Genomic DNA, 576,716 nt, shown 5'->3' with positions numbered 1-576,716 from the left:
ACAATAACATTTATTCACAGTCCTTAAATTCCGGTTTCCTATGAAATGCTGCCTGGCATGTAAGAAATATGGACACTTCATTAATTTATCTAAGTAGCCACTTTGCTTTCTATACACTGTATTTTAGACAAATTAATATTGTTCATTTTTGGTTTGGCAACTCGTACTCGGACATTATGACTTGTGGTGAATGACACCATTCCTCCAAAACCATAAAACTGAAAATTTACCAGGTATCATGCATTCCTTTTGCATTCATTTCCCCATTGACTAATTAGTCAGGAAAATGTATCCTTGCTTTTTCTTGTCTCTTCAAACACAGTGAATGGATTTACTTTTCAACTGAAACTCTGGGGTTTACTTAAAATTTATAGAGGATAATCCACAATATGCCATGTAATCAGACATCTGCCCCACAAGGGAGGAAAGTGGTGCAATCATTGGTGAGTTATTTAGACCTTCCTCCCAAATGGGATAGTTGTCTGTCAAATTAAATCCACTGAATGGGTCTTAATGGATTTTTTTTTCAAATCAATAAAGATTTCTATGGACCTTATAAACTATTTTTTACAAATGAATCATGTTGTTACATTAATATTAACAAGTTACTAAGTGTATGGAATGAAATAAAAACTGTAATCTCAAATGCACAGATGAGCAACCAACAATGAAGTACTATTAATTTGTTTAACCAAAACAAATTATTGAATAGTGATATTTTACACATGGGACTTTCTAATGAGTCTCCTGATGTTAACACAACATGGCTAAATTGCTATTTACAGTGATGTAGTATCTCTGACATTGAAAACCTATTTTCCCCAAATTAAATAATTTTTGTCCTATCACTTTGTTGTACATATAACTTTTCCTCTGAAACTATTTCAAGTTGATATTATATCAAAACATAAATTTAATAATTTTACCTGTATACAGTGGACAGAATGTCCAAGCCACACATTAAGTTATATCATCTTCATCTGGAATATTGACATTAATAAAACAATGGGACTTTTCCAGTTCTATAGGACAAATGTATTTTGTCAGGGTTTTCTCATGCATCTGTTAAAGTAAGTCATGAATTATTGAAGTATTTGTTAGACATAATGTTAGTTCAAAATATACAAGAATACTGTACAATGTGAGTGACAGATGAAGAGAGAGAGTAATGAAAAAGGAGAGCTGAGACTTGTAAAAGTAATCTGCCCCTCTTGAAGGGAAATTCAGAACTGAGAATAAAAATAATCAACAATGTGAAATTAGAAAGGTATATTAGGCCAAACCAAAAAGAAGCATGGGAGAGGATTACGTGAAAAGGAAAAGTTCAAGCTAAATTTAACCTACTGTATGGCTTTAAATTCATGTATGAGATTGCACATATGTCCAAGAGCACTGCATCTGAATCAAACTGCAGAAGGATTAATGCCATAATTTAAGATTGGGCAGCAGATTTTACCTGAATGCGGAGGCTGCCATACACATAAAAAATTTGCATTTATATAGCACCTTTAACACTGTACAAACATTCTAAAATGCTTCATGGGTGCACTACCAGACAAAATTTGACATCGGGCCACAGGAAAAGGTATTAGGGTTGGTGAAAAGTATAGTCAAGGATCTAAGTTTTATGGACTAACTTAAAAGTAAAGGGAGGCAAAGAGGTTTAGGGATAGCATTCCAGAATATGGGCTGATGAAGTTGAAGGCACAACCACTGGAATGCCCAAGAAGCCAGAAGTGAAGAAGCTCATAGATCTTGGAGGGTTGTAGGGATGGAGGATATTACTGAGGGAGGAGTGAGGTAAATGAGGAATTTGAACACAAGGATGAAAATGTTAGAGTTGTGATGTTGCTGGACCAGATGTCAATGTAGGTCAGGAAGTATAGAGGTTTGGTGCAAGTTATAGTACAGGCAGTAAAGTTTTTGATGAACTCAAGTTTTCAGAAGGTGGGAAGACGGCCAGGAGAATATTGGAATAGGTATTAAGTTTTACCAGAGGACCCATACCAATGATTTGCATTTCTCTCATTGCTGAAATTTCTCATCATCGTTACAGGGAATGGAGTCATTTACAGAAGTGGCTAACAGATCTGTGCCAATATCAATTTCATACATTGAACTCTCTATTAACTGCCAAACATAACATTAAACACATTTAGTAACCTATTATTAAAGTGCTACATTTAAGCCTTACTCCATGAAATTTCTTTTCCGAGAGACTTAACTTTTAACTAAATTTCAAAACTTGGCATCTTGTCATATTTCTTACAATTCAAAAACACAAGGATATATTCACTTGAGTGACCAAACCTCAATCCACAAAATTAAAAAATGGTGAAAATCAGGCCGGAGGTGTAGGGCAGGATTCTCCGGCCGTTTACACCAGCAGGATTCTCTGGTCCTGCTGCAGTGAATGGAGACTTGGCTGAGCGCCAAATTGTCCATCCTCGCTGGCACTGTGGTGGAGCATGAACAGATGGAGAATTCCGGCTGTAATGTGCTAATATCATGCAATCTTTCACGTTCATTTCATTAATTATTCAGAACTCCAAATAAGAACTTTAAAAATATGAAATAGGAACAGAAATAGGGCAATCAGCCATCAAGCCTGATCTGCCATTCAAAAGATCATACGAACAACATATGAAAATATGAATTGGGAGCAGGAGTATGCCACTCGGCCCCTCGAACCTGCTCCGTCATTCAATAATATCATGTATGATCCATGCCTCCCATCACGCCACTCTGTATGGTTAAGATCACTGTGCTAAGGAATAACAGCCGAGGCCCTAATGCAGAACGAACGAAACCAACCTGCCACTATTAAAAACCACTTCCTCTTCACAGATCCCATAGTCCGCCCACCCAGCTTCAACCTGCCACGCCAACATTGGGCACTGCTCAACTGTTTCTGAACTGACCAAGGCTTTTGTGTAGCAAATCGGCACAAATGGGGCTCTGGAATTGGGCTTTAGTGCACTCCAAATCAATGCCTCACACCATTGAAAACTGCCCCTGAGAAAATTCAGCAGAGGACTCAGATTGGACCCTCCCGTCAGTCAGTGCTGGCACCTCCTCCTTCTCCCCGAACATCAGACCCCTTCCCCCACCCACACAACTGTCACTAGCATCTCCAACACCCATGTTTGTTTCCATCACCACCACAAAGAAATGAATCACCCCTACTACACCTCCCCTCCCCTGCATCCATGAGGCTCCCACTGGGGTCCATCCCTGGAACTGCCCCCTGGCACAGGTTGGCATTGCCAGTTTGACATTATCAGGTTGACATGGGCAGGGCACTGCCTGGCCATGTCCCTCCACCCCCCCCTCTCACTTTTACGTTTCTGGGGGGGATCCTCAAGACAGGTTCATGACTGATGTCACATCAGAATGGTTTGAAAATGAGGCGGGGACTCAATATCTGGTGGGGGGGTCTATAATTATATGTAAATTGTATTTAAATCTGGTTGATGCCTGTTGTGGGCATGAACCTGATTTTGTTACCAGTGAGGGACTGTGAAAATTTGAAATCATGACCTCACCAGTGAGATTCGCGATTTCCATGTTTTGCCAGGTTTTGAGCCCCTGCCGCCATTTCCATGGATGGCGAACGCAAGCTCAAGATCGCCACCACTGACTTTTGACTTTGATGTTATTGTATTGCAGTAATACCTTGGACCAGACTTGTAGCATATAGGTATAAGTTTTATTCTTAGCTCTCCAATTTGTACTCACCTTTCCACAGTTCAATCTATCAACTATCGCTATACACCATTGTCCACCCCTCTCCTGCCCCCAAATTCACTTAAGTAAGCACTTGGTTTGCTACTTAATGCGCTATCAATAAGGCGAAAGACTACCGGTGTGCCAATATAAGTGTAGGCTTTTATTCACAACAGAATCAGGAGCAGATCCCAACAAGTAACCAACCTGGACTGAACAAGGGGGAGGAGACAGCCACCTTTATACTAGGTGCCGAGGGGAGGAACCAAACTGGAAGGGGGTGTGTCCAGGTATGACAAGCACACACAACGGTGGTGCATATTGGACAAAGGCACAACTGAGGTCCACCACATTCATCCCTTCCTTTAAAAAACGACACGGGGGTGAAGCGGAAACAATATTACAAGTCTAGACGAACCGGTGGCTTGATCCGCCGTCGCGATCGTCGTAGTGCAGGTCGCAGAGTCGTCCGAGCAGGGAGTGATGTCGGCCCAGGCTCTGTACAGTGAGCGTCGAGAGAAGGCGCCAGATGGTGTGAAGCGGACCGATCCGTCGTCCCGTCCAGTCGTTGGGTACTGCGTGGCGACGGCTCCGGCGACTCAAGCGAGCTGTACACAGGGGCGAGAGGAGTGAGCTGTGGCCCTGGTGGCGTATGGGGAACAGTGGGAACCGGAGCTAGGGGGTGGGGGGCTGCAACAGACTCTGGGTGCACTACATTGGGGACAGGGACTGAGGGAGGAAGAGGCGCAGCAAACTCTGAGTGGACAACACCAAGGACCGTGGGGCGGAAGGACGTGGTGACCTCAGGGGCACCCGCGGGTGCCAAGTCACGGACAGAAACCATGTCCTCCCGCCCATCAGGGTACGCTACGTAAGCGTATTGAGGATTAGCATGGAGCAATTGGACCTCCTCGACCAAGGGATCTGCCTTATGGGTCCGGACATGCTTCCGAAGCAGGGCGGGCCCCGGGGACATCAGCCAATCCGGGAGCGAAGTACCCAAGGAGGACTTCCTGGGAAATGAAAACATCCACTCGTGAGGGGTCGTATTGGTCGCTGTGCACAAGAGTGACCTAATGGAATGTAATGCGTCCGGAAGGACGTCTTGCCAACGGCTGACTGGAAGGTCCCTAGACCGTAACGCTAATAGAACGGCCTTCCAGATGGTTGCGTTCTCCCGCTCTACTTGACCATTGCCCCTGGGGTTATAGCTAGTGGTGCAGCTGGAGACAACGCCTTTGGCGAGCAGGTACTGCCTCAGCTCGTCACTCATGAAAGAGGACCCACGATCGCTATGAACATAGGCTGGGAAGCCAAACAGGGTGAAGAGCTTATTCAGGGTCCGAATCACTGTAGCCGTGGTCATGTCCGAGCAGGGGAAGGCAAAAGGGAAACGTGAGTATTCATCAATGATATTCAGGAAATAAACATTGCGGTTAGAGGAGGGGAGGGGGCCTTTAAAATCAATGCTAAGGCGCTCAAACGTGCGAGTGGCCTTTACAAGATGCGCCCTACCTGGCCGGTAGAACTGCGGTTTGCACTCAACGCAGACCCTGCATTGCCTGGTAATCGTCCGGACTTCCTCGAGGGAGAAGGGCAGGTTATGGGACTTGACAAAATGGAAAAATCTGGTGACACCCAGATGACAGAGGTCGTTATGGAGGGACTGTAGCTGGTCCAGTTGGGCGCTGGCACATGATCCACGGGACAGGGCATCTGGGGGCTCATTGAGCTTCCCGGGTCGGTACATGATGTCATATCTGTAGGTGGAGAGCTCAATCCTCCACCTCAAGATCTTGTCATTCTTAATCTTGCCCTTTTGCCTGGTGTTAAACAGGAAGGCAACTGACCGCTGGTCCGTAATTAAGGTGAATCGTTGGCCCGCAAGATAATGGCGCCAGTGCCGGACGGCTTCCACGATGGCCTGGGCCTCCTTCTCGACCGAGGAGTGTCGAATCTCAGGGCCTTGTAAGGTCCGGGAAAAGAAGGCCACCGGACGGCCCCTCTGGTTAAGGGTGGCGGCTAGGGCAAAGTCAGACGCATCACTTTCCACTTGGAATGGGATGGATTCGTCCACAGCATGCATCGCGGCCTTCGCGATGTCCACTTTGATGTTGTCGAAGGCCCGACGGGCCTCCTCCGCCAGGGGAAAAGAGGTCGATTTTAGGAGCGGACGGGCTTTATCCGCATAACGGGGAACCCACTGGGCATAATAGGAGAAGAAGCCCAGGCATCTCCTCAGTGCTTTGAGGGTAGTAGGAAGGGGAAGCTGCATAAGGGGACGCACACGGGCTGAGTCGGGGCCAAGGACACCATTTTCTATCACGAACCCAAGGATGGCGAGGCGGCGTGTCCGGAAAACACACTTCGCCTCATTATATGTGAGGTTCAGGAGAGTGGCCGTACGAATTTTTGTAGGTTGGCATCATGTTCCTGCAGTTCATGGTCGCAGATGGTGACGTTATCCAGATACGGGAAAGTGGCCCGTAGCCCGTGCTGGTCTACCATTTGATCCATGGCCCGCTGGAAGACTGAGATCCCATTGGTGACACCAAAGGGGACTCGGAGGAACTGGTAGAGGCGGCCATCCGCCTCAAAGGCAGTATATGGGCGATCCTCCGAGCGGATAGGGAGCTGGTGGTAAGCCGATTTCAAATCGATCGTCGAGAAAACCCTATAGTGCGCGATGCGGTTGACTATGTCCGCGATACGGGGAAGAAGATACGCATCTAGTTGGGTATACCTGTTTATGGTCTGGCTGTAGTCAATCACCATGCGGTGTTTCTCCCCCAATTTAACTACGACCACTTGCGCCCTCCAGGGGCTGGTGCTGCCTGGATAATCCCTTCCTGGAGCAACCGTTGTACCTCGGACCGAATGAAGGCCCGGTCATCCACACTATAGCGCCTACTCTTGGTGGCTATAGGCCTACAATCCGGGGTGAGGTTATCAAATAAGGGGGGGGGTGATCTTGAGGGTCGAGAGACTGCAGGTGGTGCGCGAGGGGCACTGCAGTGACGGCGCCTTGCAGACGGAGAGCGGGGGGTAAGGGCCATCATACTGCAGGGTGACGCTCCTATGATGGCTGAGGAAATCTAACCCCAGCAGTACAGCTGCGCAGAGTCGCGGCAGCATGAGGAGCCGAAAACGCTCGTAGACTGCCCTGTACCGTCAGCGTCACCAAGCAGCACCCGAGGACCTCCACTGAGTGGGAATTCGAGGCCATGGAGATGGTCTGGCTCCAGGGTCGCACGGGAAGGGCATATTGACGCACTGTGCGAGGGTGTATAAAACTTTCTGTGCTCCCACAGTCGAACAGGCAGTTTTCTGCATGACCATTTACCTTGATCTCCATTATTGACTTGGAGAGTTGATGAGGCTGCGACTGGTCCAGGCAAATCGATGCCACCGTCGAATCAAAGAAGAATCCGTCTTCGTCGCCGTCTGATGACGTCATGGATAAAGCTTCCTGCTCAGCGCGTCTTGATGCCAGTCTCAAAGATGGCGATTCCCGCGCTTCCGGTGACCGCATCAAAGATGGCGATCCCCGCGCTTCCGGTGACCGCATCAAAGATGGCGATTCCCGCACTTCCGGTGACTGCATTAAAGATGGCGATTCGCGTGCAGCCGCCACCTGCATTAAAGATTGCTGCACCCGCGGAACACACGTGGTGCCACGAGGCTTCGGAAGTGGCTTTGCCCGGCAGACTTTAGCGAAGTGGCCTAGCTTACCGCATCCGGAGCAAATCGCGTCCTTCGCCGGGCAGCGACGCCGAGGGTGCTTGGGTAGGCCGCAAAAGTAACATTTGGGCCCCACCGGATCAGCCGTCGCGGTGGAGCCGTCGGTAGAACGGGATGCAAAGTAAGACCCGAGATTGTGAGAGGCCGCTTCTAACGTTTCAGCCATCGTGGCTGTTCTTCGGAGATCTAGGTCATCTTGTTCCAGCAGGCGCTGCCGGATGTATGTAGACTCAATGACCGCAACGTAGGCGTCGCGGATCAGGTCCTCCGTGTTCTGAGCTGCTGTAACAGCCTTACAGTCACAAGCTCGAGCTAAGACCCGCAGGGCGCGCAGAAATTGGGCGCACGATTCTCCTGGCTGCTGCTTGTGGGTAGTTAGGAGATGTCTGGCGTAAACCACGTCAGGGCTCTTTCGGAACTGCCCTTTTAGGAGTTCGATAGCGTCCGCGTATGTAGCAGCGTCCCGGAAGATTCCATAGACAGCTTCGCTTACCCGGGCGCGGAGCACGTGGAGTTTAGTGTCGTCGGTGTCGATGGCCGTAGCGGTGTCGACGAATGCTTCGAAGCAGTCCAGCCAATGATCGAATTTATCAGAGGCTCCAACCTCTTGAGGGTCTAATGCTAACTTGTCGGGTTTTAGAAACTGCTCCATGCTGGTCAACTGTTGTGAATAAAATTGATGCGCTATCAATAAGGCGAAAGACTACCGGTGTGCCAATACAAGTGTAGGCTTTTATTCACAACAGAATCAGGAGCAGATCCCAACAAGTAACCGACCTGGACTGAACAAGGGGGAGGAGACAGCCACCTTTATACTAGGTGCCGAGGGGAGGAACCAAACTGGAAGGGGGTGTGTCCAGGTATGACAAGCACACACAACGGTGGTCCATATAGGACAAAGGCACAACTGAGGTCCACCACACTACTGCTAAGCTAATTCGCATATCAAAAACACCTTCAAACAAATGCACCCATCTCAATTCCATGCTTAACTTTATTTTATCCAAATCTTATTTTCTTTTATCTTTATTTTACTCAATTCTTATATACAAAGAACAGTACAGCACAGCAGTAGGCCCTCCGGCCCACCAAGCCTGCGCCGATCACATTGCCCTATCTAGACCAACCGCCTGTATCCCTCTATTGCCCGCCAGTTCATGTGTCTATCCAGATAAGTCTTAAATGTAGTGACTGTGTCTGCCGCAACCACCTCACTTGGCAGTGCATTCCAGGCCGCCATCACCCTCTGTGTAAAAACATTTCCTCTGCACATCCCTACTGAACCTTTCCCCCCTTAGCTTAAACTTGTGTCTCCTTGTAATTGTCATTTCTGCCCTGGGAAAAAGCTTCCAACTGTTCACTTTATCTATGCCTCTCATAATTTTTTAAATTTCTATCAGGTCGTCCCTCAGCTTCCGTCTTTCCGGCAAGAACAATCCCAGTTTATTCAATCTCTCCTCATAGCTAATACCCTCTATACCAGACAACATCCTGGTAAACCTTTTCTGTACTCCCTCCAAAGCCTCCATGTTGTTCTGGTAGTGTGGTGACCAGAATTGGACACAATATTCCAAATGAGGTCTAACCAACATTTGATATAATTGTAACATAATTTATCAACTTTTATGCTCGATGCCCCGACCGATGAAGACAAGCATGCCATATGCTTTCTTCACCATCTTTTCCACTTGTGCTGCCACTTTTAAGGATCTGTGGACCTGTACTCCCAGATCTCTCTGTGTGTCTACACTCCTGATGGTTCTGCCATTTGTTTTATAGCTCCCACCTGACTTGGATCTACCAAAATGCATTTGTCCAGATTAAATCCCATCAGCCACTGCTCTACCCAATTTTCCAGTCTATCTATATCTGCTGTATTCTCTGACAATCTTCATCACTATCCACAACTCCAGCAATCTTAGTATCATCCGCAAACTTGCTAATCAGACCAGCTACGTTTTCTTCCAAGTCATTTATATAAATTACAAATATCTGCCTTTTCTTGATACGGAGAACTCAGGTTAGCTTTACTTTGAATAGTGATGAGTATTCTTAAATTGGTATTAGCTGTGACATATTTTTAATTGGATTCTGTATTGGAATTAAGACTCTGGGTGGGACTTTCCGGTTGTGCTCGCTCCAAAACCGGAAAATCCCGCCCGAGGTCAATGGACCTTTCCATGGTTCGCCCCATATGATTCCCATAATGGGCAGAACGGGAAAATTCGTTCCTATGTTTTTAATCTTGTGGTCATTAACATTGCAATGTACTTCAACACTTTAAAGTGTATTGTGTGTTAAATAGTTCTGTAATAAACTTGTACACAAGTTGCAGAACCTACCTTTCTTGTAATTTCTGAAAGTGGTAAGAAACAATTTTTGAAGATTGACCACCCCAGGACCCTTTTAATACCCAGGTAGCTATAACTTGGCCAACAAATTATTTAACAGGCTATCTGAGAAAAGTAATATCTCTTAATAGTTGCTTTCCTTGGAGGAGAGTAGTTCACTTTCTCAGACCCAAAATAAGTGTGTGTGTGAAGTTACTGCCTTGAACTCAGCTGAGGGTGATTATTGAAAGATTGCCCCCAATCTATGGGCCTGATTTTACCATTTTGAGTCGAAGTGCCAAATCTGGGCGTCAAATAGATCCGAGCCCCAACGGAGGAACGAATCCCTCCTCTCTGGACTGGCCGCATACTTCAAACACCACGACTGTCATTATTCACCTCAGCGGAACCCCCTGCCCCCTCCCTCCCCACCGATCAGCCGCAGAGTGGCAGCGTAACCGCCCCCCCCCCCCCCCCCCCCCCAGAGGATGATACGTCACACCCCCTCTCCTCCCACCTCCCCCCCCCCCCCCCCGGGGATGATCAGTCACACCCCCTCCCCTCCCTCCCCCCCCCCCCCCCCAGAGGATGACACGTCACACCCCCTCTCCTCCTCCCACCCCCTTCCCTCCCCAGAGGAGGAGCTGGGTCAGAGAGCCGTTGTAGTCTCTGACCCCGCTCTTCGGAGGCGGCAGCGGCAACTTTGGATTTTTGTTCGGCAGGTCGCTTACAGCGCGGATCCGCATCGGACCAGAAGACGGTAAAGTGGGATTTGGCAATAGAGTTTGGCGCGCAGTTTATTAAGTTGATTTAAATGCATGCAAATGCATTTAAATCATCAGGCCACCCGATTCGGGCGCGGGCCAGACCGGCCCAAAAACGGGCATGAAGTTTTAGTAACATCGGGCCCTATATTTGTAGTCTATATTCAGGGTTAGAGTTCTAATCCACTTCAGGAAAACCAATTACTGATAAGTTCATTATCAGTTCAACAACAATTTCAAGATTGTGGCATTCTTCTGGAGAAAATGATCACTTTTTCTGCAAGAAAAGTGAAATATTTAATAGGAATACAGTTTAAATTTTAAAGCAGAACTGAATAGGAGGCACCATTCTGTATTCTACAGTTTTGCTTTTTGAATGTTAAGTGGCATGTTGAATGTTAAGGGAACCAAATTGCAAAGGATTTCTGATTTTGTTGGTTTCTAACAACAGATGAGAAGCAGTAGCTATACCAAGTAGCCAAGCTGAAGCATTCTCAAGCCTTAATATATGCTCCCAGTAATCAACTCATGAAATCATAAGAAAGCATGGAACAAGAAAAACCCTTCAGCACAAGCCTGTTCCTTTCACAGACCATGTGCAACTTGCCCTGGTACAGATTGAACCCAATTTATTTAATTCCCTGAGGGAAACCTCTGCAAAGTTTCTCCTTTTCCCTCAATGCTAACAAAGTTATATATCTATATCTACCTAACCTTGCAACCTCCATTACTCAATTTTGACGACCAGTGGAGAGATAATAAATTAAGTGCAGTAATTCCAGAATTATACTGCCATGAAAAGACATATTTCAGTAAGAAACTGTCATTAGTAGGTAAACAAGATATTCACCAGACTTCCAAGAAACTTGTTATGTGCTGACATTGTTATGATATATTTTGTTACATTCAGCTTATTGATTGCCACATAACGTTTCACTGGGTTCTGAAACTTGTACAGCTAAAAATGTCAGCTTAGTGGCTTCACTGTTAAAACTTACCTGATGAGATTAAGTAATATTGCCTTGGATGCACATTTCATTATTAGGGGTGGCACGGTGGCACAGTGGTTAGCACTGCTGTCTCACAGCACCAGGGACCTGGGTTTAATTCCGGCCTCAGGTCAATGTCTGTGTGCAGTTTGCACATTCTCCCTATGCCTGCGTGGGTTTCCTCCAGTTGCTCCGGTTTTCTCCTACAGTCCAAAGATCTGCAGGCTAGGTTGATTGGCCATGCTAAATTGACCCTAGCATCAGGGGGATTAGCAGAGTAAATACGTGGGGTTACAGGAATAGGGCCTGAGCGGCATTGTGATTGGTGCAGACTTGATGGGCCGAATGGCATCCTTCTGCACCATAGGAATCCTATTAGTCAATGATTATGCTATTTGATTCACATAGGATTTTGTATTTGAGGGAAAGTGATTTTAAAAAATGATACGAATGCAATAGAAACATGAAAATTCTGCATTATTTTGTAGTCTATACATTTGTTCATGTTGTGAGATATACTTTTTCTTGTAATCTTCAATTAGTGTTGTACATTCCTTTGTATTTAATCTTGCGGTGGGATCTTGTATCATGTCTGTCTTGCAAATGTGGTGGCGACTGACTACATGATATATAACCCCATGGTCCCCCCATGCTGACACTATAGTTAAGAAAGCCCACCAATGATTCTACTTTCTCAGAAGAATAAGGACATTTGGCATGTCAGCGATGACTCTCACCAACTTTTACAGATGCACCATTAAAAGCATTCTTTCTGGTTGTATCACAGCTTGGGGTATGGATCCTGCTCTGCCCAAGACCGCAAGAATCTACAAAAGGTTGTGAATGTCGCCCGATCCATCACTCAAACTAGCCTCCCACTCATTGACTCTGGCTACACTTCCCACTGCCTCAGAAAAGCAGCCAGCATAATTAAGAACCCCACACACCCCAGACATACTCTCTTCCATCTTCTTCCATTGGGAAAAAGATACAAAAGTCTGAGGTCACGTACCAACCGACTCAAGAACAACTTCTTCTCTGCTGCCATCAGACTTTTGAATGGACCTACCTCGCATTAAGTTGATTTTCTCTACATCCTAGCTATGATTGTAACACTACATTCTGCACTCCTTTCCTTCTCCAGGAACGGTATGCTTTGTCTGTATGGCATGCAAGAAACAACACTTTTCACTGTATACTAATGCATGTGACAATAATAAATACATTCAAATCAAATCAAATATACGTCTTTACCATCTTTTCCCCCAAGTTGGGCATTTTTAAAATTTCCTTTTTGTGCATTTGTCTGCCAATCCCTCACTGGTTGTCCCATTACAATGTACCCTGATTGTAGCACTCAGAATCATTGCTACAGACATGTTGGGAATTAATTTAAACCACACTGATTTCTCCTCTCACCACCTGTCCATAAACAAAAAGGTGTTTGATTTACTTCCCCTTTGAGTGGTGGCGTATTTTTCAGTCCCTCGGTTTTGGAGTGATCCAATTTCTATTAATAACCCATAGTAAATTCATGATGGAATGAACTCAAAAGGTTAGTTTGTTTGCACACACTCAAAATGTGGGAAGGGGGTCTTAATGCAGAGTCATAGCGGTTTACAGCGTGGAAACAGGCCCTTTGGCCCAACTTGCCGTCCTTTTTTTCTAAACCCCTAAGCTCGTCCCAATTGCCCGCATTTGGCCCATATCCCTCTATGCCCATCTTACCCATGTAACTGTCTAAATGCTTTTGAAAAGACAAAATTGTACCTGCCTCTACTACTACCTCTGACAGCTTGTTCCAGACACTCACCACCCTCTATGTGAAAGAAATTGCCCCTCTGAACCCTTTTGTATCTCTCCCCTCTCACCTTAAACCTATGCCCTCTAGTTTTAGACTCCCCTACCTTTGGGAAAAGATATTGACTATCTAGTTGATCTATGCCCCTCATTATTTTATAGACCTCGATAAGATCACCACTCAGCCTCCTACGCTCCAGAGAAAAAAGTCCCAGTCTATCCAGCCTCTCCGTATAACTTAAACCATCAAATCCCGGTAGCATCCTAGTAAATCTCTTCTGCACTCTTTCTAGTTTAATAATATCCTTTCTATAATAGGGTGACCAGAACTGTATTCCAAGTGTGGCATTACCAATGTCTTGTACAACTTCAACAAGACGTCCCAACTCCTGTATTCAATGTTCTGACAATGAAACCAAGCATGCTGAATGCCTTCTTCACCACTCTATCCACCTGTGACTCCACTTTCAAGGAGCTATGAATCTGTACCCCTAGATCTCTTTGTTCTGTAACTCTCCCCAAAGCCCTACCATTAACTGAGTAAGTCCTGCCCTGGTTCAATCTACCAAAATGCATCACCTCTCATTTATCTAAATTAAACTCCATCTGCCATTCATCAGCTCACTGACCCAATTGATCAAGATCCTGTTGCAATCTGAGCTAACCTTCTTCACAGTCCACTATGCCACCAATCTTGGTGTCATCTGCAAACATACTAACCATGCCTCGTATATTTTCATCCAAATCATTAATGTAAATGACAAATAACAGTGGGCCCAGCACCAATCCCTGAGGCACACCACTGGTCACAGGTCTCCAATTTGAAAAACAAACCTCTACAACCGTCCTCGGGCTTCTGCCATCAAGCCAATTTTGTATCCATTTAGCTACCTCACCCTGGATCCCGTGAGATTTAACCTTATGCAACAACCTACCATGCGGTACCTTGTCAAAGGCCTTGCTAAAGTCCATGTAGACAACATCAACTGTACTGCCCTCACCTACCTTCTTGGTTATCCCTTCAAAAAACTCAATCAAATTTATGAGACTTGATTTTCCACTCACAAAGCCATGTTGACTGTTCCTAATCAGTCATAGAAATCATAGAAACCCTACAGTGCAGAAGGAGGCCATTCGGCCCATCGAGTCTGCACCGACCACAATCCCACCCAGGCCCTATCCCCACATATTTTACCCACTAATCCCTCTAACCTACGCATCCCAGGACTCTAAGGGGCAATTTTTTTAACCTGGCCAATCAACCTAACCCGCACATCTTTGGACTTGCTTTAGAGAACTTGCGTCTCTAAATGCCTGTAGGTCCTGTCTCTCAAAATACCTTCCAACAACTTACCGATCACAGATGTGAGGCTCACTAGCCTGTAGTTCCCAGGCTTTTCCTTGCAGCCCTTTTTAATCAAAGGCACAACATTTGCCATCCTCCAATCTTCAGGCACCTCACCTGTGACTATCGATGATTCAAATATCTCTGCTAGGGAACCCGCAATTTCCTCCCTAGCCTCCCACAATGTCCTGGGATATACTTCATCAGGTCCCGGGGATTTATCTACCTTGATGCGCTTTAAGACTTCCAGCACCTCCTTCTCTGTAATATGTACACTCCTTAAGACATCACTATTTATTTCCCCAAGTTCCCTAACGTCCATGCTTTTCTCAACAGTAAATGCTGATGAGAAATATTCATTTAGGATCTCACCCATCTCTTGTGGACCCGCACATAGATGACCTTGTTGATCCTTAAGAGGCCCTACTCTTTCCCTTGTTACTCTTTTGGCCTTTATGTATTTGTAGAAGCTCTTTGGATTCTCCTTTGCCTTATCTGCCAAAACAATCTTGTGTCCCCTTTTTGCCCTCCTGATTTCTCTCTTAACTCTATTCCTACACCCTGTATACTCTTCAAGAGATTCACTTGATCCCAGCTGCCTATGCATGTCATGTGCCTCCTTCTTCTTCTTGACCAGGGCCTCATATACCGAGTCATCCAGGGTTCCCTACTTCTACCAGCCTTGCCCTTCACTCTTAGAGGAATGTGCTTACCCTGAACCCTGGTTAACACACTTTTGAAAGCCTCCCACATACCAGATGTCCCTTTGCCTTCCCACAGACCATCCCAATTAACTTTTGAAAGTTCCTGCCTGATACCATCAAAATTGGCCTTGCCCCAATTTAGAATTTTGATTTTTGGGTCAGACCTATCATTCTCCATAGCTATCTTAAAACTAATAGAATTATGGTCACTGGTCCCAAACTGATCCCTCACTAACACTTCTGTCACCCGCCCTTCCTTATTTCCCAAGAGGAGGTCAAGTTTTGCCCTCTCTCTAGTCGGGCCATCCACATACTGAATGAGAAATTCCTGCTGAATACACTCAACAAATTTCCCTCCATCCAACCCTCTACTACTATGGCTGTCCCAGTCAATGTTGGGAAAGTTAAAATCCCCTACTATACCACCCTATTTTTCTTGGAGATAGCTGTAATCTCCTTACATATTTCCTCCTCAATTTCCTGCTGATTATTTGGGGGCCTAGAATACAACCCTATCAAAGTGATTTCCCCCTTCTTATTTCTCAGTTCTACCCATATAGACTCAGTGGCCGAACCCTCGGATATATCCCCTTTCAGTACTGCCGTGATGTTTTCCCCAATCAAAAGTGCATCTCCCCCTCCCCTCTTACCTCCTGTTCTATTTTTCCTATAGCATCTGTACCCTGGAACATTGAGCTTTCAGTTCTGTCCCTCCCTTAGCCATGTTTCAGTAATTGCTATAATATCCCAGTCCCACATACCCATCCATGCCCTGCGTTCATCTGCCTGGCCCATCAGGCCTCTTGCATTGAAATAAATGCAGTTTAATCTGGACTTCTCTTGCTCTCTGCTCTGCTTTTGCCTGATCTGTCTGGTACTAGGATTACTGACACTGCCTTTACTACTTAATGTGCTGTCTTTAACTTCTGTGCTGTCCTCAATCTTCTCTTCTGTCTCCCTACTGCTTTGGATCCCTCACTCCCTGCCAAACTAGTTTAAACCCTCCCGAGGGGCTCTAGCAAATCTCCCCGCCAGGATATTAGTCCCCTCCAGTTCAGGTGTAACCCGTCCCTCTTGAACAGGTCACCCCTTCCCCAGAAAAGATCCCAATGATCCAAAAATCTAAATCCCTGCCCCCTGCACCAGCTCTCAAGCCACGCATACATCTGCCTAATCTTCTTATTCCTACTCTCACTAGCACATGGCACCGGTAGTAGTGGGGCGGCACAGTAGCACAGTGGTTAGCACTGCTGCTTCACAGCACCAGGGACCCAGGTTCGAATCCTGGCTTGGGTCATTGTCTGTGTGGAGTTTGCACATTGCTTGGGTTTCCTCCGGGTGCTCCGGCTTCCTCCCACATTCAGAAAAGCATGCTGCTTAAGTGCATTGACCCGAACAGGTGTCGGACTGTGGCAACTAGGGGAATTTCACAGTAACTTCATTGCAGTGTTAATGTAAGCCTTGCTTGTGACTAATAAATAAAATTTACTTTACTTTTTAGTCCAGAAATTACTACCTTCGAGGTCCTTCTGCCTACTCCCTATATTCACACTTCAGGACCTCATTCATCCCTTTTCCTACGTATATTGTTGGTACCAATATGTACAACGACCTCTGGCCGCTCACCCTCCCCCTTAAGAATGTCTTGCAACTGCTCAGAGACATCTTTGACCCTGGCACCAGGGAGGCAACACATCATTCTGGAGTCTCGATCGCGGCCACAGAAACGCCTGTCTGTGCCTCTAACTCCCTATTACTACTGCTCGCTTGCTCTTTGCCCGACCCTGCTCTATAGCAGAACCACATATAGTCCCTTGCATTCATACATTAAAAGAGGGATCGAGAAAAGAAAGATTTGCAGTGCATAGACCACAAAGAAAAGAAATAGTGTTTTATGTGGGTTCCACAGTATAGAATCAAAGTTTAGTGAGGTATTCATTCGCAGAGGTCAGCAGGGTGAAAACTGATGCTTTTTAACATATTCATTCATGGGATGTCAGTGTCGCTGGCTAGCCCAGCATTTATTGCCCATCCTTAATTGCTCTTGAGAGGATGGTGGTGATCTATCTTCTTGAACCGCTGCAGTCCATGTGATGTAGGCACACCCACAGTGCTGTTAGGGAGGGAATTCCAGGATATTGACCCAGTGACAGCAAAGGAGCAGCGATATATTTCCAATTCAGGATGGTGAGTGGCTTGAAGGTTGTAATAACTGGAAGTGGCTCGCTGTGGCTTCAACAACAAAAAGGGTTTATTAAACCATAATAACTATTTACACTCTGCGGGTATGATAGAAACATTGCACAGTCTGCTCTCTTCACCTTCCTGGCTCCAATTGAATTCCTCCCAATCACGTGGGAGCCCTTTCTCCCGGTTGCCCTGACTTCCTGCGCTTCTGCTTCATAGGATCAGGCCTGATCACGTGGCCCTCAAAGAATTGCCCCTTAAAAGGGGCCACATTGCCACACTCCTTCCCCCTTAACTCTTGAGTCTACCTATGAACAAAAACAAAAGAGAAACACCATTAAACATAGGTGTACAGACACAATATCACATTAGGGACACCAAAAGAAAATTCATTTATAAAGTCAGTCGGTCTGGAGATTTCTGGACTCTTGCCACAACACTGTACAGGGTCCTTTAGCAGCCAATGATCGGCAGAAGCAAAAGGCAAGCTCATAGCTCAGGATCAATGTCTTCCCTGGTGCCTTCTTCCTCCTCAGCTACCAAATCCGGAGGCTGCCCTGGCTCCACAATGACTGCAGGTATCCCTAGTTCCATAGCTGGTACACATGAATCTGCAGCAAGACGCACCTGTTGGTCCCCTGGATCAGGCTCAGCTCTCTTCCTCAAATGATCCACATGTTTTCTCACATTATGAACTTGTACTTTCAACATGAATGAAACTGGTCTCATTCTCTCTACAATTCTTCCTGGCACCTAGGCCGGTCCACCGCCCAAGTTTCTAGCTATTACTAGGTCGTCAACCTCAAATGCTCTGTTTCCTTTCTGCAAATCATGGTGTTCTTTCTGTTAGGCTAGCCTAGCCTTCACCGTCCCCAGCACATTTGGAAACAACAAATCCAAGCATCGTAGGCATTGTTCCATGAAGAATTCAGCTGGTGTAACCCCGGTGGCCATCGGTATATTGTTATACGATAACAAAAGACCTGCCAAACATAAAGTCAGTGGCTTCTGAGCTTACTTCTTCATAGTAGCTTTAAATGTTTGTGCAGCTCGCTCTGCCAAGCCATTCAAGGCTGGGTGGGAACAGGCTGACCGAACGCGGCGTATACCATTTGACCTGAAATATTGGCAGAAATCCTCAGCTGTAAATGCTGTGTCATTGTCAGTCACTAAGAACTCAGAGATGCCATGGATGGCAAAGATTTGCCACAACCTGCCAATGGTGGCTGTGGCCATGGCAGACTTCTAGCTGGACATCAAGCCACTTTCAATGTGCATCAATATACATATATTGGTTAAACTTCTTCACAGCATAGATAACCGCAAGGCTCTCTTTAGTAATTTGAAAATATTTCCTCTCAGCATAAGAAACATGTGTCCTATGAATGACAGTAAGAAGTTTAACAACACCAGGTTAAAGTCCAACAGGTTTATTTGGTAGCAAAAGCCACACAAGCTTTCGAGGCTCTGAGCCCCTTCTTCAGGTGAGTGGGAATTCCCACTCACCTGAAGAAGGGGCTCAGAGCCTCGAAAGCTTGTGTGGCTTTTGCTACCAAATAAACCTGTTGGACTTTAACCTGGTGTTGTTAAACTTCTTACTGTGTTTACCCCAGTCCAACGCCGGCATCTCCACATCATGACTCCTATGAATGAGACAGCGAAGTCTATGTGCAAAGACAACGATGGCCGGCCCAGCCACTCCCATTGATGCGTTTGTGCTGGTGGCAGTAATGACTGCTGGGCCTGACAACTCGGGCACTGGCTGACCATTCTTTCAATCTCCTTGTCTATGCCAGGCCACCAGACAGAGCTTCAGTTCACGGTCTTTATCCTGCTCTGCCCAGGGTGTGCATTAAGCAGCTCCTATAGCGAATGCCATCGCCCCTGGTGTAACACTATAACATGAGCCCCCACAATCACTCGCTATCTTCACGTGTTATCTCTGTCCTATGCTGTAGATAGGGTCTCGTCTGTTCTGACTTGTCATAGTGCCAACCTTCTATCATCATCCTCTTAACTTTGGAGAGCAATTGATCTCTACCGGTCCAGGACTTTATATATGCAGCTGAGATGTGTCTTGAAGATGCAATGCCAACACAATTCCTTGTGGTGACGTTATCGTTTGCAGAAGAGAGAGGTGGCTGAGCACATCCACATTCAAAATTTTTGTCCCTGGTCTATGCTGGAAGCCATGATGTGGAGATGCCGGTGTTGGACTGGGGTAAGCACAGTAAGAAGTCTCACAACACCAGGTTAAAGTCCAACAGGTTTATTGGTAGCAAATACCATAAGCTTTCGGAACACAGCTCCTTCGTCAGATGGAGTGGATATCTGTTCTCCAACAGTGCACAGACACAGAAATCAAGTTACAGAATACTAATTAGAATGCAAATCTCTACAGCCAGCCAGGGTCCTGAAGGTACAGATAATGTGGGTGGAGGGAGCATTCAACACAGGTTAAAGAGATGTGTATTGTCTCCAGACAGAACAGCTAGTGAGATTCTACAAGCCCAGGAGGCAAGCTGTGGGGGTTACTGATAATGTGACATAAATCCAACATCCCGGTTTAGGCCGTCCTCATGTGTGCGGAACTTAGCTATCAGTTTCTGCTCAGCGACTCTGCGCTGTCGTGTGTCGTGAAGGCCACCTTGGCTTACCTGAAGATCCAAGGCTGAATGCCCGTGACTGCTGAAGTGCTCCCCCACAGGAAGAGAACAGTTTTGCCTGGTGATTGTCGAGCGGTGTTCATTCATCCGTTGTCGTAGCGTCTGCATGGTTTCCCCAATGTACCATGCCTCGGGACATCCTTTCCTGCAGCATATCAGGTAGACAACGTTGGCCGAGTTGCAAGAATAGGTACCTCAATATGCCAACATCTTCATGCACAGGTTCGAACAAGACTTCTTCACCGCACAGGACCTTCAACCGATGCTATACACTAGATACATAGATGACATTTTCTTCCTTTGGAGTCATGGTGAGCAATCACTGAAACAACTATATGATGACATCAACAAGTTCCATCCCACCATCAGACTCACCATGGATACTCTCCGGAATCGGTTGCATTCTTGGACACACGCATCTCCATTAAGGACGGTCACCTCAGCACCTCACTGTACCGCAAGCCCACGGATAACCTCATGATGCTCCACTTCTCCAGCTTCCACCCTAAACACGTAAAAGAAGCCATCCCCTACGGACAAGCCCTCCGAATACACAGGATCTGCTCGGATGAGGAGGATCGCAACAGACACCTCCAGACGCCGAAAGATGCCCTCATAAGAACAGGATATGGCGCTCGACTCATCGATCAACAGTTCCGACGCGCCACAGCGAAAAACCGCACCGACCTCCTCAGAAGACAAACACGGGACACAGTGGACAGAGTACCCTTCGTCGTCCAGTACTTCCCCGGAGCGGAGAAGCTACGGCATCTCCTCCGGAGCCTTCAACATGTCATTGACTAAGACGAACATCTCGCCAAGGCCATCCCCACACCCCCCACTTCTTGCCTTCAAACAACCACGCAACCTCAAACCGACCATTGTTCGCAGCAAACTACCCAGCCTTCAGGAGAACAGTGACCACGACACCACACAACCCTGCCACAGCAACCTCTGCAAGACGTGCCGGATCATCGACACGGATGCCATCATCTCACATGAGAACACCATCTACCAGGTACACGGTACCTATTCTTGCAACTCGGCCAACGTTGTCTACCTGATACGCTGCAGGAAAGGATGTCCCGAGGCATGGTACATTGGGGAAACCATGCAGACGCTGCGACAACGGATGAATGAACACCGCTCGACAATCACCAGGCAAAACTGTTCTCGTCCTGTGAGGGAGCACTTCAGCAGTCACGGGCATTCAGCCTTGGATCTTCAGGTAAGCCAAGGCGGCCTTCACGACACACGACAGCGCAGAGTCGCTGAGCAGAAACTGATAGCCAAGTTCCGCACACATGAGGACGGCCTAAACCAGGATGTTGGATTTATGTCACATTATCAGTAACCCCCACAGCTTGCCTCCTGGGCTTGTAGAATCTCACTAGCTGTTCTGTCTGGAGACAATACACATCTCTTTAACCTGTGTTGAATGCTCCCTCCACCCACATTATCTGTACCTTCAAGACCTGGCTGGCTGTAGAGATTTGCATTCTAATTAGTATTCTGTAACTTGATTTCTGTGTCTGTGCACTGTTGGAGAACAGATATCCACTCCATCTGACGAAGGAGCTGTGCTCCGAAAGCTTATGGTATTTGCTACCAAATAAACCTGTTGGACTTTAACCTGGTGTTGTGAGACTTCTTACTGTGCTATGCTGGAAGCTACAGCCGTATGCAGGCAACAAATAAGGCTTACCTCTGTACCCTCTCAGAGGCAATCGGCGGGACAGACTTATCCTCTTGGAATAACCCTAAGTGGCTTGAGACCTGATAGAATGGTGAAGTGCCTCCCATATACATATATTGGTTAAACTTCGACACAGCATAGATAACCGCAAGGCTCTCTTTAGCAATTTGAAAATATTTCCTCTCAGCATCGGATAAGGTTCTTGATGCAGTTGACCTCTCTATTCCGTCTAACATCTTGTGGGAAAGGACTGCTCCCACTCCACGTGGCGATGCATTACAGGTAACTACCAACGGTTTGGTTGGATCAAAATGTATGAGTAGTTGTGTTGACTATAAGGCTACTTACTTTAGCAAATGGCACTTTTTGCAGTTCTCCCCATTCCCATCGCTGATGCGTCTTCAGAAGCTGGTGTAATGGGGCCAGACACATGTGGACATATAAAGCAAAAATCTGCCATTATAATTAACCATCCCTCGGAAGGACTTCACCTCTGTCACATTCTTAGGTTGTGGTACTTCTTTAATAGCTTTCACCTTGTCCTCGAGCGGATGCAACCCTTTGGCATCTGCCTTGAGACCGAGGAAAGGAGGATAGCTTGCTGTAAGTACTGAGGAAATTAAGAATGGATCAGGGACAGGGTCTAAATAAAATTAGCGTAAGTAAAATATCAATAATGAGGGAATTAATGGAATTAAAGAGTGACAAATCTCCAGAACCTGACAGTTTCCATCCACGGGTGTTAAAGGAAGTAAGAGAACACATTGTAGATGCCCTAACTAGACTCTTTCAAAGGTCTCTAGATTCAGGAGTCATTCCTCTGGACTGGAAAATTGCACATGTCACTCCGCTTTTTAAAAAGGGTGAAAGAGGAAAACCAGAAAATTACAGACCAATTAGCCTAACACCTGTGGTGGGGACATTGTTGGAATCTATAATCAAGGATAGGGTAACAGAGCACCTCAAAGATATTTAGTTTATCAGGGAGAGCCAGCATGGATTCATGACTGGTAGGTCATGCCTAACAAATCTCACTGACTTTTAAAGTAAAGTAAAATAAAGTTTATTTATTAGTCACAAGTAAGGCTTACATTATCACTGCAATGAAGTTACTGTGAAATTCCCCTAGTCGCCATACACCGTCACTTGTTCGGGTCAATGCATCTAACCAGCACATCTTTCAGACTGTGGGAGGAAACCGGAGCACCCGGAGGAAACCCACGCAGACAGGGGGAGAACGTGCAAACTCCACACAGATAGTGACCCAAGCTGGGAATCGAACCTGGGTCCCCAGCACTGTGAGGCAGCAGTGCTAACCACTTTGAGGTGACTTAAGTGGTAGACAGGGGAATATCCATGGATGTTCTTTATATGGACTTCCAGATAAAGTCCCACTTAAGAAACTGTTAACTAAGGTAGAAGCTTGTGGAATTGAGGGCAAATTGCTGATATGGCTGGGAAATTGGTTGAGTGGCATGCATCAGAAAGTAGGGAAATTGGGTGGGTACTCAAATTGACAGGATGTGATTAGTGGTGTCCCACCAGGATCTTTGTTAGGACCTCAGTTATTCACACTATTTATTAATGACTTGGATAATAGCATAGAAAATCACATTCAAATTTTCTGGTGAATACAAAGTTAGGCAACGTAGACAGTGTTGATGAAAGCATAAAATTACGAAGTGATATTGATAGACTAAGTGAATGGACAAAACTATATGGCAGGTGGATTTCAATGTAAGCAAGTGTGAAGTTATCCATTTTGGACGGACAAAGGATAGATCAAGGTACTTTCTGGATGGTATAAAGTTAAACATAGCGGATGTCCAAAGAGACTTGGGGTTCAGGTGCATAGATTTTTAAAATGTTACAGACAGTTACAGAAAATAATCAAGAAGGTTAATGGAATGCTGGCCTTTATATCTAGAGAATTGGTGTATAAGGACACAGAAGTTATGCTGCAGCTATAAAAAAACTTTGGTTAAACCCCACTTGGAGTACTATAAGCAGATCTAGGCACCACACCTTAGGAAGGATATATTGGCTTTGAGGGATTACAACATAGGTTTACAAGAATGATACCTGGACTTCAGCAGTTACGTTATGAGGAGAGACTACACAAATTAGGCCTGTTTTCTCTAGAATTTAGAAGGTTAAGTAAGGAATGATCTGATCAAAGTCTTCAAGATATTAACAGAAAAAGACAGGGTAGATATTTCCACTGAGATTCTAGAACCAGGGAGCATAGTCTAAAAATTAGGGCCAGACCATTCAGGAGAGATGTTACGAAGCATTTCTACACATGAAGAGTGGTAGAAGTTTGGAACTGCCTTCCACAAATAGCAGCTGATCCTAGATTAGTTGCTAATTTTAAATCTGAGTTAGATAAATTTTTGTTAAGCAGAGGTATTAAGGTTTTTGTTAAGTAGAGGTATTAAGGTTTTATGGGCCAAAGGCAGATATATGGAGTTAGACCACAAGTCAGCCATGAACAAATTGAATGGCGGAACAGGTTCAAGGAGCTGAATAGCCTACTCCTGTTCCTATGTTCCTATGCACGCAACCTCATCCACTTGAAAAGTGCATTTCTCACATTTTAAGCGGATGCCTGTTTCTTTAACCTTTTTAGGACCACTTTCAAGTTTGCCCTGTACTCCTTGCGGAAGCTTGTGTAACTAGCACATTATCCAAGTATTCCACCACTTTGGGCTTCCTTGTAACAGGCATTCCATGGTGCACTGAAAGATGGCACAGGCTGACGAGACACCAAATGGCAATTAAGGGCCTAGTTCTCCCATTGCGACCCCCAAATTTTTTGGTGGGTCGGGTCGGGAGATGCATGTGTCGGAAATTTTGCGGTTCCCCGTGTGATTTTACGACCTGCGCGCATCTCTCAACCGGAAGAAAATGGCGCCGCCGGGACCGCGCAGAAGTCTGGCGGGAAGTGAGGTAAGTTATTTGAATATGTTTTACACATATTTTAAATGTATTTTAAATGTGATTATCGGGCCTGGCACGGAACTAGCAGGAGACCCCGCTGGAGAAAAGGGGGGGCAATCAGGGCCCCCCAGGGGGTTGGGCGGCAGGGGGGGTCGTGCTCCCTGGGCATGGGCACCCTGGCGGTGCCAGCCTGTGCCCCCTGGCACTGCCCAAGTGGCAAAGTGCCCATACCCAGGGGGCACCTTGGCACTGCCCACCGGGCATCGGACAGTGCCAAGGGGGTGAGGCCTATTGTGGGCGGGGCCTGGGATGATTGGTGGGATTGAGGGGTCCCGCTGCCATTCTGCATTGGGATTGGTCTGGAATGCCTGTTACAAGGAAGCCCAAAGTGGTGGAATACTGGAGGGAGGCTGGGGGTGGTGGTCTGCTGGGGGGAGCCTGCCTCCCAGGAGGGGGGATCTGACCCCGGCGGGGGTCAGCAGGGGAGGGGGGTCTGCCGGGGTGAGGGGGTGGGGGGATCGCCACTGCTGGGTGCTGGGGGCTGGACATCGGGGCGCTCTGGGACGGGGAGTTGGGGCTGGCCTGGGAATTGTCGTGGGGCCACGATCGGGCCATTGGGGGGGGGGGGAGCTGAAGGGGCAGCACTGCAGGGGTCCCGGGCTGGCCAATGATTGAGCTGGCAAGCAGAAGGGGAGACTGGCAGATCGGGACCACTGCGCATACGCAGAATTCCGGAGCTGTCAGCTTCAGGCGCGAACAGGCCTCGCCCAGGGTTTTTAATGAAAGTCACGATTGTGACCTCTGCATTGCACAGAGTGGGGAGATTCAGGTCTGAAGCTGCACTAAGAAAACAGTCATGATCTAGAACAGTTTTCCCACCAATTCAGCACTTTTGGAAGAATCGCCACCTAAGTGTGCTGATATAACTCTTTGTGGGTGTTAAACGTTACCAACTTTTGGGAGTCTTCATCCAGCTCAAGCTGTTGGTACGCATGACTCATATCTAACTTGATGTACTCAAGGCCTCCTGCTAATTTTGCATAGAGGTCCTCTATGCTCAGAATGGGGTATCGGCCTAACTGGGCTCTTTGGTTCATAGTTAACTTGTAGTATCCAGAAATTCTCACAGTGTGATCTGGCTTCAAAATGGGGACTGTGAGTGCAGCCCATTCAGAAACTACACTGGTTTTGTGACATCTTTTTGGTGGAGTGTGTAAGGCGGGCTCAAAAGAATTTAGGTGTATCCTCAGGGTTCAAGTAAACCTTGGCTTTAGTGCCTTTTATTCAACCCAGTTCCCTTTGAAAAACCTCTGAGTATCTGCACAGGAGATCTAGAAAACCTCCATCCCGGACATTCAATATCTTCAGCCAATCCAACTTTATCCTTTTCAACCCGTCTTGATCCACGAGATAAGGTCTGGTACAAAGTCTTAATCACCAGAACTGGTAACTGTGCTGCTTGGTTCCTATAGAATATCGGTACTGCAGCTGTCCCTACTGTCTTCAGCATCTCTCCATTATAGGTCGATAAAATGGCCTTGGAACCACTCAACCTCAAGAGTTGCAGACCTTTCTAGAGGTATCTGAATACTTGTTCACTTCTGACTGTGGCCAAGGCTCCAGTGTTGACCTCCAGCTTCAGGAGTCTGCCATTGACCATCAGGTCAATTTCAATAGGTGGTATCCTATTGAGTTGGAGCTGGTTTAATGAATACGTTTTGGATCCCTTATTGGGTTCCTCAGCCGGTTGGTTTAATGGTATTGCCTTAACTGTCATTTTCTTTTCATGCAATCCATCTTGCCTGCTTTGCACTGCATCAAGCCTGCAAATAATTATTTTTCTTGCAGCAAAACATGTGAACTTTTTGCACCAGGATATCTCCTTGGAATGCTTGCCCCATACCGAAAACATTCTTCCTTTCTTGTTGCTGCATGACCCCTCCCAAGCTCTGCTGCATCCTCGCTTAGACTGTTTCTCACAGCAGCTGTTTACCTTGTTGGGCACACCTTGTAATTCACTCACACCTTGCTCAGTGCATACAGTCGCCTGGGCCATCTTGATTTTAGTTTCAGCCAGCAGCTTTTCTTTGTATTGTGAGGCTGTTTATCCCGTAGACCAATTGGTCTCTCAACATCTCCCCCAAAGCTGGGTCGAATTCACAGTGCCCTGCTAAATGGTGCAGTCTTGCCACGAACCTGGAGACTGCCTCCCCAGTTCCTTCATGGCAGAATGAAACTTTAAAATGGTCTTTGACCAGACCTACGATTTGATCGAAAGACTTCAGGGGCGATCTTACAAAAAAATTCTAAGTCCAGGACAAGCGTGAAAATGGGAGTGTTTTTGATCCATTTTTTGGGCAAGTCCAAATCTGCGATCTTATGCACGTAGAGTGAAAAAAAAGCAAAAACTGTTTCTCACCTGTAGAGGGAGGGGCAGGACATAAATCACCCGAATGCTAGCTGAGAGTGAAGAGACCTGTCACTCAGCCTCTACTGCTCTCAGTCAGCCTCAGTGGGCTCAAACTGACCATCCACCCCCCAGGCCTGCCCCCCCCCCCCCCCCCACCACCACCACCACCACCAGCTATCATGGGGGCCAGCGGCCTATTACGATTCCCCACCCGCCTGGACCAATGGACCCCACACCATCCTGAGCCAGACCAATGCCCCCCTCCCTCCCTTCATCGATCACAATATAGGGTAGCAGTGCTCCCGCCTCCCCAATCACTGGCCGCGACACGCTCAATGGCTAGCCCCCACCCCCGATGGCCAGCCCGATCCCTCCCTCCCGTGGTCAGCTCCAATTGCCCCTTTTCTCCCGCACTGATCGCTGTGCAGAGAGCGCAGCAGTTCACCCCCATCACCAATTGGCCGCCCCAAGTAGGCTCTGGCCCCGCCCCCAGTAGGCTCTGGCCCCGCCCCCCTTGGCACTGCCCGGTGCCTGGGGGGGCACTGCCAGAGTACTGGGTTGGCAGTGCCATGCTGGCACTGCCCAAAGGGCAACCCCCTTGCCCCTGACTTCCAGGGTGGCCTCAATGGCCTTCGGTTCTACCAGCGAGGCCATCACATCTGGTCCCCGTTGCTGGTGAAAGTGAAGCTAAAAGACAGTGCCAAGCTCAGTCCTGGCAGGAGTGGAGCATGGCAGAGCTTCATAAACAGAGAGAGAGAGAGGAAGGAAACTGATTTGGTGAGTAGTCGGTAAGGTTGAGTAATTGTTACGAGATTATTGCTTGTAGTTGGCAAGATCACAATTGGGAGCTGTCCTGTGAGGAAGCAGTGGAGCAAATCCGAACATTCCAGACAAAAACAGTGAGGTGAGTCGACGGCAGAGCTCAGTGATGTCACTATTGAGAAAGTGATGTGCAGCAACAGAGGCAGCTGATTGGTGAGTAATAATCAGGTGAGTATTTCTTCCCTTCTTTAACTCTTTCAGGGACATCAGTTTGAAGTAGCTGGTGTTTAAAGTAGAGGAATATCCCTTGCGTAATAGTACTCTAAATAAAACGGAGAAACTAAGAGCTAGGTTCAAGGGTATGGCAGGAGAAATCAGCACTGTGGAATGCTCCTCCTGCAACATGTGGGAAATCAGGGACACTTCCATTTCCAAACTGGAGCTGCGGATGGACCCACTATGGAGCATCTGTGATGCTGAGGACATGGTGGACAGCACGCTTAATGAGTTGGTCATATTGTAAGCAATTGCTGCACAAACAGAAAAGTATTTGGTGACCTCCAGAAAGAATAGTAGGCATAGAGGTGCAAGAGTCCTTTGTGGTCATCCCCCTCTCAACAGCCAAGTATGTGGCACCACGGTTATCTCTGCTGCACAGCCAGGAAGGAAATAGACTTGAAGAGCTTTAGTGATAGAAGACTCCATTGTAAAGGAGGCAATAGGCATTTCTGTGTCCGCAAATGAGACTCTTGAATAGTATGTTGCTTTCCTAGTGCCAAGGTTGGGGATGTTTCAGAGAGGCTCAGGGCATTTTGAAGGGGGAGGGGAACAGCCAGTGCTCATGGTATACGTCAGTACCAACAACATGGGTAGAAAAAGGGATGAGGTCTTACAACAGGAATTTAGGGAATTAGGTAGTAGATTAAAGAGCAGGACTTCTAATGTTGCAATCTCTAGATTACTTCTGGTGCCATGGACTACTGAGTATAGGAATAGGAAGATAGGACAGATGAATGTGTGGCTAAAGGGATAGTGTAGGATAATGTAGAGCTCCTGCACTTCAAAAATTCCCACTGCACCACTGTGTTGTCGTGGGGTTTGAACTCACCATTTTATGATCCAGAGCTGGGAGGTCTACCACCGATTGATAGGTTATATTTTTGATATCTCTCTTACTATAATGTTCCTGAATAGGATGACTATTTCACAGATGGTCCAGTAAATATGTTCCATAGGATTTTACAATTTGTGCCAATAAAATTAAAAATATACGGTAAGACCAGATGTAAAATATATTACAAAAATGTGCACAGCTTAATGAATAACATAATTCAAAACACTCTATCTGCTCTTTATTAGATTCTTTCTCACCAAAGAAAAATGCATATTAGTATCAGATTGAAAACATTTCAAAGTTTAATATCTGAAGCTAAAACACTAACAACAAATCATTCACTTTTAGCATTTTTTTGGCATCATTATAGGATCTAGAAATACTTTTCTACTACTATTTGAAATACAGCGAGTATTTCCCAAACTGAAGCAAGATGCCTCTCTGAAAAAAAGGACTCAGCGATTGAGTTAATGTAGCCAGCTGACAAAGTTGTATAGTTCAGCCAATGCAAACATTTTACAAAGTCACCTCAAAACACCTTCCCCTGCACAGCTTTAATTTTCCTTCATGTACCTACTCCAGCTGAAATTATTTCCATCCCCTTCAGCCAATACTGGTCTTCAGCCATGCAACTCAGTCAACCTATCCATCGTGATCATCTCTCACCCCAACACATTCTGGCTGGCTATCCCTCATTACTTTAGTGTTAGTCATGCGGTTCCCTAAGCCGATAACCAGCATCCACCTTTTGCAGCATCCAAATGACTCAGTCTCTCCTTGTGCTTCCAATGGAAGAAAGAAGCTAAATATAGAAGGCCAAGAGTAAGCTATTTAAATTTCTTTTATACCTCTAGCTTTTTATGAATTCAGATTTTAATTGATAATTTAAACAATGCATTTTGCTCAGCCTGAATGGGGATAAATTGGCCATTCCCAGAAAATAAATGTAGGGATCACGATGCACAATTAACCATGTCTTTTGAGTGGAATGCAGGCAGCATCCAACTTCATGCTACCTGCTCATAATGATTTCTGTGTGTAGCCAGCACTCTCTGCATCAGCGGCGGGGTCCAATAACATTACTAACTTACACTACCCAAAGCTAGCCTGCATCTCTTAAAGGGGAGGTGCACGTTGCTGGAGCAGGTGCAGGCAATCATTCTACAAGTGAATCTGACCTGAAATAGAGTGAAAAATGACTGACCAGCAATTAGAGAAGGCACCTAGGTTTTTGGATGCTGCGCAGAAGGTCTTGATGGAGGTTGAAAGTTGGTGGGGAAGGAGGCTCTCCGGATGTATGAGAAGGCAGTGGGAGCAGATAGTTTTGGAGATCTGTGCCAGGTGCCTAATCCCAAATTTAGGGCACTCTTCTTACAATGTTTAATCTCCAGAATTGTCATTGGCAAACAAAGAACTGCAATGTCTTTTATCTACAAATTCTTCACTTGCTTCCAGAAGATTCTCTGTCATCCAGCCAATTATATAACCAGAAATCGATCACATGGCTCGCACATGCAATGAAATTACTTGTAAATGATGCCATTACACTTACTTCAGATTGCGTGTCCCACACATAATGGCAATAAAATTCGAGGCCACTATGTTGACTCGAATATAAACAATTTCCCTTATTTAGTCAACACAGGAAACTTCAGACTACAATTTTGAGACCCGATCCGAGTCAAAGCAACTTAATGATCGGCATCTGGTTTTAAATATAAGTTGACCAAAATCCCAGCATGCTTAATTCTTAGCCAGAATAGCCATTTTAAAACCACTATTTCCATTATTGTTGTTAAATCATTGTTGTAGTCGTTCTTCCTCCATCTATACAAGGATCTGGAAGTTTAATGATCTCACTGAATATTAACTTTAATTATTTAACTGAAAATAGATACCACTGGGTTTAGGGAAAATCTTGGCCAAGAAATATTCCCGATGTAGAATCTATCTTCTCTCTCAAGATTCCTTGAGGGCACTCTTCTTATGATGGTTAATCTCCAGAATTGTCTAGGGAAGTTAGTGAATGCATCTTCAAACACCATATCCTACCAACTGCACCACCAGCCTCAGCTACTGTTCAAATCACCACACCCTGCCACCCACTTTACATACTTACACACAATTTCGATCTATCAGGAGCCATACCTAACATTCATGTGGTTCACCTCACCCTCACACATATAGCAGTGTTGCAAACCTCATCTCAGTTTGTGCTCAGTTTGCCAGATATTCAGCCACATTACCGAAACAAATTGGATGACACTCAACGCCATACCTTTGTTGTGCAGGAGAAGCTACCACATGAACAGAGACAGCAAGAGCAAACCAGAGGGGCAGAGGCATGTCCTAATCTCCATGTAGAAGATGCTGTTGACCATTATGAAAAGGGCCATGTCCACCAGCAGGGCTGAAGCTATTGGAAATGAGAGTATCCACATTCTTCAGCTTCGTTCCCTTGTGACTGAGAAGCTGCTGATAATATAAGCATGCATTTCTTAGTTTCTCCTCTTCTATCACATAGCCCTACCTTTATTACTTATCCTTTTAGCTCCCCAAGAACTACAACTGCCCAGGCAGTAGAGGCAGAGCAAGATGACAGTAAAGGAACACTGTCACTTGGTTTCTTGGTTGCAGTCAACAGCTCAGATACTAACATTGCCTGTAATTTAGAGGATAGGATAGAGGCAGGATCTGCATTAGGTGAGACATTGGTAACAAGTGTATTGCAGCCAAGGGAGGGGAAAAAGATAGTGCAGGTGCCAGCTCACCAGAAGGCAAGGTCACATTTTTCTTCTGCTGCAGCAGACATGAACGTTGAATTCAGTAATCCAGAATATAGAATAAGGCTGATACCAAATGCTTGGTGCACTGGAAAACCTGCCAGAAATCTAGCTTCATTCTCAAAGAAGCTTGGAGGAATTCAGAAACAACTTGACACATAGCCTTGAAGGCCATGGAATCCTGTCATGGAATGGATGACCAGATTGATCAACACACCTGCAGAAAGAACCATGATGCAGGATCTCATAGCTGATGTGTTTTGCTTCCGTTACAGCACAAGAACCACCCAAAATTTCCTCAGTACAAACTCACATAGTTGTCTTACAATCTTAACTTGCTGCCATGGAAGATTTAGTTGCTGCTACCATGGTACTGGATGCCAATGTGCAAAGGGGCTTCTAAGACATCACAGCACTATAGCAATCTGTTTTCAACAGGTCTATTCCTTAAGGCTCTTTGTGGATATATTATTCAGCTAATGGTCTTTCTTTCACTTCTTCTCCTTTTAGGAGTTTGTCCTGCTCTGTATGACCTCTGTTTATTTTCACATTTATATTCAATGTCACAAGGTTGGGCTGGAGGCCGTGCACTTCCACAGTGACATTTCTTGATGCAGAAATCAAGAGATCTTACACTGACCTCATTTTGGCTGAAATCAGGACTCAATTAGCATCTCACAGGCCTGTTTGGTGTGTCGTTCCATCACCCTGGCATCTGCAGTTTGATTGCACTGAGATTTTCCAAGTGTTCAGCTTTAACATCCTTAATTATAGATTCCAGAAATTTTGCTAGGACAGATGTTAAGCTAATTCTCCTGTAGTTTTGTTGTTTCTGTTTTCTTCTTTAATACAAGAGTAACATTCACTATTTTCAAAACCAATGAGATCTTTCCAGAATCTAGGGAATTTTTGAAAATTAAAACCAATGCATTTACTATCTCAGCAGTCACTTCTTTTAAGACTCTAAGATGAAGTCCATAAGGGTTGGGGACTTGTCAGTTTTGTGGTTCTAATAAATTTCTTAGTATCCTTTCCCTGGTGATTGCAATTGTTTTAAGTTCCTCCCTCCTTTTCACCCCCTGATTCACAATTATTTCTGGGATGTTATTTGTATCCTCTACAGTGAAGATAGACACAAAATATCTGTTATATTCATCTGCCGTGTCCTTATGTTCCATTATTAATTCCCCATTCACACTTTACTTTTTTCCTTTTCAAATATCTGTGGAAACTTACTATCTGTTTTGATTTTTCTAGCTCATTCTTTAATTTCTCTCTCCTTATTAATCTTTAAGTCATTCTTTGCTGTTCTTTATATTTTGTCCATTCTTCTCACCTGTAATTCATCTTTGCAGAATTATTTGCTTTTTCTTTCAATTCGATATGATCCTTAACTTCCTTAGTTAGACACAGATGATGTGTCCTTCCCCTGGAATCTTTCTTTCTCATTGAGATTCTCTCTTTTCTAAATATTCTGAAATACTTCCTTACGTCTGCCACTGCATCTCTACTGATGTATCATTTAACCTAATTTCCCAGTTTGCTTTAGCCCTCATACCTTCATAATTGCCCTCATTTAAGTTTAAAACACTAGTCACAGATCCACTCCTCCCGCAATCTGAATGTGAAATTCAATCATATTATGATCACTGCTATCTTGCGGCACCTTCACTTTGTCATTAATTGATCCTGTCATGTTGCACATTTCTAGATCTAGTACAGCCTGCTCTCTGGTTGGTGATAATATGCATTGTTCCAAGAAACTATCTGAACTCATCATCCAGGCTACCTCTGCCAATCTAATTTGTCCAATCTATATATTAATTAAAATCATCCATGATCATCACTGTACTTTTCTCACAAATCCCCATTATTTCCTCCTGCAAACCCCATTTTATAGTGTGGTTACTATTAAGTGGCCGATAAACCACTCCCACAAGTGACTTTTTACCTTTACTATATCTCATGCCTACCCAAACAAATTCTACATCTAAATCTCCAGAATTAAGGTCATCTCTCTCTTGTCATTCTTAATAAACAAAACTACCCTTCCACTTTTAGAGATGCTATAGAGATGCATTTGATAAAGGAACATCTGTAATTATGCGTAACTGACATCTGCATGTAAATTGGGCTACTCAAATTAGTAACAACACCATAGAGGAGGGATTCCAGGGAATGTGTACAGAATGGTTTTCTGGACCAAACATTGAGGAACCAACAAGAGACCAGGCCAGCTTGTGCAATGAGAAAGGAAAAAATTGGCAATCTAGTTGTGCAAGGCCCCTTGGGATAAGTGAGTATAAAATGATAGAATTCTTCATCAAGGTGGAGAGTGACGTAGTTGATTCTGAGACTAGGGTCCTGATTCCAAATAAAGGAAACCACGATGGCATGAGTTGGCCAAAATGGATTGGGGAACATTACTTAAAGGGGTAATGGTGGATAGACAATGGCAAACATTCAAGAACGCATGGATGAACTGCAACAATTATTTATTCTGCTGCAAAAGTAAAATGAGAAAGGTGGCCACACCATTGCTTATAAGGGAAATTAGGGATAATATTAGATCCAAGGAAGAGGCATACAAATTACCAGAAAAAACAGCAGACCTGAGGATTGGGAACAGTTTAGAATTTAGCAAAGGAGGACAAATGGATTGATTAAGGAGAAAATAGAGTACGAGAGTAATATTGTGGGGAACATAAAAATGGACTAAAAGCTTCTATAGGTATGTGAAGAGAAAAAGATTGGTGAGGACAAATATAGGTCCCTTAGAATCAGAAACAGGAATTTATAATGGGGAACAAAGAAATGGCTGACCAACTAAATACACACTTTGGTTCTGTCTTCACAAAGGAGGATGCAAATAACATACAGAAATGTTGGGGAACACAGGGTTTAGTGAGAGGGAGGAACTGAAGGAAATCAGTATTAGTAGGTAAATGGTGTTGGGGAAATTGATGTGATTGAAGGCTGATAAATCCCCAGAGCTTGGTAATCTAAATCCCAGAGTACTTAAGGAAGTAGCCCTGGAAACAGGGGGTGCATTGGTGGTCACCTTCCAAGGTTCTATAGACTCGGAATAGATCCTACAGATTGAAGAGTAGCTAATGTAACTCCACTATTTAAAATGGGAGGTAGATAGAAAATAGGGAGTTATAGACCAGAGAGCCTGACGTTGGTAGTGGGGACAATGCAAGGGCCCATTGTAAAATGTTTAATAGCAGAGCACTTGGAAAACATTGGCAAGATCGGACAATGTTAGCATGGATTTACGAAAGGAAAATTATGCTTGACAAATCTACTGGAATTCTAGTAAAGTTGATGAGGGAAAGCCGATGGATATGGGTATTTTGACTTTCAGAAGGCCTTCAACAAAGTCCGAGAGGGAGTTAAATGTAATATCTCCAAATTTACAATTGACACAAAACTGGTTGCGAGAGTGGACTGTCAGACGAATGCAGAGATGCTTCATTGTGATTTGAACAAGCTGAGTGAGTGGGTAAATGCATGGCAGATGCAGTATAATGTGGAAAAATGTGAGGTTATCTATTTTGGTAGCAAAAATAGGAAGGCAGATTACTGTCTGAATGGCTATACATTGAGAGAGGGGAATATGCAATGAGACTCCAAAGCCCCCCCACATGCCTTGTATACCTGTCACTGAAAGTAAGCATGCAGGTGCAGCAGACAGTGAAGAAGAGCAAAGAACAGGCCCTTCGGCCCTCCAAGCCTGTGCCGATCATGATGCCCAAACTAAATTACAAAAAAAAGCTTTCTGCCCTTACTCAGTCCATATTCCTCTATTCCCTCCCTATTCATGTACCCATCCAGATGCCTCTTAATTGTTGCTAATGTGCCTGCTTCCATCACTTCTGGCAGCACGTTCCAGGCACCCACTACTCTCTGCATGAAAAACCTCCCCCACACATCTCCCTTAAACTTTCCCCCTCTCACCTTGAACCTGTGTCCCCTTGTAATTGACACTTATATCCTCGGAAAAAACCTATGACTATCCATCCTGTCTGTGCCTCTCATCATTTTGTAGACCTCCATCAGGTCTCCCCTTAGCCTCTGTCTTTCCAGTGAAAACAATCCTAGTTTATTCAACCTCTCATAGTCAACACCTTCAAGACTAGGCAACATCCTGGTGAACCTTCTTTGCTCTCCAGAGCTTTCACATCCTTCTGGTAGTGTGGCGACCAGAACTGCACGCAGTACTCCAAATACGGCCTAGCCAAGGTTTTATATAGCTGCAACATGATTTGCCAACTCTTATACTTAATGCCCCGGCCAATGAAGACAAGCATGTCATATGCCTTCTTAATTATCTTGGCCACGTGTGTTGCCACTTTTAGGGAACTTAGTCAAAGAGGATGTGAAGATATCTGTTAAGGCCCAGCTATTTCTTCCCTTACCTCCCACAGTAACTTGGAATAGATCCCATCCGGCTCCGGAGACTTGTCTATCTTAATGCAATTAGGATACCCAACACTTCCCTTCGATATATTGGCAATCTCTAGAGCATTCACACACCTATCCCTGACCCCAACATCCATCATGTCTTTCTCCTTGGTGAATACCGATACAAAGTGCTCATTAAGGATCACACCCACTTGCTGTGGCTCTACGCATAACCTCCCTTCATTATCCTTTAGTGGGCCGACTCTTTCTCTTGCTACCCTCTTGCTCCTAATATATGCATAAAAAGCCTTAGGATTCTCCTTGACCCTGTTTACTAAAGACATTTCATGGCCTCTTTTAGTCCTCCTAATTCCGCGTTTAAGTTCCTTCTTACTTTCTCTATACTCCTCAAGGGGTTTGTCAGTGTTTAGATGCTTGTTGTATGCTTCCTCTTTCCTATTGATTAAGCTTACAATTTCCCTTGTAATCCATGATTATCGAATCTTGCCATTTCTGTCCTTCATTTTTGCAGGGCATTCCTGTCCTGCTCTTCAATCAACTGGCCTTTAAAAGCCTCCCCACATGCTAGACCTGAATTTGCCCTCAAATAGCCACTTCCAATCCAAATTCCTCAGTTCCTGTCTAATTTGGATGTATTTGGCCCTCGCCCAATTGTCCTTATCCGAAATCTTATGGAATTATGGTCGCTAAGCTCAAAATGCTCCCACACTGAAACATCGATCACCTGGCCCGGCTCATTCCCCAATACCAAGTCTAGTATGGCCCCATCCCTGGTTGGATCATCGACATACTGTATCAAAAAGCCCCCCTGGACACATCTAACAAATATCTCTCCCTCCGAGCCCCTGGCTCTAAGGAAGTCCCAGTCAATATGGGGGAAGTTAAAGTCACCCACCACAACTACCCTGCTTTTTTCCCACCTTTCCAGTATTCGACTACACATCTGCTCCTCTGTCTTCTGCAGGTTGTTGCGAGGGCTATAGTACACTCCCAATATTGTGATTTCACCCTTCCTATTCCTGAGCTCCACCCATATTGCCTCACTACATGATCCCTCCATGTGTCCTCCCTCAACACAGCTGTGATGTGCTCCCTAATCAGCAGTGCAACTCCCCCACCCCTTTTGTTTCCCCTTATGTCCCATCTAAAACAATTATAACCTGGAATGTTAAGCTGCCAGTCCTGTCACTCCTTCAACAATGTCTCCGTAATGGCAATAACATCATAATTCCAAGCCGTAATCCAGGCTCTCAGTTCATCTGTCTTATCTGTTATTCTTCTTGCATTGAAGCAAATACACTCCAGACCTCCAGTCTCGCCGAGCCCCATGACTTCCCTCTGCCTGCTCTTACTCTGTGCTATGTTTATCTCAGTCTCACTTTATTTCCCAGTCCCTAAACTCACTAGCCTGCTGTTCCGGATCCCACCCCCTGTCCTACTTTCCCCAGTAGACATCCCAGTGATCCACACATCTATAACTCTCTCCAGCTCTTATCTCTCTGTTCTAAGCACGTGACACGGGGAGTAATCCTGAGGTTACTACCCTGGAGGTCCTGCTTTTTAGCTCTCTACCTAATTCCCTGAATTGTCTTTGCAGGACCTCTTCCCTCTTTCTGCCTATGTCATTTGTGCCGATGTGGACAATGACATCTGTCTGTTTACCCACCCATTTCAGGATGCCCTGTACCCGCTCAGAGAAATCCAGGACATTGGCACCAGGGAGGCAACACACCATCCTAGAATCTCATTTGCGGTCACAGTAAACCCCTGTCTGTCTATCTAGTTTCCTACTACTATCACTCACTTTGACTTTGCCCGAGCCTGTTCTACAGCAGAACCAGTTGTGGTGCCACAGGCCTGGCTGCTGCTGGTATTTTCCCCTGAGAGGCTATCCCCCCCAACAGTATCCAAAACAATATACCTGTTTGAGAAGGGAATAGCCACAGGACACTCCTGCATTACCTGCCTGCCACTCCTGGCCGTCACCCATCTACTTGTCTGGACCTGTGGTGTGACCACCTCCTTGAAGCTAGTGTCTACCACACTCTCTGCCCCCTGTATGCTCTACAGTGTGTCCAGCTGCTGCTCCAACTGAACTACGTGATTCGTATAGAGCTCCCTGACACCAGTAACCACTCCTTGACATCAGTTCTTTCATGACCCACTATTCAGTCGAGGTGACTGAGCCGACTTCTCCATGAAAGCTCCTCTGCCGCCTATGTTGGATTCAGGTGAAGACCGTCCCAGCACGATTCAGGTGAAGACCGTCCCAATTGTACAGCTCCCACTTTCCCCAGTATTGGTGCTAGTGTCCCCTGATTCAAAACCCATTTCTCCCACACCAATCTTTGAACATTTAACTCTAATCTGATTTACCCAACACTGCTACTCCCAAAATCTTTACTGCTGTTAGTAAACCTTACAATAACTAATAACACTTTACAATTACGAATAAACTTGAAGATAAATGCGCAAAATGTTCACTCACCAATCACTTACTTATATGTCATCTTGTGATGACATACTTTAATTTCTCTCAGGAGCTACAGACTGGGCTAGATTGGACAGTTGTTAGAAAATATTAATTAATTTTCTGTCTCATTTATTTCCCAAACAGATTAATTTTCCACCCATGAAATTAAATAAAACTCACTAAATAGACCATTTGAACACAACTTTAGCCTGGTACACAGCCATTCTATTCATTGCCCAGCTTCGTTAAATATTCCAAATAGTATACAGTAAAAGTTGGTTCCTCAATTACTAACAGCGAAAACAAATATTCTCAAATGCTGACCAGGATCATAAAGTTATGCTAACAGAATTGTACTGTATTTTTCATCTAATCTGTAAATAGTCATTCTTGTATCCTTATAAACCCAAATTGTTCTATGATCAAAGTGATATCTCACAAATGAAATAAATAGCTTTGAGTCTGAATAATACATGATCTCCTTCTCTTTCATTTTATTTGGACCGATATCAAGCACATTCATTTCCCACTTGGGACAGTTGATGGTTTCCTTAGACTGCTTAACCATTGTATTACAAGGGTCACTGATAGAACTAATAGTGTAAAATTACATTCAGAAAATTGATTAAATTATGTAAATTCATGCATGTTTGAAATTAGTTGCATTTCCCTTGACTGTTCATCAAAAAGTATTCTGGCATGCACACATGTTTCATTTGTAAAAGATACAAGTAATAGGCCAAAAGAAAACAATTTGGCAAAATAAGCCTGGTTTAAAGGTTTAGACAATATAGTCTTCTTTAAGATTTGATGTTTCACTGACCTTGAAGAACTGTACAAAATATTGTGTCAAAATCCAGAATAATATAATGTATTTGAAAATCTCCACTTGTCTATCATTATTGATAATGCAAAGGTACTTACATCCTACTCAAAGCAATCAGTATTTGCTTATGATTCCGTTTAATCTATCTTTAACCCTTATATTCTATCAACATCAGCCATGTCTGACAGAATACTCGCACTCTTGCCTCTGAATTTGAAGGTTGTAAGTTAAAGTCCCACTATAGGACTTAAGCACAAAAAGCAAGGCTAACATTCCAGTCCAGAACTAAAGAGTTGCCACTTTTCAGATGACTTATTAAACTAAGGTCCTGTTTGCCCACTCAGGTGGCTGGCACTTTATCAAAAGAAAGAGTAGGGAAGTTCTTCCCTTTGTCCTCATCAATATTTGTCCCACACTCAACATCACACAAAAGTTACCCAATTGGGAGGGAGGGGGGGTCCGCTGCTATTCTGCGTGTGATCGGTGGGGGGAAGGAGGGGGTCCACTGCCACTCTATGTGTGATCGGTGGGGGGGAAGGAGGGAGGGGCCCGGGATCGGTCTTGGTGGCGGGGCGCGGGAGGATAAGGGGGTCAGTTATGTTGTGGGGGTGGGGCAATGTCTGTGGGGGCCGGGGGAGACATTATCCAGCCCGGGAGTGATGTGGCAAGAGAGCATTTTTCTATTTTTTTTTACTGCGCAAACACAGTTGGAGGCGCTGATCGGAGCTGCAGGATTTTGGGCAAGTTAAGCCCCGCCCACAGGCTTCTGCAGCGCGTTTCAGAATGGCTAATGTTTTTTCAGGCAGAGTGTGTATGGGCGCACCTGAGAACGGGTCTAAAAGTCGGATCTGAAACACTCCCAGTTTCAAGTCCGCCCAGCACTTAGAATCAAAATGATAAAATAGGGCCCATTGTCTTTTGTGGGAACTTGATGTGTGCAAATTAGCTGCTGAGTTTCCCACATTACAACTACAATTCGTAAGTATTTTGTTGGTTGTAAAGTGCTTTGAGATGTCCTGTGCTCCTGAAAGGTGCTTTATCAATGCCAGTCTTTCTTTTTCTCATCTCATTTAAGGGCAGGTGACGGATGTTGTTGCTCAGTTTTACCTATGGCAGAACACTCAAAATTGTTTACTCACATGTTAGTTAGAATTTTTTTTGCCTTTATCCAGATCCAGACTCTAAAACTATGGAGGAAGTCCTCCAATAACAGAGGACACATTTTAGAATATCCTAACAAAACAAAGGTCATTTAGCATTTTTAATTGATGTGTGGCGACAGTTAATTTATATTAAAGCTTATAATGACCAAATTGATTTAATCAGCTTGATCTTACCATCTCGTTGCACCCAGCGATCAACGTGGCGAGCTGGGAAAATAGTGTACGATGCTAAAACTCCAATTTGTGGCCGGCTCAAAATAGTTTACTATCTTCCCAGCCTCTTTTTAATGGCATGAAGTGCTTATTAGCATGAATTTGACAGGATTTTAATATTATTAGCGAGTTCGGCATGCATAGATCCCCCCCTCCTGGATGCTTCCCACCTCTCCAGCGTGACATCACATGAATCACTATTGCTGTATAAAAGTGTGGCTCAGACACAGCAGTAGCGAAAGGAAGCGAAGAGGTTAGTATCACTGAGCACCAACCTCCGGGGTGCAGGGGGTGGTGTCAGGCACTGCCATGGTGAGCAGTGGGGTGGGGGGGCTTACATGGGTGTGGGGGATTGGGGGGGCTCGTGCTGGTCACAGGGTCTTCAGGTCTGGTGTCACCGCCGGCTTGCTCACATTCTGGATTTTCTGCCATCGCCGGGATGCCACTTGCACAGAGGGCTATCGACCTGTGGGTCCCGTATGATCAAGAAGTGCCCTTCATCAATCGAAGGGGTTCCACTCACTTAATGTTCAGATTGTGTGACCACCTTTTGAACATCATGCAAGTGTGTGCATATCACCCAGAGAACAGGGACGACTGCTACATCCTGCGGAGCTTGGACATCTTCGGGGTCTTTGAGGACCACCCCAGGCTGACAGGATGGCTCATGGGAGAACAAGGGCTATCTGTTATGGTCATGACTGATGATGCCTGTGCGGAGGCCCGAGACCAATACGGAGACCCGCTACAGCGAAGCTTGCATTGTCAACCAATCCATCTCAAGTGGTGCATCAGGCTCCTAAAGATGCAATTCCACTGCCTGCACTGTTCCGGTGGGGCCCTCTAGTACAGCCCCCTGAGCGTCTCCCACATCATTGTGGTCTGCTGTGTGCTCCACAACCTGGTGCAGTAGTGGGGAGACATCCTGGCGGAAGATGACTGGGCTGATGCCCCTGGGGAGGCCTTCACCCATGTCCTTTTGGTGACCCTAAAACTTCTTAACCTTACATGCCCTACCGCTACATCTGGGCGCCTTCCCAGGATGCACATCAGAGATGGAGGCAGTCAGCTGTGTGATGCTTTTGGCGGGTATCCCCTGGGGGGATTGGCGCCTGGAGGGCCCTGACGACTTTCAGGTCACAGATTTAACCTGTTCAGTCTGTTTAGCCTGTGAGATGCACCAGTATCAGGAAGGGGGAATTCAGAAGTGCTGGGGACAGCTGGAGTCTCCTGGGAAGAAGGCCTCAAATGGGCTCCAGTGCTTCCTCCTCCCTCTGGGTGCTGGTTGATCCCTGGGACACTCCATGGGACAGAGAACAGCTGTAATGATCTTCAGAGGCCATGGCATCACCTAGCCCTGCCAGTCTTGGAGGCCCAGCTGCATCTACACCATGGTGTGTGAACCCTCAGCAATGGCCCTCTAGGGCTGGACCAAATTCTGGATCCCCTCAGCCATACATCTCCAGACTGGGCCATGTCCTCAAGGCCTGCTGCAACTAGGCTGAGCTCGTGAGGCCCGCAATCATGGCCTTGCTCTTGAAGCCCACGGCCATGGCCTGCTGTGTCTACAGCATGCTCCTGAGGCCCTCAGCGAATTAGTCATGCCTTAGACTCTGCCACTCATGGTTACTACTTCCTGCCTCAGGTTCTCCACTGCAGTCGCCACCCTTGCAGTGTTGGCCTGAGTGCCACACAATGCTGGCACCACCACCTGCACCTGAAGGCTGTGGGACTCCTCCAAACAGCTTTGCAATTGCGGGAATGTTGCTGACAGCCCCTCCTGCAGTCCCTGACTCTGCCTCTGCATCTCTAGCAGCTTCGACAGAACTGATCCTAGCAGTTCAGCACCTGGCTGGGGGCCATCTGTCTCCTTGGTTCAGAGAGACCTCTGCTTGCCTTGGATGTTCCCACTTGCACCTGATGCGCATTTACAGCTTTGTGGTGCTCACCAGAAAGTGCTCCAAAAGCCTCACCACTGAGAAGATGGCCCTCCTCTCCTCCACGGCCTCCAGCAGCCATCCCAACTCTCCCTCCATAAACTGTGGAGCTGCTCTACAAGATGCCATCTTCCTAGCATGACTGACTGCAAGTGCATTGTTAGTGTTTAAATGCAGCCACCCTGCTTACCCACACACAGCTGCAGCCACTTTGAGTAGGTCACGTACTTGTAGCCTCCATGCTGGTGTGATTTTCGTGGAGGTTCTTTCATTGCACTAAGTGTCAAAAGATAGTGATGCGAAACATGCCAAAGAGTTCGGCACAGATCTCTCCTGTTTCTCGCTGTTACGACTCTTAGAAATTTTGGGGGAAATTTCTGCTCCATATCTTTGAGAAAGGTGAATTTTTGTATCATGTCAAAGTTCTGTAGCCTGCTAATATACCTTAACACCGACTCTAGATTAATTCACCACTCTTGTTTTGAATCATATCTTACTGCAGATTGCCCTATGTTATCAGTTTTATTATGTTAATCTAGTCATTCACTGGGCAAGTACTGCAGCTAAAATTTCCAAATATTTGGTTGAAAAACATGTGCCAGAGTCATGCTACCTGGCAATGTTATTGCACAATCGCCACCCATTGTACAGTTGTTATTTTGGCAGTAATTCACAACTTAAAATTGAATTAAACATAGCCTTCAATAAATAAAACATTAATTTAACCCAGATATTACTAAAATGAGCCATGTTTCACATTTTGTTTTGCGATAACATTACACCAAAGGAATATGATTACAAGTCTAAAGATTTTCCAATTTACTGTTCTACAAGTCAACATATCAGCAGTGAGAACTCATAAAATTACCCTTACATTTGAAATAGAGTTTTGTACCTTTTACTGTTTAGCAATGAATCTGTGCGGGAAAGCAAACTGTTGTGAATTATTTAAAGAGTTAGCTTCATTGTTCATTTACAGAATGTGCCTATCAATTTTGTAATTAAACTAACTATAATAATTATCTTGAAACTTTATGTGCAGTAATAGTATTCTATACAATACTTTAATTATCTGACAAATAAATGAGAAGTAAGGATAAAGGCATGTCACTTGAGCCTGAAGACTAAAAACTGCAAGATACAAGACCATGGAGGTGATTTTCCAACTTCACTATGCCTGGCGCAGATCATGCTGATCTCGGAAAATAGCATGTGAGCCTAAAAATCGGCTTCGCGCCCACACCAAACAATTTCAAATGTCCCGGTCCCTTTCTACTGGCGCAAACCAGATCTCACCCAGAAAGGGCATGAGGCTGATTAGTATATTTAAAGTAGAATTTAAATATGCTTAGCCTATTTGATTCCAGATTCTCCCCACCTCCCAGGATCCTCTGACCCTTGGACATGGCACGAGCCCAGCGAGAATCACAAAGCACAGGACAGTACAGCACAGGAAACAGGCCCTTCGGCCCTCCAAGCCTGTGCCGCTCCTTGGTCCAACTAGACCAATCGTTTGTATCCCTCCATTCCCAGGCTGCTCATGTGACTATCCAGGTAAGTCTTAAACGATGTCAGCGTGCCTGCCTCCACCACCCTACTTGGCAGCGCATTCCAGGCCCCCGCCACCCTCTGTGTAAAAAACATCCCTCTAATATCTGAGTTATACTTCGCCCCTCTCACCTTGAGCCCGTGACCCCTCGTGAACGTCACTTCTGATCTGGGAAAAAGCTTCCCACCGTTCACCCTATCTATCTCCTTCATAATCTTGTACGCCTCTATTAGATCTCCCCTCATTCTCCGTCTTTCACCACTGGTCTCCGCTAGTGGAAGTCAGGCATCATAGCTATGCTGGGGGGCTCGGAGGCTATTGAAACCCCTGTGTGGTCAGGGACATGGCTGAGCTGTGGCCATCTGGCAGTGTCCACCTGGTACACTGGCAGAGCCCTCCTGGCACAATGGCAGTGCTCATCTGGCACACTGGCAGTTCCAGTTGGGCACTGCCAGTTTGCCATGGGCAGTGCCATAGGAGGGGGGCCTGAGTGGGGAGTGGAACCTGAGTAGGGGGTGGAGCCTGAGTGGAGGGTGGGGCCTGAGTGGGGGCAATACAGGGGGAGTATGCGGGGGGGGGGGGGGGGGGGGGGAGGCCATGAAGGGGTGGATCATAGAGAAGGCATAAAGGGATGGGGTATGGAGGGGGCATGAAGGGGGACCCTTTGGGAGGGCTTCAATGTCACCAATCCATATTTGTGAGGGCCTGGGCGTCTCCTGATATCCGTGGTGAAAGGCAACTCACCCTCTCCCAAAAAATCACGAAGTGTGGGATGATTGCGGTCCGGTCCGCGCTGGTCACTTTGGGAAAATTCTGCCCAATGTCTCAATTTACAAGGAGGCAATGGTTTAGTGGCTTGATGCGGAGATGCCAGCATTGGACTGGGGTGAACACAGTAAGAGTTTTAACAACACCAGGTTAAAGTCCAACAGGTTTATTTGATAGCAAATACCATTAGCTTTCGGAGCGCTGCTCCTTCGTCAGATGGAGTGGAAATGTGCTCTCAAACAGGGCACCGAGACACAAAAATCAAGTTACAGAATACTGATTAGAATGCGAATCCCTACAGCCAGCCAGATCTTAAAGATACAGACAATGTGGGTGGAGGGAGCATTAAGCACAGGTTAAAGAGATGTGTATTGTCTCCAGACAGGACAGCCTGCAAGTCCAGGAGGCAAGCTGTGGGGGTTACTGATAATGTAATATAAATCCAACATCCTGGTTTAGGCCGTCCTCATGTATGCAGAACTTGGCTATCAATTTCTGCTCAGCGACTCTGCGCTGTCATGTGTCATGAAGGCCGCCTTGGAGAACGCTTACCTGAAGATCAGAGGCTGAATGCCCGTGACTGCTGAAGTGCTCCCCCACAGGAAGAGAACAGTCTTGCCTGGTGATTGTCGAGCGGTGTTCATTCATCCGTTGTCGTAGCATCTGCATGGTTTCCCCAATGTACCATGCCTCAGGACATCCTTTCCTGCGACGTATCAGGTAGACAACGTTGGCCGAGTTGCAAGAGTAGGTACCATCTACCAGGTACACGGTAGATGGGGAGCACTTCAGCAGTCACGGGCATTCAGCCTCTGATCTTCAGGTGAGCGTTCTCCAAGGCGGCCTTCACGACACACGACAGCGCAGAGTCGCTGAGCAGAAACTGATAGCCAAGTTCCGCACATATGAGGATGGCCTAAACCAGGATGTTGGATTTATGTCACATTATCAGTAACCCCCACAGCTTGCCTCCTGGACTTGCAGGCTGTCCTGTCTGGAGACAATACACATCTCTTTAACCTGTGCTTAATGCTCCCTCCACCCACATTGTCTGTATCTTTAAGATCTGGCTGGCTGTAGGGATTCGCATTCTAATCAGTATTCTGTAACTTGATTTTTGTGTCTCTGCCCTGTTTGAGAGCACATTTCCACTCCATCTGATGAAGGAGCAGCGCTCCGAAAGCTAATGGTATTTGCTACCAAATAAACCTGTAGTGGCTTTGGCACAGGACACGTAATCCAGAGACCCAGGAAATCCTCTGGGGACCCAGGTTCGAATCCTACCATGGCAGATGGTGAAATTTAATTTCAATAAAAAAGTCTGGATTTAAAAGTCTTACGATGAAACTATTGTTGATTGTCATAAAAACCCATTTGATTCACTAATGTCCTTTAGGGAAGGAAATCTGTCATCCCTCCCTGGTCTGGCCTACATGTGACTCATATCCACAGCAATGGATTGTAGCAATTGCAGATGATACCAAGTTGGGTGGGTGGGTGAACTGTGATGAGGATGCAGAGATCCTTCAGAATGATCTGGACAGGTTGGATGAATAAGCTAATCAATGGCAGGTGCAGTATAATTTGGATAAGTGTGAGGTTATTCACTTTGGAAGCAAAAACAAGAAGGCAGATTACTACCTGAATGGTTGTAAATTGGGAGATGGAAGTGTGCAGTGGGACCTGGGTGTCCTTGTGTACCAGTCACTGAAGGGAAGCATGAAAGTGCAGCAGGTGGTAAAGAAGGCAAATGGCATGTTGGCCTTCATTGCGAGCAGTTTCAAGTACAGGAGCAGGGATGCGTTGTTGCAACTATTCAGGGCCTTGGTGAGGCCACACCTAGAGTATTGTGTGTAGTTTTGGTCTCCTTTTCTGAGGATGGATGTTCTTGCTCTCGAGGGAGTGCAGCCAAGTTTAACCAGGCTGATTCCGGGGATGGCGGAACTGACATGTGAGTAGAGATTGACTAGGTTAGGATTGTTTTCGCTGGAGTTCAGACAAATGAGAGGGGAATCTCATAGAGACATGTAAAATTCTAATAGGACTAGACAGGGGTCACAGTCTGAGGATTCGGGGTAGACCATTTAGGACGGAGGTGAGGAGACATTTCTTCACCCAAAGAGTGTGAGCCTGTGGAATTCATTACCACAGGAAGTAGTTGATGCCAAAACATTGAATGTATTCAAGAGGTGGCTGGATATAGCACTTGGGGTGAATGGGATTAAAGGTTATGGAGAAAAAGCAGGATTAGGCTACTGAGTTGGATGATCAGCCATGATCGTAATGAATGGCGGAACAGGCTCGAAGGGCCAAATGGCCTCCTCCTGCTCCTATCTTCTGTGTTTCTATGTTTTAATGTGGTTGATTCTTATGTGCCCTATGAAATTGCCGAGCAAGCTCAGTTCAAGGGCAATTAGGGATGGGCAACAAATGCTGACCCAGCCAGTAATGCCCACATCCCGTTGAAGAATTAAAAAAAAAAGACATCTCTCTTTCAGTGCTGCAGTGAAGTGTGCTCAGGCCTCTGAAATGGAACTTGAACCCACAATTTACTGATTCAAAGCAAAAGTGCTACCAACTGAGCCACAGCTGATACTTAAAATTATTCTGTCACCTCACATCTTTGCGTATGGATGAAATTATATACTTTATATTTGCATAAGTCACAGCTAGCATTAGATCATTTCCAAAAATAATACAAAGTCACCACATACCTCTCTGAATATAAAATGTATTAAAACTTTTGCATTCCACAATGATACTGTCAGTGGACATATTTCTATTGCTCCACAACAGTACTCACTACAATTTATTGTCCTAGCAGGAATTTTGCCTGCAAAATATAATAACATCAGAGAAGCTGATTGCCAATAAAACATTGGACATTCAGCCAACCTGATTCATTTCATAATTTCTCTTTTTTGAAATCTACAGTGTTGATTATATCTTTGACAAAACTATTTATAAAGATGAATTAGGTTTGTGTCATTTTTTTAAAGTGTGATGTGGGAATTCCTTCAGATCTTTTCAGTTCATTCTCACAGACAGACTAAAATCCACAAAAAGCTGAAATTCAGTATATCATTTCTTTCACTCTGTTTGATATTGTTTTCCATTGAAGTCAACAGAAAGTAACCTTGGGCGTGTTTTTTGGGCACTTTGTGCAATAAATGAAACAGTCTGTTTCGGCGAGTATAGACCCTGCCAGCAGGGGAGGGGTCTATGCTAGCTGAAAGCTGGCTGCTCACAGTAGAGGGCGCAATTGCGCATATGCAGATCTCTCTCTGTTCTGTGCACTTCCCCCCTGGATATCACTCCCTCCAGTCATTGGCCGATTGGCCTCCCACCTCCCTGGATATCGCCTCCCCCCCCCGCCCCCCACCTCCGGTTGATTACAGCCCCCCTCTCTGGCTGGTGGCCTTGACTCGATCGATTGCTACGTGAACTCTCCATCCCTGACAATGCCCAGTTGTAGAGTGTGCAGCAACCACTCCCCCCTGCCAGCCAATCCCTGTTGCAGTGTGTGCAGCTCCCACCCCAGCTGATCCCTAACACAGAGTGCGCAGCTCCCCCACCACCCCTTTGGCCTTGCCCCCAACTTGGCCCGCCCTCTCCTCGTAGGCCCCGTCCCCTCAGACCCCATCCTATGGCACTGCCCAGTGCCTGGTGGGCTGTGCCAGGCTGCCAGGTGGACAGTACCAGGTTGGCACCCAGGCACCCTGGAAGCCATTGAGGCCCCCTAAGGGAGGCCTCAATGGCCTCCAGTCCTACCAGCAAGGTATCACGCCAAGTCCCCGTTGATTGTGACCATACGTGATTCTCACCTGCGAGGCCACTAAGGCAAGTGAGCCTGGGACAATAGCCTCTCGGGCTCATTAATTCTACTTAGATTCTATTAACAATATAATTAAATATTGAAATCAGCCTAGCGCCCTTTTCAGACGCAAAGCTGATCACGATGGATATCTGGGCCTGGTCTGATCGCGAGAGGTGAAAAATCAGGCGTGAACCCGATTTTTCAGCTCTCACATGCTCTTATTGGCTCGCCCCCGCCGATCGACCGGTGGGACAAGAAGGTAAGATCACTGTTTGCAGTGCTTGCAACTTCTGAAAGCCATTCTTCAGTGTCAGAACTGAGATCTTCTAGAATAAAGTTTGTAATTGCTCCAATCCTCAATACCATCTTTTAACAAGAAAATTGGAAAACACAGAATGATAAAGGACTATTCAAGTGTGCACAGTAGGTTCCATATCATAGTGAATCCATATTGACATTGTAGATCAAGATCACCTTTGGCCCCAAATTTCAGATTCCCAGCATCGGTAATTTTCCTTCTCTCCTACAATACTAACTTTCAACATTGTAGACACCTCTTTTGAATGATTTGTTTCTCTAATGTTCAACAACATCTATGTAAAATCTATGTAAAACTTAAAAACATTTGGAATCCAGGTCAATTTAAAATTTCATGTATGTGGTATTTTTTATTTTATCGCATTTGTTGCATATAGTTTTCTCAGTAATGAGCTAGATTTCAATGACACTAAAAATATTTTTATCCAAGTGCTCTAAACTTATACAGGAATATCAGATAGATTTGTAGTGAGAGCAACACCGATCACTTTTTCTCTCTTCTGTATGCAGGTTTCACAATAATATTGCTTAATTTAACAGCAATATTTATTTGATCCTCTTAGTAAAATGTTTGTGTTTCCTTGTTTAATGTCACCTTCTCTTCCTGTATGCCAGTTTTTCAATTTCATCTCCTTGACAAATTTGGACACTTCAGCATTTTGGTTTCTGGAATGATAGCTCGTGCGGAAATCATTGCATCCCATTTATGAAACGTGTGGAGTTGTAAACAGACAAATTATTTTTCTTGCATTTTAATCAAATTCCAATGCATGCATTCAGTATAATATACTAACATGATGACATATAAATGATGTATTCAATAATGTAGAAGAAAAATCAATACTACTAAACAATTTTCTACAAAATTCAGTAGGGTATAGACAGACTGATTACAATTTCTCTCTTAAACATATAGCTTAACGCATATTAATAGAGGTGTGTCGCAGAGTAGTGTACGTAATAACATCATTAACATTTTGAGGAGATCTATGACGACACTGCAATGCCAGATCCTTTTTCACCTCTTTCCAATTTCCAATTCCTCCGCTTCTGAAGGTGCTGACTCCATTCTGCAGTATTGTTCCACAATTACACTCCACTATCTTACTCAAGAGGCCATTTTTTTCTGTGTGAGCCACGGCTGTGAGCTTTGGCAGGCTGATCACCACAAGGGACATTATAACCCAGGCCAGACTTGCCATTGCCGAACATTCACATGTGCAGTCCCAGCAAATGTCTCTTACTACCAAGTATAAGGTGAGAACTGTGACCACTTGCTTACCTTAGCTGCTGAGGTCAATTGTAGCACCTCCATCCCTCTTCAGTGTAATCCATCAGGGGTCAAAATTAGGACCTTCCTGACTTGTATGTTAAACTGGATAAACTTTTGGATCAATGGTAGATTTTTCAGACATATTTTTTAAATTACTGTTTTTTTTTCCCATCACTGTCTCATTTTTATAATTGCTCCTTTGAATGCTTCTTTACTCACCTTCAATAAATATTTGGTGCTTGAACTCTTTATTTTTTCCTGCTGTACATACTTCTCTGCTCTATTGTTATTCAAGGTGTTAGGTGCAATGGTGACCGAAACATTGATGACCAGTGTTGCAATCCCTGTAGAGACCAATAACTTTTAAAACAGAATTGAATCCTTGGTGACCCACTGAAAGTATCACAGGACATGATTTTATGTTTTACTGTAATAAACAAACTAAAACCAACATCAACTGAACATTAATTAGTGGACAGCTAATACACAATTGCAGAAAAGATATCCCTCCATTAACTTCTTAACATGACTGAAAACCCTATACTGTGTTTATACAGTAAACCACACTCTCTGTAAAGTCTTTACAGGAACCAGTCCAAAGTTACCGCCAACTTCCAGCATGTTTTACTTCTCCCCGTTTCACTAAGTCAGAGTGCAGGATTTAGCGGGCCTGTTGGCCGCAGGCACAAAGCCATCATGGCCGCAAAGTATTGCATGAGGCTAAAAACAGGATTCAGGCCGGGTGAGATTTTCCATCGTGATCTTCCTGGGCCCTCCCCCATGACACAGTCAAGTCCATGATCCAGGATGGGGGTCGCATCCTGTGTGTGTTGCCCTGAAGCCTGCTACTTGCTTTCTGTGTTGTTTTAGACCAATGTGTCAGTCTGCAGCCTGTGTTCTTCAGAAGGTTTTGGTTGCATTGTGTCAGTTTGTTGCCGATTTAAGTTCAATGAGCGCTGAATTGGTCAGCTGTTAACATGGGGGTCTGGGGTGCCTGAGGTAGGGGAAAGGTTATGAGAATGATGGAGGTGGGTCTAAGGGGCTGGGTGGATGAGACCCCAAAAGAGAAGGCAATACTGTGCTCAGCCTGGGGCGGCAGGGGGAGGGGGGCTTGGTGGGTGGGTGCAATCGTTAAAAATTAATGATGTCTAAAGTGTAAAGGCCTCACATCAATGAGATCTTGGGATGATGCAGCTTGAGTAAGAATGGTGCCTATTAGTCTTGCCTATCCCAGACAGCAATTGTGCCCTCTAACATTCCTGAGACTCCTGCTCATCAAACTAATTAGTCCTCATGAGTTAATCCTTAACAATGCCAGCTGCCCATATTCTCAAAGTCAAGGAGAGGAGTGATAACTCATGGTTCAAGGATCAACACTTGCATGGAATCAAGAGGGACTGTGCCTGCATAAGTGCGGCACCCCAGTGCTCGTCATTGACGATCCATTAACTCTCAAAATGTACAGAACGATCCTGTTGACCCTGTCCATGAAGGATGAGTGACCATTGAAACCTCCTATCAGAACCTCCAATGATGTAGAGATTAAGGGAGGGGACAGCCACACGGGAGGCCAGAGGCGACTCTGAAGGGGTGAGGGCATTGACCGGGACCAATCAATGACAGAAGGGCACCTGAGGTGTGAGTGAACAGTGGCAGCCGGATAAGGTGCAGTAGGACTGGCAGCTTTCAGCACCAGGAGGACAATGGATGAGGGGAGGTTCAAAGGTTAGGCACCTGAAACACCAACATGACTCTCTCTCTCTCTCTCACTCTCTCTCTTTCTCTCTCTGTCATTCCCTGCAGTGTACTGATGGAGATTGGTATGGAGCCAGTGGAGTTGGCTATTTTGCGAAGTATAGTGCTGGAGGAGCACAGACTCCAGCTCCAGGGAGCACCCAGCGTGAGGAGACCAGGGGCCACAGGGCAGGCTTAAGGGTCAGAGGCAACACCAATCAACCAGGGGGTTCACAGGTGAAGGAGACTGAAAGTTTACAGGACCCATGTGTCCTTCATGGAGCTGTCGGATAACATGTGCCACAAAAGACTCTACCTCACCAGGGAGACAGTGCAGTACCTGTGCCACATTATGTCCAACTTGGTGCCACATGGAGGTGGAAGTCACCCTCTTCTTGTGGCCATGAGGGTCACAGGAACTTTCAAACTCTACGTAACGAGTTAGTTTGGACTCCATGGATAACCTGTGTGTCATTTTGCAATCAGCTGTGCATAAATGGATCCGTGAGATCACGGATGCTCTCTATGCAAGTCATTGGATTTTATTCATTTTGACCTGGACCAGGTCCGGCAGCAGGATGAGAGCACTGCGGGATTCGTCACCATAGCCGGTCTGTCACTGATGCAGGGACGATCAATTGCACTCGTATCACTATGTGCCCCACGCATCAGTTTCCTGTTGGATTTATTAGTGGCTATCTTATATTTTTGGCCCCTCATTTTGGTCTCCTCCACAAGTGGAAATATTTTCTATACATCTATCTCTATCAGGTCACTCCTCAGCCTTAGAAGTTCCAGAGAATCAATAAATACAAATACATTCCTGATTGGTCTGCTGCAGTGTTTGAAATTATACAAGTTAATTGCAAATGAATCCACCAGAGGGAACTGAGTTCTGGAGGATCAAGAAGTCAGAGCATGACTCCTAAATATCAGAATATTGGAAGAAGTGACCAAAATCTTGCTGAAGTGTTGGACTTAAAGCAAGTTTTTAAAGGAGAGAAAGATGTATAAGTGGAGTGCTTTTGGAGGGAATTGCAGATCAGGACCCAGGTAGTTGATCACTTTTTTACCAATGACGGAGCGAAAGGACAGGGGAGTGTACAACAGTCTGGAGTCAGCAAAACAAAGAGCTCTTTGTGGCTATAGGTTATAGAAGTTGTTGCAATAGGCAGGGCAAGACCATGGAGGAATTTAAAGATGTGGTGAGGATTTCAAACTCGATGTGAACAAGGTAAAGGCAAAGTAAGATTCTTTTATCTTTCTGAGTGTAAAGGGATAGAGATGGCACTTAGGGCAGTGGTTTGCTCGTCCTGCCAGATGTGGGAGATCAGGGAGTAGTCTAGTGTCGACGATGTCTGCAGGAAGTGTGACCAGCTGCAGCTCCTCACAGACTACGTGGTTCAGTTGGAGCGGCAGGTGAACACACTGATGAGCATACAGGGGGCAGAGAGTAAGATAGACACTACTTACAGGGAGGTGATCACACTGCAAGTTTAGTCAGGTAGATGGGTCACCACCAGGGGATGCAGGCAGGTAGTGCATGAGTCCCTTCTGGCTATTCCCCTGTCTAACAGGTATACCATTTTGGATACTGTTGAGGGGATAGTCTCTCAGGGGAACATAACAGCCAGGCCTGAGGCATCATAGATGGCTGTGCTATAAAGCAAGGTCGAGCAAAGTCCAAGCGAGCGATCGTGGTCAGAGACTCGCTAGTTAGGGGCACAGACAGGTGTTCTGTGGCCGTGTTCGAGACTACAGCATGATGTGTTGACTCCCTGGTGCCAGGGTCAAGGACATCTCTGAGCGGTTGCATGAAATTCTTAAGGGGGAGGGTGAGCAGCTAGAGATCGTTGTGCACATTGGTACCAATTACAAAGGTAGAAAGAGGGATGAGGTCCTGCAAAGTGAGTGAAGTTAGGGAAGAGGCTGAAAAGCAGGACCTTGACAGTAGCAATCTTGGGATTACTATCAGTGCCATGTGGCTAAGGCTACTGGAGAGACTTTAAACTAGAAAGGTTGGGGGGAGGGAATCGAAATGAGGGGACTGAGAGCGAGGAGGTTAGCTCGCAAATAGATAAGGAATGTAAACAGGGTAAGAGGGAGGTTAGACGACTGATGGAGAAGGGAAGTGCTCAGGCTGAAGGTCTGAGATGTGTCTATTTTAATGCCAGGAGTGTAGTGAATAAAGTGGATGAGCTTAGAGCGTGGATTGCTGCTTCGAATTGTGATGTGGTGGCCATTACGGAGACTTGGATGTCTCAGGGACAGGACTGGGTGCTTCAGGTGCCGGGTTTTAGATGTTTCAGGAAGGACAGGGAGGGAGGCAAGAGAGGGGGGGGAGTGGCACTGTTGATCAGGGATAGTGTCACGGCTGTAGAGAAGGTGGACGCCGTGGAGGGATTGACTACGGAGTCTCTGTGGGTGGAGGTTAGGAACAGGAAGGGGTCGGTAACGTTGCTGGGTGTTTTCTATAGGCCGCCCAATAGTAACAGAGATGTTGAGGAGCAGATGGGGAAACAGATCCTGGAGAGATGTAGGAATAACAGAGTTGTCGTGATGGGAGATTTTAATTTCCCAAACATAGATTGGAATATCCCTAGGGCTAGAGGTTTGGATGGAGAGGCGTTTGTTAGGTGTGTCCAGGAGAGTTTCCTGACACAGTATGTGGATAAGCCTACTAGAGGAGAGGCTGTACTTGATCTGGTGCTGGCTAATGAACCTGGACAGGTGGAGGATCTCTCGGTGGGTGAGCATCTTGGGGATAGCGATCATAATTCTATCTCCTTCACGATAGCATTGGAAAGAGATAGGATCAGGCAGGCTAGGAAAGTGTTTCTCTGGAGTAAAGGGAAATACAGTGTCATCAGGGAGGAAATTAGACGGGTAAATTGGAAGGAGGCATTCTTGGGGAAAAGTACCGAAGGAAAGTGGAGGATTTTCAAGGAATGTTTGTCTGGAGCTCTGCATGACAACGTTCCGATGAGACAGGGGGGGTGTTGGTAGGGTACGGGAACCGTGGTGCACGAAGGTTGTGATGAACCTGGTGAATAAGAAAAGAGAGGCGTACAGAAGGTTCAGAGAGCTAGGAGGTGTTAAGGATTTAGAGGAGTATACGGGATGTAGGAAGGAGTTTAAGAAGGAAATTAGGAGAGCGAGAAGGGGTCATGAGAAGGCCTTGGCGGGTAAGATTAAGGAGAATCCCAAGGCTTTCTACAAATATGTCAAGAGTAAAAGGATGAGATGTGAAGGCATAGGACCCTTAAAAGGTGAAGGGGGAAAAGTTTGTGCGGAACCGTTAGAAATGGCGGAGCTGCTTAATGAATACTTTACCTTGGTATTCACGGTGGAAAGGGATCCGGGTGGTTGTACTGCTGGTTTGCGGTGGACAGAAAGGATCGAGCATGTGGACATAAAGAAAGAGGATGTGTTGGAACTATTGAATGGCATCAAGGTTGGTAAGTCGCCGGGACCGGATGGGATGTACCCCAGGTTACTGTGGGAGGCGAGGGAGGAGATTGCGGAGCCTTTGGCGATGATCTTTGCATCGTCGATGGAGACAGGAGAGGTTCCGGAGGATTGGAGGATTGCAGATGTGGTCCCTATATTCAAGAAAGGGAACAGGGACAGCCCGGGAAATTACCGACCGGTGAGTCTAACCTCAGTGGTTGGTAAGTTGATGGAGAGGATCCTGAGAGACAGGATTTATGATCATCTAGAGAAGTTTAGTATGATCAAAAGTAGTCAGCACGGCTTTGTCAAGGGCAGGTCGTGCCTTACGAGCCTGGTTGAGTTCTTTGAAAATGTGACCAAACACATTGACGAAGGAAGAGCGGTGGATGTGGTCTATATGGACTTCAGCAAGGCGTTCGATAAGGTCCCCCATGCAAGACTTCTTGAGAAAGTGAGAGGGCATGGGATCCAAGGGGCTGTTGCCTTGTGGATCCAGAACTGGCTTGCCTGCAGAAGGCAGAGAGTGGCTGTGGAGGGGTCTTTCTCTGCATGGAGGTCAGTGACCAGTGGAGTGCCCCAGGGATCTGTTCTGGGACCCTTGCTGTTTGTCATTTTCATAAATGACCTGGATGAGGAAGTGGAGGGATGGGTTGGTAAGTTTGCTGACGACACCAAGGTAGGTGGTGTTGTGGATAGTTTGGAGGGATGTCAGAAGTTGCAGCGAGACATAGATAGAATGCAAGACTGGGCGGAGAAGTGGCAGATGGACTTCAACCCGGATAAGTGTGTGGTGATCCATTTTGGCAGATCCAATGGGATGAAGCAGCAGTATAATATGAAGGGTACCATTCTTAGCAGTGTAGAGGATCAGAAGGACCTTGGGGTCCGGGTCCATAGGACTCTTAAATCGGCCTCGCAGGTGGAGGATGCGGTCAAGAAGGCGTACGGCGTACTGGCCTTCATTAATCGAGGGATTGAGTTTAGGAGTCGGGAGATAATGCTGCAGCTTTATAGGACCCTGGTTAGACCCCACTTGGAGTACTGCGCGCAGTTCTGGTCACCTCATTACAGGAAAGATGTTGAAGCCATTGAAAGGGTGCAGAGGAGATTTACAAGGATGTTGCCTGGATTGGGGGGCATGCCTTATGAGGATAGGTTGAGGGAGCTTGGTCTCTTCTCCCTGGAGAGACGAAGGATGAGAGGTGACCTGATAGAGGTTTACAAGATGTTGAGAGGTCTGGATAGGGTAGACTCTCAGAGGCTATTTCCAAGGGCTGAAATGGTTGCTACGAGAGGACACAGGTTTAAGGTGCTGGGGGGTAGGTACAGAGGAGATGTCAGGGGTAAGTTTTTCACTCAGAGGGTGGTGGGTGAGTGGAATCGGCTGACGTCGGTGGTGGTGGAGGCAAACTCGTTGGAGTCTTTTAAGAGACTTCTGGATGAGTACATGGGATTTAATGGGATTGAGGGCTATAGATAGGCCTAGAGGTGGGGATGTGATCGGCGCAACTTGTGGGCCGAAGGGCCTGTTTGTGCTGTGGCTTTCTATGTTCTATGTTCTATGTGCAAGGAATAGTAAGATAGGACAGATGAATGTATAGCTAAGAAGCTGGTGCAGGCGGCAGGGTTTCAGGTTCTTGGATCACTGGGACCTCTTCTGGGGCAGGGGTGACCTGTATAAGAGGGCGGGTTGCACCTAAACTGGAGTGAAATGAATATCCTTGCGGGGAGGCTTGCAAGTGCTACTTGGGGAGGAGGGTTTAAACTAGAGTGGCAGGGTTTAAACTAGAGCAGCAGGTCAGCAAGTGGAGGGATTGAGGGGAAGGTAGATATTAGGACCAGTAGGTCTGAAGGAAGGACAGGTTAATAATAATGATGGGACTGATGGGCTGAAATGTGTTTATTTCAATGCAACAATTACTATGGGTAAGGCAGCTGAGCTTAGAACCTGGATCAATATATGGGACAATGATCAGAGAGAGAGAATCAGAGAATCCCTACAGTGCAGAAGGAGGCCATTCAGCCCATCAAGCCTGTACCGACCACAATCCCACCCAGGCCCTATCCCATAACCCTATGCATGTACCCTATCTAGTCCCCCTGACACCAAAGGGCAATTTAGCATAGCCAATCCACCTAACCCGCACATCTTTGGACTGTGGAGGAAACCGGAGCACCCGGAGGAAACCCACGCATACATGAGGAGAATGTGCAAGTTCCACACAGACAGTGACCCAAGCCGAGAATTGAACCTGGGTCCCTGGCGCTGTGAGGCAACAGTGCTAACCACTGTGCCACCGTGAACTGTGATGTTGTGGTCATTACAGAGATTTGGTTGAGAGAGGGACAGGGATGGCTGTTCAACGTTCCAAGGTTTCGATGTTTAGACAAGATAGACGGGAGGTAAAAGAGGTGGAGGAGTTGCACTACTAGTGAGGGAGAATGTCACATCTGCATTCAGAGAGGACAATATGGAATGGAGCTCAAAAATAAGAAGGGTGCCATCACTGATGGGACTATACTATACAACCCCAACAACCACCAGGACATTGAGGAACAAATATGTAGGCAAATTATGGAAAGATGCAACAACAGCGTGACTTTAACTTCCCCAATATTGACTGGGTCATCCATTGAGCAAGAGTCTTAGATGGGACAGAATTTGTTAGGTGTCTACAAAAGGTTTCTTGAAACAGTATGTGGATAGTTCAACTAGAGGAGGGGCCATATTGGACCTTGTATTGGCAAATGAGCCTGGCCAGGTGACTGACCTTTCAGTGGGAGAGCATGTTGGAAACAGTGATCACCACTCAAAGAACAAAGAGAAGTACAGCACAGAACAGGCCCTTCGGCTGTCCAAGCCTGTGCTGATCATGATGCCCTAACTAAAAAAAACCTTCTTCATAGAATCATAGAAACCCTACAGTGCAGAAGGAGGCCATTCGGCCCATCGAGTCTGCACCGACCACAATCCCACCCAGGCCCTACTCCCACATATTTACCCGCCAATCCTTCCAACCTACGCATCTCAGGACTCTAAGGGGCAATTTTTAACCTGGCCAATCAACCTAACCCACACATCTTTGGACTGTGGGAGGAAACCGGAGCACCCGGAGGAAACCCACGCAGACACGAGGAGAATGTGCAAACTCCACACAGACAGTGACCCAAGCCGGGAATCGAACCCAGGACCCTGGAGCTGTGAAGCAGCAGTGCTAACCACTGTGCTACCGTGCCGCCTACTGCCCTTACTCGGTCTGTATCCCTCTATTCCCTGCCTATTCATGTACCGTAAGAAGTCTCACAACACCAGGTTAAAGTCCAACAGGTTTATTTGGTAGCAAATACCATAAGCTTTCGGAGCAATGCTCCTTCGTCAGATGGAGTGGTCTCTGTGAGGATGTACCCAGTCAATATTGGGGAAGTTAAAGTCACGCTGTTGTTGCATCTTTCCATAATTTGCCTACATATTTGTTCCTCAATGTCCTGGTGGTTGTTGGGGTTGTATAGTATAGTCCCATCAGTGATGGCACCCTTCTTATTTTTGAGCTCCATTCCATGGGTACCCATGTACCCATCCAGATGTCTCTTAAATGTTGCTAGTTGCCTGCTACCACCACCTCCTCTGGCTGCATGTTCCAAGCACCCACCACTCTCTGTGGAAAAACTTCTCCCGCACATCTCCCTCAAACTTTCCCCCTCTCACCTTGAACCTGTAATTGACATTTCCACCCTGGGAAAAAACCTATGACTATCCACCCTGTCTATATCTCTCATAATTTTGTAGACCTCTATCAGGTCTCCCCTCAGCCTCCATCTTTCCAATGAAAACAATCCTAGTTTATTGAACCTCTCCTTGTAGCCAACACCCTCGAAACCAGGCTACATCCTGGTGAACCTTCTTTGCACTCTCTCCAAAGCTTCCGCATCCTTCTGATAGTGTGGTGACCAGAACTGCACGCAATACTCCAAATGTGGCCTAACCAAGGTTTTATATAGCTGCAACATAATTTGTCAACTCTTGTACTCAATGCCCCGGCTGATGAAGGCAATCGTGCCATATGCTTTCTTAACCACATTGACCATCTGTGTTGCCACTTTTAGGGAACTGTAGACCTGTACGCCCAGATCCCTCTGTACATTAATGTTCGTAAGGGTTCTGCCATCTACAGTATAATTCACACCTAAATTTGATCCTCCAAAATGCATCACCTCACATTTGTCAAGATTAAACTCCATTTGCCATTTCTGTACCCAAGTCTCCAATCTATAGCTTGTATCCTCTGACAATCCCCGGCACCATCAGCAACTCCACCAATCTTCATGTCATCAGCAAGCTTACTAATCAGACCATCCACTTTTCCTCCAGATCATTTATATATACTGCAAATAACAGAGGTCCCAGCACTGATCCCTGTGGAACACCACTAGCTACAGATCTCCATTCTGCAAAACACCTTTCCACCGCTACTCTCTGTCTTCTATAACCAAGCCATTCCTTACGTTTTAAGATAGCTATGAATAAGGATAAGGCAGGACCTTGTGGGAAGGTACTAAACTGGGGAGGGCAAATTACAACAGAATTAGGCAGGAGCTAGGGAGAGTTAATTGGGAGCAGCTGATATCGGACAAGTCCACATTTGAATATGGGAGTTGTTTAACGACCTACTGATCAGAGTTCAGCACCAGCATGTTCCAGTAAGGAGGAGATGGTACAAAGATGTTATGGTAAGGGACCTTGGATAGCAAGGGAGGTTGTGAATTTAGTCGAAAGGGAAAAAGAAGCCTATGTAAGGTTTCGGAAGCTAAAATCGGACAGGGCTCATGAGGAATATAAGGAAAGCAGGAAAGAACTCAAGCAGGGAATTAGGAGAGCAAGAAGGGGCCATGAAATTACCTTGGCTAGTAGGGTTAAAGAAAACATCAAAGCATTTTATACATACATTAAAAACAAGAGGATAACTAGGGAGAGGATAGGGACACAAGGATAGAGGAGGGAACTTGTGCTTGGAAGCAGAGGATGTGGGCTAAATGAGATCCTAAATGAGTACTTTGCATTGGTGTTCATCAAGGAGAAGGACATGGAGGATAGTGAGGTTAGTGTGGAGCATGCTAATATGCTAGGGCATTTGGAGATCAAGAAAGAAGTGGTGTTGGGTCTCTTGAAGAGCATTATGGTTGATTAGTCCACAGATCCGATGGGATCTACCCCAGGTTATTGAGGGAGGCAAGAGAGGAGATTGCTGGGGCCCTGACAAAGATCTTTGTATCCTCGCTAGCTACTGGAGAGGTCCCGAAGGACTGGCGAGTAGCTAATGTTGTCCCCCTGTTCAAGATAGGAAAAAAAGCATAATCCAGGAAATGATAGACCGGTGAGTCTCACATCGGTGGTTGGGAAGCTAATGGAGAGGATGCTTAGGGATAGGATTTACATGCATTTGGAAAAACATGACCTAATTAGGGAAAATCAACATGGCTTTGTGTGGGCAGGTCATGTCTTACTAATTTGATTGATTTTTTTCAAGGAGGTGACAAGGGTGATCGATGAGGGTAGAGCAGTGGATATTGTGTGCATGGATTTTAGTAAGGCTTTCGACAAGTTCCCTCATGGTAGGCTCATCCAAAAGATTAAGATGCATGGGATCCATGGTGACTTGATGGCTTGGATTCAGAATTGGCTTTCCCATAGAAGTCAGAGAGTAGTGGTGGAAGGGTGTTTTTCTGGCTGGAGGTCCGTGACTAGTGGTGTTCTGCAGGGATCCGTACTGGAACCTCTGCTGTTTGTTATATATATAAATAACTTGGATGAAAACGTAGATGATGAGTTAGTAAGTTTGCAGATGATACAAAGATAGGTGGAGCTGTGGATAACATAGAAAGTTGTTAAAGGATATAGTGGGATATAGATCAGCTGCAGATATGGATGGAGAAATGGCAGATGGAGTTTAATCCAGGCAAGTGTGAGGTGCTGCATTTTGGGAAATCAAATGTTAAGGGTAAGTATATAGTTAATGGTAGAACCTTGAACAGCATTGATGTAGAGAGGGATCTTGGGGTTCAAGTCCATAGTTCCCTGAAAGTGGCCACATAAGTAGAAAGGGCGATAAAGAAGGCATTTGGCATGCTTACCTTTATTGGTCAGGGCATTGAGTACAAGAATCAGGGTGTCATGTTGCAGCTTTATAAAAGCCACACTTAGAGTATTGCATTCAATTCTGGTTGCCACTTTACAAGAAGGACTTGGAGGCTTTGGAGAGGGTGCAGAAGAAGTTTACCAGGATGCTGCCTGGATTAGAGGGTATGAGCTATAAGGAGAGGTTGAACAAACTAGAGTTATTTTCTCTGGAATGGCGAAGGCTGAGAGGAGACCTGATAGAAGTCTATAAAATTATGAGGGGCAAAGAAAGGGTTGACAGTCAGATTCTTTTTTCCAGATTTGAAATGTCTAATACTAGGGGGCGTGCACTTAAGGTGAGATGGGAAAGTGCAAAGGAGATGTGAGGGCAAGTTTATTGCACAGAGTGGTGGATGTCTGGAATGCACTGCCAGGGGTGGTGGTGTAGGCAAATATGAATATGCAAGAAATAGAGGGATATGGACCAAGAGCAGGCAGAAAGGATTAATTTAATTTGGCGTCATGTTCGGCACAACATCATGGGCCGAAGGGCCTGTTCCTGTGCTGTGCTGTTTTATGTTCTATGAATGAGAGCTACTATAGACCAACAAGGATAGAGAATGGCAGATTGCATGGCAGGTCAGGACTGGCAAGGGCAGGTCAGGGCTGAGTGGGGGTAGATGTGGAGTGGGATTAGGAGCATAGAGGAGTGAAATAGGGATTCAAGGGAGTGCAGACAGAGGCATGGGGAAGTGAAATGAGAAGGACCTAGCATCCTGGGCGTGGCAGAGGTATGATAACTGACAAAAAATAAGTAGAGAGTGGTGGGGGAGAGGTTTGAAGCAGGTGATGGTCACAATCTGTCGAACTCAAAAAGAATGAGTTTAAGGTGAGGCAATGGAATTTGAGAAGAAATTGGGCCGAGATGAAGAGCCTCTTTGTTTGAACAGGAGACTCCTTTATATCCTGCATGGTCCTGCTGCATTGTCAGGTGATGACAAGTGACACCAATGAAAATCATCTCCCACCATGTGATCATACATGTCTCCCATTCCTGCTGCCAGCAATTTAAATTTTAATTAGAATAGTGTGGAAGCCAGCTCCAAACTTGAGAGCAGAAGTGTTGCCTACTTCTGATTCTGCCATGAAGGGTAATGTAGCACAGATAAAATGCTGTCCTCTGCTTTGTTTTTGGAATATGGGTGGAGTTGGCAAGATTACATTTATTGCCCATTCCATGGGGGATTGATGGCCATTGAAGGTTGGGGAGGTGGTTCACACTGTACAGGTAAAAATGGTACAAGGTAAAATATATATAAAGCACTGTAAAGTATCATTAAGAAAAAGGTACTTAAAACTGCCAATAGCAATAGACTTCAATGGTCCAGTATTCCAAATCGTCTCAGAATATCAAGGGTAGCACGGCTAACTAGCAGCAGTAAGATTTAAGATTTGAGTATCCCAAATTGAAGAAAAATGATAGAAGCGACAGCTGAAATATTTGAGAACTTCCAGAGTCTGCACAAGCTCAGGTAAATCTCCTGCTATAAACTACATTTAGTCAAAAACAAAGAGTCACATAGTGTTCATCCAGAGGTCAAAGAACACACTGAAATAACTTGTTTGTAAGGGATGAGGTGTTTGAAAGTTTCATATCAAGGAAGGTTACTTAGTGCAGTGCGTAAGAAGGAGCCGTTTTCTTGTTCAGTTTTTTTTAACCAGCTAATATAAACAGTGAGATAGAAGAAAAATCAGCTATGACTGCAGAAAAAGATGCTGAAAAGGAATGTTTCTTATTATAACAAAATTGTGATTGACATCAGAAAATCCGAGGAAGCTGGAAACGAGGCTGAGCTACGGAGCATGTGAAATCAATGAGCGCAGAATGGAGTTGCCAGAATCCACAAGAAGAGAAGAGTAATTCTGTCATATTTCAAATCATGAAGTCTGTGTGAGATGTGGTTGATGAGTTTAAATTTAGTTTTATTACAGACTTTGGATTGGGTTAGAAGCCACAATTTTTATGCGCAGCTACAAACTGGATCATAAGGAAGAGCAATACCAGAGATAATATAGCTTCGCTTTGAGTTATGACGCTAGTCGGCTTCAACATGCATGTATGTTTTGCCTGAATAACTTGATTTCATCTGCAATTCTAGGTTCAGGTAGTGGCCTAAGTCAGACATCTCCTTGGCTCCTGAAATTGTGGCCAAAAATCCAAGCATTGCTACTAGCTTGAAAGGCCGACAACAACAATAATGGCTGCCAGCTGTTATGCTTTCTGACTTTTGTCCAAATACTGTAGTCAGGCGGCCTCTATCCTGAAGACAGTTGGGAAGCAATTTGATTTGCACCTGTAACCAGTGAAAAATTGGCAGATGGGCTGTATTGTCTGTTCAAATCTGGGATCAGGATCCAAACTATTTGGCTGAGGTCTTATTTAAATGCAGCTACTAAGCTACGTGTGCTCTGAGTCGGTGCCCTGCTACAACTCATCAATTGTGGGAAGAAGGGAAAACAGTCAGCTACTCTACTGAGCTGGCTGGCAGCTGGGGTTCTGGAAGAAGAGATACAATCCTAGTAGGGGCTTTAAGGATGTAACTATGACAAGGACTTGGAAGGAGATGTAGACTAAAGGGTTACCATCAGAAGCATACACAAAGCTGATGTAATGATGATGTCAGATCACATGACTGAGAGGTAAGAGAGATCTGGAAGGAGGAGAACCTTGTGCAGAGGTCCAAATATAAATACTTACTGTAAATAAAGAAGAATGGTTTTGAGAAACCCCAAACCCCCATCTGGACCACAGCATACAATAAAACATGGTGGCTGTGAGTAAAAGACCAGGTGGTCCTTAAAAAGAAGATATAGGACGAACAAAACAGAGATCATCAAAGAAGGTACAAAAGAAAAAACATGTCAGGCTCACCAAGATGACGGAACATCGCAGGAGCTGCTGATACAAGCTGAGACACAAACCAGAGACCGCACAGCAGTAGCTACAATCCATAAACAGCAAACAACAACACAAAGGCAAAGACTATTCTACGACTCAGCAGAAGCATGAAATCCACACTACCACTCCCTGACAGCACTGTGCATGTACCTACACCACAGGGATTGTAGCGATTCAAGAAGGCAGCTCCCAGCCACCTTCTTAAGGGTAATTTGGGATGGGTAATAAATGCTGACCTAACCAGTGATTCAGAATTAAGGCTCACAACAGGCCCAGAACTGGGACAACTAGAGAAAATGGTTTACAAGGTATGGATCTGCTTCAAGATTACATATAAATGATCAAAAAGACCAGATCAGTACATTTCTTTATGCAAAGAACAAAGAACAATACAGCACAGGAACAGGCCCTTCGGCCCTCCAAGCCCGCGCCGCTCCCCGGTCCAGGATTGAATCCTGAATCCAGGATCCCCGCCCAATTTTCCAGCCTATCTACATCCTAATATCCTATCCACCGAGCTGTCCCTCACAGCTACGATGCTTTGTTCATCACAACCTATTAACTCACCCCCACCCCCCCATTCCAGACCATGTGATCTCCAGGGAGAGGCGAAAACCCAGAGTGAAATGCAGTAGAACATCAGTAGGCATGACTACCATACAGTTCTTGTAGAGACAAAATTCCACATTGAGGATACCCTTCATTGTGAGGTGTGGCACTACCAACGTGCTAAATGGGATATTCAAACAGATCTAGCAACTTGACTGGGCATCCATGAGGTGCTGTGGGCCATCAGCAGCAGCAGAACAACGTAAGCAGCAAGTGATATACAGAGCCAAGCGATTTCACAACCAGTGGATCAAATATAAGCCCTGCAGTCCTGCCACATCCAACCATGAATAGTGATGGACGATTAAATAAGTCACTGGAGGAGGAGAATCCACAAATATCCCCATCCTCAATGATGGAGGAGCCCAGTACATCAGTGCAAAAGGTAAGGCTGAAGCATTTGATACAATACTCAGCCATAAGTACCGACTGGATGATTCATCTCGGCCTCCTCTGGAGGTCCCCAGAATCACAAATGCCAGTCTTAAGCCAGTTTGCGTCATTCTACATGTTGTCAACAAACAGCTGAAGGCACTGGATGCTGCAAATACTATGGGTCCTGATAATGCTCTGGCAATAGTATTGAAGTCTTGTGCTTCAGAACTTGCCGAAACCGCTGCCCATGCTGTAACCTTACAGCTACAATACTGGCATCTGGTAGCAATACAGAAACCAGGCCTGGTATATACTATAAACAAAAAGCAGGACAAATTCAACCTGGCCAATTACCACTACATCAGTCAACTCTTGATCATCAACAGTACAATCAAGTGGCACTTGCTTAGCAATAACCTGCTCACTGATGCTTAGTTTAGGTTCTGCCAGGGTCACTCAGCCCCTGACCTCATTACAACCTTCGTTCAAACAAGGACAAAAAAGCTGAATGTCAGAGGTGAAGTGAGAGCCCTTGATAGCAACATCGCATTTGACCGAGTGTGACATCAAGGAGCCCTAGCAAAACTGCAGTCAATGGGAATCAGGTTGGAGTCTATCTGGCAAAGGAAGATGGTTGTGGTTATTGGAGGTCAGTCTGCTCAGCCACCACCGCCCCCCCCCCCCCCCCGATTCTGCTACTGCTGCACCCCGCTGCTGACCATGACCCCCTCCACCCTGAACGATCACACCCCCTGCCCAGAACGACTGACCCTCGTCCAGAATGATTACGACTTCCTGCCCTGCCGGTCATCTCCCTTCTGCCCCCACCGATCGCTGTTGCAGAGTGTGCAGCAGTCCCCTCCTCCCTCCACCGACCGATCACTGTTTCAGAATGCACAGTGGTTCCCCCACCACCGCCGAATGGCCTGCCCCTATCCCCATCAGTTGGCCCCACCCCCTCAGGCACCACCCTTCAGCCGATGGGGTGAAATGGGAAGATTGCCCCCTTTGCCTCCAGACAAAGATTGCTGACCACGTTTAAAACACCGTTCAGTCATTATTGTTTCAGGAGATTACCCTTTGAAATTGTGTCTGCTCCAGAAATTTTCCAGAAAATAATGTCTCAGTCGAAAAGGTGTGGTGAGAGTAGTATGCTATATGGATGACATACTCACACCTGATTCCATGACAGAAGGTATGATCATAGGGTCAGAGCAGTCCTGAGAATCTTGCCGAACATTGACTGAAAAATGTGAGTTGTCAAGCCTATGATCACGCTTTTAGGTTATGTAATACAAGCCACTGGAATCACAGTTGATCTACAAAAAATGAAATTTTAAAAATTATTTCCATGGGATGTGGGCATCACTGGCTGGACCATCAATTATTGCCAGTCCCTAATTGCCATTGAATTGAGTGGCTTTCTCGGCCATCTCAGAATTGATCAGACGAATGTTGATCTAGAGATTATGTAAGAATGGCAGATCTCCTTTGCTATAGGATATTAGTGAATCTGATGGGTTTTAAATAATTTCACCATTTGAGTTTTGAACCCTGGTCCCCAGAGAATTACCCTGTGTCTCTGGATTACTAATCCAGTGACAATACCACTACACTATGTCACTCCATAATCAGAGAGGCTCCACAACCTAGGAACCTGAGGTTCAAAGATTCCTTAGGATGGTCAACCACGTAGGTAAATTCCTACCAAATTTAGTAGAGGTCAGTGAGCCCTTCAGATAACTTTTGAAACAGAATCAATAGTAGTGCTGGAATATGGACCAAAGAAATGCTTTTGAAAGGATTAAACAACCTTTAATCTCTTCTGAAATCTTGGCACATTACAACCCAGAATTACCAACCATAGTAGCAGTGGTTGCATTGTCAACAGTTCTGGGAGCATTTTTATTTCAAATGCAGAGAGATGGCAAGTGAAGACCAGTCTACCATGGCTCTCGGTCACCAACAGAAGCAAAACAATGATACATCATGATAGAAGAAGAAGCAGAGGCAGCACCGTGGACATGGGATTGCATTTCAAAATTGTATCAAACCATAAGCCACTAATCACCCGACTGAACATAAATGAACTTGCAAAAACATCATCTAGAATCCAAAGGTTCATATGAAGAATGATGCGATAATACTCCATCACAGAGTATATGCAAGGGAAGTATCAAACAATGACAGACACATTGGGTGGAATTTTACGAGATTTTTTCTGTGTCCAGCTGGAGTGAAAATGGGAGAGTTCCTGGTCTGTTTTTTGGGTGAGTTTTCATGCCCAATCATATGTACTCAGTCTTTAAAAATATGGGCTAGACTGTTTCTGGCCGCGAGAGGCAGTGGGCGGGGCCTAACTTGCCAGACAGCCTGAAACTCAAAGAAGAAGAAAGAAAATTACAGCACAGGAACAGGCCCTTCAGCCCTCCAAGTCTGCACCGATCATGTTGCCCAACTGAACTAAAACCCCCTACTCTTCTGGCGACCATATCCCTCTATTCCCATCCTATTCATGCATTTGGTAAGACACCCCTTAAAAGTCACTATCGTATCTGCTTTCAGTACCTCCTCCGGCAGTGAATTCCAGGCACCCACCACTCTGTGTAAAACACTTGCCTCGTACATCTCCTTTAAACTTTGCCCCTCTCACCTTAAACCTATGCTTCCTAGTAATTGACTCTTCCACCCTCGGAAAAAGCTTCTGACTATCCATTCTGTCCATGCCTCTCATAATCTTGTAGACTTCTATCAGGTCGCCCCTTAACCTCCGTCGTTCCAGTGAGAACAAACCATGTTTCTCCAACCTCATAGCTAATGCCCTCCATACCAGGCAACACCCTGGTAAATCTTTTCTGTGCCCGCTCCAAAGCTTCCACATCTTTCTGGTAGTGTGGCGACCGGAATTGAACACTATATTCCAAGGGTGGCCTAACTAAGGCTCTATAAAGCTGCAACATGACTTGCCAATTTTTAAACTCAGCGCCCCGGCCGATGAAGGCAAGCATGCCATATGCCTTCTTGACTACCTTCTGCACCTGCATTGCCACTTTCAGTGTGACCTATGTACCTGTACACCCAGATCCCTCTGCCTATCAATATTCTTAAGGGTTCTGCCATTTACTGTATATTTCCCATCTGTGTTAGACCTTCCAAAATGCATTACCTCACATTTATCCAAATTAAACTCCATCTGGCATCTCTCCGCCCAAGTCTCCAAGGGATCTATATTCTGCAGTATCCTCTGACGGTCCTCATCGCTATCTGCAATTCCACCAACCTTTGTGTCATCCGCAAACTTACCAATCAAATCAGTTACATTTTCCTCCAAATCATTTATATATATTACAAACAGCAAAGGTGCCAGCACTGATCCCTGAGGAATGCCACTTGTCACAGCCCTCCTTTTGTAAATGCACCCTTCCACTCCTACCCTTTGTCTTCTATGACTGAGCCAGTTCTGTATCCATCTTGCCAGCTCACCTCTGATCCCATGCAACTTCACCTTCTGTACCAGTCTGCCATGAGGGACTTTGTCAAAGGCCTTACTGAAGTCCATATAGACAATATCCACTGCCCTACCCTCATCAATCATCTTCATCACTTTCTCGATTGGAGCCACAAACTGCGCATGCGCAGGAGAAGCGGAAGAAAAAAGCTCTGCTGACAGAACCCCCCCCGCCCCCCCCCCCCCCACCAATCTCCTGGGCCAGATACAGCCTCTCCTCCCCAACTTGGACATCAGAGACGCCCCCAACATTACTGAGTGGTTAGCACTGCTGCTTCACAGTGCCAGAGACCGGGTTCAATTCTGGCTTCGGGTGACTGTGTGGAGTTTGCATGTTCTCCCCATGTCCACATGGGTTCCCTCCAGATGCTCCAGTTTCCTCCCACAATCCAAAGATGTGCGGGTTAGGTTGATTGGCCATGGTGAATTGTCCCTTAGTGTCAGGGGGATTAGGAGAGTAAATATATGGGGTTACGGGAATGTGACCTGGGTGGGATTGTTGTCGATGCAGGCTCGATGGGCCAAATGGCTTCCTTTTGCACTGTAGATTCTACGATTCTATGAGCTTCCCCCTAAATAACCCCCAGATACCCCCCCCCCAACCCTGCATGCTTTCAGCCCCTGATCCCCAAGCACCCTCCCACACCCCCGTGCCAAGGGTATCACAGCGCGTGCCCTCTGAGGGCCAACCCCCGAAACCCTGCAGGACTTGTGCCATCAGATTTTACATGGTTCCTTCTGTCTCCACAGGAGAAGAATACCCATAATCGCCAGGAGAGGGTGAAGACAGGGGGTGGGGTATTTGAGATCCTGGTCTTTATCCCCTTTAAGGAGTAGACACTGGAGCTTGTGGAAGAGGAGAGGATGCAGACCATTAGCGACAGCATGATCGGGCTGGAACATAGAAGTGAGCACCTGCCAATCATAGAATATAGAACATTACAGCGCAGTACAGGCTCTTCGGCCCTTGATGTTGCGCCAACCAGTGAAACCAATCTAAAGCCCCCCTAATCTACACTATTCCAATATCATCCATATGTTTATCCAATAACCATTTGAATGCTCTTAATGTTGACGAGTCCACTACTGCTGCAGGCAGGGCATTCCACGCGCTTACTACTCTCTGAGTAAAGAACCTATCTCTAACATCTGTCCTATATCTGTCGCCCCTGAATTTAAAGCTATGTCCCCTCGTGTTAGCCATCACCATCCGAGGAAAAAGGCTCTCACTATCCACCCTTTCTAATCCTCTGATCATCTTGTTTGCCTCTATTATGTCACCTCTTAACTTTCTTCTCTCTAACGAAAACAACCTCAAGTCCCTCAGCCTTTCCTCATACGATCTTCCCACCATACCAGGAAACATCCTGGTAAATCTCCTCTGCACCCTTTCCAACGCTTCCACATCTTTCCTATAATGCGGCGACCAGAACTGTACGCAATACTCCAAGTGCGGCCGCACCAGAGTTTTGTACAGTTGCAGCATGACCTCATGGCTCCGAAACTCAATCCTCTACCAATAAAAGCTAACACACCATATGCCTTCTTAACAACCCTATCAACCTGGGTGCCAACTTTCAGGGATCTATGCACATGGACACCCAGATCCCTCTGTTCATCCACACTACCAAGTATCTTTCCGTTAGCCCAGTACTCTGTATTCCAGTTACTCCTTCCAAAGTGAATCACCTCACACTTTTCCGCATTAAACTCCATTTGCCACCTCTCAGCCCAGCTCTGCAGCTTATCTATGTCCCTCTGTAACCTGCCACTTCCCTCCGCACTGTCTATAACTCCACTGACTTGAGTGTCATCCGCAAATTTACTAATCCATCCTTCTACGCCCTCATCCAGGTCATTAATAAAAATGACAAACAGCAGTGGCCCCAAAACAGATCCTTGCGGTACACCTTGCGGTAACTGAACTCCATGATGCATATTTCCCATCAACTACCACCCTCTGTTTTCTTCCAGCTAGCCAATTCCTGATCCAAACCACTAAATCACCCTCAATCCCATGTGTCCGTATTTTCTGCAATAGCTTACCATGGGGAACCTTATCAAACGCTTTGCTAAAATCCATATACACCACATCAACCGCTTTACCCTCTTCCACCTCTTTGGTCACCTTCTCAAAGAACTCAATAAGGTTTGTGAGGCACGACCTACCCTTCACAAAACCGTGCTGACTATCCCTAATCAAATTATTCCTATTTAGATGATTATAAATCCTATCTCTTATAATCCTTTCCAAAACTTTGCCCACAACACAAGTAAGGCTCACCGGTCTATAATTACCAGGGTTGTCCCTACTCCCCTTCTTGAACAAGGGGACAACATTTGCTATCCTCCAGTCTTCTGGCACTGTTCCTGTAGTAAGAAGTTTAACAACACCAGGTTAAAGTCCAACAGGTTTATTTGGTAGCAAAAGCCACACAAGCTTTGCTACCAAATAAACCTGTTGGACTTTAACCTGGTGTTGTTAAACTTCTTACTGTGTTTACCCCAGTCCAACGTCGGCATCTCCACATCATGACTGTTCCTGTAGACAATGACGACACAAAGATCAAAGCCAAAGGCTCTGTAATCTCCTCTCTAGCCTCCCAGAGATTCCTAGGATAAATCCCATCCGGCCCAGGGGACCTATCTATGTTTACCCTTTCCAGAATTGCTAACACCTCCTCCTTATGAACCTCAATCCCGTCCAGTCCAACAGCCTGCATCTCAGTACTCCCCTCGACAACACTGTCCCTCTCCTGTGTGAATACCGACGAAAAATATTCATTTAGTGCCTCTCCTATCTCTTCAGACTCCATGCACAACTTCCCACTACTGTCCTTAACTGGCCCTAATCTTACCCTAGTCATTCTTTTACTCCTGACATACCGATAGAAAGCTTTAGGGTTTTCCTTGATCCTACCTGCCAAAGACTTCTCATGTCCCCTCCTGGCTCTTCTTAACTCTTTCTTTAGGTCCTTCCTGGCTAACTTGTAACTCTCAAGTGCCCTAACTGAGCCGTCTCATCTTAACATAAGTCTCCTTCTTCCTCTTCACAAGAGATTCAACCTCTTTAGTAAACCACGGTTCCCTCACATGACTGCTTCCTCCCTGCCTGACAGGTACATATTTATCGAGGATGCGTAGTAGCTGTTCCTTGAACAAGCTCCACATTACAATTGTGCCCATCCCCTGCAGTTTCCTTCCCCAACCTCTGCCACCTAAATCTCGCCTAATCGCATCATAATTTCCTTTCCCCCAGCTATAACTCTTGCCCTTCGGTATATACCTATCCCTTTCCATTGCTAAGGTAAACGTAATCGAATTGTGGTCACTATCACCAAAGTGCTCACCTATCTCCAAATCTAACACCTGGCCTAGTTCATTACTCAGTACCAAATCCAATGTGGCCTCACCTCTTGTTGGTCTATCTACATGCTGTGTCAGGAAGCCTTCCTGCACACATTGGACAAAAACTGACCCATCTAAAGTACTCGAACTATAGCTTTTCCAGTCAATATTTGTAAAGTTAAAGTCCCCCATAACAACTACCCTGTTACTTTCGCTCCTATCCAGAATCATCTTTGCAATCCTTTCCTCTACATCTCTGGAACTTTTCGGAGGTCTATAAAAAACTCCCAACAAGGTGACCTCTCCTTTCCTGTTTCTAACCTCAGCCCAAACTACCTCAGTAGACGAGTCCTCAACAAATGTCCTTTCTGCCACCGTAATACTGTCCTTGACTAACAATGCCACACCTCCTCCTCTTTTACCACCTTCCCTGCACTTACTGAAACATTGAAACCCTGGAACCTGCAACAACCATTCCTGTCCCTGCTCTATCCATGTCTCCAAGATGGCCACAACATCAAGATCCCAGGTACCAACCCATGCTGCAAGCTCACCCACCTTATTCCGGATGCTCCTGGCGTTGAAGTATACACACTTCAAACCACCTTCCTGCCTGCCAGTACACTCCTGCAACCCTGAAACCTCATCCATGACCTCACTACTCTCAACCTCCTGTACACCGGAGCTACAATTCAGGTACCCATCCCCCTGCTGAATTAGTTTAAACCCTCCCGAAGAGCATTAGCAAATTTCCCCCCCCAAGATATTGGTACCCCTCTGGTTCAGGTGAGACCATCCTGTTTGTAGAGGTCCTCTGCTTGTTGGAGAAATCTCAAGTAAGCTGCATGCAGCCCAGATTCCTCTACCTCCCTTGCACTTAATCTTGTATCCTGTGTTGCAGGAAGGGACCCCAATGTGATTGGGCCACCTGGCATCGCGGCCCTCACTGCTGCTCCCACCCATCCTGCCCCTGACAGTTTGGAAGACTCCTTAGAGGAAGCAGATGAAGGGACCTCCAAGGCCGGCACCAGCTTTGCGTCAGCTTTCACCTCACAATTCACCATCCCAGAGACTCTCACATTGGTGGGTCAAGTTAATGGCGAGGCATCTGGATCACTCTCTGGTGTGCATAACACATCTGCTGATGCACATTGGGTGGAGGAGGGAACATCCGAGGCCTCTGGCAAATGGGGGCTTGCCGGAGGCAAGGACTCAGCTGGCCTCAGGTTACATGCTGGGCCTTTGCAATCACTTCTCTTTCATTGGCTGGAGATGCAACAACAGAGCCAGGGAATGCAGGAGGGGCTGACAGCCCACACTGGGCCGACTGAGCAGTTGTTGGGAGGAGTCCCAAAGCTTTCAGGTGGACCAGCTATTGCCTGTCTTGCATGGTTCTCAGGCCAATACTGCAAGGGTGGCGTCCGTGGTGGACAGCCTGGGGCAGGTGATACTCACCATGAGTGGCAGGTTCCAAACGATGGCTGAGTCACAGCAGGCCACAGCTGAAGGCCTCAACAGACTTCTCGTGATTCTGCGACTGATGGCTGAGAGGCTCGAGAACTTGCAGGAGACCCAGTGGGACAGCGGCGAGACACAGCAGGCTATGGCAACAGCCCTTGGGAACACGGCTCAGTCACAGGGTCATGGCTGAGGGGCTGCAGAGTGTGGCCCAGGTTCAGAGGGCACTTGACATTGTCATTGACAGATGGTCCCCGACGCAGAGAGCTCGACCACCAGGTGGTCCTCCAGGACTGGCAGGGCCAGGTGACGCCGGAGCTTCTGGAGTTCAATGCAGAAGCATCGCTGTCCCATGGAGTGACACAGGGGCCCACAGGAACCCCGAGAGAGAGGAAGAAGGGCTTGAGCCCATGTCAGGGCCTCCACCCAGGAGACTGCGGCTGTGGCTACACCTTCTGACCCCCCCCCCTCCCCCCCCCAACCACTTCCTGACACTGGGGCATCTCTGGGGCAGCGGGATGAAGAGGGTGTCATGGATACATCCTTGACACCTGGAAGCGGCCAGGGCCCTCAAGGTCCAGGCCCTCCAGAGGATGCCCACCAAGGGCATCACAGGCCACGGTAGGCAGCTGGCCCCCTCCACCTCTGATGTACATCCTGGGGAGACACCGACACGTAGTGGTAGGCCATGTATGGTTAAGAAATTGGAGCGGCACTGAGATGGCAAAGGTGAAGGGCAATACAAGGTAGATAGAATATTTAGGCACTTTGAAGTCTCACACTCACATGTTTTTAGATTATCACTTATTTTGAAAGCATTATTATTGGCAACAATAAATGTTGTTTCACTCCACACCTGTGACTAACTTGCCTCTAACTAGCCTCTAATAGGAATGTACTTACCCCGATGGTCGCCAGAGGGACCCTGCACGTTGATGTCAGTGGGGGATACCCCTCAACGCACTGCTGCTGAGAAAATCAAGGTGCTCAAATAATTCACTGGCTACAGTGGGTGGCATGCATTGGCAGCGACTTAGCATCTGCATTGGCATCCCCAGAACCCATGAGAGATTCCCTCCCTCCGCCCAACCGCACCCGCCCTGGGTCCTTCATGGGGGTTTAATGCTCCTTTACACACCACCCAGACATGGGCCCAAGTGCCAGCATGCATGCAGAGCTCAGGTAGGAGTCAGACTAGTTTTCACCAGGGCATCATCATAATGATGCACAGAGGGTCGTCATCACCCTCCTGCCTGCCACAGAAACTCGTTAACGCACTCTGGAGATTGTAGGACTCCAAGGGGGGTGAGGCGGCGGGGTGGGGGGAGGGGGTGGTGGCGGGGGAATGGAACCCATGTGCGGCAACACAGGCCCCTAGTGACCAAAATGCATGGTGATCAGGGCCTACCTCGCTGCCCTCGCATGCCTGATCCTTGCTGCCGCCAGCCCTCCAGCGGCTGGATGGTGTTGCTCATCGTCGTCATCCTCCTCTTCCTTCTCCTCTTCCTCCTCCTCCTGCTGGTCAGCCTCCATGTCCTTCACCTCCTCCAAAAGGTCTCCTCGCTGCTGCACTATGTTGGGCAGGGTATAGCACCCTACCACAATGCGGGACGATATCAGGGCCCCGCCAGGGCAACTCAGGCACCTGAACTGCATTTTGAGGAGCCTGTGCACCACTCCACTATTGAACGGGTGGCAACATAGGCCTCATTATACCGGGTCTCCGCATCAGTCTTAGGCCTCCTCACAGGTCTCATCAGCCAAGTCCTAAGTGGGTACCCCATGTCCGCCACAAGCCATCCCTGCACCCTGGGCTCCTCCTCAAAGATTTTCGGGACATGTGAAGTCAATATAAAGCTGTCATGCACGCTGCTGGGCTGTCTGGCACAGACGTGCATGATGTTCAGCTGCTGGTCACAAATCAATTGCACATTTATTGAGTGGAAGCCCTTTCTATTCATGAATGTTCCTGGATTCTTCACCGGGACCTCGAGAGTGACGTGGGTGCAATTATAGCCTCCTGCACATTTGGCATCACCGCGATAGTCACGAATCTTGCAGCCCGGGCTTCCTGCTGGGCCCGGTCCAGGTCAAATTTAATATACTGGCCAGCCCGGGCAAACAGGGCATCCGTGACCTCCTTCTCACACTTGTGGATGGATGGTTGGGAAATGCCACAAAGGTCTCGTGGCGTAAAAGTTCAAGGCGGGTATCACTTTTACAGCCACCAGGAGTGGGTGCCCCCCCCCCCCCCCCCCCGTGCCACGAGGTGCCAGTTCCTGCAACAAATGGCACAGGTGTCGCACTGCTTCCAAAGCCGTCAGCGGCATGCGATGTCCGACCAGTTTCTCAAAGGACACTCGCGTGCAGAACCAAACCACCCCCCACCCCACTCTCGGGGTGAGTGACGGCCACGTCCTCCCTCCAGCGGCCATCTCCCTCTACTCCTGCGAGTGGTAAGGTCTCGGCCCCCTCTGTCCACAATTCATTCTCCTGCTCAGCTCCAACAGCAACCAAAAGAACAGCAAGATCAATGGGTTGTATTGCAAAAGCCATCACGTCAATCTGAAGAGGACGGGCAGTATTTGAAGAAGGGGAGCGACAGATGGAGAGGGGTCACTGGAGGAGGTGGCTCCACAAATATCTCCATCCTAAATAATGGAGGAGCCCAGCACATCAGTGCAAAAGATAAGGCTGAAGTATTCGCAACAATCTTCAGCCAGAAGTGCCAAGTGGATGATCCATCTCGGCCTCCTCCAATGGTCCTCAGCATTTCAGATGCCAGCCTCCAGCCAATTCGATTCACTCCCCATGATATCAAGAAACAGTTGGAGGCACTGGATACTGCAAAGGCAATGGGCCCTGATAACATTCCGGCAATAGTACTGAAGACTTGTATTCCAGAATTTGCCGCTCCCCTAGCCAAGCCATTCCTGTACCGTTACAACACTGGCATCTATCCAACAATGTGGAAAATTCCCCAGGTATGTCCTGTACACAAAAAGCAGGACAAATCCAACCCGGCCAATTACCGGCGAATCAGTCTACTCTCGATCATCAGTAAAGTGATGGAAGGGGTCATCAACAGTGCTATTAAGAAGCACCTGCTCAGCAATAACCTGCTCAGTGACGCCCAGTTTGGGTTTCGCCAGGGTCCCTCAGCTCCCAACCTCATTATGGCCTTAGTTCAAACATGGACAAAAGAGCTGAATTCCAGAGGTGAGAGTGATCACCCTTGACATCAAGGCCTCATTCGACTGAGTGTGGCATCAAGGAGCCCGAGCGAAACTGGAATCAATGGGTATCAGGAGCAAACTCTCCATTGGTTGGAGTCATACCTGGTACATAGGAAGATGGTTGTGGCTGTGGAGGGTCAGTCATCTCAGCTCCAGGACATCTCTGCAGGAAGCCCTCAGGGTAGTGTCCTAGGCCCAACAATCTTGAGCTACTTCATCAATGACCTTCCCTCCGCCATAAGGTCAGAAGTGGGGATGTTCGCTGATGATTGCATAATGTTCAGCACCATTTGCGACTCCTCAGGTACTGAAGCAGTCCATGTTCAAATGCAACAAGATCTGGACAATGTCCAGGCTTGGGCTTACAACTGGCAAATAACATTCGCGCCACACAAATGCCAGGCAATGACCATCACCAATAAGAGACACTCTAACCACCGCCCCTTGACATTCAATGGTGTTACCATCACTGAATATCCCACTGTCAACATCCTTGGGGTTACCATTGACCAGAAACTCAACTGGACTCACCACATAAACACAGTGGCTACATAAGCAGGTCAGAGGCTAGGAATACTGCGGCAAGTAACTGGCCTCCTGACTCCCCAAAACTTATCCACCATCTACAAGACACAAGTCATGAGTATGATGGAATACTCCCCACTTGCTTGGATGGTGCAGCTCCAACAACACTCAAGAAGCTTGACACCATCCAGGACAAAGCAGCCCACTTGATTGGCACCACATCTACAAACATTCAATTCCTCCACCACCGACACTCAGTAGCAGCAGTGTGTACTACCTACAAAATGCATTGCAGCAATTCACCAAAGATCCTTATACAGCACCTTCCAAACCCATGACCACTTCCATCTAGAAGAACAAGGGCAGCAGGTAAATGGGAACACTACCACCTGCAAGTTCCCCTCCAAGCCACTCACCATCCTGACTTGGAAATATATCGCTGTTGCTTTGCAGTCGCTGAATCAAAATCCTAGAATTCCCTCCCTAACGGCATTGTGGGTCAACCCACAGAACATGGACTGCAGCGATTCAAGAAGGCAGCTCACCAGTACCTTCTCAAGGGCAACTAGGAATGGGCAATAAATGCTGGCCAGCCAGCGACAGCCATGTCCCATGAATTAATTAACAAAAATAACTCTCTTGCCTCCAGCCCAGCAACACACACTCCCCATACTCTCCCCCCCCCGCCACCCCAGAGACCCCCAGCAACACACACTCCCCATACTCTCCCCCCCCCACCTCAGAGACCCCCAGCAACACACACTCCCCATACTCTCCCCCCCCCCCACCTCAGAGACCCCCAGCAACACACACTCCCCATACTCCCTCCCCCCACCCCAGAGACCCCCAGCAACATACACACACCCCATACTCTCCCCACAGAACCCCAGCAACACACACTCACCATACCCCCCCCCCCCAATATGGCAACACAGTCCCCCCATTCCCTCCCCCCAACTCACAAACACACACCCATACCCCACCAGCAACAGTGCTTGCTGCTGCCTGCATTAGGACCCAGAGTCAGTGCTAAGAGCTGAGGTCAGCGCTCTGAGCCTGGTCCGTGCTGAGAGTCTGAAGTTGAACCCCCCACTCACCCCACACACTCGCAGGCCTGACCCGAAACGCAACATGGCTGCCAAGAAACATTCCGCCAATTGTCACAGATACCATCCGAAGGAGCCTAACCAGAGGATTCACAGTTCATCGAGGAGGTTAAAGTATATACATAAAAAGTAACGTTTATTTATTAGTCACAAGTGGGCTTACATTAACACTGCAATGAAGTTACTGTGAAAATCCCCTAGTCGCCACACTCCAGCACCAGTTTGGGGGCAACCGAGGGAGAATTTAGCATGGCCAATGCATCTAACTAGCATGTCTTTCGGACTGTGGGAGGAAACCGGAGCACCCGGAGGAAACCATGCAACACGGGAAGAACGTGCAGACTTCACACAGACAATGATCCGAGGGTGGAATTGAACCCGGGTCCCTGGCGATGTGAGGCAGCAATGATAGCAGTGCTAACAACTGTGCCATGGTGCCTCCCCATTGTTAATCATTCAGCACTTATCAGCTACCGCAAAAAAGTTGCAAGAAATAAAACAAGCCTTGCAACGAGATGAAGAACGTCTCCAAGTTTTAGAATGTTTGGAAAAATAGCCAGCGCCTCTATCGCCACTAATCGTACACTACAGAAATACTTTGAACTGTGCTCCACCTCTTTGTCTTTGACAATAATTCATCTTCAACAAAAGAATAATCATATCAAGAGCACTGTGATATTGTTCAAAAACTTTACCAAGGTCATCAAGGAATAGCAAAATGTCATGCATGAGCATGACAGCGAGTAATGCCTGGCCACCATGCCTGGTGGCCAGGCATTACTCGCTGTTTAGAAAAATTGATTTCTAGCTGTCTTACTTGAGCCATTAGCAGCCAAGAACAAAAAGAACCGCTACTACCATTTAGAGTGGCATGGTGGTACAGTTGTTTGTACTGTTGCCTCATAGCACCAGGGACCTGGGTTTGATTCCCGGCTTGGGTCTCTGTCTGTGCGGAGTCTGCACGTTCTCCCTGTGTCTGCATGAGTTTCCTCTGGGTGCCCTAGTTTCCTCCCACAGTCCAAACGAAGTGCTGGTTAGGTGCATTGGCCATGCTAAATTCTTCCTTAGTGTATCCGAATAGGCGCCAGAGTGTGGTGACCCGAGGATTTTCACAATAACTGCACCACAGTGTTAATGTAAGCTTACTTATGACACTAATAATTAAACTTTTACTTTCCCATTAAGGCACCTGGGAATGGATTTTTTTGAATTTAAGGAGAAAACTTTCCTTATTGTTATTGATGCCTATTCACAGTGGATTGACATAAACAACAGATTGCATAACATCACAACAGAAGCAGTCATCCAATTGCTCAGAGAATTTATGCAATGCAGGGCATTCAGGAAAGTGTCTGACAATGGGCCATAATTTGCTAATGAGCTCTTCCACAATTTCATGAAGGAATATGATTTTATTCACGCAACCAGTTCACTTTTACTATTCTCAAGCAAATGGAAAAGCTGAGTGAGGGGTATGAACCATTAAAGATTTATTGAAGAAAAATAAAAACCTTAATCTAGCTCTTCTGAGTTATCGAACCTCATCACTAGGAAATGGTTTCTTACTATCAGAGTTACTAATTGAGAACATAGCTTCTATCTCTAGCACAAAAACTCAAACTCAATACCATCATGAACGACCACAAGAGGGTATAACAGCATGAAGAAGAACAGAGAGGTAATCAGGCTCGGAACTTTAATCACTGTATACAGCATGCACATTACCGGTGCTGAAGCCCAGGGAGAGAGTATGGATCCAAGACCAACAGAAAAAACTTCCATAACAAGGATTGTACAAAATTGAGACTGACCAAGAAATCATAAGGAGAAACCACAGCACCTTAATATCCTTGGAAAGAAAGCACATAGAAACTTGGGCTTACTTCTCATATCATGATTAAAAAAAGAAGAAATCCATGCTACTAGTTCTTCAACCACCCAAGAGAATAACACACTGACAGAAGATGTGGAGATGCCGGTGTTGGACTGGGGTAGGCACAGTAAGAAGCCGCACAACACCAGGTTAAAGTCCAGGTGGGCTTTAACCTGGTGTTGTGAGACTTCTTACTGACAGAACAGAGAGTACTAAATAACCTCAAACTCAAAAGGAAGTCAAAACAAGATCAGGGAGATTGGTCAAAGCACCTCAGAGACTAACCCTGTGAAGTTTAAACTTTTGGGGAGATGCAGAAGAATGTAAATATGCTAGGGATGAAGACTTGGGGGTGGGGGGGGGGCGCGGGGTGTGGGAAGATGTCGAGTAAAGGGTTAATATCATGACATCAGTAGAATGATGATGTCAGAAAACAGACTGACAAGAGAAATCTGGAAGGAGGAGAAGGTCCAGTTGTGTAAATATTTGCTGTAAATAAAGAGTGATGGTTTTAAGAAACTACAGATTCACGCAGAGTATTTAGAGAGAATAAATAATCCTCAAAAGCCTTGCCTAGACCCTTAAAACACAAAACAGGAGTAGAGTGGCAATCTGACAGGGAATGTCACTCTTTGGAAGATTCGGGCCTAACACCAAAAACCTACGACCTGGTCTGCAGCTGGGATGCTCCAATGCCGTTACAGTGAATGGAGTTTTGACTGAGCTCCAAAATCTCCATTTTCACTGGCAGCAGGGCGGCCACAGCCGAGATCAGAGAGTCCCACCCTAAGTCTTTCTACATGCTCAATCATGATTGATCTTATTCATTCCTCTGATTTTTCCAACTAATGTTGACATGATAAAAAGCATTCAGTGATAAGGTAGGCCATTGCCGTGGTTATGTTGTAACAAACATTCAAATTTGTGTGCTTTTATTTCTAGAATATTCTGTTAGAGAATATCAAACTAATACAACAGAAGATGTAATGATTGCTACAATGTTATTCCTATCAAGGACCATATAGTGTTCAGTTAGCAGTCTGCAAGTACCATACATAAGGAAGTTCCTGCAAATATTCAGTAGAGATGATATAGCACCTAACCACTCTTGGCAATGTGGCATTTTACAGCTGAACTAAATGAATGACATCACTTGCACAAAGGTCCAACAGCGGATCATTCCTCTTCCATCATATTTTGTAATGCATTTTGGTTCAAACATGTTGTCCTAATGTCTCTAATAAACATTCTGTCCATTGTTCTGTGGTCTTCATCAACCAAACTTATCCAAATTTATTTCTATTTTTAACTATTATAAATCCAGTATGAGCTACTTAATGCAATTTTATTGAAAAGAAGCATAGAATCCTGTCCTCCTATTTCTTTAGCAGTTGATCCTTCAGTAAAAGCATCCCTTTTAGTATTGTTAATCCTTCCTGCCTTTTTAAAATCCTGATGGTGCAGTTGCTACTTCTACTGGGTCAGTTGGGATTTCTAGTTCACCACTGTTAAATATATACCACCTTGTTAAACCAACAAAAGAATTTGAGAACCAGACTGCCTAAAGAAGTTTTAAGTGTCCGGACTGACATTAACCATATGGTGAAAATCCGACAAATAAATTATCCACCTTCCAAAAATCTATTCCTCTGTCTCCTTATGAGACCCTAAGAAATCATAAGCATTTCCTTGAAGTGACATAATGATCAAGTGTCTGGCAGTTTAATAGTAATGTCTGCACTATTCATTTGTTTATAAAGATAAAGGATACCAGCAAATTTACTAAACAAGGTGCATGATATTCAAAATAATTTAAAGAACAAAGAAAATTACAGCACAGGAACAGGCCCTTCGGCCCTCTGAGCCTGCACCGGCCAGGCTGCCCAATTGAACTAAAACCCCCTACCCTTCCAGGGACCATATCTCTCTATTCCCATCCTATTCATGTATTTGTCCAGAAGCCTCTTAAAACTCACTATCGTATCCGCTTCCACTACCTCCCCCAGCAGCAAGTTCCAAGCACCCACCACCCTCTGTGTAAAAAACTTGCCTCGTACATCTCCTTTAAACCTTGCCCCTCACACCTCAAACCTATGCCCCCTAGTAATTGACTCTTCCACCATGAGAAAAAGCTTCTGACTATCCGCTCAGTCTATGCCCTTCATAATCTTGTAGACATCTATCAGGTCGCCCCTCAACCTCCGTCGTTCCAGTGAGAACAAACCAAGTTTTTCCAACCTCTCCTCATAGCTAATGCCCTCCATACCAGGCAACATCCTAGTAAATCTTTTCTGTACCCTCTCCAAAGCCTCCACATCTTTCTGGTAGTGTGGCAACCAGAATTGAACAATATATTCCAAGTGCGGCCTAACTAAGGTTCTATAAAGCTGCAACATGACTTGCCAATTTTTAAACTCAGTGCCCTGGCCGATGAAGCCAAGCATGCCGTATGCCTTCTTGACTACCTTCTCCACCTGCATCGCCACTTTGTATCTGTACACCCAGATCCCTCTACCTATCCATATTCTTAAGGGTTCTGCCATTTACTGTATATTTCCTATCTGTATTAGACCTTCCAAAATGCATTACCTCACATTTGTCCAGATTAAACTGCATTTGCCATCTCTCCACCCAGGCCTCCAACCGATCTATATCCTGCGGTATCCTCCGATGGTCCTCATCACTATCCGCAAATCCACCAACCTTTGTGTTGTCACCTTGGTCACCTGTATTGCTACTTTTAAGGATCTATGGACCTGCACACCCAGATCCCTCTGCATGTTAATGTTCCTCAGCGTTCTGCCATTTACAGTATAATTCACACCTAAATTTTATCCTCCAAAACACATCACCTCATATTTGTCCGGATTAAACTCCATCTGCCATTTCTGCGCCCAAGTCTCCAATCTATATCCCGTTGTATCCTCTGACAATTCCCGGCACTATCAGCAACTCCACCAATTTTCATGCCATCCACAAACTTACCAATCAGAGCACCCACATTTTCCTCCGGATCATTTATATATACCACAAACAACAGAGGTCTCAGCACTGATCCCTGCGGAACAGCAGTAGCTACAGATCTCCATTCTGAAAAACACCCTTCCACTGCTACACTCTGTCTTCTATAACCAAGCTAATTCTGTATCCATCTTGCCAGCCCACCCCGAATACTGCAAATACTTCTGATGGATGGAAATATCAAATTACACAGAATCTACAACATGGAAGTTCCACATTCTCTCTATTCCATATGTAAAAATATTATTCCTTTATTTAATTTGTTGGTGGCTGTCTTTTGCTTTTGTCCCTTTTCTTACTCACAGACAAAAACAATGTCTACAGATCCAATCTACAAATCCATTCACAATATTAAATATTGGGTCTCTTAATTTTCTATTTTCCAGAGACAAGAGCCCCAGTCTGCTCCAACTTTCCTGATAGTTGCATATACATTAAAATTAACTCTTTGCTTTTCTATTTCACTCCTCCAGAAATGAAACCAAGTATTTTGTTTGCATTTTTTTGGATTTGTCAACCTATGCTGCAACTTTTCGCAAGTTAAGCGTTGTATTCCGAAATTTGAGCCCTGGATCAGTTAGTTAGTCCTTGTGCCTTCTCTCTGAAATTAAACATCAAATACAACATTAGTGAAAGGGTGCAGAAAGGGAAGCTGTAATTAAGAGATCCCTGGGAGGTGTGAGGCTCTACAGCTTTGGGTGCCTTTCTTCCATTGTGCCTGATCCGGCCTTACACCTGAGATGCAAGTACACACATAGGGCTGAACAACATTCTATTACAGAGATGTGGGCCAGGAGACATCAGCAGGGGGCCTGTGGAAGGACTCGTGACCGGCGTCCGGCTGATTGCAAGTCTTCCAGGCTACGTTTTAGACGTAATCAGCCCTGTGCCGAAAAGCAGTGCGAGATTGATTACCATATTGAAATTGCCATTTCAATATGATTGGCGAGCCTGGGATGGCAAGTCTCCTGGCCCGCTAGCATCTCCCCTCTCCCCCCTACTAGAAGAGATTCTCGCCAGTGGGGTTTACAACTGGTCCCCATTAACAGATAGAGTGAACGGGCAGTGTCAAGGGGGAGGGGCCTACTGGGGGACCAACTGGTGGTCATGGGGGGGACAAGCTGCGAACTCTGCAATGGGACTGGTGGGAAGAGGGAGGGAGCAGGCAATGAGGGCCGCATATGGGGGTGGAGGGGAGATCAGGGCTGGCCATAGGAGGGGGTCAGGGGAGATTGGGACTGGTCATGGGGGGCTGGCGATTGGGGCCCGGGGATTGGGTAGGCCAGCGATCTGGGGCGGAGGTGGTCGGGTGGCCGGTGATCGAGTGGGGGTGGGGAGGTCGATGGTCGGGGGCGGGTTTGGGAAACAATCTTTAGGTCAGCAATCAAGAAGCTGGGGATGGGGGGGGTGGGGCGCAGTGCACATACGCCGATCTTCCAACTGACAGATCGGTATGTGCAGCGGCCCACTCAGCTCTATGCTGCCAGCCTCTCGAACGGGATGAGGCCCTGACCCCACTTTCTGGCGTGAATCTCCCTGAGGCTCTGTGGAGCACAGAGTGCCGGAGATTTGTGAAACCAAGTACGCCCAAAAAACAGGCGGGAGTATCTTCCATCTGGCAAATTTGTCATGTCAGTTCAGCTTAGCGGTCTTCTCTCATTGCAATATTCTACTTTAATATTCATCTTGATTCTGCCTACAAGAACAACTTGCATTTATGCATAACCTTTATCAAGCAAAGTTTCATACCAAGATGCAGAAAGGGCAGAAGTAGATTTTAAAGAATGTTTCAAAGAAGAAAACTCAGACAGAGAGGTAGAAACATTTAGGGAGGCAATTTCAGGTCTTAGGATTTTGGCAACTGCAGACAAGTCCAACAATACTGATTCAAATCAAGGAAGTGCAAGAGGCCAGAATTGGAAGTGTGTGAATATCTGAAATGGTTGTAGGGCTGAAGGAGATTACAGAGATATGGAGGGGTGAGCTCATGGAGGGATTTGAAAACAGGGATGAGGGGCGGGATTTTACAGCCTTTCTGTTCCCAAAGCTGTAAAATCCAACCCAAGGTCAATGGACCTTTCCATTGTCCGCCCTCGCGCACTCCAATTCCTGTGGCCATTGGGGCCATTAAATTCCGGCTGAGAATTTTAAAATTAAGGCACTGTTTTCATTTCCTTAGTTGCCTCTTTATTTGAAACCATGAATCAAAATGGAATTAGGAAAGGAGTCTGAAACCACTTGGGAGACTGGAGAAATAATAAAACCTTCAAAATATATGTTTTCCAATAGAAAAAAAACATGGTGACCCAACCTTCAGCTACTACGTTGCCCAATATATGTGGCCAGCCTTATTTTCGAATCAGCATTTTAAACTAAGAAGTCTCTTATTTCTTCACTTTTTCAAAAATAGATAAATCAGAACAGTCTTACTCATTGTTCCACTGGAGCAAGCAGAGAGGGAGTGATTTGAGGCAGGAGTGCTGGTGAGAGATTGATTGATTGATTTATTTATTTATTTAGTCAGTTAGTGTGGTTTTTTTTTTTGGCCTTTACTTTTGTAGTAGTATTTTTCTTAAGTTTAAACTGAAAACCGGAAGTGGGCTGCTAAGGAGACTGGGAAGGGTTTTTTTTAACTTTAAAAGTGAGTTACCTGGGAGGATCACCCTCATTGTTCCACTGGAGCAAGCAAAGAGGGAGTGTGTGGGAAGCAGAGTGTGAGCTATAAGGGCTTTGGCTCACAGGGCTTAGGCAAAAAGGGCGAGCAGGGGTGAGTTTAATTCATTTTTGCTGTTTCTACCTGGTACTGGCAAGGTATCTAGAGGGGATGGGTGTGCAGGCAGTGCAATGTTCCTCTTGCACTATGTTTGAGGTGAGGGACGACGTCAGTGTCCCTGCTGATTACATCTGTGGGAAGTGCACCCATCTGCAGCTCCTCCAAAACCGTGTTAGGGAACTGGAGCTGGAGTTGGATGAACATAGGATCATTAGGGAGGCAGAGGTGGCCATAGACAGAAGCTTTAGGGATACAGTTACTCCGAGGAATGAAAATAGATGGGTGACAGTGAGAGGGACTGGGAGGAAGCAGTCAGTGCAGGGATCCCCTGTGGTCGTTCCCCTTAGCAACAAGTATTCCGCTTTGGATACGGTTGAGGGGGACGACATACCAGTGGTGAGCCGCAGTGAGAGGATCTCCAACACTGTGTCTGTCTCTGTGGCTCGGGAGGGTAAGGGGGAGAGCGGGAGGGCAATAGTTATTGGGGACTCGTTAGTTAGAGGGATAGATAGGAGGTTCTGTGGCAGCAAAAGAGACTCGAGGATGGTATGTTGCCTATCGGATGCCAGGGTCCATGACGTCTCGGACCGTGTCTTCCGGATTCTGAAGGGGGAGGGGAAACAGTCACAAGTCGTGGTACACATTGGTACCAACGACATAGGTAAGAGAAGGGACGGGGATTTAAAACAGGAATTTCGGGAGCTGGGCTGGAAGCTGAGAGCCAAGACAAAACATGTCATCTCTGGTACGTTACCGGTACCACGTGATAGCGAGTTGAGGAACAGGGAGAGAGTGCAGTTAAACATGTGGTTGCAGGGATGGTGTAGGAGGGAGGGTTTCAGATACGTGGATAATTGGAACACATTCTGGGGAAGGTGGGACCTGTACACACAGGACGGGGTGCACCTGAACCAGAGGGGCACCAATATCCTGGGAGGGAAATTTGATACGGCTCTTCAGGGGGGTTTCAACTAATTTGTCAGGGGAGTGGGAAAAGGAGTGGTAGTCCAGAAGTCAGTGTTGAGGGTGGTGAGGTATTGGGGAAGGTATCAGGGTCAAGGGTGGGTACCGGTAGACAGGAAGGTGGGTTGAAGTGTGTCTACTTCAATGCAAGGAGCATCCGGAACAAGGTAGATGAACTTGGGGCGTGGATTGGTACTTGGGACTACGATATTGTGGCCATTACGGAGACGTGGGTAGAACAAAGACAGGAATGGTTGTTGGACGTTCCGGGGTATAGATGTTTCAGTAAGTCTAGGGAAGCTGGTAAAAGAGGTGGAGGAGTAGCATTGTTAATCAAGGATAGTTTAACGGCTGCGGAAAGGCACTTCGAGGGGGATCTGCACACTGAGGTAATATGGGCTGAAGTTAGAAATAGGAAAGGAGCGGTCACGTTGTTAGGAGTTTACTATAGGCCCCCAAATAGTAATAGAGATGTGGAGGAAGAAATTGCTAAGCAGATTATGGATATGTGTGGGGGTCACAGGGTAGTTGTCATGGGGGACTTTAACTTCCCAAATATTGTTTGGAACGTTTGTAGGTCAAATAGTTCGGATGGGTCAATTTTTGTGCAGTGTGCAGGAGGGTTTCCTGACACAATATGTGGATAGGCCGACAAGAGGTGAGGCCACATTGGATTTGGTACTGGGAAATGAACCGGGCCGAGTGTTAGATTTGGTTGTGGGAGAGCACTTTGGAGATAGTGACCACAATTCGGTGTCTTTTGTTATTGCAATGGAGAGGGATAGGGCCGTACGGCAGGGCAAGGTTTACAATTGTGGGAGAGGTAATTATGATGCGATTAGGCAAGAATTAGGGGGCATAAGATGGGAACAGAAACTGTCAGGGAAAGGAACTAATGAAAAGTGGAACTTTTTCAAGGAACAAATACTGGGTGTCCTTGATAGGTATGGCCAAGTGAGGGAACCATGGTTCACGAAAGAGATGGAATGTCTTGTGAAAAGGAAGAGGGAAGCTTATGTAGGGATGAGGAAACAACGTTCAGATGGCTCGAGTGAGGGTTACAAGTTAGCAAGGAATGAGCTGAAAAAGGGGCTTAGGAGAGCTAGGAGGGGACATGAGAAGTCCTTGGCGGGTCGGATCAAGGAAAACCCCAAGGCTTTTTACTCTTATGTGAGGAATAAAAGAATGACCAGGGTGAGGTTAGGGCCGGTCAAGGACAGTAGTGGGAACTTGTGTATGGAGTCAGTAGAGATAGGCGAGGTCATAGAATCATAGAAAGATCATAGAAACCCTACAGTGCAGAAGGAGGCCATTCGGCCCATCGAGTCTGCACCGACCACAATCCCACCCAGGCCCTACGCCCATATCCCTACATATTTACCCGCTAATCCCTCTAACCTACACATCTCAGGACACTAAGGGGCAATTTTAGCATGGCCAATCAACCTAACCCGCACATCTTTGGACTGTGGGAGGAAACCGGAGCACCCGGAGGAAACCCACGCAGACACGAGGAGAATGTGCAAACTCCACACAGACAGTGACCCAAGCCGGGAATCGAACCCAGGTCCCTGGAGCTGTGAAGCAGCAGTGCTAACCACTGTGCTACCGTGCCGCCCAATACTTTTCTTCAGTGTTCACCAAGGAGAGGGGCCATGTTTTTGAGGAAGAGAAGGTGTTACAGGCTAATAGGCTGGAGGAAATAGATGTTCGGAGGGAGGATGTCCTGGCAGTTTTGAATAAACTGAAGGTCGATAAGTCCCCTGGGCCTGATGAAATGTATCCTAGGATTCTTTGGGAGGCAAGGGATGAGATTGCAGAGCCTTTGGCTTTGATCTTTGGGTCCTCACTGTCCACGGGGATGGTGCCAGAGGACTGGAGAGTGGCGAATGTTGTTCCTCTGTTTAAGAAAGGGAATAGAGATGATCCTGGTAATTATAGACCGGTTAGTCTTACTTCGGTGGTTGGTAAATTGATGGAAAAGGTCCTTAGGGATGGGATTTACGACCATTTAGAAAGATGCGGATTAATCCGGGATAGTCAGCACGGATTCGTGAAGGGCAAGTCGTACCTCACAAATTTGATAGAATTTTTTGAGGAGGTAACTAAGTGTGTTGATGAAGGTAGGGCAGTTGATGTCATATACATGGATTTTAGTAAGACGTTTGATAAGGTCCCCCATGGTCGGCTTATGATGAAAGTGAGGAGGTGTGGGATAGAGGGAAAGTTGGCCGATTGGATAGGTAACTGGCTGTCTGATCGAAGACAGAGGGTGGTGGTGGATGGAAAATTTTCGGACTGGAGGCAGGTTGCTAGTGGAGTGCCACAGGGATCAGTGCTTGGTCCTCTGCTCTTTGTGATTTTTATTAATGACTTAGAGGAGGGGGCTGAAGGGTGGATCAGTAAATTTGCTGATGACACCAAGATTGGTGGAGTAGTGGATGAGGTGGAGGGCTGTTGTAGGCTGCAAAGAGACATAGATAGGATGCAAAGCTGGGCTGAAAAATGGCAAATGGAGTTCAGCCCTGATAAATATGAGGTGATTCATTTTGGTAGGTCTAATTTAAATGTGGATTTCAGGGTCAAAGGTAGGATTCTGAAGACTGTGGAGGAACAGAGAGATCTTGGGGTCCATATCCACAGATCTCTAAAGGTTGCCACTCAAGTGGATAGAGCTGTGAAGAAGGCCTATAGTGTGTTAGCGTTTATTAACAGGGGGTTGGAGTTTAAGAGCCGTGGGGTTATGCTGCAACTGTACAGGACCTTGGTGAGACCACATTTGGAATGTTGTGTGCAGTTCTGGTCACCTCACTATAAGAAGGATGTGGAAGCGCTGGAGAGAGTGCAGAGGAGATTTACCAGGATGCTGCCTGGTTTGGAGGGTAGGTCTTATGAGGAAAGGTTGAGGGAGCTAGGGCTGTTCTCTCTGGAGCGGAGGAGGCTGAGGGGAGACTTAATAGAGGTTTATAAAATGATGAAGGGGAAAGGTAGAGTGAATGTTCAAAGACTATTTCCTCGGGTGGATGGAGCTATTACAAGGGGGCATAACTATAGGGTTCATGGTGGGAGATATAGGAAGGATATCAGAGGTAGGTTCTTTACGCAGAGAGTGATTGGGGTGTGGAATGGACTGCCTGCAGTGATAGTGGAGTCAGACACTTTAGGAACATTTAAGCGGTTATTGGATAGGCACATGGAGCACACCAGGATGATAGGGAGTGGGATAGCTTGATCTTGGTTTCAGATAAAGCTCGGCACAACATCGTGGGCCGAAGGGCCTGTTCTGTGCTGTACTGTTCTATGTTCTATGTTCTCAATTTTCTGAGACATTTAGTGTCAGCCATGTACAAACAGACGAATCAGGAGCAGGAATAGGCCACTCAGCCCCTCGAGCCTGCTCTACCGTTCAATAAGATCTTTGCTGATTTCAATGTAACTTCAATCCCACATCCCTGTCTACTAAATAATTTCAGATCCTTAAAGGTAGCAGCACAGGTGGAGAGGGTGGTCAAGACAGCATATGGCATGCTTGCCTTTATTGGACAGGGCATAGAATATAAAAGTTGGCATATGATGTTGCAGCTGTATAGAACGTTGGTTAGGCCACATTTGGAATACTGCGTCCAGTTCTGGTCGCCGCACTACCAGAAGGACGTGGAGGCTTTGGAGAGAGTACAGAAAAGGTTTACCAGGATGTTGCCTGGTATGGAGGGTCTTAGCTGTGAGGAGAGATTGGATAAACTGGGGTTGTTCTCCCTGGAAAGACGGAGGATGAGGGGCGACCTAATAGAGGTGTATAAAATTATGAAGGGCATAGATAGGGTGAACAGTGGGAAGCTTTTTCCCAGGTCGGAGGTGACGAACACAAGGGGTCACGGGTTCAAGGTGAGGGGGGCAAGGTTCAACACAGATGTCAGGGGGACGTATTTTACACAGAGGGTGGTGGGGGCCTGGAATGCACTGCCAAGCAAGGTGATTGAGGCGGACACGCTGGGATCGTTTAAGACTTATCTAGATAGCCACATGAACCGACTGGGAATAGAGGGATACAAACGAATGGTCTAGTTGGGCACATGAGCGGTGCAGGCTTGGAGGACCGAGGGGCCTGTTCCTGTGCTGTATTTGTTCTTTGTACTCCCGATAACCTTTCACCCCCTTGTTAATCAAGAATTTTGTGTAGATTCAGGTGTTCGTCATTGCAGCTTTTAAAATAATCATGTCTTATCTGCTAAGTTAACTTGGTGGATGCACTGACTAATAAATAATCAGTGCTTGTGGCTTCCATCATACTTTACAGTCATCATCTCTGGAGAATTAGCAAGCACTTAGTTGATACTCTGCCATTTCTTTTTCCCATGTGCAAAATGAGACTTGCAATTATACAGGCTACTATGTGTCAGTCTAATATGTGTGTAACAAGTGCTTTCTCTTTAGATGGGGCATAGCAATCATAACTGGAACACAATGAAAGTAATTTTAATAGAGAATTTAAAAAGTGATGATTTTTTTCCATTTCAACATCACCTAATCTCCAATTGTATTCAGTTACATTCATCAAATGGGAATTATCCCAATGAACAGCACACTGGGATTTATTTAACATGTCAAAATCTATCCTGTGCACAATGGCATTACAATTTTATTATATCTATGCCAAATATTCAGCCAGCAAATTACTCGTAACAGAAACATTTAATTTTTATAATATACTTTGACTTCTGGCTAAATAATTCTGAGGAATATGCTGGATTTAACTGCAAATGCAGCCTTTTATTTGAAAATGAAAAACTGCCAAAGTCACACCACTAGGGTTTTAAATTAAAACAGGATGTGAGACATTTCTTTGTCAGCACTGAAGAATGTTCCTTGAAGATGAAATATTTGAAATGTCAGTGTGGCAATTTCCTGAAATAGTTCAATTTTCACTGTTGTATCATTTGTCTTGGACAGACAATTTATTATGTTTCACAAGACGTGACTACTGGCGCAATAAGCTACGTTAAAAATGTTCATTCGGCTTTCATATATATCAAAAATTGCGATTGTGAGGAAGAATTCCAGAGTCGCTGATCACCGGTGATTTTCTTGTGGGAGGCAAGGCAGTAAAATGTTGTTCTTACTTGCCCTGGATGTTATTTTCAACACTAGTCTACACCTTCAGCCTTTTTTTTTACAGTATATAATTTATCTTGGACTCTTCTGTCTTCTCAAGTGCCTTGCAACACAGTACCACCAGCAGCTGCAATCAAAAGTGTGTTTCCGTAATGGTTAATAAAAACAACCCTTGAATTTTTAATTCAGGTGGTACAGTGATGTAACAAATTGCTGATTGCTGTGCTGTTCAATGGAAATGGTAGGAGGCAAGCTCTGAATGTAAAATATCAATTTGTACAATATGGATATTCAACTTCATTGCTTTCAGGAAAATATGTGAAGTGGAGACCAAACACTCGTCTATATGGCAGAGGGAACAGAGGAGAGGGATAGAGGAAGAGAAACTTAATAAAGACTGTTCTCATGCAACTCCTGTAGACAAAGTTAGAGACAATGGCCCGAAGAATAATCAAGCGAACTCGAAACACTAACTCTATTTCTCTCTCCAGAGATGCTGCCAGACCTGCTGAGATTTTCCAACATTTTCTGTTTTTGTTTCAGATTTCCAGCATCTAAACTATTTTGCTTTTAATATAGACAATGGTGTTTACTAACTCACCACAATCTTGGTCACTATTCAGCCAGACTTTAAAGAGGGGTAAGAAGAGAAAATCATTTTTATTCAAAAAAAACCTCACTGGGTGCATAATATTGTTTAAAACGATCGGCTCCTAGAGTAATCTGAAGTAAGGTGTTTGTAAGTTGAATAGAACCATGAACACCAACATCAACCTATTGGGCTGAATGTCTCGTTTCTGTACTGTAATTCTGACAATTCTATATAACCTTGATGAGGAATTTTAACATTGAGGAGTGCATAGGTTTAGAGGCATCTTAAAGCAGACAAAAAAACTGGCAGTGCACCAGTTTTTAGGTTTAACCTATACATGTTCAGCTGTGTGTGCGTCACCCCCTCTGGAGAGGCGCCTTGGCAATTTAAATATTTGGATCACTGAGTTGCAGTGATATTTTCATCATCATTTAAATTTAACAGCAGAGTCGTGGATTTCCCCTGAAACTTGCCAATGAACAACAATTCATGGGGCTCATTAAAAGTCAGGAAAATACAACTATAAATCCACAATGCTCACAGCTGCTTTCTTACCCCCACAGGAAAGTCGTGGTTAAGAGTACCTGTGGTGAAAGACCAATTTCCACCCTTTGAAGGTATTGAGATAATTAGGATGCCAGGGCTGCCTGAGATTGGAACTCGGACAAGGAGCAAGATAACCAGCGGCAACAACAGCCTGCAGTGAGAAGACCTGTAGATTTCGAGCAGAGGGGGGAGTGGCAGAGGGGGTAAAGCTCATAAGAAGCAGTACCCTTGTAACAAGAGTAGAAATAGAAGGTCAGCTTCTCTGAACCCGCAGAGGAATGGTGCTTCCAGGGGTTCAGGCTTTTGCATCAGGAGTGGCAGACATCTGCAGCCTCTTATTATAAGATCTGCTAAATCTGTTAGCCACACATTACCTGCGGTTGTGAAAATGACAAATATCATCAACATTTTTTGGCTCTCGATTCTTCCAGCGGATTGTCTGCCAGGGCTGACAATTAACCTCGCCTGTGAAAATACTGGCCAGAATAAGCGGGTGCTTGGGTCTGTGACTCTGGCTGGTCTCCCACAGGTGTAGGATGTTATTGACTGCACACACGTGGCAATCTGCACACCACCAGATCAACCAGGAATGTTTGTAAACCACAAGGGTTTCCATTCCATCAATGTGCAGCTGGCCTGAAAACACAAAAAAAGATTTATGCAGTTGTGCACCAGATTCCTGGAAAGCTGCCATGATGCTTTCATCTTGAGGCAGTCCAAGCTCCCTGACCTCTTTGGACCTGCAAGCAAACTTATGAGGTGACTGCTGGGAGACAAAGTCATTTCACTATAAAATGGACACTTCGCAATTTCTCATATACCCCTTTTCTTATATTCATTCATGGGATGTGGGCGTTGCTGGCTGGGCCAGCATTTATTGCCTATCCCTGAGAGTATTTTAGAGTCAACCACATTGCTTTGGAACTGGAGTCACATGTAGACCAGACCAGGTAAGGTTGAAAGATATCCATACCTAAAAGGTCATTAGTAAACCAAGTGGGGTTTTACGACAATCAACAATAGTTTCATGGTCATCATTAGACTTTTCAATTCAGATTTGTTTTAATTGAACTCAAATTTCACCATCTGCCATGGTGGGATTCAAACCCGGGTCCCCAGAGCATTACCCAGTTCTCTGGATCACTAGTCCATTGACAATGCCACTTCGCCACTGCCTCCCCACATGCGTTCCCTTGTGTAATTACAAAGCTTTATTTACTATTCATGACTAAGTGTTGTGTGACATATGGATCACCAATGTTTAATTCTGTCACATAGAAGGTCCCAATCTCACCATCTCCAATGGCCAGTCATATTGAAATGTTATTGATCTCCACTACTTCCTCCTCTACAGTTGTCGACTGGGAACCCAATGAATAACACCTCAGGTTCTCTCTCACCCTAGAGTTCCGCATTCTCTTCCTGCAATGTCTCATTTCTATGAGTGACTGTAATGGTATGTGATTGGCTGATGTACGCAACAATATGCAGGCCAATGTGCAACTGATAGTCTCAGTAATGGTGACCATGAAACTATCATTGATTGTCACGAAAACCCATCCAGTTCTCTAATGTCCTTTAGGGAAGGAAATCTGTCTTTCTTATCTGGTCTGACATACAAGTGACTCCAAACCCACAAAAATGTGGTTAATTCTTAATTGCTCTCTGAAATAGCTCAGCAAGCCACTCGGTTCTAGGGGCAATTGGGGATGAGCAACAAATGCTGCCCTTGCTAGTGATGCCCATATCCCATGAAAAAAGAATAAAGAAACTGCTCTAACCTTTCCCGACCTGGTTAGGACATTAAAGCTCTTCTTACACTGAATCCAGGAGCTTGGCTCCTGTTACTGCCCTTCTCTACTGTGCCTTATTTATTACAGCAGCAGCTTTCACCTTCATGTTGGTTCCTCACTGTACCCCAGGAGTACAACCCGAGCAAGCGATGCATCGTTAAATCGAGGCACAACCTTGTTTTTCCTGAATCAATGCTGAGGCTTCACCCCTTCGTTCAAACTCAGTTCTGTTTTTGGATTACATCTTTATGTATTGCAGTTGAGATTGTGTCATGTAGGTAAGCATTCTGCTTATTGCCACGCGATCAATGCCACACATGGAAGTAGTTTAATAATTAGGTGGCTATATTAAATTTCCACAGTTAGATGCACTGAAAATTTTTCCAGATTTCTTATCATTTTGTACCTCTTCTCTGGATGCAGCTCCAAGTTATTACTGAAGTTACTAATTTTAGTGGATAGCTTCAACATCATCATTGACTAACATAGCTTAGAAACTAGGGGGATTTTAGCTTTCAGCCTGCCAGTAACCCAATATCTATGCCAGTGGGTGCCTCATTAATGGATATATGATGAGCTTCAAGGTTTGATCAGCATCCCTCCACAGTTCATGGGTTCTGGTCTGGTGTCACAAAGGACAATCCATTATTTGGTCAGCAGCAAGACTGGGGAGTGGCTTTCGGTGGGCAACCACCCCTTCCCAATGACATATCCTTCAATCAGGCACCAGGAGAATACACTCCACCATGGGCAGCCCACAAACAAACACACCAGGGTTTACTTTGCAAGGTTCCCTGCATGACAACTGCCCTATTCACCACTGGTTGAATACCAGTGGCAGCAGCATGAGGCCTTTTAGTGGACAATAGTTGTCTACTTAAGGACCTTAATTGGCACTGGGCGAGGAAGGCTCCCATGAGTCTTTTCACCCTGGACTCAATTTGAGCAGAGGTGGGAAAGTGGTGGGGCCCCGCCTCCAAGCTTAACTCAGGTGAAGGCATTGAATTCTACCAAGCATTTCTTGACAGTGTAGCACTCCCCCAGTGTTGCACTGAAATGTTAACCTATACGATGTGCTCACAGCTCTGAAGTAAGGCTCCGATGCAGGCCTCTCTATATCAAAAGTTGAATTGGAATGGATATCTTTCACAATCAAATATACAGCTCTCAATTGCACTTGGATTCAAAACATTGAAATTTCCAGTAAGTTTTCCTGAATTGATGTTCATACCTAAAATGGATTGCGCTTGCACTGACTGCAATGGTTGTTAAGTTCAGTTATCTCCAACACCCAATATACCAGCATTCACAGACAATTAGCTCAATTGCCTGTCATCAATATTATCCTTTTCTAACACTTCACATCTAATACTAAATCAGTAAACTACAAGAGGGATGTCTGTCCCATTTAACTCAGTAGTGGCAGTATGCGTACCAGTCAGCAAGAGAATAGAAGTATACAGCACAAGAAGCTCTTCACCCCCTCATGCCTGTGCCAGCTCTTTGAAAGTTATCTGATTCATCCCATTCCCCTTTTCTTTCCCCATAGTCCTGTAAAACCTTTCCCTTTCAAATATATATTCAATTCTCTTTGAAAGTTCATATTAAATCTTCCCAATGCAATTAGGGGCAGCATGGTAGCAGTGTCCCACAGCTGTCCCACAGTACCAGGTTTGATTCCAGCCTTGGGTGACTAGAGTTTGCGTGTTCTCCATGTGTCTGTGTGGGTTTCTGCTGGGTGCTCCAGTTTCCTCCCACAGTCCAAAGATGTGCAGGTAAGGTGGATTAGTGAGGTAAATATGTTGGGTTACAGGAATAATAGAACCATAGAAAATTACAGCTCAGAAACAGGCCTTTTGGCCCTTCTTGTCTGTGCCGAACCAATTTTTGCCTAGTCCCACTGACCTGCACTTGGACCATATCCCTCCACACCCCTCTCATCCATGAACCCGTCCAAATTTTTCTTAAATGTTAAAAGTTAAAAGCATTCACCACTTTATCCGGCAGCTCATTCCACACTCCCACCACCCTCTGTGTGAAGAAGCCCCCCTAATATTCCCTTTAAACTTTTATCCTTTCACCCTTAACCCATGCCCTCTGGGTTTCTTCTCCCCTAGCCTCAGTGGAAAAAGCCTGCTTGCATTCACTCTATCTATACCCATCAAAATCTTATACACCTCTATCAAATCTCCCCTCAATCTTCTACGCTCCAGGGAATAAAGTCCCAACCTATTCAATCTCTCTCTGTAACTTGGCTTCTCAAGTCCCGGCAACATCCTAGTGAACCTTCTCTGCACTCTTTCAACCTTATTTACATCCTTCCTGTAACTAGATGACCAAAACTGTACACAATACTCTAAATTCGGCCTCACCAATGCCTTATATAACCTTACCATAACACTCCAACTTTTATACTCGATACTCCGATTTATAAAGGCCAATGTACCAAAGGCACTCTTTACGACCCTATCCACCTGTGATGTCACTTTTAGGGAATTTTGTACCTGTATTCCCAGATCCCTCTGTTCAACTGCACTCTTCAGAGTCCTACCATTTACCCTGTACGTTCTTCTTTGGTTTGTCCTTCCAAAGTGCAATATCTCACACTTGTCTGCATTAAATTCCATTTGCCATTTTTCAGCCCATTTTTCTGGTTGGTCCAAATCCCTCTGCAAGCTTTGAAAACCTTCCTCACTGTCCATTACACCTCCAATCTTTGTATCATCAGCAAACTTGCTGATCCAATTTACCACATTATCATTCAGATCATTGATATAGATGACAAACAACAATGGACCCAACACCGATCCCTGCGGCACACCACTAGTAAGAAGTTTAACAACACCAGGTTAAAGTCCAACAGGTTTATTTGGTAGCAAAAGCCACACAAGCTTTCGGAGCCTTAAGCCCCTTCTTCAGGTGAGTGGGAATTCTGTTCACAAACAGGGCATATAAAGACACAAACTCAAAATGAATAATGGTTGGAATACGAATACTTACAGCTAATCAAGTCTTTAAGATACAAACAATGTGAGTGGAGAGAGCATCAAGGCAGGCTAAAGAGATGTGTATTGTCTCCAGACAGGACAGCTAGTGAGACTCTGCATGTCCAGGCAAGCTGTGGGGATTACAAATAGTGTGACATGAAATCTGAGATTTCCACTCCATCTGACGAAGGAGTAGCGCTCCGAAAGCTAGTGGCGTTTGCTACCAAATAAACCTGTTGGACTTTAACCTGGTGTTGTTAGACTCCTTACTGTGTTCTTCCATTGAGCCAGTGTCTAATCCAATTTACTACCTCCCCATGTATACCCAGTGACTGAACCTTCCTAACTAACCTCCCATGAGGGACCTTGTCAAAGGTCTTGCTGAAATCCAGGTAGACAACATCCACCGCCTTCCCTTCATCCACTTTCCTGGTAACCTCCTCGAAAAACTCTAATAGATTGGTCAAACATGACCTACCACGCACAAAGCCATGTTGACTCTCCCTAATAAGTCCCTGTCTATCCAAATATTTGTAGATCCTATCCCTTATCACACCTTCCAATAACTTGCCCACCACCGACATCAAACTTGCTGGCTGATAATTTCCCGGATTTCTTTTGGAACCTTTTTTAACCAACGGAACAACATGAGCCACCCTCCAATAATCCGGCACCTCCCCCGTGAATACTGACATTTTAAATATGTCTGCCAGGGCCCCTGCAAGTTCAACACTAGCTTCCCTCAACGTCCGTGGGAATACCCTGTCCGGTCCTGGGGATTTATCCACTCTGATTTGCCTCAAGATTTGCTTCCCCTTTAATCTGTAAAGGTTCCATGACCTCCCTACCTATTTGCCCTATTTCCGTAGACTCCATGCCCATTTCCTCAGTAAATACGGATGCAAAAAAACCATTTAGTATCTCCCCCATCTCTTTTGGTTCCATACACAGTCTACCACTCTGGTCTTCAAGAGGACCAATTTTATCCCTCAACGGAGTGGGAATGGAGGAATACAAAAGAATGGTCTAGTTTGGGCCAGGGAGCGGCACGGGCTTGGAGGGCCAAAGGGCCTGTTCCTGTGCTGTATTTTTCTTTGTTCTTTGTTCTTTATCCTTTTGCTCCTAACATACCTATAGAAGCTCTTTGGATTTTCCTTCACTCTGTCTGCCAAAGCAACCTCATGTCAAATCAACCTAATGTTGGGTGGGATGCTCTGTCAGAGAATTGGGGCAAACATGAGGGGCCAAATGGCCCCCTTCTGCACCATAGGAATTCTATGATGATTCTATGAACAAAATAATATAGATTTATATACATAGAGATAAGCTCATCCCAGAAAGCCATAACCAATACAAAGTAGTCACCAGCTAGTCAGCTGTCAAAATCCCAAATAAATATCAAACAAATTAGCTCACGGTTACCTTACATCCAAGTTTTGTTGATACAAATATTAACTAGTTTTATCAGGTCAATAAAAATATATGTATGATTCTGTACTTAATGTCCGGTAGCACTACAGGTTCCTATTAGGACAGAATATAAAATTAGTTTATGAATTAATGTAAGGATAATCCTACAAGTGAAATCCTACAAATAAAATGAAATCATTACTTATTCTAAAATTGTAATTGGATCAATGCTAGAATACAAAGTTATATTATGCATTAAATTGTCCATGTAGTGTATGTAGTGAGTGTTCTAAAATAAAACAACTCATATATAATCTCAAAAATTTACATGTCAATATACACGGCATGGATATTTCACTTCATTATCAAAGCCCAGTAAATGATCTCATAATATACATTCCCGCTGTTATTTATACACACCTTGGTTACGGTAAATTATTTCACTGTGTGATTTATATATGGATGTTCATTGCCTATAAAATTATATAGACATTTTCCAATTAGAAGTAACCTAATTTGAGCTATTTCCACAGTGCTGAAAATCTGAGCAAATGGACTCCCAATCTTCAAGTGATTGATGCCAAATGTTAGTCTAAAAATGTTTGTAAGATATATCATCCAGTAAGCAAAAGTACAGAAAAGCAGGAATCACATTGAGCATGTTTCGATGTACTGTGACAAATCTTCTTTTCAAATCTGAATGTTCACAGCATTTGATTGCAGCAGTTCCATCACCAGTGTGCTGAGGCTTGGGGGAGTATTTATTCCCATGAAAATACATCAGTCAAAATGGTAATATATACAACAAAGATGTTAAGTTTATAACAACTCACTAGACAATTAAATTAGGTATGACAAACCAGAAACCTAATCAGTAATTAATTAAATACATATTACCATAATAAACTTCTCCCTTGTATTGTTAGCTGTGATAATTATAGTAAACATAATCAATTTTTCTTGAGTGATTGTATGAATGGTACATCACTGAGTAAATGGTTGCAGGCCGCAGCTCCTCTTTAAAAAGATTTCATGTGTGAACATTAGTTAACACATACTCAGCCAAAACTGTAGACCACAGATCTGGAGAAGCCAGATGTCAGACAAGCTAAATATGCACAATTTAATGATGTCTTTTGTTAATATAATTACATTCTGTAGAACTCTTGTCGAGCCCCTGAACCATGTACAGATGAAGATCCAACTCAAATCCAGAATTGTTTTTAATGCAGTGCTTGGATAGTTTGGAGCAATTGTCACTGAAGTAGACACTATCAATTAAGCAGGTTTCTAGAGAGAGAGATGCTACTGAGTAGATCTGTACTGACTCTAGGGAGAGACAGGATGGAGTGTGACAGTGTAGCTAAGATAGAAAATTTAGGTAAATGCGCATCATGACAAGGCAAAACTTTTCAGCAGCCTATATTTAAACAGCTCCATGCATATATTAGAAATATATATGATTGATACAGTCATAACATCAAACTATTGATGTGCATTCAGGCACTGTTTATAAATAATACAATGACATGGTTCAGGAATGTACGGATTTTCCACTATCTATACGGTCCTGTCTGTGTTGGCTCAATTTTGAGGAAAAAGAATCAAAACCAGGACATGAACTACCATTTGCTGTAAGGACAGCTTTATCTTTAGTGTTTGTTTATACATGTCCTGATTCTACTCAAAATGGAAAATATTAACAGGTGTATTGAACATAATACTGATGTTTCTTTTCTGGTTGGTCATAAATATGGAAAATACTTTTGAAGTGGTTCAATGTCATTTTCACTTTACATTGAATCTCAAATCTTGCATGGGATCTCACTCCCTTCCTTTGTCAGTGACAGTACCTTCAACCATCTTTCCCCTACAGTATGAAATTATTCCTCGTATGCTACATTTCTCTCCAGGTTCAAAATCCCACTTGCAAATGACCTCCTCAAGAGATTTCCTGCCATTTTCTCTCATTTTCCTTCTCTCTTGTCTGGTCCTATTTATGAAGTGTTTACATCAAAGACACTGTATGAATATAAGTTGCTTCTAGTCCAAAATGATTGCTTCAAAAACATTCTCAACTTTATTAAACCTCAGAAAAAAGACAGTAAGCAAATGCTTATCTAAGGATCAAGACATGGTCCACTTATTGTTAGACTATTTCCAAAATCTAATTGAAATTTAAAAGAAACTCTTAGCCCACCATTATTAATTCAGGAAGTAAATAATATTGTTAAATAAAAGCACTTTAATAAAGCCCCAGGTCCCAATGGTTCAGCTGGTACTTCTTTTGCAAAATTTATTGGGATCCCTTAAAGCATTTTCAATTTACAATATTTCTGGAAAGAATCAAGTAATATGCAGTAAGTACATTTATGAAAGGGTCATCAGAATAAAATGCTATGCACTGTCCAGAACAAGATAGAGACAGAATGATATTTAAAATTGGCATTCAATTAATTTCTTGAATAAGAGAAACACCTCAGGTCCAGTTAAATTAAAACCAGCTTTATATCAAAGAAAGCAACAATTATGATTTATGAAAAACAGGCACATCAGAAAAAGTATCTGAATGTTTGATGGTGCTCTAGGTTATAATTACTTGGCTAATTAGGAAGGTTCCATTCCGACAAAGTCTTTAATTCATTGGAACACAAACCCTTATTCAAACTTGCATCCAAAGGTGGCTTCAGGGAATTTGTTTTAAGTGTTACAAAAACATTATGTACATACTCAAATAATTGTAGGATTTATTTTCTGCCAATAAGTAGAGTGGGATGGTTTTTTTTAATAAACATGTTGCGAAGGGTCAAGCAAGGTTTGCCCACTTTCCCTTTACTTTCACTTGAAGAAATTTTTAAAAGCTGTTTTAGCGAGTAACAGTTGTACAACTGGCTAGGATTGCATCCAGATTACGGGTTTACTGATGATGGAAAATGGTTAAGGTCCAAACTGGCTCTATAGTCAAGAGCAGTAAGTTTGCAGGAAATCCCACACTGCTGCATTTCAATGTCAGATTTGGTTCTGACACTGGATTTGTAATTGCAGTGCTAGTGCTTTGTGCTGATGGTAGTTGCAGGTAAATATACCCCAAGTATCATATCACACAAAAAGCAATTGTTTCTGATCTAGCGCTCTCAATATCATTTTGAACATTTTCAGACCTCAAATGATCTACCCATTTTTTTTTTTAAAAGGCAGATTTCAATGATGTGTCAATTTAAACCAAAGCTTAAATACTTAGGATTACAAATATTAAAATATTAATTCATGAAATGAGAATAACAAACCTACTTAAAAGATACGTGCAATATTGATGAGAGTCATGTGGGAGATTGTCTCAAACCAGCAGATGCTGATACTTGTATTACATCTCCCCAACACAAACCTCAACTCCAGAAACAACAAGTAAAAATTGAATACAGGTATCACATGAACTCTGCTAATCTGTGCTGGCAGGCCTATCTGCCAACAAAATTGAATGATAAAACCAAATGGATACAAGAAAAAGATTGAGTGAGGAAAAGCAGGGTGTTTCTAGATCACCTGAAGATTTAGAGTTCTAATGGAAAATTGAAGAGAAAAGTTCAAATCAGAGCAGTTTGGAGAAGAGGGAATTGGGGAACTGAGCCAGAAACTGCTGCAGACAGATCAATGAATGGCCATGATTTGTAAAGGCTGTCAGTAAATAAATTGTGAGATTTCATCAAACAGATTGTGATAAGAAATTTGCCCAGAAGTGGCTGTGTCACATCTGAGTCACAAAATTGTAGCTTCAACCTCTACGCCAGAGGTTTGAAGCTGACACCTGATTGCAGTGCAGTGAAGTGTTGCACTAATGGAAGTGGCATCCATCAAATGAGACATTAAACAAACCTTTTGTGTGTGTGTGTGTGTGGGGTGGGGGGGGGGGGGGGGGGGCAGGAGGAGGAGAGAGAGAGAATGGGTTGAAATGAGCAGGGGTTGACAGCCAGTTGCATAAACAGATCCTACAAAAGCTTGTAACACTATCAGGTGAAGTAATCTTATCTCTAGCGTCATTTTGCAATCCAAAAAGCCAAAAGAAAGAATACACAAGTCTCCCTTGACTGAAACCAATTACATAGTAATAGATGAAGGGCTCTGGTGAACCATAAAATTTACCGTTAATTATGAAACTACCCAATGGTCACTCAATTATTGACAGCACATTACAGCTTCAAACATGCTGCCACCTTGATGGTCCGACTCCAGCACTATCAGAGTACAAGTTCTTCCATTCTTAGAAACCACAATAATGGACAAAGACCCATAGTGCATGAATCTAATAAAATAAAAATGAGTAATACCAGGAAGTTGTGATTAGGCAGTATCAAAAGACTTGGTTTTTCATAATTTGAGCATTACCAGCGAGAGAAGTAAAGAGTTATACAATTTTGAGGAAGTGAGAAGAAAAGAACTAAGTAAGGTACTGATGAATTAACATTTTCTACTCTCCTTTATTTCAACACAGTGCAAAGATGCGTGTGCAATTTTAATAAGGAGAAGGGGAGCATTATTCATTGAAGAGGATAAGTCCCAGGGATCATTTCCACTACATACCTGCCAGGTGTCTATCAGGTGGGGAGGTTTAAAATCATTCTTGTTGTTTCTGATCAAGTGAGAGTTGAATCCTTATGATAGTATAAATATGGCAAAACACCCCAAAACAAAACAAGAAGCAGAAATTTCCAAGGCACGGTGGCACAGTGGTTAGCATTGCTGCCTCACAGCACCAGCGACCTGGGTTCAATTCCTGGCTTGGGTCAGTGTGTGTGGAGTTTGCCCATTCTCCCCATGTCTGTGTGGGTTTCCTCCGGGTGCTCCGGCTTCCTCCCACAGTCAAAGATGTGCGGGTTAGGTGGCCATGCTAAATTGCCCCTTAGTGTCACGGAGACTAGCTGGGGTAAATGCATGAGGTTATGGGGACAGGGCCTGGGTGGGATTGTGGTCGGTCCTTCTGCACTTTATGATTCTATAAGAATTATAGTATAAGTCATTGGAGGTAGATTTGGGGAGAGTGGGTGGGAAAGTTCCAAAAACCCACATCAGCTCAGGATCCCAATATAATCCTTCTCTCTTCTGGCTTTTAACAACAAGCAGGGAACTCCCTTGGATCTGTTGGGTAAGTAATTAAGCATCTGTTGGAAGTTATTAAGAAGCAAATTTTGTGGTACTTTAACATTGAATCCAAGTTCCCAGCGATGGAAGCTGTTTCCCAACAACTTAGCAACTCACCAAATATCACCAAAGTGAATACACTGCAGGAAGAATCTCTTCAGTAAAACTGACAGACAAGCTGAGATGGCTTTGATCAGTTAGACTGAAGAGCTCCAGTCATGACCATTGGAAGACTGTTGATTTAAAGTATTTATTTTATCAGGGAGTGCTGTTGCTGCTCTACTGCTGATTGTCAACTTCTTGGAAGGCATTTCACCTGCAGCTGCACTTCCCTATTGCCAGCCTTCACCATAGTATGAGGGCAGCTTAACCTTCCACCTCTGATAACGTTCAAGAATAAAGGCTGCACAACCACCTCCAGCAGCGCCATCAGCTAGCTACTCCTCAGCTGCCTGCCCCTCCAAAGGGCAGAGACGATGAACACAGATGTCCAACTGCTTCCGTTGTCGCCATAAAAGGGGCTTGAATTATTCATGCAGGTGTAAGATCAAAGAGTGCTTCAAAAGTGCTGGGTAAAGAAGGGAAGATCTTAAAGTTTCATATACTTTTCAGAATAAAGGACGGGTTTGAAATTGAAGTTGATTAGTTTAAAACTCTGGGCAGAATTCTCCAGTTTTCAGTAAGTGCCCATGCCAACAGGAAAACAGGACTGTTTTGGTGCTGGCAGCGTCAGTCAGGTGAGATTCACCCACCTGAAATATGCAAATGAGCTCATCCCAGGAACCCACCAGTCAGCCCCACTTTTCAGAGCTCACCATTTTGAAAGGGTGCCCCAATCCCTGTGGTCGGAGGCAGGCTCCCATCCCCCTAAAATTGAAATAGTGTCCCGTCGCTGCCCAGGGGAGTACCACCAACCACTCAGAAAAGAGGGATATCCTTCCTCCCACCATTAAAATAACAGGTCACCCCCACCACACCACATAGGGAAGAGGGTGACCTCACTCCAACCCCTCAGCCCAGACCCCAATGCAGACCCCCCTCTCAGGGCCCTCTTCCCCATCAGACCCCCATAGTCCTCTTCCCCCTTGGAACTCCCACTCTGCCCACCTCCCCCCGACCTCCACTCAGACCTCCTTCCCTGCCTAGACCCGCACTCAAGCCCTCCACCACCTCATACTCTCACGCAGGCCCACCTTTAGGCCACATACCTAGGCAGTGCCAATGGTGCACTGCCCCTTGGCACTGACAGCCTGGACAGACATCTTGAGCCCAGAGGGAAGTCAAGGAAATACATCCAGTGGCCATTTGCCCCGCTACCACTGCCAGGCTGCAGAGGAAGAGTCCTTCAAGAGTCCTGTGGGGCGGGGGAGGGGGGCAAGGCGTTGACTTCGCCACTCTCCCCTAGGATAGGGGACTCATGGCTGGAATGCCCCTACTGGCTCTGGCAGATCTGAAGTTCACCCCTGGCATGATGATTTCAGGTAGCCCTGTGATCAACATCTTCATTCTTGTAAAAAATTTGAAGTGGCCCAGTCACTTTAATCTCCATATCCCCTGGTTACTAGTCAGGACTTTAAATCACTTCAGCAGTCCATTTTTCAGCAGAGATTTCCCTGTCAAAAGCTGCAGATGTGAGCAGACGCCTTTGAAGTTCTCTGACAAGAGGAAATGTTAATTTCACTGTGGAGGGCAGGGTTCCATTCTCCACAGCTGTGCACTTAGCCCCAATGTATTCATACACCTTTGATTTGAAGTCTTTTTTGTGGTCTGCAAAAGAGGAAGTTAGACCACTTATTCCCTTTAAAGAAAATACAACTGTCGATCAGGCTAAGAATCTGTCAACATTGCGGTTAGGATCAATGGGGTACTTGAGACCCATTCAAGTGTGAAGGGAAATGTAAATAAATGCAACTGACTGGAGGCAGAGTAGAAATCCATTAAGCTGTCAAAGGAAGTCTATTTTGAAGCACTGCACTTGGAAGTTGATGGTGATCAAAGGTTTTCAATACAATAGAGAGGAGTTCAAAGATTTTAGCTTGCTAGGAAGGCATAGAGACTTCAAATCAAAGCTGTACGAATACAGTGGACTGAGTGCATAGCTGTGGAGAATAGAAGCCCCTCTCAGTAAAATTGACATTGCTCTCTGTTAGAGAACTTGTGCTCACACCTGCAGCTTCTGACACGGAGGAAGGTGCTGCAGAATGGAGCGCTGCAATGATTTAAAATCCTACCAGGTGACCAGGGGGCATGGAAATTAAAGTGACCTGGCCACTTCAAAATTTTCACAGGTGTTGGGCAAGAATGAAGATATTGATCACAGGGCTGCCTGAAATCACCATGCCAGGAATGATCTTCAGGTCTGCCAGTGCTAGAAGAGGCAGTCCAGCCATGAGACCCTCATTCCAGGGGAAAGTGGCAAGACTGACCCCTTTCCCCCTGCCCAACTCCCAGGACTCCTGAGGGATGCTTCCTCTGCAACCTGGCAGTGGTAGAGGGGCAAATGGCCACTAGACACCTCCTTGTGACTCCTTGGAGCCCAAGGCACCAGGCCAGGGTGTCAGTGCCAGGGGGCAGTGCACCATTGGCGCTGCCAAGACATGTGGCCCATCAGGTCACCTGCATGTCTGCGTGGAGATTGGGGGAGGGGGGGAGAGCAGGGCAGGTGACCCGTTTGTCACTTGAGTGCTGGTTCGGGGGGGGGGGGGGGGGGGGGGGTGGATGGGGAGGTAGAGGATGCCCCTTTTTGCTGAGGGGTTGTTGGTGCTTCCCTGGACTCTTGGGGTCCAGTACACCAAATCCATGTTAGTGATTGCCAGCAGCAAAGTCCTCCCATTGTAGGTCCTGCTGGAGAGACGGGTGAATGGTGCAGTACTGGTGAATGGGTTTGCATATTCATCAGGTTGCCTTCCACTATGGGCAGGAACTCGATTGGGGCCTGTGGGACGGTTCAAGTGAATCCAGATTGGCTTGAAGCCTGTTGGGAATTTTGATTTTTGGCTGACTCTGCATTCAGCGGGGCATCGGGATTCCCACAGGCCGTCTGATGGAGGTTGGAGAATCTTGCCTGTAATCTGGAACATAGGGATGTACTCTTTTGTTTTGGATGTGTGTGATTTATAAATGTGATATATAAACAGGTAGTTTATATCTGGGTCGAGAACAACTTGAAAACAGGCAGAGAAGAAGATGCCAGCGGTTGAAACTGCAACCTAGGGGCAGTTTTGTGAAGCAGAGAGAGAATTTGCCAGAAGCTGTAAGCAAGAATGCAGTGAGACTCATGTTTGAGCTGGTGTGACACAATAGTAAGGTGTTTAAGGTGAATTGGAGGGTCACCTAGCCAGGTGGTAATAGAAAGACCCCAAGAAATCTCACAACTCAGAGAATAATGGGAACACTGAGGAGAATCAAAGGGAATTCCTAAAGTTGGGGTGCACCTTGGTTAAATCCTAAGAGAAGTGAAAGAACTCTCAAGATTCTGTAAAGTATAGGAGAAATCATAGGTGGAAAAAGTATAGAACTGGGACTAAAAATAAAAATGCTGTGAATACTCAGCAGGTCAGGCAGCATCTGTGAAGAGAAACAGAGTTAATGTTTCAAGTTGAGTTTTCCTGTTCAGATTTTCAGTCTTAAAATAAAGTATTCACAAAATAAATAGTTAAATTTGTACTTACTTTGTTTAACTTGCGTACAGTAAGAGCTTTTATTTGAAACATGAAACCTTGTGGCACAATTCTTTCAGTTAATAACTGGGAGTTTGCATTTTCAAAAAAATGGACTCCCTCTTGATCATAACACAGCCTTTAAACATATATTGCCTCTCTTTACACCTTATGCCAAAATGCATCACCTCACACTTCTCTGTATTAAATTCCAACTACACCTTGTCAGCATATTATGCTGACCTATCTAAGACCTGTTGCAGTCAATTGGTATTAAACTCCCTGTTGCTGCATCTCTAAGTTTGATGTCAACAGCACATTTTACTCTGTATTCCAATATCCAAGTCAGCCATATATATCAAAATAGTCCTGCCGCTAACCCTCGGAGAACACCAGTGTCCATTATGCTCCAGTCTGAAACCAACTATTTACCACAACTATTTTCTGTCCTTAAACCAATTCTTTTTATCCAAACTGGCATCTGCCATCCTATTCTAAGTCTCAATTTTGTTAACCATCCTTTTATGTAGCACTTTGTCAAACACTCTCTTACAATCTCTCTACAGGCATTTAGAGATGCAAGGACTGATTAGAGACAGTCAGCATGGCTTTGTGAATGGAAAATCATGTTTCACAAATTTGATTGAATTTTTTGAAGGGGTAACCAAGAAGGTAGATGAGGGCAGTACAGTTAATGTTGTCTACATGGACTTTAGCAAGGCCTTTGACAAGGTTCCGCGTGGTAGGTTGTTGCATAAGGTTAAATCTCATGGGATCCAGGGTGAGGTATCTAAATGGATACAAAATTGGCTTCTGTTGGAGGCCTGTGACCAGCGGTGTGCCTCAGGGATCAGTGCTGGGTCCACTGTTATTTGTCATTTATATTAATGATTTGGATGAGAATATAGGAGGCACGGTTAGTAAGTTTGCAGATGACACCGAGATTGGTGACATAGTGGACGGTGAAGAAAGTTATCTCCAATTGCAATGGGATCTTGATCAATTGGGCCAGTGGGCTGATGAATGGCAGATGGAGTTTAATTTAGACAAATGCGAGGTGGTGCATTTTGGTAGATTGAACCAGGGCAGGACTTACTCAGTTAATGGTAGGGCATTGGGGAGAGTTACAGAACAAAGAAATCTAGGGGTACATGTTCATAGCTCCTTGAAAGTGGGGTCACAGGTGGACAGAGTGGTAAAGAAGGCATTCGGCATGCTTGGTTTCATCGGTCAGAACATTGAATACAGGAGTTGGAACGTCTTGTTGAAGTTGTACGAGACATTGGTAAGGCCACACTTGGAATACTGTGCGCAATTCTGGTCACCCTATTATAGAAAGGATATTATTAAACTAGAAAGAGTGCAGAAAAGATTTACTAGGATGCTACTGGGACTTGATGGATTGAGTTATGAGAGGTTGGATAAACTGGGACTTTTTTCTCTGGAGCATAGGAGGCTGAGGGGTGATCTTATGGAGGTCGATAAAATAATGAGGGGCACAGTTCAACTAGATAGTCAATATCGTTTCCCAAAGGTAGGGGAGTCTAAAACTAGAGAGCATAGGTTGAAGGTGAGAGGGGAGAGATACAAAAGTGTCCAGAGGAGCAATTTTTTCACAGAGGGTGGTGAGTGTCTGGAACAAGCTGTAGAGGCGGGTACAATTTTGTCTTTTAAAAACCATTTAGATAGTTACATGGGTACAATGGGTATGGATGGATAAGGGCCAAATGCGGGCAATTGGAATTAGCTTAGGGGTTTAAAAAAAAAAGGGCGGCATGGACAAGTTGGGCCGAAGGGCCTGTTTCCATGCTGTAAACCTCTATGACTCTAATTCATATAGACGTCAGCCACTGCATCCAATTAAATTAGTCAAACAAAATTAACTTGTAAATCCATGCTGGCTCTCTTTAATTAACTCAAATCTCTCCAAGTGCCTGTCAATATCAAGGCAGCAGTATTTCTACTTTAACTTAATGAATTCTAGTAATTGATATGATAAATTCAGCTTTATTTAAGAGTATCAATTACTGTTTTCTCCCCTTTCTGTTCCCTTGATAAACCTAGGCTCTTTTAACAACTTTTGCTGTTCACTTCCATCCTTCATGTCAGCGATGACTCAGTGCGTAGGACCTTATAATCTGAGTCAGAAAGTTATGGCTTCAAATCTATTCTAGGAACTTGAGCACAATAATCTACTTAAATAAAGCACTAAAGAAGTTCTGCTCTATCAGAAGTGTTTTCATTGGGATGACATATTAAACCAAGGCCTTATCTTAGGGGGAGATGCTCGGGCAGTGGTAATGTCACTGGAGTACTAGAGACCCAGGCTCATGTTCTGGGGACATGGTGAAATTTAAATTCAATTAATAAATCTGGAATTGAAAACTTAGTAACGGTGACCATGAAAGTATCGTTAATTGTTGTAAAAACCCATCTTGTTCATTAATGTTCTTTAGAGAAGTAAATCTCTATCCTTGCCTGGTCTGGCCTGACTTTAGATCCACAGCAATGTAACTGATTCTTAATTGCCCTCTATGTTATGATCACAGCTGATGTTATTACTGAACAAGGTCCCAAGATGGAACTGGTTTGATAGATCCCAACTTTTGTTTTGTTTAACAACAGGGTGGCTACTGAATAAAGTCACAGGAGTTAGCTGGTGTACTTTTAACAAAAGAATAAAACATTAAACAATAAAAGATGAACTGTAATACAGTATGCCTTCACCCAACTATACATTTGCAAATTCGCAATGATAACACAAGTTACAAAATCGATCTTATACCCATGTTTACAGTAAGTATACAGTCCATGAAAACCAATAGGCAAACTATGGTCAGATACACCACACTCTGAAACCAAATGACAAACGCCATCTAAATGTGGATCTCTCATCAACTCTTCCCAGATACTTGTCACATTGTGAACCAACTGATCTCACTAGAACTGTCTTTCACAGCTTGGAATCTCCTCCCAAACAATGCTTTCTATAGGAGGTCTTCATCAAGGAAGCACCTCCCGGGTTTCAGCTTCTCCCTCCTATATTCCTCTGCCCTGGAGCATCATGTGCATTCAAACCTCACCTTCCATGCAATCTCTCATACGCACAGCTGTGCTTTACAGGTCTGTAGTAAGGAGTCACCAACCTTTGGGTCTCCTTGGATCTCTGTCTTCTCACAAGACTGCATTAACAAAGGTCTGCAAGTTGCAGCCCTGTCTTTTAACTTGAAGCCTCTGCTCCTTACTCTTTACTTAACAATTTATTTTCCTCTGACTAGAAGGTTTTCTTGGAACTTTCTTCTGCCCCTCTCCTGATTCTGGAATATTTCTGTTCTTTAGTTTGGGGCCTGCTCTCTGCAGCCTCCCTTCATGATCTGCTGGAGAGAGACTTATGGTCCCCTGCACCTCAGAGCATAATCACAAACCAGCTTCAAACTGCTTTCTGCTCCCCTGTGGCCACTCTCTAACTGGGCAACAACTTTTTTATACCCTGGATGGAATTTTTTGATTTTATTTTCTACATGTTGTCTCCAGGGAAAAAGTAGAGGGTAGCCTGCCAGTTGCCTTACTGGGTTTTCCTGCTGTAATTTTAAACATAAAAATGGAAAGGGCAGGTGCCACAATATCATGCTGGTTGGCTCAACAGATCACGGTGCTCTTTAAAGAAAGAAAAACACAAATACCCCACAGAACCCCCACCTTGATACACTGGAACCTCCCCCCCCCCCCCCCCCCCCCACCCCCAGGGATTGCCCCCATCTGAATCTCCCCAACAGAAGGCACCCATCCCCACCCCCCCGCCCCAGGGGTTTCCCCCATCTGAACCTCCCCAACAGAAGGCTCCCCCCCTCACCCCTGCAGAGAGGCCTCTGATAGTGGAGGCAGTGCCCAGGAACCACCAGGGTACTGTCCATGCATGATCCTCTCCCTTTCTAGCCTGTACTTACCTGTGCGCCATCTGTGGGCTCTGTTGCCCATTCCTCATTTTCCAAAAACGTTTTGTAAACCCTGCCGGCTTGAAGTTACGTGGGGAGGGAGGACATAGCGGGGAGACATACTAATATATGGTAATATATGCCAGTGGAGTTCCTGATCCTTCGTGGCAGGAACACCATTACGTCACTGGCAAAGGGTCGCGGACAACTGAAAATGAAATCCCACTGGCATGAAAGCTGTTTTGGGACTCCTGCTGGATCTCCGCTCCCTCCAACAATCCCGCCTGCCAAATACAGGGGGGGGGGCAGCGAAAGCCCACTGATCTCCAAGTTTGCTCTAGAGTTGTAAAACCTCAGTACAATGCAGGTGCCTTTTAAAATAAAACTGGAACAAATTTCACAATTACAGAAATACAATTAAACTTTAAAACTATGGGCCTGATTTTACAAATCAAGTTGCGCTCGTTTTCGGGCGCAAAAACTTGGTAAAGTCAGGCGTGAGGCAACTAGCGCGATCTGCGCCCATCTCCGCACCATCTTGGCTCCCCCTTCACCAAGGCCTGAAAATGGCCACGATTGGGACCACGCCTGAAATGGGCGCAACAGCCATTTAAATGCTTTTGCATGCATTTAAATTGACTTAATGGGCTTGCACGCCCAACCTTACCGGCACTTCCCCCTTTACCACTGCGTCCGTCCATCCAGATTCGGCGGGAAACAGATATGCTGTACAAAAGTTCGATTCGGGTGCTCCAGTTAGTGTGGAGGTGAGTGCCGAGTGTCCGATGGCTCTCTGCTTGGGATCGGTGTGTGTGGGGGGGGGGGGGGGGGGTCTGCTGCCACTCTGCCTGTGATCAGTGAGGGGGAAGGGGGGGGGGGGGGCTGGGATCGGTCTGGGTGGTGAAGGGGGTGGGGGGATAAGGGGGTCAGTAATGTTGTACTGGTGGGGCAATGTCTGTGGGGCCCGGGAGCGATGTGACAGGGGAGCAGCATTCCATCCTTTTTTTCAGTTGGAGGCGCCGACTGGAGCTGCGAGGTTTTGGGCGCGTTAAGCCCTGCCCACAGGCTTCTGCAGCACGATTCGGAATTGCTGATATTTTGGCAGCAGAGAGCATTTGGGGGTACCTGAGAACAGGTCGAAAAGTCAGATCTGAAACACTCCCAGTTTCAAGTCTGCCTAGCACTTAGAATGAAAATGGTAAAATAGGGCCCTATACCTTATTTCTAATACCCACAAAAACAAATATAAATTAATTAAACTTTATCTATTTCCCACAATCTGAAATGGCCAAAGCAAACCACTCAGTTTAAAGGGCAATTAGGATTGGGCCACAAATTCTGGCCTTGCTGTTGACACTCAAATCCCATGAAAGGACAAACAAAAAAAATGTAAACAAACCCATGGCACTATTTTGAAGAGTAGGCAGTTCTCTTTGGCCGATACTTGTTCTACAACCAACATCACTGAAGCCAGTCACTAAATTGACTGTCATGTTTTATATTTAAAAACAATGACCATGTTTCAAAAATATTTCATTTATTGTCAAGCATGTTGAGATGTCCTGACATCACAAAAGGCATTATTTAAATGTACATCCTTCTTTAGCACTGATGACATAGATGTTGGCTCACATAAAATATGTCCCAATCTCTCCATGATCTTGCCTCTCCCTATCTCTGTAATCTCCTGCAGTCTCACAAGTCTCCCTAGGTATCTAATTCTGGTCTCTTGTGCATCCCGATTTGAATCGCTCATTGATGGATGTACCTTCAGTTGTCTAGGTCTTCAGCTCAGAATATTCTCTCCATACCTCACCTTTCGCAGACACTACTTAAAACCTACTTTAGGGGCGGCATGGTGGCACAGAGGTTAGCACTGCTGCCTCACAGAGCCAGGGATCCGGGTTCAATTCTGGCCTTGGGTCGCTGTCTGTGTGGAGTTTGCACATTTTCCTCGTGTCTGCGTGGGTTTCCTTCGGCGGCTTCGGTTTCCTCCCACAGTCCAAAGATATGCAGGTTAGGGTAATTGGCTGTGCTAAATTATCCCTCAGTGTCAGGGGATTAGCAGATTAAATACATGGGGTTACAAGGATAGGGCCTGGATAGGGATTGGTGCCAGTGCAGGGTCGATGGGCCAAATGGCCTCCTTCTGCACTGTATGGATTCTATGATTCTATGATATTTCTTCAATCGAGTTATCACCTGCTGATCTAATAACTAGTGGCTTGGTGTTATACTTTATTTTGTAACGTTCTTGCGATGTGCATTGCGATGTTTTATTATGTTAAGGGTGCTATATAAGTCTAAGTTGTTGTTGGATGGCCTTCACCTTCCACCCTCAGAATAGGACCCCTCAACCACTTTGCATAGCCTCCAGCATAACGTCAAGGATGGCACGGGTAAACCTTGGGGAAGCCCTGTCACGGATGTCTTAAAGTGACTGAAAGCATAAAAGACAGATGGATTTAAATTTTCTGATAAAGATACAAGTCAAGATTTTAATTTTGTAGATATTGCAATACATCAAATTCACTTAAAATTGCACATTACAACTGAGTAACATTTTCATAGAGCTGCTTGGCATATCATAAAGATAACCATTCACTTCACTAAAATCACCACAAAGAAATTAAGTTTGGTAATTTAATAATCTGGGATACCTTGGAAAATTTAATTAAAATTAGAAGATGCAATGAAGTATAACTATTTTATCCATGAGATTCTTGACATATAATAAAACTCTAATTTATAAACCATGTGCAACTCACCTAGCAAAATATAATTACAATGCACCTACTTACTGGTGGCATTATCAGCACAAATTAGTGAGGTAAATTTACATGGAATGTTGAGCGTGATTTAATACCAAGTTTCTTACAGGCATTAATAACCAACACCTTTTAAAATACGCTTATGAACCACATTATCAACATGGCAAAACACCATTTTTCCAAATAATTCTCTTATATAATATTTCACTAGATTTCCTTTTATTGTACAAGACACACATGAATTCCTCTGGTTCTGATGACATGCTAAGACAGAACCACCAATGCATCCTGTTTAGATACATCACATTTTCTTCATCAGCAACCTATACCATATAGTTTTCACTTGAAACAAATACCACCTACAATTTACTAAAATACACTCATATTTCAGTGTTTTAAAAAATAAAATCCCTGTCACCTCATAAGGTCACAATCAGTAGTAAAACCAGAAAGTGTCTACATTTATTCCCCAAGTAGTGAAAATATTTTAGCACTGCTCATTTCAGGTAGATGAAAGCTTGCAATTAGCAAAAGTAACATGGTTTGCTATTGGACATTAAAAGTGCAAAAAAAAAGTGGCAATGTTTTACTTCAAAGCACCATCCGTTCTGGGAATGACCAAGATTACCAGGCTTCCAAACAACGTCCAGTTGCAGTATTATTATTTTTCCCTTTTGTGGTTTTATGAATGTAGCCAATTGACCGGAATCCAAAAAGGATTTTTCTCCAGATTATCCAAGGTAGTTTTCAGCTCTTTGTAGGCAACTGAAAGGTCATCATTCACCAGAATTTTGTCAAAGAGATGTGAACACTGGGCTTCAATTAGCTCTCCAGATTTGACCATTTCTTGAAGATCTTCTTCCTGCAAAGAAATGGCAGAAATTGAATACTTAACTAAAGATTATTCACTGAAATGCGAAGATCCATCAAAATCTGATCTTGAGTGAAATAAAAATGTTTTCCTTCCCTTTTCCATCCTCGGTCCATTCCTTCATGTGTTAATTTTTGCTGAATAAGTAGAATCATAGAAACTTAGAGCACAAAAAGAGGACATTTGGCCCATCATGCCTGTGCTGGCTCTTTGAAAGAGCCCTGCTTTCTAATAGCTCTATTCTCCTGATTCTCCTGTTCCACAGATCTTGGAAAATTATTTTCCTCTGTCTTCTGAACTTGGAGCTTACACACAACCCAAAATCTTCTGGCCAATGTCTACAACAACTTTCTTTCTGTCTGCTCCCAGGCTAATTATCTTTCACAGTGCAGCCACTGTAGACTTCTTCCTCTCGCTCCAAGCTAGGTTAATCTTCCAGCCTCTTTTTCACTCATAAACCCTGTCTGTAAATTGAGTGTGAGCTCCCACCCACATTCTGTAACAATGTAGTTAGTATTTGCTCTACCTAAGATACAGGCCTCGTTAACATTTATCTATTTTGCTCCCTTGATTCTCAGTGAGCTGCAAACTACACAAGATCCAAGCTGTCTCTATCTTTGATAATGCTGAGTTTGTAGGAAATCTTGTAATTTGATTCCCAAAATTGCTTCACCTATCCCCTTCTCCAAGGCTATGGATAACATTTAGCCCATTTTCCCCAAGTAGAAATGGTAATTAGCTATCACTGACCACATCTTACTAACAAAAGAGGAGCCTTAATAAGCCCAACCTTTTCCCTGGCAAATAACTTCCACATTCTACGTTTATAAAATGTCTTAAGATTAAATTTAATGCTGCCTGCTAAATTTTTCTCGCAATCTCTCTTTGCCTCCAATGTTAACTGTTTCAATTCCCCTGTACAATATCCATAATCTTTCTGGTTACTAATCAAATTTTGTTCCTGATGTGTGATAAACCTAATTTTCCTGTATTATTCTCTCTTTTATTTTCATTGTCATCAAGGTTGCATTTGTTTTGCATGTTCTGCTTTACTTTTCAATTGAACATGTGTAGTTGTACGAGATTTCACGTTTAAAAACATCTATTACTCATATTACTAATTGAGATATGAGAATTACATATTGTTATGTTATGTAAAGCGTTGGGATTAAACCATTGAGTGTATATCAGGTATAACTAACTTATTTCCATAATTGTGTACACTTAATGGGCAATAATCCAAAAGGGATCAGGGATGAACCATACACAGGATTCAAGCAGTTAATGAAACTCATTGGAAAATCCAGTCAGTCTAAACAAATTTAGAAAATCCCAGGATCCATATCCACCTGTGGATTCAAAATCCAGTAAGGCGTCTAACAACACCAGGTTCAAGTCCAACAGGTTTATTTGGTAGCAAACACCACAAGCTTTCGGAGCGCTGCTCCTTCGTCAGATGGAGTGGAAATCTGCAGATTTCCACTCCATCTGACGAAGGAGCAGCGCTCCGAAAGCTAGTGGCGTTTGCTACCAAATAAACCTGTTGGACCTGAACCTGGTGTTGTTAGACTCCTTACTGTGTTTACCCCAGTCCAACGCCGGCATTTCCACATCATGATTCAAAATCCTACAGAGCTCCCCCAATGTTATGATCTCAGTTGAGACCAGTACCTTCTTTTCAAAAGAAAGAAATTCGAAATCCCAGTTATTTACTGAAAGAATGAAGCCACAAAAATTCGACAGTTTAAAACAAAATAAATTTTAATATACAAGAGTCAAACAAAGCAAACACTATCTTGGCTAGCCACCTATATTCTACATCTATAATCAACATTATAAACACACGTTAACAGGAAAATTGCTTCAATTATTAACTACACATACATGAAATGAAAGATAGAACAGTACAGCACAGAACAGGCCCTTCGGCCCATGATGTTGTGCCGAGCTTTATCTGAAACCAAGATCAAGCTATCCCACTCCCTATCATCCTGGTGTGCTCCATGTGCCTATCCAATAACCGCTTAAATGTTCCTAAAGTGTTTGACTCCACTATCACTGCAGGCAGTCCATTCCACACCCCAACCACTCTCTGCGTAAAGAACCTACCTCTGATATCCTTCCTGTATCTCCCACCACGAACCCTATAGTTATGCCCCCTTGTAATAGCTCCATCCACCCGAGGAAATAGTCTTTGAACGTTCACTCTATCCCCTTCATCATTTTATAAACCTCTATTAAGTCTCCCCTCAGCCTCCTCCGCTCCAGAGAGAACAGCCCTAGCTCCCTCAACCTTTCCTCATAAGACCTACCCTCCAAATCAGGCAGCTTCCTGGTAAATCTCCTCTGCACTCTTTCCAGCGCTTCCACATCCTTCTTATAGTGAGGTGACCAGAACTGCACACAATATTCCAAATGTGGTCTCACCAAGGTCCTGTACAGTTGCAGCATAATCCCACGGCTCTTAAACTCCAACCCCCTAAAAGGTAACACACTATAGGCCTTCTTCATAGCTCTATCCACTTGACTGGCAAGCTTTAGAGATCTGTGGATATGAACCCCAAGATCTCTCTGTTCCTCCACAGTCGTCAGAACCCTACCTTTGACCCTGTAATCCACATTTAAATTAGTCCTACCAAAATGAATCACCTCACATTTATCAGGTTTAAACTCCATTTGCCATTTTTCAGCCCAGCTTTGCATCCTATCAATGTCTCTTTGCAGCCTACAACAGCCCTCCACCTCATCCACTACTCCACCAATCTTGGTGTCATCAGCAAATTTACTGATCCACCCTTCAGCCCCCTCCTCTAAGTCATTAATAAAAATCACAAAGAGCAGAGGACCAAGCACTGATCCCTGCGGCACTCCGCTAGCAACCTGCCTCCAATCCGAAAATTTTCCATCCACCACCACCCTCTGTCTTCGATCAGACAGCCAGTTACCTATCCAATCGGCCAACTTTCCCTCTATCCCACACCTCCTCACTTTCATCATAAGCCGACCATGGGGGACCTTATCAAACACCTTACTAAAGTCCATGTATATGATATCAACTGCCCTACCTTCATCAACACACTTAGTTACCTCCTCAAAAAATTCTATCAAATTTGTGAGGCACGACTTGCCCTTCACGAATCCGTGCTGACTATCCCGGATTAATCCGCATCTTTCTAAATGGTCGCAAATCCCATCTCTAAGGACCTTTTCCATCAATTTACCAACCACCGAAGTAAAACTAACCGGTCTATAATTACCAGGGTCATTTCTATTCCCTTTCTTAAACAGAGGAACAACATTCGCCATTCTCCAGTCCTCTGGCACCATCCCCGTGGACAGCGAAGACCCAAAGATCAAAGCCAAAGGCTCTGCAATCTCATCCCTTGCCTCCCAAAGAATCCTAGGATACATTTCATCAGGCCCAGGGGACTTATCGACCTTCAGTTTATTCAAAACTGCCAGGACATCCTCCCTCCGAACATCTATTTCCTCCAGCCTATTAGCCTGTAACACCTTCTCTTCCTCAAAAACATGGCCCCTCTCCTTGGTGAACACTGAAGAAAAGTATTCATTCATCACCTCGCCTATCTCTACTGACTCCATACACAAGTTCCCACTACTGTCCTTGACCGGCCCTAACCTCACCCTGGTCATTCTTTTATTCCTCACATAAGAGTAGCCTTGGGGTTTTCCTTGATCCGACCCGCCAAGGACTTCTCATGTCCCCTCCTAGCTCTCCTAAGCCCCTTTTTCAGCTCATTCCTTGCTAACTTGTAACCCCCAATCGAGCCATCTGAACCTTGTTTCCTCATCCCTACATAAGCTTCCCTCTTCCTTTTCACAAGACATTCCACCTCTTTCATGAACCATGGTTCCCTCACTCGGCCATTTCCTCCCTGCCTTACAGGGACATACCTATCAAGGACATCCAGTATTTGTTCCTTGAAAAAGTTCCACTTTTCATTAGTTCCTTTCTTTGACAGTTTCTGTTCCCAACTTATGCCCCCTAATTCTTGCCTAATCGCATCATAATTACCTCTCTCCCAATTGTAAACCTTGCCCTGCCGTACGGCCCTATCCCTCTCCATTGCAATAACAAAAGACACCGAATTGTGGTCACTATCTCCAAAGTGCTCTCCCACAACCAAATCTAACACTTGGCCCGGTTCATTTCCCAGTATCAAATCCAATGTGGCCTCACCTCTTGTCGGCCTATCCACATATTGTGTCAGGAAACCCTCCTGCACACACTGCACAAAAACTGCCCCATTCGAACTATTTGACCTACAAAAGTTCCAATCAATATTTGGAAAGTTAAAGTTCCCCATGACAACTACCCTGTGACCCCCACACATATCCATAATCTGCTTAGCAATTTCTTCCTCCACATCTCTATTACTATTTGGGGGCCTATAGTAAACTCCTAACAACGTGACCGCTCCTTTCCTATTTCTAACCTCAGCCCATATTACCTCAGTGTGCAGATCCCCCTCGAAGTGCCTTTCCGCAGCCGTTAAACTATCCTTGATTAACAATGCCACTCCTCCACCTCTTTTACCAGCTTCCCCACACTGAGTGAAACATCTATACCCCGGAACGTCCAACAACCATTCCTGTCCTTGTTCTACCCACGTCTCCGTAATGGCCACAACATCGTAGTCCCAAGTACCAATCCACGCCCCAAGTTCATCTACCTTGTTCCGGATGCTCCTTGCATTGAAGTAGACACACTTCAACCCACCTTCCTGTCTACCGGTACCCACCCTTGACCTTGATACCTTCCCCAATACCTCACCACCCTCACCGACTTCTGGACTACAACTCCTTTTCCCACTCCCCTGACAAATTAGTTTAAAGCCCCCTGAAGAGCCGTAACAAATTTCCCTCCTAGGATATTGGTGCCCCTCTGGTTCAGGTGCACCCCCCTGAAAGATGCAACTAACATATGGTATAAATTGGCTCTGCAGTCCATTCAGCATATTTGCCAACAATCTCAACCCTCTTCCCCCTCCGACACTGTCTTCCTGTGCCCCCCCCCCCCCCCAAGAAACATCTCCCTCTCCCCCCCCAAAAACATTGTATCCCTCTTTCCCCTGCAAAACACAATGCTACGATTTCTGTGACAGGCGGGATGGGAAAATTTCCACCTCCACCGTCTCTCTCCACCGCCCCCAAAACACTCTGCCTCTCCCCTCTCAAATACTCTGTCCCCTTCTTCCTGCCCACACACTCCTCGTTCCTCCTCACACTTTCTTATCCCCCATTCTTTCTCTCCCCTCACACCCTTCCTCTCCATGACCATCACCATCTGGAAGGACAAGAGCAGCAGAGACCTGTGATCACCAGCATCTGAAAGTTCCCCTCCAAGTCATTCACTATCCTGACTTGGAAATATATCCCTGTCGCTGGATCAAAATCCTGGAATTCCCTCCCTAACAGCATTGTGGGTGTACCTACACCTCATGGACTGCAGTTGTTCAAGAAGGCAGCTCATCACCAACCTTTGAAGGGCACCTAGGGGTGCAATAAATGCTGGCCTAGCCAGCGATGCTCATTTTCCGTAAATGGATAAAAAATAGAAGCATGTTATTGGATTCGTTATTGGATCTAAAAATGTGGAATAAATCAGAGCAGATAAGTAGAAATAGGAGAACATCAAGGCAAGAGTAACCATGATATAATGCACTTTAAGATGATGATAGCAAAGGACATAAGTATGCCAAAAACAGGTTAATAGGTTGGAGAAAAACTGGTTGAGGGCTGAGAATTAAACTCTCGAAAATAACATGGGCAATAATATTGGCAAACCATGATGCAGAATAACACATTTCAAATGGTGTTCAACAGAGTGCAAGAAAAATATATCCTGTGAAGAGGAGAGAACAAAACAAACAGATGAATAAAGAATTGGAAAAATTAAGGCTTAGGAAAGAGGCATACGTTAAGTACATATACTGCAACAGAGTGTATGATAAGAGATTAGGAGAGAAGTAAAATAAGCAATTAAGAAAGCAAAGAAGAACTATGAAATTAAATTATCAAGCAAATTAAAACATTAAAGTAAAATATTTAACAGCTATATCAATAAAGAAGAAAAGCTGTGATGGGAATAGGGTCATTAAAGAATGGACAGGATAATACAACAGATAATAGAAGAGAAATGGCAGAAGTATTAAATAATTATTTTGCTTTGGTATTTACCAGGGAGGCAGAACAGTAAAACATAACATTGAAAGATGAGATAAATACATTTACAATAAGAGGATGTATTGAATAAACTAATTAAATTCAAAGAGGATAAAGATCCTGGTGTGGATAGATTGCATCCACACATTTTAAAAAGATCTAGGGAAGAGATAGCAGAGGCATTACGACACATACTTAGTACTTCATTAGAAAAAGGTGTAGTGCCTAAGAATGTAATTCCTACATTTAAGAAATGGACAGAACTTGTCCAGGAATCATAGACCAATCAATTTATGTGAATGGAATAGAGGGTTCCAATGATAGATTTAGATGAGAAAAGATGGATGGAGATGCGCGTAGAGTATAAATGCTGGCACTGAATAAATAGCCCATTTCTGTACCGTATATCCTATGTAAAAATCCCGGAACTCTTCACCTAATTACTATGGTGGATGTACCCATGTAAACACTGACTGCACTAGTTCAAGAATGTGGCTCACCACCATCTTCTGAAGGACATAAATGGCCTTGTCAATGATGTCCATATTTCATAGAATGAATAAAAAGTGTATTTTTAAAAATCTAATTAAAAATCACACATTTGCATGATCTGATTCAATCAACCCTTGCCCTCTAATCTTGCTTCATCTGAAGACTATGATTGATGGCCACTCACCACGTGACAAGCAATTCAGTAACAAAAATTATACCAATATCAGGAATTCATGATCACTAACAATGTTACACTCCGCCTGGTATTGGAATGTGTGATGAATAGACGAGAGAGGGACAAGGTCCAAATACATAAAATTATGTTGGAAGCATCTCAGTACGAGTTCTCTCTTTTCCATATCATCACAACACAAACATGGAACAACACAAAAATGAGGAATATAGTGTATTGTTTGCATGCTGCAAACCTGCAAGAACCATGGTACTTATTCTATTTCTTGTTTGTACAATGCAAGTAAAATCTTTTACTTAATAACCTGGGATCCCAAATCTCTGTAGACAGATTTACATTATCTTTACCCACAACTCCAGGTGTTAACATCAAAAGTGTATTTTCACATTTTTCCCCCCTCTGCTTGCATAACTGGTCAAGCCTATTGGTAGCCAGAAATGTGTTACAACACTGAAAGGTTTATAAAAACTGGATAATATCCAAAAATTCTTGAATGATTATTTCTGCTGATTTCCTGTGTCACGAGAAAGCTGTTACTATAAACCCTGCCTGTGTGTGGGTGTTGTACATGTATTTTAAACATTGGTTACTGACAGTTTATTTTTTTAAGCAGTCAGCAATGGTTTTTAATCAAAGAACAAATTAATAGAGCAACATCTATGTCAAGAGATACCAAGGAATGGTATGTTCGACCTGTTGCTTCTGGTTGGAACTGTCCATTTTCTTCAACAGGATAGCAGCATTTTCTTAATTCCAATCACTATTTTGCCAAAGGCAAATGAATGAAATACTAATTTCATTCTACTAATGAATGAAATACTAAACTGTGGTACATAAAATGATATAACTTGTTTATCTTAAAGGCACCTTATCTGGTCTGTGAACAAGTCTGAAAATGATCTCGTCATCCAGGAAATTAAAATTTCTTCACTCACCATGTTGCTTAGCTAATGTATGGTGAAATTGATACTGAAGTCTGAAAGCAGATGATAAATTATTTTCCTATCCCATCCTATGTGATAATCCTGGGGCTGCTTTTCCAAGGGCACCACTGTGATGCCTTTTTTCATATAAATCAAATACCGTCAGTCAACCATTTAAATGAAGGGAGAAAATGAAGAAAGGTACCACTGCTGAACACATTCCTATCATCATCTGATATCCGCATATGTGCAATTTTCAACAAATGATAGAGCATAAGATCAGGAAGTACACAGAAATGGAGATAGATTGGGAAGTAGATAAACTTACAATTTTCCCTGAATAACGAACAGACTATGTTCAATCCTGAAAACACTTGCAAAAATCCAAAGACAGCACTGCAACTGGACTTACTCAATTGCTGTAAGTGGCCTTGACATTTTTCCTACACAGTATAAGCATCCTTACAGTTATAAAAGATTATGCAATTGGTCTCACCATAAGAAAGTCATGTGAGGTCTGCTCATTTGGAATAAAAATAAACTGTCATTGTCAGTGCACTTTCAGGTTTAAAGTACAGAAAAGGCCAGTTCACTAAATTGTTGAAAGGGTAGCGATATAGAACACAAGTATTAAAATTTCATCATATTTGATCACAAGAGAACCACCTAACTCTGGAAGTCAAGACAAGGTGTAGAAAATAGAAAGATAACAAAAATAGACATTAGAAAACTTAAAAATACTAATATGGCTTGCAAGTCGAAATGTGGGTTTTACAAAGAGAGCTTTATGAATATTCTTCAGGCCAGATTCATTACCAATCATTTAATATATACAGATGGAATAGAAATCCTATCTGTAATTTCAGACAACACTCTTCAATGCCATGTTCTGAGGAACATTCTTGAATGTACCCATTATGATGTGTTCATTTCACATATTGACCACCTTTGTGATCTTCCTGATTGAGACTGCTAATTTAGTGCCAGTGAGTGCCAAACTATTACATCAATTAGACAATGGTCCTTTGCCTACAAGAAATGATTTTTGTCCCATTAATGTCGATTGGGTTTGATTCTGTGCCTCAGAGGAAATGTAACATATTCAATTATTCAAACTTTTTGGAAATAGTTTATCATACTGCTGGTAAAATTACAGTAGGAAAAGTAACCTCCCACTTCCAAGACATTTTGCCCTTCCTAACATACTGTTGATGTAAATCACCTTGTCAATGATGCTCACATCCCATGAAAGCAGAAGAAAACGCATCTTCTGCAATGAAAAAAATTTGGGGCAGACTCTTAAAAGAGGGCCATAATACGATTTGCACTGGTGAGAACTCAGTTTGCGATCCCCCCACCTCCGGCCGGCAACATAATCTGGATCATGCCTAAGGAGGTTAGGAACTAAATTAGCATATTTTAATTTTCATTAACATATTCAGATTTGGTTTAAGCTGAATTCAAGGCCCCTTCAATTCTCACCCCCACTGATGCAACTTGAATGGAGACCAGATGTCATAACCATGATGGGGGAGGGTTTTGGAACCCATTAAAGCCCCTGGGTGGTTAAGGGCATGGCTGGAAAGAGCCCACGCACTGCCCCTTGGTGCCCTGGCACTGCTGACATGGACATGCCAACTTGGCATTGCCGGGGAGTGGGGCCTGAAGAAGGTGACTGAAAGGCGTGGGGTCTTAATCGACTCCACAGTGGGGTATTGCTTACTGGGTGGTGGGAGGTGAAAGGGGGCATGGAGGCCTGATGCTGGTGATTTGGGGTGGGAGTGACATACTGACAAGGATGTGTGGTTGGGGGTCGGGGTGACTTGGGCATTTAGTGATGGGGGGTGCATTGCCCCTCTGTGGTCAAGAGTGGGGGAGAAGACCTTCAACATTACTTTAAAAAAGGCACCCTGATCTCTGAGGAGGCTATCTTGCTGGTATCCTTTGGTCCCGTTCTCGTTCAAATCACTTCGCACAAATCACCCCCACCTCCAAAAGAATGTTTAAGTGTGGGTGAATTGCGATCGGGATCCCAATGTCCCTCCCAGCTGGAACTGCACCGCATTTCCCTCTGGAGACCACATTTAGAATTTTTTTCTTAAATAGGAAAATTGCGCCCTCAATCCAAATAGGGATATAGGTGTAGGCTAATCAGCTTCTGAATTCTGGTGTTTAATGCAGGATCCACTTTCTGGTATGAAATTTGTGTATCAAATCTTACTGGAACAGCAACATGAGCCATTGGTTAGATATTTTCCTGCACAGTTCTGCTCAAATATAATTTACACTATAAATTCCTGGAATTATGAGCTGAAAACATCCAAATGGAGGCAATGGGGAAATCTGGGACTTAGTGAACAGAAACAACAGTTCATTTCCTTAACCACTGAGATTTGGGATTAAGAAAAATGCAGAGAAATGATGGAGAAGGAAATAAGGTGAATTAGAGTCTAACTAAGTGGGAGAGGAAAGAGAAAGAGGAAAAGTTAGAAAAAAAATTGATACTAAAAATCTCCAAAAATAATTTAATACGTGTTGGAATGAGATTCAATTGGCTTTTTTTTGAGCTCGAGGTTGATTGACATTATATTAATTATCACAAAGTTTAAAGGGTACTTTAAGCTCTTCTACAATAGCTCTAACTTTCTGCGGGAAGTTTAATGGGCAATTAATATGTAAATCCACCAGGTTCTTAAAAGTAATGGAGGAAAATAGAAAATAGGAGCAGGAGTAGGCCATTTGGCCCTTCGAGCCTACTCAGTTATTCATTATGATCACGGCCAATCATCCACCAAAATAGCCTGATCCTGCCTTCCCCTCATTTCCTTTGACCCATGTTGCCCCAAGAACTTTATCAAACTCCTCCTTGAAAACATGCAATGTTTTGGCCTCAACTGTTTTCTGTGGCAGAAAATTCATCAGACTTACCAACCTCTGGATGAAGAAATTCTCCCACATCTTCAGACGATGGCCCCTGGTTCTGGACAACCCCCCCCCCCCCCCCCCCCCCGCCCCCCACCACCCCCACTACCATTGGGAACATTCTTCCTGCATCTACCCTGTCCAGTCCTATTAGAATTTTACAGGTTTCTATGAGATTCCTCTCATTCTTTTGAACTCCAGCAAATATAATTCGAATCAACTCAATCTCTCGAAAAGTTGAGGGTGAGCTGCTATAATGCAAAACAAACAATGGAGCACTGTAAATTGATCAGCAATTTACGGATTTTATTTGTTCCTAAGATATAGGCATCAGTGGAAAGGCCAACATTTCTTGCCCATTTCTAATTGTTCTCAAGAAGATGATGTCATAGGTCTTCTTCCCCTAAACGTGCTGGTTGATTTGCACATTAATAATGCTGTGCATTGTGAATTTGCCCCAGATATTTAGCCCCAGAAAGATTAGATCCTAGATCTATTGCCTTGCTAATCTAAAATAAGTCAGAATGCAATTCTGTCTGTTTGTTTCAAGTAGTTTCATATTCCACCAGTGAGAATTTTACATTTTTCTATTGTCCAAGAAACCCTGAAGCATTAGAAAATTGATACACAAATGGCTTTTACTTCTGGAAATTATGTTCTAGCACAACTCAAGCAGACATCCCACTGAACGATGGTTGTTAAGAATCTAATGGGAACCATTCCTCTGTAGACTGGCCATAAGTCTGCTACTAGTCCAACCACACACATCATAAAGATAACTTCAAAAATGTAAAATCATTCACTGATGTAGACTCTTTACGTTGAGAGTACGGATTCATTGTTTAGTGGGAGATCTACATATCCACAGCAGCATAATTTCCATTATCCCATATTTACCCAAAACAGATAAATAGTAATTAAAATGTTATACTCATCCAAAACAGTTTTGAGTACAAAAAGTTTTACAGTCTATATAAACTGCAAAACATACCGTGAATGGTTTGGCAGAACCTTTGTCATCTTTGCTTGAAATGATTTTTGCATTCTTTCTGGTTTCTCTGAGGCGTTCAAGTGATGGTGGCTTGATGAATATCACATATGGTTTAAATTCCAATGTCCTCAGATGTTTTATTGTCTGAAACATTTAAGTAGTGTAACGTTATTTTTTTTCTTAGCGTATCAAGTTCAAAATCATATTGAAAAGTTAAATTTACCTCTAACGTGCTATCAATAAACACGTTATACAACTGCTGTGACTTGGTCCCCTCTTAGTGATTCATAGTGCTTCACAGAATGTTATTGTTTATTTGTGGGTGATGTTGACAAGACTGCATGTATTGCACTTCCCTTGTTCTGCAGAGAAGGTAATGAGGGTAACTCCAGAGGGTACTAATTAGATGGACTACATATTATGTAACTAGAGTCAGACCAGATAAGGGTGTAAACTTCTCTTTTCTGAAATATGAGAGAGCCAGTTAGGTTTTTCCAACAATCCAGCCATTTTATTCTGGTACTAGCTCACAAGTTATCCCCTCTCTCTTTTTTCCACCCCAACACTCCCTCTCTCCACACCCCAAATCACTGTGGTTCTTGCAAAAATGTAAAGGATTTTCACCTGAATCATTGTTTATTAAATATTTTAATTCCTAGAATGTAGAATAGCCAAAAGATTGTACTTTACCATCAGTAGCATCCAGCTGTAAATAAAAGAATAGCATGTAGCAGAGAGTTTACAACAGATGGTTTCAGTGCTGGTTATTTGCTATCACAGACAAATGTTTAAGGAAGCTATTCAAGAAGCGAGACACTGATTTTTGACAATGATGCGCCAAAGCATCCTCAGGTTAAATTTTGCTCAAGAAAATAATCCCAAGTTGTTGAAGGTTTAGCACCTGTCAACTGCACTCAGAACCTATTTTGAAGTAACTGCCTCCCACATTTTGGAGGCATGCCCTAATTCCTACCAAAAACATCTGGCGTTAAGGAAAGAGAATATAGTGTCAGACTTCACACATAAATTTATCAGCTTCCTTCATAAGTGGTTGAGTAACATTCCAGAAGTAAGGCCTGGGATGCATCTGGCTTAGTCTGCGACAATGGTAGTGCTTATCTTGTCACCCTGCTCAGTCAAAACAGTATTCCAGAAAGTTTCAATACTGAGCCACTGCCAGATGTTATGTCATGGTTTTTGTGTCTCTTCACATTCCTTCCACCTTGTAGATATAGGTTTTCAACTGCAACATTCAATGCAATGTAAATGATTTGAATAAACCTGTTTGACAATGGCCCAGGTTTTTAATAGCAATCATAGAAGAATCATAGAATCCCTACAGTGCAGGAGGAGGCCATTCGGCCCATTGTGTGTGCGCCAACCATAATCCGACCCAGGCCATATTCTTGTAACCCCACATATTTACCTTGCTAATCCCCTGACACTAGGGTAAATTTAGCATGGCCAATCAACTTACTCGCACATCTTTGGACTATAGGAGGAAACCGGAGCACCCAGAGGAAACCCATGCAGACACAGGGTGAATGTACAAACTCCCTACAGACAGTGACCCAAGGCCGGAATTGAATCCGGTGCTGTGAGGCAGCAGTGCCAACCACTGTGCCAACCACTGTGTATGCCCAAGCCGTCAGGAGGTGCGTCAACACCAAATTCATCAGCCGCACTCACAAGACAGCCCCGAACATCACCCAAGCACAACGTAATGCCATCCACGCTCTCAAGACCAACCGCAACATTGTCATCAAACCAGCAGACAAAGGAGGGGCCATCGTCATACTGAACAGAACGGATTACTGCAAAGAAGTGTACCGACAACTCAACAACGAGGAACACTACAGACAGTTACCTGCAGATCCGACCAAAGAACACACCCGTCAACTCAACACTCTGATCAAGACCTTTGATCCGGACCTTCAGAACACCCTCCGTGCTCTCATCCCACGTACTCCCCGCGTTGGAGATCTCTACTGCCTCCCGAAGATACACAAGGCAAACACACCCGGCCGTCCCATCGTATCGGGCAATGGGACCCTGTGCGAGAACCTCTCCGGCTATGTCGAGGGCATCCTGAAACCCATTGTACAAAGAACCCCCAGCTTTTGTCGCGACACGACGGACTTCCTACAGAAACTCGGCACACATGGAGCAGTTGAACCAGGAGCGCTCCTCGTCACAATGGATGTCTCAGCACTCTACACCAGCATCCCCCATGACGATGGCATTGCTGCAACGGCCTCAGTGCTCAGCGCCAACAACTGCCAGTTTCCAGATGCAATTTTACATCTCATCCGCTTCATCCTGGACCACAATATCTTCACCTTCAACAACCAGTTCTTCATCCAGACACACGGAACAGCCATGGGGACCAAATTTGCACCTCAATATGCCAACATCTTCATGCACAGGTTCGAACAAGACTTCTTCACCGCACGAGACCTTCAACCGGTGCTATACACTAGATACATCGATGACATTTTCTTCCTTTGGACTCATGGTGAACAATCACTGAAACAACTCTATGATGACATCAACAAGTTCCATCCCACCATCAGGCTCACCATAGACTACTCTCCGGAATCGGTTGCATTCTTGGACACGCGCATCTCCATTAAGGACGGTCACCTCAGCACCTCACTGTACCGCAAGCCCACGGATAACCTCACGATGCTCCACTTCTCCAGCTTCCACCCTAAACACGTTAAAGAAGCCATCCCCTACGGACAAGCCCTCCGTATACACAGGATCTGCTCGGATGAGGAGGATCGCAACAGACACCTCCAGACGCTGAAAGATGCCCTCATAAGAACAGGATATGGCGCTAGACTCATTGATCAACAGTTCCAACGCGCCACAGCGAAAAACCGCACCGACCTCCTCAGAAGACAAACACGGGACACAGTGGACAGAGTACCCTTCGTTGTCCAGTACTTCCCCGGAGCGGAGAAGCTACGGCATCTCCTCCAGAGCCTTCAACATGTCATTGATGAAGACGAACATCTCGCCAAGGCCATCCCCACACCCCCACTTCTTGCCTTCAAACAACCGCACAACCTCAAACAGACCATTGTCCGCAGCAAACTACCCAGCCTTCAGGAGAACAGTGACCAAGACACCACACAACCCTGCCACAGCAACCTCTGCAAGACGTGCCGGATCATCGACACAGATGCCATCATCTCACGTGAGAACACCATCCACCAGGTACACGGTACATACTCTTGCAACTCGGCCAACGTTGTCTACCTGATACGCTGCAAGAAAGGATGTCCCGAGGCATGGTACATTGGGGAGACCATGCAGACGCTGCGACAACGGATGAATGAACACCGCTCGACAATCACCAGGCAAGACTGTTCTCTTCCTGTTGGGGAGCACTTCAGCGGTCACGGGCATTCGGCCTCTGATATTCGGGTAAGCGTTCTCCAAGGCGGCCTTCGCGACACACGACAGCGCAGAGTCGCGGAGCAGAAACTGATAGCCAGGTTCCGCACACACAAGGACGGCCTCAACCGGGATATTGGGTTTATGTCACACTATTTCACATAAATATTTCTGCTTTTTTCCTCCTGAGTCTTTATCATGCGATCCTAGAATCAGAATTTATGTCACACTATTTGTAACTCCCACAGTTGCGTGGACCTGCAGAGTTTCACTGGCTGTCTTGTCTGGAGACAATACACATCTTTTTAGCCTGTCTTGATGCTCTCTCCACTCCCATTGTTTTGTTTCTTAAAGACTGGATTAGTTGTAAGTATTCGCATTCCAACCATTATTCATGTAAATTGAGTCTGTGTCTTATAAGTTCTGTTTGTGAACAGAATTCCCACTCACCTGAAGAAGGGGCTCAGAGCCTCGAAAGCTTGTGTGGCTTTTGCTACCAAATAAACCTGTTGGACTTTAACCTGGTGTTGTTAAACTTCTTACTGTGTTTACCCCAGTCCAACGCCGGCATCTCCACATCATGACTACCATGCCACCCAGAATGCTGGGAGAAAGTTGTAATTGTCAGTGTTTGCCATTGCTTCCCCTCTGAAACTGACCACAATTTGCAGAATCCACACATGCACTGTTAAATTCAGAAGTTTTTGTCAGTAATTCTGCACTTCTCTGTAGAACAAGCTGTACCCTTGCAGACTACAATAGAAATCACCACACTGATGAGAACTTTCAGTCTTAACTACTACTGAAGGACAACTCTGGAAACATAGCTTTATGTTTTTGTAATTCCAAATTTTTACATGCTGCTAAGAATTTCAAATTTCATTTGTTCAAAAAAGTTTGATATTTCAGCTTCTAATGTGTATGGCCTAATCATGGCTTTTTACTTCCTGGTTTGCCCGAGAGAATTCTTCAATGTGATTCGCTGCTCATCCTGCTTGATGGCATCACTGTTGCTGGATCCTGGAGATTCCCTCGACTTGCCGCCAAATTCAAATCTATATAGGAAAAAGGAAATTCACACCAGAGAGATAGCTAGATCATATAGACAGCTTTCTTCAAGGTGAGAGACAAGTTCTGTCACTTCACCGCTGACTGCAAAATCTGGACCAATATTACGATGGTAGCTGAGGGTGACGCAGTCTCTAATAATCCTCACTTCCCCTCATTCTTTGACCAGCTATTCTTATTTCTGTTTTCTCAAACCTGTTATTTTCATTACATTCATTTTGAGGGACTACAGGACTCAACTATTTTTGTGCTATGATACTCTAAAACTTTCCACCCTTATGTATGCCAACTCCTGTAGCCAGATTATATTTGACAAGAGATGTCTGGGTTCTGCTGGATTAGGGTGGTTTACACTCACAAGTATGAACGAAGTACTCAGATATCTGATCTTTAAGAGGTACAGATAAACTACGCTCTGTGCTTACCTTTCAGTTTAGAATATCAGTGGTAGAACAGCAATTTGTCTCCAGCTGCACAACCCAAAGATCTTAATTTTTAGGTCTTATGGGAACAGGGGCATGAGGTGGGAAGGTGTCAAAATTTGCGGCGTCAGATGGCATGCCTGTTCTCTGTCTCCATGCCACCCCAAGTTATTTTCCTGGAAATAGGATTGGGGTCTGGCAGGACTACCTGCCTACAGATGGATGTTTTTTAAAAAATATTTTATGGGATTGGTGTGTCACAGGCGAGGACATCATTAATTGCCCATACTTCGAGAAGGTGGTGGTGAACTGCTTTGTGAACCACTGTGGTCCATGTGGAAGGGAATTCCAGAATTTTGGTCCAATTACAGTGAAGGAATGGTGATATGGTTCCAATTCAAGATGCTGTGTAGCTTGCTGTCCTTGTCCTCTTAGGTGGTAAAGGTCGTGAGTTTGAAAGATGTTATCGAATGAGTCTTGGTGAGTTGTTGCAGAGCATGTTGTTTATAGTACAGCTGCCACTATGCATCAGTGATGGAAGGAGTGAATGTCTAGGTTGGTGGATGGGGTGCCGATCAAGTGGACTGCTTCGCTCTGGAAGGTGTTGAGCTTCTTGAGTGTTGTTGGAACCAATTCAACTGTTTAAAAGCTTAATTAAAACCTATTGCTGGAATCCAGTCAGCTTCCAGAACCCTGGATGCAATGGGGAAGAGGGTAGCTGGTGACTGACAGTGGGAAGGGTGGGGGAGCACATGCCTTTCCAGCTTCAACTATAGCTGCAGGCCACAGGATCCCCTCCCCCAATCCCAGCCACTGAGATTATTTTCTAATTTAAATTTCACACAGTTGAAGAGGAGCACCTCCATCTTGGGATGCCTTCCACCTCAGCTACTATGAAAGGCAGCCTGTCACTTTTTTGGTGCTGGAGAGCCTCCCATAGGCCCACCAGCTTTAAAAGCACAACATGTCCTTAGTAGGATAGCAAGCCCTGCCTCTGGCCATGATTTGGGTCATTTGTGAAAATTCTCAGCTGACCGACGGTTCCCCACACGGTTGGTGGAATTTAGAGTCATAGAGGTTTACAGCATGGAAACAGGCCCTTCGGCCCAACTTGTCTATGTCGTCCTTTTTTTTACTCCCTAAGCTAGTCCCAATTGCCTGCATTTGGCCCATATCCCTCCCCTCTATACCCATTTTACCCATGTAACTGTCTAAATGCTTTTTAAAAGCCAAAATTGTACCCACCTCTACTACTACCTCTGGCAGCTTGTTCCAGACATTCACCACCCTCTGTGTGAAAAAATTGCCACTCTGGACACTTCTGTATCTCTCCCCTCTCACCTTAAACCCATGCCCTCTAGTTTTAGACTCCCCTACTTTTGGGAAAAGATATTGACTATCTAGCTGATCTATGCCCCTCATTATTTTATAGACCTCTACAAGATCACCGCTCAGCCTTCTACGCTCCAGAGAAAAAAGTCTCGGCCTATCCAGCCTCTCCTTATAACTCAAACCATCAAGTCCTGGTAGCATCCTAGTAAATCTCTTCTGCACTCTTTCTAGTTTAATAGCATCCTTTCTATAATACGGTGGCCAGAACTGTACACAGTATTCCAAGTGTGGCCTTGCCAATGTCTTGTACAACTTCAACAAGACATCCCAACTCCTGTATTCAATGTTCTGACCAATGAAACCAAGCATGCTGAATGCCTTCTTCACCACTCTGTCCACCTGTGACTCCACTTTCAAGGAGCTATGAACCTGTATCCCGAGATCTCTTCGTTCTGTAACTCTCCCCAATGTCCTACCATTAACTGAGTAAGTCCTGCCCTGGTTCAATCTACCAAAATGCATCACCTCGCATTTATCTAAATTAAACTTCATCTACCATTTGTCAGCCCACTGGCCCAACTGATCAAGGTCCCTTTGCAATCCGAGATAACCTTCTTCACTGTCCACTATGCCACCAATCTTGGTGTCATCTGCAAACTTACTAACCATGTCTCCTATATTCTCATCCAAATCATTAATATAAATGACAAATAACAGTGGACCCAGCACTGATCCCTGAGGCACACCGCTAGTCACAGGCCTCCAGTTAGAAAAACAACTCTCTACAACCACCCTCTGCCTTCTGTCATCAAGCCAATTTTGTATCCGTTTAGCTCCCTCACCCTGCACCCTGTGAGATTTAACCTTGTACAACAACCTACTATGCAGTATCTTGTCAAATGCCTTGCTAAAGTCCATATAGACAACATCAACTGCACTGCCCTCATCTACCTTCTTGGTTACCCCTTCAAAAAAACTCAATCAAATTTGAGAGACATGATTTTTCACTCACAAAGCCTTGCTGACTGTCCCTAATCAGTCCTTGCCTCTCTAAATGTCTGTAGATCCTGTCTCTCAAAATACCTTCCAACAACTTATCCACCACAGATGTGAGGCTCACCGGCCTGTAGTTCCCAGGCTTTTCCTTGCAACCCTTTTTAAACAAAGGCACAACATTTGCCACACTCCAATCTTCAGGCACCTCATCTATGACTATCGATGATACAAATATCTCTGCTAGGGAACCCGCAATTTCCTCCCTAGCCTCCCACAATGTCCTGGGATTACTTCATCAGGTCCCGGGGATTTATCTACCTTGATGCGCTTTAAGACTTCCAGCACCTCCTTCTCTGTAATATGTACACTCCTCAAGACATCACTATTTATTTCCCCAAGTTCCCTCACATCCATGCTTTTCTCAACAGTAAATCCTGATGAGAAATATTCATTTAGGATCTCATCCATCTCTTGTGGATCCGCACATAGATGACCTTGTTGATCCTTAAGAGGCCCTACTCTCTCCCTAGTTACTCTTTTGGCTTTTATGTATTTGTAGAAGCTCTTTGGATTCTCCTTTGCCTTATCTGCCAAAACAATCTTGTGTCCCTTTTTGCCCTCCTGATTTCTCTCTTAACTCTTCTCCTACACCCCTATACTCTTCAAGGGATTCACTTGATCCCAGCTGCCTATGCATGTCATATGCCTCCTTCTTCTTGACCAGGGCCTCAATATCCCCGAGTCACCCAGGGTTCCCTACTTCTACCAGCCTTGCCCTTCACTCTAAGAGGAATGTACTTACCCTGAACCCTGATTAACACACTTTTGAAAGCCTCCCACTTACCAGATGTCCCTACGCCTTCCCACAGACTCTCCCAGTCAACTTTTGAAAGTTCCTGCCTGATACCATCAAAATTGGCCATGCCCCAATTTAGAATCTTAACTTTTGGGCCAGACCTATCATTCTCCATAGCTATCTTAAAACTAATAGAATTATGGTCACTGGTCCCAAACTGATCCCTCACTAACACTTCTGTCACCTGCCCTTCCTTATTTCCCAAGAGGAGGTCAAGTTTTGCCCTCTCTCTAGTCAGGCCATCCACATACTGAATGAGAAATTCCTGCTGAATACACTCAACAAATTTCCCTCCATCCAACCCTCTACTACTATGGCTGTCCCAGTCAATGTTGGGAAAGTTAAAATCCCCTACTATACCACCCTATTTTTCTTGGAGCTAGCTGTAATCTCCTTATATATTTGCTCCTCAATTTCCTGCTGACTATTTAGGGGCCTATAATACAACCCTATCAAAATGATTTCCCCCTTCTTATTTCTCAATTCTACCCATATAGACTCAGTGGCCGAACCCTCAGATATATCCCAAACCAAAAGTGCAACTCCCCCTCCTCTCTCACCTACTGTTCTATCTTTCCTATAGCATCTGTACCCTGGAACATTGAGCTGTCAGTCCCGTCCTCCCTTAGCCATGTTTCAGTAATTACTATAATATCCCAGTCCCACGAAAACATTCATGCACTGAATTTATCTGCCTTGCCCATCAAGCCTCTTGCATTGAAATAAATGCAGTTTAATCTGGACTTCTCTTGCTCTCTGCTTCTCTTGCTCTCTGCTCTGCTTTTGCTTGATCTGTCCGGTACTAGGATTACTGACACTGCCTTTACTATTTAATGTGCTCTCTTTAACTTCCGTGCTGTCCTCAACCTTCTCTTCTGTCTCCTACTGCTTTGAGTCCCACCCCGCTGCCAAACTAGTTTAAACCCTCCCGTCCTGTCGGTGGCAGGAGAACCTGTCAGCAGTTACGAAATCTGTTGACCTGATCTCCAAGAGCCCCAAGTGGTGACAGGGAATTTTAAAGTTCATTTATTAGTGTCACAAGAAGGTTTACATTAATACTGCAATTAAGTTACTGTGAGAATCCCCTAGTCGCCACACTCCCGCGCCTGTTTGGGTATACTGAGGGAGAATTTGGCATGGCCAATGCACGAACCGCACATCTTTCGGACTGTGGGAGGAATCCAGAGCACCTGGGGGAAACCCATGTAGACACGGGGAAAACATGCAGACTCCGCACAGACACGGGAATCGAACCTGGGTCCTTGGTGCTGTGAGGCAGCAGTGTTAACCACTGTGCCACCCTGCCTACCCAGAGAATCAGCAATGGATCCTCCAGAGACATGTAGAATGGGATGGGATTCTCAGGGAGTGAGTATCAACCACTGGGGAGGTGGTCAACACCAAGGGCAAAGTGGAGTGGGGGGGCGGGGGGAAAAGTGTTGGCTTACTGTGGGCACTTGAAATCTTGATTCTGCGTGCCCTGATGTGCTGAGAACAAGAGCAGTCTCCCCAACCCACTGCACCCCAGAGGACCACAGGCAAATTGGACAAAGTTTACTTGGCAGCCTCCCCGGATGGTGATTCGCTACCACCTTTAAGGGCCTCAATTGGCCTCCAGGCAGGATGGCTGCCTGTAAGTCTTGCTGCCCTATACTTAATTTGAGAGAGGTGGGAAGGCAGTGGGAACCCCTACCACCTGATCTTACCACTAACTCTGTCTCCAAATTTGCCTCAGGGAGGAGGGGTGCTCTGGTGCAACTATTTCCCACACAGTGCAGGTTTCTGAGCTCCATTTGACCTAACAGCAGGGTCCTGAAACCCACAGGAAATCTTGTGCATAGTTTCAGGAGCACCTTCAGTAAGGGGCCAGCTCAAATAGGAAACTTGGATATCTAGTTCTCCAATTTTGGGTAAAATTGATTGCTTCAAGTAAGCAAATCATTTCTGTTACTCTATGGAAATGTATTTCCAGTAAGCATCATTATGTTGGAAAGGCCAGCTTATGCACAAGCATCATTTCAAACAAGCAGTTAAACTGAATGACCACTTTTATTTTAATACAAGTACCTGAGGCAGCTTTGATCTCTGTGACAAACTGACTTCAGCAGTCCATTGAAATCAAATCATAACAAGATGACTGAAATAACACAATACCATTATTGACTGAGGAAATATGAGCAATACTTAGATCCCCAAAGTTTATCATCCATCAAGAGCAGTAGGGCATGTACCAAAGGCTGCCAGTGGAGTAAACTTTAAAAAGGTGCCATTAATATTATAGCATGTATCACATCCAAAATTTAATGATCAGACAACTAGCAAAATTATCTTTTTACAAGTAGATTGCAAGAAGAGGGGAGGCTTGATCATGTTACCTTCACCACCACTCCACAGGTTTCTCTACATAATGCTCTAGAGACCATTTCTTCAAGTGGATCATTTTTGATTGAAATAGCTTCAGAAAAACACTTGCTCTACACCCTCGCTAGCCCAATCCATCATGCAAACCAGCCTCCCATCCATTGACTCTGTCTACACTTCCCGCTGCTTCGGAAAAACAGCTGGCATAATCATGAACCCCATGCACCCTGGACATATTCTCTTCCACCTTCTTCTATCGGGAAAAAGATACAAAAGTCTGAGGTCACGTATCAACCAACTCAAGAACAGCTTCTTCCCTTCTGCAATCAGACCTTTGAATGGACCACCTTATATTAAGTTGATCTTTCTCTACACCCTCGCTACGACTGTAACACTACATTCTGCACCCTCTCCTTTCCTTCTCCCCAATGTACTCTATGAACGGTATGCTTTGCCTGTATTGTGCACAAGAAACAATACTTTTCATTGTATACCAATGCATGTGACAATAATAAATCAAATCAAAAAATCTTTGCCAAGTACAAGTTAGCCCAAGCTAAAATATTGCATTGCTTGCAATAATTCTAAATTTCTAGGAAACAGAATTAGTCTTACCATCTGACCAAAAGCAAAAGAAGAGAAAAGATAGGTTAATATTTCAGGTAGTTATCAGAATCGGCAAAGAACAGCCATCCAAAATTTTTAAGCAGTGCTTATTGGGGCAGGCTTGAAGGACAGAGTGGCCTACTGCTGTTAACTTGTATGTTCAGATGCTGACAGATACACTATACATTTCCAGCTTTCACAGTTTTTCTTTCTCGCTTGGCAGATTTGACTATCCATGTTATTTTACACAGCTTTTCCAGTATTGAAAAGCATAGTGCATCTAATGTTCCACGATGTGTCATGTCTTGAAAAAAGGAAACAGAAATCACCTTGTTGTAACTTGGGAAAAGCCTTGTAACTGGAGCAATCTTGCTTTTGCTATTTCTAACTGCCACGAGTGAAGTCAGTCATCTTGCATAAATGATTTGGGTGACCCACGCCCAGAGACATTTAATAACATTGTCTACAACAAAAAAGGTGGCTAGAAATTTGTTTTGCATTTTTCACAGCTAACTCACAGAAGTGAAATGTTCCGGATGGCAGAACAAACCAAACCAACTCTGCAGGTTATATATACTGTATGAGAGCAAGCCAAGTGCAAAATGAAATAGGCGTGGATAGATTCCAATGTAAACCTTTCAAAGGCAGTCACGTAGTTTATCAAATATGGGATGGTACCTGATGACTAAACATTGGTTGTCACGATGTGGATGGAGGTGCTGGTGTTGGACTGGGGTGGGGTAAACATTGGTTGTGCAGCAATCATCTGAAAATGAAGAATTGAAGCTCCAGTTGACCTATCACATGCATTTTGTGTATTCTAAAGCCAATGCTGCACAAAATGATTTGCTAAATTACTCGTGGTCATGCCAGTAATAATGTGATCATTAAAAAGTCAGCTCAGAGCCTAATAAGTCTCTGATGTGATGCAATCCCTGGATTGTGTGAGAAAAGTCATGTCTAAAACATTGCTCGGGATATTTTCAACAATACACATTCTTTGCCACCCACAGAGAGAACAGTCAAAATCTTTAGAGGGAAGAAGAATGGCAGTCAACATGAGCCCAATTATCATACTTGTTAATTAAACATGCAGGCCTGCACTTTTTGGTCAATGGGACAGCCATGACGCTCACCATAAACATTGAAGATAACTGTCCACGAATAACTAGTGCATTCTGTAGGCCGGCTTTCACCTTTCTCTAACATTAGCAGCATCAACTCGAAGGAGATTTCCACTGTCCAGCAGCAGTGATATCATGAAGCAGGTTAAGCAGCTGATCACATTGAAGAATTCACACAGAAAACAATTAATATTCAGATTTTAATAATTTTACAGACAAATAAAAATTGGGAAGGTAGAAGCTGAAATATAATATTTGAAAAATTCATAGAATTTGTTATTCATAATGGAAAATTTGACATTCTGTAGATGTAAAATATGTTTTCAGGGCCAAAGAGGTTGTTCAGCAGCAATTATGAACATGGAATGCAGTTAAAGACCCAGTTGCACCTCATTCAACAAAACATAACATTTTCAAGGATTTTTAAAAGTCAAGTGTCCATTGGTGGGGTCTTCACAGCACAACCTGTGGAGGAGTGGGAAAATCGCTGACAGCAACTTCTGGATTTCCTTGTTTAACTATGCTTGCATGGATGCCAGAAGTTGTAATGATGACCAACGGTGACAGTTTTGCCATCATTACAACCATAAAATCTGCTCATAGTTGCAGTACTCAAACCGTTATACTGTTGGATTTGGGAATTTGTGGACTGCAGTTGTTTTGCAATAAAACAAATTCTCCGATTCTCCACACATTTTACTGTTTTTGAATTTTGTTAATATTTTCCACATCAAATATTTACAATTTTGGGGTTTAGTATACATTAAATGACTAAATGTATGGGGGCAAAAATTTCTAATTCAGGCAGAGTCAGGAAATTGCACATTTTGTGAGGCTTCAATTTTCTATTTATTGGCAGAATCACAAATGTAAAATCTGTTATGAACCAGAGCAATCCAGCAGCATAATCAAACCGAATATATCCTTCCAGCAAGTAAGTATTTAAGGATGGCAACCTGGTGTAGTTTTATTAATACAGATAAAATTGGTTTAACAGTACAAATAAACAGGTTTTTTAATAGGGGTAAGTCAATTGAGAACCAATTCTCATTTATAACCGGGGTGGGGGGGGGGGGGGGGGGGGTGGGGGGGAATTCATCAACCTTGTTCACCGCTAACGAGAATCCCAATGTCCTGACTTCAGTCATTGGCAAGATTTGAGAGTCCATTATTAAAGATGACATTGCAGAGTATTTGGAAGTGCATGACAAAGTAGGGCCGAGTCAGCACTTTGTCAAGGGGAGGTCAATTCTGACAAATCTGTTAGAATTCTTTGAGGAGGTAACAAGGAAGTTAAATAAAGGAGATGTGGATGTGGATGTGATTTATTTAGATTTCCAGAAGGCCTTTGACAAGGTGCCATATAGGAGACTGTTAAATAAGTTAAGCGCCCATGGTGTTAAGGGTCAGATCCTGGCACAGAACAAAGAAAAAAGAAAACTACAGCACAGCAAACAGGCCCTTTGGCCCTCCAAGCCTGTGCCGCTCATTGGTCCAACTAGACCATTCGTTGTATCCCCCCATTCCCAGACTGCTCATGTGACTTTCCAGGCAAGTCTTAAACGATGTCAGCGTGTCTGCCTCCACCACCCTACTTGGCAGCGCATTCCAGGCCCCCACCACCCTCTGTGTAAAAAACGTCCCTCTGTGTAAAAAACAGATAGAGGATTGGTCGACTGGCAGAAGGCAGAGAGTGGGGATGAAGGGGTCGTTCTCAGGATGGCAGCTGGTGACTAGTGGTGTGCCTCAGGGGTCAGTGCTGGGACTACAACTTTTCACAATATACATTAACGATTTGGAAGAAGGAACTGAAGGCACTGTTGCTAAGTTTGCAGATGATACAAAGATATGTAGAGGGGCAGGTAGTATTGAGGAAGCAGGGGGGCTGCAGAAGGACTTGCGCAGGTTAGGGGAGTGAGCAAATAAGTGGCAGATAGAATACAATGTGGAAAAGTGTGAGGTTATGCACTTTGGAAGGAGGAATGGAGACACAGACTATTTTCTAAATGGGAAAATGCTTAGGAAATCAGAAATGCAAAGGGACTTGGGAGTCATTGTTCAAGATTCTCTTAAGGTTAATGTGCAGGTTCAGTCGGCAGTTAGGAAGACAAATGCAATGTTAGCATTCATGTCGAGAGGGCTAGAATACAAGAGCAGGGATGTACTTCTGAGGCTGTATAAGGCTCTGGTCAAACCCCATTTGGAGTATTGTGAGCAGTTTTGGGACCCATATCTAAAGAAAGATGTGCTGGCGTTGGAAAGGATCCAGAAGAGGTTCACAAGAATGATCCCTGGAATGAAGAGCTTGTCATATGAGAATCGGTTGAGGACTCTGGGTTTGTGCTTGTTGGAGTTTAGAAGGATGAGGGGTGTTCTTATTGAAACTTACAGGATACTGCAAGGCCTGGATAGAGTGGACGTGGAGAGAATGTTTCCACTAGGAGGAAAAACTAGAACCAGAGGGCACAACCTCAGGCTAAAGGGATGATCCTTTAAAACAGAGATGAGGAGGAATTTCTTCAGCCAGAGAGTGGTGAATCTGTGGAATTCTTTGCTGCAGAAGGCTGTGGCGGCCAGGTCATTGAGTGTTTTAAGACAGAGATAGATAGGTTCTTGATTAATGAGGGGATGAGGGGTTATGGGGAAAAGGCAGGAGAATGGGGATGAGAAAAAAATCAGCCATGATTGAATTGCGGAGCAGACTCGATGGGCCGAGTGGCCTAATTCTGCTCCTATGTCTTATGACCCCACTGAATGGGGCATTGAACCTAAACTGGGGTTCTCAATGGGCAGAAAACCCGTCGCAATTAACCCAGACAGCCCCAATCAGACCAGCCAGGAACCCGTTGATTATGCAAAACTGCTCATTGTAATCTCTTCAGCAGGCTGAAAGCCCGATTGAGTGGCCTCCCATGATGCACCTGCCTCCCCAGCAGGAAATGCACTGGGGGAGGGGGGGGCTTTGGTGATGACCTAACATTCGTGGATCTATCATGGTGGACTCTGAGGGGGATCACAGAGGTATGTGCAGTGACTATGTGCCCCTCTGCTGCAGCCAGGCTACAGAGGTGCCCAAAGGACCTGGGAGGACTTGGGCCGGGGGAAGGGATTGACCTTGGGACTTTCCCCTGGGATGGAGATCTAGCTTTGGGATACCTGAACATTACTCTTGGCATTACTCTCTGATCTTTCATTCTGCTCAGTGTACTGTGAAAACTTTGAAGTGACCTGTTCAATTTAATTTCCATGCCCCTGGACACCTGGAAGACTTGCAAATCACAGCACTCCTGACTGCAGAAGGGATCCCCTTTTCTCTCTCCAAGAAGCTGCAGGTGTCGGAAGCCCCTTATGAAGTCCTTTGACTCACAGAAGTCGCTTTAACTGGGGGGGAGGAGAATGAAAGATATCTTTCCCCACAGCTGCTCACTCAGTTCTATATCTGTAACACTGCATTTGTTTGAAATCTCTGAGCCTTCCTAGAAAGATCAAAACAATGGCCAGTTTTTGATGTCTTTTGAAATTCATTGCCAGTCTTTGAAGACATTTGTCCTCATTCAATTTCACGGTTCAGTACTTTGAATAAGCCTTTGGCTGATAACTTAATGGATTTTTCACAGCATGCTCCAGATTTGTTTATTGATCTTTTCCTTCACAGTTGAATGAATCTGAAGTACCCCGCTTTGTTCCTAACCGCAATGTTTCTAAACATCCTAGTTCTGCATGACAGCAGCAGGCAACCTTAAAGCAATAAAGACTTTTATCTTTTCTAACTGCAGTGTCGACCCCCAGGTCTCTTGGAGGACCCTCCCTCTGCAGCCTGGCAGAGGGACATATGAGCAGATTACTTACTTGCTTGACAACCGCGGCCTCCCCCCCCACCGCCCCCCACCCATCCAACCCGCTAGATCAGGATGTCACCATCGGGGCAGTCCAAGGTTTGGCACTGCCAAGCGGCAGGACCAGGAAGAGGATGCTGGGTCTGAGGGGACCCTTTAGCAGAGTCCTTGTCTGGTTGTGGGGGGAGGGTTGTATTACCCTCACACCTGCATGGTGCAGGGGTGACCTACTTTCTCGGGGGTGGGGGGGTGGGGAGTGAGGGTCCCCCCTGTGCTGAGGGGTTGAATGTGTTCCCCTGGTCAGCTAGTTGGGAGAGGTGGTGTCACCTCTTCTGTTGTGGGGAAAGGGGGCCTGTGGCTGTATGCTGAGATCAGGGTGCCCTTTAAAATAGTGCCCTGATCTCTGAAATGCATGGCTGGCCATCGTATTTCCCATGATGCATCAATTTCTATTGATCAGGTGAGTCCTACCTACCAACTCCAGTGGGAAACACTTTGGATTTCCTGCTGGAATGGGCATTTAGGAGCAGAATCGCAGCCAATAACAACTTGACAAAGAGGCTAATGGTGCAACATAAATTACATAACAATACAATTCATTTAAACACTAAGGGCGGAATTTTCCCGTCCCATCCGCCACGGGAATTGCAAAGGTCAGTTGACATCGGGCAGGAATTTCCGGCCTTGGGGTGAGCACCAGAAAATACCGCCCTAAATGTTTAAAGACCTGGATTTTTATCCTCGAGCTGGGGAGCGGGAGGATTCCCAGCTTGCCCATTCACCTCAGGGGAAAGTGCCTGGAAGGATGCAATTTGCATCGTGGGGGGGGCAGGTGGTTATGAGCTGGCGTCCGGCCAGCGGACCTGGGAAAAAATTTGGAGGCAGCCACAAAGACTTCTGGGTGCCAATGCACTGTTCAAAAGACCTGCATCAGTGCTATGGGACTTTGCCCAGTTAACATACAAAGACCTTCCAGCTTTCACCCTCCCACACATTCTGCATGCCCAATCATGGCCCTTATATCCCTCATGTCAAACCATGCCTCGTCCCCCAATAATTTATAGAGCCCCTCATGCCAAGGTACACCCCTCCATCCAACCCACATGGCCACTCATTGGATGAAGTGTATAATACAAAAGCAGGAATGTAATGATGGAACTGTATAAAATACTGGTTAGGCCACAGCTGGAACTTTGTGTACAATTCTGCTCACCACATTACTGGAAGGACATAATTACTCTGGAAGAAACAAGAGGAGACTTACAAGAATGTTGCCAGGGCTTGAAAATGACAAAAGATTGGATGAGCAGGGATTGTGTTCCTTGGAACTGAGGAGGCCGTGAGGTATACAGAATTAAAGTGGGGCTAAATAGGGTAGACAGGCATATTTTTTTATTCATTTACAGAATGTGGGTGTCGCTGGCTAGGCCAGCATTTATTGTCCATCCCCAATTACCCTCAAGGTGGTGCTGAGCTGACGTCTTGAGTTGCTGCAGTCTCGTGGTGTAAGTACACCCACAGTGCTGCTAGGGAGGGAATTCCAGGATTTTGATCCAGCGACAGTGAAGGACAGGCAACATGTTTCCAAGTCAGGATGGTGGCTTGGAGGGGAAATTCCAGGTGTGGTATTCCCATGTCTCTGTTGGCCTTGTCCTTCTAGATGCTAGCGGTTAGGGATTTGGTGATTCCTGTGTGAAGAGCTTGTAGATGGTACACACTGCTGTCATTGTTCGTCAGTGGTGGATGAAGCATTTGTGGAAGTAGTCCTGGTCAAGCGGCCTGATTTATCCTGGATGGTGTCTACTCATCCAGGGAAGTGGAGGTATCCCATCACACTCCTGACTTGTGGCTTGTAGATGGCGGTCAGGCTTTGGGAGTCAAGTAGTGAATTACTTACCACAGGATTCCTAGCCCTTGACCTACTCTTGCAGCCACAGTATTTATATGGCTAGTTCATTTCAGTTTCTTGTCAATGGTGACCCCCAGGAGGTTAATAATGGGAGATTCAGTGATGATAATGCTATTAAATGTCGAGGGATGATAGTTGGATTCACTTGTTGGAGATGGTCGTCGCCTGCTGTTTGCGTGATGTAAACATTACTACAGATGCTCGGTTTCCCCTAGTGGAGAGGTAAATTACCAGAGCATAATTAGGGTGACTAATAGAAGGATTAGAGGGGACGGGAGGGAAAATTTCATCACCCAGAGGATGGTGGAAGTTTGGAATTCACCTGGTTAGGTGGTGGAGGCAGAAACCCTCAACTCATTTAAAAAATACTTGTACCTGCACCCAAACTACTGTAATGTGCAAGGCTATAGACCAGGCACTTGAATGGACAGCTAGATTTTTATTTTTTTCATTTTCGGCCAGCACAGACACGATGGCCGTAGTGACTTATTTCTGTTCCTTACCCTTTCTATGGTTCATGTCCCCTACGTCAAGCTGTGGTACTACCATGTTCAGTGTGTCACTATACACAGTATAGAAGAAACAATGAACCTTATAGTGACAATAGGACGTGTAGTAAATGTAATTCATTCATAACTTTTCACGGTGTTAAAAATGTCCTTTTACAAAAGTGTTAATCATCTATATCCTATCCAGTTTCAATAGCTGAAACTACAAATACTTGAAACATTTTAATCTTGTGTAAATAAATATTGTGCAATTGACAGCAGAGATCAGAGAGCGTGAGCTGTCAATTAAATGATGGGTTTTCTGTGCTCATGTATTTCAACACACTCAACGATGTCTGAACTCTCAGCCAAGCCTTAATATATATTCTTGGCTGAAAACATAGATATCTTTCAGTGAGCATACCTTGTCACTAGAGCATGTGGGATCTTGGAGGTTGTTTCGAGGGCATAACTGGTAAGGGGGCTGAGGGTCTATAGCTTGGCATTGAAGGCATAAGGAGCAATGGGCATGGGTGGAAGAGCATAGCTTGACAGAAGCCATGAGGGTTCATGGGGGGCATTCCCTGCCATATCTTGGCATTGCAGATGTGAGGAGCAATGGGGAATGGATAGAGGGGCATAGCTTGGTATTGGACATGAGGGTCCATAGGTGTTGTTTAGGTGCATGTGGTGGGGAGGCATACCTTGGCTTGGGGAACAAGAACTCTTTCAAAGGTCCCCTCATACAAACTATGGTTCACAACACCACTGAGTTGCTGCAAACCAGACTCATTAAAACCCTGGCCTGACTCCATGCAAGTCAGGAGTAAAGGGTGCGGGCCTTTGGCCTTAACCAGTCGACATCCTTAAAAACGCACTTCAGAAAATCAGAAACCTCAAGAATGTGGTAGGGAATGCTGGAATCTGATCCTGACTCTGAAAATCCAGTCCAAATATCACTGAAAATGACTTCAAAAAACCATTGAACAATTTAATAGTTTCACATGTATATACCGATCACTTAAAAAACTATTTCTGATCTGCAAAATTTCTGTAATGTGCCTGCTAGTCCATGTATGTCTAGCAATATGAGTGCAATTTGAAGGGCCTTACCAAACCAATACAATTGGTGGAATTTGACAATCTTGACCTGGGGGCATGGCCAGTTTGGGTGAGGCTCGATTTTGGTGAATCAAATCGAATCAGTGGAAATAATCACAGAAAACACAAACACAAGTGTATTTTGGTGTAATTCACCTATGCATAAAATTCACAGATTTCCTGTGCTAGTTTAGCCGATCCCACCCAGATTGTGCTAATGTTATGGATTTTCTGCAAGGGACTAATGAACTATCCTAATGATTGAGTTAGAAATATACTTGTTTCCTCTTGGGTTGTACAGAGGATAGTCACTAAAGACAGAAGGTATATTCATAATGTACCTTTCACATCCTCAATGATTACACAAAAGATTGTGCCCTTCGAACAAAAATGGTTCAATTCCTCTGTACTGTCCACACATATTGTCCCTTATGCATAGTTTATTTAATATTAGTTATTGCTTGGCTGCATTGCACTAGTTGGCTTTCATAATTTTCCATTCAAATTCCAGATCTTGGCCACACGATTATAAACAGTCCTATCCAATAAGAAAAAATGAAAATCTGAAGGAAAATTATTTTAGACTGTTCAACTTGGTCATCAGTAACTAACAGTTGGAATCTGGAGGTAAGTCACATGGCTTCCATCTTGCCTGGTAATGTTTGCACAACAAGAGACAAAAATAGGGAAAAAATTGTACTCTAGCCTCTGGGAAGATTGGCATGTTTTCATATGCTTAAGAGTTGAAAGACAATTTTGTTGAACAAGGTTAGTGAATTAAATAGTTGACTGAGCAAACAAACATCTGAGAGATGACCTCAATACATGCAGAGAAGAGTTCTCTCAGGGCATAAATTGCCAGTCCTGTTCTCCTTCCACTCCTTGGTTGTGTTAGAAGAGACTACAACAAGTGAAATGCTTTTTTGCTACATCAAAACTTTTACTTATTGCTATAAATTACAGTAGGATAATTAAGTTGCAGTATGTAAGAGTACCTAGATTAAAAGAGTTTAAATAATTTGAGTGTTATTACTTTCATAGTTATTCAACATGTACCACCGCAACTTTCGCATATTCATGAAGACTAACAAACCAAAAGGTCTTGTGTGTTTTGAAGGAATGTGTTTACTTACATGACATTGTACATCCAATAGGCATACTTTATTCTTGGCCAATACATGTCGAACAGAATCTATGCTTGTTCCATACAAGTTTCCTCTGTATTCTCCATGTTCAATAAACCTGGAAAAATCAGAATCAAAATAACATTGATCAATTGTTGACCCATACTTCTTTATAGACTACATTTATTTAAAAGTTGAAGGTACATATAATGCATATACATAGGCAATTTATAGTTATGAACTACATTTAATCATTTGAAGTCAGTGAAATAAATGAAAACACAACTTGTAGTATAAACAGAAAATACTCCATATAACTAAGTAACTGCTTATAACTGCTTCTGCTTACATAAAAATACAAACACATATCAAACCTTCATAGAACACATCAAATTATTTCTAATAACTACTAATTAGATTTTGAATGTATGACACAAGTTTATGATATGAAGAACACAGTGCTGCCAAGTTTAAGAATTCGATAACAGAATAAAATGGTAACATTTAATTCCCTGAGCAACTTGCCAATCTGATTTCCCAAGTAACCTATTGTTCAAATATTCCGATACTTTTCATCACTGCATCTGAAACTTTCCAGATGTGTTGGCTGGAAATAGAGTATGCCATTTTTCAACTTACTTGTTATTTTGTACATCTGTCTCAAACAAGTGCTTGGAAATAAAATGATATTCCACTCCATCAGTTTCCTGGCTTCTTTTTGGCCTCGTTGTATCTGTGGATGACAAAACACAAAATAAATATCTTCAGCATTGCCAATGTTAGGATGGTTGTTCAAAATCAGTTTAAAATATCAGAATCAAATACTATTGATGCCATGAGCTTCTTTAAAAGCCTAAAAAATTTAAACTTTTGTTGATTCTAAACAACCGCATGATTTTAGTGTAACCAAAGCAACAAGTTTGTAAAATGTTTCTATTTTGCTGGAGCATTTGGCAATCATTCCCGTCTACAGAAACATAATTAATGCACTTGAAAGTTTCTGCATGTTGTTGAGTGCAAAGAGTTCCTAAATTAAAATAAATTACAACTGACATATTGCCTTATATAATCCAGTATTATTCTGACTACTAACAGAAAATCTAGCAATGTTGTGTGATCTAATTTTAATGTCACCACTGCTGCTATTCAGAAATATGGCAAACTGTCTTTTTCCTCAGCATAGTCATTTTTAAAGCCAAAATATGAGGCACTGGATTGGTATTTTATGCAGTAGATTGAAAAGTTTTTCCTTTATAGCTCATAAATGTCAGGATGGCTTCAAAAAGCTGACAATTATGTGGAATAAAAGGAATAATATCATACATAGAAGGGAAATCCTTGCTGATTTGAGAAAAGTAATTAACTACGTATTGTTTCTTCCACCTGAAGAATACCACAGAAGTATATTTCTTTCGACTACAAACAGTTTTATACATGGCACACAAGTGACACAAAAATCATTAAACAATGATTTTTTCATGCTTCCACTGCACATCCTGAGCCTTTTAAAGTTACATTTTTTAAAGTCAAAGAGACAGCATCACATTTCATTAAATATTTCATAAATGTTCCTGGCAAGCACTCCATGTTTTGAATAGAACTGGCTCCTGTGTGAAATACTGCAGACTAACCTTTTCTCTTGTGATTAACAGTAAAACGAGATAGTAACAAGAGGTACAATGATAATGGAAAAGAATTGAATCGCTTGCACAGAATATAGGGAGTGTAAAGTTAATACCATAAACCAGAGTGATTTTTGGGATGTAGCCCAATGTAAAGGTTGGCTAGAAGTCTTTAATTTTTGATGAATTATTGTGAATCTTTATTGCTCCGTGGAAAAGTTGCAATGTTGGTCAACCTTGACTGGTTTCTTTTTATTGCTTTCTCAATCAGTACCAAAAATCTACCAGAGAATAAATATCACTCGTTCTAACTTTTCCTAAAGGAATTAAAGGTGTGACTTTACAAATTCACTCTCTGGCATGGAGCAATTCCCACAATATTAGTGAATGGAAAATGTTAGAATGGGGGTGACTGAATTTCTCATGCATTTTGGCAATGCCTAAAATTACCCCATAAATCTTAATAATTGCCATTAATCCTCTCCATTCAAAATAAAATTACTGTTTCTAGTTTTTATTTTCTTTACTTCAGCAGATATTTTTAAAAAGTCTTGCTAACATAATATTTATGAACTATTAAAGATGGATGCACAACCACCATGGTTAATTAGTGACACGAGGGAATGGTTTGCATGCTTCCTATTTGACCGCTGCCAATTGTTGCCAATCAAGTAGCACCAAGTGTTTCAATTTGTACAGTAACCAGTGCATAAAAACAAAAGCAGCAAATCTTTTTTTCCTTGTTCAATGTACTACCTAAACTAGGAAATTCAACAAATCCAAGCAAAAACGTTATTAATGCAGCTCATACCAAAAGGTACCCAAATACAATTAAATTTAATAGGGGTATAATTAAAAAGCAATAGAGCAGACAAAACAATTTCTGTGTGAGCGTTTCAGTGAGGATTGGACAGAAAGATGAATTCAAACTATATAGGAAGAGAGGAAAAATACAGGGTGAACAATTTCTATAGCTTGCCCTCCATTTTGCTCATTTCTGTATAATCTCCCAACGCACACTGTTAATCTGGAGCTTTTATTTAGCTACTTTATTTTCTGAAAGGCTGTGTTCATTCGTTTGGAGACAATGGGCACGATCTCACCGGCTTGACACACCAGTCAATCAGTGTGGTAAGCAGGAAAGATAGGGAGAGGGGCCTAAAATTTGATTTGCACCCAGTGCAAATTGGATTGCTTATCGGCAGAAAGCTAATGGCATTTGCTACCAAATAAACCTGTTGGACTTTAACCTGGTGTTGTTAAAACTCTTACTGTGTTTACCCCAGTCCAACGCCGGCATCTCCACATCAAGCCTAATGGACAGGCAGTGTCCTCCGGGGAGTGGTCATGCAAGGGTGGGGGGGGGGGGGGGGGGGGGTGCTGGTGAGGGAGGAGTTCTGCAAGGGAGGTGGACATGTAAGGGAGAGGTTGTGCAAAAAGGAGGGGTTGTGGGGGGGCTGGCTATGTAGGGTGGGTCATGGAGGAGGTCACGACAGCGGGGGTGGGGGCATGTCAGGCTCCGCCAGCAGACTCATCTGGAAGTCCTGATGCCCTGACGCTGGCGACCCATGTAAGTGTGTGTGGGGCGGGGCGGGCAGGGGAGCTGACGATGGGATTGTGGGAGGGTGAGAGGTGGTCACTCGGTCCAGTAACAGATCAGGGCAGCAGCGCAATGGCGCCTGAGTGCTCTGAAGCCAGCTTCACTGGTGGACTTAGGATTCACGCACCCCCCGGCCGGCGCAAAGCTCCCAGCTGTCAAAGAAATCGACAGATTCCTGAAAGATTGCAGTGTCAAGCCCACCCAAAAGGGGGCATGCAGGACTCCCGTTTTCACGCTGTTGTGACACTTATGGCGCTAGCTTACAAAAAAAGTTCTAAGTGCCGAACAAGGAGAAAACAGGAGAGAAAGACGCCATTCTTTTCAGCAAGCCACGAGTAGCAATCCTACGGCACTCAGTGCAAAAGAAAAGCCCCAACGATTCTCCCCAGTAAGCGGGGGTGGAGGCATGGACGAGGATGCTAAACTCCCAGTGAAGCCAGCTGCAGAGCTCTTGGGGCGTCTTGCACAGATGCCCTGATCTACCAGTGAACTGGGAAATCTCCTGCCTCATCTCGTGCTGGTCTCTCCCCCAAATCCTACCTCCTTGCCGATCACCGCCCCCCCCCACTCCCCCTCCCCTGTTAATCATGTCATTTCGGGCATCAAGCCGTTTTCACCAGCAAAACAAAGCTGGTAACATCAGGTGACACAAGATAGGCACACGGAGCACACTAGAATGATAGGGAGTGGGATAGCTTGATCTTGGTTTCAGATAAAGCTCGGCACAACACTGTGGGCCGAAGGGCCTGTCCTGTGCTGTACTGTTCTATGTTCTATGTTGGGTGAGGCAAAAGTCCGGGTCAAACTGGATTTTTAGCCTCTCTCACAATCTTACGGGCTCACTGAGTCAAATTCAACCCTTCATTTTATTCAGATTTTTACTTTCTGCTTGATTGCACCTTTAAGTGTTTGATGTTAAAATGGATTGAAAGTGTTGTGTATGCGCAATGTGGGGTGTACTATACCAAAAACAGAAATAGAGAATTTCAAATTAATAACTACACTCCAAACAATCTAAAGGGAACTTTACTTAACTAATCAAATAATTGAACAATAAACAGATGTATGATCTTCTAAAATCCTGCTGCATCTGAACTAAGGGCTGAATGACTTTCAGATAAGATTCAAGAAACCTGTAGATTTTCTGTCATAAGTTTAATTCTTTGAATGACCTTGCTGTTCACAAGTCGGCTGCATTTCCCTATGTCACAACTCAGACTACACTTCAGAAGTGTTCATTGAGCTTTACAGTGCTTTGGGAGGTCCTAAGATTGTGAATGATGCTGGATAAATGCAAGTCCTCTTTAACAATTATCCACATTTAATGAATAAAACCTTGGGAGATTTGTCACAAATCGGCTTGATGATGTATATCTAATCCACATCCCTTTGAAGGAAAGAGTCATTCCACAACAGCTTCTTGACCAATAGCAACAATAAATGTTCGATGTACATTTGGAAGCAAATATTCTCAATTCTACCAGTCATCTAAAACACTGTTTAATTTCCATTGACATGGGTCATGAAATCTTTCAATGTTTATTTAAAACTTAGAATCATAGAAACCCTACAGAGGCCATTCGGTCCATCGAGTCTGCACTGACCACAATCCCACCCAGGCCCTACCCCCAGATATTTACCCGTTAATCCCTCTAACCTACGCATCTCAGGACACTAAGGGGCAATTTTTAACCTGGCCAATCAACCTAACCCGCACATCTTTGGACTGTGGGAGGAAACTGGAGCACCCGGAGGAAACCCACGCAGACACGAGGAGAATGTGCAAACTCCACACAGACAGTGACCCAAGCCGGGAATCGAACTCAGGTCCCTAGAGCTGTGAAGCAGCAATGCTAACCACTGTGCTACCGTGCCGCCCCAATTGTCAGTGAAAGTGCATTATAGTTATAAGTTAACAGTAGTCGCACTTAAAAAAATGTTCTGATAGGCCTTCGCTAGTTCGATTATTAATTATGCACATACAAGTTCTCCTCCGAATCTTCTGGCGGGCTGCCAACTGATTCGAATGCCCTCTGCCAGCTGATGAGTTTGAAGGTCTCGGCGCCATATTTGAATACCAGTTCAGCACACTTACATCAATCTCTCCAGCTCAGTCTTCACCAGACCATGCAGAATATTAGCAACCCAGGGGGAAAAGGCAAGTAGCTTCAAGAAGATGACTGTTTCCCAATTCAACCACACTCCCAGAGCCCATCAATTGTGAGGCACCCATGCCCACTGCATCTGGAGTCTGTGTATTCCCTTCCAGTAAACATGTTATCACTTTGACCCCCTTGTTTGTGAGCTTTTCATGCATTGCAGCCTTTGGAAGGTAGGAACGGAAAAGGTCATTCAGCCCATCAAGCCTGTTTCGCCATTTAAGGAGATCATGGCTGACCTGTGGCCTAACTCCATGTACCTGCCTTTGGCCCAAATCCCTTTGCTTAACAAGAACTTATCTAACTAAGATTTAAAGATAGCAATTAATCTAGCATCAACTGTCATTTATGGAAGACCGTTCCAATAGATAGATGTTGGCCATTGGAAAGGTACAGACATTAACACCCAAGAGAGCTTGCATACAACGTTGGGTGTGAGTAGCATTCATTGTGTATTTAGGTTTTTGTTGGAAGGTTGCATTGTTTGCACAAACTTATCAATGTGTCATTCTTTAGATGGAATGTTAAATTGAGTGTCGGCTGTAGATTTGGATGGATGCTGAATGTCTAATAGCACAAGAGCAGAAAGTTCTCCTGGCTTCCTGGCCAACATTTCTTTTCCAGCCATTATCACGAAATCTCAGGAATTTGCTAGTGCAAAATGACTGCTGCCTCCAATCACTACATTTCAAAAGGTGATTCATTCAGTGAAGTGCTTTTGATAGGAAACAGGAACAGAAGTAGGCCATTCAGCCCTTCAAGCCTGTTCCGCGATTCAATGAGATCATGGCTGATCTGTGGCCTAACTCCATATAACTGCCTTTGGCCATATCCCTTAATACTTTTGCTAAACAAAAATCTATCTATCTCAGATTTAAAGTTAGCCCAATCTAACATCAACTGCCATTTGTGGAAGTGAGTTCCAAACCTGTACCATCCTATGTGTGTAGAAATACTTTACAACATCTCGCCTGAATGGTCTGGCCCTAATTTTTAGACTATGCCCTAGTTCTAGAATAGAACAACGAACAAAGAACAGTACAGCACAGGAACAGGCCCTCCAAGCCTGTGCCGATCATGATGCCCTAACTAAACTAAAAAACCTTCTGCCCTTACTCAGTCCGTATCCCTCTATTCCCTCCCTATTAATGTACACATCCAGGTGCCTCTTAAATGCTGCTAATGTGCCTGCTTCCACCACCTTCTCTGGCAGCACGTTCCAGGCACCGACCACTCTCTGTGTGAAAAACTTCCACTGCACATCTCCTTCAAATTTTCCTTCTCTCATCTTGAACCTGTGCCCCCTTATAATTGACAGTTCCATCCTAGGAAAATCCCTCTGACTATCCACCCTGTCTACGCCTCTCATCATTTTGTAGACCTCATTCAGGTCTCCTCTCAGCTTCCGTCTTTCCAGTGAAACAATCCTAGTTTATTCAACCTCTTCTCATTGTCAACACCCTCGAGACCAGGCAACATCCTGGTGAACCTTCTTTGCACTTTCTCCAAAGCTTTCACTTCCTGTTAGTCTGGTGACCAGAACTGCACGCGATACTCCAGATGCAGCCTAACCAAGGTTTTATATAGCTGCAACATGATTTCCAAACTCTTGTACTCAATGCCTCTGCTGATGAACGCAAGCATGCCATATGCTTTCTTAATCATCTTGGCCATCTGTGTTGCCACTTTTAGGGAACTGTGGACCTGCATGCCCAGATCACTCTGTATGTTGATGTTCCTAAGGGTTCTGCCATTTACAGTATCATTCACACCCAAATTTGATCCTCCAAAATCCTCGCATTTGTCCGGACTGAACTCCATCTGCCATTTCTGTGCCCAAGTCTCCAATCTATCTACATCCTGCTGTATCCTCTGACAATCCCCAACTCAGCAACTCCACCAATCTTCATGTCATCGGCAAGCTTACTAATCAGACCATCCACTTTTCCTCCAGATCATTTATATATACTGCAAATAACAGAGGTCCCAGCACTGATCCCTGTGGAACACCACTAGCTACAGATCTCCATTCTGAAAAACAATCTTCCACTGCTACTCTCTGTCTTCTATAACCAAGTAAGAGTTTTAACAACACCAGGTTAAAGTCCAACAGGTTTATTTGGTAGCAAATACCATTAGTTTTTGGTGCGCTGCTCCTTCGTCAGATGGAGTGGAAATGTGCTCTCAAACAGGGCACAGAGACACAAAATCAAGTTACAGAATACTGATTAGAATGCGAATCCCTACAGCCAACCAGATCTTAAAGATACAGACAATGTGGGTGGAGGGAGCATTAAGCACAGGTTAAAGAGATGTGTATTGTCTCCAGACAAGACAGCCTGCAAGTCCAGGAGGCAAGCTGTGGGGGTTACTGATAATGTGACATAAATCCAACATCCCGGTTTAGGCCGTCCTCATGTGTGCGGAACTTGGCTATCAGTTTCTGCTCAGCGACTCTGCGCTGTCGTGTGTCATGAAGGCCGCCTTGGAGAACGCTTACCTGAAGATCAGAGGCTGAATGCCCGTGACGGCTGAAGTGCTCCCCCACAGGAAGAGAACAGTCTTGCCTGGTGATTGTCGAGCGGTGTTCATTCATCCGTTGTCGTAGCGTCTGCATGGTTTCCCCAATGTACCATGCCTCGGGACATCCTTTCCTGCAGCGTATCAGGTAGACAACGTTGGCCGAGTTGCAAGAGTAGGTACTGGTACCTACTCTTGCAACTCGGCCAACGTTGTCTACCTGATACGCTGCAGGAAAGGATGTCTCGAGGCATGGTACATTGGGGAAACCATGCAGACGCTACGACAACGGATGAATGAACACCGCTCGACAATCACCAGGCAAGACTGTTCTCTTCCTGTGGGGGAGCACTTCAGCAGTCACGGGCATTCAGCCTCTGATCTTCAGGTAAGCGTTCTCCAAGGCGGCCTTCACGACACACGATAGCGCAGAGTCGCTGAGAAGAAACTGATAGCCAAGTTCCGCACACATGAGGACGGCCTAAACCGGGATGTTGGATTTATGTCACATTATCAGTAACCCCCACAGCTTGACTCCTGGACTTGCGGGCTGTCCTGTCTGGAGACAATACACATCTCTTTAACCTGTGCTTAATGCTCCCTCCACCCACATTGTCTGTATCTTTAAGATCTGGTTGGTTGTAGGGATTTGCATTCTAATCAGTATGCTGTAACTTGATTTTGTGTCTCAGTGCCCTGTTTGAGAGCACATTTCCACTCCATTTGACGAAGAAGCAGCACTCCGAAAGCTAATGGTATTTGCTATCAAATAAACCTGTTGGACTTTAACCTGGTGTTGTTAAAACTCTTACTGTGTTCACCCCAGTCCAATGCCGGCATCTCCACTTCTATAACCAAGCCAGTTCTGTATCCATCTAGTCAGCCCACCCTGAATCCCATGTGATTTTAGTTTTTGTACCAGTCTGCCATGTGGGACCTTGTCAAATGCCTTACTCAAATTCATATAAACCACATCCACAGTCCTTCCCTCATCAATTAGCTTTGTCACCTCTTCAAAAAACTCTATCAAGTTGGCGAGACATGACCTTCCCTGCACAAAAGCATGCTGTCTGTCACTAACTAGTCCAGTTTTTTTTACAAATGTGCAAATATCCTGTCCCTCAGTATCTTCTCCAAAAGAACAAAGAACAATACAGCACAGGAACAGGCCCTTCGGCCCTCCAAGCCCGCGCCGCTCCCTGGTCCAAATAGACCATTCTTTTGTATCCCTCCATTCCCACTCCGTTCATATGGCTGTCTAGATAAGTCTTAAACGTTCCCAGTGTGTCCGCCTCCACCACCTTGCCTGGCAGCGCATTCCAGGCCCCCACCACCCTCTGTGTAAAATATGTCCGTCTGATATCGGTGTTAAACATCCCCCCCTTCACCTTGAACCTATGACCCCTCGTGAACGTCACCACCGACCTGGGGAAAAGCTTCCCACCGTTCACCCTATCTATGCCTTTCATAATTTTATACACCTCTATTAAGTCTCCCCTCATCCTCCGTCTTTCCAGGGAGAACAACCCCAGTTTACCCAATCTCTCCTCATAACTAAGCCCCTCCATACCAGGCAACATCCTGATAAACCTCCTCTGTACTCTCTCCAAAGCCTCCACGTCCTTCTGGTCGTGTGGCGACCAGAACTGGACACAGTATTCCAGATGCGGCCGAACCAACGTTCTATACATCTGCAACATCAGACCCCAACTTTTATACTCTATGCCCCGTCCTATAAAGGCAAGCATGCCATATGCCTTCTTCACCACCTTCTCCATCTGTGACGTCACTTTCAAGGATCTGTGGACTTGCACACCCAGGTCCCTCTGCGTATCTACACCCTTTATGGTTCTGCCATTTATCATATAGCTCCTCCCTACATTATTTCTACCAAAATGCATCACTTCGCATTTATCAGGATTGAACTCCATCTGCCATTTCTTTGCCCAAATTTCCAGCCTATCTATATCCTTCTGTAGCTTCTGACAATGCTCCTCACTATCTGCAAGTCCTGCCAATTTTGTGTCGTCCGCAAACTTACTGATCACCCCAGTTCCACCTTCTTCCAGATCATTTATATAAATCACAAACAGCAGAGGTCCCAATACAGAGCCCTGCGGAACACCACTAGTCACAGGCCTCCAGCCGGAAAAAGACCCTTCCACTACCACCCTCTGTCTTCTGTGACCAAAGTAAGAAGTTTAACAACACCAGGTTAAAGTCCAACAGGTTTATTTGGTAGCAAAAGCCACACAAGCTTTCGAAGCTCTAAGCCCCTTCTTCAGGTGAGTGGGAATTCTGTTCACAAACAGAGTTTATAAAGACACAGACTCAATTTACATGAATAATGGTTGGAATGCGAATACTTACCAGTAAAAGTATTCGCATTCCAACCATTATTCATGTAAATTGAGTCTGTGTCTTTATAAACTCTGTTTGTGAACAGAATTCCCACACCTGAAGAAGGGGCTTAGAGCTTCGAAAGCTTGTGTGGCTTTTGCTACCAAATAAACCTGTTGGACTTTAACCTGGTGTTGTTAAACTTCTTACTGTGTTTACCCCAGTCCAACGCCGGCATCTCCACATCATTTCTGTGACCAAGCCAGTTCTCCACCCATCTAGCCACCTCCCCCTTTAAAGCTTCCCCACCACTGACGTGAGGCTCACTGGCCTATAGTTTCCTGGATTATCTCTGCTTCCTTTCTTAAACAAGGGAACAACATTGACTATTCTCCAATCCTCTGGAACCTCACCTGTGGTCAAAGGGGATGTGAAGATATTTGTTAAGGTCCCAGCTATTTCTCTCCTTGCCTCCCGCAGTAACCTGCGATACATCCCATCATGCCCTGGGGTCTTGTCTACCTTAATGCATTTTAGGATTCCCAACACTTCCTCCTTCGATATATTGACATTCTCTAGAACATTCACACACCTATTCCTGACCTCAACATCTGTCATGCCCTTCTCCTTGGTGAATACCGATACAAAGTACTCACTAAGAATCTCACCCACTTCCTGTGGCTCCACTCATAGCTTCACTCCATTGTCCTTGAATAGGCCTATTCTTTCTCTTGCTACCCTCTTGCTCCTAATATATGCATAAAAACCCTTGGGGTTCTCCTTGACCCTGTTTGCTAAAGGTATTTCATGGTCCCTTTTAAGCCTCCTAATTCCACGTTTAAGTTCCTTCCTACTTTCACTATATTCCTCAAGGGCATTGTCAGTTTTTAGATGCCCAGACCTATCGTATGCTTCCTTTTTCTTTTTGACGAAGCTTACAATTTCCCTCATTATCCATGGTTCTCGAATCCTGCCATTTCTATCCTTCATTTTTGTGGGGACATGCCTGTGCTGTACTTCAATCAACTGGCCTTTAAAAGCCTCCCACATGCCAGACATAGATTTGTCCTCATATAGCCGCTCTCAAAACACTTTCCCTTGTTCCTGTCTAATTTGGGTGTAATTGGCCCTCGCCCAATTCAGCAACCTTACCCGAGGGCCACTCTTGTCCTTATCCATAACGACCCAAAATGTTATGGAATTATGGTCACCTGAATCTCCAACCAGTGGAAATAGTTTATCTACTCTGTATTTTACTTTTGGTATCTTGAAGACTTTGATCAGATCACCCCTTAACCTTCTAAATTCGAGAGAAAACAGGTCTAATTTGTATAATCTCTCCTCACAATTAAACCCCTGAAGTCCAGGGGTTTAGGGTTAAACTAAGCCTTGTCGGGGTCTAGCTTCCCTCCCCTCGGTGTTCCTTCTGCTTGCCATTGTTCTTCTCCTCCATCCCTCTACTTGCCCCTCTCCCTACCATCGTGAGCCCTCACCCACAGCCTCCCACATCTTGCACAGCCCTTGCCCCCTTGTCTTTGATAGGCCACAACCCCCTCAGCCCTGGCCTTCCTCACACTCCACACCCAGTCGAAATTTGGACCATGAGTTCCACAGCACAGTTCTGTCCAGATAAACACTGCTGTGTGGCATCAGGATCAAGGAGACCCTTGTACACTTCAATGCTTGGAGCAGTATTGATCTGACTCAGTGACACAGGAGGGTCCATGGGTCCAGCAGCTCAGTGCTGTCCATGACGACCAGTTTGGCATAGAGATAGAGGCAGGAACCAGTCTGCCCAGTGAACAGCACATCAGGAGCAATGCAGCACTATGGCAGAAAGCTGTTGTACTCACCTTACAGTCTCTGGTGAAATAGAGATGCCTTGTGCACGCCTTTCACTAGTAATTTGGGCTTGACGCGGACGTAAATTCTCGTGGGTGTGACGCAAGATTAAAAGGCCTGATGGGATGCCAGCGGTCTGCTGTTTTAATGACCATTCATGTGTTGCAAAGGAATGCAAATAACATTTGTACAACCTGCCAGGGGGAAGAAAGACCCCCCCCCCATTAGGGGAATTGCAATAGGATTTTAGGCCGGCAGGTTTGACTTTTTGTTGACTCCCACCAGATTCAACACATCCGCCCGCAAAGGCTGGTTGGAAGAATTCTACCCATGGACAAAAGAGCTAAATTTCAGAAGTGAGATGAGAGTAACTGCCCTTGACGTGAAGGCGGTTTCTGACTGAGCATGCATGAGGAGGTTCTGGTAAAATTGAAGTCGATGGGAAAGAGGTGGAAAACTATCCACTGGCCGGAGTCATGCCTAGCACGAAGGAAGATGTGATGATTGTTGGGGCCAATTATCCTAGCTCCAGGACGTCACTGAAGACATCCCTAGGCATTTTCAGCTGCTTCATCCCTTGAACGTGAGGTCAGAAGTGAGAATATTTGCTGATGAACGAAAGGTTGTCAGTCTCTAACTGGTTTGTACCAAAAACTTGGAGGTCTGGTCCAGGATCATAACAGGCAGCAGCTGCATGGAAAAGTCATCACATGCAAATTCCCCCAAAAGTCACACACCATCCTGATTTGTAAATGTATCACTGTTTCTTCATTGTATCTGGCTCAAAATCCTGGGATTCCCTTCCTTACAGTACTGTGCCTGTATTACAGCTGTTCAATATGGTAGTTCACCACCACCTTCTCAAAAGCAATGAGTGATGGACAATTAATGTTGACCTTGCGAGTGCTGCACACGCCCTGTGAATGAATCAAAAAATTCGAAGAATCTCAAGAATGACTAAAAAATATTGAGCTCGAAAGCGACTGTTAAAAAATAAATGTTGTTGACAAATAATTAGAAGACCTTTTTGATGATGGACAAACTGAGTAAATGAAACTCAATAGGTTTGACACTTATGTCATTGCTGGAGGGTATAAATAACTCTAGGTTATTGTTTAAATGGAGAAAGAAAAATGTCTCATACTCACGTGGAATTGTTACACCATAGTGCTGTGAGTCACTAATCAACAGTTTTCTTTTAAGCTCATTCAGCCCAACTCCTGAAGGACCTACAAAAGCAAGAAGAGCTTTTAAAAATCTCAAACTATAGCTGCAGAAATGTTCCCTTCATTAGAGACCAATAATGTTTTTCTTTCATTCAAATTTGTACAAAACAGTTATAAACAGCCCCATGCTACTACTATTTACTTTACGAGAGTGTGATAATCAACCAATCTTTGAGTACAATGCTATTTGCATATATACAGACTTGAACCCTGATGCATATACAAGTTACCAAAATCTCCAATTTACAGGATTTCCCTTCACAGGCAAAAAGAACATTTTACATTTCAATGTAAAAATTTCAATGATTATTCTTCCACACCTTGGCTTACAACCCTCACCACCACACCTACCCCTTTCCAGCCAGCTGCTTGGCTGTAGCAGCTCATATACTATCAATTCCAGAAGTGGATTGTACGACACAGTCCATAAATGTACCCAACACTTCAGTTTTTTTAAAATCACATCTCAAGGCCAACACCTTGCTGTAAGTTCTGACAAGCTTTCCAAAGATTTAAGCTGTTAGAGGCTCCTGGGCTATGCGTAGAATGGTTCAATAATCTTCAGTAAAAGCTTGCCAGACAGTTTTACTGTTCCTTCCATCATTCTTATAATATTCACCTGGCCTTTAAAAATGTAATACAACTTCAATCCCGAAGGGCCGTCAAAAAATGTAAGTATTAGATGGTTTCTTATGTTCTTGCACTCTGGATAAAATGTAATATAAAAGTAGTCAGCAATTTAAATGTTTTGAAAGTCTAGGTACAAAGGAGTAATGACAGTGAGTCCAAATGAAGGGCCTCATTGAAAATGTTATGTTTTTCAGATGATAACTAATTTGCGCATTTTGAGCATCATCTGTCATTATTTCAATTTCCCGTACTCAGGAACAAAGGAAAGCACAGAATTGGAAAAGATTCAGCTCTACATCTGGCTGGTCCCAAACTAGTATCTTTCAAATCCCCAAATCCCTCAAATATCTGTCTAATCCTTAATTATTTCCATAGGATCTGTTTCCACTACCTCTCTGGGTAGTCCATTCCACATTCACTGGGTAAAGCAGTTAAATCTAAATTGACTATGCACTTCCCTCTTCTGAGCTAGAGCTTCAAGATTTTGTTCCTTTTCCATGCTGTTACAATCGAGATTATGCTTACTGTTTCTCCCCCAAATCAACCATCATAATGTACATTTTGAGAAAAAGCTGTTCTAAAACAGAGTAGTTTTCCCCAGGCAGTACCACGCTGGTTACCCATAAGCAGGTGTGCAATCTGGAGCCTTGGTGTTGACAACTGTTTTAGAACTCTGTTAGTCTGAGAAGAATTTTTATTAACCAATGTTAATATCTAAGTACTCAGTCAAGGGATCAGGTTATGTTGGCTAAAGCAATAGAAAAGCTGCAAGGAAGAGGTAACTTTGTCACCTCTGATGCGGTAGATTGTACAGCAAATCAATCCTTCTACTTTAAGAATCCTAAATATACTGGAGTACACATTTACTTTATTTTGTAATAGTATGCAGACCCAAGACATTTCGGTGTCTTTTGTTATTGCAATGGAGAGGGATTGGGCCGTACGGCAGGGCAAGGTTTACAATTGGGGGAGAGGTAATTATGATGTGATTAGGCAAGAATTAGGGGGCAAATGTTGGGAACAGAAACTGTCAGGGAAAGGAACTAATGAAAAGTGGAACTTTTTCAAGGAACAAATACTGGGTGTCCTTGATAGGTATGTCCCTGTCAGGCAGGGAGGAAATGGCCGAGTGAGGGAACCATGGTTCACGAAAGAGGTGGAATGTCTTGTGAAAAGGAAGAGGGAAGCTTATGTAGGGATGAGGAAACAAGGTTCAGATGGCTCGATTGAGGGTTACAAGTTAGCAAGGAATGAGCTGAAAAAGGGGCTTTGGAGAGCTAGGAGGGGACATGAGAAGTCCTTGGCGGGTCGGATCAAGGAAAACCCCAAGGCTTTTTACTCTTATGTGAGGAATAAAAGAATGACCAGGGTGAGGTTAGGGCCGGTCAAGGACAGTAGTGGGAACTTGTGTATGGAGTCAGTAGAGATAGGCGAGGTGATGAATGAATACTTTTCTTCAGTGTTCACCAAGGAGAGGGGCCATGTTTTTGAGGAAGAGAAGATGTTACAGGCTAATAGGCTGGAGGAAATAGATGTTCGGAGGGAGGATGTCCTGGCAGTTTTGAATAAACTGAAGGTCGATAAGTCCCCTGGGCCTGATGAAATGTATCCTAGGATTCTTTGGGAGGCAAGGGATGAGATTGCAGAGCCTTTGGCTTTGATCTTTGGGTCCTCGCTGTCCACGGGGATAGTGCCAGAGGACTGGAGAATGGCGAATGTTGTTCCTCTGTTTAAGAAAGGGAATAGAAATGACTCTGGAAATTATAGACCGGTTAGTCTTACTTCGGTGGTTGGTAAATTGATGGAAAAGGTCCTTAGGGATGGGATTTACGACCATTTAGAAAGATGCGGATTAATCCGGGATAGTCAGCACGGATTCGTGAAGGGCAAGTCGTGCCTCACAAATTTGATTGAATTTTTTGAGGAGGTAACTAAGTGTGTTGATGAAGGTAGGGCAGTTGATGTCATATACATGGATTTTAGTAAGGTGTTTGATAAGGTCCCCCATGGTCGGCTTATGATGAAAGTGAGGAGGTGTGGGATAGAGGGAAAGTTGGCCGATTGGATAGGTAACTGGCTGTCTGATCGAAGACAGAGGGTGGTGGTGGATGGAAAATTTTCGGATTGGAGGCAGGTTGCTAGCAGAGTACCACAGGGATCAGTGCTTGGTCCTCTGCTCTTTGTGATTTTTATTAATGACTTAGAGGAGGGGGCTGAAGGGTGGATCAGTAAATTTGCTGATGACACCAAGATTGGTGGAGTAGTGGATGAGGTGGAGGGCTGTTGTCGGCTGCAAAGAGACAGATAGGATGCAAAGCTGGGCTGAAAAATGGCAAATGGAGTTTAACCCTGATAAATGTGAGGTGATTAATTTTGGTAGGACTAATTTAAATGTGGATTACAGGGTCAAAGGTAGGGTTCTGAAGACTGTGGAGGAACAGAGAGATCTTGGGGTCCATATCCACAGATCTCTAAACGTTGCCACTCAAGTGGATAGAGCTGTGAAGAAGGCCTATAGTGTGTTAGCTTTTATTAACAGGGGGTTGGAGTTTAAGAGCCGTGGGGTTATGCTGCAACTGTACAGGACCTTGGTGAGACCACATTTGGAATATTGTGTACAGTTCTGGTCACCTCACTATAAGAAGGATGTGGAAGCGCTGGAAAGAGTGCAGAGGAGATTTACCAGGATGCTGCCTGGTTTGGAGGGTAGGTCTTATGAGGAAAGGTTGAGGGAGCTAGGGCTGTTCTCTCTGGAGCGGAGGAGGCTGAGGGGAGACTTAATAGAGGTTTATAAAATGAAGGGGATAGATAGAGTGAACGTTCAAAGACTATTTCCTCGGGTGGATGGAGCTATTACAAGGGGGCATAACTATAGGGTTCGTGGTGAGAGATATAGGAAGGATATCAGAGGTAGGTTCTTTACGCAGAGAGTGGTTGGGGTGTGGAATGGACTGCCTGCAGTGATAGTGGAGTCAGACACTTTAGGAACATTTAAGTGGTTATTGGATAGGCACATGGAGCACACCAGGATGATAGGGAGTGGGATAGCTTGATCTTGGTTTCAGATAAAGCTCGGCACAACATCGTGGGCCGAAGGGCCTGTTCTGTGCTGTACTGTTCTATGTTCTATGTTCTATTTGCATTATGCAACTTTCATCATATTAAGTACTCTGCATATGGTCTACAAAATAACAAGACAGTTTCCAAACTGAACCAAATGTTACCTTATCTTGGTCTGCCTATAAAGATTCAAGGAAGTACATGTGCTTAAGACATGGAGATTTGGTCTGGATCACAAGGCAGATTAGTGGATACACATGGTTCCCACTAGGGCACTAGCAGGTATTGAGCAGTCAGAAGCAACCTTTATTTAAAAGGCAAGCAACTAGATTGCTGAAGAGAAAAACTTTGACCATCAAACCCAAGTTAATACTTTGTGGTAAATCCAAGTTCATAACATGTGCCTTCCTCCCTCATGAACATATCTTGTGCAGCACATCATCCAAATCCTTGCAAAAATCATTAAGGCCACAACACTTCCATAGTCCGAGTGTGTAATTTTTAGACCCCTATCCTTTAAATTTATGTTGATTTCCTCCCATCATAGCATATCTACCTAGCTGTATATTTATCCCTCGATCTGGGTAACTTCAAAAGTTTCACCCAGAAAATGCTTAGCAGGATGCAATTTTTTGATAACTATTTCCCTTTATAAACTTAGGTGCCATGTTATGTACTTTAACTCTGGGACACTACTTCTATTTCTAAATGGAGGGTCAAGGATATCACAACTTTCATTAACTGCTGCTTTAAATAAGGTTGTACTAAATTCAGAAACAGAAATATGTGCATGCTTGAAATCAGAAATAGAACAGAAAATGCGAGAAATACTCAGTAGCTGTGGCAACATTTATTGGGAGTGAAACAGTGCCTATGGGCTGAATTTTACAGGAATCTGTATTGCTTGTCTCTCCCGCCTCAGTGCAAGTAAGTTCTGCCATCGATAGCTGTTGGCCAAGCTCCAGTGACCCCAGCCACACCAGAACTCAATTGTGGGCACTGAAAGCAGATGAAGAGGACACGGCTTCTGGACACAGGGAAGTCCCTGGTTTTGGACGGTGAAGGATCAAGGAGCCCCGGGGTCGGGAGATCAGTGTGTTTTGGAAGCCAGGCAGGGAGGATCAAAGTGGCGGCAACATCTTTGGGGTGGGGGGAGCATACTTCCCACTTTTAAGCAGTTTGCTAAAAAATAACCGACACACTCCTGTCAACCAGTCCATGGTAATGGCATGGGCAGCACAATATTCCAATGTATTGGCTTGGTAACAAGTGCAATTGCCCATTCATTATTGATTTAAAAATGGCAGGCTGATTTCAGCACCTGCCTGCTTACCTGAATATGGGGACCAACTTGGGCGTGGACATGGTAGGCTAGCCATCTGTTGTATTTTACGTGCTCACCGCCCCTTTTGTCACTGAAAACATGACCAGTATGGGGAAAGGAGGGGGTTCACAATAACCAGCCCAATCTATCAGGTTGATGATCGTTCATCAGAATTGGAAAAAATTAGAGATGTAGTTGGTTATAAGTAAACACAGAGGCAGGGAAGTGTGGGGGTGGGGAAGAGAACAAAAGGAAGCCATGTGATTGGATGGGAGAGAAGATTAAATAACAAAATAATGATGGTATGAGACAAAATGCAGTAATCGGACAAGTAAAGGAAAAAAGTGAGCGATAAATGGAATGAACAGAATCCTCACCAACAGCTGCCATTGAGCTTCGAACGTTACCCTAAGCTTCTGGTTATCTGTCATTTTAATTCTTCACTCTATTCCCACTTTGACTTTAACCTCCTACAGCGTTTCAATGAAGCTCAAAGCAAGCTCGAAGAATAGCATCTCATCTTTTGATTAGGCACATTACAGCCCACTAGGCTCAATACTAAGTTCAACAATTAAAATCTCTTGCCCGGTTTCTTTCCTTTTTTATTCTTTTCGTTTTTGGGCTCCAGTTTTGGGAGTGATTCTACTTTTTTCATTTGCACCTCCTTGAAACAGCACTTTGCTTTCTTTACTTGCCCCATTACAACCTCCTTTTACATTGCACTATCATCTTCTTTGCCATTTAATTGTCCCTGCTTTCCACCCTATCAGAGACTTCTCTTTTAACCTTTCCTCTCCTCCACTTCTGTACTTGCTCAAACCAGTTACATCTCTATCCATGTCCTATTCTGGTGAAAGATCATGGACCTTAACATTAACTCTGTTTCTCTCCCTCCACAGATGCTGCCAGATTATTTCCAGCATATCCTGTTACTTAAGTACACCTGGGTCTGGTTTCTTATTCTTTCATTTTCCTTTGACTGCCAGTTGAATGCCTTATCTGACATTTCTACGTATTACGATACAATATAATTTCTGTGCTGGAGTGAATTTAATGCTGACTCTCTAAATGCACAAAAATTCATTTGATTTTTAAAAATCATATTCTGGGTCTTTCAATAGCCCAAATAGTGGAAACAATTATAATTTGTTTTATATTTCTGCTGTTCAAACCTCATTTTTCATTCAGGCTATCCTGCCAATTTATTAACCTCCATAATCCTAGGTTTTATATTTGTTGGGTCACCATACCAACATTATCTTCATAATTTATGAACTGATATTTGTTCACCTTATTCCTTGCATTACTTTCATTGTTGCTTTTGCAGATGTTTTTAATCCATCCATTACATTTGCTACATCCTCAGACTTCTTTAGCTGTACTCTATTACTATTTAAGATGCATCTTCCTTCAGTGCAATTATGTGTATGCCCTGTAACGTCTTCATTGAATACCTGGAAGCAAGTCATTTCGGGATTTTGAAATTTTATGGATGTGTGGAATGTTGTTGCAATGCCTGACCACAAGTGTAGGAACTGGCAAACACCTTTGATATAAACATTTACCTGAAACGTAAAGTTGCGATACAACATTATTAAGCAGTAATCAAACTTGTTTTATTTACCCAAATACTGCATGTTCCATGTTTCAGCCCCCAAAGTGCTGTACTGAAACAGTCTGTGAGTTGCTTGGGTCTGTTCAAAAACCTTCTGAACAACTGGTTTCCGGACTAGAGAGGTTACAATGGATCAAGCTTTAAGAGTTAAACAGGTTCTTTTCAAGATAATTTGAGACCTGGTTCTGCAATCATTTTAGTTAAGTAAACCTACTTTCCAGACATAGCAAAAGAAACTCTCTGGGCATTTATTTATGTGGAAGAGAACTTCATTCCACCAAGATGGACTTGTCTAATCCAGGTATGGCTAAAATGGAAACCATTTGGATAGGATTGAGACACGTAAGGGAAACGAGACTAGCTCTGGACATCTGCTATAGATCTTCAGGTCAAGTGGAAGGTTTTGACAGGGAGCTTTGTAGTTAAATAAGTATAATGTATACCGGAAGATATGCAATTGTTCTAGGTGATTTTAGTTTCTCAAAGATAGATTGGTAAATGTGTAAGGTGTGTAACCAAGAGTCAAAATATGTTGCATGGCACAATCCTGGATTGTTACATGGTCTAGGAACCTACCGACTGGTGCTTTTGAACATAATATTAAGTTACTAACATGGGATAGTATAGCAAAGAACATTTTGGCATCAGTAACCACAATATGGTAGTATTTAAGATTAGTCTCATGATGGAAACAAGAGTGAGTACAATAGATGCATTCATTTTTAGAAAGGCAGATTCTGAGGGGTGAACTAAGGAAATTGGATTGGACAGCGCTGTTGGAGAGGAAAAGCATAGAAGCAAAGTGGATCATGTTTAGAAGTACTAAATGTAGAGTATTGAAAGGTTACATACCACTTGGGAAGGAGGCTTAACAGAGTTATAGAATTATATAAAACGTACAGCTTAGAAACAGATCATTCAGCCCAACTATCGTATGATGTTTATGTGCAATACTAACCTTCTCCCAGCTTTCATGTAACTCTTATCAACATTTCTTCTATTTCTTTCCTTCATATCTTTATCTAGACTTTAACTACAAATCTCTTTGTCAAACCCTTCCACTTGACCTGAAGATTTATAACAGATGTCAAGAGCTTGTTTCATTTCCTTTATGTATCTCAATCCTATCCAAATGATTTCCAACTTATCCATACCTGGATTCGACAAGTCCATCTTGGTGTAATGAAGTTCTGTTCCACATAAAATACACGCCCATGGAGTTTCTTTTTGCTATGACTGGAAAGTAGATTTACCTAACTAGAATCATTGCAGGTCTCAAATTATATGGAAGAAAACCGATTTAATTCTTAAAATCTAATACACTGTAACCCCTGCAGTCTGGAAATCTATTGTTCAGAAACACTTGTTCAGAATTTTCTGCAGCAGACCCAAGCAACTCTCAGGCTGTTTCAGTATAGTACTTAAGGAGCAGAAACATGGAAGATGCAGGGATTGGGTAAATAAAACAATTTTGATTACTGCTTTATAATGTTGTGTTTATGTTTCAAGTAAAATATTCATATCAAAGTAGTTTTCCGGTTCATGCACTTGTGATCAGGCATTGTAACATCATTCAATAAATTTATAAAATTCCAAAATACCTGGTCCCAGGCATTTGAGAGGTCGCAGTGCATACAACATGATTGCCGCCTGTTGCACTGAAAGAAGGTACATCTTAAATGGTAACAGAGTACAGCTAGAGAGGTCTGGGGGTTGAATCACTGTAAGAAGTCTAACAACACCAGGTTTATTTGGTAGCAAAAGCCACGAGCTTTCGGAACAGGCTGTCCCTTCGTCAGGTGGGTGGGAGTTCATGGACAGAATTATGCTTTTTCTTATTGTCTGTGATTAATGACGTTTTGTATGTGAGGTGTGTGTATTTGCTTACCAGAGTAGTTGCCCAATTTAAATATCAGCAGCAAGACTTTTTGAGAGTTTTAAAATGAAAGTTATTTATTAGTCCCATACTTGCCTTGGAGGTTTAAAAAAAAAATCACATCACACTTACCTGACTCTCACGCAGGCAGCACAGTCGTTAGCATTGCTGCCTCACAGCTCCAGGGACCTGGGTTCAATTGACTAAATTGACCATGGTGTCAGGAGATTATCAGGGTAAATATGTGGGGTTACGGGATTAGGATCTGGGTGGGAGTATGGTCAGTGCAGACTCGATGGGCTAAATGGCCTCCTTCTGCACTGGAGGGATTCTACCAAGATGTTCTGTCAGAGGATCGGTGTAGACGCGATAGGCCAAGTGGCCTCTTCTGCACTGTAGGGATTCTATGATTACTCATGCAAAGACTAGATACAGAAGGAGGAAAAAAACAACGCAATTACAATGTATAATTATCTCACTGGAACGATGGAGGTTGAGGGGCGACCTGATAGAAGTCTACAAGATTATGAGGGGCATGGACAGAGTGGATAATCAGAAGCTTTTTCCCAGGGTGGAAGAGTCAATTACTAGGGGGCATAGGTTTAAGGTGCAAGGGGCAAGGTTTAAAGGAGATGTACGAGGCAAGGTTTTTTACACAGAGGGTGATGGGTGCCTGGAACTCGCTGCCGGGGGAGGTAGTGGAAGCAGATACGATAGTGAATTTTAAGGGGCGTCTGAACAAATACATGAATAGGATGGGAATAGAGGGATATGGTCCCCGGAAGGGTAGGGGGTTTTAGTCCAGTCGGGCAGCATGGTCGGTGCAGGCTTGGAGGGCCGAAGGGCCTGTTCCTGTGCTGTAATTTTCTTTGTTCTTTGGTCTCTTTCATGACAGGCCTTTAATTTCTTAGGTGAATTGATGTTTTTAGTTGAAGTGAAGGTTTGTTAAGAAGAGGGCTCTCAGTAAGCTGTGAGGCTTTTTGCAGTTGAATTTCCAGGATGTTGGTTCTCTGGTGAACCTGAACTTGGAACAGGTTGGAGAGAGTCCTTCCCGCACTACCCAGCTATTTCTGTGCATTACCTTGGCTGCTTTATTGGCTCGATGCTTTTCTGAAGGCCTCGGCAGGCAGGAGTTTTCAATTTTTTCCTAAATGCTGTCTCTAGCACGAAAGGTAGAGTGCAGTTGGCCAGCTGCCTTGCTGTTTTTTCCCGCCATATTTGCAAACATGAAGAAAAAAAAGATAAGGGGTGGATCTCATGATGCCATGCTGGTGGAGTGGGCTCACTCCAGAAAACTCGGCTCCTGGCAGCCATTTTCAAAGGGCACCCCGATCAAAAATACCCGCCCCCCCAACACAGTGCTAGGGTACTGCCCAAGCCTGACCCTCACCCCCGAGGGCTCTGTACTTAACTGTGCACTCCTGGCAAGGCCCTGTCAGGACCTGTTGTAAACCCGTCTGACGTGATGTCATGCCGACGAGGAACTTCCTTATGTGTAGTTACTACAGTGGGGTGGCCTGCTGATGGCATTCAAATGTAGTGTAATGACGTTCCTTACCTTTCATGGCAGGAACCCCATTATGTCATTGGTGGCTGGGCGGGGACTGGTGGGCCAGGCAGGGACTAACTCAGCGTAAATGCCATTTTGGGATTCCAACTGAATTCTCTGACCCCTCCGAATTTCCCACCTGCGGAAAATGGGGATGGAAAATCCCCCTATCTCTCTGTAGAGCTGATTCTGACTCCTTTAAAAGCAGGCAACAAACATGACCGTCTAACCCATGTGACCTGTTATAAGTCCAAAGTCCTTAGGCAAATAAGCTGGGTGGCCAGGTCGATGGCATGGCATCATCGGATCCACCTCTTAACTTTTTTTTCTTTGTGTTTGCAATATGGAAGGAAAAAACAGCAAAGCAGCTGGCCAACTGCACTTTACCTTTCCTGCAGGAGACAGCATTTAGAAAAGAAATTGAAGAATTCTGCCTGCCGAGGCTTTCAGAAAACCATCGCGCCAATGAAGCAGCCAGGGTAATGAACAGAAATAGCTGGGTAGTGAGGGAAGGACTCTCCCCAACCTGTTCCAAATTTAAGTTTGCCAGAAAACCAACATGCTGGAAATTCAACTCCAAAAAAGCCTCACAGCTTACTGAGAGCCCTTTGCTTATAAGACCGTCACTTCAACTAAAATAAGCTGGGTGGCCAGAGCCTGTGTGCTGTCACACCCTAAGAGTTTGAGATAGTGAGTGTGTTTTTGAAATCACCCTTTTGAATTAGTTTCAGGGAAAAGGCATCAAGTCTGTGCCTTGTTAAGATGAGGAGTATTTTAATCCGCAAGAGAAGTCAGGTGTTCCTCATCCAGCCATCTTTTTGTACCTTTAGTGGTTTTTAAAAACATAGGCCAGAATTCTCCGGCGGTTCATGCCAGAAGGATCTTCCGGTCCCGCCGACAGTGCACCTCCGCCACGGGTTTCCCAGTGGCATAATGACCTACTCCTGCTTCTATTTTCTATGTTTCTATGATGTGGACTCAATGAAAAATCCCATCAACAGCGATGGATGAACAGCATGCAGCCCGAGAATCCCGCCCATAAAATATTCACTGAGAATTCTTAACATACTGGAACATGACATTACACAAAAATTTAAAGGTAAGAGGACAAGTAGAAAATCCCAGAAATAGACAAGCAGAGTTCTGGAAGTTTATCTTGGGAACATTCAGTGTAAAAGCATAGATGTTGCATCAAATTTATACCAGACATTAGTCAGGCCACATATGAAATATTGCATGCTGACACCTCACTTTCTCTGAAATTACACAATATGACGTTAGCACATGATTTCTTAAAATGCGTTTGCCTGAGATTATTCTGTTATTCCAAAGGAGTCACCCACCAGTTTTTTTTTAAATGAGTTAAAGGCTTTCCTGAAATAGCATGGAGAGAAATTTCAGACAAATGCATTAAACACTTTTCAGCCAGTAGATCAGGGTAATTATTCAGTCAAGGAAACCTTCTCGGCTGAATGTGCAGAACACAATTTTTCCTGTCACATGATAAGAAAAAATGCAACCTGAGATCTGTAAGAACAGCGATACTTTTCACTGCAGTTTAAAACCACTGGATTTCCAGTGCCGTTATCTGCTATTACACATTCTTTAGTGAACTGGAAAAGCAACAGGTCATGGTCCATTAAGCTTCATTCACAGCTAGTGTTGACTCTTTCATACAAGGAACACTTCTGTGGGAATGGACTAGAAATCAACTGCTGTAAAATGCTCTATTTAATGCTTGGGTGAGAATAAGGGAAACTTGTCTACTAAAGACTCAAATTTAACTGTCAGTGTAGACTACCTGAATTTAAACCCTTAAAAAAGAAATCCAATATTTCATCCTACCTGACAAGCTATCGAGTAGCATTGTGGTATAATTTTAGAAATCTTTTTTAAAATTATGAATAAGTTATTCTGGGCAGAATAACCTCATTTTCACTGGTCTCATGCTGATCTAAGAATGTTCTATGTCACGAACTGTGTCAACCCGTGAGTGATCCAATTGTATTTAACACTAACCACATGTCACTGGGGAAATGGGGTCAAGGGTAGAAGGAAGGGGGATCAAGAATGTGCAGTCACTGTTGCCCCACAGTACTATGTAGACTTAAGAAAAACATTTTTTAAAAATACATTTCCCAATGAAAACACTTGTAAATATATTCATAATTTTTTGAGAACATTTTCATTGGTAAATTAATGCAGGCACAGCAAGTGAGTGCTTATGTTACTGGACTAATAATCAAGAGAATGTGCCACCATAGCAGTTTGAGAATATGAGTGAAGTTTTTTTTTAAATCTTAAAAATAAGAAGCTGGTGTTTGCATAAGTAATCATGTTGGATAGTTGTAGAAGGCTCAACTGGTTCCTTTAGAGAACCTGCTTAGTCTATAACATAATTCCAGTACCAGATCAAAGTAGTTGATTCTAAATTGTCTTCTGAAGTAGTGCAGTAAGCCACTCAAATGGATCAACACTTACTCTGCAACTATAGGTGGAAAATAAATGCTGGCCTTGCAAGCAAATCCCACATTCTGAGATGTGCAAAAACTCTCTTTACTGAAGTGTGATGCTGTTAATTGAGCGGAATGATCTCTGATGATTTCAGTGCAAAGCCCTGGTGGCATGTGGCTTCCATGTCCCCGTGGATGTCAGTTTGTGGTCTTTTGTCTTCATCTCCCTGGAGGGAATTGATTGTTTATGTGGAATTCAGAGTTAATGGATGTATTCTGCATTCTGGGGGTTAGTCCTAGTGGAGCGGTGGTGCATACTGGCTTTTTGGCTAAGGTGTCGTGCTGGGAACCTTTGCTTTCTCCCTGGTCTTTCTTTTCTTACCTCCCTTTTTTCAACAATCACACTGCCTTGTACTGGCAGTGGATTGGGAGTCATATTTGATCTGTGAGGACTGCAGGAACGAGAATGCATGGCACCACAAGAGGAACGATCTCTGCCAAAAATTTGCTTTCTCTTCTTCACAAAATGTTTTTTTGTCATGCTCTCTGTTTACAGAGCAATGATAGTGAAAGCTACAGATTTGATTGCACAATATACGATAGGTGCAGAATGGATTCTATCTTGTAATAGAAATAAAATATAAACCAAACTCCATAAACTAACAGCAAAATAACCTAGCCAGAATGAAAATAGGGGAAATCCACCAAATACTTAGGTGTGGGGTTCTTTTTAAAATTGGTAGCTCTTTAGAAAACACAACTAGGATCTGACATTTAGACAGGGTCACCCCGCAGTTTAAGGAAGTGCACTTAGAGATGGAATGGGTGAGCAGCAGTCGGAAGAAGAGGGTAGGGCAGGTAGTCAGGAATGCCAGAGGGCACCTCACTGAAGAACCATTCTTCTGTATTGAAATCGGTGAGAGTAATGGTTCCTATGGTGAGTGCAGCCAGAGCCCTGTTCACGCACTGGCTCAGGTGCACAAGTAGGGGCGGGGGAAAGAGCAAGAATGGAAGAGCAATAATGGCAGGGGATTCAATATTTTGGGGAGTAGAAAGTCGTTTCTGCGGCCACGGACAGGACTCCAGGCTGGTGTGTTATCTTCCTGGTGCCAGAGTCAAGGATGTCACTGAACGGCTGAATGGGGAGGGTGAACAGTCAGAGGTCATGGTTCACATTGATACCAACAACTGGTAGAAAGGGGGATGAAGTCCTGCAAAGAAGGCTGAGGTGGGACAGGATTCAGGTGTAAAAGATTATGAGGGGTATGACAGGGTGAATAGGAAGCAGTTGTTGCCCTTGGTTTCGGAGTCAATCATGAGGGGGCATAGTTTTAGGTGAGGGGCAGGAAATTCAGAGGGGATTTGAGAAAACATTTTTTCACTCAGGGTGGTGAGAATCTGGAATGTACTACCTGGGAAGGTAGTGGACGCTGGAAAGCTCACAACAGTTAAAATGTATTTGGATGAGCACTTGAAATATCATAACATTCAAGGATATGGGATCAGTGCTTGAAAATGGGACTAGTATGACTTTTGTGGTAGTTATTGTAGGTGCAGACTCCATGGGCCGAAGGGCTTTTTCTGTGCTGTACGACTCAATGACTATCTGCAGCCTGTAAAAGAGGAGGAGGTAACACTATGTGGGATTTGGGAAACTTTCCTGATGGTGGGAGGGGGTTACCTCTGTATATGATTGTGCAGACAGCCTCGAGATGGGGAGGGGCGAATCCCACAGTGGACATCAGGACATCAGCAGTTATGGCTTCAGGTGGGAGGGTTGGAATATCCACAACAATGACAATTGGATCCAGGATTATTGGGGGAGGTTGGAGAATAAACGGAGATCTCTACCTGCACACTGTGGGGTTCAAGGAAGATTGGAGGCACAGAGGGAGGATCAAAGTTAGTTTTGACAAAATGTTTGAGCAGCACCACCTTGTGAAGTCGATTTAATGGTGCAGGCATTACGGACGGAAAGGGTCAGAGAGTTAGTGTGGGCTGCACTAGGAGCTCTACACGGGGCACCCTCAATTTACTTGCACTCAAAACACTAAAATGTGGTCAGAGATCAGAGAAAAGTGGAAGATCTCCTTGAGAAGGTTCCATTGGGGCCATTGCCATTTCTAGCACTACAACAAGAGGTGGCAAAAAGTCATGGTCTTCACTGTACAATAAGTCCTTTACTGCATTAATACATAGGAATGTGAAAAATGGGAATGCAGGAGGCAGAAGTGCTGCATATATACCAGATAATCAATGAAAGCCTCTGATGGGCTTTCTTCATTTGGTATGGATAACGACCCAGAGGGCAGCCAATCATATCTCATGCGCAGGTTAAGTGAAATCAGAATGCCAGATCTGAGGTTGGAGAGTTGAACAAAGAACAAAGAACAAAGAACAATACAGCACAGGAACAGGCCCTTCGGCCCTCCAAGCCCGCGCCGCTCCCCGGTCCAGGATTGAATCCTGAATCCAGGATCCCTGCCCAATTTTCCAGCCTATCTACATACCAATATCCTATCCACCGAGCTGTCCCTCACAGCTATGATGCTTTGTTCATTACAACCTATTAACTTACCCCCACCCCCCCATTCCAGACCATGTGATCTCCAGGGAGAGGCGAAAACCCAGAGTGAAAAACCCCAGGGCCAATATGGGGAAAAAAAAAAATCAGGGAAATTCCTCTCCGACCCCCTGAGGCGATCGAAACGAGTCCAGGAGATCACAATGGCCCCGATCGGAAAATGCTTCCCAACCCTAGTCATTTCCACTTCCACGAACACCATATGAATTCCCTGCCCCCGAGACAGGTTCCCAACTATCCGCAGTCTCACTCTGTACTGGCACCAGCAAGATGATCGTAGAATGAAGGCTTGAAACGAGAAACCAGGAACAATTAGCCCGCGCCGCTCCCTGGTCCAAACTAGACCACTCTTTTGTATCCCTCCATTCCCACTCCGTTCATATAGCTGTCTAGATAAGTCTTAAACGTTCCCAGTGTGTCCGCCTCCACCACCTTGCCCGGCAACACATTCCAGGCCCCCACGACCCTCTGTGTGAAATATGTCCTTCTGATATCTGTGTTAATCCTCCCCCCCTTCACCTTGAACCTATGACCCCTCGTGAACGTCACCACCGACCCGGGGAAAAGCTTCCCACCGTTCACCCTATCTATGCCTTTCATAATTTTATACACCTCTATTAAGTCTCCCCTCATCCTCCGTCTTTCCAAGGAGAACAACCCCAGTTTCCCCAATCTCTCCTCATAACCAAGCCCCTCCATACCAGGCAACATCCTGGTAAACCTCCTCTGTACTCTCTCCAAAGCCTCCACGTCCTTCTGGTAGTGTGGCGACCAGAACTGGACGCAGTATTCCAAATGCTTTTGTTTGAGTTTGATGATGTGGTGCATGTCATTAATGGCTCTGTGGGATTGAGATGTTAAGTGTGCGGGTTGGCATTTTGTTCACCTCACTTTTGATGAAGATAGCCAAGTTGTTAGATTTAATGGTTTTGCAGCTATCTCAGGCTTCATACGAGTGCATGTGACTCGAAGGGCTCCAGGGCATTAGCCCCTGACATTCATTTGCTGGAAAGGGTTCCATTCCATTCATGTTCAACTTGTGTGCAATCATCAGAAGCTCATAATGCACGTTTGTGCCTGGTACACTGGGGTTACCACATTCCCACTGTCCCTTAATGCCATGCCATTACACTGCAAGTAATTTACAACCAGTCACACTGACAGCAAGTTCTCCATTTGCATTTGTACTTTCAACCCTCATGGTTCACCAGGTCATGGTGGATAGGTCAGTGGTGAATCCTGCATGTGCACGTCCTGGGAAGTGAAAGTCGACACAGCAGCGTTAACGCTGTGTCAAAGAACTTGATGCAGTTTGTGGCTACCTTAATTGGAAACAATAGTTGACAATGAAATGAGCGCCTGGTTGGGGACCAGGTCTTGTGCTTTGCCACTACCGCTAAGGAGACATAACGGCAGCTATTCCTTTAGGCTGCTGAGCAGCCCTTATAATCTCACAAGCAATATTCATTTAGCTCACAATTCCAATAAAAATTTTGACACATCTCTCTGACATCACACAGGGATCTGGTAAATGATTGTGAAGTTCAGAAAGGGAGGCGATGATTAAGTGGAAGGATGGCAATGAAGGCACACAAATGAATATGCATGATGCCTTCAAATGATCAAATGATTCTGATTGACATTAAACGTATTTACAAAAGTGAAGGGTTTATACAGTGATTGAAAACCTGTGACCCAGAAATGATGTTAAGATTCCTTAATTTTCCGAACCCTACGCCTGGTTGCAGTCCCAACGTCTACAGCAGAGGTGGAAACAGCTTGGAGACTGCTATTCCCTGTTGTCTTTGATGACCTTGTCCGACATTCTCTGGTGGCCCAAGGTCTGCAGGGCCTTGGTCTGATAAGAATCTTCTGCTCAGGGGCAAATGCATCCTCCTCAGCCTGACCAGCAGGAGTGGATGTGGTCACAGGCAGAGGAGACTGTTAGCAGCTGGACAACCTTGGAGTATCCTACATGGGGGGCCCCTGGCATATCCACCTGATGCATATCCTCCATGTGGGTGCCTGAGGGTCCCTCTCAAACTCCTTGATGAGAGGGGCAGCTGGAGGGAGAGTCAAGGTGCCCAGCCCCCTTGCCACCAATGCCTATATGGGAGTGCAGGTCCGACTGCATATCTGACAATACCTGCTGGATCAAGGTGCTGGCATGTTGGAGTCACGTCATCAGACAGAATGTGGACAGAGTCTTCCATTGTCCGCTCTAATCTGCTGAATGACTTTTGCATCTCCGCCTGATGCTCTGCCGCAGCCTTTGAATCTCCAGAATTGTCTCAGTGGTCGCACGCAGAGGCTCATCATCTGACTTGGACTCAGCTATTGTCTGATCCCAAGCAGCCCTCAGAGTTCCAGAGACCTGGGTTGCCATTGCCACTGACTGCAGTGAAGACGTATCAGTGAGGTGTTCTCCAGAAACTGAGTGCGAGCCTGATCTACACAGGTGAATGTGTCTCTGAACTGGTGGAGGTGCATGTGAATGCAGTGAGAGATGATCTTCTGATGGCTCCTCAGCTTCCTCTTGTGGTGGGCTGGGGCTGATGCTCGGGACATTGGATGTCCCGAGGCATGGTACATTGGGGAAACCATGCAGACGCTACAACAACGGATGAATGAACACCGCTCGACAATCACCAGGCAAGACTGTTCTCTTCCTGTTGGGGAGCACTTCAGCAGTCACGGGCATTCGGCCTCTGATCTTCGGGTAAGCGTTCTCCAAGGCGGCCTTCACGACACACGACAGCGCAGAGTCGCTGAGCAGAAACTGATAGCCAAGTTCCGCACACATGAGGATGGCCTCAACCGGGATCTTGGGTTCATGTCACACTATCTGTAACCCCCACAGCTTGCCTGGACTTGCAGAATCTCACTAGCTGTCCTGTCTGGAGACAATACACATCTCTTTAACCTGTGCCTAATGCCCTCTCCATTCACATTGTTTGTACCTTTAAGACTTGATTATCTGTAAAGACTGCATTCCAATCATTATTTTGTAAATTGAGTTTGTGTCTCTGTATGCCCTGTTTGTGAGCGTTTCTCCACTCCACCTGACGAAGGGCAGCACTCCGAAAGCTAGTGGCATTTGCTACCAAATAAACCTGTTGGACTTTAACCTGGTGTTGTTAAATTTCTTACTGTGTTTACCCCAGTCTAACGCCGGCATCGCCACATCATGACTCCTCAAGTTTCGACAGCTCGGTGGTTTTGGTTGTCCCTCCTCTCTTCTGGGATTCCCCCCCTTCTATCGTGTACAGTCTTGGACATTGTGAAGACAAAACGAATAAATGTAAGAAGGGATGGAACAAAGGTTGGGAAATTGTAAGCCTCCTGTGTGTGGTGTGCTCTCCCAAGAAAGAGCTGAGGATAGAGATGGTGCGACGTGATGCAAGAGATGGTGATGTGAAAGTATCCATGAGACAGGCAGTGTTGCTATGTGTCCCCTGCTAATATGTGTGATCCCTGAAGGCAATAACCATTTGACTGCATAATGGCATGATGAGAGTGAGAGATTTGAGTGAGCTAAAGATTTACTTAACCTGGTAGAGCTGATGAGATAATTCATCCTCTTTCTGCATTGGATGACGGAGAGATTGCCAGCCACACTGACCTGACTTGCTATGGCCTCCCAGGCTGGAAAGGTGAGACTCACCATTCTTCGGGTAACAAACATCTTGGTGTTTACTCTTATCATACAATGAGGGAGTCGTGGCCATACCTCGGGAGTTTTTTTCTGCTGCACGGACTGTTGAGCTGGAGAGAGTGACATGAGTGCGCTCAGGCAGCATTTGAATGTGGGGCCCAGACCTTTCGACCCCATAGGTAAAGATGAGGCAGATGTGATTTAGAGAGCTACTCATGTACGAATAATTGAGGTTCCGAGTATGAAATTGAGCACAATTTCCCACTCCAACCAGCAGGAAACGTTCTTCAGAACACACCTTCCCTAGCATTCTTTCAAAAATAAAAAATTATGTCTTGTACAATCCTGGGAGAAAATGTTGAGAACCATCCTAATTTTGTTCACATAAGCAGTTTCTCAATGTATGCAGACGTACAGCTTCCTATCGTCTTACCACTGCAAATTTCAGGAAAGCTCCCTTCTCTCAGATTTGGTGAACCTCCTTCTGTTGGAGGAGCTGCTCGATCAGGGTCATATATTGTGTCTCAAGATACTATGGAAGGCTCCCTTGATAACATTAGGGACTTACACAATAATCTCAAAGCAAATTTGCCAGATTTTATGCTGATGTAAGTACAGATGGTAAAATTTGGTACCAATGTACAGGCCTAAAAGGGCTTCATCATTTGGTCAAATTAAGTTTTATTCCAACATAAAGGAGATCAAGATAAATGGGTGATATTGTCTTTTAATTGAACTGGATGACATCATATTTTCATATTCAGCATTAATTCCAGTTTAGGAGTCCGATTAATCTTTGCCGATTGATTTCCCCAACTATCGACATACCTGATTGTTAAAAATCGACAATAATTTAACATTAAGGGATCTCTCGAAGTATCTGCTGAAGGCAGTGTTCAAAAGTGATGTGTCACAGGTCTGCATTTCCATAATTATTGTGCTGGATGTAAAGTTCATTCAAGCATGTTGTTGGATGATTTTACAAGCATAAAAATCAGCTGCAAGTCACTCGTGGGTGGTTAACTTATTGCAAGCCAAACGAAAGAACAAATCTGTTTATTTTAACTTAAATTAACCTGCTCTTTTGGGCCGAGCATTATAAATCAAATTTACAAATTCTCAAAATTCTCAAAAAGGATGACTAATTGACTGCACAACGATACTTCTGTACAGCATTATCGCAATTGTACAGATTCATCAGAATGCTACTTGTGAATTATTTGATATTCAGTCAAAATGCAAGGATAATGCCTTATTAATGTTATTTAGTCAAGGAATATTTCAAGACAGAATTCATATAAGCAGAAACTCGGGTGGAACATCACCCCCAGTTTTTTAAGCGAAACTCTACTGCCACAATAGACACAACATTCCTGATCCCTATCTGTATATTACCACTCTCTCCTATGCTCTCAGGAAAGTAGATTTAGGAGTAGGAGTCAGGTTATCCTAATAGCCCTTGTAAATTGAAACTGCTGCTTTCTCCTGGTAGGGGTTGGGTAGTTTCTGATGAGGTGGCTGGGAAAATTCAAGATTCCACAGATATCAATTGACAGATAGATCTACTTTTTTGGCAGCGAGTTGAGCGTCTGTACTATTGCTCCCTGCTGCAATCTTAGCCCAGGACTCATTCAACCCCAAAAAATAAATTTAAAGCAGTCGAGTTGCAAAACTATTAGCTCCCTGCAGCAGTAAGACACTTTTTCTGGTGCAGAAAGACTGAGGAATTGTAGGAGAGGATGGATAGTTGAAATTAAGGTTTATTAAATAGGAATGGGCATGCTGAGTCCAATGATCTCTTGTTATAGTCCTGAAGTGCTTGTGCAATTGTCAAGTGCTGGTCTTTGCTACAAATTTAGAAATGAATTACAATGGCATGTCAAAATACGAACGCCAGCTAAGAACCGAAAAGGGTTTTTTGGTTAGTCAAATATGAACAGATTTTTGAATGACATTTCCAGCATCCCTCTACTGCTCACACATCTTTGTTTCCCTGCATCTCAGCAATTGAGGTACACATCCTAAATGGGTACACTGTGAAACAGGAAACAGGTTATTCTTGTAATGTCAACATTGGAATGTTTCGTGTAGTTTTTTTAAAATGGGATACAAGGGGCTGGATTTTTAAAACAAACCAGATTCTGGATTGGAGGCAGGTGGGTGTGTAACATGGCACTACTAGTGCTGGTTCCCCAACACAATCCTGAGCCATTTTTAAAAAGGCTGGCTCAGCAAGCAGTGGGTAGCCAATGTAGAGTACTTATATTTAATTGAGGGGTTAATTAAAGCCCCATTTATGTGCAGAGTGGGATTTCCATTTGGCAAAGCATGCAGCCCACATTGGCCGATGGTGGTGGTGGGGGGGGGGTTGTCATAAGACCATAAGACCATAAGACATAGGAGCGGAAGTAAGGCCATTCGGCCCATCGAGTCCACTCCACCATTCAATCATGGTTGATTTCAACTCCATTTACCCGCTCTCTCCCCATAGCCCTTAATTCCTCGAGAAATCAAGATAAAGGGACCTCCTCCTTCACTCCACTATTTATGATGCTTGCTGTGCCACAATTGCAGCTGCTGTCCATTCCCTGGAGGTGTTGCCCTCCAGGATAATGGTCAGACAGCTGTGGCATTTTACAAAATAAAGTTAACCTACCTGTTCTTGCCTCTGTGTCCTCACATCAGCAGCATCCACCTGGGCCTTTGGGGCTGCTGATCTCAGAGTGCAAGAGAGCCCCCACCCCAAATGCTAGGAACTTGCCCATCAACTATGATTGGACAGCAAACACGCCCTCTGGCTTTTGAGTGGCCACAACCTTGGGAATTGGGTTGGGCATGCTTAAAGCATGCCAAACAAGGATGGAACCCGAAACCATGTCTGGTTCCTGACTCCTGGTCTCCATAAAAATATGCAGAATCAAACAAGAATGTTTTGGTGACAATAGCAATGGTACAGCAATATTAAGGTTAAGAAAATTACAGATATATGGCTTAAAATTAAGGAAGTGCAATACAAAATTAAAAGAACTTGCATTTGTACTTCAAGACATCCTGAACTCAAACTGCTCACAGCCAGCTCCCATAAGCAGAAATGTAATAAGTAACCCAGTAATCGGTTTTCAGTGTTGGTTGAGAGATAAATATTGACAAAGTCACTGGGAAAACTCCCTTGCTCCTCTTTGAAACTGCCATGTTGTTTCTTACACTGCCCTTAGAGAGCCAGGTGGGCTTTGGATGAAATGGCATTACTTCAGCATATGAAGTTTGATAATTATCTCCTCTGATTTATATTCTACTGTGGCTATATTGTACGGCTTTGTTGACTGCTTTCTGCATTGATTGGGCATGTTCAGTATCAAATCTACAGACATCTTGATCCCTTTCAGTTTCATCCTTTGTTATTTAAGTACCTTTCAGAAAATATGCATGAATGTGTGGTTTTTTTTGCTATATGTAGCCCGTACACTTATAAACATCAAATTCCATCAGTAATGCTTTGCGCACTTACATATCTTATGTAATTGCTGATATGTCTTGCCCAATTCTACAGCCATTCTTAATTTGCTGTGATCTTGAACATGATCACCTTGCATTGAGTTTCTGAATCCAGGTTATTTGTTTATGTAAATTAGAAACAGCAGTGTGCCAGAATTGAACCCATAGGCATCTAATTCGGCCCCCCTTCCCTCACTTTACTATAACTCCTCCATCAGACATGCACTGTTTTCTACCCTTTAGCTGATTTGTTATCCATTCAATCCATCCATGGTTCACCATGAATTCTATAATTTGAATTTAAGTCATAATTTTGCATGTAAAACATATTTTAAAATCGAAGTACAGTTTATCACAGGCTTAAGTCAACATATGTTGTCACTTGTTCAAAAACTTTACAAAGCTTGGTCAGGCAGGATCTTTCCCTCTGAATCTAAGCAGGCAGTTAATTGATTTATGTTAATTGATTTCATCATTTCACATGGACTGGAAGCAAGACAAAAGGGGCTGTGGTTTCTGGTGTCGTGTTTGGTCATCCTTTTCGAACATGGATCCATTAGTTGGTTCCAATATATTTGTAACTTCCCAGTGTCCATCAGTTCCCACATAATGTTTGCCTGTGCATCACAAATCAATTTGGTTTTCATCTATCCCAGGGAACATATTTGTTTCAAGTCCATTTAGCCAGTGTTACCATGTACATAGTCATAAGCATACACGGTACAAGCTCTTTGCTCATGGCAACACGAGGTAGCATGTTGTGATAAAATTTCAGTGTCTTTTCTGGGACACATTGTAAGGTGCCTATGCACTGGTGTGAGGATCTGAACCCTTGATTTGGCATCCCAACGTGTGTTCAATGAGAGTACTGGTACACCTATGTGTTTTGTTGTATCTATTCGCTGCTAAGTATAGGACTCATGTAGAGTTGTTATTGGCCACAACTGCACTATAGGTCGATCATTGTTCCTTGCACCTTGGGTAACTGTCTATTTGGAATTTGCACATTCTCCCCGTGTCTGCATAGATTTCCTCCGAGTGCTCCGGTTTACTCCCACAATCAAAAGATGTGCGAATTAGGTTGATTGGCTGTGCTAAATTGCCCCTTAGTGTCAGGGGTATTAGCAGCGTAAATATGTGGGATTGAGGGGATAGAGCCGGGGTGGGATTGTTGTCAGTGCAGGTTCGATGGGCCAAATGGCCTCTTTCTGCACTGCAGAGATTCTATGATTCTTCTATGATTCTTCAGAATAAAGTCACATTTGATTGTCTCAGAATGAAATCATACACATCCTTGAGAACATGTGAATTGAGGGACATGATTTTCCATTGAAAGCAATATACCAATTGTACTTCAATGGAATAATTAACCTCTTTAATTTGTGCACGTCAGGAAATCATGTCCAATGCTAATTTGGAAATAAAGCAGCCAGCTGTCTAATGTTAAAAAATATGAAGCTAAATGTGTGATGAAATATGGCTTCAGTTGCCTCTTTAGTGGTGCACTAAAGTGCAAATTGGCATGAGTAGGCCATTTGGCCCTGCGAGCCGGTTCCACCATTCAATAAGGTCATGGCTGATTTGATCATTATCTTAGCTCCAATTTCCTGCCTGCTCTCCCCAAAACCTTTGACTCCCTTGTTGATCAAAATCTATCTAACTCAACCTTGATTATATTCAATGACCCAACCTCTGTTGCTCTCTGAGATGAGGATGCAAGTCATTAAACTTTGAAATTCTCTTCCCCAGTCTTAAATGGGAGACCCCTTATTTTTTAAACTGTGTCCCCAAGTTCAAGACTCCTCCATTAGAAGAATCATCCTCTTAGCATCTACCTTGTCAAGTGCCCTCAGAATCTTTTATGTTTCAATAAGATCGCTTCTCATTTTCCTGAACTCCAATAAGTATAGGCTCAATCTTTCAATCTTGGAAAATCCTTTAATTCAAGTAATCAGTCAAATGAGCCTTCTCTAAACTGTTTCCACTGCAATTATATCTCTCCATAAGTAAGGATGATGTGGAGATGCCGGCATTGGACTGGGGTCCAATAAGAAGCCTCACAACACCAGGTTAAAGTTCAACAGGTTTATTTGGAATCATGAGCTTTCAGAGCGCTGCTCCTTCATCAGCACTCACCTGATGAAGGAGCAGCGCTCCGAAAGTTCATGATTCAAAGGGCGGCACGGTAGCACAGTGGTTAGCACTGCTGCTTCACAGCTCCAGGGACCTGGGTTCAATTCCCGGCTTGGGTCACTGTCTGTGTGGAGTTTGCACATTCTCCTCGTGTCTGCGTGGGTTTCCTCCGGGTGCTCCGGTTTCCTCCCACAGTCCAAAGATGTGCGGGTTAGGTTGATTGGCCGTGCTAAAATTGCCCCTTAGTGTCCTGAGATATGTAGGTTAGAGGGACTAGCGGGTAAATATGTAGGGATATGGGGGTAGGGCCTGGGTAGGATTGTGGTCAGTGTAGACTCAATGGGCCGAATGGCCTCCTTCTGCACTGTAGGGTTTCTATGATTTCTACTAACCTGGTGTTGTGAGATTTCTTACCATAAGTAAGGAGGCTAAAACTGCACAGGGCATTCCAGACGTGCAGAGTGGGATTTCCAGCTGGCAAAGCAGGCCCTGTACAGTTGCAGCAACACTCCCTCACTACTTTTACACTCCATTCCTCTTGCAATCTCGACCAACATTCCATTTGTCTTCCCAATCCCCTGGGGCACCTGTATGCCAGCTTTTTGTGATTCATGTACCAAGACACCCAGATCCCTCTGTACCATAGATTCCTGCAATCTCTAATTAAATAATATTCTGCTTTTCTGTTTTTCCTGCTAAAGTAGTCAACCTCACATTTTCCTACATTATACTCCACCTGCCAATGTTTTTGCCAACTCAATAATCTGTCTATGTCCCTTTGCAGATACTGTCTTTTTCACAACTTGCTTTCCTATACTTGTATCATCAGCAAGTTTAGCAACCACATACCCAGTCCCTTGATCCAAGTAATTAATATAGATTGTAAATAGTTGATGCCCCAGCACTGAACCCTGAGGCACTCCACTGATTATAGTTTGTTCACCCGAAAATGAACTGACTTGCTGCTTCTTGCCTTGAAATGTGTGCACCAAGTTGAGGTCCTTGCAGTCTTATTCCTGAAAGTCTACTTATGCCAAGGAAGCCAACTCTATCATTGTTATCTGGGACAGAGTTCTGTTGAGAATTACATGGTTTCTGACCTGAATCTGGCCATACTGCACTCCTTTACTCTGGCATACCTGCCAATAATCACTGCATCATGATGAGACAGAAAGTTCAGGTGTGTTTTTGACTTTTGTGATTTCTCCTCTTTTAATAACTAACTCTCAAGACACATCCAGTCTAAAATAGTGAAGGGTAAAGTTTTCACTTTGGGCACAAAATTGCATCCAAAATTGTACAGGTTTTTGACAAGTTCCCCCCCATCTGCCCCCGTGTTTCCGCTCAACCTAATTTGCATAGTGAAGTCTGCCATAAACCAGTGAAGCTGGACAATGTTTTAAAATGACTTTTTAAAAAATTAGCTCAAAAATCATCCTTGATGTTCTTATGAGTGGTAATTTGCCATGGTTTGATAAATACAGCTGAAAATGGATTTATCACAAAAAAATAAGCATTTTACATCAGGGTCAATTGACCAGTTGTGAATTTCCAATTCTTAAATTACTGAAAAAGACGAAGAAAGGACATATGAACCTGGCCGAGATTGTGATGTTGACGAAACTAGTACAAAATATTGCAGAAACTCTTGTCATGCCAAAGGTAACTGCACTTGAACTTCCCCTTTCTTTTTCGCAGGTGACAACAATTATGGGCCAACTGCACTGAAAGACTGGCACAACTTAGCGGAACTTCTACGCCTGAATTTTCAAATATCCTCCACAGTTGCACAGGTTTGCCATTCTTGGCTGTTAGAAGGGCATAACTGTAACCTTTCCCTCTAACATTTGCTGATGTTCATTGCACACGCACGCACACAAACACACTTGGACAGAGTTATCAGAGAGCTGCATCCTTCCAGACTTCAGAAAAAAGGGAGAATGCTTTGATGGATTTTTCTATAATTGAATTCAAGCCTTCTTCAGAATGGGCTTCCTTGATGCACAGCAGATGTTGGGAGGAAATACTTATGAAATTACCAATGGAAAGATGGTTGCCAGTAAATTTTGCATTGTTTCACAATACATTCTTAGGCCTTTAAGAAAAAGGTGATGTTAGTCTGTATTTTTTGTCCTAGTACGTTACCAGCTAACATATGATTTGCCCATACCTTAACGATATTACTGCTGAACAAAACTTAGTTTGTTTAGATTTTATCAAACCTAGTGAAAAAACCTGCAATATACCTGCAACATCTTTATAAAAGCATATCAAAAAGTGCAGCATCTTTCTTTGTTAAATAAATTTAACTTAAAAGAGAATAATGAGGAAAAGAGAAGTTAGCTTATAATAAACACTCCTTTTTTCCCCCCGTTCTCTATTATTAAAACATGTAACATAGGCAGACATATCTTTTATTTGTAGCATGTGCATTGTTCCCACACCTACCCTACATAACTGATTTATTACTGAAAATCCTCAGGGAAAGTTTAGAGCAGCGTTATAAAGAATCCAGAAGAACAGCAGCTAGGGCCAGTTATGATGCTAATTTAGAGATGTCCAGAGCCAAAAATAGTCAGTACACCTGCTGTACATTTACGAGCATGTCCTTTCTGACTCCAGTACTTCTTGATCAACACATATTATTCAGATTGGTCTTAAATTCCAACATGCGCATGATTCTGCATGGCTAATGCACTCATGGTTGATGTTACCAAAACAATTCTCCAGTACTGGAGGAGAAAGCAAAAGAAATTCAAATAATGACCATTCTTAAGAGCCTAATACAGCTGAGATTTGTTGTAATTCAGCAAGGAGTCACTCCCTCAAAACAACTGTCCTGACAATCTTGAATTGGAGCATTATTAAGCCAATGTGGAATGGTGAATAAAGCTAATTTTGCAGGGTTAGGTCAGATGCAACCTCTGCAGTATTCTACACCCAGTAGTGAATGGAGGTGGACAATTAAACAACTAACCAGAGGAAGAGGCTCCACAAATATTCCCATCCTCAACGATGGGGAAGCCCAGCACATCAGTGCAAAAGATAAGGCTAAAGTATTTGAAAACACCTTCAGCATCACCCAAGATGCCAGTCTTCAACCAATTTGATTCACTACATGTGATATCAAGAAAGTTTAACTTCAATGGTGGGGAAACTTCTAGAAACAATAAATCAGATCAAAAATTGATGGTCAAATAGACAAATCAGCTTGATTAAGGAAAGCCAGAATGGCTTTGTTAAGGGAAAACCTTGTTTACCTAACTTGGAGGTTTTGCCCTAAATCTCTCCCATTTAACATAATGATACAGTCACAAAACATGATGGTGGGTATCCACAATGTGACGATGGGACTTGGTCTCCACACAGACTGTGTGGTGGTCACACCGACTATTACTATCAGGGACAGATGTCAGCTATGATTCTGAGAGTATGACTTAATCAGGTTGTTGCTTGACTAGTCTGTGAGATAGCTCTCTCAATTTTAGTATAAGCCCCCAGATAATACCAAGGAGGACTTTGCAGGGTTGACAGAGCTGCATTTGTCATTGTCGTTTCCAGTGCCTAGGTCGATGCCAGAGGGCAGTCTGGTTTTGTTTCTTTCGGTAAGCTTTGCAATAGTTTTGATGCAATTGAGTGACTTGCTTGGCCATCTCAAAGGGCACTGACAAGTCAACCACACTGCTGTGACTCTGGAGTCACATGTAGGTTAGACCAGGCAAACACAACTGATTTCCTTCCCTCAAGGACATGAGTGCACCAGATGAGTTTTCACAACAATTGGCAATGGTTTCATGGTCACTATTACCAAGACTAGCTTTTAAAAAAATAATAACTTTGGATAACGGTGGTGGAGGTGGATTCGATAGGGTCTTTTAAGAGACTTTTAGATAAGTACATGGAACTTAGTAAGACAGAGGGTTATAGGTAAGCCTAGTAATCACTAAGGTAGGGACATGTTCGGCACAACTTTGTGGGCTGAAGGGCCTGCATTGTGCTGTAGTTTTTCTATGTTTCTATGATAATGAGAGCCAAGATGGAATCAAGGATCAAAAAAAATGACGCAGATAAACAATTAATTTAAAGGGGCAATGACCATTTTAAAAAATGAATAGAAAAGGAGGAAAATCATGTTTTGTTTTACATGGAGGTTTGGTTAGACCACGCTTTAGAGAACTGTTGATAGTCTGGTTACCATTGTATAAAAATAATATGGAGATATTGGTGTAAGTGCACAAAAAGCAGAAGGATAATACCAGAATTGAGGGGTCATGACTCTCAGGAAAGGCTGACTTGCCTGGGAATCTTTTCTCTGGAAAAGAGAAGGCTGAGAGGTGGCTTGATAGAGCTCTTTAAAATTATGAAGGGATTTGAAAGGGTAAATGTAGAGAAGGTATTTCCACTTCTGGCAGATTCAAAAAAACCAGGGCCATAAATAAATAAATCCAATCTTAAAATCAGAGCTCGGTCAGTGAAGAGTAAAATCAAAAAGCACTCATTCAAATAAAAGGTAGTGAAAATATGCACTCTCCCACCCAAAAGGCTCTAGATGTTGGATTAATTGAAAATTTCCAGAAGATGATCTGATTTTTATTGGGTGAGGATACCATGAGACATGCTGCAAAGATAGGTAAATCAAACAGATGTACACATTAGCTAGATCATAGGTACACATTTGAGGACATTGTTCTTCTTCTCAGTGTTGTGATAGATGTTGTGGGACTTGAAAGTGCTGTTGAAATAAGCTATAGGTAGTACAAATTGCAGCCACAGTATAGGAAGGGTAAATACAGGCCCACATTTTGCAGTCAGCAGCGAGTGCTAAAAGTTGACCACAAAGATTACTAGGATTTGTTGACAAGTATTAAGCAAATTGATCAGAACAGCACAATAATTTGTATGGTCATTCTCAAAACAAATTGTTAATAAAACCATTTACCTATAAAATCACGTACCTATCTCAACAGATCAATACAGGTTAAAAGAATTAGCTACAAAAATACAATGGGACATAGAAAATGACACCTACCAACAAGAACTACCAGTCTGTACTTTTCATTAGGTTGATGCTGGTAAGAGACAACTTCTTCGTATGTTGGTACGTCTGCTGTATCATACAGTTCACTTCTTTTACTTTCATACATGGATTTGTTAGTCTTTCTATCTTTTCTGCTCAGTCGAAAACTTCTTCTGAGACCAGCTGTAAAGATTTGAGAATTGTTAGCAATTTAAATCAGTGTGAAGCCCAATTAAAAGTTATTGTCCAAAACAAAGAAAGAAAATTGGCATTATGTATGACAATTCTACCATCCATCAAAACCACCTGGGGTGATCATGCTTTCTTTTGAAAGAATGCTAAAAAAATGTTTTGTGGAACATTTTCTCTTCATAAACAGATTGTAGAAAGATACATAACCTTAAAAATAGGTACATAAACATACATATGTAAACTGACTCTATGGGCCAAGTCAAAATAAGCAATTATCAAATTGAGATTCACTTCACAGTTTAACTCTAACTTGAACAAAACCCCCAAAAAATAAGATCATCAATATGATGTCATTAGCAGATTTAATGACCTGGATATTACTTGTATCCTGCAATTCATAAACTAACAGAAAAACTGTAAAATCTGCATCATCAGTTAAACTTTCGGTGAATTACAACAGTTCCCATGATTTACACATCAGCTGATAAATTGAGGAATAGGAGAGTATATACACAAAGACAAAACCTTTCTTCGTACTGGGGTTAAATATTTCTGTGCTGCATACAATATTATCTTCCCTCAATGAAATACATAGTGAATTGATAAGGAATTGTATAACAGGACACACAGTGTAAACATCTGTGCAGTGTTTTTAATTAGAAGAGAAATAATTTCTCCCTTCATTTCTTAATTCTTTCACAAAATGCACCACTGCGGAAAGTCTGATTGAACTGTCTGGCAATACAGCTTCTCAGTGAAGAAATGAACAAAAGTAATGTGACTAATCCCTCTAACTTTCATTCACCTCCTGCTGACAGAACATAACATTTGCTGGGTAGATCAAACCGAGAGTTCCACCAACTCCTGTGCCACCACCAAACACATCTTATCTCACCTCTCCTGTTAGCATTCCTCTGTGACACCATGGTTCACTTCTCTCACACCCATAATACCTTATCTCCCTCCCATGCAATCGCAGGTTGTGTAACACCGGCCCATTTACCTCCTGCCTCCTCACTGTCCAAGGCTCCAATGCAGTAGTGATTTAATCACGTTTCTTTCAATTTAATCTACTGTATTTGCTGCTCACAACATGGTCTCCTCCGCATGAGGAGATAAAATGAAGACTGGGTAGCCACTTTATAGAACACCTTCACTCAGTCTGCTAGCATGCCCTCAACTTTCCGGTTGCGTGTCATTTCAATTGAAAATCTTGGCTCACATTTCTGAGTTCTGCCTGCTACAATGATTCTGTGAAGTCCAACGTAAACTGGAGGAATGGCATCTCATCATCCAATTAGGTACTTTACAACCTTCTGAACTTAATATTGAGTTCAACAACTTCATGCCATTAACTCTGTCCTCCATTTTGAATTCTCAACCAACTGCCCCCCATCTCATGTGTCAGTCTGTACCTCGTTCTCATGTTTTTGCTTTCAGACAGTGCTGATCCTTTTTCTGCTATCAATACACTCTGCAATTTTACTTTCATAGTGCTAACCTTTATCCTCCTATTAACATCCATCCTGGATTAAAGTTTTGAATTTTAATACCACTATATCACCACACCCTTTGTCTGGCATTCCATGGTATCTTTGTCATTTAACCACTCCTGCTCTCTAACCTATACCTGACCTTCTATTTTGCTCCACCTGCCCTCCAAGCCTTTTCGACTGCATAAAACAGATCACATTTCTACCTCTGAATTTGAAGTTTTGAAGAAGAGTCATAGTGGACTCTAAGGCGGGAATTTTTGGTCTAAGTGCTGGGTGGACTTGAAACTGGGAGTGTTCCAGATCGGTCTTTTGAGTGTGTTTTTAGGCCCCACAATACCCACTCTAGGCGGGGTTTAACATGCCCAAAAACCTGCAGAGGAAGATAGATCGCATGTGCAGGCCTCTGATGCTGCACATGCACATTAGCAGTAGCAGGCGTCTGACAGACAAAGAGAGAGCTGTCAATCCCCTGCTAGTGCAGGCAGCCTGAAGCATCTTCCCCACCCCCCTCAATCGTGGGGGTCCGTGGTCCAAGATACAGTCCCACCCGACCCTCCCGCCGCCCAGACCAATTGCGGACCCGCTGCCCTTCCCCTACCGATCACTGCAGAGTGGCAGCGGGCCCCCTTCACCCATTAGCACTGCCCGGTGGGCATTGCCCAGGTGCCAGGGTGGCACTCCCAGTCTGGCACTGTCCAAGGGGCACCGCCCACCTTGCCCTCGACCTCCCCGGGGGACCTCAATGGCCTCTGGTTCCACTGGTGAGATCAAATCGACTGCTCCACATTCATGGGGAGCTTGTCTATTCCTCGCCGGCGAGAACCTTTCCCGGCAAGGTCATAAAGGCAGGCGAGCCCGGACGATTGAGTGCCGACCTCGCTAAAAACATGTAAATGCTTCTTTAAATACATTTAAATATATTAACCGGTGAGAGGCTGACCGCGCCAGAAATCCAGTGCTCGTAAAATCGTGCCGGTCGTGAAAACCAGTGCCAATCGCTTTACGCCCCACTTTATGACTGCGTCATGCCTGAAAACGGGCGCAACGTGATGGTAAAATCGCCCCCAAAGTTAACTCTGTTTTTCTCTCCACAGATGCTGCCAGGCCTGTTGAAATTTTACTGCATTTTCTGTTTTCATTTCAGATTTACAGTTACCACAGTATTTTGCTTTTATATTACTGAGATAAAGGAACTCAACTAAAGTCTGGATGACTTTACTTCAACAAAATAAATAATGTACTGGTAAATTGGGTAACAGAAAATAATTATTGGAAACTGTGGCACAGTGAATTCGCGTACATGCTTTTCATCAAATGGGTGTTGGTTGGAAATCAGCCCACACTGATAGGGAAAAGTTTCTTCAATCTATTGTCTGCAATGCTAAGTGGAATGAATTCTGAACATATGCCCTTATTACAAATTTGACACAAAGACATACTAAGCAAGAAAACTCATCCAGCAAAACAACACCAACATCTGCCTGATGTAGAAAAGGCACAAATGTACGCTGATGGGCGTGGTGCTGGTAAGGAGGGAGATGGTGGATAGTATCAGAGGTTCAGGGTAAGGCACATGGTTGAGGCAGAGTGAAAACAGTTGAACTGGGTTGTTATGACAGTGACCTAGAATATCCAATACAGACACTGGGTAGCTCAAACGTGAACATTTGGCATTCTTTGCAGTGGATAATCCATCCGTTGATTAGCACAAAATTTCCTTTCCAAACAAAAAATTATTTAATCTACAACCAGAAACATAAGCTCTCTAATAGAATAACAGCATCGCACTGTCTTCAAATATTGCAGCATTCCCAGATTTTTATTGCATATATAATGTAAACTGTTTAATCTGTGAAAAGCAACATCTTGATATACACTATGTATTGGGTACTTGCTCCAACAAACTTTTAGAAACATGGGTCCAACGGGTCAAAATCGCTTCCTCCAAAGCTGATCAGACCAAATGCATGGAAATGTTTAAAAGGGCCAGGCTTCCAATCCATGAGGCAGAAGAACTCCCTCAGCACTGAAATTCACACAGAAAACAGCAAAGGGAATCAGCGCAGAAGCCTCGCCCCTTTTGTGCAACACTAGTTGCCACCAGGTAAATTTAAATGTCCAGTGAGAATGTTAATGAATGGAAGAAATAGTAGGGTGGGTGAGCTGAGTGAGTAATTGGGTGAGGTGGCAGGTGGGTTAGGGGATAGTCAGGTTTGGTTGGGAGAGGTTGTCAGGTCAAGGGCTGTCAGATCTGGTCAAAGTCAAGTGGTGGAGGGTAGTCAGGTCTGGTCAGGGTTAGTCGGTTTGGAAGTTTAGCGTGGTCAGGAAGACCAGATGGCTCAGATGGGAGTTGGGTGGGGGGGTCAGCCTGGCAGTCAGCGGGAGGGGCAGTGGTTGGGCACAATGTGAGTAATTGGAGGTCAGATCCATAGTTACCCAGGAGTTAGATTAGGATTATTCTGAATAACATTTCTTGGGTAACTATCCAGGTAAATAAACTGGAACTGTCAAAAGTCTCCGACTCAAACTTAGCTTTTTCAGAAGGTCCTGGGATGCAGAGCTGAAAGATCAAACTTCCTAAGCAATTCTCTTGGAGTCAGCATGTTGGGACTTCCAGCCATCTGGAGACCTGAAGATCTGGGCCATGGTTCTGATCGAGACTAAATACTACAAATGACCAAAAAGCAGATAATCTAGGTAGCTTTCTGCACAAGTTACAAATTGTGCGCAGAGCTCTCAAGCAAAAAGCCACACAGCTAAGAATTTTTAGTTTAATTTCAGCAATTCAACAATTATTGATGGACAAGAAAGCAACAGAAGTGAAAGGATCTCCTACTTAATTTCACGACACAAATATATAGGCAGCAATAAAACAAATAGAAATCAACAAGATGACAAAAATCTGTGCTAAACTTTAAACTGCTGCTGGAATATTCCAAAATTAGACGTAATAGAAAAATAAAGAATTTAGTTTCAGTCGTGAATAAAGAGAGTGAGGGATTACATGTAGTGACTGAAAAAACTGATAAAAATCAGGAATAGTCATATGCGTGATGCAAAATTCAATCTAATTTATTGGAAAATAGAGGTGGAAATACATGGTAAATGTCAGACACATCTGTATCTGATCAAGGAAAGAATGTTAGCCCGAAGAGGATTTATACCTTTATTTTAGAATTACAGCTTCAAGTCAGGTCCATCACCCAACAGAAGAACCAGGAATGGTATGCACTCACCACTCATAGATAATTAGCTGCTGCCTCCCATTGACAATTAATGGGAGTTAGTAAGAACTTAAACATTTTACAAATGTTGATATATTTTAGACTCAAGTTCTATTGCAGTATTTTAATCACAACGGTATTTAAATTAGCACTATCTGAAGGAAGATATTAAAACTTGAGTGGTATATTACGCCAAATTTATGAACCAACTCAATTAACCAGAAAGAGACTAATGTTCTGGCTTAGGAATTTTTCAAATTATTTACTTTCACCTCTAGCATCATGATCTAAATCTGGCTCAGACAGATGGCACTGAGTCTATTGCATTTGACAACCAATAAAGATACGAGTGAAGCAAGTCTGGAAAGTTTCAATCCAAGTCTCCAAGGATATAAATCCATAGCACAAATTAGCGCTAATTTGGAAACCCCATTCTGAATACAGGAAATGGAAATGGTACAAAAAATTGGAAAAGGGTTTTATCTTCCGAGGGTATGATACACTTGATTGCTCTTAGATTATAACTACATCAAATTCAAATATGCTCAAAATTCAGTTGATGGGTGTAAACTGGGCATCTGTTTTGTCTGTCACTATGATCAGCTCATAACTGCAACTTTAGCTCACGTGACAACATAAGCATGTACACATTTTACAATTTTATCTAGTTCCAAAACTGCAGAAAGCTGGGAAATGAATGAACAAACAAAGACAATATAAACCAACTTTCTAGTTCAGTACATTCTCATTCGGGCAAATTTTCTCCATCCATGTTTCACAATGACTAAAGATGATATTACTGACTTAAGATTCAAATCACTCAGCTGCCTATGTTTCATACTGGCCTTTATTTTGCCTAATCAAATCATTTTGTGAAGTAAAATGCATTTGAGGCAGAAAAACAAGGAAATCAACATTTCCCATGTTATATCAGGACTGCCTGGCAGATTAAGTTATAACACCGTAATTTGCAGTGTTCCTTCGTTTGTTTGTAATAGGCAAAGCACAGACCGCACTATGCATATGCAAAATCCAAAACATCTACTGCTAGAACGTGATTCTGTGATGGGTCAGCACTTGCTGAACAATTCTGGCTGCTCCAACAGCTGCACTCAATGATCAATTTAAGATAAATAGTCAAGTTCATAATGTGGTTCATTTATACTTGCTAGAAAAGGCATACATTTATATGCAGGGGTTCACTCTCTGCAAACAAAAGGAATGAGCCTTGCCCTTATTTTGAATTACATGGGAGCTTGGAGAGCCTAAAATTCCCGATTGTTTTCCCAATGTAAATGCCACGGCCTGTGTTAGTTTGCCAACCAATCAGCACCCTTTCCTTCCATATTATATTGGCTGTTGGAATGGTTTAAAATTGATCATTTTTACATCTATCCTGATGAGTGCATGACGAAAAGCTTTGGCAACAAGTCTCTCTTTTCAACACTAATTTGGAATGTTGATTTTTTCTGGGTGTTAGTTTACCAAGTCTTTTTAATTCTTTCATGGGATGTGGACATTGTTGGCTAGGCCAACTTTTACTGCCCATTCCTTGAGAAGGTGGCGCTGAGTTGCCTCCTTAAACTGCTGCAATCCATGTGGTGTAGGTACACCCATTGTGCTGTTAAGAGAGTCCCAGAGTTTTGATCCAACAACAGTGAAGGAACGGCGATATAGTTCCAACTCAGCTTGGTGTTAGGCTTGGAGGGGAACTTGCGGGTAGTGCTGTTCATATGCACCTGCTGCCTTTGTCCTTCCCAGTGGTAGAGGTCTTGGGTTTCAAAGGTGCTGTTGAAGGAACCTTGGTGAATTGCTGCGGTGCACCTTGTAGGTGGTACACATTGCTGCCACGGCATATCTGTGGTGGAGGAATTGAGCGCCTAAGATGGTGGATGAAATGCCAATTAACAGGCTGCTTTGTTAGAGTCATAAATGTCATACAGCACAGAAAGAGGCCATTATGTCTGTGCCAGGCATCAAGCATCTATCTATTCTAATCCCATTTTCCAGCACTTGGTCTGTAGCCTCGTATGCTATGGCGTTTCAAGTACTCATCTAAATGCTTTTTAAATGTTGCGAGGATTCCTGCCTCTACCACTCATTCAGGTAGTGTGTTCCAGATTCCCACCATCTTCTGGATAAAAAAGTTGTTCCTCAAATTCCCTCGAGATCTCCTGCCCCTTATCTTAAATCTATGTCCCCTGGTTATTGACTCCTCTACTAAGTGGAAAAGTTTCTTTCGATCTACATTGTACATCTCAATTAACTCCTCCTTCATAGCCTTCTCTGCTCAAAGGAGAACAACCCCAGCATAAGCAGCCACTCATCATAGCTGAAATGATCCAGCTCACGCAACATCCTGCTAAATCTCCTCTGCACTCTTTCTAGTGCAGACATATCCTTCTTTTGGTTCTGTACAGTCAGGAGCTTCTTGAGTGTTGTTGGAGCTGCACTCATCCAGGAAAGTGAAGGGTACGCCATCACTCACCTGACTTGTGTCTTGTAGATGGTGGATAAGATTTGAGGAGTCAAGAGGCGAGTTATCTTTTGCAGAACTCCCAAATTCTTTGAACACACAGTAAAAATGCAGTCAATTATTGTCTCTCTTTGTACTGGTTTAACTATTTATAATTAAATACTGTGTTTTAATTTTACAAATTCTGTTTACTGTCCCACAGCAATAATTAGATATGTAGATCTTACGATCCACAACTTAAAAATGAGTACACTTCATAGGTAAGCAGTTCTTTGACTTTTTGATATATGCTTGGGCCAAAAAGCAGTATCAAGAGCAGATGAATTCAAGGCCCTAAACACAAGCTTATTCCCAATGGTTTTGCTCATCATTTCACTGTAATTATTAACTCAACTATTCATTTTCATGATGAAGCAGAGTGGCATTTGAAATATTTGCCACTAAAGAGGATTATAATTTACAGCGAAGGGAAGGGAATTTTCCATGATAGTTTAAACTATCGAAATGCTTGGCTAGAAATACAAAAATGTCACAAATTATAGCTGTTAAAGCATGGAAATGCCTGAAAAGTTGGAACTGCTGCTAAGTTGCAGCCTACTGAATCTGAGTTAAAAGTTGGTAAGAATTAGCAATCCACCCTTTGTTGATCCCCATCAAGTTTCTATTTTCTTGGGAACGGGAATAAGACCTCAGCGAACAGTTACATGTCAAGATTAACTGATTCACAATTAATTCCTGACCTAACAGCACTGTAGTTGTATCGACACCACATATAGACTGCAGTGGTTCAAGGCAGCAGCTCAGACCACCTTTTCAAAGGCAATCAGGGATGGGAAATAAATACTGGCCCAGCCAGTGGCGCCCATATCTCATGAACAAATATATTTTAAAAATGCTTTTTTCTCTGTCCAAGGCTGTCAACATTATCCTCCCCTGGAAAGGCAAGGCACAGCTGAAGAAGGTATGATGCTCTCATCCTTTACTGCAATAAACTTTTCCGAATAGGTTTTGTTTTGGACAGAGGGTGGTGGGGGCCTGGAATGCGCTGCTAGGCAAGGTGGTGGAGGTGGACACACTGGGAACGTTTAAGACTTATCTAGATAGCCATATGAACGGAGTGGGAATGGAGGGATACAAAAGAATGGTCTAGTTTGGACCAGGGAGCGGCACGGGCTTGGAGGGCCGAAGGGCCTGTTCCTGTGCTGTATTGTTCTTTGTTCCTTGTTACTAACCTGAATAAATTGCTCGCCATTATATGAGAATCTCTTGGAGATTCACATTACAGCCATAATTTTCCAACTGTTCATGCCAGCGGGATTTTCCCAGCCCGTTGCAGTGAACAGAGATTTGGCTTGTCACCAAATTCTCCATCTTCACTGCAGCTGGAGGACGGTGTGAATGAGCAGTAAGATCGTGCCTCACATGCTCAGTTGACCATGCCAGCGTTCAATATGTTGAAGGAGGTATTCATGGGCATTTGGAATCCTTTTTTTGCAAGATATCAGGATGTAATAGAGCCCAAATATGTAACATGAGTTTGAATACTCAAATCAATAGTGGCATTCCAAGCACTTACCGACCTATGAACTGAACACAATGATCACTTGCTGATAGGTATAACTGTCCACCTAGGGAACTCTGTGTCACTGGTCATGTGTTCTGTGGGTCCTTGCATGGCTGATGAGCTCAATCCTAGAGCAGCGTCTTCGACTGCACACTTGGCAGGTGTTTCCGGGAGGTGGGCTGGGTCCTAGGGCTCAAGACCACTGCCATTACTTTCCCAGATTCCTTTTCCAGAACTCCTCTTGCCTTTGGGTGTTCTCGTTGAATTTGTCTCTTCAAACAGGAGGGTCCTCCAAGTCGGTTTCTTCTGAACAAGGGTCTCCCAGGCATTAACGTCTCTGTTGCATTTCTTGGGGCAAGCCTTCAGGGTGTTTTTGAAGCACTTCCTTTGTCCTCCTCTTGATTGGGCCCATCCTTGAGTTGGGTGAAGAAGATTTGCTTTGGCAGTCAGGACTCTGGTATCCTAGGCACATGGCCAGCCCAGCGGAGAGAGTTTCAGATGATCATGGTCTTGATGCTGATGTTCTTGATTCATTCAAGGATGCTGATATTAGTATGCCTGTCCTCCTAGCTGATGCAGAGATTCCATCTCAGATAGCGTTGATGGACCTCTCCTGCGCCGAGGTGCCATCTGTACATCGTCCAGGTTTCTGAGCTGTATAAAAGAGTTGGGAGGATGACTGCCTTCTACACAAGGATCTTGCATCAGCACGAATGTCGCAGTCATCAAAGACTCTCATCCCTAAGTGGCCAAAGGTGGCGCTCAATGCTGGATCTCTATATCGATGTTAACCATAGATGAAAGATGGCTTCCCAGATAGGGGAAATGTTCCAGGTTTGGGAGGGTTTCTCCATTGATCTTGATGGAGGAAGAGAATGGATCTTGCCCTTGGATGGATTGATAAAGGACACGAGTCTTCTTAAGGTTGAGACCAAGATCAATTTTCTGCTATGCTTCTGCAAAGGTGTCAAGTGTAGTTTGGAGATTCTCTTCTGAGAGAGGGAGATGGCATTGTTATCTGCACGCTGAAGTTTCACTCTACTGGAAAGCTTGTTCTTGACAGGGTGAAGGATGGCAGGAACGAAGATGGGGAAAAGGGTGGAGATGATTATGCACATCTCATGAATGAATTTTTTAAATTGTGCACTTGCACAGAAAGGTGCCTTGGGAAGGGGTGGGGCTGTTGCGGTGATTAAAGGGTGGAACAGGATGTTGGGGAGGAAACGGTCCCTTCCGTATGCTGAAAGGGAGGAGGAGACAAGGATGTGTTTAATGGAGGAGGGGGAACTTGGCGGAGAACTGATCTGTTGAACACGGAGGCTGACGGTGTGGTAGGTGAGGGCAAGGGAAAGCCCATTGTGATTCTGGAAGGGGAAGGGATGAGAGAAGTGTGGGATATGGAATGGACACTGTGGACAGCCTTGTCAACCACAGTGTTCTGGTGGGGTGGGATCCTCGACTGAGGAAAAAGGAACACATGCCAAGTGTTCATATGGAAAGTCGCAATATCAGAACAGGTGCAAATGAGACAGAGAAACTGAACACTGGTTAGTAAATTTTAAGCACTGCATGTTTAGGATTTACGATTTAAACGTCAGCTCCCACAGTTGTAGTCCCATCATAAAAATCTAACACAAGTGTTAGTCATTATCATCATGTGTTATCAGTATATTTATTTTGTTTCCACTCAAAAAGATGATGGAATCATTATAAACGCCCAAAAAAACAAACAATTCCTTTATGAAATACATGCTTTGCAGCAATAATTTGTATTATATTAAACATAATATCCTTTAAAAAAATACATCCCAGAATACTTCTCAGGCCGGAGTCTTATAGATTTGACACCAAAATAGATAAGGCATATTAGGACAGATAAGAACATAAGAAATAGGAGCAGGAGTAGGCCATCTAGCCCCTCGAGCCTGCCCCGCCATTCAATAAGATCATGGCTGATCTGACGTGGATCAGTACCACTTACCCGCCTGATCCCCATAACCCTTAATTCCCTTACCGATCAGGAATCCATCCATCCGCGCTTTAAACATATTCAGCGAGGTAGCCTCCACCACCTCAGTGGGCAGAGAATTCCAGAGATTCACCACCCTCTGGGAGAAGTTCCTCCTCAACTCTGTCTTAAACCGACCCCCCTTTATTTTGAGGCTGTGTCCTCTAGTTTTAACTTCCTTACTAAGTGGAAAGAATCTCTCCGCCTCCACCCTATCCAGCCCCCGCATTATCTTATAAGTCTCCATAAGATCCCCCCTCATCCTTCTAAACTCCAACGAGTACAAACCCAATCTCCTCAGCCTCTCCTCATAATCCAAACCCCTCATCTCCGGTATCAACCTGGTGAACCTTCTCTGCACTCCCTCCAATGCCAATATATCCTTCCTCATATAAGGGGACCAATACTGCACACAGTATTCCAGCTGCGGCCTCACCAATGCCCTGTACAGGTGCATCAAGACATCCCTGCTTTTATATTCTATCCCCCTCGCAATATAGGCCAACATCCCATTTGCCTTCTTGATCACCTGTTGTACCTGCAGACTGGGCTTTTGCGTCTCATGCACAAGGACCCCCAGGTCCCTTTGCACGGTAGCATGTTTTAATTTGTTTCCATTGAGATAGTAATCCCATTTGTTATTATTTCCTCCAAAGTGTATAACCTCGCATTTCTCAATGTTATACTCCATTTGCCATATCCTCGCCCACTCACTCAGCCTGTCCAAATCTCTCTGCAGATCTTCTCCGTCCTCCACACGATTCACTTTTCCACTTATCTTTGTGTCGTCTGCAAACTTCGTTACCCTACACTCCGTCCCCTCCTCCAGATCATCTATATAAATGGTAAATAGTTGCGGCCCGAGTACCGATCCCTGCGGCACGCCACTAGTTACCTTCCTCCAACCGGAAAAACACCCATTTATTCCGACTCTTTGCTTCCTGTCGGATAGCCAGTCCCCAATCCACTTTAACACACTACCCCCAACTCCGTGTGCCCTAATCTTCTTCAGTAGCCTTTTATGGGGCACCTTATCAAACGCCTTTTGGAAATCCAAAAACACCGCATCCACCGGTTCTCCTCCATCAACCGCCCGAGTCACATCTTCATAAAAATCCAACATGTTCGTCAAGCACGACTTTCCCCTCATGAATCCATGCTGCGTCTGATTGATCGAACCATTTCTATCTAGATGCCCTGCTATCTCCTCTTTAATAATGGATTCCAGCATTTTCCCTACTACAGACGTTAAGCTGACCGGCCTATAGTTACCCGCCTTTTGTCTCCTTCCTTTTTTAAACAGCGGCGTAACATTAGCCGTTTTCCAATCAACCGGCACTACCCCAGAATGCAACAAGTTTTGATAAATAATCACTAACGCATCCACTATTACCTCTGACATTTCTTTCAATACCCTGGGATGCATTCCATCCGGACCCGGGGACTTATCCACCTTCAGTCCCATTAGTCTACCCAGCACTGCCTCTCTGGTAACATTAATTGTATTAAGTATTTCTCCTGCTGCCAACCCTCTATCGTTAATATTTGGCAAACTCTTTGTGTCCTCCACCGTGAAGACCGACACAAAAAACTTATTTAAAGACTCAGCCATATCCTCATTTCCCACTATTAACTCCCCCCTCTCGTCCTCCAAGGGTCCAACATTCACTCTAGCCACTCTATTCCTTTTTATATATCTATAAAAACTTTTACTATCATTTTTTATATTAATTGCTAGCCTAGCTTCATAGTCTATCCTTCCTTTCTTTATCGCTTTCTTAGTCTCTCTTTGTTGTTTCTTAAATTTTTCCCAATCACTTGTTTCTCCACTATTTTTGGCCACTCTGTACGCAGCTGTTTTTATTTTAATACTCTCCTTTATTTCCTTCGTTATCCACGGCTGGTTCTCCCTTTTCTTACAATCCTTGTTTTTTGCTGGAATATATTTTTGCTGAGAACTGAAAAGGATCTCCTTAAAAATCCTCCACTGTTCCTCAGCTATCCTACCTGCCAGCCTGCTCTCCCAGTCTACCTTAGCCAATTCATCCCTCATCCTATCATATTTCCCTCTGTTCAAACAGAGGACACTGGTTTGGGACCAAACTTTCTCCTCTTCCATCTGAATCAGAAATTCGACCATATTGTGGTCACTAGACCCAAGAGGGTCCTTCACAATAAGATCCTTAATTCTACCTACCTCGTTACACAATACCAGATCCAAAATAGCTCGTTCCCTCGTCGGTTCCGTAACATGCTGTTCAAGGAAACTATCCCGACAGCATTCTAAGAACTCTTCCTCCATTCCACCCTTACCGACTTGAGTCTGCCAGTCAATGTGCATGTTGAAGTCCCCCATGATTATTGCCGTTCCGTTTTTACACGCATCCCTTATCTGCTTGTTTATAGCCCTCCCTACCTCAACATTATTATTTGGGGGCCTATATACCACACCTACTAGTGTCTTTCTCCCTCTACTATTCCTCATCTCTACCCATAATGATTCCACGTTTTGTTCCTCAGAGCCTATGTCATCCCTCAGTACTACCCTGATATTATCTCTTATTAATAGCGCGACCCCACCACCTTTTCCTTCCTGTCTATTCTTCCTAAACGCCTGATACCCCTGGATATTCATCTCCCAGTCCTGGTCACCTTTCAGCCACGTTTCTGTAATGGCCACTAGATCGTACCCACTCGTGCTGATTTGCACCATCAACTCATTTACCTTGTTCCGAATGCTTCGTGCATTCAGGCAAAGTGTCCTTATTCCAGCTTTTATCTGGACCCGCTTTGATGAGTCGCGAACACCCTCTCCCTCTACTCCCTTATCTAAATTACCGCCTTCATTCACTTGCACCCTCTCCTCTACCATTAATTTTGTAATTCCCCTTACCCCTGCATCCTCCACCCCATCAATTAGTTCCTTGATCCTAGTCAACTCTTCTAGCTCCCCTCCCCCCAACCTATCTAGTTTAAATTCTCCCCAGTAACCTTAGCCAACCTACCGGCCAGGATATTGGTCCCCGTGTGATTCAAGTTCCACCCGTTTTTTGTATACAGATCACCCCTGCCCCTAAAGAGGTCCCAATGGTCCAGGAACCTGAATCCCTGCCCCTGCACCAGTCCTTCAGCCACACATTCATCTTCCACCTCACTCCATTCCTGCCCTCACCTTCCCGTGGCACAGGCAGTAATCCTGAGATTACTACCTTTGCTTTCCTCTTTCTCAGCTGTCTCCCTAATTCCCTGTACTCCCTTTTCATGACCAAAAGATGATCAAAAGCCTCGCCAGAGATAGGTCTGAAGGAGAATCTTAAAGGAAGGAAGAGGGGTTCTGGGAAGGAATTTAAGAGCTTAAGGCCTTGGCAGCTGGAGGCATGACCACCAGGCATCTCAGCGAGTTGTGGACCTGGAGGAGATTCTGAAGATAGGGAAAGGCAAGGCCATGGAAGGATTTGAGAACAAGGCCAAGGAACTTCAAATCAAGGTGTTGTTTAACAAGAGCCAGTGTAGCTCAGTGAGCACAAGGGTGTGGGGTGAAAAGGACCTGGTGATTTTAACCATGACACATGCGCAAATATTGGGCACATGCACCACAAACCTTTGTACACTGCAAGAGCTGGGAAGTACTTCTATAAATGTATGATTTGATAATGATGCCTTAATCAGCAGTGAGGAAAGTAACAGGTCAAAGGGAAGAAGGCAGTCTTCAGCAGTGACAATGCATACTGCCTTGAATTTTTTCAGCTCTTCCAAGAAATTAAATGGCTGCTTGGGGTTGGTGCGGGAGTGGGCTGTGGGAAATCTTGTTATGATGTTCCAGTCATTGTGTCTGGGGGGCAGGCTTGATAAACTAGCTGGTCTTCTCCCGCCTGTTAATTTCAAATGCTCCTACTTCAATCTGTATAACACATGCAAAACTAGACAAACGTAACTAATAGTACACATATGGTATTTGACAGCCTTTCTTATTCACTTTTGGAACTTATAATCAGTTGTTCAAGCTAATGAAATCAGTTTCCAACAGTAGGCCTCTCTTACAATGCATATATTCTCATCGAAGAAAAATACAATTGCTTAAACTTTCAGTGTCCTGCCAACCATTCAGTTGTATTTTCTTGGTTCCAGTATACAGAAGATCTGTTATTATCTGCATGCTTTTCAAAGATAATTAGACTTTACACTTTACAACCCAAAAAAATGTTGAGTGTGACCAGCTGGCAAAAATAATGCATTAATCAGACGTGCACAATAATTACACTCCAGTTGGGAAATAAAGAAATTAACTTGTAATGTTGAAGGGAAGGTAGACTTGGCGGATAGTCATTGCTATATGAAAAACATTCTTTATTTGTGTTCATTGACTATAACAGCTTAGCAACATCTGCATTACATTCAAAACATACAATCAATTGGATGATTAGTTATAACTATTTGATTGGGTATGCACATTTAATTAAAATCAGATGTGTAAACGTTCCTGCCGCAAAATTTCCTGCTGCCAGGTTGAGCAAGCTATAGGGTCCAAGTTAATCTGTATGTTCCACTCTTCCTCCTATCTGTTTGTCCTTAAAGTGATCAGTATGCAATAAATAATTCAAAAGCTATTAGAAATTAAATAATGCTCATGTTGTTCTATATTTCTTTGATATTAATTCAGATGGTCGTTTTGTGAAAGACAGATTTTAAAAGATAGGACTGCAAGAACATAATGACTAGAATTGTTTTTGTAGAGGCCACAGCAGTGATCTCCATTTCCTCTTGGTCACCCTGAGTGTTCCTAAAATATTCACTTCCATAATGCGGATTCCTGGACCCTCCAGCAAACAATATGTTGTTGCAACAGTACAGCTTCCTTTTACTTCAGAATTTCAAACTGTACAAGGCAATTCCTAACAAGCTCATTGCGGGCACATTGATGATGCATTAAAAATAAATTAAACTGTGTGAATTTATACATGGATACTTTTAGCACCATAGCCATCTGCAGTTGATAATAGAAATCAACTAATAACACAAATAATAATTGAAAAACCCAACTATAAATCACATAGAACCATAGAAAATTACAGCTCAGAAACAGGCCTTTTGGCCCTTCTTGTCTGTGCCGAACCATTTTATGCCTAGTCCCACTGACCTGCACTTGGACCATATCCCTCCACACCCCTCTCATCCATGAACCCGTCCAAGTTTTTCTTAAATGTTAAAAGTGACCCCGCATTTACCACTTTATCCGGCAGCTCATTCCACACTCCCACCACTCTCTGCGTGAAGAAGCCCCCCCTAATATTCCCTTTAAACTTTTCTCCTTTCACCCTTAACCCATGCCCTCTGGTTTTTTTCTCCCCTAGCCTCAGCGGAAAAAGCCTGCTTGCATTCACTCTATCTATACCCATCAAAATCTTATACACCTCTATCAAATCTCCCCTCAATCTTCTACGCTCCAGGGAATAAAGTCCCAACCTATTCAATCTCTCTCTGTAACTCAGCTTCTCAAGTCCCGGCAACATCCTTGTGAACCTTCTCTGCACTCTTTCAACCTTATTTACATCCTTCCTGTAACTAGGTGACCAGAACTGTACACAATACTCCAAATTTGGCCTCACCAATGCCTTATATAACCTTACCATAACACCCCAACTTTTATACTCGATACTCCGATTTATAAAGGCCAATGTACCAAAGGCACTCGTTACGACCCTATCCACCTGTGACGTCACTTTTAGGGAATTCTGTACGTGTATTCCCAGATCCCTCTGTTCAACTGCACTCTTCAGAGTCCTACCATTTACCCTGTACGTTCTACTTTGGTTTGTCCTTCCAAAGTGCAATATCTCACACTTGTCTGCTTTAAATTCCATTTGCCATTTTTCAGCCCATTTTTCTAGTTGGTCCAAATCCCTCTGCAAGCTTTGAAAATCTTCCTCACTGTCCACTACACCTCCAATCTTTGTATCATCAGCAAACTTGCTGATCCAATTTATCACATTATCATTCAGATCATTGATATAGATGACAAACAACAATGGACCCAACACCGATCCCTGCGGCACACCACTAGTCACAGGCCTCCACTCAGAGAAGCAATCCTCCACAACCACTCTCTGGCTTCTTCCATTGAGCCAGTGTCTAATCCAATTTACTACCTCCCCATGTATACCTTGCGACTGAACCTTCCTAACTAACCTCCCATGAGGGACCTTGTCAAAGGCCTTGCTGAAATCCAGGTAGACAACAACATCCACCGCCTTCCCTTCATCCACTTTCCTGGTAACCTCCTCGAAAAACTCTAATAGATTGGTCAAACATGACCTACCACGCACAAAGCCATGTTGACTCTCCCTAATAAGTCCCTGTCTATCCAAATATTTGTAGATCCTATCCCTTATCACACCTTCCAATAACTTGCCCACCACCGACATCAAACTTGCTGGCTGATAATTTCCCGGATTTCTTTTGGAACCTTTTTTAACCAACGGAACAACATGAGCCACCCTCCAATCATCCGGCACCTCCCCCGTGAATACTGACATTTTAAATATGTCTGCCAGGGCCCCTGCAAGTTCAACACTAGCTTCCCTCAAGGTCCGTGGGAATACCCTGTCCAGTCCTGGGGATTTATCCACTCTGATTTGCCTCAAGACAGCGAGCACCTCCTCCCCTTTAATCTGTAAAGGTTCCATGGCCTCCCTACCAGTTTGCCCTATTTCCGTAGACTCCATGCCCGTTTCCTCAGTAAATATGGATGCACAAAAAAAAAATGGGATGGAGGGGGACCAGCGAGACTTATCATTACAATGCTTTCTTTTCAAGTTCTCTTTGTGCAGTGCAGATGCAGCTGAAAATGACTGCTAAGTATATATTTTAAAGTGCTAATTTGGAAACTTTACTATCTTTATCCCAATTTCTATTCCTGAGAATTCATTAATCCTACACATCAGCAGAATTCTCCCATCTTGTACCAAGTCCCATGGTGGGGGCAAAAATGAGGAGTGTTTCCCCCTGCGGAGACCAATGGAAAACCAGGCCATATCATTTGGCACTGACCTCATTACTCATGCACCTGGGGGTTTTGCGCTGTATTCCGTTGGGGGTAGGCATGATGGTGAGAGTCCCACTATCACATCTGGGCACCATTTTGAAAATGCTGATTTTTGGACCTTTGCTGAATTCGAATGGATTGTTTCATTGAAGCGTCAGAGGATGAGGAGAGACCTGGTAAAGATTTATAAGATTATGACAGGCTTGGATAGCGTGGATAGTCACGAATCTTTTTACCCAGGGTCAAAGGGTCAATTACTTGGGGAGCATAGGCTGAAAGTGAGAGGGGGAAAGTTTAAAAAGAGATGTAAGGGGCAAGTTTTTCACACACAGGGTGGTGAATGCCTGGAACGTACTGCCGGAGGAGGTGGTGGAAGCAGATTCTATTCCAACACTCAAGAGGCATCTGGATAGATACATGAATAGGCAGAGAATAGAGGGAAATGGACCACATAGAGGCAAGAAAATATTAGATTAGAGAGGCATCTGTGGCGGCACAGATGTGATGGGCTGAAGGGTCGTACTGCGCTGTACTGTTCTTTGTTCTTCCCCCACCATTGAACCTGCTGGTGGGGCCATGGGAGAATTCATCCCATCCTCGTTCACCTGGAAGAATTCCACAAATTTCCATAAACCACAGTGTAGTCAGAAGGAAAGGTTAATATAGCAAGTAGCTCTCTTGAAGAATCTATTGGTAAGATACTTAGGATGTTGAAAGGTTTCTGGATAAAAGTTACCAAGTGTGTAAAATCTGAGTACACAAGTTATTGCAGACTTTTGTTGATTCAGAAAAGAAAATGTACTGAAGATACTTTTTTTAATTAATTGATGTTAAGAAGCAACTGAAACTAAAGCTGCAATTCTCCCAAAAGCACTGAATTGGCGGGAAAACTGTTCTAGATCCCGACTGTTTTCTCAGTTCAGCTTCTCACCCGAATCTCCACACTCTGTACACTGCAGAGGTCCCAGTCTGAATCTCATTAAAAACCCAGGGGGGGCAGAGCCATTTCGCACCAGAGTCTGACAGTTCTGGAGCTCTGCACGTACGCAGTGGCCCCGATCTGTCAGACACCCCCCCATTTGCTGGCCAGCTCAATCGCTGGCCAGCTTGGGACCCCCACAGTGCTGCCCCTCCAAGGCCCAATCGCAGCCTCCACAACAATTCCCGGGCCAGCCCTGACTGCCCCCCCGCCCTGGAGCGCCCTGATATCCAGCCACCACCCCTCCATCTCCAGCAGTGGCGATCCCCCCCCGCACCCCCCGGCAGGACCCCACCCCCTCCACTAGGGGGTCAGGCCCAATCGCTGGTCCCCCTCCATCCCAGACTGATCCCAATGTAGCATGGAAGTGGGATCCCCCACCCCCACCAATCGCCCCTCGGCCCTGCCCACAATAGGCCCTGCCCCCTTGGCACTGCCCGATGGTGCCAAGGTGCCCCTTGGACATGGGCAAGGGGCACCTTGCATAGGCTGGCATAGTGCCAGCCTATGCCCCCTTGGGCAGTGCCAGGGGCATAGGCTGGCACTGCCAGAGTGCCCATGCCCAGGGGGCACCACACCCCTGCTGCTGGCCTTCTGGGGGGCCCCGATTGCCCCCCCTCTTCATTCCAGCGGGCTCTCCCGCTAGTTTCCCGAACATGGGGAGCTACTCTAAACCCTGCCGGAATGAAGTACTCCTGGCGGGGTGGGAGATTCAATCGGGACCGGTAAGTTCCCGATAATTACATTTAAAAGACATTTAAAACATATTAAAAACAGATTCAAATTACTTACCTGCCTTCCCATTGGTTTCCAGCGTGGTCTGACCGGCGACTGTTCGCTGGCTCTGGGAGACGCGCATGCATTCCCGGCGCATGCACAAATCCCAGAACAAGTCCGGTGACGTGCATCTCCCAGCCCGACCCGCCAGAAAAGTTGTGGGTCGCGATGGGAGAATCGTGGCCTAAATGTGTAATAGAACTAGAAAGGACAAACTTGCATTAATTTAGTGCCGTTAATGACCTCAGGGCATCACATAGTGCTTTATGGTCAATTAAGTATTTTTAAAGTGTATTGCAAGTGCACTGTTGAACTGTAAACAATGTGGCAGCCAATTATCTCATAGTAAGTGAGAATGAGTAGATAATCTACTTTAGTGATGTTCACGTAAGAGATAAATATTGGCTGAGACACAGAGAATAACACTCCTGCTCTTCTTCGAAATAGTGCCATGGGATCTTTTACATTAAACCTGAGAGAATAGAAGGAACTTCAGTTTAACATCACAACTGCCAGTGTAGTAATACCTCAGTACTGAATTGGATCATTAGCATAGATTTTTGCACTCAAGTCTCTGAAGTGGGACTTGAACCTAGAACATTCTTACTCAGAAGTGACTCAGAAGCAAGCTGAGCCAAAAACAGACAATTGTGCTTTATATCTTGGAATTATGGACTGCTGATGACAGAATGGACAATACTCACTATGCTGAAGCTGGTGACAAGTCTTAATAGAGCACCATTAATGTAAAAATGCCTGCATTTCTGTCAAGGTATAGATTACCAGACATACTTTTTCAGCTCCACCATTTTTATGATCAAATAATGAAAAAGACTAGGAAACAGGCTCTGGTTGGCTGTAGAGATTCGCATTCTAATCAGTATTCTATAACTTGATTTTGTGTCTCTGTATGCCCTGTTTGAGAGCAGATTTCCACTCCATCTGACGAAGGAGCAACGCTCTGAAAGCTAATGGCATTTGCTACCAAATAAACCTGTTGGACTTTAACCTGGTGTTGTTAAAACTCTTACTGTGTTTACCCCAGTCCAACGCCGGCATCTCCACATCAGGCCTAGAAGTATACAGCCCACTCCATAGATTCTCACTGAAAATTATTTCAAGCACATATCAATGTAGTTTTGCAAAAATTATATCTCAGACCAACTTTTTAAATGCTGTTGTCAAAATGTAGCTGATACCAACATGTTTAGGTGCAACAGGTTTCCTTCCATCAATGATAATTACCCAGATCTTGCATGAATAATAATGAGGCTAACAGCACTCACCATTATGATGGAATAAAACAAACAGCAAGTTCCAGACATGCACAATTAAAAATGGAGATCTGAAAGCTGCTGTCCAAATTGTTCTGCTTCTCACCAAGCTTAATTGATACATTGGTACCTCAACCATAGATTTGGCATCAACACCTATGTAAGATCATGAATTTGCTACTTAACCAGTGGATACTCATCAAACATGCCAGAAAAGGTTAACAAATTGAGCACTAAGTCTTAATTACTGTCAATTTACTGTTTTTTAAAATAAAATAGATTTTAAAATAAATTAAAATTAAAAACTTTTATTACTTTTTCTTTCTGTCTCTCATCTCTCTCTTAATTCACACTTTCTGATTTGGCCTCTTCAAGCTTGATTTCCCTAGCTCCCTGGAGATGAGTTTTTTGCCAAGTTTATGGGGCGATTCTCCCAAAATAATTCGAAGTGCTGAATTCATGTGAAAACCAGACTAACTCCTATTGGGTTTTTTTGCGGAATTTTCAGATTGTATCTCAACACTCTGAGCACTGCAGAGTGCCCTCGCATGATTCACTCTGAAAATCAGTGATGGAGCCTATTCCTGCCCAAGAGGCCGGCAACACAGCACTGAGCAGGCCACTATGCATGCACCAATCTGTCAGTGCCAAGATCGGCACATGCGCAGTACTGTTGGCCTCCCGATCGCTGGCCAGTTCAGCCACTGGCTAGCCCTGCAACCCCCATGACTGGCCTACTGAAGCCCCCACACCCCCCCAATCCCCCCTCCAATCGCTGGCCTCGTGGACCTCTCTGAGCAAACCCTGATGCCCCCCCACCAAGCCAACCCTGATCTTCTCCCCGACCTCCATCGATCCCTTGGCAGTCCTGACCCCCATCGCCCCCTTGGCAGGCCCAGCCCCCCCCCCACCCCTTTAGCAGTCCCGACCCCCTCCAACTTGGATAGCTAGCCCCAAAAAGTAAGGATAGGCAACAACATCTCCTGCATGATCGTCCTCAAAACCAATGCCCCACTAGACTGTGTTCTCAGCCTCCTAACATACTCCTTATACACCCATGACTGTGTGGTCAAATTCCCCTCCAACTCGATTTTCAAGTTTGCTGATGACATCACCGTAGTGGGTCAGATCTCAAACAATGACAAGAGAGTACAGGAATGAGATAGAGAATCTGGTGAACTGGTGCGACGACAATAATCTCCCTCAATGTCAACAAAACTAAGGAGATTGTCATCAACTTCAGGAAGCGTAGTGGAGAACATGCCCCTTATGGTCGAAAGTTTCAAATTTTTAGGTGTCCAGATCACCAACAATCTATCCTGGTCCCCCCATGCCGACACTATAGTTAAGAAAGCCCACCAACGCCTCTACTTTCTCAGAAGACTAAAGAAATTTGGCACGTCAGCTACGACTCTCACCAACTTTTACAAATGCACTATAGAAAGTGTTCTTTCTGGTTATATCATAGCTTGGTATGGCTCCTGCTCTGCCCAAGACTGCAAGAAACTACGAAAGGTCATGAATGTAACCCAATCCGTCACACAAACCAGCCTCCCATCCATTGACTCTGTCTACATTTCCCGCTGCCTCAGCAAAGCAGCCAACATAATTAAGGATCCCACGCACCCCGGACATTCTCTTATCCACCTTCTTCCTTTGGGAAAAAGATACAAAGGTCTGAGGTCACGTACCAACCGATTCAAGAACAGCTTCTTCCCTGCTGCCATCAGACTTTTGAATGGACCTACCTCGCATTAAGTTGATCTTTCTCTACACCCTAGCTATGACTGTAACACTACATTCTGCACACTCTCTTTTCCTTCTCTATGGACGGTATGCTTTGTCTGTATAGCACACAAGTAACAATATTTTTCACTGTATACTAATACATGCCAATGGCAGCCCACTTGCCATTGTTAACAGGATGAAGAGTGTGTGAGCAGTCAATTAAGATGTCACCTCCCTATGTCGAAGGGTACTTTGATGACATCGTGTGTTCAGTGCTCTATTTGATCTGGAACATTTGGTAGAAAAATTCATCTCTTCATACCTTGGACTGAATTATCCAATGTAATTGCTTAAATAGATGTACTATTTCTGTCATGTACCTGTAAACAAATTTATTCTGGTATTTCTGGCTCAAATTAAAGTTTTTAAAGTTTATTCATTAGTAGGCTTACATTAACACTGCAAATGAAAATCCCCTAGAAAATCCACCCTACTCTAATAATATGCAGTTCTTTCAAACATGTTGATAATCCAGCAGCAGTCAGACAAAGCAACTGCATCATATGAAATATTGGAAAGATATGATAAACCTAAATAAGAACTATTAAAGTGCTTACGTTTTGCTAAAATGTGTACCGCTACTCCCTTTTGACAGATTACTGGGACAGTGACTGCTTTCGGTGAAGTAGAATGGAAAAGAAAGTCATGCAGAGTGTGAAAGGAGTTGTTTATGCACAATCATCAATTTCTGCTCATGCCCAGGGTGAATTTCTACCCCAATGTCTCATGCCTCTCTCTGCTTTTTCTTAGACATCAAAGAGTAGCTGCATACCATAATTGGACATTTAGAACTCCACTGACTTCAATTTTATTTCTTTGACAATTTCTCATTTAAAAGATCAGCATCAACTGCACAACCACAGCAACAAGAAGTGCACATTTTAATACAAGAGTATGTGCTTATAGCACACTGCTGTCAAGAACTTAATAAGCTTGAATTTGAACTTTCAAAGACATCACTTGACTTCCAGGCTCAGGTTTTCTGTTGCTGTTTGGGAAAAATTAAATTTGAAGGTAAATCGAAAAATTTAGCTACAACTTCCACAAAATAAATTATTTAACACTTGGACAAACTAAACAGCAAGATGAGTCAAAACAAATCTGTAATGATTATGCACCGCTATAGAGAAAGAAATTGAAAATAAAGAAAGGAAGTGAAGAAACAAAGAATTAGCATGCGCTGTGTCTATTTGCTCACCTATATAGAGTCCACTGACAAGGTCACCATATTCAGCATCTTCTGGAGAAAGGATATAACCACAATCAACAAAGGCCAGGAAAAGAAGCAGAACAGTTAGAGGCTCAGCCACAAATGCAGATACAATGCAACTATTAAGGTAAGTTGCCTCTAATTAACCAAACACTAGACTGCTAGCAGCTCCGAGTTTTCAATTTGGGCTGGAATGCCCCTTCCAACTGTATAATAACTTTTGCAAAAATATTTGCAAACAATATTTGTAAAGAGGGAGAAAAAGAAACAAGTGCGTGTCATGGCACTTAATATCAAAATTAGTTTCATAAAACATACTTATTTGAAAATAAACCATTTTACTTTCTGAATGATTTCAACATTGAAACAAAATATCATAGTTAAAGCTTGTTCCAGCAGAGTGAAAAAGGTCTACTGATCTTTTTAGTCAAAACATTTATTTGCTGTTCCCCCACTTGCTGCCTTCCCACAGGCACACAATCTTTTTCCAGGGATACAACAATAAACAAAGCAATAGACTCGGTTTTGATTCTGGGTTTTCTGGACAATTATTGGTAAACTATTATTATAGTTATCAGGCCATTCGGGTTTTTAGAGGGTGTTTTGTCATATCTGCAATTCTGTTTTTGTGAATTTCTTTTGCTTAAAAACATTTAGTGCTGTCAAAACGTGTCGACCTTTTCTGTTACAAGTCCAATTTTATAACAATTTTATAACAGTCCACATTTATAACAGAAACTTCCGATTTAAAGTTGTCTTGTAGCAACTGGATCAGCTTGCTGCAATGCTATTACTGGAAGTGGTGGGGTGAGGGGGTGCAGGGTTGTCGATGTAACATGACAAGTTTTCATAGGCAGTTTTCATTATAAATGCAGACAAAGAAATTTGTCATTGGTATTATAAAAATAAGAGAAAAATGTATTTTAAAATGGGGACTGATTAAGACCTGCACACCCTATGATTTGCACTTTCTAACGCTATTTCACCTCAAGACAAATTTAGTCTCGACTTCATGTCAAACAAATTATTAAATTTATATTGTTTTAAAAAGTACATAAGAGGACACATATTGTTAAAAACTACTGAAGGTTAGTCAGCACTCAAGGATTTTGCTAAGTATACATAGCCTATATGTAGATCTTGCATAAAGCAGAGTAAGCAAAGATCGAAAGGACAAAGTATATTCTTCATTCCAAAGCGTGTAAGAAAGGTTATTTTAAATTTATCACGTGTTGATAATTGAACCACAGAATCCCGACATTGCACAAAGAGGCCATCGGCCCATTGAGTCTACACCAATTTTCCCGAAAAAGTATTCCACCCAGGCCCTCCCCTCCGTGACCTCATGAATTTACCATGGTTAATCCACCTAACCTACACAACTTTGGACATGAATGGATAATTTAATGCAGCCAATCCACTGAACCTGCTCATCTCTGTTTGGACTGTGGGAGGAAAGCGGAGCACCCAGAGGAAACCCACAAAGACGGTGAGAACGTGCACATCTTTTGAAAAGAACCATCAACTAACATGCAGAACATTGGTCAGTCTGCTGCATGTGAATGCTCACAATTGGAGTTAAAAATCAGTTCATTTTTATGCAGACTTATTTATATTAATTTTAAGAAGTATTACCAAATTAGCATTTCAGCCTACGAAGTTACATATTCCCTAAACAAAAGCATGGGAAACAATTTCTCCATGGCAAAATCTCAACCAATCAGAGCTGGCTGGCCAACCAATTTTCTCATGCAGAAGATATTTTGCTTCCTTTGAAATTTGTTATTTTGGCATCAGTCCTGATGAGTGCAAGACAAAATCTTTATCAGCACGTCTCTTGTTTCTGGCAATGTAAAATTGCCATAGTCCCAGAGGACCATAGGCTGCTCTCTCCTTTTAAGTTGAGTAAGGAGTCTAACAACACCAGGTTAAAGTCCAACAGGTTTATTTGGTAGCAAACGCCACTAGCTTTTGGAGCGCTGCTCCTTCGTCAGGTGAGTGGGAGATCTGCTCATAAACAGCAAACAGGGCATATAAAGACACAAACTCAATTTACAAAATAATGAATAATGATTGGAATGCGAGTCTTTACAGCTAATCAAGTCTTAAAGGTACAGACAATGTGAGTGGAGAGAGCATTAGCACAGGTTAAAGAGATGTGTATTGTCTCCAGATAGGACAGCCAGTGAGACTTTGCAAGTCCAGGCAAGTTGTGGGGGTTTCAGATAGTGTGACATGAACCCAAGATCCTGGATCTTGTGGGGGTTACACTATCTGTGACCCCCACAACTTGCCTGGACTTGCAAAGTCTCACTGGCTGTCCTGTCTGGAGACAATACACATCTCTTTAACCTGTGCTAATGCTCTCTCCACTCACATTGTCTGTACCTTTAAGACTTGATTAGCTGTAAAGACTCGCATTCCAATCATTATTCATTATTCTGTAAATTGAGTTTGTGTCTTTATATGCCCCGTTTGCTGTTTATGAGCAGATCTCCCACTCACCTGACGAAGGAGCAGCGCTCTGAAAGCTCATGGCGTTTGCTACCAAATAAACCTGTTGGACTTTAACCTGGTGTTGTTAGACTCCTTACTGTGTTTACCCCAGTCCAACACCAGCATCTCCACATCCTGGCTCTTCTTTTAACCCAATGATCACCACACCTCAGATGAAGGACAAGATTAAGGGGGCAAACCTTCATGAATAACCTCAGCTGGTACAGGAGTTGAACCTGTTGGCATTGCCCTGCATTACAAACCAGCTGTTCAGCCAACTGAGCTAATCAATTACCTTTTTTTAATCAACTTCTGTACTACCAAGCAACTGGTTCCAAAAGTTTTTTGGAAACTTTTACAATAAGGAGAACTGAAACTAGTGTGTTACAATTTGCTTTAAATGGCTGACTATCTTCCACTGTTCAGCAAAGTAACTGTAATTGAGATTCTAACATTAACCATAGGAAAATTCTTGGAATCCAGAATCAGAAGACACCAAGAGACAGAATGAGAAAAAAAATTAGTAAGCATTCAGAAATGTTTAATCAAATGTTTACCATTAATCAAAACAGCAGGCATGAACTTGTTAAAAATAGATGTTTCCGACGAACTTAACAGTTTTTTTTAAAGTAACCAGTCAAAATGAGAAAGGTTCATTCATCAGGTACCTGGATTCTCAGAATAGTTAATAATCATCTTGTGAGACTTCTTGTCAAGAAGGAACGTAGTATCATGGATAGAAAAGGTAGTTATACAGAACAGAGTTAGGATAAATGGCTGTTGCTGGGATTAGACAAGGGTTGGTAGATATGTAATGTATCAATATGACATTAATTGTTGCTCTCGATGTAGATGCCTTTGACAGCTTTATGTTGAATTTTGCTTATAAGAACATAAGAAATAGGAGCAGGAGTAGGCCATCTAGCCCCTCGAGCCTGCCCCGCCATTCAATAAGATCATGGCTGATCTGAAGTGGATCAGTTCCACTTACCCGCCTGATCCCTACAACCCCTAATTCCCTTACCGATCAGGAATCCATCTATCCGTGATTTAAACATATTCAACAAGGTAGCCTCCACCACTTCAGTGGGCAGAGAATTCCAGAGATTCACCACCCTCTGAGAGAAGTTCCTCCTCAACTCTGTCCTAAACTGACCCCCCTTTATTTTGAGGCTGTGCCCTCTAGTTCTAGCTTCCTTTCTAAGTGCAAAGAATCTCTCCACCTCTACCCTAACCAGCCCCTTCATTATCTTATAGGTCTCTATAAGATTCCCCCCTCAGCCTTCTAAATTCCAACGAGTACAAACCCAATCTGCTCAGTCTCTCCTCATAATCAACACCCCTCATCTCTGGTATCAACCTGGTGAACCTTCTCTGCACTCCCTCCAAGGCCAATATATCCTTCCGCAAATAAGGGGACCAATACTGCACACAGTATTCCAGCTGTGGCCTCACCAATGCCCTGTACAGATGCAGCAAGACAAGACATCTCTGCTTTTATATTCTATCCCCCTTGCGATATAGGCCAACATCCCATTTGCCTTCTTGATCACCTGTTGCACCTGCAGACTGGGTTTTTGCGTCTCATGCACAAGGACCCCCAGGTCCCTTTGCACAGTAGCATGTTGTAATTTTTTTCCATTTAGATAATAATCCAATTTGCTATTATTTCTTCCAAAGAGAATAACCTCGCATTTGTCAACATTATACTCCATCTGCCAGATCCTCGCCCACTCACTCAGCCTGTCCAAATCTCTCTGCAGACCTTCTACGCCCTCCACACGATTCACTTTTCCACTTATCTTTGTGTCGTCTGCACACTTTGTTACCCTGAGTTATATTAAAGGGACTGAGGCAAACAGGAAGGGGAACATTGACAAGTGGTGGAAAGAACAAACAACTGACAAGTGTAATTTCATTTTGAGAAATGTGAGACCATGACTTTTTGATGACTGAACAAGGAATGAAAGGATGAAATACATGGAATGATGGTAAAGACTGTTGGATGAATAGTGAAAACTAAAAATTAAAATACACCGATCCCTGAAAGTCCAAATGCAGTTAGATAAAAGTCGTAAAAAAACTAGCAATGTGTGTTTTCTGAACAGAAGCATAGGTTACTGGAGCAAAGAGCATATAATAAATCTGTACATGGCAATGATGAGGCCATAGTTGTAATGCTTCAGTGTTTTGAGTTGCCACATTATAGAATGTGCATTAAAGCAGATTCACTGGGATGATTCACCAGAATGATAAAGCATAGTTATGAGAAGGAACTTGCAATACTGGTACCATTTCCAGAACAGGATTTGTGTTAATACAAACGTTCTTCCTTAAAGTAATGATTTTTTTTCTCCATTTATCCTCAAAACCAATTTCATTTGGTTCGGCAATCAGCGATGATAAATTTCAAGTGGTGGAAAGAGCAAGGATACAGGTTAGAAATACTTCTTTGTGCTGTTGTGTGCTGGAGCATAAAATACTTTGTTACAGGCAGAGTTTAAAACAGAAAGAAATACTGAGTTACGAAGAGAACGTGTGGCAGTGCGAGTAGTTTTGTATTCTGCCAATGAAGAGCTGGTGTTCATTTGTTACACTAGAAACTTCTATAATTCTATCTACAATTCTACTATACTCCACCCGAACAATGCAATTCCAGCAAGGTATTTAACAACTAAAATCGGCTGCAGTGACACATTAGACAATCAAGCTGGCAGTTATGTAATATGCAAAGTGTATTAAACTTCATAGGCATAGAAACATGAAATTGAATCAAGAAACATTCAATCATATCATACTGCACAAAAGGTTCAAGTACTAAGAATCATCAATTTTATTTTGTTTCCTTTTTAAGGATGGATCTTCTTCCTCTAATACTATTATATCAATTAGACGGGTAAGATCATGTTCTCCTCTCAAGAGTACTTCCAGGTAAAATTCCATGACGAGCAGCCAGCCATCAAACATCTGTATGTATTGACAACATAAGTGTGTGTTTGGACCTCATTCACAAAAAGGATGGAGCATACAGAATCCAGCAAAATTTACTTAATTAGCTTATCTTCTCTTTCAGTAATCCACACTGATCCTTGCTCAAACATAACTCTGCTGTACATGAAACAAATCTCTTGGCACGTACATCCATATTTATTTTTGATCAGACACATGGTCTCATTTTAAAGTTTTCCCATCTGGAAAAACCTGGGATCATAGCAAGGGACAACTGACAAGCTTCAAAATCTAAAATAGTCTATTTTATACCCTTGGTTCAACATTTCAGCATCCGGGTGTGTTTTATTCTTGCAGCTTTCCAACAATATTCTTGTAAATTTGATTTGATATATAAAAGTAGGCTGACAAGAATATTAAATAGGATCCACATCATAAAGCCTGAGATTATTTCTCTTAAAGGCAGAGCAATGAGTGAAACTGTGTGCCATACGTTGCAAAATACAGAAAATGGCAATTTGCATATTATTGTCCTTTAACTTTCCATTTCAGTATGTTTTTCAGCAGAAACCCAGTGAACAAAAAGAGAATTCACTGCTTCTATTCATTACAGTTCAAAGTCAAATACACTTAATTATTAATGTATAAAATGGTAATTACAGGATACAAAAATATCAAACCATACATCTCATATGTATATACCTTAATAATCTTCTATATCTTCAACACAAAGAAAAAATAGTAATAGCTAAAGCAGTTTAGCATTATCTAAATATATTTCTAATTATTACATGACAAATGTATTTGAGTACAGAACTGATACCAAATACAAATACCTTCAAATTCCTCTGTGAAGCAGAAAAGAATTCAAAAAGTACAAAATTAAAATGGCTGGAAGTAAAATTATTAAAATGACTGTAATTTTGTTTTAAATAGGCAGCAAAAATTAACCTACCACTCTCAAGAGTTTCCTCATCTTAGAGCAGCCAACAAAAAGGGAGGGGAGGAAAAAAAGAGGTTTTGCCTTTTTATAACTATCAGCAAGATGAAAGCACACTAATTCTGGTTTCACTTTGGTACACACCTCCACATGCAAAATGATTGAGGGCTACATTGCATCTAAACGGAATCCGACATTGCTGAATTATTTATTTTTAAAACAGATTTGAAGTTTCATAAAATGTAAGAAAAACTTTTAATAATTTATATTCAATATATTTATAAATCAAATCATAAACTTACAGATTGAAATATGCTTTGGAATGCAATCCACTTTTATCTTCAAGTCTATTACTGAGCCAGCCAAGCTATTTTCAATGAGATGCTATCATTTTAAAACCTCCAGGCACTAGTTTTATTACACAAAAGAATAAATGTTTCCCATACAAAGTAAAAGCTTAGTGTTAAGATAACTATCTCTAATTTCCCAACTGAATATTGGGATAGGGTTTCCGCTCATTCACGCTAATAGTATCATTGCAATCTGGGCTTTTCTTTCTTTATTCTTTCATGAAATCTGGGCCTCACTGACAAAAGCCAGTATTTGTTGCCCATCCCCAAATGCCCTTCAACTGAGTGACTTGCTAGGCTATTTCAGAGGGCAGTTAAGAGTCAACCACATTGGATCTGGAGTCACATGTAGGTCAGAATGGGTAAGGATGGCAGATCTCCTTCCCTCAAGGACATTAGTGAACCACATAGGTTTTTACGACAATCGATGGTGGTTGCATTGACACCGTCACTGAGAACAGCTTTATATTCCAAATGTATTAATTTAATTTAAATTCCACCAGCTGCTGTGATGGGATTTCAGCCCATGTTCCCACGGCATTAGCCTGGGTTTCTGTGTTACTAGTCCAGTGACATTCAATTCTCCCATATTGCTATATTGATAAACCCAAACAAAAAATTGAGGAATACTAAAAAAAAATCTGAAAGTGTTTTCTACGATCTAGTTTAAGATCCAATTCATCGGGATTAAGAGCTGTCCACAATGATGTGCAATCTATCAAATGTGGTTAGGGAAGATTCTTCAAATAGCCATTTGGTAGTACAAAACTTGAGTATTGCTAAAAAAATACATTTTGTTCAAGCTTTTCATCTTGCACTCATCAAGACAATCGAAAAATACTAATGTGAGGGGAAACTACAACTTGATACTGTATGAGAAGTAGGTGCTGAGAGAGTGTATGAGAGTCTACCTCAGTTTACCCTGGAAGGGCAAGGTACCTCAAATATTTGTGCGACAGGTAAAGTTAGCTGTTTCACACTGCTACTATGCAGCAGCAACACAAGTGGTTTCAGCCACTAACAAGCTGTCAAGCCAAAAAGAAGTTCTGTCCATCACACAAATGAGAACGTAGCATGTGACTTTCGGTACCAGTGTGAAGTTAGGTATGGAGGCCATGCACCCCGAAGACTGGTGGATCAATATTGTTGCTTCCTCTGTTCATAACAGGCAAGGTACAGACTATCCCAAACAGCCTGTGCACGTAAAGCTTAAAAAAGTGTCCAACGTTAGATGTGATTCTGTGGTTGGACAACACTTGTCAAATAGTCTTCAATGTGCTAAAAATTACACTGACAACCAATTTAAGGTTGTCAATTGGACTCGCAGTGTGGCACAGTTACATGTACTTTAAATTAAATTCGTTAATACACAGGGCCCTGTTCTTTGCAGACAGAAGGAACACGTACGCACATTTCGCCTGTTTCAGGTAAACATAGAATGAATCGCTGGTTCAATGCCTGTTTTAAATTTCCAACAATGCTTTGCAATTAACTGAGAGTCACCATTAACTGGTGCATTTTTCATGGCAACACCTCCACCAATCAAGGTCGACATGCCAACCAATCAGCACTCATACAGTATAAAGTTGTTGTTTCCCCTGATAATGGTATTCTTGTGATTGTCCTAATTAATTGAAAGGGGTTTAAAAAAAAGAAACAACTATGTTCAATAAATTATGTGGTTCAGGGAAGACTGTGTGCAAATGCATTCCATTGTAAACTTGAACTGTAACCTCAACTGAGATTTCAAGCTTATTTTGGGAACAATTTCTTGAGTGCATCCAAAACAGAAATTCTACTCCATTATCTTGAGACCAATTTTTTTTCTCATCTTCCAGATCTTGTGACTAGATCGATGGAAAATATTGCATCATCTATATTTTGTGGCTTGTTATAATTTTTCCTGTAAACACCACTGTTGCTCTAAACTGCTGTAATTAGATATGTACAATTCTGAAACTCTCAACCCTTACCTTACATTAAGGTGTTGAACTTTATATACTTACTAAAACTCGTATTTCTTTTATTTATTTGCATTTATTCATACATGGGATGTGGGCGTTGCTGGCTAGGCCACCATTTATTGCCCATCCTTAATTGCCATTCTGAAGGTGGTAGTGAGCTGCCTTCTTGAACCGCTGCAGTCCATGTGGTGTAGGAACACCCACAGTGCTGTGAGGGAGGTAGTTTCAGGATTTTGACCCAGCAACAGTGAAGGAATAGTGATATACTTCAAAGTCAGGACAGTGAGTGACTTGGAGAGGAACTTCCAGATGGCAGTGTATCCATATATCAGCTGCCCTTTTCCTTATAAAAGTTAGTGGTTGTGGGTTTGGAAGGTGCTGTCTGAAGTGTCTTGATGAGTTCCTGCAATGCATCTTGTAGATAGTACACACTGCTGGCCACTGTGTGTGTGGTGGAGGGCGTGAATGTTTGTAGATGGGGTGCCAATGAAACGGGCTGCTTTGCCCTGGATGGTGCCAAGTTTCTTGAATGTTGTTAGAGCACACTTATCCAGGCAAGTGTTAAGTATTCCATCAACTGCTGACCTATGCTTTGCAAATGGTGGATAGGCTTGGGGAGTCAGGAGATGAGTTTTTCACTGGAGGATTCCTAATTTCCGACCTGCTCTTGTAGCCAGTGTTTATATAACCAGTCCTGTTCAGTTTCTGGTCAATGGTAACACCCAGGATATTGATGGTAAGTGATTCAGCGATGGCAATGCCATTGAATGTCAAGGGGTGATGGTCAGATTCTCTCTTGTTGTAGATAGACACTGTCTGGCACTTGTGTGGCACGAATGTTACTTACCACTTGTCAGGCCAAGCATGGATATTTTCCAGATCTTGCTGCATTTGGACTTGGACTACTTCAATACCAATGGAGTTGCAAATGGTGCTGGACATTTCTGACCTTATGATGGAAGGGAGGTAATTGATGAAGCAGCTGAAGATGGTTGGGCCTAGGACACTACCTGAGCAATTCCTGCAGTGATGCCTGGAACCAAGATGGTTGACCACGAACATCCACAACATTTATGCTGGGTTTGACTTCAACTAGTGGAGAGTTTCCTCCTTGATTTCCATTGGCTCCAGTTTTGCTCAGGCTTCTTGATGCCACATTCAGTCAAATGCTGCATTGATATCAAGGGCAGTTACTTTCTGCTCATCTCTGGAGTTTTACTCTTTGGTCCCTGTTTGAACTAAGGTATAATGAGGTCAGGGACTGAGTGGTCCTGGCAGAACTCAAACTAAGCATCAGTGAGTAGGTTATTGCTAAGCAAATGCGCTTGATAGCACTACTAATGACCCCTTCCATCACTTTACTGATGATAGAGAGTAGACTGATGTGACCACAATTGGCCAACTTGTCCTGCTTTTTGTGTACAGCACATACCAGAACAGTTTTCCACTGGTTGATGCCAGTGTTGTAGCTGTACTGGGACAACTTAGCTAGGGGCGTGGCAAGTTCTGGAACTCTATTTTGGAGCTAGAATATTTTCAGGCCTTTGCAATATCCAATGCCTTCAGCTGTTTCTTGATTTCATGTAGAGTGAATCGAACTGGCTGAAGACTGGCATCTGTGATGCTGGGGACTTGGTGTTTGACTTGACCCCGTGAGACTTCACGGTATCCAAAGTCTCCCTCCCGACTATATACCACTGTGGCGTCACCTCTGTTAACGTCTTGGATTTGTTGTCCCATGGGACAGGACATTATTTGTAATGTATAATCTTGTGAGTAGTCTGTCAGACAGCTCTATAAAAAAGCCAATGGACTTTTTGGTTGGGGCCAGGTGGTCCATCCAGCTTTAGACTTTTTGATTATTTCATACAACTGAGTGGCTAGCTAGACCATTTCAGAGGGTATTTAAGAGTCCACCACATTGCTGTGAGTCTGGAGTTACAGGCAGGTGAGGTCAGGTAATGCCTAAAGGGCATGAGTGAACCAGATTTTTTTAAATGATAATCGGCATGGTCATCATTGGACGTTTAACTCCAGATATTTATTGAATTCAAATTTCACCACCTGTTGTAGGATTTGAACCCGGATCTCCAGTGCATTACTCTGGGTCTCTGAATTACTAGTCGAGTGACAATACCACTACGCCACTACCTTTCCAAATGCAAATTAATTAGATAAACTGATGAAGACAAATGTCTGCAAGAAAACTGCCACGACAGACAAAGTGCATTACTGCAAAATGAAAAATTGCTTACAAATACATGGTTTAGATTATTTTTAAACTTTTAGCCTTTTCAAAATTGGTACCATCAACAATGCATTCTTTCTTTTGTCTCTGTTCAAGTTCAAATGCATCTGAATGTGGTACCCCAATTGAGAGACAAAACTTGCCGGTTAAACTAGGTTACATCTTGTTCAAATGAACAACATTTGGATGCAGTTATAAACTTCCTCCTGTTCATGTGGTCTCAATTCCACAAATCAAAAGTTGAATCAAATGAAAAAAAAATACTTAAAGCTATCCAAGATGTAGAGAACCTTGCAATGTCAGTCTACAATTCATGCCTAGTGCTATAATAATAGCCAAAGATGTCTGGTGCAGCCAAAGGTACAGAGAGCTGTTTTTAATTCATTCATACAAAATGCATACTTCAGAACATGGCAACCCAGCTGCTGAAACAAAAAACTTAAGGGAGCACATCATTTGGTATGAAGGTGCCCAATTTTTCCAAGTCACGCAAGAATACCTTGAACAATGATCGAGAAATCCAGTTTGTTTCTGTAGGTGTTAAGACTGAAATTCCTAAGTGCTTGAAAACTGGCAAAATGCTATTAGTTAAATTCAATGAAAATTAGACAATAAACACAAGGAGATTTGGAATACATTAGAAATCAGCATGGGAGAGGATGATAAAAATACATTAAAGTCTGCTCTAAGGCCTGCATGTGAAGAAATAGCCCAAAAGTTCTGCTTGATTGAGTACATAAATCCCAACTGTATGAGCCTCAGTTCTGTCCACCAGTTAATAAAACTTTGACTCAGATGAGTGCGAGGTGGAGTGGGTGATGGGGATGGGTGGTAAGGACGGAGAGAAATAAAAACAGAAACACTGGAAATACTCAGCCCGTTCGGCAACATCTGTGGTGAATGATCAGAGTGAATGTTTCGGGTCAAGAACCTTGTAGTAGGCTTTTGGCCTGACAGGTTATGCTATATTTTCGCTCCAGGGACGGGTAGCTTGAGTCAGAAATTTTCCACCAGGGCACAAATTGCCTGAGGAGAAAGTGTCTCAAATAGAGCTGTTTTCACTTTGGGGCCAACACATGCTCCCACCACGCCAATGATCCCACATAGCCTCCATGCCAACTCACCCCCCCATCTACCCTTTTGGTCCTCCACCCTCCATGCCAACTCAACCAGTTACGACCATGGGCAGATATCATGGGACATGCTTAGATGAAATAAGATAAAGATCTAAATATCTGTTGCCGCTTTCAATATAAGAAGCCAATATTGCTCCTCATAAAAGCCCATTCAAAACTTGAAATGCCCCCAAGTACTTGATCCCTTATCAAAACTACCAGGTTTGTATTCAGAAGCCCACAACAAAAACAGCTAATACTTTGATAATTTATTTGAACTGTTCATCAAACTGAACTGGGATAATTGTAGATCGTGTAAAGGAACCAACCATTAATAATGACATAATGATAGACCTTCGTAAAAGTAATGTCAGCAAACAGATATTGTAACAGCTCGAACAGATGTCATTCAACTCTCAGACACAGGCAGACTTGTTTTTTAAGAGTTAAGAATAAAACCCGACAGCTTAGCAGTTCTGCATACCTTATCCACCCTTCATGTACATTTATGTCTTCTCCATAAATTCATGATTCCCACACTGTAGGGTAAGGGCCTTGCTGCAACAAAAACAGGGTCAGTTTGAACTGGGCCCTGCTGAGTTTGGGTTTGTGAGCACCATTGCCTCACCTCCTTTCCACTAACAGTGAAAATGGAATCTGTCTGAAATAAGGCTGGGAGTTCTGGATTTGGGTCTTGTTGCCATTTTTAAATAGTCCATGGAGTCGCCACGACTTCATGAAAAGACAGCCTGATAAATCTGTTTCTTTCTCCACTGACGCTGCCTGACCTGCTGAGTACTATTATCATTTTCTGTTTTTATTTCAAATTTCCAACATCTGCAATAGGTGCTTTGGAAGAGGATAAATAAACAGGACTAATTCACTGGATGGAAACAACCACAGTTTCTTTACATATGCATGAGAGTAACAAAGAATCATTTTCCATAAATACAGTCTACTGACTTACATGATCGTCTATTGGAATTCCTTTGTGGATGAACAAAAGCTACAGGTCTTCGGAGTGCAAATCTCCTGTAAGAAGCCAATTACAAAAACTTAGCATTGGACCCGTGTTTGATTGGAGCACAAAAAAAACTTAACAAATATTACAGCATCATATTATTCTAGTAGAATATTGCAAAGCAACACAACGCATGTGATTTTACTGAAGACAAAACAAATCCTTAAGCTTCCAAATTTTAGTTAGTGGAGCCAAAAAACTGTTAAATATCAGCTCTGTATTGCACATCAAACTATTTTCCATTGTCTTATTCCAAAACTGGAATGCCACTGATGGTATCATTTACTGTCAACTACTTCAACTAGATATGAGGAAATCCAAACTATTTTGGCATTGAGCTTACTACTTATATACTCTACACAAACATTCTGCTTTCATATTACTATAGTCAGAAAACAAAGGCTTCTAAGATATCTCCTTCCAACGTGTATTTTTAGCACCAAAGTATGTTCATGAAGTTTGTTATATTATTGCAACTGTTGTAAGGCTGTGTACTTGGTGGTTACCTCTCTTGGAACTGCTTTGAAGGGATTAGTCCTGCTCTCAGATTGGCATCACACTCGCGTTTGGCTTGCCACCAAGTTGCATCATCCTGGCTGACGATCTGAAGGATATCTCCCTTCTTGAAAGAAAGCCCAGCTTCTTTACATGGAATTGCTTTATCCTCATTAGGGTCATATTCAAATAAAGTCCTAACAAACATCTGGCAAAAAAAAGGTCATGTTTATTCTTGTTTATATATGACATAGCTATAACACCTTGAACACAAGAACTTGCATCCGCTAATGTTGTGGTACATGACAAAATTAAATGAAGCAGCTCATTCGAAGAATTTGGGGAGACAGGAAAAGATTATTTCACCGAATTCCCAATACCATATGAATCACAAACAGTAATCAAGTTTCAAATTGTGAAACTATTAGGCAAACAAAAAATGTACATAGCTTAGCAAAATTAACAACCATATGAACTGCAGGGGTTCAAGAAAGCAGCTTACCACCACCCTTCTTGGGGGTAAATAGCGATCAGCAATAATTGTTGGCCTTTTTCACCACATAAACCTAGCAAAAAATCAGCAAAGGAAATGTTGCTCAAAAGTACAAAGGTAAAAACTTACCTAATTATTTGGAAAGTCAAAATCCCTTTTACACACACAAGAAACTACAACTACAAATGCAATAGCTATAGCTGATGCTCTTAATTCAGAAAGCCAATTATCACTTTAAAAGAATAGGTAACATTGTTCACTACCATAATATTTGTGATCATTGTACTTCGCCAATGGTTAATGCGGTCAGGACAGAAGCGAATTAGCACTTGTCCTTCAACATGTAGCACCAACCTAACTTTCTAGTTAATTTATCAAATGCTGTATCCTTCTAGGCTCCCAAAACTTGTAAACATCATCCAACTATGGCTACATTCCAATTCAAGATTATACTGACATGTGCCAAACAATTTATAAACAGCGGCCCACAATCAATCATATTGGCATTCAAGCATATGATGGTGAGACAGTTAAGTGCCTTTCCTGCACATGTTCAATAGAGATCATTGGAAACAGGAGCAAGTTTTTGCGAACAAGCAGCTTTCCCTAATCATAAGAGTCCCAAATTTGTTTTTCATCAAAAATGTTGTCACATTTTTATGTTGTCATATGTTGTCACTGAGTTTTATTTTTAGTTGATTTATTAATGCCACAAATAGGCTTACATTAACACTGCAATGAAGTTACTGTGAAAATCCCCCGAGTCGCCACACTCGGGTGCTTATTTGGGTAGACTGAGGGAGAATTTAGCATGGCCAATGCACCTAACAGTCTTTCGGACTGTGGGAGGAAATGGGGACACCGGAGGAAATCCACGCAAACATGGGGAGAACGTGCAAACTCTGCGCAGACAGTGACCCAGGCCAGGAATCGAATCCAAGTCCCTGGCGCTGTGAGGCAGCAATGCTAACCACTGTGCCACCATGCGCCAGTTAGGATTCATGTTATTAAAAGTAACAATATTTTAAATGCCGTTGAAACAGCTCCCATTATTTTATGATAAGCTTAGTCAATGAATTTGTGAGGATAGATGCCAGGTTCTTTCTCCAGTCTGTGTTTGAGTTATCAACTGCTGTGCTTCAACAAGTCCAGAACAACTGCATCAATACTCATCATGTTGGACAGGTACATCAACTACAGCAACCTCTCATGATCACTTTCTACCTGGAAGCACACGTGTGAAAGTCAGTAAGGGAAGGAATGGAATGGACTCCTTTGTAATCTTCCTCTAACCAAATAACCTTCCCATATTCACTAAAGTAACGAATGGCCTTCCCGCCAACATAAGGTCAGAAGTGGGAATGCTCACTGATGATTACACTATGTTCAGCACCATTCACAACTCCTCGGATAATGAAGCAGTGCACGTCCACATGCAACAAGACCGAACAAGATTTAGGCTCGAGCTGGTAAGTTACAAGTAATATCTGCGCCATTCAAGTGTCAGGCAATGACCATCCAGACAAGAGAGAATATAATCATCTCCCTTTGACACCAGCATTACCATCACTGAATTCCCACAATCAACATCCTGGGGGTCACGATTGACCAAATGCTTAACTGGGTCAGCCATACAAATTCTGTAGCTACAAGAGCAGATCAGAAGCTGGAATTTTGGGGCAAATGATCCACCTCCCAAAGATTGTCCACCATCAACAAGGGACAAGATGGTGCATGTTGGAATAGTCCCCATCTCCAACAACAGTGAAGAAGCTTAATACTATCCAGGACAAAGGATCGGCACCACACCCATCACTTTGAACAATCACTCCCTTCACCACTGGTGCACAGTGATAGTAGTGTGCATCATCTTGGAGATGCACTGTAGCAACTCACCAAGGTGCCTTCAACAGCATCTTCCAAACCAACAACCTCTACCATCTAGAAAAACGTGGCAGCATGCGAACACAGCCATCTGCATGTTTCCTTTCCTTTTGACTTGAAATTGTATCATTCTTTCACTCTTACTGGATCAAAATCCTGCAACTCCTTTCCGAACAGCATTGTGGGTGCAGCTCCACCACATTGACTGCAGCTTTTGAGAAGGCAGTTGGTACACGACCACCTTCTCAAAGGTCGTTGGGATGGAAAATAAATATAGCCTTGCCAGCGAAAAAAAGTCTAACATTTAACTTGAGTAAGCTGCTGACTACTTCATCAAAGGATGAGAGAAGCAGGCAAAGAATGGAAAGAACCACGTCTCCCCCTACCGCACCTTAAAATCAGTAAATTACAGAGGAGCTTAATAACAGAACCCTTGAAGAATGATCATTGAACCTAAAAGAGCCACAGGACAAAATGTAGAATGACCTTTTCAATATTTATTTCTATACAAAAACAGACAAAACATTTAACTGGCCATTAAGCTACTGTTTCTGAAGCCTTCTGTTTGGTTATGTTTGTTGACAACAAGACAATTTGCCTTCACTCCAGCTCAATGGGTACTGAGATGGCTGATAAGTTGAACATGCAATCGGCATATTCTGCCACATACAATCGGCATATTCTGCCACATACAGGTGGTGCTTGAAGGGTCAGGTAGTTAAGTTGTTGAGAGGTTTGTGCGCTTTCTCTGATGCTTTGACTTGGTTTTCTGGACATTCAGTGAAAGGCCCGTTTTCTCATATGTTTCAGAGGGGTCACAATACGGACCTGGAACTCAGTTTCTGAGTGAGTGGACACACTAGAGCCAAACGCATACTGAAGTTGGAAGGCTTTTGGTTTTGGATTGAACAGTTTCCTGTCTGTTCTGTAAATTATTTCCACTATGTAACAATCATTAAACTTCAAAAGAAAATTAAGTGGCTGCTACATTCTTAGACATATCCTGGGGATGCGAAAGGGGTTAGATAAAGGCAAGTTCTTTCTTTGCCTGGAGAGACAACTTAATCCGGAGCCAGTAAAGTCAAACACAAAAGAAATAAAGGGAAACTAGAAACTAGATACACTTTCTAGTCTGACAATCCTGTTTAGCATGTTGCACACCCATATTTTTAAAATCTGGTTGCCTCTTATTTATCAATACAACAAAATGCAAATTCAGCTTCAGTCAGTAAATACTTCTGATTTCAAATCATAAAGTGCAGTTAATCTTCATGATGCCAAACAAAATCAGATATTTCCATGTTACTACATTTTCTGCAGTCATCATAGGTTCCATCTTCAGCATATGTTTTCACAGCAAGTCTTGAAACTGCCTACTTGAGGTACAATATAATTGCAAACAAGCTTGGATGCGTAGATTGGAGGTACCCACTGCTCATGCATGAAGTCCAAAGATGTGCAGGTTCGGTGGATTGGCCATGGTAAATGCACGGAGCTACAGGGGATAGGGATAGGAAGGGGGTGGTGTGCCTGGATAAGATGCGCTTTCGGAGAGTTGGTGCAGACTCGATGGGCCAAATGGTCTCCTTCTGCACTCTAGAGATTATAGCTGCTGGCAGTCTTTTCACCACCTTTACAGTAAGTATCAGGTAGGCCTTAGCCTCTGGACTGTCTGGATGAGATATGATTAAATACATAGTGTTAATCATCCTAATTTGAACCCCCTGACTGTCAATGCTTCCAGTTCTCAAGGATCAGGTAAAAATTGATTGGTCTTTGAAGATTGCTGATTGCACTCTAAGTGGCTGTTCTGTTTAATTTTAAACTCAGTCAATAATTAACAAGTAGAGAAACATGAGGTGAAATTATGATAATTATTGCATTAATTGTTAATGAGGAATTTCAGTTTGATCAGCAGATAGGTGCTACATTGAACCAAAACTCCATTTAAAACTCAGGTTACAGAAATGTGGCATTTCCTGAGGAAGAACAGCTTAAATGGTCTAAACAATTATAGAAAGTGAAAAAAACACTTGTATTTTTGATAGCTTTGACAAAGGGTCGTCTGGACTTGAAATGTCAGCTCTTTTCCCTCCTTATAGATGCTGCCAGATCTGCTGAGATTTTCCAGCATTTTCTCTTTTGGTTTCAGATTCCAGCATCTGCAGTAATTTGCTTTTATCCACTTTTATTTTGGATAGCTGAAAAGCTAAATATTACCAAAAAAATGTCACGATGAGCTTTAAAACCAGCCTCTCTGAAGATGACCTAGAATAAAGGAATGCCAAGTCTGAAGACACCAAAATTGTTTATGGTTAAAATTTTCAGATCAATGAGATCCCAGATTCGAGAAGCAGTTTAATTTCATCTTGCTTTAAACGTTAAACATATAATAGCATGGATCTTTCAACCAGTGGCAAAGGAATGGTGCTCACCTCACTAAGAACTGACCACAAAGTTTTGTGGTTCGCTCAGCATAGATTTCCTCTAATTCAGCACATGTTCCAGTGAGGCACTGTCTACGGGGAATCTGTGGTGTCTGAGAGAGACAGCAAAGCTTTTCAATCAGATTGAAGAGTCCTCAGCAAGAACTTGTATTTGTGGAGCGTCACAACATAATAAAACCTCCCAAGGTGATTCACAGGAGCAAAACAAAACAAAATTGGGCATTTAACCACCCTAACGGGTACAGCAAGCCATGCGGAAGGCAAATGGCATGCTAGCTTTTATTGGCAGCGGGCAGCAACAATTTGAAAAGGTCTTGCTGCAGTTGCATCGGATTTGGCAAGATCATACCTGAAGAATTGTGCACATTTTTGGTTTCCATATCTAGGGAATAATATATGTGCCCTGGTGGCACTTTAAGACACTACGTAAAGCCTACTTCCTTAACCAAGTTTTTGGTTTTCTGCCAATATCTCCCGTAATAATTCAACCGAATTCCAGTTTCCCGTCACCAAGCACCCTTTATTGTGTACCAAGAAAGAGACTGCTCCCGCAGCTCATAGCTAGGTAGTGCAAAACGCTGGGAACCAGACTTAAAAGCCCCTGTTGAACACCTCCTATTGGCAAGCCTCCACCTGCTCAATAAGGGAGTTTGTACTCCACGAAGCCCACAGAGATCTTTCGACGATTCCTGTCATAACATCTCCTCTGTGGTTCAGTGTCACACTTTGTTTCATAATGCTCCAGTGAAGCATCTCGGAACTTTTCATATTTATAAAGCCCCATTAACATCAGCTTATTATGTTGAAAGTTGGTACGTGTGAAGGTTCACTATATTAGTTCTCGGGATAAAAGGTTCATCTTGTAAAGAACAGCTGATTAAATTGCGTTTATACACTTTGAAGTTTAGAAGATGAGAGGGATTTCAATAAACACATTCTGAAAGGGTTCAATGGGGAACAGAGTGTGTATCCACTAACTGGAAAGGAAAACTGGAACAAGGTGGGGGCATAGCTTCAGGATAAGTGGGTTAATCATTAAGGATGAGATGAGGAAAAATGTCTTCATTGGTGGGTTGAGTGTCTTTGGAATTGTCTACCCCAGAGGGTTATGGATGCTCTGTCACTGGATATACTTAAGGCTGAGATAGATTTTTCATCTCTCAGGAATCAAAGGACATGGGGAGTCAGCATAAAAGTGGAGTTGAGGTAGAAGATCATTCATGATGGTTATCAAATGGCAGAACAGGCTTAAGATGCCATGTAGTTTACACCTGCTTCTTTTTATGTTCTTATGATTTTATTCGGCAATATTAGGGCAGATGAACAAAAGCCTGATCAAAGAAGTAAGTTTTAAGGAGCATCTTAAAGAAGGAAAGAGAGGCACAAAGGTGATAAGTTTAGGGTGGAAACTCCGGAGTTGAGGATCTTTGAGGTTGAGGGAATAGCCACCAATGTTGGAGTGATTAAAAGCAGGGATGCTCAAGAGGCCAGAAATATAGAAGTTCAGATATGTTGGAAGGTTATGTGGCTAGAGGAAAGAACAGAGATAAAGAGGGGCAAGACCATGCAGCAATTTGAAAACAAGCATGAATTGTTGCTTAACTGGGAGTTAATATAGGTTAGGTAGAGAAATAGGAGGGGCTAAGGATAGAACCTTGGTGGATTCCTCAGATAATAATGCAAGAATGGAAGAGAAGCCTTTGCAAGTGATTCGCTGGCAATGATGAGATAGAACAAATGGAACCAGCTAAGAACAGTCCTACCCAGTTGGAGAGGTGTTGGAGCATGTTAGAGTGATCAACTGTTTCAAAAGTTGCAGACAGGTCAAGGAGGGTAAGGGGGAATAATATTTCTTTGTCACAGCCATACAGGGTGTCATTTTGAATTCAGTAAGATTTGTTTGGTACTGTGGTAAGGGCAGAAACGGACTGGAGAGATTCAAACAGTTTTGGGAAAGAATGCAAATTTGACAGAACATTTTCAAGGACTTTGGAGAGAAAAGCAAACATGGAGACAAAGTGGTAGCTTGCAAGGACAGAAGGGTAAAGGATTGGTTTCTTGAGAAGAGTGATGATCACAGAAGATTTGAAACCAAGAGGAGATAGAAGCTAAAAATGTTAGCTAACCCGAGAGCCAGCAAGGCAATTTTAGTGATCTGTAGTTTAGTGGCAATTATGTCAGGAGAACAGGAAATGTGTCTCATGGACAAAATGAGCTTGGAGAGGGAGGGCATGAAGGAAGGTAGGAGAATAGTGGGATATAGTTCAGGGCTGGCTGGTGGGAATTGGTGACATGAGACTAAATTTGATCCAGTGGGTTAGGAGAAGGGAGGGTAATGTCAGAGGTAGCTGATCAGAGGGTCTCAATTTTGAGGACAATGAAAACCATGAGCTTCTTGCATTTGTTATTGGTGGTGAGGTTGGAAGAACAGGGAAAAAGGAGTTTTAAGAGACGCCTTAAGAAAGTAAGAAATAGCAACAAAAATCAACCATAAGACTAGAAATAGATGATTGCTTCCTCCACCATTCAATATGATCACGGCTAATATTTTGCCTCAACTCCACTCTACCACCATCTCCCATATCCATTGATGCCCTGAGCAATCGAGAATTTACCCATCTCAGTCTTAAACCCAGTCAACCAAAAAGTGACCACGAATGGACACAGCAAAAACTTAAGCTACCTATGTCAATTTATGTAGCAGCAATTAGGTTGTATATATCGGAGTAGTGAATAAAGAATAGCAAGAAAACAGAAGAAAATACAAATTTTGAGGGATAATTCCCATGTTAAGTTAAAGTTGATGGAGTTTGGTGGAGTCAGCTTGGAGCATCGATTAACTTTTGCCCAAACTCAGAGACATGTGTGATGGGTAAATGAGATCCAGAAGCTACTTAAAGGGTGGAGTACCACAGGACACACTTATGGAAGAATTCCAGTTGAATTGGACCTAGGAGGATTGCAGAATTTGTTACACAACAGAGGACGACAGTAAAGTCACCACGCAGTCCAGAAGTGAACAGAGGTCACAGATCATTTTCACAGTAAATGTAAATCTACTTGTGACTAATAAATAAACTTTACTTTAGATGTAAAAGTTAAACTTTTAACAAGAAATTACAAAAGGTTGTGAATATAGCCCAATCCATCACGCAAACCAGCCTCCCATCCATTGACTCTGTCTACACTTCCCGCTGCCTCGGGAAAGCAGCCAGCATAATTAAGGACCCTACGCACCCCGGACATTCTCTCTTCCATCTTCTTCCGTCAGGAAAAAGATACAAAAGTCTGAGGTCACGTACCAACCGATTCAAGAAAAGCTTCTTCCCTGCTGCTGTCAGACTTTTGAATGGACCTACATCGTACTAAGTTGATTTTTCTCAACACCCTAGCTATGACTGTAACACTATATTCTGCACTCTCTCGTTTCCTTCTCTATGAATGGTATGTTTGTCTATATAGCGAGCAAGAAACAATACTTTTCACTGTATGTTAATACACGTGACAATAATAAATCAAATCAAATAATGTTTATTTATTAGTTACAAGTAGGGCTTACATTAACACTGCAATGACTTTACTGTGAAATTCCCCTAGTCGCCACACTTCAGCGGCTGTTCGGGTCAATGCACCTAACCAGCACATCTTTTGAACTGTGGGAGGAAACCGGAGCACCTGGAGGAAACCCCACAGACACGGGAAGAACATGCAAACTCCACACAGACCCAGGGACCCAAGCCGGGAATTGAATCTGGGTCCCTGGCGCTGTGAAGCATCAGTGCTAACCACTGTGCTACCATGCGATCCATTGTTTCAACCAAGGGCAGTATAACGCTGGCCAGGAACTGGACTGCAGCTGAAGCTAACAAGCCAGGAGGACCAGTCCAATCAATCACAGGGTAAGCAGGAGACGGAGTCCCTCAGACCCTCCATCACAGTGGGATAAGGGCTGAAGGTGCTCAAAAATACTTAAAAATATAAGCAACAGAGCAGCAAATCAGAGGCTGAGCAGCTCAGATGCGCATTGTAATCCTATGTAGTCCAGTGCAGAAGCAAAGGCCTGAGGTTCAGAGAAGTGAACAGAATCCAGGAATTTCAAACCAAAATTCAAGAAAGAGCCCAGAACTCACTGAGGAGAGCAGGGGCAGTGACAATTGAAACTAGCAGTTAACTTGAAATTAAGACTAAAATGGACCCACTATTTGAGAAATGTCAACAGTGGAATGGGAAGATTTGGGGACAAAAGGCTATGGCAGCAGTTGGCCAAACAGTGAGGTGCACAATAAGGAGCTCCCTAGGGAGCTGACAGCCCAGCAGCCACCTTGAATCAAGAATTCACTAACTAGGAGAGCAATGACGCAGCTAAGTAGAAAGGTGTCAAAATCAAAAGTATCAAAATATTAAGGTTGCAGGGATTAGGATGACAAGGATGCAACGTTTCTGGTTCGACCTGAGACTGTGGTCATAGAGAGGATGGAACTGGGGGCGATCAACAAATATGGCAAGGCTAAAGACAATTACTTTGGTATCTCCAAAGACGATGTCACTGATGGACATGATCTATGTGACACATAGAAAGGAAGAGCCAAGGATCGATCCTTGGGGGACAACGGTGTGGGAACAGGAAAAGAAGTAATTTTAAGTGATTCGCTGGCTATAGTTAGATAGATAAGAATGGAACCAAAACAGGAAAGAGCTTTAAATGAAACAAACAAATTAAATTGCTGAAAATCTTCCCAGGCACCATATGGTCTAATCAATAGCCCAGTCTTGCATGAATAAGGTTTCTAACATAAACATGTAAAACGATACAATTCAGAACATGCCCATACATTTGCTGATACTTCAGTGCAATACTGAGGAAGTGTCTGAGGTGCCTTTTTCCAGATGAGGTGTTAAGCTAAAGCCCCAAACTCCTAGAGGTTATAAAAGATCCATGACACGACTGATAGAAGAGCAGGGGGAGTTCTCCAAGAGTTGTGATCAATATTTACTCTCAACCAATATCATTAAACAGATGATCTGATTATTTAACTCACTATTGTTTGTGGGACCTTGCTGAATGCAAACTGGCTCTCATGTTTGCCTATGTTGCACCATTTTAAAAGGACTTTGACAGCTGTGAAGTTCTTTGGGTTACCAAGGGTGTGAAAGGTGTTACCTTAATGCAATTCGTCCTTGGCTTGAACAAAATGAATGATGTGGAACAGTGGAAAATCAGGTCAGCACCCCCAAAAATAAAATGATGTTATTTCACCTTCCCCAAATTATATTTTCCCTCGGCATCTGGATGTTATAGACCACACGTCTAATTATGATATTCCATTACAGTAAATTTAATAGTACTTGGACAATATGCCACAGCAGTCATTTCAACATTTCTCAACTAGAGTGATGACTGATAAAAGTGAGAGAACATAGCCATAAACAGAAGTACTGTTTGGAGCAGAAGTCAATTTTTCAGATGCATTTCCTGAGACAAAATAAAGCTGACATAGTTTTTCAATGTTTACTGATTCTAGGCATTCTATAAAACATAATATAACTTTGCCAATTTCACAAAGTTAGGAGCAAAATCTGACGCAAATGCTGGCAAAATTCATAGACTAAACACAATACTGTCCATGTTAATGCATTCCAGGCATTTCCATCGTACAAACATACAACTCATAAACGTTTCAGTCATATTTAATGGAAAGTGAATCCCCTTTTCACCTGCTGTGCAGAAACAGAGAAGCACAAACTGAGTCTTATTTTATGATGTACTGTAGAAACTGTCACTCTCAGTATACAATTATTAAGATAAATATTATGATTTAGAATACCAGTGATTACATTTGCAGGATGTATTTTAAAACATTTTCATGTTTAGTGGACCAAAAGCTACCATTTTTAATGATAAAAAATCACAATGATTTAAGAAAGCAAGCTAAGGTTTACTCGCATTAAAGGTTTTTTAAAGTTAGACATCAGCTCCTACAACTGTTAAAAAAACAACTACTAAGAGCTATAACAGTTAGTGGTCATGTTTGTCAGCAACATAAGTTATTTCACTGGCATCAGAGACCCAAGTATAAGCAAAAGAATTGCTGAGTGTTAAACCTTGTTCTTGATGCTGTCACAAGAATGGTTCAAACCTTTCAACACTGTGCAACTTTATTCTTGATGTATCAGATGATAGTGTTCAAATCAAGAGCAGCTACTTGTTAATTGTTAACAGGCTTGACCAATACCCAAGTTAACAAATTTGAGAGTTCACTATATAACTGCATTTTATTCGAGAAATATGAGTTATTCCAAAATGCCACGACATGACGACCAGCCTAGGCTTGCCATAAAAAGCTTTTGTAAAATATAGTTACATATTTATAAATATAAACAGTACTCAAAGCAATTTATAATAAAATTCATTATTCTTGATAAACAAGAGGTTCCCATCAAATTTATTTTGAACTATTTCACTTTTAAAAAGCATGAGATTATGTTGAGGTGTGACCCCGCCTCCACTACTTGATTTTTATTCTTTTGATAAAATTGGGTCAAAACCTTCTGATTTTATCCATCAGGATAAAATTCAGCATAAGGATGACAGCTCAACCTAACATCTGGGGGCTTGTGCCTGGACAGCACTGTCGGTGCACCTACAACTCAGGGACAGCAGCGGTTCACCACCACCTTCTGAAAGACAACTAGGGATGGGCTATAAATGCTGGTCGAGTCAGCGACACCCACATCCCATAAATGAACAACAAAAATATGTCCATAAATTTGTTAAAGTCATTACTCCAAAGTGGCTGAGTGGTACAACATAGACAAAACTAATTATCTGACCGCAACTGGCCGCATGAATCTAAGGGCCCTATTTTACCATTGCGTCATGCCCGAAAACGTGATAAAGTCGGGTGTGAGGCCATTAACGCAATCTGCGCCCGCGCAGATGGCCACTTTACCAAAACCCGGGAATGACGGTGATCCGCTTCGCGCCTGAAACGGGCGCGACGGCGATTTAAATACATTTGCATGTATTTCAATTGAATTAATGAACTGCTCGTCCAACTTTATCAGCATTTCCCCCTTTACCGCCATGTTCGCCAATCCGGAATCGCACCGAAATGGACCTGCTAAATAAAAGTCTGAATCGGGCGCTTCACCAGTGAGAGTTGGTGAGGAGGTAAGTGCATGGTGTCTGATGGCTCTCCGCTACTCACGGGTGTCCTGTTGTTGCGGCCATTTTCTGTCTCGGGTCGGTGGCGGCTCTGCGAGTGTGTGGGGGTGGGGGAGGGGGCTGTTGCTGTGCACGGTCTCTGATGTTTGTCTTGCAGCAAGGACCCGGTTCTCAGCACTGACCTCGGGTCTTGCAGTGCTGCTGGGTCCTAGCACCTCAGCTCACGTCAGGCTGAAGGATGTGCACAAAGCCCTTGCAGATAGCACTGCTGCTGCCCCCCAACTTTACAGGAGCTGTGATTGTGGGGAACATGTGGCTGGGGGGATTGGGGGACATGGGGGGGGGCTGTGATTGTGTGGAGCATGTGGCTGGGGGATTGGGGGACATGGGGGGGGGGCTGTGATTGTGTGGACCATGTGGCTGGGGGGATTGGGGGGCATGGGGGGCTATGATTGTGTGGAACATGTGGCTGGGGGTATTGGGGGGCTGTGATTGTGGGGAGCATGTGGCTGGGGGGATTGGGGGGCATGGGGGAGGCTGTGATTGTGTGGAGCATGTGGCTGGGGGGATTGGGGGCATGGGGGGGCTGTGATTGTTGATGTGCTTGGGGCAAGCGGCGTTGCATGACTTCCACATTTGTTCATCTCCATCTCCCCCAAACCCCCCCATCCCCCTTTCAGAGTGATGAGATGGCTTTTGCAATGCAACCAATCAATCTTGCTGTTCTTTTGGTTGCTGCTGGAGCTGAGGAGGAATTGCGGGCCCAGGAGGCCCGGGCTGTACCATTTGCAGGACCAGAGGGAGACGACCATCAGAGGCAGGAGGTGGCCGCCATTCACCCAGAGTGGGGACACAGGAGAAGGGGGGAGCAGAGACCCCGGCAGTTCCGTGCACGAGTGTTCTTCGAGGAGGTGTCGGACACCGTATACCGCCGGCGTCTCTGACTCCGAAAGGATGCCGTGCGACACCAATGCAACCTGTTGCAGGACCTGGCACCTCGGGGCAGGGGGACACACCCACTCTCAGTGGCTGTCAGATTGATGACCACTCTGAACATCTATGCGACTGGCGCCTTCCAGAGCCCGAGCAGAGATATCTGTGACATCTCCCAGTCTTCAGTGCACACCTGTGTCAAGCAGATCACTGAAGCCCTGTATGCCCGGACTGGGCAGTACATCAAATTCAACCCGGATCAGGCTTATCAGGAAGCCCTGGCTGCGGGGTTTGCTGCAATTGCGGGGATGTCGAATGTGCAGGGGGCGGTTGACTGCACCCATATCGCCCTCAGGGCCCCCCTACAGAATCCACAACAATTTGTTAATAGGAAGGGGTTCTACACCCTGAATGTACAAATGGTGTGTGACCACAATATGACCATCATGCACATCTGCACCAGACATCCAGGCAACGTGCATGACAGCTGCTTGTAAGGAGCTCGGACATCCCGCAAGCATTTGAAGAGGAGTCCAGGCTGTGGGGGTGGCACCTGGGTGATATGGGTTACCCGCTTCAGACATGGCTGATGACGCCTGTGCGGAGGCCTGTGACTGAGGCGGAGGCCCGTTATAATGAGGCCCATGTAGCCACCCGCGCGACAGTAGAGAGGGGCATTGGGCTCCTCAAGATGTGATTCCGGTGCCTGGACCGATCTGGAGGGGCCCTCCAGTACAGCCCCCTGATCTCCTCCCACATAGTGGTGGTGTGCTGTGCCTTGCACAATCTGGCTCTGCAGCGAGTTGACCTCTTGGAGGAGGAAGAGGACGTGGAGGATGACCAGCCGGCCGTCACTGGAGAGGATGACCAGCAGGAGGACGAGGAAGAGAACACCTTGGAACACCAGCCAGGCGGTGGAGAGCTGGCATCTCAGCTGAGGCATGCGAGGGTGGCTAGGGAGGCTCTGATAACCAGGTGGTTCAGTCGCTCGGGGATGGTGATTGTGGGTTCCATTCCCCCCACCTCCCCTCCCCAAAAATGCCTTCCATTTATCCTGCACATTGTCACACCAGAGTGCTGGGCCTGGGTACTCTGTGTTCGTGAGTTTTTTTCCAGGCAGGAGGGTGATGACGACTCGCTAAGCACCATTCTGATGATGCCCTGGTGCAAACCAGTCTGACTACTGCCTGAGATCCACATGCACGCTGGCACCTGTGCCCATGTCTGTCTAGTGGGTAAGGGATCCGAAACCCCCATACAGGGCCCTGGGGCGGGTGGGTTGGGGGACGGGAGGTCATTGCTCATGGGGTATGAGAGACCAATGGCTTCCTTTTCTCAGTGACACTGCATTGAGGGACCACCCCAACCGATATCACCATGAGGCATCCATCGGGTGATCGTCAATGGGGCAGGAATCCTATTCGAGACAACCTATTCGCAGGCGGTTGTTGAGAAAAACATTTATTTACAATAAAGGCGTTCAGATAAGCTGGTGAAACATAAAAACTTGTGAAAAGAAAACGTTAAGGTGCTTACATTTCTTTCTAACTAGTGCAGCCCTTCACCTGTGCCATCTTCCGAACCTTACGCTGCCCAACACGCCTCAGTGACTCCCCAGAATGTACATTGGAGGTGGAGGGGACCAGCTGCTGACCTCGCCTCGTGGCCTGTGACTGGCGTCCTCTGGACGCCCAGGACTGCTTCCAGGTGTCTGGGATGTTTCCATGACACCTTGTTATCCTGCTGCCCTTGAGATGCCCCAGTGTCAGGAAGAGGGGAGTCAGAAGGTGTTGCCATAGCCACAGTCTCTTGGCTGGAAGGCCTCGGCGTGGGCTCGAGCCCTTCCTCCTCCCTTGGGGTCCCTTTCAGCCCCTGGGTCACTCCATGGGACACTGGTGCTTCTGCAATGAGCTCCAGAAGCTCTGGTGTCACCTGGCACTGCCAGTCCTGGAGGACCACCTGTGTCCTACCCATGGTCGACCCCTCCGCAATGGCCACTTGAGTCGTGGGCCATCTCTCAATGACCGCAGCAAGTGCCCTCTGGGACTGGCCCACACTCTGCAAGCCCTCAGCTGTGGCCCTGAGACTGGGCCATGCTCTGCAAGCCCTCAGCCATGGCCCTCTGAGACTGGGCCACCTTCTCAAGGGTTGCTGCCATTGCCCGCTGTGTCTCAGCACTGGCCCGCTGGGTCTCCTGCAAGCTCTCGAGCTTCTCAGCCATGGGCCGCAGAATCTCGAGAAGCCTGCTCAGTCTCTCCGCTGTGGCCTGCTGTGACTTGGCCATTGCTTGGAGCCTGCCACCCATGGTGAGGATCCCCTGCCCCGGCTTTCCACTGCAGATGCCACCCTTGCAGTGTTGCCATTGGAAGCACGCATGACAGGCAATAGCTGGTCCGCCTGTAAGCTTTGGGACTCCTCCCAGCAGCCTCGCAGTTGGTCCAGTGTGGCTGTCAGCCCCTCCTGCATTCTCTGGCTCCATTGCTGCATCTCCAGCAGCTGAGGGAGAAGTGATCTCTGAGGACCAGCATGTAGCCTGGGGCCAGCTGAGTCCTCGCCTGCAGCAGGCCCCGCATGCCAGAGGCCTCGGACGTTCCCTCCTCCACCCGATGTACATCAGCAGATGTGTCGTGCTCACCAGATTGTGACCCAGAAGCCTCAACACTAACTGGACCCACCGACGTGTGTGTTTCTGCGATGGTGAGTTGTGAGGTACAAGCCGACAGATAAGCGGTGCCACACTCGGAGGTCCCTTCACCGATATTCTCCGAGGACTCATCCGAGCTATTGTTCTCAGGGTGGATGGGAGCTATAGCCGGGGCCTGCGGTCCAAAAGGCCCTGGGGCATCAGGATCTGTACAGGATACGAGGTTAAGTGCAAGGGAGGGCGAGGAATCCGGGATGCCAAACACATGAATCACATGGCTCCCTTGAACATAGAACAAAGAACCCAGAAAATTACATCACAGGAACAGGCCCTTTGGCCCTCCAACCCTATAGCGACCAGGTTGCCCATCTGATTTGTTTGCCCCTATCCTTCCAGGGGCCATATGCCTCTATTCCCATCCCATTCAGATAGCTGTAGAGATGCCCCTTAAATGTCCCTATTGTTTCCGCTTCCACGACCTCCCCGGGCAGTGAGTTCCAGGCACCCACTACCCTCTCTATGCAAATAAACATGCCTCGTACATCTCCTTTACACCTTGCCCCTTGCACCCGAAACTTGTGCCCCCAAGAAGTTGCCTCAAAGTGAGTGTAGGAATGACAGGTGCTCATGTCTGGATGGCAGACCGACCATGCTGTTGCTGACAGCCCGCGTCTCCCCTTCTCTGGTGAGCTCCAGCGCCCGCTCCTCGAAGGGGGCGAGGACCTGGTGGTCTGGCTCACCACCCCCTGTCTTCGCCCTCTCATGGGTGTTGTGTTTGGTCTTCTTCTGTGGAGACAGAAGGAACCATGAAATAAATGGTGGCGTGACTCATACAGAGAATCAGGTGGTGACCCTTAGAGGGCAAACACAGTGGGGCTCATTGCGGGGAAAGGAAGGAGGTGCTTGGGGGTCAGGAGCTGGAAGCATGCAGGGTACTGGGAATAGGAGGATCTGGGGGAGATATGGGGGAACATGCTGAATGGGGTTCAGCACTCACCCTTGCTGCACAGATGAGGTCACTGATTTTTCTCCGGCACTGCCTCGAGGTTCAGGGGGCCAGTGCCCTGGCACTGACCGAGGCGCGACTGCCTCCCAGGCTGCATGGCCATCAGCCCCCCTGGGTCTGCATCCTCCTGGGAGAAAGAGGGTGACCTGCCTCGCCTCAGCTGCATCCAGCAGCCTCCCCAAGTCGTCCTCAGAAAATTAGGGAGCTGGTCGTGCGCACATTGTCCTGCACTGCCTGCCTGTCCATTCTGGAGTTTTTTATGGAGCTGCCCCTCGATAGGGCAGATCAGCTGCAGGAAGTTTGACAGAGCATTCCAGCAAGTTCCATGCAGTTTGCTTGTTAGCATTGAGGGGAAAGCAAGTGAGCGCTTGCAGGTGTGCGGCTGGGGAGGTGGTGTGGGGGGGGGGGGGGGGGGGGGGGAGGGGGGGTGCGGGTGGATGAGTGCCTCAATGATTAGCAACAGGGGAGAGAGAGTGAGGTGTCTCACAGCCATCGGAGTGTAACTGAGATGGGGCCTTGTGTGGGAGGGTCCGGGCTGGGAGTGAGGGGGATCACTCTGCCTGATATCTGTAGGGGGGAGGGTGGATCTCTCTGCCTGAGATCATTGGGGGAAGGGGGGGTGTCCGCTGCCACTCTGCCTGAGATCGGTGGGGGGAAGAGGGGGGTCCGCTGCCACTCTGCCTGAGATCAGTGGAGGGCAAAGAGGGAGGGGGCCGCGATTGTTCTGGGTGGCGGAGGGTGGGGTGATAGGTGGGTCTGTAATGTTGTGGAGGTGGGGCAATGTCTGTGGGGGCTAGGGGGAGGCATTATCCGGCACCGGAACGATGTGACAGGCGCGCTTTTTCATTTTTTTTCTAACTGGGCATGTGCAGTTCAGAGCTCCAATCGTTTCGGGCGCGCTAAGCCCCACCAACAGTATGAATGGGACTGGCGATTTTTTTTTCAGGCTGAGTGCATCTGGGGGCGTCTGAAAGCAGATTCCCAAGTCGGATCCGCATTATGCCCAGATTCAGCACTTCGAATTAAAATGGTAAAATCAGGCTCGAAGTCTTAACATAATTGTGAGCAGGGAGATGCAAAAAGTATAAAATAAGTCAAAACTGAGCATGAATTGACTGTTTCACTCAGACAGGGGAAATAAAATTGTCGTAAAAACATTCTCTTGAGTTGGGACCAAGAGACAGAGGGTGATGACAGAAGGCTGCTTTAGTGACTGGAAGCCAGTGTCCAATGGCGTACCACAAGGATCTGTGTTGGACCTCCTATTATTCGTCATTTATACAAATGACATCTTTGACTATGTGGGGGTTAGGATTAGTAAGTTTGCAGATGACACAAAGATTAGACAGTTGGTTAACAGTGAGGCGGAGTGTCTTGGGCTACAAGAAGATATAGACGGAATGGTTGGCACCACATCTACAAATATTCAATCCCTCCACCACCGACTGTGTGAACTATCTACAAGATGCACTGCAGTAATTCACCAAAGATCCTCAGACAGCACCTTCCAAACCCACGACCACTTCCATCTAGAAGAACAAGGGCAGCAGATAAATGGGAACACCACCACCTGCAAGTTCCCCTCCAAGCCATTCACCATCCTGACTTGGAAATACATCGCCGTTCCTTCGCAGTCACTGGATCAAAATCCTGGAATTCCCTCCCTAACGGCATTGTGCGTCAACCCACAGAACATGGACTGCACCGATTCAAGAAGGCAGCTCACCACCACCTTCTCAAGGGCAACTAGGGATGGGCAATAAAGGCTGGCCAGCCAGCGACGCCCATGTCCCACGAATGAATGAAAAAAAGGTCAAACAGGCAGATAAGTGGCAGATGGAATTTAACCCTGAAAAGTGTGAGGTGATACACTTCAGAACGAGTAATTTGACACGAAAGCACTCAGTGAATGGTAGAACATTAGGAAGTTTGTCCACAGATCTCAGAAAGCGGAAGGGCACGTTAGTAGGGTGGTGAAAAAGGCATATGGGACACTTGCCTTTATCAATCGAGGCGTAGATTACAAAAGCAGGGAAGAAATTTGGAGTTGTATAGAAATTTGGTGAGGCCACAGCGAGAGTACTGTGTGCAGTTCTGGTCGCCACATTATAGGAAAGATGTGATTGCACTGGAGGAGGTGCAGAGGAGATTCACCAGGATGATGCCTGGGATGGAACATTTAAGTTATGAAGTGAAGTTGCGTAAGCTTGGGTTGTTTTCGTTGGAGCAGAGAAGACTGAGGGGCGACCTGATTGAGGTGTACAAGATTATGATAGACTTGGACAGAGTGGATAAGGAGCAGCTGTTCACCTTAGTTAAAGGGTCAGTCATGAGGCGACATAGTTTCATGGTGTGGGGCAGGAGGTTCGGGGGGGGTGTGAGGAAAAGCTTTTTTACCCAGTGGGTGGTGACAGTCTGGAATGCGCTGCCTGGGAGGATGGTAGAGGTGGATTGCCTCACATCCTTTAAAAAGTATCTGGATGAGCACTTTGCACATCATAACATTCAGGGCCAGAAACAGAAAATGCTGGAAAATCTCAGCAGTTCTGACAGCATCTGTGGGGAGAGAATAGAGCCAATGTTTCGAGTCTAGATGACCCTTCGTCAGAACTACTTCATCACCTAGACTCGAAATGTTGGCTCTATTCTTTCCCCACAGATGCTGTCGGACCTGCTGAGACTTGCCAGCATTTTCTGTTTTTGTTTCCGATTCCAGCATCCACAGTATTTTGCTTTTATAACATTCAGGGCTATGGGACATGTGCTGGCAGATCCACTTAGATAGGAGTTCAGGTGTTTCTAATGTGTCGATGCGGACAAAATGAGCCAAAGGGCCTCCTCCACACTGTATGGTTCTATGATTCTATGAAGATATACAGATAGCAGATGGACAACATTTTGTTCCTAGAATGTTCCCCAGCACTTAAATCCTTCTTGTTGCTTACCACAAAAATTTGCTCAAGATTTTCCTTGGTTAATCTATTAGAGGAGAATAAGTATGATGGAAGTAATCAAAAAAGTTAGCATTTCTATTCTAGTTGATTCAACTTTGAATGAGAATCAGTCTCTTTCTCTATTCCCTTGAGCCCCAAATCAAAATAAAGTTCCAAGTTTCTCTGGAGATGTAACTACCTGGCTCATTCATTTCCCTGATTTCAAGGAAGTTGTTTAATATCATAGCTAGGATTAAAATGTCAATCGGAACACATTAACTGAACAGCTGTAAAAATTATTTTACAGTCATAATTCCTCCTCCCCTGTAAAAGTAATCTTGACAAATATGGCTCAAAGAATTAAATGCACATTATAAATTAAAGCTCTGTTCTATTCCCGCATTCCTAACAAAGGAAACAATATCTGAGCTAAGTGTTTTGATAATTCCTTAATCCTGACCACCAAGCGGATTGGTGGTGGATCCACAAGGTAGCGACTGTCAGACACAGTTACTTCATTTATTTTCCTCTTTCATTAATCTAATCTGTCACTTCAGCTATTGAAGGTTACACTACATTGCCTTGTGGGTCCGAGGAGAACCATTTCTATCGTATGAGCATCACCAAAGCAGTAAATGCTTGACTGGTTTTACAGGCTGCTAACCACAAACACAACAGTGAAGTGAAAGCATTTATTGAGTAACGCAAACACTTGAGCATTTGTGTTATTTGACAAAAGTTCCTACATGTTTGGAGACCAGACAGGGAGACTTTTAGAGAGTAGGATACAAATAAGCAAAGTAACAATAACCACATTTATAGCACCAAACAGGTCTCAATACTCTGTACAACCTTGCTTCACTACTGTCAAATCAGCTCCTTTTATTGGATCCAGGAATACAACAACATGGCATGGGCAAGATTTGTTGTACAGAAGTCGCAAACACAAATCTCATGCACATGCATTTAGTCAACAGTAAATTTATACTATCATGGTCCGATACTAAGTAGTCGTTTTACAGAAAAATCTACACACAAAGACGTTCTTAAAATCAGGACAACAAATAAGCAACAAGAAGAGAGGACACCAGAAAAACTCAGCAGGTCTGCCAGCAACTATCAGGAGAGAAACAAAGTTCATGTTTCAAATGTTTTCTAAACGTTGGAGGAGTGAACAGTGAGGGCAAGGGGGACCCCATCATGGTTATGAGAGGGAGGGGAAGGGGTGATGGCAAGAGATGCAGGAAATGGGTCAAACTCGGTTGCATGCTCTGTTAACCACAGTGGGAGAGAAACCTCGGTTAAGGAAAAAGGCAGACATCGAACAAGAACCATTTTTGAAGGTAGCATCACCAGAGCCGATGTGACAGAGGTGGAGAAACTGGAAGATTGGGATGCAGTCCTTACAGGGAGTAGGGTGTGATAAGCAGTTTAGTTACAGAACATCGAGCCGATAGAAATCCAAATATGCTAATGATGACATAGACCCAACTCCAGCTGGGAACTGCAGCTAATGGGAGCCATCTCTCTTTTCTACCGCTGACACGCAACACAAGAGGTTGGAACAGGAATGGATCATATGGTCCATCAAGCCTGCTCCACCGTGCAATACAATCATGGATGGTCTTGAGCTTCAACTCCGCTTTCCTACCGTAACGCCATATCCCTTGATTCCCTGAGACATCAAAAATCGGCCAACCCCAGCCTTAAATAATCTTTAACAATGTAACATCTACAATCCTCTGAGATAGACAAGTCCAAAGATTCACAACCCAATTTTCTCACCTCAGTCCTAAATGATCGTCCCCGATGCTGAGATTGCTCCTGTGTTTCAGGTACCCCAGCCAAGGGAAACAACCTCTCAGTTCTACCCTATCAAGACTCTCCAGAATAGTGTATGTCTCAATGAGATCACTTCTCATTTTTCCGAACCCCAGAGATTATATGCCTCTCATCCCAGAAACCAATCGAGTGGACATTCACTTTATTGTCTCCAATGAATGCAACTATATTCTTCCTTAAGTATGGAGACCAACACTGAACACAGTATTTCAAGTGTGGTCTCACCAAAGTCCTGTACAACTGTAGCATGACTTCTTTATTGATGTACTCCAATTTCTATGCAATCAAAATCAATAGGCCATTACCTTCCTAATTGCTTGCTGTTCCTATATGCTAATTTTGTGTTCTTTAATTTGTTCATGGGATATGGTTAGGACATTTATTGTCCATCCCTATTGTCCCTTGAGGTGGTGGTGGTGAACTGCCTTCTTGAACTACTGCGGTCCACGTGTTGTAGGAATACCCATAGTGTTGTTAGGGAGCTTCAGGATTTTGATCCAGAAACAGTAAAGGAACTGTGATATAGTTCCAAGTCAGGATGGTGTATGGATTGGAGGGGAACTCGAAGGTAATGGTGTTTCCATGCATTAGATGTCTTTGTCCTTCTGGGTGGTAGAGGTCAAGGATAAGGTGCTGTCAAAAGAACCTTGATGCGCTGCTGCAGTGCATTTTGTAAATGGTACACACTGCTGCCAGAGTGTGTTGATGGTCGAGGGATTGAATGTTGAATCAGTGGATGGAGTGTCAATCTAGTGGGCTGCTTTGTCCTGGATGATATCAAGCTTCTTGAAAGTCATTGGGCTGCACTCATCCAGGCAAGTGGAGAATTCCATTAGACTTCTGATTGTGCCTTGTGGATGGTAGAAAGGCTTCGGGGAGTCAGGAGGTGAGTTATTCGCTGCACAATTCCATTCTCTGATCTGTTCTTGTACCCATAGTATTTACGGTAATACCATTTAATGTCATGGGGAGATAGTTAGATTCTCTCTTGTTGGAGATGGTCATTGCCTGGACATTTGTGTGGCACGAATGTCACATGTCACTTGTCAACCCAAGCCTAGATATTGCGCCGGTCTTGCTGCATCTGGACATGGGCTGCTTTAGTATCTGGGGAGATGCAAATGGTTCTGAATGTTGTGCAATCATCAGTAATCCCTACTTCTGATCTCATTATGGAGGGGAGGTCATTAATGAAGCAGCTGATGATGGTGGAGCCTAGGACACTCCGCTGACTGCATTGATGTCCCAGAACTGACTGACTTCCAACAACCACAACGATCTCTGTGCCAGGTATGACTCCAACCAGTGGAGAGCTTCCTCCAAATTCCCATTGATTTTAGTTTTTCCAGGGTAGTCACCTTCACCTAGAGTTCAGCTCTTTTGTTCATGTTTGGACTAAGGCTGTAGTGAGGTCAGACGCTGAATGCCTAAATGTCAGTGAGCAGCTTATTGTAGTTTAAGTGCCATTTGATAGCATTGTTGATGACTCCTGCCATCACTTTGCGGAAGTTTGAGACGAGACTGATGGGGTCATAATTGGCTCGAGCTTTTTGTGGACAAGACATACCTGGACAATTTTCCACATTGCTGGATAAACGCCAGCATTGTATATGTACTGGAAGAGTTAGCTAGGGAAGTAGCAAGTTTTGTAGCACAGGTCTTCAGTACTATTTTTTTCAACTGTTATTGCCTCAACAACATTTCTGGAACAACGAACTCAAAGAAGCTTCCAACGCAGGACTTGTGTACATAATCTCAATTGACTCTTCACTGCATTACTGATTAAATTCAGCATTGCCAGACAATGTATTTTGAAGAAGTTAGTAAACTGAGGTTATATCTATCTGTTCAGGTCCTGAAAATACCCATTGCGTTATTCAAAGGTCAGCAAATCCTCCTGATCTCCTGCCCAACATTTAATCCTCACCAATATCCCCATATCAAATCAGAATATTTATCTCATTGTTTGTGGAATCTCTTGTAACGCGATTGTTACATTTCCCTTGAGTACAAATTATAGAGTCATTAATTTTAGGAGGCTGTTCTGCTCATTGAGCTTAAATTAGATCTTGGAAATATCAAGTAAATTCATCCCAATACTGTTTGCTCTCCATAGCTCTGCAATGTTTTTCTTTTTTGAGTAGTTATCCAATCCTTTTTGAAAGTTATGACTGAATCTGCTTTCACCACATTTTTAGCTTGTGCTTTGCAGATCATTGCTCACTGAGTGAATAAAACTTCCTTCATCCTCTGGTCCTTCTGCCAATTCTTTAAATCTGTGTCATCTGATTACTATCCTTCTGTCAGTAGAAACAGTTTTTTGCCTTTTGCTGAATCCTTCATAATATTGAACATCTCTGGTTATTCTCCCCAAAACCTTCTGCATTGCAAAAATAATCCTAATTTATCTAATTGTTCCATAAAACTGAAGTCCATCACCCCTACTATCATAGTAAATCCTCTCTGCAATTTCTCCAAGTCCTTGACATCCTCCCTAAAATGCCCAGAAAAAGATGCAATATTCCAGAGAAGTGAGTTTATAAAGGTGCTGCATAACTATGATTTTGTACTTGATTATTATCATTGTTTCTCTTTCCGCACCGAGTGGTGCGCAAGACACTTTAATCTGATTCATAGCAAGATTTACCCAGAACAAGTGACTAGCCTGTTGTCAGAGGCTTATAATCTATGGGGTGCGATTCTGCACCAAGCATGGCTGATCAGGAGTCTCTCCCCCTCTTACAGCCTGTCGGCAGCATATTGTTGTAAGGATTTGCAGGTTGATACTCAACCTGTTGGCCACATTATGAACGTACCTTCCCTTGCCATTAAGTCCTAGGATGGGACTTGAACCTGGACCTTCTGGCTCAGAGGCAGGGATGTTACCTACTGTGACACAAGGCCTACATAATTGATTACACTTCATGTAAATCATTTCACATCATAGGATACTCAATGGCTATAATTCATATGGTCTTTCTTAGTATATCACTTTATGTTATTAAAACTGCTCTGTAACAATAAAATGTTTTTGGAACTCTGATCAATGATTTCTACATGATCTTGGCCAATAGACTTTTATAGAATCTTTCTCCACATTAAAAAAAAAGCTGGAAACTTGCAACTCAAATTGAACTCATTCCCAAATCTACATGATTGCCTCAGATAGTGTTCTTATAGGGTAGGGCGACCTATTGAAATAAAATTTGTATTTGCTTCTGGGGAGTAACTCAGACCAGGCACCAGGGAAGAAGAACATTTAAACCCTCCTTCAAGATTCTTGGTAATGATTGAATTGCAGTTATTAAAGGAGGATATTTTGCATTTAAAATCATGTGCATCTCTGAATCGAACTTCAAAATATATAACATTTCTCAGTATTAATAAATGCAAGGATTTTTTCAACTGCTTTTCACTAAATGACAACAAAATATTAATTTTTAAGTAATGAAAGGAAAAAAAATAAAATTAAGTTACACAAAAACAGGTAGTGAACAATGCTTCACAGTGTCACTGTCAAATATCATGGGGAGGATCTGTGGGTGTGGTGGAGAGGGAGGATGGAGATCTTTTGAACAAAATATTTAACTTGTTGAACTGAAAACTTGGCTTATAAACCTTAAGTTTTAAAAATATATATTAATAAATTGGATAATTAGATTTATTGACAGGATCAATAAATGTGTGCAGTGTTACTATGTACACTGACATATCATTTGAATGGATGGCAAGTATCTCTATATGCATATATTATATAAATATACATACATACACACACACGCACTCAAATACATTTATATTCTATATACTGCTTTCTTATATAATGCACATACATTATATTAACAAATCATATCAGCAACCTTGTTCTATTATACTAACCTAATAAGGTGATTCACATTCAATGTTTACAAATAAAAATCGAGCAGAAAGAAGTTGATCATTTCTAATATTGCCTTATGATCAAGCTGCAATGGATTCACCAGAATCAGCATAAGCCACGTCATGTTCAGAAAAATCCTTAATCATTTTCAACTGGTTAAGATACTTACCTTGCTTTCTTTAGTTGGAGACTCCTCTTTAATGCCAGGAATTATTTTAAAAGTTATTGCTCCTTGTGACTGAGCCTAGACAAAATTGTAAAATTGTAAAATATTAGTTAATAAGCTACAAGTACAACTCGTCATATAGAACATAGAACATCACAGCGCAGTACAGGCCCTTCGACACTCAATGTTGCGCCGACCTGTGAAACCAATCTAAAGCCCATCTAACCTACACTATTCCAATATCATCCACGTGTTTATCCAATGACCATTTAAATGCCCTTAATGTTGGCGAGTCCACTAGTGTTGCAAGCAGGGCATTCCACACCCTTACTACTCTGAGTAAAGAACCTACGTCTGACATCTGTCCTATATCTATCACCCCTCAATTTAAAGCTATGTCCCCTCGTGCTAGCCATCATCATCCGAGGAAAAAGGCTCTCACTGTCCACCCTATCTAATCCTCTGATCATCTTGTATGCCTCTATTAAGTCACCTCTTAACCTTCTTCTCTCTAACGAAAACCGCCTCAAGTCCCTCAGCCTTTCCTCATAAGACCTTCCCACCATACCAGGCAACATCCTGGTAAATCTCCTCTGCACCCTTTCCAATACTTCCACATCCTTCCTATAATACGGCGACCAGAACTGTACGCAATGCTCCAAGTGCGGCGGCACCAGTTTTGTACAGCTGCAACATGACCTCATGGCTCCGAAACTCAATCCCTCTACCAATAAAAGCTAACACACCGTACATCTTCTTAACAACCCTATCAACCTGGGTGCCAACTTTCAGGGATTTATGCACATGGACACCGAGATCTCTCTGCTCAGCCACACTACCAAGTATCTTACCATTAGCCCAGTACTCTGTATTCCTGTTACTCCTTCCAAAGTGAATCACCTCACACTTTTCCGCATTAAACTCCATTTGCCACCTCTCAGCCCAGCTCTGCAGCTTATCTATGTCCCTCTGTAACCTGCAATGTCCTTCCGCACTGTCCACAACTCCACCGACTTTAGTGTCATCCGCAAATTTACGAACCCATCCTTCTACGCCCTCATCCAGGTCATTTATAAAAATGACAAACAGCAGTGGCCCCAAAACAGATCCTTGCAGTACACCACTAGTAACTGAACTCCATGATGAACATTTCCTATCAACCACCACCCTCTGTCTTCTTACAGCTAGCCAATTCCTGATCCAAACCGCTAAATCGCTTGCAAGAATGTCAAAAGTATCTAATGATCCAATGAATTTTAAAAAGATTAAAATTAGCTCTCTCCATTTATGGTTTTTTCAGTACCTTTTTATCAATGGTTCTTAAAAGTGGATCTATCACTCAGAAGGTTACCTTACCCTCCCAGAGGTGCATACATACGAGTGGGATTACCTCGTATCTGATTCGAGGATTTATAATGGATTTTTGCCAAATCACCACATTCTCTTAGAAATAGTGAATGTTCTCACAAGGCCTAGATATTTACAATTGCATTCAAAGAAAAACCACATTAAAACAAATAGCAGTATGATGCTAAGCAAATAAAGTTAGAAGCTAAGTATAACAAAAAAACTGCTCAATTAATTGCTCTCAAGTTTAGCTTTGCATTTAATTTAAATGCCTGCCAAATTGATTAATTATATTCTTCATACTTTACTGTGAATTACAACTTGCAGCACAATTAACTGTATCAAGGAAACTAGCTACATATCTCCCAAAAAAAGCTTTTAAACTAACTACTGGGCTTTTCCACAAAACCTGTTTTTAATTCCAATGGTGTTGAAAGGTTTCTAGGAAGTAACAGTTGAGGCCTCCTCCCAGATCGAGAGAAGGTTTGCTGCAAGGGACAAAAACAATTTGTATGTTAATGTCGAACAGCTTTTGCTGTCCACTCAACAATGTCTCCATCACTGAGCTGGTGACTTCTTTATGTCACACAAATGGAATGAGAAGAAAGCTGATAAAAGTGTGACGAGAATGATAAGTGGAAATAATTGTGGACAGAAATCATGTATAGATTGCACAGTAGTCTGCTAAAGCTGCCAAGAAATCATGAAAGTGTGAGCTGGATGCATCCACATTTTCAGTCTTCTGTAGTGTGCCAATTAAAGCACGACAATATTCATGCATCTGCTCAAAGAAATTTGGAGCCAAATCAGGCTACAACATGAAAAGTGTACCAGTTTCACATAGTAAACATGGAAGCAGGAGTAAACCATTCAGCTCCATGAGTCTGTTCTGCCATTGAATTAGATCATGACATAGATCTTAACTCAATTTACCTACCTTGGTCCAAATTGTTGTAGCCGTAGCTAACAAAATTCAATCAATCCCAATTCTGAAATTTTCAACTGATACAAACGCAGCAATATTTTGGGAGAGGACTTTCCTTTACCCTTTGGATGAAGTAATGTATCTGGACATCATCCTTAATATAGCCGAGTTCTAATTTAAAGGTTATGCCCTCTTTGGACTCCCTAAAAAGAGAACAAAGAACAATACAGCACAGGAACAGGCCCTTCGGCCCTCCAAACCTGCGCCGTTCATGTGCCCACTGGACCATTCTTTTGTATCCCTCTATTCCCAGTCTGTTCATGTGGCTATCTAGATAAGTCTTAAACGATCCCAGCGTGTCCGCCTCAATCACCTTGCTTGGCAGTGCATTCCAGGCCCCCACCACCCTCTGTGTAAAATACGTCCCCCTGACATCTGTGTTGAACCTTGCCCCCCTCACCTTGAACCCGTGACCCCTTGTGTTCGTCACCTCCAACCTGGGAAAAAGCTTCCCACTGTTCACCCTATCTATGCCCTTTATAATTTTATACACCTCTATTAGGTCGCCCCTCATCCTCCGTCTTTCCAGGGAGAACAACCCCAGTTTACCCAATCTCTCCTCATAATCCTCCATACCAGGCAACATCCTGGTAAACCTTCTCTGTACTCTCTCCAAAGCCTCCACGTCCTTCTGGTAGTGTGGCAACCAGAACTGGATGCAGAATTCCAAATGTGGCCTAACCATCATTCTATACAGCTGCAACATCATATGCCAACTTTTATATTCTATGCCCCATCCAATAAAGGCAAGCATGCCATATGCCTTCTTCACCACCCTCTCCACCTGTGCTGCCACCTTTAAGGATCTGTGGACTTGTACACCCAGGTCCCTCTGTGTGTCTATACTCCTGATGGTTCTGCCATTTATTCTATAGCTCCCCCTTACATTAGATCTACCAAAATGCATCACTTCACATTTATCTGGATTAAATTCCATCTGCCATTTCTCCGCCCAACGTTCCAGCCTATCTATATCCTGCTGTATTCTCTGACAATGTTCATCACTATCTGCAACTCCAGCAATCTTCGTGTCGTCCGCAAACTTACTGATCACACCAGTTACATCTTCCTCCAAATCATTTATATATATCACAAACAGCAGAGGTCCCAGTACAGAGCCCTGCGGAACACCACTAATCACTGACCTCCAACCGGAAAAAGACCCCTCCACTGCTACCCTCTGTCTTCTATGGTGAAGCCAGTTCTCCACCCATCTAGCTAGCTCACCTTTTATCCCGTGAGATTTAACCTTTTGCACCAGCCTGCCATGAGGGACCTTGTCAAACGCTTTACAAAAATCCATATAGACGACATCCACGGCCCTTCCCTCGTTTTTGTCACCTCCTCAAAAAACTCAACCAAATTTGTGAGGCATGACCTCCCTCGTACAAAACCATGCTGTCTATCACTAATGAGATTATTCCGTTCTAAATGCGCATATATCCTATCTCTAAGAATCTTCTTAGAGGGCATCTTTTTTTCTCCATTTGCTCTGTCAATTCCTCTCGTTACCTCAAACACCCCAATTATCATCCTTAATCATCCACTTAAGAGGATAAAAGCCAAGTATATGTACAAGCCTCATAATTTAATCCATTTAGACCGAGTGTCATTCTGGTGAATTGGTATTGCAATTCCTCTAAGTTATTATGTTCTTCCTGAGGTATAGTACCCAGAACGGTATGAAGCGCTCCAGATGCAGTATAACCAAAGTCTGTACAACTGCATCAGAACTTTCAGCCTTTTGCATTCCAGCCTCATTGACAATAAACTTATTTTATTACTTGAATTAATTTTTTGTACTAGTTCACTAATATTTAGTGAATTCTGGATAATCGGGGAGATGGTGGTGTAATGCCAATGTTACTGGGCTAGTAATCTAGAGGTCCAGGCTAATGGTCTGGGCGGCACGGTAGCACAGTGGTGAGCACTGCTGCTTCACAGCTCCAGGGACCTGGGTTCGATTCCCGGCTTGGGTCACTGTCTGTGTGGAGTCTGCATATTCTCCTCGTGTCTGCGTGGGTTTCCTCCGGGTGCTCCGGTTTCCTCCCACAGTCCAAAGATGTGCGGGTTAGGTTGATTGGCCATGCTAAAAATTGCCCTTAGTGTCCTGAGATGCGTAGATTGGAGGGATTAGCAGGTGGATATGTAGGGATATGGGGGTAGGGCCTGGGTGGGATTGTGGTCAGTGCAGACTCGATGGGCTGAATGGCTTCTTTCTGTACTGTAGTGTTTCTATGATTCTATGAACATGGGCTCAAACCCAACAATGGCAGCTAACTTTGGTGGCACAGTAAAAAGCGTTGATCAGAACAGAATATTTTTTAAACGCTAAGAAACTAGCTCAAAGTATCACCTGCCATTCTCTTCAATACCTCCTTTAGAAATTGAACAGCTTGCTCCACAAAACCATTCGAAGCTAGATGAAAGGGCGCATTACGCACATGGCATATGCCATTCTTTGGCATGAATTCTTGAAATAATTCACTTGTAAACATAGTGCTGTTAGCCGAAAGAAACAAATCTGGCAAACCACGCGTTGCAAAAATTTGACGCAGCTTTTCAATTGTCACAGAAGCTGTAGTATTACTCATATGTCCTTCCAACCACTTTGAATGCACATCTGCGACAACAAAAAATATGTGATTCATCAAAGTCCCCATCAAGTCCGGACTACAGACGAACTGGCCACTCCCAAGGGTGAAGTGGCACTGGTGGCGCCATTTTCTCTGATACGCCAAACAGGACTCCACCTTGTTCTCCAAGTCCAGATCCATATTCGGTCACCAAACATATGACCCGGCTGGACTTGGCATTCACGACGCACCGGGATGAGCCACTTGAATTTCATCCATGACTTGCGAATGACCAGAGGGCAGAACAACTACTCTTGATCCCCACAGTATGCATCCATCCTGTACACTTAACTCATCCTTATGGTTTCAACTCATCACATTCAATAATAGTTGGTCATCCTTGTATCTGAAATTTCTTGACTTGAGATAGGATAGGATCTCTATCCGTCCACTGCCTAATTGGTTTAGCTCACTGGAGATTAGGCAAATCTCAAATAAGAAAATTATCTCAGACACAATACCTTGGATGGCAAATTTGGTAAAAAGAGGCAATTCAATGCGCCCGCATTTGCGCTGTCTTTCCCTCCTCAGTACACGACACTGTACTGATAAGCTGACAGTGCAAGTGCCAAGTGCTGTATTCTTGCTGAGAGATGGGAGCATCACATTTCAACTCATTACATTTCATCTCATCAACGGCTGGTGGTTGGTACATATGGTGAATGAATGACCATGGAAAGTAGCATGGAGCAAACATTGTTGACAGATCTGGCAAGAACTTTCCATAATTGTTTACGAAGCCCAAAAATGCCCTGAGCACGGACACATTCTTCGGCTCCAGAGCTCCCTCAATGGCTCAAATGCTTCCTTCCATATGACATGAGCCTTGTGCAGTGATTCTGTGGTCTAGATACTCTACACTTTGTGTCTGCAAATTGCATTTGCTCCTCTTCAGTTACAGTACCGCCTCTGAAAACTTTTTCAAAACTTGATCCAGATTGCTGAGGTGCTTCTCATCAGTTTTTCCTGTAATTAAGGTGTCATCCAGGTAGACTGCAACCTGCAGAATCCCTTGCAACAGGTTGTCCCTTGTCCTTTGAAAGATCGCCGTACTGGAGAATAAGCCAAAAACCAAATGATTGTACTTGATCAACCCTTCATGCATGTTGATGGTCACGCACCACTTCAAATCTTCCTTAGAGTTTTAAAGTTACAGTTTGTTTTAAACTTTAGTTTTTTTAAAGTTTGAAGTTTATTTATTAGTGTCACAAGTAGGCTTACATTAACACTGCAATTAAGTTACTGTGAAAATCCCCTAGTCGCCACACTCCGGCGCCCATTCGGGTACATTGAGGGAGAATTTAGTATGGCCAATGCACCGAACCAGCACGTCTTTCGGATTGTGGGAGGAAACTGGAGCATCCAGAAGAAACCCACACAGACACGGGGAGAACGTGCAGATTCCACACAGACAGTGACCCAAGCTATGAATTGAACCCGGGTCCCTGTCGCTGTGAGGCAGCAATGCTAACCACTGTGCCATCATGCCGCCATACGGTCACTTGCTTCCTCTAGCAAGGATTGTTGATATGCCTGGCTCATTTCCTGTTTTGAAAACATTTTACCTTTGATTTGATTTGATTTATTATTGTCACATGTATTAACATACAGTGAAAAGTATTGTTTTTTGCGTGCTATACAGACAAAGCATACCGTTCATAGAGAAGGAGTCGAGAGAGTGCAGAACGTAGTGTTAAAGGCATAGCTAGGGTGTAGAGAAAGATCAACTTAATGCAAAGTAAGTCCATTCAAAAGTCTGACAGCAGCAGAGAAGAAGCTGTTCTTGAGTTGGTTGGTTGGTTCGTGACCTCAGACTTTTGTATCTTTTTCCCGACAGAAGAAGGTAGAAGAGAGAATGTGCGGGGTGCGTGGGGTCCTTGATTATGCTGGCTGCTTTGCTGAGGCAGCGGGAAGTGTAGACAGAGTCAATGGATGGGAGGCTGGTTTGCGTGATGGATTGGGCTACATTCACAACCTTTTGTAGTTTCTTGCGATCTTGGGCAGAGCAGGAGCCATACCAAGCTGTGTTACAACCAGAAAGAATGTTTTCTATGGTGCATCTGTAAAGTTGGTGAGAGTTGTAGCTGACATGCCAAATTTCCTTAGTGTTCTGAGAAAGTAGAGGTGTTGGTGGGCTTTCGTAACAATAGTGTCGGCATGGGGGGTCCAGGACAGGTTGTTGGTGATCTGGACACCTAAAACCTTGAAGCTCTCGACGCTTTCTACTTTGTCCCCGTTGATGTAGACAGGGGCATGTTCTCCTTTATGCTTCCTGAAGTCGATAACAATCTCCTTCATTTTATTGGCATTGAGGGAGAGATTATTGTTGCTGCACCAGTTCACCAGATTCTCTATTTCATTCCTGTACTCTGACTCGTCATTGTTTGAGATCCGACCCACTGCGGTGGTGTCGTCAGCAAACTTGAAAATTGAATTGGAGGGGAATTTGAAAGAGCAGCGGCATTTAAGGGAGAAGGAACGCAGAGTGGAGACAGTTAACAGAGAAGGAACGCAGAACGGACACTTTTTAAACAGCAGGAAGAAAGAGCGGTTTTTAAAAATGTTTTGTGCGCATGTGCCTGGAGTCAGTCAGTAGTTTGAGTGAGGGTTAAAGAGGAGAACGCACTATTCAGTGAGCAACGTTGTAGCAGGCAGCGGAGTGAGCAGGTAGCAGAGTGAGGGCTGAAGGGCTTTGGCTCAACGGGCTTAGGAGGGAACGGGCGAGGGAGGGTAGGTTTCTCAACTTTTAAATCTTAGTTCTTCCCCTGTGGAATCTGAGGAAAAGGGGCATTGTGAATGTGAAGCCAGTTTGCTGTTCTCAGTGCCAGATGTGGGAGGTCGTGGAGTCTCCTAGCCTCCCAGAAGTGCATATCTGCGCTGGGTGCGTCAAGCTGCATCTCCTAAGGGACCGAGTTAGGAAACTGGAGCTGCAGCTCGACGACATTTGTCTGGTCAGGGAAAACGAGGAGGTGATAGATAGGAGTTATAGGCAGGTGGTCACACCGGGGCCACAAGAAGCAGGCAAGTGGGTCACAGTCAGGAAAGGGAAAAGTCAGGTGGTAGAGTACCCCAGTGGTTGTGCCCCTTAAAAATAAGTACTCTTGTTTGAGTACTGTTGGGGTGGACAGCCCACCTGGTGGAAGCAGCAGTGGTCGTGCCTCCGGCGTGGAGTCTGGCCTTGTAGCACAGAAGGCTAAGGAAAGGAGGAGGAAGGCAGTGGTGATAGGGGACTCTACAGTGAGGAGGTCAGACAGGCGTTTTTGTGGAGGAAGTCGAGAAACGCGGATGGTGGTTTGCCTCCCTGGTGCCGAGATCAGGGATGTTTCCAAGAAATCCTGAAGCGGGAGGGAGAGGAGCCAGAGGTCGTGGTGCATACTGGTACCACTGACATAGGCTGGAAAGGGGAAGGGGTTATGAAAAGAGAATATAGGAAGTTAGGTAGGGAGTTAAGAAGAAGGAAGGCAAAGGTAGTAATCTCGGGATTGCTGCCTGTGCCACGGGACAGTGAGGGAAGGAACGGAATAAGGTGGAGGCTAAATGCAGGGGTCAGGGATTCAGGTTCCTGGATCATTGGGACCTCTTTAGGGGCAGGTGCGACCTGTACAAAAAGGACGGGTTTCACTTAAATCCCAGGGGGACCAATATCCTGGTGGGAAGGTTTGCTAAGGCTATTGGGGAGTGTTTAAACTAGAATGGTTGGGGGTGCGAATCAAAATGAGGTGACTGGGAGAGAGGAGGTTAGCTTAAAAATAAAAGGGGCTTGTAGACGGTGTCAGAGGGAGGATAGACAGGTGGCGGAGAAGGGGAGCGCTCAGACCGAAGGGTTGAGATGTGTGTTTTTTAACGCAAGGAGTGTAATGAACAAAATGGATGAGCTCAGAGCGTGAATCACTACTTGGAAGTATGATGTGGTGGCCATTACAGAGACTTGGTTATCTCAGGGACAGGACTGGATACTTCAAGTGCCGGGTTTCAGATGTTTCAGGAGGGACAGGGAAGGAGGCAAAAGGGGTGGGGGAGTGGCACTGTTGATCAGGGATAGTGTCACGGCTGGAGAAAAGATGGATGCCACAGAAGGATTGTCTACGGAATCTCTGTGGGTGGAGGTTCGCAACAGGAAGGGGTCAATAACTTTACTGGGTGTTTTCTATAGGCCGCCCAATAGTAGCAGGAATGTGAAGGAGCACATTGGGAAACAGATCCTGGAGAGATGTGATAATAACAGAGTGGTCGTGATAGGAGATTTTAATTTCCCAAATTTCGATTGGAATATCCCTAGGGTAAGGGGTTTAGATGGGGAGGAGTTTGTTAGGTATGTTCAGGAGGGCTTCCTGACACAGTATGTGGATAAGCCTACAAGAGGAGAGGCTGTACTTGAACCTGGGCAGGTGTCAGATCTCTCAGTGGGAGAGCATTTGGGGATAGTGATCATAACTATCTCCTTTACAGTAGTATTGGAGAGAGATAGGATCAGTCAAGTTAGGAAAGTGTTTATTTGGAGTAAGGGCAATTATGACGCTATTAGGCAGGAAATTAGAGGCATAAATGGGAAGGAGGTTTTCTCAGGGAAATGTACAAAAGGAATGTGGCAAATTTTCAAGGAAACTTTGTCTGGAGCTCTGCACAGCAACGTTCCAATGAGACAAGGGAGTTATGGTAGGTTACAGGAACCATGGTGCACGAAAGCTGTAACAACTTTAGTCAAGAAGAAAAGAAAAGCCTACAAAAGGTTCAGGGAGCTAGGTAATGTTAGAAATCTAGAAGAGTATACGAGTAGTAGGAAGGAACTTAAGAGGGAAATTAGAAGAGCAAGAAGGGGTCATGAGAAGGCCTTGGCATACAGGATAAAGGAAAACCCCAAGGCATTCTACAAGCATGTTAAGAGCAAGAAGATAAGATGAATTTCCCAAACATAGATTGGAATATCCCGAGGGTAAGGGGGGATGGGGAAGAGTTCGTTAGGTGTGTTCAGGAGGGTTTCCTGACACAGCATGTGGACAAGCCTACAAGAGGAGAGGCTGTACTTGATCTGATACTGACCAATGAACCTGGACAGGTGTCAGATCTCTCAGTGGGAGAGCATCTTGGGGATAGCGATCATAACTCTATCTCCTTTAGGCTTGCATTGGAAAAAGAGAGGATCAGGCAAGCTAGGAAAGTGTTTATATGGAGTATGGGGAAATATGAAGACATTAGACAGCAAATTAGAGGAGTAAATTGGAAGGAGGTATTCTCAGGGAAAGGTACTGAAGAGAGGTGGCAGTTTTTCAAGGAATGGCTGTCTAGAGTTCTACAGGACAACGTTCCGAGCAGACAGGGAGGTGTTGGTCGGTTAAAGGAACCGTGGAGCACGAAAGCTGTGCGGGACCTAGTCGAGAAGAAAAGGAAAGCGTACAAAAGGCTCAGAGAACTTGGCGAAGATAGGGATTTAGAAGAGTATACGGCTTGTAGGAAAGGACTAAAGAAAGAAATTAGGAGAGCCAGAAGGGGTCACGAGAAGGTCCTGGCAGGTAGGATTAAGGAGAACCCGAAGGCGTTCTATAAATATGTGAAGAGTAAAAGGATGAGACGTGAAGGAATAGGGCCTATAAAAGGTGAAGGTGGGAAAGTCTGTACGGAACCAGTAGAAATGGCAGAGGTGCTCAATGAGTATTTTGCCTCGGTTTTCACAGAGAAGGAGAACCTGGGTGGATGTACTGCGGGCGTGCGGTGGACTGAAAGGATTGAGTATGTGGACTTTAAGAGGTTGTGCTGGAATCTTTGAATGGCATCAAGATAGATAAGTCGCTGGGTCCGGATGGGATGTACCCCAGGTTACTGTGGGAGGCGAGGGAGGAGATTGCAGAGCCTCTGGCGATGATCTTTGCGTCGTCGATGGAGACGGGAGAGGTGCTGGAGGATTGGAGGATTGCGGATGTGGTTCCTATTTTCAAGAAGGGGAATAGGGATAGCCCAGGTAATTACCGACCGGTGAGTCTAACCTCAGTGGTTGGTAAACTGATGGAGAAGATCCTGAGGGACAGGATATATGAGCATTTAGAGAGGTTTAGTACGCTCAAGAATACTCAGCATGGCTTTGTCAAGGGCAGATCGTGCCTTACGAGCCTGGTGGAGTTCTTTGAAAATGTGACTAAACACATTGACGAAGGGAAGGCGGTAGATGTGGTTTATATGGATTTTAGCAAGGCGTTCGATAAGGTCCCCCATGCAAGGCTTATAGAAAAAGTGAGAGGGCATGGGATCCAAGGGGCCGCTGCCCGGTGGATCCAGAACTGGCTTGCCCAAAGGAGGCAGAGAGTGGGTATAGATGGGTCTTTTTCTAAATGGAGGTCAGTCACCAGTGGTCTGCCCCAGGGATCTGTTCTGGGACCCTTGCTGTTTGTCATTTTCATAAATGACCTGGATGAGGAAGCGGAGGGATGGGTTGGTAAGTTTGTCGACGACACGAAGGTTGGTGGGGTTGTGGATAGTCTGGAGGGATGTCAGAAGTTACAGAGGGACATAGATAGGATGCAAGACTGGGTGGACAAGTGGCAGATGGACTTCAACCCAGATAAATGCGTCGTGGTCCATTTTGGTAGGACAAATGGGATGAAGGAGTACAATATAAAGGGAAAGACTCTTCGTACTGTAGAGGATCAGAAGGACCTTGGGGTCCGGGTCCATAGGACTCTGAAATTGGCCCCGCAGGTGGAGGAAGTGGTTAAGAAGGCGTATGGTGTGCTGGCCTTTATCAATTGAGGGATTGAGTTTAGGAGTCCGGGGATAATGATGCAGCTATATAAGACCCTCGTCAGACCCCACTTGGAATACTGTGCTCAGTTCTGGTCACCTCACTATAGGAAGGATGTGGAAAAGATTGAAAGGGTGCAGAGGAGATTTACAAGGATGTTGCCTGGATTGAGTGGCATGCCTTATGAGGATAGGCTGAGGGAGCTCGGTCTTTTCTCCTTGGAGAGACGTAGGATGAGAGGAGACCTAATAGAGGTGTATAAGATGTTGAGAGGCATGGATCGGGTGGACTCTCAGATGCTTTTTCCCAGGGTGGAAATGTCTGCTACGGGAGGACACAGGTTTAAGGTGCTGGGGGGTAGGTACAGGGGAGATGTTAGGGGTAAGTTTTTCACAGAGGGTGGTGGGCAAGTGGAATCGGCTGCCGTCAGGGGTGGTGGAGGCGAACTCAATAGGGTCTTTTAAGAGACTCCTGGATGAGTACATGGAGCTTAATAGGATGGAAGGTTATAGGTAGGTCTAGCAGGTAGGGATGTGTTCGGCACAACGTGTGGGCCGAAGGGCCTGTTTGTGCTGTAATTTTTCTATGTTTCTATGTGAAGGAGTAGGACCTGGCAAATGTGACGATGGGAAAGTCTGTATAGAACCGGTAGAAATAGCAGAGGTACTCAATGAATACTTTGTTTCAGTATTCACAGTGGAAAAGAATCTTGGTAGTTGCAGTGCAGACTTGCAGTGGACTGAGAAGATTGAGCATGTGGACAGTAGGGGAGAGGATGTGTTGGAGCTTTTGAAAAGCATCAAGTTAAATAAATCGCCGGGTCCGGATGGGATGTACCCCAGGTTACTGTGGGAGGCGAGGGAAGAGATTGCTGAGCCTCTGGCGATGATCTTTGCGTCATCAGTGGAGACGGTAGAGCTTCCGGAGGATTGGAGGATTGCGGATGTGGTTCTGTTATTCAAGAAAGGAAGAGATAGCCCGGGAAATTATAGACCAGTGAGTCTAACCTCAGTGGTTGGTAAGTTGATGGAGAAGATCCTGAGAGGCAGGATTTATGAACATCTGGAGAGGAATAGTATGATCAGAAATAGCCAGCACGGCTTTGTCCAAGGCAGATCATGCCTTACGAGCCTAATTGAATTTTTTGAAGATGTAACTACACACATAGACGAGGGAAGAGCGGTAGATGTAGTTTATATGGATTTCAGCAAGGCGTTTGATAAGGTGCCCCATGCAAGGCTTATTGAGAAAGTGAAGGGGCAGGGGATACAAGGGGATGTTGCTTTGTGGATTCAGAACTGGCTTGCCCACAGAAGGCAAAGAGTGGTTGTAGATGGGTCTTTTTCAGCATGGAGGTCGGTCACCAGTGGAGTGCCCCAGGGATCTGTTCTGGGACCCTTGCTCTTTGTGATTTTTATAAATGACCTGGATGAGGAAGTGGAAGGATGGGTTGGCAAGTTTGCTGATGACACAAAGGTTGGTGGGGTTGTGGATAGTGTAGAGGGATGTCAGCAGTTGCAACGAGACATAGATAAGATGTAAGACTGGGCGGAGAAGTGGCAGATGGACTTCAACGCAGATAAATGTGTGGTGGTTCATTTTGGCAGGTCGAATAGGATGAAAGAATATAATATTAAGGGTAAGACGCTTGGCAGTGTGGAAGATCAGAAGGATCTTGGGGTCCGGGTTCATAGGACGCTCAAAGCAGCGTCGCAGATAGAGGCTGTAATTAAGAGGGCGTATGGAATACTGGCCTTCATCAATAGAGGAATTGAGTTTAGAAATCGAGAGATAATGCTGCAGTTGTATAGGACCCTGGTCAGACCCCACCTGGAGTACTGTGCCCAGTTCTGGTCGCCTCATTACAGAAAGGATGTGGAAGCCATAGAAAGGGTGCAGAGGAGATTTTCAAGGATGTTGCCTGGATTAGATGGCATGTCTTATGAGGATAGGTTGAGAGAGCTAGGTCTTTTCTCCTTGGAGAGGCGAAGGACGACAGGTGACCTGATAGAGGTGTATAAGATGTTGAGAGGTATTGATAGAGTGGATTCTCAGAGGCTTTTACCCAGGGCTAGAATGGTTGCCACAAGAGGTCACAGGTTTAGGGTGCTGGGGAGTAGGTACAGAGGAGATGTTAGGGGTAAGTTTTTCACTCAGAGGGTGGTGGGTGCGTGGAATCGGCTACCGGTAGTGGAGGCGGATTCGATAGGGTCTTTTAAGAGACTTTGGATAAGTTTATGGCAGTTAGTAAGATAGAAGGTTATAGGTAAGCCTAGTAAGTAGGGACATGTTCGGCGCAACTTTTGGGCCGAAGGGCCTGTTTGTGCTGTAGCTTTTCTATGTTCTAATTTGGCCACACACTCATCGGTGTATAAGGAGTATAGTAGGGGGCTGAGAACATAGCCTTGTGTGGCACCGGTATTGAAGATGATCGTGGAGGAGGAGTTGTTGCCTATCCTGACTGATTGTGGTCTGTGAGTTAGGAAGTTCAGGATCCAGCACCTCCCACAAGAGTTAAAAACAAATCTTCCACCCTAGGTAACAGATAAGCATCAGCTTGGAGACCTGGTTAATGGTGAGCTTGTACTCATCACATATGTGTACCATACCATCATTTTTAAGGATAGGAACAATTGGAGCTACCCAAAAAGAAAACTGAATAGGCTCAGTGATTCCAAGCCTTGGCAGCCATTCCAACTCCTCCTCCACTTTCCTTCTCATGGCATAGAGCACTGTTCTGGGCTTGAAAACGCGAGGAGTAGTCTGAGGATCTACGTACAACTTCATAGTAGTATCACACAGTGTACCCACTTCATCCTTGAACACTTCTGATGCTTCTTAACAACATCCCCGGTCATCCTCACAGGCTTGACCTCTCCCCAGTTCAATGGAATTTTGCTGAGCCACTCATGGCCTAGCAAACCCGACCTCTTCTTTTTGACCATAAGGAGGCGTGTCCTTGCTTCTTGACTATTGCAAGTAATATGGATTTCCAACACCCCAAGAAAAGGTATGGATTCTCCAGTACATGTCCGAAGATTAATCTCTGCTGGAGTAAGGACTGGCACTTGATTAGATATCAACTTGTAGGTTTCCTCACTAATTATAGGTGTGGAGGTTCCTATGTTCAACTCCATCTTGATCTATTTACTGTTGACCACAACTGAAGCAAAAATTTACTCTCCTTGCGCCTCACTAATATTGAGCATGTTGTAAGCTTGCACGTCTGCCTGCTCCGGCTTTTCCACATGGTGCGTAACTGATTAAAGCTTCTCTGAAGTAAAATTTTCTTGCTCAGCCCTCACCTTGCCCTTTTCATCCTAACATTTCTTCGCTAAATGCTCTTTCCTGCATTGGTGACAAACATCACCCATAAACTTGCAATGATTGGCATAGTGTGGTCCTCCACACCTAAAACATTCCACTACTTTCACCTTCCTGCTTGTAGCTCATTTCTGTACTTGGTGCAGAATTCCTGCCTGGTCACTAACATTTGCCTGCTGAATATCTCTAGCATTGCTGGTAGCCATTGCCATGCCTGAAGATATTCCTAGAGCCTTCTTAAAACTCAGTGCGGCTTCCCCCAACAACCAACGCTGAATGCGGTTCTGATTAATGCCGCAGACAAACCCATCTCTGAGCATATCTTCTACAACTGTTCTGAAATCACAATGTTCTGAAAGCTGGCATAATGCTGCAACAAAATTAACTACCAATTGACCTGTTTTTCAAAAATAGTTATAAAATTTGAATCTTTGAACAATCACTGAGGGCATCGGATTATGGTGATTCTGGGCCACAACATGGAAATAGGCAAGTTCTAGGATTCAATGGCGTGGCCACATTCCTCATCAACTTATAAATCTACACCCCACAACACTCAGGAGAATCAAGCACTGCTTCGTTTCATCTTCTGTTCCATCCGCTAAAAATAAATACTGCATCATCTCCACATATTCAGTCCAGTTCTCACGTCCCTCATCAAACTCTCTGACTTCCCTGAACATAACCATGGTACTGCTAACTTGAAATTCAGTCGAACAAATGCACAATGTAAACCAGTTACTCACTGTATGCAACCTCATGATGTCACGCTGAACATCAAAAAACTTCATTTTCTTTTCACTTGCTGTTTTCCCCTCGTAGCCAAAAAGATATGGTAACTTGAGACCACAAATAAGGTAGCTGAATGCGCTGTTTAAAGAATTATCTATTTTATATAATTAAATAACTAAGTTTAACAATAACAATAACTCAGCAGAACATTAATGACAATAATAACTATGAAAACAGGAGCACAAGTAATACAGGTCTTGCTTGCAGAACACACATGCTCAGAACCCTCAACAGACACCAGTACAATAATTACTTAGGAAAAAAAGGCTTATAAGAACACTTCGTACTCCAAATTACACGCTCTAACCTCATGATGTCACGTTCATCCCTAATTGCCCTTGAATTGAACGGCCTATGATGTCGTTTCAATTAATTAAATCTACTAAAAGCTAATCTCAATAATAGTGATCACAAAACCAGCATCAATTGTCGTAAAAACCCATCCGGTTGACTAATGTCTTTTCGGGAAGGAAATCTTCAGTCCTTACTTGTTCTGGCCTAGTCCAGACATCCAGCAATGTGACTGACTCTTAAATGCCCTCTGAAGACCTTGAGATCTTGAAATATGGGCCAATGATGAAGGCACATCCCCTCAACCCTTTCTTGCCCAAGACACAAAGCAAGGGGGTCTGCCTCCCCCAATCATCATCTTTGAACTGCTCTCCTCAGCTGAAAAATTGTGACCAGAAGGACGTGGCCACGGAAGGACCTCAACTGGGACAAAGACAGGCAGGCTTTCCTGCCCCACCCATAGGTTTGTGGGCATGTCGGGGCAGGCAGGAAACTATTCAGGGAATTTTACAAATCCCACTGCCTGGAGACCCAGCAGCAGACCACCATAAAACTCTGTCCTTGAAAAACATTAACGATAATCTAATCTTCAGTCACCATATCCATGTTTAAAGCTCTTTGTAAAATTTCTACTGCAGTATCTCTACTTCTTATCAACTTGGCCACACATTTTGTGTTCAAAACCAATTCTAAGAGTGAAGATTATGGACAAATTGCGGTCAAACTGTCATAGATGTCAATAATTAAGCATTTCTTTTGATGAAACACAAAGTTCTAACTGCCTCTCCAAGGTGGATATCAGAATTTTTCAAAAATTGAGTGATTAGGTAACAGTCCTTGAACCATAGCAGCACAGGAGGCAGCCATTAGGTCCATTGAGTCCATGCTGACTCTCCATGCAGACTCTGGATAATAGCTTGTAAATGCTCTGTAAATTAAGGTGCACAACCTGACATATTTGACAACTTTGCGCTGGTAAACATAATTAAGCTAGTCAAAAAAAAAGGAGTCACTCAATGAACGACATATTAGTTAATTCCCTGTTATATATACCAGTCATTAATTGTATAAAGGAGTGCATTTCTATCATAGTTGTATAATTTGCCAATCATGCAAAGCATTGGGGTCAGGTGCAATAAAGTAGAGCATTCAGAAAGATCTGGACAGATGGAGTAGATGGAGTAATGGGACATGAATTTTCACGTGAAGGCAAAGAGTTAAGTACATAATAAATAGTCAATTCCTAACAATTAGTTGAGAGTGGAAGGGGGGGTTGATGGTGTGAAGTGAGCAACAGAGGAACGAAAACAAATGGACCAAAGGAAATACATACCAGTATCTGAATAATTTCCTCAGGTCTTTTATCATCAACCACAATTCCATTAACTTCCTTCAGCTCGTCTCCAATATGGATGAGACCTATTTTAACAAAAAATATTTGACCATGTATATAAATGATGTGGGCCATTCTCAATGACTATATTTTGAAAATGCTTTCACAGAACTGTACAAGATAGTAAATTGTACCACTTCTGTCGGCAGCCCCCCCACGCATTATTCTTGCCACAACAATTGCACCGGTGGCTTCATCTCTTCTTATTGTTGCTCCCTGTCAATCCAGAACAAAAAAAAAGAAGAATCCTTCACCAGTCTATTTAATAAGCAAAATTAGAGTACCAAATATATACATATAATACACACACACACACACAATACAATAATTATGATTGCATTTCACTGAGAAGACATTGTGGCTTGGACATCACAATTATCGTGTTTTTATAAAGGCACCATTTACTGAAGAATTAACCTCGATGAAATGTGAAGCTCTTCACTGACTGGGTGAGTGAATGTTAATGGAATTGAATGATGTACATTTCAGTCATGCCAAATGCTTCTAAACAATGCACTGAATGCAGCTCACTCAGTTGAAGGCTGGAATTTCAGTTTTTAAAGAGATCTTAATGATTGACATTGAAGTTTAAATCATAAAAAGGGAGCATTAAGATTGTACAACACGGAGGTAAGAATCAAAATCAGGGCATTTGATTTGTACATCAATTACAATTAATCCACTGTCACCATTAAATACATCGTAGAACATCATACTTTAAAGCTTGTCTGGATGAAAAAGCATTTTGATTGTTTTAAACCTTAGAAACCAACTGGTGCATATCAATACAGCTCAATATATTTTGCCAGTTTCTTAAATTCAGTTGAAATAATTTGAGAAATTTTGAGCATTTATTCAGAAACAAATAGAAATTACTGATCTGCAAGTAATACTGTCACTTGGATACATAACAAAAATCTAGTCAAAAGCTGCCAGGGCAGCTTGGCATAAAAACAGAAAATGCTAGACATACACATGAGAGAGATCATCTATGGAGGGAGAAACAAAGTTAACATTTTAGGTCAATGTTCTTTCTCTCTCCACCAAAGCAGCCTGACCTGACCTATCTCTGTTTTCATTTCCGAAATCCAGCAACCACACTCTTTTGGTTCAGTACATGCTGGAATTGAATTAAAAGAAATTTGTATTGATGTTGCATTCTCAATATGAAACAGCCATTATCAGATATATGGCCCAGGGAGGAGGTATTAGAGGGCAACTAAAAGACTGTCAAAAGAGTATTCTTTAAAAGAAGGCCTTAAAAGGAGGAGAGGTGGAGAGATTTAGGGAAGGGATTTCAGAGCTTACAGCCTAGATGGTTGATTAAAAAACACAGTCTCCAAAACGTGGATTTGGAAAGGCAAAAGTGTTAATCAGCAGAATGTGGACTGCAGGGAGAGGACAATAATCAGCTCACCATGCATCCATCTGAGTATGCAAGTCAAGCTCTGCTACTCATTCCCCCCTGCCATGATTCTGCAGCAGTGTGAATGGGCACTGTCGAAACAACTGCATTCCTCACATTATTGCTCAAATACCATCATATTGATTCTGGAACTGTCTTGTAAAGAACCTTGTTCAAACAAATTTTACATTTGTGTGGTCTCAGATTTAAGTTTAAATTCCATAAACGTTATCCCATTTCATCCAGTAATAGGTAATGTGTGGCATGTTTGAGTCTCTATCACAAGGTGCATGAAGTAGATATGTCACGTGAGACAGATGAAAGATAGAAAGGTATCCATAAGTTGCTGAAAAGAGGGCAACGTGCAATGGAAAGGATAATTAACAGGTGAACGTATTTATGCAACTACAAAACAACAAAAAAGAGGATATAATCTAAAGGTATCACTTTACCAGAGGCTCTTTGTTTTTGACAAGTCGAATGATTTTCACTGAATCTTCATCATCGTCAAGATCATCTGGCATAGGGGGTAATACAGGGTCATAATTCTTCATAGCCACTGTGTCATGAACCGACAGTAAAGCCTGCAAATATCCAGTTGATAAACCATCATGCGTTACATAAAACACTTAGTAAAAATGACAGGCAAGAAGGAAGATGTTTATCACGTGGCGTCAGAAATTCACAAACATAAAGCATAGAATAGCAGATGTTAGTTGGTACAACAGCTTTTCTTTATAAGGTAACATTATTGTTGATGAAAGACATGTCTAGGTTTTGAAAATCTGAGGTTTAAACATTTTACCCCCATTCCTGTCCTTCTCCAAATAGATATTTCAATCATAATAAAAACAGAAAATGCAGGAAAGACTCAGCGGGTCAGACAGCATCTGTGGAAAGAGAAACAGAGTTGACAGGCAGAAGTTTGTGCTGTTCCCAGGAGCAGGAAGTCAGGCCGACGGGGCAGGAATGGAGGGGAGGGTCTTGCATGCTGGGTGTTTGTTTTTATTTGTTCATGGGATGTGGACTTCACTGGCTGGGCCAGCATTTATTCCCATCCCCGAGGGGATTTAAGAGTCAACCACATTAATGTGGTTCTGGAGTCACATGTCGGCCAGACCAGGTAAGGACAGCAGATGTCTTTCCCTAAAGAACATTAGTGAACCAGATGGATTTACACAACAATTGACAATGGTTTCATGTTCATAATTAGACTTTTAACTCCCAGATCTTTATCGAATTCAAATTTCACCATCTGCCATGGTGGGATTCGAACCCAGGTCACTAGACCCTCGGTCTCTGGATTACTAGTCAATTGACAATACCAGTATGCCACTGCCTCCCCTTGTAATCCTGTAGAACAGGTGGCATGGATAAACGGAACGGTGGGCACAAGGACAGTAACAGGTGTAGGCTCAGCAATGTCGTGAGAAAGGGAATAATGTTCGCGAGAGAAAATGAGGAATTACCATTGCACCGAGAAGCAGCTACTACTGCTGTGAACTTTGTGCTAACAACTAAGCAGCATGTTTTTACAAGTTGTTTTTCTGTTTGAAAGGAAGGACAGTAAGAGTTTTAACAACACCAGGTTCAAGTCCAACAGGTTTATTTGGTAGCAAATGCCATTAGCTTTCGGAGCGCTGCTCCTTCGTCAGATGGAGTGGATGAGATATCCACTCCATCTGACGAAGGAGCAGCGCTCCGAAAGCTAATGGCATTTGCTACCAAATAAACCTGTTGGACTTTAACCTGGTGTTGTTAAAACTCTTACTGTGTTTACCCCAATCCAACGCCGGCATCTCCACATCATGGCTAGTGAAAGTGGTTTTGGAATTCTTGGACTGAATGGATCAATTTTTGAAGGACAATGGAAGATTCAACCTGACAGGACAGGGTGAAGTGAACCTTGGAGAGCTGGGATTAATTTGGGATTTAATGTTGTATTGCTACCCATCTGCCAGAATGTAAGATAAAGTAAAAACATTTCAGAAAGTATATTTCAGTTGCGTTAAACTACCCTTTCTTCAATTGTATGTATTAGTTACCTGTTAAGCAATGTTTAGTCTAGGATGTTCATGGTTTGCTTTAGCAAAAGTCCTAAAATGTGAAATAATGTTCTGTGATTCTTTCCATTGATTACTGGGAAATCTCATAGAAACCCTACAGTACAGAAAGAGGCCATTCGGCCCATCGAGTCTGCACTGACCACAATCCCACCCAGGCCCTACCCCTATATCCCTACATATTTTACCCACTAACCTCTCTAACCTACACATCTCAGGACACTAAGGGGCAATTTTAGCATGGCCAATCAACCTAACCTGCACATCTTTGGACTGTGGGAGGAAACCGGAGCACCCGGAGGAAACCCACGCAGACACGAGGAGAATGTGCAAACTCCACACAGACAGTGACCCAAGCCGGGAATCGAACCCAGGTCCCTGGAGCTGTGAAGCAGTAGTGCTAACCACTGTGCTACCGTGCCGCCCGATCTTTTCATCTTTTTAAATCCATCTTTTTAAAAACCGTTTTTGGTCTCTTATGGGAATTGTAAGAATAGGCAGTTGGGATTTTGAAAGTTCAGTTGCAAGAGAAATTGGGAGTGTTGTTTTTTCTGGAATTGACTCAGAGAGTAGTGTTGGGTAGGGGAAGGAGGACGTGGGTAGAGGGTGATACAATGAAATAATCAGAGATGGCCTCCTCTGTAATCAACACGTGGGAGTAGCAAGGCCATGTGAAATGGCAAGGTCAAAAGAATGATCATGAATATGAGGGGGACACAATTCTCTCATCCCGCTGCACTGCTTTTGGAGTGCAGTGGGCGGGGAGACTCGAGCAGAGGCTATTTTGTGGGCTCCCCACTGGGCGCCACGGCCTCTGTTCGTCTCTGGCAGCTGGATTTCCGGCGCCGTCAGCTCCGTGCCAGAATTTGGCATGGAACTGCATAATGTACGCAGGTCCTGAGTTCAATTCTATTTAAACAGCATTAGCAGGCCTGTTAGCCTCGCACCCCCCCGCCAGCGGGTATAGTATAGCTCCCCACTTGCCGGGAGCTGGTGGCCCAACCCCATAGAACCATAGAACCATAGAAAATTACAGCTCAGAAACAGGCCTTTTGGCCCATCTTGTCTGTGCCGAACCATTTTATGCCTAGTCCCACTGACCTGCACTTGGACCATATCCCTCCACACCCCTCTCATCCATGAACCCGTCCAAGTTTTTCTTAAATGTTAAAAGTGACCCCGCATTTACCACTTTATCCGGCAGCTCATTCCACACTCCCACCACTCTCTGCGTGAAGAAGCCCCCCCTAATATTCCCTTTAAACTTTTCTCCTTTCACCCTTAACCCATGCCCTCTGGTTTTTTTCTCCCCTAGCCTCAGCGGAAAAAGCCTGCTCGCATTCACTCTATCTATACCCATCAAAATCTTATACACCTCTATCAAATCTCCCCTCAATCTTCTACGCTCCAGGGAATAAAGTCCCAACCTATTCAATCTCTCTCTGTAACTCAGCTTCTCAAGTCCCGGCAACATCCTTGTGAACCTTCTCTGCACTCTTTCAATCTTATTTACATCCTTCCTGTAACTAGGTGACCAAAACTGTACACAATACTCCAAATTCGGCCTCACCAATGCCTTATATAACCTTACCATAACACTCCAACTTTTATACTCGATACTCCGATTTATAAAGGCCAATGTACCAAAGGCACTCTTTACGACCCTATCCACCTGTGACGTCACTTTTAGGGAACTCTGTACCTGTATTCCCAGATCCCTCTGTTCAACTGCACTCTTCAGAGTCCTACCATTTACCCTGTATGTTCTCCTTTGGTTTGTCCTTCCAAAGTGCAATATCTCACACTTGTCTGCGTTAAATTCCATTTGCCATTTTTCAGCCCATTTTTCTAGTTGGTCCAAATCCCTCTGCAAGCTTTGAAAACCTTCCTCACTGTCCACTACACCTCCAATCTTTGTATCATCAGCAAACTTGTTGATCCAATTGACCACCTGGAGTGAAGGGGAGCAATTGAGGCCCCCCAAAGGGTCAGGCACATGGGGTGTCTCCAGGCATTGCCACCTTGGCAGTGCCAACCTGGCCCCCCGGCACTGCCCAAGGGGCAAAATTTCCAGGAGGCACATTGGCATTGCCCATCAGGTATAGGGCAGTGCCAAGACTGCGGGACCTGATGGGAGAGCAGGGCCTCTGGGGGGGGGGGGGGGGGGGGTGATCAGTGGGGGCAGGGGGCGGGGTGGGGGGTCCTGCTGCCACTCTGCATTTGGGCTGAGTGATGGAGGGAGGGATGCCAGCGATCAGAGCTCCTGGTGGGGGAGCATCGAGGCAGGCTGGGGGCCGGGGCGTGGAACGGCGATGAGGGGACGGAACGACGGTGAGGGGGTCATGGGGCTGGCCAGCAATTGAGCTGGCCGGTGATCTGGAGGCCAGCAGTGCAGGGCCATTTGTGCAGGCGCATGCGCAGTAGCCCACTCAGCACAATGCTGCCGGTCTCTCCAGCGGGAATAGGCCCTGCATGCTGAATTTCAGCATGATTAATTCTAGTGCAGTCTGTGATGCATACCTCATGGGCTTTTGGGATGACAAGGAGGTAGGAAAGATTAGACCGAGCAGACACACGAGATGGGAAGATTGCAGATAAATAGGATGGAGAAGTTGGGTTGTTGTTCTGTAGGAGGCAGGAAGGAGCGTCTCAATGGACTCTTCAGAGAATGCCAAGGGAGATAAAATGATCATCAGTGCAGGCCACGAGTGACAGAATTACTACAACGTTTGCAGTAGAATTGAAATCAGTCACTTTTTCTTTCAGACTTTCAATTACTGTAGGAAAGCTGATTAGAGCATTTTGCTGAACTCTCCTCTAGAGGTACCTTGGAATATACATGCAGTTTTATCCTATCCAATCACAGGTTGTGCAAGTTCAATGGTGACTGTTCACTCCACTATCAAAACTTTGTGAAAACTTCACCATTCATTGACACTAGACCAGTTTTGAGGGAATGCTTCATTGTCTGCACGGTGAGTGCTGCCTGACTATGAGGAGTGCTTTTGGAGTTGGGTGAAAACAGGAGTTCAAGTGGTAAGTTCATAAGGAGGTAAGTAGTCATTAAACTTGCTTTCAGGGTTAGCTAAATTAGTTCTTATTTGGGAAGTTAAAAGCTGCACTTTAGTGCATTCCTGCAATAGGAACTGGCTGAGTCAGCTCTCAACTGAACTTGGCTGGTTAATTGTACAACTAGTTAAAACCAGTTCCAGGTAATTTTATAAGTTGTGCCTATAAAAACAGAAGTCCGCAAGTGTTGCTCTATCTGCATGGTGACTGCTGCCTGACCGTGAGGAGTGCTTTCGGAGTTGGGTGAAACAGGCAGCAGAGGCCACAAGGGAGTGCTGATTGGTCAGTGAGCGCTGATTGGTCAGTGAGCGTTACTCTTGATTCTCTGAAACTGACAGAGAGTTCGAACTAAAAAAAAACTTAAAAGTGACATCACAGGAGGGCTGTGATTTGAGTGGCTAATCGGGAGCTGTACTAAATTTGAAAATCCATTTAAATTACTGGTTAGAAATTGCATTGAGACTGAGGTAATGAGATATATAATTTAAAAAAGTCAATAAAAAATTAGAAAACAAAGTAAAAACTAATTAAATGAAATGGAGATGGAAGGTCAGGTGATGTGTTGTTCATGCATGATGTGGGAGCTGGTGGACCCCATTGTGGTTCCCAGTGAGCACGTCTGTACTAAGTGTTGGTTGCTTGAGGAACTCTGGCTCAGAGTGGATGAGCTGGATTCTGAACTTCGGATGCTGCCACACATCAGGGAAGAGGAGAGACACCTGGACACTGTGTTCCAGGAGCCAGTTACACCCCTTAGATTAAATACCTTGAATTCGGCCAGTGGTCAGGGACAGGAGGTGCGGCTGCAAGTGAGGCAGATAGAGGGATCCAGGAGGTAGGTAGGGTTGCAGGAGCCTCAGTCCCTGAATTTGTTCAACAGGTCTGAGATTCATGCTCCCTGTGTGGACGGGAATGGGAACTGCAGGTAGTAATCCAGGGATTATTACCTTTGCTCATCCTCCCTGCAGGGAGCCGTTCAAGTGGGGGGAGAAGATAGAGATGTAGTCGTAATTGGGGATAGTATAGTTAGGGGCATTGACACTGTTCTCTGTGACCAAGATCGAGAATCCCGAAGTTTGCGTTGCCTACCTGGTGCTCGGGTTCAGGATATCTCATTTAGGCTGAAGAGGAACTTGGAGTGGGAGGGTAAAGATCCAGTTGTCGTGGTCCGGGTAGGTACCAACAACATAGATAGAACAGGAACAAAGGTTCTGCTAAGGGAGTATGAACAGCCAGGAGCTAAATTAAAAAGCAGAACCAAAAAGGTAATAATCTCTGGATTACTACCTGAGCCATGAGCTAACTGACGCAAGGTCAATAAGATAAAGGAGGTAAATGCGTGGCTCAAAGAATGGTGTGGGAGGAATGTGTTTGAATTCATGGGACATTGGCACCAGTATTGGGGAAGAGGGAACCTGTTCCAATGGGACGGTCTTCATCTGAATCATGCTGGGACCAGAATCCTGGCGAATCGTACAACTCGGGCTGTAGATAGGACTTTGGGGTGGGGGGGGGGGGGGAGAGAGAGAGAGAGAGAGAGAGAGTCGAGGGCTCGGGAGAGATGAGTAAAGTTTACAGACCATGTAATAAAACAGAGAATAGAAGGTGGCAGGAATCTAACCTTAGGCAGAGCAAAAAAGGTGGCAAGTACAAGAAGGGAGGTGGTCAATGCAGGACTGAGGGTGTTGTACCTAAATGCGCGCAGTATACGGGACAAAGTAAATTAGCATGTTGTACAGATTGAAATTGACTGGCACAATGTTGTGGGCATCAGAGACACGTGGCTGCAAGGGGATCAGATCTGGGATCTAAATATCTAAGGACATATGTCCAATCGGAAGGACAGGTAAATGGGCAAAGGAGGTGGGGTTGCATTGTTAGTAAGGAATGAAGTTAAATCGACAGCAAGAAGTGATATAGGATCAGAAGACATAGAATCTCTGTGGGTAGAGTTGGGATAAACACAGGTAAAAAGACCCTGATGGGAGTTATGTACAGGCCCCCTACAGTAGTCAGCATGTGGGACAGAAAATAAATCAGGAGATAGAAAAGGCATATAAAAAAGGCAATATTACAATAATCATGGGGGACTTCAATATGCAGGTGGACTGGAAAACTCAGGTAGGTAGTGGGTCGTGAGAAAAGGAATTTGTGGAATGTCTAAGAGATGGTTTTTTGGGGCAGATTGCGACAGAGCCTACTAGGGAATAGGCAATTCTGGATTTGGTGATGTGTAATGAGACAGACTTGATTAGGGAACTTAAGATGTAGGAACCGTAAGGGAGTAGTGACCACAAAATGATAGAATTTACCCTGTAGTTTGAGGGGGAGAACCTGGAATCAGATGTAACGGTATTACAATTAAATAAAGGTAACTATAAAGACATGAGGGAGGAGTTGGCCAGAGTTAATTGGAAAGGGAGCAGAGCAGGGAAGACAGTGGAACAGCAATGGCAGGAGTTTTGGGGGGTTATACGGGAGGCACAACGGAAATTCATCCCAAGGAGGAGGAAACATGCCAAGGGGAGGACGAGGCATCCATGGCTGACGAGGGAGGTCAAGGACAGCATAAAAGCAAAAGAAAAGGCATACATAGTGGCAAGGATTAGTGGGAAGCCAGAGGATTGGGAAGCCTTTAAAACCAAGCAGAGGACCACTAAAAAAGCAATAAGGGGGGAGAAGATGAAATGTGAGTCGAAGCTAGCTAGTAATATAAAAGAAGAAAGGAAGAGTTTTTTTTTCAATATATAAGGTAAGAGAGAGGCAAAATAGACATTGGATCACTGGAAAATGAGGCTGGAGAAGTAGCAATAGGAAACAAAGGTATGGCAGAGGAACTGAATTGTTACCTTGCATCAGTCTTCACGGTGGGAGACACCAGTGGGATGCCGGAGCTCCAGGAGAATCAGAGGTCACAGGTGAGTGTAGTGGCCATCACTAAGGAGAAGGTTCTGGGGAGACTGAAAGGTCTGAAGGTGGATAAATCACCTGGACCAGATGGACTACACTCCAAGGTTCTAAAAGAGATAGCTGAGGAAATTGTGGAGGCATTGGTGGTGATCTTTCAGGAATCCCTGGAGGCAGGGAGGATCCCAGAGGACTGGGAAGTAGGCAATGTAACACCGCTGCTTAAGAACAGCGGGAGGCAGCAGACGGAAAATTATAGGCCGGTTAGCCTGACTTCGGTCATTGACAAGATTTTAGAGTCCATTATTAAAGATGAGATCGCAGAGTACTTGGAAATGCATGATAAAGTAGGACTGAGTCAGCACGGCTTCGTCAAGGGGAGGTCATGTCTGAGGAACCTGTTCAAGTTCTTTGAGGAGGTAACAAATAAGTTAGATAAAGGAGAGCCAGTGGACATGATTTATTTAGATTTCCAAAAGGCCTTTGACAACGTGCCGCAAAGGAGACCGTTAAATAACTTAAGAGCCCATGGTGTTAAGGGCAAGATCCTGGCCTGGATAGAGGATTGGCTGACTGGCAGAATGATGTGGAGATGCCGGCGTTGGATTGGGGTAAACACAGTAAGAGTTTTAACAACACCAGGTTAAAGTCCAACAGGTTTATTTGGTAGCAAATGCCATTAGCTTTTGGAGCGCTGCTCCTTCGTCAGATGGATTGGATATCTAGGCAGATACAGATGGAGGGTGAAAAGGCAGGGTCCCAAACCAGTGTCCTCTGCTTGAACAGAGGGGAGTACGATAGGATGAGGGTGGAATTGGCTAATGTAGACTGGGCGAGCAGACTGGTAGGTAGGACAGCTGAGGAACAGTGGAGGATCTTTAAGGAGATTTTTTTAAGTACTCAGCAAAAATATATTCCGGTGATAAAGAAGGACTGTAAGAAAAAGGATAACCGGACGTGGATAACGAAGGAAATAAAGGAGAGTATTAAAATAAAATCAGATGCGTACAGAGTGGCCAAAAATAGTGGAGAATTAGTGGATTGGGAAAGCTTTAAAGAAAAACAAAGAACGACTAAGAAAGTGATGAAGAAAGGAAAGATAGATTATGAAACGAAACTAGCTCAAAATATAAAAAATGATAGTAAAAGTTTTTACAAGTATATAAAAAGGAATAGAGTGGCTAGAGTGAATGTTGGACCCTTGGAAGATGAGAGGGGGGATTTAATAGTGGAAAACGAGGAAATGGCTGAGACTTTAAATAAGTTCTTTGTGTCAGTCTTCACGGTGGAAGACACAAATAGTTTGCCGAATATTAGAGATCGAGAGTTGGTGGGAGGGGAGGTCCTTAATACAATTACTGTTACTAAGGAGGTGGTGCTTGGTAGACTAGTAGGACTGAAGGTAGACAAGTCCCCGGGCCCGGATGGAATGCATCCCAGGATACTGAAAGAAATGGCTGAGGTAATAGCAGATGCGTTAGTAGTAATTTATCAAAATTCGCTGGACTCTGGGGTAGTGCCGGCTGACTGGAAAACAGCTACTGTTACGCCGCTGTTTAAAAAAGGAAGTAGACAAAAGGCGGGTAACTACAGGCCGGTTAGCTTAACGTCCGTAGTTGGGAAGATGCTAGAGTCCGTTATTAAAGAGGAAATAACAGAGCACCTGAATAAGAATGGTTCGATCAAGCAGACGCAGCATGGATTCATGAAGGGAAAGTCGTGTTTGACGAATCTACTGGACTTTTATGAAGATGTCACTAGTGCGGTTGACAGAGGGGAACCGGTGGATGTGGTGTTTTTAGATTTCCAGAAGGCGTTCGATAAGGTGCCTCACAAAAGGTTGCTGCAGAAGATTGGGGTACACGGAGTTAGGGGTAAGGTGTTGGCGTGGATTGGGGATTGGCTATCTAACAGGAAGCAGAGAGTTGGGATAAATGGGTGCTTTTCTGGTTGGCAGTTGGTGACCAGTGGCGTGCCGCAGGGATCGGTGCTGGGGCCTCAATTGTTTACCATTTACATAGATGATCTGGAGGAGGGGACTGAATCGAGGGTATTCAAGTTTGCTGATGACACGAAGGTGAGTGGGAAAGCGAATTGCGTGGAGGACGCGGAAAGTCTGCAGAGAGATTTGGATAGGCTGAGCGAGTGGGCGAGGATCTGGCAGATGGAATATAACGTTAGCAAATGTGAGGTTATCCACTTTGGAAGAAATAATAGTAAATCGGAATATTATTTAAATGGAGAAAAATTACATCGTGCGACTGTGCAGAGGGACCTGGGGGTCCTTGTGCACGAATCGCAAAAACTCAGTCTGCAGGTGCAGCAGGTGATCAAGAAGGCGAATGGAATGTTGGCCTTTATCGCGAGGGGGATGGAGTATAAAAGCAGGGAGGTCTTGCTGCAACTGTACAAGGCACTGGTGAGGCCGCAACTGGAGTACTGTGTGCAGTTTTGGTCCCCTTATTTGCGAAAGGATATATTGGCCTTGGAGGGAGTGCAGAGAAGGTTCACCAGGTTGATACCGGAGATGAGGGGTGTAGCTTATGAGGAGAGATTAAACAGATTGGGTCTGTACTCGTTGAAGTTTAGAAGGATGAGGGGTGATCTTATAGAGACATATAAGATAATGAAGGGGCTGGATAGGGTAGAGGTGGAGAGATTCTTTCCACTTAGAAGGGAAACCAGAACTAGAGGGCACAGCCTCAAAATAAGGGGGGGCCGGTTCAGAACAGAGTTGAGGGGGAACTACTTCTCTCAGAGGGTAGTGAATCTCTGGAATTCTCTGCCCATTGAAGTGGTGGAGGCTTCCTCGTTGAATATGTTTAAATCACGGGTAGATAGTTTTCTGATCGATAAGGGAATTAGGGGATATGGGGAGCAGGCGGGTAAGTGGAACTGATTCGCTTCATAGAAACATAGAACCATAGGAAATTACAGCTCAGAAACAGGTCTTTTGGCCCTTCTTGTCTGTGCCGAACCATTTTATGCCTAGTCCCACTGACCTGCACTTGGACCATTTCACGTTCAGATCAGCCATGATCTTATTGAATGGCGGGGCAGGCTCGAAGGGCCAGATGGCCTACTCCTGCTCCTATTTCTTATGTTCTTATGTTCTTATATCCACTCCATCTGACGAAGGAGCAGCGCTCCAAAAGCTAATGGCATTTGCTACCAAATAAACCTGTTGGACTTTAACCTGGTGTTGTTAAAACTCTTACTGTGACTGGCAGAAGGCAGAGAGTGGGGATAAAGGGGTCTTTTTCGGGATAAAGGGGTCTTTTTCAGGATGACAGCCGGTGACTCGTGATGTACTTCAGGGGTCAGTGCTGGGACCACAACTTTTCACAATATACATTAACGATTTAGAAGGAAGAACTGAAGGCACTGTTGCTAAGTTTGCAGATGATACAAAGATATGTAGGACAGGTAGCATTGAGGAAGCAGGGGGGCTGCAGAAGGACTTGGACAGGCTAGGAGAGTGGGCAAAGTAGTGGCAGATGGAATACAATGTAGAAAATTGTGAGGTTATGCACTTTGGAAGGAGGACTGGAGGCATAGACTATTTTCTAAATGGAAAAATGCTTCGGAAATCAGAAGCACAAGGACTTGGGAGTTCTTGTTCAAGATTCTCTTAAGGTTAACGTGCAGGTTCATTCGACAGTTAGGAAAGCAAATGCAATGTTCGCATTCATGTCCAGAGGGTTAGAATACAAGAGCAGGAATGTACTTCTGAGGCTGTATAAGGCTCTGGTCAAACCCCATTTGGAGTATTGTGAGCAGTTTTGGGCCCCATACCTAAGGAAGGATGTGCTGACCTTGGAAAGGGTCCAGTGGAGGTTCACAAGAATGATCCCTGGAATGAAGAGTTTGTCATATGAGGAACGGTTGAGGACTCTGGGTCTGTACTCGCTGGAGTTTAGAAGGATGAGGGGGGATCTTATTGGAACTTGCAGGATACTGCGAGGCCTGGATAGAGTGGACGTGGACAGGATGTTTCCATTAGTAGGAAAAACTAGAACCAGAGGGCACAACCTCAGACTAAAGGGACAATCTTTTAAGACAGAGATGAGGAAGAATTTCTTCAGCCAGAGAGTGGTGAATCTGTGGAACTCTTTGCCGCATAAGGCTGTGGAGGCCAGATCATTGAGTGTCTTTAAGACAGAGATAGATAGGTTCTTGATTGATAAGGGGATCAGGGGTTTATGGGGAAAAGGCAGGAGAATGGGGATGACAAAAATATCAGCCATGATTGAATGGCGGAGCAGACTCGATGGCCCGAGTGGCCTAATTCTGCTCCTCTGTCTTATGGTCTTGTGTTAGAAATGTGGTTTTCCAGATGAATTGTTATGCCATATGTCCACTTAAAATTAAACCTTTAAGAAATAGTCCAACTCGTCATTTGGTAATACAGAACTGATGACTGCAAGACAAAAAAAACTTTGACAGCATTCCCCTTTCTGCAGCAATACTTGAATAGCCCAATATTAGAGGCCCATTTAAAAGAAAAGTTAGATTGTTAGTATATTTCTTGCTCTTTCTGGACTTGCTTATTAGGTTCAGCCTGTTAAATAACTTGATTCAGCCATTGCTCAGAAAAGCCAATCCCATGTCATTATTTGAAGAGCACTAGGGGAATTTTCCACGTGTACTGGCCAAATTTATTCCACTAGCAAATAGATTACCTGGTCACTTAACTTATTGCTGTTTGTGGGACCTTGCTGCATGCATGTTGGCTGCTGTATCTACCTACATTACAACAGTGACTGCATTTCAATTAATTGCTTCATGGGACTGTGAAGTGCTTTGAGACATCCTGAGACCATGAAAGCCACTATATCAATGCAAGTTGACTCAAAAAAACCTGCTGCTATTCAATAAATGTCTAGCAGAGACTAGTTTCCAGATTGGAGAATTTTTCAAAATAAAAGCACTGTTGGCTAAAATTGGCACCAATTTTTCCAGTAATTTAGTTTAACAAAAAAAACCAAATATTGCATATAAATCTGACTTATTAATCCTCCATGGACTTAAGTCAACAAAATAAAAAAAATTCTCTCAGTTTGCATTTAAGTTAAAAATTGAATTAGTTTTAGTTTTCTGTAACGAGAAAATAATAGTTCACCAGAGCATAATTACATGTAGTTTCAACAATGTAATTTAAGATGATCAGCACGACACACCTAAAGGACAGGCCCCAACTCTTTCCAGAGAATTCAAGGTTAGAAACATGAGGCCAGTGTGTTTATGCTAAGCCTTGGGCACAAAAAGGTATGGCAGATGAAAACACTTCTTTCAATTCTGCAGGAGCAACTCTTGGCAGAAGTGAAAACACATGCATTATATTTTACTTCAAGGATCTAAACTCTCAATCCTGCCCCATACTCAAGCCTTTGTTTCTGTGTTATGCAATAATAATTTATTACCATTTAATGACCACAAAGCCATTTAAGTGAAAAGCTGAATTCACTGTGTTAAGGACCCGCATGATTACATTGGACATATATTTATCGAAGTAAATTTGATTTAGAGAGATGTGGAAAAAATCCTTGATGAAATAGTCCAAATTAGTCACTTGGTAGTACAGAACTGATGAGTGCAAGACAGTAAGGTTTCAACACCATGACTCTTTCTGCAGCAGTACTCAATTCATCCAATATTAGAAATACATTTATAAGAAAAGTTACAGAGAGTACATTTCTTGACCTTTTTAGACTTGCTTATTATCCTCAGTCTGTTAAATAAGTTTATTCAGCTATTCCCAAATAAAAGCAAAAAAAAACCTCTCTTGAATTTGGAACACTGGAGAATGAGTTGGAAATTTCCATTAAAAACAGCAATGCAGCCTCCTTTGAAAAATGACGGTAACGGTGAAGAGTGGAAGGAATTCAATGCAAATTGCAGTTGATTACTGGTTCAAAGTGGTTCAAAGGAGACATCTGGATATAAATTGTCCCATTGGTAAGACGCTGCATGGGTTCATGAAGGGAAGGTCATGTTAGACTAATTTGGTGGAATTCTTTGAGAACATTACACGTGCAGTGGACAATGGGGAACCTGTGGATGTGGTGTACCTGGATTTCCAGAAGGCATTTGACAAGGTGCCACACCAAAGACTGCTACATTAGATAAAGGTACAGGGTGTTACGGGTAATGTAATAGCATGGATAGAGGATTGGTTAACAGAAAGCAAAGAGTGGGAGTAAATAGGTGTTTTTCTGGTTGGCGATCAGTGACTAGTGGTGTGCCTCAGGGGTCAGTGTTGGGACCGCAATTGTTTATGATTTACATAGATGATTTGGAGTTTGGGACCAAGTGTAGTGTGTCAAAATTCACAGATGACACGAAGATGAGTGGCAGAGCAAAGTGTGCAGAGAATGCCGAAAGTCTGCAAAGGGATATAGATAGTCTAAGTGAGTGGGCGAGGGTCTGGCAGATGGAGTACAATGTTGGTAAATGTGAGGTCACCCATTTTGGGAGGAATAGCAGCAAAATGGACTATTATTTAAATGGTAAAAAATTGCTGCATGCTGCTGTGCAGAGGGACCTGGGTGTCCTTGTGCACGATTCTCAAGGAGTTGGTTTGGAGGTGCAGCAGATAATTAAGGCAGCAAATGGAATTTTGTCCTTCATTGCCAGAGGGATAGAGTTTAAAAACAGCAAGGTTATGTTGCAGCTGTATAAGGTGCTGGTGAGGCCACACCTGGAGTACTGTGCACAGTTATGGTCTCCTTACTTGAGAAAGGATATACTGGCACTGGAGGGGGTGCAGAGGGGATTCACTCGGCTGATTCCGGAGTTGAGAGGGTTGGCTTATGAGGAGAGACTGAGTAGACTGGGGCTATACTCATTGGAATTCAGAAGAATGAGGGGAGATCTTATAGAAACATATAAGATTATGAAGGGAATAGATAAGACAGAAGCAGGGAAGTTGTTTCCACTGGTGGGTGAAACTAGAACTCGGGGGCATAGCTTCAAAATAAGGGGAAGCAGATTTCGGACTGAGTTGAGGAGGAACTTCTTCACACAAAGGGTTGTGAATCTGTGGAATTCCTTGCCCAGTGAAGCAGTTGAGGCGACCTCATTGAATGTTTTTAAGGCAAGGATAAATACATTTTTGAACAGTAAAGGAATTAAGGGTTATGGTGAGCAGGCGGGTAAGTGGAGCTGAGTCCACAAAAAGATCAGCCAGATCTTATTGAATGGTGGAGCAGGCTCGAGGGGCCAGATGGCCTACTCCTGCTCCTAGTTCTTATGTCAAGAGGTCTCCGAGTTGTACCTTGAACATCAATGAATTTGTAGTTATATACTTCACGAAGGAATTAGATGTGGCATCCTTGCTGGAAGCTAATTGTGGTTCAATTTGAATGTGACACAGACGAGTTTGGTAATTTCACAGAATAGTAAAAGTCTTCAGGAAATAAGCATAGATAATCATCACTGCACTTCTGTGTGCTTTTTGAAAAGTTATGAATGAATAATATCCTGTGTGACAAATAGAGAGGCTGGGATTCAGAGTCCAGGAATAAACAGCAACTATGCAGTCCTAAATAGCCTCCCATGTTCTATCCTTTGTGAACTTGAGATCATTCAAAACTCTGTTGCCCTCGCCCTAACTCTGCCTCGAGTCCCATTTACCCATCATTCCTGTGTTTGCTGGGTTTCGCCCGGTTGCTCCAGTTTCCTCCCGCAGTCCAAAGATGTACAGCTTAGGTTTTTTTTTAAAGTTTATTTATTCGTGTCACAAGTAGGCTTACATGAACACTGCAATGAGGCTACTGTGAAAATCCCCTTTAGCACCTGTTTGGGTACACCAAAGGAGAATTTAGCATGGCCAATGCATCTAACCAGCACGTCTTTCAGACTGTGGGAGGAAACCGGAGCACCCAGAGGAAACCCATGCAGACACAGGGAGAATGTGCAAACACCATACAGACAGTGACCCAAGCCGGGAATTGAACCCGGGTCCCTGGCACTGTGTGGCAGCAGTGCTAACCACCGTGTCACCGTCCCGCCCTTGGAATGGCCATGTCTCTGTGTCCCAGGATGTGTAGGTTAGGGGGATTAGGGAGGTAAATATGTGGGTTACGGGGTTAGGGCCTAGGTGGGATGCTCCGTCAGCGAGTCGGTGCAAACTCGATGGGACAAATAGCCTGCTTCTGCACTGTCAGGATTCTATGTGTAGGTTTACCAATGAACAGTTCAGCCCAGTTTACTGGGGTTATTTCCGAAGACTTTGAAGTTTATTTTACTTAAAACGTCTGTGACTCTCCCTTCAGCTACTCAAATCCAATAGTAAATTCATTCATATTTGTCACAAATTTTAAGAGGCTTCCTCTGTTAGATTATTAACTCATTCTAGCTTGTTGCTCAAAACTAAATCTAGAATGGCCTGTTTCTTTGTTGGACCGAAAGCATTGTGCTAAAACACTGCCCTGAATACATTCTCAAAATCCACTGCATTTACGACTTAAGCTGTACTGCTTCTCTGACTCTATATCACTATGAAAGGCAGACTTACCTTGAGCAGGAGGCTGGGAACCCCAAATCCTGACAGACCTCAAGAGTTTCTGCACATGTGCAGACCAGGAATGGGCTGCATATGTGCAGATTTGAGTTAAGTTCTTTGGGCGTAGTATGCCTGTGTATTAAGGGACTGGTGCAAGAAACCCGGGTCAAGTGTCATAAGCAAAGGACAGAGAGAGTCCCAAAGGGGGAGGGGACAGGGAGAGATCCCAAAAAGATAAGTCCCAGACATGGGATAGGGAAAGGACGAGGCTCCAGTTAGATTAAAAAGGGGCAGGAAAATGGATTCAGAGTAGGAAAAGGGCTGCAGTTAACAGACTTTAAGAGGGCTCAGGAAACCTGTGGAATGTTGGGACTTTGTTCTCTTAGTGCCTTGGATCTCAAACATTCTCTCTTTTAAACATGCTATTGGTCCCGAACCAGATCTTAGTTTGGGATCTCATTGGAGTCATTTTGTTTTTGCTATGCTAAAAACCCCAAATCCACCCAAAGTACTGTAAATCATTACTATTGGTGGATCTTTCAGCAACAACCAGAGTCTTACAATCAATACAGTTCCTTATCACTTCATAATATTTCCACTATCTGATCATCTTTCAACAACTGGGTCCTTGGACAGTTTCAGAATTATGAATGAACGCAATCAGCTAGAATCCAGATGATTAGAATAGAAAAGTCAACAGGTACTGAAGTTCAACTTTCCCTCTTTGTATTGTGTGGCATAACATTTCAATACTTGCACTTCAAAAACATAAGCTAACCTTTATTAAAAACACCCAATGTTTTTCCACAACATTATCTGTTACCTTTGTAGACCAAAGGAAAGCAACTAAGAAAATAATGCCTGAAAATAACATATTGGTTTAACTAAAAACATTTCAAGTTCATTACAGCTGATTGCACTGCCTGCAGCTATAAGCTACATCTTCTAAAAAACACAGTCTGCAAACAAAAGCTCAAACGTTTACGCAGGATAGTTCATACTGTAACTATTTTGAGACATTTAGTTGTTGTAGAGAATGTAAAGTACAATCAAAAATCTTTTGCTCTTTCTAATCCATTCCTGAATGCAACACATTCTCAGACAGATGTTAAGGATATTTTGTACTATTTATCCATGATGATAGCACAGCTGGGTCATTACAATGGCCCTCAGCATCTGCAACTGAGAGAGGCAAGGGAAAAAGTAAATACAGGTGGTCTGACGAAAGGCCATGGACCTAATATATGTTAATTCTGTTTCTCTCTCCACAAATGTTGCCAGACCTGCTGAGAATTAACAAAATGTTCTGTTTTTGATTCAGTTTTCGAGCTTAAAGTATTTTGTTTCAAGTGCAACTCATTTTAATGCACTTACCCTGTTGGATGTGCTACATATTCAGCATTAAGCAAGAACCATTCAAACTGAGTTTACTCATGAGATTTGTTGCAACTCAATTACAGTCATGATAAAAGGTTAATACTGTGTTGCCTTTCATATTCACTCTATTGCCAGTGAGCAGCTGGTAGATAATAATGTCTATTTGGGGTGGGTGCTAGTAGACTGCTAATACCTGGGAGAAATTTACTGAGCAGTTGCGGAGAAATCGGCAAATAAATTTTGGTGACGCTGAAACCATTGTCGAAAAAATCCATCTGGCTCATTAATTCCCTTCAGGAAAGGACATCTGCAATCCTGACTCCACAGCTGCAGCAATGTGGTTGACCCTTAACAGCCCTCTGAAATGGCCAAGCCAGCTACTCAGTTTATGGGTGATTAGGGATGGGACAACAAGTACAGACCTTGCCAATGATGCTACATCCCACATAATAAGAAAAACATTCCCACACAACAAATCTTTCATTCCATTGTGCTGAGCTTCTTTTGATTTGATTCTGATTTAATTTATTCTCACAGGTATCGGGATTCAGTGAAATGTATTGTTTCTTGCTCACTATACAGACAAAACATACCGTTTATAGAGTAGGGTGGCACAGCGGTTAGCACAGCTGCCTCAAAGCGCCAGGGACTCGGGTTTGATTCCCGGCTTGGGTCACTGTCTGTGTGCAGTTTGCACGTTCTCCCTTTGTCTGCGTGGGTTTCCTCCGGGTGCTCCGGTTTCCTCCCACATTCACACAAGATGTGTGGGTAAGGTGGATTGGCCATGCTAAATTGCCCCTTAGTGTCAAGGGGACCAGCTAGGGTAAATGCATGGGGTTGTGGGGATAGGCCCTGGGTGGAATTGTGGTTGGTGTAGACTCAAAGGACTGAATGGCCTCCTTCTGCATTGTAGATTCTATGATTCTACAATTCTACATAGGCGAGAAGAAGAGGGTGCAGAATACTGTTACAGTCATAGCTAGTGTGCAGAGAAATATCAACTTGATATAAGATAGATCCATTCGAAGTCTGATTGCAGCAAGGAAAAAGTTGTTCTTGAGTCGATTGGAACGTGATCTCAGACTTCTGTATCTTCTTCCCGATGGAACAAAGTGGAAGAGAGAGTGTCCAGGGACGTTGCTTCTTATTCTAAACAGCAATGCAGGGCCATAACTTCCAACTAGCATCACAAAGAGCCTGTTGGAATTACAAGACTTTAAATACCTGGTCTTGAAAACTGCGCTGAAACCACCGATGGCTGGAGCCTGCATCATAGAAATATAGACAATAGAAGCAGGAGTAAGCCATTTGGTCCTTTGAGCCATTCATTTTGATCATGGCTGATCATAGAATTCAATATCCTGATCTTCCCCCCTTCCCCCCCTGTGGTAAACCACTGTTATCTGTTATCTGTGGTGGTTAACCACTGTAGTTAGTATTTCTCATTCCCTGTATATGTGGCACATCCCTGTCGGTTCCGCCCAAGTCTCCTCCCCCTGGTCTGGGTATAAAGGCGGTGGCTCCACCCCCCTTGCTCTCAGTTCAGACCCGATCACCGACAGGGATGGCTCCAAGTTCTTGCCAATAAAAGCCTGTTTGTCTTGCTCTCAACTAGTTTCGGCTCGATTGATAGTGCATCACCCCCCATATCCCTTGATCCCCAAGAGCTATATCTAATTTCTCCTTGAAATCAGACAACGTTTTGGCATCAACCACATTCTGCGGTAGTGAATTCTACACATTCACCATCCTCTGGGTGAAGAAATTTCTCCTCACCTCAGTTCTAAAAGGTTTACCCCTTATCCTCAAACCATGACCCATAGTCATTGGGAACATCCTTTCTGAACCTACCATGTTCAGAATTTTATAAGCTTCTGTGAGATCCCCTCTCATTCTTCTAAACGCCAGTGAATATAATCCTAACCAACTTAGTCTCTCCGCATACGACAGACCTACCATCCCAGGAATCAGCCTGGTAAACCTTCACTGTACTCCCTCTATAGCAAAGACATCCTTCCTCAGATAAGGACACCAAAACTGCACACAATACTCCGGGTGTGGCCTCACCAACACCCACGCAATTGCAGCAAAACATCCCTATCCCTATACTCAAATCCTCTCGCGAGGAAGGTCAACGTACCATTTGCCTTTTTTACTGCCTGCTGTACCTGCGCGCCTTTCAGCGGCTGATGCACGAGGATGTCAAGGTCTTGTTCAGTATCCACCTCTCTCAATTTACACCCATTCAAGTAATAATCTGTCTTTCTATTATTGCTACCAAAGTGGATAACCTCACATTTATCCACATTGTACTGCATCTGCCATGCACATGCCCACACACTCAGCCTGTCCAAATCACACTGAAGCATCTCTGCATCCTCCTCACAGCTCACTCTCCCACCCAACTTTGTATCATCTGCAAACATGGAGCTAATTTATTCAGTTCCTCTTTCAAATCATTAATATATAATGTGAACAGCTATGGTCCTAGCACAGATCCCTGCAGAACCCCACTAGTCACTGACTGTCAGTCAGAAAAAAAACCTATTTATGCCAACTCTTTGCTTCCTTTCTGCTAACCAGCTTTCTATCCATCTCAAGACATTGCCTGCAATCCCATGTGCTTTAACTTTACACAGTAGTCTGCTATGTGAGACCTTATCAAAAGCCTTCAGAAAGTTTAAATAAAGCACATCCACTGGTTCTCCTCAGTCAACTCTACTAGTTATATCCTCAAAGAATTGCAATACATTTTCCGAGCATGATTTCTCTTTTGTAAATCCATGCTGACTTTGTCTGATTATACCACTGCTTTCCAAATTCTGAGTTACCAAGTCCTTGATAACAGACTCTAGCAACTTCCCCAGTACTGACGTTAGGCTCACTGGTCTATAGTTCCCCGTTTTCTCTCTACCTCCCTTTTTGAATAACGGGCTTATATTAGTTACCCTCCAATCTGTAGGAACTATTCCAGAGTCCAAAAAAATTTGGAAAATAACCACCAATGGATCTACTATTTCCAGGGCCACTTCCTTAAGTACTTCTAGGATGAAGATTATCAGGACCTGGAGATTTATCCACTTTCAATCCCATCAATTTCCCAAAAACCATTTCTCGACTAATGCTGATTTCCTTCAAAAGAGTTCCTGCAGTCCCCAGTGTAGTCCAAGAGCATTGGATTCCAGGAGACCACTCCCCTTTCTTTTACTGCACTGGCAGGGAGAAGGTAAGTATCCAAGTTAAGTGGATGGGATTCGGGTGGTTGGCAGGGTTGTTGGTCAGGGTGGCATAGGGGAGGATGAGAGTTGGGTGTGCCCCATGCGGGGATCGATCTGGGTATTTTAAATACTTGCGCAGAACTAGAACTTAGGAGAATTAAGTATCATTTCAAAAGGCTGTCAGCATTGTGCCAGCACAGGATAAAAGATTAACTGCCAGCTGAATGCAGTTGCTCTCCAATGACAGCCAAGGGGTGAGGGTGTCTGGAGTGATGGCAGAGGGAAATGGTATTTATTTTACTCAAAGAAGGAGCTGCAGGCAAGGAGGGCAGCCCCAGCAATTAGTTCAAAGGGGCTACCACTCTGTCAATATAATTTTTTCAAGTATTTTTCAAAGGTTCTTCAGCCTTTCTGGTGTAGGCCTCAGAGTCCATGTCTTCCTCAACAATGGCAATAATTCCTGGTGGCACTGTTAAGACGACTGAGCTGACAGCCTTCTGATTGGGCTGGCAGTTCTATGGGGCTGGTGGCCACACTGCACAGGACAGCAATCTTAGAAGCCGCTTACTCGGGCTGCAGGTCATAAAATCAAGGGGACACTCTTCTGGCTGGCAGTGTTCTGGCCGTTGTTGGGACTTTTTGGTATGTTCCAAAACCCAGACCTAATAACACAAGCAATGAGAATATGCTGCACTGTTGTTAAGGATTTGTAATATGGGTTCTTCATTGCCCTCTGCTTGGAGAAAGAAAGTTCTCTGTGTGCCTGCTTCACAGGTGCACTGGAATTTTGGCTATCGTTCAGCCAGTCAGTTTTCTGCTAATGTCAAAAAGTTGTCATGAATTTAAGAAATTCCTAGGAATGGACTGCATAAACACTCTTTTCATAGACTTAGAACATAGAACAGTACAGCACAGAACAGGCCCTTCGGCCCACGATGTTGTGCCGAGCTTTATCTGAAACCAAGATCAAGCTAATCCACTCCCTATCATCCTGGTGTGCTCCATGTGCCTATCCAATAACCGCTTAAATGTTCCTAAAGTGTCTGAAGACTTCTGTAGAAATTATAACATGCATGATATGTTATGCATGATTCTACATGTTGTGTTGTCAGCATACAAGATTGTTATGTTCTTGCCTCCAATTGTCACCTCTGGAAAATAAATCTGACTTCCTGAATATTTGTTCCGTGCGCAGACTGAATAATTTGGTGACAGTACACAGCCTCATCATACTCCTCCCTTCCTTCAAGCATATCTAATTGTTCATCTTCTAATCTTGACATTGGGCCCAATATAGGCTCTCGATAAATCTCATATCTTTACTGTCAATGTCACATTTCAGGAATTCACCTATTAGCTTTTGGTGATAAACACGATCGACACGAGTTAATAGAAATCAGGAGGGCAAAAAGGGGACACACGATTGCTTTGGCAGATAAGGCAAAGGAGAATCCAAAGGGATTCTACAAATACACAAAGGGAAAAAGAATAATTAGGGAGAGAGGAGGGCCTCTTAAGGATCAACATGGTCATCTATGTGTGGATCCACAAGAGATGGGTGAGATCCTAAATGAATATTTCTCATCAGCATTTACTGTTGAGAAAGACATGGAAGTTAAGGAACTTGGGAAAATAAATAGTGATGTCTTGAGGAGTGTACTGGAAGTCTTAAAGCGCATCAAGGTAGATAAATCCCCGGGACTTGAGGAAATGTATCCCAGGACGTTGTGGGAGGCGAGGGAGGAAATTGTGGGTCCCCTAGCAGAGATATTTGAATCATCGACAGCCACAGGTGAGGTGCCTGAAGATTGGAGGGTGGCAAAAATTGTGCCAAATGGATACAAAATTGGCTTGATGACAGAAGCCAGAGGGTGGTTGTAGAGCATGGTTTTTCAAACTGGAGGCCTGTGACCAATGGTGTGCCTCGGGGATTGGTGCTGGGTCCACTGTTATTTGTCATTTATATTAATGATTTGGATGAGAACTTAGGAGGCATGGTTAGTAAGTTTGCAGATGACACCAAGATTGGTGGCATAGTGGACAGTGAAGAAGGTTATCTCGGATTGCAAAGGGATCTTGATCAATTGGGCCAGTGGGCTGACGAATGGCAGATGGAGTTTAATTTAGATAAATGCGAGGTGATGCATTTTGATCGATCGAAACCTACTCAGTTAATGGTAGGGCATTGAGGCGAGTTATAGAGCAAAGAGATCTAGGGGTACGGGTTCATAGCTCCTTGAAAGTGGAGTCACAGGTGGACAAAGTGGTGAAGAAAGCATTCGGCATGCTTGGTTTCATTGGTCAGAACATTGAATACAGGAGTTGGGACGTCTTGTTGAAGTTGTACAAGACATTGGCAAGGCCACACTTGGAATACTGTGTGCAGTTCTGGTCACCCTATTATAGAAAGGATATTATTAAACTAGAAAGAGTACAAAAAAGATTTACTAGGATGCTACCGGGACTTGATGGTTTGAGTTATGAGAGGCTGGATAGACTGGGACTTTTTTCTCTGGAGCGTAGAAAGCTGAGGGGTGATCTTATAGAGGTCTATAAAATAATGAGGGGCATAGATTAGCTAGATGGTCAATATCTTTTCCCAAAGGTAGGGGTGTCTAAAACTAGAGGGCATAGGTTTGAAGTGAGAGGGGAGAGATATGAAAGGTCCAGAGGGGCAACCTTTTCACACAGACGGTGGTGAGTATCAAGAACAAGCTGCCGGAGGTGGTAGCAGAAGCGGGTATAATTTTGTCTTTTAAAAAGTGTTTAGACAGTTACATGAGTAAGATGGCTATCGAGGGATATGGGCCAAGCATGGGAAATTGGGACTGGCTGAGTCATTTTTAAAAAAGGCGGCATGGACAAGTTGGGCCAAAGGGCTTGTTTCCACGCTGTAAACCTCTGACTCTATAGTTTATGTAGCATATGTAAATGTATGATTTTCAAATCACTTTAATGAGTGCGTGGGGTCCTTGGCTGCTTTTCTGAGGCAGCAGGAAGTGTAGACAGAATCAGTGGATGGGAGGCTGGTTTGCCTGATGGACTGGGCTTCATTCACGATCCTTCGTTTTTTGCAGTCTTGGACAGAGCAGGATCTATACCAAGCTGTAATGCAACCAGAAAGAATGCTTTCTATGGTGCATCTGCAAAAGTTGGTGAGAGTCATAGCGGATATGCCAAATTTCCTTAACCTCCTGAGAGAGTAAAGGCATTGGTGGACTTTCTTAACTCTGGCGTCGACATGCAAAGACCAAGACAGGCTATTGGTGGTCTGGACACCTAGAAACTTGAAGCTGTTGACCATTCCCACCTTGTCCCCATTGATGTTGACAGGGGCATGTCCTCCACTACGCTTCCTGAAGTCATTTTGTTGACATTGAGGGAGAGATTATTGTCCTTGCACCAGTTATCAGATTCTCTATCTCTTTCCTGTACTCTGTCTTCTCCGTGCAAGCTCAGCTTTACCCCGTTACATGACCATACCTGTCAATCATCCAATCAAACCCTCACTCTGCAAGAATACCAGGAACAGCAGAATAGCATTAGTTCGGATTAAAACCAACATTCTCGCAATTAGAAACAATTATGCTGCTGCAGTAACAACACAGGATGCCAGTTATAGACAGAATGGCTCCGGTAAATTGGAAGGGACTGCAATAAACATCCTGTACAGAAACAGGACTGAAATAATTTCTTAAAGACATAATATCATATCACAGCACTGTTTGCAGAATCAGAAAAGATTCTACAAAATATAATAAATCAAATACTATCTTTGAATTGAGAATACGTATTAAGTATGAACACCAAAAATAATCAAATGAAGATTGAAGCGGATATTGTCACATTGTTACAAGTAGATATGTTTGTCCATTTTAGACAAATGACGACAGAAGATCATAGGGCGGCACAGTGGTTGGCACTGCTGCCTCACAGCGCCAAGGACTCGGGTTCAATTCCGGCCTCGGGTCACTGTCTGTGCAGAGTTTACACATTTCCCCGTGTCTGCATGGGTTTCCTCCAGGTGCTCCAGTTTGCTTCCACAGTCCAAAGTTGTGCGGATTAGGTTGATTGGCCACGCTAAATTGACCCGAGTGTCAGGGGGATTAGCAGGGTAAGTATGTGGGGTTACGGGAACGGGGCCTGGGTGGGATTGTGGTCGGTGCAGACTCACTGGGCCGAATGGCCTCCTTCTGCACTGTAGGGATTCTAGAAGATGGCAGATGTGGTGTAGATGTTAGTAGAAAGATTGAGACAGCCAGAAGAAATTTCATGAAGATGAGGGATGTGTTAACAACAAGGACACTCAAGCTTGTAATAAGCGAAAAAAAACTCATAAGATGCTACGTTTCAACCATGTTCCTGTATGCCTCAGATATCGAGACAACAGGTGAAGACCTGTGGAAGAAACTAGAGGCCTTTGAAATGATGATGTTAAAATGAGTGCTAAAAATTCCATATACAATCCACAAGACAGATGAAGAGATGCTTGAATCAGCAACAGCATAAATAACTTCAAAAAGTGACATCCAGAAAAGAAAATGTCCGTATTTTGGCCATTTGATCAGAACTGAAAACCGACAGAGATCTCACCTAGAGGGCAAAGTGAAGGACAGCAGAAAGAGGGGTCGACCCAAGCATAGTTGGATGATGCAGGTCAGCAGTGGGAAAAGAACCTTAAACGTTCATCAATTGGCCCAATGGTAAAATATCAGCAGAGATAGACAGATAACAGGTATTGCAAGCCCCTGCTATCCCAATTGATTTTACGCTGCCTGTGTCTGCCAGTCTGCTCCCACGGGGCATTAAATTCCAACCCATGTAGCACCTACTGGCATCTAATTCTGCCCGTCACTTTTTTAGTGCATTTCACCATCTGACCAATATTCCTTTGGTCATTGGAATTAATTATTTTTCCTAACACATAATGAATTCGCATGAATGACTTTGCCTAATAAATTTCGACACCAATCTCACTAACCCTATCTCCAAGCTATTCACATAGTGTGACGACCACACCTCAAGAAACAATGCATTTCATTTCCAAGCACTGATAATCTGCCTTTCATTCTGATTTTGCAATTCTTCCCTTTTATCCATTTTTTACAATCCAAATTATTTCACATAAATCTGTAACTTCTCCATCAATCTTCTGTGTAGCACTTTGACAAAGGTTTTCTAAAGGTCCATGTCTACCACATTCACCAATCTAGCAGTACTCCAAATAATTTTTCCCGCTTCAGATGCTGATGAAATGGTGGCAATTATCGCAGTAGGGTTGCAATTCCAAAGTGACCAGCGATGCTTCAGTTGTACAGAACCCTCGTCAGATCCCATCTGGAGTACTGTTTCCATTTTGATCACCTAACCTATGGAAATATGTACTGGTCTTGGAAAGGGTATAGTGTGGGTCAGAAGAATCAAGAGAGCTCAAAAGGTTAAATAATGGCAAGTTGCATAAACATTACTTACTCCAATTGACAAGGTTGAGTGCTGCTCTAAAGGAGTAGTAGAAAATGAAGGACTTTGATAGGCTAGGGAAAGAAACAATTTCTTCTGGTGACAGAAGCTATAGAATACAATCTTAAAATCAGAGCCAGGCCACTTACGAGTAAAGTCATGATCTTTTTTCCTCCTACTCAAAGATGTTTCACCACCAGCATTTTGCTTAAAGTTGACAAAGTTTGAAATCCCAGTTACCCGCTCGGAGAATAAAGCCACAAGATTCCATGATTTTAAACAAACAAAACACTGTTATACAAAGTCAATGTTAAACAGTCTACAATATCTACCTTATACTCTAACATTCAAAGTTAACATGAAGTAAATATGAATTAACAGGCAAACTGTGATCGGATGTTACCTCACTGTATGCTAAATGGTGACCAAGACAGATCCCACAACTCCACCAGATATCAGTGACCACTAGGCGTCACAAAGTCTCACTAAAACTCTGCCTCCCTCGCAAGGGATTTCAATTCTTCACTTTCGAAGATCGAGCTCTCTGAACTTCTTCAAAAGACACTTTGATTTGGACTGCATCAAAAATTGCTCATCTCCTGCTAATTCATTCTCTCCTCCTGATACTGCATTCCACCGGATTTAGAAAGTTGCCTGCCTGTCTCTAATTACTGGCACAATTCCAACTCTTTTGCTCTGCTAACTTCATTAAGCTGGCACTGCCCCTGGATTTCTTCAAACTCCAGTCCCCTGGCTCCATTGAGCTATAATTGGCAGCCAGGGCGCCTTCTCAGCTCCACAGGACTTCCTGCCTGGAACCTACTAACAGTTCCCAAAGCTTCTCTGTGAGCTACAAACTACACAAATTCAAACTGCAACCAACCACCTCTCCCAGCAAGTACCCAGATAAATGAAACCAGGGGACCTTCTCAAGCTCCACCTATACCCATGACAATGTAACCTTTCAGGTTTCACTTTTCAACCAATTTCGCTCTTAACTCCCAAAACAAAACTTTGACTGCACTTCTTTGCAAGCAATGTAGACATTATAGCTGCAGTTCTCTAGCTAAAAACCCACCTGCTGTGTTATGGCTCCATCTCATATTTTGACTACCTTAAAGCCTGAATTATCATTTTCTTTCAGGTATTATGGCAATCTCTAAAAGCCCAGTATTTCAGTTACCTCACCTTCACAAAACTATCTTCCCAGAACTAAACATTACTTCTAAAATATTGACAGGAATCATGAACCAGATATTTGTCATAAAATGTAATGGAAATTTGGATCTTGTTCCCTTAGAAGGCTGTAAAAGCTGGGTCAATTGCCATTTCCTAGAATTAGAATGACAGATTTTTGCTAGGTAAAGGTTTCAGGAGATATGGAACAAAGGCAACTAAATAGAGCTGAGGTACAGATCAGCCATGATCTAACCGAATGGTGGCAAAGACCCGAGGTTGAACCGCCCATTCCTGTTGTTTGGTTCAAATGTTTTTAAGATTGCATTCAGAGATCCGGTCCGAGAAGATTTTCCCAGCATTATTTTTCCCTGGATTGGTCTGGATTTTTTTTCTCTTTTATGTATCTTCCAAGAAATTACAAAATTGCCAGTGGGTGGCACACCGAGGGTCATGGTGCTTTATCCTGTTCATTAAAGGAAGGAAGAAATAAAGATCTGAATTTATATAGCACCTTTCATGATCTCAGGATATGCCCAAGTGCTTTACAATCCAATAAATACCTTTGAATAGCCACTATTGAAAAGTAAGAAGTGGACAGCACAGTGGCACAGTGATTAGCATTGCTGCCTCACAGCGCAAAGGACACAGGTTCGATTCTTGGCTTGATTCACTGTGTGCGGAATCTGCACATTCTCCCTGTGTCTGCGTGAGTTTCCTCCAGGTGCTCTGGTTTCCTCCCACAGTCTGAAAGACGTGCTGGTTAGGTGCATTGGCCATGCTAAATTCTCCCTCAGTCCACCCAAACAGGCGGCGGAGTGCGGCAACAAGGAGATTTTCACAGTAACTCCATTGCAATGTTAATGTAAGCCTACTCGTGACTAATAAATAACAGTTCATTTCCACACAGCCAGCTCCCAAAGATAGCAAAGTGACAACGAGGAGATAATCTGTTGTGATCTCGAATGAAGGATAAATATTGGCTCGGACACCATGCATTGATGCTTGGCTCTTCATCAAAATAGTGCTATGGGATCTTTCACATCCACTCAGGTGGCAGATGTGGGCCTCAGTTTTACATCTTATCAGAAAAAAACCACCTCCAGTGGTGCGGCACTTAACTTGTGTCTGCCTTGGTTTATGTGCTGATGTCTCTGGGGTGGGACTAAAACCCACAACTTTGACTCAGAAGTGGAAATATTACCAACTGAACACAGCTGACAAGTATTTAGAGCTTGTAATCTCCCATCAGCTATATTTCCACTTGCTTTCTTATCTATTTTAGCCCGGCTTTTACTATTTCTAGTTTAATTTTCCCATACCATTGTGAATTAGCAACTGTGCCAAGGTATCTCTTTCAGGTGGTCTTGTGCCAATTTCCTAAATACAATTTGGGCTACTTTTCACTCAAGTAGCAATACACAACTTACACAGACACCAAGTTCAAATTGGCTTGCATTACATTTTATAAATGGCTTATAAAAGCACATTTTTAAGTTTTGGATTGAAGTATAAATTATATTCCAACTTCAATGGATTTTTTGAAAGCCCTACACAGAGCCTGTCCGGCTCTTTGTGGGGGTAATAAATTGATTGAAATTGTCTTGACAGTTTACTCAATGCAGAAGTTGCTGCTGGGAGCACTACCCCTGCCCAGGCAGAAAGGAGCTACATTGGGCAGTTAATGTTATTTCAGAAGTTTACAAAGACTCCATTTTCTACCAAATTCAGTGGAAAAGACCACAACTGGATGTTAACGCTACCAGACAAAAATATTAACTTGGATCATGCTCTGTAGACTAAGCAAAAAAGCTACATTCAGAAATGTGCATAAAAGGTACTTTGAAGCATCACCATTTCTGGTTTTCTAAGTGACTTGTTTGAAGCACATCACTGTTTACCTCCATGATTGGCTGGCGTGAGCTGCAAGATTGATTGTTGAGCTTGGCAAAATCATGTTCAATTATCATTCCGGTACAGAAGTTCAGATTTGAGAACTGGAACAGTTTCCTACAAGGCTTTACGGTCCTTTAGAACATAAGGAGGCAATAAAAAGGCCATTCATTCCATTGAACCTCCTCCTTATATCGTCTACCAGATCATTAATTCTACTTCAACATAGTTCATTTCATGAAAAAATACGCTGCTAAAATATTGCTTGAACTTAAAAATACCTGAATATTGATTTCTCTCTGCATCTCCAACACTCAGTCTTGATCTGCTAGCCTTGACGGGCAAGTCCTGCACTTCCTCCAGTTCAGAAAGAGAAAACCTATGTCTCATGGAGTAATTGACCACTTCACTCTTTACTTAGCTGAAAATCCTGTCCAACTTCTTTCTGAATGGGGTAACTGACTAAGTGTCAACTGCTTTTGCTTAGAGTTAGTTCCACACATCTGCTAATCTGCTGGTGGAAGAAAGATTTATTTTATTCATCTCTCATATTATGTGACATTAGTTAATTTAAAATTCCTCCTTCTTATTCTAAGAGTACCTTACATCAGCATAATTTGTTCTTCTCAGTGGTTTGAAAACCTGAATAGTGTTCGTGAGCAAATACAATGTTTACCTGAGATTGAACCCCTCCATTCCCATACACAGTACTGAAATGTTTGCTCTATTCCCTCTCCACAGGTGCAGTCAGACCTGTTGAGATTTTCCAGCATTTTCTGTTTTTGCCCTGAAATATTCTTGTTGAAATTTTCTTAACTTCTAATCGAATGCACTGTAACTTTTTAACAGAACATAAGATAGAGAAGAAATCGTTCATACAACTGATGCACCATCAATTGAGCAAAGACTAGTTTGTATGCAAGAACAAGTAGGATATTATCAGCAAAAGACTTGGAGCACACCCATGCCGATGAACTGGTCCAGACTGAGGCAGCGGGGTGGGGAGCAGTTGCCTTTATACCTTGGGGGGGGGGGGGGGGCGCAGGGATGTGTCCAGGCATGTCACATATACAGGTAATAAGCTGACAGTGGTTTACCACATTCACCCCCTGTTTAAAAAAAGAGTCCGGCGGGGGTGAGGTGGGTGGAACGATATTTACAGAATTACAAATTTAGTCTCTCTGGGGGCTTGATCTGCCGCTGTGATCGCCGTAGTGCCGGTTGTGGTGTCGGTTCAGGTGGCCGCGGTGTTGGTTCAGGCGCCAGGTCGTAGTTGCTCGAGTCATCTGTAGTCCCTTCAGATTGTCGGGTACGTGGTGGTGGCTCCTGGGGCTCAGGCGTGCTGTATACGGGGGCTAGGGGAGCATGCTGTGGCCCTGGTGCTGTATGGACAACATTGGGGGTGTGGGGTTGTGGGTCGTAGCGGTCCCTGGGGCACCTACGGGTGCCAGGTCTCGAATAGAGACCATGTCCTCCCGCCCATCAGGGTACGCCACATAGGCGTATTGGGGGTTGGCGTGGAGGAGTTGGACCCTTTCAACCAGGGGGTCCAACTTATGGGTCCTCACGTGCTTCCGGAGCAGGACAGGGCCTAGGGACGTCAGCCACGATGGTAGTGAGGTCCCCGAGGAGGACTTTCTGGGGAAAACAAACATTCTTTCATGAGGGGTAGCATTGCTAGCTGTGCAAAGGAATGATCTAATCGAGTGTAGTGCATCAGGGAGGACCTCTTGCCAGCGGGTAACTGGAAGACCTTTAGATCTCAGAGCTAGTAAAACGGCCTTCCAGACTGTCGCGTTCTCCCTCTCTACCTGTCCGTTCCCCCTGGGGTTTTGGCTGGTGGTCCTACTCGAGGCTATGCCTTTGGAGAGCAGGTACTGTCGCAGCTCATCACTCAAAGGAGGATCCCCGGTCGCTATGGATATAGCTAGGGAAACCGAACAGGGTGAAGAGGCTGTGCAAGGCCCTGACGACCGTGGCCGAGGTCATATCCGAGCAGGGAATAGCGAAGGGGAAACGTGAATATTCGTCAATGACGTTGAGGAAGTATATGTTGCGGTCAGAAGAGGGGAGGGGGCCTTTGAAGTCAACGCTTAGGCGTTCCAAAGGGCGGGTGGCTTTTATGAGGTGTGCTCTGTCTGGCCAATAGAAGTGCGGCTTGCACTCTGCGCAGACCTGGCAGTGTCTGGTTATAGACCTGACTTCCTCAATGGAGTAGGGCAGGTTACGGGCTTTAATGAAGTGAAAAAACCTGGTGACCCCCGGGTGGCAGAGGTCGTTGTGGAGAGTCTGCAATTGGTCTATTTGTGTGCTGGCACATATTCCCCGGGACAGGGCGTCTGGGGGCTCATTGAGCTTCCCGGGCCGGTATAAGATGTCGTAATTGTAGGTGGAGAGCTCAATTCTCCACCTCAATATTTTATTGTTTTTGATCTTGCCCCTCTGCGTGTTATTAAACATGAATGCAACTGACCGTTGGTCCGTGAGTAGGGTGAATCGTTTACCAGCTAAGTAGCGGCGCCAGTGCCGTACAGCTTCCACTATGGCTTGGGCCTCCTTTTCGACAGAGGAGTGTCGAATTTCAGGGCCTTGGAGGGTTCGTGAGAAGAAGGCCACGGGTCTGCCCGCCTGGTTAAGGGTGACGGCTAGGGCGAAGTCAGACGCATCGCTCTCCACCTGGAACGGGATGGATTCGTCTACAGCGTGCCTCTGCCGTCAGGGGAAAAGAGGTGGATTTGATGAGCGGATGAGCTTTATCCGCATAATTGGGGACCCACTGGACGTAATACGAGAAGAAGCCCAGGCATCTCCTCAGTGCTTTGAGGCTGGTGGGGAGGGGGAGTTCCAGGAGGGGACGCATGCGGTCGGGATCGGGACCGATGACCCCGTTTTCCACAACACAACCAAGGATGGCGAGGCGGTGTGTGCGGAATACACACTTCTCCTTATTATAGGTCAGATTTAGGAGTGTGGAGGAATTTGTGGAGGTTGGCGTCGTGGTCCTGCTGATCATGGCCGCAGATGGTGACATTATCCAGGTACGGGAAGGTGGCCCGCAGCCCGTTCTGGTCTACCATTCGGTCCATCTCACGCTGGAAAACCGAGACCCCGTTGGTGACGCCGAAGGAGACCCTAAGTAAGTGATAGAGGTGGTCATCCGCCTCGAAGGCAGTATGTTGGCAGTCCTCCGGGCGAATAGGGAGCTGGTGGTATGCAGATTTTAAGTCGATGGTGGAGAACACCCGACATTGCGCAATCTGATTAACCATGTCAGATATGCGGGAAAGGGGGTACGCGTTCAGCTGCGTGTATCGGTTAATGGTCTGACTGTAGTTAATGACCATGCGATGTTTCTCCCCAGTTTTAACAACTACTTGGGCTCTCCAGGGGCTGGTTCTGGCCTCAATGATCCCCTCCCCTAAGAGCCGTTGCACTTCGGACCTGATAAAAGCTCCATCTCCAGCACTGTACCGTCTGCTCTTGGTGGCGATGGGCTTGCAATCAGGGGTGAGATTTTCAAACAGTGAGGGAGGGGCGACTTTAAGGGTCGAGAGGCTGCAGGTGGTGCGCGGTGGGCGATCTAAGAACTGCTGATTGCAAACGGAGAGCGGGGGAGAAGGCCCATTATACTCCATGGTGACGTTCTTAAGGTGACTCAGGAAATCTAACCCCAGGAGTATGGCAGCGCAGAGTTGTGGCAGCACGAGGAGCCTGAAATATTTGTACACTGTGCCCCGTACAGTCAGGGTCGCCACGCAGTACCCGAGGACATCCACCAAGTGGGACTTTGAAGCCATGGAGATCACTTGCTTCACTGGCAGTACTGAAAGGGCGGAGCGACTCACTGTGTTACGGTGAATAAAGCTCTCCGTACTCCCACAGTCAAACAAACAGTTTGTAATGCGACCGTTTACCTCGATGTCCATCATGGACCTGGCGAGTTGGTGAGGCCTGGATTGGTCCAGCGTAATCGAAGCCACCGTTGGATTTTGCGAGTAGTCGCACGCGGCTGATGGTGTCCAAGATGGCGGCCCGCACGCGGCTGATGGCGTCCAAGATGGCGGCCCGCACGGCCCACACGCGGCTACCGGCACCCAAGATGGCAGCCTGCACGGCTCACACGCGGCTACCGGCACCCAAGATGGCGGCCCCCACGGGTCGCACGCGGTGCTTCTGGGCTTGGAGGTTGATTTTGCTCAGCATACCTTCACATAATGGCCGTTCTTTCCATACCTCAAGCAGATCGCATCCTTCACTGGGCAGCGTTGTCGGGGGTGCTTCCCCAGGCCGCAGAAGTAGCACTTCGGGCCTCCGGAGACTGCCGCAGCAGTCAGGTCATTGGTGGGACATGGCGTGGCGTAGGCCTGCAGCCCTCCCGAGTACAGAGGTGGCGGCAGCCGCGGTGTCCACGATGCGCCCCCGTGGTCAGGGGTGTCGGCCTCGAGATTACGGAAGGCCACCTCTAACGAGTCGGCAAGCGCCACAGTCTTTTGTAGGTCCAGCCCACCCTGTTCCAGCAGTCGCTGTCGGATATCGTTTGACCTGATACCCGTGACATTGGCATCTCTGATTAAGTCCTCAGTGTTTTGGGCGGCTGTTACGGCCTTGCAGTTGCAGGCCCTGCCAAGTGCTCGCAACGCACGCAAGAATTGATCACCCGATTCTCTTGGCTATTGTCTGCGAGTAGCCAGAAGATGTCTGGCGTAGATTTCATTAGACTGTTTGTTGTACTGGCCTTTTAAAAGTTCGATCGCATCCTTGCAAGTTTCAGCGTCTCTAATCATCGAGAATACTTGATCGCTTACCCAGGCGTGGAGCACGTGTAGCTTGTCGGTTTCGGTCCGGACGACGGAGGAGGAGGTGAGGAAAGTTTCGAAACAGCGCAGCCAGTGATCGAAGCTGTTCGGGGCTCCTACAGCTTGAGGGTCCAGTTCGGGTTTGTCAGGTTTTAATATCTGCTCCATCCCAAAACTGTTGCTAATAAAATTGATGCACCATCAATTGAGCAAAGACTAGTTTGTATGCAAGAACAAATAGGCTTTTATTAGCAAAAGACTTGGAGCACACCCATGCCGATGAACTGGTCCAGACTGAGGCAGGGGGGTGGGGGGCAGTTGCCTTTATACCTGGACCGGGGTGGGGGGGGGCGCGGGGAGAGTCTCGGGTAGGGCCGGCAGGGATGTATCCAGGCATGTCGCATATACAGGTAATAAGCTCAGTGGTTTACCACAACAACTCCATGAACTTGCCCTGCCATTCACCAAAATCATGACTGAACTTCTAGATCAGCTACTTTCCTGCCGATCTCCATATACCTTGATTCCCTAAAAGCAAAGAATCTCTCAATCTCAGTCTTGTATTATACCCCTCTGGGGTAGAGAATTCAGATTCAGAATCCTCTGAATGAAGAAATTTCGCATCAGAGTTAAATGGCCGTCCCCTTACCTAACCAAAGTGGATCATTTTGTAATTTCCCACATTATGCTACATCTGCCACCTTTTTGCCAATCCCTGAACCTGCAAATAATTCTCTGCATTCTCCTCACAGCTCAATTTCCTACCTAAGGCAGAATTTTACAAAATCTTTTCAAAGTGTTGGCCCCGACGAGCAAACTGGAAAGAATGCCATTGGCAAGAAAAGTGTACGTATATTCAGCCTCTTTTCCAAAAAATGTTTTCTCCTCATGTTTCACACTGTACTTGTGGTGGTCTACCTATGATTCGCTCACCCCCACCATGATTTAATGGCTGTTCACATTTAAATGCCTCCCCAGCACTTGTTCCAAGCCCAGTCGGGGGGATGGCTACCAGAAATACTGCATCACAATTCACAAAGGGAGCCCTCACCAAGCTTCTGGATGGTGTTGAGCAAAGACCAGAGACCCTCTACCTTTGATCAGGCAGACATCCTGCCAGCAAGGTTACCAACTTCACCTGGGAAGCTGTGGCCATGATAGTGAGCTCCAGCTGATTCGATAAGAGGATGGGGCTACAGTGCCGAAAGAAGATGAATGACCTTCTTCATGCAGCCAGGATAAGTCTACCTCCTCATGTCTCCCACTGCACCCATCACACCCTCATTGTGATTCCTCTCCCAGCCATCTCACCAGATCCCAACACTTGTCATGACGCTCTATATGGACTTCAGCAAGGCGTTCGATAAGGTCCCCCATGCAAGACTTCTTGAGAAAGTGAGAGGGCATGGGATCCAAGGGGCTGTTGCCTTGTGGATCCAGAACTGGCTTGCCTGCAGAAGGCAGAGAGTGGCTGTGGAGGGGTCTTTCTCTGCATGGAGGTCAGTGACCAGTGGAGTGAACATAGAACATAGAACATTACAGCGCAGAACAGGCCCTTCGGCCCACGATGTTGCACCGACCAGTTAAAAAAAAAACTGTGACCCTCCAACCTAAACCAATTTCTTTTCGTCCATGAACCTATCTACGGATCTCTTAAACGCCCCCAAACTAGGCGCATTTACTACTGATGCTGGCAGGGCATTCCAATCCCTCACCACCCTCTGGGTAAAGAACCTACCCCTGACATCGGTTCTATAACTACCCCCCCTCAATTTAAAGCCATGCCCCCTCGTGCTGGATTTCTCCATCAGAGGAAAAAGGCTATCACTATCCACCCTATCTAAACCTCTAATCATCTTATATGTTTCAATAAGATCCCCTCTTAGCCGCCGCCTTTCCAGCGAAAACAATCCCAAATCCCTCAGCCTCTCCTCATAGGATCTCCCCTCCATACCAGGCAACATCCTGGTAAACCTCCTCTGCACCCTCTCCAAAGCCTCCACATCCTTCCTGTAATGTGGGGACCAGAACTGCACACAGTACTCCAAGTGCGGCCGCACCAGAGTTGTGTACAGTTGCAACATAACGCTACGACTCCTAAATTCAATCCCCCTACCAATAAACGCCAAGACACCATATGCCTTCTTAACAACCTTATCTACTTGATTCCCAACTTTCAGGGATCTATGCACACATACACCTAGATCCCTCTGCTCCTCCACACTATTCAAAGTCCTCCCGTTAGCCCTATACTCAACACATCTGTTATTCCTACCAAAGTGAATTACCTCACACTTCTCCGCATTAAACTCCATCCGCCACCTCTCGGCCCAACTTTGCAACCTGTCTAAGTCTTCCTGCAGACTACGACACCCTTCCTCACTGTCTACCACACCACCGACTTTGGTGTCATCAGCAAATTTGCTAATCCACCCAACTATACCCTCATCCAGATCATTAATAAATATGATGAACAGGGATCTGTTCTGGGACCCTTGCTGTTTGTCATTTTCATAAATGACCTGGATGAGGAAGTGGAGGGATGGGTTGGTAAGTTTGCTGACGACACCAAGGTAGGTGGTGTTGTGGATAGTTTGGAGGGATGTCAGAAGTTGCAGCGAGACATAGATAGAATGCAAGACTGGGCGGAGAAGTGGCAGATGGACTTCAACCCGGATAAGTGTGTAGTGATCCATTTTGGCAGATCCAATGGGATGAAGCAGCAGTATAATATGAAGGGTACCATTCTTAGCAGTGTAGAGGATCAGAAGGACCTTGGGGTCCGGGTCCATAGGACTCTTAAATCGGCCTCGCAGGTGGAGGATGCGGTCAAGAAGGCGTACGGCGTACTAGCCTTCATTAATCGAGGGATTGAGTTTAGGAGTCGGGAGATAATGCTGCAGCTTTATAGGACCCTGGTTAGACCCCACTTGGAGTACTGCGCGCAGTTCTGGTCACCTCATTACAGGAAAGATGTTGAAGCCATTGAAAGGGTGCAGAGGAGATTTACAAGGATGTTGCCTGGATTGGGGGGCATGCCTTATGAGGATAGGTTGAGGGAGCTTGGTCTCTTCTCCCTGGAGAGACGAAGGATGAGAGGTGACCTGATAGAGGTTTACAAGATGTTGAGAGGTCTGGATAGGGTAGACTCTCAGAGGCTATTTCCAAGGGCTGAAATGGTTGCTACGAGAGGACACAGGTTTAAGGTGCTGGGGGGTAGGTACAGAGGAGATGTCAGGGGTAAGTTTTTCACTCAGAGGGTGGTGGGTGAGTGGAATCGGCTGACGTCGGTGGTGGTGGAGGCAAACTCGTTGGGGTCTTTTAAGAGACTTCTGGATGAGTACATGGGATTTAATGGGATTGAGGGCTATAGATAGGCCTAGAGGTAGGGATATGATCAGCGCAACTTGTGGGCCGAAGGGCCTGTTTGTGCTGTGGCTTTCTATGTTCTATCCACCCAAGTCCCCGGGACTTATTCTGCTCCTCATATCCCCGCTCCCACGCATGCCAGACTTCATCACCATCTGACTTGGCAGACTCTTGCCTCCACGCTCCTAATCTGTCTCATTGCAGGACAAACTCAAGCACAACCAGCATGAATGGGCTCAGCCTGCTAGAGTCATGCCTGAGCTGAAGACCCTAACCCCTTTTGAAGGAAGAGCCCTTGATCTGGCTGGCAAGGAGCAGGACTGCAGCTGTGCAGAGAACGAGGTAGGGGAAGGAGATATCACATCCTCAACACATCCAGCCATGGTGCAAAGCCTCACCTTCAGTTTGGTCCTGTGTTGCACTGATGCCACCTCACTTCACTTGCAGGTCAGTCAACCAACCTGGACCATTCTCACACCCTCTGGAGACCACAGACCCGAGGAGCTCCAAGCGAGACAGCACAGTGATGAGCATTGAAGAGGTGGTACAGCTGTCATCTGCACCCTCTACTAGCACAGGTACTCTATGAACCTTGGTAGGAAAAACTAGTGGGCAAGTTTCTGAGTCACTCACTGGTAAGCACCTCACAGCTAAAGATCCACAGCAGGTGGAAGATGGGAAGTCCAGGATCCAGCACTCGGAGGGATGACGGAACCCAGGACTCTGCCTAGTCCCAGGCCGATGACCTGTCCTTGGGTACGGTTATCCCAGAGCTGCTGAAGCTACAGAGGCAGAGTTGCCAGCATCAGGAAGGAATGACAGCATCCCTCCTCAGACAGCAAGGCCAACTCGAGGAGTCCGAACACCTTCTGAGGAGATGGTGCTGTCAGTCTGGTGCAACGAGGCCAAAACTGCGATGGTGGCATACGCACTGGTGACTGGCGCAGGATGTGCACTCTATGGCGAGAATGTCTGCACCATGGTTCAGTTCATGACCTCCATGCCAAAGGGCATGAGTTCCACAGTGCAGGGCTCATAGGCCCCTAATTGCAGATTCCAGCATTTTTTTCCCCACAATTGATGGCAGGCTATCTAGCCTAAAGTACCTCATTTATTCTCTTCTTTCATCCTTGGACAGCAGGGTTATATTTGCTACCTTCCAAATTGCAGGGACCATTCTAGAATCAGAGTAATTTTGATTCTTCTAAACTGTAGTGTATACTCACCTAGCCTGTCCAACCTTTCCTCAGAAAACACTCCAGGTACAAGAATGACTATCCCACTGACATTACTAATACGCCACCATCTCCCACTAAAGTAGTGCTATGGGATCTCTGACATCCATCTGAGCAGACAGATGGAACTTCAGTTTGACATCTCAATTGAAAGACTGTACCTCCAACACTGCAAGACTCCCTCTAGGCTGCACTGCCTTTCATGTTGCATACACCCAAGCCCTGAAGTGGGACTTGAACTCAGAACTCTGTGCTTCAGAGGCGAGTGCTACCAACAGAGCTACAGCTGACTCTCTTCATATGCTCTTTTGTAAACCGTAAACCAAAATAAACTAATAGAAACCTGCTCAAAGGAGCACTGTAACAAAAAACAAGACTTTCAAAGGAAACTTATCAAATTAATTTAGTGTTCGCGGGGTTGATAATGCACTCCAGCTGCTGCATGGGCCCAACTCTCTTTATCCAGTTTGCCTCCTTTGGAAATAGTGAAAGGATTCCCAGGCTGATTATCAGCCTATCAAACTGTGTTATGAAGGCCCCTTCCATGATCAACAAGTTCTAGTGTGGGACTCTAACCAGGAGCTGCTGGCACAGAAGAAGGACGTTACCAACTACATTGTAAGACCACCCTGACACCCTTTTAATTAAACAAATGATGAATGAATTAAACACAAATAAGAGGGAGTGACAGCCCTTGGTGGGGCCTGAATCTCATCAAGGCCTTCCATGCCCGTTGGGGACCGCAGGGACTTGGGTGCCTTATCGACCCCTTTAATCACTTTTCAGTTTAATGTTTTAAGTTTAATTGGTGATTTGTTTCTGTTTAGGGCAGCATCCCTTTAAGGGACTGCCCCTTTGATTTTGTCTCAGTTTCCTTAACTTAGTTTAATTGGTTGACTCCAAAGGAGTTTGGGCTTGACTCTCTCGCCATTTTTAGTACGGTCGACCTAAATGAAATAAGTGTATTTGGTGACCGCTTTTGTGTCTTTGAAGATGGCAGATTTGGCCAGTTCCTTGGCAGCATGAGGCAGACAGCAGTCCAGACCCCTCTGATCACTTCTGGTAGTGAATGAGCTGCAAGGCCTCAGGGGCAATGCACTCAAAAATGTTGACGATGAGAGAGTTTATGATACTCATGTCCTTGGATGAAATCCTGGTGGAAGGTTGGACCTGGTCAAATCCCAGTACACACAAATGCAATAGCTTTGCCTGCAAGACTTCCTCCGCTTCTTGATTTCTTGGTGACTTTAGTCGGCAGCTGCTTGAATGCCTTGCAGACACCCTCAGCTGCAGCTGCCACCTCAGGTATTCTGCTCCACTTCAACCCTTACTACGTAACCAAATAATGCCCATCACCTGTGTATCTTTAACAACAAAATCAAGCACCCATTAACATCCAAAAGATAATCGCAATGTTCACTAACTTTTAGCACAGCCCTTCTGGATATTAGAAATTACAGTTTAAGGTATTCAGAGAAGTTTGCTCGAAGGTTAAAAGGCCAATGGTGATGTTGTGAGCAGGGGTAGGAATCAGAGTGTAGAAAAAGCCCTTCGTCCCATCTCGTCTGCATCGACACACAGGAGGTACCTGACCTCCCACCGAATCTCATTTACCAGCTCTTGGCCCATAGCCTTGAATGCTATGATGTGCCAAGTGCTCACCCAGATACTTTTTAAAGGATGTGAGGCAACCCGCCTCAAACACTCTTCCAGGCAGCACATTCCAAACCGTCACCACTCTCTGGGTAAAATAGTTTTCCTTGCAACCCCCCCCAAACCTCCTGCACCTCACCTTGAAGCTACGTCCCCTTGTGACTGACCCTTCAACTAAGAGGAACAGCTGCTCCCTATCCACGCCCCTCAATCTTGTACACCTCAATCAGGTCGGTTGCCCTCAGTCTTCTCTGCTCCAATAAAAACAACCCAAGCCTATCCAACCTCTCTTCATAACTTAAATGCTCCATCCCAAGCAGCATCCTGGTGAATCTCCTCCGCACCCCCTCCAGTGGGATCACATCCTTCCTATAATATAGCAATCAGAACTGCATACAGTACTCTAGCTGTGGCCTCACCAAACTTCTATACAACTCTAACATGACTTCCCTGCTTTTGTAATCAACGCCTCAATTGATCAAGGCAAGTGTCCCAGATGCTTTTTTCCACGCACGCCAGACATACTCTCTTTCCCCCTTCTTCCGTCAGGAAAAAGATGCAAAAGTCTGGGGTCATATACCCACTGACTCAAGAACAGTTTCTTCCATCAGATTTTTGAATGGACCCTACCTTGCATTAAGTTGATCTTTCTCTACACCTTAGCTTTGACTGTGACACTACATTCCGCACTCTCTCCTTTCCTTCTCTACAAACGGTATGCCTTGTTTGTATAGCATGCAAGAAACAATACTCATCACTGTACAATACTTTTCACGTGACAACAATAAATCAAATGCTCTTCTGTCTTCAGAGCTCTGTAGACAAACATGCCAAGGTCCCTTTGTTCCACAGAACTGCCGAGTGTCACACTGTTCATTGAACATTTCCTTGTCAAATTACTCCTTCCAAAGTGTATTAATTCACACTTTTCAGGGTTAAATTCCATCTGCCACTTATCTGCCAATTTGACTATTCCACCTATATCTTTTTGGAGCCCAAGGCACTCCGCCTCACTGTTAACCACCTGTCCAATCTTTGCATCATCCGTAAACTTACTAATCCTATCCCTATGTAGTCATCTATGTTGTTTATATAAATGACAAATAATAGGGAATGCAACACAGATGCCTGTGGTACGCACTGGACACTGGTTTCCAGTCACTAAAGCAGCCTTCTGACATTACCCTCCGTCTCCTACAACTGAGCCAATTTTGAATCCACTTTATCAAATTACCCTGTGTCCCATGTGCATTTGCTTTCTTTATAAGTCTCCCACGTGGGACCTTGTCAAGGACTTCGTAGAAATCCACATAAACTACATCAACTGGACCACCTTCATCTACTTGCCTGGTCACCTCAAAAAATTCAATCAAATTTGTTAGTCATGACCTTTCTCTGACAAAGCCATGCTGACTACCCCTAATCAAGCAAAGGGCGGTACAGTGGCACAGTGGTTAGCACTGTTGCCTCACAGTGCCAGGGACCCGGATTCAATATCAGCTTCGATCACTGTCTGTGTGGAGTTTGCACATTCTCCATGTCTATATGGGTTTCCATCAGGTGCTCTGTTTCCTCCCACAGCCCAAATACATGCAGGTTAGTTGGATTGACCATGCTAAGTTGTCCCATGGTGTCAGGTGGAATAGCAGGGGTTACGGGGATAGGGCGTGGGTGGGATTGTTGTCAGTGCACGGTCAATGGGCTGAATGGCCTCCTCCTGCACTGTAGGGATTCTATGATTCTAAGCCTTCCCTCTCCAAGTGGAGGTAGATGCTCTTCTTCAGAGAGAGTGAAGAGAGGAAAAGTGGAGGAAGATTTTAGTTTGAGAAGTTGATTGTGATTGGATTTTTGTGACATGCCTCATCACACTGTGGTCATGCCTAGCCTTTAGCCGATTTAATTTTATTCAAAGAACAAAGAACAGTACAGCACAGGAAACAGGCCCTTCGGCCCTCCAAGCCTGTGCCGCTCCTTGGTCCAACTAGACCAATCGTTTGTATCCCTCCATTCCCAGGCTGCTCATGTGACTATCCAGGTAAGTCTTAAACGATGTCAGCGTGCCTGCCTCCACCACCCTACTTGGCAGCGCATTCCAGGCCCCCACCACCCTCTGTGTAAAAAATAAATCCCTCTAATATCTGAGTTATACTTCGCCCCTCTCACCTTGAGCCCGTGACCCCTCGTGAACGTCACTTCTGATCTGGGAAAAAGCTTCCCACCGTTCACCCTATCTATCCCCTTCATAATCTTGTACACCTCTATTAGATCTCCCCTCATTCACCGTCTTTCCAGGGAGAACACCCCCAGTTTACCCAATCTCTCCTCATAGCTAAGACCCTCCACACCAGGCAACATCCTGGTAAACCTTCTCTGCACTCTCTCTAACGCCTCCACGTCCTTCTGGTAGTGCGGCGACCAGAACTGGACGCAGTACTCCAAATGTGGCCTAACCAGCATTCTATACAGCTGCATCATCAGACTCCAGCTTTTATACTCTATACCCCGTCCTATAAAGGCAAGCATACCATATGCCTTCTTCACCACCTTCTCCACCTGTGTTGCCACCTTCAAGGATTTGTGGACTTGCACACCTAGGTCCCTCTGTGTTTCTATACTCCTGATGACTCTGCCATTGATTGTATAACTCCTCCCTACATTATTTCTTCCAAAATGCATCACTTTGCATTTATCCGGATTAAACTCCATCTGCCACCTCTCCGCCCAATTTTCCAGCCTATCTATATCCTGCTGTATTGCCCGACAATGCTCTTCGCTCTCCGCAAGTCCAGCACAGGGATTCAATGACAGGACACAGATAAAATCCCAATTAAACTGTTTTCTGTTAAATAAGTGTCCAATACCCATGGCTCAAACAGGAACTGCCACTAAATAACCAGGATACAAAAAGATAATGACACCAACTGCAAGGAATCACTTTAGGTAACCTTGTGCTTACTCCTGTTGAAATTTCACAGACATAGGAGCAGATGCAGGCCATTCGGCCCATTGGGTCTGTTCTGCCATTCAATGAGATCGTGACTGATCTGTTATGATCTGCCTCACAGCGCCAGGGACCTGGCTGGATTCCAGCCTTGGGTGACTGTGTGTGTGGAGTTTGCACGTTCTCCCCTTGTCTGCGTGGGTTTCCTCTAGGTGCTCCAGTTTCCTCCTACCGTCTAAAGATGTGCCGGTTAGGTGGATTAGTCATGCTAAATTGCCGCATTGTATCCCAGAATGTGTAGGCTAGGAGATTAGCAGGATAAATACTTGGGGTTAAGGGGATTGGACTATCAGAGAGTCAGTGCGGACTCAATTGATCAAATGCTTCCTTCTGCACTGTAGGGATTCTATCATACGTAACTTCACATTTTTTCCCCTTATATTCCATCTGCCAAGTTTTTGCCCATTCACTTAACTTGTCGACATTCCTCTGTAGACTCTTTTGTCATCCTCACCACTTGCCTTCCCACCTATTTTGTGTTATCCGCAAACTTGGCAATAGTACATTCATTTACTTCATCCAAGTCATGAATAAATATTGTAAATAAATCTGGCCCCAGCACTGATCCCTGTGCCACTCCACGAGTTACAGGTTGCTATCCTGAAAATGCCCCTCTTATCCCAACTCTGTCTTCTATCACTTAGCCAATCCTCTATCCATGCTAATATACCACCCCCAACACCCTGGGCACTAATCTTATTTAGTAGCCTTTTGTGCAGTACCTTATTGAACTTTCTCACGAGATCACTGAACAATATTTGAGACAAAAAGGATCTTTTTTCTGGAGCTACAACACTTGATACCTTTTATTTCTATATTTGTACATTGGATTTTGCACAGGGCTTGAGCAATACATTTTGCTGAGCAGCTATTTTAATCACATTTTTAAAATTAACTTGTGGCAGTTTTATATTGCATATGCATGAACTTGTAATGACTTGCTGGCTGATATCATTTTCAGAAGAGCTCCAAACCTGCAGTCAGAAATACATCTGAGCTGACGTTTTGGCTTATGCCAATACTGGAGACAAAGGGCAAAAAAAAACATATAAAAATGGATGTTAGTGAATGCTGCCATGTATTTTGAAGGCAACAAAATCAAACATTCTCAGAATCTGCACTATTATGTTGTGCCAGATTTTTCTCAGCTGCTACCAAGTAACCTCGACAACCCGATGCAATGTGACCTGAGGCAATGGAAATGGTTTTATTATACATGTCAACTGCAACCATCTTCAAAGATAGGTTAGAAGGAAAGAGAAAAAGACAAATTTATATAAATGAGTGGCCAGAAGTCTCACTTGCCCTTTATTTCAAAAACCAGAATACCACAAATTAGATTTATTATTTTACATAATTTAATGATAGTGTTATGCAGGACACATTGTGCTGGTGCATCATATTTTTGGCATTGCACTAATGTGAAACAGGAGTAGTTTTAGCAGCAGTTGGATTGCTGCACTGCAACACTTTGCCATTTTTATCCTACTTGGGACCATTTGGAAGCAAACATATTGATTATGCTGCACATACCTGCAAAAACTCTGAATAACAACTTCATAAATGTTTTAAATTTGAAGTCCATAAGGACTCAGATGATCCACAGAAAGGTTTCGCATGCAACACAGCCAAACATTCCATCTGATGTATTCCAGCATTAGAAATTTCACCAACAGTGGCCACATATAGAATTCCTCCCAGGAGCTTGGAAATCAGCACCTTAACTTTGAATTGTTAGTTCACGCCATTCCAAAATATCATCAATATCGGGTTGACTGAAAAAATATAACTGCACCATATTTTGTTATAATGCTGTCTCAAGTTTTTTTTCCATTCTTACTTCTTGCTTCCTGCCTACTGTCCAAAACAATCAGATGTCAGATTCAGTGTCAAAAACGTATGGATATCCCACCCTCAATGCAAGACAAAACTCAGGAAGTAATTGTACTTCTTAAATCATGTAAAAACGTAGCTCACAGAACAGAATAGAACTAAAACGTTTGAGCAAATAGTTCACACAGCAGACGCTTATTCTTTAGCGCTTGAACAGTTTGATAGCTTTAACCCTAGAATAAAAGTATAATTTCAGAAACGTGCCAAATCATCAAGGATTAAAACTGAGATTTATGAAGCTCTTCCCAATATAAATAGGATTCTGACAGTGTTGATAAAATCCGTCACTTCAGGACCTCGGTGATTCCCATTCCTCCATGCATTATTAGGTGTTACCCATTATCCAAGAGTAAAGTAAAAATCATTCTGGAATTTTTCATTCAAAGTTCCAATTATAGGGATCGCAAAGCTACATTTCCCTCTCAAGTCAGAGGCTGACCAAATAATAAATAAAAACAGGAAATTCGAGAAATACTCAGCAGGTTAGGGAGTATCTGTGGAGAGTTAACATTTCAGATCGATGTTCTTTCATCAGAACTGGAAATGTTAAAGGTGTTACAGGTTTTAAACAAGAACAGATATGGGGAAAGTTGGGGTTGGAATAGGGAAGAAAAAAACCAAAGTAAAGGTCTGATAAAAGGTGGAAGGCGAGAGAGGTTAATTGACAAAAAGGACGATGGCTTGAGGCAAAAGGGGATGGTAATAGGTCAGGTAAATCAACCAAAGATGGTTCTAGGAGAGGTGTATATTCTAAAAGCAGAATCATTGCCTTCAGCTGCCGTCCAAAAAGAAAACAAAAAAGGGGGCACAGGTTTTGATCTGAAATTATCGAACTCAATGTTTAGTCTAGATGGCTACAATGTGCCGAGTTGAAAAATGAGGTGTTGTTCCTTGAGTTTACTTTGAGCACCACTGGAACAGTGTAGAGGCTTAGGACAGAGATGCCAATTGGGAATATAGTACAGAACTATAGTGACAGACATCCAAAAGCTCAGGACTATGTCTGTGGACTGAGCAGGCTGTTCAGTGAACCAGTCATCCAATCTGCAGCGGGTACGGCGTAACAAGAAGGAAATACAGTTAATTCAACTGAAAATACAAGGAAATTTTCAAATAAAATTCAGCTGGAAGGAATGTTTGGGGCCTTGGATAGTGACAAGGGAAGAGATAAAGGGCAGGTGCTGTATCAAATGTTATTTCTTGCATTCCTATTCTCTCACTTTGCCAGTTATTTTCCCCTACATCCTTGGGAACGCAGCAATTGGTAAAACAATGGACATGGATGGAGAAGAATTTCTCAACATGTATTCAAAGACAAACCAATCGTTTTCAAAATGTTTCCGTTCATTGGGATGACATGAATTAACAACCTTTCGTTATAGTACATATTCAATGTTCAAATTCAGATTCTAGACTTCTCTATATTACAAATATTCCTTGTGACGATATGCATTACTTAATCAGAATGAGACTTTAATGTCCTATTTCACCCAACGAGCCTACAAATAGAGATGATGAGGAGGCTTAGGACATTTTCTATGTCATGTAAAAGGCTTTTTAAGTGCACAGACTTTATACATAGCAAACACATGTGAAAAACATTAAAAGTTTAGAAATGTGACTGGGCTTGGATCAGATTTTATATTTCTGGTCTTGTTTGTTAATAAATACCTGCAACAATACAATTTAAGCAAAAGGGTTATTTAGAAAACATGTTCGGATGTGCAACATGTCCTCACCTTCAGATGGGGCTGTGATAGCAGCTTCGCCAGTTCTCTAATCTCACTGTTCACTGGTGTGTTGTGCAGATCCTCGGTGAGCTATGAAATACAATGAAATAATAGAGAAAAACTTCAGCGAAATATTGTTTGCACTCTTGCATTTGCGACATGAGAATTTATCTATTCAAAGCTATTACTTTCGAGGGTGTTCAAACAAAGGCCAGCATGAAGAATAACAGACCATTAATCACCACTTTTTTTTTCTAGCCCTCAGCGGACCAACTTTGGCAGGACCCTTCAGCTTACTTTAGTTCAGCTAATCACATGTGGCAAACCCACAGCAAGATTATGCTCTGATTTATTACTTGGAAGGGTGAATCCAAGTACCCACTGCATAGAAAAATTCTTTGCAAACAAAACATGGATCTTACAGAAGCAGAATCAATCCCTGGCATTTACATTGCAATCCATCTTCAGTACAGTGATGAAAGCTGCACCATTACTCGAAGACTGTGCTGCTGTTATGTTTGACATTAGGGTGCTCCCACCTCCATCCAATTCACGTTGACCAAACACTAAAAAAGTTAAGTGCGCACACAGTAACTGCCTGTATTCCATCTGTACTGATTATAAATCTTCAAACAAAAAACTCAATTTGTCTTGTGAATTTGGTTATTAACAGAGAACTCTCAACAAATTGCCACACAGTTAACACAAATGAACTGGGGTCCCATGACTGCACAATCTGAAATTGTATTATTTAATTGATGTGCCTGTGATTCCTTCAAGAACAGGTACATGATCATCTTGGAGCAATATGATGTCAACGGACTCAAGTCGAACTCTAACATAAGAACTAGGAGCAATTAACTTTTCATTAACAATTAACCTCTGTTATGTGCAGAAATTAAGGGTAAGGATAAAAAGGTAGAGGCATTCATTATTTGAGCACAAATAAAGAGATACTAATTGACACTGGGTGACGAGTAGGGTGTGGATCCAATCACTTGTAATGTTTCACTTTGTGAATTAACCTAAACTGAGCAAAGAATGACTTCTGGTCTCGTCCTTCACCAAATGGCTGTGTTATGAAGGGGAGGGGGGGGTTGATTTCCTCACCGAGAACGAACACTGAACCACTCAAAGAGAAGTACCTCGCTTTGTAAACTATTGAAGTGTGAGAGAGGAGGTAATATCTGCGCTTCAGCAACTTTTAGTGGTTAAAACAAAATAACTATCTGAGACACACTCTGTAAAAGCAACAAGTTAACACTTTATTTATCTAACTAACAGTGAACAGGTTAACTAAACTATTAATAACCCAAATAAAACACCATTCTAATGGAATGCTGTTTGGATAATGACAATTTCCACTTATTAACAAAAAAAAAAAAAATTTTTAGTCACTCTCAAATTTCAACTAGGTTTTTCATCTTCCAGAATCTTCTGTCTTTTCTGATTTCTTCTGACTTCACGATCAAGATGAGGCTTTCTTTTAAGACATTAATGTGGCTGTTACACTGGCAGAGACAGTTGCTGCTCTCTCTCAAGCTGTGGCAGAGGCTGGCTGACAGAGGCAGTTGCTATCTGGCTCTCTGGAGCTGAGACTGGCTATTATACCCCGATGACATAGCAAAATCCCCACAATAGGATTGGTTTACAGGTTACCAAAACATCAAATTCAAATCCAATAGGCTGCTGATATTCAAATGCCTATTTAAATTGATTGGTTAAAATTCAAAAACAACCTGTTGTCTTGGCAGCACCACTGCCTAGGCTCACAATACAATGTTTCAGTCTGTGTACTGCATGCACTTGCAACTCTTCAGTACAGAGAAAAAAAAACCTTTTTCAACAGAACCATGAAATGCTTTCTTCTCTTAGCATTTTACAATTTTTTAAAATAATTTTGCAAACCGAACATCCCAGCATTCTACTCAACTTCGCAACAGTTGTTAGAAGTTTAATACTGTCAACTTCAGGTTAAGCACATATGCAGTATTACGTTTTCTCCAATTAACTAATTTCCATCCCACATTAGCCAGCACATTGCCCACATCGCTTCTTCTCCTGTCCTGTGACCACCTTAGAAATATCCCAATATTTAATCCTTATTTGCTCATTTTCCTCACCTACTTGCTGCACATATTGCATATCAATTCCAACTTACGCCCTGAAACAAACTTTAAGACATCTCTTGCAGAAACATCACTCACTCCATACTTCACGCCCAAATACAATGGATTCATTTGTGTCCTCGTTATATCCAAGCCTGTCCAGTTCTCTACTCAGTGCAACCCTCCAACCACAGCTCCACTGTACACAACATCTCCATTTACTGCCAATGCATGAAATTTTAAATCTCATCCACATTCCAAGTGGGGGAAAAAAGCAGCAGCTGACTAAGGGCCCGACCAGGGCGGCAGTGCCGCCCAGGGCACCCCGATGAGGCGGCGGTGGCGCCCGGGTCACCCCGACGAGGCGACGGTGGCGGCGCCTGGGTCACCCCGACGGGGCGGCGGTGCCCAGGTCACCCCGACGGGGCGATGGTGGCAGCGCCCGGGTTACCCCGACGGGGCGGTGGCGGCGCCTGGGTCACCCCGACGGGGCGGCGGTGCCCAGGTCACCCCGACGGGGCGGCGGTGGCAGCGCCCGGGTCACCCCGACGGGGCGGTGGCGCCCTGCTTCAGGCAGTCTCAAACTACTTAGCAGAGTTAAATCTGTTAAATTTCACTCCTGACCTGTACAGCAATTTATTAACAGCTTCAAGCTGAAAGCACTCTAAGACTCATAGTGGATGGGTGTTGAAAGGTTCCATGATGAAGACTTTTCCAAGCTTTGTGTGGACGGGAAGAGCTAGAATAGCCTTGCGTCATTCCCTTGTCAAAGACATGTGCAAATGATGCAATGATGTGGCAAAGCTGTAAAGCACATCAAAAAACACACTTGTAAACAAATGACCAACAGTTTTCTATTAAAAGTGTTCCTTTAAACCACTTTACCACTCAAAACTTACAAGTGTTAAGTCTCTCAGAGATAGATAAGAATAATAAAACATTTATGAATTTGTCCAAAGATCAGGAGTTGTAAGATGGGATTTAGTTTCATAATGCATTAAAAAGCTGAAGTATTAGGGAAAAAATCAAAACGTGGTCAATGCATTAAGTATTGTTTATTTTTTGGATGAAATAATTTGGTTCAGATTACACACATCTGTCATTCAAGCATTTCAACAGAATGATCAACACAACCACTATACACATATTACTTTGTATCTGAGCCTGAACCCAGCTATTCTTTCCTCCTCACCAGGAGGGGTGGAGTTCCTATATCATTTGCAGAAGTATCCGCAGATGAATGAATGTTGAAGAAAACTGTGAAACATAGCTATAATACACATGAACATTTTTAAGAGAAATGAACCAGCATTGCACACAGACAGACTGAGGACACAGTTTTACTGTTGAGACACAGGATATACTGTATTACATTAGTGGAGAGATTAACTCAAATTAGATCATCAATCCTCATCTCCTGATCTGTTTATATTACCACCGTACATTCAATTTTGGCAAACAGCATTTTTATTCAAGCCAATAAAAACCAATCTCATGGCAGGAAAGTGGTGCGTGTGTTGTCACCATTACCAACTAATTTATACCACGAAAATAATGGAATGGGTGTATTATTTCACACAAAAATGTGAAATAAATCTGTTTCCTTCTATCTCTCATTCCCTCATTCTTTCCATCTTACTCAGGTTTGTCCTCCATTCATTCCGTCTCATAGATCTGCTATTGCCAACTCTATCTGTGTTTATGACTTTTTTTTCTTCTGTCTCCTGTCTCACTGTTACGCCCCGTATTTCTGTTGCTGAATGCTTGGCATTCTATGCCTTTCACACACTTTCTCTCTTTCTCAATGGACTGGATTTTAAGGTCAGTAATAAACGAATGGAGACAGCCGTTCGTTACACTCGCACGTAGACTTTTTATGGGCTTTGGACCAGACGTTCCTGTCAGCTACTGAACAAAAAAATGCAGCACCCAGTCCAGAGAATCTGGGACCTTTCTGAACAGGACACATGACTATGATTTTCCATTACTAATTGAATTGAAAAATTATTGATTTAGAACGCAGAGTCTGAACCAAGAAACGTCAGTTAAAATAATTAATTCAATGTCTAATCAGATACGGAAAGTGAAATGAAAAGAAAAAAAATTGGATTATAAGACAGTGAAAAAACAAGAGGCAAAGAAAAAGTAAAATATTTATTTTGGTTTTTTAAAAAATCTCCAACCAAAATTAAAATCTAGAACTAGGAGCCACTGTTTAAAAATAAGGGGCTGTCTATCTGAGACAGATGTTTTCTATTCTTTGGCTCCCTTGTTAGTCAAGAATCCATCTACCTCTATCTTCAAAATATTAATTGACCCTCCCTCCACCACGTGCCAGGAAAGAGTGTTTCAAAGACTCATGACTCAGAAAAAAATTCTCATCATCCATCTGAAATGAAAGACCCCTCACTTTCAAATGATGTGCCCTAGTTCTCGTCTTTCGCACAAGGGGAGCCATCCTTTCAGCATCCATCCTGTCAAGTCCCCTCAGGATGTTATATGTTGATATGTGTGGGTGGCACGGTGGCTAGCACTGTTGCCTCACAGCGCCAGGGACCTGGGTTCGATTCCCGACTTGGGTCACTGTGTGGAGTTTGCACGTTCTCCCCGTGTCTGCGTGGGTTTCCTCCGGGTGCTCCGGTTTCCTCCCACAGTCTGAAAGATGTGCTGGTTAGTGCATTGACCCGAACAGGCGCCAGAGTGTGGCTACTGGGGGAATATCACAGGTACTTCATTGCAGTGTTAATATAAGCCTTATTTGTGACTAATAAATAAACTTTTTATGTTTTATGTTTCAATATCATCTCTCATTTGTCTGAACTCCAATACATATAGGCTCAACCTGTCCAACCTTTCCTCATAAGATAATCCCCTCCATCACAGGTATCAATCTAGTAAATCTTTTTTGAACTGCTTTCAATGCATTTATAACCTTCCTTAAATAAGGAAACCAAAACTCACAGTACTCCAAATATGATCTCATCACGCCTTGTACAACTGTAACAAAACACACTACTCCATTCCCCTTGCAATAAACAACAAGATTCTATTTGTATTCCAAATCACTTGCTGTACCTGCATACTAACATCTAGCTTTAAAACACCAAAATCAGCTTGTTCGAATGCTATCCAATATTAAAAGCAAAATTACATTCATACATGATTATACATCACAGACAGCATAACAACAAATCTCCACAAGTGTTTTTTTTAAGTACAATTTATGAATTTCACAGCATCTGGAAAACGCAGATAAGCAATGTTTATGATCTATATGAAACCAAAAAGTAATCAGCTGCAACATTGTCACTTTCTCAAGCTGATTCAAAATGGTTATCATTAGAATACTAGGATGTATTGAACTTGTACCATTCCCAGCTCCCATTCAGCCCTATTATCCAATGTCCCGAAAATATTGGCCGGAATTCTCCAGTCCCGCTGCAGTGAATGGAGATTTGGCTGAGCACCAAATTCTCCTTTTTCGTTGGCAGCGGTGGTGGGGCATATGAGACTGGAGAACCAGCCATGGTTCTATTATATGGCAGAACAGGCTGAAGGGGCTGAATCGCCTACCCCTGTTCCTATTTCTTATGGTCTAATTCTCTAAGAAGCTGAAGGTGTCAGAAGACCCTTTTGAAGTCCTCTTACTTACAGGAGAAGTCACTTTAACTTATAGGGAGGAAGGGGGGACTCCCTTCCCTACAGCTGGTCACTCGGACACTGTATTTGTTTGAAGTCTCTCAACCTTCCTAGAAAGATCAAATGTGCTGCGAGCCTTCTAAGTCTCATGAATCCATTGCAGACCTTTGTTGTCATTTTACACATGCTGCTGCATCTTTTATGATCAATATATTTGTGTGTTTCTCTTCTACTGTCTAAAACATCATGTTAATTGATAGCTCTCCCCTGTAGAATTTAATATGTCATTCATATTAAACAATATTTGTGTAAAACGAGGGAAAAGCCTTATATGCCTCCCGCCCTCAATAAACAGATAGCAAAAGCTAAGAAAATCCATTATACAACTCTCTTGGAAAAAAAATACGAGTGATCTGACTTCACCTCACATAACTATTAATTCTAAACAGACACTTTGAATGCATTCATACCAAATGATCTCACCACAAAGACGAAGGACACTTACGTCGTCTGCCAAAGTGGCTGCGTTATGAAGAATGGGTGTCGGACTCTGTCTCTCATACTGCTGAAGCTTTTCATGGATCTGGAAAGCAATCACAGAATGTTTAATATAATTTATCCAATAAGGAGGAAATAGGGCAATATAATCTTACTGAACAAAAACAGAGGTTTCTGGAAAAAGAAATCATGAAAATCTAAAGAAGTCTGACACATAATGGTAATTCATCATAAATTTCACCAGTGGAAATAAAAGTACAGCATACATATACAAATCACCTGGAAAAAATGTTGAGAATGCAGTGTAATCACAAATGTATTTTACAAGTTACAAAATACTTTTCAGTTTCAAAATACTTCCATCCAAATTTATTCTGGGGCCATTTGAAATCACCTCAAGTACTGACTGCATACTTTCTCCCATAAAATCATTGGAAATTTCCAACTTGGACTTCTTATGAAATAAGAACCCAAAAAAGCTGAAAAAACTCAGCAGGTCAGGCAGCATCTATAAAGACAAACAGTCAACGCTTCAGGTCGACGACCTTTCATCAGAACCTACTTTTCATTTCCTGTACTCATTTAAAAGTCATCAATGTAACCTGTTATTTCTTTGTGTTTTTAGTTCTATACATGACTGCAGAGAAAAAAAAGTTTGAAAGTCCACCAACTGCATGCATCTGAGTCACAACGAAAATCCATGGAATTAGCAGAATTGAAACCTGTATTTCTAAAGTTTTTGGCAACATAGTTGAAGCTCCGTTATAGTGGATGACATCTGTGGTAATATTTTGAATACATCTGGTTCAGTGCTTTGGAATTTATTGCCTAATGGGAGCCCAAGAATTTTTGTCTTTGCTACTGCTGACTAAAAAAGGACAGTCCACCGCCAATACAGTAAATAATGGTCATACAAGCAAAGCCACACTTTGCACATTTCTATAGATGATAATGCCGAACAAAAATGTCCCCACAGACACATTAGGTTCAGACAATATATTCTGAATTCAATTTATATTGTGTGCGTTGTATTTTGTGCAAGTTAAAGCATGTCTGGCAATTCATTAAGAACAGCTGATCCTAAGCTAGACCAGATCTCAAGTATCTCTACCGCGTCCCCCTATACCATTATTGAACATTGGCTCTTGTTTCATCCCAAGCTGCGTACCATCTGGAGTTAAATTTCTCCTCTGGCCTGTCTCCTCTTTTCAGTGGCTGGATTTCACGACTCCTTACTGCTGTTGATCTAAATCAAAAATAAATCAGGTACTCCCGACAGAGCAGCTGAGATTTTGACACACACAGATGATATCACTAACATGGATAGCTCTGCAAATTTCAGTTATACTTTGGGCTATTTTTCAGAGAAAACCCTTTTTGAGCTGACAATTGAAATGGTGAACATAATGAAGGGAATTGGTAATCGTGGTTAATTATTCACTGAGGGTTTCAAAAACTCAGGAACTGGAATTAGAAATTCAGAAGTTAGAGACATGAGAAGGGAAATGAGGAAGTACCTTTTAAGTCAAAAGCTAATGTCTGGTGGAAAAACTGTTACCATGATTGATAGCGCTTGCAGGCATTTATTCCTCGGAATTAAGAGGGCTTTCCTGATATCTGTTCTAAATTTATTATAATATTCACAAAGTAGTGCCGTAAAAAAATTAAATCTGCTTTTTATAAGCCTTTGGCTTGGAATTACGTAGGACTTAGGAGGAGTGGGCCATTTGGCTCTTCAAGCCTGCTCTACCATTTGTTATGATCATGTCTGATCTAGTTGTGATTTCAACTCCACTTTCCCGTCTGCCCCCAAATAACCCTCAACTCACTTGTCTATCAACAATCTATCCAATTCAGCCTTGAATAAATGAAATGATGAGAATTCCACAGACTAACAGTCAACAGAGAAACAAATTCTCCTAACCTCCATCTGAAAAGGGAGATCTTTTATTCTTAAACTGTGTCTCCCAGTTAAAATCTCCCATAAGAGAAAATATCGGAATCCACCCTAACAAGTCTCCTCAGGATCTTAAATGTTTCAATGAGATAACATCTTATTTTTCTAAACTCCAATAGGTAATCTGTTCAACTTTTCTTCATAAGACAAGCCCTCCATCTTAGGAATGAGTCAGGTGAACCTTCCCTGAACTGCTTCTAATACAATTATATTCTTTTGCAAATCAGGAGACCAAAGCCGCATACTGTGCTCCAGATGTGGCCTTACTCTTGCAGATGACCCTAAATTGCCTCCCTGGTTAGTTTGGGAGAAAACATGCAAGTGTAAAAAATTAATAACATTTTAATATTCAAAAACAGCAAGTAACTCCTTGGACTGTTCTTGCAAAGACTGGAATCACATTAACTATCTGGTACCTTATCACCACAAATGATCAAGTATTGCAAAATGTTTTGTCACCATAGCTGTTGATTCCAACTCTCACTTAATTTCATACTCTTGGATAGATTCCATTTGAGTCCAGTATTTTAGGAAATATGAGGTACTTACTTCTTAATGACAATTTAATAGCTGACCATTATTTTCTAATACATTGGGATGAATCACTCACCACATTTGCAACTGGATGAGAAGTATTACTGAGGTCTTCTAAGCAAAGACAACTTGGCTAACTACCACCTCCTTTCTGGAAACTTTGCTCTCAAGCCTTGTCCTGAGGTACTGCACTATTGTTTCTGTGTATGAGCTATTGCCTATCCAAAACTTTGACACGGCCTCAATTAATTATATGTGTTTTCCATGCGCCTCTGCATACAAGTCATTACTCCAGAGTTGAGCCTGAAACTACATTGTCCCCTTAATGTTAAACCAATTCTCCGTTCTTTTCCCAGGAAAATTCCCTAGTTAACATTCCATCACTGATCTTACCCAAATTACTGCACAGGTGGTATAGCTATTATTGGCAAGTTTACTTAGAGCTCATTTTTGCTGTTCCCACCGTACCCATTCTTAAGCACCTTCACCCTTCATTGCTCTCATCTTATTCAAAATCCTTCTTGCGTACAACTCTCCCGAGTACAACACCAAACTTTCCTTCAACTTTCACAGCAAATTATTTTTTTAATGCCTGGTAACCTCCACCCTTACCGAATGTCTTGTGATTCTTCACCAAGTCACTGAATGTATTCAAGGCTGAGATAGATTCTTGAACAACAGCAAAATAGTGTTCAGGCCAAGATCAAATCAGTCATGACCTTACTGATTGATGGAGCAGGCCTGAGAGGCACTAAGGCCTACTCTTGCTCTGATTTGTTATATTCTTACACATTCTCTGTGCACTTGTACTTACTTAATCTTCACTATCACATAGCCACAGGTACTTGAAACTTGATCATCTCTCATGACCTTGATCATCAGCAAAGCCATCTCTGACAACTCCGTCATCTCCCTTCTCAACCTTGATGTTGCTAGAACCCAAATACATTCACCATTTACCCAGGGTCTTTTTATGGCCTGGAATTTCAGGGTTTTTGACCGTTAGCATTTGCCATCATTAGCCCTCTGAATGTGACCTCTTGAGGTATTAGCATAAATGCAGATTAATGCAGAAATTGAGGTTATGGTCTGCCATTCATTCATCTATCTCATGATGTGGTGTGGATCCCAAAAACCACACCCCAATGAAATCAATGTAGCAATTTCTCAGTACAGAATTAAATAAAAGAATCATATCGATTTACCACATATAGATTTACCATCTGGCCCACCATGACTATGCTGTTTGAGGAAGAGACATCTAACCTCATCTCATTTTCCAGATCTTGGTCCCTAGTCTTGTAGGTTACAGCACTTGGAAGTTCATATCAAAGTATTTTTTAAGCATTATGAGGGTTACTACCTCTACCACGCTTTTGAGGCGGTGAGTTCCAGATCCTCACCGTGACTATTTGGATGAAAACATTTTCCTCCAAAGCCCCTCTGAAGTTCTTGCCTCTTGACATACATCTATGACCCGGATTATGGACCCCTCAACCAAGGATGATAGGGCCTCCCTATCCAGTCCATCTGGACCACTCAATTTTATAGACATCTATCAGGTATCCCCTTAAACTCCTCTATTCCGAAGAAAGCAACTCTAATCTTTCCTCGCAGCAAATTCTCCAGTCCAGGCAACATCCTTGTTATCGCCTCTAGACCCTATTAAGTGCAATTTCATCATGCTGTGACCCAAACTGTACTGAGGGTACTTCAGATGTGGCCTGTGTTTTACACAGTTCCAACATAATCTACCTACTCTTATATTCCACGCCTTGGTTAATAAAGGCAAGTATCCAATATGCCCTCTTGACCACCTTATCTACCAATCCAGCTACCTTCAGGGATCTGTGAAGATGTACTTCAAGGTCCCCCTGTTCCTCTATACTTCGGTTTCTTTTGCAAACTTCTTAACCATACCTTCCCCAAATCACTGATGTATATCACAGAAAGAAAAGCACCTTGTGCCAAACCCGGTTGGAAATAACCTTCCAGTCACAAAATATCCTTTGACCATTGGTGCCTCTAAACTAAATTTAGATCCAACATTTTGTTGTTAGAAACCCCATGAGAGGTTCAATGTGGATGGGATGTAACTGGGATTTTAATGATGATCTAAGTAATAGCTATGACAAAAAAGCAACCGAATGGATACTTGCGGAATGTTGTGCAATTCTCTATTATTATTAATTACTAGAATTTTAAAATTATATTTTAAGTTTGTTCATGATATTTCAGCTTCTACCTTAATCTATTGTTTATCTGCCAATCCTTACTTTGCAATCTGTATAACTTTGAAAAAGTGTTTGAATTATTAGTACATTTCATTTCCAAGTTGACGGTCTCAGAGTTCTTTAAATGCAATTGGCTACTTGGACAACTTGATGACCTCACTGCAGCTCAAGGCTGGGTATATCCATTAAACCACACTATAATGAATTGCACCAGATAACAGAATTGTTATGGTGCTGAAGGAGGCCATTGGCCCTTCGAGTCTCTACCAGTTCTCCAATAAACAACTAACTAAGTTCCGTTCTCCCACCTTGGCCTCATAACCCTGCACATTCTTGCTTTTTAACTAACAGTCTAAGTCCCTTTTGAATGCTCTAGCTGAACCTACACCTGGCACACTCTCAGATAGTACATTTCAGATCCTAATCAATCACGGTAGCACAGTGGTTAGCACTGCTGCTTCACAGCTCCAGGGACCTGGGTTCGATTCCCGGCTTGGGTCACTGTCTGTGTGGAGTTTGCACATTCTCCTCGTGTCTGCGTGGGTTTCCTCCGGGTGCTCCGGTTTCCTCCCATAGTCCAAAGATGTGCGGGTTAGGTTGATTGGCCATGCTAAAATTGCCCCTTAGTGTCCTGAGATGCGTAGGTTAGAGGGATTATCATAGAATCATAGAAATCATAGTGGGTAAAATATGTGGGGATATGGGGGTAGGGCCTGGGTGGGATTGTGATCGGTGCAGACCCGATGGGCCGAATGGCCTCTTTCTGTACTGTAGGGTTTCTATGATTTCTATGACTTTGTGAAAACATTTTCCCTCAAATCACAACTGCTTTTTTACTGATGACTTCAAATTTGTGCCTTCTCATTCGAGATCTTATCATGAGTGGAAACAGGTTTTCTCTATCTACTCTGTCCTGATCTCTTATGATTTCAAATAGAATTGAAATAGAATTCCTACAGTGCAGAAAGAGGCCATTCGGTCCATCGAGTCTGCACCAACTCTCTGAAAAAGCATCCCATCCAGGCCCTCTCCTCCACCCTATCCCTGTAACTCTGTGCCTTTACCATGGCTAATCCACCGATGGCTAAGCCACCTAACCTACACATCTTTGGACTACAAGAGAAAACCGGAGTACCTTGGGGGAATGTGCAAACCTATGCAGACACAGGGAGAACGTGCAAATTCCACAAAGACAGTCACCCAATGCCAGAATCGAACCCGGATCCTTGGCACTGAGGCAATAGTGATAACCACTGTACCGTCTAAATATCTCTGCTAAATCTCATCTCAGTCTTCTCTGAGGAAGACAGTCCTAACTTCTCCAATGTACCAGCATAACTTAAGTTCCACATGCCTGGAACCATTCTCGTTAATCGTTTTTGCACTTCTTCTCCAATGCCTTCACATCCTTCCTAAAATGCGGCACCCAAACCTGTACACAATACTCCAGCTGAGGATGTACTCGTGACTCATACAAATTCCAGATAACCTCCTTGCTCTTGTACGATATGCCCCTATTAATAAAGCCCAGGATACTGTGTTTGTTATTAACTGTGCTCTCAACCTGTTCTGCCACCTTCAATGATTTATCCACAAATACACATAGGCCCTCTGCTCCTGCACCAGGTTTAGAGTTGCACCTTTTCTTGTATATTATCTCTCCATGCTCTTACTACCAAAATAAATCATTTCACATTGCTCTGCATTGAACGTCATCTGTCCGCTCATTCCACCAATTTGTCTATGTTCTTTTGAAGTTTGACACTATCCTCCTCACACTGCACAATGACCCTGAGTTGTGCATCATCCACAAACTTTGAAACTGTACCCGGTACACAAGGTCTATGTCATTAATATATATCAGGGAAGCAAAGGTCTCATCACTGACCCCTAGGGGACTCCAATGCAATCCTTCCTCCATCCCAAAAAGCATCAATTAACCACTACTCTCCATTTCCTGTCACTCAGATAATTCTACATCCATGTTGCTCCTGCCCCTTTTATTCCATGAGCTAGAACTTTGCTCACACATTTGATGTGTGGCGCTATATCAAACGCTTTATGGAACTCCATGTACACAACATCAACAGCACTACCTCATCAACCCTTTGTTACCTCTTCAAAAAACATCAACAAGTTAGTTAAATACGATTTTCCGTTAAAAAAAAACCATGCTGGTTTTCCTTAATTAATCTGCATTTGTCCTTATGATCATTAATTTAAGCCCAAATTATTGTTTCCAGAAGTTTCAAAGAACAGAGAAAAATACAGCAGAGGAACAGATCCTCCAATCCTCTGCCGATCATGATGCCCCAACTAAACTAAAAAAAACTTCTGCCCTTACTGCCCTTTATTCTCTCCCTATTCATGTACTCTTCCAGATATCTCCCAAATGTTGTTAATGTGCCTGCTTCCACCACTTCCTCTGGCAGCGTGTTCTAGGCACCCACCACTATCTGCGTGAAAAACTCTGTTAAACATTCCCCCTCTCACCTTGATCCTGAGCCCCTTTTGTAATTGACACTTCCACCCTGGGAAAAAGCCTCTGACTATCCACCCTGTCTATGCCTCTCAATTTTGCAGACCTCTATCAGGTCTCCCCTCAGCCTCCATCTTTCCAGTGAAAACAATCCTTGTTTATTCAACCTCTCCTCATAGCCAACACCCTTGAGGCCAAGCAACATCCTGGTGAACCTTCTTTGCACTCACTCCAAAGCTTCCATGTCCTTCAGGTAGTGTGGTGACCAGAACTGCACGCAATAGTCCAAAAGTGGCCTAACCAAGGTTTTATATAGCTGATTGACATGTAGTTGCTGGGTTTATCCTGACATCCTTTATTGAACAAGGGCATAACATTTGTGGTTAGGATTTGGAATCCATTGTCTAATTTTGAAATTCTCATTCTTTTTTCCAAACCCCTCCATGGCTTTACCCCTCCCCATCCTATTTCCCTAATTCTGGTCTCCTGGGCATCCCTGTTATCAATTGCACCATCATGTGCCTTCAGTTGCATAGGTCCCAACCTCTGGAATACCCTCCCCACACCTCAGTTCCTCCTTTAAGAAACTCTGTAATACCTAACTCTTCAACCAAGTTTTTGGTCATCTGACCTAATGTCATCTTAAGTGGCTCAGTGTCATTTTGTTGTTTGTCATGCTCCTGTGAAGTGCCTTAGGATATTTTATTATGCTAAAGGCACTACATAAAAACAAATGCTGTTATTGATACAGTAGTTGAAGCAAATTCAATAGTAGCTTTCAAAAAGGAATGCAATTAATAACTGAAGGAAATAAATTTCAGGGTTATAGGGCTAAAGCTAGGGAATGGGATAAATTGGATTGCTCTTAAGAACTCAAAAGGCTGAACATCCTCCTTCTGTGCTGTATTATTTTGAGAGTGTATGATTCACAGCATATTGATAAAGTTAAAGTTTATTTATTAGTCACAAGTAAGGCTGCAATGAAGTTACTGTGAAATTCCCCGAGTCGCCACACTTCGGCGCCTGTTCAGGTCAATGCACCTAACCAGCACGTCTTTCAGACTGTGGGAGGAAACCGGAGCACCCGGAGGAAATCCATGCAGACACAGGGAGAACGTGCAAACTCCACACAGACAGTGACCCAAGCCGGGAATCGAAGCGCGGTCCCTGGCGCTGAGAGGCAGCAGTGTTAACCAAAGTGCTACTGTGCCGCCCACAAAATTTACTGGTCAGTACGGGGATCGAACCCACGACCTTGGCGTTATTAGCACCATGCTCTAACCATCTGAGCTAACCGACCACATTGATGGTAAGGGGCATAAAATAAAACAATTAAGAGAAAGGGATGAAGCAGATCACATTTGCCAGAGACTGTAGCCAGAGACTGTAGCCAGAGAGTGGTGGGTCTGTGGAATTCATTGCCACAGAGGGCTGTGGAGGCCGAGACGTTGAGCGTCTTCAAGACAGAAATTGATAAATTCTTGATTTCTCGAGGAATTAAGGGCTATGGGGAGAGAGCAGGTAAATGGAGTTGAAATCAACCATGATTGAATGGTGGAGTGGACTCGATGGGCCGAATGGCCTTACTTCCGCTCCTATGTCTTATGGTCTTATGGTCTTACATTCCAATGAAAGATGGACACATACGAAGAATGGAAAATGTAATCCTTAACAACTGAAGCAAACTGTGTTCGTTAGAGAGCCAGAGAGAGCACTAAGCCACGCCAGTGCATAAAATCCAATTTGCAAAGTATTTTGAGACTCCGAGAACTGAGATGGCTGGATTCAAAATAGCACATAATAAAAAATGGCTGCTGCATAAACACATCAACATTCCTGTTAGTTAAAAAAAAGACCTTGCCAAATAAAAAAAATTGGAAATCTTTTCAATATTTTCAGTGAGAAAGCCAACACATTATCTTAATCTGGAAAATACCTAGCATTTAGAAAAATGTAGTCTGAAGTAATAACGTCAGCAGTTTTCACTATTTCAACATATACTTGCCAAAATTTACAGGAGTTTTGAATTTCATGTATTCTGATTATTGTTTATAGTTGTTCTGTACAGGTGCTGTAACTAAGTTAATAAAAGTCCGTTTACGAGAAAAATCTACAATATAACAGTGTGACAAAACTGTGCACTGACAATCGGAAAATGCAGGAACAGATTTCTTGAATAAAAAGAATTTTGAAAACCTTTGTCCCCATAAATGATGCTTTCACAATCACATTCATCATTTGGAGAAAGGAGAAGATGACATACGAATCCTCACTTAAAGTTGTGGTTGCATTACTGAAAATTACAACTTTAATTGAAAAGATTTTAAGTGAATCATAGGTTGGCATAAGAATCAATGTTAAAGCCAGAGTTTGGTTCCTTCTGAAATTTCTCGCCAGAAATACTGTACCATACATGTACAGCACGATGCATTCCTAACTGAAGTAACTTCAAAATAAATTACATCACTAAATATAAAAGAAAAAATATAGAATACAATTAAGTATTTTTAAAGGGAATTACAGTATCCACCTCAGTGCACAGTACTTTAAAACTGACCAGGTTCTATCTAGTAGCAGAGGTTGGTTGGTGCAGGCAGCAGCTGAAGTCCTGACTCCCTTGCACCTACCAACTTCTGCAACTACCTGGAACCTGGGACTTCAGTGCAACTTTAGAAGCAAAGCCATCAGGAGCCAGAAGTTGGGAGTGGGGGTGGAAATACTGCAGGAAACGTCATGTGAACAGACAGGCCACAGAAGAGGAAGTCTGTGGCAAATGTGAAATGAATTGGCAACAATAAACAGATATATTGGACATTACTTCATTAATTACGTTAAAGTGAAACAACATTAAAACTATGTCAACATTAAGCGGGAACTTTCTATAGATTACAAAATGTCTAGCATTGGAAAGCCCACCAGGAACCCCAAAAGGATCTTAAATTAACAGTCTAAACATAGAACATAGAACATAGAACATTACAGCGCAGAACAGGCCCTTCGGCCCACGATGTTGCACCGACCAGTTAAAAAAAAAACTGTGACCCTCCAACCTAAACCAATTTCTTTTCGTCCATGAACCTATCTACGGATCTCTTAAACGCCCCCAAACTAGGCACATTTACTACTGATGCTGGCAGGGCATTCCAATCCCTCACCACCCTCTGGGTAAAGAACCTACCCCTGACATCGGTTCTATAACTACCCCCCCTCAATTTAAAGCCATGCCCCCTCGTGCTGGATTTCTCCATCAGAGGAAAAAGGCTATCACTATCCACCCTATCTAAACCTCTAATCATCTTATATGTTTCAATAAGATCCCCTCTTAGCCGCCGCCTTTCCAGCGAAAACAATCCCAAATCCCTCAGCCTCTCCTCATAGGATCTCCCCTCCATACCAGGCAACATCCTGGTAAACCTCCTCTGCACCCTCTCCAAAGCCTCCACATCCTTCCTGTAATGTGGGGACCAGAACTGCACACAGTACTCCAAGTGCGGCCGCACCAGAGTTGTGTACAGTTGCAACATAACGCTACGACTCCTAAATTCAATCCCCCTACCAATAAACGCCAAGACACCATATGCCTTCTTAACAACCTTATCTACTTGATTCCCAACTTTCAGGGATCTATGCACACATACACCCAGATCCCTCTGCTCCTCCACACTATTCAAAGTCCTCCCGTTAGCCCTATACTCAACACATCTGTTATTCCTACCAAAGTGAATTACCTCACACTTCTCCGCATTAAACTCCATCCGCCACCTCTCGGCCCAACTTTGCAACCTGTCTAAGTCTTCCTGCAAACTACGACACCCTTCCTCACTGTCTACCACACCACCGACTTTGGTGTCATCAGCAAATTTGCTAATCCACCCAACTATACCCTCATCCAGATCATTAATAAATATTACAAACAGAGGGGGTCTCATCATTGCATTACACGTCAAACTGAATAATAACCCAAGATAATTCTGAAATAGTTTCTCAGTGGAAATTATTGCTCAAAAGACTAAAAACAAGTCATGTTATCAGCAGTTACTGAATATTTGAAAATCGAAGCATTTCTCAAAACATTGCAAAATATTTAAAAGGGACATAGGTAAAAGTGAGTTTTACTGATCCCGCAAGCACCTTTTCAAAGGTAACAAAAATGACTGCTTACGCTGTTGAGAACAAGCAGCACAACCAGAAAACAATTCAGACAAATTTATTCCAGCTCATTGATAAAAACGTTTCTTTAAAGGCAAGCCCACAAAGCTTATCAAACAAAATTTTAACTCATGCAAGCATGAAATAATATGCCACACAGTAAACCTTATACTAATTGTCTCTATATTGTAGTAATGTCTTGTTTTACTCAAAACCTCCCGAAGATTCTGAAAAACAGAAAAGCACCATCATGAACTAAAAACAGAAAGTCTGGCAGCAGCTGTGAAGAGAAACAGTTAACATTTCGACTCCAGTGTGATTCTTCTTTACAGCTCATCAAACTCAGAACACTTCTAAGAAGTGTCACATTGATCTCAAAACATTAACCGTATTTCTCTCTCCACGGATGCTGCCAGACTTGCTGAGGTTTTGCAGCATTTTTAGTTTTATTTCAGATTTCAAGCATCCCCAGTACTTTTCCTTTATTAAAGCACTATGATGGTTGCGTGACTTCAGCTAAAAATAAAATTTATTCTAAACTACAAATGACTTTTGTTTTGCAGAGGAATTAATCAGTAGATTAAATCATAGCGCAATAATTAACTGATATATTTGGCTGTTCTGAGCTTAAAGAATTGTCCGAAAACTCAAAGTTAGTTCATCAGAATTCTTTAGCTGATGTTATCTACCGTAACACGGTCCTAACTCACCTTGGCAATGATGGTTCACATGAACTCCTGGGTGGGGAAAAGCAGAACCATCTAGTTCTAAATAAGCCTTTGAATAGAAGGATGGAAATTAAAGCTATCTCATGAGTGACAGACAGCATGGTTTTGTAAGAGGGAGGTCGTGCCTTACAAATTTGGGGGAGTTTTTTGAGGAAGTGACAAAAACAGTTGATGAAGGAAGGGCCGTGGATGTCGTCTATATGGATTTCAGTAAGGCATTTGACAAAGTCCCACATGGCAGGTTGGTTAAGAAGGTTAAGGCTCATGGGATACAAGGAGAAGTGGCTAGATGGGTGGAGAACTGGCTTGGCCATAGGAGACAGAGGGTAGAGGTCGAAGGGTCTTTTTCCGGCTGGAGGTCTGTGACCAGTGGTGTTCCGCAGGGCTCTGTACTGGGACCTCTGCTATTTGTGATATATATATATAAATGATTTGGAAGAAGGTGTAACCAGCAAGTTTACGGATGACACGAAGATGGCTGGACTTGCGGATAGCGAAGAGCATTGTCGGGCAGTACAGCAGGATATAGATAGGCTGGAAAATTGGGCGGAGAGGTGGCAGATGGAGTTTAATCCGGATAAATGCGAAGTGATGCATTTTGGAAGAAATAATGTAGGGAGGAGTTATACAATAAATGGCAGAGTCATCAGGAGTATAGAAACACAGAGGGACCTAGATGTGCAAGTCCACAAATCCTTGAAGGTGGCAACACAGGTGGAGAAGGTGGTGAAGAAGGCATATGGTATGCTTGCCTTGAGAGGACGGGGTATAGAGTATAAAAGCTGGAGTCTGATGATGCAGCTGTATAGAACGCTGGTTAGGCCACATTTGGAGTACTGCGTCCAGTTCTGGTCGCCGCACTACCAGAAGGACGTGGAGGCGTTAGAGAGAGTGCAGAGAAGGTTTACCAGGGTGTTGCCTGGTATGGAGGGTCTGAGCTATGAGGAGAGATTGGGTAAACTGGGGTTGTTCTCCCTGGAGCGACGGAGAATGAGGGGAGATCTAATAGAGGTGTACAAGATTATGAAGGGGATAGATAGGGTGAACGGTGGGAAGCTTTTTCCCAGATCAGAAGTGACGTTCACGAGGGGTCACAGGCTCAAGGTGAGAGGGGCGAAGTATAACTCAGATATTAGAGGGATGTTTTTTACACAGAGGGTGGTGGGGGCCTGGAATGCGCTGCCAAGAAGGGTGGTGGAGGCAGGCACGCTGACATCGTTTAAGACTTACCTGGATAGTCACATGGGCAGCCTGGGAATGGAGGGATACAAACGATTGGTCTAGTTGGACCAAGGAGCGGCACAGGCTTGGAGGGCCGAAGGGCCTGTTTCCTGTGCTGTACTGTTCTTTGTTCTATCAAAAATCTTACTGGAGCACTCTGACCATGTCATCAGCTTGGGTAGATATTTTCCTGATTAAAACCCCAGTATATTTTTGAACACGTATGAAACTACACTTAAAAGAAATTCCAGTTTCTCATCTGTACCCTAATAAGTAAAACTGATTATTACTGATATCATCTTGGTGAATATTTTGTGTACCCTCTCCCTGAATTTACATTCTGCTTAAAAGATTACTACTAGGCGTATTCTAACTGAAGTATAACCAGCTATTTTTGTTAGTTTATCCAGGGGTCGTGAAGCCTCCTGATAAACCAGAGGTAGATCGTACAGGCAGGAGAAAGATATGAATGAATAGCCTCCTCCTTTATAGATGCCCAAAAGCTGCTTTTGCAGTTCACCAAGTTTCATTCCAACTGGTAGTGTTTGTGCTCTTTCTGCAACCAGAATAGAGGAGCTAAGAGAACTCCCATGCTGAGCAGTATCCTGTGCTTTCTAAAGGCCGTTCAGCAAATTGTACCAGAACTTCCATCAAAAGTCCAAGTCAACAATACTATGAATCAAGAAATAATTTTGTTCAGACAAATACAAATGAACTGAGTGCTCACTTGAGGTGAATGCCCCTTTAACTAACACTTCACATTTCAGCACCTCATGATACTAGATGGGTCAAACACACTATTTAACTGCTGGTACAGGCACAATGGACCAAAGGACCTGCTGCTGTGCATTCACTTCTGTAACTTGCACAATTTCAAATGGAAACACAGCCTTGCACTGGAGAATCCTGGTGAAGGCCCCACATGAAACAATCACAAGAGGAGTGAGAATAGCTGGCAGAAGGGCAGTAATTTCACACCATGATTTTTAGTGCTACAGAGGTCATGAAAACCAGCATCAGTTTTAAGATCGGCAAAGGAGATGGTGAGTTAACATTTGACATATGTCAAAACAATACGAAAACCTCTGCCAAATGAAGGCATTCAGAGACTCCCAAAGACTCGACAGTGCCTTGAAACACAGATTTAAATGAGCGTTAATAAAAGCATAAACAACAGGAGGCCTTTCAGCCCCATGAGCCTGCTCCACCATTCAATAAGCTCATTGCAGGTCTGCTTATGGCCTTAGCTCCACTTTCCTGCCTGCTCCCTAGAACTGATCATGTCCACAGGGCACTTTACACACATTTCAAAATAATTACGTGGGGTGCCTGGTAGGAATGTCAACTTTAATTTGGACACTGAAGAACGTTTTGTTTTCTCCAGAAATCTGAGTGCTTTTCCAAGTGTTTTCCTCCTGGATTCTCCTTCTAGGAACTGCTGTGGGAAGACTTGTGTCCCAACACGGCATGGTTTTCTGCATGACCACATAATGAAATTCTGTTTTAGCCACTCTGATAATCTGGCTCATGTGGTAGGAGCCGAGTAGAATTGTGCAAAGAGCAATAGAACTCAAAACATGAAGTTCTAGTCCAATGGAAATTTACAAGAATTCCTGTGGTTGATGTAAACCTTCGGAACAGACTGATATAAATCAACTGTTGCTTATAATTAAAAAAGGGAACAAAAGCTGAAAACTTGCTTTGGCTACAAATAATTTCAGCCTTCCACAGAAATAAGATCCAGCTAAGAAAAGAATCTAGATTCATTTTCACGAGGAATGTGAAAGTGACTGAAGGAATGACTGGCAAAATGAACTGTGTGGGAAAGGTATTCATCAGTAAAATTCAAAGGACCAGACACATCCACTGTTACAGGTAAAGCTGTTCCAGTAAAAAAGGATGCAAATGTTTGGCAACAATCAAGTTCAACAATGAACTCAGAGTCAATTTTAACTTGACTTGTATCAAGTTTATTTTAAACATCAAACAAACCAGAAATGTAAAGAAAATGAACTTACGACCATCAGCACAATGATGGAAAAGATTGTCAACAGTGCTATCAAGTGACACTTAATCCACAATAAACTGCTTACCGATCAGTCAGTTTGGGTTCTGCCAGGGCCATTCAGCTCCTGACTTGGTTAGAGCCTCCGTCCAAACCTGGACAAAAGTGCTGAACTTAAAGTAATGCTGAGAATGACTGCCCTTGACATCAAGGCACTATTTGACCAAGTTTAGCATCAAGGTGGCTCAGCAGAATCAAAGTCAATGGGAATTGAGGGAAAATTTTCCACTGGTTGGGCTGATGGATAGCTGTAGTTGTTGGAAGTCAGTCATGTCATACCCAGGACTGCAAGTGATCCTTAGGATAGTGCCCAAGGCCAACCCATGTTCAGCTGCTTCAGCAATAAACTTCCCTCCATCATAAGATGAGATGTGAGGATGTTCACTGGTGATTATTAATATTCAACGCCATTTGCAACTCATCAGACACTTAAGTGTCCATATGCAGCAAGATCTAGACAATATTCAGGTTTGGTCTGACAAATGGTAAGTAACATTTATGCCACACAAGTGCCAGGCAATGACCATCTCGGACAAGAGAATCCAACCATCTGCCCTCGACTTTCAATGGCATTACCATCACTGAATCCCTCACTATAAACATCCTGGTGTTTACCATGGACTAGAAACAGAACTGGACTAGCCATGCAAGTACTGTGGCTACAAGAGTAAGTCAGAGGCTGGGAATTCTGTAGCAAGTAACTCACCTCCTAACTCCCAAAGCCTGTCCACCATCCACAAGGCACAAGTCAGGAGTGTGATGAATTACTTTCCAATTTGCCTGGATGAGTGCAGCCCCAACATCACTAAAGGAGCTTAACACCATCCAGGATAAAACAGCCCGCTTGATTCATACCCCATCCACCACCTTAAAAATTCACTCCCTTCACCACCAGCACAAAGACAGCTGTATAGCATCTACAAGATGCACTGCAGTGACTCAGCAAAGCTCCTTTGATAGCACTTTCCAAACCTACAACCTCTACCATGGAGAAGAACAGGGCAGCAGGTGCATGGGAACACCACCATCTGCAAATTCCCTTCCAAGCCACATACCAGCCTGACTTGGAACTATTTTACCGCTCATTCACTGTCACTACGTCAAAATCCTGGATCTCCCTTCCTTACAGCACTGTGGGTGTACTGACACGACAAGCTGGTGACTCAATGACAATTAGAGGTGGACAATAAATGCTGATCTAGCCAGCGACACCCACATCCCAAGACTGAATAAATTAAAACACTGGGAAAAATCAATTCACAACCATGGTGTTTGAAATCTGTAGTTCTAAAATCATAGAATCATAACATCACACAGCCCTTCAGTCCATCGAGTCTGCACTGACACATTAGAAACACCTGAACTCGCACCTAATGCCATCTGCCAGCACTTGGCCCATAGAAAAAGATCGTAACACAGAATTTGAATTTAAACTGCCAGCTTGCTAAAGTTCTGCCACAGATTCCTGTTCAGCCTTTGTAATTAAGTAAGTCCCTCTGGGGAGCAATCTCACAACCAACGGGTCAGATCAAAGCTCTGCATCCAGTTGTGAATAATGGCAAACAATGAAACAAAGGGACCAGAAGAGGTGGCTCCACAAATACCCCATCCAAAATGAGACAGCCCAGCACATCTGTGCGAAAGAAAAGGCTGAACTATTTGTAGCTATCTTCAACCAGAAATGCCAAGTAGATGGATGACTCACCTTGGCCTCTTCCTGAGGTTCCCAGCATCACAGATGCCAATCTTCAACAACAAGAGATCAAGCAACTGGATACAGCAAAGGCTACACACCCTGACAACATTGTAGAATTATTACAGCAAAGGGGGAGGCCATTTGACCTGTCATCTGGTTGTAGTTCTGAAGCCTTGTGCTCCAGAATTAGCTATGCCCTTAGACAAGCTGTTCCAGTACAACACTGGCACCAATGCAACAATGTGGAAAATTCCTTAGCTATGCCTTGTCTACAAAAGGACAAATCCAATCTGGTTAATTACTATTAGCCTATTCTCGACCATGAGCAAAGTGATGGAATCTGTTATTCAAAAGACACTTGCACATCAATGCTCAATTTGTGTTAGAACATAGAACATAGAAAAAATACAGCACAAACAGGCCCTTCAGCCCACAAGTTGTGCTGGTCATGTCCCTACCTACCTAGGCTTACCTATAACCCTCAATCCTATTAAGTCCCATGTACTCATCCAGAAGTCTCTTAAAAGACCCCTATCGAGTTTGCCTCCGCCACCACTGACATCAGCCGATTCCACTCACCCACCATCCCGAGTGAAAAACTTACCCCTGACATCTCCTCTGTACCTACTCCCCAGCACCTGAAACCTGTGTCCTCTCGTAGCAGCCATTTCAGCCATGGGAAACAGCCTCCGAGAATCCACCCGATCTATACCTCTCAACATCTTGTACACCTCTATCAGGTCACCTTTCATCCTTCGTCTCTCCAAGGAGAAAAGACCGAGCTCCCTCAACCTATCCTCATAAGGCATGCCAACCAATCCAGGCAACATCTTTGTAAATCTTCTCTGCTCCCTTTCAATCATTTCCACATCCCTCCTGTAATGAGATGACCAGAACTGAGCACAGTACTCCAAGTGGGGTCTGACGAGGGTCTTATAAAGCTGCATTTGCCAAGACCACTTGGCTCATAACCTCATTACAGCTTGGTCCGAACATGGATAAAAGAGAAGAATTCAAGTGATGAGGTGAGAGTAACTTATCATGACATCAAGGCAGAATTATCACCGAGTGTGGCATCAAGCAGCCTGAGCAAAATTGAACGCACTTGGAATCAGGAGGCAGACTACTCTTCACTGGTTTGGGTCATACCCAGCATACATTAAGATGGTGGTCGTTTTTGGAGCCCAATCATCTCAACATCAGGAGGTGGTCCAACCATCTTCAGCTGCTTCATCAATGACTTGTCCTCCATCATAAGGTCGTCAGTGGGGATGTTTGCTAATGATTGCTCAGTAACATTAACGATGTTAAGATGCGAGGGGAAAGGTTTAAAGGAGATGTGCGAGGCAGATTTTTTTTTACACAGAGAGTAGTGGGTGCCTGGAACTCCTTGCCAGGGGAGTTAGTGGAAACGGATACGGTAGTGACCTTTAAGGGGCATCTTGACAAGTACATCAATCAGATGGGAATAGAGGGATATGGTCCCCGGAAAGGTAGGGGGTTTTCGTTAAGTCAGACAACATGGTCGGTGCAGGCTTGGAGGGCTGAAGGGCCTGTTCCTGTGCTGTAATTTTCTTTGTTCTTTGATTCTTCAGATATCGAAGCAGTCCATGTTGTTCAGGCTTGGGTTGATAAGTGGCAAGTAACATTTACACCACCTAAGTGCCAGGCAATGACCACATCAAACAGAAGAGAATTCAACCATCTCTTGACATTCAATGGTGAATGACCTTCACTGAATCCCCGTCATTAACAACCTGTGGGTTACCACTAATCAGAAATCTTGGAACTCCCCTTTTTAACAGCCCTGTGGATGTACACCATTTGAAATGCACCAATTCATCTTCTCAAGGGCAATTGGGGATGGACAACAAATGCTAACCGAGCCATCAACTCATTCCATGAAAAAATTAAAACAGCACACAAATGTCATTGGCATCGGGCTTTGTAAGAAAGTGGGCATAAACCGTCAGTCAACAGTTTAAATAAACAGACATACATATGGTAAAGTGGCTTATAACAGATTATACAGCAATATTGTATTTCTGCACAAAAATGAAACATGAGTATGGAAACATACTTTTTAATGTTCTGCTAGACAGATTAGTTTGATCTCTGTATATTTCCCATCTGTGCTTCTTAAAGAGTATCCAGTTTCTCTTGTAGACGAGATGATTATTAATAATGAGGTGCTCAGGATCAACAGACAGTTTAAAGGTAAAGTTAACAAATCCATTTGTGTGATTTGTGAGATCGCAAACATAGTGCAATGAAAATGTATTTATTTTAACTTTGATAGAAAGACTTCAAAGAAATTGAATATGGAATTTGCTAACAACCGACTGAAAAAAATCTTCAAAAATGTAATACCTCATTAAAATACTTGATCAGAGTAAGATTGGGGAAAATCAGTTAGCTGAAGGAATTGAATTATTCACACAGTGCGAAAATCTACAACATAATACAAAAGATTTGGGCAGAGGGATGTGATCTCTTCCAAAAATGAGTGCACATGAAGTGGATAAGCATTGCTCACGAAGTCAGAGGGACCACAGGAAAATCGTGTTGCTGGTTTATTATGATTTGGGGTGCAACAACTTGCATTATTGATTGCTTTTGATTAAGTAAAAATGTTCCAAGGCATTGCATAGGAGCATTAGATTTAACACTTGAGCCATATAAGGCTGCATATGGAAAGGAATAAACTCATTAACGATAGTCAGCATGGTTTTGTGAGAGGGAGGTCATGCCTCACTAACCTGGTGGAGTTTTTTGAAGAAGTGACCAAAATGGTTGACGAGGGAAGGGCCGTGGATGTCGTCTATATGGACTTTAGTAAAGCCTTTGACAAAGTCCCTCATGGTAGGCTGGTGAAAAAGGTTGGATCTCATGGGATAAAGGGGGAGGTGGCTAGATGGGTGGAGAACTGGCTTGGTCACAGAAGACAGAGGGTGGTAGTGGAAGGGTCTTTTTCCGGCTGGAGGCCTGTGACTAGTGGTGTTCCGCAGGGCTCTGTATTGGGACCTCTGCTGTTTGTGATTTATATAAACCATCTGGAAGAAGGTGTAACTGGGGTGATCAGTAAGTTTGCGGACGACACAAAATTGGCAGGACTTGCAGATAGTGAGGAGCATTGTCAGAGGCTACAGAAGGATATAGATAGGCTGGAAATTTGGGCAAAGAAATGGCAGATGGAGTTCAATCCTGATAAATGCGAAGTGATGCATTTTGGTAGAAATAATGTAGGGAGGAGCTATACGATAAATGGCAGAACCATAAAGGGTGTAGATACGCAGAGGGACCTGGGTGTGCAAGTCCTCAGATCCTTGAAGGGGACGTCACAGGTGGAGAAGGTGGTGAAGAAGACATATGGCATGCTTGCCTTTATAAGACGGGGCATAGAGTATAAAAGTTGGGGTCTGATGTTGCAGATGTATAGAACGTTGGTTCGGCCGCATTTGGAATACTGCGTCCAGTTCTGGTCGCCACACTACCAGAAGGACGTGGAGGCTTTGGAGAGAGTACAAAGGAGGTCTACCAGGATGTTGCCTGGTATGGAGGGGCTTAGTTATGAGGAGAGATTGGGTAAACTGGGGTTGTTCTCCCTGGAAAGACGGAGGATGAGGGGAGACTTAATAGAGGTGTATAAAATTATGAAAGGCATAGATAGGGTGAACGGTGGGAAGCTTTTCCCCAGGTCGGTGGTGACGTTCACGAGGGGTCATAGGTTCAAGGTGAAGTGGGGGAGGTTTAACACAGATATCAGGAGGACATATTTTACACAGAGGGTGGTGGGGGCCTGGAATGCGCTGCCAGGCAAGGTGGTGGAGGCGGACACACTGGGAACGTTTAAGACTTATCTAGATAGCCATATGAACGGAGTGGGAATGGAGGGATACAAAAGAATGGTCCAGTTTGGACCAGGGAGCGGCACGGGCTTTGAGGGCCAAAGGGCCTGTTTCTGTGTTGTATTGTTCTTTGTAAGGTGACCAAGAGCAGCCCAAGTGCAAGATTTCAAGGTTCACTTTAAAGCAGGCGGGTGTGATAAGGAGCCACAGAGATAGATGAGAGTTTCAGAGCTTTGAGAAGTTAGGAATAGGAGTGGGCCATTTGGCCTCTTCAGCCTGTTACATCATTCAATGAGATGACATCTAATCTCTGACCGAATGCCACACACCCCCGCTTTTGCCCTATATCCCCCAATAAGTTTGGTTAAGAAAAACCTATTAATCTCACACAAAATTTTCAATTCACCAAGCCACTTTACAGTAGAGCGCTTCAAACTTCTATCACATTTTGCATGTAAAAGTTTTTCATAACGTTGAAAGATGTGAGTAATTTTTACTCTATGTTCCCAAGTCCGAGATTCTCCAACAAGTGGATATACAGTTTCTCTACTTCTATCCTAGGTGTTCCGACTATCTTGGAAACATTGGGCAAATCCCCCTTAACCTTCTAATTTCCAAGTTATACATCTCAAGATTGTGCCATCTCTCCTTATGATGTAATCCTTGGAGTCCAGAGATCATTCTGGTAAATCTATGCTGTACTTCCTCCAATGCCAATATATCTTCAAGGTACAGTGCATTGAACTGAACATGGTTCTCTAGGTATGTGGGAGGGTCTATAATCAAGGCTTTTGAAAGCTATAGCAAAACCTCTGCCCCTTCACATTTTAGTCCTCTAGATATAAAGGCCAGCATTCCACTAGCCTTTTTGATGATTTCCCCATTATTTCCTGCTCAATTTCTATGTACCTAAATGCCAAGTCTTTTTCTATCTCCACCAGTTTCTAGCTTTTCACCATTTAGGTCATATACTTAAGGAGCATCCACTTTGAGTCCTATGTGGATGTCCTTACACATCTCTACTGAGAAATCCATTTCTCAGTTTTGTCTGCTAATATTCCTTGGCAATTTTACATTTCTACCCATTTTCATTGTCATGTATTGACAAACTTAGATATCCTATCATCTAAATCATTATTGCCTTTGATAAATGATTGAGGTCCCAACATAGAGCCCTGTCGAACACTACCAGTCGCACCAAAGATGTGCGGGTTAGGTTGATTGGCCAGGTTAAAAATTGCCCCTTAGAGTCCTGGGATGCATAGGTTAGAGGGATTAGCGGGTAAATATGTGGGGGTAGGGCCTGGGTGGGATTGTGGTCGGTGCAGACTCGATGGGCCGAATGGCCTCCTTCTGCACTGTAGGGTTTCTTTGATCTTTGATCTTAATTCAACTTCCTGCCCATTATCTCCTACGACTCATTCAATTTTCTAACCAAATAAATAACTTACCCCGATTCCATTCGCTTCAATTTTAGTGAACAGTCTCTTATCAGGGATTTCATCAAATGCTTTCTGAATCTCAATATAAATAATGTCCATTGATATATTCTGAGCTTTAGTCTCTACTTCAAAAAATTCAATCAGGCTCAGCAGGCTTGCCCTCCTTTTCTGGCTCTCGCTGATGAGCTGAAAATTTCAAGGTGTTCAATGACTCCATCCTTAATTATAGAATAAATTCCCAGCAACAGATGTTAATCTAAAGGGTGTACAATTCCCTGGTTTTCCACTTCCACTTCACTTAAATAGCAGATTGATGTGCGCAATTTCCAATCTAAAAGAACAGCTCTCGAGTCGCGAGAGCTTGGAAGATTTTAGTTCGGGCATCCATAATATTCTCAACTAATTCCAATACTAATTCCATGAGAGCCAAGACATTTCACAGAAGTATTATTAAACCAAGTTTGACACCGAGCCACATATTATGGCAAATGACCAAATGCTTGGCCAACAGGGTAGATTTTAAAGAACTTCTTAAAGAAGAGAAGAGTACAGAGGTGGAGGGAGTGGGGGACTTTAGGACAAGGAAACTATAATGTGGCACTTCAGCCTTGCTAACATTTACCTGGACAATGTTTCTGCTCATCCACTGCTGGATGCTGGATCAGCAATCTGATCATTTCTCGACAGTGGAGTCATCAAGGGGTGGTTATGTAGAATTGGCTATCAACAGTGTACATGTATACTAACACTGTGTTTTGGCATATCAGCAAGGGACAGCATTTAGAGACAATCTGGGTGAGGGGTCAAAGATAGATTCTTGACGCATGTCAGAATGTCGGTGAGAAAACAGAAGCCATTGGAACTCTCCCAAAGTCTATTACTTTATACCATCTTTTTTTAAGGGGTGAAGATCCAGATGGATTACAGACGAGGCCTTTTCACGCTATAAAGATTTACTTTATATGAAAATAGGCTCTGAAGTGTTAAGTCCATTGTCTCAACCTTCCATTGAAAATACTGCCTTCACTGTCATTTATCTACTATTAGCTTCTTCAGCTTTTGCATATATCTTCTGATCTTTATCAATTACTCCTGCCTCTTCATCTCCACATCACATCACAAACTGTTCTCCCTGATCAGTTTCATCCTTCCAGTAACATTCCATTAAACTAACTCTCAAAAACTGCATTTCACGATCAGTTATTTGTGCCCAAGGTTAATCTTAAGACCTGCTAACAAAATGCTCATAATGGCCATTCAGTTTAGCTGTTCTTATGCCTTATAAGGCTGTGGAACCATGGTATTGCTAACTAAGTCCTATTCTATGTACACACACAAATGAACACTTATTCTTCAACAAGCACCGCACTTGAGCAAGATTAAATGCAAAGCCGAGCACAGCTTTGTGCTGTGGTTGTTGATTTATCCAGCTATGGTTCTTTGTTCAAGTTAATCAACATTATCGAACAATCATTCCACTAGCCAGGTCTATCCATGAGACCTATTTTGTGCCAGACACCACTGTCACCATCCAAAAACAATCATTCCACCAGCTTTGTTCCGATGGCAATGAAACCTTATGCAATTTTCAATAAAAAATTAAACTTGCAGCACTAACCCATTCCTTTTCCTATTTCAACTGAACATTTGTACACTACAAGTTTACATGAAACACACAAAAATAGAGACATAAATAATATAAACCATGTTTCTAATTTGATTCTTAGCTACGATTAGATAAAGAATGGAAGAATGAGTGCAGTCCCCAGCTAGAAGACAGTGCTGAAGTACTGGAGGGGATGGCATAATCAACCATGGCAAAAGCTGCAGACAGTTCAATAACAATGAGGTGGAGTGGTTTATCTTGGTCACAATCACGTGTCATACGTGACTTCTATGAGATGTGCAAAATACTGCGGATGTTGGAATTTGAAACAAGAACAAGATGCTGGAAAATTCAGCAGGTCTGCGAGCATCTTTAAGGAGAGAAAGCAGAGTCCTTTTGGCTCTTCATCAGAAGTAAAGAAAGCAAGGATGTGTCAGATTTTAAAGTATAGCTGTGAGATGCAGCAACTTTAAGAACAAAAGATATGGCCTAGTATGGGGGGGGGGGGGGGGATGGTATTACCATTGAGGCAACACGTATGGGATTTTTTTTTAAAAAGAAGGTTTAAGATGGAGGAAAAGCTGCCAAACTCAAAGTTGAGTCACGTGGGCTTCAACGTGCCCAACCAGAAGATGAGATGCTGCTCCTCCAGATTGTTCAGGCCTCTGCTCAATGAAGGAGCAGAGAACCCTCAGACCATCCTGACGGAGATAAAGAGGGATTAGACATCTGCAGTGAACTGGAAATTGTTGATATGCCATAGGACATTAGATAAGTCACGAATGTAGGTGGGAACAGGCTGGAAAAGGGGAGAGAAGATGGAGTTAAGATAGGAAGAAATGAGTTCTATGGGGCAGGAACAGGCTGATACGATAGGTCAACCAGGGCAGCTCTGCTTGTGGATTTTGAGAAGGAGGTAGAAGCAGGCTGCACGGGATTGGGGAACTATGAGGTTGAAGACTGTGGATAGAAGATCACCAGAGGTGATGAAGTCAGTGACCGTCCTGGAAACAATGACTTGATGTCCAGTGGTGGAGTCATGGTCCAGAGGAAGGTAGGAGGAAGTGCCTGAGTGTAACGTGTCTGACAGCTGTTTCACTACTGTGGCAGGGCACAAACCTGGTTGGTTTGGTTCAAACACGTAGCTCTGGGAAAAATGGGCACAGATTCTGGAGGCAACAACATTCAGAGTTTAGAAGGAAAGGAACGGAGGTTTGCAAAGACAGAGGTGCCAATGATTGCTTTTTTAAAGAGAGGGGTGATGAAAGGAGATTTGAAAGAGAGGAGAATGGTATGTGAAGAGACAGAACTATTAACAGTATGAGCAATATCAGTTAACATGGAAGCTAGGATGGGAAGTCGGATGGTCGGTTCCCCTCATGTCTGACCATCCCTGGCAACTCCATCCCCTCCCGCCACACCAATCATCGCCAGCATCACCCTCACCTCCCCCAGCATTACCCCCTACCCCCGCCAATCATCACTGGTTTTCCCATTGCTCGTGTCTGCTCCACCCCATCACAAATAGTTGAGTCTCTGCATGTGGGCTTCCCTCTAGGGCCCACCTGGCAGTGCCAACTTATGCCATTGGTCAGCACCAGGAGGCATTTCCAAGGCACTGCCTCGCCATGTCCCTCACCCCTGGGGGATATGGTGAATGACCTCGGTACCCCCAGGGTTCACCAATGACATGTTCATATCTGGGTGGACCTGTTGTAACCTTCCCAATGTGATGTCATGTTGTCGAGGTTTGAAAATCTTGTGGGGTGGATGGGTGAATGCTACTCAGGTTCTTGAACATTATGGATGTGAAACTATAACGTTGCCGGTGAGGGGCAGCAAACATCGGAGATCGCTCTCTCACCGACGAGATTTGAGATTTCCGGGGTTGGCTGGATCTGGAGCCCTCACCAGCGATCTTGCGGACGGAGAGTGCAGGTTCAAGATACCCCTCCTACATCTTGATCCAAGATCCTTTCACACTAATATACTGCTTTCAGCCCTAAATTAAAACTGCTGCCCCACCTCCTTTTCTCCGATCCTTCCTAAGCGTTAAATACCCTAGACACCCTGCAGCTATGTCTCCACATTGACAATTAGATCATACCTGTATACTTTTATTTGTGTCATCAATTCATCTACCTTGTGTGCATTCAGATAGAGTGCCTTCAATTCAGTATTTTAATTATTTTTCCAATCTCTAGCATGATCTGTTGACAGAGTCTTAAGTTCGTACACTCTGTCTCTTCCTGCCACACTGATTATCATTTTGCTTTGTTATCTTGCTCTCTTGCCGTGTCATATCTCAACTCATTACATATCCCCTCACTTGGTCCCTTTTGCCCACTAGTTAGTTTAATGCCCTTTTCTACTGCCCCAGTTATGCAACTCGCCAAAACATTGATCCCAACATGGTTCAGGTGAAGACCGTCATAACATTGCAACTCTCATTTTCCCCAATACTGGTGTCAGTGCCCCATTTATCCCATCTTTGAGCCACGCATTTAGCTCATATACCCAATACCAATTTGCTCATGGCTTAGGTAATAATCTAGAAGTTACCTTGAGGTTCAGGCTTTTTAATTTAGCCCCGAGCTGTTCATACAGTCAAAGCAGAACTCCTTTCCTGGTTCGACCTATGTCGTTGGCACGTATATGGACCACAACAACTAGATCCTTCCAATGCAGGTTCCTCTCCAGCCCTAGATGATGTTCCAAATCCTGGGCAGACAATACAGCCTTCTGGATGTTACTGCCGCTACGTTTCTATTAACACCTCTCGCTACTGGAATAGCTTCTAGTACCATGCTGCTGTGGTCAGTTTATCCATTTACCCCACAGCCTCCGCTTTCATTCACAAGGCTAAGAAAGGGGTATTAGGAGTGATGGAAGTAAATAAGGTGGGTAGATGGAGTCAAAATACAGTTCAGCATTGATCTAATTCTGTGACGAACAGGACCAAGGGGTTGAATGGCCTATTTTTATTTCTATGTTTCTCAAAAACAAGTCAAAACAAAAACCAGCTAATCCATCAGGCCTGCTTAGTTACTGTACAAAGTATACTCCAACCCCATTTCATGCACCCAGAGCTAGGAATTCTGCGATTCTCTGAAAGGAGGTTTTCATGAGGATGTACGTTAAAATTATAAGTCAAATCAGATTAAAAATGGGTTTATGTTCAATGCCTGGATTTTCTTCAATTCTATCAAGAAATCTGGACAAAAGAAAACTATAATCAGAGGATGTGAAGACTCACATGAGAAAACCAGAGCAAACAAAGCATGAAAAAATACAAAAATCTAACAGCCTTAATCTTGAACATGTTCAATTAGTGTTTAAACTAAAGGCATGCATTCTTTCGAGTTTCCTTCAGGGAGTATAGTATGATGAGGAAAGGCCTGACTTGGCAATGATTACCCAAGGAAAATTAACTTTCTTTTCTTGGACTTTTATTTGTCTGTAGTATCTCACTATTCAATCAACTTGCCAGGTATAGCCTTCATCAATAGCTGTCATGTGCAGTATGAGGAAAAACATTTTGCTTGGTGATTATATCGTAGTTTAGCCCAGTTTAACAAGACTTAATTCTCCCTCAGTGTACCTGAACAGGCGCCGGAGTGTAGCGACTAGGGGATTTCCACCGTAACTTCATTGCAGCTTGAACGTAAGCTGACTTGTGACATTAATAAATAAAAATAAATACAAATTAATCAGATGTGGACATATCTCACAATGGTTCTTGAAATAATTTACGATAAATAAGCCAAGAAGCTTGCCTATCCATTTTGAGAGCAGAAAGTTCACCAAAGCTGTAACAGTGAAAAGTCACAGAAGGGGACCAGTAAAAAAAAAGTTCAGAGAGAAAAAAAAATCAGTCTAAAACATTAAATGCCCCAATGGTAAAGTAAAGTACAATGAATGGAATGCAAACATCAAAAATAAATGGGTTATCCGGAAAAGATTTCCAGGTATAATTTATTGTTTGCACAGGACAGCACTAATCTAAAGTGATCTAAAATATTTGGCAGATGAAAGTTGATAACTACCATATGATTCCAGTGTTTCCTTTTGTCAGATTAACATAATATTTTTCATTACAGTTGTTAAATGCTTTTATACCACAGGCTTATAAAGGCTTCAAGATTTATGAGCAGTTGCATAATTTATAATGCGGGTCTGATAAAACCCAACTAAACATTACAAAGAACAAAGAAAGAAAATTACAGCACAGGAACAGGCCCTTCAGCCCTCCAAGCTTGCCCGACTGAATTAAAACACCCTACCCGGGGACTATATCTCTCTATTCCCATCCTATTCATGTATTTGTCAGGATGCCTCTTAACAGTCACTATTGTATCCGCTTCCACTACCTCCTCCGGCAGCGAGTTCCAGGCACCCACCACCCTCTGTGTAAAAACAAAACTCGCCTTGTACATCTCCTTTAAACCTTGCCCCTTGCACCTTAAACCTATGCCCCCTACTAATTGACTCTTCCACCCTGGGAAAAAGCTTCTGATTATCCACTCTGTCCATGGCCCTCATAATCTTGTAGACTTCTATCAGGTCGCCCTTCAACCTCCGTCGTTCCAGTGAGAACAAACCAACTTTCTACAACCTCTCCTGATAGCTAATGCTCTCCATGCCAGGCAACATCCTGGTAAATCTTTTCTGTACCCTCTCCAAAGCCTCCACATCCTTCTGGCAGTGTGGCAACCAGAATTGAACACTATATTCCAAGTGCGGCCTAACTAAGGTTCTATAAAGCTATAACATGGTTTGCTAATTTTTAAACTCGATGCCCCGGCCGATGAAGGCAAGCATGCCGTATGCCTTCTTGACTACCTTCTCCACCTGCATTGCCACTTTCAGTGACCTGTGTACCAGATCCCTTTGCCTATTAATACTCTTAAGGGTTCTGCCATTTACTGTATATTTCCTATCTTTATTGGACCTTCCAAAATGCATTACCTCACATTTGACCGGATTAAACTCCATCTGCCATCTCTTCGCCCAAGCCTCCAACCGATCTATATCCTGCTGTATCCTCTGATGGTCCTCATCGCTATCCGCAAATCCACCAACCTTTGTGTCATCCGCAAACTTAATAATTAAACCAGTTACATTTTATTCCAAATCATTTATATTACAAACAGCAAAGGTTCCAGCACTGATCCCTGAGGAACACCACTTGTCCTCTGGGACCTCCCCTGAAGCCAGTGAGGATACAAAGATTTCTCGCAAGGCCCCAGCAATTTCCTCCCTTGCCTCTCTCAGTATTTTGGGGATATCCCATCAGGCTCTGGGGACTTGAACCTTAATGTTTCTAAAGCACTGCATGAGTCACATGGCTGCTAAACTAATAGGCTTTTCAATGAAACTACGTATTGCACATTTGTAGTGAAGTCTTCACTTGTAAGGTGTAATCTTTAAATCAATCACCAACCCCTTCTCAAAAAAAGTCATCCTTGACCACATACTCTTGCAAACCTCCACCCCATCTCCAACCTCCCTTTCCCTTCCAATGTCCTTCAATTTGCTGCTGCCTCCAAATCAGTGGCGTCTCTCCCTCAATTCCATGTTTGAACCCCTCCAATCATGTTCTCATCCCCAGCACAGCACTGAAATGACTCAAATCAATAATGAATAATCAAACACATAAATCCTTTGTGACTGTGGTTGACCTTCCCACTTAATCATTCTCAAACTTGTAAAGATAGTTGACCAGACATCCCTTCCTCTTACCAATATTTAACCAGAGGAAATTTATGCACATCCACTACTGAATGTTGGAAAAGCAGTGAGTGGTGGGGTCAAGTGAGAGTTGGTGATGAGGTAAAGCTGGGTGTCATCAGCACACATATAGAAATTGGGCATTGGGTTTTTGGATGATGTCACCAAGGGAAAGCATGTAGGTGACAAATAAGAGGGGGCCAAGGTTAAATCTTTAGAGAAACACCAGAGGTAACTGCAAAAATAGGAAGATAAGCCATTATGATTAGATAGTTGAAAATGGAGCAGGCACAGTCCCACCCAACTGGATGATGGTATCGAGGACAGGAGGATGCTATGACCAAAGGTTGATGACAGGTCAAAAAGGACAAGGAGGGAAAGTTTGCCTTTGACACAAAGTCACAAATGGCATCCTATGTGGCAAAGAGCCATTTTGGTACTGTAGCAGAGGAAACCTGATTGGATAGAGGCTCAAACAGGGAATTGAGGGCTGTAGTTTAGACACATTCTATTCATTCTCTATGACAGAGAGCTCAGATAAACTGCAATGATTATTCAAGTGAAGGAATTAAGAATTACTTGATTTGCAGCAGAAAATCCTTACAAACACAAGGCAAACGAAATCTCTATTTTCTTTTGCCCACTGTTTCAAGACTGTATATGGTCAAGTAACAGTCAATCTAGTGTGACACCTGACTTGGCCACACATCCTTAATTTTTTCATGTACCTTAATTCATTAATTAAAACACGACTTGTGAATGCGACTCAGTGCAATCCGTCTCCATCAAAGCTTAGGTCAAGGGCTGGGTGCCATCAGTGTTGACATTTTCCAATGGCACATCTCTTGTCTTTCCTTTCCTTCCCCTGACCAGCATTGAAATGACAGGCCCAGCCAATGCTGCTGCTTATTCTCCCAGCTGTGGGAGCTTGAGGGGAGGCTCCCTGGATCTGCAATACAGCCTAATGAAGCAGTATCAGAGAGTGGGCTTGTGTTTGATCAGGCTGACTGGATGGGATTTTAGGGGGAGCACCATGTTGACAGATCATTATGTTCGCCAACACCCGACGAGTGCAGCAAAAGCAGATCAATCTGGAACCAAGTGCTGAGCTACCTGAAAGGCTGGGAGCTGTGTCCAGTTTAAAATTCAGCTCACTGAAAAAAAAGAATCGTGATTGTGCTAGGTTAGCTATCTCATACATGAAGGACTGATTGAGGCCTGGCATCTTGTCCGGAAGCAAAGGTAAGTTCCACAGTTTAGGACTGTTCACAGAAACTACGCAAATGATGAAAATGCTGATCAAGTGTGTATATACGTCCCAGCAATGGCTTGCGCTTCAATATATTTCACTTGAAAGGAAGACCCTCCAAATCATAACCCGTGTAGAAGCCAACTTATTGCTTAAAAATTGGGTCTCAAAAATTCAACTTTTACACAGGTAGATATGGTAAATTCCCTTCTACTGTAGGGCAGGCCAACGACCCATTTAACCATCACTCTGAAATTCTGTACCGACTTCAAGATCTTACAGTTTAAATTTATGTTATACTTTCAGGCATAGCTTTAGTAGCCAACTGCAGGAGAGATTGAAGGCCATGTACCATTGACATGATGGCCACGAAACAATCAAATGACGACAAAATGAATACAAAATAATGGATTACATTTGGGGAAGCCAAATGCACAGGTCATTATGGGAGTAAAGCATTTATGCATTTGAAACATAAATAATACATAATTTCAACAAATCAGTATTTTAAGCTGCTTATATTTGTGAAATCCAGTTAAAAGAAAATTCTGGAATAGAATCTGACATTTTTATGGACCATGATCCAAAAGTAAGCACCTTGTGATTTGGAAACACTTTGCTGTCAACTTTGACCAAGCACTTCAAAATTGCTTTGGCACTGGGAGAGAAACAGAAACTGGAAGCAGGAGTAGGCCATTCGGCCCTTCGAGCCTGCTCTGTCATTCATTAGGATCGTGGTTGATCATCAAATTCAATACCCTGATCCCCGCTTCCCCCCATATCCTTTGATTCCTTTAGCCCCATATCTAATTTCTTCTTGAAATCAGACAACATTTTAGGGATCGCATTTTCACATCTGAGTGAGATGGTTGAGGGCTCAAGTGCCAGTCCAGAGATTTGGATACAAAATTTAGACTGACGGTCAAGCTGAGGGAGTGCTACACTAAATCAGTTGCTTTCTTATGAATAAGAAAGTTAACCAAGGCAGTAATTGCCTTCTCAGATGGGAACAAAAGATCCCAGGGTATTATTTTGAACGATGTCCTGGCCAACATTCATCCCTCAATTGATGTCAAAAACTGATCATTGTGGGAGCTTGTGCACAAGTTGGCAACTGTATTTCCCACAACCATGACAAATCAAAAGTACTTAATTGGCTATAAAGTGTTTTGTAACATCCATACATCATGGAAGCTGTTATATAAAACGCACAAGTATCACAGGACCAAATTTCTGTTATTTATTACAGTAAGTAGACATGGTACTCGACTGTGGAGCAAGAAACTGATTTAATGCCAAACAGTGCAGCCAAGAAAATGGAAGATCATCATACTTAACCTGTACAGTGCTCTATTCAGAAGGCCCTTGAGTAATATCTGATATACTGGGGACCAAACTGGACAGTAGATAACACAGACAGAAGCCATGTGACTTTCTTAGTGTTAAGAGAGCTTAGTTATTGCAATCTACTGAGAAGAATTTGGTGAGTCACCTTTGAAAAGAAGCTAAGAATAGTCTACGAACAAGATTTTAGGAGAGGTGCAAGTGATAGGGACCTGGTTAAGGAGCAAGTTACTTGAAAAGAAAACGTGACCATTCTACTTCCCTGTACCATTTCGGAATTACAATGGTTTTGAGAATTATATACAGGAGGATAATTTGAAGCAGGAAAACTTCTATGACTTACCAATATGCTCCTCGCTACTTCCTTTTTATTGTAGCTTTTAGGATCACATATCATTCATTACCTTCTCAACACATTTATACTCATCCCTGATCAGTTATTCCTCAACTTTCAGCTTTTGGGTGAACAAAATATCCATTTTGTCCCTTCTCATTCCAACATCCTAAACTGTAATTTGAATACTGGCGAAAAATAATAAAGTTCAAGCACTATGACATCAGCACTTGAACAATGTCAAGTCTGGAGCCATCTCTCTTCAAATTTCAAACAAAACGCAGGAGATATTTATTGCCCGTGTCATAGGGTATCCTTAAATTAAGGCACTTCAAGTAACGAGTGAAATTCTTCTCCTCAAAACTCATACCCTCATACCAAGTAACTGTCTTATACTGCACTCCTACCCCATCTATTGGTATATGTTTAAGTAGCAGTTAATACAGCACTCAAGTTGCTAGATTTGTTCACAGGGGAAGAACAGCCCTGAAATATTGTACTGCCCTTCAGTGTAGAGTGAGACTTGCATTGAAATACAAATTTCAGTGTTTCACACTGATCCACTAAGAATCAAACTACTACAAGACACTAGGATTAAGTAGCAATCTTTTATTTTGTCATTGAGTTGAACGTTTTTGTTTAAATTATCAAGTTGTAACAGTATGATTCAAGTTAGTGAATCCGATTGCATTGGGGGATTCATTTAACAAATGCTATGAATGAAGTATCCTTCATCTGTTAATCTCATTTCATATTTAGCTTTAATCTCTATTCAGACTGTTCACACTAATTATACAATTAGTTCAATATTCAATTAAAAATAATAGCTGGGGTGAGATGGGTAGAGAACTGGACAACACAAAAACAGATATAAGCAGGAAGCTTCTGTCACTCTTCGATTTTTGTATGCTTTGGCAAATTATGTGAACACCTGGAATCACTGCCAAATCATCAACATTTGAAATGCTTGTCCTTTCTCCCGATACGAGCCAGTATAGTTAACATTGTGTTCGAGCATCAACAAACATTTCAAGCAGCTATGAATGCCAGGTTCTAATTCCAACTCAGCTGGCTGAGTTCCCTATTTTAGCCACATTGCTCCAGGGAGGTGCTTGGTGGAAGTCAAACACATTTTTAGGAGGTAAGGAAGGGGTTAGGTAGAAGATCGACTATCCTTTAATCAGCAGGCATTATTTTGAGTCCTCATGTGGATAATTTAAAATGGTAGTGGAGGAGACCTTGATCACACATCATCCACTACATCACAAGCAATTCCTTCAATATTTTGTGGAAAGATTTTGAGAGTTTATATTACTTTTTAAGAAAAAAATTCCAACTGAAGCAAAACAATATTTTGCATTAAGGTAATGTACCAGATTATCACCTTACTGTCCCATCTATGCAATTTGGGAATTGTCTCTTTTTACAACTTCCACTCAAGTAACGTTCATAATAAAACTCGTGGAATAAAAAGCTTCTTGTTTTAGTCTAGCAATAACATGGTGGTCAATTGACCAGTTAACACCCAAAACATTTTTCCGTATGTTTTCTTGGTTAGTTTACACTGTGGTTACCTTCACTAGTGAATGAAGGCTTTTTTCACCAAACATATCCCGTAGGAAGGTCAGATCTTCCTGGCTGCTCACATGCGACTGCAGCTGGGTTGGCAAGGAAGCCAACAATTCATACAGACCTGTGAAGAAATATGAAACACAATAAGAGTAATGCAACAAAAATCATCATCGATTTAACTGACACTTGTTTTGCCTGTCTGCAGTGCTTCATTTTTTTTTTAATTGAAAAAACCCACAGGCTGTGGAACAGAAATTCACCAGAATCAATAGATTCAAAATTCTGGAGATGCCCAGAAATACAAAAGGCACTGCCCCAACTATGAGTGGCATACTTCTCCGTCTGCCTTCAGGAGGCAGACAGCAGCACACTGTTCCCCAGTAGCTCAAAGCACAATCCATCCATCAGGCAACCGCCATCAACACGAGTCAAAATAATGCAGCAACAGTGTAAGCTCAAGCCCTCTTTAGGGAGGGAACCTGGCATCGTTTAAAATCAAATTGCAGGGTGTGTTTGATTTTCTATCAGGATTACACAGGGTAAAAGGGTAATCCACTGCTTGCACCTAGCCAACAGGCAGATTCTGGTGGCCTCCAGAGAACTATTATTTAATATACCATTATCCCGAGCTTTTAACCGATATCATCTAAACCCCTTAAATATTTGATCACCATATAATTAACTACAGTTTTACATTGCTATAGAGCTTTTGCTTTTCACCTACAAAGCTTGTTTCCTTACTGGGCTAAGAAGGGAGAGCACAGATGAAATAATTGTCACACAATGCACCCAAGTTTCTTCTAGCTTCACAAAAAAGAAATAGGAATGAACCCACCCACATCTGCTCTTTTATAAATAATTGGTGATTGTGTAATCTGTATTCATGATTGGAATTATTTGGTCATTGTTGCAGAAATGTTTTATGTGAAACAAAAATGCTCTGAATGCCTACATTGTTTTGCTGAGCAGGAGGAAGAGTGAATGTAGCGTCAATCTAACAGTGACAATGCACAAGAAAGCGCACATTTAATATGCTTAGAAGAAACAGAATTGTGTATTAATATGGTTTACAGGGTTGGCTTCTTCAGATTTTCAAAACCAGAATTTAAAAAATCATTTTATTCATAATGACAGAATGGAAACTAAGCCCAATAAAGTGGTTAAATAAAAACTCCAGATTTTGTACAATTTACTTTTATAGGTAAAACGAAGATGTGCACAATTTTTCTTTTGGTTCTGTGTTTAAAGCTGCATTGCTGTGGAAAAGGGTGGAAATAAAATTAAATCACTTGAAGGGATCAAGCACTGCATTTATTTTGAAACCAGCATGAAACAAGGTCACAGCAAGAACTGCACTCTGTGGCAGCACAAGGCCCCCATCTTCATCCCTTCTAATATTTCAATTGCTGAAGCAACAAAAGTACACCTGTCCCCCAAAGGAGCACAAGTCCAGAGAAACATCTATACCATTCTAAGTTTGTTTTAAATCACTTTGGTAAACCAATAGTGTACAGGGAGCAACAACCCAGAACTTAAGGCTTTGTTTGACCAACCTCTGCTGATACTTAAAAGTTGAACATTCCAGCAGTAAACAAATAAGCTGCATGTATGTAATGTCTTTAATAGAGTCAAATATTCCAAATCGCAGCACAGGAACCTAAGCAAGCAAAAACTGACACCAGGCCAGGAGGAGGAGGATTAGGACAGGTGACTGAAAGCTTGGCCTGAATGAGGTTTTATGGAGGGCCTTTTGCAATTTTAAATGAAACAAAACCAGTTCATACAGTTGTACCATGCACCAGGAGACAGACTGTGGGCAAATGTTATTAGTAAATATACTAACACAGAATTAAACCAACTGTTTCAAGATGTTGCTTTTTTATAGTTTACATCAGCAACAATAACTTACATTTATAGAGCACTTTCATGCAAAGAAATGTCCCAAAGTACTTCACAGGAACATTATAAAATCAAGTACGAAACCAAGTCACACAAGGAGGTGATCAGAAGTTTAGTCAAAGAGGTAGGGTTTAAGAAGTTTCTTTACGGAAAAAAAGTAAGGTAGAGAGATGGAGAGGTGTTGGGAGGGTATTTGAGAAGGCAACTGAAGGCACGACCACCAATGGGTGGTATAATTAAAGTTGTGGAGGCACAACAGGCCAGAATTAGAGGACTGCAGCATTATGCGATATGAAGGAGGTTACAGAGATAGGGAGGGGAAAGACCATGGCAAAATTTGAAAACAAGGATGAGAATTTTAAAATTAGGATGTTACTTGGCCAGGTGCCAACATGGACCAGCGAGCACAGGGATGGTAGGGGAAGGGCACTTGCTGCAAGGTCAGACACGGACAGTAGAGTTTGGAACAATCTCAAGTTCAGGGAGCACAAATCGGTTAGCCAGCCTGGGGTGGGTTGGAATAGTCGAGCCTAAAGATAATGAAGGCATGGGTGAGGATTTCAGCAGAAGGTGAGCTGAGACAGGGACGAAGTCGAGCGGTGTTACGGAGGTGGAAATAGATGGTGTTAGAGATGGCTCGCGTATGAGATCAGAAACTCACTTCAAGATCAAATGTACAAGCAAAAAGGTTGCAAACAGACTGGCTTAACCTCAAGAGTGTTGCCAAGAGGGAAAAAACAAATAAACAGAGCCATTTCTTGCACATAAAATGTTTTATTTTGGTATCTATACTATAGCAGAACACGGAGGAACACCAGTCTTAAGGAATGCTCTAAGTTGACTTTCTATTGTACCATGAAACCTTGCCAGTTCGAAATACGGAAAGTGCATTGTTAATATCTAAAGAATGTCCTTGGCTCCTTTTAATCTGATTTTAATCAGCAGTAACAAGAACCATTCCATATATTTAAATAACTTGTAATAATCTTAGTCAACAAGGCCTGTAAGCGGATGAAGAGTGCCCTTCACATCAATAAAGTTTCTACTCTGCTATGACAGATAATTATACATAAAAATCATTGCGAATACAAGGTAAGCCCGAGAAAGTTGCGAATATAAAGCTAAGTAAAAGCAACTGTTGGGAGTGAAGTACGACTGTGAAAATAGCAGATTCCGTGAAAAATTAAATTAATCTCATACGAGATAACCTGTAAACTCTTAAAACATAAAACCAAATCATGAAAAGCATGCAATGAAGTCGAGGCCCACTGCTTAAAGTATGATGTTTTTATGACTCAATAAAAAGAATGTCATCTGAACAGAACGCGTAAGGGAATAGTATAAAAAATAAAATTGTGACCTGAAGCTCTATTACAAGATTGCTTTGTGCACTTGCGATTTTGAAATGTTACTTCAGTATAAATAGCTCTCCATTCAGTGTTTTGAGTGTGTATTTTAATATTAAATTTTACAACATGGTGACAAGTTAAAATTTGAAGCAATTTGCAGAAGGCAATTCACAACAGGGCTTCTCCAAAGCATTTTTTTTGCAAATCTTTTATCGCGCTGCCTCTCATCACACATGCATGACACTTGCACAGCTTTTGCTATGCTCATCTTTTTGGCCACTTAATAATATTCAGACTCATCCTAAGTTTCATGCAGACAGAACAAAAATCCTGAAGTGGGGTTAAGGAGGGGATGTAGATTTTATGAAGAAATTCTGCAGTTGCGATCCTTAATGTCACAATCTTAGTGGAAATGCCCAAAGATATTCCTGGATACTTGCAACTTTGGTCTTTTACCAATTTTTTTCAACATTATTCGCACCTCCGGTTAAATTTTGTACTCAGATTGGTTCCATCAAGTGTGTTTTCTAAATGTGGTTACTTATTAAATTACCCCCAAATGAAAGAAAAATTTAGTTCTCCAACATGAAATTTCCTGACACTTAATCACGGTTAAATGCCAGAAATATGACTTCATATGAAGTTCCTAGTTATATATTATGGCGATCTGAACTTTAAATTAAAACATAGCTTCGCAAAATGCTATGTGGTGGAGAAAAATAGATTTAGTTCACACTAATAGATGTGTTGGGTGCAGTTCAATAAAATAAGCCACGCAACATTGCTATAAACTGCTTTATTAAGGGTCTTTAACACTGACAGTCTCAAGTACAGTTCATACTTTTGATTTAATAGTGGAGGAACAGACAATTGAATAAAATAAATTATCAACATTGTCCAGAGCATAAGTTGCCTTACAGATAAAGATTATGGAAATTCATTGTTAGGGGCTATACCCAAGGGTACTATAACAAAAGCATACTGTAAATAACAATTTTATAGTAACTCTTGACAAGCGTTTGTTTTGACAATGTAATCTGTGGACTCCATCATAGCTACAGACATAGAACACAGCCAACTCGTTCTATACTGGCTAAGGATGTCAAGGGGCTGCATTTCCAAAATGGATAGACCTCTTTCCAAGCTATATTTCAAACTTTTACGACTATTACCAGATTGTAGCTTGGGGACCTTATAGCCATAAAGTGGTATGACTTGCTCAAGATCAACTGCAATTTTCCAAATAGCAAATTTCCAGTCTTGGTCCATCTTGCAGATGACCTGGCTAAGTCAGGTGACAGATACAACTACAGTGAGGGAAGAAAAGCAAATAAATTAAAATGGAAAAGCAAAAACCTAAATTGTTGATTTATATCTGTATGATAAAATGGCTGCCTCATCCAGACAAAAAGCTAACATTAACCATTCAACCTTTGGTGCTTCATAACCAATTGCCATTTGAGATTAAAACAAAAATATTCTGACAGGATTGATGTTGAAAGGATGTTTCCCTTTCCAAGGTCATCTAGAATTAGGGGGCAGATTTTAAAAATAAAGGGTCTTCCAACTAAAGCTGAGATGAGGAGAAATTTCTCTCAGCCGATTGCTCGTGTTTGGAATTCTCTCCTCCCAGCAAGTGGTAGAGGCTGGGTCATTAATTATATTCACAGTCGAGTTAGATTTTTGATTGACAAGGGAGACAAAGGTTATGGTGAACAGGCAGTAAAGTGGAGTTCAAGCCACATGAGAACAGCCATGATCATATTAACTAGCAGAGCAGGCTCAAGTGACCAAAAGGCCTACTGCTGCTCCTATTTCTTAAGGTCTTGTGACTAATAAATAAATAAAACATAAGTAGGCTTAAATTCACTCTGCAATGAAGTTACTGTCAAAATTCCCTAGTTGCCGCACTGGCACCTGTTCAGGTACAGTGAGGGAGAATTTAGCATGGCCAATTCACCTAACCTGCACATCTTTGGACTGTGGAAGGAAACCGGAGCACACGGAGGAAACCCACGCAGACACGGGGAGAACGCGCAAACTCCACACAGACAGCAACCCAAGCCGGGAATCGAACCTGGGTCCCTGCCGCTGAGGCAGCAGTGCTAACCATCATTTATTGGCTCAGCAGGAACATCATTGTCCCAACTACAATGCAGCTCCTTCAGCGAGTTGGAAGATGTAGTGGTGTGGCACAATTCCAGAGAAGTCATCCCTATTTTCAACTTGTAGCTGCTAAGTATTTTGATCATTATAAGTCTTTTCTTTACTCAATTTTCAATTCTAGCTTTTTTTTCATTAATGGAATTCATTCACTGGCAGGGCCAACATTTATTGTCCATCCCAAATTGTCCCCGAACTGAGTGGATTGCTAGGCCATTTAAGTGTCACCCATGTTAATGAATATTTTACCTTGGTATTCACGGTGGAAAAAGACCTGGATGGTTGTACTACAGGATTGAGGCGGACTGAAAAGATTGAGTATGTGGACATTAAGAAAGAGGATGTGTTGGAAATTTTGAATAGCATCAAGATAGATAAGTCGCCGGGACCGGATGGGATGTACCCCAGGTTATTGTGGGAGGCTAGGGAAGAGATTGCAGAGCCTCTGGCGATGATCTCTGCGTCGTCGATGGAGACGAGAGAGGTTCCGGAGGATTGCGGATGTGGTTCCTATATTCAAGAAAGGGAATAGGGATAGCCGTGGAAATTACTGACCGGTGAGTCTAACTTCAGTGGTTGGTAAGTTGATGGAGAAGATCCTGAGGGACAGGATTTATGAACATTTAGAGAAGTTTTGTGTGCTCAAAAGTAGTCAGCACGGCTTTGTCAAAGGCAAATTGTGCCTTACGAGCCTGGTGGAGTTCTTCGAAAATGTGACTGAACACATTGACCAAGGAAAAACGGTAGATGTGGTTTACATGGACTTCAGCAAGGCGTTCGATAAGGTCCCCTATGCAAGACTTCTCGAGAAAGTGAAACGGCATGGGATCCAAGGGGCTGTTGCCTTGTGGATTCAGAACTGGCTTGCCTGCAGAAGGCAGAGTGTGGTTGTAGATGGGTCTTTTTCTGAATGGAGGTCGGTCACCAGTGGAGTGCCCCAGGGATCTGTTCTGGGATCCTTGCTGTTTGTCATTTTCATAAATGACCTGGATGAGGAAGTGGAGGGATGGGTTGGTAAGTTTGCCGACGACACGAAGATTGGTGGTGTTGTGGATAGGTTGGAGGGATGTCAGAAGCTGCAGCGTGACATTGATAGGATGCAAGACTGGGCGGAGAAGTGGCAGATGGACTTCAACCCAGATAAATGTGTAGTGGTCCATTTTGGCAGGTCAAATGGGATGAAGGAGTATAATATCAAGGGTAAGACTCTTAGCAGTGTAGAGGATCAGAAGGACCTTGGGGTCCGGGTCCATAGGACTCTGAAATCGGCCCCGCAGGTGGAGGAAGTGGTTAAGAAGGCGTATGGTGTGCTGGCCTTTATCAATCGAGGGATTGAGTTTAGGAGTCGGGAGATAATGATGCAGCTTTATAAGACCCTCGTCAGACCCCACTTGGAGTACTGTGCTCAGTTCTGGTCGCCTCATTACAGGAGGGATGTGGAAATGATTGAAAGGGTGCAGAGAAGATTTACAAGCATGTTGCCTGGATTGGTTGGCATGCTCTATGAGGATAGGTTGAGGGAGCTCGGTCTTTTCTCTTTGGAGAGACGAAGGATGAGAGGTGACCTGATAGAGGTGTACAAGATGTTGAGAGGTATAGATCGGGTGGATTTTCGGAGGCTTTTTCCCAGGGCTGAAATGGCTGCTACGAGAGGACACAGGTTTAAGGTGCTGGGGAGTAGGTACAGAGGAGATGTCAGGGGTAAGTTTTTCACTCAGGGGATGGTGGGTGAGTGGAATCGCCTGCCGTCAGTGGTGGTGGAGGCAAACTTGATAGGGTCTTTTAAGAGACTTCTGGATGAGTACATGGAACTTAATAGGATTGAGGGTTATAGGTAAGCCTATATATAAGCCTAGGTAGGTAGGGACATGACCGGCGCAACTTGTGGGCTGAATGGCCTGTTTGTGCTGTATTTTTTCTATGTTCTATGTTGCTGTGAGTCTGGAGTCACATCTAAGGATGGCAAGTTTCCTTCCCACAAAGGGCATTTAGTAAATAGTTTGTTTTAAAACAATCAACATGGTTATCATAGCTATCATAGAATCTATAGTGCAGAAAGAAGCCTTTTTGCCCATCGAGCCTGCACCGACAACAATCCCACCCAGATCCTATCCCTGTAACCCCACATATTTACCCTCCTAATCCCCTTGACACTAGGGGGCAATTTATCATGGCCAATCAACCTAACCTGCGCATCTTTGGACTGTAGTAGGAAACTGGAGCACCCGGAGGAAACCCATGCAGACACAAGGAGAACGTGCAAACTCCACACAGACAGCCACCCAAGGCCGGAATTGAACCAGGGTCCCATGTGCTGTGAGGCAGCAGTGCTAACCATTGTGCCACCTACATTGACTTAATTCCAGATTTTTTTTATTGAATTCAAATTTAACCATCTGCCATGGTGGGATTCAAACCTCGATCCCCACAGCATTAATCTTGGTCTGTGGATTAATAATCAATGACAATACTACTATGCCACCGCCTCCCCAAGCAGTCCTAGCTTTGCTCATCATGGCCCCACCTGGGGCCACACTCTTTCCTCCCTCAATGCCCCAGGCTCTTAGATATTAATGGGACTGAGAAGCTAAGGGTTTAGGCAATTTGTGAGCAGAGCCAGTGGCCTGTGTGGGGTTGGGTGCACTGGGGACCTGCCAGAGTGGGAGGGGACCTGCCAGAGTGTTTTCACACTCCTCCTGATTTAAAGGGCTCTGCGCCTGCTTGGAACAGCCCTGACTAAATGGGAATCAACAGCAACATAAGATTGGGGCAACCAATTAAGTTTACACACTGACAGGTCCCAGTGGGACCATCAGGACGCGGTCCCAGAGACATTTCTTTTTTTAAAAATTATACTTTTAATTGAAGATTTTTCTATTCATACAAAAAATGCAACAAACTCTCAAAGTTTGTTACAATACAGCAGGCTCATTTTCAAACAAAAGTTGGAATGAATGGGGGAAAAAATTATCAACACAGCTGGTTTAGATTATTCCTTGTACCCAGCGCCTCCCATCGACAAGTTAAAAAAAAATTGAAGGATGGGGGGGGATTATCATGAAACAGCCTCAATAGGATCAGTGGTGTAAAGCCAAGAAAATGGTAGTCAAACCGCTATGGATTTTCAAGTCAAACTTGGGCACAGATCAAAGACAACTTGCCCCATCCCCAGTGGAGGCACCGATGATACAATACGTCATCTGTATCATGATAGGAGTCAAACAAGGATTCTATAACCCCTAAGCAACTGAAATACAAAGATACGTGGGCCCTAAAGTTCCAGGGGGTGGGGGTGGGATTTCCTCACCTGTTAAGAGGACTCGTTGGGCCCTACCCACCACCTTCATATTAAACCACAAGCCCACCTTCCTGCAATGGCGCTGTCCATTTTAATCATAATTGTAATAAAGGATATCTGGTGAAAAAGTCCACTGCTATATATACCAGGATTATAAGGCGAGAAAACGGATGAAAATCGCACAGCTCCAATACCATCCCATCTACACAACACATCCCTTAACAGCAAGTAGTACATTGTGAGATGCATTCCAGTAAGGATAAATGAATGCTTCTAGGTACATGAGGATATCATGCCATCAAGATAACAAGCAAAAATAAGTTATGTACATCACAAGATTGCTTCTTTCAATGTGATAACTCATGTAACAGGATCAATTAACAGATGGAATTACAGGGGATACATTCAATGATTAACAAGGGTTGGCAAAGGACTGCAAAATATGACTAAACACAATGGTTGGCAAAATTTGCCTCAGGATATCAGGATCTTACAAAATTTTCCCCATCAATGTGATGACTCATGAAACAGGATTAATTAAGAGATAAAATTATAGGGGATAGGGATGAATGAATGTTCTTGCTATTTATCAAGATAACAAGATATCAAGTGGAAATCCACGAGCATGCTCTTTCATAGGATTGCCCCCATCATTGTGATAAATCATGTAATAGGATCAATTAAGAGATGCAATTCTGTAGGATACATTCAAACATCAACAACAACAAACTGCAAAAAATATGGCTCTTGTCACAAACTGCACTGATGTTTATTGTGGGGGTTTCCAAAATTGAAACAGCGGTCTGTGGCGATGTATAGTTTTTTGGAATATTGTTGAGGAAACACGTAAAATCCCAGTGAAAAAAATCAATCAAATCATAATATAAACAATTGTTAAAGGATATTTATTAAAAGAAAATAAAAATGCACAATGAAAAGGACTACAATATTCTAAGACACTCAAGTACATGAATAACTAAACACACACATTGTATAAAAATTACCCCTTGTTCCAAAATATATCTGCAACCCCTGAACTTTTCCCTTTCCCAAACAACAGCCAAATCAAATAATTCTATAAGTTAAATGCAGCTAAAAGTTACCACACAACATAGGCCTCATGATTAAGTCTAGGAAACATATTTTCTTGGCCGAGCAAAGATATTTTAACTGCTTTTATCAAGGTTTCCTGCAATGCCTTGGCTCCAAGACTTAGATGTGACACTCCAGCATCTCCGAGAAATAGAAGTTGTTACAGGACCCCTTGACTGTGAAATGGGTCCTAGCCTCCTGGCTGAGAGTTACGGACTGGCTTCTGCTTTTGAGATGTGGAATGGCCTGTCTGCTTCTGGTGGGGGTAACAGTTATACTGTATATTCTCCAGAATAAAGTGACTGAGTCTTATATCAGGATTAAAGGATCAAAAAATGAGCAGGCCCAAAGCTCACAGAAACACAACTATTCCCATGCTCACATCACATAGCCCCCCCCCTCCCATCACAAAGACATTTCTACCAAACCATAACTTCCATTTTTGTCACTATTGGGAACGCAAGATCCCAAACACATCTTTTATTTCTGTGGGTGCAAATCAAGCATGAGCTTGAAGCTGTCAAGTCAGTTGTGAATGGTCAGAGTGCTCTTCAAAAATAACAGGCTGCTAGTCTTCAAAATCAAAGAACAAAGAAAATTACAGCACAGGAACAGGCCCTTCGGCCCTCCAACCCTGCACTGACCATGCTGCCCGACTTAACTAAAACCCCCTAGCCTTCCGGGGACCATATCCCTCTATTCCCATCCTACTCGTGTACTTGTCAAGACGCCCCTTAAAAGTCACTACCGCATCCGCTTTCACAACTTCCCCCGGCAACGAGTTCCAGGCATCCATTACGCTCTGTGTAAAAAATCTGCCTTGTACATCTCCTTTAAATCTTGCCCCTCGCACCTTAAACCTATGCTCCTTAGTAATTGACTCTTTCACCCTGGGAAAAAGCTTCTGACTATCCACTCTGTCCATGCCTCTCTCAATCTTGTAGACTTCTATCAGGTCGCCCCTCAACCTCCGTCGTTCCAGTGAGAACAAACCAAGTTTCTCCAACCTCTCTTCATAGCTAATGCCCTTCATACCAGGTAACATACTGGTAAATCTTTTCTGTACCCTCTCCAAAGCCTCCACATACTTCTGGTAGTGTGGCGACCAGAATTGAACATATATTCCAAGTGCAGCCTAACGAAAGGTTCTATAAAGCTGCAACATGACTTGCCAATTTTTAAACTCAATACCCCAGCCGATGAAGGCAAGCATGCCATAAGCCTTCTTGACTACCTTCTCCACCTGCATTGCCACTTTCAGTGACCTGTGTACCTGTACACCCAGATCCCTTTGCCTATCAATACTCCTAAGGGTTCTGCCATTTATTGTATATTTCCTATCTGTATTAGACATTCCAAAATGCATCACCGGACATTTGTCCGGATTAAACTCCATCTGCCACCTCTCCACCCAAGTCTCCAACTGATCTATACCCTGCTGTATCCTCTGATGGTCCTCATCGCTCTCTGCAAATCCACCAATCTTTGTGTCGTCCGCAAACTTACTAATCAAACCAGTTATATTTTCCTCCAAATCATTTATATATAGTACAAACAACAAAGGTCCCAGCACTGATCCCTGAGAAACGCCACTTGTCACAGCCCTCCATTCAGAAATGCACCATTCCACTGTTACCCTCTGTCTTCTTTGGCCGAGCCAGTTTTGCATCCACCTTGTCAGCTCACCTCTGATCCCATGCGAATTCACCTTCCGTACCAGTCTGCCATGAAGGACCTTGTCAAAGGCCTTACTGAAGTCCATGTTGATAACATCCACTGCCCTACCCTCATCAATCATCTTTGTCACTTCCTCGAAAAACTCGATCAAGTTAGTGAAACATGACCTCCCCTTCACAAAACCATGTTTGTTCTCGCTAATACACCCACTTATTTCCAGTGGGAATAAATCCTGTCTCAAAGAATCCTCTCCAATAATTTCCCTACCACTGATGTAAGGCTCACCGGCCTGTAATTACCTGGATTATTCTTGCTACCCTTCTTAAACAAAGGAACAACATTGGCTATTCTCCAATCCTTTGGGAGCTCCCCTGCAGCCAGTGAGGATACAAAGATTTCTCTCAAGGCCCCAGCAATTTCCACCTTTGCCTCTCTCGGTATTCTGGTTTATGTCCCATCAGGCCCTGGGGACCTGTCTACATTAATGTTTCTCAAGAACCCCAATACCTCCTCCTTTTTGATCTCAACATGACTTCAAACTATCTACACATCCTTTCCCAGATTTATCATCCACCAAGTCCTTCTCTTTGGTGAACACTGATGCAAAGTGCTCATTTAATACCTCACCCATTTCCTCTGGCTCCACACATAGATTCCCTCCCTTGTCCTCGAGTGGGCCAACCCTCTCCCTGGCAACCCTCTTGCTCTTTATATATGTATAAAAAGCCTTGGGATTTTCCTTAATCCTGCTGGCCAATGCTTTTTCATGACCCCTTTTAGCCCTTCTTACTCCTCCACAAAATATTTTTGCTGCCATGAATTCTGCACATACACATTTAAATCAATCATTTATTTTTAAGCAATTTCTTTTCACTTTGAGTTATTTTCCAAAAAGCAAGTCCAACCCCCAGCATCACAACCACCACCACGGGAGCGCAAAGAGGCCGAATCCAAATCCACTGATGCTGGAACGGGGTTTGAAACCCATGCTGTTGGTATCAATCTGATGCAAACCGGCCGTCCAGCCAACAGGAGTCTGAGTTGCTGCGGCACTTACACGTGCATGATGTCGTCCAGAGCTATGAAAATTGATGGCAGAGGGTCTAACTCTGCAGGTTAGATGGATTAGCCATGTTAAATTCGTGGGGTTACAGGGACAGAGCGGGGAGGTGGGCCTGGCTAAGATCCTCTTTCTGAAAGTCAGGGCAGGTGAAGACTTGGGTGGACTGAATGGTCTCTATCTGCACTGTAGGGATTCAATGGTTCTGTCACATCACCACAACCTAGCTAGTGATGCTCACATTAAAGAATTTTTGAAAATTCTTTTAGCCAATAGTTGTTCCTTTGTTTAAGAAGGGTAGCAAGAATAATCCAGGTAATTACAGGCCTGTGAGCTTTACATCAGTGGTAGGGAAATTATTGGAGAGCATTCTTCGAGACAGGATTTATTCCCACTTGGAAATAAGTGGACGTATTAGTGAAAGGCAAGATGGTTTTGTGAAGGGGAGATCGTGTCTCACGAACTTGATCGAGTTTTTCGAGGAAGTGACGAAGATGATTGATGAGGGTAGGGCAGTGGATATTGTCTACATGGACTTCAGTAAAGCCTTTGACAAGGTCCCTCGTGGCAGACTGATGCAGGTGAAGTCGCATGGGAGGTGAGCTGGCAAGATGGATGCAAAACTGGCTCAGTCAAAGAAGACAGAGGGTAGCAGTAGAAGAATGTGTTTCTGAATGGAGGGCTGTGACAAGTGGCGTTCCTCAGGGATCAGTGCTGGGACCTTTGCTGTTTGTATATTAAAATGATTTGGAGGAAAATGTAACTGGTTTGCGGACGACACAAAGGTTGGTGGATTTGTGGATAGCGATGAGGACCATCACAGGATACAGCAGGATATAGATCAGTTGGAAGCTTGGGCGGAGAGATGGCAGATGGAGTTTAATCTGGATAAATGTGAGGGAATGCATTTTGGAAGGTCTAATACAGATAGAAAATATACTGTAAATGGCAGAACCCTTAAGAGTACCCCTATTAAGAGTATTGATAGGCAAAGGGATCTTGGTACACAGGTCACTGAAAGTGGCAATGCAGGTGGAGAAGGTAGTCAAGGAGGCATACGGCATGCTTGCCTTCATCGGCTGGGGCATTGAGTTTAAAAATTGGCAAGTCATGTTGCAGCTTTATAGAACCTTAGTTAGGCCGCACTTGGAATATGGTGTTCAATTCTGGTCGCCAGACTACCAGAAGTATGTGGAGGCTTTGGAGAGGGTACAGAAAAGATTTACCAGGATGTTGCCTGGCATGGAGGGCATTAGCTGAGGAGAGGTTGGAGAAACTTGGTTTGTTCTCACTGGAACGACGGAGGTTGAGGGGCGACCTGATAGAAGTCTACAAGATTGAGAGAGGCATGGACAGAGTGGATAGTCAGAAGTTTTTTCCCAGGGTGGAAGAGTCAATTACTAGGGAGCACAGGTATAAGGTGCAAGGGGCAAGGTTTAAAGGAGATGTACAAGACAGATTTGTTACACAGAGAGTAGTGGGTGCTTGGAACTCGTTGCTGGGGGAGGTAGTGGAAGCGGATACTGTAGTGACTTTTAAGGGGCGTCTTGACAAATACATGAATAGGATGGGAATAGTGGGATATGGTCCCCGGAAGGCTAGGGGGTTTAGTTAAGTCGGGCAGCATGGTCGGTGCAGGGTTGGAGGGCCTGTTCCTGTGCTGTAATTTTTGTTGTTCTAAAAGAAAACATTTCTGACAGTGCATCTCCTTCAGTATCCTGCACTGGGATCCCAGCCTTGATAGAGGTTTTTTGATTTGATTCATTTATTCATCGTCCAGCAGAATACCCAGTTTCTGCTGGATTTATTTGAAGGTCCTGCATTCCATAGTCGTAACCACAAGCAAACTTTTACCATGGTTGTGCAAGAGGGGAATGGGGTACCTCGACCTCCCTCCAGGTAACCCTTTCCCTCAAGGAGTCAGGAAGTGGCCAGTGGGTAGCCAAAAGGAGGAGGAATGTCAGGTGCATACCTCAGGGCCTCCACCCAAGGCTCTGAGTGTGCCTGGCCATCTTGATTCCTCTGCGTCTGAAGGGGAATCAAAACCCCATCAACTCCGACTTCTGGGACCACAAAAAGTGCACCTGCTCCAGAGCAGGAGGCCCAAACTAAACAGGGGCCTTTCAAGCCTCAAAGCTCCAGAGGATACCTGTCAAAATCAAAATGAACAGAGCACACTGGTGAGCAGGATGTCTCCTCCCCTGCAGTGGATGTCAGGCGAGCATCTCGGCACACTGTCACAAAAATGTTAAATAAGTAAGTGCTAACCTCACGATGACGGCATAGGTGCATTATCATTGCTGATTATTGAGGCACACTAATTAATGTGCGTATGGTTGCAAGTTAAGGAGGTCTGCAGTTATTTTCATTGTTTGTTCATTTTAAAGCCTGCGCACAACAACCCTCCTTAGGTCGATGTCCCTCCAGAATCACAGGTGTGATGCTTGTATTGCCCTTGTGAGCCAGGTGCGAGAAGCCTCCTACACATGATGCTCCTTTGCTCTTCACATCCTTCTGATCCATTCACCTTTGCCTTGTCAGAACGACAAGTTGGAGTTCCCCTTCACTTATCCAGCTGAGCTGTCCTGCAGCTCTGCCCACCCGATGACCCTACTTCCATCCACCATTTCCATATCTGGACTTTGAGACACCGAGTAGGTCTCAAGCAGCCATGGTGAGTGTTACCTCCAAAGTTGCTTAAATACCTTTTACCCTCACCCAGTTACTGCCGTCCAATAACCATTGCTTCTCCACCCCCACCCCGTGTCACTGTCAACTTCCCTCTGTCACCCCTCCCCATCACCCTTCAGCCCATTATAGTGCGTGTCCAACTGACCTACTTCCTTGAAGAGCCCACTCCAAGTCACTGTTCCAATGCCACCTCCCCAATCCCCTTCAGAAAAAAAGGAAGTAGTGTGGTTCAGGACATGCGGGTTGGAATTCCAGGGGTTGGCGCTTCGATTACTTCAAAATAGTAGTCCTTAGTCTCTACAATCTCAAGTATGTTGGCACTCGACAATGCACTGCGTCTTAATCTGGCCTTGAAACACAATGCAGAATGGATAACGTGTTGTATCTGCTTCAAGGGCACTTACAGGAATCTTTTTGTCCAGGAATGCCTTAGCAGGTGGCTGGAGACATGTTGGGAATAAATGAGGAGTGATTTTGAGTGGCTGGCTTTTGAGCTGCTCCAATGTAACAGATTAGGTCCAGCACCTCCTGCTGGAGTGTATGAAATTTAGCTCCGCTAGAGTTGCCTCTCACTTTGTGCAGTGTGCAGCACTGAGGGAATCCATTAGATGGGGTCCCCTAATGCTTCGTATGCCTTTAGGAGGGCAGCACTCTTTTCATCTATGCATGGGATAGATGGGTTGGTAGCCTCAGGGAATTGTCATGCAGGCTCCGGATGCATGTGAAACACCCCCAGTCAGAGATTCACATGACAACAAGTAAATCACGAGAGCGGATGACCATTTCAGAAGCCGGAGCATGTTATTATTCAGCAAGGATGGCTTGCGTTTTTCAATCAGAGGAACCCAAATACTTCCACCCATTTTTGACTTTCAGGATGGAAAATATTTTTCCTTTCCAAGTTTATAGACCAAGGATAGCAATTTGTGGTATCTGCTGCATCACATAAGGAATTGTTAGTAGCTCATTCAACATATAGTGGCAAGTATGTCCGAGTCTGCAGCAGTCCCTAGAGACCAGGGTGTCAACAAACCTTAAACAATAAATTGCAAACTGTTGGGCTCATCCATTGGTGTTCTCTTAAACATGAAATCCATTATTTCAGCACAAGATTGGCGCTAGGTCTGGTTTGAAATTTGAGGACAATCTTTGTCCTTTGTGGAGGGACAATTGAGGGACAGAATTTAAAAATTGGAGTCTCCAATGATGTGGAGAAATTTCTTCTCCAAGGGTTGTGAAACTGTGGAATCTCTTCTCCAGAGAGTAGTAGAGGTTAGGTCATTGAATGCAATCAAGGCTATTAGATTTTTGATTGACAATGGAGCCAAGGGTTATTGGGGGAGATAAGTCGGTGGAGTTGAGGTCACAATCAGATCCGCCATGATTTTATCCAAGACAAGAGCAGGCTCAAGGGGTATTGTGGCCTACACCTGCTCTAAATTCTTGTGGAACATCAGTTCAACACTGAATAATGATTGCAGCCGATACTCCGGCTGCAACAGCAGAGCAGAACCCAACTTGCTCAATTTTACAGATCCATAGCTAAAAGGATTTTCCTCATGTGCAATGTGGCAATCACACAACTTCTGTTTCCATTGCAGTATTTTAATTGTCAGTAGAAATGTGCAATTTAATATTCTGCCCTGACAAACGCTGGTCTAGCTCCCTCAATGGCAGCCTTCTTCCAGCCAGTTCAGTGATTCGCGTCACTGCAGATTGTGGAAAACTGGCTCCACCTAAATTGGGCAGAAAAATCGCTGTTGCTGCAAATGTTTCTGAACTGTAAAATATTACAGCAATGAAAAGCTTTACTTCTGTTTGATGTTTAACCCCAAGTTAAAATATGTAAGCAGCTGTGTCATTTTTCAATGTGTAGAATCAAGAATCCATCTTGCATTACAGAACTCTGGGAGAAGTCACTGAGACAAGATTCCGCAAGCAAAAGAGCACTCTGTTGTGCCAAGATTATAAAACTTCATAAAGCAGACTGAGTATTAAGTCCTCCCAATCGCACACTCTCATTTAATAAGTAAATCTAGCCATTGATTCAGAAACAGCATTTCACTAGGTGAAAAACTTGAGTTCTGAGACTGGTAATTTCTTGCACACTACAGTGAGTATTTCTGCTGCATTTTAATTTGAGGCAGGGACGGGAGAATTTATTTCATAACAATTGATACGACAAGTTTACACACAAAATGTGGGAAAATACAGTTTTCTTGTAGATTACCCAAATACTATACCTATTATTTCTTTTAAATTTAGAATTTGTAGCTTTAATGGCCAAATATTTCCATGTTATTGGCATGGCATATTCCACAATAAATAGTTTGGTTAAATTTCCGTAGCAGCCCTTCATTAATTCAGAGAGTCATAGACATATACAGCACAGAAACAGGCCCCTCGGCCCAACTCGATCATGCTGACCAGGTTTCCCAAACTGAACTAGTCCCATTTGCCTGTGTTTGGTCCCATCCATGTCCCTGTCCAAATGTCTTTTAAATGTTCTAATTGTACCCACCTCTACCACCTTCTCTTGCAGCTCATTCCATATACATACCACCCTGTGTGTGAAAAGTTTTTCACCTAGTGAAATGCTGTTTCTGAATCAATGGCTAGATTTACTTATTAAATGAGAGTGTGCGATTGGGAGGACTTAATACTCAGTCTGCTTTATGAAGTTTTATAATCTTGGCACAACAGAGTGCTCTTTTGCTTGCGGAATCTTGTCTCAGCGACTTCTCCCAGAGTTCTGTAATGCAAGATGGATTCTTGATTCTACACATTGAAAAATGACACAGCTGCTTACATATTTTAACTTGGGGTTAAACATCAGTTCCCTTTTAAATCTTTTTCCTCTCACCTTAAACCCATGCCCTCTAGTTTTGGACTCCCTTACCCTGAGGAAAACACTTCGGCTATTCATCTTACCTATGCCCCTCATGATTTTAGAAACCTCTATAAGGTCACCCCTCATCCTCCAAATTTCCAGGGAAAAAGTCCCAGCCTATCCAAGCTCTCCTTATAATTCAAACCTTCCGGTCCTGGTAACATCCGTATCAATCTTTTTTGCATCCTTTCCAGTTTAGTAACATCCTTCTTATAACAGGGTGACCAGAATTGTACACAGCATTCCAAATGTGGTCTTATCAATGTCTTGTACAGTTGTAACATAAGGTGTCAACTCCTGTACTCAAATGCTCTGACCGATGAAGGCCAGTGTGCCAAATGCTTTCTTCACCCTGTCTAATTGTGATGCCACTTTCAAAGAACTATGTACCTGCACCCCAAGGTGTCTTTGGTGGAAAACTCTTCCCAGGACCCTACCACAAACTGGTTTGTCTTACCAAAATGCAACACCTCGCATTTATCCAAATTAAACTCCATCTGCCTTACCTCAGCTTACTGGCCCAGTGACAAAATACAGACTTTTTTCAAGCTGCAATATGTAGCTTTTTCTCGGACCAAACAACCTGTAGAACCGTGAGGTAGCAGACGTTGCCCCAACCTGGAAGTTTAAGTGTCCATTAGGAATTTCTTTTTTATGTCATATTTTCAGAAGATTCACCAACAAACCAAAGAAATGGAATTTAATTGCTAATTTTAAAATTTTTGAAGACACATTTGAAAATGACAAATATAGGCAATGAATGAGAACTGCACAATTTGTAAATTAGTCCTACTGCACTTTGGGCCTATTATTCGATGGATTGCATGAAGTTTGGAATAATGCTGGACACACTGTCATGGCACAACGCCATCACATTTTTGTCAACTGAATGTGCTTACAACAATATTCACAAACCTCAGCTCTATTGTGATCAGATTCAGCTCTGAGACTGCCTGTGCCCAGCAAAGTCTGGTACATTATTAGGCAAGGAAAAGACAGGAAAAGGTGCAGCTGAACCCACTCCGCCCTCACCCAAGGTTCACACGAGGATTTGCCAGTGCAGGTTAGTAAAAGGGAGGAAGTCAGGCAGTTTTTATTTTGCCTTTGCGACTGCACAGAATAGAATTGTCGTGAACACAACTGGAATCCCAATGAATACCAGATAACTCCGCAGAGTGTGGAAATTTAGCCCATTTGTACAGTCCCAACTACTAATAGTATTTACCCATTTAGCTTCTCCAGTGATTTACAAAATCACTGGAGAAGCTAAACCCTTATTTCAACTGACCTTTTCACATTTTACTTTGATGATGCAAACTAAAATTAACAGAGGTTACAGCATCAGGTATGCCGCCCAAGTGTGGTAGGCTTGGGAGTTCTCCCAAAAGATTTCAAACACCAAGTTCCTGATTTCAGGTGCAGCCATCAAGGGGAATTGTTATGGGGAGAGAACTTAGGTGATCAGTTCTCACAAGCCTCCAAATGATGCGTTCAACAAGCAGCACTGACAATTGTTCAATACAATGACAGGCTTGACTTATCAAATGGAATTAAATAAACAATTTCAACTTTCACGTTTAAAAAAATTAAACCCTATAACCATTCCCCAGTTTGAATGGAAATTACAGAAGTTGCTCTCAATTTGGAAACACGGGCTCTGCGGCATCACTGACTTCAATCGGTATCCAAGTTATTGTGTGCAATAAAAGCACAAATATGGTTTGAAAATAAAACTGTCAAGCAATTTTTATTTCAGGTACTGCAAACAATTTTTACTACGCATTCCAAGGTCCACTTAAAGACCGAAAACCTGTGCAACGAATCCCCATGTGGTACTAACATTAAAAAATAAACTTCACTGGTGCCTTCCCAATGTCTAACTTCCCTTTCTTTTTAAAGAAAGACCAAGATGATAAAACTGCTCAAGTCTTTATTTGATCTGAAGCACCGTATGGAAAAATTTTAGTAGCTAACAAGAGAATAACTAAAAATTGATAAAAATGTTCCTGCAGTGAGCCATGCAATCGCGCGGCAGGTTCCAGATGTGCAAGATTTTTGACATCAGTATGGAAAAATTTACTGTTAGTCTAGAGAAATTTAATATCACCATTCTTGTCATATCCCTCATAGCTATTAGGCAAGGTCTGTTAAGTTATAAAGCAGGGTTCATGATTTTAAAAAGGCATGGTATTTACGTTTGCTCATTGTTCAAGTGTTAGATGTTTCCATATGGTTCTGAACAAACAAATTCAAACTGCAAGGTAAAAAAAAGTTTGCACTTCATCTTGGATTAGATATTTTTTTAAATGATTTGATTTATTATTGTCACATGTACTGGTAAACAATGGAAAGAACTGTTTCTTGCACGCTATACAGACAATGCAGACCGTACAGAGAGAAGGAAAGGAGAAGGTGCAGAATGTAGTGTTACATTCAAAACTAGGGTGTAGAGAAAGATCAACTTAATGCGAGGTAGGTCCATTCAAAAGTCTGATGGCAGCAGGGAAGAAGCTGTTCTTGAGTCGGTTGGTACGCGATCTCAGACTTTTGTATCTTTTTCCCGAAGGAAGAAGGTGGAGGAGAGAGTGTCCGGGGTACGTGGGGTCCTTAATTCTGCTGGCTGCTTTTCTGCAGTAGCGGGAAGTGTAGACAGAGTCAATGGATGGGAGGCTGGTTTAAGAACATAAGAAATAGGAGCAGGAGTAGGCCATCTAGCCCCTCGAGCCTGCCCCGCCATTCAATAAGATCATGGCTGATCTGAAGTGGATCAGTTCCACTTACCCGCCTGATCCCTATAACCCCTAATTCCCTTACCGATCAGGAATCCATCTATCCGTGATTTAAACATATTCAACGAGGTAGCCTCCACCACTTCAGTGGGCAGAGAATTCCAGAGATTCACCACCCTCTGAGAGAAGAAGTTCCTCCTCAACTCTGTCCTAAACTGACCCCCCTTTATTTTGAGGCTGTGCCCTCTAGTTCTAGTTTCCTTTCTAAGTGGAAAGAATCTCTCCACCTCTACCCTATCCAGCCCCTTCATTATCTTATAGGTCTCTATAAGATCCCCCCTCAGCCTTCTAAATTCCAACGAGTACAAACCCAATCTGCTCGGTCTCTCCTCATAATCAACACCCCTCATCTCTGGTATCAACCTGGTGAACCTTCTCTGCACTCCCTCCAAGGCCAATATATCCTTCCGCAAATAAGGGGACCAATACTGCACACAGTATTCCAGCTGTGGCCTCACCAATGCCCTGTACAGATGCAGCAAGACATCTCTGCTTTTATATTCTATCCCCCTTGCGATATAGGCCAACATCCCATTTTCCTTCTTGATCACCTGTTGCACCTGCAGACTGGGTTTTTGCGTCTCATGCACAAGGACCCCGAGGTCCCTCTGCACAGCAGCATGTTGTAATTTCTTTCCATTTAGATAATAATCCAATTTGCTATTATTTCTTCCAAAGTGAATAACCTCGCATTTGTTAACGTTATACTCCATCTGCCAGATCCTCGCCCACTCAGCCTGTCCAAATCTCTCTGCAGACCTTCTACGCCCGCCACACGATTCACTTTTCCACTTATCTTTGTGTCGTCTGCAAACTTTGTTACCCTACACTCAGTCCCCTCCTCCAGATAGTCTATATAAATGGTAAATAGTTGAGGCCCCAGTACCGATCCCTGCGGCACGCCACTAGTTACCATCCGCCAACCGGAAAAGCACCCATTTATTCCGACTCTCTGCTTCCTGTTGGATAGCCAATCCCCAATCCACACTAACACCCTACCCCCAACTCCGCGTGACCCAATCTTCTTCAGCAACCTTTTGTGAGGCACCTTATTAAACGCCTTTTGGAAATCCAAAAACACCGCATCCACCGGTTCCCCTCCGTCAACCGCACTGGTCAGATCTTCATAAAAACCCAACAAGTTCGTCAAGCACGACTTTCCCCTCATGAATCCATGCTGCTTAATCGAACCATTCTTATCCAGATGGCCTGCTATTTCTTCTTTAATGATGGATTCCAGCATTTTCCCAACTACAGACTTTAAGCTAACCGGCCTGTAGTTATCCGCCTTTTGTCTATTTCCTTTTTTAAACAGCGGCGTAACATTAGCCGTTTTCCAATCCGCCGGCACTCCCCCAGAATCCAACGAATTTTGATAAATAACCACTAACGCATCCGCTATTACCTCTGCCATTTCTTTCAGTACCCTGGGATGCATTCCATCCGGGCCCGGGGACTTGTCCACCTTCAGTCCCGTTAGTCTACCAAGCACTGCCTCCCTGGTAATGGATTGGGCTACTTGCACAGCCTTTGTCATTTCTTGCAGTCTTGGTCACAGCAGTAGCCATACCAAGCTGTGATACATCAGGAAAGGATGCTTTCTATGATGCATCTGTAAAATTGTTGAGAATCGTAGTGGACATGCTGAATTTCCTTTGCCTCCTGAAAAAGTAGAGGTGTTGGTGTGCTTTTTTAACTATAGCATCAGCATGGAGGGACCAGGAAAGCATGTTGGTGGTCTGGACGCCGAGAAACCTGAAGTTCTCGACCATTTCTACTTCATCCTCTTTGATGTAGACAGGGGCATGTCCTCCACTACACTCCCTGAAGTCGATGACTATCTCCTTCGTTTTGTTGACATTGAGGGAGAGATTATTGTCGTCGCACCAGTTCACCAGGTTCTCTCTTTCCTGTACCCCGTCCTATCACTGTTTGAGATCTAACCCACTATGGTGGCGTCATCAGCAAATGCCTTTATAAAGTGCAATCAGGACCACAACACATACATTTAAAGTTTGATAAAGCAAGATTTTTGTGTTTTTAATTCATCCATGTGAAGTGGGCATCACTGGCATTTATTGTCCATCCCTAACTGCTCTCAAGAAGTTGATGACGAGCTGGTTTCTTGTACCTCTGCAGCAGAACTTCAGCCGTTAGGTAGTCAGTTCCAGGATTTTGGCACAATGATGAAAGAATAGTGATACTTTTCCAAGTCAGAATGGAATGTAACTTGGAAGGGAACTTACAGAAGGTGGAATTCCTGCACATCTAAGGCCCTCACCCTTTGAGACGATCCAAATTGCAAGTTTGGCAAGTGCTGTCAAAGGACGCTCCTAGCAAATTGCTGCTGTGCATCCCAGTTGCTGGGAAGAACGTAGCCACGGCACACCAGTTAAAAAAAGTGAATATTTAAGTTGGTGGATGGGGTGCCAATCTTGCTTGTCCTGGATGGTGTACAGTTTCTTCAATGTTGTTTGAGCTGCATTCATCCAGGCAAATGGGGCCATACTATTAACTTGTGGCTGGCAGATGGTGGAAAGATTTGGGGGAAATCAGAGGTAAATCACTCACTGCCAAATACCCATGACTTATTCCTGTTGCCAGAGGATTTAGTGTGACTGGAACAGTCAAATTGCTACTTAGTGGTGAAACTCCAGCATGTTGATGGCGAAAGATTTAGCGATTTACAACAATCTGAAGGCCCTAACTGCTTTAAGAAGATGACCACCATCCCGGTACCCAAGGTAAACCAAGCAGCGTGCCTCAATGTCTATCGTCCGGTGGCTCTGACATCCATCATTATGAAGTGCTTTGAAAGGCACGAATCAATTCCAGCCTCCCGGACTACCTGGATCCACAACAGTTTGCCAACCAGCGCAACAGGTCCACAGCAGACGCCATTTCCTTGGCCTCACACTCAACCCTGGAACACCTAGATAACAAAGACACCTATGTCAGACTCCTATTTATTGACCACAGCTCAGCCTTCAACACTATTATTCCCATGAAACTCATGTCCAAACTTTGTGGCCTGGACTTCAGCTCCTCACTCTGCGACTGGATCCTGAACTTCCTAACTCACAGACCGCAATCAGTAAGGATAAGCAACAACACCTCCTTCACGATCATCCTCAACACCGGTGCCCCACAAGGCTGTGTTCTCAGCCCCCTACTATACTCCTTATACACCTATGACTGTGTGGCCAAATTCCCCCCCCAATTCGATTTTCAAGTTTGCTGATGACATCACTGCAGTGGGACAGATCTCAAACAATGATGAGACAGAGTTCAAGAATGAGATGGAGAATCTGGTGAACTGGTGCAGCAACAATAACCTCAATGTCAACAAAACGAAGGAGATTGTCATCGACTTCAGGAAGCATAGAGGAGAACATACCCGTCTACATCAACGGGGAAGAAATAGAAAGGGTCAAGAGCTTCAAGGTTTTAGGTGTTCAGATCACCAACAACCTGTTCTGATCCCCCCATGCTAGCACTATAGTTACGAAAGCCAACCAATGCCTCTACTTTCTCAGAAGACTAAGAAAATTTGGCAAATCAGCTACAACTCTCACCAACTTTTACAGATGCACCACAGAAAGCATTCTTTCTGGTTGTATCACAGGTTGGTATGGCTCCTGCTCTGCCCAAGACTGCAAGGAACTATGAAAGGTCGTGAATGTAGCCCAATCCATCATGCAAACCAGCCTCCCATCTATTGACTCTGTCTACACTTCCCGCTGCCTCAGCAAAGCAGCCAGCATAATTAAGGACCCCATGCACCCCGGACATTCTCTCTTCCACCTTCTTCCGTCGGGAAAAAGATATAAAAGTCTGAGGTCACGTACCAACTGACTCAAGAACAGCTCCTTCCCTGCTGCTGTCAGACTTTTGAATGGACCTACCTTGCATTAAGTTGATCTTTCTCTACACCCCAGCTATGACTGTAACACTACATTCTGTATCTCTCCTTTCCTTCTCTATGAACGGTATGCTTTGTCTGTACAGCGCCCAAGAAACAATACTTTTCACTGTATGCTAATACATGTGGCAATAATAAATCAAATCAAAATTCTAATGCTGTTGAATGCAGGATGCTAATGGTGAAAGATTCAGCAATTGTAATGCTATTGAATGTCAAGAGGTGGCTGTTAAACTCTCTTGTTGGAGATGGCCTGCACTTGTGTGACACAATTTTTTCTTGTCACTTATTAACCGAAGCCTGAACATTGTCCAGGCCTTGCTTTATTTAGACATGGGTTGCTTCATTATCTGAGTTGCAAATGGAACTGAATACTGTGCAATCATGAATGCACATTCTTCTTCTCACCTTGTCAAGAAAGAAAACCATTGATGAAGCGGCTGAAAGTGGCTGGTCCAAGTCAACTTTCCCGAGGAACTCCTGAAGCAAAGTCCTGGGACTGAGATGATTGGCTTAAAATAACTACCTTCCTTTGTGCTTGCTATGACTTGGCCAGTGGAGATTTTTCTCCTAATTCCCATTGAGTTTGAGGTGATCAACTCTGCTTGATGTAACACTCAGTCAAGAGCAGTTTCTCTCCCCTCAACTCTGAAATTCAACTTTGTCCAGGCTTGGACCAAGGCTGCAATGAGATCTGGAAGCAAATGACCTTTAATTTAGCATTTACCTGCTATGTTCCAGCATCATGAGGATGGGATATTCACAGAGCCAACTTCTCCTGTTAATTCATTAATTGTCCTACACAATTCACAACTGGATGTGGTAGAATTGGAGAGCTTTTTTCTGATTTGCTGATTCTGAGACCAATTAGCTCTGTCCATAGCAAGCTGCTTGCATTGTTTGGTGCCCTGTGTGGTAGCTTCATCAGATCGGTATTTCATTTTTGGGTGTATCTGGAAGTCGCCCTGTCATGTTATTTATAATCTTCATTGAACCTGATAATAATGGTGATGTGAGGAACATGCTGGACCAAGAGTTTACAGATTGTGGTAGAATACAATTCTTTTCTTCACGGCAGGCCACAGCACCTCCATGATGTCAGGTTTTAAGCTGATAAATTTGTTCTGAATTCATTCTATTTAGTCGGGTGGTTGTGTATAACAATACAATGGAGGCTGCATGACAGCAGGAAGGCTTAGTCTTCACTAGGACTCAATGGTTACTTTGAGTAAAACAACATGGACAAATGCATCTGCATCAGGTAAATTGATGCGGATAAGGTCAAGTATATTTACTCCAATGTTGGCTTTCTCACCACCCTCCATGGGCCTAGTCGGGCAACTATGTCCTTCAGAATCCAAGCAAATTGGTCAAAAATTGTGCTACCGAGCTACATTTGATTACTGAGATTGAAACCCTGACCTAGAGTACACTCTGTATGCTTCCTACCTTCAGTGCACCTTCCAACTGGGGTTCAACATGACCCTCAGCTGAAAGCATCTTCATCAGTAGTGGCAAGTTCCCTTCTAAGCCACACACCACCCTGACTTGGAACTATACTGCCATTCCTTCACTGTCGCTGGGTCAAAATCCAGAAACACTCTTTCTTATATCACTATGGATATCTTTACAGCACATGGACTGCAGTGGTTCAAGGCAGCGGCTCAACACAACCTTCTCAAGAACAATGGGCATTAAATGCTGGCCTCGTCAGTGAAAGCCACATCCTATTAAAGAATAATCCAAAAAAGATATTTGACTTGATGCCATGGGCATTCATGATGGCCAGAGTCAATGTTGGGGTGAGAACCTGAGATGGGTCATTCCATGTCAAATATATACCAAGGTGCCACCAATTCTGTTGTATCTGTCCTGCCATGGGGCAGTCTGTGGGACACAGCTCTCTCAATTTTGGCAGAAGCTGTCAGATATTTTTGAGTGGGGCTTTGCACAGTTGGCAGAGCTAGGTGTGCCTTTTTGATGTACAGTGTTAATTGTGTCTCAATCGACGTGAATTGTGTTCAGGTGGTGGGCATTAACTGGAGACTCAACAATACTCGTAGGAGCAGTGGTTGTTGGCTTATGTGCATGATATGTAATGTGCGTCTGTGTAAATAAAAGCTTGCCAGTCCATGAAGGCTAGGCTCATTGTTCAATTTTTCATTACCTGGCTGTCTGAGTTTTAACATCCATTGCGTAAGTCAATGTCAAGTGGTCCATCTGTGTTTTTTTTATTGCACTATGTTTGATTCAATGAGTGCTTGACAGACTATTTCAGAGAGTAGTTAAGAGTCAGCCACATTGAATCATAGAATCCCTACAGTACAGAAGGAGGCCATTCAGCCCATCGAGTCTGTACTGAACACAATCCCACCCGTAAACCCTCACATTTACCCTGCTAATCCCCCTGACACTAGGGTTAATTTAGTATGGTCAATCAACCCAACCCGCACATCTTTGGACTGTGGGAGGAAACCGGAGCACCCGGAGGAAACCCACGCAGACTCGGGGAGAATGTACAAACTCCACACAGATAGTGACCCCGAGGCTGGAACTGAACCTGGGTCCCTGGAGCTGTGAAGCAGCAGTGCTAACCACTGTGCCACTGTGCCACCCCAGGTGTAGCTCTGCAGTCACACATATCCCAGCCTGGATAAGGAAAGCAAATTTCCTTCCAAAGGGGACACTGGTGAACCAGATGGGTTAAGACCAGCTTTTTTTATTCCAGATTTATTTAATTAACAGAATTTAAATTTTCCAGCAACTATGTTTGAATTTGAACCCATGTCTCTGGATCATCAGTCCAGACCTTTGGGTTACGAGCCCAATAAGCTATCCACTGTGCTACCAGGCCCAATAATAGTCCACCCAAGGTAAATATTCACAAAATTAGCAGAAAAGCAAAGAAATGCATATCTTTCTGCCAGACTAATAATATAAAATTTTATAGTGTTAATAAAAAACAGGCACACAGCATGCCCCCAAACTCCATCCAGTTGAGTTAGCATAATGCACAGTAGTAGTCTTTTCGTTTATGTTATTCTAATAGCAGCTACTATATTAATTTTGTTTTAAAGTTGTGGTTTCGAAGGAAAACAGGGACAAGGACCTGACATTTGAACACCAAGTCTCAGCACAATGATGTAGGTTTGCTTCCATTTAGATAGAAAAAGTTGCAAATGCTGTAAATTTTTGGAAAGAAAACACCTGATCCTCCTTGGACTAAAAAGTGCAGTATACATGCAACTAGTTTTCTTTTTAATTCTTCAAAGTTATTTAAGGATATTTAACATCTGTTTTCTCAGGAGTAGCTGTTTAGGAGCTTGGCCTAAGTTTACAGAAGCTAAAGCACTAACAGTCATTTCGAACATACTTAATTGAAAGCCATAGCCATTGGAAAAACATCAGAAAAGATCCATTTACCTGTACTTTGGACTTAGTTTCCATGATCAAATACTGCTCCTCAAATAGGACAAGAACTGCAGTTCAATAGACAATAGTCGGTATTCACACTGGAGAGGGACAGTGTTGTTGAGGGGAGTACTGAGATGTAGGCTGTTGGACTGGATGGGATTGATGTTCATAAGGAGGAGGTGTTAGCAATTCTGGAAAGGGTAAAAATAGATAAGTCCCCTGGGCTGGATGGGATTTATCCTAGGATTCTCTGGGAGGCTAGAGAGGAGATTGCAGAGCCTTTGATCTTTGGGTCGCCATTGTCTACAGGAACAGTGCCAGAAGACTGGAGGATAGCAAATGTTGTCCCCTTGTTCAAGAAGGGGAGTAGGGACAACCCTGGTAATTATAGACCGGTGAGCCTTACTTCTGTTGTGGGCAAAGTATTGGAAAGGATTATAAGAGATAGGATTTATAATCACCTAGAAAGGAATAATTTGATTAGGGATAGTCAGCATGGTTTTGTGAAGGGTAGGTCGTGCCTCACAAACCTTATTGAGTTCTTTGAGAAGGTGACCAAAGAGGTGGTTGAGGGTAAAGCGGTTGATGTGGTGTATATGGATTTCAGCAAAGCGTTTGATAAGGTTCCCCATGGTAAGTTTTTGCAGAAAATACGGACACATGGGATTGAGGGTGATTTAGTGGTTTGGATCAGGAATTGGCTAGCTGGAAGAAAACATAGGGTGGTGGTTGATGGGAAATATTCATCATGGAGTTCAGTTACTAGTGGTGTACCGCAAGGATCTGTTTTGGGGCCACTGCTGTTTGTCATTTTTATTAATGACCTGGATGAGGGCGTGGAAGGATGGATTAGTAAATTTGCGGATGACACTAAAGTCGGTGGAGTTGTAGACAGTGCGAAGGGAAGTGGCAGGTTACAGAGGGACATAGATAAGCTGCAGAGCTGGGCTGAGAGGTGGCAAATGGAGTTTAATGCGGAAAAGTGTGAGGTGATTCACTTTGGAAGGAGTAACAGGAATACTGGGCTAATGGAAAGATACTTGGTCGTGTGGATGAACAGAGGAATCTGGGTGTCCATGTGCATTGATCCCTGAAAGTTGGCACCCAGGTTGATAGGGTTGTTAAGAAGGCGTACGGAGTGTTAGCTTTTATTGGTAGAGGGATTGAGTTTCGGAGCCAGGTCATGCTGCAACTGTACAAAACTCTGGTGCGGCCGTATTTGGAGTATTGCGTACAGTTCTGGTCGCCGTATTATAAGAAAGATGTGGAAGTGTTGGAAAGGGTGCAAAGGAGATTTACCAGGATGTTGCCTGGTATGGTGGGAAAATCGTATGAGGAAAGGCTGAGGGGCTTGAGGTTGTTTTCGTTAGAGAGAAGAAGGTTAAGAGGTGACTTAATAGAGGCATACAAGATGATCAAAGGATTAGATAGGGTGGATAGTGAGAGCCTTTTTCCTCGGATGGTGTTGGCTAGCACGAGGAGACATAGCTTTAAATTGAGGGGTGAGAGATATAGGACAGATGTTAGAGGTAGGTTCTTTACTCAGAGTAGTAAAGGCGTGGAATGCCCTGCCTGCAGCAGTGGTCGACTCGTCAACTTTGGGAGCGTTCAAGTGGTTATTGGATAAACATATGGATGATATTGGAATAGTGTAGATTAGAGGGGCTTTAGATTGGTACCACTGATCGGCGCAACATCGAGGGCCGAAGGGCCTGTACATCGAGGGCCGAAGGGCCTGTACTGCGCTGTAATGTTCTATGTTCTATGTTCCATAATATTCCAAATAACAATTATTTGAAGTTGAATTTTAGGAATACATGAATCTCAACTTGAATTATTTTGATACCATGGAGGACAAAATTAACTTCCAGCTGCCTGGTTTACACTCCTATGACCTCCAAATTTGGAATTGCAAACTGTTTCACTCCATTTGAGCCAGAGGTATATTCGATGCCATACTGACTCAGGTGACTTAGTCACCCAGAATGCTTGCTTGGACCAAGTATTATGCTCCTTAAATACACAAATGAGGGCCTATGCCAGTTATAGGACACTAAGGGCGCAACTCTCCCAAACAATTTTGAAGTGTGATATCCACTGGGAAATTGGCGTGATCCTGATCCAGTCCACCCATCCTTCAACATTCTTTTTGAGCTTGGGGTGAGTTGCACCATGAATCAGATGTACGGGACCTAAAGATACCGGCAAGGACGGCTCCTCAGAGATTGGGGCGTCTTTCAGATTAAGGCCACAGACTCCTCCTCGCCTTCTTGCTGGCAATGGAATTTTCAACAGATAATCAACTTAATCCTCTTTTTTTTAAGTTTCTGAAGCACGATCAAAGCTCTTGGTACTTACAACTGACTCCTGCAATCTTACTGTATGTAAAATCCCAAACAGCCTGCTCTGAAACAAGTGTAACTGTGGATATGTTGTCATATATCTGCGTAACAAATTGCATAGGGAAGTCTCACAAACTGAGGACACATTAGTACTCTTAATTAAGTTCTTGCTTAGTCAGATTTTACCTTTTTTTAAGCAAGATTGGCTGATGTGGAGATGTTGCACAAACTGATTTCGTGTGCTTCTGATGAGAAGGGCAGTTGAGAATTTTATATATGGCATAACTTATGTGGAGACTCCCTCTTCAAATATCAACCTTTGAAAAATGTTGTGCAAGATCTAGAATAAAAATTAACAGCCCTTCTCATCAAAAGCACACAAGGTCAGTCTCTGTAACCTCTCCATATTAGACAATCTTGGTTTTAGAAATATTAAAATCTAACATAAAACAGACACGCGCACAGAAGGGAGTGAGAAGGGCTGTTTATTTCAGAGACTTCGCTGCAAAGGGAGGGAATGTGGATAAAAAGAGGGAAAAAAAATTTCAACTGAGCTGCAAAGATACACAGAACATAAACACTTAAGTGCGACAGCGTCCTGAGTATTCTTGTATTGATCGGCAAGTCACTTTCACAGATGTTTGAAATGAATCTGGATCACAAAAACATTTTATATACACCAGAAGAATTACGAACATTAAACTGTAAAGGTGAAAAAACCCAAGGGAAGCTACTGAAAGCACTGCATCACTTCCTCTGCATCTCAACAGCTCACTGTATTTATTGTCCATGGCTTGAGCATGATACAATCAGGTGCAGGCACCAACAACAAAGTCTGTGAAACAGATGTCAGGTTCCTTCCTTGAGAAATAAATCCCACTGCATTGCTCTAAATCAGTAATCCTTCAGAATTTAGAGTTTTCTTTTGATCTATTCTCCCTCCTCCCCGTGAAGCAACATTACACAATGATAATCATGGTAAAACACAAGTTAAAACCAGGAGGTTCCCAATCTCAAGTGGAGTTACCATACCTGTATCATTTCCAGATCCTGTTGATAATGCTGGCATGATTACTTCAGCAAAATGTCACGCAGGAATATCACGTAAGCACTCAGCAGCGAGGAAAGATTATTTGCAGGCCAGGTCAGTCAATGTTCTTGTGTTCGCTCAAGCCCACCAATGCCAACTTGTCAGCGAAGGTTTACGTCATTTGTACTTGTTCTCTGGATGGAATAATAATTTTACAATCAAACCATGACTCAGTGAAATGTATTTTTCTCTATCTTACATGTAAAATAATGCTTGGAGTTCAAACTTAGACAATGACCATCCCCTTTGCCACACAACAGATCAGTAGAGAAATGAACAGTTTGTCACAGATAATAATGGCTATTCCAAAATCTACAGCCCAGAACCCGAACACTTAAGAGTTCATCATACTCTGGGCTGGCAGAACATGCCAGAAAAAAATATAATTGAAATGGAACGCTTATTAAAACATTCTATGTATTGAATGGAAATTGTTTCCATGCGGTAGTGAATTTATGCACTGCAGATGGCAAATTATCAGAACTTACTCTACTTAACAATTGATACCGAGAACAAGGCTCAACTGTTCAGCCACGCATGGTCAAATCACTACTGTGTAATCTGTACTTCATAACTACCCATTGGTGGTCATCCATGTATTTTGGTTCTTTGTAGTTCTTTCCTTTATCAAATAGTTATCTGCGCATTTCATGTCTTGTAACTGACATGACTGCAATCAGTGTTTTCCTGAATTTTCATAATTGGTTCCCCACTGCCTCCAAAATGTCATCCTTGTACACACCAAGCTCTTCATTACATCTTGATTGTGCAGAAATCAAGACATTAGATAGTTTCCCACTTGCCCCGTTCTTTCAAATTTGTGCAATTGCTGATCTCTTTAATGTTTTCTCTCTATAATCCTCAGCCTTCTTAAAATTCATTGGCATTACCTCAAATTACTTCTAATTCGCATTAGTCTACTTTTGACCCTTTTTAAACTTGAAATTGAGTCCAGTACACTCAACCTTGGCCTTCCAACAGCTTGTTAATTTTTTTTAAACTTACATGAACTATGAGCGCTTGGTTTGTTACAAAGATGTTTCTTCCACCCTAGCCATTTTAATTTTAAAACATTCAATATTTTTCCAAGTGTGAACACATGGAATGCATACTGCAGCTAATTATCTACAAAGGTTAGGCAAAAATTTGAAAAAAAAGATTAGGATTATAGTACAAAGCTCCAGATGACTGATGACCAGTGACACAGGTGCGACGTGCTAAGTTGCTTCTTGTTATATATCTACGTCTTAGCAAAATTCTGATATCCACACACACACTTCCTGTTGATAAAATCTTAAAAATATAAACTAAACATTAAAATAAAACTTTAAATTTAAAATATTACTTATTTAATAACACAAAACATGTGTTTTTTTAAATTAAATTCAAAGAAAGCCCATAGAATGTAGGGTAAACTAATGGTATGGATACAAAATTGGCTTATTGACAGGAAGCAAAAGGGGTGGTGGATGGATTTTTTCTGCCTGGGAAGTGGGTGTTCCCTGACAGTCAATTTCAGGTCCATTACTCTCCAATGTTTCTAAGAAACCTCGGCTACAAAATTTGGCAAAGTAATAGTGATGTGGATAGTTATGGACTTTAGGATGACAAAGACAGTACGGTGCAATGGCAGAAGCATGACAGCTGCAGTCCAAAGTAGAGAAGTCTGAAGTGAGGCACTTCACAAGGACTAATCGTAATAACAGTATGCTATAAATGGCACAACGTTACAAAGTGTATCTGAGGAGAGGTGAATCCACATAGGGTTTCAATGGCGGTTAAGAAAGCAGAAATGTTGCGAGAGGTTAAGAAGAGATTATGCAACAACTTTGTAACTTGATGCTTCGGCTTCAGCTGGAGCAAAAACTAAAAATGCTGGAAATAATCAGTGGGTCAGGCAGCATCTGTGGAGAGAAGCAGAGTTAACGGGGAAATTTTCCGACCTCATTGCGCAAATCATGTCAATCCCAGAAAATTGCATGATGGCCTAACAACGGTTTTTATACCCGGTGCCAAACCGTTTGCAATCGTCCCGATCTCCTTCTACTGGTGCAAACTGAATCGCACCCAAAGTAGTATTTAAATATGCTTAGCCCATTGGAATTTCCCAGCTTCTGATCCTCTGGCTCAGGACAAGCCTGGCAAGAATCACCACTGATCTCCATTAGCGGAAACCAGGTGTGATGGCTACGCCAGGGGGCTCGGGGGCCATTGAAGCCTCCAGGTGGTCGGAACATGGCTGGCCAGTATATGGGAGAGAAGAGAACACGTAACTGGAAAGGTAATGGGTTAAGTGACATAGTGCGAGGAAGGATGTAGGGGATAAGGAAGCGGAATTTGCTACAGGCCATATTTCCCCTGAAACTCCTTCCTAAATGCAGTGTACAGTTGGTGAATAACCTTCACCATGCCTCACATTCAAAATGGTATAAAAAAGTAAAGAAACAGAAGAAGATACAGCGAAACAAAAATAAATGAGAGAGAGAAAAGCCAAAGAGAACAGAAAGAAACAGGACCACAAAAGCAAACAAAGAAAGAATAACATGAAGCCAACATGAACAAGCATGTTTGATGCCATGGAAAATACATTTTTAAAAATATATTAACACAAAATATAAAGGCACATATGTATATAAATATGAAAGATCGGAATGACAGGTTTCCTCACATCCCGAGCTGTCTGGAGAACAAAATATTGAAACTCAAGTTACTTTCCATGGATAATGTTTTTCTGGTTCTCGGAGCTTCGGAACCACAGTGTTCCAGGAAGCATTTGACATCTGCAGCGACGTTTAGCACTCTAACTTCCATCCTGACCCATTACCTTATTTTCGGAATGAGCTCATCAACATAGCAAAAACTGTTCTTGTTTCAAGTCTTTTACATATAGCTACTCTTTTGGAGGAGTTAAAGTTGCTTGTGATCACTAATATTCCTTGAGGCTTGTTTATTTTGTATTTGATTTCTCCAGTTGTCGGCACACAGTCCAAGTTAAATAGCTTACTCATACCAACATTATGCCTCCCAACATTTTTAAGACATAGATTACATCTCCCTTCAATATTCCAAACAAGTCACTGACAGAACCTTCAATTCAATTATTTAAATGGTACTTGGAAGCTAAAAATTCAATTTCTTTCCAGCCAGTAAATGCCAACGGCGCTTCCCCATATCACGCATCGTTCATTGCCCGAGGGTCAGCAGAGGGCCTTCAACAGTATGCTGCCTGTAACACTGAACATAGCAAGTAATACAAACTTGGCACAGTAGCGCTGATAACATCAACTTCTAGTTATCTTCATGACAGCACATAATACCCCAAATCTTTAGTTTTTTAGTTGACTTTGTAGTTGTCAGTTGACGCAGCTGGAGATTAAAACAAGCAGGAGGAAACAATGTTATTGAATTTAATTTGAAGTACTGGCCAGCTTCAGGAAGTTTAATAAAAAGTTAATTAGCCCCAAGTAAACTGTTGAAAAAAATGGCAAAAATGGCCATGGTCCAATCATGGAAGCACTGAAACAGCAGATGACAAGTGGAAAGATTGGTACATTTCCATTGTTTCTTTCAGTCAGCTCTGTGGGAATTAGCCACAGACCACACAGGAACATAGGCATCGCCCTGCATTAGAGACACTATTGGTTATATGTAGCTTGAAGGGCACCACTCAATAAGCATGGGGTAAGACAAGGCTTCCATGAACTACAACACTCTAGTCATCTAAGCTAAATGAACTTAAAATTAAGAAGCTCAGATTTACCGAGTATGTCTATGTTTGTGAAGATATGTGGTGGCTCATATCTGCTGCATTCTGCGGGAGGATCTGACACTGTTTGGGCTGGCAGGCCATCTCCTGCCAATGGCCCCAAAGATCAATTTTCTTCTTTTATTGCAAGCTGCTCGTCCCAGAGATCCACAGGGGTCCTATGCAGCATCTTTCAGTCCTCAACAGATGGTATATGGACATGACATGATGGATGCTCTCCCCAATGAGGCTCATAATGGATTAAGCTAGCCAGACTGCTAGATTTCTGGGATTCGCGGCAATCTCCAGCTTTCTGCACACGTCACTTTTAAGAACTCTCTGGCAGCATCCCCAATCTTCATTAACAGGAAAGGGTCACACTCCATCAATGTTCAGCTGGTCTGCGATCATCAGAAGCAGATCATGCATGTTTCTGCCAAGTAGTCTGGGAGTTCCCCTGTCTCCTACATGCTGAGTCACTCTCACGTGGCATAGATATTTGAAAGGCAGTGGCACTTTCTGGGGTACCTATTGAAGAGATGGTTCTTGATTAAGGACTGAAGATGCTGTTTGCGCAGGATTATAGATGAAATGGTGGTAATGTTAAAGTGTGCGTGAGACATTCAGTGATTGTGTCTCTCCATTAAGAGTGTGAGAGATCCACGAGTAGTGCAACCCTCTGAGTACCTGATTACATTGTGTGTGAGAGAATTTGGAGTGAGCAGAAGGTTGACTTACCCTGGCTGAGTGGATTAAATTATTTATCCTTTTCTTGCATTGTAGGGTGTTTCTTTTTTGGGTCCCAATGGCACAGACCTCCACTGCAACCCTACCCCAGGCTGGCAAGGCAATTTTGGTTGTTCTACTGGTTCCATTCCCTGGGAAGAGGGTATCACACAGGGTTTGCAAACAGAGTTGAGGACAGCCTCCAGGGAGTCATGGCTGAACCTTAGGACACATGACTTCTTTCTCCTGGAGGCCATCTCAGGACGTGCATACCAGACAGTTCAGCTGCAGAGAGCGAATGTATGTTCGGGTGGCATTTAAATATGGCACCAGGGCCTTCAACCCATAAGTTGACAGTGGGGCATATGAATCAATGCCCGCTTCCCCACCATACAATTTGGAGAGTGGCACACAAATGAATAATTAATGAGGTTCCAAGCATACAATTGAGTGTGGGAACCTACCCCACCACCCAACAAGAAAAGCAGTGCTTATCCCTCCCGTCACCACATTTAATCTCGAGAATGGAAAATCCTGCCCATAGTTGGATCGATCAGACTTTTTAAAAATACTTTTACCGAGAATGCAGGAACAATGGGTGACTACTGCCTCACAGCGCCAGGGAACCAGGTTCGATTCCCGGCTTGGGTCACTATCTGTGCGGAGTCTGCACGTTCTCCCCGCGTCTGCATGAGTTTCCTCCAGTTTCCTCCCACAGTCTGAAAAATGTGCTAATTAGGTGCATTGGCCATGCTAATGCTAAATTCTCCTTCACTGTACCCGAACAGGCGCCGGAATGTGGCGACTGGGGGATTTTCACAATATCTTCATTGCAGTTAATGTAAGCCTACTTGAGACACTAATAAAAAACTTAAAAACAATGGAGATACGAAATGTGTATTTTGCCTTGTTTTCATTGCCTTGTCTTCAGAGAAAAGTTAAATTAGTTTGTGAGAAGAATTAAATTGGTAACTATAAGTAAGCAAATAATTTTGGAAACATTGGTGGAACGCCAAGTGAAAAAGGCACTGAACTGAAGGACTACCCCATCAAGAATGGCAAGGAAAGTCAGAGGTATTACAGAGCTAAACACGATCTTTCAAAGATCCTTAAACAAAGAATTTGATGAGAGTTGACAGTGCTCGAGTTCTAAAGGAGTAAAGAAATAAATGAGGTTAGCTGTCAGCCAAGCAATAGTGGGTGAGTTCAAGTGGCGATAACGTATGGTAAAATTCTCACCTGGCAAAACTTTGGTTCATTAATGACAGCAAATATGAACACTAACAATCACGCCAGATACAATAATCGAGCAATTGAGGAAATAATAATGTGGACTGAAATGAATTTCCCTAAACAATGAAGGAGAATGTTTCTTTCATTTGAGGATAATTAGGTTATTTGATAAAATAATTTGATAAAAATTTCAAACACAAAGAAAATCACAACATAGACTTATCAGCAACAGGAGTGAAAGCAAATTGAGTAATAACTTTTGGAATGGAAATGGATAAAATATTTGAAGAAGAAATAGACTTTTTGAAAAAGGTAGCAAAAGAATTGGGGAATTAAAGCAAATGAACAGCTATTTGAGAACCAGATCACGGCTGACTCTCTGTGCATCCTAGTTCTTGGATTCTAATTCCATACTATTCAAGATATATTAAACAAACACATTAAATTGAAAAACTACTTCCCAAAAACTGGTAGGCAGCTTGTCACCCAGGACCATTGTTTTCACCTTTGTGCCCTTTAAAGGGATTATATATACACATCAAGCTATTTGATTTAAACATTATGCACCAGGATAACACTGCAATTAACCAGGTGCATAATGTTAAACAAAACAGGATCATTCAAATTTTAAGAAAATTAATCAAATGAGAACAATTCCAAATCATAATTAATAGAAGCATAAGGTGAATGATGGAAATTCAGACAAAGTTCCATGAACATTCACCAGCTCAGATGTCAGGATTATGGATTTTCCATGTCAGAATTATATTGTAATTCTAGTCAAATATTTATAGCACACCTGCATTCAATTCCTTAATGCCACAACGAGACAATTAGTTTTTCCTTCGTAGATCGAGAACAATGTCCAAATGCTACTCAGTAAACAGTAGACTGTGTCTGAGGTTAACAAGCGTGTATAGTACAACAGTGTAAAGGATTAAATATGGACTAAAAACTAAAACTCATGAACACCACACATGTGGTATTGGTCAAAACTTCTGTACAAATCTTAAAACTGTAGATGCTACCAGCTTGTTCTACTATATATGTAGATGTAGACTGCTTCCTTCTGCAATTACTTAGCAGTGAGCAGTTATGTAAACAAAAAAGAGACAACCAAAAACTCAGTAAAAATGATTGCCGCATAAGACTGAGGCGGAGATAAATTATACCTAAGAGCAGGAAGTAAGTAGCTTAGAATCCAGCGAGTAGAGTTTGCCATTCAAGACTAGAAGTTAGTAAAATAAACATTGCCACTTCTTGTTGAATTTTACAAATATTGAATTATCAGTTTTAAAAGAATTGATTACGTGTAGCAGAAAGCGATACACAATTTTTTGAAGTACTTTCATGGGGCGCGAGCATTGCGACCAAGACCCGTATTTGTTCCTCATTCCTAATTGCCCTTGAGAAGGTGGTGGTGCTGAGCCACTGCCTTGAACTGTTGCAGCCATTTAGTGCAGACACACCCATGGTGCTATTAGGAAGCTCCCGGTGATTCAAAGTGATTAAAAGACAGTAATTTGAAACAAGGCAGTAATTTGATAGAAATTTCAAACACAAAGAAAATCACAATCTTGCTATCACTAAATCCGGAGATTAGATTATTGGTTGGAAACTGATAATTTGATGGGCGAGTCAAATTGAGTAAGAGGTACAGTGTTGTGGCGGAATTTTTAACATGTAGCATTAAGCTGAGGCCACTTCTTTGAATGACTTTGAATTACAGGAGGGTTCTTTGGAACAATATGTAGATAGCCCGACTAGAGAGGGGGCTATACTGGACCTAATACTGGGGAATGAGCCCGGTCAGGTCTTCAAAGTTTCGGTAGGGGAACATGTGGCAAATAGTGACCACAATTCTGTTAGCTTTAGGATAGCAATGGAAAAGGATGAGTGGTCTCCCAAGGGTAAGGTGTTGGAATGGGGGAAGGCTAACTTTAGTGGGCTTAGGCAGAAATTGGCAGCTCTTGATTGGGAGAGGCTGTTTGAGGGTAAATCCACATCTGGCATGTGGGAGTCTTTTAAGGAACAGTTGTTAGGGCTACAGGACAGGCATGTGCCTGTAAAAAAGGATAGGAAGGGTAGGATTCAAGAACCGTGGATAACCAGGGAAATTGAGGGACTGGTCAAAAAGAAAAGAGAGGCATAGGTTAGGTCCAGGCAGCTAAAAACGGAGGGAGCTCTGGAGGAGTACAAAGAAAGTAGGAAAGAACTCAAACGGGGAATTAGAAGGGCAAAAAGGGGTCACGAAATGTCCTTGGCAGACAGGATTAAGGAGAATCCCAAGGCATTTTATTCATACATTAGGAACAAAAGGGTTGTCAGGGAAATAAATCGGACCTCTCAGGGACAAAAGTGGGGAATTATGCTTGGAGCCCAAAGAAGTAGGGGAGATCCTAAATGAATACTTTGCGTCGGTATTCACAAAGGAGAGGGATGTGTTGACTGGGAGTGTCTCGGAGGGGAGTGTTGAACCGTTGGAGAAAATCTCCATTACAAGGGAGGAAGTGTTAGGTTTGTTAGAGAATATAAAGACTGACAAATCCCCAGGGCCTGATGAAATCTATCCAAGGCTGCTCAGGGAGACGAGAGATGAAATCGCTGGGCCCCTGACGCAAATCTTTGTCTCGTCACTGGACGCAGGTGAGGTCCCAGAGGATTGGAGGATAGCTAATGTGGTCCCGTTATTTAAGAAGGGTAGGAAGGATAACCTGCGTAATTATAGGCCGGTGAGCTTGACGTCCGTAGTGGGGAAGTCGTTGGAGAAGATTCTTAGAGATAGGATGTATGCGCATTTAGAAAGGAATAAACTCATTAACGATAGTCAGCATGGTTTTGTGAGAGGGAGGTCATGCCTCACTAACCTGGTGGAGTTTTTTGAAGAAGTGACCAGAATGGTTGACGAGGGAAGGGCCGTGGATGTCGTCTCTATGGACTTTAGTAAAGCCTTTGACAAAGTCCCTCATGGTAGGCTGGTGAAAAAGGTTGGATCTCATGGGATAAAGGGGGAGGTGGCTAGATGGGTGGAGAACTGGCTTGGTCACAGAAGACAGAGGGTGGTAGTGGAAGGGTCTTTTTCCGGCTGGAGGCCTGTGACTAGTGGTGTTCCGCAGGGCTCTGTATTGGGACCTCTGCTGTTTGTGATTTATATAAACCATCTGGAAGAAGGTGTAACTGGGGTGATCAGTAAGTTTGCGGACGACACAAAATTGGCAGGACTTGCAGATAGTGAGGAGCATTGTCAGAGGCTACAGAAGGATATAGATAGGCTGGAAATTTGGGCAAAGAAATGGCAGATGGAGTTCAATCCTGATAAATGCGAAGTGATGCATTTTGGTAGAAATAATGTAGGGAGGAGCTATACGATAATTGGCAGAACCATAAAGGGTGTAGGTACGCAGAGGGACCTGGGTGTGCAAGTCCACAGATCTTTGAAGGTGACGTCACAGTGGAGAAGGTAGTGAAGAAGGCATATGGCATGCTTGCCTTTATAGGACGGGGCATAGAGTATAAAAGTTGGGGTCTGATGTTCCAGATGTATAGAATGTAGTTTCGGCCGCATTTGGAATACTGCGTCCAGTTCTGGTCGCCACACTACCAGAAAGACGTGGAGGCTTTGGAGAGAGTGCAGAGGAGGTTTACCAGGATGTTACCTGGTATGGAGGGGCTTAGTTATGAGGAGAGATTGGGTAAACTGGGGTTGTTCTCCCTGGAAAGACGGAGGATAAGGGGAGACTTAATAGAGGTGTATAAAATTATGAAAGGCATAGATAGGGTGAACGGTGGGAAGCTTTTCCCCAGGTTGGTGGTGACGTTCACGAGGGGTCATAGGTTCAAGGTGAAGAGGGGGAGGTTTAACACAGATATCAGAAGGACATATTTTACACAGAGGGTGGTGGGGGCCTGGAATGCGCTGCCAGGCAAGGTGGTGGAAGCGGACACACTGGGAACGTTTAAGACTTATCTAGATAGCCATATGAACGGAGGGGGAATGGAGGGATACAAAAGAATGGTCTAGTTTGGACCAGGGAGCGGCACAGGCTTGGAGGGCCAAAGGGCCTGTTCCTGTGCTGTATTGTTCTTTGTTCTTTGACTCAGGTACATGCTAAAAGATCCCAAATTGAAGTCTTTTTAGACACTGATTGACTTTACACCAACATAAACAAAAATAAAAGACCAACTTGTCATTCATCTCGCAGCTATTGGAAGGATCTAACTGTGTACAATACCATTTATATATATCCAGCAGTAATTATTTGTATATGAAGACATTAAGATGCGCTGAGATATTTATGATATAAATACAAGGCTTTGTGTTTCCATTCCAAGTCACATGCTAACTCCAGCAAATCTACTCCCCAGGCTTTTGCCAGCATTTCTTCCGCCCAGACATGAGATGCATCCAGGTAGGCATGTGTGACAAGCCTAACAATCCTCCTTATTCTCCTCCTTTCCACAGGGAAATCCCTAGGTACCAAACAGAAACAGCTCAAAGTGACATAACCGAGGAGGTTCGCAGTGTAGCAAAAAACAACTGCGTCTCACTGCTCTGCAGTTCTCCACAATGTTCCAACACTACACTGCTGCCACAGCTATTTTATTTCCAAGCATTTCTACAAACTACTAAACCACCGCAACAGATGTCACACACATTACACAAAAAGGTTACTGTCCAATATTGGCTCTAATTCTGACGAATGTCCAACTTGCAATAAATATTATTTTAAAAACACTTCACTCAAACAGAGTAATTTTAGCTTCAAATTCCTGTGAGGAGGAATAAATAAAGGGTGTAGACAGTAAATGATCTGAATTATTGACTTCTGTTGAGTTCACAAAAAACTGTGTACAAATAATTTCAAAGTTTGGAGTGGCTGAAAATAATTTGAATATTTGAAAAGTTATGAACTTTTGTGCAACATTTCAAAGTGTGAAACTTTAACAGTAGGCTTGAGTTATGAAAAAACACTTCGCAAATATGCAAGTTCCATTACATGGAAGCAACTTGAATTCTAGCGACCCAAGTATACTTGCTCACTGGGGCTCAATCACAGCAGAGAAGTAAGAGATTCAAAATACATCAACCTTGAAGCTCGGATCCAAATTCCAGTCAGTAAACTGCTGTCCAGAAGACTGAGAACCCATGCCAGGAGTGGCACAAACTCAGCTGGACAAGAAACCAGAACAGAACTTCATGTTCCAAGAGGATTAGGAGTGCTGAAATCTGCATTAGAAACTGCATACCAATTTAGGCTGACAGATTGATCAAGGATTGGGGATGGAAATTACAGGCCTTCCAATTAAGAGACCATGCACACCAACCACAATTAATTAATTAACCCAGATGAGTGTACAATTATTATAATTCAAATTGCTGCTTATAACATTCAGAAACAATAATCACAGGGTTTTTAGCCTGGCTGGAAATACAGTTCTTTGAGGTACTGCAAATCGTGGGGTAGAAAGATTACAACATACAATGTTGCTAAATACTTCTAAACCATTTCAAGAACAGTGCTTTGGAAGGATCAACAGACATCACGCTGTAAAAAACATATGCAGGTGAAAACAGAAAATGCTGGAAAATCTCAGCAGGTCTGACAGCATCTTGCAGAGAGATTAGAACCAACATTGAGTTTGGATGATGCTGTCAGACCTGCTGAGATTTCTTTTGGGGGGGGGGGGGGGAAGGCGGGAGGAGAGAGAGAGAGGAGAGAGGGAGAGGAGGAGGAGGAGTGGGTGGCTATGTGGAAAGAGAACACAAACTTCATCCGGCTTTATGTTTCTGAAAATTGTTTTAAGTTATTTGAAGAATTAAATTGCCAAGTACAGAAACTGCTGAAGTTCCCTACGCAGCAGTCAAATGGCTTTTGCACTGCAAGTGTTACACTTGCCACATTTGGCGGGACAACAGCGAGGTCCTTAAAGTGGAAGGTTCAGGAACAAATCACGTCCAAAATAATCAGTAAATGTGTGAATGGACATTTTGACATACAGGGGTCAAAATATGCACATGCATCTGTTCATTCACAAAGGCTTTGTAAAGTATGTGGGAAGTTCTTACTTGAGAATACAATTCCAAAAACCTCCCCACTGTGGTGCTGACGCCAGTTTATCTTGTACATGGATTTCTTTCCCCCGTCTGAGCGAAACATCAACATCAGTATATACACCAGTCACCGATCCCCAAATTAACCTTAATCATTATCTACATTATACTGATGCAGACACTTTTAATGGCAGCATTTTCAATCATATATCTAGGATGCTTGTACTTCCATGCAGGCCATGTTTGTGTTTAAACAAACCAATGTAGTTGGCTGCAGGCAAAATACATGTCTATTGATGGATGTGGCCCTGATAGAACCATTCAGCAGAGGAGACCAGCCAGCCCTTTGCACCTATGCCTGTTTTTCAAAAGAGCTATCCAATCGGCCTTACCTCTCTGATCTTTCCCCTTAGTTTTACAAATTTTTCCTCTTCAGCTGATTTGGCAAGGGGTGTGGCATGTGGATAATACGTTAGAGGAGAGATAAGGCATAGGTTTAAAGTGAGAGGGGAGAGGTACAAAAGGATCCAGAGGGGCAATTTTTTCACACTCGGGCTGGTGAGTGGGATGAGCTGCCAGAGGTAGTCGTAGAGGCAGGTACAATTTTGTCTTTTAAAAAGAATTCAGACATTTGCATGGGTAAGAGGGGTGTAGAGGGATATGGGCCAAATGCGGGCAATTGAGATGAGCTTAGTGGTTTAAAATAGGGCGGCATGGACAAGTTGGGCCGAAGGGCCTGTTTTCATGCTGTAAACCTCTATGCCTCTAGGTACATCGAGGACTGGGAATGTCAAGCAATCATTAGAATAAAGAGTAACTCTGAAACATAAACCATGGATCAGGCACAGGTGAAATGCATGGCAAACTAAGGTGGGTTTGGAGTACATGGAGAGTGCCAAGAAAGATTCATGAGCTGCATGGCAGGAGTAGGGGTAATTACTTTGATCTGGCTCATAAAAGGGGAGTATTAGGAACTTAACATTCTAAGTAACATTGTATTCAGGAAAGATTGGTGTGGTGGGGGGAGGGGGGGAATGAGTTGTGGCGGAATGGCAGTATTGACCAAAGGTACCGGGCTATATTTGATCTCAATGATTTCCACGGCATTGGAACCTGAAACAGGTGCCATTTCCAGGAATTGGGTAGCCAGTCAATTCAGAGGCGCAGAGATCGTCTAAGTAACCAGATTATAAAAGCAAAAATATGGCTGATGCTGGAAACCTGAAATAAAAATAGCAAGTTCTCACAGTCAAGAAGTAGAAGATAAAGAAATATATATTTTTCAGCTGGACTACTTCATTGGAGAGTGGCAAATGTTGTGCCTTTGTTTAAAAAGGGCTGCAGGGAAAAGCCTGGGAACTACAGGCCAGTTAGCCTCACATCTGTGGTAGGTAAATTGTTGGAAGGTATTTTGAGAGACAGGATCTACAGGCATTTAGAGATGCAAGGACTGATTAGGGACAGTCAGCATGGCTTTGTGAGTGGAAAATCATGTCTCACAAATTTGATTGAGTTTTTTGAAGGGGTAACCAAGAAGGTAGATAAGGGCAGTGCAGTTGATGTTGTCTACATGGACTTTAACAAGGCTTTTGACAAGGTACCGCATGGTAGGTTGTTGCATAAAGTTAAATCTCACGGGATCCAAGGTGAGGTATCTAAATGGATACAAAATTGGCTTCTTGACAGAAGTCAGAGGGTGGTGGTAGAGAATTGTTTTTCAAACTGGAGGCCCATGACCAGCGGTGTGCCTCAGGGATCAGTGCTGGGTCCACTGTTATTTGTCATTTATATTAATGATTTGGATGAGAATATAGGGGGCATCGTTAGTAAGTTTGCAGATGACACCAAGATTGGTGGCATGTGGACAGTGAGGAAGGTTATCTCCAATTGCAATGGGATCTTGATCAATTGGGCTAGTGGGCTGACGAATGGCAGACGGACTTTAATTTAGACAAATGCGAGGTAATGCATTTTGGTAGATTGAACCAGGACAGGACTTACTCAGTTAATGGTAGGGCATTGGGGAGAGTTAGAGAACAAACAGATCCAGGGGTACATGTTCATAGCTCCTTGAAAGTGGAGTCACAGGTGGACAGAGTGGTGAAGAAGGCATTCGGCATGCTTGGTTTCATCGTTCAAAACATTGAATACAGGAGTTGTGACGTCTTGTTGAAATTATACAAGACATTGGTGAGGCCACACTTGGAATACCGTATGCAATTCTGGTCACCCTATTATAGAAAGGATATTATTAAACTAGAAAGAGTGCAGAAAAGATTTACTAGGATGCTACCGGGACTTGCTGGATTGAGTTATAAGGAGAGGCTGAATAGACTGGGACGTTTTTCTCTGGAGCGTAGGAGGCTGAGGGGTGACCTTATAGAGGTCTATAAAATAATGAGGGGCATAGACAAGGTAGATAGTCAATATCTTTTCCCAAAGGTAGGGGAGTCTAAAACTAGAGTGCATAGGTTTAAGGTGAGGGGGGAGAGATACAAAAGTGTCCAGAGGGGCAATTTTTTCACAGAGGGTGGTGAGTGTCTGGAACAAGCCGCCGGAGGTAGTCGTAGAGGCGGGTACAATTTTATCTTTTAAAAAGCATTTGGATAGGTACGATGGGTATGGAGGGATATGGGCCAAATGCGGGCAATTGGGATTAGCATAGGGGTTTTTTAAAAAAATAAGGGCGGCATGGACAAGTTGGGCCGAAGGGCCTGTTTCCATGCTGTAAACCTCTATGACTCTATAAAGTCATTTTTTTTCCTGTGCTGTTAAAAATTGTTGAGCTAATAAATGGTTCAGCCAGTCACCTGCTGCCTTGCAGCAGTTTCAAGGTCACCATGGCCACAGGGACGGGGAGTCTCGTCCAGCAAACACCAAACAAAGGGAAACCGTCGCAAGTCGTAATCTCCCACAATGTTGTTCATGGCCAAAGCATTACCAGTCCTCTCGACAGTTCCGACAAAAAGAGCGGCAGACTCCAGTGTCTCCAAAAATAAGAGGAATCCTGACTCTAATTAAACACCTAGATAGGACCTTGGGAATATACATCCTGTGTCAACATCAAGGAGCTATGTCACATGACCTCCCCTAAGCTGCACTGGGATATCGTCTGTTGGAACTGATCTCTAGCAGTTCCTGTTTGACTTCCAAAGTGAACAGAAGTCTAGGCAACAGCCTGCGCTGTCTACCATCAAGCCGGTTGCAGCAGAAAGACTTTGCTTCCTCAATAAACCTGTCAACTTCCAGAACCTCCAAACGTGTCTCTCCTGATTGACTCTTTTAACGCACCTTCTTCTGTCATGCCAGTCTCACTCCAGAAACAAAGCTTTCTACAATCAGCCAATCTCCCTTGAGAGGGAACATTGCAATTGACTTCGGATGCCAGACTCTGGACACATGTAAATCCAATATTTTTATTGTGGTCGTGCCCTGAACCCTCTTCCTTTTTCAGGGGACGACCACAATAAAACTATTGGATTTACATGTGTCCATTTATTGTGCAAGCATAAAATGGAGTGGATGTTGCAAAACCCCTTGTGAGTGTGCGCGTGCATGTTTGTGTGTGTGTACGTGCGTGCACGCATACTTGTGTGTACGTGCGTGCACGCATACTTGTGTGTACGTGCGTGCACGCATACTTGTGTGTACGTGCGTGCACGCATGCTTGTGTGTACGTGCGTGCACGCATGCTTGTGTGTACGTGCGTGCACGCATGCTTGTGTGTACGTGCGTGCACGCATGCTTGTGTGTACGTGCGTGCACGCATGCTTGTGTGTACGTGCGTGCACGCATGCTTGTGTACGTGCATGCGCGCATGCTTGTGTGTACGTGCATGCGCGCATGCTTGTGTGTACGTGCGTGCACGCATGCTTGTGTGTACGTGCGTGCGCGCATGCTTGTGCGTGCGTGTGCATTCGTGTGCGCATGCTTGTGTGCGCGCATGTTTTTGTGTGCGCGCGTGTGTGCGCATGTTTTTGTGTGTGCGCGCGCGCGTGCGTGCATGTGTGCTGTGCAAATTATTGGTAGAGGATTGGCACACACCAAATTTAAGGGTTGGGAAAATACACTACCAATTAAAAAGGGGGAAATCAGAAAAAAAAGCACCTGTTTACATAGCAGTAGAGAACAGGAAAATATGGGCACTTCAAATTGACTCCCTCTTGTCCATGAGAAAGTGCTGAAAAAACTCAATGGGTCTGAACAGCACCAGACCTCTTGGGAGACTAAATGCAGAACACCTTCACTCAGTCTGCGAGCATGATTCCAACCTTCCAGTTGCTTGCCATTTCAATTCACTATCTTGCTCTGCTGTAATGTTCCAATGAAGCATAACGCAAGCTGCAGGAACAAAACCTCATTTTCCAATGAGGCATTTTACAGCCGTCTGAACTCAACATTGAGTTCAACAACTTCAGGTCATAAATTTCAAGTGGAGAACAGAGAAACCTCCCACTAACTTTTATTTTGCAATTGATATCTACCCTGAGCCAACTTTGTTTTTAAATAGAATCTCTACAGTGCAGGAGGCCATTCAGCCCACCAAGTCTGCACCAACTCTCTGACAGAATATCTTACCCAGGCCCTATCCCTGATACATTTACCATTGTTAATCCATTGAAGCAACATATCCTTGGACAGTAAGGGGCAATTTCACATGGCCCATCCATCTAACTGGCACATCTTTGGACTGTGGGAGGAAACCAGCGAACCTGGAGGAAATCCACACAGATACAGGAAGAATGTGCAAACTCCACACAGATGACTTCACTCCATGTAGGTAGCGGTCTTTGGAGTTGGCCATACAATCGCTAACAGAGACGGGATGCCAACTCAAGTGGATGAAAAATGAGTGTAGGTGTGCAAAAGTGCAGCTAATATACGAAGGTGTAATGCCAATGTGACCAGTATGTGGACAGATGGAGTTTCACAGCAAGCATGGCCAAGATGAGAAAATGGAACGGCCTTAATCCTTGCCTGTTTATGTTAAGATGCTAAAAATCTAGCCTATTAGGGTAGTGATAATAAGGGACTTCAATTATCCTAATGCATTCTAGAAAAATTATCAGGTTAAAAAGGCAAAGAGAAAGAGAAATTCCTGAAACAGTGTACAAGAGGACTTTCTGTATTATTGGCCTAAATTGCCCAAGGTTTGATGGGCCAAATGGCCTCCTTCTGCGCTGTTGGGATTCTATGATTCCTATTGTTTTACAACATTTCAAAGTTTGACATTTCTAGCCAGGACTTCTGATCCCAATCTTTTAATAATACTGGACTGTACCATCAATCCAACTGCTTCCTCATAACACTGACTTATCGGGGGAAGACAAGCCACATCTCGCTTTTCTCCCATGAATTGCTACATCCTGGTTAATGTTCACTTATACACTAAAAAGCAGGGACATTTCAACAGGTGTGTGTGTTTGTATCTGAGAGTCCGAGGTAATGCATAAATGAGCATGGGGGTCAGGTGGGTGAGTTAAGAGGAGAGGATGCTTGGGTGGCAGCATGGACAGGGTGCCGAGGTCAAGTCAGTGGAGAGTCAGGTACTGCTGCTTGACAAGGCTGTTCGAAGGATCAGGTCAGATCAATGGTTTGAAGTAAGTAGAGTGGTGAGGTCAGGTCAGGTCAGATGAAGGGGAGTTAGTGCAAGTGATTGTGGGGTCAGTTGTACATAAGACCAGAAGATATAGAAGCAGAATTAGGCCATTCAGCCCATCGAGTCTACTCTGCCATTCAATCACGGCTGATATGATTCTCATCCCCATTCTCCTGCCTTCTCCTCGTAACCCTTGATCCCCTTATTGATCAAGAACCTACCTACCTCTGTCTTAAAGACACTCATGTCCTCCACAGCCCTCTGTGGCAACGAGTTCCACAGATTCAACATCTCTGGCTGAAGAAATTCCTCCTTATCTCAGTTTTAAACCTTCATTCTGAGGTTGTGCCCTCGAGTTCTAAGTCTCTCCCACAAGTGGAAGCATCCTCTCCATGTCCACTGTATCTAGACCTCTCAGTATTCCGTAAGTTTTAATTAGATCCCTTCTAAACTCCATCAAGTAAAGACCCAGACTCCTCAAACTCTCCTCATACGACAATTATCACAAGGTCAATGTGTTGGGGCTTCCATGGGGGCCTGGATCGTTTCTTGAGAAAAGACATCTAGTCTCCAATGATGCAGAGATGAGTTCAGGGCCAATATGTTTCCGACCAACGAAGAAAGAATGTTCTAATAAAAGGGTAATTTAGATCCGAAACGCTAATCCTGTTTCACTCCACAGATGCTGCCAGACCTGCTGAGTTGACCCAGCAACTTTTGTTTTTATTTCAGAAAGATGCTTCCATGGGAGGAGTGTTTGGGAAACAATGATGACAACATCATTAGATACAGAGCAGTTATGGAAGAAGACGAGGAATAAAAATCACGTGAAAATATTCAACTGGAGGGAGGCAAATATAAATTATTTGCATCAGGTCCAGATGGACAGGAATTAAGGATTGGCAGTATAACCGGAAATGGCAACAGGCGGCCTTCAAAGCGGAGTAATTAGAGTACAGACTAGACACATTCCCAGTTACCAGCTTTATTACTCTCCACTTTTTTGAAGAGTGGTGCAATATTTGTGATCAGCTGATTGTATGGCAACACTCCCATATCAAAGGAGAATTAGGAGCTTGTGGCAAGAGTCTCTGCAATTGCCATCCTTGCGATCAAGTGGAAAAACTTTGAGGGGCATTATTCCAAGAAAAAATTAATTTGCATTTGGCAACATATTGGTTAATAAATTAAAACCAGCATTAATTGGTTAAAGGCAAAGGTGTTTTCTCATAGAGGTCCAGAGACGGTTAGTGAGGGCAGTTTGGTTGATATTGTACTGACTTTCACGAGTGGTTTGATAAAATATCACATAATAAACTTAGCATCATCGAATCCCTACAGTGCAGAAGGCAGCTTGGCCCATCGAGTCTGCATTGCTCTTAACCAGGCTTACTCCATAACCCCATGTATTTACCCCACCAATCCTCCTAAACTACACATCTTTGGACACTAAGGGCCAATTTAGCATGACCAATCAACGTAACCCGCACATCTTTAGACCGTGGGAGGAAACCAGAGTACCCAGAGGAAACCCACGCAGACACGGGGAGAATTTGCAGACTCCATATAGACGGTCAGCCAAGGGTGGAATTGGGTCCCTGGTGCTGTGAGGCAGCAATGCTAACCACTGTGCCATTGTGCCACAAAACTTTAAGCAACCGTAAGCAACATTGACAGTGCGAATGTAAAATTGGTTAAATCACACAGAGTAGCAGTAAATGGTTGTTTTTCATACTTAAAGAAAACTTGCATATATAATATATATATTTCCTTCCAAAATCACGAAAGTTTTGAATAGAGTAAATAAGGAAAAATAGTTTCCAGTGGCAGAAGGGCGAGTAACCAGAGGACACAGATTTAAGGTGATTGGCAAGAGATTCAGTGGCAACACGAGGAAAGAGTAAATTATGCAGCAAGTTATGATCTGGAATGCACTGCAGGAGAGGCTGAAACAAATGCTGAATTGTACTTTAAAAGGGGGAGCTAATTTACAGGGCTATATATAGGAAAGGACAGGTGAGTGTATCAAATTGGATAACTATTTCATACAGCTGGTACAAATACGATTGGCTATTTGACCTTCTTCTATACTACTTCCATCTTTTTGGACTCTGAAATATTAAAGTACATCAAAGTCAACTATATTCCCATACTTGAATGTTCTCAGTTTCAGGAAATGTCACCTCCGAAAACTCAGCATGAGCAATGCTGGCCATGACCAAAAGGTTCACATTGCACAAACATTAGCCTTAACATTATACTGAACAATAACGTTATGTTTGTACTTTTTTTCCAAAGGCCAAACTGAAAGGTTCAAGTCCCATGTCACTGCCGGAACATCAATCATGTGACTCCATACAATGCTGTTCAGCAGTGCATATTATAAAGTTAGCCATGGCTCAGTGGCCATGCACCATTGCTGAAGCATGGCTATGCGTTCAAGATCCCTCCAGAAATGTGAGCACATCATCAAGGCATCATGCAGCATTGAGGGAGTGCTGCACTGTTTGAAGTACAATTCCAGTTTTTGGTCCATCCAAGGGGGAGGCAGTGGCACAGTGGTATTGTTGCTAGATGAGCAATCCAGAGACCCTGGGTCATAGGGGACCCAAGTTTGAATCCCACCTCAGCAATGGTGAAAAGTGAATGCAATAAAAATCTGAAATTAAAAGTCCAATGATGAAAGATTTGTCTATTGTCATAAACACCCATTTGGTTCATCAATATCCTTTCAGGAAAGAAAGCTGCTGTCCTTACCTCGTCTGGCCAACATATGGTTGGCTCTTAAATGTCCTCTGAAATTGCTGAGCAGTCCAAGGGCAATTAGATGGGAAGTAAATGCAGGCCCTGGCAGTGATGTCCACATAACATGAATGCATAAAAACAGTACATAAAGCGATATAATTATTAGAATTTCATGAAGGAGAATAGCATGCTGCACACTGGTTTTGTGAGTCTTTAACTTTTCTAAGGTGATCAGTATCTATCATTAGAAGATGAGGAGATATTGGGAATAAGTGAGAAGAGGTATTGATGCAACAAAGGAGGAATCTTAGGCAGCAACCATGAGAGGACCTCAAGGAAAATATTGAAGTGAAGTAGCAAAAGTAATCAAGAACACCACTTGAAATTAAACAGAAACAGAAGAACAAGGCATAGAGCAGGAGAACAAACTGGCCAAAGGCAAACTTGGAACCAAAGTAAGGTAGTTCTTCTTTACAAAATGATGAACGTGTGGAATGAACTATTACATTGGGTGGTAAGCAAAAACCTGGAATTGTTTAACCATTGGATTCGAAGAGTGAGAGGAGAAACAGCTGGCTTGGTCTGGAAGGATGAGTTAAGATGAGGAATGGCTTTCCTTACACATCTATCTTGTGAAAAGCTGCAATTGAGTCTGCAGAACTCAACAAATAAAGCATTTTACCACAGTGTTTCTATACTAAAAATGCTGCTGAAAGTTAAACTGTTTTCTTCTTTGAACAATGTATCCTACTGTTCTGCATTTGAATGTGATGGACACAGGAGAATGATTTACAAGGATGCATCGAAGAAGCGTTCCAATAACATTATGAATGACTGATTGGGTTTAAAGCAATGTCGGCTAATACGTAAGCCAAGCCATGAGTCAAATGTTGCAAATTGGGAATTTAAATGTGATTAATTGTATTTTGAGGAATAAATGAAATAAATGACTGGCAGACAACATTTTTAACATAGAACCCCAACTCTATTTGTACCTCTCAGGTACTTAATCCTACATGCCTCAGTTGGAGAAATGGTATGGTGAAAATCAAAACCTGAATGTAGTAGTGAGCCCTTTTAGGGGGTGCATGCCTGGAGGGTCATTTGCCCAATGTGGTGGGATCATGTAAATCATAGGGCTGAGCATGGATTTTTCCATCAGAATCAATTTGAGAGCTGAAAGATGACGACGCATATTGAAGCACTCTGTACATAGTTTGAGTTAGTTAATAAATACCTGTTGTTGTTAACTTAGTGGTTACCAATCATTATGACTATCACATTGGCAACAAGGAAATCAGTAATACTTGAAATTATACGAAGTGCAAAGGAGACCTCAGTTGAAATGGCCATCTTAATTCCACTCGGGTCTAACCTGCAAAGAGGAAATCAGCAACATGCCTATCATTGGCAAGTTGGAGCCATTTGATGTAAATTCCAATGACTGGGCACAGTATGTGGAGCATTTGCAATATTTGTTTCCAGTCTAATGGAATAGAACGGGAGGATAAGAAGAAGGTTATTGCTTACTGCATATGTGACCCAGACCTGTAAATTAATCCAATATTTAACATCCCTGGATGTTCCTCACACTAATACCTTTGTTGAGCTAGGGACATTACCATCCTAAGCCCTCATTAATCTTGTAAAGATACTAGTACAACTCAACGGAGAGAGCCCCAGGAGAAACAATAGCAGCCCTTGTGGCAAGATTAAGACAAATAGTGGAGCATTTAGAGTTTGGGTCAGCTCTCAATGACTTATTGCGAGGCCGATTAATGTGTGGTGTAAATGATACTGCAATACAGAGTTGTTAGCAGAGTCAGAAATAAAAAAAGGTGCTGGAATTAGCTCTAGCAATGCAAAGTGCAAAGAAGGACACCCATAGAGCTCCAAAGTATGGCGAGGTCCACCAGATTTGGCAGGAAGCTGCTACCAGCAGTGGCACCAAAAGAGAGGAAGCTGGATTAAGCAAAGACAGAAACGATGAAGCCTAAATAATGCAAAAGTACAGGAAGTACAATCAACAGCCTCGGAGTCATGCACAGTGGGGAGAAGAGGAGGGGGGAGGGTCACTCCCACAGAAGTGCTGATTAAGAGCAGCTGAATGCTTCACATGGAGAGAGGGCATATAAGGCTCAAGTGCAGGACTTAAAGGTGCTGCGTCTGATAAATTTGCAGCCAAACTCTAAACTTTGGTTTGTTTAATGCAGCTTCACACCCATATTGTTTTTTCAAACAATAAAGAGAAATAGTGAGGGAAGTGGTGGAAAGATTTCTCAACTGATTATCAGCCCATCAAACCATGTTGAATGTTCATTCCATAGCCAACAAGTCCTGGCATTGGACTCAAACCTGGAGCTTCTGGTCCAGGAGTAGGGACGCTACCACTGCACCACAAGGCCTCCTTCTAAACTCTGGTGAAAAAGGAAGACCACAAAGATTCAAACACAATGCTGAACAATGTTCTTTGCTAAATACAAGTTTTAGTTAAATTTACAAACTGTGTGTGCAGGATATTTTCTACTAAAATGAGGGCACAAGTCTATAACAGTGTTGCTGTAGTCAAGTTTGTGGCTAATTAATAATTTCTGTTCGACAACCCTAGGTTACACCATTTAATCCAAAAGCAGAAATCTCAGACAAAATAAAGTGTACACTATATTAACAATTTAATTGTTCCCATAAAGTTAAAAAGACGCGCACAACTTTTGGATTATTGGATTCAAGATGGTCAATGCAGTATCCACATTTCTGTCACAGTTTTATTTCCTTATGGATAAAAATAAAAGATGCAATGTAATCAAAATACTTTGTACCCTACATGATTGGAAGTGAAAACAAAATTATGTCTCTTCTTTCATAGAAATCATAGAATCCCTACAGTACAGAAAGAGGCCATTCGGCCCATCGAGTCTGCATCGACCACAATCCCACCCAGGCCCTACCCCCATATCCCGAAATATTTTACCCGCTAATCCCTCTAATCTACGCATCCCAGGACACTAATGGGCAATTTTAGCATGGCCAATCAACCTAACCCGCACATCTTTGGACTGTGGGAGGAAACCGGAGTACCCGGAGGAAACCCACGCAGACACGAAGAGAATGTGCAAACTCCACACAGACAGCTTGTAAATTTAACTAAAACTTGTATTTAGTAAAGAACATTGTTCAGCATTGTGTTTGAATCTTTGTGGTCTTCCTTTTTCACCAGAGTTTAGAAGGAGGCCCTGTGGTGCAGTGGTAGCGTCCCTACTCCTGGACCAGAAGCTCCAGGTTTGATAGTTTCAAAAACTAAAAAACAAATGGATTAAAACGCAAAATGGAATCTTGGGAAATCTCCAATACTGATCAATAAAATTCTTGCTCCATTCAAATACACTTGGAGTACATGAGTTCACCAGTTTTGTATGGGTGAATTCAACAAAAAGACTGGTAACACTCTTCTGTGAGGAACAGATGGAAACAATTTTATTGCATTGAGCAATAGTATACTTTGCACAAACACACATATTTAACTCAAGCCAAGATATATTTTTAAATCACTTCAGCAAAAATTTAGCCAATGAGATTTTTTTAAAACCTCCTTTAACAAAACAAGGTAGGCTTATTATTTGACGTTTATGTTGTGCGAGACTCTTCAATGTGTTAACAGAAACAAAAAGCGTGTAATGCAAGTCAATAAGCTTTCATTGCAAGCATACTTCAATTGCAAAACATTTCCCGTATTACTTGGTATGGAAAGAATCATTTTTTAAAAGATGCATTTTCATGCCAAAAAAAATCGATGTAACAAACAGCTACTGTATCAAATCTACCTGTGACATTTATAACTCCCAAAATACCCCTTACACCTGGCAGTAAAATAAGAATCATTTTGAAAAAAAAATCACAGGCTACATCTTATTCTTGGTCCTATGTGGCACACAATATCAGATTTATTTCATTTTCAAGTGTAGAAAATTGGTCAAATCAGTGCATGAAGTCTGATTTCCAACAGGCCCTTAGTCACCTCTCAGTCTCCAATGCTACTAATGCCATCTAGTGGACATGCTAAGTATTACATCTCAGGTGGCAGGCTGTCCAAACTATCACCCAGAGTCAAGAACCAGCCTTAAACTTTCAAAATCTAAGATTCCTGCCATAAAACCCCTGGTATGCAGTTCAAGGAACTGTAATTCTGGTTACATTTAATTTACCATCTTGACTCCCCATGACATATAAACCATACAAAATCTGTTTCTTTCCCCATTGCAACTTTCTCAGAAGCACTGCATCAACCTTACTAAGGAAATAATTCTCTCAAAAATGCTCTCGAGTATGTCCTGCATCTCTCTTTAGAAGACTGTTTGCTAGATTCCTAACACAATGAACACAAATTGATTGCTCCATCTAATGGAAAATCCCTTCTGTGTAAGGATACATGGATGCCACCATTACAATGTGAGCTTTGCATCAATAGTGCAGTCACAATGTAAATAATCAAAATCAGTCTCAGGACCACTCAAAGGAAAGAACTTGATTCTACTTCAAAGTCATTCCATTGGTACCTCAACATTTGTATTGGTGCCAAGCTTTGGTTTTCGCCGACAATTAGCCAGCACAAATTTGCTATAACATAGAGTTTGTAGTTTTTAAAAAGGCAAACTGCAGATCTGCTCCTTAGTGCCAGGCTCAATTTGAAGGGTCCCACAGCACCAACCATCCCATCAATTTTATTCAAAGATAGTCTGAGTATTTCTCAAAAGAAGCAGCAAATAGTTGAGAGAAATCAGGAGAGCAAAAAGGGGACACGAGATTGCTTTGGCAGGATAAGGCAAAGGAGAATCCAAAGAGCTTCTACAAATACATAAAGGACAAAAGAGTAACTAGGGAGAGAGTAGGGCCTCTTAAGGATCAACAAGGTCGTCTGTGCAGATCCACAAGAGATGGGTGAGATCAAAAATGAATATTTCTCATCAGTATTTACTGTTGAGAAAGGCATGGATATTAGGGATCTTGGGGAAATAAATAATGATGTTTTGAGGAGTGTATGTATAACAGAAGGTGGTGCTGGAAGTCTTGAAGCATCAAGGCAGATCGGGACCTGATGAAATGTATCCCAGGGTGTTGTCGGAGACTAGGGAGGAAATTGCAGTTGCCTAGCAGAGATATTTGAATCATCAACAGCCACGGGTGCGGTGCCTGAAGATTGGAGGGTAGCAAATGTTGTGCCTTTGTTTAAGAAGGGCTGCAGGGATAAGCCTGGGAACATCTGTAGTGGGTAAGTTGTTAGGAGGTATTCTGAGAGACAGGACCTACTGGCATTTAGAGAGGCAAGGACCGAATCGGGGCAGTCAGCATGGCTGAGAGTGGAAAATCATGTCTCACAAATTTGATTGAGCTTTTTGAAGGGGTAACCAAGAAGGTGGATGAGGGCAGTGCAGTCGATGCTGTCTACAGAGACTTTAGCAAGGCCTTTGACAAGGTACCACATAGGTGGTTGTTGCAAAAGGTTATATCTCTTGGGATCTAGCATAAGGTAGCCGAATGGATACAAAATTGGCTTGATGACAGAAGATAGAAGAAGATGATTGTAAAGGGTTGTTTTTCACTGTTCTCACTGGAGCGACGGAGGTTGAGGGGAGACCTGATAGAAGTCTACAAGATTATGAGGGGCATGGACAGAGTGGATAGTCAGAAGCTTTTTCCCAGGGTGGAAGAGTCAATTACTAGGGGGCATAGGTTTAAGGTGCGAGGGGCAAGTTTTAAAAGAGATTGTCGAGGCAGATTTTTTACACAGAGAGTGGTGGGTGCCTGGAACTCGTTGCCGGGGGAGGTAGTGGAAGCGGATAAAGTGGTGACTTTTAAGGGGCGTCTTGACAAGTACATGAATGAGATGGGAATAGAGGGATATGGTCCCCGGAAGCGTAGGGGGTTTTAGTTAAGTCAGGCAGCATGATCGGTGCAGGCTTGGAGGGCCGAAGAGCCTGTTCCTGTGCTGTAATTTTCTTCGTTCAAATTGGAGGCCTGTGACCAGAGGTGTCCCTCAGGGATTAGAGCTGGGTCCACTGTTATTTGTTATGCATATTAATGATCTGGATAAGAATTTATGGGGCATGGTTACCAAGTTTGCAGATGACACCAAGATTGGTGGCATAGTGGACAGTGAAGAAGGTTATCTAGGATTGCCACGGGATCTTGATCAATTGGGCCAGTGGGCTGATGAATGGCAGATGGAGTGTAATTTAGATAAATGCAAGGTGATGCATTTTGGTAGATTGAATCGGGTCAGGACCTACTTAGTTAATGCTCAGGCATTGGGGAGAGTTATAGAGCAAAGAGATCTGAGAGTACAGGTTCATTGCTCCTTGAAAGTGGTGTCACATGTGGACAGGGTGGTGAAGAAGGCATTCAGCGTGCTTGGTTTCATTGAGAACATTGAATACAGGAGTTGGGATGTCTTGTTGAGGTTGTACAAGACATTAGTACGGCCACATTTGGAATAGTGTACAGTTCTGATCACTATTGTAGAAAGGACATTATTAAACTAGAAAGAGTGCAGAAACGATTTACTAGGATGCTACCGGGACTTGATGGTTTGAGTTATAAGGAGAAAGTGGATAGACTGGGACTTTCTTCCCTAGAGTGTAAGAGGCTTAGGGGTGATCTTAGCAGGAGAGATTAAATAACAAAAGATTTAATGGTGCAAAAGGCAAAGGGAGTGGTAATGGGTGGTGATAAAGTAATGAAAGATTCATTCAGAGAAAGTGAGAATGGGAGAATAATGAAGAACTTTGTCTTAAAGCAAAAAGGTGAAAAACAGCACACATGGAAAAACAAAGAAACAAAAAATGAGGGGCGGGGAAGAATTCGAAGTGTTGGCAGAATTTATTGTTTGAAATTACTGAACGCTATGTTGAGTCCAGAAGACTGCTGCCTAATTAAAAGAAAAGCTGCTGTTCCTCAGTCTTGCATTGAGCTTCACTGGAACCCTGCAGCATGCCAAGGACAGAGAGGTCAGTGTGAGAGCAAGATGGAGAATTAAAATGACAAGGAACCAGAAGCTCTGGGTCATGTTTGCAGACTGAGTGGCGCTGTTCTGCAAAGCGGCTACCAAGTCTGTGCTTGGTGTCCCCAAATGGGAGGAGACAACATTGCAAGCACTGAATACAATATACTAAATTGAAAGTTGGACACATAAACCAGTACTCCACCCAGAAGGAGTGTTTGGGGCCTTGGACGGTGAGGACGGAGGAGGTAAAAGAGCAAGTGTAAAATCTCCTGCATTTGAATGGGAAGATGTCATGGGGGATGCGGGTAGGGTGGTAGAAGAGTGGACGAGGATGTTGTGGGGGGAACAATCCTGCTTCGCAATGCTAATGGGGGAGAACATAAGAATGTAAGAACGAGGAGCAGGAGTAGGTCATCTGGCCCCTCGAGCCTGCACCGCCATTCAGTAAGGTCATAGCTGATCTTATTGTGGACTCAGCTCCACTTACCCGCCCGCTCACCATAACCCTTAATTCCTTTACTATTCAAAAATGTATCTATCCTTGCCTTAAAAACATTCAATGAGGTCGCCTCAACTGCCTCACTGGGCAAGGAATTCCACAGATTCACAACCCTTTGTGTCAAGACGTTCCTCCTCAACTCAGTCCTAAAGCTGCTCCCCCTTATTTTGAGGCCATGCCCCCTAGTTCTAGTTTCAACTGCCAGTGGAAACAACTTCCCTGCTTCCATCTTATCTATTCCCTTCATAATCTCTTATGTTTCTATAAGATCTCCCCTCATTCTTCTGAATTCCAATGAGTATAGCTCCAGTCTACTCAGTCTCACCTCATCAGCCAACCCTCTCAACTCCGGAATCAACCTAGCGAATCTCCTCTGGACCCCCTCCAGTGCCAGTATATCCTTTCTCAAGGAAGGAGACCAAAACTGTACACAGTACTCCAGGTGTGGCCTCACCAGCACCTTATACAACTGCAACATAACCTCGCTGTTTTTAAACTCCATCCCTCAAGCAATGAAGGACAAAATTCCATTTGCCTTCTTAATTACCTGCTGCACCTGCAAACCAACTCCTTGAGATTCCTGCACAAGGACACCCAGGTCCCTCTGCACAGCAGCATGCTTCAATTTTTTACCATTTAAATAATAGTCCATTTTGCTGTTATTCCTACCAAAATGAATGACCTCACATTTACCAACATTGTACTCCATCTGTCAGACCCTCACCCACTCACATAGACTGTCTATCCCTTTGCAGACTTTCAGCATCCTCTGCACACTTTGCTCTGTCACCCATCTTAGTGTCATCTGCGAATTTTGACACACTACACTTGGTCCCCAACTCCAAATCATCTATGTAAATCGTAAACCATTGCAGTCCCAACACTGATCCCTGAGGCACACCACTAGTCACTGATCGCCAACCAGAAAAACACCCATTTACCCCCACTCTTTGCTTTGTTAGCTAACCAATCCACTATCCATGCTAATACATTACCAGTAACACCGTGCACCTTTATCTTACGTAGCAGTCTTTGGTGCGGCACCTTGTCAAATGCCTTCTGGAAATCCAGATACACCACATTCACAGGTTCCCCACTGTCCACTGCACATGTAATGTTCTCAAAGAATTCCACCAAATTAGTCAAACGTGACCTTCACTTCATGAACCCATGCTGCATCTTACCAATAGGGCAATTTATATCCAGATGTCTCGCTATTTCTTCCTTGATGATAGGTTCAAGCATTTTCCCTACTACAGAAGTTAAGCTAACCGGGCTATAGTTACCTGCCTTTTGTCTACCTCCTCTTTTTAAACAGTGGCGTCACAGGGGAGGGTAAGATGTGGTCGGTGGTGACATCACTCTGGATGTGGCCGGAATGGTGGAAGATAATCCACTCAATGTGGAGGCTGGTGGATTAGAGGGTGAGGACAAGGGGGGCAACAAAACACAAAACTGGAACAGCAATAATAGGTGAATAAACAGTTAATAGGTGCTTCAGATGCAACTCAAACTATTATGTGATGAACTGCCTAAAGTGGAGAGGCAGAATCTTTGAAATGACATGCACAGAGGATTCTGAAGATGATTGCAAGTCACAAGAAGTTTTAGCCCTATGTTGTATGTGTCGGCCACATTAATGTGCAATTCTATAGAACACTTGCACTTTGACAGTATATCTTCAAATATGACCTTGATTTATTCAATGGTGAGGGTCAGCAGCAGATTAATATAAACAAGTGCTAAAATAAAAGCAAAATACTATCGCTTCTCGGCCTTTTGGCTAAGATCAAGTGTAGTATCGACATGCTGTGCTTGGTTGAAGTCATTAGGTTACATTTTAGCTTCATTTGAAGCAATTTTTAAAAGCAGCATCTCGGCCTTTTGGCTAAGATGCAAATGAGATTAAGCCTTGGATGAGGAGCTATGCCGACTCCAATCAGCTTGGATCATGTAGATCAAGCCCAAGACAGGAGGTGAGAGCCCTGTCTTGTCAGCTTGGACCGGGAATGTCTCAACTTGTTGAGACTCTGAATTGGACTTGATTTGATTGAATTGGAATAAAAGTACAAAAAAAAGCAAAATACTGTGGAATGGTGGAAATCTGAAATGAAAGAATTACAACTTGGTTTTCAGTTTGGTGAGGACAACACAGTGAGGTCACTAAAGAGAGCTACAATTCCCTTAGTAACTCATCAATGGTATAGGAATTCCAACACTCATTGGAAGTATTCAACAAAGTTGAATCTGGAGACATTGGTCCAGTTAACATCAGCAAATGTATTACAATTAGCGCACCAAGGTTACGTCCAAGATTGCGGAAAATCATGATTTGCCATTTTGTGGTAGCAACTGCAGTATGAGAAGCCCCAAGAACCAGGAGACCACCCAAAAGCAGACAAAGGAGGAAAACTAATGACAGGGAAAAAGGAAACTCTTCTCCATCAAGAATCCCTCCCCCCCCAACCTCAGTATCCAACTATGTCCCCCAAAACCCATTCCATCATCCCCTTCTCCCCGCAAATTTGAAGCCCGCCACCTTCCCAACTCTTTGCCCACAACGCCAAACATAATTTCCTGGCTTATTAGTAACGGATATCTTTTATCTTGAATTATTTGTAAACATTCCTTTGAGTAAGCCAAACAAGCAATCATTGCAGAGGAAGAGGAGTTTCTCAGCACTACGCATGTTGAGTGAAGAGATCATCAATACATGTTAACTATTTCTGCACCTGTTGCTGATCCACACTCTTGTTCAATGTTTTAAATTGTGAATGGATTTGGTGTATTGAAGGCTGTCCATAGTTCTTAATTTACATATGTCTATGAATTCAATGGTAAGTTTGTATCTATTGTGCATGTTATTTGGGATTGCCAGGAAGTGTTTTTGGTTGTGTCCATTTGTAGTTTTCACCATATCCAAACACAATGTTCAAAGAGGTGGACATTATTTGGGACAAAAACAGAAAATGCTGTAGAAACTCAGGTCTGACAGCATCTGTGAAGAGAGAATAGAGCCAACATTTCGAGTCAGGATGGCCCTTCATCAGCGTTGAAAGCAAAGAAAATCAGACAAGATTTATACTATAAGGGTGGCTGGGGGCTGTAATTGGACCAAGGGAATGTAAATGGTGATAATCAAGGCTGAGAAACGTGCTAAAAACGTCCATTAAGTGATCGGAATGTGTGAATGGCAGAACAAAGGTACAAATTGTTCGGGGACTACCTGAGGAATGTGGCAGTTGGCCCTGAGGGGGTGGAGAGATTTGGAGACAAGATGGAGTGCTTTGGACAAAGGGAATGCAAATGGTGATGATAAAGGCTGAAAAAGGTATTGGACAGAGGGGATTTTTGCACTTATAAAATCTCACTCTCCATATAGTACGGTAGAATGAGAGATATGCTGGTTACAGCTTGTGGTTAAGTACAATTCTACAGCTGCTGATGGCTCACAGCACCTCATGGTTGCCCAGTCTGGAGTTGTTATATCTGTTCAAAACCAATCCCATTTAGCACAGTAATAGTACTACACAACACGACCTGAGCAATTGCATGTCCATACATAGTGAAAATGCTTCTTCCATGATCTCTGACTCCATGAGTCTCCAATCTGGCTTCTTGCCTTTTCTCCTCATAGCTTAAAAATTAATGGCAATCCGATTCATTGCTCAGAATTCCATATACTACTTTAAACAAGTTGCGTAAAGGTGACAGCAAAAATGTTGCCTCAGAAGCCCAAATTACTTCTACAAACGCTGTGCAGGCAAATATTACCTGTCACGATGAACAGAAAAATACATCCTCCAAGCTGCATCTGTGCCACAATTATTTGTTAAAACCTCTGCCACCACATTCAGGACAATTGGAGATGAAAATGGACTGGAATAGAATAGGTTGGTGGAAAGGTCTTCGCCATTGACGTGGGGAGGCAAGCATGTCTGGAAACTCTATGGCTAGCCATTTCTTTCTTTGGCAGGAGAATGCAGATATAGTTTTTGAGATTGGGGTGTGAGGTATGAAGCTGTAGCCTGAATGAACTTATTACATTCTATTTATCTCACCCAAACCTTGAGAAGAATGTTCTGCCCTGCTCTATTATGTGTAGACAAAATAAATAAAGGCAATTTTTATCCAAGTTCAATATTGTTCTCGGGTCAATATCTTCTCCACAAAATACCATCCAAAGAACTTCCATTTAAGAAAGCCAAAGGCAGCAGGTGCTTGAGAACGCCACTGCCAACTCCACGATCCCATTCAAGCCACGCATCCTTCTGGCTTGGATCTATATCACCAGTCCTTCGCTTTTGCTCCATCAAAGTCCTGCAGACCCTTTCCTAATCCCACTGTGGGTCTACCCATATCACATAGATTGCAGCAGTTCAAGACAGTGGCTCACTACTACCGTCTTCAGGGCAATAAGGGATGGGCAACAGACACTGGCCTAGCCAGCATCACTTCCATTCCATGGACAAATAATTTTTTTAAATGATGGATTCATTAAACCGTAAACTGAATAATTCAGAATAAATCCAGTGTATACACTTGAAATTTACCTTTGTCATTTATATCTAATGATGAGGTGGAAAGTTACATAGGACTGGCATGGGGTGGCACAGTGGTTAGCACTACTGCCTCAGTGCCAGGGACTCAGGTTCAATTCCTGCCTCGGGTGACTGTGTGTAGAGTTCGCACATTCTCTCTGTGTCTGTGAGGGTTTCCTCTGGGTGCTCCGATTTCCTCCCACAATCCAAAGATGTGCAAATTAGGTGGATTAGCCATGCTAAATTGTCCCTTAGTGTCGGGGGATTAACACGGTAAATAGATGGGGTTACGGGGATAAGGCCTGGTTGGATTCTGGTCGGTGCAGGCTTGATGGACGAATGACCTCCTTCTGCACTGTCGGGATTCTAGGGCTTCAGAAAGGAATTCATAATATTCAGTTGAAGACTCTTTCTTGCAATAAAATTCTGTAATCAAATGTAGCAAGATTGCCATCTTTCCTTGGCTGAACATTAAAATCTACTTTCACATCAAGTCAAAAATGAATTTTCCATTGAACATAGCCTGGCTAATATTTCCCCTCCAGATGCTGCCAAACATTTCATAGCTGAAGTAAATCCTTCAGTTTAAATTTCAGAATTGAATTTTTTACAAAATTTACAAATGCTGACATAAGGCAAGAATTTATGATTTAAACAGTAAAGTGTTGAAAGGCATTTGGCGTGGAGATCACAAGACAAGAATGTAGGAACAAGAAAAGACTCACCCAGGTATCTAACATCTAGTTCCAGGAACTGATCATTTTTCAGCTTTTTCTGACCCCAAATCCATGTATATCCATGCTTTGCAAAGGTAGGGATTGATCCTTATGAATACTTATATCAAAACACTATTTTCCTACATTCTATAACTCCAAGTTAACTGCATGAAATTAAGTTAGCTCCCACTTCCTTCAGACATTTGCTTCAATTCAAACCAAGCTTGTCCATAATACTTCTGATGTGGAGATGCCGGGGAGGGCACAGTAAGAAGTCTCACAACACCAGGTTAAAGTTCAACAGGTTGATTTGGAATCACGAGCCACCTGATGAAGGAGCAGCGCTCCGAAAGCTCGTGATTCCAAATAAACCTGTTGAACTTCAACCTGGTGTTTCGAGACTTCTTACTCATAATACTTCTCTCATTCCAAATTCCTTTGATTTTGTTCTCATGTGGTTCCTGCCTCCAGCTTCATATAACCTTCTCTTTCTCTCATTGGAAATACACATTAGCATTTATATTTGAATTTAAAACTGTTTTGCCATTTTCTTAAAACATATAACCCAAGGATATACTTGGCACAATTTCTTCTCCTTTCCACACACCTTGATATTTTCTTGATATATTTTCCCCAATTGCAACCCTATTATTCAAAACTAACTTTCCCGAAACCTGGGGTTTTTATTAATCTTCAATTACCCATGTCCAATCTGAATACCAACATTATATCCAGCTGTAATTTCTAAGACACTTGTTCTGAATGTCCCAATGTGCAACAATTCAGGGGGTGCAGTGATTCCGGTGATGTAGGTAAACGGTCACATCATGAAAGCATGCTTGATGTCAAATAATGATACTTTCTAATCCACTGTGTGGAAATATGAGCTAAACTTTCAAAAACACAGACGCTTCAAAAACAAAGAGCTCCCAGCCAAAGATGGCAACCCAATTTTCACCACTGTAGCCTCCATATATCAATCCACTGAGATGGAGACACCACATCTGCAAAGTCCAATCAAGATCAATGACCTCAGAAGAATCAGTGAGTCATATATCCTATCCCCATTAGCAAGGCATCAAGGCAATCACTTGGAATATTCCAAAGGGGGTTGCCAGACATGAACTCACTAAACTACAAAGCAAATAAACTTCAATCACTTGAACAATGGAAGCTTCGTTGAGAGAAGAGACTCCCAAAATTGAATTGATTAAAGTTATAAGGAGAATGAATGCACTTGTAAGAACCATGTTTGAATCAATGGGTGATCGTGCTTGCGTGCGGACATTAGCTAAACCTCTTTTTTGTTACAACTCGAGAAAACCTGCTACAAAGTTCCTTTCATGGTGGTGGCTCAGAAGCACTTAAACACTTGCTGAATTGGCAAGTATATCCTTTTCACTAAAACTCGTTACAGGAAAACAAGGAGTGGGAAAAGAGGGCAGCCATTTGACCCCTCCTTACCTGATCATAAGAGTAGCCAATGAGCTTCAACAGCTCTGAAAACTCATGCTCCACAACTTGCCATGCCCCTAGCCAAGCTGTTCCAGTGTCGCTCCAACGCTGGTATCTACCAGGCAATGTGGAAAATTGTCCAGGTATGTCCTGTACACAGAAAACAGGGCAAATCCAATCCAGCCAAGTACAGCCCTATCAGTCTACTCTCAATCATCAGTAAAAGGAGGAAGGGGTCATCAACAGTGCTAGAAAATGGCATTTGCTTAGCAATAATTTCTTCACTGACACTCTCAACTTTGGGTCCCAAGGTCACTCAGCTCCGAACCTCATTACAGCTTTGGTTCAAAGATGGACAAAAGAGCTCAACTCCAGAGGCGAGGTGGGAGTGACTGCCTCTGACATCAAAGCAGCATTTGACTTAAAGAACAAAGAACAGTACAGCACAGGAAACAGGCCCTTTGGCCCTCCAAGCCTGTGCCGCTCCTTGGTCCAACTAGACCAATCGTTTGTATCCCTCCATTCCCAGGCTGCTCATGTGACTATCCAGGTAAGTCTTAAACGATGTCAGCGTGCCTGCCTCCACCACCCTACTTGGCAGCGCATTCCAGGCCCCCACCACCCTCTGATGTCTGAGTTATACTTCGCCCCTCTCAGCTTGAGCCCGTGACCCCTCGTGATCGTCACCTCCGACCTGGGAAAAAGCTTCCCACTGTTCACCCTATCTATACCCTTCATAATCTTGTATACCTCTATTAGATCTCCCCTCATTCTCCGTCTTTCCAAGGAGAACAACCCCAGTCTACCCAATCTCTCCTCATAGCTAAGACCCTCCATACCAGGCAACATCCTGGTAAACCTTCTCTGCACTCTCTCCAATGCCTCCACGTCCTTCTGGTAGTGCGGCGACCAGAACTGGACGCAGTACTCCAAATGTGGCCTAACCAGCATTCTATACAGCTGCATCATCAGACTCCAGCTTTTATACTCTATATCCCGTCCTATAAAGGCAAGCATACCATATGCCTTCTTCACCACCTTCTCCACCTGTGTTGCCACCTTCAAGGATTTGTGGACTTGCACACCTAAGTCCCTCTGTGTTTCTATACTCCTGATGACTCTGCCATTTATTGTATAACTCCTCCCTACATTATTTCTTCCAAAATGCATCACTTCGCATTTATCCAGATTAAATTCCATCTGCCACCTCTCCGCCCAATTTTCCAGCCTATCTATATCCTGCTGTATTGCCCGACAATGCTCTTCGCTATCCGCAATTCCAGCCATCTTCGTGTCATCCGCAAACTTGCTGATTACACCAGTTACACCTTCTTCCAAATCATTTATATATATCACAAATATATGGCATCAACGATCTCTAGCAAAACTGGAGTCAATGGGAATTGGGGAAACCCTTTGGCTGGTTGGAGTCATACTGAGCACAAAGGATGACGATTGTGGTAGTTGGAAGTCAGTCATCTCTGCTCCAAGACATGATTGCAGGAGTTCCTCAGGGTAACGTCATAGGCCCAACCATCTTCCAATGACCTTCCTTCCATCACAAAGTAAGAAACGGGAATGTTCACCGATGACTGCATGATGTTCAGCACCATCCCTGACTCCGCAGATACGAAAGCAGTCCATGCCCAAATGCAGCAAGACATGAACAATATCTAGGCTTGGGTGGACAAGTGGCAAGTAACATCAGTGTCACACAAATGCCAGGCAATGGTAATGTCCAACAAGAGAGAATCTAACCATTGTCGCATGACATTCAATGGCATTACCATTGTTGAATTCCCCACTATCAGAGCAGATCAGGGACTGGCAATCCTGCAGTGAGTAACTCATCTCCTGACTCCCCAAGGCCTGTCCACTATCTACAAGACACTAGTAAGGAGTGTGATAGAACAACAAAGAACAAAGAAAATTACAGCACAGGAACAGGCCCTTCAGCCCTCCAAGCCTGCACCGACCATGCTGCCTGACTGAACTAAAACCCCCTACCCTTCCAGGGACCATGTCCCTCTATTCCCATCCGTTTCATGTATTTGTCCAGACGCCCCTTAAAACCCACTATCATATCTGCTTCCACTACCTCCCCTGGCAGCGAGTTCCAGGCACCCACCACCCTCTGTGTAAAAACTTTGCCTCATACGTCTCCTTTAAAACTTGCCCCTCGCACCTTAAACCTCTGCCCCCTTGTAATTGACTCTTCCACCCTGGGAAAAAGCTTCCGACTATCCACTCTGTCCATGCCTCTCAATCTTGTAGACTTCTATCAGGTCTCCCCTCAACCTCTGACGTTCCAGTGAGAACAAACCAAGTTTCCACAACCTCTCCTCGTAGCTAATGCCCTCCGTACCAGGCAACATCCTGGCAAATCTTTTCTGTATCCTCTCCAAAGCCCCCACATCCTTCTGGTAGTGTGGCGACCAGAATTGAACACTATATTCCAAGTGCGGCCTAACTAAGGTTCTATAAAGCTGCAACATGACTTGCCAATTTTTAAACTCAATGCCCCGTCCGATGAAGGCAAGCATGCCATATGCCTTCTTGACTATCTTCTCCACCTGCATTGCCACTTTGTGACCTGTGTACCGGTACACCCAGATCCCTTTGCCTATCAATACTCCTAAGGGTTCTGCCATTTACTGTATATTTCCTATTTTTATTAAACCTTCCAAAATGCATTACCTCACATTTGTCCGGATTAAACTCCATCTGCCATCTCTCCGCCCAAGCCTCCAACTGATCTATATCCTGCTGTATCCTCTGATGGTCCTCATCACTATCCGCAAATCCACCAACCCTTGTGTCGTCCGCAAACTTACTAATCACACCAGTTACATTTTCCTCCAAATCATTTATATATATTACAAACAGCAACGGTCTCAGCACTGATCCCTGTGGAGCACCATTTGTCACAGCCCTCCATTCAGAAATGCACCCTTCCACTGCTACCCTCTGTCTTCTATGACAGAGCCAATTCTGTATCCATCTTGCCAGCTTACCTATGATCCCATGCGATTTGGCAGATGGAATTTAATCCAGATAAATGCAAAGTGATGCATTTTGGAAGAAATAATGTAGGGAGGAGTTATACAATAAATGGCAGAGCCATCAAGAGTATAGAAACACAGGGGCCTAGGTGTGCAAGTCCACAAATCCTTGAAGGTGGCAACACAGGTGGAGGTGGTGGTGAAGAAGGCATATGGTATGCTTGCCTTGAGAGGACGAGGTATAGAGTATAAAAATTGGAGTCTGATGATGCAGCTGTATAGAACGCTGGTTAGGCCACATTTGGAGTACTGCGTCCAGTTCTGGTCGCCACACTACCAGAAGGACGTAGAGGCATTAGAGAGAGTGCAGAGAAGGTTTACCAGGATGTTGCCTGGTGTGGAGGGTCTTAGCTATGAGGAGAGATTGGGTAAACTGGGGTTGTTCTCCCTGGAAAGACGGAGAATGAGGGGAGATCTAATAGAGGTGTACAAGATTATGAAGGGGATAGATAGGGTGAACTGTGGGAAGCTTTTTCCCAGATCAGGAGTGACGATCACGAGGGGTCACGGGCTCAAGGTGAGAGGGGCGAAGTATAACTCAGATATTAGAGGGATGTTTTTTTACACAGAGGGTGGTGGGGGCCTGGAATGCGCTGCCAAGTAGGGTGGTGGAGGCAGGCACGCTGACATCGTTTAAGACTTACCTGGATAGTCACATGAGCAGCCTGGGAATGGAGGGATACAAACGATTGGTCTAGTTGGACCAAGGAGCGGCACAGGCTTAGAGGGCCAAAGGGCCTGTTTTCCTGTGCTGTACTGTTCTTTGCTCTTTGCGACTTCACCTTCTGCACCAGTCTGCTGACAGAGACCATGTCAAAGGCCTTACTGAAGTCCATGTAGACAACATCCACTGCCCTACCCTCATCAATCATCTTCGTCACTTCCTCAAAAAACTCCATCAAGTTAGTGAGACACGACCTCCTCTTCATAAAACCATGTTGCCTTTCACTAATACGTCCACTTATTTCCAAGTGGGAGTAAGTCCTGTCTCGAAGAATCCTCTCCAATAATTTTCCTACTATTGACCTAAGGCTCACCAGCCTGTAATTACCGGGATTATTCTTGCTACCCTTCTTAAACAAAGGAACAACATTGGCTATTCTCCAGTCCTCTAGCACCTCCCTTGTAGCCAGTGAGGATACAAATATTTCTTTCAAGGCCCCAGCAATTTCCTCCCTTGCCTCTCAGTATTTTGGGGTATATACCATCAGGCCCTGTCTACCTTGATGTTTCTCAAGAACCCCAATACCTCGTCCTTTTTGACCTCAACATGACTCAAACTATCTACACATCCTTTCCCAGACTCATCATCCACCAAGTCCTTCTCTTTGGTGAATACTGACGCAAAGTACTCATCTAATACCTCGCCCATTTCCTCTGGCTCCATGCATAGATTCCCTCCCCTGTCCTTGAATGGGCCAACCCTCGCCCTGGCAACCCTCTTGCTCTTTATATATGTATAAAAAGCCTTGGGATTTTCCTTAATCCTGCTGACCAATGATTTTTCGTGACCCCTTTTAGCACTCCTTACTCAAGTTTCTTTCTACTTTCCTTGTATTCCACAATTGCTTCATCTGTTCCCAGCGTCCCAGCCTTGACAAATGCTTCCTTTTTCTCTTTGACTAGGCTCACAATATCTCTCGTTATCCAAGGTTCACAAAACTTGCCATACTTATCCTTGATCCTTACAGGAATGTGCTGGTCCTCAATCCCTATCAACTTACACTTGAAAGCCTCCCACATGCCAGATGTTGATTTGCCCTCAAACATCTGCCCCCAATCAACATTCTTCAGTTCCTGCCTAATATTGTTGTAATTAGCCTTCCCCCAATTTAGCACCTTAACTTGAGGTCTCTTTATCCATCAATACCTTAAAGCTTATTGAATTGTGGTCACTGTTCCTGAACTGCTCCCCTACTGAAACGTCGACCCCTCATGATTCTATTTCACCCTTTTCTGACATGCTTACTTTTCTGATAATCCCACAAAAAGTTTCTATTTGCCGCATTTTTCTACAACTGTAAACAAATGTCAAGTACAAGAACAAAAACTGATTCAAGAATCTTATCAACAGTTCACAGAATATAGAAAGACGAGGCTTCAGCTCAGCTGGCTCACCTTGTTACCTGTAGTTCTGCCAACATCTGCCATGGCTTGTTTCAACCTTTGTCCTCTTTACCAGAAGGGTCAATGAAACTGGTGCTTGGATGGTTGCGTGTGGATGAAAACCTCGCCAGGTTATGAACTAGTACACTAAGCAAGCTGCAATGGGATTTCTAACAACAGGACTGATGGTCAGGAAGCATCTTGAAAAACTGAGGCCAGAGATCGAAATATCTTTTTTCAAGTGATGACTGGAAATCATACTTTCTCAAATTATCTAGCATCAGTTTTGGACATGTGCCTCTCCAAATGAATTACATTCTATTTAGGGAATGCTTTTTAAAATGCAATGTTTTGACTTGTCCAAGTGGAATCATCTTTGTAAAAATTAAGGTGCATAAATCCATACTATCCCAGAATAAAGAGAATTACCAACACCATTCAAATAGTTCAGCAAGTGAGGGTTTCCAACAAAGCTGAGGTTTCCAACAAACAACGATCCAAGCAAGCTTTCCAGAAAAAACAAAAAGCCATAAAAGTTTCACTTATCCAGTTTTTTGAAAGGCAGACACTTTAGGGCATAAAAAGTTGAACTGCTAATATATGCTAAGTGCTTAATAGAGCAGAATTAACTGTACCACAGATATCAATAAACAGTTTCAGTCTCTGAAATAAGAGAGCTAAATAGCTTCATACAATGTTTTAAAATAACATATATGCACGCCAGGATAGAAAGACAACCAAAGAAAGAAGCCAATAACCACGTACTGCAAAGCACGACATGCATTCCCAGATGAGATGCCAGTATTCCACAAGCAGGCAGATGCTACAGCATCCAATTTACTAGAATTTAAAAAAAAGTTTCCTTTCAAATATTTTGGAAAATATTTGCAAAGTTTTAAGTCGTCAGTGACAAGTTGAATGCAAACTGTGAACTGAACCTTGGTATTGGTACTTCAAACTTTGGACATGTTATGTAGCTGAGTAATACCCTAAAACCATAAGATACAGGAGCAAAATTAGGCCATTCCACCCACTGAGTCTGCTCCGCCTTTCAATCATGGCTGATAAGTTAAGAATACCGTCGGAAAATGAATGCAGCTGAGGCTGCATGCTGTGCTACAATCACGGTGGCACAGTGGTTGGCACTGGCACTTCACAGCGCCGGAGACTCGGGTTCAATTCTGGCCTCAGGGGGTTACTGTCTGCGTGGAGCTTGCACATTCTCCCCATGTCTGTATGGGTTTCCTCCAGGTGCTCTGGTTTCTTTCCACAGTCCAAAGATGTGCGGGTTAGGTTGACTGGCCATGTTAAATTGACTCTTAGAGTCCCAAGTTGTGCAAGTTAGGGGGATGAGCAGGGTAAATGTGTCGGGTTACAGGGATAGGGGCTGGGTAGGAATGTTGTCGGTGTAGGCTTGATGGGCCAAATGACCTCCTTCTGCACTGTAGGGATTTTATGACTCAAATTATAGGAATGCTTAAAATGATTTAGAGACTCTCAATTAATGCCAGATTCAATATACAATTCGCAGCGCTTAATCTGGTAATGGTATTGTATCAGTACAGGTAGTTAATTAATCTAGTATTAATTGCGTGTATATTATATTCAACTCTACCAGAGACAGCTGGTTATAGATGTACTGCTCTTCATTCAAAATAACAGTCCTATTAGTTTGTGTACAACTACTAGAATTTAGACTGGTATTAAGGCTTCCACTTCTCTCAGCACTTGGTTCCAGTTTTCCCAATCTTGCTTCTTAAATACAGAAATAAAAGCAACGATAAAGTACTAAACTTAAATCAAATTAAAAGCTTGCCAAGATATCGAATAAGCTCCTTAAAATGAACAAAAGTTCTATTCATTAATAATCTACACAACCGCACAATAAATCATTTGCAATAAAAAGAGAAAGTGCTGGGAAAACTCAGCAGGTCTGGCATTATCTGACAGAGAGAAACAGTTAATGAAATTCCGAACAAGAATCATATTCCACTTGAAATGTTAACTTGATTTCTTTCCCCAAAGATGCTGCCAGACCTGCTGAATTTTCCAGTACTTGTTTGGTTTAAGATTTCTCGTATTCACAGTATTTTACTTTGATCATACAAGAAAACATTGATGAAGTTAAACCGATATCACAGAAAATAAAGTTTAGAAGAACATTATTTCCAGTGAATTTTATGCCAAAGCAAATGCCAACACTCAAACCCAAACAAAATCAGCACTGGAGAAAAAGAGTAATGAAGGCCCTGAATGAAATTCTGAACCAAGTTGTAAATAAAATGCCAGCTCTTCCCTTCTAGTCTACACTACCTAATACAGTGAAGCCTGTTTGCAAGATTACTCCATCAAGCAAACTGACCCCATCATTCAGATTACTCCTGCCCAAACAGGCTCAATTCCATCTTCCAGCAGCACCATCTGCCTCTGGCATCCTGCATGAGGAGGTCAAAACTAACATTACACTACACATAACCTCAGATTGTTAGTAAATGGCACGGACGGTTGTATCAGGATGCAAATGATAATATAGGTGTGTGCAGGCATTTATTGTGTAGGCAATTAAATGTATTATTTATCCAAATTGAAGATTCAAGTCAAAAGAAACAGTCAAGGGTTTTATAAACATAAAGGGGATGAGAGGTCAAAGTGGAACTAACACGGATGAGAACATTGTAAAGTTTCAAAATTCATAAACAATAACTGAAAAGGTCACACCAGGTGAAAATTAGATCATCACAAAAGAACTATGAGGGGGAAAAAACTGGACCTTGATAATGTTGGGGAATAAATCACCGAGACTTAAGTTGCAATATTTCCTAAGTGCATGGATATTCAATTTGCATGTGAGTATTGAAGTATTTCTAAGATCATAATAAATAGGAGCAGAAGTAGGCCATCTGGCTCATTGAGTCTGATCTGCCATTCAATAAGGTCATGGCTAGTCTAATTGTGCCCTGAACTCCACTTTCTTGCTCATCACACATAAACCAGGCTCCCTTGTCGATCAAAAATCCATCCAAATGAAACTTGAACTTATTCAATGACCCAGCTACATGTTTGATTTGATTTATTGTCACATGTATTGCATAAGTGAAAAGTATTCTTTCTTGCATGCTATACAGACAAAACATACCATTCATAGAATACATAGGGGAGAAGGAAAGGAGAACGTGCAGAATGTGTTACAGTCATAGTTAGGGTGCAGAGAAACATTGTTTAATAAAGGATAGGTACATTCCAACATCTGATGGCAGCAGGGAAGAAGCTGTTCTTCAGTCAGTTGGTACGCGTTCTCAAACTTCTGTATCTTTTTCCCTGACAGAGGAAGGTGGAACAGAGTCTGCCCGGGATGCATAGGGTCCATGATTATTCTGGCTGATGGGAGGCTGGTTTGCGTGATGGACTGGGCTACATTCACAACACTTTGTAGCTTCTTGCGGTCTTGGTCAGAACAGGAGTCATGCCAAGTGCTGATATAACTGGAAAGAAAGCTTTCTATGGTGCATCTGTAAAAATTGGAGAGAGATGTAGTGGACGCGCCGAATTTCCTTAGCCTCCTGAGAAAGTAGATCATTGGTGGGATTTCTTAACTTTAGCATCAGCGTGGAGGGACTAGGACAGGTTGTTGGTAATCTGGACACATAGAAACATGAAGCTCTCGACTATTCCCACTTCAGCCCCGTTAATGTAGACAGGGGCATGTCCTCCACTCTGCTTCCTGAAGTCGATGACTATTTCCTTCGTTTTACTGACATTGAGGGAGAGATTGTCATCGCACCATTTCACCAAATTCTCCATCTCCTTCCTGTACTCCGTCTCGACATTGTTTGAGATCCGACCCACTGCAGTGGTGTCATCAATAAACTTGAATACGGAGTTGGAGCGCAATTTGGCCAATAGTCATAGGTGTATAATGAGCTGAGGGCAGAGCCTTGGTACCAGAGGTGTCATTGCCTATCCTCACTGATTACCGTCAGTGTGTTAGGAAGGCTAGGATCCAGTTGCAGATGGAGGTGCCGAGCCCGAGGCCAGAGTTTGGAGATGAGTCTTGTTCGGATAATGGTGTTGAAGGCGGAGCTGTAGTCAATGAACAGAAGTCTGGCTCAAGTGTCTTTGTTATCCAGATGTTCCAGAGTTGAGTGGAGGGCCAGGGAGATGGTACAAAAACAGAAAATGTTGCAAAGTCTCAGCAGGTCTGACAGCACCTGTGGAGAATGATAAGAGCCCTGATGACCAGACCAGGGAGATCGTGTCTGCTATGGACCTGCTGCAGCGATAAACTGTAGTCAATTCATGCAATCTGTGAGACCAGAGTGATGCATGCCATGGCTAACCTTTCGAAGCACTTCATAATGATGGATGTCAGAGCCACCAAATGGCAGTCATTAAGGCACGTGGCCTGGCTTTTCTTTGGCACAGGGATGATGGTTGTCTTCTTGAAGCAGATAGGGACCTCAGTAATAGAAACGCCATTGAATGTCAAGGGGCAATGGTTACATTATGTCTTGCTGGAGATGGCCATTGCCTAGCACTTGTGTGGCATGAATGTTACTCATCACTTGCCAGCCCAAGCCAGGTCCAGCTGCATTTGGACATGGACAGCTTCAGTATCTTGAAGAGTCGCAAATGGCGTTGAACACCGTCTTCATCAGCAAACATTCCTACTTCTGACCTTATGATGGAAGGAATGTCATTGATGAAGCAGCTGAAGATAGTTGGATTTTTTTTATTTGTTCGTGGGATGTGGGCATAAGTGGCTGGACCAGTATTTTTTGCTCACCCCCGAGGGCATTTCAGAGTCAACCACATTGCTTTGGGGCTGGAGTCAGTCGGCCAGACCAGGTAAGGATGGTGGATCTCCTTCCCTAAAGGACATGAGTGAACCACATGGGTTTTTACAACAACGGTTTCATGGTCATCATTAAACTTAATTCCAGATTTCTACTGAATTCAAATTTCATCATCTGCTGTGGTGGAATTCGAACTTGGGTCCCCAGATTACTGGGTTAGTTTTCCAGTGATAATACTACTATGCCACTGTCTCCCCGTTCACTTAGAACACCATCATGAGGTGTACCTGCAGTGATGTCCTGGAACGGAGGTGACTGACCTCCAATCACCATCATTGTTTGTGCCAGGTATGATTCCAACCAGCAAGAGGGTTTCCCCGATTCCCAATGATTCCAATTTTTTTTCAGGGCCCATTAATACCATACCCAGTTAAGTGTTGCCTTGATTTCAAGGGCAGTTATTCTCACCAATCACAATGCAAGGCACCAATGCTTGAATGCCTACCCGTTTTTCTCCACCATTTTACTTCTAATCTATTTTCCCAATCCGCTTTTGCCAGCTCTGTCCTCATACTGCTGTAGTTGCCTTTGCTTAAGCTAACGGAACTTGTTTCAGACAAAGATTTCTCACTTTCAAACTGAATATTAAATTCTATCATGTTAGGATCACATCTTGAGGAACCTCTATGAGAAATCATTACTCTCTCGTTGTTTTACATCTGGGACTATGCAACCTGTTCCTTGGTTGATTCCAGAACACATTGTTCGAAGAAACAGAATACACTCTATTTTCTCATCCTTCAAGTTGCTTTTGCCAATTTGATTCATCCAATTGACCAATATATAAACACTCCCATAATTATTGCAGTATGTTTCACACAAACACCAATTACTTGGATGTTATTTTCCTTCATTAACAGAGCTACGCCATCTCCTTTTCCTTTCTTTCTGTCATTCCGCCATCTCAAGTAATCTTGAATATTCAGGTCCCAGCCATGACCATTTTGCAGCCATGGGGACAATCTTACCAGCTCGTGACACCGGTGGATCTGCATGGTGAGTTGGTACACTCAGATGCGAGCCGAAGAAAATAGCTTTGTGCCTTGTTTCCTGCCTCTCACAATGATACCGGCCACGTTCTGCTGGCAAAAGTCAGCCTCATGTCCAGGAAATGCGGTGGGACCGGAGGCCATTGAAGTCCCCTGGGTGGGCAAGGGTGGACAGTGCCAACCTGACACTGTCCACCAGGCAGCAGGTAGTGCCGAGGGGCAAGTCCTAAGGGGATGGGTGGCACCTCAAGGGACCAGGCCCATGATGCGGACTTAGGGGGGTGTACTATACATTAGTACTACGCCGGTGGTGAGAGAGAAATCGGGGCCAGCGATCAGCGAGGGTTGGGGCAGAGTGTACACAATGCACTGGGAGACAAGGGCACATATGCAATAGCGGTCCTAGCATTCAGCAGCCGACTTCCCAGACTAAATAGGCTCCACCCCCTCTACTGCTGAGAATCACATTTGGGATTATTCTTTATTCTAAGTGCCATAAGATTGCATCTGTGGGCTCACCCAAAAAATTGGTGTGATTTTCTCCCGTTTTCACGTTCATTTGGCACCAATAATTATTTTGTTAAGATTACTTCCCATGTCTCTGTAATGGCCATCATTTCATACTCAACTATTGTGCTTTCAATTCAATCATCTTGTTATGAATCCTTGTGCTTTCAGATAAAGAACCTTTACCTTTATCCTCCACCCACCGCCCCCACCGTTTAGTTTAAAACCTGCTCTGATTTGCCAATGCATTAGTCAGCCCAGTTCAAGTAACAGCCATCCCAATGAAAGAAAGAAAGAAAGAAACCCTACAGTACAGAAAGAGGCCATTCGGCCCATCGAGTCTGCACCGACCACAATCCCACCCAGGCCCTACCCCTATATCCCTACATATTTACCCACTAATCCCTCTAACCTACGCATCTCAGGACACTAAGGGCAATTTTTAGTGTGGCCAATCAACCTAACCCGCATATCTTTGGACTGTGGGAGGAAACCGGAGCACCCGAAGGAAACCCACGCAAACACGAGGAGAATGTGCAAACTCCACACAGACAGTGACCCAAGCCGGGAATCGAACCCAGGTCCCTGGAGCTGTGAAGCAGCAGTGCTAACCACTGTGCTACCGTGCTGCCCAATGGTACAGCTCCCTCTTCCCAGAGTACTGGTTCCACTATCCCATGAATCAAAACCCATTTCTTCCACACCGATTCTTTCAGCCATGCATTCTACTCTGTAACTTTAGCTACTCTATGTCCATTTGCTTGTGGCTCAGCTGGTACTCCATTGATTACTCTGTGGCTCTGTCTTAGTGAGGGTTAGCATAGTAAGAAGTCTCACAACACCAGGTTAGTGAGGGTTAACAGCATAAAACCACTGAACACAAAAGGGAAAAAGCTCATTGGTAGTGATTGACCTTCTGGAGGTGATTATATGGGCTAAAATTTGTACACATTTACAAAGACTAGGGTTAATTAAGATCAACCAGCATGGATTTGTAAAATGCAAGTCCGTTGATGAGATGTTTTATGAAATATGGTGCTCAGTAGATTTAATTTTTGAAAAACATTTCATATAGTGCTGCTTTGGATGTTTGTTGATATAATTTGTTGGTATTAATAGCTAACATAGCAATATGACAGGAAACTGGATAACAAACAAAACACGTAGTCATGTGTATATTGGAAATTATAAACCATTACACAGTTAATCAAGAATCCATTTCTTGACTATATTAAGACTTATTAATCTTCAAGGTAATCATTTGATGATCACTGGAATGCACCTCTCTATTCATCAGGCATAACAATAATTCTTGATCATTTACATATCGTAAGTTGAAACTTGTGCTTAATTTGAGGCCAACTTCTCTTTTGTTCCCATACTATTGGTTTCCAGAATATTAGTGCTGTGACCAGCTCATTTACCGTGAAAGATATGCCAGCAGGTTACAGCATTCTATGCTTTCTTACAGTTGTGATTCTAGTATAAGCCTCATCGTGATACTTACTCTTTGACCTCTTGTTGAATATGAAATGTCTCTATTACTTTCCAGGGCCATAATAGTGCAGTGGCATTACCATACATCATAGAAATGGCTACAATTATTTTAGCTGGACTTCTGTGCCTGCAAAACTTTGAACACTTGACTGCTGAATGCAGTCCACAGTTGTACTGACACCAACTATGGACAGTTCAAAGCACAACTACAGGATTCAAGTCTCTCATTAAAATTTGTGACTGGCCTGCAGGTTGAGCTATCTACATCAGATAACACGGTAATCCAAAATCCTTATAGAAAGGTGGAGAACATCTGGCATTAAGTTCACACTATCCACATTCAACACTTGCACTTTACTTGTGTATTCTTAAGGAAGAGGAATTAACAGACATAATACAGGCAGACATGGCACGAATCAATTCCAGCTTTCCAGATTGCCTGGATCTACTACAGTTCGCCTACTGCCACAAAGTTTTTTGACAGTTTATTTATTAGTGTCACAAATAGGCATACATTAACACTGCTATGAAGTCACTGTGAAAATCCCCCAGTCGCCACACTCCAGCGCCTGTTTGGGTACACTGAGGAATTTAACATGGCCAATCCACCTAACCAGCATGTCTTTCAGACTGTGGGAGGAAACCCACGAAGACACAAGGAAAATGTGCAGACTCCGCACAGTGACCCAAGCTGGGAATCAAACTGGGTCCCTGGCGCTGAGGGGCAGCAGTGCTAACCACTGAGCCGCCGCAACAGGTCTACAGCAGACACTATCTCCCTGGCCCTGCACTGAACCCTGGGGCACCTAGATAATGAAGACACCTATTTCAGACTCCTATTTATCGACTACAGCTCAACCTTCAACACCATTATGCCTGCAAAACCCATCTCCAAACTCCGTGGTCTGGGGCTCGGTTCCTCCCTCTACGAATGGATCCTGCAGTTCCGAGGCCACAGACTGCAATCAGCAAGGATAGGCAACAACACCTCCTCCACAATCATCCTCAACACCAGTGCCCCACAAGACATTGTCCTCAGCCCCTGACTATACTCCTTATACACCTATGACCAAATTCCCCTCCAACTTGATTTTCAAGTTTGCTGATGATACTACCATAGTGGGTCAGATCTCAAACAATGACGAGACCGAGTAAAGGATAGAGATAGAGAATCTGGTGAACTAGTGCTATGACAATAATATCTGCCTCAATGTCAACAAAACGAAAGAAATAGTCATCGACTTCAGGAAGCGTAGTGGAGGACCATGCCCCTGTCTACATCAACTGGGACGAATTAGAAATGGTTGAGCGCTTCAGGTTTTTAGGTGCCCAAGGTCACCAACAACCTGTCCTGGTCCTTCCATGCCAATGCCATAGTTAAGAAAGTCCACCAACGTCTCTACTTTTTCAGAAGACTAAGGAAATTTGGCATGCCCACTACGGCTCTTATCAACTCGTACAGATGCACCATAGAAAGCATTCTTTCTGGTTGTATCTCAGGTTGGTACAGTTCCTCCTCTGTCCATGACCGCAAGAAACGACAAAGGGTCGTAAACGAAGCCCAGTCCATCACTCAAACCAGCCTCCCATCCAATGACACTGTCCACACTTCCCTCTGCCTCGGAAAAGCAGCCAGCATAATCAAGGACCCCATGCACCCCGGACATTCTCTCTTCCACCTTCTTCCATCGGGAAAAAAGATACAAAAATCTGAGGACACATACCAACCGACTCAAGAACAGCTTCTTCCCTGCTGCCATCAGACCTACCTCGTATTAAGTTGATCTTTCTCTATTCAATTTCATCACTGCAGAAATGGAATACCACTCAGGAATATTTCAGACCAGATACCAGGACAACTGCAAAACAAAATGCTATGACTGTAACACTACATTCTATACTCTCTCCTTTCCTTCTCTATGGGTGGCACGGTAGCAGTGGTGAGCACTGCTGCTTCACAGCTCCAGGGACCTGGGTTCGATTCCTGGCTTGGGTCACTGTCTGTGTGGAGTTTGCACATTCTCCTCGTGTCTGGGTGGGTTTCCTCCGGGTGCTGTGGTTTCCTCCCACAGTCCAAAGATGTGCGGGTTAGGTTGATTGGCCATGCTAAAATTGCCCCTTAGTGTCTTGAGATGTGTAGGTTAGAGGAATTAGCGGGTAAATATATAGGGATATGGGGTTGGGCCCAGGTGGGATTGTGGTCAATGCAGACTCGATGGGCCAGATGGCCTCTTTCTGCACTGTAGGGTTTCTATGATTCTATGGACAGTATGCTTTGTCAGTATAACATGCAAGAAACAATACTTTTCATTGTAAACTAACATGAGAATAATAAATCGAATCAAAAGTGCTTTGGCTACAGTTCAATCACCTTAGCTTAACATAGAAGTAAAATATCAAAATCTTCATGATAGATGTTACAGCTTCGGCAACAAAAAGTAATATAAGCACCACAGCGGGAGTAGGATTCCTTCTCAGCATATAGATGACAAAATGTCTTCAATCTGTAGATGTAATTAACAATAGAATAGCTGTTGCAGAATTCTACAGCAAGCAACAAGTCAGCATAATAACTTGTTGTGGTTAATTAACTGTAATTTTATGAAGAATTATGAAGGACAACAGAATTGATCCACCTCAAATTCTTGCTTATTGGAGGAGATAGAATTACCTGGCTGAGTAAAGGATCGCTTACTACTCATTTCATGATGATACAAATGGAAACAGAAAATTATTTCTTGATTACATCATGGAGTTTAACCTCTGGTCTGCAAATAATAACTTTGCAAAGAAAAGAGGAAAATTTTGGACATATAAATCCCCAAATGCTAAGAAAGTCCAGCTGGATTACATCTTAGTACAGAAAAAGTGGAAAAACAGCGTCAGGAATGTTAAAGCTTACAACTCACTTAATACCATTGGGTCAGACCATAGAATTATGACAGCAAACATTAGTCTTAGTTTAAGGGCTGTAAGAACCAATACAGGAATGCCAGGCAGAAAGTTAAACTGGAGTAGATCAAATAGATAGCAGCATGAGCAGCCAAATTATTGTATAGTTCTGCACCAGATTCACAAAGCTTTTCAATGACAACAAGAAAGCCCATAAGAATATTAATTCATGATAAAAACAGGAGCAAAGCAGGAACAAAAATCACCCCGAAGTAGGCAAATCATTTGAAGAAACCCAATCACAAACCCAAATTAGAGAAAGCAAGACAAGATTGAAAACAACCATACTGCAAATATCACATTATTCCTTTCATCTAAACTTACCAGCATCATCATCCATTATTTTCTGGTACGTGAGATTTGGCTTCCCAAAATGAATTGATGCTCTTCACCTCAACAATAAACCATGCTCCCAATGTCCATAGCATGCTCACTCTGTGGGGTGAGAATTTTCCATAGAAATTCGTATTAAATTTATTACTGACTACCCATATATGTGGCCCCTAGTTCTGATCTGCCCCAGAATCAAAAACATCTCTTCTTGAAGCTCCATCAAATCCTTTCATAATCTGAAAGACAGTACAGCCTTGTGTTTTCTGGAGAAAAAATGCCCCAATCCTATCCTGACAGTGAGACATGTTGAATGACTGCAGTCTTGATGGTGAAGGTAGTCTATATTGCTGTTATGTAGAGAATGGTCTGACACAAATGAGCAACTGGAAGAAATTAACATATCGGTATATGACTGATGTCACATATAGACTCGACTGGGTCAGCTTTCAGATTTTGGTGACAATTTGGCAACTTCATAACTATGTTTATTGCTATCAGCTTTTTATTCACATAAATATTGATGGCCTTAGTGAGAATTCTGAAAGATTCAAAACAACAGTTCCAGAGATGAGAAACTTCAGTTACTTGGATACGTTGAAGCTGGGTCTTTCCTTGGAGAGAAGATTTGAGAGAGGTATTCAAAATCATGAGGAGTCTGGACAGAGTAGATAGGGTCAAACTGTTCACATTGGTGGAAGAAGAGAGAACAATTGGGTTCATATTTAAGGCCATTGGCAAAAGAAACACTGGAGACATGAGGAGAATTTTTTTCACTCTCAGTGGTTAAGATCAGGAATGCGCTGTGTCAGAGTGCGATGGAAGCAGATTCAATCGAGGCATGCAAGAAGGAATTGGATTGATATCTGTAAAGGAAGAATTTGCAAGGTTACAGGGAGAAGGCGGGGGAATGGTACTGGTGGAAGTGCACATAGAGCTGGTGCAGACTGGTCAGACCAAATGGCCTCCTCTTGTGCTGCAACAATTTTGCGATTCACTGATCTTTTTGTTTTAAAAAACACATTCTCAAACTGCCATGAAGAAGTTCAAATTGATTTAATAATCGGTTTATTAATCTAGGCCATCCAAATTACAGCCAGGAACATAACCACTGTGCTACAGTACTGCATTAAGGTTCTATTATTTTATTAATTCTGTTCTTAACTGCTTCACGCTGAGTGGAAGCATTCAAATGTTCACTGATCAATTCAAATTATTTTCATTTTCTAACTTCATTCTGCCTCCATTTGCTGTTCATTGTTCCAAATACATTTGATCTTTATTTGAATTAAATTGTGACATTCACTGGCCACTATCCTTAATTGTTGACCCTTTTGAGCCCTGTTGATGTCTTCTTTGCGCGAGTTTGGTATCTACTAGACGGCACCATTGGAAATACATGTGGGAGCAAGGATCTACTGTTTTGAGTCAGGAGCCATTATATGTACATAATTCAAGTAAGGCCATACCATTAGCAAGTTCAGATCTAAGAGGAAGGTGACATCCACTGAAGAAAAGTTTGAATAAAGTTGATGGAATCTGTGCTAATCTGGCAGACAGGAAACAAAAAACACTCATATTCAGATATACAATCACGGCCTATGGATCTGCCAGAATAGGAAAATCAATTACCATCTAGGAATGGAAGACTCCAGAAGTGATCTCAATGCCTTGTAACCATCCAGTACAGCCCTCAAGTCTGCGAAAAATTGCTGTCCAAGACATTTAGAGAAGACCGCTCCTACGATGAAAGGCCATTAACTGCACCGCGGTGGGGGAAGGAGCAGGGAGACTGGAAAGGATTCTTGTGAGAGAAATTTATTTTCAATGTAATTTTTGGGACACCCTAATCTCAGTGTGTGGCAATGCTTCGCCTTCTTCATATTTCTTTCAATTCCTCGATGTGACAAACGAATAATAAAATCCATGACTTCATCGATGCCGTTGAGATCTTGAGACTTAAATATTCTAATACTCCTGGCCAGCATTCCACATTCTACTCGCCATAAACCTGACATTGTGCTTACGCACTCCAAATTCCATTCACCCATGAGTCTTGCCCTGACTGACCTACACTGGCTCTCAGTTAAACATTGCCTCTGGACAAATGAGGTAATACATTTTGGAAGGTCTAATACAGATGGGAAATATACAGTAAATGGCAGAACCCTTACGAGTATTGATAGGCAGAGGAATCTGGGTGTACAGGTACACAGGTCACTGAAAGTGGCAACGCAGATGGAGAAGTTAGTCAAGAAGGCATATGGCATGTTCGCCTTCATCGGCCGGAGCACTGAGTTTAAAAATTGGCAAGTCATGTTGCAGCTTTAAAGAACCCGAGTTATGGCCACACTTGGAATGGAGTGTTCAATTCTGGTCACCACACTACCAGAAGGATATGGAGGCTTTGGAGAGGGTACAGAAAAGATTTACCAGGATGTTGCCTGGTATGGAGTGAATTAGCTATGAGGAGAGGTTGGAGAAACTTGGTTTGTTCTCACTGGAACAACGGAGGTTGAGGGCGACCGGATAGAAGTCTACAAGATTATGAGGGATATGGACAGAGTGGATAGTCAGAAGCTTTTTCCCAGGGTGGAAGAGTCAATTACTTGGGGGCATAGGTTTAAGGTGCGAGGGGCAAGGTTTAAAGGAGATGTACAAGGCGAGTTTTATTTTTACACAGAGAGTGGTGGGTGCCTGGCACTCGCTGCCGGAGTAGGTAGTGGAACCAGATACAATAGTGACTTTTAAGAGGCGTCCTGACAAATACATGAATAGGATGGGAATAGAGAGATATGGTTCCTGGAAGAGTAGGGGGTTTTAGTTCAGTTGGGGAGCATGGTCGGTGTAGGCTTGGAGGGCCAAAAGGCCTGTTCCTGAGCTGTAATTTACTTCGTTCTTGTTGTTGGTTCAAGTTTAAAATTCTTAGTCATGATTTCAAGTTCCCCCTATGTTCTCACCCTTCTCAAACTCTAATTTCCTCCAGCACATAACCCTCATATCTTTGCTCCTCTAATTCTGGTCCCCCTGATTTTTACCACACTGCAATTGGTGGTTAACCTTCAACTACCGCATCTCGTACTACCTCTGGCAGCTTGTTCCAGACTTTCACCACCCTCTTCTGTGAAAGATTTTGCCCCTCTGGAACCTTTTGTATCTCTCCCCTCTCACCTTAAACCTATGCCCTCTATTGAGATCCATAAAATAATGAGAGGCATAGATCAGCTAGATAGTCAACATCTTTTCCCAAAGGTAGATCAAACTGTTCTCAGTTGAATCAAGTCTCCAGCACTTGTGGCTCACCATGACAACACCACTGAACAAACCACAATAATTTATGTTTGTTTTTGGTGGATTGGGGAGCAATGGTAGAAAAAAATTGAGGGGAATATCAGAGAGCTTTATTGTTTGTAATCTGTGGCCGCTAAAATTCCACTCAGATTATCAAACATCATTTGAGAGAAAAAGGACTATACGTTATATTAGAAGAAGCAATTGAGTTTAAAATGCAGAGACCAATTTGAAACCAACCATTGCAGGTAGTTTGGTAGTTACGACAAATGAGGGCAACAGCTGGGGAAATGCATGGAATCTAATCAATTATGCAACTGAATACAAGAAAACCCAATAGAAAAATTAATACCGAAAAAATGAAATAACAGTGGAAAAATAATTTTCAAAAGCAAATGGCTCTAACACAAGTCCAAAGAGATTAAAATATAACAGGTGTCAGGAGCAAACCCCCTTTTCCAATAGTACAATAATTATCTAATCTTTTAAAAATGAACGGTCCTGAAAATGGACAATTGCTAATAGCTATAAACTGAAACAGCATGGGATAATTTTGTATTTTATAATCGTTTTCATGTGTTTCATGTGCCCTGAAAGGTGAAGACCATTTTTAAAATAAGTTAGAATTTATTGAGAGGAATACGATCTTTAAATGAACTTCACAAAATCTGAAATGTGAAGTAATAGGAAACAATACCAGCCAAAGTTAACAAGCATTTACTGTTTTTGGGAGCCAAAAGCCAATAGCAGATCTATACAAAACTTAACAGCAAGTGTCATTTTATGAGGTGTGAGGAAGAGGTTACTTTCTGCAATTGCTGTGCAACTTATTTCAGTAAGAGTTTTAACACCACCAAGTTAAAGTTTATTTGGTAGCAAATGCCATTAGCTTTCGGAGCGCTGCTCCTTCGTCAGATGGAGTGGAAATCTGCTCTCAAACACTTGATTTTGTGTCTCTGTATGCCCTGTTTGAGAGCAGATATCCACTCCATCTGACAAAGGAGCAGCGCTCCGAAAGCTAATGGCATTTGCTACTAAATAAACCTGCTGGACTTTAACCTGGTGCTGTTAAAACTCTTACTGTGTTTACCCCAGTGCAACGCCAGCATCTCCACATCACAACTTATTTCATGGGCGGCACGGTAACACAGTGGTTATCACTGCTGCTTCACAGCTCCAGGGTCCTGGGTTCAATTCCCGGCTCGGGTCACTGTCTGTGTGGAGTTTGCACATTCTCCTCGTGTCTGCGTGGGTTTCCTCCGGGTGCTCCGGTTTCCTCCCACAGTCCAAAGATGTGTGGGTTAGGTTGATTGGCCAGGTTAAAAAATTGCCCCTTAGAGTCCTGGGATGCGTAGGTTAGAGGGATTAGTGGGTAAATATGTGGGGGTAAGGCCTGGGTGGGATTGTGGTCGGTGCAGACTCGATGGGCCGAATGGCCTCCTTCTGCACTGTAGGGTTTCTATGATTTCTATGATACATTAAGTTGTTTCCATAGTAATTAAGTAACACTTGATAATTTACTGAATTATCACCAACTCTTCAATGCAACTGCCCGTTGGTGCAACACTATGGTGTAAGATGGAAAATTTAAACTGAATGGATCAACAACAATTTACATTTAAGTAGCGTCTTCCAACAAATAAAACATCTCAGGGTCTTTCACATGACTATGACAAAGCCAAATATGACGCAACATAACAGGAAAAAATAGGCCATTCAGTACTTGGAGCCCGTTCAACCATTCAATGAGACCATAGTTGGTCTTCCACTTCAGCATGATTTTCCTGCACTATGCCCATATCCCTTGACATACATCTTAGTCTTGAACATCACATAAGATGGGAGATTACAAGAAAGTTCCATGAACCCAAGACTCTTGCTACACAAGGAGCTTCCGAATCCACTTGCCTCCCATTACGCCAGCTGATATAGCTAAAAATAAAGTACCATGCCAAGGAACAACAGCAGAGGCCCTGTGGCAGCAGCAATGAAACCAACAAGCCACCATTAAAAACACTTCCATGTCACAGGTCCCACAGCCTGCTCACTCGACTTCAAACTGCCACACCAACATTGGGCACTCTTCAACCATTTCCGCACTGGACAAGACCTTTGTACAGCAAATTGGTACAAGTGGGTGTTTGCAGGCATCTTAGACTGCAGCTGTGGTGCACCTCAATCTATGACTCACATCATTGAAGAACTCCCATGTGACATAATTCTGTGGCGGGCTGAGAGAGCTCCATTTAACCACTGTGGAAGCTGTTGCCTGGCTTGGTGATTACGGCACATGATTAAAAAATGACTCAGCCACTACAGCTCTCTGGGCCAGCAAATGCCAAAGATTCACCACCCTCAGTCAAAATATTCCTCATCGCAGTCTTAAATAGCCTACCCCTTTACTCAGACTGTGTCCCCCGGTTCTAGATCTACCAGCCAAGCAAAACACCCTTCCTGTATCTACCTTGCCCAACCCTGTCAGAATTTTTTGTTTCAAAGAGATCACCTCATATTTCTAAACTCCAGAGAATAAAGGCACAGTCTACTTAATCACTCTATCCCAGGAATGAATTTAGTGAACCTTCTTTGCACTCCCTCTCTGGCAAGTATATATTTCCTTAGATAAGGAGACCAAAACTGCAGGTGTGGTCTCACCAAGGCTCTATATAATTCCACTGAGATATCTTTACTCCTATTTTTACTCCTATATTCAAGTCCTCTTGTAATAAAGGCCTACATACAATTGTTCTTCTTAACTGTTTGCTGCACCTGCATATAGCTTTCAGTGACTCATGAACCAGGGCACTTCGTCCCTGTGATGTTCAACATTTCGCAGCCTCTCACCATTTAAGAAATACTCTGCATTTCTGTTTTTCTTACCACAGTGGATAACCTCACATTTCTCCACATTGTATTCCATCTGCCAATTTCTTTTACCCGCTCACTCACTCAGCCTCCCCAAATCCCCTCGAGGCATTTTGCATCCTCCTCAACATTGTAGGGTTCATTCATTCCTCCAAATAAACCATGGGTGCACGATTTTAAGATTTCTTTATTGAGCATTATTTAAAATTAGCATTTACAGAAAGCAAAATAAGGATTACTTAAGAGAGCGAGAGAAATAGAGAAAGCAGCAGAAGCCAGTATTGTGCTGGCCAAAGAACTCAAAACAGTATGGATTGAACTGACTAAACATCGATCTGTGTCTACAATATAACGAAATACTTATCTGTGTTATTAAAGAGCTGGGTACAAGCAGTGTCTCGCTGCCTAAATAACTGCCAGCTGTGATCATGAAAGCTTCAGTTTACTTTATGAGAAACCTGTTTACCTTACATTGGACATTCAAAGAATGTAGGCAATTTCTAAGTTAAACCCAGAATTCCAAGCTGAGATTTAAAATATGGTCAAATTAGCTTAAATTAGCTTTAAAGCATAGCATAATTAGTTACATTCAGCAGAAATACCTTAAAATGAAGCCTTTTAACGAAAGCAAACCATACAGAGGATCCCACAATACTCACTTCCACTTGTGTCATCTGCAAACTTGGAAACATTACATCTAATCCCCACATCAAAATTGATAGGCTGGGATCCCAAGCACTGATCCTTGCAGTGCCCCACTCGTCACAACCTGCCAAACTGAAAATAATCTATTTATTTCTACTCTTCATTTGTTGTCCGTTAAACAATTCTCAATCCATGCCAGTATATTACTCCCAATCCCCCATGTGCTCCAATCTTGCTTATTAACCTGTGTGGGACCTTCTCAAAAGGTTTCTAAAAACTTAAATATACCACATCCACTGGTTCCCCTTTGCTAATTCTGCTAATTAGATCCTCAAAAACATCAACAGGTTTGTGAAACATGATTTCCCTTTCATAAATCTATCACGACTCTGCCCAATCATTATTTTCCAAGTCTTCTGTTACCACATTCCTTATTCTAGATTCTAGCCTCCTCCCTCCTTCTGATGTCAGGCTAACGGGTCTGTAGCTTCCCCCTTTTTCTCCCTTGTCCTTTCTGAAACAGTGGGGTTACCCCATTCTACCCCTTTGTAAATTTGATGTCATTCAAAGCTCATCTGCCCGTGTCCTAACTCACACCACGTCATGTTCACCAATCACTTCTTGAGCTCGATAATGTACAGTTGTTCTTGGCTAAGTCACACTTCAGTTTTAAAATTCTTATCCTTGTTTTCAAATCCCTTCATGCCCTTGTCCCTCCTTTGTAGCTATCATCGCCAGCCCTCCAACCCTTCAAGATAGCTACTCTCATGTTTTCAGAATCCCCGATTTTAATTACTGCATCATTGGTTGCTGTGCTTCCAAAGCGCTGCAATTCCTTTCCTAAACATTACATGTCGCTCCCTTTCTTTTTTCTCCTTTGAGACTCTCCTTAAAACCTACCTCTTGAACAAAGCTTTACGTCATCTGCCCGAAGAACACCTTATTTGGCTCCATTAGATCAAATGCATTAGATCAAAGGAAGAGGTGCATAAAGTTGCTGAAAGAAACAGTAAACTGAGTGTTTGGGAGCATTTAGAATTTTGTGAAGGAGGACTAAGAAAAAGATTAAGGGAAAAGAAATTAGCAAAAACACATCTCACTGATCCTTGCAGTCGAATCAGGAGAACATATAATAGGTAATAAGGAAATGGTAGAGGAACTAAATAACTACTTTGTCTGCCTTCACAGAAGCAAATACAAAAAAATTCCCAGAAATAGTGGAGAATCCAGAGGCCAGTGTACATGAGAAACACTTTTCCCTTTCTTAATCTTTTTCCTAATCCTCCTTCACAGAATGCTTAATGCCATTAGAATTCTAAATGCCATCTAAATTACCATTTTTTTCAGCATCTTTAAACACCTCTTTCTTTGATCTAATGCATTTGATCTAATGGAGCCACATAAGGTGTTCTTCGGGCAGATGACACAAAGCTTGGTTAAAGAGGTATGTTTTAAGGAGAGTCTCAAAGGAGAAAAGAGAGGGAGAGACGTGCAGGGTTTAGGAAAGGAATTCCAGAGCTTCAGACCTCAGGAGCTCAAGCCACAGACACCAATGGTACAAACGGCATAGGTAAAAAAAAAAAAGATGAGGTTCTAAAAGCAGAATACAGGGAACTAGGAAGAAAGTTAAGAAATCGGACCTCAAAGGTAGTGATCTCATGATTACTATGGGTGCCACGTGCTAGTCAGAGTAGAAATGACAGGATATATTGGATAAATACTTGGAAGAAGAGATGGTGTCAGGGGGAGGGTTTCAGATTCCTGGGGCATTGGGACCAATTCTGGAGGAGGTGGGACCTGTACAAACGGGTGACACCTGGACAGGACGGGGACTGATGTCCGAGGAGGAGTGTTTGCGAGAGCGGTTGGGGAGGGTTTAAACTAATATGCCAGGGGGATGGGAACCTTTGTATGGAGTCCGAGAAGGAGGGAGCAAGGACAAAATGCGGGGAGAATGTTCCAACTACATCAAAAATCAGGAAAAAAGTTCAAAGGAAGGAGAACTCAGGAAATGTTATTAATGGAAGTGTTAGAATTTAAAAAGGGGGTACAAAAACTAGCATAAGGGCACTTCATCTGAATGCTCGTAGCATTCGAAACAAGGTTAAATGAGTTGACAGCACAAATCATTATGAACAAGTATGATTTGGTGGCCATTACAGAGACAGGGTTGCAGGATGGTCACGACGAGGAGTTAAATATCCAGGGATATCAGACTGTTCGGAGGGACCAACAGAAAGGTAACGCAGGTATTGTAGCTCTGATATTTAAGGATGATGTAAGGACGATAGTGAGAGATGATATAGGTTCTATGGGAAAAAAAGGTTGAATCCTTTGGGTGGAAATTAGAAATAGTAAGGAGAAAAAGTCACTGATAGGTGTAGTCTATATGCCACCAAATAATGACATCATGGTGGGGTGAGAAGTAAACAAAGAAATAACTGATGCATGTAAAAATGGTACAGCAATTATCATGGGGGATTTTAATCTCGATATCAATTGGTCAAACCAGGTCAGTCAAGGCAGGCTTGAGGAGGAGTTCATAGAATGTATCCGTGATAGCTTCCTTGAATAGTATGTAATGGAACCTACGAGGGAGCAAATTATCCTAGATCTGATCCTGTGTAATGAGATAGGAATAATTAATGATCATGCAGTTAGGGATCCTCTCGGAAGAAGCAATCACAGTATGGTTGAATTTAAAACACAGATGGAGCGTGAGAAGGTAAAATCCAATACCAGCGTCTTGTGCTTAAACAAAAGGAGACTACAAAGGGATGAGGGAGGCATTGGCCAAGGTAGATTCGGAGCAAAAACTTTATGGTGGGACAATTGAGGAACAGTGGAGGGCATTCAAAGCGATCTTTCACAGTGCTCAGCAAAAGTATATACCACTGATAAGGAAGGACTGTAGATAAAGAGATAATCAGCCATGGATATCTAAGGAAATAAAGGAGGGCATCAAATTGAAAGAAAATGCATACAAAGTGGCAAAGATTAGTGGGAACTTAGAGGATTGGGAAATCTTTAAAAGTCAACAGAAAGCCATGAAAAAAGCTATAAAGAAAAGAAAGATGGATTATGAGAGTAAACTAACTTAGAATATAAAAACAGATAGCAAAAGTTACTATAAATATATAAAACAAAAAAGAGTGGCTAAAGTAAACATTGGTCCTTTCGAGGATGAGAAGGGGGATGTAATAACTGGAAATGAGAAAATGGCTGAGGCATTGAACAGGTATTTTTTGTCGGTCTTCACAGTGGAAGACACAAATAACATGCCAAAAATTGATGACAGGTGAGGACTGAGAAACTATCACGAAAGAGGTAGTGTTGAGAAAGTTCATGGGGCTAAAGGGAGACAAGTCTCCTGGTCCTAAATGAGATGGCGGGTGAAATAGCAAATGCACTAGTGGTATCGCTGGACTCTGGGGGGGGGGGGGGGGGGTGTGTGTGTGTGTGTGTGTGTGTGTGTGTTCCCACACTTCTGCTGCGCAGAGATTGGAAAACAGCAAATGTGACGCTAATGTTTAAAATGGGAGGTAGACAAAAGGCAGGTAACTATAGGCCGGTTAGCTTAACTTCTGTCGTAAGGAAAATGCTTGAATTTATCATCAAGGAAGAAATAGTGAGACATCGGGATACAAATTGTCCCATTGGTAAGACGCTGCATGGGTTCATGAAGGGAAGACCATATTTGAATAATCTGGTGGAATTCTTTGAGAACATTACATGTGCAGTGAACAATGGGGAACCTGTGGATGTGGTGTATCTGGATTTCCAGAAGGCATTTGACAAGGTGCCGCACCAAAGACTGCTACATAAGATAAAGGCGCACGGTGTTACGGGTAATGTATTAGCATGGATAGAGGATTGGTTAGCTAACAGAAAGCAAAGAGTGGGGGGTAAATGGGTGTTTTTCTGGTTGGCGATCAGTGACTATGGTGTGCCTCAGGGATCAGTGTTGGGACTGCAATTGTTTATGATTTACATAGATGATTTGGAATTGGGGACCAAGTGTAGTGTGTCAAAATTCGCAGATGACACTAAGATGAGTGGCAGAGCAAAGTGTGCAGAGAACGCTGAAAGTCTGCAAAGGGATATAGATAGTCCAAGTGAGTGGGCGAGGGTCTGGCAGATAGAGTACAATGTTGGTAAATGTGAGGTCATCCATTTGGTAAGAATAACAGCAAAATGGACTATTATTTAAATGGTAAAAAATTGCAGCATGCTGCTGTGCAGAGTGACCTGGGTGTCCTTGTGTAACAATCTCAAGGAATTGGTTTGCAGGTCCTGCAGGTAATTAAGAAGGCAAATGGAATTTTGTCCTTCATTGCTTGAGGGATGGAGTTTAAAAACAGCGAGGTTATGTTGCAGCTGTATAAGGTGCTGGTGAGGCCACATCTGGAGTACTATGTACAGTTTTGGTCTCCTTACTTGAGAAAGGATATACTGGCACTGGAAGGGGTGCAGAGGAGATTCACGAGGTTGATTCCGGAGTCAAGAGGGTTGGCTTATGAGGAGAGACTAAGTAGACTGGAGCTATACTCATTGGAATTCAGAAGAATGAGGGAGATCTTTTAGAAACATATCAAATTATGAAGGGAATAGATGAGATGGAAGCAGGGAAGTTGTTTCCACTAGCAGGTGAAACTAGAACTAGGGGGCATAGCCTCAAAATAAGGGGAAGCAGATTTAGAACCGAGTTGAGGAGGAACTTCTTCACACAAAGAGTTGTGAATCTGTGGAATTCCCTGCCAAGTGAAGCAGTTGAGGCTACCTCATTGAATGTTTTTAAGGCAAGGATAGATAAATTTTTGAACAGTACAGGAATTAAGGGTTATGGTGAGCCTTCCACCTTCTTCCGTCGGGAAAAAGATACAAAAGTCTGAGGTCACATACCAACCGACTCAAGACCAGCCTCTTCCCTTCTGCCATCAGGCTTTTGAATGGACCTATCTTGCATTAAGTTGATCTTTCTCGACACCCTAGCTATGACTGTAACACTACATTCTGCACTCACTCGTTTCCTTCTCTATGAACAGTGTGCTTTGTCTGTATAGCGCGCAAGAAACAAGACTTTTCATTGTATGCCAATACATATGACAATAATAAATCAAATCAAAATCATTAATTATGCATCTGGGTGTTTTAGACCATTTGTGGCAAGCTGGCTGAGAATGCCATGTAACCTGCTGTCATGTCCAAATGCCATACTGAATAGGAGCCCATCATCGTCAGCCCACTCTTTAAGAAAGAAGATGGATCTCCTGCAAATGATGATGGATCTTCAGGAACATTTGAAGGGTGGACCCTGTCAAGAAACAGAATCTGAATGGTTCACCTGCAGAAGCACATCCAACCCACTGCCGTGGTGATACAAAGTCCAGGGTTGCAGACTACCTCCATCCTGAACTGTGGAGACAGTTCCAGGCTGTGCTCAGCTAAGTCCTGACATCCTGCCATGGTGGGAACATGTGGAAGATCCCATTGTAAATTCATACTGGCGTGGAATCGGGTTCTGGGTCTCCCGCCGTGCACACACGTGCACACACACACCAAACTCACTGGAGGCTTGGGAGAATTCCACCCAATGGTTTCAGTATTCCCAGCATTTATTTGAAAAATTTCCTGCTCACCCAACCAAGGATGTCAGACCAGCAGTCTGACAATTCAGAGAGAGTAGAGGGGTTGTGTGACTGATGGTGCTGAGATAAAGCTGGATTTCATCAGTGAACCTGGGGGGTCTGGCCTCATTTGTTCGAAGTGGTGCAGGACAGAGGGAGAGATTCTCAGCAGGAGTACTGAGGGTGAGTAAAGTGCTGTGATTTATATATTTAATCCGTTTTCTCGCGGGCTTTTTTCAAGGGTTTAAACTCTGAGGAAGTGGGAGTAGGCTGCAGGGGATTCTGGCAGATTGTGTTTTTTAGTATAAAAGTCACTCTATACAGCGGGCAGCGTGCTGCAGAGTGAGTGGGAAGCTGAGTGAAAGCTGTAAGGGCTTTGGCTCACAGGGCCTAGGCGGGAAGGGCGAGCAGGGGTGAGTTTAATTCATTTTTGCTGTTTCTACCTGGTACTGGCAAGGTATCTAGAGGGGATGGGTGTCCTGGCAGTGCAATGTTCCTCTTGCACTATGTTTGAGGTGAGGGACAACGTCAGTGTCCCTGCTGATTACACCTGTGGGAAGTGCACCCATCTGCAGCTCCTCCAAAACCGTGTTAGGGAACTGGAGCTGGAGTTGGATGAACGTAGGATCATTAGGGAGGCAGAGGTGGCCATAGACAGAAGCTTTAGGGATACAGTTACTCCGAGGAATGAAAATAGATGGGTGACAGTGAGAGGGGCTGGGAGGAAGCAGTCAGTGCAGGGATCCCCTGTGGTCGTTCCCCTTAGCAACAAGTATTCCGCTTTGGATACGGTTGAGGGGGACGACATACCAGTGGTGAGCCACAGTGAGAGGATCTCCAGCACTGTGTCCGTCTCTGTGGCTCAGGAGGATAAGGGGGAGAGCGGGAGGGCAATAGTTATTGGGGACTCGTTAGTGAGAGGGATAGATAGGAGGTTCTGTGGCAGCAAAAGAGACTCGAGGATGATATGTTGCCTACTGGATGCCAGGGTCCGTGACGTCTCGGACCATGTCTTCCGGATTCTTAAGGGGGAGGGGAAACAGTCACAAGTCGTGGTACACATTGGTACCAACGACATAGGTAAGAGAAGGGACGGGGATTTAAAACAGGAATTTCGGGAACTGGGCTGGAAGCTGAGAGCCAAGTCAAAACATGTGCTCATCTCTGGTACGTTGCCGGTGCCACGTGATAGCGAGTTGAGGAACAGGGAGAGAGTGCAGTTAAACATGTGGTTGCAGGGATGGTGTAGGAGGGAGGGTTTCAGATACGTGGATAATTGGAACACATTCTGGGGAAGGTGGGACCTGTACAAACAGGACGGGGTGCACCTGAACCAGAGGGGCACCAATATCCTGGGAGGGAAATTTGATACGGCTCTTCAGGGGGGTTTAAACTAATTTGTCAGGGGAGTGGGAAAAGGAGTTGTAGTCCAGAAGTCAGTGTTGAGGGTGGTGAGGTATTGGGGAAGGTATCAAGGTCAAGGGTGGGTACCGGGAGACAGGAAGGTGAGTTGAAGTGTGTCTACTTCAATGCAAGGAGCATCCGGAACAAAGTAGAGGAACTTGGGGCGTGGATTGGTACTTGGGACTACGATATTGTGGCCATTACGGAGATGTGGGTAGAACAAGGACAGGAATGGTTGTTGGACGTTCCAGGGTATAGATGTTTCAGTAAGTGTAGGGAAGCTGGTAAAAGAGGTGGAGGAGTAGCATTGTTAATCAAGGAGAGTCTAATGGCTGCGGAAAGGCACTTCGAGGGGGATCTGCACACTGAGGTAATATGGGCTGAAGTTAGAAATAGGAAAGGAGCGGTCACGTTGTTAGGAGTTTACCATAGGCCCCCAAATAGTAATATAGAGATGTGGAGGAAGAAATTGCGAAGCAGATTATGGATATGTGTGGGGGTCACAGGGTAGTTGTCATGGGGGACTTTAACTTTCCAAATATTGATTGGAACCTTTGTAGGTCAAATAGTTCGGATGGGGCAGTTTTTGTGCAGTGTGTGCAGGAGGGTTTCCTGACACAATATGTGGATAGGCCGACAAGAGGTGAGGCCACATTGGATTTGGTACTGGGAAATGAACCGGGCCAAGTGTTAGATTTGGTTGTGGGAGAGCACTTTGGAGATAGTGACCACAATTCGGTGTCTTTTGTTATTGCAATGGAGAGGGATAGGGCCGTACGGCAGGGTAAGGTTTACAATTGGGGGAGAGGTAATTATGATGCGATTAGGCAAGAATTAGGGGGCATAAGATGGGAACAGGAACTGTCAGGGAATGGCACTAATGAAAAGTGGAACTTTTTCAAGGAACAAATACCGGGTGTCCTTGATAGGTATGTCCCTGTCAGGCAGGGAGGAAATGGCCAAGTGAGGGAACCATGGTTCACAAAAGAGGTGGAATGTCTTGTGAAAAGGAAGAGGGAAGCTTATGTAGGGATGAGGAAACAAGGTTCAGATGGCTCGATTGAGGGTTACAAGTTAGCAAGGAATGAGCTGAAAAAGGGGCTGAGGAGAGCTAGGAGGGGACATGTCCTTGGCGGGTCGGATCAAGGAAAACCCCAAGGCTTTTTACTCTTATGTGAGGAATAAAAGAATGACCAGGGTGAGGTTAGAGCCGGTCAAGGACAGTAGTGGGAACTTGTGTATGGAGTCAGTAGAGATAGGCGAGGTGATGAATGAATACTTTTCTTCAGTGTTCACCAAGGAGAGGGGCCATGTTTTTGAGGAAGAGAAGGTGTTACAGGCTAATAGGCTGGAGGAAATAGTTGTTCGGAGGGAGGATGTACTGGCAGTTTTGAATAAACTGAAGGTCGATAAGTCCCCTGGGCCTGATGAAATATATCCTAGGATTCTTTGGGAGGCAAGGGGTGAGATTGCGGAGCCTTTGGCTTTGATCTTTGGGTCCTCATTGTCCACGGGGATGGTGCCAGAGGACTGGAGAGTGGCGAATGTTGTTCCTCTGTTTAAGAAAGGGAATAGAAATGACCCTGGTAATTATAGACCGGTTAGTCTTACTTCGGTGGTTGGTAAATTGATGGAAAAGGTCCTTAGGGATGGGATTTACGACCATTTAGAAAGATGCGGATTAATCCGGGATAGTCAGCACGGATTCGTGAAGGGCAAGTCGTGCCTCACAAATTTGATTGAATTTTTTGAGGAGGTAACTAAGTGTGTTGATGAAGGTAGGGCAGTTGATGTCATATACATGGATTTTAGTAAGGCGTTTGATAAGGTGCCCCATGGTCGGCTTATGATGAAAGTAAGAAGGTGTGGGATAGAGGGAAAGTTGGCAGATTGGATAGGTAACTGGCTGTCTGATCGAAGACAGTGGGTGGTGGTGGATGGAAAATTTTCGGACTGGAGGCAGGTTGCTAGCGGAGTGCCACAGGGATCAGTGCTTGGTCCTCTGCTCTTTGTGATTTTTATTAATGACTTAGAGGAGGGGGCTGAAGGGTGGATCAGTAAATTTGCTGATGACACCAAGATTGGTGGAGTAGTGGGTGAGGTGGAGATCTTGGGGTCCATATCCACAGATCTCTAAAGGTTGCCACTCAAGTGGATAGAGCTGTGAAGAAGGCCTATAGTGTGTTAGCTTTTATTAACAGGGGGTTGGAGTTTAAGAGCCGTGGGGTTATGCTGCAACTGTACAGGACCTTGGTGAGACCACATTTGGAATATTGTGTGCAGTTCTGGTCACCTCACTATAAGAAGGATGTGGAAGCGCTGGAAAGAGTGCAGAGGAGATTTACCAGGTTTGGAGGGTAGGTCTTATGAGGAAAGGTTGAGGGAGCTAGGGCTGTTCTCTCTGGAGCGGAGGAGGCTGAGGGGAGACTTAATAGAGGTTTATAAAATGATGAAGGGGATAGATAGAGTGAACGTTCAAAGACTATTTGCTCGGGTGGATGGAGCTATTACAAGGGGGCATAACTATAGGGTTCGTGGTGGGAGATATAGGAAGGATATCAGAGGTAGGTTCTTTACGCAGAGAGTGGTTGGGGTGTGGAATGGACTGCCTGCAGTGATAGTGGAGTCAAACACTTTAGGAACATTTAAGCGGTTATTGGATAGGCACATGGAGCACATCAGGATGATAGGGAGTGGGATAGCTTGATCTTGGTTTCAGATAAAGCTCAGCACAACATCGTGGGCCGAAGGGCCTGTTCTGTGCTGTACTGTTCTATGTTCTATGAACAATTGGAAACTGACAATGTATTTTCAGAAGATGTTGCTGAGTTGCAGCATGTAGATGAGAAATAGGAGGGGCCAAAGATAGATCCTTGGGGACGCCAGAATGGGAAGAGAAGATTTCTCCAAGTCTTCACCCATGATCTTCCTACCCTCACTCTGATTCTCTTCTCTGGGCTCAAACAGGCAATCCTCAAATTGGATATATAGTCTCGAGATAGTCATACCCCTGCCTTCCAGTGCTTTTCTTCAGTTCTCCAGATATTCAGTTATGATCTCATCAACCCCACTTGATTGTTCAATGTCATCTGCAAACATCATTGACCATGACCCTTCCTGGCTCACTTAGTTAGAATACCCATGACACTCAGGAATGGAAAGGGGCTCATTGCTGATCCGTGATGCAATTCAACTTTGGCTTCAAAACTCTCATTTGCCCCCACATGCTTCTCACCTTTGCACATGGTCTTGTAATAGTCAGGGACTCCACAAATTCGAGCATATCTCCAGCCATACCCCATCAATACCCATTATCACAGGGACTACATTTCAAAAACGAGTTAATTGATTGTGAAGTGCTTTTGAGATGTCTGGTGATAATCAAAGACACTTAAATAAATGCAGGTCTTTATTTTGTTTTATATCAAGTTTCTTATTTTTAGGTTCATGCTCCATTACAGGGTGCTGGTTACAGTTCGGTAGGTCTGATTAAGTCTTCCCAGTTATACTCAGTAAGTAGTCTCACAACACCAGGTTAAAGTCCAACAGGTTTATTTGGTAGCACGAGCTTTCGGAGTGCCGCTCCTTCATCAGATGAGTGCAGGATTTGTTTCACAAACAGGGCACATTTCGACACAAACTCAATTACAAGGTAATGGTTGGAATGCGAGTATTAACAGATAATCAAGTCTTTACAGGTGCAGATAATGAGAGTGGAGAGAGGGTTAAGCACAGGTTAAAGAGGTATGTATCGTCTCCAGCCAGGGCAGTTAGTGAGATTTTGCAAGCCCAGCTAAATCGTGGGGGTTATAGATAGTGTGACATGAACCCAAGATCCGGGTTGAGGCTGTCCTCATGTGTGGAACTTAGCTATCAGTTTCTGCTCAGCAATTCTGCGTTGTCGTGTGTCGTGAAGGCCACCTTGGAGAACGCTTACCCAAAGATCAGAGGCTGATTGCCCTTGACTGCTGAAGTGTTCCCCGACAGGAAGGGAACACTGCTACCTGGTGATTGTCGAGCAGTGTCCATTCATCCGTTGTCGTAGCATCTGCAAGGTCTCGCCAATGTACCATGCCTCGGGACATCCTTTCACGCAGCGTATAGAAGTGCATCCTTTCCTGCAGCTTCGTACTCATTTTAACTACAAGTCTTTATTGACTCAGAATTATTTACAAATACACAGTAAAGGTTACAGACTTGGAGTTGTCTCCATGCTTGCTCTATTCAACACTCAACTGAATCTGGGTGTGGGTCATACTGCACTCAGTCCATGAATCCCATCTGTGTCAGATCCCTATACGGCATGGTCAACATGTATAACATTTTTTCTGACATAGAACAAGTAACGAACATGAATTTTAAAAAGAAAGTCATGGCATAGGTATGAACACCATTATTTTACCATATACCTTTTGCATTTAAATTCCTGCCACTTAACACCAAAGAAGGACAAAGAAAATTACCGCACTGGAACAGGCCCTTCGGCCCTCCAAGCCTGCACCGACCATGCTGCCCAACTGAACTAAAACCCCCTACTCTTCCAGAGACCATAGCCCTCCATTCCCATCCTATTCATGTATTTGTCAAGACGCCTCTTAAAAGTCACTATTGTATCTGCTTCCACTTCCTCCCCTGGCAGCGAGTTCCAGGCACCCACCACCCTCTGTGTAAAAAAACTTATCTCGTACACCTCCTTTAAACCTTGCCTCTCGCACCTTAAACCTATGCTCCCGAGCAATTGACTCTTCCAACCTGGGAAAAACCTTCTGACTATCCACTCTGTCCATGCCCCTCAATCTTGTAGACTTCTATCAGGTCTCCCTCAACCTCCGTCGTTCCAGTGAGAACAAACAAAGTTTCTACAACCTCTCCTCATAGCTGATGCCCTCCATACCAGGCAACATCCTGGTAAATCTTTTCTGCACCCTCTCCAAAGCCTCCACATCCTTCTGGTACTGTGGCAACCAGAATTGAACACTATATTCCAAGTGCAGCCTAACTAAGATTCTATAAAGCTGCAACATAACTTGCTAATTTTTAAACTCAATGCCCCAACCAATGAAGGCAAGCATGCCGTATGCCTTCTTGACTACCTTCTCCATCTGCGTTGCCACTTTCAGTGACCGGTGTACCTGTACACCCAGATCCCTCTGCCTATCAATACTCTTAAGGGTTCTGCCATTTACTGTACATTTCCTACCTGTATTCAACCTTCCAAAATGCATTACCTCACATTTGTCCGGATTAAATAAAACCAAACTAAATAAAAATGCCATATAATCGCAAAAGTTATGTTCATATTATAATTTGCGGTAAGCCATCCTCAATTCTGAGGGACTGTCTGAGAAGATGACAATTTGAGGTATTTCTTATAACTCCCTCATTTGTCCCAGTGCAGGGGCAGTTTGACTAAAATTAACTCCAAAGACCCAAATGCCCAAACATGTAAAGTGGAGTATATATATGTAGTATCGAATCATTAAATGATACTGCACTGAAAGAGGCGAAAAATTCCATCATACATAGAAACCCTACAGTACAGAAAGAGGCCATTCGGCCCATCGAGTCTGCACCGACCACAATCCCACCCAGGCCCTACCCCCACACCCCACCCCTACATATTTACCCGCTAATCCCTCTAACCTACGCATCTTAGGACACTAAGGGCATTTTTTAGCATGGCCAATCAACCTAACCCGCACATCTTTGGACTGTGGGAGGAAACCGGAGCACCCGGAGGAAACCCACGCAAACACGAGGAGAATGAGCAAACTCCACACAGACAGTGACCCAAGCCAGGAATCGAACCCAGGTCCCTGGAGCTGTGAAGCAGCAGTGCTAACCACTGTGCTACCGTGCCGCCCCCTCATGCCTATGTTAGCTCTTTGGCAGAGCTGTCTAATGGGCCACTCTCCTGCTCTTTCTCCATAGTTCTGCATGTATTTATTCAACTTCCTTTTGAAAGTTACTACTGAATCCGCTTCCACCACCCCTCATCCGCACCCTCACCATTCTTTTTAAGCAGTGAATTCCAGATCAGGTCAACCACTGATGCAAAAAAAAGTTGGCCTGACTTTGTGTGTACATTCTATTGAAGAAAAAAAATGCTGCCCATCAATTTTCACCTCATCCACTACCTCTAGAGTTTCCATTTCGACCAATATTTTGTTGGGAGTACACCTTATAGGTATCCAGTGATGGCAGGAGTGAATGCTTATGGTAGAGGATTGGCTGTCCTTCAACAGGATTGTTATGTCCTGGATGGTGTTGAGCTTCTTGAGTATTGCTGGAGCTGCACTCATCCAGACAAATAGAAAGCATTCCATCACATTCTGACTTGTATCTTGTAGATGATGGGCAAGCTTTGGGGATGTCAGGACCTGAGTTACAGGCTCTGGCCTGTTCTTGTAGTATTTATATGGTTGGTCCAAATCAGTTTCTCCTCAATGATGACCTCCCCACAATTCCACCCCATCCCCCAATGTTGATGGTGAAAGATTCAGCAATAGTAATGCCTTGAATGTCAAGGGGAGATTGTTAAGCCTCTCTCTTGTTGGAGATGGTCATTGCCCACTAATTGTGTGGCAAAAGTGTTGCACATCACTGTCGTCCAGGTCTTCCTGTACGCAGGCACAAACTGCTTCCTTATCTGAGGAATTATGAATGGATAAAAGTGTGTGCAATCTTCTGACTTTCCGATGATGGAAGGTCATTGACAAAGCAACAGAAGATGTTCAAGTCAAGAAGAATTAAATCTTGATTATTAAATCTTTGCTTGTGAACTGAATTAATATATATGCAACTAGCATGTTAGCAACTTGGCCAAAATCAAGAGGCAGAAATGAAGTTTAAAATGAAGACAAGTGTCACATCCACCAAAAAAATAAAGAAGTGCATTTGATTTTGTTTGTTTGTTTGTTCCCCTTTTCCCAAAACTGCATCTCAATTGCTTGGATGAGAGGTTGAAATTTCATATTATTGCAACAGGTAGGAAAGATGAGAAAGACTGACAGATCTGATTAGGATGAGGTTAGGTTGGAAATATCTGGAAAGCTTTGTTTTTTGAGAATTTACTGAGTATACGTTCGGACCATGAGAAACACACAACCATTTTCCATTATACTAAAATACATATTTTGTTTGGATTTACGATAACTTAAGTTCAAACTTTGTTATTAACGGAAAGGATGACACAACAAGGTTGCACTTGCAAGACTAAAGGACAAAGGTTTTGTGAAGGGCAAGTCTTGTTTGACAAGCCCGCTAGAGTTCTTTGAAGCTGTAACCAGCAAGGTAAACAACAAGGATCCTGTGGATGTGATCTGTCTGGACTTCCAGAAGGCATTTGATAAGGTGCCACACAAGAGAGTGATCCAGAATGTTCGATCCTTAGGAGTTGGAGTTAGAGTGGTGGCTTGGATTGAGGAAAGCAGAGGGTTGGGATAAATGGGTCCTTCTCCAGTTGCTGATCTGTAACTAGTGGGGTCCCGCAGGGTTCAGTTCTCGGACCACAACTACTTACTATCTATATCAATGATCTGCAAATAGGGACAAAGTGTAACATAGTGAAATTTGCTGACAACACAAAAATAGGTGGGAAAGCAGGCTGTGATGAGGAGATAAAAAGTTTGCAAGTGGATATTGACAGGCTAGGGAAATGGGCCAGAATCTGGCAGATGGAGTTTAATGTGGATAAATGCAAGGTTATCCATTTTGGCTAGAAAAATAAAAGGGCAAATTACTCTATAAATGGGAAACTGATTCAAAAGGCGTGTGTGGAGAGAGATCTGGGTGTCCTTGTACATGAGTCTCAGAAAATGGGAATGCAGGTGCAGAATGTTAGAAGGAAGACAAATGGAATCTTGGCATTTATTGCAAAGGGTCCAGAATATAAAAGTGTTGTTACAATTGGATAAGGAGTATTGTGTTCAGTTATGGTCACCTTCTTTGAGGAAGGGTGTGGTTGGTGGCACCGGAGGTGGTTCAGAAGAGGTTCACTGGATTGATGCCAGGTTTGAAGGGGCTGTTGTATGAGGGGCGGTTGAGTAGCTTGGGCTTGTACTCGCTGGAGTACAGAAGAATGAGGGGGGGTTTGATTCAGGTGTATAAAATGCTCAATGGGATTGATTAAAGTAAATGTTTACTAAATGTTCCCCCTTCTAGGGCAAAAGGTCGTTGTTATAGAGTAAGAGGGGAGAGGTTCAAGACAGAGATAAGGAGAAGATACTTCTCACAGAGGGTTGTGAATCTATAGAACTCAGTGCCCCAGAGTGCAGTGGATGCAGAATCAATGAATTCAAGAAAAAGATAGATAAACACTTGATCAAAAGCAGGATGAAAGGACTATGGGGAAAAGGCAGGGAAGTGGAGTTAGGATGAGATGGAGATCAGCCATGATCATACTGAATGGTGGAGCGGGCTCGAAGGGCTGAATAGCCTTCTCTCGCTCCTAATTCCTATGCTTCTAAAGTACTATTAATTAAACACTCATTGTGGGCAACTTAGACTTTAAACTACAAAAGAGAACATTTCCCTTTTTCTTCTAACAACCTATAATATAATTCACAGATCCTTCTCATTGTCCTGAAACATATTCAATTCTCCCAAGGGTTTATTTCTGTTCTTATCCTTTCTCAGCCTGAAAACTTTTAATCTCAGAATAGTTAAAGTTTAAAGTTAAAGTTTTATTTATTAGTCACAAGGCTTAAATTAACACTGCAATGAAGTTACTGTGAAGTTCCCCTAGTCGCCACAGTCCGGCACCTCACCAGCACATCTTTCAGAATGAGGGGGGAAAACCGGAGCAAATCCATGCAGACACGGGGAGAACGTGCAAACTCCACACAGACAGTGACCCAAGCTGGGAATCTAACCCAGGTCCCTGGCACTGTGAGGCAGCAGTGCTAACCAGTGAAGTGATATGTGCTAACCAGTGTTTCATAGTGAGGATTTTTCACAGATTTTCTTCCTCCATTGTCTGCGAAATGAATCCTCCAGCCATGTTTTAACGGCTCATGAATTTGGTCTTCTCAGTCCAAGCCCAAGTTTCCATCTGCATTCTTGCATGGTAAACCGGAGTGTATTGCTGCCTATAGCTCCTCTGCCTCTCCTGGATCCTGGCAAAAAAATCTTGTGTCAGAGTTCAGAGATATCTTAGACCCTTCTCCTCTCAAAGTCCATCTGAATACCAATGTGAATCTCATGGCTTGGTTTCCAGGTTCAAATACTGATCAGCTAAACTCAGAACCCCAAATCTCTTTTCAACTGGAAGTAACTGGACAGTTGAAAGCACAACTTTTTACAACCTGAAATTCTAAACAGTTTTCTGGGGCATTGAAGATTAATATTCGATTCACTGTTAACACACTGGCTGCTGTCACTGTCTCCAAGTATAAACAATTTACACCTTCTTCCCTGTGGAACAATCTGGACCTCTTTAATGTCTAACAGTCTAACCTCCTAGACTTGCTGTCGGGCAGGCTTCAGAACAAGTCACAGGACCCCCTTCATTTTACTATAAATAAAGACACAGTGCCAAACATAACACATGGACTGCACAAAGGTGGCTCACCACAACCTTCTCCAGGGAAATTAGGGATGGGTGTCATTGGCAACATCCCATGAAAATATTTTCAAAAATCTTATAAACCCATAATTGTCATAACTTGTCAACTCAAATTCTAATTACTTGTTCAACAGCAGCTCCACATCCCTCCCTCCCAGTTTAAAGCCAAAAATTGTAGTATTTACACCTCAGGTGAATTTTTTCCTTTAAAACAAAGAGAGTGTACACACTGTCAGTTTAGGCATGTTGAGCTAAAAAGCGCTGAAGACTAACTGCACAAAATTTGCTTCCCACCTTGCTACACTTTAATTTGCCCAAAATAGATTTTTTTTAAATCTCTTGGAGGAGCAATCTTCATCGCAGAAAGATTTGCCAATGAGCACCTGACCATGCAAGAACGTTTTACCCGACATAAGATAGCAAATAAGCTCCTTGGAAAATGATACAAGCTTCTCAAAGTGACAGGGTCAAACAAGAATATTCATGAACCCCAATTGACAAAGCCTACTAAATTACAAAACAAATCATATTGGATGTGTCTGGAATTCATTTATTTAGCATGCTCAGCAATTTACGAACAATAAACTCAAAGCAGCTAATGTTCAAGTAGACCCTAAATAGTTTGTGATAAAAATAAATTTTGAAATGAGGCCAGATCAAGTGTTAGTGGAACACCCAAAATGGTAAAGGAGCATAGCTGTATAAATTTGTCATTTTTCTGATTTCCAAATAGACAGGATACATATCACTTCATTGCACTCACGCACAAATCCCACTCGAGGTGTTATTGCTGGTTAAGAGGTGCATTTTTTAAACCAGTGTGGAAACGTATTTTTAAGTTGTGATTAAGACCAGTTTCTGAGGTTCAGTTAAGGACAGGAGGTTAATGTTGCGAAAGTTTTAGGGAATCTATTAATGTATTCATTAATCCTCTGTTGACTGGGGTGAGCATCCATCTGGCAAAAGAACAAGCTGGAGCCAGTGTGTCTTCAACATACCCCAAGTGCAGTCTTCCAAAAAGTTCTCCCACAAAGTTTCTTATATATGCATCCTAACCTTTCCCCAATTAGTATCAGCTGCTCTTACTCAACTGGAGCATGCACTCACAGCGTTTGCAACATGAACATCCTGTCCTCAATTCATCTTGAAATAACATAAATGAGGGCAGGTGTTGCAGCCCGATTTCACTATTTTAAAAAAATTCAGGCAAGGGTATACTAATCTGACATTTATAAAATTAATCACAAATAAAAAGTTTAACCTAATTCAGCTCAATTTTAATAATACCTACGATAAGAAGAACTTGACCAAAAGCAAGCCAACTTGTCCCACATTCCAAAGATGTGCAGGTTAGGTTGACTGGCCATGCTAAATTGCCCCTCAGTGTCAGGGGGATTAGTGGGGTAAATAGCTGGGGTCTTGGTGGAATTCTTGTCGGGACAGGGTCAATGGGCTGAATGGCTTCCTTCTGCACTACAAGGATTCTGTCATTTATTACATAAATAACACACCAGAATATCATAGTGGTTTTACAACAAGCCAGCTTTTTCATAACACATCCAATGAAGGACAGAATCCAACATTGCAAACTTGACAATCAATCATTCACAATTAGAGGCTTGTGTGCACTGGAAAAAGCCCCGTACAGTGCAGGGCTGGAAAGTGAAGTCCACTGCAATGAATCAGCAGAGGGCGCTATATTCCTTGGTACACAAAATTATAAGGCTTTCTCTGCAGAGAAGGTTATATATACCCAATACTGTCAAAAAATCACAGTAGATTTAGGAAAGATAGAAACAGAAACATAGAAAAAATTACAGCACAAACAGGCCCTTCAGCCCACAAGTTGTGCCGAACACATCCCTACCTTCGAGACCTACCTATAACCCTCCATCCTATTAAGCTCCATGTACTCATCCAGGAGTCTCTTAAAAGACCCTATTGAGTTCACCTCCACCACCACTGACGGCAGCCGATTCCACTCACCCACCACCCTGTGTGTGAAAAACTTACCCCTAACATCTCCCCTGTACCTACCCCCCAGCACCTTAAACCTGTGTCTTCTCGTAGCAGACATTTCCACCCTGGGAAAAAGTCTCTGGGAGTCCACCCGATCTATGCCTCTCAACATCTTATACACATCTATTAGATCTCCTCTCATCCTTCGTCTCTCCAAGGAGAAAAGACCGAGCTCCCTCAGCCTATCCTCATAATGCATGCCACTCAATCCAGGCAACATCCTTGTAAATCTCCTCTGCACCCTTTCAATCTTTTCCACATCTTTCCTATTGTGAGGCGACCAGAACTGAGCACAGTACTCCAAGTGGGGTCTGACGAGGGTCTTATATAGCTGCATCCTAAACTCAATCCCTCGATTGATAAAGGCCAGCACACCATACGCCTTCTTAACCACCTCCTCCACCTGCGGGGCCGATTTCAGAGTCCTGTGGACCCGGACCCCAAGGTCCTTCTGATCCTCTACAGTACTAAGAGTCTTTCCCTTTATATTGTACTCCTTCATCCCATTTGTCCTACCAAAATGGACCACGACGCATTTATCTGGGTTGAAGTCCATCTGCCACTTCTCCGCCCAGTCTTGCATCCTATCTATGTCCCTCTGTAACTTCTGATATCCCTCCAGACTATCCACAACCCCACCAACCTTCGTGTCGTCGGCAAACTTACCAACCCATCCCTCCGCTTCCTCATCCAGGTCATTTATGAAAATGACAAACAGCAAGGGTCCCAGAACAGATCCCTGGGGCACACCACTGGTGACCGACCTCCATTTAGAAAAAGACCTATTTAGAAATAGGGCTAATGCTAATGCAACATGATCTTCATAAGACCATAAGACAAAGTAGCAAAATTCGGCCACTTGGCCTATCAAGTCTGCTCCGCCATTCAATTATGACTGATTTTTTTCTCATCCCCATTTCTCCTGCCTTTTCCCCATTTTCCCCATAACCCCGATCCCCTCATAAATCAAAAACCTATCTCTGTATTAAAGACACTCAATGACCTGGCCTCCACAGCTTTCTGTGGCAAAGAGTTCCACAGATGCTCTACTCTCTGGCTGAATTCCTCCTCATCTCTATTTTAAAGGATCGTTCTGTTAGCCTGAGGTTGTGCCCTCTGGTTTGAGTTTTTCCTACTAATGGAAACATCCTCTCCACATTCACTCTATCCAGGCCTCGCAGTATCCTGTAAGTTTCAATAAGATCCCCCCTCATCCTTCTAAACTCCAACGAGTACAGACCCAGAGTCCTCAACCGTTCCTCATATGACAAGCTCTTCACTCCAGGGATCATTCTTGTAAACCCCCTCTGGACCCTTTCCAAGACCATCACATCGTTCCTTAGATATGGGGCCCAAAATTGCTCACAATACTCCAAATGGGGTCTGACCAGAGCCTTATACAGCCTCAGAAGTACATCCCTGCTGTTGTATTCGAGTCCTCTCGACATGAATGCTAACATTGCATTTGTCTTCCTAACTGCCGACTGAACCTGCACGTTAATGTTAAGAGAATCTTGAACAATGATCCCAAGTCCCTTTGCGTTTCTGATTTCCTAAGCATTTTCCCATTTAGAAAATAGTCCATGCCTCCATTCTTCCTTCCAAAGTGCATAACCTCACATTTGTCCAGTGTATTCCATCTGCCACTTCTTTGCCCACTCTCCTAACCTGTCCAAGTCCTTCTGAAGCCCCCCGTTTCCTCAATACTACTTGTCCCTCTACATAGCTTTGTGTCATCTGCAAACTTAGCAACAGTGCCTTGCTCCAAATCGTTAATGTATATTGTGAAAAGTTGTGGTCCCAGCACTGACCCCTGAGGCACACCACTAGTCACCGGCTGCCATCCTGAGAAAGACCCCTGTATCTCCACTCCCTGCCTTCTGCCAGTCAACCAATCCTCTGTCCTTGTCAGGATCTTACCCTTAACACCACAGGCATTTAACTTATTTAACAGTCTCCCATGTGGCACCTTGTCAAAGGCCTTCTGGAAATCTAAATAAATCACATCCACTGGCTCTCCTTTACCAAATTTCCTTGTTACCTCCTCAAAGAACTTGAACAGATTTGTCAGACATGACCCCCCCCTTGACAAAGCTGTGCTGACTCAGTCCGACTTTATCATGCACTTCCAAGTACTCTGCGATCTCATTTTTAATAATGGACTCTAAAATCTTGCCAATGACCGAAGTCAGGCTAACCGGCCTATAATTTTCCATCTGCTGCCTCCCTCCCTTGTTAAACAGCGGTGTTACGTTTGCTACTTTCCAGTCCTCTGGTACGCTTCTTACCTTCAGTGATTCCTGAAAGATCACGATCAATGCCTCCACAGTTTCCTCAGCTACCTCTTTTAGAACCCTGGGGTGCAGTCCATCCGGTCCAGGTGATTTATCCACCTTCAGATCTTTCAGTTTCCCCAGAACCTTCTCCTTAGTGACGGCCACTGCACTCAACTGTGCCCCCTGATTCTCCTGGAGCTCTGGCATCCCACTGGTGTCTTCCACCGTGAAGACTGATGCAAAGTAGCTATTCAGTTCCTCTGCCATTGCTTTGTTTCCTATTACTTCTCCAGCCTCATTTTCCAGTGGTCCAATGGCTATTTTTGCCTCTCTTACCTTTTATATATTGAAAAAAAACTTCCCATTTTCTTTTATATTACTAGCTAACTTACACTCATTTCATCTTCTCCCCACTTACTGCTTTTTTAGTTGTCCTCTGCCCACTTTTAAAGGCTTCCCAATCCTCTGGCTTCCCACTAATCCTAGTCACATTATATGCTTTTTCTTTTGCTTTTATGCTGTCCTGGACTTCCCTCGTCAGCCATTTATGCCGCATCCTCCCCTTAGCATGTTTCCTCCTCCTTGGGGTGAATTTCTGTTGTGCCTCCTGAATAACTTTCGAAAACTCTGCCCTAGCTGATCTACTGTCTTCCCTGCCAGGCTCCCTTTCCAACCAACTCTGGCTAGTTCCTTCCTCATGTCTTTGTAGTTACCTTTATTTAATTGTAAGACCGTTACATCTGACTCCAGCTTCTCCCTCTCAAACTTCAGGGTAAACAGTGGTCACTGTTCCCTAAGGATTCCTACACCCTAAGTTCCCTAATCAAGTCTGCCTCATTACACATCACCAAATCCAGAATTGCCTGTTCCCTAGTAGGCTCTGTCACAATCTGCTCCAAAAATCCATCTCTTAGACATTCCACAAATTCCTTTTCTTGGGATCCACTACCTACCTGATTTTCCCAGTCCACCTGCATATTGAAGTCCCCTATGATTATTGTAATATTGCCTTTTTTATATGCCTTTTCTATCTCCTGATTTATTTTCTGCCCCACATCCTGACTACTGTAGGGAGCCTGTACATAACTCCCATCAGCATCTTTTTACCTTCGCGACTCCTCAACTCTACCCACAGAGATTCTATGTCTTCTGATCCTATGTCACTTCTTGCTATCGATTTAACTTCATTCCTTACTAACAATGCAACCCACCCCCTTTGCCCATCTGTCTGTCCTTCCGATCCTTAGATATTTAGATCCCCTTACAGCCATGTCTCTGATGCCCACAACATCGTACCGGCCAATTTCACCCTTCAGCAAACATAGAAGAAATGCTGTAAACAATAAATGGGACTCCACTGTGTCTTTGATGTCCTGACAAAGGCCTTTGACAAACTAAAGTGAGGCTTTGTCAAAAGTCTTAACCAAAATTGGATGTCCTCGTCGAGTTGCAAATCGGAGACCGCAGTTTCACAGTGGAATGAAAGCGAAGTTCTAAGTTTATGTTGATTCATGACATGCCAATCAAACTGCTTTGCCCTGGATGGCGTAAGGCTTCCAGAGTACTATTGGAGGTGCACTCATCCAGGCAAGTGTAGAGTATTCCTTTTCACTCCTGACTTGGGCCTTGTAGATGGTGGATAGTGGAGATGCTTTGGTAAGTCAGGCAATGAGTTACTCACCGCAGAATTCCCAGCCTCTGACCAGCTCGTGTAACCACAGTGTTCATATGGCTCGTTTAGTTTAATTTCTAGTCAATGGTAACCCCCAGAATGGTAATGATGATGAGGAAACCCCAAATTCTTATGACCATCTCTTTGTAACCCGCAATAATGTCAATAATTCAACTCAAAATAAAATCTTATGAATCATAGAAATAATAACAGCTACTGAGAGTGAATCATTAACATACAAAACTGTCATTCATTGAGTTGAGAACTATATGCCATTTGTAGGAAGCGGATGTAGTTTCAGATCTGGAAATCAATAAGCCATTTAAAATTGAACAAGAATTAATTGACTAAATATGCTAGTTCTGTAAGAATTGTTTTTTTGAGAGAAATTACAACAACTTCACATCAAAATCCCAATGCTATCCAGCGTAGATGATAAAAGGACATAACTGTACCTGATGACGTGGAAGCCAAAAGCCACAGAAAATGCTGAAGTGACCTCTCTTGGTGTTTAAGCTCTTGTAATTTAAACTCTGACTTTTGAAAATCTGTTCCAAAGAGAAGGAAAAAAATGATGCTCAGTTACTTAACATTGAAGTACGCAGAGATACTTAATTTTAAAACCAATGTTAGCCCTTTCCTGCTAATTCCACAATTATTTTGCTAAAAAACCTTCGTCATGCTGCAATGTGAATTAGGATTTTTAATAAAACAGCACAGGAAGCATTTTTTGCCCCATTGCTTTGAATTAAGTTAACAAAGTTAAGAATGACTTGACTAACAGTTCAAAGTTGAACTTTCTACATTGGGTGGACAACAGAAAGAGTATGGAAGGTAGGTTTATACAACAGTCATCTTTGCAGTGTTTGATAACCTCTTCATATTATCATAAGTTATGTTTGATTCATGTCACAGCAAGCAGCATTCTCATGCATTTATATGAATAAAACAACACAGCATTTGAAAGGATAGATTTTGTTCCAAAAAGTCAATCCAAAATGCAACTAAGTTTAGCAAAATCAGTTTATATCAAACAGAGTGACAGTCACACATCACTGAAACAGAAGTAACAAATCCAAGTTCGAAGCCCTGATCATACTTCAAACCATATGCCTGGAGGTCCATTCTATGGCTGAGATCATCTGGTGTGACACCAGTCCCTCTATTAGGCACCAGATAAGTACCATGAAATCATAACACAAGTTTGTCTTATCCCCTAAAACACACTTAACTAGGTGACAACTATAATTCCCAATTTGATAAGACATTTCCAAGGAGAATGAATTGTACAATGTACAGACATCTTGATTATGAATTGCGCCTCGATGAATTGGGTTTACAGTCATAGATCAATATCATAAACAAATCAACCTACTTTGTCAATCCCCTTTATTATCTTGTATACCTCAAGTCGATCACTTTGTTCTAAACTCCAGGAAATATAGGCCGAAACTGCTCAATCTTTTATCATAAGACAAACCTCATCTCTGGAATCAAATTAATGAACCTCCTCTGAACTGCCTCCAATGCAACTACATTCCTCCTCAAATAAGGGGACAAAAACAAAAATATTCCAGGTGCGGTCTCACCGATGCCTTGTATAGTTGCAGCAACCTTTCCTTACTTCTAGTCCTTTAGCGACAAATACCAAAATTCCATTCACCTTCCTTATTACTGCAGCGCCTGCATATAAGTTTTCTGTGATTCATGCACAAGGGCACCAAGACCCCTCTGTACCGAAGCACGACAAAGTTTCACTCCATTTAGATAATAAGTTGCCTTTCTATTTTTCTGGAATGGATAGCCTCACACTTATTTACACTAAACTCCATCTGCCAACTTTTGGCCCAATCACCGAACCTATCCATAGCCATTTTTCATTCCTTCATCATAACTTATCTTGCCTATGTTAATGTCATGTGGAAATTTGGCTATAGTACTTTCCATCCCTGTATCCAAGTCATGAATATAGATTGTAAATAGTTGGGGTCCGAGGGCCGAATCCTGTGACACCCCACTGGTTACATCTTGCCAACCAGAAAAAGACCCATTTATCCCAACTCTCTGCTTTCTGTTGGTTAGCGAGTCCTCCATCCAAGCTAATCAATTACTCCTAACCCCATGTGAGCTTACTTTGCGTACTAACCTTCTGTATGGCACCTTATCAAATGCCTTCTGGAAGTCCAGATATACTACATCCCCATTATCCATCTTGCTTGTTACAGCTTCGAAGAATTCTAGCAAATTAGTCAAACACAATTTACCCTTCACAAAACCATGCTGACTCGAATGGATTGTTTCTTGACTTTCCAAATGTTCTATTATTATTTCCTTAATAATAGATGCTAACAAAAGCAGCCAGCATAATTAAGGACCTCACACATCCCAGACATTCTCTCTTCCATCTTCTTCCGTCAGGAAAAAGATATGAAGTCTGAGGTCACGTCCCAATCAACTCAAGAACAGCTTCTTCCCTGCTGCCATCAGACTTCTGAATGGACCTATCTCGCATTAATTTGATCTTTCTCTACACCCTAGCTATGACTGTATTCTGCACTCTCGCCTTTCCTTCCCTATGTACAGTATGCTCTGTCTGTATAGCGCACAAGAAACAATACTTTTCACTGTATACTAATACATGTGACAATAATAAATCAAATCAAAAATTTCCCAACAGTTGACGTTAAACTAACTGGTCTATAGTTTACTACTTTCTGCCTCCCTCCCTTTTTGACTAAGTGCTTAATATTAACATTTTTCCAATCCACTGGAACAAACAAAGAACACCATAGGAACAGGCCCTTTAGTCCTCCAAACCCGTTCTGATCATGATGCCCGAATTAAATTTAAAAAACCTTCTGCCCTTACTCGATCCGTATCCCTCTGTTCATGTACCCATCCAGATGCCTCTTAAATGTTGCTAATGTACCTGCTGCCACCACTTCCTCTGGCCACACGTTCCAGACACCCACCAATCTCAGTGTGAAAAACATCCCCCGCACATCTCCCTTAAATTTTCCTCCCTCTCACGTTGAACTTATGCCCCCTTGTAATTGACACTCCCACCCTGGGAAAATGCCTCTGACTATCCACCCTGTCTATGCCTCTCATAATTTTGTAGACTTTTATCAGATCTCCCCTCAGCCTCCGTATTTCCCATGAAAACAATCCTCGTTTACTCAACCTCATCACCAACACCCTCGAGACCAGGCAACAAACATTCTGGTGAACCTTCTTTGCACTCAAATCTGTTAGTGCAGTGACCAAAGCCGCACACAATACTCCAAATGCAGCCGAACCAAGGTTTTAGATTGCTGTAACATTGTTTGCCAACTCTTGTACTCAATGCTCCAGCCGATAAAGATAAGCATGCCATATGCCTTCTTGATCAGCTTGACCACCTATGTTGCCACTTTTAGGGAACTGTGTACCTGCATGCCCAGATCCCTCTGTATGTTAATGCTCCTAAGGGTTCTGCAATTTACAGTATAATTCCAAAATGCATCACCTCGCATTTGTCCAGATTAGAACAAAGAACAATACAGCACAGGAACAGGCCCTTCGGCCCTCCAAGCCCGTGCCGCTCCCTGGTCCAAACTAGACCATTCTTTTGTATCCCTCCATTCCCACTCCGTTCATATGGCTATCTAGATAAGTCTTAAACGTTCCCAGTGTGTCCGCCTCCACCACCTTGCCTGGCAGCGCATTCCAGGCCCCCACCACTCTCTGTGTAAAATATGTCCTTCTGATATCTGTGTTAAACCTCCCCCCCCTTCACCTTGAACCGATGACCCCTCGTGAACGTCACCACCGACCTGGGGAAAAGCTTCCCACCGTTCACCCTATCTATGCCTTTCATAATTTTATACACCTCTATTAAGTCTCCCCTCATCCTCTGTCTTTCCAGGGAGAACAACCCCAGTTTACCCAATCTCTCCTCATAACCAAGCCCCTCCATACCAGGCAACATCCTGGTAAACCTCCTCTGTACTCTCTCTAAAGCCTCCACGTCCTTCTGGTAGTGTGGGCGACCAGAACTGGATGCAGTATTCCAAATGCGGCCAAACCAACGTTCTATACATCTGGAACATCAGACCCCAACTTTTATACGCCATGCCCCGTCCTATAAAGGCAAGCATGCCATATGCCTTCTTCACCACCTTCTCCACCTGTGACGTCACCTTCAAGGATCTGTGGACTTGCACACCCAGGTCCCTCTGCGTATCTACACCCTTTATGGTTCTGCCATTTATCGTATAGCTCCTCCCTACATTATTTCTACCAAAATGCATCACTTTGCATTTATCAGGATTGAACTCCATCTGCCATTTCTTTGCCCAAATTTTCAGCCTATCTATATCCTTCTGTAGCCTCTGACAATGCTCCTCACTATCTGCAAGTCCTGCCAATTTTGTGTCGTCCGCAAACTTACTGATCACCCCAGTTACACCTTCTTCCAGATCGTTTATATAAATCACAAACAGCAGAGGTCCCAATACAGAGCCCTGCGGAACACCACTAGTCACAGGCCTCCAGCCAGAAAAAGACCCTTCCACTACCACCCTCTGTCTTCTGTGACCAAGATGTGAAGATGCCGGCGTTGGACTGGGATAAACACAGTAAGAAGTTTAACAACACCAGGTTAAAGTCCAACAGGTTTATTTGGTAGCAAAAGCCACACAAGCTTTCGGAGCTCCAAGCCCTTCTTCAGGTGGGGCTTAGAGCTCCAAAAGCTTGTATGGCTTTTGCTACCAAATAAACCTGTTGGACTTTAACCTGGTGTTGTTAAACTTCTTTCTGTGACCAAGCCAGTTCTCCACCCATCTAGCCACCTCCCCCTTTATCCCATGAGATCCAACCTTTTGCACCAGCCTACCATGAGGGACTTTGTCAAACGCTTTACTAAAGTCCATATAGACAACATCCACGGCCCTTCCCTCGTCAACCATTCTAGTCACTTCTTCAAAAAACTCCACCAGGTTAGTGAGGCATAACCTCCCTCTCACAAAACCATGTTGACTATCGTTAATGAGTTTATTCCTTTCTAAATGCGCATACATCCTATCTCTAAGAATCTTCTCCAACAACTTCCCCACCACGGACGTCAAGCTCACCGGCCTATAATTACCTGGGTTATCCTTCCTACCCTTCTTAAACAACGGGACCACATTAGCTATCCTCCAATCCTCGTCCAGTGACGAGACAAAGATTTGCGTCAGAGGCCCAGCGATTTCATCTCTCGTCTCCCTGAGCAGCCTTGGATAGATTCCATCAGGCCCTGGGGATTTGTCAGTCTTTATATTGTCTAACAAACCTAACACTTCCTCCCTTGTAATGGAGATTTTCTCCAACGGTTCAACACTCCCCTCCGAGACACTCCCAGTCAACACATCCCTCTCCTTTTGAATACAGACGCAAAGTATTCATTTTGGATCTCCCCTAATTCTTTGGGCTCCAAGCATAATTCCCCACTTTTGTCCGTGAGAGGTCCGATTTTTTCCCTGACAACCCTTTTGTTCCTAATGTATGAATAAAATGCCTTGGGATTCTCCTTAATCCTGTCTGCCAAGGACATTTTGTGACCTCTTTTTGCCCTTCTAATTCCCCGTTTGAGTTCTTTCCTACTTTCTTTGTACTCCTCCAGAGCTCCCTCCGTTTTTAGCTGCCTGGACCTAACATACGCCTCTCTTTTCTTTTTGACCAGTCCCTCAATTTCCCTGGTTATCCACGGTTCTCGAATCCTACCCTTCCTATCCTTTTTTTACAGGCACATGCCTGTCCTGTAGCCCTAACAACTGTTCCTTAAAAGACTCCCACATGCGGATTTACCCTCAAACAGCCTCTCCCAATCAAGAGCTGCCAATTTCTGCCTAATCCCACTAAAGTTAGCCTTCCCCCAATCCAACACCTTACCCTTGGGACACCACTCATCCTTTTCCATCACTATCCTAAAGCTAACAGAATTGTGGTCACTATTTGCCACATGTTGCCCTACCGAAACTTTGAAGACCTGACCGGGCTCATTCCCCAGTACTCGGTCCAGTATAGCCCCCTCTCTAGTCGGGCTATCTACATATTGTTCCAAAGAACCCTCCTGTACGCATTTTACAAATTCCTCCCCATTCAGACTACCAGCTCTCAGCGATTTCCAGTCTATACCAGGGAAATTGAAGTCTCCCACTACAACAACCCTATTTTTCCTGCATCTATCCAGTATCTCCTGACATATCCGTTCTTCCACTTCCCTTGGGCTGTTGGGGGGCCTGTAGTATACCCCCAACATAGTGACTGCTCCCTTCCTGTTTCTAAGCTCCACCCAGAGTGACTCGTTACACGACCCCTCTGAATTGCCCTCCCTCTGCACCGCTGTAATATGCTCTCCAACTAATACTGCTACTCCCCCACCTCTTTTGGCCCCTCCTCTGTCTCGCCTAAAACACTTGTACCCCAGAATATTCAGCTGCCAGTCCTGTCCCTCTTTCAACCAAGTCTCTGTCACCGCAACCACATCCAAATTCCTCGTGAGCATTAAGGCCCTCAGTTCGTCTGTCTTACTTGCTACGCTCCTTGCATTGAAGTATAAGCACTCCAGACCTCCAGGCCCAGTGAGGTCATCCTCCCCGAGTGCTCTTCTTCTTTGCCAGCCTTGTCCCAGCCCCAAGCTCGTCCCCAGCCTCTACACTTGTAGACCTAATATTTTGATCCCCACCCCCCTGCCATACTAGTTTAAACCCCCCCCGAACTGCACTAGCAAAACTCCCAGCCAGCATATTTGTGCCCTTCCAACTTAGTTGTGACCCATCCTTCTTGTACAGGTGCCATCCTGTCTTGAAAACTTCCCATTGATGTAGGAAAATGAAACCCTCCCTCCTGGACCAGTCCTTTAGCCAAGCATTCAATTGTACTAACTCCCTATTCTTAGCCTCACTGGCACGAGGCATTGGGAGCAGCCCAGAGATAGCCACCCTGGAGGCCCTACTTTTTAGTCTATTTCCCAACTCCCTGAATTGCTCTCGTAGGATCCCCCTGCTCTTCCTATCTACGTCATTTGCACCAATGTGTACAATGACATCCGTTTCTTTATCTTCCCCTTTTAAGATCCCTCCTATCCGCTTGGAGACATCCATTACCCCAGCACCAGGTAGGCAGACTACCATCCTGGAGTCCCTGTCCGTGCCTCTAACCGACGCATCCCCCACCACTATTGCTCTCCTAACCCCTCTCTTTGCTTTCCGGGCCACAGAGCCTGACTCTGTGCCAGTGACCTGGTCACTGTGGCTTACCCCTGGAGAGTCATCCTCCTCCACACTATCCAAAACAATATACTTGTTTTGGAGGGGGACAACCACAGGTGACCCCTCCACTAATTGCTCACTCCCCTCCCCTCTCACACCTGTCGTCGAGCCCTTCCTATTATGAGAGACAGCCACTGGAATACTCTCTGGTACGTTACCCTTCTGACCTTTATTCCACCTAACTGTGACCCACGTGTCTTCCTCCCGATGCCCCGGTGTAACTAGTTCCCTATAACTCATGTCAATTATTCTCTCATTCTCCCTGCGCCCAAGTCTCCAATCTATCGATATTCTGTTGTATCCTCTGACAATCCCCAGCACTGTTAGCAACTCCACCAATATTCACATCATCCACAAACTTACGAATCAGAACCCCCACATTTTCCTCCAGATCATTTATATAGACTACAAACAACAGAGATCCCAGCACTGATCCCTGTGAAACACCACTAGCTACAGATCTCTTCTGAAAAACACCCTTCCACCCCTACTCTCTGTCTTCTATGACCAAGCCAGTTCTGTATCCATCTAGCCAGCCTACCCTGAATCCCAAGCGATTCTGGTTTTTGTCCCATTCTGCCACGTGGGACCTTGTCAAACGCCTTACTCGAGTTCATATATACGACATCCATAGCCCTTCCCTCATCAATAATCCTCATCACCTCTAAAAAAACTCAACTAAGTTGATGAGACATGACCTCCCCCGTACAAAACCATGCTGCCTCTCACTCACTGGTCCATTTTCTTCCAAATGTACATATATCCTGTCCCTCAGTATCTTCTCCAAAAGCTTCCCCACCACAGATATCAGGCTCACCGGACTATCATTTCCTGATTCTAGGGAATTTTGGAATATTAGAACCATTGGATCCAATATCTCTGCTGCCACTTCCTTTAAGTAGTCTCACAACACCAGGTTAAAGTCCCAACAGGTTTATGTGGAATCACGAAATTTCAGAGCACTGCTCCTTCATCAGGTGAGTGATGAAGGAGCAGCACTCGGAAAGCTCATGATTCCAAATAAACCTGCTAGACTTTAACCTGGTGTTGTGAGACTTCTTACTGTGCCAACCCCAGTCCAACGCCGGCATCTCCACCTCATGAGTTCCTTTAATACCCTGGGATACAAGTCATCAGGCCTTGGGGACTTGTCTCCCTTTGATGCCAATAGTTTGTTGAGGACTATTACCCTGTTGATGATGATTGTTCCAAGTTCCTCCCTTTCTATTACCTCTGCAATACCTGTTACTTTGAGGATGTCACTAGAGTCCTCACCTTGAAAATAGAGACAAAATATTAACTCATTGTCTCTGCCACTTCTGTGTTCCCCACTATTAACTCCCCAGTCTCATTCTTCAAGAGACTAACATCCACTTCAGCTACTCTCTTCCCTTTTATATACTTACAGAATGTTTTGGTTGAGTTTTCTTTCATAATTTACCTTTGCTCTTTTTATTACTTTGTTTAGTAACCCTATGTTGATCTTTAAAAAGTTTCTCAATCTTCCAGCCTGCCACTGGCCTTTGCAATAAGGTATGCCTTAGTTTTTGTCTATGTTATGTTTAACTTCCTGCTTAGCCACGGATCTTGCTTTCCCCTCTTAAATACAATCTTTCTTCCTCTCCATGCAAGAGGGGAGGAATTGAATATCTCCTTAACCATTGCTCATCAAATGTCCTATCTTTTAGTCTTCCTGACCAGTCCAATACTCAGGAGTTTAACAACACCAGGTTAAAGTCCAACAGGTTTATTTGGTAGCAAACGCGACTGGCTTTCGGAGCGCTGCTCCTTCGTCAGATGGAGTGGAAATCTGCTCTCAAACAGGCCCAATAGGGCCAAGGCTGTCCTCATGCCCATTACCTATGTTTAACTTTATAACGCTAGTTTGAGACTCCTGTTTCATGCCCTCAAAATGAATTTGAAATTCTAGCATGCCATGATCACACTTTGAGAGGATCCTTAACTTTGAGATCATAAATTAATCCCCCCTCATTATACAAAGCCAAATCTAGAATAGTTTGTTCCCTGGTTGGTTCCACAACACATTGCCCCAAGAAACAAGCTCTAAAACATTCACTGAACTCTCCCTTGAGGCTACACTTGCCAATTTGATTAATCCAGTCTATATGCATTTTAAAATCATGTGTGGTAACATCAAAGGCATTTGGGAGATTTTCCCTCTCTTCCATCCTGGACTGCAAGTAAGCAACATCTATCTAATAAAGCTCCACTAACTGGTTAAGTAATCCACTGTATGGCAACCTTTTCATTCTTTTATCTTTGTTGTTAAAAGTGAGCTGACCACTTCAGCATACAACAGGTTAAATCTTCATTAAAACTCAGCAAGGGGCAAAGTTGCCTGTGGCAAAACATATGGGTATTACGACGTATTGACCAACTTCCACCCAGAATCTTCCAGTTATAACGAAGGATCTAAACTTGAAACATTCACTTGTGAACAAAGAACAAAAAAAATTACAGCACAAGAACAGGCCCTTCGGCCCTCAAAGCCTGCATCGACCATTCTGCCTGGCTGAACTAAAACCCCCTACCCTTCCAGTGACCATATCCCTCCATTCCTGTATTTGTCCAGACACCCCTTAAAAGTCACCATCGTACCTGCTTCCACTACATTCCCTGGCAACGTGTTCCAGGCACCCACCACACTGTAAAAAAAACTTGCCTCGTACATCTCCTTTAAACCTTGCCCCTCGCACCTTAAACCTATGCCCTCTAGTAATTGACTCTTCCACCCTGGGAAAAAGCTTCTGACTATCCACTCTGTCCATGCCTCTCATAATCTTGTAGACTTCTATCAGGTCGCCCCTCAACCTCCGTCGTTCCAGTGAGAACAAACAAAGTTTCTCCAACCTCTCCTCATAGCTAATGCCCTCCATACCAGGCAACATCCTGGTAAATCTTTTCTGTACCCTCTCCAAAGTCTCCACATCCTTCTGGTAGTGTGGCAACCAGAATTGAATACTATATTCCAAGTACGGCCTAACTAAGGTTCTATAAAGCTGCAACATGACTTGCCAATTTTTAAACTCAATGCCCCGGCTGATAAAGGCAAGCATGCCGTATGCCTTCTTGATTACCTTCTCAACCTGCAGGTCACTGAAAGTGGCAATATGTACCTGTACACCCAGATCCCTTTGCCTATCAATACTCTTAAGGGTTCTGTCATTTACTGTATATTTCTTATCTGCATCAGACCTTCCAAAATGCATTACCTCACAATTGTCCAGATTAAACTCCATCTGCCATCGCTCCGCCTAAGTCTCCAACCGATCCACATCCTGCTGTATCCTCTGATGGTCCTCATCACTATCCGCAAATCCACCAACCTTTGTCTCGTCTGCAAACTTACTAATCAAACCAGTTACATTTTCCTCCAAATCATTTATATATATTACAAACAGCAAAAGTTGCAGCACTGATCCCTGAGAAGCGCCACTTGTCACAGCCCTCCATTCAGAAATGCACCCTTCCATTGCTACCCTCTGTCTTCCATAACCGAGTCAGTTCTGTATCCACCTTGCCAGCTCACCTCTGATCCCGTGCGACTTCATCTTCTGCACCAGTCTACCGTGAGGGACCTGTGTTTCCTTAATAGTTTCTACATAGAGATAAACTACCTCGGTGCACAAATTTCCCTCATTTGACAATTAAACATCTGACTAAAGTAGGAAAGCCAATCTAATACAGAGTTCCTTTTCAAAGAATTTGATTTATTAAATATTTACTTACTGACATCTTCAATGTTCAAGTCTATATTGTTTCCAACGTAGATCTTGCTCGCCAGTAACAGAACTTAACCAGTATTTGGCATTGAATTATTTTTACTTCCAAAATTTGGTAAATTTTTCATAGATGAAAATACGGAATTCTTTTGAGTCATGTGGTTTCGATTATAACAAACAATTGTGTAATTTCCGTCCCTTCAGCATTGCAGCTCACTTTTAACTTCAAATATATCATGTTTTGCCTGGTACATTCCACACATCAGCCCAAGTACAGCGCTACAATTAGGGTGAAATATACAAGCTTAATACTGTACAGAATTTCAGTGATGAGTGCATTCCATTTCTGTATGGCAACGCTGACAAAAATCTGATGAAACATTGTCTTGACCCGAAACACAATTCAATTTCGCTTCACAGATGCTGTCTGGTCTGCTGAATATTTCCAGCATTTTTGCCTTTGTTGCAAATTTCCAGCAATCACAGTATTTTGTTTTTTGTCTTGCCAACCAAAATTTGCTTTTAGTTTGCATTCGATTTTAACTTTGATTGCCAAAAGTAACATGCAAAGCTTTAATATCAGAGATCACCAAAGGGATTTTGCATTAGAAAAATAAGGCGATCAGCACTTCCTGCTAGTTATGTGCACTTTGGACATCAACTTCCAGCAACATGCACAGTTAAATGCAGATGTCAGGAAACTGTTGTTCAAGCTGCAGCACGATGAAAGCATCTTGCCATTTGACCTCACTATTAAAATCCATTGAACAGCATGAATTCTCTTAGAGATAAACTAAACTGACCAGAAAAGATCAGGGCTTGTCTATTCTGGTTCTGTATTCTTGTCCACTCCAGAACAGAGACACAGTGAAGGAGATCTCTGAGTGGACATACACACTGTCTCTCTCCATCCATCCAGTAAGCTTGAGGCTTGCCTATTGTTTGGCCATCCAGACACCACAAGTAGGGTTTTAAAAATTAACCGAGTTGCTGCTGACTTGAAGTAAAAAAATAAATTGTCCGTCATTGTCTTGCGCAAAATCCAGAAAGACCAAGTTTTGACTGAAACAATCCAACATCAAGCTACAGGATCATATACCACTGACTTTTTCTTTCAAAAACTACTTAATCTATACTCCCACTTTGTAACCAATCAGGATGGGTGGTCTTCTTGAACACATACGTGTGAGTCAGTCTTCATTATTTGAATTTAGATCAGGTGTTAATGACATTATTCCCTTCTAAAAACTTGCTAACTTGGGTGCGTCTTTTACAGTCACAGCAATTAAACAGTAAAGCACAAATTGCAAGCAAACTCTTCCCAAGAACCACCTGTTGCAGTCAAACCATGAGTTGGAAAAGAAGGGAGCCATTCTGCCCCTTCTCACCTGATCATAACAATACACTTAGAGAAGATGTTAACTATATCTTTATTATTTTACGAACAGAGTAAAGAAAATGATATTTTACTGTTTAACTTGGTGTCCATTTTGTAACCAGAAATGCTAGTTCATTCAGAACCTGAACCTCAGCTTTGTGCACAGAGTCCCAAAGGACGTAGTTGGTAGATTGGGTCTGCAGCAGGTGAAGGAACCAACGTGAGAGGAAAAACCTCATCCTAACCAATCTGTCACAGATGCATCTGTCTATGACAGTATCGGTCAGAGTGACTCCTCCACAGTTCCTGTGGAGGCTAAGTTCTGTCTTCACATTAAGTATACCTTCCATCATGTTGTGTGGCACGACCGCCATGCTAAATGGGATAGACTTCAAAGTAAGTAGTCTCACAACACCAGGTTAAAGTCCAACAGGTTTATTTGGTAGCACGAGCTTTCGGAGCGCTGAGTTCACTCACCTGATGAAGGAGCAGCGCTCTGAAAGCTCGTGCTACCAAATAAACCTGTTGGACTTTAATCTGGTGTTGTGAGACTTCTTACCGTGTCTACCCAGTCCAACACCGGCAACTCCACATCATAGATTTCACACACATCTAGCAACGCAAAAGAGGGCATGAAGCGTTGGGGTGATTGGCAGCACCAGAAAGGTTTATAACCACACTATGTAACCTCAAGACCCCGTATATCCTCCATGGAATTCAATTCAAGAAACAGCTTAAGGCACTGGATACTGAAAAGGCTATGGACCCTGACAATATTCAGGAAATTATACTGCAGATTTGTGCTCTCGAACGAGCCACAGTTCCAGCCAAGCACTTCTTGTACAGCTGCACCACTGGAATCTACCTGGCAATATGGAAAATTGCCCAGTTATGTCATACTCACAAAAAGTAGGATAAATCCAACCCAGTCAATTACTGCCTCATCAGTCAACTCTCCATCATCAACAACAAGATGAAAAGTATCAACAGTACCATAAGTGCCACTTATTCAGCAATAACCTGCTGACTGATGCTCCGTTTGGAAGCAGCCAGGGCCATTCAGCACCTGACATTACACTCTGTCCAATCAAGGACAAAAGAGCAGCAGGAAAAACTGCTTTTGACATCAAGGCAGCAGTTGACTGAGTATGGCATCAAGAAGCTTGAGCGAAACTGAAGTCAAATAAAATAAGCGGCAAAACTCTGCACTGGTTGGAGAGTCATACCGAGCAGAAAGGATGATAGTTGTGCTTGTTGGAGGTCAATTGTCTCAGTCCCAGGACTTGACAACAGGTGTTTCTCAGTATTATGTCCATGGCCCAATCATCTTTGGTTGCTTCAACAATCACCTTCCTCTCAAGTTCAAGAATGGGAATGTTTGTTCATGCTTTCACAATATCCAGCATCATTCATGACAATTCAGATACTGAAGCAGTCTAAGCCCATATTCCACATCCCATGAACTAATAAAAAAAAGCCAAGGACAAGAGCAGCAGGTCATCGAAACACCAACTCAAAATCCTCTCCAAATCAAAACTTTATTGCAGTGTTAATGTACGCCTACTTAGGGCACTTACAAATAAACTTTAAACTTAAAATCACAGGCCACGATAGTTCGCCTATGTATCACTGTTATTCCTTCACAGTTACAGGGTCAAATTTCTGGCACAAGCTACGTAACACATTGCAGAAGCACAATCACGACAAAGGCTGCAGTGGTTTATGAAGGCCCACCGTCTTCTCAGAGGAACAAGGAATCGATAATAACTGAGTGTGCCAAATGCAAAAAACAAATTAGAACAAGCTGAGACAAAGAGACAAGGAAAAAAGTAAAAAGGAGTGCATGCAAAAAAAAAGAGAAAACACAGTACAACATTTCTAAAACTGAAATTTCAAACAAATAAAAGTTTTAAGCCTTTGAGAGAATCAGTATTAACTAAGCAAGCAGTTCTTTTTTCCCCCACGAATGTTTCAAAATAGTGATCTTCATATATTGGAGAACACTCGAGTCAGTTATATTTACATTTAAAATATAATTGCTTTTCATTTTTAACACAGCAATGCTCATGTCCTTTGTTAAATCCTGCTTTTTCAACATCTAACTTCAAACCATCAGAACTTGAGCTATTTGAACGCATTACTCATTTCCTGTACATCACATGTAACAATGTAATCTAATCAATCTGAAAGCATCTCCATTACAGCACAAATCTGTAGGCCCTATGACATTTGTGTTACCAAGGACATTTCTCATGTATTCAATCATCTACCCAAGAGAGAGGATCCCATTCAGCAGCTTTGTTTCACTCTTACTGACTCATTGGCAACCCTGGGGGACTTGCACTGTTTTTTGTCTGCTGCCAGCATTGAATTCTCTGCCTGTTACAGTGCTTTCAATTCATGCCGAGCCAAATCTACCAAGTTGGTCCTTACTGTAAAGTACTTGCTTTGGCTGGAATCTTGTGACAATTTCTGAATATCAATGAACATCATCACCTGATGCCCAACATGCAAACTCTGATAAGTGAGCTGCTGTTTCAAAGCAGCATATGGTCCTACCTCACTATTAACATATCGTAAATGGAAAAGGTAAAGCAGTTAACAAAGCTATCCCTTTTTCATAGCAGGGCGGACACATGCATATTGGGAATGGAAGGATTTGTTATGAAGAAGAATAAACAAGTGGAAAAAAGTGAAAAAGCTGTTCAGGTACTGTTCAGAGGTCTATTTCCCTGTTGGGAAATACACAACAATCTTGTCTATTGTTATCACAATGTTCCTGGTTACAGTAAAGAGGCTAACATTTGCACCAGCCCGAAACGAGCTAAATGTCATCATTTGAAGTGTTAATGAGTGAAAAACTATTACTACGGCCGGGGAAGTCCATAATAAGGGGAAAACAGACTCTCAATTGCTACTGGAAAACCAAAGTTAGGAGGCTTCTTTTTCCCTTTTTAGAGCTATTGGAACGTTGGATCTTGACTACAAGTAGTTCTTTAAATTAAGTTATTGAAAAGGGATACCAGGGAAAGTGCAGAGAAATGTGCTGTGATCCCTGCAATGAGACTTTTATTTTACAGTACATCTATCTACTGTGTTGCTTGAAGGGTCAAGAGCAATGGGCCAACAGATATAAAAATACATGGATGAGGTTTAGATCAGAAAGCAAAAGAAACTAAAGATAGGTGGGTACCACTCAGGCCTTGGTTCTTGATTCAAGATCCAATCCCAAACTTGAACACGAGAAATCAAAGCTGACACTCCAACTCTGCACTGTTGGAGGTGCCATCTTTCAGATGAGAAATTAAAAAACGCACCGTCTGCCCTCTTAAGTGCACACAAAAGAGCACTACTCAAAAAAGAGCGGTTGAGTTTTCCCCAGTGTCCAGATCAAGATTTATCTCTCAACATCACATTGCTGTTTGTGGTAGCTTACTGTGCACAACAGAATGCTGCATTCCCAAGATTTTAAAGGAGGACAATGCCAACTGTCAACACTGAAAAAAAATCATATCCAGGAACTCTTCAACTGAGAATCCACAGTGGCAGCTGATACTTTCTAGGGCAACCCTCAGTGCTCTGTGATAGATTCCATGGATGAACCACCATCAATGCGAGCTGCAACAATCAAGCAACAGATGATAACAGCATAAGCTTGCAACCCCGATGGTATTCCAGCAGAAGTCTTGAATGCTGATGGGTTTTTATTCACACCAAGACTCCTTGCATTCATCTTCTGAATTTGGGTGAAAAAACTCCCCTATAGAAATGTGACAATTGTAACAATTTTCAAGAGGGGAAATAAATTATGCTGTGGAAACTATTGAGCTATTTCCCTCTTGTCCAAAGCAAGGAAAATCCCTGACCCTCCTAAATTTCCCATCTCGTTTGGCTGAGGAAATCCTCCCAGAGACACAGTGCGCCTTTAGACCTTCCAGAGAAACCTCTGACATGATTTTGTTGCCAGGGAAATCCAATAAAAATGCCAAGACGACCAAATTGCATTTTTTGACATGGCCAAAGCTTTTGACTCCATGAATCACAAAATTCCTGTTGATTGTGCTCCAAAGGTTTGAATATCCAAGCAACTACTTGGTAATAATATGACTATAATTGTCTTGAATGGGGGAAATCTGAATGGGGGAATTCCCTTCAAAATCCAGACCAGTACCAAGCATGGCTGTGTGATGGTCGTCATGATGTGGAGATGCCAGCGTTGGGCTGGGGTAAACACAGTAAGAAGTTTAACAACACCAGGTTAGAGTGTGGCTTTTGCTACCAAATAAACCTGTTGGACTTTAACCTGGTGTTGTTAAACTTCTTACTGTGTGATGGTCCCCATACTATTTATAATCAACTAGACTGTTGCTATTCACCAAAGATCAACAACTCCCTGGCATTCATATTAAACATGATGTGGAGATGCCGGCGTTGGACTGGGGTGAACACGGTAAGAAGGCTCACAACACCAGGTTAAAGTCCAACAGGTTTATTTGGTAGCAAATACCATAAGCTTTCGGAGCACTGCTCCTTCGTCAGATGGAGTGGAAATGTGCTCTCAAACAGTGCAAACAGACAAAATCAAGTTGCAGAATACTGATTAGAATGCGAATCCTACAGCCAGCCAGGTCTTAAAGGTACTGACAATGTGGGTGGAGGGAGCATTAAGCACAGGTTAAAGAGATGTGTATTGTCTCCAGACAGGACAGCCCGCAAGTCCAGGAGTCAAGCTGTGGGGGTTACTGATAATGTGACATAAATCCAACATCCCGGTTTAGGCCTCATGTGTGCGGAACTTGGCTATCAGTTTCTGCTCAGCGACTCTGCGCTGTCGTGTGTCGTGAAGGCTGCCTTGGAGAACGCTTACCTGAAGATCCAAGGCTGAATGCCCATGACTGCTGAAGTGCTCCCCCACAGGAAGAGAACAGTCTTGCCTGGTGATTGTCGAGCGGTGTTCATTCATCCGTTGTCGTAGTGTCTACATGGTTTCCCCAATGTACCATGCCTCGGGACATCCTTTCCTGCAGCGTATCAGGTAGACAATGTTGGATTTATGTCACATTTTCAGTAACCCCCACAGCTTGCCTCCTGGGCTTGTAGAATCTCACTAGCTGTTCTGTCTGGAGACAATACACATTTCTTTAACCTGTGTTTAATGTTCCCTCCACCCACATTGTCTGCACCTTTAAGACCTGGCTGGCTGTAGGATTCACATTCTAATCAGTATTCTGCAACTTGATTTTGTCTGTTTGCACTGTTTGAGAGCACATTTCCACTCCATCTGACGAAGGAGCAGCGCTCCGAAAGCTTATGGTATTTGCTACCAAATAAACCTGTTGGACTTTAACCTGGTGTTGTGAGACTTCTTACCGTATTCATATTAAATACAGGAAAATCGGTTACCCAGCATGGCCTGGGAATGGGAGGTGCCAATTAATCAAATCAGCTGACGAAGCAGGATGCAATGTAAATTCTGCCTTTCAATGCAATGAGAAAGCTTCAGGTTGTTTATTCAGATACTGAGGTCAGATGATGCTGCACAGCAGTCAAAGGCTAAATCTGATGTTTTAATTTTTCTCATCTGTGGCTGCTCTGTTCACTACCCTGATATGTACTTATCATCTTTCCTTAAAGTTTCCTTGACAAAAAAATCTTCAGTTAATTCAAATTTCACCCTGCAGGTACCAGTTAACTTAAGTAATCATTTCCATGTTCTAAACAGCGCCAAATGCCACCAGATACTCCAGGTTCATACCTTGTACTCAAAACAGAACTGAAGTCTCAAGGACATTCAATGTCTGGGCAGGATGAACAATTTAATCCGAAACCAAAGGGTATCGGGTCCAATATATAACAGGGACAGAATACTGCATCGCAGACAAAACCTACTAACTCAGGTTTTAGGTATCTCTAATATATTTCATTCATTTTAGGATATTATGTCAACATCAATCTAAATATGCAGAGATAGTCACCATGTCTACCACAGATGAAGACTGATCACAATTACATTGTAATCCAATGGAAGCACTACATTACATCTTCCTTTTGAGAAGTTATGTATTTTTGACAAATGTTCAAAAATTCAGCCTTCACAAATAAAAGGAATTAAACAATCTCCTGCGACACCTTTAAGGGAGCTGAAACTCCGTCTCAGTTACGCACCAAATATTGTCCATATTCAGATTAATTGCCAGTGGGAAAACATATATAATAAGATCTTACAAAAAGACATATGGATGTCTTTTGAGGAGTTAAGACGTGATAAAGCACATTTTTGGATGAAAATGAACCCAGTTTTAATTTGACTTGTGGTATGTGTGAGCTTCCATGCGTACATCACCAACACCCAATTTCACATGTCCATCCCTTCTGTGTGCCATCAGATTGATTACTTTATATTCCATCCTCGATGAACGACAAGATCTTCCAGTTAAACACCATGAATAGTCTTCAGCCATGGGATGCCTTGCCTAAACTAATCTGCCTCTCCGCTTGCCTACTTCAAAATCCTTCTTAAGTAAACTCTTGGCCAAACTTCCTACTATCTCCTACCTTGGCTTAGTGCCTACTCTTAGATGATCATGCCTCTGAAACTCTTTGCTAGTTTTGTTGATTGAAAAGTGCAAGTTGCTGTTGTGTATGAGTTAATGCCTGTGAATTCAGAGATGGAGGATGGGTCACATGACAACAAATGGAAGAAACGACAACGTCGTGACAACGTACTCAATTTATCAACCAGATAATCCAAAAGTTAGTGATAAATGTTCTCATTATTTCCATTTAACTGCAATCACAACAGCTGAAATCTGCGGAAGGCAATAAAACCCTCAGTTTTTCCTCTTGTTACCAACACCCAAAACGAGATTAAGGGAAATGTTTCATTTCTTTGCAGCAATATTCCTCTCCTTCGTCAACACATTTCATTCAAATCAGTGAAAGGACAAGAAACATTCGAGGCCGGTAATTGCAGAGAATACTTCCTGGACAAGCAAAACAAACATCATTTGTCGTACCATACAAAAGAGCAAAGGCTTACTCGAATTGCACAAAGTATTCCCCAAGGTTAAAACAGGTTACTTTGCACAAATATTGTTTGCTAAACAGCTCCATAGCAACTCCAACTACAAAAAAGTAGTTATTGCGAACCAAATCAAAATGCTTTTGTTATTTGACACCCAGGGGAAAAATTCCAAGGCAAGCCTCCAAGCTGCTTGGGGCAGCTCTACATAATTAGTCTAATGTGCTGAGCGGTGAATGAAATTTAATAACTTGTTTATATTCAGCATGTCACTAGTTCTCAAAAGAAAAGCAAGTCTAAGCTGAAAATTATTTTAGATTGCTACAAACTTGATTATTCTTTGGAACATGGGCTTCACAGGCAAGCCGGCATCTATCATCCAGCCCTAGCATCCCTCGAGAAGGCAGCGGTGGGCCACCTTCTTGAACTGCTGCAGTCAATCTGATTAAGGTACTCCCACAATTCTGTTTATGAATGGAGATTGCGCATTCTGATTTGGTCACAATGCGTTAACAGCAATATATATCCAAGTCACATTAGTGGATATATTTGTGCAAGAGTTTGATGTTTAACAGCACACAGCTGACCATTGGCTATCAATATCCCATAACTTCATAGTACCATCTGCCCTCAGGAAATGGCTAATAACTCACTCGAAAAACAAGTAACCTTCAGAAAGAATTGCAACAGACTTGCGAATTGGGAGATGGTGATGTTACTATGCAGCTGCTGCCCTTGTCCTTCGAGTTGATGGAGATAATGAGTACAAGAGGTGATGCCGAGGAAGCAGTGACATCTTGCAGCCTGTAAATAATACACATATTATCCCTTTAATCTGTCAACTCAAATCACTTCAAAACTATTATATTTGTCAAACACACAAGCAACTTGCCTTGGACAAATCCATGCCAATTCTCCTTGATTAGCTCACACATTTCAAAATGCTGGCTGAATGCTATTTTTAATCCTCCCACAGTACATGTACATCAATTCAATCACGTCTTCAAAATCAAAGCGAAATATTTATCTTCAACATACATTCACAACTAAAACTCCTCCTTTCCTCATGTCTCTCTCTGGAAACAGATTATTGAACCCTGTGGTGAATACAGCTTATCTGCTGCTCCTCAAAAGAGCAGTGAGCACGTTCATAAAAAGACATTTGATGTTACAGACATGTGGCAGAACGAGCATGACTCACGAATTACTGCAATCCCCTGGGTGTTTGCTCAACTGATTTAAAAAGCAAGCAAAGCTTTTCCCAGTGTCTCAAAAGTAATCTCAGGCTTTTCCATCTCTCCTGAAAGACTGACTCGGGTGGATAACAACCAATGGTGTTTAAAACTGCATTATGTCTGACTGAGTCAGACCTATCATCTTTTGACTTTTCCTGTGTTCACATCAGCTTTTCATGCAGAGAGCACGCACACATATTATCAAAAAGCAGGAGCTTCAGTACAGTATGGATACTCTGATTCCTTAGCCCTGCAATTCTGCACTGCACAAGCACAGACCAGAGTTTGTATAAGTTCACAATGATGTGTGTCCTACGTGGCCTGGCTATTCTTCTCAAGTCACACCACAATGCACCACACTACTCCCGGCCATGTGTACATTTACTTCAGATGAAGCGCGAGATCAGGTATAATGGCTGTTCCTTGTCAGCTTGGATCCAGGATGATCCTTTTGTGGGGACCATGAATTGACTGCATTTGAATTGGATTTTGAAGCAAGATGATCAGTTAGGGGCTTGCCTCATCCACTCTGCACATTGACTTTGTAGCTCTGAGGGGAAAATATATAGATCCAGCAGTAAATTGAAGGATGAAGGGTTGTAAGTGACATCAGGAATCATTGTTCTAGAAGCTGCAGGCATATACTCAGTTTTCACGAATTGCAATCCACTGCAAAAAGGCCATAAATACTCCCTAGAAATTACAAAAAAAAACTCGCTCTCTTGGCAACGTGACATTGAACTTGTCCTCCAGGCCAAATCCTATGGAGAGGTCAAATAATGATACCCTCTCAAGAAATTAGCAGAATAGGGTTAGTGCAGGCTTTTCTCACACTTGGACAGCAAAATATTCTCAACAGCGGTATAGGGATAGGGATGCTTTGCTGTAATTGTATAGAGCTTTGGTGAGGCCACACCCGGAATAGTATGTGCAGTTTTGGTGTCCTCATTTGAGGAAGGATGGCCTTGCTTTAGAGGGAGTACAGCAGAAGTTTAACTTTCTGATTCCTGGGATGACAGGTCTGTCATATGAGGAAAGACTAAGTCGGTTAGGATGATATTCACTGGAGTTTAGAAAGTTAAATACAATGGACAACTAGCCAAACTTAGTTTAAACAATGACCTGACATGTACTAAATCATGTACTTAGCTCGTTCAACTATTTGATGCAAGTACAAATAATAATTGAATAAAAACAATAAAATAAAGCGAACCTAAAATTTGGCAGAGCAAGTTGTGTATCTAAACCGCAGAAATTTAACAGGGAGACTATCCTAAGCAAACGCATCTGTCTACAGTAGATGTCTTTTTCTCAAATCTCCCTGGCTCAGAGTCATTAAACTGAGCTCAAGTTGGAGACTCTCTGACACAAGGGAGGGTGGAGGAATTTCTGGTGGCATAGTGATATTCTAACTGGCCTTGTAATCCAGAGACCCAGAGTAATTATAATCATGGCAGATAGTGAATTGAATTCAATAAGAATCTGGGACTAAAAAGTCTAATGATGACCATGAAACCATTATTGATTGTTGTAAAAACCCATCTGGTTCACGTGACTCCAGAGCCACAGCAATGTGGTTGACTCTCACCTTCCTTCGGGTAACGAGGGATGGACAATAACTTTGCACAACCCTTGAATAAATCGCTAAAAAGAAAAGCTGAACAGAAATGTGGGAGCAATAAGGGACTCTTATAATTAGGTGGATAGGTAATGGCATATGCAATTAAGAACAAGGATGCCTACCCAGGCATTCTAGATTACACCACCCTCCTGTCTCTCACCTTAAAATTATGCCCCCTCGTTATTAACCCTTCAACTAAGGGGAACACAATTGCATCCCATTGACCCTGCCCATACCCCCCAATCAGGTTCACCCTCAGCCTTCTCTGCTCTAAAGGAAACAACCTGAGCACATCTAGCCTCTCTTCATGGCTCAATTACGCCATCCCAGGCAACATCTTGTTGAATCTCCTCTGCACCCTCTCCAGTGCAATCACATCCTTCCTATCATGAGGTGGCCAGAAGTGCACACAGTACCCCATCTGTGACGTAACCAAAATTCTGTATCGTTCCAATATAAACTTCCTGCTCTTATAATCTATGCCAAGGAATCGCATTTCAAAGTCAAGGCATGGCTTAACTGGAACCAAACGTAGGACAGTAAGTGAAGGAGAGATTAATGAACAAATGTTGGTGCAAGTCAGGCCACAAGCAGCAGAGCTTTGCATGACTTCAAGTGAAGGAACGGTGATATATTTTCATGTCACGATGGTGAGTTGCCTGGGGGAGAACATTCAGGTGGTGGTGTTCCATGTATCTACTGTCCTTCTGGGTAATAGAGGGCATGGCTTTGGAAAGTGCTTTCGAAGGAATCGTGACAAGTTGCTGCGGTGCATCTTGTACGTGGTGTGCACTGTTGCCACTATGCATTGGCGGTGGAGGAAGTTCACACTAGAAGTGTAGGATGAGGTGCCAATCAAATAGGCTACTCTACCTTGCACCATGTACAGCTTCTTGAGTATTGTTGGAGCCACGCTCATCCAAGCAACTGAAGAAAATTCCTACACAAAGTTGACTTGTGCCTTGGACATGCTTTGGGGAGTCAGGAGGGGAGTTACATACAACAGAACTCCCAGCCTCTGACCTTCTCTTGTGGCCACAATATCTATATGGCTGGTCTAGTTTAGGTTTATAGTCAAAGTGTGAGATTCAATGAGGCTAATGCCACTGAGTGTCATGGGGAGAAGGTCATTGTGTGACACTGCTTTTATTTGTTACTTATCAACCTGAACATTGTCCTAGTCTGTTTTTGGACAATGACTGCCTCAGTCCCCTTGGAGTTGCAAATGTGCTAAGCATGGTGCAGTCATCAACAAATATTCCTACTTCTGACCTTTCGATGGAGCACAGCTCATTGATGAAACAGCTGAAGATGATTCAACCTGAGACACTACCCTGAGTGGCCTGAGAACAGGCAAGCAGATTTTTTTGCTGACTAAGTGCCGTTTACAAGCAGAGTCACGCACCTTCTATCACTTTGTTGATGATTGAGTATAGACTGATGTGGGCAGTAACTGACCGGGTTAAATTTGTCCTGCTTTGTGGACAGGGCACATCTGGGTAATTTTCCATATTCTTGGGAAAATGCCACTTTTTGTGACTGCACTGGAACAGCTCGGCAAGAGGTACAGCTAGTTCTAGAGTTTAAGTCTTCAATATTATTGCCAGATTTTTATAACAACTGATGGCCTTTGCAATATTGAGCGTCGTCAGCCATTTCCTTGTACCATGTGGAGTAAAATGAAATGGCTAAAGATTGATATCTGCAATGCTGGAGACTTCAGGAGGAAGCTGCAATGGATTATCCACTTTGCACTTGACAGAATATGGTTGCTAATGCATAGCATATTCATATCTTGCCTTTTGCACTGGACTCCCCATCACGGAGGATGGGGATTTGTGGAGCCACCTCCTCCATTTAGTTGTTTCGTTGTGCAAAATAATGCTGTGTTTTTGGATGATGTCACAAAGGGGCAGCTCAAAATTGCACATCCGTCAAGTGTTGTGGGCAGTTACAGATTAATACTAACTTAGCACATGCCTCACTCCATCATGACTGTCAAGCCAAGGGATCAACTCTGATCCAAGGAGGAGTGTGGGAGAGCATGCCAGGAGCAGCACTGAGCATATCAAACAATAACATAGTGAAGCTATCACACAGGACCATATGCATGTTATCCAGCAGAATCAATATGACTTCAACAGATCTAAGGGACTCCACAAGAAGTTTGGATCTTGGATAATGATGGACAAAACAAACAAATAACTGAAGAAGGAGCCCACAACAAAAAAAATATCATGAGGAGTCCAAGGTGTGCCGAGGTGACTTAAGCGACCAGTGCCAATTAGTTAAATATGAAGTACCATACCAACACATGACAAATTTATACCAACAGTATGATATGCCTCAGGCGAAAAAGTCAATGTGGACGAAACTTAAATGAAAATGCCAAGCTTAAGTAACAAGCTTGAGAGTGCGTGAAATTCAGGCCTCTGCAATTTTCAATCAAGCAAGAAATTAGACAGATTAACATCAATGTCAAAAGCAATGTAAGATGGCAATAAGCCATCAATAAGCACTTGCAATACTAAACCGGTTACCCAAGCATGAAATTCCACATTGCAGAAAAAGAGGCTTAATGACCTGCTTTATGTCAGGGGAAAAAGATGAAATACTGCATGCACTGAAAATCTAAAATAGAAACAAAATGCTGGAAATATTCAGCAGCCTCGGCAGTAACTACCCCAAGAGAACTCAAAACAAAATGTTTTGAATATTGAACTGCAGAATTGTATGGAGTTGAAGGCAAAATAATTCTTGATCTTTTGGAGTGCCTTTAGTCTGTTACCATTGGCTCTGCTTAATCTATGACTGGCTTGAGATAACTGCTATATAGATTTTATAGCAACTATTTATAAAGAACAAGTTAAAAAGACCTTAGTGTAAGCACAATGTTAACAAACTTCATTGACAGTAGTGTTCTTATAAGCCTATGCAACTCTTTTTCTGGCATCTGTTGAAGGTTTTGAGTATGCAAGGACTAATTAGGGACAGTCAGCATGGCTTTGTGAGTGGAAAATCATGTCTCACAAATTTGATTGAGTTTTTTGAAGGGGTAACGAAGAAGGTAGATGAGGGCAGTGCAGTTGATGTTGTCTACATGGACTTTAGCAAGGCCTTTCACAAGGTACCGCATGGTAGGTTGTTGCATAAAGTTAAATCTCACGGGATCCAGGGTGAGGTATCTAAATGGATACAAAATTGGCTTCTTGTTGCAGAGAGTTGTTTTTCAAACTGGAGGCCTGTGACCAGCGGTGTGCCTCAGGGATCAGTGCTAGCCCACTGTTACTTGTCATTTATATTAATGATTTGGATGAGAATACAGGGGGCATGGTTAGTACGTTTGCAGGTGACACCAAGATTGGTGGCAGAGTGGACAGTGAAGAAGGTTATCTTGGATTGCAACGGGATCTTGATCAATTGGGCCAGTGGGCTGACGAATGGAGTTTAATTTAGATAAATGCGAGGTGATGCATTTTGGTAGATTGAACCAGGACAGGACTTACTCAGTTAATGGTAGGGTGTTGGGGAGAGTTACAGAACAAACAGATCTAGGGTACATGTTCATAGCTCCTTGAAAGTGGAGTCACAGGTGGACAGAGTGGTGAAGGCGGCATTCGGCATGCTTGGTTTCATCGGTCAGAACATTGAATACAGGAGTTGGGACGTCTTGTTGAAGTTGTACAAGACATTGGCAAGGCCACACTTGGAATACTGTGTGTAATTCTGGTCACCCTATTATAGAAAGGATATTATTAAACGAGAAAGAGTGCAGAAAAGATTTACTAGGATGCTACTGGGACTTGATGGATTGAGTTATAAGGAGAGGCTGAATAGACTGGGGCTTTTCTCTCTGGAGCGTAGGAGGCTGAGGGGTGACCTTATAGAAGTCTATAAAATAATGAGGGGCATAGATAAGGTAGATAGTCAATATCTTTTCCCAAAGGTAGGGGAGTCTAAAACTAGAGGGCATAGGTTTAAGGTGAGAGGGGAGAGATACAAAAGTGTCCAGAGGGGCAATTTTTTCACGCAGAGGGTGGTGAGTGTCTGGAACAAGCTGCCAGAGGTAGTAGAAGAGGCAAGTACAATTTTACCTTTTAAAAAGCATTTAGATAATTACATGGGTACGATGGGTATAGAGGGATATGGGCCAAATGCGGGTAATTGGGATTAGCTTCGTGGTTTTAAAAAAAAAAAGGGCAGCATGGACAAGTTGGGCCGAAGAGCCTGTTTCATGCTGTAAACCTCTATGACTATGTGCGTGTGGACTTGTGGGATTTTCAGTCTGTCTGTGCTTCGCTGGAATTTTCAGTTTGCCTGTAAAAAAGGCCGGTTTTACTCATGCTCATGTTTTCAAAGTTATGACTGATACTTTGATTTGATTTGTCATATGTAGTAGTATACAGTGAAAAGTATTGTTTCTTGTGCGCTACACAGACAAAACATACCGTTCATAGAGAAGGAAATGAGAGAGAGTGCAGAATGTAGTGTTACAGTCATAGCGAGGGTGTAGAGAAAGATCAACTTAATGCAAGGTAGGTCCACTCAAAAGTCTGACAGCAGCAGGGAAGAAGCTGTTCTTGAGTCGGTTGGTACGTTACCTTAGACATTTGTATCTTTTTCCTCGAAGGAAGGTGGTGGAAGAGACAATGTCTGGGGTGCGTGGGGTCCTTAATTATGCTGGCAGCTTTGCTGAGGCAGCGGGAAGTGTAAACAGAGTCAATGGATGGGAGGTTGGTTTGCGTGATGGACATTCACGACCTTTTGTAGTTCTTTATACTACTATTCTGCTGAGTTACTGTTCTTGTTGAACTCTGTTATTCTTACTTCCTTTTAAACAGCGCATTTGACTGCCTTACTTGAGGTCTCAAGTCACCAGACACATGGTTTCCAGGACATGGACTGTTCTACGTCCTCTCTCTTGATGCAGTCTCTTAGTCATCAGACTCTTCATGTCGTACCTGGATCATCAATGACATCATGGTCTCATTGAGCTATCCATTGACCCATTATTCGACAGTTATGGGACTTAGATCATCAACGCTACATTGATTTGGTCATAACATCAGGAGAGATGGCCAGCCAACTGCAAGTCTTGGCTCATCCACAACTCTGGCTGCGGATTAACAAAAGATCCTTTGTGAAACAAACCCACAATTGACTTTATGTGGGCTAATGGAATATCAAATCAGTATGACATCTGTAGAAAGCTTCAGATATTCCAGTGGATTCACGATCCTGGACTCCAAGTGAGGTTCTTACTTAGAGATTTCAGGTTTGCTGCACTGCCAACACATGGGTGAAAGAGTAATCTACTGACGACCTGAGAACCAAGATAATCATGAATAAAGCAGAATATCATTTGTTTTCATTTTTCTGTAGGAACTTTGTAGCCCAGTACTACACAACTCGGTACATGTGTCAAAAGGTGGAACAGGAAAATGATTGATGCATATTTTAAAGAAAAAATTGACAGTCATACTGCATAATATATGGTATCCAGTTTACATTGCAATTCAAGTTATTATATTTGAAACTATGCATTTTTTAATTTGGTATACAACAGTAAGGTCTATTTTGGCAGTCCACCTATGTGCATGTCACCATGTTATTGGTGCTTGCATTTTTTGCAGTTTAATTATTTAATACTTGCTGTGGCATGTAGCTCAGCACGTCAGATTTCCACATAATGGTTTCCAATCTCAAGCACGTCATTGGGGAGAGGCAGCAAAAAACAAATTTTGCAACTCCTCACAGACAGCCAAGCAAAAATTGACAAGAGTCTGCTGACATAGTGGTGGAATTATTAAGGACAAAAGATTTCAATGGTAATACACCATTAAGCACTTAGAGAAACAAACCTCAAAACATTGGGAGTGGAGTCATAAATTAAAGCAGTGTAAAATGCAATAATGAAAAGATATCCTTTACAGGGTAATCAGTCTTTATTTTTTTTAAAACCTGATAGTGCAGTTCAAATTAATTTCCTCAAGTACGAGTTATATTTTCATTATAAAGTCTTCTATGAATTTGATCCTTACATCCCACATACTGTGTCCTTCTGATAAAGCAGTTATCATCTGCATCCTTCCATCAAGATATGATGACAGACAAGCAGAAAATCAGATCTATTGAGGATGGGGTAGCTTCATGTGGTGCACTTTTGATAATGATGGAAGAGACCAATCCAAGAGAGGAAGGTTCTGCCCTAAGTGCCATGTAAAAAGTAGGTATTGGGTGTCATTGTGGTCTGTTAATGAAGTGCTGGCACCTGTTGTCAAGGCATTGTAGCCATTGATTGTCATGGTTGCGCACGCCAGCTTGCAGTGATATCGCCATATTCCTCTGTTGTCAGCTCATGTCCCTCAGGGACAGAAATCACTGTTTAGTCTTCGTGTCATTCCAGCATCTTTGAGGCTGAGCTTTGGGTATCCCACTGGTCTTCTGGCACCAGCTACCTCACCAGACAGAAAATCTTTGGGTATGCAATCATTATCAATCCTGAGTAGTTACTTCTCTGATGTGTGCATCAAGGTATAAACTGCCTGTTACTGTGGATCCAAGGTTGCAGAATTTGCTAACCACTTCCAGTAAGCTGATATGTTTGTATCCCTTTGCAGATGCTTTGTACCCTCCTCACAACTTGCTTTCCTACCCATCTTTGTTTTGTCAGTAAATATGGCTACAATATAGTCTGCCCCTTCACCCATAATGTATATTATAAAAGCTGAGGTCCCAGCACTGATTTATGTAGCACTCCACTTGTCACTGTTTGCCAACCTGAATATGGCCCATTTATCCCAAATCTGTTCTGTTAATTGGTCAACATGGTATCCTTGCTCATAAATCAACCCCACTGCCACACACTCTTACCGTGTGCAGCACCTTATGGAATGCCTTTTGGAAATTCAAATACAGTACATCTGCTGGTTGCCCTGTATCTGCCCTGCATGTGACATCCTCAAGTGTGAAGAGTGAGACATGAATGCGATGGATTAGATTTGAAGATAATCTAGATCAAAAAACGGGTTGCAGATGTTCATTTACCTTGAACTAATTCTGTGCTTAAAAAAAAAACATTGTTGAATATGACATAATACGATTGAAAAATTCTTTTAAATTACTTATAAGAACATTGAAATTGCCGTGATTTGCTCATCATACCACTAAAAGTTTTCAAAAACAGTCAAATTTCAACAGTATTTGAATCCGAAAGGTACAAACAGAAGAACAATCACTTGACTGTTGTTTCTAGCAGGCTTAGACTCTTTGGAGTTTCATCAAAATTAACAGTTAACTTTCAATGGGGGAACTAAATAATTCTACAAAATAGTGGGACCAGTAGAGTGTGGTGCTTACTGTGAAACAGGAACTATTGGAGCAGTTATTTTATTGTATATTCACTATTTTCTTTAAGCTCCTTACTACAAGAAACTCTTCAAACTTATTTGATGCCTTATCAATGAGCTGGTTGCAGCTAAATAAACTTGAGCGATTAGTCGAGGAATGATGGAGGCTCAAAAGCCAACATGTGGGGACATCAGTTTTGACAGGTATCCCATGCCAAAATTTTCATTCAGAAGTTCATCAATAAGTGGATTTCACTAAGCTTATGCAACAAGAGTTTACTTTCTTATGGGGAATGAGGGAAATGACAACCCAAAGCTTATGAAGTGTGATACCTGCATGATGCAGGAGTTCCTGAATGATATGTGCCTAACTGTTCGGTGATCCATCTCAGGATTTCTAAGTTAGAGAATTAATTAAGAAAGTTGATGTAGAAGTGTACAGATATGTGGGACATTGGGACTGGTTCAGAGTCAGGAGTGGATTGTGCATGATTTAATGACTTCACAGGAAGAGAGCCAGAGCCAATATCCTCATGGAACGTCGTAACTAATGCTGTGAGGTAGGGTCTAAACCAATATGGCATGGGGACGGAAAATAAATACATTTAAGTGATCAGCAGAGAGAGCCCATTGTACCTGACCAGTGATAACATTTACTCATCAGTTCCAGTAAACAATTCTAATCATATTTACTCACCATGTTCACATAACCCTTCACCCACATATCAAATCTAATCTACAATGTTGACATAACTTCCGTCTCAACCACTTTGCCTGGAAGAAGTGAATTCTATAGCCTCAACTGACTTGTCAAAATCATTTTTCCTGATTCTCTTTTTGAACCTCTTCCACTTAATCCATTACCTATGGGCATTCATTCTTGGCCATCAACCAGTGGAATCAATATGCTTCCATGAACCCCACCCATCCTTACATGAATTAAGAATGCCTACCCTAATCACTCCATAATCTGTATTATTCTAACTAAGCTGGGCCCTTCTTTTCAAGTGTTTCGTCATATTCGTATTTTGTCACACAAAAGAGCACCCTTTTTAACCTGTACAGTGCATTCTCTAAAGTCCCAAAAGTGTCTCCTATATTTTGGAGTCCAACACTGAACAGGATACTTGGACCAAGGTATTATTAAAGATTTATAGAATCCCAAAAGAATCCCTACAGTGCAGAAGGAGGCCATTTAGCCCATCGAGTCTGCACTGATCACAATTCCATTCAGGCCCTATTCCCGTAACTCCACATGTTTACCCTGCTAACTCCCCTGACACTGGGGTCAATTTAGCATGGCCAATCAAGCTAACTTGCACATCTTTGGACTGTGGGAGGAAACCCGAGCACCAGGACGAAACCCATGCAGACATGAGCAGAATGTGCAAACTCCACACAGACAGTGACTCGAGGCCGGAATCGAACCCGTGTCCCTGGCGCTGTGAGGCAACAGTGCTAATCTTACAAAGGCATATTATATTCTCAAACTTTTGCCAATTTTGAGGACTGATACAGCAATGGAGTCTTAAAAGCCAGCAAGCATGTCAACTTCCATTCGCTCTTTTTATTGAATGTCTTTATCAAGCTACTGTATGGTCTTTAAAGTCCTGAAAGCTTCTACTGTACCTCCAAGTTCCTCTGCTCTTCCACTACACCAAACCAACTTGCATGAGGAGCAAATGCATCGCACTTACTGACAGTGACCACATGCTACTTTTAAGCCCATCCCATCACTATACCTTGGCAGTTTCTTTTTTGTGTCATGAAGAATTAACGACCTCAAATTTTGTGCCATCTGCAAATTGTGATACTCGTCGCTGAAGCCACTTGCCCACCTATCATGTTGCCTTCTCAAAAAAAATTTCAGTCTTCAAAGCACGATAGAACATACAAAAAATACAGCACAAACAGGCCCTTCGGCCCACAAGTTGCGCCGGTCATGTCCCTACATACCTAGGCTTATATATAGGCTTACCTATAACCCTCAATCCTATTAAGTTCCATGTACTCATCCAGAAGTCTCTTAAAAGACCCTATCGAGTTTGCCTCCACCACCACTGACGGCAGCCAATTCCACTCACCCACCACCCTCAGTGAAAAACTTACCCCTGATCTCCTCTGTACCTACTCCCCAGCACCTTAAGCCTGTGACCTCTCGCAGCAGCCATTTCAGCCCTGGGAAAAAGCCTCCGAGAATCCACCCGATCTATACCTCTCAACATCTTGTACACCTCTATCAGGTCACCTCTCATCCTTCGTCTCTCCAAGGAGAAAAGACCGAGCTCCCTCAGCCTATCCTCATAGGGCATGCCAATCAATCCAGGCAACATGCTTGTAAATCTTCTCTGCACCCTTTCAATCATTTCCACATCCCTCCTGTAATGAGGCGACCAGAACTGAGCACAGTACTCCAAGTGGGGTCTGACGAGGGTCCTATAAAGCTGCATCATTATCTCCCGACTCCTAAACTCAATCCCTCGATTGATGAAGGCCAGCACACCATACGCCTTCTTAACCACCTCCTCTACCTGCGAGGCCGATTTAAGAGTCCTATGGACCCGGACCCCAAGGTCCTTCTGATCCTCTACACTGCCAAGAGTCTTACCCTTGATATTAAAATCCTTCATCCCATTTGACCTGCCAAAATGGACCACTACACATTTATCCGGGTTGAAGTCCATCTGCCATTTCTCCGCCCAGTCTTGCGTCCTATCTATGTCACGCTGCAGCTTCTGACATCCCTCCAACCTATCCACAACACCACCAACCTTCGTGTCATCGGCAAACTTACCGACCCATCCCTCCACTTCCTCATCCAGGTCATTTATGAAAATGACAAACAGCAAGGGTCCCAGAACAGATCCCTGGGGCACTCTACTGGTGACCAACCTCCATTCAGAAGAAGACCCATCTACAACCACTCTCTGCCTTCTGCAGGCAAGCCAGTTCTGGATCCACAAGGCAACAGCCCCTTGGATCCCATGCCCTCTCACTTTCTCGAGAAGTCTTTCATGGGCGACCTTATCGAATGCCTTGCTGAAGTCCATGTAAACCACATCTACCGCTTTTCCTTCGTCAATGTGTTTAGTCACATTTTCAAAGAACTCCACCAGGCTCGTAAGGCACGATTTGCCTTTGACAAAGCCATGCTGACTACTTTTGAGCATACTAAACTTGTCTAAATGTTCATAAATCCTGTCCCACAGGTACTTGTCCATCAACTTACCAACCACGGAGGTTAGACTCACCGGTCAGTAATTTCCTGGGCTATCCCTATTCCCTTTCTTGAAGATAGGAACCACATCCGCAATCTTCCAATCCTCTGGAACCTCTCCCGTCTCCATCGACGACGCAAAGATCATCGCCAGAGGCTGTGCAATCTCTTCCCTCGCCTCCCACAGTAACCTGGGGTACATCCCATCCGTTCCCGGTGACTTATCTATCTTGATGCTATTCAAATTTTCCAACACATCCTCTTTCTTAATGTCCACATACTCAATCTTTTTAGTCCGCCTCAATCCTCTAGTACAACCACCCAGGTAAAATATTCATTAAGCACCTCTGCTATTTCTTCCGGTTCCGTACAGACTTTCTCACCTTCACATTTTATAGGTCTCATTCCTTCACATCTCATCCTTTTACTCTTCACATATTTATAGAACGCCTTAGGGTTCTCCTTAATCTTACCTGCCAAGGCCTTCTCGTGACCCTTTCTGGCTCTCCTAATTTCTTTCTTAAGTCCCATCCTACAAGCCGTATACTCATCTAGATCCCTATCATCGCCTAGCTCTCTGAACCTTCTGTACGCTTTCCTTTTCTTTTTGACTCGGTTCAGCGCAGCTTTCGTGCACCACGGTTCCCGTAACCTACCAAAACCTCCCTGTCTCATCGGAACATTGTCATGCAGAACTCCAGACAAATATTCCTTGAAAATCTGCCACCTTACTTCGGTACTTTTCCTCGAGAATGGCTCCTTCCAATTTATGCCTCTAATCTCCTGCCTGATGGCTTCATATTTCCCCTTACCCCAAATAAACACTTTCCTAGCTTGCCTGATCCTATCTCTTTCCAATGCGAGCATAAAGGAGATAGAGTTATGATCACTATCCTCAAGATGTTCCCCCACTGAGAGATCCGACACCTGTCCAGGCTCATTAGCCAGTACCAGATAGAGTACAGCCTCTCCTCTTGTAGGCTGATCCACATGCTTTGTCAGGAAACCCTCCTGAACACACCTAACAAACTCCTCACCCTAGGGATATTCCAATTGATGTTTGGGAAAGTAAAGTCTCCCATCACGACAACCCTGTTATTACTACATCTCTCCAGTTTCCCTATCTGCTCCTCAACATCCCTGTTACTATTGGCGGCCTGTAGAAAACACCCAGCAAAGTTATCGACCCCTTCCCGCTCTGAACTTCCACCCACAGAGACTCCGTAGACAATCCCTCCATGACTTCCATCTTCTCTACAGCTGTGACACTATCCCTGATCAGCAGTGCCACTCCCACCGCCCCCCCCCCTTCTTTTTCCTCCCTCTCTGTCCTTTCTGAAACATCTGAAACCCAGCACCTGAAGTATCCAGTCCTGTCCCTGTCCCCAAGTCTCCGTAATGGCCACCACATCACACTTCCAAGCATCGATCCACACTCTAAGCTCATCCACTTTATTCATGACACTCCTGGCGTTAAAATAGACACATCTCAAACCTTTGGTCTGAGCTCTCCCCTTCTCCATCACCCGTCTATTCTCCCTCTTACACTGTGTACAATCCTTCTCTATTTGCGGGCTAACCTCCTCGCTCTCAGTCACCTCATCACGATTCCCTCCCCCCAACCTTTCTAGTTTAAAGTCTCCCCAGTAGCCTTAGCCAACCTTCCTGCCAGGATATTGGGATTCAAGCGCCACCCGTCTTTTTTGTACAGGTCACACCTGCCCCTAAAGAGGTCCCAATGATCCAGGAACCTGAATCCCTGCCGCCTGCTCCAGTCCCTCAGCCACGCATTCATCCTCCACCTCACTGCATTCCTGCTCTCGCTTTCCCGTGGCACAGGCAGCAATTCTGAGATTACTACCTTTGCATTCCTCCTTCCCAACTGTCTACCTAACTCCCTATATTCTCTTTTCATGACCCCCTTCTCTCTTCCGACCTCTGTCAGCGGTACCAATATGTACCACGACCTCTGGCTCCTCTCCCTCCCACCTCAGGATATCTGGGATGCGATCAGAGACATCCCGGATTCCGGCACCAGGGAGGCAGACCACCATCCGAGACTCCCATCTGCCTCAGCAAAAACGCCTGTCCGACCCCCTTACTGTTGAGTCCCCGATTAATACTGCCTTCCTCCTCCTTTCCTTAGCCCTCTGAGTTACAGGGCCAGACTCGGCTCCAGAGACATGGCCACTGCTGCTTCCCCAAGGTGGGCTGTCTCCCCCAGCAGTACTCAGACAGGAGTACTTATTGTGAAGGAGCACATCCACCGGGGTGCTCTCTGTCACCCGAGCTTTCCCCTTCCTGGACGTTACCCACTTGTCTGCCTCCCGTGGCCCCGGTGTGACCACCTGCTGATAGCTCCTGTCTATCACCTCCTCATTTTCCCTAACCAGACGAAGATCCTCGAGCTGCAGTTCCAGTTCCCTAACATGGTCCCTTAGGAACCGCAGCTCGACACACCCATCACAGATGTGGACGTCCGGGAGGCCAGGAGCCTCCAGGACCTCCCACATCTGATATTGGGAACAACAGACTGGCCTGACACTCATAATTTCCCTTCTTATTTCAAGGAACACAGAGAAACGTACTTAAGAATTAAACTTAGCCCTTACGGTGATCCGTTTGAAATCTGCATGTTAACTAATTATTTTCTTGACATAGAAACATGGTAATTTCACCCTTAATTTTAAACTATAACATTTCCCCAAGCATAGATATTATATTAATTAGTATTTGGCAGCATTTTCTCAACATCATCAAGCTTTTGTACTTGTTACTCTACATCACAATTGAAGTACTTCCTCTTTATTTATATAATCACAGTAATTATAAACAAATCCAACAGTAGAAACTAGTTTTTTAAAAACTATCATATTACTGTTCTATAAAAAGTTTTTTTATAGTATTCCATTGCTATAAAAAACTATTCACATCGTGAAAATGTCAATACCCATCCCAAGGGCAATTAGGGATGGACATCAGATCCTGGCCTTTCCAGCAATGCTCACATCAACACAAAGCTACTACCTGCTTCCCTTAGTAATCAATCTCACAAATGACATGTAATTTGAGCTGTACTTGGAACTGGCTAACACACAGAACCTTCACAAGATAAACAGAATGTGGAGGAAAAATTCAACAGTTGACTTTGAAAGATTAATAGGAACGAACATTTGGGAAACCAGAGAAATGTGAATACACACTGAATTCTTATCACATGTTTTGCTACCAAACAGCCACAAGCAAAACTCCAAACCAGATTATAACAGTTTGTAAAATGCTAGCACTGAGTCTACTGAGATTCGACACAATCCCAAAAAACACAAAATAAGTCTGCATCTTGTTAAGGTAGGCTAATGATTAAATCTTCCCTAATCGAATTGACTATGCATGTTACGAAACAATTGTGAGGTTGGGGAAACAGTAAGCAACATCTTGTTATCTTTAACTCAAAAATTATTGAACAAATCAAACTGCTTTCAAAACAGCATTCAAGAAACCAAATGACATGCAATTGTTAGTAGTGATCAACTTCAGAATTTAGGACATGAGAATATAAGAAATGGGAGCAAGATTAGGCCATCCTGCTCCTCGAGCTTCCTTTGTCACTCAGTATCATACCTGATCTTTCGTGGTTTTAACTCCACTTCCCTGCCTATCTCCCATAACTCTCAACTTCCATGTAAATCAAAAATCTGCCCAACACAAAATTCACTGACCTGGCCTCCACTGCTCACTGGGGGAGTGAATGCCAAACACTAACGATGGACTGAGATAAGAAATTCCTCCTCGTCTTCACCTTTGGAAGATCCTTTATTTTTAAACTGTGCGCAACAGTTCCAGATACCTTTGCAAGGGCAAGCATCCTCTCAATATCTAACCTCTCAAGACACCTTAGGATTTAATAGCTTGCAAAAGGTGACCTCTCTTTCTTCTCAGTCTCAGCCCAACCTTTCCTCCTAAGACACCCCTTCATCCCAGGAATCAGCCAAGTGCACATTCTTTGGACTATTTTCAAAGCAAATATAACCCATCTTATTTCGTAAAGTGACCAAAACTGTACACAGTACTTGAGATGCGGTCTCACCAATGTCCTGTACAGTTTTACTTTCATCGTCTATTACAAGGGGGATGAAGGTCAACATTTCATTTGTCTTCTGTACCTGCATTTTGATTAGTGTACAAGGACACTCTGTGCAACAGCATTCTGCAGTCTCTCTCCATTTTAAAAATATTCTCTTTTTATATTCGTCCTGCCAAGTGGGCAAACACAATTTCCTGCAGAATACTCCATCTGTCAATTTTTTTCCCTGACTCACTGAACCAATCTGTACGCCTTTGCAGACTCATTGCATCCTTCTCACAACTTGCTTTCTTAGCCAGCTTTGTGTCATCAGCAAATTTGTCTGCAATGCAGTTATAAATAGCTGAGGCCCAAGCACATGACCCTGTGGCACTCCAAAGAGCAACAGTTTAAGTTAAAAATGACATGTATGGTGACTGTTTTGTGCTAACCTAGCAAGTCTTCTATCCATGCAAATAGAGTAACACCCAACACCATGTGCTCCTGTCTAGTGTAGTAGCCTTAGGTTGCACCTTATTGAATGCCCTTTGCAAACCCAAATATCCTACATCTATTGGTTTCCCTTTATCCACACTGTTACATTCTCAAAGACCGTTTAACAAATAAGCTAAACACAATTTTCCTTTCACAAAACCATATTGACTCTGCCTGATTTTATGATGATTTTCAAAATGCCCTGCATTTTCTCAGTTTAACAGGGTAACAATTTTAGATTCTTCCTCCAATGGTGGACAAATCCCAAGAAAGAATATTGTACAAGATGTGGCAAGCAAGGACATCTGGGACATGTCAGTTTGAAGCATTGCTGCACAACAAGGATTTTAATTGAGAGGGCGAGGTCCTCTGACATGCGGAGGGATTTAGATGCATTGGAGTCGATTCAGGGGAGGTTCACTAGATTGATTTCAGAGATTAAATACTTGTTTTACAAAGAAAGAGGGGGCATTTTAGGCGTATACTCCCTGGAGTCGAGAAGAATGAGGGGAGATTTAATTGAGGTGGACAAGATGATAAGGGGGATTGACAAAGTAGACATGGAGAGGATGTTTCCTCTTGTAAAGCAATCTCTAAGAAGAGGTCATAGTTTTAGGACAAGTATGGCAGATTAAAAACAGAGATGAGGAAAATTACTTCTCTCGAAGGGTTGCGAGTCTTGGAATTTACTCCCCCAGAGCGTGGCGGATGCCAGGACATCGAGTAAAATTAATGAAGAGGTGGACAGATTTTTAATTAGTAAGGGTTTGAATGGAAATGGTGAATGGGCAGGCAAGTGGAGTTGAGGCCGATATGAGATCAGCCATGGTTGTGTTAAATAGCGGAGCAGGCTCAAGGGCTAAATTGACTACTCGTGCTCCTAGCTCTTCAGTTATGATGGAAGAGGTTCAATTATGTTAATGAGTAGGTGTTGTTTCCTTGGAACAGAGAAGGCTGAGGGTGACATGATAGAGTATACAAAATTATGAGTGTTCGAGATAGAGTAGACAGGAGGAACCTGTTTCCCTTGGCAGAGAGTTCAAAAACCAGGGTCATTTATTCAAATTAAGTGGCAGAAGGAGAAGAGGAGACATGAGGAAGCAGCACTTCACATGCACCTCCTTCAATCTGGTCTATTGCATTCGCTGCTCCCAGTGCCGTCTGCTCTACATCGGAGAGAACAAAGGTCGACTGGGTGACCGCTTTGCTGAACACCTTTGGTCCGTCCGCAAGCAGGACCCAGATCTTGCTGTCACTTGCCACTTCAACACACCACCCTGCTCCCCTGTCCACATGTCTGTCCTCAGCCTTTTGAAATGTTCTTGTGAACCCCAACACAAACTGGAGGAACAACATCTCATCTTCCAATTGGGCAGTTTACAGCATTCCGGACTGAACATTGAGTTCAACAACTTCAGAGCATGAACTCTCTCCTCCACCTTCACCCCATTTCCATTTATTTTATTTCATTTTGTTTCTTCCTTTCATCTCATTCATCCATTTTTATCATCCTTCTTTCTCACTTCCACTTTTGCACTTCTCCATTCCCAATCTCCATCTGCCCCCACGTTCCCCCCACATGTCCCCACATACTGGCTTCTGAGAATCCACTGGGGTATCAGTCCATCTGTACCTCTGTTCTACCATTCACACATTATCACTTACTGGACACTTCGCACTTTTCTCAGATTTTTCACCCTCATTTACATTCCCTTTGTCCAATTACAGCCCTTCACCCCACCCTCAAGGTATAAATCTCTCCTGATTTTCTTTGCTTTTCACTCTGACGAAGTGAATACCCCTTTTTCCCATAGTGCGCAAATAACAATACTACTCAGTGTATACTAATACATGTAACAACAAAAATCAGATCAGAAACGTGGGCAAGATGGGCCGAATCCTTCTGTGGTGCATCATGTCTATGGTTCTATGTGTGAGGTGATGCACGAGAAGAGGTCAAATAATGCAAATGATTACACAATAAATGGGAGGATATTTTGTTGTGAACCCTGATGTTAAGTGAGAGGGTGTCCCAAAATCCAGATGGGTAACTTGGAACACCAGCTCTTAATGGTCTATATTTTCAATTTAGTCGAAAGAAAGAAATGATGTGCAAAACGAAGTCCAGTCCAGTCTTGTTGTGATCAATTAATAAAGAAAATTTAGCAATTTCGAAGAAAAACCACAAGAAACACTATAATACACTGCAACAGGACACTTAACTAGAATAATGGGCCGCATGGTGGCACAATGGTTAGCACTGCTACCTCACAGCGTCAGAGACCCAGATTCAATTCCAGCATCGGTCACTGTCTGGGTGGAGCTTGCACTTTCTCCCGTGTCTGCGTGGCTTTCCTCCGAGTGCTCCAGTTTCCTCCCACAGTTCAAAGATGTGCGGGATAGGTTGATTGGCCATGCTAAATTGACCCTAATGAGAGAGGGATTAGCAGGGTAAATGTATGCTGTTAAGGGAATAGGGTCTGGGTGGGATTGTGGTCAGTACAGGCTTGATGAGCTGAATGGTCTCCTTCTGTTCTATAGGGATTCTATGAGAAGTTCCCCCCCCCCCCCCCCCCCCCGTTTCCAACTACCTACTTTTCCTGAGCTAAGAAATACCCCTTTTTCCCAAAGAAGATCCAGTATTCTATATATCTCTATGAGCTAAATACAGCATGTAGTTGCCACCCCACAGGTTAGTTCCCAAGTTTGAGAATGCAATCTTCAGTTCAGCGCATAAATTCTTCTCTAGAGTTTTGTTTTAAACAGCAAGCTTTCAGCAACAACCTGTTTTCAGGAGAGCCTATTTTCTGCAGCTGGGTGTGGCTATGTTGGTAAACTGCTTCTCTACTATCTTCTCCAGTTATCTTGCTGTGGATATATCATTTTTCCCCTTTGATGCTACCCACCCTGTGGACCAAGCTTTTCACATATACGTGCAACTTATTCCCTTACCTCACCATCTCTTTGATAAAGCATTTTTTTCCCCTAGTCATGCAGATAAACACTTGTTTTCCTACTGCTAGGCTAATTCGCAAATCAAAAACATGCCTTCAGACAGCTGCACTTATCAGTTCAATTTTTATTCCATTTCTTCAGTAGTTTTCATCCCCATTTGATTTCTAATCTTAATTTTCCTGAATCCTGAACAACTCAGAGGAATTGAAAGGTCTGGGAGTGAATGTCCACATATCCTTGAAGGTAGCTGGACAGACGCATAAGGTTATTATGAAGGCAAATAGCATCTTTTTTTTATTAGCCAGGGTACAGAATGGAAGTGCATGGAGTTCATCTAAGACATCAGTTAGGTCACAGTAGTGTGCAGTTCTGGTCATTTCATTATAGAAAGCATGTAATTGCATTAGAAAGGATATTTACTAGAATGTTGCCAGGTCAGGAAAACAACAGGCACGAACAAAGGCTAGATAGGCTGGGATAGGTCTTCTTGGAACAGAAGAGGTTGAAAGAAGATTTAAGCAAGGTATAAAAGGCTGAGGGGTCAGGATAGAGTGAATGGGGTGGGCCGATTTATTTTAGCAGAGAGATCAGTGACTGGAGGACATAGATTTAAAGCGATTAATTGAAAAATTAGAGGGGAAATTGAGAGGAATGTTTTCACCCAGAGGGTTGGGGGGTTCTGGAATTCACTGCCTGAAAGGGTAGTAGAAGCATGAACTCTCAACTTACTTAAAAGGTGCCTGGATAGGCACCTCAAGTGCTGTAACCTGCAGAACTGCGTACCAATATATGACAGTGGAATTTGGATTGTGGCTCATTTTTCAGCTGGCACAGATATGGTGGACAAAGTAGCCTCTTTGTAAACCACAAACTTCCAATGATTCCATGCGTAATAGAAGGGTTAACCTGGGACTGAGCACAGTACCGTCCACCAGTGATGTAAGAAGGTACTTGACCTCGAGTTTAGGCTGGTAGTGGGGAGTTCGGCAGCAACATGTAGTCATGTCATGTAGTCCTCTATAAATATGTACATAGTTCAGTAATGTTAACAAAGGTGTCTTGGTTAACTCCTACAAAGCTACTGAATGATGTCTAAGCAGTCCACCATGGGTAGAAACACTGAGCACCAGTTTGTTCTGTAGCATTTTGTCTAATCATTTCTTCGTGTTCAAGTACATCATATCAATTCCTCTCATCTTCCATAGGAAAAAAATGATCTCCTTTCTAACCAGGGCAGAATTTCATTCTTATTTAACTTCATTACTTTATTTAAAAGAAGATTTCAATTAAGTTGCTTCAGCTGCATTCTAAACTGAAGAATAAGAAATCGAGTTCTATTTCATCATGACAAACATTGCTAAATTTTCTGTCTGGTTGCTATGATTCACTCTGAATTTTCAGTTTTGAAAGAAAGAGTTAACACCACAACTCCTCTGAAACATTTCTCTCACATACAAATAATTGCTGAGAGCTGAAAATCTCAAGCTCAGCTTAGTATATGGTTTCACCTCTAAATTAACAGTGGGGCTGTGGAAGTATTTTTCAGCTCTACAGTTATCAATACAAACATTAAAACACTCATTCGTTAACTATTAATTTTATTTTCAGATGGCTTGAAATAAAAATGGCAAGCGGAACCCCGAGAACCAAAATTCAGCTTTGACATTTTTGGCAAAACATTTAATGCACCCGATTTCATCCACCCAAGGTTGTCAGTCATACAATTTGTATACTGGATTGCAAAATACTGAAAATTTCACCTTCACTGTTCTGACCCATGCTGGCAAATTGCCCAAACCATAAATTGTTTTAACATATTCTTCAGTGTCCTTTACACAAGGCGTGAAACCAAAAGTTGATTTCAGATTTACATGCCGCTTTTTTGAGAAATAAATAGGTCACAAGTTAAACTTAATTGAATAGGTAAGAGTGGTCTAAATTCAATATTTAGAACAGCATCTAGGAAATTAAACTTTAGATGTTTTGAATGCTGAGGGGCATGTAACAATCCACTAACTAATTGGATTGCAAGCATAAAAATGGCCAATATTTAAATTAATATTTGAAGTCACCTTAAAAAGAATTACTTTTCTAAATAGATAGCTAGGAAAAAGTTGAGCATGAGCAGCAAGCATAATCCTTTGTTTTTAATGCAAGGAAATGGATTGCAAATTTGAGAAAAAAACAGCCAGTCGTCATTGCACACACCACAATGGCTGACGTGTTGCTCGGAACATGAGAATATCATCTGTAAGAAAGAATCAGATAACAATGAATAATGAAGCAAGAATATTTGCTCCAATATCAGTGCATAGAGCAGTGTCAGTTGTGGAGCAGGCGCTGGCGTGGAAATGGGACAGTTTCATTCGAGGACGAAAGCCAAACAATACACACACTGTGAAATGAATCGGACTAAGGTCAAACAGTTTTTACCCGCTCTATGGATCTTGCTTTTAATGACCAAAGCTTGCAGAGCACATTCAGAAAGTTCAAGACCAGAGGTTTTTGAACTAAAGATGCTAAAAATAAATACACGAACTAAACACAGATGCATTGATCATAATTTTCCAAAGCTTTCCATATTCAGGAATTTTGCCTCTTGAGTTTGGGAACTGCAGAATCGCTCCATTATTAAAGGGACAAAGCTAAGGAGAAATCGGGTAATTCCAGATATGACGGCTTAACATTTAAAAACAGAGACCCAAGTACTCAGACAGGCAAGGTGCAGCAGGGGCCAAGTTCAAAATTTGAGTGACAGTTTTGAAAAGTAACCATTACATTAGCGCTCTTTGATGTGTCTCGTCAACAGATGTTTGTCTGCTTTTACAACAGATTAACCTCTAGAAGGGATTTAAATTTTTGAACGGGTTTTATAATTTGGGAGTCTTTTCCGTGATCAATTGTGTATGTATAAGGACTCAGTTAGAATCTTTTTTTCATCTCCACATGGCTCCCGAGGTCTGCATAGTGGATATTGGGTGACTGTTCACAGAGGCAAGATACAGGGAGACATGGGGGTGGTACCCGAGTAATGGGGGGCTGGGGGGGGAAGGGAGGGGGATTTGGAGGTGAAAGCCAAAGAGCCAAACAATCTTTTCTATAACTGGGGCAAAGTCTCAGAGAACCAATGTGATTCTTCGCACCATCCCATTTCAGCACTCTCCATCTTCCATGGCCACCCCAACTTATTCCAAGGTGGTAGACCCACCTCCCTATAACTAAAATATGGTGGGTGTGCGCCCCTTTAAGGAGACAGGTGTGCCGAGTTAGGAAATGTTCCAACTCTTCTGACCTCAATGACAAAAATTCAGCCCTTAGTTTCTAATTGCCTCTCACACTCTACTCCTTTGCTTCAAATGGAACCATAATCGCCGAAGTGATTTGGGGACACTCAAACAAGAAATGCTTTAAAACCCATTTGGATCATCATAAGTGTGCTATGACTGTTTTTTAACATAGCTTCACAGAATAATAGGAAGTTGTAGCACTGAAAGAGACTATTCAGCCTATCCTCCCTATGCTGATGCTCTTAAACAGCATTCCCACTGAGTACCGCAGCCTACTTCTTGCCCATAATCCTTTTCAAGTTCATCATCCTCGAGTAGCTGTCCAACTCAATGATTTATGGAATCAGCTTCCACTACCTGTCCAGGAGCAATGTTCCAGATCCCGTCAACTCAGAGTCAAATAAATTTTTCACAACTCCCCTCAAGATCGTCAATGATTTGAAATCTATTGATTATGATTTATTGATCACTGGCCATCAACGTTTCGATCGCAAACATTTTTTCTCCTTTCCATCTCTTTTTCTCCATCACGATAGCCATGATAAAATAGGACTGAGTCAGCATGGATTCATCAAGGGTGACTGGCTGAAGACAGAGAGTGAGGATACAGGGGTCTTTTTCAGGATAGCAGCCGGTGACTCGTGGTGTGCCTCAGGGGTCTGTGCTGGGCCCACAACTTTTCACAATATACATTAACAATTTAGAGGAAGGAATTGGAGGCACTGTTGCTAAGTTTGCAGATGATACAAAGATATGTACAGGGACAGGTATTATTGAGGAAGCAGGGGGGCTGCAGAAGGACTTGGACAGGCAAGGAGAGGCGGCAAAGAAGTGGTAGATGGAATACAATGTGGAAAAGTGAGAGGTTATGCAGAGGTTTGGAATGAGAAATGGAGGCATAGATGGGGAAATGCTTGGGAAATCAGAAACACAAGGACTTGGGAATCATTGTTCAAGATTCTCTTACGGTTAACGTACAGATTCAGTCGGCAGTTAGGAAGACAAATGGAATGTTAGCATTCATGTTGAGAGGGCTAGAATACAAGAGCAGGGATGTACTTCTGAGGCTGTATAAGGCTCTGGTCAGACCCCATTTGGAGTATTGTGAGCAGTTTTGGGCCCCGTATGCAAGGAAGGATGTACGAGCCTTGGAAAAGGTCCACAGGGGGTTCACAAGAATGATTCCTAGAATGAAGAGCTTGTCGTATGAGGAACGGTTGAGGACTCTAGGTCTGTACTCGATGGAGTTCAGAAAGATGAGGGGGATCTTATTGGAACTTACAGGATACTGCGAGGCCTAGATAGAGTGGACATGGAGAAGATGTTAAGCTCGTAGGAAAAACTAGTACCAGAGGGCACAAACTCAGACTAAAGGGACGATCCTTTAAAACAGAGATGAGGAAGAATTTCTTCAACCAGAAAGTGGTGAATCTGTGGAACTGTTTGCTGCAGAAGGCTATGGAGGCTAGGTCATGGAGTGTCTTTAATACAGAGATAAATAGGTTCTTGATTAATAAGGGGATCAGGGATTATGGGGAAAGGCAGGAGAAAGGGGATGAGAAAAATATCAGCCATGATTGAATGGCGGAGAGGACTCGACAAATTCTGCTCCTATGTCTAATGGTCTTATCACGCTAAAAACCTCTATCAAGTCACCATTTTATTCTTTATTGCAAGGACAACAGTCCTAACTTTTCCAATGCCTTCTTATTATGAAGTCCCTCATGCTTGGTAGCAGCCTGGAAAATCTCCTTCAAACCATTAGTAAGGCTGCTGCAAAATTATCGATAATATTCCAGCTTCATGCCGAGCACGATTTGAAACTGAACAGGCAAAAACACGAGCAACATTCCATTTTCATTTTTCTCTTCTGCCAATATTTTACACTGCTTTAAAAGTTTATTTATTAGTCACAAGTAAGGCTTACATTAACACTGCAAACAAGTTACTGTGAAATTTTCTTAGTCACCACAGTCCGGCACCTGTTCCAGTCAATGCACCTAACCAGCACGTCTTTCTGCAGTATCATGAAGACAACAACTCCTTGTTTTAGTAGAGTTCCACGAATACCTGCTGCCCTTCAGTATTACACCAAAAGCGTTTTCACCAGATATTTGAAGCAGCTCTGGTTAATTTTCCTTTCCGCAATCGTAGGGTATGAAGGCATATCGTACCATCTCCCCTGCAGAGATCACGTAATTAAGCAAAAACCAGGATTTGAAGTTGACTTCTTGCTATAGAACCTTACAACAGGGAACCAAATATTTTGTCCACGTCAACACCTTTCTAGTGTAACCCAAAATTCAATCTAAACAAGCCTCTTCTGCTTCTTCATCTCTGACATGCTAAACGATTGGAAAGGGTTGGGAATACTAAGAGAATAACCACTTATGATGTATTCATAGAAATCATAGAAACCCTACAGTGCAGAAGGAGACCATTCGGCCCATCGAGTCTGCCCATCGAATCTGTATTAAATACAGATTTTTAATATTTCAGAATACGAGAATAGCAGCTGCCAAGACAGCCTCCAGTACATTTCAGCTACTGAAGCATCATCTGGCACCATAAATCAAGAAGAAAAAATATGCATAGTTTGATATTCTTTTAGTTATACAGTATTCCAAGACATCAAATTGCACAGCTGTCATCACATTATGTAGTGCTGGGGAAACATTCTGTTTCCGAAGTCAAAGATTTTCAATACATCTTATGAGCAATTGTTGTCCATTCAGAAAGCAATACGGTATGTATGAAAGTTAAGTTAGGCCTTTCAAGGAGCTCAGAATACCTTCAAGTCTTAGAGATTAGGACAGGGTTAGACAAGGTCGATTCAGAAAGAATGTTCCCGATGGTGCGGGAGTCCAGAACTAGGGGTCATAGTTTGAGGATAAGGGGTAAACCTTTTAGAACTGAGGCGAGAAGAAATGTCTTCATCCAGAGAGTGGTGAATCTGTGGAATTCACTACCACAGAAAATAATTGAGGCCAAAACATTGTGATTTCAAGAAGAAATCACATGTAGTTCTTGGTGCTAAGAATTTTTTGTTCAAGAGTCCAATGTAAATTTTGGGCCAAGTATTATGGAACTGGGCATCTCATTAACACACAAGTCGAAAGTTTTCCAAAAGTACACAGGATTCTGCAGTACAATGGTATGGCATGATATAAAGAGGTCAGGATATTAAAATAAGGGGTGGTCATTTAAGACGGGGTTGAGGAGAAACTTATTCTCTAAGGGTTGAGAGTTTTTGGATCTCCTCCTCCCCCTTCCCTTTCTACAATGAGATTCTGATTTACCATAACTCACTTTGGCTTCATGAACAACCTAGATTCTGGGATTTTGGTGTTGTCTGCTACTCAAGGTTAGGAATCAGTGACAACTGCTTCCAGCCCAATGTAAGCTGGAGCTCACAGTCATGTGTCTTTACATCCTGAAATAGCAACAGCAAGAAAAACTCAGCACAAAGTTGGAGCAGCAACTTTTCGGTTGGCCAAACTGTGACACATTAGGCAGGATTTTTGACAAACGATCATGCTTCAAAGTCCCTCATCAGTATCTTTGCAGATGCTTTTAGATGAAAAGCCTGTGGGTTAAAGCAGCTACGGTTAAATTATCTCAGGAAAAGACTTGGGAAATAGAAAGCAGGGTTCCATTCTGGTGCCAAGGTCATCAAATTAGTCAGCTTGTAACAGAGATTTACGACAAAGAAAAACGCCTTTGGTCCAATGTGTCTGTGCCAACGAAAGACAAATCACCCAATTATTCTAATTCTATTTTCCAGTACTTGGTCCATAGCCTTGACATCACAAGTGCACATCTAAATACTTCCCACGTGTTATGAGGATTTCTGCCGACACCACCCTTTAAGGCTGAGTTCTAGATTCCCACCACCCTTTGGGTGGGGAAAAAAAAAATCTTCACATCCTCTCTAAACTTCCTGCCCCTTACCTTAAAGCTATGCCCCGAGTCACTGATCCCTCCACCAAGGAGAAAATATTTCTTCCTGTCTACTCCATCTATGCACCTCAATTTTATACATCTCAATCATGTCCCCCCTCAGTATCTTCTGTTCCAAGGAAAACAAGCCCAGCCTACCAAATCTCTCATGATAACTTAAATGTTCCATCCCAGGCAGCATCCTACTAAATCTCCTCTGCACCATTTCTAGTGCTCTCACATCCCTCCCATAATGTGGATACCAGAACTACACACAATACTCTAGCTGTGTCTCACCAACATTTTACACAGTTCCAGCATAACCTTCCCGCTCTTAAATTCTATGATGTGGAGATGCCGGCGTTGGACTGGGGTAAACACAGTAAGGAGTCTAACAACACCAGGTTAAAGTCCAACAGGTTTATTCGGTAGCAAACGCCACTAGCTTTCAGAGCGCTGCTCCTTCGTCAGGTGAGTGGGAGATCTGCTAACAGGAAACAGGGCATATAAAGACACAAACTCAATTTACAGAATAATGAATAATGATTGGAATGATTGCATTCCAATCATCATTCATTATTCTGTAAATTGAGTTTGTGTCTCTGTATGCCCTGTTTGCTAGCAGATCTCCCACTCATCTGACGAAGGAGCAGCGCTCCGAAAGCTAGTGGCGTGTGCTACCAAATAAACCTGTTGGACTTCAACCTGTTGTTAGACTCCTTACTTAAATTCTATGCCTTGCTAACAAAAGCAAGTCTACCAGATGCCTTCTTACCAAGTACCTGCAAATTTGTCTGAGGTAACAAATGTCTGAAATCATCCAAATGAAGAGTGGACAGAAACAAGGAGAAGCTGTGACATAAAATAAGGTAACAAGCTTCATGAGACAATTAGATCCACAACTTGTTAGTGTCAGATATGCCAAAGGAGGCTTAACAACGAATCTCAAAAGAAAACATCTGAAATGAAAAACAACAGAGAATTCTCTGACCATAACAAGCTTTTTAACCCAGTGTGGATATATCTAGAGAAAGCTGTTGCTGTTGAAAGTTGATACCCACAAAGAATGAATTTTTTAAACAGTAAATTATTTAGCAGATCTACACATAGCAATGTAATTCATCCCATGATAAATGGTTGCCGCAGAAGAATCTGAAGCCCTATCCATCTGCCATCGTATTTTGCATGTCAAGATTCTGACGACATATTCAGTTTTGTGCTGAATTACTCCAAATTTCAAATTTAATTAAAATCTGATAGTTGAGCATTTTAAAGCATTAAATTACCAGTTATGCTATTTGTTTCATTTAATTGAGGTTGTTCAATTTTCAAACACAACCAGTAGAAGGTTAAGCATATCTGGTATTTGCTTTCAACTCAAAATGCCAAATTTTTATTTTAAGTTAAAATTATTACGAAATAATACTTCTTGTTGCATGTACATTCAAAAGAATGAGGAGCTTGATCAGCAGATTACTTGATTGACAGAATCACAGAATTATACACTGCATAAGAGGTCCTTTGGCCCATCAAGTTTGCACCAACACGTGAGAACCACCTAACCCTATTTACCAGCACTTGGCCCATAGCCCTGAATGTTATAACGTGCCAAGTGTTCATCCAGGCACTTTTTAAAGGCTGTGAGGCAACCCGCCTCTACCACCCTCCCAGGCAACGCATTCCAGACCATCAGCACCCTCTGGGCAAATAGGTTTTCCTTCGCATCCCCTAAACCACCTGCCCCTCACCTTGAACCTGTGCCTTTGTGACTGACCCTTCAAAGAAGAGGAATAGCTGCTCCTTATCCACTCTGTCCATGTCTCTCAATCTTGTATACCTCGATCAGATCACCCCTCAGTCTTCTCTGCTCCAACGAAAACAACCCAAGCTGACGCAACACTCTGCATAACTTAAGTGTTCCATTCCAGGCAACATCCTGATGAATCTCCTCTGCACCCCCTCCACTGCAATTACATCCTTCCTATCATGTGGTGACCAGAACTGCACACAATACTCCGGCTGTGGCCTCACCCAAGTTCCATACAACTCCAGCATGACCTCCCTGCTTTTGTAATCTCTGCCTCAATTGATAAAAGGCAAGTATCCCATATGCCCATTTTACCACCCCACTAACATGCCCTTCTGCCTTGAGATCTATGGCCGAACACACCAAGTTCCCTTTGTTCCTCAGAACTTCTGCATGTCATGCCGTTCATTGAATACTTCCTTGTCAAATCACTCCTCCCAAAGTGTATCACTTCACACTTTGCAGGGTTACATTCCATCTGCCACATATCTGCCATTTGGCCATCCCATCTATCTACTTGTCGCCTAAGACACTCAACCCCGTTGTTTCCCACCTGGCCAATCATTGTGCCATCCGCAAACTTACTAACTCTATCCCTCAGATGGTCATATACGTCATTTATATAAATGACGAATAATTGGGGACCCAGCACAGATCCCTGTGGTATGTCACTGAACGCAGGCTTCCAGTCACTAAAGCAGCCTTCTGTCATCACCCTCTGTCTCCTACAACTCAGCCAATGTTGAAGCCACCTCCTCAAATTACCCTGCATTTGCCTTCTTTATAAATCTCACACACGACATCTTTGCTGAAATACACAAAGAATACATAAACTGCACTACCCTCATCTACACACCTGATCACCTTCTCAAAAAATTCGATCAAATTTGTTAGCATAGCTTTGTCAGAGCAAGGTCATGCCTAACTATCCCTGATCAAAACTTGCTCTGCAAGTGCTTGTAGATTCTCTCCTTCAGAATTTTCTCCAATTTTTTCCTACCACTGACTTGGTACTGTTCTGTCTTTCCTAGTTTGTCTCTGCAACCCTTCTTAAATAGCGGAACTACATTAGCTGTTGTCCAGTACTCTGACACCTCCCCGCAGCCAAAGGGGAATTAAAAATTTGGGTCAGAGCCCCCGCAATCTCCTCCCTTGCCTCCCACAACGGCCTAGGACACAATTCATCCGGACATGGAGATCTGTCCACTTCAAAGCCTGCCAACAACTCCAATACCATGTCCAATACCTTGTCAATATGTCAATTTGCTCAAGAGCCTCACAGTATCTCTCTCCACGTTCCATACCTTCATCTTCATTCTTTTGGATTAAGACGGATGTGAAGTATTCATTCAACATGCTACCGATGTCCTCAGGCTCTACCTCTAGATTTCCCCCTTGGTCCCTACTCCTTCCTTGTTTATCCGCTTCCCATTGATTTACTTATAGAATATCTTGGGATTTTCCCTGAATATCACTTGTCATCCATGATTGCAAGAGCTTGTTACTCCTTCTCAACACCCTCGAGGGAATATGCCAGGACTGTACCCTCCCCATTTCCTTTTTGAATGCCCCCCACTGCTCTTCTATAGATTTCCCCACAAGCAGCTGTTCCCAGTCTACCGTGGCCAGGTCCTGCCTTATTTTACTAAAATTGGCTCTCTCCAATCGAAAACCTTTTTTGCAGCTTGGAGACAAGCTTAAATTGTACCATTTTCTGGTCAACTTTCACTGAAATGCTCTCTAACACAACATCAACCACCCATCCTGCTTCATTCATGGGGTGGCATGGTGGCACAGTGGTTAGCATAGCTGCCTCAGTACCAGGGACCCAGGCTCGATTCCCGGCTTGGGTCACTGTCTACATGGAGTTTGTATGTTCACCCAGTGTCTTCGTGGGTTTCCTCCAGGTACTCTAGTTTCCTCTCACAGTCCGAAAGAAGTGTTGGTTAGGTGCATTGGCCATGCTAAATTCTCTGTGTACCCGAACAGGCACCCGAGTGTGGCAACTCAGGGATTTTCACACTAACTTCATTGCAGTGTTAATGTAAGCCTACTTGTGACACTAATAAATAAACTTTCCCAGAATTAGGTCCAACACTGTGCCATCCTTTGTTGGATCTAAACATATTGACCAAAAAAATTATCTTGTATGCATTTCAGAAACCCACTCCATCCTAGCCCTTAATGCCATGTCTATCCAAATTTATGTTGGGAAAGTTATCAATTGTGCACACATTTGCTCCTCAATTTCCCGCTGACTATCTGGGGGTCTATAATGAACACCTAACAATGTGGATGCCCTTTTTTAATCCGAAGCTCTATCCACATCGTTTCATTCAATGCCCCTCCAAGCTATCAACTCTACTTACTGAAGTAACGGACTCCTTAACTAATAATGCAATGCCTCCTCCTCTTCTACCCCCTCCTCTGTCTCGCCTGAAGATTCTATATCCCGGCATGTTGAGTTGTCAATCCTGCCCTTCCCTCAACTGCTTCTCTGAAATGGTTACTATATCACAATTCCACATGCCAATCTTGGCCCTTAACTCATCCATTTTACCCGTAATACTCCTGACATTAAAGTAAAGTCCACCCAGCCTTGCCTTATTCCCTTGAAACTTGTTACAGCTGTACTCCCTTTGGCTTGATCATTTTACGATATTATGCTGTGACCTGCTAACAGTCCGTGTCCACTCCCTTGCCGAATTAGTTTAAATGCCTCCCAATAGAACTAGCAAACACACCCGCAAGGATGCTAATCTCATTTGCTAAGAAGTCACACAACACCAGGTTAAAGTCCAATTAATTTATTTGGTAGCGCGAGCTTTCGGAGCGCTGCCCCTTCATCAGGTGAGTGGAGGATTGGGTTCATAAACAGGGCATATAATCGACACAGACTCAATTTACAAGATAACGGTTGGAATGCGAGTCTGAACAGGTAATCAAGTCTTTACAGGTGCAAACAATGCAAGTGGAGAGAGGGTTAAGCACAGGTTAAAGAGGTGTGAATTGTCTCAAGCCAGTGAGATTTTGCAAGCCCAAGCAAATTGTGGGGGTTACAAATAGTGTGACATGAACCCAAGATCCCAGTTGAGACCATCCTCATGTGTGCGGAACTTGGCTGTCAGTTTCTGCTCGCCGATTCTGTATTGTCATGTGTCTTGAAGGCCATCTTGGAGAACGCTAACGCAAAGAGCAGAGGCTGAACGTCCTTGACAGTTCCCCGACAGGAAGGGAGCACTCCTGCCTGGTGATTGTTGAGCCGTGTCTATTTAACCGTTGTCGTAGCATCTGTATAGTCTCGCCGATGTACCATGCCTCGGGACATTCTTTCCTGCAACTTATCAGGGAGACAATGTTGGCCGAGTCTCAAGAGTATGTACCGTGTACCTGATGGATGGTGTTCTCACGTGAGATGATGGCATCCGTGTCGATGATCCGGCACATCTTGCAGAGGTTGCTGTGGCAGGGTTGTATGGTGTTGTGGTCATTGTTCTCTTGAAAACTGGGTAGTTTGCTGCATACAATAGTCTGTTTGAGGTTGCGCGGTTATTTGAAGGAAAGTAGTGGGGGTGTGTGGATGGCCTTGGCGAGATGTTTGTCTTCATCGATGACATGTTGAAGGCTCCGGAGAAGATATCGTAGCTTCTCCGTTCCGGGGAAGTACTGGATGGCAAAGGGTACTCTGTCCGTCGTGTCCCATGTTTGTCTTGAGGTCGTCGGTGTGGTTTTTCGCTGTGGCGCGTCAGGACTGTTGATTGATGAGACGAGCGCCACATCCTGTTCTTACGAGGATGTCTTTCAGCGCCTGTAGGTGTCTGTTGCGATCCTCCTCATCTGAGCAGATCCTGTGTAAACGGAGGGCTTGTCTGTAGGGGATGGCTTCTTTAACGTGTTTAGGGTGGAAGCTGGAGAAGTGGAGCATCATGAGGTTATCCGTGGGTTTGCGGTGAAGTGCTGAGGTGACCGTCCTTGATGGAGGTGCGTGTATCCAAGAATGCAACCGATTCTGGGGAGTTGTCCACAATGAATCTGATGGTGGGATGGAACTTGTTGATGTCATCATTTAGTTGCTTCAATGATTGTTGGCCATGAGTCCAAAAGAAGAAAATGTCATCAATGTATCTAGTGTATAGCGTTGGTTGAAGGTCCTGTGCGGTGAAGAGGCCTTGTGCATGAAGATATTGGCATATTAAAGTGCGAATTTGGTCCCCATGGTTGTTCCGTGTGTCTGGATGAAAAACTGGTTGTTGAAGGTGAAAACACTGTGGTCCAGGATGAGTTGTAGATCCCACTCTGGTTCAGATGTAGACCTCCTCAAAGATAATGAGATGTGAGATTTCCGAGAACACACAGTGGCTTCTTTGGTTCTGGGGTCATGGACAGCTACCTTGATGATTTTTGTTCAGCTTTTCTTTTACATTTTATAAATAGCCATGAGGATATCTATATATATTTTGTAAAAGAAGTCTTAGTCTCTCAAGGAAAAATTACTGAAAAATTCACAGATGATACAAAAATTGGAAGCAAACTGTAAACTGATCAAATCGACAGAAAAATGGTAATGGAATTGAATTTGCAAATCTGCGAAGTAATGCATTTGGACAGTAGAAATAAGAGAAAAGAGAAAACATAACAAATGAAGGATCCTGAAGGTTAGAAGATCAGAGGGCTATTGGATTACTTGTCCAAGATCCATGAACATGGCAGAACAGGGAGATAAACTGTGGTCAATAAGTATTACAGGATCCATCCCATTATTGACCAAGGCCTGGAATACAAGAGGCAGCAAGTCATGCTAAAACTGCATAAAACACTGACTTGGTCACAGCTTGAATTCTACTTACAGTTTTTAACAATGCATCAAAGAATATGATTACAGTAAGGATTGAGAGGAGATGAAGATTATTAATTTTGAAATTTATTCATCCATGCGTTATAGGTGACGCTGTCTAGACATTTATTGCCCATCCCAAATTGCCCTCGAGAAGGCGGTGGCGAGCTGTCTTCTTGAACTATTGCAGTCCATGTGGCGTAGCTTCAACAAGAACGTTGCCAACAGTGGGAAATTTTAGATGAGAAACTGTTAGAAAGGCTGGGATTGCTTTCTTTGGAACAGAGAAGACCAAGAAGGGATTTTGTTGAGATGTTTAAAATGATTGGGGACTGAGATAAAGTAGATAGAATGACCAATTTCCACAGCAGATTTGTCAATATCCCAGAGCACAGATCTAAAGCAACTGGTAGAAGGATTACCGGAGAGCTGAGGAGCAATTTTTTCATGCAAGAGTTGGTGGGAGTTTGCATCACACTGCTTGAAAAAGGGTAAAAGCCTCAGTGCATTTAGGAAACATTGATGATATGCTCTTGAAGTTCTATGAACTAAAGGGGGACCAAGAGCTGGAGGTGGGAGCAGGCTGGCTAGTTCTTTAGTGCCTCGCACGACACTAAAGGGTTGAATGGCCTCCTTCTGTCTATTTCATTTTTCCTTTTAGTTCAGATGCTTTAATCCAGTTCTTTGGCTGCAAGTGCCAATACCTCAAAGTTCCTCCTGTAATGTAATCATCAATATAATGTGAGGTAGCACATTTTGACAGAAAAACTAGCAAGGAAACTTAATACTTGGAAAGTACAAGTCTAGGTAGGGTAGTGGAACAAAATAATTTTGCAGTACAAATATACCGATCACTATTGCACCATAGATTTGACGTGGCCATTAAAAAAAGCAAACCATACGCTTGGCTTTATTTTCAATTCGACAGAACGGGAAAAAAAGGAGAAATTATGCTCAGCCTGTATTGAAACACAGAGCACGAATGTTCGGCCAGCGCACAGTACTGGTTACATTTTGTAGAAAGGCGATAGAGACATTGTAAAGATTTTGGAGAAGATTTACAAGATAATACCAGAAATGTGTGAATATACAGATCAGAAAAGGATTGATAGGCTGACTCTCTTTCCTCTTGAAAAATAGGTTTAGGGCTGACTGAATAGAGGTCTTTAAAGAAACAAGTTTTCTGAGTGTGGGTGGATATAAAGAGAATGTTTCTTCTTACGGGAAGGGTGCAACGAGAGGCAAACAACAAAAGATATTCATCAAGAATTCCGATCGGAAATTCAGAATAAACTGGTTGTTACCAGAGGGAATGGTTGAAGTAAATAATACAGATGCATCAAGGGGAAGCTGGACAAGCATTTCAAAGAGAAGGAAGTAGATAGTTACAATGGTAGATTTAAATGAGAAAAGATGGTAGGAAGTTTGAATGGAACATACGCACCCAGGGTGGAAATGGCTGCTACGAGAGGACATAGGTTGAAGGTGCTGGAGGGTAGGTACAGGGGAGATGTTAGGGAGACGTTTTTCACACAGAGGGTGGTGGGCGAGTGGAATCGGCTGCCGTCAGTGGTGGTGGAGGCAAACTCAATAGGGTCTTTTAAGAGACTCCTGGATGAGAACATAGGACTTAATAGGATGGAGGGTTATAGGTAGGCCTAAAAGGTAGGGATATGTTCGGCACAACTTGTGGGGCCGAAGGGCCTGTTTTGTGCTGTAGTTTTCTATGTTTCTATGTTAGCTCATGACCAGTCTAGGCCGTCTCTGACAAATTCCAATGTAATCAATGTTTTGTGTTGACTCATCATCATCTCCTCTAAATTTTGCTCTGCACCTCTATCTATACATACATCCATCCAATTAGATTCAATTAACTTGACTTACTGCTGCAGTACACTGTGCTGTTGGTTTCGGTGAGAACAAAGAACAAAGAACAATACAGCACAGGAACAGGCCCTTCGGCCCTCCAAGCCCGCGCCGCTCCATCCATCATTATCCAGCTATCCATCATTAGATTTGTGTCCAGTTTCAAGACCTCTATGGCTATTTAATTTATATTTCCACATTTCCATTTCCCTTCCTGAATGTCATTACCTTGCATTTGTCTGACAATAGTTTTGTTCATTACCCGAGTTCCAAAATAATGTACATACACTTTCAAGTCATGGAGTGATAGATTACATTTAACATAAAGGCTTCATGTGAGCAAACCAGCTGCATTAACCACTTTTCCCAAACAGTGAATTCACAGTACAATATCATCTCAATGACTTGGAGGAGTTACAATAAGCAAAATTAACTGGTGGTTTTGTTTTGTACATTTCTAACCATTTTACATGTACAAGCAGATTCAAGCCATACTGAAGCAGCAACCACGACACTTCGCAAATGAAATTTCCTTACACAAAATTCACAGCTGTGCAGTTATGTAACAGACACTAGCCTTCTTGAAATGAAGCTCATCATTACTAAAATGAAGTACAAATCTGGGTTGGTGCAGCTGGGGGAGTCATTTGTAAGCTAATTGTCCTCATGTTAGGATTCAATTCAAGGTTCAAATTAAACCTGTGGAGAATAAACCAATATTGGTTACCAGAACTGAGTCTTAACATTAAAAGGTTACCATTTTTAATTTGTAAAAATAAACATTCAAGCTAAGTTTGCAACCTGTATCAATCTCGCTGATCGGAAGTGTCACTCCCAATAGTCCCTGATGTTGACTGCTCTCCACATGCATGACTGCACAATTTCAACTATAATCAAGTTCAACTTCTTTGCAAATTCAATTATGCATTGGTGCTCCAACGTAATCTTGTGCCAGCAAATGACAGGCCTCAGTTCACATGAGAAACTTTCACTAGAGAGAATTTTCCATTTGTTCACATACGATACTGTGCTAGCTCCAATAGTTGCAGTAAATAAATTCATCTTACCTTTTATCCCACGCCTCCCTAATCAACAGCCAACAAAAACCTAAGGTTCTTTCTTCTAGGTCACTCTTCCACACATCCCTGAAGCCAACAGAGGTTGAGAGTTTGATTTTAAATAAGATGACACAATTGTATTGTGCTGGAGCTAGAATGAGGAATTGCAATTAGACCTCTGGTACACTCATGATAAAGCGCCAGGAGACATGAAAACTATTAATTGACGAAAATCAGTAAACAGTGAAGAATCAATTGAAAGAAAGAATCAATCAGAAGAATACACTCCCAAAATAAGACCAAGAAAAGGAATTGAAGACCCGAAAGAAAGAGGGCAGAGAAATTCTCAGTCTCTATTGACATTTAATGTCTGGCAATCAAATATTGCTAATTCTTGCTATAAGGTTTGCCAGAAAGAAAAATAACTTGACGAAATTTCACTGGGGATTCAGAAAGAATACAAATATGCTCTGTATGTATACTAGAAAGAAAGGAAGAAAAACCATGAGTAGTAAAACAGGACAATGTAGAAGTGTTGACTATTCAATCAACACAAAAGCAGGCATCTTCTACAAAGCTGATTTTCAGTATCAAGAAAACAAACTGAAACGACACAGAAACTTAACATAATGTTTTGTCCAGCAAACTGGCTACCTGAGATTTAGAGGTAAAAAAAACACACACTTTCAAATTAGATTTGGAAGCTAATTATGGAACAATGTCTGCAGGGAGGCCAAAAAGCAAACTTCAACTGGACAACGAGAAGTCACAGGCAAATTGACAGGTCAAGATGGACCATTGTTAAATGGTACTCAGTTGGCAGTTCTGATATTCTACTTGACATCTCCAGCACACAAGCATGCTGAACAAAGCAAGTAAAGATTAATGGAAAACTTTTCATTGACATATAACTTTTTTTAAATTGACAATCATCATATTTAGTTCTTGGTGGACACAGCTGAAAAAAAATCATTGAGTGCCCCAATTATGCAGACTAGGGAACAAGCTTTTCCAAATTGATTATTCCTTCCATCAAGAGTATCCAAGGCAAAAGATCGGAACTTGGAAGAAACTTACTTTCCATTGGACCAACGCTAACTTTGTTAACTCATTTCTTCTTTAAATATTTATAGAAAGTCTTATTATATGTATTTATATTTCTGGCTAGTTTTTCTCCTACTCTAATTTCTCTCCCTCCTTATTCATCTTGCAGCTATCCTTCCACATATATTTGCACAATTGTATGCGTTTTCATCAAGTCTGATACTATCTTTAACTTTCTGTAGTTAACCACGGATGGTGTTCCCATCCCTTGGACCTTTCCATACTCACGAATAACAATGCCCCATCTCCCAAGTCCTTGTAATAGTGGTTTAGTGGAAAAATAGAAAATGCAGCTCTGGTACAGTGATACAGAGCCTCAGATAACTTTGAGGACTATTAAGATCACAAAGTCTTGGAGAGATTTAAGTACGAATAAAATCTACCAAAATTTTACAAGACAGTTTTTGTGGGTTACAAGTTCAAAAAGACACTGAATAGGCTGTTAAAAATCAATAAAGATTATAATTTAAGCAAATATCAGGAGATTGAATTGACAAATTCTCATGTCCATCCTGCTTTGGCAATGCATGGGTACAAGCTTGAAGCTCAACAGTACCACAAGGATCATTTCAAGTGCTCCTTGCACAGATTGAAAGTGAGTCACTATTTATATGAACTAATACTGACAAATACATGACTAAACTATGACAGCCCTTGAATGTTCACTACATTCAGGAAAAAAATTCTGAAATGGGGAATCATGGATACTGAATATGAATATAAGAGAGACAACACTGTTACAAACTTTGAATGGTAACCAAAATAATTTAAATGCATTTGAAAGGGGGCACCCCAATGATAGGTTGTGGACAAAGATATGCTCAATAATTTCTCCGATTCTCTACCAGTCAAATAATCAACTGAAAGTAAGATTCACGGGTTCTGTCACAATGCCACTCCGTATACCTCCTGATAACCAACAGAAAACTCCGCCATGACTCATTTCAGGAAAAGTCACCCACCCAAAGATAATTTAGGTGGTGTATCAAGAAAACGTTTTCCCACACAACTACAATAAAAAGCATCTCCACAGTTCAGGCATGATCAGAAACCCAGCTTTACACCTACCCTGCAAACTAGACACCTTTTTTTCTGGACTAAGAACCACACAGTAGGTTCAATGGATCTATCTGCTCGTCCATTGATGCAATCATAATTTGCATACGCATCAAATCCACATAAATTCCATGCATACTGCCCTGCAGGTCACAACAAGATACATATTTGTTACATGACATTTAGTTTCCACCTGAAACCAATCCCAAACCAACCTACCAAGTAAGCGAACAAGAGGAGGAAACACAATAACAATTCAGATACATGGCACATAAGGCAGTCTGAATTTGGTCCAAAGTAAAAAGGAACCCAAGTTAGGTCAGAAAACACAATAAAGTTTTTTTAAAAGATGCATTTCAGGCACAACAAACCTTTTTCAAAAAAGTGAAATTAGTCTGCATCTCTGCCATGCCAAGAAGCAGGTGGGGAACTTTCACCGAGGCCTCAGGAAATGCAGCTTGTTGACTTTCACTTTCCTTTGGTGTCTACTTGGCTGTTTGTGGTATTGTCATCTGGGTCAAACAGCCAATTGGGCTCAACTCCCATTCCAGGTGAAGGAGAAAATTTTCCAGAAAACCATATTTTGCATCATCAAACATATTTACTTATTGGACTAATTGGCACCACTCATAACGGGCCAACAATGCAGAGGGGCACCCCCGGATGGATATTCGATCGGGTCCCCCCCTGCACAGCTGAGAGACTCGCGAATTTCAAAGACTACGGAAGATCCCTAATCTGCCTAGCAACAGCGCGCAGCTGCATTTTAAACTGGCCAAGGACGATCAAGATCCCTACGAAACGAGACATAGAGTGGGTTATCAAAACCAAGCTATCACTGAAATATTACCAATTCGGCCAAGGCAGACATAAAAATCTGATAAACTAAGATATAAGAATAAAAGATTAGAATGAAATACTCCAGACATCCAACAGGACAGGATGACATTAACACTCAATCTCACAAGCAGGAAACACAGACACGAAACAATAAGATCAATTCAGATAAGAGGACACATAGAGAAGATAATGGGAAACGCATTTAGACACCGGGGCAGGACCAAGTAATCCCATTAACACGAACACACACCATACAAATGCTAATCGATGAAACTTCCTAGGGACTTTTTAAACTGACAGACCACTTTATACATATTGTAAAAATGCATAATCAAATGTTCCCGCTCAAATTTGGATCCCTATAAAGATCCAGAGCTGATGTGAAAGGATTGAGATCAACGTGGCCAAGCCACTGTTTCTGAGCTGGCTACGGGGGTCTCCCTGGGATCCCAGTAATTGTACAATAAAGACACGCTTTGAACCTTGATTTGCGACTCAACTTCTATTCTGCACTGGTAAAGGGATATTTCCCTACAACACAGGACTTCAGCAATAATGTAACCTGACACTCCATTGTAGTTCTAACAAGAATGTGGCAGTGTCACAGCTGATATTCTTTGGATAAGATGGTAAAACCAAGGAGCTGACAATGCATGTAAAAATACCTCTGGTGCTTTTCAAGCAGGGAATTCTATTGATAAGCTGGCCAGCATTCCAACATGAACAATATACATCCTGTTCACTAATTTAATATTAATGATCTGGACTTTAGGTACAGCAACTATAATTCCCAGTGCACAAATGATACAACACTTGTCAATATAGTCAGTCAATAGTGATGAGGATAGGGTAATGCCCTATGTTAGCAGTAGTGGCGTTTAAACAAAATGATCTGGTTTGCACACGCAGATTCAAAATAACAACAAGGTTTATTGCAGGAGCTGTTGCCTATACAGAGTATAAAATGAAACTAAACAGGAGCCTGTGAAACACCCCAATGACAAAACCAAATCATGTGATCAGCTTAAAGCAATCATGCAACCACTTAAATATACAACATAGCTCCCCTTCTACTTCTGTCGTCATGACAACAAATTATTATGAGGTTATACATAGGACAAATAATACTCTATACACAATATTATGCACCATCAATCATTATATAGTTGAACGGAAAGTTGATCAAGAGGATATCTATTCCTCTTTGGGTTGTGTATAACTTTCTGGAACTCGGCTGTTCTTGACCCTACAAGTGTGATTTGGAACTTCAGTACACACTTCTCTTGGAACTAAGTCTGCAACATTCGCATGTGGTATAATAGCAAAGGCACAATCATCAGACAACTCAGATTCAATGAAGTCTTCCGTAGCAATATTCACAACATTAGGGAATAAAAATGTTGGTCCTTCTGGAGATGAATCTGAGAAATAATTTCAAGATGTCAACATGGTGTAACCAAACCAGTTCATCTTCGATTTGAACTAAGTAAGAGATTGTACCTGTTTTTGCTGAAACTATGGCTGGTACTCATTTCTCACTTGTGGCATGATTATGCACTAACACTCGACCTCCTTGCTGAAATAAGCATCGAGAAGGGCAACTAGAATTTGAGATTGCTGATGACACTCTGCTGTCTCTAAAGTTTCTGGAGCTAATAAATTAAGCATAGTTCTCAACTTTCTCTGAGTCGTAATGCAGGTGGGACTTTGGGTAGTTGCATGAGTAGTGTTGCTATAAGATGCCAAAAAGCTATTCACACGATGTGATAACAAACCTTGCATTTTGAAACTGTTAAAGAATGTTTCAAGGATTGTACAAATCTTTCAGCTGAACCATTGGGTGACGGATGATCAAGTGTTTATATGAATAACATTTACATTGAGATAATCCTCAAATTTCTGTGAAGTAAGCTGTGAACCATTATCGCGAACAATCTTTTCTGGTTTACCAAATCTTACAAAAGATTTGTCAATAGTTTGTTTGGATATCGTAGATCAAATGATAACTTCTGGCCACTGACAGTGTACATCAATTATGACTAATAATGTGCATCCCTCAAACAGACTTGCAAAACCTACATGCAAATTTTACATGTCATTTCAGGGTGTAAGCGAGATAACGGTGGTGTATTTCTTATTTGCCCACAGCATTGACACTGTCCCACTTTTTCTTCAATTTGACCATCAAGACCCAGCCACCAAAAATAACTATGTGCTAATTCCTTCATCCGGATTATATCAAGATGTTCTTCATGTAGCTTTTCAAGAACTCTTCCACATAGACCAGGAGGAATGATCACCCAGATTCCTCACAATAGACACCCACTCTGGACGATCAACTCAAGCTTTGGCACATATAGTTTCAAATGAGGATGCGGACAATATGTTCCAGCTATCCTTCTTTTCAATACTATTTCCATCACCTTGCCCATCACGGGATCATTTCTGGTATGTCTCTGAACTTGAGAAGCTGTCACAGGCAAATGATCTACTAACGAAAAATAAACAATATGAGCATACAGGTGTCGCACTGCTTCCACACTCCGGTACAGGAAAGGAGAGAGGGTTATCCGTCTCAGGCGCCTCAGTCCCTCCCAGCACCCAGTTTCCCCGTGGGTCGAGAAGCTGACAACCCCACACCATCTCCAGTGCCATGCATCACCTCAACTGATTGCTGACCATCACCACATCATTGCCTCAATGGGCACATGGTCGCCAATGGCATCCCACGTAGCTGCACCATCCCTTCTGCACCCACAGTGCAGGTGTATGGTCACTAGTGTGCAATGCAAAGCGGTCCCTCTGGATGCCCCTCCTCCCTCAAGATACAGATTCTGGACCCCGATACACAGGCAGCCACATGAGGAAGATTGGGCTCAGCGCTCCAGCACTCGCTGAGGGCATACAGGTGGCTGTGGGCAGTGCCTCATTGAGGAACCCTTGCAGTGCAAACATGCGTAGACCCACCTGGACACGTGTGGGGAAAACCAGTTTTGTCACATGGCGTGCAGTTCAGACACATGGGAGGGAAATGCCTTGCTGACATCCATGCAACGGATAATCATTGGAGGGAGCACTGCAGTGTTCATGCAACATGCAGAGCTGTGTTAACACAGGGTGGCATGGTAGCACAGTGGTTAGCACTACTGCTTCACAGTTCCAGGGACCTGGGTTCGATTCCCGGCTTGGGTCACTGTCTGTGTGGAGTTTGCACATTCTCCTCGTGTCTGCGTGGGTTCCTCTGGGTGCTCCGGTTTCCTCCCACAGTCCAAAGATGTGCGGGTTAGGTTGATTGGCCATGCTAAAATTGCCCTTTAGTGTGCGGAGATGCATAGGTTAGAGGGATTAGCGGGTAAATATGTGGGAATATGGGGCTAGGACCTGGGTGGGATTGTGGTCGGTGCAGACTCGATGGGCCAGGTGGCCTCTTTCTGCACTGTAGGGTTTCTATGATTCTATGAACACCTGCCAAATTCCATTGATTGGGGCAACAACTGCCAGGCCTCATGCTTTTAACTGTTAGTGGGATCTCAGATGGAATGTCCACGATAAGCCACAGAGCCTTTCCAGTTGATGGATGGCAGGGTGAAGTGTGCAACATTCATGGCATTTATCCGACCTTATGTGGAAGCCCCATAAGGTCCTTCAGTAGGCAGGGAGAATGCTCACCACACAATGCCCCACCCAGGTGTGATCTATTAGCATAACACAAGCAGGGCAGGGAAAGGGGGAATATTATACAAGTTCTTAACTTGGATAACAAAAGGAGCATACTTCACAGCTGAAAAAAATGACTAAGTAGAATCTGCTATCAAAATAGCATTTACAGCCATGTGCAATGTAAATATTTGAACAGTACATGCACATTCATTAAATATACAAATGCTGTAATTCCCTATCTCAACCAAATTAACAGGTCAGATAGTAATTATGGAAAAAATACAGTGTAACAAGCAAGCACCTGCTGAGATAAATACACATTGTGCTGTTCCACTATCAAATGCACTACAGTTTACTCTAACAGATCTCCAGAATTTTTCAAAAATGACGAAAAGAGGAAGATTTTTTCAAGTAAACCCTATTATACACAGGTCCCTGCCCCAGCCCTTTATATTGAATTGCTTTCCACTTAGGGGTTAGGCTGGTTAAAAAGGTCTTCGATATAAAAATGCTGCTCAAAAATCTACAAATGAATCTCTTGGGTTCAATTATCAAATTCTTCATGAATCACAAGTGAAAGTTATGGCTGTTTGCAATTGCCATCATTTCAATCACACAATCAAACTCTTATCGATTCTTCAACATACAATGTACTGATCAAAGGGATTTGTTTGAACACATTTGAGTGCTGCTATCTGGACAGGCCATTCATGAAGTTTAAACAACACAATGTGGTGCATTTCACAGGTGACCAGAAGAGATGTAGTCATTATGTTATTTACTATTGTTATAAAGCGGAGGTTGATCTCCCCTCTAAGAACTAACACCAAAACAGCCAAAGAGTACCTCGCCTTATAATCTGTAAAAAGTGAGAGAGAAGTGGTATGACCTGCTCTTCAGCAACTTGTAATGGTTGAATGCAAAATCAATCCCTGACACTTAGTCTAAAATCAATACGTAACAATTTATTTATCTAACGAACAGTGAACAAATTAACTAAACTATTAACAAACTGAATAAGTCCCTTCTAACTATTAACTATTCCCAAATAAAACAAGATTCTAATGGTATGCTGATCCAATACATATAATTCCCACTCATTAACAAAAACAGAATTTAGTCACTCTCTAAATTACAACTAGATTTTGTGTCTTTTTTAGAAATTATAGAAACCCTACAGTGCAGAAGGAGGCCATTCGGCCCATCGAGTCTGCACCGACCACAATCCCACCCCCCACCCCCACATATTTACCCACTAATCCCTCTAACCTACGCATCTCAGGACTCTAAGGGGCAATTTTTAACCTGGCCAATCAACCTAACCCGCACATCTTTGGACTTCCGGAATATTCTGGGCCTTCTCTGTTGATTCGTCGGTCTGGAACTTCTTTCTTCTTTGGTACCTTTGCTATCTAGATGGTGCTTTGTCTAAGACATAGATGAAGCTATGAGAGCCAGCAATTCTCTCTCTCTCTTTTGAGAGTTGAGAGCTGCTATTTCTGGTAGGTGCTCTCTCCTTTAGTCCCACTGCCCCCTTCATTTATACCCAGTGATGACATGTCAATATTTCCCACAATAGGATTGGCCCTAGGTTGTCAAAACCATCAGATTTAAATTTAATAGGTTCTTGGTATTCAAATTGATTGGCTAAATTCAAAAATTTGCTGTCTTGGTAAAAACTGCTGCTTGGCCTTTCAATAGAAATGTTTTATTTTTGGCTCCCGATGTACTGCATTTTTTTAAAAAACTCTCTAAGCACAGAAAAAGCACCACCTTTTAAAGGGACCATGCAATGCTTTCCCCATTAGCATATTACAACTTTACCATTCTTACACACACCAAATTCTAACTTCCTACCTCCCAATCTACAATTACTTAACCCAACTTCGCAACACTATCTGCAGCATTATTTCAATGAGTCATGCATGAGCATTAGCAAAGGTACTTTTGAGCAAACCACTTCAACCACATGACAAATCAAAACTGACAACTGTACATCATTTGCTCCTAATATTGAGTCAAAACCTGGTTAAGAAAAGGTCAGCAATGAATGAGATGTTCATGAAGAGTTGTGCGCAACATATTCTAGAATCATAGAATCCTACAGTGCAGAAAGAGGCCATTCGGCCCATCGAGTCTGCACCAACCACAATCCCACCCAGGCCCTATCCACATACCTACCCACTAACCCCTCTAACCTATGCATCTGTGTGGAGACTAAGGGGCAATTTAGAATGGCCAATCAACCTTCAACCCAGATGGACTTCAACCCAGATAAATGCGTCGTAGTCCATTTTGGTAGGTCAAATGGGATGAAGGAGTACAATATAAAGGGAAAGACTCTTAGTACTGTAGAGGATCAGAAGGACCTTGGGGTCCGGGTCCATTGGACTCGGAAATCGGCCCCGCAGGTGGAGGTGGTGGTTAAGAAGGCGTATGGTGTGCTGGCCTTTATCAATCGAGGGATTGAGTTTTGGAGTCCGGGGTTAATGATGCAGCTATATAAGACCCTCGTCAGACCCCACTTGGAGTACTGTGCTCAGTTCTGGTCGCCTCACTATAGGAAGGATGTGGAAAAGATTGAAAGGGTGCAGAGGAGATTTACAAGGATGTTGCCTGGATTGAGCGGCATGCCTTATGAGGATAGGCTGAGGGAGCTCAGTCTTTTCTCCTTGGAAAGACGAAAGATGAGAGGAGACCTAACAGAGGTGTATAAGATGTTGAGAGGCATAGATCGGGTGGACTCTCAGAGGCTTTTTCCCAGGGTGGAAATGGCTGCTACGAGAGGACACAGGTTTAAGGTGCAGGGGGGTAGGTACAGGGGAAATGTTAGGGGTAAGTTTTTCACACAGAGGGTGGTGGGCGAGTGGAATCGGCTGCCGTCAGTGGTGGCGGAGGCGAACTCAATAGGGTCTTTTAAGAGACTCCTGGATGAGCACATGGAGCGTAATAGGATGGAGGGTTATAGGTAGGTCTAGAGGTAGGGATGTGTTCAGCACAACTTGTGGGCCGAAGGGCCTGTTTGTGCTGTAGTTTTTCTATGTTTCTATGTAACCTAGCCCGCACATCTTTGGACTGTGGGAGGAAACCGGAGCACCCGGAGGAAACCCACCCAGACACAGGCAGAATGTGCAAACCACACAGACAGCGACCCGAGCCGAGATTGGAACCCAGGTCCCTGGAGCTGTGAAGCAGCAGTGCTAATCACTGTGCTACCGTGCCGCCCAACATTCTGCAGTATGTTGTAGAAAGCATGAAATTTCAAGGTTCCAACTGATCCAACCTACCTGAGCTATAAATGGATGGACATTTTTATTTTGAAGAAACAATTTTCTGTTCTTGGTCACTGCCCAGAGTTAACTCCAAAACATCTCCATGTGTGGACACAAGGCAAACAATGAACTGCTCTCGGCTCTCTCAATTGTCCCTGAATTGCTTGCCAGTCACTATGAAAAGTGGTATCCTGGATGAAATACAAAGGCTCCAAAATGCTTCCCTTCCAACTGAAGTGACAAGTGAATCCTGGAAGCAATTTAATCTTAAATAGAAAAAAGGATACCTACTGGAAAAAAATTATAATCCATGCCACCAAAACTCAAATCCAGTTGGCTCCCATTGTGTCTATGAAAAGCAATGGATATATTTACTGATGAAACAATCCTATTTTATGAATATTGCATGCACCATATTCAAACACTTAAAATGCACTGACCTTTATGCTAAAAGCTTCATTTAGGGACAGCTTTGATGAAATGCATCAGCAGTGAACTTTAGGGAAAATTCAAATTTGGTCGAACACAAAAGAGGATTTTCAGAAGCAAGTGCACAAGCATCTTTACTCAAAATAATTCCTACTTACAAGTACACTAAGCAAGTTAAACAAATATCAATTGCGGCCATTCCCTGATGAATTGACATGTATTGCAACCTAAATGGAGACAGTCAAGTAAACTGGAGGAACTTACATGCGTTGGAATATAAAGACATTTAAATCCAACATATGCAGGCCAAATAACCAGATGGTGCAAGCTTCAGCTTTACACATCGTTTTTTTTTAATGAATGCAGGTAAGCTTCTGGGTCAAGGCTGTAGTACAAAAAGTGTCAATCTAGAAAGGGACGTTGATAAATACCAACTGAATGAAAGAACTTGACATAGGTCAAATCGATAGCATTAGCATCCTTAGAGCTCAATTTAGATTACTGGAATTAAGATTTATTTGGAATTATGACTTTAGCAGGCATTCAAATTGACTTTTAACACGAGTTTAAGTTGTGTTTCCCAATTTAGAACCATATTGTTCCACTTCATGAATAAAAAGGTAGAACAGCAACAGAAAAGGTCTTTATTTCCTTGATTGTGCAATCAATGTGTCTTTGAAAGTTTTAAATCTATTTAGTATTTTGTCAGTTGAAGACATTCTCTTCCAACCAGCTGTACCCTGCTTTCTTTTCACCAATTTTTCACCTTGAAAGGGTGAAGACTAAGTATATTCAAAGTAGTAATTCCTATCATCTGATCATTTCCTTACCCAATTGTTGCTTTTTATTTCAACCTTTCACCTGCTAGATCCTTCGTTCCTGTTCTTTCATTCCCAAGTCTTTCCAGTAGTTCTGAACATAACCCCTTCTATTGTCTAAACTCTACCCATTTTAAATAGGATTTATGCAATATGAATTGCACTGAAATTTTATACTTCATAATAACATGAGCAGCCTCTTTTCTACTTATCAGTAACATGACTGAGTAAATGCGCTGCCAGACGTGGTGGTGGAAGCAGGCACATTAGCAACATTTAAGAGGCATCTGGATGGGTACATGAATAAGGAGGAATAGAGGTATATGGATCGAGTACGGGCAGAAGGTTTTTTTTAAAGTTAGGGCAGAGGCTTGGAGGGCCAAAGGGCCTGATCCTGTGCTGTACTTTTATTTGTTCTTAAAGTACCGAAGAGACAGAAGTTGTTAGATTCGCAAAATAAACCTTCCAGACAACAATGACTTCAGTCCTACTTCTTGCTGTATCTTCACACATAATTATCCTGTAGATTCTACATTGGCATTTCCTAATCACTGAAGTGATGGGCAATAATTCCTTCAAAACTGCTTTTAATTGCTTTATGTTCCAGCCTCTTAATCAGGAGATAAAGGACTACATAACGTGGTGGTATAATACAGACCCTGTAATCCCAATGACGAGTCTAAATATTGCATACAGCTTCGACCAAGGTCAGGATGAACTCAACTGCGAGGACCATGGCTCACATTTGAAGAGCCATTCTGCCCATCACACATGCACGCTTGTCTGCCTCAAAGCGATAACTTAAATAAATTACCATATAGTTCCTGTCACGAATCGAACCTGTTCTATATGCACAATGGTCGTTAACTCAGTTTTTTTCAATAGGTATCCATTTTACTGCGGTTTCAAAGATTAAATCCTTTACAGAATTCATGTGTCACTTCTCCTTGAAGGGAAATATTTTGTAGCCTTGGTATTTATCCCAGGTGTATGCTACAACCGAGCTGTGACTGTAACACTACATTCTGGACTCTCTCGTTTCCTTCCCAATGAATGGTATGTTTTGTCTGTATAGCACCCAAGAAACAATACTTGTCACTATGTTATTTCATGTGACAATAATAAATCAAAAGAAATCAAAACCAAATCAAAAAGGAGGCCACTTTTTAGAATAAATTTCTATTTTCTCAGAGGAGCAAATCTCTCAACAGAAAGTACTTTGAGTATCTTCTTAAAAGGATTTCCCCCAATTTACAGCAGACATAATTTCTGTTATAAAATGGAAGCAACATGATTAACTTTGCATGTTGTTCATAATGGGTACTTGTGAACAAATCATGTTCTTAAAATTGAACCATAATTGGTACAGTACAATTACTAAATTTTGTTCAGACCCCAAATCTGCAGTGCAATGACAATCTCACCCACATTGTGGCAACAACTGGTTTAGGAAATAGAAATGATTCACACCAGAGCATTCTGTACCTTGATGTTCAGGCACTTTGAACAAACATTGCTGGCCATCTGTGCAATAACATTCTAGACATTGATGCTAGCAGCTTTTCACTGTTGCATCCAGAGCATGACTTTCTTGAACCAGATAACGGAGGCCAGAGATTTAATCAAAAATTAAACATCGGAGTGACAGTATACAATTGGAGGGGCTTAACTAGAAATCAGCACTCAGTAATTGGTTCCAATATTGTAAATCAGTGGATATTTTTTCTAAGTATTCAACTTATAAGAGGACATGTATTTATATATATTGCCTTCCACAACAACTATTTGCATTCATGGAGCAACAGGAAAATATTGTGCGGATGGCACGGTGGCACTGTGGTTAGCACTGCTGCCTCAGTGCCAGGGACCCAGGTTCGAGTCCCAGCTTGAGTTACTGTTTGTGTGGAAACTGTACGGTCTCCGTGTCTGTGTGGGTTTCCTCCGGCTGCTCCAGTTTCCCCCCACAGTCCGAAAGACGTGCTAGTTAGGTGCATTGGCCATGCTAAATTCTCCCTCAGTATACCCGAACATGTGCGAGAGTGTGGCGACTGAGGGATTTTCACACTAACTTCACTGCAGAGTTAATGTACGCCTACCTGTGACATTGATAAACTTTAAAACTAAAGTGTTGCAGGGCACTTCACAGGAGCATTAACAAAACCCAATACCAAGCTGCAGAAGCGATATTCAGATGGGTGACCCAAAGCTTCACCAAAGATATCATTTATAAGTAGCAGCTTTGGGTCATGCTTTGGAGAGGGGGAGGAGGACGATTAAAAGAGAAGCATAGATGCAAAAAGAAATCTAGACCCTCAGGTTTAAATAGCTGAAAATCTAGGATATGCAAAAAGCTACGACTGCAGAAGTGCAGACATTTTGGAGAGTTAAGGTCTAATGAGGTTACATTAGTTATAGAAGGCCAAGTCATGGGAGAGATTAAAAATTAGGTTTTTTTAAAAATTGAGGTGCTGATGTATATGGAGCCAATGTATGCCAGCAAGCATGGTATGGTGCAAAAAAAGGGACAAGTTGTGAGCTAGGATACGGGCAGCAGAGCTTTGTATCGCCTCAAACTGAGAGAGGATGTAAACCGAGGAGGCTGGTCAGAATTGTTTAAATAATTTGGCTGAGGGGTCACAATGATGGTTTGTTATTTAACAAGAGAGAAGTCCGAGTTCTCACTTTCCGCAAATGTTTCTTGTTAATATCAAAAAAAAAAGCACCACATGAAACCAGTGTTTCAGATTGGAATACTCTTGCACATAACATCAGCGGGGTTTTGTAATACTCGTATTGTGAATGCATTCTTGATTGGACCCCACCTGGAGAACTGCATTCAGACTTAGGTACTGAAAAATAAAGGCCTTAGAGGGGTACAGTGCAGATGGGCTCTGGCAGGATTGGCGACTGGCGATGGTACAGAAGTCAGTAATGCTGGTCAGAAGGATGATATGGAATTGGAATTTCGGCTCCTTAAGTATCTTCTGAAATACTGGCACTGCTGTAATGCAGCAGTCAATTTGCATGCAGCCCCATCAACAACAATGCAATAATGACCATATAATCTACTAGGAAGATGCCATTGAGTATCAAGTGTTGGTCAGTACACCAAGGAGAACACCCTTGCTCTTGACACATGAACTATCGAGTCAAGAAAATTAAAATACGAGAAGGTCATTAAGACCCTTGAGCTAGTTCCACTGTACAATTGGATCACATTTAATCGGTACCTTAACCCCAGTCACCTTCCCTCTGATCTGTATCTCTGGATATTCTTACCGAATAAACACCCAATCTTGAAAATTTTGACTGATTCAGCGCTCACAGATTTCTTCGGCAGCGCAAACTCCAGAACTCCAACACACGAGAACACATTGCTTCCTGATTTCACCATTCAACTGCCTTATTTCAAATTGAAGATTATGCTGTTTTGTTCACCACTTAACAGTTACGCTGTGTTCAGCTTATGAGTCCTTTCATCATTTTGAACACTGCATTTCGATCACTCATTACAACCTGGGATTTATGCAATAACTTTCATAAATTAATCCTTTAAATCCCAGTATCGTTCCAGCTATTCTGCACTGTACTGACCAACACTTAACGCCCAATGGCATCTTCGTAGTAGATTATATGGTCATTATTGCATTGTTGTTGATGGGGCTGCATGCAAATTGACTGCTGCATTACAGCAGTGCCAGTATTTCAGAAGATACTTCAGGAGCCGAAATTCCAATTCCATATCATCCTTCTGACCAGCGCTACTGACTTCTGTACCATCGCCAGTCGCCAATCCTGCCAGAGCCCATCTGCACTGTACCCCTCTCAGGCCTTTATTTTTCAGTACCCAAATCTGAACGCAGTTCTCCAGGTGAGATCCAATCAGGAAGGCATTCAAAATACTAGTATTACAAAACCCCGCTGATGTTATGTGCAAGAGTATTCCAGTCTGAAACACTGGTTTCACGTGGTGTTATTTTTTGGATATCAGCAAGAAACATTTGCAGAAAGTGAGAACTCTGACCTCTCTTGTTAAACAACAAATAAAAGTATTTAGAAAAGTAGAAGAAAGATGATAAAACACTACGAAGAACAATCTTGTACTTCGGCAAATTAACAGTAAGCATTTAATCCCGGAAAAAGAGTGAAAATATCTGTTTCTACCATTATCCTAAAGTCTGCTGAGACCTTGTTTCCCAAACATGAACCAGAAGCTTGCTGGTCAAATCCAGTTAGTGATTACCACACCATACAGCTTAAGTGACCAGGACGTGGGAATGCTTTTCGGTTCAGCGAAGAAAACAATCTCAAACAATGACGACACCCAGTACAGGAATGAGGTAGAGAATCTAGTGAACTGGTGCGACGACAATAATCTCTCCCTCAAAACGAAGGAGATTGTCATCGACTTCAGGGTGTGTAGTGGAGAACATGCCCGTCTACATCAATGGGGACGAAGTAGAAACGGTCGAGAGCTTCAGGTTTTTAGGTGTCCAGATCACCAACAACCTGTTCTGGTCCCTCCATGCCGACACTATAGTTAAGAAAGCCCACCAACGCCTCTACTTCCTCATGAGGCTAAGGAAATTTGGCATGTTCGCTACAACTCTCACCAACTTTTACAGATGCATCATAGAAAGCATTCTTTCCGGTTGTATCATCACAGCTTGGTGTTGCTCCTGCTCTGCCCAAGACCCCAAGGAACTACAAAAGGTCGTGAATGTAGCCCAATCCATCAAAGAGTGAAAATATCTGTTTCTACCATTGTCCTAAAGTCCGCTGAGACCTTGTTTCCCAAACATGAACCAGAAGCTTGCTGGTCAAATCCAGTTAGTGATTACCACACCATACAGCTTAAGTGAGCAAGACTTAAGCCTCCCATCCATTGACTCTGTCTACACTTCCCGCTGCCTCAGCAAAGCAGCCAGCAAAATCAAGGACCCCATGCACCTCGGACATTCTTTCTTCCACATTATTCCGTCAGGAAAAAGATACAAAAGTCTGAGATCACGTACCAACCAACTCAAGAACAGCTTCTTCCCTGCTGCCATCAGACTTTTGAATGGACCGACTTTGTATGAAGTTGATCTTTCTCTACACCCTAGCTATGAATGTAACACTACATTCTGCACTCTCTCCTTTCCTTCCCTATGTATGATATGTTTTGTCTATATAATGTGCAAGAAACAATACTTTTCACTGCATACTAATACATGTAACAATAATAAAACAAATCAAAAATCAATCTTCTGCTTCAACGGAGCGGTTTCCTTCAGATGGCTGCCCCTCTCCCTTGCCTTCTGCTGCCATCAACCCCCAATCACTGGCACACTGGTTTCTGGAGATGGCTGCTCTCTCTCTCACAGACTTCTCCAATACCTGTGTCTAAATGGCTTCTTGGCTCCCAGCACTCTGACTACTAATTATATCAATTGCAAAGACCGCCCTATTCTTCCCTTTCTCTTGGATGCTGCCCAGGCATGGTGTACATAATACATGGCAGTTTGATTTTACTTGTGCAAAACAAATATTCATTTTAATAGCATCCTACCATTTTGTGACATTAGTGTAATGCCCAGGGATTGTGTTTCCCAACCTAACCATTCTATTGTTTATTGAAAGACTGAAGTTATCAATGTTAAAATTCAACAGAACATAAGGGTTCACAAAGTACATTAGAAAAGCCAGTCATATTGCTTATCAAGTTACCTAACTACCTTCTGTTCTAATCTTATATTAAGCAAAAAACCATGTTCAAACCATGCAAATGTATTGGCAAAGGTATACACTGGCAGTAACTAATTTTTCATGAAAATAACCAAGAGCGAGTCATATCTCAATGGACTTTCACACGATTGAATATTAGTTGTTATCCTGTCTCAGGTGTGGAAAATGTTGAACAAAACAGGTTCATTCAATGTGCAAAAGTAAGGAAAACTGCTATTCCACAGAACGATACACAGTCTGGTGTGAATTATTCCTGAAAGGAGTAGCTTTTTGGTTATAATACGAGGATCAATCCAAGGACAATGATGCCCCTAGCACTTGACCAACACCCAAAATGCAAATCAATAGCTGTATAACAAACAAGTTGCCTGCCACCGCCACAGTAACACGGTAAAACAATTTAGTGGCAACTGCATTCTGTGCATATTTAATCTGAAAAATTGCTCATTTACAATCAGCCAAAATGCAATGTGTTGGAAGCACTATTACTCTGCACTAATGCTACTGACATCTGTTAATCCAATCAATCCAAACGCTTTATACAAAAGCAAGTCAGTTTAATATGGGGCGAGTTAACCACGCTTTACATTGAAACAAATAACGAGCTTTCAAAACACAGCAGGTAGAGTTTCTGTACAGCTGCTGCAACTGCACAAGTCGATTTAAAATAACCTTGCCTGATGTAAAAGGTCAGTCCTGCAAGTTGGCAGCTCATTTTTATTTTGTTGATCCACAGATCACCCCCTGCCAAGAGTGCTGGAAGATATGCACCCCTCAGGCTTTTAAACTTACACCCTGTCAACTGCTCTAGACACTGCCAAGTGCAAGAGCAAGCCACAGTGCTTCACTGTCCAACTTATTTCCTCCTCACCATAAAATAATTGGCCATAACTCACTGCCTGAAAACCAGCAACTTTCCATGCAGGAAATTAGTACAAAAAACCCAGAACATTCCCAAGCAGCCAAAGAAACCCCTAACCATCCTGCTCTGTGGTCTCCAGTAATTAACTGCATGCATATGGAGAAAGAAAGCAAGGATAAAGAATTCAGAAAATCTGTTCCAAATAGAAGGTGACTCAACTGGCAGACAAAATTATCAGTTGGATCTGTTAAAAAGCAAACCCAATTGGTAACTCAGTTCCAGCATCATGAAACAAGGTCAAGGAGGCAATGTAACATTTTACAGCAGGTGGGCATGCAAATAGCGTTATACGTCCACAGACAACAAGTGCCTGACAGTGCAGAGAGGAACCCAATTAAGATAGCTATCAAGATCAGCACAGTCAAAGAAAGAATACAGTACACAACAAATGCAAACATTCTATCTGGCAGCAGAGCAGCCTGACAAGAGATTGAACAAGGGAACTCGGGCAGAGCACAATTAAGAAAAGAAGCTCAAGATTTCAATCGGTTGCAAAACATTGACAGTGAGAAAGTTATGATGTGGAGATGCCGGCGTTGGACTGGGGTAAACACAGTAAGAAGTTTAACAACACCAGGTTAAAGTCCAACAGGTTTATTTGGTCGCAAAAGCCACAAGCTTTCGGAGCCTTAAGCTCCTTCTTCAGGTGAGTGGGAATTCTGTTCACAAACAGGGCATTTAAAGACACAAACTCAATTGACAGAATAATGGTTGGAATGCGAATATTTTACAGCTAATCAAGTCTTAAAGGTACAAACAATGTGAGTGGAGAGAGCATTAAGACAGGCTAAAGATATGTGTATTGTCTCCAGACAGGACAGCCAGTGAGACTCTGCAAGTCCAGGCAAGCTGTGGGGATTACAGATAGTGTGACATGAACCCAATATCCCGGTTGAGGCCGTCCTCATGTGTGCGGAACTTGGCTATCAGTTTCTGCTCAGCGACTCTGCGCCGTCGTGTGTCGTGAAGGCCGCCTTGGCGCTTACCCAAATATCAGAGGCCGAATGCCTGTGACCGCTGAAGTGCTCCCCAACAGTAAGAGAACAGTCTTGCCTGGTGATTGTCGAGCGGTGTTCATTCATCCGTTGTCGCAGCGTCTGCATGGTTTCCCCAATGTACCATGCCTCAGGATATCCTTTCCAACAGCCTATCAGGTAGACAACGTTGGCCGAGTTGCAAGAGTAGGTACCGTGTACCTGGTGGATGGTGTTCTCACGTGAGATGATGGCATCTCACGTGAGAACACCATCCACCAGGTACACGGTACATACTCTTGCAACTCGGCCAACGTTGTCTACCTGATAGGCTGCTGGAAAGGATATCCCGAGGCATGGTACATTGGGGAAACCATGCAGACGCTGCGACAACGGATGAATGAACACCGCTCGACAATCACCAGGCAAGACTGTTCTCTTACTGTTGGGGAGCACTTCAGCGGTCACGGGCATTCGGCCTCTGATATTCGGGTAAGCGTTCTCCAAGGCGGCCTTCACGACACACGACGGCGCAGAGTCGCTGAGCAGAAACTGATAGCCAAGTTCCGCACACATGAGGACGGCCTCAACCGGGATATTGGGTTCATGTCACACTATCTGTAATCCCCACAGTTTGACTGGACTTGCAGAGTCTCACTGGCTGTCCTGTCTGGAGACAATACACATCTCTTTAACCTGTCTTAATGCTCTCTCCACTCACATTGTTTGTACCTTTAAGACTTGATTAGCTGTAAGTATTCGCATTCCAACCATGATTCTGTCAATTGAGTTTGTGTCTTTTTATGCCCGGTTTGTGCACAGAATTCCCACTCACTTGAAGGAGGAGCTTAAGGCTCCAAAAGCTTGTGGCTTTTGCTACCAAATAAACCTGTTGGACTTTAACCTGGTGTTGTTAAACTTCTTAGTGAGAAAGTTAGGCAGACGCCATGCTGAAAGTGGTTCAAGTCTTTTATTCAGAAAAATATCAGCCCTCTTCAAAAAAGCTGTTCAATTGGAAAACACAAGCGATGATGATCAATTCTCCCATTGCTTTACCAGAGCTGTGGTCACTACCTAGATTGGTGCCATCACATGTGATATCAAACCAAATTGTGAACTACCCTTTTCAGCTGCAGCAATAGTTCTTGTATACTCCATCACCCTTGCATTAAGCCAACATTCCATTTGCTTTCCCAATTACCTGCTGGACACACGTGCCAACCTTTTGGGAATCATGTACAAAGGCATCCAGATCCCCTGCAGCACCCATAGTGTTCTGCAGTCTGTCCCAAATTTATTTATAAACTGTTTTTCTAGCTTCCCATCACTAGAAACAGTGTCCTTTTCCCACATAGTGGCACGGTAGCACAGTGGTTAGCACTGTTGCTTCACAGCACCAGGAACCCAGGTTCAATTCCCGGCTCAGGTAACTGTGTGGTGTTTGCACATCTTCCCCATGTCTGCATGGGTTTCCTCCGGGTGCTCTGGTTTCCTGCCACATTCTGAAAGACGTGCATGGAGCCGAACAGGCGCAGGACTGTGGCGATGAGGGAAATTTCACAGTAATTTCATTGCAGTGTTAATGTAAGCCTTCCTTGTGACTAATAAACTTGAATTTATTATCTCCTGCATCCTGCTCACACATTAGATTCCTGCCCATTTTTGTATTGTCAGCAATTTTTAATATTTTTCATTGTTTTTTTTTAAAAAGCAGAAAAAGTTCAATACAATGACACAGCTTTACTCCCCCCGCACCACCCCCCCCCCCCCACCCCACACCACTCTGCAAGCAAACACCCTATGCAAAAAAACAATCAAAATTCAGTTGATAGTAATTAACTGATTAAAAGAAATTAAAGGCTACCAGTTAAATTTCCCAGTCGAATCTCATGTGGTATATTTAATTTTCTCCAATTGAAGACATTACGTTTTCAATTGTCAGCAAATTTGCATTTAATACATGTTGGCATTATACTGATGTCTCACAGCATCAGGGACCCAGGTTTAATTCTGGTCTTGGTGACTGTGTGGAGTTTGCATGTTTTCCCGTGTCTGCAAGGGTTTTCTCCACGTGCTCCAGATTCCTCCCACCATCCAAACATGTGTAGGTTTGGTGGATATTCCTCTATCCATTATGATATATTGATCCAAAAATAAGTTTTTACCTTGTGGTTCCCCTTTTCGTGACACCTTACGGAATTTGTTTTTTGAAGTCCAAACACACTGCATCGACCAGTTCCCCCTTTATCCACCTTGCTCTACATCTTCAAAGAGCCCCAACAAATTTGAGTCACCATTTCACTTTAATAAAACCCTGATGATAATGCTGTTCCAGTGGATTACATTTTCCTAAATGTCCAGCTACCACTTCCTTAATAAATGGATTCTAGCATTTCCCCAATGACAAATGTTAGGCGAACAGGTCTATAGTTTTCTTTTGACTGTCACTTGCTTCCTGGGACCTTCCAAGAATCTAAAGAAGCTTGGCCAATTCAAAGCAGTGCATCCATTACCTCCACCATCACTTGCTTTAGACCTGAGCATGCAGTCCAACAGGTCAGAGGAGTTGGTAGCTTTCAGTCCCATTAGTTTTCCTAGTGCCATCTTTCCTTTGATAGTAATTGGTTTAAGTTTTGCCTTCACTCCTCCTCCTCCTCCTCCTCCTCCCCCTCCCCCCCCCCCCCCGTTTTCTACTTGTCATGAAATGTCCTGTGTCTTCTACAATGAAGATGGATACAAAATACTTGTTCAAAGTCTCTGCCATTTCCTCGATTCACATTATTAATTCCCATGTCTCATTTTCTGAGGAGTCAACACTCACTTTAGTTACTCTATTCATTTTAAAAGTTTAAAGTTAATTTATTAGTCACAAGTAGGCATACATTAACAATGCAATGAAGTTACTGTGAAAATCCCCTAGTCGACAAACTCCGGCGTCTGTTCAGGTACACAGAGGGAGAATTTAGCATGGCCAATTCAGCAAACCTGCACATCTTTGGACTGTGGGAGGAAGCCGGAGCACCCAGAGGAAATCCACGCAAACACAAAGAAGATGCAAACTCCACATAGACAGTGACCCAAGCTGGGAATCAAACCCTGGCGCTGTGAGGCAGCAGTGCTAGCCACTGTGCCACCGTGCCAGTACTTGTAGAACGTTTTGCTATCCGATTTTATATTTCTGGCTTGTTTCCCCTCATTCTCCAATTTCTACCTCTTTTTTTCAGTCATCCTTTGCTGGTTTCTAAAATGTCCCCTATATTCTGGCCTACCACTAAGCTTTGCAATATTTTAGAGCTCTTCTTTCAATTTGATGCAATCCTTAACTTCCTTGGTTACTTGCAAATGGTACATCCTTCTCAAAAGACATTTATGAATGGAACATATATCTTTGTTGATAGTTATTAAATATCTCCACTACCACAGCTTCTCTATCAGCTTACCTTTTAACCCATTTTCTTAAACCTTTGTAGCCAACTGTATTCATACTTTTGTAATTGATGCTTCTTAAAGTTTAAGACGCTCATTTCAGACAGGCATTTCTCATCCTCAAACTGAATGTGAAATTCTATCAGGTACAATTCCATCATGTTGCAATCACTCTTGCTTGGAAGATCCTTTAATGCGAAGTCTTCCATCAATCCTGTCTTTTTGCACATTATCAAGTCTAAAATAGTCCATTCCCTGGTTGATCGCAGAATAGGTTGGTCCCAGAATACATTGTTCTAAGCAATTGCTCTAACTGCAGTCACAAACGCATCCTCAAGGCTATCCTACCCAATTTGGTCTGTTCAATCTATAAGATTAAAATTGCCCATGATTATGACAAGCCTTCATTATTTCTTGATTTAGACTCAGTCCTACAATGGAGCCACAGTTGGAGGCCTAATAAACAACTCACACCATTGACTTCCTTTCTTTGCTCTCTCTTATATCCAACCAAACTGATTCTACACCTTGATCTTCCGAGTCAATTTCTCACTACTGTATTGATCTCATCCTTTATTAAGAGAGCTATTCCACCTCCTTTTCTTGCTAAATATGAGAAATACTGTTGAATATTCAATTCTGAGCTATGGCCACTTCGCAACCACATAAAGGCTATCATACTTGGTTATTTATTTTTGCTAGCAATTCATTTATCTTGCTACAAATGCTGCATGCATTCAAATAAAGTCTTGAAGTCTATCTTTTGATTATTTCTCACTGCTCCAGCCCTTTTTGCTGGTGCACTCCGTTTGGCACAGAAAAGTTGAGACCAGCATAGATCAGCCATGATTATATTAAATGACAGGGCAGGCATGAAGGGGCTAGTGGCCTCCTCCTATTTCCATTCCGTGGGTTTTACACTCTGTCCATTCTTCATTTGCTAGTTATCATTTCCCACCTCATTGCCCTGCACTGTTGCCATGTCCTTTCTTATCGAGTTTCTGAATTTTCCCCTCTTTTTTCCTCACCCCCCCGCCCCCATTTAGTTTGAAGCCTTTGCTTTATGTGACACCAGAAGGTTGTCCATCCCTCAGCCATAGAGACCTGACCCAGATCTCCAGCAGCCCACCTGCCCTGACTGAGATACAATTCCACGTGCAGTGATCATTTAAGGGTCTTTACCTGCCCTGCCTCAACTTTTACATTGGCGGGCACTGGTGGGAGCAGGGTGCTAACTGAAAAAAATCTCTGCCTTGGTTCAGAAAGGGTTAACACAGTAAGAAGTCTCACAACACCAGGTTAAAGTCCAACAGGTTTATTTGGTAGCAAAAGCCACTAGCTTTCAGAGTGCTGCCCCTTGGTCAGGTGAGTGGGAGTTATATTCACAAACAGGGCATATAAAGACACAAACTCAATTTACAAAATAATGATTGGAATGCGCATTGGAACTCACATTCCAATCATTATTTTGTAAATTGAGTTTGTGTCGTTATACGCCCTGTTTGTGAATATAACTCCCACTCACCTGACGAAGGGGCAGCGTTCCGAAAGCGAGTGGCTTTTGCTACCAAATAAAACTGTTGGACTTTAACCTGGTGTTGTGAGACCAACGCCGGCATCTCCACATCAGAAAGGGTTATGCAGGGGTGGGGGGCCCTCAACCTAAAGCCCCCTTCAGATTTAGAGGTCTCTCCCCTCCAGGACTTGGAAGCTCTGGCTGTCCCTCCCTTCTCCATTTCCCACTACCCCATACACAGATCACACCCCTCAGACCCCGGTACTGAAATGTCATGATGTGGAGATGCCGGCGTTGGACTGGGGTAAACACAGTAAGAAGTCTCACAACACCAGGTTTAAGTTCAACAGGTTTATTTGGTAGCAAAAGCCACTAGCTTTCGGAGCGCTGCCCCTTCGTCAGGTGAGTGGGATTTCAGTTCACAAACAGGGCATATAAAGACACAAACTCAATTTACAAAATAATGGTTGGAATGTGAGTCTTTACAGGTAATCAAGTCTTAAAGGTACAGACAATGTGAGTGGAAAGAGCGTTAAGCACAGGTTAAAGAGATGTGTATTGTCTCCAGACAGGACAGTTCGTGAGATTTTGCAATGAGTGAGATTTTGTGGGGGTTACAGATAGTGTGACATGAACCCAAGATCCCGGTTGAGGCCGTCCTCATGTGTGCGGAACTCGGCTATCAGTTTCTGCTCAGCAACTCTGCGTTGTCATGTGTCGTAAAGGCCGCCTTGGAGAACGCTTTTTGTAAATTGAGTTTGTGTCTTTACATGTCCTGTTTGTGAACTGAAATCCCACTCACCTGACAAAGGGGCAGCGCTCCGAAAGCTTGAGTGGCTTTTGCTACCAAATAAACCTGTTGGACTTTAACCTGGTGTTGTGAGACTTCTTACTGAAATGTCGTCCCAGGTCTTGGCTCAGGCACAGTGCTGCAGTACCTCTTCTGGCTCTGACACATTTTGCCTCGAGGGGCTGCAGAACTGACAGCCAATCTGATTGGCTGACAGTTCTCCAAGACAGAACCTCCTCCCAAGGCCAGGTGGAAGCCCCTCCTGCTGCCATAGAAAATTACAGCTCAGAAACAGGCCTTTTGGCCCTTCTTGTCTGTGCCGAACCATTTTTTGCCTAGTCCCACTGACCTGCACTTGGACCATATCCTTCCACACCCCTCTCATCCATGAACCCGTCCAAGTGTTTCTTAAATGTTAAAAGCATTTACCACTTTATCCGGCAGCTCATTCCACACTCCCACCACTCTCTGCGTGAAGAAGCCCCCCCTAATATTCCCTTTAAAATTTTCTCCTTTCACCCTTAACCCATGCCCTCTGGTAGCCTCAGCGGAAAAAGCCTGCTTGCATTCACTCTATCTATACCCATCAAAATCTTATACACCTCTATCAAATCTCCCCTCAATCTTCTACGCTCCAGGGAATAAAGTCCCAACCTATTCAATCTCTCTCTCTAACTCAGCTTCTCAAGTCCCGGCAACATCCTTGTGAACCTTCTCTGCACTCTTTCAATCTTATTTACATCCTTCCTGTAACTAGGTGACCAAAACTGTACACAATACTCCAAATTCAGCCTCACCAATGCCTTATATAACCTTCCCATAACACTCCAACTTTTATACTTGATACTCCGATTTATAAAGGCCAATGTACCAAAGGCACTCTTTACGACCCTATCCACCTGTGACGTCACTTTTAGGGAATTCTGTACCTGTATTCCCAGATCCCTCTGTTCAACTGCACTCTTCAGAGTCCTACCATTTACCCTGTACGTTCTACTTTGGTTTGTCCTTCCAAAGTGCAATATCTCACACTTGTCTGCGTTAAATTCCATTTGCCATTTTTCAGCCCATTTTTCTAGTTGGTCCAAATCCCTCTGCAAGCTTTGAAAACCTTCCTCACTGTCCACTACACCTCCAATCTTTGTATCATCAGCAAACTTGCTGATCCAATTTACCACATTATCATCCAGATCATTGATATAGATGACAAACAACAATGGACCCAACACCGATCCCTGCGGCACACCACGAGTCACAGGCCTCCACTCAGAGAAGCAATCCTCCACAACCACTCTCTGGCTTCTTCCATTGAGCCAGTGTCTTATCCAATTTACTACCTCCCCATGTATACCTAGCGACTGAACCTTCCTAACTAACCTCCCATGAGGGACCTTGAAATCCAGGTAGACAACATCCACCGCCTTCCCTTCATCCACTCTCCTGGTAACCTCCTCGAAAAACTCTAATAGATTGGTCAAACATGACCTACCACGCACAAAGCCATGTTGACTCTTCCTAATAAGTCCCTGTCTATCCAAATATTTGTAGATCCTATCCCTTATCACACCTTCCAATAACTTGCCCACCACCGACGTCAAACTTACTGGCCTATAATTTCCCGGATTTCTTTTGGAACCTTTTTTTAAACAACGGAACAACATGAGCCACCCTCCAATCATCCGGCACCTCCCCCGTGAATACTGACATTTTAAATATGTCTGCCAGGGCCCCTGCAAGTTCAACACTAGCTTCCCTCAAGGTCCGTGGGAATACCCTGTCCGGTCCTGGGGATTTATCCACTCTGATTTGCCTCAAGACAGCGAGCACCTCCTCCCCTTTAATCTGTAAAGGTTCCATGACCTCCCTACCTGTTTGCCCTATTTCCGTAGACTCCATGCCCGTTTCCTCAATAAATACGGATGCAAAAAAACCATTTAGTATCTCCCCCATCTCTTTTGGTTCCATACACAGTCTACCACTCTGGTCTTCAAGAGGACCAATTTTACCCCTCACTATCCTTTTGCTCCTAACATACCTATAGAAGCTCTTTGGATTTTCCTTCACTCTGTCTGCCAAAGCAACCTCATGTCTTCTTTTAGCCCTCCTGATTTCCCTCTTAAGTAGCTTCTTGCACTTTTTATACTCCTCGAGCATCTGATCAATACTCAATTGATTGTAAAATAGCATCTGCCCTAGTGGAGTGAGCAGGATTGGGTCATGTGGCAATTCTCAGTACGGTGGGTGTTGAATACTCGCCATCCTAAAAATTAAGGCCCTGATGTGAGAGTCACTGCCTGATAAAATCTAAGTTTAACTCCATGCTCTCTCCAAGCTACTCCAACCTATAACAAGTATAGAAACAAGTCCAAGAGGATGAAATAGAAAGTAGAATAAAGCTAAATACTGAAATCACGTGAAGCACACAGGACAAGCAGGAAGCAGGAAATAAGGGAGGACACTTCCAAAAGACAAGACAAACAGCATACAGTCTTCAGTATAAAATACATTAAACAAAGCTTGCAAGAAAAGAAGCAATAAAACAGACTGTTAAACGTTAAAAGGTAGTCATTAGCATATCACACGTTAAGTTACTATGGTTACAAACTGCCAAGGTAAGGGATTGCAAACTACTCGAGTGCAAAAAGGATGTTTTGAAATGAGACAAGTTTATTCCAAGTTCTTGCAGTATTGAGCACCATAAGCATAGAATAAAGGCCAGGAAGAAGGTTACCCCACTGCGACCAATCAATGTATGCTCATGATTTTATTTTAAAACATACATTGACATATAAAGTGCCTTTTTAAAATTCATTCATGGCATATTTGGAGGAGCATTTAACGCTTGGTCAAAAGAAACAACTGAGACTCAAAGAGGAGGCAGTTGGAAAGTTAGAGGATTCCAGGCAGTGAATATATGGGGTCTAAGCAGCTTAAGGTACGACAACCAATGGTTGGGCAAAGGGAGGATGCAGATGGAGACAAGCAAAATAAGAGTGGAACAGAGGTCAGTGAGGGCTTGTGCGCAAAAGAGATTGTAGAGCTGATAAAGGTTACACAAACCAATTGAAGCCATGAAAGGATTTATGCCTGTGTAATGGACAGTGTAGAGGATAGCTGTAAGCTCCAAAATGATATTAATGGGTTGGAGGAGTGGGTAGAAAACTGGCAGATGGAGTTCAACTCTGTTAAGTTGAGGTAATGCATTTAGGGAGGTCAAACAGTAAAAGTGAATGCACAATAAATGGGAATATACTGAGAGGGGTAGATAATGTGAGAGATCTTGGCGTGCAAATGCACAAGTCCCGAAAAGTAGCAGTACAGATAAATAAGGCTATAGAAGGCATATGAAATGCTCTCTTTCATTGGCAGAAGTACAGAATGCAAAAGGAGGGATAGAATGATGAAACTGTCCAAAACCCTGATCAGGCCACAATTGAAGTATTGTGTGCAGTTCTGATCACCACATGACAGGAAAGACATAATTGTTCTAGACAGAGTGAAGAGAAGATTTACTAGAATGTTGCCAGGGCTGCAGAATTGTAGCTACAAGGAGAAATTAGGGTTTTTTTTGGAACAGGAGAAAGATGCGGGGTGACATGAGTGAGGTATACAAAATAGAGGGGGAGGGAAAGAGTAGTCAGGAGGTTGGGGGGGGGGGGGGGCGGAGAAAAGATAAGGGCTGCACTTAGATGAAGAATAGACAGAACTTGAGATAGTGGTGCAGAGGTGAGATATTCAAGAGTTAATGTCCACTGTAGAGGGCAAGGTGAACAATTGGGCTTGCAAGAAAAGGCAAAGAAACAGCTTATGGGAGCAAACTGACAAAACAAGATAACCACAGACTTCAGCTTGCAGGGCACGGCTGGGGTGCGAGTTTAGCTAAGTACGCGACAATGTTCTCTTTTGCGCTAACAGATAAAGGCATTATGCTTATGTTCTGATGGGTGGGGGTTGTTACTAGTAAATGCGTATTTGAATAGAATATTCTTTCTTATGCAGCAATTCCTGTAACTACTCATTTTTGATTGAATCGGGTGATGTGTGCCTAAGTCTCATTTGAAATCACATCTACCTGATGCAATAGTAAAACTGTATAAAAGGGGTCAGCCTTGTTACTCCAGCGCGCTTTTTGCTAACTGACTTCCAGCACTGAGTGGAAGTTAAGTAGCAAACGTGAGCCAGCCTATATATGTAGGACAAATAAAGAACTTTGATTCTGACAACGGTTGGTGTTTGCCTTTGTATCAAGGACGGAAGAGTCTTGTGAAAAACGAACAGAACAGAGGCTTATAAGAGAATATTCCAGCTGCAACCAAATCGTTCAAAGTGGAAACCAACAGGGACATTCCAACTGTGCTGGACAAAGGAGAACCATTCAAAAAGGAGGAATGTATCATGAACCACATCAAAGGCTGCATGAAGTTCAAGGAGAAATAATGGGCCACAATCAGAGTTACACGTGATGTTACTCAACTTTGATTAGATTCAGTTCAGTTCTTTGGCAGACTAGAAATTTGGAGTTATCGAAAAGAGCTTTGGCACAGATTTGGGAGACATTCACCGAGGAACACATTCACTCAGCAATAATGTTGTTGGAAGAAAGATAGAGAGCCTATTTCATGACTACAAAGCACCTCACAACCAAAGTAGTACTTTGAAGTGCAGTTACTGTTGCAATTTAGGAACTGCAACAGCCAACTTGCATGCTCCCACAAACAGCAATGAGATGTCAATTGAACCAAGAACAAAGAACAGTACAGCATAGGAACAGGCTCTTCGCCCCCCGCCCCCCCAAGTCTGCGCCAATCACATTTACCTACCTAAACCAACTGCTTATATCCCTCTATTCCCCGTTTGATCATATGCCATATCAAGGTAAGTCCTAAATATTGGTAACACAACTGCCTCAACCACCTCACTTGGCCGTGCATTCAAGACCCCCACCACCCTCTATGTAAAAAAACTTCCTCCGCATATCTCCACGAACGTTTCCCCCCTCATCTTGAACTTGTGCCCCCTTGTAATTGTCATTTCTGCCCTGGGAAAAAGCTTCCAACTGCTCACCCTATCTATATCTCTTAATTTTATAAACTTCTATCATGTCACCCCTCAGCCTCCATCTTTCCCAGTTTATTCAATCTCTCCTCATAGCTAATACCCTCCATACCAAGCAACATCCTGGTAAACCTTTTCCACACTCTGTTCAAAACCTCCACGTCCTTCTGGTAGTGTGGTGACCAGAATTGGACACAGTATTCCAAATGTGGCCGAACCAACCTTTAAAACTGTCACGTAACTTGCCAACTTTTATATTCGATGCCCTGTCCAATGAAGGCAAGCATGCCATATGCTTTCTTCACCACCTTTTCCACCCGTGCTGCCACTTTTAAGATCTGTGGACCTGTACTCCCAGATCTCTGTGCATCTAGGCTCCTGATGGTTCTGCCATTTATTTTTTGCTCCCACCTGAATTGGATCTACCAAAATACATCACCTTGCATTTGTCTGGATTAAATTCCATCTGTCATTTTTCTGCCCAATTTTTCAGCCTATGTTCTGCTGTATTCTCTGACAATCTTCATCACTATCCGCAATTCCGCCAATCTTACTATCATCTGCAAACTTGCTAATCAGATTTGACAATTGAGATATAAATATTGGACAGGCCACCAGAGATAATTCCAAGCTAATAATTAGTTTATTTGTTTTCCCACATCGGTTTATCAAAATCTTTACTGTGGCTGTTCTCCACCCCCCTCCTCCACCCTCCCAACTCTTCCTTGAGAGAACATCCTGTTGCCACTACAAGTGTGCCAATAATGGGGAGCTGTCTCAATAAGTCAACCAGAATCAATAGGAGGGGAAGTCAGCACTTGCATGGAATTTCACTTTTAAAACTTACTTTTTGTTTCTGCTGTTTTGCCGCATTTAACCACACTTTATTTCCCCGCACTGATCCTCTCACTCTGGACCCTCGATCTGCTCATTTCCAATTGTTCACTCCTGTTATCTTGAGCCTATATTGGCCTAAATTTGATTAACTTCTTGTTATTCTAATGGTTGTCAATTCTTCCTATCCAGTATTTACTGAATTACCATTGATTCAAGAGCAAGCACAGTTCTGAATTCCAATACTTGTACAGAAATCCACTTGTCACTGAATAAGTATTTTGCATACTTTAATGAACATTTTTCAATAACATTAAAATATCTCAATTAACATGCAGTACAAATAAGGTCATAAATTGGGGTTCTGCAGGGATCTGTGCTAGGACGCCAACTGTTCACATTATATATTAATGATTTGGAAGAGGGAACTGAATGTATTATCTCCAAATTTGCAGATGATACAAAGTTGGGTGGGAGGGTGAGCTGTGAGGAGGATGCATAGATGCTTCGGTGTGACTTGGACAGGCTGAGTGCTTGGGCAAATGCACAGCAGATGCAGTATATTATGGATGAATGTGAGGTTATCCACTTTGATAGCAATAACAGGAAGACAGATTATTACTTGAATGGGGGTAAATTGAGAGAGGTGGATACTCAGCGAGACCTTGGAGTCCTCATGCATCAGTCGCTGAAAATAAGTGTGCAGGTACAGCAGGCAGTAAAGAACGCAAAAGCTATGTTGGCCTTCATAGCAAGAGGATTTGCATATAGGGATAGGGATGTTTTGCTGCAATTGTATAGGGCGTTGGTGAGGCCACACACGGAGTATTGTGTGCAGATTTGGTGTCCTTATCTGAGGAAGGATGTCCTTGCTATAGAGGGAGTACAGCGAAGGTTTACCAGGCTGATTTCTGGGATGGCAGGTCTGTCATATGCGGAGAGACTAAGTCGATTAGGATTATATTTACTGGCGTTTAGAAGTAGTGAGAGGGGATCTCATAAAAACTTATAAAATTCGAACAGGGTTAGACAGGGTAGATTCAGAAAAAATGTTCCCAATGGTGGGGGAGTCCAGAACTAGGGGTCATAGTTTGAGGATAAGGGGTAAACCTTTTAAGACTGAGGTGAGGAGAAATTTCTTCACCCAGAAGGTCATGAATGTGTGGAGTTCACTACCATAAAATATAATTGAGACCAAAACGTTGCCTGATTTCAAGAAAAAAAATTAGATGTAGCTTGGGGGGCTAAAGGAATCAAAGGATAGGGGGGGGGGGGGGGAGAGAGAGAGATCAGGATATTGAATTCGATAATCAGCCATGATCAAAATGAATGGCGGAGAAGGCTTGAAGGGCCGAAAGGCCTACTCCTGCTTCTAGTTTCTATGTTTTTTTGAGTACTGATCCTTATATTACTGGGACAGTAAGCTAGAAATCTGAACTAATCATCTAAATTACAAGTTCAATCATGCCATGGCACTTGCATACTGAGTTGAAAATACCTGGAAAGAGAAAGCTGCTTATGGCAAGAGTGATTATTAAGCTGCTGAATTGTCTTAAAAAATACAACTGCAGGTCCAATGTGCAAAATCCGTAAATCTCAGAACCGTAACTGTGCTGATACCAGATTTTCCCAGATTGTGAATTATCCACTGTACGGAGACAACTTTGTCTCTGGTGAATAGGGAGGTGGGGCAGATATTCAAATATTGCAATGGACTCAGGTTCTGGGCATGCATATCTCATGCCAATTCCATCTTCTGGGTTTTTCCATCACTGCGCTTACCCTGTTCTGGGACAGGCACCCAAATATCCAGAGAGTAAAACATCCGGATTTCAGACCATTTCAGTTCCCAGACAACTAGATTTTGGATAACTTACCTGTAGCTTATTCAAGTCCTTGAAGGAGGGCAACTTGTCATCTTTACCTTGTCTGGCCTCAATGTGACTCCACTCACACTTCAACATTATCCTGAGTCACTTTCTGAAATTATTTTGCACACCTATTGCATCAAACCACTACAGAGAAAAAAAATCAAAACAGAAAATGCTGGAAATGCTCAGGTTACAGTTGCATCTGTGGAGACAAAAACACAGATTTTCTCAACATCATGAACTAAAACATTCACTGTTCCTTTCCACACTCATGCTGCCATAACCTGACAAGTATTTCCAGCATTTTCTGTTTTTATTTCAGGTTTCCAGCATCCACAGTATTCTGCTTTTCATTACAAAGAATAGCGCTGTGGAACACCTTCATGACACAAACATTCAAAAAGACGGTCCATTCTCCAGTTTGGCAATGTATGCTGTGCTTGCTGGTGATGCCCATTCCTCAAATTTTTTTTTTCAAAAGATTGCATACAATCTATACAGTCTACACAAGGAATAGACCAATGGAGCAAACTTGAAGCAAATCATGACATCTCAGTAACTCAGCAAAGCCAACAGAAAAGAGCAGTCCAAGTTTCATTCAAACCATGCTGTGTCGCAAACAAATTTAATCATATCCACAAAAATTAAAGATATCCTCTATGAAAAATATCTAAGCCGATTATAATGCCAACCTGCATTCCACTTCTCTAAACAACCTCATCTACAATGCGATACAACGATTTTACAACAGACTGATCAAAGCAACCGAACATTCAGTGAACATTATCCCCACCCACAGTGGTGCACAGGGCCATCAACCATGTCCATTCCATTCCGCGCAACTCCCAGAACCATGATAGAGTTCCTTTTATCCCCAACATCCACTCACCAGCCACATCGATGATCCTTCATGTCTGCCACTTCCAGTGTGATCTCACCACCAAACACATGTTCCTTTCAGTATTCCCAAGGGACTGCGAGATATTAACATTCATGCCTCAGTCCCTGTAAAACTCTGTCCTCTTCCCACAGCATCTTCCCATTTGTGCACAAAAATGCAATACTTGCACTTTTACCTCCTCCCTTTCTATGATGCAGGACTCCTTCCACTCAATTATTGACCTTTCCCTTTGTTTCTCCTTCCCCGCCTCTGTATTTTCTAAAAAGACTTGTTACACTTTTTTTTCCAAAAAAATAAAGTCATCACCCTGAAATGTTAACTCTCTCTCGCTTCACAAATGCTGCTTGTTGTGCTGAGTATTTGCAACATTGGTAAGATGCGACAGCCCAGCCTTGAGCTGAGAAAGAATCAGGGCCTGAGCAACAGGTGGGCAGACGCAGGCTGTTAGGGAGGTGGGGCCAAATGTCCTTTTTGACGGAGACCATATGGGATCAGAAGTCGAGCTCTGGGTCAAAAGGGATTGTAAACAGCCTGGTTCAGCCTGAGACAGAGGTTGGCCAGATGGATTGGATGCCAGGCTCAGTAACATGGACCCAATCACTAATTTTTTTTTTGGTAATTCGTAGTTTGACGTTAAATCTCCACATGAATGAGCTACAATTCGTGAATGATTTCTAAGACAAAACAAAAATGTCAACACCTTAACCAGAATGCAAAGCAACTCATTTGATTCAAATTAATTCTGAGCTCTTTCAGCCTCCTCCACATGAAGTGATGCCCAAAACATTTGAGAATCCTCCTAAAATCACAACACACCCCCCCCCCCTTTTAAATGGTGTGAAATCACTGCATTTGAGAGCCTTTCACTCACCTCACAGACTGCTAACCTCAGCAGCCAGTATCCTGAAGAAAGGCGGCCAGCTCGTCAAACACCTCGATTTGATTTTAACCATATCATCATCATCCCTTGTCAAAAACAGCTCAATCGTTCCAATGGCAGATCCAGGCGTTCAAATGCCCTGCGTCGCACATCACTGTATTTCCTTCACCTCCCCACCAACCCTCCCAAATACATACGTAAGAATACAATTCTATTGTTCAAGCAGATGTTTAAAAATGTTTTTCAAAAAATACCTCTAGAAACGAAGTCGGACACACGGCTCACACAAGGTTACCTCTGATGATAAAATCCCGGCGCTGGACACCTTTCTTTTGGACACAATAAAAAAATGAGACAACAACAGCTTGAGCCTAACTGCCACTCCTTCTCGTGTGTGTGTGTGTGTGTTTATATATATAGAGGGAGAGGAGCTGGGTTACGTGTGTTCGGGCTGCCTCACACCATCTCCGACACTAACTCACTGACCCGCTGCCACTGAAGCCACTACAAGTGAAGCGAATCCTCGAAGCTTCCCCCAGCCCGGGCCCCTTCCAATTCGCTGCTGCCGACCGGCCGTGCCTGCCGCACTCACTCCGCCCTCTGCCCCGCCCCCGGGTCCTGGCTCATGAGCGGTGACGTCACGCCACGCCCAACTGCCAGTCGGTCGCGAGCGTCGCCCTGGCAACCTGACGTCACGCACCCCGGGGCCCACCTTCGGCAAGACAAGGAGTGGCGGCCATTCGGACCTTCCAGCCGGCTCTGTCAGTCAGGGAGCAGAACTGATCGTTTTCAAGTTCTGAAGTTTATCCATTAGCGTCATAACTAGGCTTACATGAACAGTGCAATGAAATTACTGTGACAATCCTCTCTCTCTGGTCGCCACACTCCGGCGCCTGTTCGGGTACGCTGAGGGAGAATTTAGCATGGTCACTGCAGCGAACCAGCATGTCTTTCGGACTGTGGGAGGGAATCCACACACAAACAGGGAGAACGTGCAGACTCCGCACAGACAGTGATCCAAGCCAGGAATTGAACCTGGGTCCCTGGGGTTGTGAGGCAGCAGTGCTAACCACTGTGCCGCCCAGCTCAACTCTAGCTTACATCTTCTCACACCGTCCCCATAATCCTTTTATTCCATCGAAAGCTAAAAAGCTATCGATTTCTGACTTGAATGTACTCAATGACTGAACGCTCACAATTCACAGAGATTCAGGTGAGGCGAGCTGTTTCACATTGCCACCATGCAGTCACTGCACCAATGATATTCGCCATCAACAGGATGCGGCCATCAAGCCAAAACGTCGTTCTGCCGAACACATGAACGAATAATGTGGTATATTAATTTCAGTGCCAGTGTGATGCTGGGTATGTAGGCCATACATCCCAAAGACTGGCAGATCGTATCGAACAGCATGTCCCTTCTGTTGTTTGCAACAAGCAAGATATAGACTGTACCCAATCAGCCCGTGCATGTAAAACTCAAAGCACAGTGTCCAATATTAGATGTGATTCTGTAATTTGATAACATTTGTTAAATAATATTCACCAATTTAAGATTGTCAGTTGGGCTTGAGTGTGGTGCTTTGCATGTACTGAAAGTTATGTATATTAATACACAGGGCCCTGTTCTTTGCAGGCAGAAAGAACATGTACACACATGGTGCATAATTCAGCGAAACAAAATAACTGAAAGCCATTTGCTGTTTCATTCTTCAGATGCCTTAAATAATCAGAGTCAAGTCACCTAGTTTAAATTTCAAACAATGCTTGGCAGTTACCTGTAAGTCACCATCAACCCATGCATTCTCCATGGCAACACCTCTACCAAGTTCATTTGGAAACCAATCAGCATTCTTTGCTCATACAGTATAAATTTGTTGTTTTCCCTTAGTTTGGTTTTCTTGCAAATTGTCCTGAGGAATGCAGGACAAAACGTTTTTACAAAATATTTTCTTTTTCAGCAGTGCTCAAATTCTGTACTTGATGCACATCTATGGATAAAATCTTTGATGTTCTTAAAGCAAGATATAAATTACTTCAGCTATAAATTACTTCAGCTGTTATCAGAGCTACATTGGGTCTCTCACCAAAAAGCAGCAAGAAGAGGTGAGGTGAGAGTGACAGCCCTTGACGTCAAGGCCGCATTCGACAGAGTGTGGCATCAAGGAGCCCTATCAAAACTGGAATCAGTGGGTATCGGGGCAAACTGTCCGCTGGTTGGAATCATATCTGGTACATAGGAAGATGGTTGTGGTTGCGGAGGGTCAGTCATCTCAGCTCCAGGACATCTCTGCAGGAGTCCCTCAGGGTAGGGTTCTAGGCCCAATCATCTTCAGTTGCTTCATCAATGACCTTCCCCCCGTCATAAGGTTAGAAGTGGGGATATTAGCCAATGATTGCACGATGTTCAACACCAGTCGCAACTCCTCAGATGCTGAAGCAGTCCATGTTCAAATGGAACAAGATCTGGACAATATCCAGTCTTGGGCTGACAAGTGGCAAGAAACATTTGCGCCACACAAATGCCAGGCAATGACCATCACCAATAAGAGACACTCTAACCACTGCCTCTTGACATTCAATGATGTTACCATCACTGAATCCCCCACTGTCAACATCCTTGGGGTTACCATTGGGCAGAAACTCAATTGGACCCGCCACATAAACATAGTGGCTAAAAGAGCAGCTCAGAGGCTAAGAATACTGCGGAGAGTATCTCACCTCCTGACCCACCTCCTGACTGCCCAAAGCCTGTCCACCATCTGCAAGGCACAAGTCAAGAGTGTGATGGAATACTCCCCACTTGGCTGGATGGAGTGCAGCTCCAACAACACTCAAGAAGCTTGACACCATCCAGGACAAAGCAGCCTGCTTGATTGGCATCACATCTGCAAACATCCATTCCCTCCACCACCAGTAGCAGCAGTGTGTTCTACCTATAAGTTGCACTACAGCAATTCACCAAAGATCTTGAACCTTCCAAATCCATGACCACTTCCATCTAGAAGGACAAGAGCAGCAGATACATGGGAACACCACCACCGGCAAGTTCCCTTCCAAGCCACTCACCATCTTGACTTGGAAATATATCACCGTTCCTTCGCAGTCACTGGCTCAAAATCCTGGAATTCCCTCCCTAATGGCATTGTGGGTCAATCCACAACACGTGGACTGCAGTGATTCAAGAAGGCAGCTCCCCACCACCTTCTCAAGGGCAACTAGGGATGGACAATAAATGCTGGCCAGCCAGCAATGTCCATGACCCACGAATAAATAAAAAAAGACCCTGTAGGAAGCAACCTCTACAAGGCAGCATATAGGCATTTCTGTGATGCAGTTAAAGAGGGAAGACTTGGAAAGAATTGTATGGTTCATCGAATGGCAAAACTAAACAATTTGTTTGAGAAATGCATTTTGAAGAACGCTTCCTCATTGAAGGCCTATAATCTCAAATAAAGAATGGCAAGTATCTCATGCCTTCCTAAAATTTATCAAATCGTCTCAAAGTAACAAGAGTGATCTTGTCTTTGTTGAGCATTTTGTGACAGATTAAGTAATTGAGGCAGTCAGAGATTTGCCTTCAGAAGCAAGCACAGACACAGATACAATCATGGATCTTGGAGATACAGCTCCCATCCAAGTGTCAGATTATCAATCATTATATGTAGCACTGAGGCACTCATTTCAAAAAAATGTCTGACGATCTTCCTCCACTTAAATGTGCACTAATGGCCAAATGCATAACTCCTAATGCGTCAAAGGTTTTGTTATCTAATGAGCTGTTCAATTTCCTTGCATAGACAAAAGGGTAACAAGCAAGCTTCCAGATGACAACTCACAGGCCCCAGCAGATGATATGAACAGCCAAATTTCTTTGTGCCAAAACATCATCAATATAGAATTAAAGGAGAGAAGACTCATGCCAAAAGCATTTGGCTAATCATGTTGGATCAAAACAAAACACAACTCTTATGCTTTCTTGAAGGGCCAGTCAAGCCATCCCCTTCCATTGATGTGATCCCAAGTGGTAGAACATGGGTATAAGATGCAGCCACATTGATTCAAGTCTTGAAACCACAATCAATATTTGTACAGTTTGCTGAACAGACATTGAGAGTCCATGTGAGACAAACAAATCAGGAGAGACCTACTTTGTTCCAAACAGATACATGACCAACAGCATCAAGAGTGGTGAAAGGGGATGGAGGTCATTAGGAGAAACATGAATCACCAAATTTTTCTCTCCTGACCACTATATCAAAGCAAAAGACAAGGTTTCTGTCTTGCAGTGACAACAAAGAAAATCTACTCGTTTCTCAATGAAAGATGGTGTAAGTTTATAAGAGATACTATTGATGACATGACACTCTTTGTTGATAATCAAAATGAATGTTAGGGTTCCAAAGCAGAAACCCCTAAGTATGTTATGAGGCCTGACGAGACCCCAACAGTTTTTTAAAATCTAAGTGTGAAGATAAGGTGTTTCACTCCAGGTGTGATTCTACAGACACTAGGAAGCTTTTATCAAAACAAACTTTATTTCACAACACAGTTTAATGATAACAAATGAATTAGCTTAACTTTTACCAACTAAAATACTTAAACACGACAAGATGCAGTTTTTAACTGCTAATCTATATTAGTTCCAATTCAAGCAATATTCCTCTTCTCGACTGAAAGCCCTTCTTCAAAATCAGTTGGCATGCTTGTACTTGTTAATAGTCCTGGAGCCTTTGACACCTCTGGAGAGAGAGCGAGAGAAACACCTATCTTTTGACAGTCCCAAGCATCAACCTCCAGAGAGAAAGAGACAGAAGGACAACTTTTGCTTCTTTTAGGACCAGGCAGAAAATGACTGCTTTTTCCCTGTAAGCCTAGCTCCGCCCTTTAACACATAACTGTCTCTGTCAATCAACCTATTCAAAACCCTGCTCTCAAACCCCAGGGGAAAAACCAAAATAAACAAAATGCATGAACTCAGATTAAATCAAACACATCCCTCACTACAATCAACCATTTGCCTGCATTCTCAGCATGTGAGCTGTCTGGTACAGACAAATCGGCACCATATAAAACAGAGCTGAATTCCAAACATACCCCTTACAAAAAACATGATTTGAATGCACTTCTTAAAGGCACAATGTCATCACAATCAAAATGGCAGCAAAACTGATCTGGAGATGCTACCAATCTCAGCATTGTTCTCCAACCAAGGAGAAGATGATACATAACTACTACCTTACAGTGCATTTGTAGACAATTCCAGTGAGCATGTTGTCATAACGTAACCATCAACCCCAACATTGATGCCTTTCTCCTGGGCTTGGCATTCTGCAAGGATATTGATACTCACCTCTCACACAGGAAGAGAAAAAAATACACGTACAACCGATGTTCAGCACATCTTTTATCACTTGGTTGACGTGTGTCTGCTGCTCTCATTTGGTTCCACTGTTTTCAAGATGCCATTACAGTGAGCATTTTGTATGGAGTGGGGAAGGTAAAAGTCCTACAGTCCCGGGCCCACGAATAAGATTCAAATGATGATTACCATAGTTCAATCAGTTTCATGCCTATTTCCGGTACAGAGCTGAAGATGTCTGAAATCCGACGGCCATAGATGTGCGGAGGTCGTGATGCCTGGTGGGGAGTCCGCTACACTGCCTTCGCTTATGTTTCCCGGCCCATTGTGCTGCTAGAGCTTTTAAAACAAAGGTACAATGTTAGCAAACCTCCCATCCTCAGGCACCACACCTGTATCCAGTGAGGATTCTAAAATGATGGTCAGAACCTCCACAATTTCCTCCCTGGCTTCTTTCAACAGCGAGGAGGTACATTTTATCTGGCCCGAGTGATTTATCCACTTTCGAGGATGCTAATCCCCTTAATATTTCCTTCTCTCCCTATGTTTATCACATTCATAGAACATAGAACAGTACAGCACAGAACAGGCCCTTCGGCCCACGATGTTGTGCCGAGCTTTATCTGAAACCAAGATCAAGCTATCTCACTCCCTATCATCCTGGTGCGCTCCATGTGCCTATCCAATAACCGCTTAAATGTTCCTAAAGTGTCTGACTCCACTATCACTGCAGGCAGTCCATTCCACACCCCAACCACTCTCTGCGCAAAGAACCTACCTCTGATATCCTTCCTATATCTCCCACCATGAACCCTATAGTTATGCCCCCTTGTAATAGCTCCATCCACCCGAGGAAATAGTCTTTGAACGTTCACTCTATCTATCCCCTTCATCATTTTATAAACCTCTATTAAGTCTCCCCTCAGCCTCCGCTCCAGAGAGAACAGCCCTAGCTCCCTCAACCTTTCCTCATAAGACCTAACCTCCAAACCAGGCAGCATCCTGGTAAATCTCCTCTGCACTCTTTCCAGCGCTTCCACATCCTTCTTATAGTGAGGTGACCAGAACTGCACACAATATTCCAAATGTGGTCTCACCAAGGTCCTGTACAGTTGCAGCATAACCCCACGGCTCTTAAACTCCAACCCCCTGTTAATAAAAGCTAACACACTATAGGCCTTCTTCACAGCTCTATCCACTTGAGTGGCAACCTTTAGAGATCTGTGGATATGGACCCCAAGATCTCTCTGTTCCTCCACAGTCTTCAGAACCCTACCTTTGACCCTGTAATCCACATTTAAATTAGTCCTACCAAAATGAATCACCTCACATTTATCAGGGTTAAACTCCATTTGCCATTTTTCAGCCCAGCTCTGCATCCTATCTATGTCTCTTTGCAGCCTACAACAGCCCTCCACCTCATCCACAACTCCACCAATCTTGGTGTCATCAGCAAATTTACTGATCCACCCTTCAGCCCCCTCCTCTAAGTCATTAATAAAAATCACAAAGAGCAGAGGACCAAGCACTGATCCCTGCGGCACTCCGCTAGCAACCTGCCTCCAATCCGAAAATTTTCCATCCACCACCACCCTCTGTCTTCGATCAGACAGCCAGTTACCTATCCAATCGGCCAACTTTCCCTCTATCCCACACCTCCTCACTTTCATCATAAGCCGACCATGGGGGACCTTATCAAACACCTTACTAAAATCCATGTATATGACATCAACTGCCCTACCTTCATCAACACACTTAGTTACCTCCTCAAAAAATTCAATCAAATTTGTGAGGCACGACTTGCCCTTCACGAATCCGTGCTGACTATCCTGGATTAATCCGCAACTTTCTAAATGGTCGTAAATCCCATCTCTAAGGACCTTTTCCATCAATTTACCAACCACCGGAGTAAGACTAACCGGTCTATAATTACCAGGGTCATTGCTATTCCCTTTCTTAAACAGAGGAACAACATTCGCCATTCTCCAGTCCTCTGGCACCATCCCCGTGGACAGCGAGGACCCAAAGATCAAAGCCAAAGGCTCTGCAATCTCATCCCTTGCCTCCCAAAGAATCCTAGGATACATTTCATCAGGCCCAGGGGACTTATCGACCTTCAGTTTATTCAAAACTGCCAAGACATCCTCCCTCCGAACATCTATTTCCTCCAGCCTTTTAGCCTGTAACACCTTCTCTTCCTCAAAAACATGGCCCCTCTCCTTGGTGAACACTGAAGAAAAGTATTCATTCATCACCTCGCCTATCTTTACTGACTCCATACACAAGTTCCCACTACTGTCCTTGACCGGCCCTAACCTCACCCTGGTCATTCTTTTATTCCTCACATAAGAGTAAAAAGCCTTGGGGTTTTCCTTGATCCGACCCGCCAAGGACTTCTCGTGTCCCCTCCTAGCTCTCCTAAGCCCCTTTTTCAGCTCATTCCTTGCTAACTTGTAACCCTCAATCGAGCCATCTGAACCTTGTTTCCTCATCCCTACATAAGCTTCCCTCTTCCTTTTCACAAGACGTTCCACCTCTTTCGTGAACCATGGTTCCCTCACTCGGCCATTTCCTCCCTGCCTGACAGGGACATACCTATCAAGGACATCCAGTATTTGTTCCTTGAAAAAGTTCCACTTTTCATTAGTTCCTTTCTCTGACAGTTTCTGTTCCCAACTTATGCCCCCTAATTCTTGCCTAATCGCATCATAATTACCTCTCCCCCAATTGTAAACCTTGCCCTGCCGTACGGCCCTATCCCTCTCCATTGCAATAACAAAAGACACCAAATTGTGGTCACTATCTCCAAAGTGCTCTCCCACAACCAAATCTAACACTTGGCCCGGTTCATTTCCCAGTACCAAATCCAATGTGGCCTCACCTCTTGTCGGCCTATCCACATATTGTGTCAGGAAACCCTCCTGCACACACTGCACAACAACTGCCCCATCCGAACTATTTGACCTACAAAGGTTCCAATCAATATTTGGAAAGTTAAAGTCCCCCATGACAACTACACTGTGACCCCCACACATATCCATAATCTGCTTAGCAATTTCTTCCTCCACATCTCTATTACTATTTGGGGGCCTATGGTAAACTCCTAACAACGTGACCGCTCCTTTCCTATTTCTAACCTCAGCCCATATTACCTCAGTGTGCAGATCCCCCTCGAAGTGCCTTTCCGCAGCCATTAGACTCTCCTTGATTAACAATGCTACTCCTCCACCTCTTTTACCAGCTTCCCTACACTTAGTGAAACAATTCAATACTTCATAAAATCATAGAATCATAAAATCCTACAGGGCAGAAGGAGGCCATTCAGCCCATTGAGTCTGCACCGACCACAATCCCACCCAGGCCCTATCCCCATAACCCCATGCTAGTCTTTCTGACACTAAGGGGCAATTTTAACATGGCCAATCCACCTAATCCGCACATCTTTGGACTGTGGGAGGAAACCGGAGCACCTGGAGGAAACCCACGCTGACACGGACAGCATGTGCAAACTCCACACTCCTCTTCCATAGCTACAATGTCTGCATTGCCCCCCTCTTTGTGAAAACAGATGAAAAGTATTCATTAAGAACAATGCCCACATTTTCCACCCTCATACATAGCTTATTATTTTGGTCTTTTATGGGCCCTACTGTCCCCTTAATTATCTTCTTACTCTTAATGTATTGATAAAACATCTTTGGGTTCTCCTTGATTTTGCTTTCATGCCCTCTCTTTGATTTCCTAATTTCATTTTTGATTTCACCCCACTTTCTATACTCCTCTCAGTTTTCCTTAGTATTCAGTTTTCAGTGTCTGACATAAGCTTTCCTTTTCTATTTTATCGCTGTAACGTCCATTCTTGAATGTAGTTTTTTGGAACAAATACTCTAATTCCTTTTCTTAATTTTCTCATTGAATGTTTGATATCCCTTGTCTTTTGTCTAAATGTTGTTATTACTCACTAAATCACTAAGCCGGTTTCTGTCCTTTTCTCCTTTGAACATATTTTCTCACTAATCTTTTCAGTGGAGCCTTCTGTTTCTATTTCAATAGATTTTTTAATCCTGCTTTCCCTCTCGAGTTTCAAACCTGGATTTATCTCAACCCCTGCCCTCTCGTTTAATTTCTTCCCCACTAATGTAATAAAGCTCTTTCCCCAAGAACACTGGTGCTGTTCCACATCAGATGGAAGCCATTTCCTTTTGTACTGTCTTACTTTGTTTCGGAAATCATTCCAATACTCCAACATTGTGAACCACTCTCTTCTACTAACAGTGCTACAGCCACACATTGGCCTTTCTAATCCTATTTGCATTAATCTGTCCACCATATGGCAAAGGAAGTAATCCTTGAGGTCTTATTTTTCAATTTAATGCCTCGCTCCTTAAACTCCTGCAAGATCTCAAGTATATTTGTTTATTCTTTCATAGAATCCCAAAAGTGCAGAAGGAGGCTCTTTGGCCCATTAAGTCTGCACCAACTATTTGCAATTTTATTTGCATCACTGGACCATGATTTTTGACTGCTCATCCTCACTTTCCTTCAGTTTTTCAACATATTTTAAATCACTCTTGGCAAATGGGTGCCACTGACCCGGTCAACATTTATTGTCCATCCTTAATTTTTCTTGAAACGGTGCTGGTTAACCTTCTTGTGAGGAGCAGCCTTGTAGGTTTGTGATTTGCTCAACCTCTTCAGTGGGCAGCTAAGAGTCAAACACATTGCTGTGGGACAGAAATCATTTATAAGTCAGACTCAGTAAAATGGTGGGTTTCTTTCCTTAAAGAACATTAGTGAATCCGTAAAGTTTTTAGAGCAATCGGACCCGTTTTTTGTGCCTTCTAATTTAACAGTTTTTTTAATTTTCAGTTCTTTTTAAAACTGAATTCAAAGCCTCTAATATAAACACAAAGCTGGAAGGACTGAACTGGTCTAGCAGCATCTGTGTAGAGAGAAACAGAATTAGGATTTCAGGTCTACGACTCTTTCGAAGTGGGAGTGCTTCGAGATGAAAAGAAGATGAATAATGAGTGTAAGCTAGCTAGTAATATAAAATAAGATAGGAAGACTTATTTTCAATTTTTAAAAGGTAAGAGAGAGGCAAAAATAGACATTGGACCACTGGAAAATGAGGCTGGAGAAGTAATGATAGGAAACAAAGAAATGGCAGAGGAACTGAATAGTTACTTTGCATCAGTCTTCACGGTGGAAGACACCAGTGGAATGCCAGAGCTCCAGGAGAATCGGGGGCACAGGTGAGTGTACTGGCCGTCACTAAGGAGTAGGTTCTGGGGAAACTGAAAGGTCTGAAGGTGTATAAATCACCCGGACCGGATGGACGACACCCCAGGGTTCTAAAAGAAATAGCTGAGGAAATTGTAGAGGCACTGGTGGTGATCTTTCAGGAATCACTGGAGGCAGGAAAGATTCCAGAGGACTGGAAAGTAGCTAATGTAACACCGCTGTTTAAGAAGGGAGGGAGGCAGTAGACAGGAAATTATTGGCTGGTTAACCTGACTTCAGTCATTGGCAAGATTTTAGAGTCCATTATTAAAGATTAGATTGTGGAGTACTTGGAAGTGCATGATAAAATAGGACTGAGTCAGCATGCTTTCATCAAGGGGAGGTCATGTCTGACAAATCTGTTAGAGTTCTTTGAGGGGATAACAAAGAAGTGAGATAAAGGAGAACCAGTGGACGTGATTTATTTAGATTTCCAAAAGGCTTTTGACAAAGTGCCGCATAGGAGACTGTTAAATAAGTTAAGAGCCCATGGTGTTAAGGGTAAGATCCTGGCATGGATAGAGGATTGGCTGGCTGGCAGAAGGCAGAGAGTGGGGATATAGGGGTCTTTTTCAGGATGGCAGCCGGTGACTCGTGGTGTGCCTCAGGGGCCAGTGCTGGGACCACAACATTTCACAATACACATGAACGATTTGGAAGAAGGAACTGAAGGCACTGTTTCTAAGTTTGCAGATGATACAAAGATATGTAGAAGGACAGTAGTATTGAGGAAGCAGGGGACTGCAGAAGGACTTGGACAGATAAGGAGAGTCGGCAAATAAGTGGCAGATGGAATAGAGTGTGGAAAAGTGTGAGGTTATGCACTTGGAAAGGAGGAATGGAGGCAAAGACTATTTTCTAAATGGGGAAATGCTTAGGAAATCAGAAGCACAAAGGGACCTGGGAGTCCTTGTTCAAGATTGTCTTAAGGTTAACGTGCCAGTTTAGTCGGCAGTTAGGAAGGCAAATGCAACGTTCGCATTCATGTCAAGAGGGCCAGAAGACAAGAGCAGGGATGTACTTCTGAGGCTGTGTAAGGCTCTGGTGAGGCCCCATTTGGAGTATTGTGAGCAGTTTTGGGCCCCATATCTAAGGAAGGATGTGCTGGGAAAGGGTCCAGAGAAGGTTCACAAGAATGATCCCTGGAATGAAGAGTTTGTCGTATGAGGAATCGTCGAGGACTCTAGGTCTATACTCATTGGAGTTTAGAAGGATGAGGGAGATCTTATCGAAACTTGCAGGATACTGCGAGGTCTGGATAGAGCAGGCGTGGAGAGGATGTTTCCACTAGTAGGAAAAACTAGAACTAGAGGGCATAACCTCAGACTAAAAGGATGATTCTTTAAAACAGATGAGGAAGAATTTCATCAGCCAGAGAATGGTGAATCTGTAGAACTCTTTGCCGCAGAGGCTATGGAGGCCAGGTTGTTGAGTGTCTTTCAGACAGAGATTGATAGGTTTTGATTAACAAGGGCTCAGGGATTATGGGGAAAAGGCAGGAGAATGGGGATGAGAAAAAAATCAGCCATGATTGAATGGTGGAGCAGGCTTATTGGGCCGAGTGGCCTAATTCTGCTCCTATGTCATATGGTCCTGCAAAGCAGGGGAACTGAGGAGGAGAGGAAAGAACCAAGACAAGGCCTGTTATAATGTAACAGATGAGAGATTTAGTCCGGAACTCAACCACCTCCCCACCTCGCCCAAGCGAGGCCATAAAATCCTGCCCTAAATATCAGAAGAGTTGATAGTGCAAGGCAAGAGGAATGGTAATAGGAAAAGTGAAGAAACAAAAATGTGTTAACAGGTGGTGTAAATTGGAAAACAGAATCAGCACCAGCAGCTGCTGTCCAAAGGAAAAAAAAATAAGGACATGGGTTATGA

The 576,716-nt window shown here is 43.3% G+C and overlaps 1 protein-coding gene and 2 non-coding genes across 7 annotated transcripts; 1 reads left to right on the top strand and 2 right to left on the bottom strand.

Moving 5' to 3' along the window:
- Positions 1–115,415: 115,415 nt before the first annotated feature.
- mpp7a (MAGUK p55 scaffold protein 7a) lies at positions 115,416–564,808 on the bottom strand. 5 transcript variants are annotated; one of them, XM_078233768.1, is made up of 19 exons: positions 564,677–564,808; positions 564,445–564,519; positions 473,408–473,500; positions 392,927–393,118; positions 361,311–361,429; positions 327,128–327,205; positions 320,885–320,965; positions 273,982–274,113; positions 272,259–272,340; positions 272,065–272,150; positions 254,627–254,701; positions 229,242–229,438; positions 228,682–228,746; positions 191,635–191,805; positions 162,154–162,234; positions 149,562–149,655; positions 148,932–149,040; positions 128,298–128,441; positions 115,416–116,581 (listed from the first exon to the last, which is right to left on the bottom strand). In XM_078233768.1, the coding sequence occupies exons 4-19, from the start codon at positions 392,961–392,963 to the stop codon at positions 116,402–116,404; spliced, it is 1,731 nt and encodes a 576-aa protein (XP_078089894.1). In that variant the 5' UTR covers positions 392,964–393,118; positions 473,408–473,500; positions 564,445–564,519; positions 564,677–564,808; the 3' UTR covers positions 115,416–116,401. The 5 variants fall into 5 exon arrangements, with proteins under 5 accessions (XP_078089894.1, XP_078089913.1, XP_078089904.1 ...); XM_078233787.1 differs by lacking the exon at positions 564,445–564,519 and adding an exon at positions 442,076–442,165 and having other exon boundaries at positions 564,677–564,785; XM_078233778.1 differs by lacking the exon at positions 564,445–564,519 and having other exon boundaries at positions 564,677–564,797.
- On the bottom strand, positions 335,551–335,624 carry trnai-aau (transfer RNA isoleucine (anticodon AAU)). The gene has a single exon. It is a non-coding gene; the product is annotated as a tRNA-Ile (tRNA).
- Positions 422,344–422,542, top strand: LOC144482170 (U2 spliceosomal RNA). The gene has a single exon (XR_013495888.1). It is a non-coding gene; the product is annotated as a U2 spliceosomal RNA (small nuclear RNA).
- Positions 564,809–576,716: the final 11,908 nt, after the last annotated feature.

The sequence above is a fragment of the Mustelus asterias genome, chromosome 2 (genome assembly GCF_964213995.1).
Source record: "Mustelus asterias chromosome 2, sMusAst1.hap1.1, whole genome shotgun sequence".
In the NCBI taxonomy this organism is placed as follows: Eukaryota; Metazoa; Chordata; class Chondrichthyes; order Carcharhiniformes; family Triakidae; genus Mustelus; species Mustelus asterias.
This window is presented reverse-complemented; position numbering and strand designations above follow the sequence as displayed.

What these genes read in the sequence shown, in the direction of transcription:
- mpp7a (XM_078233768.1), bottom strand. Translation starts at nt 392,963, where the DNA reads ATGCCAGCATTATCAACAGGATCTGGAAATGATACAG. An exon ending in GCCTTCATTCACTAGTGAAG is followed by an intron (nt 327,206 to 361,310) that starts GTAACCACAGTG and finishes ATTGCTTTCCAG; the next exon opens with ATCCATGAAAAGCTTCAGCA. An exon ending in CAGACTGGTAGTTCTTGTTG is followed by an intron (nt 162,235 to 191,634) that starts GTAGGTGTCATT and finishes TTGCTTTTGTAG; the next exon opens with GTCCTTCAGGAGTTGGGCTG.